General features: G+C 47.4%; 9 protein-coding genes, 2 long non-coding RNA genes and 2 other non-coding genes across 32 annotated transcripts in view; 8 read left to right on the top strand and 5 right to left on the bottom strand.

Moving 5' to 3' along the window:
* Cux2 (cut like homeobox 2) overlaps positions 1–181,840 on the top strand; it is a 228,041-nt gene extending 46,201 nt beyond the window's left edge. The window contains exons 2-22 of one of the 2 annotated variants that reach the window (XM_047562628.1): positions 95,734–95,844; positions 99,284–99,331; positions 132,153–132,231; positions 150,701–150,835; positions 153,232–153,355; positions 154,859–154,935; positions 155,689–155,755; positions 156,863–156,911; positions 160,570–160,674; positions 162,983–163,174; positions 163,265–163,323; positions 164,130–164,178; positions 164,273–164,372; positions 165,218–165,883; positions 166,516–166,617; positions 170,433–171,217; positions 171,759–171,918; positions 174,591–174,860; positions 175,971–176,159; positions 177,038–177,311; positions 179,001–181,840. In XM_047562628.1, coding sequence (XP_047418584.1) covers positions 95,734–95,844; positions 99,284–99,331; positions 132,153–132,231; positions 150,701–150,835; positions 153,232–153,355; positions 154,859–154,935; positions 155,689–155,755; positions 156,863–156,911; positions 160,570–160,674; positions 162,983–163,174; positions 163,265–163,323; positions 164,130–164,178; positions 164,273–164,372; positions 165,218–165,883; positions 166,516–166,617; positions 170,433–171,217; positions 171,759–171,918; positions 174,591–174,860; positions 175,971–176,159; positions 177,038–177,311; positions 179,001–179,790 — 4,431 coding nt within the window. In that variant the 3' untranslated portion in view covers positions 179,791–181,840. Of the gene's footprint in view, positions 1–95,733; positions 95,845–99,283; positions 99,332–132,152; positions 132,232–150,700; positions 150,836–153,231; positions 153,356–154,858; positions 154,936–155,688; positions 155,756–156,862; positions 156,912–160,569; positions 160,675–162,982; positions 163,175–163,264; positions 163,324–164,129; positions 164,179–164,251; positions 164,373–165,217; positions 165,884–166,515; positions 166,618–170,432; positions 171,218–171,758; positions 171,919–174,590; positions 174,861–175,970; positions 176,160–177,037; positions 177,312–179,000 lie in introns of both variants that reach the window. The other variant, XM_047562627.1, reaches the window with a different exon arrangement.
* Positions 181,841–188,731: 6,891 nt separating this feature from the next.
* Pheta1 (PH domain containing endocytic trafficking adaptor 1) lies at positions 188,732–195,392 on the bottom strand. The gene is made up of 4 exons (XM_047559875.1): positions 195,193–195,392; positions 193,885–193,967; positions 192,637–192,772; positions 188,732–190,725 (listed from the first exon to the last, which is right to left on the bottom strand). The coding sequence occupies exon 4, from the start codon at positions 190,708–190,710 to the stop codon at positions 190,054–190,056; it is 657 nt and encodes a 218-aa protein (XP_047415831.1). The 5' UTR covers positions 190,711–190,725; positions 192,637–192,772; positions 193,885–193,967; positions 195,193–195,392; the 3' UTR covers positions 188,732–190,053.
* A 16,644-nt stretch (positions 195,393–212,036) lies between these two features.
* Positions 212,037–242,417, top strand: Sh2b3 (SH2B adaptor protein 3). Its single transcript, XM_047561430.1, is given in 9 exon segments — positions 212,037–212,402; positions 223,277–223,657; positions 223,659–224,045; positions 240,171–240,272; positions 240,353–240,444; positions 240,521–240,615; positions 240,704–240,918; positions 241,002–241,173; positions 241,278–242,417. Coding segments are annotated over 8 exon segments (1,713 nt in total). The 5' UTR covers positions 212,037–212,402; positions 223,277–223,303; the 3' UTR covers positions 241,574–242,417.
* A 391-nt stretch (positions 242,418–242,808) lies between these two features.
* Atxn2 (ataxin 2) lies at positions 242,809–358,256 on the bottom strand. Its single transcript, XM_047561421.1, is given in 28 exon segments — positions 242,809–244,180; positions 245,015–245,926; positions 246,759–246,927; positions 248,075–248,149; positions 249,071–249,298; positions 249,898–250,043; positions 254,849–254,902; positions 259,047–259,179; positions 259,500–259,684; positions 279,084–279,144; positions 279,507–279,659; positions 280,317–280,380; positions 281,617–281,918; positions 284,643–284,713; positions 284,969–285,076; positions 285,431–285,628; positions 290,352–290,534; positions 293,049–293,258; positions 295,228–295,405; positions 295,636–295,639; positions 296,853–297,050; positions 297,520–297,611; positions 300,826–300,950; positions 318,066–318,216; positions 318,834–318,905; positions 319,359–319,418; positions 321,152–321,188; positions 357,731–358,256. Coding segments are annotated over 27 exon segments (3,489 nt in total). The 5' UTR covers positions 357,934–358,256; the 3' UTR covers positions 242,809–244,180; positions 245,015–245,897.
* Trnad-guc (transfer RNA aspartic acid (anticodon GUC)) lies at positions 286,081–286,154 on the top strand. The gene has a single exon. It is a non-coding gene; the product is annotated as a tRNA-Asp (tRNA).
* Positions 357,736–405,755, top strand: LOC124990901 (uncharacterized). The gene is made up of 3 exons (XR_007109839.1): positions 357,736–357,934; positions 396,753–396,899; positions 404,732–405,755. It is a non-coding gene; the product is annotated as an uncharacterized LOC124990901 (long non-coding RNA).
* On the bottom strand, positions 388,452–416,896 carry Brap (BRCA1 associated protein). Of its 3 annotated transcripts, none has more exons than XM_047561420.1 (12): positions 416,656–416,896; positions 414,453–414,614; positions 413,365–413,563; positions 411,761–411,950; positions 406,081–406,194; positions 404,220–404,368; positions 401,479–401,554; positions 400,955–401,093; positions 400,483–400,592; positions 397,397–397,486; positions 392,330–392,433; positions 388,452–390,219 (listed from the first exon to the last, which is right to left on the bottom strand). In XM_047561420.1, exons 1-12 carry the CDS (start codon positions 416,735–416,737, stop codon positions 389,856–389,858), a joined length of 1,779 nt encoding a protein of 592 aa, XP_047417376.1. In that variant the 5' UTR covers positions 416,738–416,896; the 3' UTR covers positions 388,452–389,855. The 3 variants fall into 3 exon arrangements, with proteins under 3 accessions (XP_047417376.1, XP_047417374.1, XP_047417375.1); XM_047561418.1 differs by lacking the exon at positions 416,656–416,896 and adding an exon at positions 413,967–414,337 and having other exon boundaries at positions 414,453–414,595; XM_047561419.1 differs by lacking the exon at positions 416,656–416,896 and adding an exon at positions 413,967–414,242 and having other exon boundaries at positions 414,453–414,580.
* Positions 416,897–416,969: 73 nt separating this feature from the next.
* Acad10 (acyl-CoA dehydrogenase family member 10) lies at positions 416,970–464,829 on the top strand. 7 transcript variants are annotated; one of them, XM_047561735.1, is made up of 22 exons: positions 417,007–417,067; positions 420,356–420,410; positions 421,984–422,170; positions 428,671–428,819; positions 430,710–430,904; positions 432,824–432,982; positions 433,917–434,076; positions 435,566–435,707; positions 441,199–441,267; positions 443,368–443,549; positions 445,103–445,253; positions 448,267–448,412; positions 449,516–449,689; positions 455,039–455,439; positions 457,995–458,135; positions 458,405–458,542; positions 458,626–458,716; positions 459,537–459,695; positions 460,543–460,715; positions 462,604–462,747; positions 463,400–463,477; positions 464,006–464,829. In XM_047561735.1, the coding sequence occupies exons 3-22, from the start codon at positions 421,996–421,998 to the stop codon at positions 464,144–464,146; spliced, it is 3,168 nt and encodes a 1,055-aa protein (XP_047417691.1). In that variant the 5' UTR covers positions 417,007–417,067; positions 420,356–420,410; positions 421,984–421,995; the 3' UTR covers positions 464,147–464,829. The 7 variants fall into 7 exon arrangements, with proteins under 7 accessions (XP_047417690.1, XP_047417695.1, XP_047417696.1 ...); XM_047561734.1 differs by lacking the exon at positions 420,356–420,410 and having other exon boundaries at positions 416,970–417,067; XM_047561737.1 differs by lacking the exon at positions 420,356–420,410 and having other exon boundaries at positions 416,986–417,028.
* Trnat-ugu (transfer RNA threonine (anticodon UGU)) lies at positions 429,019–429,092 on the bottom strand. Its single transcript has one exon. It is a non-coding gene; the product is annotated as a tRNA-Thr (tRNA).
* Positions 464,830–475,772: 10,943 nt separating the features above from the next.
* Positions 475,773–500,821, top strand: Aldh2 (aldehyde dehydrogenase 2 family member). Its single transcript, XM_047560971.1, has 13 exons — positions 475,773–475,988; positions 483,161–483,265; positions 484,251–484,391; positions 485,409–485,488; positions 487,527–487,638; positions 487,994–488,122; positions 488,444–488,557; positions 490,243–490,345; positions 490,685–490,869; positions 493,362–493,526; positions 495,019–495,176; positions 496,947–497,061; positions 500,418–500,821. Exons 1-13 carry the CDS (start codon positions 475,863–475,865, stop codon positions 500,448–500,450), a joined length of 1,566 nt encoding a protein of 521 aa, XP_047416927.1. The 5' UTR covers positions 475,773–475,862; the 3' UTR covers positions 500,451–500,821.
* An 11,584-nt stretch (positions 500,822–512,405) lies between these two features.
* Positions 512,406–524,790, bottom strand: LOC124990360 (uncharacterized). Of its 7 annotated transcripts, none has more exons than XR_007109756.1 (7): positions 524,527–524,790; positions 520,765–520,994; positions 520,534–520,671; positions 519,652–519,728; positions 516,742–516,945; positions 515,068–515,144; positions 512,406–512,769 (listed from the first exon to the last, which is right to left on the bottom strand). It is a non-coding gene; the product is annotated as an uncharacterized LOC124990360 (long non-coding RNA). The 7 variants fall into 7 exon arrangements; XR_007109753.1 differs by lacking the exon at positions 512,406–512,769 and adding an exon at positions 514,082–514,134; XR_007109757.1 differs by lacking the exons at positions 512,406–512,769; positions 515,068–515,144 and adding an exon at positions 515,182–516,548.
* Positions 524,791–524,874: 84 nt separating this feature from the next.
* Positions 524,875–555,869, top strand: Mapkapk5 (MAPK activated protein kinase 5). Of its 5 annotated transcripts, none has more exons than XM_047560324.1 (14): positions 524,878–525,608; positions 534,696–534,769; positions 535,444–535,519; positions 536,226–536,323; positions 537,442–537,550; positions 538,944–539,033; positions 540,170–540,265; positions 545,148–545,228; positions 547,322–547,509; positions 549,656–549,776; positions 552,670–552,800; positions 553,043–553,158; positions 554,117–554,221; positions 555,671–555,869. In XM_047560324.1, the coding sequence occupies exons 1-14, from the start codon at positions 525,573–525,575 to the stop codon at positions 555,763–555,765; spliced, it is 1,416 nt and encodes a 471-aa protein (XP_047416280.1). In that variant the 5' UTR covers positions 524,878–525,572; the 3' UTR covers positions 555,766–555,869. The 5 variants fall into 5 exon arrangements, with proteins under 5 accessions (XP_047416283.1, XP_047416281.1, XP_047416280.1 ...); XM_047560323.1 differs by having other exon boundaries at positions 553,043–553,164; XM_047560327.1 differs by lacking the exon at positions 536,226–536,323 and having other exon boundaries at positions 524,875–525,608; positions 538,948–539,033; positions 553,043–553,164.
* A 4,389-nt stretch (positions 555,870–560,258) lies between these two features.
* On the top strand, positions 560,259–562,965 carry LOC124991583 (disintegrin and metalloproteinase domain-containing protein 1a-like). The gene has a single exon (XM_047562255.1). It carries the CDS (start codon positions 560,316–560,318, stop codon positions 562,899–562,901), a length of 2,586 nt encoding a protein of 861 aa, XP_047418211.1. The 5' UTR covers positions 560,259–560,315; the 3' UTR covers positions 562,902–562,965.
* Positions 562,966–573,335: the final 10,370 nt, after the last annotated feature.

Here is a 573,335-nt window from a genome sequence, read left to right as displayed (position 1 = left end):
GTTGTCTGCTTCCAGCAGCATGATTCCTAGGTCCCTCCTGGTGAACTGGAGGCAGCGTGTGGCAAGTTGAGGCCTCCCTGGTAACAGCCCTAGTAACAGACGCCACCAGCTCTCAACCCTGTCGGTGAGAGGGAGCATGCCTTCCGTTCCTGCTAAAGATGTTGCCGTATCAGAGGTTAAACATCCCCATGCGTCGTTGTCACAGAGCAGTGCAGGTCGGTAGTTCAGGACCGAGGATGAGGAGTGCTTCCGGGATGGTACCTTGCCGGGAGCATGTGACCCGAGGTGCCTGCAGGAGGGGAGCATCTTGATCAAGGGGACGAAAACAGAAGGCATCCCCGCTGGCTGCCGTGATGTTCCTCCAGGATCCAGAGCACATGCCTTCAATAATCAGGGACTGTCTGATCATTTCCTTTTGTTTTCCTATGAAGAGAGCTTAGGACACACTGATGGAGGGATCTGCATGTAGGTCTTTCACACCTAGTGAGGAACCGTCTGATGTGTGTTAGAGGCGCTGCCCAGGGCCTAGTGGAGCATGCAGTGAGAGGGTCGCTCCACATCAGAGACCTGGGCTGGAGCAAGAGAGGAGGCGGGTCCACTTCCAGACCACAAACCCCCTCCATCATAGAAGTTTCGAGTCCTGACCCTCCCCTTCCCAGCCATGTACTCTTCGACCAGTAGCTTAGCCTCTTAGGACCTCAGTTTCTTCTGTGAAGTGGGGCTAGCAGTTTCGTTACCTCGGTGGTTTACAGTGGAGGATCACAAGTGACACCGTCTAAAGACCCTAGGACGGTACTGAACTTGGGAAGCAGGCAGACAGTTACGCATTGGTATCAGAGCTACCAGTGACCACTTCTGAAGCCTATGGAATGGAAACATCGTAGGATTTTTCTATCACACGAACTTCCTAAAGAAAACACCTGAATGACAAGTCTCCTTGGGGCTTCCTGGCCTGCTGACAGGTTGGGGTGACGCACCTTTCCTCACGAAGCGTACCTGAGTGCTTAGCCCTTGGCCTGGCTCCCGGGAGCTGCCACTAACTTGCTCACTGGCCAGAGTCCCTCCCCCTGCGTGTGTGCTGCAGGAGAGTCGTTTGCCAGGTCCTCAGTTTGGTATCAGCCAAGAGGGCATCCCTGGGCCTGGAACACCACTACATATGGTAGGTGCCCAGTCGGGCTTGTGGGGATTTTAAGAACGAGGGGAGGGCTGAGCTGTGGCTAGTGGGACAGCGCTCGCCTGGCATGTGTGGGGCCCTGGGTTCCATCCTCAGCACCATGTGTAAATAAATAAAATAAAGGCATTGTGTCCTCCACAACTAAAAATATCCAAAAAGTAAAAAGAACGAGGGGAGCTAAGTCATGCCTGGGCCTAAAAGCTTGGCTTCTCCAAAACCTGCACACAGACATTCCCAGCTCTGTTCATTCGAGCCTAAAAGTGGAAAGAACCAGCTGTTCCGCACTAAGCCGGCGGTTAGGCTGTGGCATGTCCATGCCACGGACCCTGCCCAGCCACAGAAGGGAGGCTGTCAGTGCCCATGGCACCCGGGCGGGGCTGGAAGGAGCCAGCTCCCTCCACATGGCATCCTGAGAAGGTGGAGTCAGGAGCAGAGAGGAGATGGAGGGATGGGCCCCAGGGACATGGGTGGGACCCTATGGGGATGGAAATGCTCTGCGTCTCGACCACCTGAATGTCAGTGTCCCGCTGTGATATTGTACAGTGGGGACGGTTGTCACAACTGTGCATGAATCCACAGTGAGAAAGTTCCGTTGCAGAAAAAGGGAAGGGCTGAGAGCACTTCATTCCGTATGGAAAGCACAGTGGAGGGACTGTCCTGGGGTCTGCGGATTCAGTCTTCAGAGCACCGTGAGGTGGATACATGTGACTTCCCCATTTGACAGACAAGGAAGCCAGCTCAGAGAGGCCAAGGGATGGCCTGAAGACACACAGTGGTGCAGATGGGACTCAAGTCTGGGCACATTGGGCCCTAACCCTGGGTTCCTTCCTCTAGTCTTGTGGTTTGGATGCTGAGCAGTCACCAAGCTTACCTGTCATTCATGTTCTTGGGACATCTGACCATGGGATCGGGCAGTCACTTCTCCAGTGGCTAACAGCTCTCCAGGGGGGCGTGGACCCCGAGGGGTCCTGGACTTCCTGACCTTGAGTCACAACCCCTTTCCATTCCTCCCCCTCTGCCTTCCCAGGGTGTCGGCATGTGACGTCAGGGGCTGCTCTGGCTGCTTGACAGGTGGGGGAGCTGGGGCGTTCCGGGTGGAGGTGTGGCCTCCCCGGCTCTGGCACCTGGGGTAGTGATCCCAGCTCCCTCGGGTCATCGTGCCCCAGGCTGCTCTCACCTCCTATCCTGAGGCACGGGCTCTGGAGTCGGAGTCATCTTTGCTCTATACGTCACCAGCCTAAGGCATCCAGCTTCTCTTCAGGTCTTAGTTTCCTCATCTGAGAAATGAGAATAATAATGAAGATTACACAAGGAACTGTGTTTGGAAACACCGTGAGGGAAAACCCCGGCAGAATCTGAGATCTAAAATCAGGAACTGGCCAGTCTGCTGAGGCTCAGTGCCTGAGCAGTGCATGCTGGGAGGAGCGAAGCCCCTGCCGAGTTGTCCTGCCCTGTGGGGCTCCTCCAGGCTTCTGCTTGGACCCGAGTTCTGCTTGGCTGTTCATTTCCTGAGCGGAATGGCATGTGTTATAATTGGGGCCACTGGAAGAACCTGGGAGGCCTCCTGCAAGAGATGACCCCTGGACTGAGAGCCAAAAGATGACTGAGGGAGGAGGGGAAGGGAAGGGCATTGCAGGGAGAGGGGAACAGCAGGTGACCAAGCTCGGCGTTCAGAGGAGGTGGGAACTTCCAGGGAACCGTCACCAGTCACCAGGGTGTTAATGCTTGAGCACTAAACAGGCACAAAGCAAAACCTGGACACTCTGGCCCTTAGTCTTTTCTTCTATTAAAATAGCCCAATGTAAGCTGGAAGAGTCTCAAGGGCCCTTGGCTGGGTGAGAAGTGTAGAATTCATTTTGAGAAATATGGGAAGCCATGGAGGACTTGAGCAAAGGAGTAATGCAGATGAGTGTACATGCAGGAAGGGCACCTTTGCCAGATAGAATGGAGAAGAGCAGAGGCTAGCTTTGAGTGGAGGCAGTGAGGCCAGGGAGGAGGCTGCTTGGTGACCTCCCCAGGGCCGAGTTGTAGAACTGGACTTCAATAGAAATGGATGGATTCAGGACATTTTTTAGTGTAGAAATGACGGAGCTCTTGGAGGGGCCAGGTGTGGGAGCAACTGGGGAGCAGGATTTCTCTCTTGGATTCTGGGCTGGCCATAAGAGGAAGATCCCTTTGCCTCTCTGATCCTCAGCCTCATCTGTAAAGTGGGTCATTTCCATCTCCCCCATCTCTAGACGACATTGACCTCAGTGAGGGTCCAGTGATATTCAGCACCTCCCAGCAAATAGCAGGACCCCAAACCCCTCCTAGAGGCCACGAGGAATCTCCATGGGATGAGGTTCTGGTGTTGGAGACTCCAACTCCCTCATTCAGTCCAGTGGGGTGGACGTCCTAACTCAACGAAGGCCCAGAGGAGACGGCTGGGGTCACACAGCAGCCTTCTGTCCTCCCTGTGTACCTCCCAAGCCCATGGAGAAATGCCCAGGACCGCTGAGGTTGGCAGGTTGGGCCCTCATCCCTTTGGCCCAACTGAGGCGCATTTTGACCTTTTATCCCATCCTGCCTGGAACCTTCCAAAGGCCAGATAATCGTCATCCCTGAGTTCTGGGCACCTTTCATAGAAGAGTGTTGTACTCATTCCTGAGGGCCGCTGTCATAAAGCACCACAGCCCGGGAGTTTAAAAGAGATTGATCCCGTCCTGGCTCTGGAGGCCAGAAGGCTGAAGCCAGATGTGCTGCTGGAGGACGGTTGGCCAGCATTGGCCTGGAGCTGCCTTGCTCCTTACTGGCCTCCCCCAGCGACCCCCTGCACACACCTCTGCATCTGTTTCCTCTTGTGAAGAGACAGTCGCTGCATTTGGGGCCACGCTAGCCCCATGTGACCTCATCTTAATTTAAGTGAATAAATCTGCAAAGATCCTTGTTCCAAATAAGACCAGGTTCTGAGGTCCTGGGTGTGAATTTCTGAGACCACAGTTCAGTTTAACCCAGGCACCGTTACAAGACAGTGCTGTGCGGACACGGAGTGGGACGTGGGCATGAGACCACCCGCTCAGCCGGGGGCAGGCTCCACCTTCCCTCCTACGTGTGGCACTGACGGAAAGACGGAGACTTGCAGTCTTGCCTGCAAGCCGAGGGGGGAGCAGAGGCTGAGCTGAGTCCAGAGCTGCTCCTCTTCCCGGGTCTTGACAGCTCACTGCTCCCGGAGCCTCTGTGTTCTTCTGTAAGTGGGGTGATGACAGGTCTCCCCTGTGAAGGTCACGGACACCACTGTGGATTTTAATGCCAAAGACCAGCACGTCCAAGTCCTCACTATTTGGACAAAGAACCCAGGACTCGGGGTGGAACTGAGATTTGCGGTCATGGGCCCGAGGACCTGCTGACTCCAAGAACAGTGCTCCTTCCTCAGCTCCAGCCTTGGTCCTGCCCCCATTGCCTACGTGGGCCTGAGCCCTTAAGAACAAAGCCCACAGGTAGGAATAGAGGGACCCTGTGAGGGGAGACCACTGCCATCCTGTCACTGGTAAAGATGTGTCTCTGAAGACCGGTCCAAGGAGTTTCCAGAGAGACAGGGGACTTGACTCAGGACCAGCCAGGTTCTTGGCATCCCTGTTATAACATAATTCAGCACATGCCAGTCAAAGGCATAGACAGGTTTATTTAGTTAGGTACATGTTCAAGGGAGAATGCGGGCTGTCTCCAGGGGGTAGCCGGCAGCCGGTTGGTGTGGGGTGCCAGTATCTACAGTAGGACGGCTGCTCGGGTCTGGGGGCCGAGGAGCTACACACTCACACAGGGCCCCTGCACCTGCGCTTCACCCTCGTGTTAAAGAACGCGTCGCCCAGGAGCTGCAGCGGTTCTGGTTTCCTGCATTTCCGTGGTTGATGGCACTTCTTTGAGACTCAGCGTCTCCCTCTGTATTCCCAGATTCCTATCTCAGTCCCACGTTACAGGTCGGGAAGCAGGCTCAGGCGGGCTGAAGTCACCTGCCCACGTGTGCACGGCCAGAGGCAGAACTGGCTTACATGCAGGTACATCTGAGTCCTCGTCTCCCATTCTTTGGCTCCCCGTGCCTCAGTCTCCCCACCTGCAAAACGACATCTTCCCTGAGTCCCAGCTGAGAGCTGCGCTGACGCCTGCTGCAGCAGGACCCCACTGGGTCTTGAGACTCGGCACCACCTCGGGCCCCGCTCTACCAGGGTGGGGTTCCGCCTTCCTGCTGCCCGTCCCTCACACCCTGGTGACTTGAGGTTTTTACACAGACGGGAACTATGTGTGGGGCGGTGAGCAACTTAGTGTGTGTGTGTGTGTTCACAACAAATATTTTATAATAGACAAGCCTCGTCTGCCACTTCTAAAAGTAGTGAAAAAAAAAAAAAAACCCACTTTGAGAAAATAAAAATAACCCAGCGCCTGAGATATGGAAGTCACTGAACTCAGCCGGAAGTGGCTGCTGCAGGCTGTGGCTGTGCCAGTTCCTGGGGGCAGCGGGTCCCAGGCTAGACATTTGGGGGACAGACACCGGGCTCCTAAGGGCAAGTCCCATGGTTGGCTTGTGGGTGAAGTGGTCGGCTGCCTGTCTTTTATTTTTTGAGCCACAGGGGGAACTGTCTCGCTGAAATGCTGTCTTCTCTCCCTTTTTAAAAGTGACTTGACAATTGATAATTTTGCCCTGGCGACAGCCACCTTAGAGCTTTTATTTCTTGGAGGCCAAACATTGATGTTGTGTGAAATGGGAGCTTGGCGGAGCCTTTGTGCGGATCTCAAGCTTCCTGAAAAATTTATTTACTGTGACTGTGATCCGCAGGAGCGAATTGATGTTTATCTATAGTCGTTCGCGCCAGCAAGAAGGGGAAAATGCATAACTGCACTTTCTTCAGAAGCCTTGAGAGGCTGTTTAAATAAGTGTCTCCTGGTGGACACCCAGCAGCAGCCGGGCAGCCCACGGCCAGGGCGTAGTGCGGTGTTACCTGTGGGTCGGCTTCATCTCCCTCATGCTCTGGAGGAAGCTTTGTGACCTGGCCAAGGGATTCCTGAGACCAGGTTTTTAAAACTGAGCAGAATTATCCTGGCCATTCCAGAGGCAGAATCGATAACTCTGAGAGCCGCAGAGGAGGAGAGGTGGGGGCTGCGGTTGGGCCCGGCCTGAGCAGCCTCTGCCACCTCGCCTTGGCCAAAGGTCAGACGTTTACAGGGACTGGGAGCTGTCTTCCCCTCGAGGTGGGTAAGTGCTGCCGTTGCTGGAGCTCGGCGGGGCGGTGGGGACAGGGATCAAGGCTGCGCGCCTTCCCCCTGTGCCCGGCTCCTGGTGGCACCTGCCTGTTTAAGCAGTTCCAAACGATGACGTGATTGTTCACGCGAGTCCATCTTGCCTGGTGGACCAGAGGTTTGTGCAGCCTGGCAGCTGTCTTGTATCGCCAGGAGGCCACTCTTTCTCTGGACTCCCTGGATGATGGGCCCCTCCCAGCCCCCTCTGGTGCCGGTCGCCTTGAAGTCCGTGAGGCTCGGCTCTGGCTCTCTTTTCAGGTCAGCCACAGTAGCCCCAGGACTCACCCCTCACCTCAGTGGTGCCAGCACTGAACAGACCCTGGAATTTCTTAGGGGCTTGGTCACTGTTTCTTGAATGACAGGCTGTGGGTCTTCCTGGGGAGGGAACAGGTGTGGTTAAGAGCATGAAGGTCAGATAAGCCTGGAGTCGAGTCATGGTCTGTTGCCCTCTGTGTGTCCTCCAGCAAGTGAACTGCCCTCTCTGAGTTTTGTTTCTTGGTCTATAAAATGGAGTGAAGAGGGATCATTTTAAACCTCGGTCTCCTTATTTGTAGAATAAGCATAGCAACACTACCTTCCTCGGGGCTGTAATGAGGTGAAATGGGAGGGTGCTGGGCAGGGACTCACGCAAGGTCAGGTGCCGGCTGGTGTCCGTGAGCTATGGCTGCTCTTGCTGTGAAGATGGATCCTGTGACACTGCCGTTACTATGTCCCCACTTTACTCTCCGCCACCCAAGGGAAACTCACAGCCTCTGACCATTTTTGCCTTCTCTAGATGTTATCACCCCCTTCAGTGTCTCAGAACCATAACAAAGGGACACACTGGCACTGCAGTAGGAGATGCTGCATCTGGAACTGGCCTAGCGTGAGACCTGGAAAACGGGAGCCGCTCTTGGGCGCACTCAGAGCCAGCACCATGAATGACCCCGGCCCCGGCCCCTGTGTCTGAGCCTCCTCCAGCAAGGGCATAAGGCCCAGCAGAGCTGGCAGTGAGGGCAGGAGAGAGTGCCAGGGGCTGGCTGGGCCTACATGGAGGGGCTCGTGGGTGAATGACAGCCCGGGATAAGGTGCCACCAAGCCCCCTCACGAAGCAGAGCTAAGAGTCACCCTGCACTCGGCATTGTTGTTACCAGAGTCTGGGTCTCATTCTCAGCCACACAGAGGGGCCAAGATGCAGCCCTTCTGGCATGAGGGAGAACTGGATCTTGGTCTCCCTTGCCCATCACGGCTCCTTTCCCAGAAGCCAGTTGGGTTTACTCAGATTATCATCAGCCCCTGTGCATGGGGCAGAGTGGAATGGGGGGCCGTTGACATGCTGGCATGCCCCTGTGGAATCTTAGGTGCTTTCCACCCATTTTCACTGGTCCAAGCCCTCCTGGTCCTCTTGTCACATGCCCCTTCTGTCCGATGCTGAAGTCTCTGTTCCCCAACCCAGTTTCCCTCCAGAGGGCTGCTCAGCTGCCAGGTGGGTGTCTGACTGGAGGTAGAATTGGCCGGAGCCCTGCCCAGGAGTTGGGGCAGCAGAGGAATTGGCCTCACAGTCTCTGTTCTCGGTGTAAAACTTCCTAAAAGTGGGGTCTTGCCCATCCATCAGGCAGAATCCAGTATTTTCTTTCCTCTTTTCTTCTCCTGCTAACCATGAGTCCTGACTTCTGATACCCCCAGAAAGTAGGTGTGGGATCCTTAGTTGTGTATGTCGCCTGAGCCTACCAGCTGTGGCCTTGAAGTGGCAGCCCAGCTCCCTCTGGGCTGGGCCTAAGGGTCTCAGATCTCAGATTCTGTCCTGGGCTGATGTGCCTTGTCATCTGCCCTTGCTTCTGGTTTCATCTTGGGAGCAGCTTCCCCGCCCTACTCACCTGCTAGTTCCCCAGCCCTCCCTTCTAGACTACAGCCTGGGGAGCCTGGGAGGAAGCAAAGGAGCCTGGATCTTTCTTTTTGGCTTTGTTTATTAAAAACAAACTAATCTGAAAGCTGAGAGCAAAGCACCAGCAGTAGAGGGAGCTTAAAAATTATATTAATCACAGCAGCAATAACTAATGCATATTCATGTGTCTACTCTGGGCCAGATCTGGGGAGCCCTTAGATAAATAAGAGAGCTCCTGCTCTCAAGGGGGTAACCGGGGAAGAATGCCACCCATTATAGCACAGAATGGCTTTTTCTGTAGCAGTGGGCACCATGCTCAGCAGGTGGTCAGAGCCAGGTGCTGGAAAGGAGCCACAGGGGGCCTGAAACTCCGGTCTTGAAGCACGAGTTAGCCAGGCAGGGAATGAGGGTGGCTGTTTTACACCTGGACTGCCTGGGCACAGAGGGCGGGCCCCGGACTTCCTGGGGTCCTGAGGTGCTGCATCGGGAGTGTGAGTGTTGGCTCAGTAGGACCCAGCCAGGCGCAGCCTTCATGCCTCAGCAGAGCCTTTATTCAGTATGGAGTCACACTTGATGGACCCACTTTCCTGGTGGAAGATGAGCCACTGGCCAAAGGGGGAGCCTGTGCTTATACAGGTTACACTGAGAGGTGACTTAATTAATGAGTGTGTCAGTTTGGACACTCAGGAATTTGGGACCTGTGTTTTACTGGGCCAGATGGAGGTTCTGGGGTCAGAGCAGTCAGTATCTGGGAACGGATTTGTTTGGGGAAGGATCAATGCTTTGGCCACTTCCCAGAGACTCATTCCAGGCTTGATGGATGTCTCCTCCCCAGGGCTTGTCTTGTCACTGGGAAAGAATGTTTTGGGAAAGGATCAGTGTTATCAGTGTGTTGCCTTCTCTTCACTCCCTCTTGCTAGGCCACACTATTTTGGGGTTTGTCATTTTCCATATCCAATATTGAGTATGGAGTGGCTCATGGGCATCTGGTAAGGCATGGCTTCCTGTGGACTGTTGTGTGTAGTCTGAACTTTTCCCCCAAGGCTCAGGGTGGGGATTTGAGTGTTTAATTTCAAGAACTGTCGGGACCCACTGAGGGTCTGAGCTGGGGAGAGGAGCGGTGGGCACACCTGGTGTTGCAGAGAGCTCTCAGGCCGCGTGCACAGGAGCACTCGGGTGAGAGTCCTGGGGGGAGACAGGCCACACTGTGTAGGGCTGGAGTAGGGACATTTGAGGGGAGATTCGACAGTTCCTGGAGGCAGGATGCGGAGGCTGCGTGAGCCATCTGTTGACATTTCTTTCTTCCACCCCACATTTTTACGCTCAGGACCCGCAGAGCCCTAATTAGCAATGTAGAGATGCATTAGTGGTTGAGAACGACCAGAGGGGGGCCTGTCGCCACTGCCTCAAAGCTGAACAGGTAGGATCAGGGAGTCCCTGTCACCTCCCCGTTTCTAGCCAGGGCTTATATGGGTCTCCCTCTCCTGGTCACTCTGTGCGAGTCCCAAGGAAGAAGACCCTGAGCTGGGTCTTCTGCTGGAGGGATTTGGCCTTGGCCGGCACATGCTGGCTGTTCATTTATCGAGTCATTCAACAACCAGCTAATGGGCTTCTGCTGTGGCAGCACAGGGAAGGCGAGGGACACCACAGGCTGCTCCCTGCCATCCAGGAGCCTCTAAATAGACAGGCCAGGGCAGTTTCCTGGAGGATGCCAAGTGTGACGTACAGCTCAGGGACAGCAGGAACTGAGGACCCCGTGTGGCACAGGATCTAGACTTCCAACTGTGTAGGGAAGTGACTTGGAAGCTCGGAGCTGAAGGGCACTGAGGCACAGGTGTCAGAGAGACAGGAGGGTGTATCCATGGTGAGGGACAGCTTGAGCAAAGGCTCAGAGGGGGCCTTTGGAGACCATGTTCATAGGGCCCAGGGTCTCCAGGATGCATGGGGCCAGGCGAGAGCTGAGGGCGGAGCAGGGCATGTTAGCGGGGACTGGGCCTCCCGGCTTGGTAAGTGGCATGCTTGGCTTTCAGAGACCATTGCGTGCTTTTCTTCTCCCTGGAGCCCCTGCCAAGCCTGGAAACCAGGCGGGCCCTGCTAGGAGGTGTGCGGTGAGCCATGTTTGCAGGCAGGGTGCTCCTGGGGTGGCAGAGGAGCCCAGTGCACACCCTGCCCCTGGAAGCTGCTCCTCATGCCTGGCACTCACGTTGAAAACAGGATTGGATCTGGTGGGATTGAGACAGAATCCCTGGGGGGTGCCTGGGGGTGTCTCTGCCAACTTTGGGGCTCCCGATCCTCTGACCACCCAACTGCTTTATCAGGTGCTAAACCTAGGGCCCACAGTGGTGGTGTACAATCAGACCTGGTGGCCAGTGGGTCCCCAGGCCAGTGCCAAGGTGCAGGGTGACCCTGTGTCCTCTCCCAGCACGACCAATGGACAGCGCGGGAGGCGAGGTGCCGTCTGGCTGGATCCGGAGCCAAGGAGGTAATGCTAATGTCTTTAAAATTAGAATGAAAATGTTTATTGCAGAGCAGAACCTGCGTCAGCGTGGAGTCCTGTGGGAAGGGGACGGCTGTATCGCAGCCTTTCGCTTTTATTTTTGCACATTCACTTTTTATGTGCCGCGGTGCTGCTGACGGCCCTCGCGCTGGCTCTGGCTGCCTGGCTGGGCTGCGCCGATCACTCCCAGGGCCTCTCAGTGGGGAGAGGGCAGGAGCTGCCCAGGGTGAGTGCCCAGGCTGTGACCTGGTGTGTGTCCTGTGTCTGTGGCTTTGTGTGTGGCTCTCTGTGTGCATCATGGCTTTGAGGGTCCTCCGCAGGAGCCTGGGTCTTGACTCTGTGTTCGTGAGTCGTGCCTTGCCTCTCTCTGCTTGTCTTCGGAAGGTGGCCTGGTGTGGCTGGTGGTGGTCTGGCCCGTGGGTCTCTGCCTGTGTGTGAGTGTGCATCTTGGGAGATGCATGAGCGTGTGACTGTGGGTCTGTGTGGTTGCAGGCATCCATGTGCTTGTCACGGGTGTGCATTTGTGAGTGTGCACATACACACACGCATGTGAATATGCGAGTGTGCATTTAACCATGAGCATGTGTGGGGGAGGGAGTTTGGGAGCGTGAGTGCCCGTGTGGCGTGAGAGCTTGCTGGGGCGGGCAGTGCTGTGAGTGCACACTAGAGTGTTGTGTGTGAGCGCACTTGGTGCCCTGGCTTTGGGAGCCCCAGCAGAGCCCCAGGGCAGCTGACTGTCACCAACCTCCTTGGCACTAGGACAGCACACAGAGAAGGAGGCTGCGCTCCTCCCGCAGCCCCAGCTCTGGCCTGGCGGCTCCCTCTGAGGGCTGTGGCCGTTTTTAACTCGCCGCACTCCAGCTGAGAAGGCCTGGAGGCTTGGCCTTCTGTGGCCTGACTGATAAGAGACAGTGGGCGACCTGCAGGGGAACTTGCTTTCCAAACATGAATCACTCTGATTCAGAGCGTGCTTTCCCAGATGCACCCACTTCTGGCGACTAGGACCCCTGGTTGACAGACGCTGCTCTGCCCTGAGGAGTTCTTGTGCTGATCCTTCCAGGGAGCTTCCCCTAGCTGGGGGTGGGGGTGCTGGCCACAGCCCTGCGGATTCTCAGGGATTCCCCCAGACAGCCACACTGCAGTGGCCCTGAGCCTTGCCACCTGCAGGGTGTGACCTACCACAGTTGGTTTTCCCCAACCAGAAAACCCTTGCCCTTCAGGGAATGTGGTGGCTGCTGGGCTTCTCCACGGAGCCAGGGGAGCCTCTCTTTCATCTCTGTCCCTGTCTAGTTCATCATAGCTCCAGGAGCGTTTTATTGAGGTATCACCTTCTGCAGAATTGGGCAGCTGGGGTGCGGGAGTCAGATACTACACAGTAGAAACCAGGTGTGGTTCAGAATGCAATATGGTCAAACCAGTACCAGAGGTAGGTCCAGAGCCTGGTGTTGAATATCATGTGGCCTTGAGCATATTGCTTAGTGTCTCCAGGCCTCAGTCTTCTCACCTGTAAAATGGGATCGCAACAGTGCCAGGCTCAGGGCTGTCTCTCACTTGTCACCTCAGGGTCTGTCTTGGACATTGCAGGTTTGCACGGGCCAGGTGGCTTGAACTCAGTGTCCCATCTGCATGTGATCTTGGGTAGTCAGATTATCTGTGCCTCAGTTGCCTTGCCTGTAAAGTAGGCTCATAGTAGTCCCTACTGCTTGGTGACACTGTGAGGCTGAACTTCACACCTAGCGTACAAGGTTCCGGAAAGTGTTGGCTGTTACCGTCATCTCTGGAACACAGGACCCAGATGAGCACATCCCACCAGCACATGGCACTGTCCTTCCAAACACGGCGTGGGGCTCACTCCTGCGACCGCTGGGCACCTGGCTGGGTGTGGCAGGTCGTGTGGCGCAGGTGGCTGGTGGGAGCCTTGCGTGGGCGGGCTGCCCCTGGCGCCATGTTCATCTCTCCTGCAGTGATTTGGCAAGGTGGGCACAGCATTGGGTTCAGTCACTCTGGGCAGCAGCCAGCCGGCAAGGGAGCCATCTGGCAGCTCTCCCCTCCGAGGTGCACCCGGCCAGCATGGCCCGTGGCGTCCACAGGCACCCACGCTGACATCTGAGCATCTGCAGCAGACAGTAGAGGGGAGGGTGGCGTGGTACTGCCCCAGATCCTGGCGCCACACCATGCCCTGCACTGCCCTCCTTGGACCCTGCCAGGGGTGCGTTAGTGATGAGTACTCAGGCTTACGGGCAAAGCACTCTACCCGTCAGGCTGTGTGCCTGAACACGCTGTGCATTGCCATGTCCAGTCCTCGTGGAAATTGCCTACTCAGTCCTCTGAGTAGGTCTTGCCTACTCCCATTTTACAGAGAGAAGGTATTTTCCAGATCTGTGTAGAAGTCCTGGTTCCTTCAGTTGCTGGGTGACTTGGAGCCAGCAACATAACCTCTCTAAGCCTGTCCTTACCACACCCCCCTATAAAATTATATGAAAGATTTAATGAGATGGTATAGCTAGAATATTTAGCCTGCAAGCTGGCAGAGCAAGTGATGTTTTTAAAAAGTGATTGTTGTTATTATTAGTTTATCTTTTTGCAAGGGAGCATTTCTTGCCAGTTTAACAGACAAACTGACAAGGTTTGAAATTGATGCCGTCTATGGGGAGGGACTTTTTCTATTAGCAACATGTAGGTTCTGAGTGCCTGCCTAGAGGGGGCGCTCCTCTCATCCTCTGGGCTTGTGGGGCGGAGCCTCTCCCAGCTCACTGAAAGGGGCGCAGTCCAGTGATCAGCCTCATTCTCCTGCTTTGGGCCACGGTCAGGTGGGCAGTAGTTCCCAGCAAGTGTGTGAGTGGGTGGGTGGGTGGAGAGGTGCTTCTGGGACCGGGCACCCTGGCAGCTCTCTGGGCGAGGCTCTCTCCCCCTTCCTTCCCCTGCAGAGTTTTGGGTGTGGGAACTTGTCCTGGAGTCACCTATTGGCCTGCGATGGCGATGGTGGAGATGGCGAAGCTGGCAGGAAACAGACACTGGCACACGCCTGGCAGACCAGGGAGGGGGTTAGTTGTGGTGGGCCGTGGAGGGGTCTTCCTTCCTTCAGCATGACTATTTCAGTTTAGTACCTGGATGCAAGGAGATGCCCCATGGGGCCCAGTGAAGCAATAGAGCTGGTGGACGAATGAATCTTGAGTGGACGTCTCTAGGACTGTCGCAGTGAGGGGGATTCTGGGGTTGTTCTCTACTGTGAAGAGTAGGAGTCTTATGCTTCCATGTCAGAGGAACTCATTTCAAACCCACTTAAACACAAAAGGGTTTTTATTGGCTCATGTGCCCTGAAGGTTCCAGGTAATGATTTCAGGCATGGCTGTATCCAGGCACTCGAATGCCGTTCACTCATCCTGCTCATCTCCTGGCCTAGCTCCCTGTGTGGGTGGGCTTTGTTCTCAGCCAGGTTCTCCCCTGGCAGCTGTTTCACCAGCTTGCCAACTCCTCGGGCAGGAAATCAGCTCTCCCAGTCGCTCTAGTAAATGTCCCAGAATTCACAGATTGGACCCACATGGGTCCGTGCACTCGCCCGAGCTGTTCCGAGCACCTGCAGTGTCCTTCCTTCTTCTCACTGTCCCAGACCTGCCTGTTCTCCAGTCCTGCTTGGGCTCTCAGCTGCCGCAGCTCCTCCTCTTGCCTCTGTTGTCTGTACTCGTGGTGCGTGCCTCCTCTGCCACTCCTGCCCCCACAGTGTCTGTTTCTTTTTTCTTTTTCTGCCTTTTACCTAATTCTGCTGTGTCCCAGCTGCCGTGCGTTCATGGCAGGCAGACTGGGGTCCTGACAGGCGGGAACACAGTTTTTGCTTTCTTCCTCCCCATTCGTAGTGCGGGAGGCATGACGGTGGCCGACGAGAGCATGCTGGTGGATTGGGGCATTATGAAGGTTTTAATTTAGAAGCCAAGTCCCAGGATGGTTCATGGGAGACTCGGTGACAAGCGGAGTTAAGGGAGGCCCAGAAATCATTTTGCTGAGCCCTGTCATTTATAAATGAGTCCCAAAGACTTGGACAGGCTACCTCACACAGCTTCCCTGGGTTTGAATCTCAGCTTTTTGCTTCTCTGGCTATGTGACATGGGGCAAGTTGCTTCACCTCTCTGAACTCATGGTGCTTCACATAAGACATTGAAGGAAAGAACCTGCAGCGAGTGAGGGCCCCTGGGCTCCTGACTTGTCATCGTTGCTGGGCTATTTGCAGAATCAGGTAGGAAGGGATGTGACGCTCCATTTCTAGCGAATGGAAGCAAAGAGCAGCCCAGTGAGCCCTGGGGATACTCCTTAGGTGGAGGTCGGGATCACTGAGGACCAGAGGATCCCTGCCCACTCACTTCGACTCCCAGGCAGCCCTCGCTCTTGACCTTGGCCGTCCTGCTTGGAACCACTTGGATGTGCAGCCACTGAGGTCCTCAGAGAATGTCAATTCTTTTGGAGAAAGGACTTGGGGGACGAACAGTATGGCCACGCAGGGATGACTAGGACGTCGGTCTCGGTTGCTTGGCCAGAGCTGTCCTCCCGTCTGGGTTCTTGCCACTGCAGCTTGAGACCTCTGTCCTCTAAGCAGCAGTCCTTAGCTGTGGTGACTCAGCCAGTCGGCAGGGCTCACTGCTGCCCAGAGTAGGCCTGGGGCCACCCCGAGGGCCCAGGCCTGTGCTACCCATCGCCAGGCTTTTTCCCCGGGCAGTTCTATTTATTCCCACCTCCTCAGAAATATTTGGATGTGATTAAAAGGAAATGTTCTTCTAACTGTAATGAAATGGGGGCTGGGGCTTTAGGAAGGACCAGCTGTGGCCTCGGTGGCCCAATGCCATTGATTTGATAATCGAGTTGATAGGCGGTGAGTATCAATTTCTTCCCTCTTCCCAGGGAGAGGCTGAGGACAAGGTGACGCTGCCATGGCGAGGTGGTTTGGAATCCAGGAGGGTGTGCACCCGACCTCCCCCTCGGGGAGGAGCCCTGCCCCAGAGGCGGGAGGTGTGGACCCCTGCCTCCTGACCTGCCTGTCCTGGCACGAGGCAGTGGCCTTCCCTGTCACTTCCACTGTGGGTGACCTTGTGCCAGTGGAGTCACCTCTCTGGCACTCGGGTTCCTTGTCTGCATGGTGGGTAAACACTACTCGTGCTGCCTGGGCTCTTCAGGACGCCGAGAGCCTGGCAGAGTGGGGTGACGGGAGCTCTGGTTGCAGCGGTGATTTGAACCACTGATGACGAGTCTCCATTGCCAGTGGACATGGGGGCCCAGTGCCAGCTGGAGCCAAAGAAGGGTGCTGGGCTTTGACTTGGGCAATCCTGGACGCCTTCCCTGACATCAGTTCCAGCACCGCGTGACAGTCAAGGGGTGGGGCAGAAACACATTTCTGTTCCAGGGTGTCATATGCAGAAGGACAAGGAGGTCCAGAAGTCTCTGTCGAGGTGGGGGCCAGCTGTTGTCCAGTAGGCCTGGAGAGGCAGAGGGACAGGAAGGGGTGAGGGTGTGGCAGAGGGAGTGGGGTGTGCCAGGTGGGCAGCTCGGGTGCCATGGCTGATGGGCAGCTGGGGTGGTGGTCTGCAAGGCCACTGCCCTTGGTTGGGTGCTAACTGCACGCCAGACGTCGTGCTAGGTGGCAACACTCACCATCTCGTTGAATCTGCACCTCTGCCCGTTTACAGGTGAGAAAATGGAGGCTCCTTGTGACTTGTACAGGTGCACACAAATGTATAGCAGCCCTGTCTCCTGAATCGCCCCCGGTGACTGTCCTGCTTGGGGCCTAGCCCGCAGGCCCCTCACACAGCCCACCTGCCTGCCATGGGTCTGACAGGCCAGGCCAGTTTCTCCTCTGCAGAAACCTTCTCAGCACTCCACTGGGACACAGCTATCCTTCCTCAAGAATCTCTACCTGATTTAATCAGGCAACGTTGTCATGTAGACGTCACTTACAATTCCTTTCTCTGTGTTCCCAGCTAAATCTTTTTGTTGCCTCTGGGAGTTCCTGGAGCTGTGGGCTTCACCTGGGCAGGGCCGGATGCCACCCCTCTACCACAGTTACTCGGTCCTTCTGTCCTCGGCTTGGGACAGTTGGAGGCGCTGGGGTGTCTGACCTGGCAGCTGAATGCCCATTCCCAGGTGCAGGCTGGAGGGCACAGGGACGGGGAAGGTCTGGGGTGGACCTTGTCAGTTCCAGTGAGAGAAATGCCTGAAGATACAGTTCATATGATGGAACGCAAATAAATAAAGATCCAGCAATTAGGGAAGGCTTCATGGGTAACTCATTTAAAAGTTTAACCTTTCATTTTTAGATCGTTACAAAAAGATTTACAGAAAGTTACAAAAACACAGTGAAGAATTCCCCAGATTCCCTGAAAGTTAGTATCCAGCCTAACCACAGAGCTGTGATCAGATCCGAAAACCAGCAAGGGTACAACACTGTCATCTTCTCCACTCGACTCTAGCTCAGATTTTTCCAGTTGTGCCAGTAGTGACCTTTTCTGGTGCAGCATGTGTTTCTGAATCATGCTGCTGCATCAAGTCATTAGGGTCCTTTAGTCTCCATTAATGTGGAGGCAGCTCTTAAGTCTTGGTCTTTCACAACTTGACCCTGTGCATGCAAACTGGCTGTTTATTTTGTGGAAGGTCTTTGCATTGGGGGATGTAGGATGCTCCCTCACAATGAGATGCAGACTGTATTCTGAGCAGAAGCACCGCGGGGGCGAGGCTGTGTGCTTCTCTGCACAGCTCTCAGGAGATACCTGATGTTGCCAGTCCTGCTGCTGTTGATGATAACTGTGGCCACTTGCTCAAGGTGATGTCTGCTGGCTTCCCCACTGAGGAGTTACTATTTTCCCCTTCTTAATTAATGAGTATCTTGTAGGGAAACATTTGGAGACAATGTAATACTGTTTCTCATCATTCTCTTGCTCACTAATTTTAACATCTTTCAAAGTGTCTTGTGTACAACAGTTTTTACTATGGGGTTTGCCAAACGGTGACTTTGTGTTTCCAAGCACTTCTACATTTATTAGTTGAAGAGCCTCCCTGTCTGCCCATTATTTATGCAATTATTTATTTATATCAGTATGGACACATGGCTCATGTTTTATTGTGTCCCCCTTCTCTGCCTTGTCCCTATCTACTCCATCCATCTCCCTCTCCTCTGCCTCCCTCCATCTCTTCCTCTTCCTCTCTTTGTTTGCACTTTTTTCTAGCCAGAGAAGCCAGACCCCTTGTCCCCTAGTGTTTCCTTCCTTTGTTGTTGCCCAAGCACGTTACATCCCCATGGTGTCGTTTAACGCTCTTTTCCATCTCCTGGGTCTCTTTGGAACTGGTGGTAGCCCCAGAAACTTGATGAGAGACCAGTTCGATACTTTTGGCCAGACCACATGGCAGGTGGCTGAATGCCCTTCTGTCAGAGCTGCACAAGGTCTGGCTGTCTACTTTTCTGTGATGTTGAGATTGATCAGTGGGTTCAGAGCTGTCAGCCTGATCCCTCCACTGTCAAGTCCCCCTGGGTTTTCCATCCACTGGGTTTCCTGCCCACTGATAGACATGGTTTGGGTCCATTCATTCAGGGTGACTAAACATGGATAAGTTGATTCTCTCTCCCTCCCCTCACTCTTGGCTGGGAGATCTCCACAGAGAAGCCACCCCATAGCAATTATTGGTTTATCCTGAAGAAAGTGTGTGCAGGAAAAGGTAGGTTCATGCTTCCTTCTTTCCCTTTAGATGGGATTTTCCAAGAGTAAGTTGCTTCCCTGGCATCCTCAAAGGTGGCAAAGGAAGGTTTGAAAAACATGTCATTAGAAGTCTACAGATGCAGGCATAATTGGATCATCCTAATCCATTTTAGGATTATTCCCATTCTCATTGTCCTGTCTCTGACATGTGGGGGCTTGCCAGGTCAGCTCCTGAACCCCCTCATCTCCCCCAGGGCCTTGGAGTGCTTCCTTGCTTCCTGGGAGGACAAGTTGCCCCAGGTTCACTGTGAACATTTCCTACCTTAGCCTTGGAAACCACAGCCAGTGTGCTCAATGGCCCGTGTACACAATATCCTGACCATTTCCAGTGGTCCTCAGTGGATGGGATGGTGGGGAAGAGGGCGAAGTGGTGGCTTTGAACTTGGATCTCATCTCCAGCGGGCCCTAGCTCAGTGACTCCACCAGGACCTTTCACTCACTCCTTTACTCCGACTTCTTCATTAGGAAATGGGGGGGCATCCCCTCTCCAGCTTCTGGCTTGGAGTTGGCATTTTCTTGGGGGAAAGTCTTTGAGGTCAAAGACACCCTTGTGGATCCTGCTGTGCTTCGTGTTGTGACAGAATTGAGCGCAGGGGCTTGTCATTGCTGTTTACCTCTCAGTCTGTTAGGGGGTGGGAAGTAATGAGAGAACTCACTAAGGGACCTCTTTTCCCTATCAGAGCCAGACCAGAAAAATGACATATACTACTTCTTTGCCAGAGCAACTTAAAAATTAATATGGGCCTCTGCCTGCCACCCCCGCCTCCGTCCGAGCAGCCGCATTTTACATTTGAGATTAAAACTCACATTTCATTTTTATATGCTGTGCTTAATCCAATAATGATTTCATGTTACAAACAGCAATAATATCTTTCAGCATAGTTAATCAGAATAGACTTAATGCTGTCACTATTTATTAACCTTTGTTGAAAAGCAAGAAGTTTCTCTCTAATCTGTGATTGTTGGTCTTGTCAGGCTCTATCAAGTGAAAAAACAGTCCTGGCATTCATTAAAACAGTGTGAATCCTGAAATGACAATTGCAGTCGCATGGTATTTGGTGCATGAAATCTTCGTTGCGTTTGTGGGGATAACTGAGGAGACTGGGGAGACACACAGGGGGAACCACATGGTCAGGAGACTGAGTGTTTCATCCCTGGCTTCCTCTTGGATAAAGAAACAATTCTTATGAATTGGGAAAGCGGGGCCAAGGATGTCGTGCCCAGGAGGTGTGGAGCCTGTTGGTGCCTCTCACCAAAGAAACACATCATTAGTTCAAGGCAGTGGGTTCCACTTGGATCCCAGATGCCTCGCCTCTTGCCCAACCCCGCCCCAGGTTAGTGACCCACTGGAGCCATTTGTTCCCTTTCATCCCTCCCCAACTTCCTGTTCATCTAGAAAATAAGGCAGGTCTCCCCACCGCAGCACTTACTTGGAATTGGAGGGCATCAAAACAAATGAGGCCCGTCAGAGGTCGACCCTCCACCCGGTGGAATCCTCTTGGTAAGTGATCTCAGTCAGGCATCCTCAAACCTTAGCATCTAAGAACCTCCTGGAGAGTTTCCTGGACCCCTGGGGTGTCTTGAGACTCTGCATTTCTAGTCAGTTCTAGGTGCTGCTGATCTGTTGGTCCAGGTATCACCACGGGCTTTGTGGTGGGGGTGTTCTGAACCATGCAAATGTCCTTGCTGGGCCAGCGACCCATTGACCTTGGTCGGTGGCTGGTCAGAGCATGCTTTATCTCAGGGCTGTGGTGGTTCTTGGGCAGCAGGGCTGCACTCACAGCATGGGACAGGCTAGTGGAGGCTTCCTCCTGTCCCAGTGAAGCCAGCGAGGACAGTCCTTCAGTCAGCTCCAGGTGCCTCAGTCATCTCTTCTGCACCTGCACTTGTCAACTCTAATGAGTTCGCTGACCACTGAGGATCTCATTAAAATGCAGATTCTGACTCACTGGGGCCTGGGCGGGGCCTGAGAGTCTGCATTTCTAACAGACTCCCAGGGACACTGATGCAGCCTAAAGAGAGCCACACTTTGGGTAGCAAGGCCCTCAATCCCATGAAAACCCAGCAGCACAAGCCTCTTCCCAGGCCTTCCTGGACTAGAATTAGAGTTTGAGCCTTGCTTACTGACCTTACTTCCCTAAAGAGAAATTTGCCTTCAGAAAAATGAAGGTTTAAACCTGCAGAAGGTTTCCCCTTCCATTTTTACTTTTGAGAACCCCCAGATATGTTTCTTGGGAAACCCCTGTTGGGTCTTTACCTTCCAAAGGTGATTGAGAGAAAAATCTAATACCAGGCCTGGGAGGGTGTCCCTTAAGCAGGTCAGGTGGTTGTTCTGGGTTCGAGTGGGGGCAAGGGAGGCGGCCACAGCCTCCTTTCCCAAGAAGGGTCCAGGAGTGCAGTGAGTTTTGCCCATGTAAACGGAGAGGTGAGCAGGTGCTGTTAATTATTTAGGAAGAATTAAGCCGTCTGGGTGGGTGGGTTTTATGCTCTGTTTGGTAATAAAGGTTGCTGCAGAAAGGAATTTTAAAATCCACTATTCTCATTTGCCTCATATTGCAAAGAAGACGAGGCTGGCTTTGACTGGTGGGAGCATCTGGAATTAATGAACCAGCTTCTTACGGTGCAGAAATCAATGTTTGCTGCATTAATTGCACGGCGCCGGAGCCCTGCCTTTTATTTGTGATGTGCAGAGCACGGCCTGAGGAACCTCACTGAAGCAGTGTACTGGGGCTTCGCTGATGCCCTGATCCACCTGGCCACAGGGAGCAATGGCCTCTGTCATGGAGGGGCCGTGGGGAAACCTGGACAAACTGAGCCTCCGGGGACCTAACAGGTCAGGTCCTAGGAAGGCTGCAGCAGGATCTGGAGCTCCACCCCTCCCTGGTAGCCCCACTTCTCCTGTCTCTTGAGTGTTTTCGGTTCATTGCTTTAGGTTAAGATTAGCCTCGTAGAGGAATTGCATGCTTTTCGGCTGGTTCCCTCACTTCTCCTGTTTCTTCCTCACTATGACATCTGTGGAACACAAGACACCTTGATTGAAGACGCAGCATGGCCACCATGCCCTTGGGGTGTTGGATAGCATCAGTCTGCTCACCTGGATGCCTTGAGCATCTGCACGGCCTCAGATGACCACCTGAGGAGGTGTCATTTGAGACACATTTGAAGGAACAAATAGAGGCTCACTAGGGAAGGAAGGAATTAAGGGCATCTGAGATAGGGGACAGTATGGACAAAGGCCCTGAGGCGTAAAAGTGCCGGGCTGTGGAGCCCTGTGGTTCCTGCCAGCTGGAGTGCTGGAGGGGAACCAAGAGTGTGACCGGCTAGAGTTCTAGTCAGGGAGGGGCTTTGAGGCCCTGAACATGTGGTTAGGAACTTGTGTCTGTAGAACAGGTGGTGGCAGTGCCCGAGCAGGGGATGAGACGCTGGGTGGAATTGGAGTTTTAACTTACATACTGTAACGTTTTTGCTTGTCTTAGTGTACTATGAGCTTTGACCACAGTCGGAACCCTGTGCCACTCCTGTGTGTTCGATCCTTCTCCCTATCCCAGAGGCCTGCCACCTCTGGTCTGTCCCATGTCCCTACAGCTTTGACTTTTCCCAACATTCGGTAAATGGAATAATCTTTTGAGTCTTGCTTCTTTCTCTGCACAGAGATTCATCCATGTTCTTGCATGTATCCATAGTTTATTCCTTTTTATTTCTGACTGGCATGCCATTGTGTGATCGTATCACAGTTTGTTTATTCGTCTTTTAAAGATATTTGAGTTGTTTGCAGTCTGATAGATAGGAATAAATCTGCTTATAAACATTTGCATACAGGGTTATGTATGACCATAGTTTTTAGCCTCCCTAGAGTAAATACTTAGGAGTAGGATTTCTGGGTGATTTGGTCAGCATCTTTCACTTTTTAAGAAACTGTCCAACTTCTGTTCCACACAGGTTATAGTATTTTGCACGTGTCCCAGTAATGTTTCAGAGTTCCAGTTGCTCCACATGCTCAGCAACACTTGCTGTTATCGGTTTTTTTTTTTTTTAATTAGCATCTTAATAGGTACATAGTAGCTCATTTTGGTTTTAATTTGCATTTTCCTAATGATTAGTGACATTGAGCATTTTTCTTGTGCTTACTTGCTGTCCATATATCTGTTATGCTAATTTGTCTGTTCAGACATTTTGCTCACTTTTTAATTGGGTAATTTACCTTATTATTTTTGATCTCTGAGAGTGCTTTATTCATTCTGAAGATCAGTCTTCTGTCCAATATGTGATTTGCAAATGTATTCGGTCTGTGCTTATCTTTTTATTCTCTGAAAGCACAGGATTACCATGAAGACTGCTGCAGCAATGGAAGTGTCTAACTCTGCCTTTCCCTCTCTCACTGGCCACATGCCAGCCATGCTTGCCTTCTTTCAGTTTCTTTTTAAAAAATCAAGCTCTGCACATGTTGCATCCTCCGGAATACTCTCCACCCTGTAAAGAAACCTTCGTCTGCCCCCTAAATTGTGAAGATATTCTCCTGCCTTTTCTGTTTCAGCATTTCTGTTTAGGTCTATGATCTGTCTCACTTTTTGTGTATAGTGTGACATAAGGGTTTGGGAATCATTTTTCTTTATTTTTTTAACTATGGATATCTGGTGCTGTTTATTAACGATTCTTCTTTCCCCATTATATTGTTGAGTTTGTTTATTCAAAAGTCAAATGAGAATCTAAATGTGGGTCTGTTTCAGACTCTGTAATCTTCTTATTGATCAATTTTGTCTTTCTCTGTAGCATTTCATCCCTTTATAGATTATTATATTATCATAGTAGGTTTTGAAATCAGAGTGAGTTCTCCAACTTTTCTCTTTCAAGATTTCTTTGGATATCCTGTTTCCTTTGCATTTCTATGTGAATTTAGAATTGACTTTTCAATTTCTCCAAAAGGCAGACAAAACAACCTCCTGGGATTTCATTGACTCTCCAGATGACTTTGGGAGAATAGGATTTCTTAATGATATTGAGTCTTTCAGTCCATGAACATGGTATATCTCCCATTTCCTTTCCTCTGCTTTTCCCCCAACTTACTCTTGTTCCTCTTTCAGGTTCCCGATTTTAGTGTCATTTCCTCAAGGAGGTGTTCCTTACCCCCTGACTAGGTGATGTAGTTCCTGTTATGTCCTCTGGTGCCCCTTCTTTTCCTTCTTGGCACTAATCACAATGTTAATAGTTATTTGTGTGATTATCTGTTTTGCGCTTATCTCCTGCACTGGACCACAAGTTCCATAAGGATAGGGACTAGGTCTACCCTGTTCACAGACTAGCATACACTAAGTTTTCAATAAAAATTTACAAATGAATGAATTCCTTTCTGTTCTTTTGGCATAGATCTGCAGGTCACTGACTGTTATCATTCACAGTTTGACATTCACCATGATCCCTGTTTACAGGTGGAGAGGCTGAGACCTCATTCTCCAACCCCTTTCTTGGCCTTCTGCATAACCTTTGGTTCCTGCTGACCTGTATTTTACGCTGAGAGCTCCTATTTATTTGATAGGTAGATGTGTGTCATAATAAAAAGAATTATATGCCTACAGAAAACTTTTAGGTAATGAGAACAATACAGAGATTTAATTTATTTGGAGGAAAAAAAAGGTGTTGATTTCACAGCATCAGTCAGAAGAGTAGAAAAACCAGTGGCAGAATCTTGATTAATTAGGTTGTGCTCATAATTAGGAAATGCTGAGGCCTGCAAAACATCAACAAGTGGCAAAAAAGTGATGGAATTAAAAGACTCTCCTCTCTCTCTCTCTCTCTCTCTCTCTCTCATCTCTCTCTCTCTCTCTAAGGTTTGAGGAGTTGGCAGTTTGGGGTATTGTGTTATTAACTATTTGGTTTGTGGACACTACTTGGATATATAGATTTCATTCCACATTTTGATCCTAGGTTAATAAATAGACCCCAGTGTTAATTGACTCCCAGGATAAGCATTTGTAAAGAAAACTTTGGGACTAACTTTCTGGGGAGTGAGGTTGTTGGGATGAGTTGTCATTGTGTGCTATAGAGCATTGGGGATTTAGAGCAAGATGAGAGAAGGTGTTCAAGAACATAGAGCCCTGTGCCAGCATCCTGAAGGAGGGGTCAGTAGATGTTATTTCCTCCGAATTGAATTTCTGGATTTATACAAACAAATCAAAGTCCCAGCTGGAATTCCTTGAACAATTGAAAAAAATCTAACTTTGTTACAAGCTAAGATCATAATTTCTTTCAACCATAGTAGCTTATGTTTCATACAGTGCTCTGTCTCTTTTTAGTTGCAGAATCACCTGCAAACTCAGGGGAAATGTTATTCCCATATCACAGATCAGCAGACTGAGGCTCAGGGAACTAACATGACTAGCCTGAGGTTACAGAACTAGCAAGGGTAGGATTCAAGTGTAGATCTCTGGACAGTACTCTGCACCTTGCCAACAGGTCAGTACACGTTGAAGTTTTCCTTTTAGAGGTATATGATCTGGATTGAGAAGACAGTTTTTGGATGACATTTGTGGTTTTGGAGAATGTGGTGATACTGCTAATAGTAATGAATGCCATTCATTTAGCAGTGATCAGTCAGCGTAGGCTACATTATGCTTCAGTAATGAACAACCTCCAACTTTCAGTAGCTTAACACAACAGAGGCATATTTTTTGTATGTCCACTGGCTGGCTACATGCCCATCATCCTTGGGCAGTGGACTCCACTCATTGCTGGCTAATGGAGCAACCATCAGCTCTAATGTGCCATTCACACACTACAAGATTGGAGACCTCTGAGGGTCTTGTACCAACAGTGAATGGCCTTACTCAACCAGGGGGAGCCAGGAAGTGCAGTTCCACCTTGTGCCTGGAAGGAAAACAGCCAGGAATATTTGGCAGAAGCATTGATTGCTCTAAGCACCAATAAACAAGTAGTTCATCTGATCTTACAACAAATCTACCTATAAGGTAATGAAAGTGAACATTTTCTGATAATGTACCACATGCTATTTGCCTGGAAGAGCACCTTTAACCTCACAGTAACTCCACCAGGTACATGTTACAATTATTACCATTTTACAGGTACAAAAACTTCAGAGAAATAAAATTATTTGACCGAGGTCACACTGCTGGGAAGTATTTGAAGCTGGGCTGTCTATCTGCAGAGAACGTGTTATATATAATAAGCCCAATAGTAGATGAGAAATCTGAGGCCCAGAGAAGCAACCAACATACCCAAGGTCTCACAGTCAGGAAGCAGCAAGCCACAAGCCCCAACCTTTGCCTTATCATCCTTCCCAAGGGTTGGGAGACTCCCTTCTGAGCTTCTGTTGGTGATTTCCAACCGTTCCTACCCAGCTCTTTCCCCGGGGGGGAACTCAGAACTTTGGCCTCCTGAGTCCCTGACGTGATTGTGAGTACGTGCACCAGTTTATGCGAGTCAGCTTACATGAGAGCCAAATGTTAGATTCCCAGGACTTTTCAAACCAGTTGTTAAACATAGACTCTATTAAAAATTAAATTACATAAACTTAGTATAAATACAGTAATCCTCCCATATCCTCAGGGGATACATTCCAAGACCCCCAGTGAATGCCTAAAACTCAGACAATATTAAAACCTTTATGTACCATTTATTTTTCCTATATGTATGTTTCTGTGGTAAAAATTTAATTTATAGGGCTGAAGTTGTGGCTCAGTGGTAGAGCACTTGCCTGGCGTGTGTGAGGCCTGGGTTCAATCCTCAGTACTGCATATAAATAAATGAATAAAATAAAAGATCCATTGGCAACTAAAAAAAATTTTTTTTAAATTTAATTTATAAACGGAGTATGGGAAGAGATTACCAACAGTAACTTATAATAAAATAGAATAGCCATAGCAATATGTTTTAGCAAAAGTTAAGTACATGTGGTCTTTCTTTCTCAAAATAGCTTTGCTTACCCACCTTATGTGATGGCATGAGATAATACAGAGCCATTACCTTGAGCTGAAGTGAGATGAATGGCAGGCCCTGTGACATATTGTTGGCCTACTATATAAATATTCCTTGAACACAACACTAATTCTGTGATGGTTAATCTAATAACTGAGATGGCCACCAAGTTACTAATGGGTGGGTAATGTATACAGCATGGATACACTGAAGAGGTGTGATTCAGGACTGCAGGAGATTTCCTTGTGCTACTTATAATCACAATTTAAAACAAATTATTTCTGGGACTTTCTATTTAATATTTCTGGACTGCAATTGATCACAGTTAACTGAAACCATGGACGGCTAAACCACAGACAAGAGGAGACTCCTGTAGATATTTTTTACATTATGCGCTATCAGAGCTGTACAATTCTGTTATGACTTTGCAGAAGCATTCATGGATAACAGGTAGAGGATTGAGCATGACTGGTTTCAATAAAACTCAGTTTATTAACAAAACAGCATGCACTGGATTTGGCCCATGGGCCAGTTTGCCAACCCTCATCTGTTGTATCCCTTTAAACAGTGGCCTGCAGCTGAAGGCAGGTGGGACTGCCCTGGACATGAAGGACGCTCTTTGTCTCGTTGTCTTTTGAAGTCTTCTCCCCAAAGTCCTGGGGAGGAAAGAGGAGAACAACTGCACACCAAGGATTTGGTCCAATTTAAACCCTCCAAAGTCACAGGCTGCTGGAGGTGAGCTTAGGGAAAATGTCAGGCCCGCTCTGATTTGCAATTTGAGATAAATGCAGGAAACGTGTGTTTGCTTCCTACCAGAGGATTATGTTGTCTCGCAAGTTGGCCGTTGTCACTTTTGATTTTAGAACTCTCACTTGTGCCTCCAGTAATGAACAAAAACCAAACCACACTGAGAATCCCCTCGGAGGTCCCCCAGTTTCAGAAACTCCAAGTACTCTGCCACTGAATTCCTGCCTGTGGCTCACAGATGCCTAAATGCCCTGCGCTCAGGCTGCACCAACCTGGGTGGTTTATTTCAGACAGAAACTAATCTTGTCAAATTACTACCAAAAACAAACTGCCAACTTTGCCTCTTGTATGCTGGGATATAATCATTGTTTACCTGTTGATTTAACGTGTAGTATTAGAGCCCACCACCCACACGTTCCCAACTAGGGAGCAGCGAGCCCAGTTGAATTTTAGATTCACTAAACATCATGGAGCTTAAACTGGGAGTCAGATGATGAAGTAAACCTATTTCCTACAAATACCTTGCTTTTTATTTTAATCTGGTAGGAGAGGCATGACTTTAATTCAAAAACAACTATCCATTCTAAGCCACAAATGTCTTCACAGGAGGTGTCCTTAAGGAACCTGATAGTTCTTGAATGGAGTGGTATCTGGGGTGAGGATTTGCCTTCCCAGGCTCTTAAGTTTTAAGTTTTAGTCTTAAGTTTTAAGTAAAGAGTCTGACTCTGGCCAAGAACCCTTTCCAGTGATACTAAAATATAGGTGCTGTATGGCACTCTGGTTGCTGAAGGTGCTACCCACTCCCCAAAAGTGCATCCCCTCCAGGAGAGCAAGTCCCACGTCCACAGCTAATACCAACCTCTGTCCTGTGCCCAGCTGCACTCCCTTGCTGGAGTTCTTGGTTCTACTGACCGAGTGCTCTGTGGCCTAAATATAGCCATTTAAAAAGAAGATTACAGTCCCGTCCACTTGGGACTGCTAAAAAGCCTTTCACGATAACTCTTGAAAGCCTGATGGCTTTAATCCTTAACTTTAATTTAAAATAAAGAAATCCTCTCAACTCATATTCCATTTTTCCCTCTCTCCCCCCCACCCTAGCCCATCGCTACCCATCTTTTAATTGGCCCCCACCCCACCTTTCATTATGGAGGAATAAGAGTCTTTACAAGTAGTGTCTGCAACAAGGAGGGGCTAAGCTGTTTTAATTTCTTGCAAGGATGTTTTTATAGAAGAAAATCAAGTCAACACTCGAGAGTATACACAGCCCTTAACAGAGATGGGGAGAATTAATCAGGCCAGAAAGTTCGGGATATATAAAGGGAGGGGGGTGGGAAGGATGTTTCATCAAACCCAACTGCTCTGGGAGACGCAGAGATAAAAGGATTTCCCTCTCCGAGTGCCTTAAATATTGGCAGGCAGTGGGGTCAAGACGTTTTCTTTTGTTGTTATGGAAAGCCATACAGATAATTAATGCTGTTGAAAGAAGATTGTTCTGTTGGCGTCTGCTAGGCTGGCCCCCCAGTCTGGGATCTTCTGGGAAGAAACAAGTCAGGGAAAAAAGTTATGCACCCGGGGAGATCCTGCCAATTTACACGAGCAATAAATAACGTCCGGAGAGCAAACAGCCGCTGGCCAGTGCTTCGTGGCTGCAGATATTTGCTATGGGGACACAAGTCTGTGCGTGCAGTGAACTTTAAGTGGATTGGGGACCCACCTCCCAGCCCCGCCCTGCCCCAGGCTGCTGCTTTAAACAGTAATTATTAAAGGAAGTTGAGGCAGAAGTCCAGGAAGGTTACACACTGGCTTTGATATTTGCAGTTTTTACTTCCTCCTAGATGGACAGCTTTTACTCTCATTTAATGGGCAGGAAATGTTTAATCCTGTACTTGGATGTCAGATGCAGCCATGGGGTCTGGGAGCCCTGGCCAGGCCTGGGGGGCCCCTTGTGTGCCTCTGATTGACCCCCATCCTGAAGGAACGAACGCACCCTGAGAAAACTCAGTTGGCCCCCAGGGGACGTGGGTGGCCAGCTTCCATGTGCCAGCCCTCGTGTGCTTTGCTCACTTGGCTCTCACGCCCCCAGAGGAATCCCTTTGGTCCCTTTGTACAGATGAGGAACAGCCGTGATGGGGGCGTTCTCTCAGCTAGCAAATGACAGAACGGGATTTGAACCTGTGCGGTCTGGTCCCCAAATTGACATTTTTCTTAACAATTGAGGTGAAATTCACATAACATAAAATCGACCATTTCAAAGCGGTATTTAGTACATTCACAGTGTTCTGCTGCCTCACCTCTACCTTGTTCCCAAACATGTTTGTTTCCTGCCCATTAAATTTCCCCAAAAGGAAACCTCATGCCCATTAGTGGCCACTCCCCATATGCCAACCCTGTCCCCTGGGAACCACCAACCTATTTTCTGTCTTTATGGATTTACCTATTTTAGACATTTCCCATAAACAGTCAAGCACCATCTGACCTTTCATGTCTGGCTTCTTTCCTTGACATCACATTTTCAAGGCTCATGAATGTTGTAGCCTGTCGGTACCTGGTTCCTTCTTATGTCTGATTAATATTCCATTGCGTAGATGTATCATGTTTGATTTATCCATTTGTTTGTTGCTGGCATTTGGATTGTTTCTTCCCTTTGGCTATTGAGAATAGTGCTGCTGTGGACATTCAGTTACAAGGGCCTGTTTGAACCCTGTTCTCAGTTCTGGGGGTGTATACCTAAGTGTGGAATTGCTGGGTCATGCAATAATTCTCTGCTTAATTTTTTAAGGAAGCACCAGGCTGCTAAGGGCTGACAGTCTTAACCACTGAACCATAAACAGTCCAGGACTCCTCACATTTTGCTGGATTGTTTTGGAAGGAAGTACTATGGCTGTGTCTTGGGGGCACTTCTGACTTTTTTCTCTCTTTTGTTTTTCCTTGTGTGCAGGAAATTCATTCGTTCATTTATTCATTAAATATATTTTGAGCACTAGCTTTGTGGAAGATGTCATACCAGATGCTGGGGTGAACACATTCCTAGTTCCTGCATTTAGGCCTTACAATCTAGAGGGGGAAGGGATGTGTGAACCAGAAACTACAAACTGAAATTCCCACAGATGCCCAGAGAGGAAGAATGAAGGCGGCAGAGCAGCTGCCAGGCTATAGGGAATGGTAGAGACTGTGACTAATTAGATGCCCAAGCTAGTGACTGACTGGCCAGGCAGGAATGCAAGCACTGTGGTCAGATCTTCCTGTTTTTTAAAAGAAATTGGAAATTTGGATCTCTGTGTAAAATCTCCGATATTTGAGATAGAACAGAAATGAAACAGAACAAATGTACAGAGGCCGAATGAACTGTCTTAAGGGTGCTCCAGAGAAACAGAGCCAACAGAATGTCTGCACAGGCACACGCAGGGGATGGTGTTCCAGGCAGCGACACTGGACAGGCAGGCGTGGTTCCACACAATTATAGTGCCTTTCACCTAGTATTTATACCGTATCATTTCTGTTTAAGGATGTTGAGATACAAAATACTTGCCCTTGTGTTATGATTGCCTACAGCATGCAGGGCACTAGTGTGCTGTGATGTTTATAGGCTAGGGGCTACAGGCGGTACCATCTGGGTTTGTATCAGTACACTCGGATATTGGCAAAGATGAAACCACCTATCAACTCACATCCCTGTTGTCAGTTAATACATGAGTGTGTGTATATGTGTGTGTGTGTGTGTGTGTGTGTGTGTGTGTGTGTGTGTGTATCTGGAGAGAGAATTATGAAAAGGGATTGGCTTGTGTGGTTATGGAAGCTGAGAAGCCCCAAGATCTGAGTGGGGAGGCTGCAGCCTCGGAGAAATGATTATGTGGTTCTGGTCTAAAAGCCTGCAGGCTCGAGACCCAGCAGAGCCGTGTTTCGGTTCAAGTCCAAAGATAAGAAAAGACCACTGTCCCAACTTAGGCAGGCAGGCAGGAGGAGTCCTCTCTTTCTGGGGGAGGGTTGTCTTTTTTGGTTGTGTTGGGCCTTCAGAAAGAGGCCTGCCCATGTTGGGGAGGACCAGGTGCTTACTCGGTCTGCCCGTCCAGAGACAGCCTTACGGGCACAGAATGATGTTTGACCAACTCTCTGGGGCCACAGGCCAACCTTCAGCACCTTGACACCTTGGCACCTGTATCCTCTCACTAAGCCATATTTAATCTCCAAATGAGGACAGCCACAGGTCCTAAGCGTGCATGTCACGATACAGCTGTCCTGCGTACAGCCACACACACCAGACCCCGCCCAGAGGAGAGGCCAAGCCCTGCAGTGATGTGAGCTCCTCCCACAGCTTCAGTACTGTGATGCAAAATTAGCAATACTTAAATATTCTATATAAAATCAATAATCTTATGTTACATAATGAGGGAATGAGAGGAAAAGAAAACAAAGGTATTTCCTTTATAATGTTTATGCATACCCAAATATACTTGTAACACAGCGAGATAGAAATACTCGTACCAATTACAGCCCTCATTTCTGTAACTGGCTGTGCTCACAGCTGGTATTGTCACTGTGTTCTTCCACACCTGTCTGCAGCTCCCTCAGCCTTGAGCCAGGGCCTTAGCAGGTCCTGGTTCTTCACCTGGTGAGTGACCCACCCCCTCGTTCCTGAAGGGTCTGAGCCATTTATGGTCCTGCCTGAATCAGGCCACGGCAGTTTCCCATTGAACTCCATCGTGGGGCTGGTGGTAATACAAGGAGACCCCTGAAGGGACCCCTGCGTTCCGCCTGCTCTTCCTCATTTCCACGGGGCGCGGCAGCCCCGTCTTCCCCGGCAGCCGTGCCCAGCGAGCACAGTAGCACCTCTCTTTTCCTCTGACTCCAGAGGTCTCAGGAGCCCAGTGGCTCCACGAGCATCTTACCTTGCAGTTCAGTGGCCTCAGTTCTGTGTCCTCTGCTGCGTGACCCCCTAGGGCTGAGTTCTTCAGACCAGCAGAGCTTAAGGTGGCAGGAAGAGGAAGCAGACATTCGCTGGAGGGCCCCTGGAGTTTGTTGCGAGTGGGTCACTTCCATTTCCACCCGTGATTCCTAGACCTAGGGATCCTGGCTTTGGGAGAAACGCCACTGGACACTGGACACTGGACACTGCGGCAGCACGTACAGCTTTTCAGGGAACCTGCCCAGTTCTGCAAGGTGGTGCCGCCTAGGTGGCACTCTAACTGCATCTTCATAAGGTCGTTTCAAGACAGTGGGAGCATGGTAAGCAGTGGCTCCCATGAGCACTGCCCGTTGCCACTCTTCTGTGGTCAGGGCAGTGCTGTGCAGAATGTCACGATGCTGGGTAGGAGCTCTGTAGATCCATGGACGGTGGCTTTGGTGGAAGCACCATGTCAGGGAAGGCACATCCCCGTCCAGAGGAAGTCTCTTCCAGTGAGGACAGTGCACGGCCCCTTGCATGATATAAGAGGTCCAGTGTCATCAGCCTGCCCTGGGTCCCTGGCTGGTCACCCTGGGGAATGGCACCATACTGGACACTCAGCAGTGGCCGGAGCCAGGTCAGCCATGGTAAGTGGAAGTTCCTGTTGCTAGGTGCAGGCCTCACCTCCATCCCTGCCTGTTCGGCCCCTCGTTGTGATGCCAGGTGGTTGGGGAGAGAGGCTGACTGCTGTGTGCTTGAACCGGTCATCCTTGTGCTTGAGGGCCACAGTCCCCCTCTGCTGAGCTTATCCTGTGGTCATTCATGGAGGACATAATACCTTTGCTTTTTTTTGCCCATTCCATGTACCTGTTCCCCAGATGTCCTTGTTACCAACTTTTCAGTCATATTCCTTAAGTTCTGACATCCAGCCAAACCATTGACCATAGCCCCTGAGTCCACATATAATCACACAATTGGCTGTTTCTCCCTCTAAACAAAGTAAGCAACCCTGGACCCAGCTGGAGGTTCTGTCCTCTGGGAAGAGGTTCCCTCATCCCTTGCCGGGGCTGCAGTGCCCCAGGGTCCTCTTTGGGTGGGGCTGCACACCTTGCAGAACCATCTGTAAACCATGTAACATGATATGGGACCCAGGCCGCGTCCCATGTCAGCTGATTGTAAGGAGCTTCCCAGAGGCCACAGGTGCGGGCTGGGAGGAAGGAGGCAGCCAGCAGGAGTGGGGACCACGGCATCTGGGCCATCTTCTCATGTGTGCCTTCAGGGCCTGCTCTGGTCTGGTCACAACCATTTACATTTGATGGTGGACACTGCTGGGCATGCCCAACTTATGACTCAGTGGGTCAAACAACACCAGTTGATGAGCAGGTCAGGTCACATGGTAACTTGATGACCCATGGTGTTCAGACGCTACTAAGGCCCAACAGCAGGCCAAGATCTGTCTCTCAAAAAGAGAGTAGCTGTCTGCAGAGGATAGCCGGGCCTCGCTCTGAGCACCTGCAGTGCAGTTCAGCTACGAGGGCCTGTCAGATGCTCCCAGCAACCCCCAGTCTGCCACTGCCACCTCAGGCACCATTGGGGCTGCTGGGTCACAGGCCCGAGTGGCAGAGCAGCCTTCATGGCCACCTGGACCTGTCAGTCTTCTACTCCAGCCACTGAAAACTACCAGCTTTTGGGTCACTGGGTGTGCTTGTAGGAGCAGCATGCCTGAGGTTGGGATTTGTGACTTCCCAAGTCCAGAGGAGTCGGCTAAGTGTCGACGCTCTGTCTTGGTTGCAGGAGGCGCCAGGTGCAGCCGCAGGTCCTTCACCTTAGGAGGTCTGTGCCACAGCCTCTAGAAATCTCGCTGAGGTAGAAGGCCCTGAATTTTAGTCAGTTGACATCCCACCTCTGACCCGCACCTCATCCCAGTAAGCCCAGAGTGGCTGCTGCAGCTTGCTCGCTGCATGCAGTCAGTATAATGTTGTCAGCGTCAGGACCTGCGTCATCTCTCGTGGAAGGGAACAGTGACCTAGAGCCCTACCAACTACCTGGTGGCAGAGGACTGGAGACTTGATGTGCCCCTGAGGAAGGACAGTGAAGGTGCATTGCTGACCTTACAGCTGCAACGGAGGAAAGGCCATTTTCCAGACCACTAACTGCGTTCCAGCTTCCGGGAATGTGTCCGTCTGCGTGAGCAGCGCGATCACATCGGGTCCAGCAGGCGCAGCTGGGGTTCCCCCAGCTTAAACTAAGACCACCCAGTGTCGCTCCCCGAGTCCTGTGTGTCTTCTGCATGGGCCCAATGGGCAAGTTGGGTGGGATGTTTTGGGATCGGCGCCCCAGTCTTCCCTGTCCTCAGTGGTGGCAGTAACCTCTGCCGTCCCTGCAGGGTGTGGCATTTCTTGTGGTTCAGGATTTTCCTAGGTAGAGGTGGCTCTGATCATTCCCGCTGGCCTTTCCCACTGCAGTGGCTCTTGTTGCACAGGCAGGGAGGCAAGGTGGGGGCTCGGCAGTTGCTCCGCGTAGCTGTCCACTTAATTCCAGCCCTGGGGAAGGGCTGCAGGGTGGGTCTGGGGTGCGCTGGGCCCACCGTGAGATGAGCCTGAGAAACTCCTCTGATCCCAACCTGCCTGAGGCCTTGCTCTTGACTGGAGGCTCCAGGGATGTTGGGCATCTCCTGGAATAGGTGTCACTGCAGAGATAGTGCTCATTTCTTTTCCTCCAGGGCAGTCACCTGGATAAAGGCCATCAGTCCCTCCAAGGAAGTGACAGCAGTACAAGCTCTGGGCATGTTCTCGGGCCCTTCCTTCAGGGTGGCCAGCGCCCTGTCAGGCTCGGTCTATACACTATTCAAGTCTGTGAGTTGCTTGAGGGGCTGTGACAGTTGATATGACGCAGGTTAGACTTTTCGTCACTTGATTCGGAGCCTTTCTTCCTACAGAGATCAGTAGGAATGTGGTAGGCTTCCTGTTTCACTTCTGAAGCGCCACAGTCACTCAGCCAACACCACCGGTCACATCCCGGGCCCCTTCGGCTCTGCTGACCACACGCACCTCACCTTTGGCGATGGCATGCTGGCAGTTGGCCCTGCTCCCCTTGTCCCCAGGTGCTTTCTTCGTGTTTGGGTTTCCCAGGTCTGTGCCTTATGTCCCCCCAGTGGGGCCTGGCCTCTACAGAAGCAGCCTCCCAGAGTTCTCGGGGGCTGTCAGGACTCCTTCTCAAATTTGCTTCCCATGATATTGGTGAGTGGTGTTTTCTGGACCCTCCCAGGGTGAGTGAGAGGTCAGAAGTCACACGTCCACTCTAACATTCCCATCTGCCAAAGCCTTTGAATCCCTTTCTCTAGAGTGAGCCAGGGTGGGTCCGGCATTTCCACTGTGGGTCAGCTTTGGCCCGTGTTTCAGCCAATAACCAAGCAAGCTGTGGAAGCTGCTTCGCTCCCCAGGTGCAGCATGGCATGCAGAAACTCTGCTCTGGCCATCCGCCGCAAACCCAGCCTGCTCCGCCCTCCTGCTCCCACACCCTGAGTAGCCCTTCCCACGCACGTTCCCTGGACGTGCGTTTAACTTAGAACGCACAAGTAGTCCTTTTGAAGCCTAGCACACCTTCTCGTGGTCACACCCATGCCTCGTCTTTAGGGGCCTGCTGGGACTTGAGTCTAGTTATAGGTCTAGAAGCAGCCGGCAGGGGTGGAGGTAGGTCCTGAGGAGCTGGCGCATGGCACAGCGGCTGTCTCAGGGGATGCCAGCTGGTTTCCTCCGGCAACACGGGCTCAGTCCTGGGAGTGGAAGGTGCAGAGGCTGGAGATACATCTTCACTGGCAAAGGAGACTGATGGGAGTCTGTGGGCTCAGTGTGCCCAGCTTCATCAGGGGCTTCTTCCCACACGACCCCATCCCAGTTTTCAGGGTCTATTTTGCAAACACCGTACAAGATGGATGGTTCAGACCTGTGTTCTAATTCAGCTGGCGGCAAGGTGAGATTCTGGATTTGATTGTCAGCGCTGTCCACTCTGGGATCCCAGGAGATAAGGGTCTCCAGGGCACACGTGGAAGCTGTCAGATCATTTCTGTGGCACTCGAGTGGGGAATTCACATGGCTGAGCTTATCCTCCCCGCATCCATTTTGTCCAAAAACATTAGGAGCAAATAGCCGATGTCATACTTGTCAGTTTGCCCAAAGTGTTCAAAACTATCATATACCCAGTTGTTCCTCATGAGTGACTGACGGGGGCATCCAGTGGCGATGGAGGTACTTCGTACATGTCTACTATGAGATCACAGCAGAGTGTCCATGCTCTCTGCATTCCTGGAAATAGTCACTAGCATCTCTAATCGGAGAGGCAACCCCAGAAATCCTAAAAGCAATTCAGAAAACCCATCCTTAAAATTTTGTTCCTCCAGAACCAGAATCCGTATTAAGGCTCTCCAGAGAGACATGATTAAAAGGATATATATGTGTCACGTTTATCCATTTCTCACCACACACACCACCATGGTGTAGTTGAACCGACTATGTATCCAGAGCAGTGCAGGCTGCTCCAGGGTGAAAGAGATACCCAGGCACAGCCACATTATGCCCGGACAGGTCAGGGAATGCCTCTGGAGGAGGTGACACTTGAACTCTGTGTGAAGGATAAAGGAGAGTGTGCCAGGAAGACGGAGTGGGAAAGCTCGTGCTGAAGGACCATGTGGGGGCAGTTCCCATATGTTTAGCGTCACATGAGCACAGGCTGTGAGGCGATGTGACACGGATGTGCCTGGAGAGCAGGGACAGGGTAGGTTCCCTGAGGGCCAGGGAGCCATCCCGGGCCCTGAGCAGGGAGTGGCTGGGTTTGATTATGCCCTATAAAGACTGCTCTGGGGACTGTTTGTTGAGCACCTACTGCATGCCAGGCCCTGGGGGCTCAGTGGTAAGACAGAAAAGCTCCACCAGGAACTATATTAAAGAGAGTAAGAGGGTAGAAAAACAGGACCGTGGATGTGAGGTTGGCCACAGTGAGAAGTGCTTGAAGGAAAAGCGGGGGTGGGAGCGAGCGTGGAGACGCCCTGTCGAGTGAGGCTGCGCCCAGGGGAGACACGCCCTGTGGAGCCAGGCTATGCCAGAGGGGACACGCCCTGTGGGGTGAGGCTGCGCCCAGAGGGTACTGGGCACCAGGAGGCTGTGCATAGATGTCTTGAGACTACCTGGGGAAAGAACGTCCGGCAGAGGGAGCCGCTGGGGCAGAGGTAACGAGGGACAGCCGCTGCAAGGTCCAGCTGGAAGGCCACTCAGTATGTCAAACGTGCTACCACATGACGCAGCAGCTCAGCTCCCAAGTGTACCCAGAAGAACCGAGAACAAGTGTGCACACAAAAACCCCTAGGCGCGTGTCACGGCAGCGCTCTCCAGGTAGCTGGAAGGAGGCGCGGCCGAGGTGTCTGCCTGTCGGTGGGCAGGAAGCACGCCAGGAAGCATGCCGTCTGCTCAAGCAAGAGAGCATTACTCGGCCATGAAAAGCGGGAGGTCCTGCCCCAGGCTGCACATGTACCAGGGTGGAAGCGTCATTTTGAGCCGGAGAAGCTGCTGTCTGCCCATGTACGTGTAATGTCCAGAAGAGGCAGATCCGCAGGGACCAGAGACACAGTGGCAATCACGGGCGGGGAAGGGGCTTTCTGGGTTTAGGGGTTTCCTTTCGGGGGTGATGAAGATGTTCTGCAGCCACATCGAGGCAGTGGTTGGACAGCACACTGACAGCACTAATGCCACTGACCCATGCGCCCCACAGCGGTCACCGTGTGCTCCTCCCCAGCTTAGGCCTGGCCACCTGCAGAAGGAGCCGGGAGCCTGTGTGCCCAGGGCGAGCGAGCGAAGAGCCGTGGTCGTTGCCCAGAGCAGGCTGGGAGCCTTGGAGCAGAGGAACAAGGTCGACTCCTCCACAGGGGGACATACGGGGTCGAGGAATCTGGAGATCCTGAGGAGGGACCCGATTCTGGCTGAGTTCAAGGTCGAGCCCACAGGACTAGAATGGGGAAGAGAGAGAGGCGCCCAGGATCTGGCTGGAAGTCTGGAGCTGCCCTCTTCTGAGATGTGGGGGTCTGGAGTAGCAGAGGGGCTCAGCCCTGGGACCGGGCAGCTGGGGTTGGTGGCCGCTGATGACTGCAAGGCCTCCTGGTGGGGTCAGGGTTGAGCAGCCTCTGGGGAGGCTCACGTATGACCAGGCCAGGAGGTCCTGTGTGCAGCAGCAAAGTGACCAAAAGGTTCATTAGGCCCTTGTCACGTGCCAGGCACAGTGCTGAGTCCCTCACCTGTGTCATCTTGTTTGATTCATGCTGTGACCCCTTGAAGTTGCTACAGTTACTTACCCATTTTGCAGGTGGGTGTGAAAGGCTCAGAGAAGTTGTGAGAATTGCCCAAGGTCTCCCAGCAAGTCACCGGCAATCTTGATTTTTGACGTATGGAGATTTGTATGTCCATCTTTCTTTTTTTCATCTGACTTAAAATCGTAGCACTTGTAAGATTCTAGCCCCCTGTGTTTCTGCATCTGTTAAATGGGGAGCCCACTGTGAGCTCATTTCTGTAAAACACTGGTGACGGCATATTTTTATTACTTTTCAGTGCTGTGTAATTTTTAAAGTGTAGATTCTGCCCTTCGGGCTCCTGGGGTCAGGCCTTCCGGAGAGGATGTCTGAGGGCTCCCGGACTCCAGGCTGAGCTTCCCAGAGCTTGTGTGCTGTCCTCAGACCCCAGACCCTTGTTCCCCTCCATGGCGACCTCTCACTGCATGTCCGGTACCTCCAGGGGACCGGGCGGAAACCTGCCTTGCAGAGCCTTGTCTGCACCTCTGTCGTCAGGGTTTCCTGGCACTCGCTGCAGAGGCTGTTCTGCTCAGGTGAATGAGCTGATGTGAACAGAGGGGAAGTACAGCACTTGGAAAACTGTAAGTGCTCAATAATTGTTTATTGCTGCCCTCTTAACAGAATTTACTTAGAGATGAGCATGAGGAAGGAATGAGGTATTCAACTACTACTCCCTGGTCCTTGATGGTGGCCACAGGGCAGTGGAATAAGCTCTGCCCATGACACAATCTGGTCACTTGCCTCCAGCCCTGCTGTGGGGCCTTAGGCAAGTGTCTTCACCTCTCTGGGCTTACAGAAAGGGATGGCATAGGTCATCTGTATAAAAGCCTGGGGCCTGGGCTACTGCAGAGGTGGGGGCTCCAGCTGTCAGGACCTCTGCACCCCTCCCCTCGTTCTCTCCCCCAGAGCAGTGGCCACTGCCAAGATGGCCTCTGGGAGGGGCTTGGCATGAGGACCAGCAGATGCCAGTCTCGCTCCATGCACAGATGTATCTGCCAGTTTCTGATGGGGAGGAGCGGTCTGGGATTCGCTCACTTCATTGATAATTAAATTCAAATTAAGAGAGATTTGCATTTATCAAATGCCTGTTTGACAAGGTGTCATGTTCCCATCCAGCACCCGGGCGCTGGGGAGCCAGCAAGGGGAGGTGCAGCTCTCGGGGGTGGGAGGGGGGTGGGAACCGAGAGAAGAGCAGAGAGCCTGCCTGCAGCCCCTGGTTGTCACAGAGGGCCACGGTTCAGCTGGGCTGTGAACTGCTGTGTGGCCTTGGGCAGCCCGCTTACCCTTTCTGAGCCTTGGTTTCCTCACAGCAGCCCCAGGGCTTCCTCAGAGGAGATGAACGCTGCCATTTGGTTTTGAGTGATGCCAGGAAACCCCGTGCCTGTCACCCTTCCCTGCTGAATTCTAGGAGGAGAACTGTGGCATCTCTGGGGCCCTCGTTGGTGACACAGCAGCAGCAGTGAACCCTTTTCCAGGGAGCCTCAGGGTGTCCTGTCCCACCCTCACTGGAGTGACCTCCTTCCCTGGAGGCAGGACACCAGGTGGGACAGCTCCCCCTGGGACCAACAGAGGAGACTCGTGAGGAGCTGCCCATGCCCAGCTCTTCCAGGCTCCCTGCAGCCTCCGCCCGAGGGCACATTCGCCTCCCCAAAGCCACTGGAGCTAAAAGCAGCCTCTCGGCCTCTACCTGAGCCGAGACAGGACCCCACCTGCTCCCCAGGACACTCTCATGGCTGCTGACTGGTTGTCAGCCTCCCTAGCCTCAGCGCCCTCCTCAGGGAGACCGGCGGGTGTGGCTGCCTCCCTGGCTGGGGCCGCACACAGGGTGAGGAGGAGGAGCAGGTGGCCTACCAGCCCAAGTCCTCGGGGGAGCTGGCGTTCGGGAGGTGGCTGTCCCTCCATAGCTGCTCTGGGCTTCCGGATCCCGCCTCCTTCCAGACCCACTGAGGGCTTCCCTTTGCTTCTGCGGAAGCCCTTGTGTCGTGCGAGGGACGGGGAGGTGGCTGCTTGACTCAAGGCCGTCTCACCCTGCCGCAGGCTAGCGTCCCGAGGTCGTTCGGGAAAGGGTAAGATTTCAGAAGAGTGGTTCCCCCCCAAGAAACTGCCCACTGTGTCAGCAAGGTGGATCCCACCTTCACCCTGCCAGAGGGTTATTCCTACTTAAAAGTTTCCAGATGTGAGAATTAAACAGACCTGGGTTGAAATAACTGCACTGAACAGGCTGCGTGGTCTTGGGAAAATCACTTAACCTCTCTGAGCCCCCAGTGCCTTGTTATAAAATAGGGATATTAATGGGCAGTTGGGAGCAGCAGTAAGGTGGTCATGGGGCCTGACTCACAGTGCACACGTCAGGGTTTGACATTTCTAGTAACTTCTCCCTTCTTTCTCCTCCCTATCTGGCTCAGCTCCTGACCCACACTCTGCTCCCTAGAGTGTCCCGACTCCTGTGTCAGCTGTGCTGCTGAGGCGGAGGAAGACCCAGGGCGAGCTGGAGGCTGAGCAACCTTGCAGGAGAAGTTGTCCAGGGGCCAGTTCCTGGCCAGGGAGCAGGGACAGCAGGTTGGGGCTGTTGGGGCATCTGACAGGAGACAGCCTCCCCTTTGGTCAGTACCACAGGTGGCCCTGGCAGCAGTACCAGTGTGGGGTTTTTGTCGCCTGCTTCTCTTTCCTTTGTATGTCAAGGCACTGACTGTGGGGTGGAGGAAGCCCCCCGCCCCACCAGCACCCGCTGTCTTTTTGTCCTGTGTTTTCGCAGTGCTGGTGACTGAACCCAGGACTTTGCACCTGGAGAGAACCCCCTTTTGATACAGGAGTGTAACATGGAGGGAATTCTTATTTCCCCAGCCCCAGCAAAGCGGGGCTTCAGAGGCAGCCAGCCCCACCTCCTGGCCAGTCATGTCCCCTCTCGCAGTAGCGAGCTCCCCCCAGGAGACGTTCTGCTTTTGTGTGAAGTAGGGGCACAGCTCTAGATACAGCCCTGCGCTGCAGGCCCAGGTGGTCTGAGTTGGGGGAGGAGGAAGGTGGGGTGGGGCTTTCTTGCATGATCAGCCTGGGAAGAAGCGTCCGTCCTCATCAGATCAGGGTTGAGGCTCCAGGGCAGCGGAGGGTCCTCATGTAACCTCGGAAGCTGTGTGACCTTTGACAGGTTGTATCACCTCTCTGAGCTTCAGTTTTCCCTTCTCTAAAGTGGCGTTGTGTCTCTTTGTAATGTTCCAGGTTTAATTTTTCTGCCTCTCCATTCTTCTGCCTAAGAATGAGTGGGGAGCCTCGGGTGACACCAGGGGATCCGGTCCTTCAATCCTTCCTCCCCCTCTCCTTCCTTCCTTCCTTCAAGATGGACACATACCTTTATCTCATTTATTTTTTTGTGCTGCTGAGTATTGAACCCAGTGCCTCACACGTGCTGGGCAAGTGCTTTACCTACCACTGAGCCACAACCCCAGCCCCAGGGGACCCATTTCTAATCTTTTATTTTAGTGTCATCTCAAAGGTTGAGAGAAGATGGTACATGAAGGGAGATGTTCTTCATTGACCACCAAACTTTGATTTCTTAGGTCCTGGAATTAAGAGTATAAGGTAATTCCATCTGTTAGATGCAAATTAGGGGCTCGGGCCTAGCACCGCACCCCCCACACACGTGCATGGTTCTCGGTAGGGGTGTTTCTCCTTTTGCTCTTCAACGGAGACAGTCTTCCCTGGTTGTCTAGGAGGGGAGGGTGCTCTGGACACAGATGCCTGTGTCTGCCACAGATACCGTTCAGTGACGTGGGTAAACCCTTCCCCAAGACTCTGTTTCCCCTTCTGTAGGATGGGCATGGTGCTCTCTCCTTGGGCTAAGTGAGCTGGTAATAGAAATGGCGTTACGGCACTCAAATTCTGCCTAGCCCCATGAGATGGGCACCCCTGTTAATCCGTGTTACAGGTGGGGGACAGTGAGTCTCAGAGACGTGACTGTCTCCAGGTCACACACAAACAAGTAACAAAACTAGGACAACCCCACTTCTGGGCTGGTTCAGATCCTGTGCCCTTGAGCCCCAGGTTATATGGCTCCAGCGAATGTCCAGGTCTTGGCTGCAGGTCTGCACTGCGAAAGCTCCCAGCAGACATTACCGCGGTGGCCGTAATGATGGTGAAGCTTGGGAAACAGTCGCTTGGGGGCAGGGAGACAGCACGTAGGGTGGATCTCCTGGCAAGTCCTATCATGAACTCGCAAATTTCCATGAGGTTTCCAAATGCGAAGGATTGTGCTGAGTTGAGCCACACGCAAAGCGCAGTCCAGCCAACGGGAGTAAAAGGGATGTATTTACATACATGCTCGAATCTTGGTATCTCAGGAACCAGGCAGAATATTGCAGAGCATCGTACAATGGGATAAAACATCGTCCTGGTTTAATCCATCTATCTAGTGTTCCATCTAATTACTATATTAGAAAAGTCTTCAGACCATGTATTGAACATTATGAATGGGAATAAAATGATTCTGGTAATGGCTTAATAAAACAGGTGAGGTAGCTCCGTCTGTCTGCCTGTATCCTTGGACCATAGCCAGATTGATTTGTCAGGGAAGAAAAAAAGAAGAAGCAATGGCTGTGTTGTTGCACTTTGGAGATTGTCTCCATTAGAGGCCTTTGATTTTATTCTTGTTTTTCCTTATGAGAAGTGGTTATCGGTTCCTTTTGTTAACAGCAAAATATGTAGAACTGATGGAAAAACTGACAGCAGCCGTTTCATATTTTATAAAGCCGCTCCCGGCTCGTAATTTGCTGGTTGGGATGAATCGAGGAGCCCTGGAACTCCTGGCAAATTTGCAGCTGCTGACTGCAGTCCTGTCTGAGGCGTGTGTGACCGCCAGGATTTTACTGCTCCAAGGAGCTGCAGTCGGGAGGGAGGTAGAAGGAGCCCTGGGTCAAGAAATTACGCATCCATCACTTGGGCCTGGAGTTCTCCCATCGGAAGACCTGTGGTCCTGGTGCATCTGATCACTGCTTCCCCGCGCCCCTGGAAAGCTGCTTGCTCTTTGGGAATCCTGAGGCTTTCCGTACAGAGTGAACAATGACGGTTCCCCTTCTCCCCTCCCCAGGGCTCCCCCTTCGTGCCTTGTGCTCCGATTCTCCTGTCCCCATTCTTTAAGAGCTGCCAGTGCTGCTGAGACTTGACATATCCCTGCCTGCATTCGTTCCTGGCTTTGGGGCCGGCATCCAGCAGCAAGGCCGCACAGCCCCTCGGCCTCTCCCTCCCTGCGCCCCAGGCTTGCGCCCGGGTGAAGGGGGGAAGGAGTACTGGCCCCTAAGTGCTTTGCTGGTTTCCAGCCCCAAACTATAATTTCTTGCTCCAACTAGACTAATAAGCTGGTGTCAGAGGTTAAATTCCAGTGCATCAAGGAGGTGCCCGGCTCTTCTGGAGCCCTGGCATTCACACCAGGCGTCATCTGCGTTGTCATGGCGACAAGGGCCCGGGACCCCAGAGACGGGCGCGCAGAATTAATGGCAGTCCCGAGTAAAGGATTCCTGTCTTGGCGAGGTTGATGGATTACATTGATGTACCATTTGTCATACTGTAATTGTTCTGGCAAATGTAATACCCACTAGTATAAACATTGTACTGCTTTGCTAATAAAACCCAAAATAGGAAGAGAAAGGATGATACAGTGTTCGGCTCACTTAAAGAGACAATGCCCCCTTCCAAGTTGAAGCTCACTTCTTTTTCTGGAGGTCTCGGCACCCAGTGCTTTCTCCACCCATGTGTGCATGTGCTAAGCAGCCGCCTGCTGCTGCCTTCCTGGTGTGCTTGGTGTGGATCCCCTGGGCCGTACTTGAAGGGGGCTCATTTCCCACCCTGTTAGCGCCTCTCTGACTCCTCCTCTGGGTAGTCGTTGCCCCACGGTCTCTCTGCATATCCTTGGCGCCCTGTGGCAGCCCGGGCGGTGTCTGTTTCCCCAAGTTGACTTGGCACTTACGGCTCTGCTCTGGCCTAGCCGCTGCCTCCAGGAAGCCTTCCCTGACTAGCCAGCCCCTCCCTGAGCTGTCACCTTGCCAGGCCTCCCCCTGCACTGCATCAGGATCCCCCCTGTGAGATCATGAGGTCGTCGAAGGCCAGGACTGGGCTCTAATAGCTCTATCTCCCCACCTCCCCAGTGATGCTCAGGACAGTTCACGGGACACGGAGGTGCCTAACGAGCACTCAGGGCTGCTTCACCAACTTCCCCTGGCCCCAGAGGTTTAGCTAGCAGCACCCTCCACCCCTCCCAGCTTTTCAGGCCCCTGATGCCCTCCCTGCCTCTTCTGGAGCCATAGGTAATACCTGCTTCTTTCCAGTGGTTCTGAGCAGCTGTTTTGTCCCTGCTCGGCCTCCATCCACACTACCTATCTTAGCTGGTTGACTCCCAATGCAAATGTCACCTTTCCCAGCAAGCTTCCCCAGCCCCCACACTGAGCAAGCGCCTCCTGGGCCCTTAGCTCCTTGGCAGAGAGCAGGGGAGGCTGAGCCTCTTCCTTCCCTGTGCTTGGCCGAGAGCACCCTAGGCCATGTGTTCCCTGGGCATCCCACCGCCCGGCTTTAAGCTCCTGTCCACTTACAGGTTGAGCGAAGGAGGGACTTACCTACCTTCCATGGGCAAACTCTGCCCGAATCCCCTTCCCAGGGTGGAGCTGGGGAGTCCTGACCAGGGAACTTGATCCAGGTGACCTGGGCATGGGCTGGGCTGTCACCCTTTCCCAGGGGGAAGAGCTCTTTGCCCAGCCCACCTTCTTGCCCCTGGGTAAGCAGGGCAGGGTCTTCTCTGGAACCTGGGGGAAGATGCCACGGGAGCGACCCTGGAGGTCACTTGGCCTCCCTGTTTTTAACCTTGCCAGTTTGCATTCCAGCTCTGCCAGGAACTCTCCTGACCCCTCAGCCTTATGTTTGGCACCTCGCCCCGGGTCCTACCCCAGCCATCAGCAGGAGGGTCTGCACAGGAGCCATGGGCTCTAAGATTCTTGGCTGGCATGGTCCCCTTTATGTAGAGTCCCCACACTGGGGGGCCCAGCCAGTGTTCCCGGTACCTGTTGTAGAGGCTCTGCTTCTGTCAGGAATGCTTTTGGCTGCAGATAAACGGGAGCTCAGCAAATGGCGCCTTAAACTCATGCAGGTTCATTTCTTTAAAAAAAAAAAGAAAGAAAGAAAGCCTCTAAAAAAACAAAATGAACTTTATATTTAGAACGGTGTAGGTTTCCGACAAGACTGAATGGAAAGTCGAGTTCCCACGTGCCCCGCCCTGCACACAGCCGTCTCCCCGCCACCAGCAGGACCTGTCGTTGCTGCCCAACGTCCCCCGGCTACCTCAGGGCCGGCTCTGGTGGTGTGCACTCTGGGTTTGGACCGATGGCATGTTGTCACAGGGAGTCACCTCTCGGCCGCTGAACTCTGCGCCCAGCCTGCTCATCCTTGTCCCCTTCTAAGCCCCTGCCAACCTCTGACTGCTTTACTGCCCCCATAGCTTCGCCTTTTCCAGGGTGTCATAAGATTGGCATCTTCGTCTGTTTTCTGTTGCTACCAAAAAGTTCCCGAGAGCGGGTCATTTACAGAGGTCGGCGGCCTGGGGTGGGGGCTCCTTGCTGCATCAGAACGTGGCCAAGGCACTTCGTGGCGGGAGGAGCAGGTGTGCCAGCTTGGTCTCTCCCCGGGAGCCCTCTAGCCTGTTACCTCCCAAAGGCCCCACCTCCAAAGGTCATTAGCTCAAAACTGGGGGTCGAGTTTCCAGCGCTTAGCTTCCAGGAGTCACGGTCAAGCTGTAGCCAGTGGAGCCTTTCCAGTTGGCTTCTTCAGCCCATGGTGGCACAGGCCCCTCCACGTCTTCCTGGATTGCCGGCCTGCTTCTTTCCACCCTGGGTGTGCCACACTGTCTTTATCCACTCAGCACCTGAAGGACATCGCGGGCACCTGTTTTTCTGATGTGACAGAGTCAGAGGGAAGCTGCCCCTGTCCTTCCACCTCCCGCCTTAGCTTTCATCTCCATAGCTCAAGACGGCGCCTCCCCGGGGCTCCCCTCTGCAGGCCAGGAAGGGACAGGGAAGCAGAGGGACAGCCAGACAGGCAGAGGGAAAGGGAGGCTCTGTGAGCCTGTCACCTCCTAACTCAGAAGTTCATTGTCCAGAACTCATCCCGTGAGGGAGCCACTAGAAGGTGGTGTCACAGGTGAGTCATGTTCCCCAAAATTCACGAGTTGAAGTCCTGACCCTCAGAATCTCGGGATGGGGCCACATGTGAGCTTTAAAGAGGTAAGTACGTTAAAATGAGGTCAGTGGGGTGGGTCCTCCTCCAACATGGTTGCGTCATGGTTTTAAAATTAGAGCAGGACACCGACACACACACCCCGTGAGGACACAGTGGATGAGAGCATTCTGGAGGCCGGGCTCAGTGGCGCACACCCGTGATCCCAGCCGTTCAGGAGGCTGAAGCAGGAGGATCAAGTTCAAGGCCAGCCTCAGCAACTTAGTGAGGGTGCTGCAAACTAAAAATGGAGAGGGCTGAGGGTGTGGCTCAGCGGCAGAGCACCTGCCAAACTGGGCCTTGGACACTGGGCATCTGAGTCCCAAACCTTCTCTACCACCTTCAAACTGCCCCAGACTGTGATTAAAGCAGGGGTTCCAACCTCGATGCCGGCGACACGTGGGCTGGGTAGTCCTTCGTCCTTGGTTGTGGGGGTCGTCTGTACCGTGAGGAGCATTTAGTAGCATCACCACCCTGCCCCACTTGATGCCACAGCAGCCTTTAGTTGTAACCTGTGGAGACGAAATGTCGCCAGACATTGCCGGTTGTCCCCGGGGGCAGAAATCACCTCAGCTTGAGCACCACTGGTTTAGCCGGGCCGGCTGGCCATGCAGAGACTGTGGCGCAGCGGCTGCTGCTGGTGGTACTTTTGGCCGCTGGAGACTGAGCCCAGGGCCCGGTGTGTGCTAGGTGCGTGCCCTACTACGGAGCTGCGGCTGCTCCTTAGCCCCAGTCTGCTCACAGTTTAAAGCCACATCAATCCACGGAGACCCACTTGTGTACAGAGGTGACCTGAAGGAGAGGGGGCCACGCAGGCTTCCTTTCACCTGTGGGAAGGTTTCTTCCCCAGGGTGCGCAGCTCCCCACGTCTGAACTGAGAATTGCCACGCGCATGAAGCGTCCCTTCTTGGCCAAAGGCCGCTGCAGTTCATGCAAGCTGACAGTGCTCGTTGGCAAGATGGTTTAGAGTTGCAAGCAGTGGCCCTGCCCGGGACTGGGGGAAACGCAGCCTTGCATGCGCCTGGTGGAGCTAGAGCCTTTCACTTAGAGATGTCCAGGACGCCTTGTTCCATGCATAAAGCGGTAGTAGAATGTGACCCCGTTGATGAAAGTCTGCCTACGCACATGCATGGTGGTGGGCACACAGAGAGCCTGGCAGGCCTCACCCCACAGCACTCCAGTGGCTCCGTCCACTGCTGCATTCCCAGGGCCCTGGTGCATAGTAGGTGTTTAGTTGTTTTTTCAGAGCTGAATGCACAGTGGCAGAGCAGGGCTGTCGACTCTTGTTCTTCTTCATCATTTGAACTTTTTATAATGAGCATGTTATAAACTTTGTGGCTCTAAAAAACCTTCCTCCAAAAAAAGGAAATTAAAAAAAAAAAAAAAATCACGCCTTGAACTTGCCTGGCTCTTCCTTCTGCAGAGCTCCACACGCACGTGCCTGTCTTGCCAAAGCCACGCAAAGAAACGAGGCTGGTGTTTATGGTCCCTGTTCAATCATGCATTGATAACATGGGCTCCCGAAGAAAGCTGCTGCTGTATTCATTTCTCTCTGGTTTTTTCCCTTGGGCTTTTGCAGGGGGAAAAACACCAAGGGACCGGGGGTGGGGGGGGGGGGATGGACAGGAAGGAGGGAGAAGGGGTCTGGTAGCTTCAGTCTCCCTTCTGCCCCAGGCAGGAGGCCAAGAGTGAACCGGGTGACCTCTTGGTGGAGACCAAGCACCGCATCTGTGACTGTCCTTCTGTGGCTTTGAGATCCTTCCAGAGCTTCCAAAGTGCTAGGGAAAAGGCTTAGGGGTGCATGGAGGCCGGGCAGGAAAACAGGAATTAGCATCATTTAGGGAGCAAGCTTCTGGGCCACAAGGGTGAGGGGTCTTGTTGCTTTTCTTTTTTTTTCTTCCTTTTTCTTTTTTTTTCCCCCAGCAACGTGGAGAAGAAGAAGAACCCCTGCCCAATTTCTGGTTTCTGTGAGTTTGTACAGTTACATCTCAAGTGTTTTTTAAAGTTTACAACTGACCTGATTCATAGAAAAAGATAAACACCCTTCCCATGTTTGGAGTCATATGTAATTTTTATCTCTTGACCTTTAAATGTAAGCAGCAGTAAAATGAAGAACTATTGCCGTCATTTAACACTCCGGCTGTACTAACTGGTTCCTGCCTGAGAACCGTGGTTTTAAATTGGCTAATGCAGAATACTTGCAGAGCTAATAATAATTCAGATTATTCCTGTCAGCTATTCCGGTTTCATGGGTAATTTAGTAGTTGAATAAATTTTTAAAAAAATTCATTCGTTACCATGCGCTGTTATGAATCAGTAGATGGTTTACCATTGGCAGCAGTAACTGTAAGAAGATTTAAATTGCTACTGAAAAGGATTTGAGTGAAGGTAATGTTTTATAATGTTCTAAGCCATATGCACTACTTTCAGGCCTCATCAGTTTTACATTGATTCCTAGTGAAGTGTTTAATTGCATCATGAATGCAATATAATTCAGTTCTTTCTGCTAATATGGTATATATCTCAAAGTGATATACAGCACTGACAGGGAGAATTCGCAGTTCCGTCTGGATTTGGGAGGGCGGGGAGAACGGGCACCTCCTGGATGCGTGGCGGGCAGGCGTCCTGGGAGGAACGTGGTGGCCGGGCGCCTTCCTCCTGAGACGGAGGCGGCAGGGGCATAGGTGGGGAGGATGGACTGTGTCTGTCACTGGCCCCGATGCTGACGCCAGCCAGGTGTGTTGGCCTCCCTAGGAGGGCAGGGAGAGCCAGCTGCTGGCCACAGGGCTGCTGAAAGCTGGTTGGTCCTGTTGCCTGCTGGTGAGTTAGGTCCTGGCATCTTACTGGCTGTTTCCAGGTGGTGACTGAGGCCTGGCCTTTCTGCTGCCATCTCCTCAGTCATTCATTGACCCTTTATTGGGGATGCACACTGGGAGGCAGTTGGTGGACCAGGCGTGCCTCTGGGGAGCTTGGCCTGAATCGCTCAGTCATCAGCTCCAACAAAGGTCTAGTGAGGCCTCCTGCCACACACCCCTGCAGGTGCCCCAGTGGTGGCCAGACACCAGATGTCAGCTCATGAGGCAAACGGGGAGGTGTCCCCAGAAGGGGACCGTGGCCCCACACAACTCCAGCCCCTTCTCAGTTTGGTCAGAGTTCTCATCTTCTCGTGAGAGGCTAGGCATCCAGATTTGTATGGAAAATCACTTGTTTTTAAAGAAAAATCAAACCACATACACCACACAGGCCGACCTGTGGGCATCGTCTGCCTGAGGGCCACCTGTGTGCCGGGTCTGGGACTGGGTGTGCCTGCTCACGGACTGGGATGGTCCTGTGGCTCGTCACACGTGGGAGGAAGGAGAGTGGCATCAGCTCCCGGCCTGGTGGTCAGGGACTGGGGACAAGCCACCCTGGGTGGCATGGCCAAGCCCACTTGCAGCATTCCCAGAAATAGAAGGGGCACCTTCTCGGAAGACAGAACTAGACCAAAGGAACAGTGCAGCCTGCGACTTGTAAGTGGGGAGACCAAAGAGGATGGTGTGGAGCCTCAGGAGGTGGGGCCGGTGGGTCTGCAGCAGGTGTCCCCTGGGGCTGTTTCTTCCCTGATCGCAGGGAGCAGCCCAGGCTCCTGCCTCTCCCGCACTCCTGCCCCTGGCTTCTGTTTCCAGAAGCATCACTACCTGTCCTTCCGGGTTCAAGGTGCAGCCTCTGATCCACAGCATGTGCAAGCAGTCGCGTCCTCGCTGGCTTTGCCTCATTGGCCCCATTTATTCATTCAGCTCTGTACGACGGACCAGGCACTGTTCTGGGCATACTGTGGTGACCAAGACAGATCTGCCTGCCCTGCAGCGTTTCTGTGCTAGCAGGGACAGACAGGCCGTAAGCAAACGTAACATCTGACAAAGCCCAGAGAGCTTAGATTCTACCACCTCACCCCAGCAGGACCCACTTGATGACAGCTCCCACCCAGCTTTGAAAAGGTGCCTCTCATGCCTCCGTGTCCCAGGGCTGCTGAGGCAGTGTCACCGACAGACTGGTTTGCAGCAGGAATTCGTCTTTTCAGTTCTGGAGGTCATGGGTCCAAGCTCAAGGTGTTCCTTCTGAGGCCTCTGTCCTTGGCATGCAGGTGGCCTCTCCGGGAGCTTAAGGCACCTCCCTGCACACACCTGTGTCCAAATGTTCCCTTTTATAAGGACACCAGTCACAATGGCTTAGCTCTCCCGCGGTGACCTCCTGTGAACTTGATCGCCCCTCCAGAGAAGATTGGTGACCTCCTGTGAACTTGATCGCCCCTCCAGAGAAGATAACATCTGGAGTCAGTGTCTCAGTAGATGGACTTGGGGGCTCGCAGTTCAGCCCATGACGTCCCACCTGGGATTGTGGCAGGGTAGATGCAGCTCTCAGAAAAGGGGACGAGAAAGCAGTGCCACACACACTCTGCTCTGGGGCTCTCCATGAGTGACGCTGGCTGCCTCTGGCCCTTCCGGAGTCGGACCCTCTAGTCCGCATGGGGGCACGTCAGCCATCTGATCCCCGGGCAGTCTCAAAGCAGAAGCCCAGGCCGGGGCTGCACCCTCAGCCTGGCGCCGCGATGTAATCAGAGCCTCCTTTTTATCCTCACTCTGAAGGCCAGCCAGGCCACCTTTTTGATCGTTGTAACCTTGACGCAGGAGAATAATTTATCCACGCCCCAGATGGGGAAATTGCAAAGTGTTATTTATGAAGGCGAGCTGTCGCGCCGTAACTCTGGCCCAGCGTTCTGGATGTGGCTGGCCGAGATGAGGAGACGCAGGTGATGTCTGATGATAAAACCGGGCATCACACCCATGAGGTGGTGTGGGGCAGCAGGAAGCCCCGGTCTCAGAGAGAGATCCCAGGGAGCAAATCGTTCCCGGCAGCCCCAACCACCCCTCCATGGACTCAGGTCAGAATAGGGGTCACCAAAGTCTCCATAAAGGTGAGGGGGATGCTGAACATAAGCTTAGGGTAGGAAAGTGTGGGGACCTTTCTGTGGTTTTGGGGGTTCGGGAGATTGTGTGGCATGGTAGTGATGAGCCCTGGCTTTGGAGCCAGCCAGCTTTGGGTTTGGATTTGCTTCCTGTGTGCTCTGTGCCATTTAGCTGGATGGATGACTTTTCTAAACCTCAGTTAGTTCATCTGTACAATGGGAATAAACAGATCTACCCCAAGCTTGTCTTGAGGTTAACCTGAGACAGTGCAGGTGTAATGAGCTTGTCTGACCTGTGGGCCCTACTTCTTACTGGTGGTAGTTAAGTTGAGTGGTTAAAGAAGGCAGCTGTGGAGCCACATAACCTGGCCTTGCTCTGTTTCTCCTTGACTGTGTGACCCTGGGCAAGTTACTTCACCTCTCTGAACCTTCATTTTCCTTATCTGTCAAATGGGTACAGAAAAGATTCCTGTTTCCTAAAGTGATCTTGAGGGTGGAATAAATGAACGTCAGGAAAGAGTGTAGAACAGTATCTATCCTAGAGTAAATGTTCAGTAAATATTGGCTGTTAATTTTACCTCCTGGACCGTGATTCTTAGCAGTCTCTCTTCTGAGAAGCTGTTCCCAACCTTGACTCAGATTTAGAAGCAGCCTGTCCCCCATCTGCCGATGCCATCAACGACATGCTTAGTTTAAAATCCAAATGGATTTACATTGTGTTTTGAAAATTTCTTCCAAGCATTGAGAAATTCCTCCTGAGGTGACAGGGATGTGTGTGCAGGGTGGGGCAGGGCGTCACCCCACATCTGTCGGCCACAGTTGGGGTGGCGCGCCCAGACCGCTCTGCCTGCAGCTCCGCTACACCGGATACACCAGTCCCTGCAAACAGCCTCACGTTCTCAGGCACCAGCCAGAAAGTTCAGCCCAGCAAATGTTTTTGTGGCCTCTCAGCAATTTGTGGTTCTACCGAATTAGCGTTTGGTATTGAATTAGTATTCATTTTCTCTAATATGATATAAAAGTATAATCACATTAGTGACTTTTATAGCACATTAGATTATACATTTGGAACACATCCCCGCCTGAAACAGCTTTGAAAAAAACAAAAAAGCGACAACAAAACAGGCAAACCCTCTCCACCCTGCTCCTGAGCACGGCTTTTTCAGCTGGTCTGTAGCAACCTGGATGGAAAATTCTCTGCTCTCTGCCTCTTGGTCCCCACAGAGGAAGAATTTTCATTCTACTGCCCTGATTTGTGAAGCAGTGAATTTAAGACCTTAATAGTTGTTCCAAATGAATGTTTCTTTAATCCCGGGGCAGAAGCAGAGCTGTGCTTGAGATGTAATTAATAGCACTAATTACTCTTCCTGTGCTCCCTCTCCTTCTCTCCTGCCCTCGCCCCCGTCCCCCAAGACACCTGGCTGAAGCACCAGGGATGTTCCCCTTCTGCTCCCAGACGTCCCTGGCCAGGGAAGAGAGTCAGTGGACACCCTCCCTGGACCCCCTGTTGCAAAACAGTTTCCCTCTACCTCCCAACAGTTCCTCCAGTTCTGGGATTTCTGTACTTTCCAGAAGGCCAAATTTTTCTGGAACCTGTTTCCAGCCATTGTGGTTGACTCAGCCAGTCGTGACAGGGATGTTTCAGAACATCAGCGCTCAGAGCTGACTTTCCTGAGCCTCTCTCTGCAGGGACAGCCTCACTGCCGCACTGGTCCAAACGCAGGAAGACTTCCTCACAGACAGACTCCCCAGGACCCCTGTCACAGATGCCCAGAGTTCAACCTTGACATTTTCCACCACAGAGTAAAGGATTCAAAAGTCGTGTGACTGTAGCAAAAGAAAGTAAGCTGGTCCAAAGGACTGCAGTGGTTTAATTGTACATTGTCCCATTCCCAAATCATGGGAGGTGGGAAGACCCTCCTAGGATTAGGACAGGCTTGGAAAGTAGGTTGCGTTTTGCAGCTGACTCTGAGAAAGCAGTGGTAGCTTCCTGGAGTACGGCATTGGGAAAGATTCAGGTTGCGTTCTGGCGTAGCAAAAGGGAGTCCCATTCAACTGCAGACCTCCTGCCGCCACTCAGGGCACACCCTGTAGCCAGGAGCTAAAACCCTCTGCTAGAGGAGCTCAGACTCTAGTCGGAGAGCGCCATGGTGGATACCAGCAAGGCCAGCGCCCGTGGGGATCAGCTAGAGGAAGCCATCGGAGGGCTTTCCATCAGGGAATGCTGGCATCTGGCTTCATGTAAAGAATTAAAGCCACTCTGGGTCGTGTGTGGGGAATGGACAGGAGGAGAACAAGTGAAAAGGCCAGATATGAGGTCATTGCAGGCATCTCAGCTCGGAATGGTGGAGAGGTGGAGAGGTGTGCGAAGGATCAGCAGACTCTACACATATGTGCTCAGGAGGCAAGGCATGTGGCCATCGGTGGAACTGGTCATAGAAAAGCAGTTTTCAATTGTGTCCAGTGAAAACAAGGTCAGTGTCCTTCCCCCGTCCCACAAATAGGACGGACCGAGTCAGAGGCAGACAGCCAGCTGGAAGGACCCTGGTTTTGTGGCTGTGGTTTTGCACAGCCCCCTCTCCTCTAAGATCCGTTGAGGTCAGATACCTGGAGTCAGCCGTCGCCCTGGCGGGCAGTGGAAAGAGCCTGGGACAGGTCGGAAACTGGACTTCTGGGGGAAGAGGTCTTAAAAGGCAGGGTTACCCACATGAGGATGTGAGGAGACCACAGTCCGGGGGACCCAGAACTGGAACACACTTTGTTTTCTTTTGCACCTTTCGGGTGTGAGAAAATTTGTGAGATTATATTGAACAGGGCCACGGATGCAGCACCTTTCTGTTGAAAACAGAAAGCCCAAGGACAGCCTTCGTGCCTTTGACCCAGTTACGCAGCTTCTAGTCCTCAGAGTCAGAGGAAACTGTCAAACTCTGAACCACGTCTCTGCCCCACACCCTCCGCAGTCCTAGCCAGCATCGCGCCTCTGGGTGCTTAGGAGTGACGTTCAGCCTGGACGATGCAATCTCCTCCTTGACAGACTGGCCAGGACAGAGGGGTGCAGGAAATGTGCCTTGCAGGAGACCCCACCTCCAGCCCTTCTGGCGTCAGGACCCCTTGCGCCACCCAGGGCGTTGGCAGTCCCAGCCGGGGAGCCTAAGCTGCCATCTCTTCCAGGATCTTAGAAACACTTCCCAAGGATTCTGATGCTGGGCCAGATTGGAGAACATCTGGGCTAGGCCATTTTAAAATGTGGATTTTTCCAAGATGCATTACTCCATAAGCAATATACATGTAATTTAAAAACCGAGACAGACGTCAACGGCGAGTGCCAGCTGAGCGTGCGTCTCCTGGCCCTCCAGGCTCCTCCTGGCTGGGAATCTAGAGATGCCCCCGCTGCCCGTTGTTCCACTCACAGGTTTACTCTACGGTAGCGCGGTGGGATGCCAGGGAAGCTGTACTTTGAATTTTGAATGTGGGTCTTTCCCTGGGCTAGCAGTCTGCAGTCTGATCCTGTCTCGTGAAGCTGGGCAGCAGCACCAGACGCAGCCCCCAGTGAGCCCCACGCACTGCAGGGCACTGCCATTAGGTAGGAGGTTCCACAGGTGATGTGTACAAAACGCATTTTCCACCAGGGATGTTTTCAGCCTGCCATGGTCTTATCGGGACACAGTCCTGTCATAGGTAGAGAAGAACATTCTAGCCCATAGGCAAGCATGCAGGCAAGCACAGCCCCCTTTTGAAGCAGAGAAGGGTTAAGGGAGGCGCCTTCTTTGCTTCAGTACTTACTGAGAAGAACAGCCAGGGTCTCCTGGCCTCAGAGGTGCTGGCTGGACAGATGTCAAGCATGTAAACAAGCAGACAGACAGAAGTGTGATTTTACAAAGAGGAAAGCGTGCTCTGGTGACCCCGCGGAGTCGGCCTCGGACGGAGGCACGTGTCTGCCTGTGCCCGTGTGCGTGCGTGCCGGGTCTGCCTGTGCTGTCTGCATGTGTGAGAGAAGCTTCCTCTGTGCCTCAGTTCACGTTACTGAAGCCCACAGGGTGGCACACGGGGTGCCTCTCGGTGCCCTGGACACTGATGGAGATAAACTCACGTGACAGTCTTTGAGGGATTCCTGTGGAATAGCATCACAGCAGGCACGCCGGGTCCAGAGGAGGCTGGGAGGTGGCCTCGGACGGCTTGAGCTCGGCCTTGGAAGTGGCACTTCTGGGGCTCGCTGGTGGGTGGTGTCACGCAGCGGCACAGAATGACGAAAATGTCCCCAGCTCCTGGCTTGAGCAGCCGCTGGACCCAGTGCTGCTTCCTGAGAGGAGAACCGGGAGGAAAGGCGGAGAGCAGGTCAGGGAAGCCGAGCTCCGTCCCAACCTGGGGAAGTCTGAGGCGCACTTGGCCTTCCGGAGAGGACATGGGGTCTGCAGAGCGTGGGCCCTGGAGCCTCAGACGGGCAGTCGGCTCTCCCTGGCTCTGAGGGCCTGGTCGGCCTGGGTCTGGGCCAGAGCTCAGGACCGCCTGGAGGGTGTTGAAGCATGGCCACTCCCCCTCAGGCCCCCAGCCATTTACAGACATAAGCGTGTAGAGACACCATTAGCAGGATGTCCCCTCTAGGGACCCACCCCCCAAAGCACCCAAGCCACAAGAGGAGCACATCTGTAAGGCTACCTCCCCAAAACACTGGGTCATCCCCTGGGGGCCCAGAATGGCCTCCCAGCCTTCCTCTCACCCTTATCTCAGGAACTAAGGACTCATCGCACCACTGAAATCTCCCGTGTGCCCCAGGAGCCTGCTGACCCCTTTCCCGTGTGTCAGCCCTGACCCGCGTCAGCAGCAGCCCTGGAGGTGAGTCTACAATCAGTCCCATTGTACAGATGAGGTCACGGTGGCCCTGCAGGGTGGTGGCTGTACCGCAGGGCGCTGCAGGCAGGGTTGGAAGCCAGGCCAGTCCGACTGCACCCGCTAGGCTGAGCTCTGGCACTGGCTCCCCTTTTGTGCTGGGGCCACCTGGAGTTGAACTGCTGCTACTTACACCCCAAGAGAATACAGCCCTCCTGCCGTCTCTGCCCCTCGCTCCCACCCTGCCCGGGCACCAGGGCTCAAGTCTACATGCACGTCACACAGGCCACACCCACTCTTCCTGAGGGACTTGTTTCCCTTTCCTTTCCAGCTTGCAGATGCTTGAGCCCAAACTTCACTTCCACAGCCTCTGTGGGCTTGATGGTTGGACTGTCGCAGGGGCGGGTTGAAAGGATTGCTACCTGGACACCGAGCTCCCAGGCTCGCTCCGGTTCCCAGGAGGAGGGGCCCACAGCTCCCTGAGGCAGGGACGGCGTCTGTCCATGCTCCCAGCACCAGCCTGGCCTGGCATCTAGGAGGCACATAGAGATGGTTGAGAACCAGGCAAAGGACGGTAACAGAGTGAGCAGCAGGACACCACGCAGATCAGAGCAACCTCAGAGGTGTTTGTGGTTTTGTGATTCGTGTTAAAGCTGGAGAGCCATTTGTGGTGAGAGAGAAGGAGGGCGACTCAGAGGAAAGTGGAGCCAGGAGAGAAAATCAAACCCTGATGCTGTTTGAACTTCTGGATCCAGCCTTGCCTGAAGCTACGCCTGCACTGTTCAGTCATATAAGCAACAGTTAACCCTTTTTGTGCTTACACTACTTTGTAAATGCTGCTGACAAGGCCTCTGTGTCACAGGTGGCTCCTTATTGGGTGAGGAAATGGGGGATATGGGCTTGTCCACTCTTTTCTTAGGGGACGTGGTAGCCAGCTGGTATATCTAGGAAAAGAGATGTGGGAAGGTCATGGAGATTGTTATAGGCGGCTGTCAGAAGGGTCTGCAGAACCAACCTCCAGTGGCCTTGGTGGGTCAGTGGTCTCCAGAGAGCAGTCAGACTGAAGTGAGTGAAACCTGAGGGTCTGGGGAGGAGTGGACACACGCCCCCTGCCACCTGTCTTCCAGGATTGGTGTTTCTGTGCTAGTGAGGGATTTGGGCCAAGTGCAGAGAGCATGCACTTTTAAATCAAGTCCAGAGAGCTGGACTTGAATCCTTATGCTGCTGCTGCTTGCTTGCTGTGTGACCCTGGGCAAGGAAATAGTGTCTCTGAACCTTACTGTTCTTGCCCATAACAGGAGGATTTAAATGGCATTGACCTCATAGGACACGGGGAGGGTTAATTCAGCAGTAGTCAGAGCTGGCTCTGTGGGTAGTGACATCACAGTTGGGGCTGGAAGTCTACTAGGGCGGGAGTTTTCACCACAGAAATCATGCAACCCCTGTTAGGTGACAAGATGCATTTGAAATGCTGTGCCCTGCGCTCGGGGTCACTGATCACCGTCGTGTCCTGCAGCGCGGTTTTCACACTTGGGCTTTCCGTGCACTGACTTACTGGAACCGCATGGAGGTCTTCTCTGCTGACTCTTGGGCTCTCCGCATCCTGGATGGGTAAGGTCCCGTGGATGGCAGTGCCTGCAGTGGACACCGATGGCCCCAGCCCAGGGCCAGGCACAGGAGAGGTGACACTGTGAGGTAAACGCTGTTCTGAGCCCCAGTATGTGGAGGCAGACTGAGGCCCAGGGAAGTTTGGTGACCTGCCCGGGGTCACGCAGCTGCTGGGTGTGGGGCCAGGCTGCAGGCCCTGGCATCTTGGCAGTGGAGGCTGAGCTGGGCCCCTGGGTTAAACACGGAGAGGCAGGTGCTCAGGGCTTTGTGGGGAGGCTTTGGGGAGAGCTGTGGACAGCGGGCAGGACCCAGGAGTCTGATGGTGGCGTCTGCCTGGTGGACATATGCTGGCCACATTCTGATGGCGAGGGGACGTCTCAGTTGGAAGGGAACCTTGGCCACTTGCCTCTTGGCGCCGCCTCCTGGCCACGGCTTGGAGCCGCGTGGCGGTGGTGGTGGCAGTGCAGCCTTACAGTTTGGCCGGAATGCAGCATGGTGGGCCAGGTGGGGACCCTGCCTGTGCCCCCGACAGGCTGGCAGAGAGCATGAGAACAAGCACGGGCCAGAGGAGCCAGACGGGGCTTGTCTGCTCTCCTCCCAGCCTCCGTCTCCATCTCAGCACCTCCTGTCCTCAAAAGCACCCTCCATCGTAGGAAGTACTTGGGGCCCTTTGCTTCTGCTCTTCCCCATTTTCTGCAAGACAAAGTTCAGACTCCTTGGTTTGGTGTGGAAGCCTCTTGTGATGTGACTCTGCCTCCAGGTTCTGACTCTGGTCTTCCTAAGTGAACTGTGTGCTTTCTGAGCAGAAAGACTGTCATAGTCAGATTTTCCTTTTCCGCAGTGCCTGGCCCAGAGCTCACTAGAACCTGTGGATGAACTTGAAGGGCAAGGAGGCAGGGCAGAGAGGCCTGACAGGCAGGTCGCGCAGCCGTCGCTAGTGTTGCGTCTTCGTGCATATTTACCGTGTGCCAGGTGCGTCGAGGTCCTAGGATTTTTCTCTTCCTGCCTCACCTCTTTATAGCCCTAGGAGGTGGGCTCTCTTTTACCCCCAGGTGGCAGCAGAGGAAACTGAGGCACAGGGAGATTGAATTCAATGCCAAGATACCTGGCTAGGTCATGACCTCCAGCCAGTCCAGAGCCCAGGCTGACTGCAGAGAGGTGCTCCTTGCACCGCTTTGCGACCCCCGTTCAGTTCAGTGTTGTCCCTGCCCCCACCCTTTCCAGTGGCCTCCTAGGCACAGCCACGCGGCCTGCTGGCCCCTCACCCTTCCTGGTCTGCTCCGTCCAGCGCACTTCACGAACCAGCCTTGGCACCCAGCCCTGCTCGTCACACCTGTCAAGGCTTGGAGGACATGACAGACCCCTCGCAATGCCTGCCACTGTTTCCCCACAGACTCCAGGGCTGCCGGGATGTTCAGGAGAGCCAGACCGTCCCCTGCAGGGACTGGGAGCCAGGTCTCTGGAATCAGGAGAGGCGCTCTCTGCGGGCCAGCTGCCTCCACGCCCAGCCTCACCCTGGTGGTCATGGGTGGCCCGCCTGGCGGTGCTTGCCGGGACACTGCCCTTGTGTGTCGCGACACCACTCACCAGCCCAGTGTTCTGCGCCCGGCAGGGCAGTTGCGATGCGATGCGTGCCCATCGGACTGGCACGTGGGACGCACTGGGACCTGTGGTATCAGCAGTTGCTTCTGCTAATGTGACACGGGAGTTGCTAATCCAGGAAGACCTCTGCGTTGCACTGGGGACACAGGTATTAATGCGAGGCGATGGAAGTGGCTGATGAGCCACTCAGCTGCTGACGCGACTTGATGGGCCAGGGGAGGGATCAGGTCAGTGCCTGCCCTTCTCCGGCAGGCTCAGCGGGCTGGGGTGCAGAGTGGCAGGGGCTTGTGGGCCGCCCTGCAGAGCCAGGTCACCGTCTCCCCTGCACCACTGGGTGAAACTGAGTCACGTTGCCCAGAACCTCAGGGTAGGACCTCATTTGAAAATAGGGTCTTTAGGAAATAGGGCCTGTCAGGTATTAGTTAAGAAGAGGTCACACTGGAGTAGCTTGGGCCCTCGGTGCGATGGCCAGTGTCCGCCCAAGGAAGGCATGCAGGGAGACAGCCGCGTGGCGACAGGCAGACATGGTATGAAGCAGCTGCCAGCCAGGCAGTAGCAAGGACTGCCAGGGCCACCAGGGGCTGGAGGAGGCAGCCGTCCCTCAGAGCCTCTGGAGCAAGCATGGCCCTCCCAGCCCACACCGGCCTCAGGACTGTGCGGAAGTTGCTTCCTGTTGTGGACCCGACTTATAGCGATTCATTACAGTAGCCCCAGGAAATGAATTCATTACAATAGCCTTCCTTTCCCATCCCACCCCAGAAAATTATGGGTGGGAGTGAAAACACCCATTTAGCTTAGAGATGGAGGAACAAGTCGAGGATGTTCCTCCCGCAGTGGGCTGGCCTGGCTGCTCAGTCCAGGGAGGACAGGCTTTTCTCCGCCCCATGTGCTTTGTCGAGAAGGGAAGATGTGCTCGTGGGGCGGGTGGTTGGCATATGGGCCCTGCAGCCGCCTTCCATCACGTTAATATGTGATTAAAGGGGTCTTAAAATGCCCATTAGTCCCCCTCTGGTATCTAATAGTGCTTTTGGATTTAGAAGAGAATATTATTTACTCATTAGCTGATAATAGGCCCTGAGTACGCACCGTATGTATCGGGACAATTATTAGAGTCAATTACACCCAGAGACGCGGTGCTGCTGGTGTGGCTGGTGGCAGGATGGGGTGGGCCCTCAAGCCTGGGGCAGCACAAGTGACTGCAGGTCCTCAGGGAAAGCAGGGCCTCGCTGGAGATCGCCCAGCGGTTTGCTGTGGACAGAAGCGAGTTCTTGGTGCAGATGGAGCTCCTTGGGAGCCCCAGTGTGGGAAGCAGTAGGATTTGAGGAACAATCCCTGCACTGGAAAGGGACTGTACCCAGGCATCAGCCTGACCTCCCGGAGTGAGCGTATGAATTAGTACCATGAGTGCCACCCCCACGACCCTGGGGTAGGTAATCAACCCAGGCTCACAGTTAAGATAGGGGGTCCTTGCCGGACTCTGCTCTACCCACTACAGAAACTTCTAGCTAATTCCAGTCTTCCTTTCCCCAGAAGAAAGAGGGATCTTGACGTCATTTCCCTTTACGTTTGTCTGTGGAGAGGTGAGAATGATGGGTTCTCCCTGCGGTGGGTCCTGGTACTAAGACAGAGGAGCAGGGGTAGGATCCAGTGGGGTAGGGAAGGAGCCGGAGGCCACAGGAGTCCTTTGGGAATCTTCTGGGAGGCGGGAGGGACCAGGAGTGCCTGGCACGGCAGTGTCAGGGACCAGCGACTCTGGTCCAGGGGTTTAGGACTCAGTCAAGGCGATGGAGAGGCAGGCAGAGTCTAGGGGGGTTCCTGGTACCCAGTTAGCAGGAGGGAGGGGTGTCCCCCTTGCAGGGAGGTGTGGGCAGCCATTTCCTCTTGGGGGTGTTGAAGATAGAGGTGTTGGGACAGCTCTCATTGGACAGAGAGGTGGCAGAGTGTGGTAGGGAAGTCTCATTTGACCTGTGCACATGCCTTGACCTTGTCAAACCCAACCTTTGGCCTGTGGATTTGCAGTGATTCGGGAAATGAACGCGTAATCCTCTACCAACACTCCTTGACTAGGGAACCATCCCAAGCTGGGCACCACCCATCCTCTGCAGAGCAGCATGGGCTCCAGGCGCAGGGAAAAGCACCAAAAACCTCCCCTTGGTCCTCAGGCCTGCTCAGCTCCTCTGAAACTGGGCTTTTTGTGGAGGATGTGCCTCTCTCCAACCAGGGCAGCACCTGTGAACAGCTTGCTTCCCGGCTTCCAAGGTATTCAGGGCCCCGGGTCCCTGTTGTTCACATGTGGCCTGGGGGCTTATGGGTTCTGGGAGGAAGGCCACACGCAGGGTCAGGCATGGGAAAGATGGTTGGGTTGTTCCTGCTGAGGGCTCAGCGGCACCCAAGTTGCCGAGGGTGTCAGGTATATTTAGAGGCCTGGTGTCCTTTGTTACCACCGAGCCAAGCACCAGGCTCCTGGTGGAAGACCAGCAGCGTCCCTTTCCACTACCTGGGAAGGAGCCAGGGAGAAAGCAGAGCTTGGCAGAGGTGGCCTGGTGTCATCCCAGCCCCAGACGTGTGAGTCCCACACCTCAGTCGGGCCAGATAAATAAACCACTTCCCAAGGGGGGGGTGTGTGCGGCAGATGTGAGTCTGTGTGTGTGCGCATGTGTGTGTTTTAATAAAGCTCACCAGGAGCCAGATATCAATTTCTGTCAGAGAGACGCAAAGCATCTGAACCAGAACTAAATAAAAATAAACATTAAACAATTATTGGAATTTAGGTTTATTTAAAAAATCAGCAGGGTTGAGGGAACAAGCCACCCATTAGTGAGGCACAACTATTGGGCCTTTTAACAACCCGCTGTTTCTTGGCTGCCAGGGAGATTTGGGCCGTTCGAGCCGTGGAAACTCTGGATCCTATTGATTAAAGATGATGCAGTAACAGGCCAATTATATCGTCGAGGCTGCTTGCGGCGCTGGCCGACACTGGCTACCCATTTGTCTTTATGGAAATGGCTTTGTTTGGGGGCAGGGGAGGGTGGCTTGGTGTCTCCATCCCGGGCAGCTTTCCACCCTCGGTGGCCCCTGTGCTGGAGTGGAGGCTCCAAATCCTGAGTGGCCCCGGATTCTTGCATCCTCCTCCTCCCACCCGCTCCATGGTCAGCGCAGTTCAAAAGGAGCCTGTGTCTCGTCAACCCAAATCAATGCAAATAACCGGTGAGCGCTTCTCGACTTTTCAGTAATAATTGATCTTCCCAGAACTGATACCGTTTGGAAAACACAAGTAAGGAGAACAGCAGCGAGCCAGATGCCGGCGTTAAGAGAATATAATTGCTCCAAGTTATAGGAAAAGAAATGATTTCCCTTCCAGCTTCAGCTCTAAGAGCTGAGCAGACTGCCCTGGAGCACCGAGAATCTTCCAATAAGCTCTGGGCCTCGTCTGGGCAGGAAGATTTGGGCAGCTGCGGGACGGAAGTCTTCCAGGCTGACGGCGGATTCCTTCCTGCAGTTTTTTGGGGTCTCCAGGTTTTTATTTGGAAGCTGTCTGCACAGTCCATCAGTGTTGGGGTGGGAGGAGCGAGTATCTGCTGTTCTTCTAGAGCCGTGTTCAGGCTCAGCCACTGAGTGGCCCACCCAGTGCAGGGATCTCCTCTCGGCCAGTTCCTTCCCTTCCCTTCCCTCCCTTCCTTCCTTCCTTCCTTCCTTCCTTCTCCCCACATGATGCTGTGATTAGTTCCTGACTTGATACTTTTTTAAAATTATCTTTTTAACAGATTGCATTTTGATTCATTGTACACAAATGGGAGATAACTTTTCATTTCTGTGGTTTTACACGATGTAGATTCACACCATTCATGTAATCATACACTGGGTGGTGATACTTTGAAAGTCAGATGGAGAAGCGCTGGGGACAGGGACAGTCTGTGGGTTGGTGAATGGAGAATAGGGTGCCTGGGGACACTTTCTTTATGAACGTCTGCCATTCTTCCAGGACATTTGTTCATTCAACGCATCATTCCTAGGTACCTCCTCTCTGCCAGGCACAGTTAGGTGCTCGGAGCTCAGGGTGACCTGCTTTCCCAGAAATTTCTCTAGAGCTTCTGGTCAAGTTCTGAAGAGACGCAGCCATGAAACAGTTAATTACATCAGAGTCACCATGGTGGGTCATAGAAATGAGTGGGGAGGGGCGTCCTCTAGAGTAGGAATCTGACCTCGCCAGGGATGCTGGTCTCCCGGAGCAGCGTCTACGCTGGAACTTGACTGGGAGGTAGGGTGAGCAAGGCCATTGAGTGTGCGTTAGAGTCACCAGGAGGTTTCCTTGGAAAGATTGCCAGGCCCCACCCCAAAGTTCCCCAATCATTAGGTCTGGAACTGATCTGAGAATTAGTATCTCTGAGAAGTTCCCAGGATGCTATACCCCTGATCCAGGGACAACACTTTGGGAACCCCTGAAGTGGGTGAAGAACTGGGAGGTGAGGGCACCCTTGGAGCAGAAACTGTGTATGCAAAGGCCCTGGGGCAAGTAGGAGCTTCATGGTTTCCAGGAATAAAATGAAGGGTCAGAATGGTGGCCACAAAGTAAGGGACAGTGGAGGGAGTGTATTGGAGAAGCAGGAAGCAGACAGGGCCGGAAGCTCACAGGCCTGGCAGGCTGAACTGGACAACTGGGGCATGGGGGGAGTTGCACCGGGGAAGTGCAGCATCTGGTTTGTGTCTTGACACGTCCTCGTGGGCTGCTGCCACAGGGGAATGGGATGGCAGGGAATCGCACCAAGCCAGGGAGCCCTGCAGGAAGGCCCTGCGGTCATCTGGGCAGGAGTCGGTGTGACTGGGGCACAGGGTGGGTCTGAGTGCTTGAGTGGGGACTGCCACTTCTCAGGGTCAGTGAGGTCCACCGTTCAGTCCCAGAACCCCAGTTTCTCCTGAGGGAGTCACGTCCCTGTTCCCAGCCCTGACGCCCCCTGCAGCCCCTGCCTGGCTGCACAGTACCTTCCACTGGTCGCCTAGAGGGAAGCACCAGGTTGACATGGTCAACCATTTAGGGTCCCATCTGTGCCCTCATTTGATTTTTTTTTTCAGGTATTCTAGGGGGAAATTTCGTGGAGGAGGAAAACTCGGTCAGAAAGGTCAGGGAATACTCGCAAGCTCACCCAGCCAGGCTGAAGGAAAGGCAAGACCCCGGTCTGGCCCGGCCGCCCTCAGCTGAGCCAGAGGAACTCGATGCCCCCACCTGTAACGGCAGACCGCCACCCAATTTAAGTGCCCTCAGCAGCCGCCCCAGGATCTCAGCCAGGCCAGGCCCCCAGAAACAGAAATCGCCATTCGGGGGCGGTCAGAGTGGTCACTGGGCAGCAGTGTCCTAGCTCAGCCCGAGTTAAAGCTTGGTGGAGGTTGCCTTTCTAAACATCCCGCCGCAGCAAGAGGAAGAGGAGCGCCAGGCAGTCTGAGCCCTCCCCGTGGCCCTCCTGGCCCTGGCACGGAGCTGACGGGGGCCGTACGGGATGCAGCATCCTAGAATCAGTCTATAATGCAATCAATTTTGTATATCCCTGGTGAAGCAGCAACATTTATTTAACGTCTTTTATAGAGCAGCTGAGTTTTATCACAAATCACATTCCATTTCTATTCATCTGGGACTCCTTGAAGGCTAAAATGCACTTACTTTTCTCCGAGGAAATTTACCAATTCCTCAATAAAGACCCATTTGCCTCCGTATGTAAAATTGACACATTTATTGAATATTAAACATTTAAGGTTTTTCCCCCCAGCCCCCCCCTCCCCCACACTTTTCCACGGAGCTTCACAGTCACCAGGCTTTTTCAGAGTGGCAAGAAATGCGGATTTATGTGCAGAAGCGGCTGGCACTTAAGTTGGGGTCTTTCTTCTTCTCCCTGGGAAATGGTCGTGTTACATCATCGGGTTAGAGAGCACCGCCCAAGGCTCCCAGCAGCCACTTGAGCCGTGTGCTTTTCCTGTCTCTTTGTGGCAGGCTTGGTCACGCGACAATATCATGTTGGGTTCGTGACAAAAGTTTTTTTGTCCACGTTTGTAACGTTTGCAGAAGGCAGGGCCAGCCTCCCCGACCGTGAACTGTGCTAATTAGCATGAGGGCCTATTAATAAAGTGATTTTTCTTTCATACATGTTCCTGAATGGTCGGGGACATCAATTAAAGTGTGTGCTTGGGACAATGTCTTTTCACTGCTGGTTGCAGTGTTTTTGTTTAAAAAAATAAGCAGGGGTCTGGGCAACTTGCTGAGCATGTTTTTGTGTCCTTGACATGGCGGAGGGCTGACTGGTGAACTTGGCTCTCCAGCCCCAGGTCCAGATTTCCTAACTCTGATTCTCAGTTGAAGCAGTGGCAGGTGGCAACGGCGGCACTTTCTCCCTGGGGTTTAATTTTAAATTAACACGAGGGCCGAGCTTTAAGAGGACAGGGAGAATCAATTACCTTGAACTTTGGAATCAGGCAGACTCAGGTTCGAATCCTGACCTCCACACTCCCCAACTTTATGACCTCAGGCGAGTGATTTTACCTTCATTTTTTTTTCAATTTTTTTTTTGTAGTTGTAGATGGACAGCATACCTTTATTTTATTTGTTTATTTTTACATGATGCCGAGGATCAAACCCAATGCCTCACACATACAAGGCAAGCGCTCTGCCACTGAGCTACAGCCCCCAACCTGATTTTACCTTCTTGAGCTTCATTTTCCTGTTTCTTTTCACAGGGCTATTGTCAGGATTAAACGAGAGGATCCATTTAAGGAAGGTTCTCGAAGGCACCACAAATGTTATTGTTCTTATCCTGGAGACTTGGTGTCAAATTGGGATAAGAGAAGAAAAGTCATTGTGTCTAGTCCCCTGTTCCAGGCTCAATTTTCCTGTCCCCAGAAACCAGTTGACCTTTTGCTGCTGGGATGGCTTTAGGGATGGGGATTTGCTTTTGGCCCCCAGGACTGTGTTTCTTAGGTCAGCCTGAAACCTATCTGTAGTGACTTCCTCTGCCCACGTGGCTCTGAGCACCTCTGTGCCCCAGGGTCCCTGCCACCAGCTCTTTGTAAACCTGGGGTTCTAACTTTTTGCACTGCTGACATCTTAGACCTGATGCGTCTGGGCTGTGGGGCTGTCTTGTATAAGGTGCTCAGCGATGGCTTTGACCTTGACCTGCCGAGTGCCAGAATCCAAAGTATCTCTAGAGGGCTGGGGTGTGACTCAGTGGAGAGACTTGCCCAGCCGTATCTGAGACCCTGGGTTCCATCCCCAGCACGGGGGTTTGGGGAGTGTCCGTAGACATTGCTAACCATCCCTGGAAAAGCAGCGCCCCCCAGTTGAGAACCACTGTCCTAGAGCTTGGGTCTCCCCACGCTGGGCTCCTCCAGCCAGACACTGCCCATCTCGCCTCCCTGTCACTCCGCATGGCCACAGCCCTGGGGCCTGGCTTCCAAGATGGCATTGGTGCCTTGTTGCTAGCATAGCTCACATGTGGCCAACAGCTAAACCTCTGAGGTCCTGAGAAGTCAGAAGCAAATGTCAGGAAAAACTAAATCAAATTGCCATTTTGTTCCTGCAGCTGTCTCTGCAAAAGGCAGACACCACCAGGACCAGGGCAGCTGGGGCTTTCTTGTAGGAATTTGCATTTGGGGCACAGAATTGGTTGCTTTTGAGTGTATCTGGACAGGCAGAGTTCACTTTTCCTAGAGAGGAACATCATGGTCATGGAAGATTTCTGACTGGACCAACCCCATGTCTGGGCTAGCTGGCATTGTCATTGGCCGTCAGAGTGACCATCTCTGAGTCTCAGTTTCCTCAGGCCTGTAATGGGATAAAAATAGCTATTATCTCACAGATTGTTGCCACCATCCAAAGAATCCTCCTGTGGTACCCCATAGATATGTGCTATTTTTTATGGTTTTACAAATCATTTAAAATTTTTAAAAAATAAAACATTTAAAACCATGAATAATGCCTAACATATAGTAAGCAAACAGTAAATTATAGCTATTTTTGTTGTTCTTATTGTTGCTTACAAACAAGAAACACACATCAAAGAACAAAAGTAATTCAGTCAAGGTCACCCCGCGGGTCAGTGTGAAAACCTTGAGCCCAGCATCTTTTCCCAGAAACCCCAGAATTTTCTGCAAAGGTCTGTCTGTGCATACAGAGGAAGGATTCGAAGACGATCCGTGATTCTCACCCCATTAACAGCCCTCGGTCTTGTCAGAATATCCTCTTTTCACTTTCATTTTAAAAACCAGCCAGTGTAATAAATCTTGCCCCGAAATCTCGGCAGCACATCTTGGCTGGAGTGTACGATAAATCTAATATACTGTGGCCTCTCTGTATGAGAGACCCTGGGACATATCTGTATTTTGGGCAGACAGCCCTTGGTCAGGCAGGATTATAACTTGCTCTTGGGCCTCAAGCCTATAACCAGGTGGGTCTGTGCTCCAGCTTCGCTGGCTCCACGTGAGGGGGACTCACGGCCTTCTTCTTTCACTCCTCCTCCTTTCCTTCCTTTCTTCCTGTCTAGCTGCCCTTCTCCACCGTTAGATCACAAAGCGTGTCTTAGAACTAGGACTGAATTTGGAAGGGACTCAGCTGGCATGAGGGAGGGAAGGCCGCAGGTTACCCAGTGTGGACCAACTAACTTTGGGGGACCCTGGGGGGGCCAGGATTCCCTGCTTTGATTGTTCCACAAATATTTCTTAAGCACCTCCTATGACCCACAAGGTCTGAGGGCTGGGTATACGGAGGCAGGCGAGACAGGCAGGGTCTAGGGAGACGGACCCTTGTGGGCTGTTCGTCTGAAACGAAGGCCAGCCTTAATGCCTGTACCGAGGAATCAGACATGGACACAGGGCCTTCCCAAGCCAGCCTCTTAGAGATGAGTCAGAGGACGGTGGGCATTTACTAGGCTCAGGGTGAGGACAGCAAGGACAAGGTCGGCACAGGTCACGGGCGGCCAGGGGGAACTGAGTGCAGGCTGTCGGGGCCCCTGGGCCTCCTCAGAGGTGGTGCGCCCAAGAAAGGGGGTTAGAAGGAGCAGTTTCCATGCTAATGGCTCCTCTGCTCACCTCCTCAAGAGCAGAGCAGACAGGGTAGGGAGCCCGTGAGGGGCCATGGATTCCCCTCATCAGGGCTCACAGGAGCCCAGCAAGGCCCCCTGAGGAGTCAGAGATTTCAGTGGACTCCAGTGCCAGCTGCACCCTCGCTGACCTCTTTCTCCCTGTGAGCCTCAGCTGCGGTCCAGTGTGAGCCATGTCAGATAAACCCAGACGACACAGGCAAGGAGCACAGAGCAGGGGACTCTGTCAGATTTGTTTACTCGCCCAGTGACCCCCCCCGAGGGTTGACTTTGGGCCTTTGGGCCTCCACTTCCTGATCTGCAGAGTGGGGATAATAATCTCCCCACTCTGGGGGGCAAGCAGGTAGAGTTGGCAGTGCCGGGCAGGCCGTGGGCCTCCTGCTGTTGTCCTCCCCTCCCCCGCTTCCATCGCACCTTCGACCAGCAGGGCCGTGATCTTCATCCCACCGTGCGAGACATGCCTCACTGGCCATTCCCTCCAGCACGCCCTCTCCTGTGCCCACGCTACCCACTCGCCCCGCACAGTCTACCCAGCTGTGCGTGTCCCTCTGGGGCAGTGTCCTCCCCCATCTTGGACAGTGAGCTCATCCAAATGAGGTTCCTTGAGGCCCTTGTCACCTGACTCCCCACAGGCCCTCCCTGCAGAAGTGTCTCTTCCCCTCCCTGCTGGCTTCAGGGAGGCAGGGCTGCCACCTTGTCACCCTTCCCACTGCTCCGGTCAGCAGTTCCTTCTCAGGGGTGAGACGAACCCTGCAAGTCGCTCGTCTCCTGCTGGGGAGGCCTGGACCGGGGGCCTGCAGATCCGGGCTACAGATGACTCGCAGCTGCCAGCGCTCCCTGAGAGAGAGAACTTGGGCCTTCTCGACACCCCGCGCTCATTTCTTTGGATCAGTGTTGGCATGAAAAAGCAAACAAAAGTCCCAGGAAATCCCACTTTGGAAAATGCTGGCGTTGGTCGGTGTATTCCCGCTGTCTTGTTCTGGAACTCTCTTTATCCCTGGTGCACAAGGACCCAAAACAAAGGGCCTGTGGGAATCTGGTGGGACTGAGACCTCCAGTCCTCTCCTGGACCTCTCAGCCCCTGCCGCTGAGGTGGTCCCATGCCTGGGTCCCAGGGACCCCTGGTCCTTGCTGGTCACCCAGCACCACTTTTTCCTCGAGTGAGAAGGCCAGAGGGCAAGGCTCCCCAGTGTTACTGAGGGAAAAGGCACAGCCTAGAACCCTTTCTGTAAAAATGTCTCCCGGCTCCTCCTGTCTGGGTGAGGGAAAGTGCTTAAAATGCTTAGAGGAATAAACAGCTTTTAATGAAGTTACATTGCCACATAATGGGTATCATAAAATTGCCTTCATAGTACAGGGTCCCAGGATGGCATTTATTATCGACTGCACCGGAATAGTCTTTGCAGAGCTCCGGCAGCTGCAGAGAGAAGAATGCAAAAGTCTCCTTAAATTACCTGATTGAAATAACCAGTGGAATATTCCATGGGGCCACCGCGTGCCAGGGAAGCCGCCTTTGGGGTGGTCTGTCAGAGGCGGTTTGCACATTCTGAAGAACACAGGAGTTTCATTGCAGCAAAACAGATGTTCATCTTGTTTCTCCATCGGCTGTTTGATGAGAAATTTATTGCTCTTCCGCTGGGCAGGAGGCCCCTCTCGGCTGTGGAGTCTATTAGACAAGCCAGCAGCTGGCGGGAAGCCAAGGTGAGGCTGTTTTGATGAAACCCATGAAAAGCTTTGGCTTCAAGGCGCCGGTAATAATGCACTGGCTAGACTCTCCTGATTGGGCGATTGATTGGCCTGATTTGATTTATTGATCAATACCCTCAAATTTGGCGTCTGAGAAGCTGCACTAATCTTTAACTGTTGTGAACATCTCTGCCTGCTGGAGAATTAGACCCTGATAAGGAATGTATGAAAGGAATCGGGGCTTATCTTAATCACACACCGGGCCTCGGCGCTGCCCGAGCTGGCGAGGGCCTCGGAGCGCCAGCCCCATCGCCGGGCAGGCCTGCGCAGATCTATAAATTGATGGAATTCAAAGCCTCCAGCATCGATTACCGTTATAACAAACAGTGGTGCACAGAATGTCTGATTATTTTTAGACAAAGATTCTGTTCTCTCAGCAGCAATTTTGCGAGGCTGTCACTGACTCAGATGTCTGCCGCTGATTGCAATTAGATGCAATACAAAAAAAAATTAAACTCTCCGCATCCTTACTCTTATTTCCAGTTATTAAATCTCTCTCTTTGTTTGCTGTTTCCTCATGATATCTACAGCTGGATGAAATATTTGGTTGGCAGGAGAAATCCTGGGGATCCAGTGGGGCGCCTGTGGCCCACCCGCTCACTGGATTAGCTCCGGCGGGACGCTCCTGATCTGGGGCGGGGGAGCCCCACAGAGGCGTGGGCGGCTGTCTGCTTAAAAGCAGGCCAGGGGAAGGCTTGATGCAGAAATGTGCAGGGCAGGCTCAGGGTGGAAGTCGCTCTCCGAAGCCCTCTGAACGCCTCTGATGTCTTTACCTCCCTGTTCCTTTCACATCGGGCAGCAGCTGACCAGGGATGTGCCCCCAGCCTCAAAGCCCAGGAGGGTCTCCGAAGCCGTCGGAGCTTAAAGGTTGGCGCCACTCGAAATAATTAATTCCTCCAAACAGAGGCCGCACTTGGGACCCCTTCCGCACTAAATCACACCTGAAGAGCAGACTCCAGGTAATTGTGGGTTTGAACAAATTAGGCATTCCCTCTCACATGTGCCCAGCGGCCAGCATCCTGGCGTTGGGCGAGTCCATTCATCATCCTGACGCTCTCCAGTTGATCTGTCTTCTCAGAGCCATTAGCCCCAGCGTCCTTGACGGCAGAACAGCTGTAAACTTGAGACCATCGGTGGGGTGGCCGAGACTGACAATTCATTACGCAGTTGGATGGAGAAGAAGGCTCAGGTGGCAATGCCAAGGCCTCCTGGTTCCCAGAAGCTGGCTCTGCTTGGAATTGGCAACCGCAGGCTGATTTTAGAATGCTCGTCGCTGGGAATCGAGGAGAGAGTAGCAGCTTTGACTTTGGGGTCAGACGAACGGGCCCTGCAGAAATTGACTGAGCTCAGAATAGCATCGATCACCGCGGAGAGCGTGGGCAAGGTCGTCTTTGGGTGGGCCGGGGACAGTGGTCCCAGAGCCAGCCCAGGGCCAGACGTTTAAATGACCCTAAAGGTCAATGCAGGGGGACTGGTGGAGAAGACTCCAAGCTCCTTGGGGCCAGGCAGAGGTCAGACTTGTTCAATAATAATCAGAATAACACACGCCACGTGCTCACTGCCAGCCACCGCACATGCCTCCCTTCTTGCGCCGTCCGGGATCCTTAGGAGGCTGGAATAATTAGACCCTTTCAGTAGATGTGGAAAGCAAGTCTCAGAAGCATGGAGTGGCCTGCCCAAGGTCACACAGCAAAGAAGTGGTGAGCTGGAGGTCAACTGCAGCTGGTCCTGGAGTCTAGGTGCTCAGCCCCGGGAGTCTCCAGCGGGGACCCAGCTGGGCCCCTCCATAGCCAGGGACGGCAGGGCCAGGCCTTCTCCAGGTGGGCCTGCATTCAGGCCTCTGGGGCTGCTAGGGAGGCTCTGGCTTTGCCCGGGCTGGTGTGGAGCTATGCCAGGCCCTGGGCCCCTCAGGGAAAGCAGCCAGTTTGATGCCACCAGGAGGCTTCCAGGCAGGGACATCTCAGGGCTTGTGTGAGGGGTCTGTCACAGGGAGGAAGAAGGCCAGGTCTCTGTCAGCTGGCTAGAAGCTAAATAGCCTTAGGCTGGCTGCACAACCTGGTCAGGCTGACCCTGGCTCCAATCCTGGGGTCATCACATTCTTAGTTTCTTGTGACTTTTGGCAAGTGATTGGATCTGTCTGGTCCTCTCTGGGTGACTGAGGACCTCACCATGTCACAGGGACTGGCACAGGTTTGAATGGGCGCTCCTTGGTCTGGGGCAGTTGGGACTAACAGTCTCATGTGGCTCAAGGAGAATTCCAGGCCAGGGCAAAGAGGTGTCATGTGACCTCTCTGAAGTCACAGAGAAGGGATTGACCAACTGAACATCTTTCTTGTTGTCCATTGCACCCACTCTGGACACCCTTGGGTTACCATATCTTTCCTCCCTTCTCACATCCTTGAGGTCCCAACCTGCTGTGGGGAGAGGCTGTCCCTTGTAGGGTTGGTGGAAGCAACCACAATATAGTCCCTTTGGGGTACAAGCTGGCAGCATCTGTCACATTGACAGATGTGCCTGCCCTGTGACCAGCACTGCCTGGTCTGAGAACTTACCTTTTAGATGCACCCACACGTGGGCACCAAAGCAAATGACTTGGCGCACGGATGCACCAATAGGAAGAGCCAAGCCTGGGAGAAACCAAGTGGTCATGAGTGGGGGTCATAACGCTTAAGTATCTGCATGAGGGGGATCTGGAATAACCTAAGTGTCCAGGATGGGGGAATTGGAAATAACCTCAGTGTCCATGAGTGGGGGATTGGAAACCACCTAAGCATCCAGGAAGGGGTCTAGACACAGAAAATAAGGCACATCCACATAGAAGGCTCTGAAACCACAAAAACAAGGAGATGTGCTTCAAGTACTGATAAAAGGAGCAGGAAAGATAAATCCCATGAGCGTGGCACATTGCATGACGTGGTAAACAGTGCTCTGCGTAGAAAGGAGAAAACGCGCATGAGCCCGCTTGAGCACAACTGGAACACCCTTGGGCGGACAGAAGTGGGGTCCCAGGAGAAAGGAACTTGCCGCCGACCCCGTGTGTGCTCTTGCAGTGTCCACCAGCTGCGTGTGTGCTTTGTCAGTAAAGATTTTACTCTTAAAAACTCGATACAACGGACAGAACTTGGATTCTTGGAGCTGAATTTAGAGGCAGATGTTGGCTGTTGCTCGCTGACTGAGCGACCTTAGATACGCAGTAGCAACTCTCCATGCCTCTTTCTGCCCCCTGTGAAATGGTGACCACCTGGGGGCAGTGGCCGCAGTCTGTGCACTGGCCTGGACTTGCCCTCCTGCCGTTGTTTTGGTGGTTGTTACCAAGGGCAGAGGCAGCTCTCGAGCCCCTGAAGGGACCCATGTTTGCCTGGAGGGTCTAGCAGTGGATCCTCCCCAAGTGGTCGCAGCCCCTGTGCTAAGGCTCAGTCCGTGGTGCCCGCCTGGCGCCTGCAGTCTCTCTCCCCTCATCTCCTCTCTCCTGCCCTCCCCTCCCCCTTCCTCACCCTCTTCCTGAACTTCTTTGCCTTCCCCTCTGCATCTCTTTCACTCCTGGCGGTTCTCCTCTTTCTCCTCCCCTCTCTTGCCTTCCTCTGGACCCTTGTCTCAGAGCCTGCGCAGGGATAGGGGCTTCCTGGAAACTGTGACACCAGAGCATGAATTAGGACCTGAGGTGGTAGCCAGGGAGGGAGCATTCCAGAGCCTAGAAGGCATGTGCAAAGGTCCAGTGGCTGGTGGGACAGTGGACTCCATATTCTAGCCCCTCCCTTCCTCCCCCCGGGAGAAGGGAGACTGTCTGGAGTGAGTGTCCAGTACGGGGTAAGGGTGGGGAGGATGGAGCTTGGAGACTGAGTTTCTGGGTTCACCTTCCAGGCCCCCCCACTTGCCAGCTGTGTGACTATGTAGGATCTGGCTACCACGAGCCTCAGCTTCCTCTGCAGATAGTAGAAACCCAAGAGGGTGACTGAGAGGTGTCCACGTGGTAATGGTCATAAATGTGCCGAGAGCTTGCTGGGCTTAGGGGCCTGGCTATCCTGGCATTCACCCAGGCTCTGCCCTTCGAAACCTAAGTTGTGCTGCCTGCTCCTTTGTGTCCATGCCTCAGGGTCTGCCACACAGCTGCTGGCTGTATTCTGTGAACCCTACTTCAGGACCCATTCTTTCTTTGCTCCTGGCTGCCTCCGGGCCTTTGCACTTACTGTGCCCTCTGTTGGAGCCACAGGGCTTTATTTCCTACCCGCCTCTTAGACCTTTCCCCAAAGTCCCTTTTCCATGAGGCCCCTCTGGGTGCTCCGTAGACTGAAGCTCCCCTGCGCCCATCACTCCTGACCCCTCCTGTTGGGTTTTTCTCTCCGTGTGTCTGCCCTTAAAAGCATCATGGTGGCCCCCATTGCTCTTGGAGTAGAGATCTGGGTGGGGGTTGGGCATCTTGGCGGCCACCCCAGGGGATGGCGCCTAGTTGGTCCTGTCTGCACAGACAGGCTGGCAGGTCATCCCAGGTCAGAGAGCCAGTGTCTTCTGATGGCCGCTGCTCTGCAGAGCTCTGGTGGGGCTGCTTCCTCCCTGCTGACCAGCCCACGGTGTCTGCTCGGCGGTGAAGGTGCAAGCGGGCCTGGCACCCAGCCTGCCACCTGGTGCCAGGTCACACCCCGTCTCTGAGCTTCCTGGCGGCACTTACAGAGGATGGAGCCACACCGCCTGCCTCCTGGTAGCGCCCTAGGCCCGGGCCAGCCACGCACCTGCCTGTCCCAGAACGCCCGCTGCAGCGCTGGCGTCTTGGCGTTGCGCAAGGGGTGGTGCGGGCTGTGCTGAACGCCAGACGCCAGAACCGGCTACCTGGGTCCCAGCCCCAGCATGGCTCCTCGCGGGCTGTGTCCCCTGGGCAAGGCATTCAGCGTCTCTGCCTTAGCTCGCTCCGTGTGGAATGGGAGTGATAGAACACTTTATAGGGCTGGCATGGGGGAGATTAAATGAGTGGGCAGAAGGCACGTGGAGGAGGGCCTGGCCTGGGATCGGCGCTCAGTACGTGTTGGTGGAGGGAGCCGTGTGGCCAGGGCGCTCGTCCGAGGTGTCCCCGTAGATGGTGGCTCCAGGCCTGAGGCAGTCCCTCCACTAGCCCGCTAGGGGCTGCCCCGTGGTGACGATCCAGCCCTCCGCCTTCCTGCCAGCCAGCTGGAGGGCAGCCCCCGCCGGAGTCAGCTGCTGGGGGCAGTTGCACGGGTAGGCAGAAGGCAAGCCTGCGTCCCCCTCCAGGGACCACACTGCAAAGTAGCCAGTTGGCCCCCAGGACCCTCCGGAGTGAAGATGTTCCTTGGGTCGTCACGAACTCTTGGACCTTCAACCCTGGGAGACCTCAGTCCACTGGGGTCACTGTCCTTCCTGACCCTCGTCTCCCCTCCCACCCCAGGAGCCACCTCACCTCCGCCCGGTGGTCCCGGCAGCTTCCTCCATGTGTGCGGTTGTAGTCACCCCAGAGAGCCCTGGGCCAGGGCAGGGCCCAGGCTGAGAAGGAAAGCTACTCTCTTCCTAAGCTGTCGGCCAGCTCGCCACTTCCTAGGGCCCAGAGTTCAGGGGCACCTGGGCTTCTGAGTGCCATTTCCAGCTGTTCAGGAGACCCGGGTGACCCCAGGCCACATCACCCTTGCTTCCCACGGCAGCACTGGCTTCAGTGTGCGAGGAGCTGGGGTGACGAAGCCCAGGGCCAATGGCTGCCGGGCACCCACAAGCAGCCGTGGGTGAGGCTTCGCCGAGTCACTGTGGCTCACAGCCGCCGGCTCACCTTCCTGCATCCCTTGATTTTCAAAATCCAAAGCGGGCCCACCAGGCCACAGCACAGGCCCCTGACCAGTGATAGCCAAGGGCCAGGACGTGTTCAGGAATGCTTTGCATGCGTGTCTTTCAGGTGTTGAGGCCACCTCTTGCCGTGTTCCTTTGGTAAGCACTTACTGGACACCAGCTGCATGCACTTCTCTGAATGGGTGTCCCACCCCCATCAACGTGTCACCAGCCCCCAGTGTCACAACTTAGAAATGAAGAGCAGGTGAGAGATGGCGGAGGAAAGGAGAGAGGGGAACAGGAGAGCCGGGGCGGGGATGGCCCACGGGGGCAGACCCCATGTATGCCAGGCACTCCCATAGGCTGGGGACACAGAAGACAGACGGGGACACTGATACTGGTGTTGATCAGGGAAGCGTCATCTAGATAGTCTGCAGAGTGCTGTGAGGAAGCCACTGGGGCTCTGAGGGGATGGGAACAGGGGCCCTGTGGCTTGAAGGCCAGGGACGGTCCAGAGGAGACCCAGGAAAATGGAGGGGAGTAGTGATGGAGGCAGGGAGAATAGCAGGTGCAAAGGCCCTGGGACAGAGAGGCCACCTTACAGACAGCAGGCGGATGTGAGACCAAGGAGGTGGGTGGGGCCAGATTACACTCAGCTTGCCAGCCCAGGGGCGGACTTGAACTCCAGCCTACAGAGAAGCAGGACGTCACTTCTGTCATGGCAGAGCTGTCGGCCCGGAGTAATGGGATCTGGTCCACGTTTGCAGAAGCATCTTTAGGTGCTGTGGCAGAAATGGCTGCTGGGAAGGAGGCGCCATAGGAAGATGAAAGCGATCACTGCACCAGACCAGGTGAGCAGTGATGCCTTCACGGCAGTGGGCGCGCAGGTCAGGGACTCGAGAGCATTTGTGGATAGAAGAGAGTGGTTGGCCTCCCTCCATGTCCCAGAAAGTGCCCAGGCTGGAGGCCACCATTCAGCCAGTGACCACAGAGAACACACCATAGAACCAGCACTGAGATCAAGAAACAGAGCATCTGTAGCCACCAGAAGTGTCCCTCGTACCCAGTCAGGGCCCCAACAGAACCACAAGCCCGACCTCTGGCCACACAGCTGCATTTTGCCACGTCCTGCCGCACGTGAACGGAGTCCAGCAGCGCCTGCCCTGCTGCATCTGGCTTCCGGCTGAGCACCACATCTGTAAGATCCATCAATATTGCTTCTGGTAGCTCCTTCGCCCCCGAGGCTGCACGGAGCGGGGCGAACACATCAGTTATTTATCCATTCTGTTAATGGCCATTTGGGTTGTTTCCAGTCTGGGGCTCTTACGCAGAGTGCTTCCGTGAGCCTCCAGACCAGCACTCTGCACGCTCTGATGTGCATACACACGTAGGGAACTTGTTTAAATACGGTCCCCATGCAGGAGATCTGGATGGCACCTGAGCGTTTACCTTTCGCAACAAATTCTCAGGTGAGCAATGCACTGCATGCGGCTCTGCCTGACGTAGTGGGGTGCGATTTTGGCTGACATATTCTCTAGGGTGTGTACCCAGGAGTGGGATTACTGTCTGGTAGAGAGGCGTGTGTTCGCCTTAATGGACACTGCATGCAGTTTTCCACAGATACCCGTAGACAGCCTTCCAGCCAGGTTCCACCTGCTCCTGGTCCTCGCCAACACTTGGTGCTCTCTGCCCTCCACTGTGGCCACTCTGCTGGGCACATCGCAGCATCTCATGGTGGCTTAACTTTGCAGTTAAGCCTATTTCCCTGGTGGCCATGAGGCCGAGCATCTTCACATGAGCTCCTTGTCTGCAGGAATCTCCTCTTTTGTGGGACTCTGGTCTAATCTCATGCCCATTTTTCTCTTAAGCTTTCTCTTTTTCCTATTGAATTTTAGGATTTCTTGATTGGACACAATTCTTTATCAGAGAAGGTGCACGTCCCTTCTCCCACCTCGTGGCCTTTGCACTCATACTTCCTGTTCTTTTTAATTCAGTTCCTGCTCAGGGCACAGGGAGGGGGTGCAGGCGATTCCCGTCTGCTGTCAGAACCAGCTTACAGCCCGTTACCAGATCATCTTCTGGGTTCCTCCTTAACTACACACCCCACGACCCGGCCTGGCCCTCCTAACAGCTTCTCCCTGAATTCGTGGCAGGCAGGTGATCCAAGCTGCTCCAGCTGGTGCGTCCACACACCTTGCTGTCCCGTGACATTTTCCCACCACTTGATGATTCTGACTACTCCATGAGTTCATCTTCCCTGGACATCCAGAGAGGTGACCCTCATGGATCCACAGAAGCACACTGGCAGGTGGTGGTCCCAGCCCTACAGCCCTGGAGGGTGAAGGCAAGAAAGCCAGGCAGAGCCAGGTACGGTGGCTCACGCCTGTAATCCCAGCGACTCGGGAGGCTGAGGCAGGAGGATCGTAAGTTCAAAGCCAGCCTCAGCAAGAGCGAGGCGTTAAGCAGCTCAGTGAGACCCTGTCTCTAAACAAAATACAAAATAGGGCCGGGGATGTGGCTCAGTGGTTGAGTGCCTGACAACAAAAAAGAGAGAGGGAAGCAGGCGGGAGTCGGCCCCATGTGCGTCCCCTGGAGCCAGGGTCCGTTCCCGTCAGACTGAGAGCTTGCGTGGCTGCACTTGCTGCCCCAGAACTGAACCCCCTGCTCCTGATCAGGTGTCGGCATGGAGTGTGGAGACCTGTCACTGACCTGACAGCTTGCGAGGTCCCTCCTTGCTCCACTCCCAGCCAGCAGGATTGTGGCACCCCCACACACCAGGAAGGATCACTCGGCTGTCCGCCATGATGGCTGTGGCTGTGTTTTCTGAGGGTGCCCAGGCCCCTCTCTCCCGACTCAACCGGGATCCCATCCTGCTCTCTGCACTGGGGCTGTGGACCTACTGTTCCTGCAGCCTGGACTGCTTCCTCCTCTTCCTACCTGGGGACCCCCCTCTTCACTCATGCCCCAAGGCCAGTGCCCCCATCCCCTTTGGGGCACTCCTCTGACCTCCCAGCCTGGGCACAGGGGCACTGGGCTTGCCCGAGGGGCACATGGCTGGACTCACCATGCTGACGATAGGTGTTTGTGCCAATAAACGTGGGGGCCTTCCACTCAGAACATTGTTGGGTCCCTCCAGTAACATGAACCCCTGGTGACAGATGCTCTTGCATGCAAAGCCCAAGGTCAGGGTTCCGCAGCAGGAAGGTGGCTGGGAGGACTTGAGCCAGCTGGCCTGTGTGCAGAGCCCAGTTCCTCCTGCAGCCTGGGGGCTGCTGACCACTCTCCCCACTGAGAACCCCATGGGGAATATGTCGCAGCCCACACGGGGCCTGACAGCAGGGCTCAAGAGGCTCGGTCAGGTCAGCAGCTCTCAGGCTGGGTTGGTCCCCCCAGGGGTCCCCAAGAACTTTGGGGGAGATTCTGCAAGATCAAACTATTTTCATAGCAGGACAAGCTGCAGTTTTCCCTTTTCACTCCTTCTCTCCTGAGTGCACAGTGGGATTTTCCAGAAGCCCCATTCTGGCTCATGGAATGCACGCTTGCCTCGCATTGTGAATATGGTAAATAGCAGTCGCAATAATCATTAACAATGCTTTTGGGCGTCCTCGGACATTCTTAAGTGTTCAAAGTGTCCCAAGATAGAAAAAAATGGGGGAAATGACTCTGTTCCCTGACAGGAGAGAACAAATGCAGTGTGTGTGAAGCGGGTTGACCAGCCTGTCTGTGGGGTGGTGGCTTGGGGCCTGCATCCCAGTGACTGTGAGGGACCCAGGAGGTGGGACCTGGGATTCTTCAGACACGGTGGAGCTGGACGTGCCTCTGAATAGCCCTTGACCCAGCACACGCATCCCTAGCACAGCCTGCGGCTGGCTGTTCCAAGGTGTTTTCGACAGCAGAACAATTTGAAATAATTAGAACTTTACAAAATGTCTTTAAACACGCTGGTCATGGGCATAAGAAAACACTGGTGAAGTGTAATCAGTTATTAGCAGCTGATCAATTATCCCCGTGGATAGCTGTTGAGGGGGAGAGAAGCGGCAATAATAAGCCCCTTGATTAACTAATTTGAATATCTTTGGAGAACAAATTCCAAAATTTCTTTCTATTTTCTCCTCGACTATTGTAACGGATGCACATCTGCTGGGTTCTCGGGATGGAAATGGTAATGAGGGCTCCGCTGTCAACGGCTCCTTGTTTGGGATGGGGAGGAAGGCTCCCGAGGCAGAGTGGGTAGAGGGGCTGGGGGCACTGGGGGACCCCAGAAGACATAATCAATGCCGCTTGGCTTGGCCTCTGCCTCCCAATGAGGAATCAAGGTGGAGGAAGGGCAGGGAAGCTGGTTCCTGCAGGCAGAGGGCAGAGGGCTGAGGGCACAGTGGACAGGTCCCCGTCCGAGATGCAGCGCAGATTCTCCTAAAGACCCTCTTGGGCCAGCTGGGTCAGGAGCAGTCCCAAGACGGAGCAGAAGCAAGAGAAACCTACATTCTGGACTCTATTCCCCACCATGGGCTTCTCCCTAACTTGTCTAGGTGACAGGTTTATAAAAGACAAGGAGGGATGAATCTGGACTGCATTACAGGACCCTCATCCCCAGGGGCTTCTAATCCCCCAGGACCAGTGGCTACCTGTCTGCAGTCGTCCTGTAGTTAAAGCAAGTCCCTGGAACCAGATGCCCTAGCTTGCAGCCAGCTCTCCCACCTCAGCTGTGTGACTTTAAGCCAGTGATACAATCTCTCTCTGCTCCAGCATGCTCACTGTGAAAAAGGAGGCAAGAACAGGCCCACCTCATGGGATTCTTGCAGCACAGGGCCATGCACACAGTAAGCACCACAGAAATGTAAGCTGTCACTGTTGTTGTTCTCTGCACCCCACATAATTAACAGGCTAGACCCAAGTTTGCAAACTGGTAGGCCAGGGTCCAAATCCCCCGATAAATCTGTTTTGTTTGGCACAAACTGCATTGTTAGATTTTTCTCTGAATCAGTTGCCAATGATTAAAATTTGGGAGATTTTCACATAAAAAGTCTGGATTGGGGGCTCTTTGGAAGAATGAGACAGCACGCACATGCACACGCTGGGTCCACGGTCCTGGGTGCTGCCAGTCAGTCAGAGCTGAGCGGCGCGGCCTCCGGAGGTGGAGCCCTGTCTCCCACTCACCACGGCCCACCCCAACCCTTCATCCCAGGACATCACCTGCCGGACCCGAGCCCTGTTCTCTAGCCACATGAGGTCAGCTGGACAGGGGGACTGATGGGCCCTGTGCCTGTCACATAGAGGGTGCTTAAAGCGTATTTGGACAAGTATCATTCCCATAAGTCTCAATGTAGCAGGCCCATGTCACGAGGACCCTCAGTGACAAGATGGTCTTGCCTGAGAAGGGGTGGCAAGTCCCAGCCCTGGTTATATAGTCTTGTGGTCCCCCAGCTCCCTGCCCCCCGACCCAGCAGCCATTAGAAGACAGACCTGCTCTCTTCCCACTTTCTTCTCCCATCTCCCCTCTGTCCGGTGCTCCTCTCTCCTCTGCAGGAGTTCTGGAGATCCACATGCAGGGACATCCAAACACCCACCCCTGAGCCCCAGAGGAAGCCACCAGTGCCCCACACCACACCAACAGGACCATTATCTCATGCAGACAATGCCCATTTTATATTTTGTTAAAAGCTGTTGCAAAAAAAATCATCTGAAATCACCTTTAAAATCCCTCTCTCCCTCCCCTGACTGTTCCATTGCTTAAAAATGGCTTAACCAATTTAGGTTATTTTTAGAAAAATGCCTGGCATGTTGGCTGACAACCTGTATTCTAAATTTCAACCTGATATGGAAAAGACAGAGTTTATAAACCTCTGGGGGGGAAAGAAGAAGGAGAGATATACAAAACATTGCTTTAGAATAGAAATCATCTGAAACCGACCCGGGGTCCTGGCCAGCGGGGCGTCACTGGGCACCAGCTGCCAGCTTGGGATTTCAAGGACGCAGAGTAGAATTCGTTCTCCAGGCTCAGGCCTGCGTTGCTGGAGGTGCAGCGGCCTGCGGCCTGAGGCAGGCAGACAGGCTTGAATGCTGGTCCACCCGCCGTGTGCCCTCGAGCTGGGGAATAACTTCCCGGAGCCCTCAGATGTGCCCTTTGTGACATGGAGATGCTAGTGGCCGGCAGACGCCCAGCAGTGCTGGTTATTGTCCTGATGGCGCGACACGGACGAGCGCTCTGGAAAGAACATGCACAAGCCTCCCAAAAAGGCCTGGCTGCCGAGTGCGCTCGCCCCGCCTCCGACTCGCGTGCGTGGTTTTGAACGGCATGTTGTGGTGGAACTCGGGAACCATGGAGTCCACCCGCTGTACCTAACAGTGCCAGCCGAGGCCAGTGCTTTGGTGGAGTTTTGAGACCGTCGCCACAACTCACTCTAGAATGTTTCTGTTACCCCAAAAAGACCTTGTCACCCTACAGTCCCTTTCTGACCCACTCCGGGTCCCTGCGCCATGGCTGTGCTTCCTGCCTCTGATCTGCCATCTGGTCATCGTGAAGGGATGGACCCTGTGGTCTGCGGCTTCTGTTCGAGCAAGCGCCGCCCTGAGCATCACCCCCGAGGCGCGCCACGTGCCGCACACGTGTGGCCGAGCGTTCTGCGCTTTCTATTGCCACGTAGCATTCCAGCGCCCGTGGAGGCCATGTTTTGTCCTTGTGGGTGGACATTCGGGCAGCTTCACTTTGGGGTTGCGTGAAGAGCCCAGCATTCCTGTGCAGGCCTTGGTGTGCACACGTCCTCCTCCCGTTTGGCAGAGGAGCAGGGTTGCGCGGCCCTGAGCAGATGCATGTGTGCCTTGTGGAGAAACCGCCAAGCTGCTTCCCGAGGGGCCGGGCCCTTGGCCTTCCCCCTGGCCCTCCACAAGCTCAGAAGTGGCTCCCTTGAGAGCTCAGTGTGCATCTCGGGTCCCTGGTTTCAGGCAGGGCGGGGGTGGGGACTGTGGGCACTGGGGGGACTTGAAGAGAAGCACAGATGCCGGCAGGCAGGGGACAAAGCCACCCTCCCCGATGTCCCAGCGCAGTGCTGCTCTGTGGAACTTGAACAGTGAGTGGTGCATATCAACTGTCCAGTAGGCTGCCACCAACACTGGACGATGGCTTGTGTGGCCAAGGGACTGAGTCTGAGATTGTGTTTCATTTAAGTTGGTTCATTCTTTTGTTGAGATAAGTTCTCGCTCTGTTGCCCAATCAGGCTTGAACTCCTGGGCTCACGCGGTCTCGTCTCGGCCTCCCCAGGAGCTGGGACTCCGGGAGCGCGCCACTCTGCCCAGCTCACGTGGGTTCACTTAGGTGTCCTAGAAGTAATTAACCGCAGGGGGCTCCCGGCAACCTTGTGGGACAGAGCCATTCTGGAAACTCAAGATAAGTGCTGAGTGTTCTGTGCTCCGGAGGAGTCGCTGCAGACTGGCCAGTTCTCCTCTTAAATCATAGATCCATGCGACAGGTGTGGAGCTCCAGGGTCACAGAGCCGCGTGTGCCCAGGGAGTGTAGTCTAGGCGGTACTCGGTGCTCCAGGGAGGGAGGCGGGGCTTGCCGTGGAGTCTCAGGAAGAGCACGTGTGGGCTCTGGAGCTGGGGAGCCAGGTTCGAGTCTTACCCAGTCTGTATCCAGGACAAGAGGCCATCCCCTATGAGCCTCCAGTTCCTCATCTTAAAAATGGAAGTAAAAACATCTCTCTTGAAAGACGGCTGCAAGACTCAGGGTACCGAGTCGTGTGCTTAGCCCCATGCCTGCTGTGAGGGGCACAAAGGGGACAGTCCCTTTGCTGACTGTCATGAAGGGTCTCAGCCCCCATGGCAGGAGAACAAGGGCAGAAGCATGACACGGGTACTTGGCCATAGTTTTACAGGACACCCGACATAGTGTTACTGTCCATTCCCGTGCTTCGGCTGGATGACGAGGAGAGCCGTGTAGACACAGCTGGACAAAGGTCTGAGCTGGTGCTGCTGGTGGCCTCGGGGAGCCCAGCAGGGCCGCTGCGCCCACACTCCCTGCTCACGCGGCATCCGGCCTTGTGGAATGGGGTGGGGGCGGGGGTCTTGGCCTACATCAGACAAGAGGCGGAGAATTCCTTCCTGTCAGCTTTACACAGAAAGGCAGGCGAGTTAGCGCAGCAGCTCCAGCTCATGGCTGGCCTTGGAGGAAGGGGGTCTGGTTTCTCAGACTGGCCTCGGGAGAGGACCCTCATCTGGGGCTTGCTGCAGGGAGGCCCAGGGCAGGAAGGCCCAGGGCAGGAGGTCGGGGAAGCCTTGCCTCCGGGGCCTCAGTGCGGGGGTCATCGTGGGGGCGCGAGCAGGCGTGGAGGAGCATCCGCTTCTGTGGTCACCTCTGTGCAGCTCTGCCCGGCCCCAGGCTGGATGAGCCCGGGACGCTGACAGCCACATCCTCTTGTGCAGAAGCCAAGCTAAGACAATAGTGCCACTGGGGCAGGGACCGTGTGTCCCGTGGCCACAGCTGGGTCCCCAGAGCCCGGCACAGGCCCAGCACAGGGGTGCTGAGTGAGTGGGTGAGCAGGTAGGTTCCACTGGCCAGGCAGCAAGCAGCGTAAGCAGTGTGGGAGAGGATGGCGCCGTCCTCAGGAAGTGAGGTCTGAGGACGGCCCCAAGTTCAGCGCCCTCAGCCCTCCGCCTCGCGTGAGAGCAGAGTCGGCTTCACAGCTTCCCCACAGCAGGAGAACGTGGTCAGACCAGCCCAAGTGCCCAAGGTGGGCTGGGGTGCATGCGGGTGGCACAGTTGCACGGTGTCCCCGGCCGCGGTTTGCCTGTGGAAGTCACACCCGAGGTGCCTGGCCCCGCGGTGCCACTCCCGGCCCTAAACCCCCAGATGTGCTGCCCCTCAGGCCACAGTGTCCCTGCCCCAGGCCTGCGTGGGGAGACGCCGTGGCTCCATCTCGTCCATCCCCGTCTCCCCATGCCTTTTCCATCCCACCCCTCTTACTGTGCTTGCTCTTTCTCTCCTTTCTCCGGACCCATTTCTGTTTTTACATAATTGTTATTTTTCCTTATTCATGTGAAACATCTTCTAGTTATCAGAATCTTTTCCTATTCATTATTCTCCTTCAGTATGCAAAGAAACACAGTGAGGCAGACATTTATTCAGAAATGCCTACTGAGCATGACCCAGGCCTGGGAGCTGGGGGCCCAGAGGTGAAAAAGCCACTGAAAGTCGTGCCTTCTTGGAGCTTCTGGGCGTTGGAAATGATGATGGGTGGTTTGTGGGGAAGGAGGAAGGAGTAGGGTGGTCTGCTTTGGTACTGGGGGTGAATCTACATCAGGGAGGGCCCCCACAGAGGAGGTGCCAGAGTCATGGGGACAGGGAGGGACTGCAGGCGGAGGGAGCTGCATGTGCAAATGTCCTGGGGTGGGAAAGAGGCTGGCCTCTTTGAAAGATCTGAAGTAGTCGTTGAAACACAGAGGTGTGGAGAGAAGGGTCTCCAGGGAGGCTAGAGCTGTGAGCAGTGGCCAGACCCCGTGAGTCTCAGCAAGGAGGCTGATTTAATCTAAGACCATGGCAAATACATCGCAGAAGAGTTTCAAGCCAGGAAGAGACGAGCTGATTCACATCCGAGCAGCTCACTCCCGTCTGCCACTCAAGCTGGGCGCCAAGAGAAGGAGGAGGCCCTGGAAATAGCCTGGGCGGGGGGTGGTGGCAGCTTGGACAAAGGCGGCAGTGGGGCGGTTGTTATTTCTGGATGGTTAGCGGTATTTAAGAGCGTGGCTGGGTTTGCTTGGTATCACTACTGTCCTCGCACCTCAGGTGGGAGACTGAGGCTCAGAGAGGTGCGACGGCCAGCTCCCAGCCTCAGACCTAGCAAGCGTGGCCTGCGAGGTTCAGGCCAGGTGTGCCTGCTGCTAATCCCAGCGTCCTGCACTGCTCTCCCCTGACTCCCAGGAGGCTCAGCCTCACGTCCGGCCTTCGTGTCCAGCCAAAATGACACCCACAAAGCATTATCCCCGTTTTGCAGATCAGGAAACTGAGGCTCAGGCATGAGGATCTCCCAGCTCAAGAGTACCAGAGGCAGGATTTGACCCCAGCCTGCGCTTCTGATCCTCCGTCTGGGTCCAGTGCCAGAAGGCGAAGCTGCCGTGTCCTCCTCTGGGCTGTGGAGAAAGGACGTAGGTGAGCAGGCAGGGAGGAGGAGGGGGCCCAGGCCCGCCAGGCAGGCCTGTGTCCTGCTCAGGTTTCCTGTCCATTAGTGGACACAGCAAGGACCCGGTCTGTTCGGACTCTGTGCACATCTGAGTCTGGGTCTGCCTGCGAGAACGCGTGTGCGTTTGCCCCTCGTATCTCCATGTGCGCGTGCATGTGTCTGTGTATTTGTCTTTGTGTGTTTGTGTGTGTGTGTGTGTGTGTGCGCGCGTGCTGGGCTGGAACCAGGGCCTTGCACATGGTGGGAAGCTCCATCACGGAGCCACATCCCCAGCCGTGCATTTTGTTCTCATGTGTTTGTGTGTATTTGTCTCGTGTGTATACATCTTTGTGTACGTGTTCCTGTGTCGTTTGTATGTTGTGTACATCTTTTCCTCGTATGTTTCTGTGTGTGTCTGTATGTCCTGTGCTGTATCCGCGTGGGTGTGGGCATGTCTCTGGGAGTCTGTCTCTGTGTGGCTTTGCATCTGTGTTTGCGTCTCTGTACGCATCTGTGTCCCCGCCCTTGAGAAGGCCAAGGAAGGGTCTCTCCCTGGGCTGCTTGGACACTGGGCGTAGCCTTTAGTTCCTGGTCTCCGCTGATGGGCGGAGTTTCTGGTGGCTGGGGCTGGGCGAGCCGTCTGGTCTGAACGCCCCTGGCGTCCGGAGGGAGGGCAGTCGGAGGGAGACTCCGCTGTTGGTCTTGGACGTGGCTCTCTGTGGGTCAGGGAGGCAGCAGTGCCCCCTCTTGTGGTGAGTCCAGGCCTTGTCTTTGAACTCTGATGACTCGGGACCTGGTGTGGGGACACCCCACCATGACTGTTTTCACTGTGCCAAAGAAGGGGGACACAGTGGCTCTCGGGCTCGTGTGGTTTCAGGTGATTAAAGTCGGCTGGATGAGAAATTCATGTTAATGTTGATGATAAATATTTTAATAAACTAGCAGTAGGTAAAAAAAAGGAAGAAGCCAGAGCTTAGGAGGGGTTCAGTGTGGAGGTTCGCTTGGTTCCACCCCCAGCAGTGCAAAGAGAAAAGGTGGGTTTTGTCCTGGCCCTCTCCCACCCCCTGCAGGAAGTGTGTCACGGGACCCTGCGCAGCTCCAAGGGGGCCCGGGCTGTGCTCTGCCCGGACACCACCAGCAGGATGCCGCTTACGGAGGTGTCAAGGGGAGCCAGGACGGGCTCTTGCCATGGGTCATCTGAGGAGGAGCAGAGTGAGGGATCCGGTGACCCCCACCCAGCCCCGGCAGTCGGGGCCTCCCTATCAGGTGCTGGGAAAGGTCTCCCAACAATCCGAGCCGTGTGATTGTCTACAGCCAACCTCGGCGGGCCCTAGGGCGTCCCTGGAGGTCAGGGACAACAGCAGAGTAGGCGGGCATTTCATCTGACCTCTGCTGCTCTCTTCTTCCTTATCAGCCCCACTGAATATTTCCCTTTAAAGATGTTTCCTAGTGCCAGGTGGGATGGCGCATGCCTGTGGTCCCAGCAACTGGGGACACTGAGGCGGGAGGATTGCAAATTGGAGGCCAGCCTCCCCAACCTAGTGGAGACCCTGTCTCAAAATAAAATGACAGGACTGGGGATATAGCTGAGTTTTAGAGCACCCCAGGTTCAAGCCCCAGTGAAGGAAGGAGGGTCGAAGGAAACTCCGCGGGCTGCAAACGATTTAAGACTGTTTCCATCTTCTGCCTTACCAGCGAGGCTCCGCAGGAACTCCTCCATGTGTGTAGGAGGAAACTGCCTCCACAGGTGTCTCCTGGTCCGCACTCAGCTTGGGCCCTTGGGAGGGCAGGCACTTGCCCGGCGACCGCAAGCTGGGAGACGGGGGCCTGAGGCGGAGTACCGCCCGGCTGAAGGGCGCCACTCCGTCCTCGCCCCCCTCTCGCTCACCTGACAGGTAGAAACCAGGTCTCCCAGCCTCCGGCTCCATCTCCTGCCCGTCCTCCCTGGCCCGCAGTGCCCTCCAGGTCCCACTTGCTTTTGGCTCTTGACCCACAACTCTCTCACCCCATCCACCCGAGTCCTCGTGCAGCCAGGGGCAGGTGTTCCCCGTGGACCAGGCTCACACCCCTGCTCTTCCTCCTGACCGCACACTCGGGGTGTGGTGTGATTCTGGGACTCCTCTCCTGGGCTGCAGAAGGCGTCATGAGGAGCTCAGGCCTCTGGAAAGGTGAGGTGCTTCGCACAGTAGACGCCGGGTCCTGTGCTGACCAGGGGTCACACCGGTCCTAGGGGTGCTCAGTGGGTCAGTACTTGACGGCTCCCTTTCCCCTGCTTCCCGCTCGACAGAGGAAGACAAGGAGCCGCCAGGCCAACTGCCAGCTGCCCCAGACGCTCTAGCCCCAAGAGGGGGCCAGGGGGTCCCCATCCCTACCTCACCCTCAGAGTGGGGGCATTAAATCCCGAGAACGCTGGATATAGGGCAGCAGTCAGCAGGAGCAAGCGGTCCCACACGACGCTCCGCGGGGCCTGCCTGAGGGGGTCAGGCCTCTGAGCGGCACCCTCCCTCAAGGGCACAGAGGCACGTCTGCATCCCAGCGGCTCAGGAGACTGAGCAGGAGGATCGCAAGTTAAGAGCCGGCCTCAGCAACGTCGAGAGACCCTCGGCAGTTTAGTGAGGCCCCGTCCTGAAATAAAAAGGTGGGGGTGGTTGCGCCTCCCTGGGTTCGGTCCCCAGCCCTGAGTAGTGGCTGAGGTAACAGCCACCACTCCATCCCACCTGCATGGCACCCAGGGGAGCAACTGCTGAGGGAGCCGGTGGGGACCCAGGGTCGACCACGCCATCCTTCATCTGCTCATTCGTTCCTTCAGCAAGGATTGAGCACCGAGTGTGCGCTGGGCATTAAAGATATACAGCGACCCTTGTTGGGTTGACACTGGGGGAAGGGGCAGTAGAAAGAGGCCTTAAACAAATGGAGAGGTGACTACATAACTGTGTCAATGACAGTTGCTAGAGAGAAAAGCAGAGAAGGGGCAGGTGAGGTGGAGAGGAGGTGTGAGCTACTTTAAATAGGCTTCTTGGGGACCATGATGTAAGAGCTGAGACTCAAAGGTGGGAAGACCCATGTGAAATATGGGGGCAGGGGAAAGGCGTTTCAGATAAGCGGGAACAGCCAGTGCAAAGGCCCTGGGGCAGTAATGTGCTTGATACCTTCAAGAACCAGCCAGGACTCCTTGCAAGGGAAGCAAGGTAGAGATAAATCGTGGGCTCTTGGCTCCAAGGCAGGTGGGAGCCAGAGGAGGGTTTTAAGTAGAGGAAGGGCAGGATGTGACTGTCCTAACAGGATCCCTGTGGCTGCCAGGTGGCAAAGAGACTGTGGGAGAGTGATGGCAGCAGCAGGGAACCCAGAAAGGAGGCTGCTGTGGTCCCCAAGGGAGCAATAACAGGACCTGGCCCAAGGTAGCTGCAGCAGAGAGGTTTAAAAATTGTTGGATGTCACCGACATGATTCGCTGATTTGCCTTAGCCCAACACCCAAGTGGAGCAGGTGGCTGCCCTCCCTGTGCCCTGGGTCCCAAGGCTGGTAGTGGCTCGAGAGCCCCTGGGACTTCGCAGGCCCCCCTGCAGCCTGGACTCCTGCAGACCACTGGCCCCCTATCCTGCTAGCACCCCCAGTGGAGGCGAGGTGACGCCACCTTACGGTGACGAAGCCTGAATCCGAGGCCTGTGCAGAGCTCGGGAGCCGTGGCCGGGCGTCCTGCTCTGCTGTCCAGGGTTGGCTCAGGCCTTCCTCGAGCCCAAAGCCAATTGCCGCCCGGGTCTTCTGGAAGCCAGAGCATGGGAACTGCCAGGAGGGCCTCGTCGGCTCCCTGTGTGACCAAGGGCTGCCTGCAGGAGGACCCGGATCTGTCCTGTCCTTGGCAGCATCGTGGGCACGGAGTTGTTGCGTGGGCGGATGGATAGGTGGATGGACAGGCGGACCAGGCCCAGCCATGCTCCTGGGTCTTTAGACCACATGACCTCACTGGAGCCAAGAATTCAGGGACCGGCTCCCCTGTCAATCTTCAAAGTGTAGCTCCAAGAAAACCCAGAAGGAAGGACCAGAGGGCATGAGCTTGAGTTCCAGTAGGGTCACTCCCCAGCCCAGTCCCGGGTGAGTGGCTTTGTCTCTGCGGGGCCAGGTGTCACATGCACCTGCATCACAGGGCAGCTCACTGCCTCCTCAACAGGACTCCTGGAGGACCCACCGTGCTCCAGCACTGCTGGGAGAGCCAAGTAGCCGTGCGTCAGTCAGCCTGGGCCTGGTTGCCGGGTCCTAAGGCAGGGTCCCTGGAAGCTGCCAGAAGGCGCCGCAGCCCCGCGGCGCACACCCAGACCTTGAGGTGGGCCCCAGTGTGAACTGTCTGCCACCCGCTGCTGGAAAGCGTGAGGCCGGCCTGGCGGGAGCCCTCTTGCAGGACCGCCCCTGCCCCAGCCTGGGTAATTGGCCCAATACATCTTGGCAGTGGGGATTTACATACGGCCCGAGTGACGGATGGCTGTGGTCACCCGGCTGTCTCTCGGCCGGGCTTCATTCTCCGTCTCGGCCGCTGCGGGGCCATCCGTCTCGTCTGTCTCCTTGCTTGCGGCAGGCCAGCCTGTGCCCCCAGAGCCACCCTTCGAGGCCCCTCTGCAGGCAACACTTGAGCCTGCCCACCACCCCCGGAGCCATGCCTTGCCCTGAACCATCCCAAAACCCCGCTATTGGCAGCCGCCAGGGATGCTGATGGCACAGCCCTGAGTGGCACTGACCTGAGGTGCAGGTGGATGCTTGGCTGCCCCAAAGACAGTCCCGCCTCACTCCTGCCACAAGTGCGCCTCACCCTTACTCCCACCAACAAGTATTTTTAGATTTGGGGGGAGGGGTACTGGGGATTGAACTCAGGGGCACTCGACCCCCGAGCCACATCCCTGGCCCTGTTTAGTATCTTATTTAGAGACAGGGTCTCACTGAGTTCCTTAGCGCTCCATCATTGCTGAGGCTGGCCTTGAACTGACCATCCTCCTGCCTCAGCCTCCCGAGCTGCCAGGATTACAGGCGTGTGCCACCACACCCAGCTCCACCGCACCTGGCTGCACAAGTAGTTTTGAATGTTGTCGTGCAGCAGACATGGAACCAGAAGCTGTGACCAGGTCCCCCTGCCTCAAAAGACTGGCATTCTGCTAGAGGTGGCTGCCACTCTGAAGACCCTGGACGCCACACGCCAGGCACTCAGCTGCTGCAGTCTGGACCTATGGGCCCCACCTGTGCAAACTGCCATCCCCATTTCACAGATGTGGAAACTGAGGCTGAGTTGTTGGTCAGGTCGCCCCTGTCACACCCGCCAACCCTCTACAAAGACAGCAGTGCTCTGCACTCTGCTGCTGGCTGAGTGGCCGCTGTCTGTTTATGCCACAGGGTTCCATAGTGAGTCTCCTTTTCAATACAGCTGTTTAGCTCGGGGGTGGGGCATCATTATACAAAGGTCAAGACAGGCAGGCCGTAACTATGACACTTGGATCAAACACTGGATACTGTTAGGGACACGAGGGGGGGGCCTTCTCAGATGCCAGGAACCCGAGCATTCTGTCTGAGCCGAGCAGCTGGCACATGGATGTAAAAATTCATCCAGCTTGGCTTTGAACTTAAAGTTATGCATATCTCGGTCAAAAAGGAAACACTAGGACTCAACTTGAAGTTAAGTGTTAAGTGGATAGCAATTCAGGTAGAAAGACAACCTGGCGAGATGTGTGCAAGGGGATGTGCGTCTGATCTGGGACCCACGGGGCCCTGTGGCTCCTGTGTGCTGAGGGTCCTGCGTGTGCCCCGCATGCCACTGGCAGCCAGACCCTGTCAGAGCTCAGGCCGCCCATCCAGCCGCAGAGTGCCTTCCTCCGTGTCGCTGCTTCTTCCTGCACACTCAGTCTGGGGTGTGGCCCGATTCCAGCTTCCTCTCCCTCTCTGCACATTGGCCCGAGCCTCAGCTGCATCTATCATCTGCTTCAAGCTCATTAAAATTATTTCTTTTTAGTTGCAAATGGGCTGTTTATGATGATCATTATTTGAATGGTCTGCGCTGGGCTCCGGGCTGTCTGTCTGCTGCTGATGGCCGGTTAATCAGATGAGTCTCCTCCCAGCCTGGGCCTGGCCCAAAGTCTGGGGCTGTGTTAATCACGGCTCCCCTCAGGCTGCGGGGCGGGGGGGCTGGCTGGATCATCGGAGGAGGGGCCCTGCTGGCTGGCCATGCTGGTTTGCACTTGTGTCTCTAAAACTCAACTTAAGACCAGGCCTGGTTTGTTTATAATAGAATATTTTTTTCTGTTCTATTGAAATAAATATAGTGCCATGAGCTTTTTGATGGTAAGTATGTTTATTTTGAAGACCTTTCTCAGTTCTGCCGCTGGCCCTCTTGCTTGGTTGATGTTCAGATGTTCATTTCTTGGGGTGGGCTGGGTGGGCTTTTCATGTCTTCATACAGAAAAACTTGGCAGCACTATCTGACTCCCATTTTTGCTTTTGTTTATTTGTTTCTGTTTTTTGTTTGCTTTTGGGGTCTGACCTGTAAAACCCAGAACTCTTGGAGTCACTGATCCAGTGAGGTGTTCAATGAGCTCTCAGTGCATCTAAGATTGCTGTATGCTGATGCTTACTGAACACTTGGAACTGAGTGTGACACTTACACATTTACATCACATCATGTAAGATAAGCCCCGAGCACCCCCAGCTAGTGGGAGGTGCAGCAGAAGAGCAGGGTGTCGAAGCCTGCCTTCTTGATCCTCCGAGGAGGTACTCCACACCTCAGTTACTAGAACTGATTTCCTAGCCCCTGCGTGAATCACCTTTCAGTCACGTGCACACGTGTCACGTGAGATGGTGTGTGTTCTCAGAGCATGGTGCCTGGTACCTCTAAGCACTCAATAAACGATAGCTGTGATTATTACTATTATTTACTATGATTATTGCTGTTGGTTTGTTTACCATAGAAATGTGGCAAAAACTCAGGATTGAACGGTGAACATAGATTTAGGCCAAGTTGAGGGAGAAGGTGGCCATCATGGTATCATCTACTCAAGGAGTGGCAGGGGAGCTGGGACCTGGGCAGGGGCTGCCGATGTCCCCCTGCCCATCAGAGCTGCAACCCCCAGCAGCCCTGGAGGCACAGGCAGAAGGAGACCGGCATGCTGGCTGGGTCGAGCAGTCCGGCAGCTGGGCTTACCTGCCCGGAGACCTCCTTTTAGAACCGAGTTTGGATGTGTGGAATAAGGAGTCTCAGTCCAGCTCTGCGGGCTACTGGGGTGTGGAGAGGCACGGTGGCCCCGAGATAAGAAGACAGTTCAGACCATGAGAGTCCAAAACCAAGAGAGGTAAATCCAGGTCCCAGTCTGGTTTTCCGGCAGCATTGTAAAAAATCACATCTTTGTCTTCAAAAGAAATGAGAGAAACCCGAGGAAAACCGCAATGAATGCTCTGCTGCCACTCAAATTGACCATGGTGCTCCGGTCCTTTCTCTCCTGCCAAGTGAGATTCCATCCACCTGGCTGCACCAACTGTTGGGTTTTGTCAACCTCGATCTCTTGTTACAAACGCAGATCTCTCCCCAGTCACTTGGTATTTTGGTTGTGGTCAGCTGGGCTTTCTTTATTGGAAAGCTACGATTAGTTTTCACTGATGATAAACAGAAGTCTCCTTTTTTTCTCATGACACCTTGTCTCCCCTGGCTGAGAATTCCACAGAGCTTCTGGCTGAAATTCGCCACTCAGATGTGCCCTGTGGTCCCGCAGGAGTTGGGTTCAGCACCTTGGAGAGCGCTGGCCCCAGCCTCTGTCCTAGCAGCTACTTCAGTCCCCCGGACTTTCAAAACCTTTAGCCTCACGATTCCCCACAGAGGCTAGACATTTCCCTATGAACAGAAATTCCTTCCTGAATTTCTCCAAAGGCTCTGAGGGCCAGAGACAGTTGGCCAGGTTTGGGACAACACATTTATGAAGCTGTGGTGAACTGCCATTGAGCAGATCCACCGACTCTCAGACATGATATAAGACAATTACTGTGCGTTTCGTCTCTTAGAGGGAAAAGGATTTGCAGTGGGTTAATAGTACTTTTATTTCATTATCTAATGGTAAAAGTGTTTCATTGTGTGTGCAAGATGAATGTGTATTAGCGATGACAAATGGGGTCTTTCAACACGGTGCCGGGCCTCATCATACATATGTTAGATTAAAGAGTTCACCCTGGAAATACACTCCCGCATCTGCGTGTGTGTTTTTAATAAATCTGATTGCAGAAATTTATTGCACCACCGGATTTAGGAAATTATGGAGCTTGATTGCTGCAAATATAATCGGGTGATATATACAGAAATGCTTCTCGAGTTATGGTCCAGAAAAAAGCCCATCTCGGGCTGGTGCCAGAAAGCAGCAGACCACATAAACAGAGCATTTCTTGAATTATGCAAATGAAACCCGTGACAACTCCTGGTGAATTGTGCTCCCCTGTGAAACTGCCACCATTAAAGTGAGGAAAGCTTGGAGAGGGCGATCAAATATACCTGTACAACCAGACATCATCTGTGACGGGCGGAGGGGCGGCCCCCCTCCCCGCCCTCGCCCTTGTCCTGTCTGGCACCTTCCTGGCACGCAGCAGACGAGGCGCCTCCCCGTCCGTCTCTGCTGGATCCAGGAGCCTTGGGTGAAATATGTCTTATACTCGTGGCGAACCTTAAATGATTTACTGGAGGGTACACAAAAGGTCAGCGTGCTTCTTATTGGCACCTTCATTTTTCCAAAATCTACTGAAATTAAAAAGCCATCTATATCTTAAGAGGCGTATTTATGAACCTTTAAGTGTAAGTAAGTCATAGTTGGAACAGTTCCCACCTCTGATATATGAAAGCTGTCGACAGCACTTTCTTACGCTATAATATGCCCATACAATATGCCGCACTTTACTATTTTGACACGGTTTGGAGATGTTTTCTACAGTTACTGACAAGCTTATGCCATCGCTCCTTTGGAAATATAAGAGGTGGGGCAGGAGGGTGGCAAGAGCTGGGGAACAGCTCCATCCAACTTTATGGGAGATTATTGATCTGGCCTGACTTCCAGTGAGCAGAAAAAGCTGTCCTGGGTGTATACGTGTAATATTATATATGTGTACATATGTATATATAATTTTTTGGTTGGATCCCCAGTTTTGTAAATTATTCATTTGTGCCAGGAATCAATATCTTGTCTTTACTCAGTTTTGTAAGTTAGAAAAACTTGTTCGGGAACGCCGTTTTTGTACAGTGATTAAAAAGAGAAAATGGGGGGGAGGATCCTTTTCTTTCTCTCTTTTTTTAATTTTTTTTTTTTTATTTTTTATTTTTTTATTGTTCCAGAAGGAGCTGAATTCCGTCGCTTCCGAGCTGTCTGCGCGGCAGGAGGAGAGTGAACATTCTCATAAACATTTAATTGAACTCCGTCGGGAATTTAAGAAAAATGTACCTGAGGTACAGTATATTTGCTGTTATAGAATTAACTCAGTAGGAATGCAGATTTTTCTCTGTTCAAACTATATTTTGAAAACTGTAGACATAAGTGACTAACAAGAAAAGAAGCTAATTAGCCACAAAGAAAAACCACAGCCCTCAGTCTTCCTGTGGTTCTGGATACTGGGGTGCTCAGCCGCTGCCCAAAGTCAGGCCAACCGCTTCCCGCTGAAGCAGTCGCTGGGAGGACTGCGGGAAACATCCTCCGCCCCCGCTCTCAAGTCAAGGGCTTGACCTTGGTGGCAGAGACAGTCTGGCCAGAGCTCTTGAGTTTATTTTGCCTTTCTCTTGGAGCCTGGGAGATGGCAGCTCCGGACCCCATGCCATCTCTGGAGCGGTGCCCCCACCACCTGTAAAAGGACCCGTCCTCCCCACCTCCTCCCCGCAGTGACAGCCTCCAGTGTTCTTTTGTTCGGCTGCTGTGGGGTGGCCCAGAGGAAGAGCGGCCCCCAGCAATGGAAGCCACGTCCCCCACAAGGAATGGACGGGCACAGACATGTGTCTGTTCTTTGCAGGGGTGAACGTGAGAATCCTCATCCTTCCTCTATCAGCCCCCCTGTTGCTTCTCAAATTAAAAAAAAAAAATGATGGGAACAAACACAAATAGGAAAAATAAGGCCCTCTGACTCTCACAGTGACAGGGATGTGCACGTCAGAGCTGTTATGGAAGCAGACAGGCCAGCCCCAACCCCAGAACCCATGGCTTCTCCCTCCGGTCAGCAGAAGCCTAACATTCGAGCGCTCTTACCTGCCCAGGTGTGCTGGGTCCAGGGTAGGTCAGGGCGTGGCGTCAGGTGGTAGCCCTGAACCCCCAGGGGCTCCTGTTGCTGTCCTGCTGATGAGGCTGGAGCTGATGAGGCCCCGCCAGGCAGGCCATGTGGGCAGAGGGCTCGAGCCTGCGCTCGGCCTGGCCTCTTAGCTAGAGAACCTCTCACTCAGGCCACCGGTGTCATCGACTCTTCAAGGCAAGAGAGGGGACTGGGATTCAGGTATCTCTTGTCCATGTGCAAGCCCAGCAGGAATCTTAGGATTGAGGGCTGAGAGAGGATGGAAGAGAAGACACAAATCTCGGGTCCAAGAGTGTCTCCCAATCAGGCCTCAGAAGGGCCAAGTCAGGTCTTTGGCTTGACTCTGGGACCTGAGAAGCCCAAGGGATGCCAAGGTCCCCTCTCCCTTTTGAACAGCACATCTTGGTCTTCAAAATGATTTTCTCCTCAGATTGAGAGTAATCCAACTCTCCTGCCTCTGCCTCTGGGAAAGAGCTGACTCAACCCCAGACCCTCACAGCCCTGTACACAGTCACTCTTGTGCGCATGCTGTCTCTCCCTCTCACTCTTTCTCTCTCTTGTCCACTCAGACCCTCTGCCTCATCCTCTTTCCCCCAGTACAGGGTACTTGCCCTCATCACCATTCCCTACACCCCCTGTCCATGTGGGAGCCCCCAGGTGATGAGGGAAATCCAGGCCAGGTTTTAGGCCTCCAAGTTTGACTTACATAATTTTAATACTGCATAATTATGCAATTATGTAATTAGGAATAAGTTTCCACTCCTATTATAGTCACGGCTCTGAAAATTCTCATTTTTGGAACTCATCTCTCCTGATGGAAGAGTCGTGCCAAGTCTTATTTAAGAGCATCATCTGGCTGGTGCCAGCTCACCCGCTGCTCGTGCCTCTGCCCGGCTTCCCTCGGTTAAGCAGACCAGGCAGGGGGCTTCCAGAAAGTGTCGGCTTGGCCCAAAGCCCCCTCAGAGGCTCCCTCTGACAGCTCTCAGGTGTGACTTGAGTGGGTCGTCAGAAGAGCCTGTGTGGGGTTGGGCCTGGATTTTGACTCCTGCCATGCCACCCCTTGTTACGTAACCCTGAGCAGGCTGACCCCTCCTGGGCCCTGGGTCCCCTTCTGTAGATCAGGGGCCCGCACGGTGGCTTTAGAAGACCCTTCCGCCGCTGACATTCCTGAACTGCACCAGGAGGCTCCTGCCACGCGTGTTTTATTTGGCCTGTAAAGTCTTTGAACTTTATAGTAAGTTACCCATGTTCAGCTTCTCAGGTTTCACCTACAGTTTGGCTTCCCAGTGTCTTTGAGACTGGTAGATCTTGCAGCCTGGAGGCTATACACCATGTCACGGTCACCAGCCAGCACTGAGGCACTGCCACCCCTGTGAGATGGTGCCATGTTCTGCCACTTCCTGCCTGGCCTCAGTGAGCACTGGGTTCTTGACCATGACCTCGAGTCTCGTCACTTTGCCCTGCCGCCATTTAGCTGTGTCTGGGGCTCCTTGTGACCAGATGCTCTGGGCTCATGGGCACTCTTCATGTCTGACTAACGTCAGTGGATCAGCGGTCTGGAGAAGCCTGGGGCTACAGTCGGAGGGGCACCAGGACCCACGAGAGGCATCTGGTCTGGGGCAGAAGCAACACAACCTTATTTTCTTGATTAAGGGTTTTCCCTTTACCTGACCACAGGTGTTCTGCCCCCTCCTCCTTTCTGCCTCTCTCTCTCACCCCCTCCAACTCCCTTAGCTCCTCCTCCCACTGGACCTTCTTGTGACTGTGTCCAGGGGCGCAGGGCCCCCTGTGGGCCTCAGAGGAAACTGGAGCTTTCAGGGCTGAAATTGAGGGATGCCAAAGGCTTCTCTCTCGCACTCTGGGGGGAAGAGCTGTAGCAGTCCTCCAGGGAAACCTCTGGCTCTGCAAGGCTCAGTGTCACTTCAAAGGTCAGGAAACTCAGATCAGGAGTGGCCAGAGTGACCCTGTCCCCTGAGGACAGCCCGCTTCCCGAGTGTCCGCCAACATCCACGCAGCCCTTCTGAGGTTGGGACTGCAGGGGCCCCGCTGAGACCCCAGGAACTCACATTCACGTGCGGAAGGAGAGACAGGCACAAGAGGAGCATTCCAGGACAGAGTGCCTTCACGGGAAGGTCGCAAGTGGGAGACGGAGCCTGAAGAGTGGGTCCTTCAGGACCTCTGAGTGCTTCCTTGAAGGACAGGGTTTCCTGAAGGGACTTAGATGACCAGGCCTGAGTGGAGAAGCGGGGCCACCTCTCCCGCCCCCACTGCAGAGTGTCCATGATAACTTGCCGATTCTACAAGACCATTTGCATAAAAAACGTGTCTTGATCAAATACTTAAGGGAAATGCCACTTCCTTTCTGCCTCGTATAGAAATTTCCAATGTGCGTTATATTAAAGGCTCTGAAAAGTCCTGCCGAATAAAAACTTCCTGGATTTGATGCTTCCCAGTCTGATTTGGCTTAGCCTGGGTGTGTGTGTCTGTGTGTGTCCCTGTCCCTTAAGAAATCCCACAGGTCCCATGGAGCACTCTGGGGGCGCTAACCCTGGCAAGAGGGCCGGCCTGCCCACCTGGCGCCTTGGTGAACTCTCCACTGCTCTCTCTTTCAGGAAATCAGAGAGATGGTGGCTCCTGTATTGAAAAGCTTCCAAGCCGAGGTAAGACCCAAGGCCAAGGCTGCCAGAAAAGTACCCCACTCCCCTCCTTCCTTGCTGGAGTTGCTCGAGGAGCCAGCAGCCTCTGCAAGTTCTGGGGAAACTGCCCCACTCCCACCGGTGCCCCGTCCCAAGGGCTCACAGTAAGCGTGGGCTGTGCTCTGGATCATGGGGTTCTAAGCCTCCCTCGCCCTAGACTGCCCAGCCTCCCACTGGTTCTGCCACTTGTGGAATCTGTGATCTTGAGTGAATCCTTCACCTTCCAGACTTGGTTTCCCATATTTAAATTGGAGGTCCGTCCTAGGAGGCCCTTGTGTCCCCTCGGCATTCCATTCTGCTTTGATTCCCCAGGGCAACCTTGCAGATCAGCCTGCTCGGAAGTTCTTTCCGCCCGCCCTCTTGGAGGAAGGACTCCGCCTGCTCACGTTCTTTCCTCCAACCCATCAGGCCGTGTGTTTGGACAGCAGCTGAGCTGTCCTCAGTAGGTCATTCTCTGGACTTCCTGAAACCCTGCTGAGGAGTGTGGGCCTCCTCATTTCTCCCCGTTCCTTGACTCGTGGCCAGGACCCTGGCCTGGCTGGCACGGGAGGCAGGCCAGGGAAAGAATGGAGTCCCGCTGCTCTGACAGCAGCAGGGGCCACGTCGACACCATCCCATCCCGGGTGCCCCTCTCAGACTTCCCCGGGTCCAGGCAGGACCAGGTGGGCTCTCCTCTGAGTCCACCAGCAGGTGCATTTTAATTCGGTCGTCCACCAGGTGCCACCTGCGGCGTGACATACGCACCCAAGGCCACGTGAAAGTAAACGGTGACTGGATTTAGTCGGTGTCGCTGATTCCCGTGTTTTCAGCTCTTGGTTTTATTACCTAGTGGACTGATCTGCTTATTTATTTATAGGGCCATCCAGTGTTGATTCATGTGGCTGCGAGGTGCCTGGGCTTAGAGGGAAAGAAAACAAAAACGAAGACATGATGTTAGGAGTATTTTCCTGGCTTTGTGTTTTTAAAAAGACAGAGGTTCCTAGCTACCGACTCCCAGTCCCAGAAGGAGCCTCAGCACAGGCTCCCCAGGCAGCTGACCCTCCGCCAGCCCAAAGACAGGTATTGAGCTCTCTCAAAGACACCCTCACCTTCTCGGCAGTTCCCTTGTTTGAGCCTCAGTTGCCCTATCTTTAAGATGGGAATAGCCTCTATGGGTCTTTCTGTGTCATTCTGGGGATGGACTGAAATATAATGAAGAGAAAGGGGTTAATGTGACAACTGTCACTTGGGAAGTTTTGAGGGAGTGAAGAGCAGCCTAGGTTTGAATCCTCCTTCTGCTTCTGACTAGCTATGTGACCTTAAGTGAGTTACTTGACCTCTCTGTGTGTAAAATGTGTAATAATTATAGCTGCCTCATAAGGTCATCATTGAGGAAGACAAAGTTAATACCAAAACAGTGCTTAGAATGCTGCCTTGCAGGTTAAAATCTTGGGTAGTTATCATTGGCCTCCAGGCCGGGTTGATTTGAGCCCTGCTATAGCTGGGTTGGCACCCACCTCTTCCCTAACAAGCTTTTCAAGGTTTTTTTACCCAAAAGAAGGTGACTTTCTGCAAGCATAACTTAGGTTACCTTTTAAAGAGTAGAAAGAGTTGAACAGTAGGTGCAACCATGTTCAGAAGACCCACAAGCTGACCATGAAATGTACATGCAAATCATGCTCAGACAGGCCTGCTTTGAACCTCAGCCTTGCTCCTTAAAGTAGCTGTGTGGTCTCAGGGATATTCCTTAACCTCTCTGAACTTCAGCTTTCCTCCTCTGGCAAATGTAGCTGATGATAAGGATTCAAAGAACTGAGCTGCTCCCAGGCAGCCAGCGCAGAGTACAGAACACAGTTGGTGCTCAATAAATACTGGTGTGGGGGAGTCTCAGTGGAGCTGAAGGGGAAGACAAAGCAGAACGCTTGTTTCCAAAACCCATGTGGCGTCGCACAGTCACTGTTTTAATAGCTGGGCAGCTTCAAAGAACTTCGTTAATTTCCTTAAGAGGGCTTTCCATCGTCCCTTTAATGTGCCAAAAAGACTACATTTGTCTGGAGTTTTATTCCCGAAACCCGGCTTTCTTCATGATCTATCGACTAAGCCATTGTGCCTGCCTCGTCTCTCCCCAGGCCCGGGAGGAACTGCCGCCAGGGAAGGAAAGGTGCTAATAACCCGCCTCTTCCCGGCCGGAGCAGGCTGCTTGCACTGGGCTGCTTATGATCCAAATATGATCTTCATTTTAATTTTTTTAACAAGGACCCATCCTTATGCCCTTCCCTGGGCTGGAGCTGCGGATTCCCCCATGGGCATCAGTCACCTCCGGGAAGTATTCCCCGGGGCAAGCACTGTCCCGAGTCACATAAACTAGCCCATAAATGCCACCAGGACCTGGTGTATGCAGAACCTGGGCACCGTCTCATCTCGCATCCTGTACGTGTGCGGCCCGCGCTCTCTCTTGCTCGCTCTCTGCGCCTCTCTCTCTCTGTGCCGGGGGAGGGGTGGAAAGGAAGTGAATTTGCCCTGCTGTGAATCAAGGAGGATCTTTCTGCCTTGATTGCTTAAAGGACAATTCTGATTTCCCCTGCTCAGGGAAACAAAGACAGCCAGAGAAGGTGGCTTAATGGAGACAGCTTGAAATGGCCAAAGTTTGAATATCCTTGCGCACAGAGAAAAGAGCAAGACGAAAGCCCCGCTAATTACAAAAGTTGCTTTATGAAAGATAATTCAAAGCAATAATTTAGCAAACATAATCAAGTCGCACAGATGGGGCTGTTGATGGATGGATTGCAACATGCAATTAGCAGTTCTCGCAGTTACATATCATTAACCCTCCGAGCACAAAAATTATTTTCTCATTATTAGTTGAAAAGGTAAAATTAAGCTGACTAGACAGTAAAGGAACAAACTACAATTAATTACCTTCATTTATTACAGTCATTATTTTAAACTTATTTTTACTTGGAGAGAGAGATGAAAACATCTAAATTAAAAGTTTTGTTATGCTAAATCCGAGGTGAGACTTTTCCACTGAGCATGTGAACCAGCCCTGTCTGGGAAGACCCCAGGGCTCTGCCAGGAGGTTTTTCTCTGCCACCTCCTTTCACTGCCAAGGGGAGGTGGCCTCCTTGAAGGAAAACACTTTGGTTGTACTGGAACAGAGACGTTCACCTGGGCCTGATGGAAACAGCATCTAGGCTGACCTGGCCTCACCCACGGGCAGGCAGGAGAGTGAGGATGAGCCTGCCGTCCGAGCCCCACCCGGCAGTTCTGTGACCTCGGCAGTCACTCTGCACTGTGAGACACTGTCCTCTCAGCTGTAAACAGAGCGGCTCCTGGAGTTGCCCCAGAGTCGGTGAGATGCTGTGTCTCATGACGGGAGCCGCGAGCACTCCCAGCCCTGGTATGGGTTGCCCAGGGCCAAGAGTGTCCTCCTGCGCCCTCCTAGGGCCTGCGAGAGCTGGACAAGGCCACCATCTCGGAGCAGAGGGAAGGGAACAAGACCACCCCCAGGAGAGGCTGAGGCCGTAGGCGCCCTGCCACCGTTGACTCGCTTGACGAGCCTTTGCTGGGAGGCAGCATTCTGGGTCACAGCCCAGCGGTCCCGGACCCCTGTGGGCGTTACGGACGCAGGAGTTTGGGTGATACCCACAGGACTTCCCAGAGAAGACGGGGCCCTTCTCCTTGGCCCGCTGCAGGGCCATGTGTGCAGCACCACCATGAGGCCTGTGGAGCATCCACAGGCAGTGAGACCCTGTCCCTGCCCTCAAAGGACATCCCTGGAGCTGAGTCCCTGTGATTGAAACTGTGGCCATCGGTCCTCTCCGCAGCCCCTGAGGCCTGGTGCTCCTCCAGAGCTCCGACCTGTTGGCTGGACTCACCTTCACCCTCCAGCCCCACGGTGGGCGCAGCGATGTTCCCGCCCTGCGCACAGCTGTGTGTGCCTGGACTCCCCCTCCAGACCCAGAGTCAGGCCGCCATCCTCGGGGCCTGGGCCACCCTGACCAGTAGTGCGTGGTGGAAGTGGCACAGTGCCAGACTGAGTGCCTTGCCTCTGGCAGCTCTGCCCTCTGCCTCTTCAAGCCTGGCCTTCACGTAAGGAGTGAGAGGCCAGTCCACGCACAGACGCCCTGACCCAGTCCCCACTGGGGGACAGGGACCAGGAGCCACGCTGACACCCTGTGCTGTGGAACTGTCACCACCTGGGCATCCGGAGGACAGCCGCACAGCTGAGCCGGGTCCTGCAGAACTGAGAAAACACAACGGGTTGTTCTGAGCTGCTCTGTTGGGGGTGCTTGGTCACCCGCAGGAGATCAGCAGCCCCCTGTCTGCAAAGGGCAGCTCTCCCCTCCCACACCACCACCTCCACCCCCGCGCCCCCTCAGCCTTTTGGCAGGTTTTGGCCCCATCAAGAATGTTCTCCAGTGCCAGGTCCCTAGTCCTCTGCGTTGAGAGACTACAGGCTTCTCTCCCCCGGCTCCGAGGGACAGTGACGTGCCATCAGGGAGCCATCACTGCTCAGGCCCGGCCTTGCCCCCAGATGCCTAGCTGCCTCCTGGGACCCAGGTGAGGAGCACCAAGGTCCCGCGGCTCTCGGGGACCCCGTCTTATGGGGTGGGTGCAGCTTTGAGCTCCCGCAGCCTGAAGGAGGCAAGGGCGGAGGACCAAGAGATGGCGTCTCCCACCTCCGGGGCGGGTTGGGCGAGTGTGACGCCCAGTGGCCAATCTGCCAGCTCCAGCCTGAGTGGATGTGACCAGCAAATGGCTCAGTCGTTGGCAGATGAGCTGGCCTTGGTCGAGTCCATGCTCTGCTGTGCCCGCTGCAGTGGTGGTGGCCCTTGGCTGGCCAGAGTCACGGGCTCCAGGGGCGCCAGGTTGAAGAGGTGAGGTCTCATGACCTGCCCTGGTCTGCGTGTTCCAGACCCTTCCCTGCAGCAGTCTGCCTGGCCCACGTCCACCTGCCAGATCCTGGCAGTCGATCAGACCTGGCCAGACGGACAGGTGGCCAAACAAGCGAACCCCAGGGTGCTGATGTGCCAACTCCTAATGGGCATCACAGACCCTGGAGTCACCCACTGGTGTCCCTTCCTCAGCAGCCATGCTCGGCACCTAGGGCAGACACTGCCCTAGAGAAGTGTCCAGAAGAGTTTGGGTTGCAGACCTACCGTGGGCCTCATGCCTGTTGTTGGTGTCTTTCTGGAGAAGTTCTGCGGCCATCCCTGATGAGGAAACCGGGGCCCAGGGAGGAGATGACCAGCGTCCATCAGTGCCAAGCCTGAGCCTGTGGCAGGGAGAGAACCGAGCAACGTGGGCATTGGGCCCAGAGGATGGAGAGAGCACTTAGCGGAAGTTCTCTGTCCTCGAGCCCGTCTGCTGCTCCCTCTGCCAGCAGCCTGAGCCTGGCTCCTTCCGTCCCACCTCAGGTGGTGGCACTTACTGCCCCCTTGCCCGGGACAGTCTTCCCTGTACCACCTGGTTAACAGAACTGGGAGGCCCTCCCTGACGGCCACCTCCCTCAAGCTCCGATTCCCTGCGTATCCAGCAAGCCAGGGTTAAGCCTCTGTCTAAGGTGATGAATACCAGTCGCTGGGGCTTGGGGCCACCTCAGGTCTTTGGGGCTGTGAGAGACTTCAGAGCAGAGGAGGGACGCGCTCTGACTCAGGTTGGACAGGATCACTCTGGTGGCTGATCAGGGGCATAGGCCCCCTCCCGAGCAGCGCCGGACCGTCCTGGGCCCCCTGCACCCCTGCTCCTCTGAGCGTCCTGGGGCCTCCTGCTCGTCCCTCCCAGACAGCAGTGGGTGGTGAAGTGGGGGCCTAACTAGGACAAGATCCCAGGGCATCTTCTTGTAGCCAGGCCACCTGAGCAGGGAGTGGAGAGCATCCTCAAAGCAGGATCACTCCAGCCTGAGGCCCGCAGCCCTGCAGGACACACCCTCGTTTGCCACCTGAACCCCTTCCCTCTGCCCCTGCCTATGGCTCTCCCACAGACAGTTGTTCCTCTCCAGCCGTCTTCGATGTCATCACCCTCATTCCCCAGCTGGTCTTTCTCTGGCGTTCACAGCACTGCTGTGACATTCCTTTGTGAGTGGGGTTCCCACATGAGGTCCTGACCAGCTGGTGGGGCTGGGGGAGAAACGGCTCTAGGAGCTGACCAGTGCTCCCCTGTCCCCTGGGAGGATGAGGAACAGGCAGGTGTCAACTCTGGAACCAGGTTGGCTGGGACTTCCATCCCACCTCGTCTACTTCCTAGCTGTGTGACCCTGGGCAAGTCACTTGACCTCTCTGATCCTCTGCTTCTTCTGCCTCTAAATGGATGTAGTGATAATGCCCACTTCATGGGGTCAGTGGAAGGGCTCAGCGAGGTGTTGCTTGAAAAGCCCACCACACGGAGAGCACTCTGGAGACAGCAGTTGTCCCTCCCAGCAGACAAGGGACTGGCCATACCTCCTTTGTTCCTCCTGTGAGCCTCCTGACGTGTCCTGCTCCCATCCATTTCCCAGCCCCCAGCCAAGTGGTAACTCAGGTGGGGACGCCAACCGGTGACATCTGTTGAGCACTCAGCAATGCTCTCATGCCGCCTCTTCTCAACAGGACGGGACATGCCAGTGTCATCCCTGCCATGGTCACGTAACGGGCTGCGAGGGAAGCCACTTGCCCACGCCCACCCGGCTCTTCCCTGGCAGAGCAGAGGGTGGGGGCTGCCAACCTCAGCCTGGAGGGGCGCACAGGCTGCTCAGGAACCCGGGGTGCAGGAGGAGCCGAGGACGTGCGCCTGGCTTAGGGTGCCGGGCTGGAGATGGACGGGCCGGCCGCTGCAGGGCTCGAGAGGACCTCACCCCTCGGCCAGGCTGGCGCCCCGCACTGTGTCTCTGCTGAGCAGGTCCCCAGGGAGGCCCACTGCATGCCGAGGTGGGACTCAGACCTGGCCTGGTCGCGTCGGAAGACAGACGGTGTTGCTCGCAAGTCTGCGCGCGCCCTCTTTTATGGAACCCAGGGCCTCATGTGCGCTTGGCAAGCGCCATCCCTCTGAACCACATCCCTGCCCCTGTGTCCCCCCTTTGGATGACACACTGGCTTGGATGGTGCGCATCTCCTGGGCTGCCCGTGACCACGTCTTGGCCTCCAGAGCCTGGCTGCCCGCTTGGGGTTAAGTCACAGGGAGCCTGAGCGACCTGAATTTGATACTGAGAACCACCAAAGCGTCACTGGACCTGCCACTCGATATCACAGCCAAATCAAGAGCCAGCAGCCGTCCTCTTTGCTTCAGTATCATATGCCTTATAAAGTAAATTATTAATGCTTTTTCCCCCCAGTTAAGCAGTTATTTGCAGTTGTTCCGGGTATTTCTCATTAGAAATAACATCATCTAAAGAACGATATTGATTGATTTTTTTAATCTTGGAATCATGGACGTGAACCACATATTTATATGACATTCCCTTTAACTAGAATTCTCATGCTTTATTTTTATATTATTGATCTTTTTGACACGAATTGCTTTTTGGCCTTGTGCGAGCGTTGTAAGCCTTCCGCCTGCAGAGGGATGGCCGGGCGGCGGGGAAGAGGGATCGCTGCAGCCGCGTGGCACTAACATCCCTGCGCATTTAACAGCAATTAGTCAGCGCTGACGCCAGGGCAGACTTTCGGTATGAAAATTTACAAGCCTTTTAATGGACTGCATTATGGAAGGCGAGTGGCAGGCGGTGGGGAGATAAGACCGCGGGCGCACATCCATCCTGCAGCCCGTGGCCCGCTTTTCCCGGCGTGCGCCCCTCTCCCGAGCGGGGCGCGGCTGCCACGGCAGCCTGGCGACTCCAGCAGGGTTGGAGCGGCTGCCCCGCGCCCACAGGCTCATCCATCAGTGGGTGGTGTTGAGCGCAGGCCGTGTGCCGTTCATGGCAAGACAGGGAGCAGAGTCCTGGTGCACCCGGCACCGTGGGGCAGCAGGGACACAGCCCAGAGTCACTCAGACCCGGGTGCACGTGGCAGCCCTGCCCCCAGGAGGTTCCTGGGTGAACCTCCGCTTCCCTGTCAGTGTGCCTCTGTGACTTCAGACACCCTCCCTCTTCTCTCTAGGACAGAATGTTCCAGACCCGCGTCCCCTGCTCCCTGTGGGCCAGGCTCGGGCTGCCTGGCTTCCTCTTCTGCCCACTCTGGTGCCCAGCAACGCAGTCTTATTGGGAAGTCAGCGGGGTGGCCGGGGGGCCAGGCAGGAACCCGGCTTCTCCCTCCAGCAGCTCCCCAGACACGCACAGCCCTGCTTCCTTCTCACTTCCATCAAGACCTTCAGTCAGCAACGTATATTTGGCACCTGCTGTATACCAGCACGGTGAGTGATCACCTGTGGGTGGCTTTCCTGTCCTCGGGGCGCTCACAACCCCACGGGAGAGACAGACAGACACCCAGACAGTGCCAAGGACAGTCGTGGCTGTGACTGTCACGTGGCCAGGGTGTGAGCCTGGGAAAGGCCAAACCGCCCACCCGTTCCCTCATTCCGACAGTATTTCTTGAGCTCCTGCTATGTGCAGAGCCTTTGCTGGGCACTGAGGGCAGAGAACAAGACAGACATGGCCCCGTCCTGGGGAGATTAGGAGACAGCAAGGGACGTGCACACAAGGTATCGGAGAGCAGTGTGGCACAGTGGTTAGGAGCAGGTGTCTGGAGCCAGACTTTCTGGCCACATAGCCAGAGAAGAGCCCAAACCAGGTCACTCCACTCCAGCCTCAGTCTCCCGTGCTGTAAAGTGGGTTCTCGCGTCATGCGTCTTACCATCGGGGCACGAGTGTGGACAGCAGTGTGACTGCCCAGCTGAAGAGGCTCACACTGCTGGGGCCCGGCTCTCAGGCCGCAGTGGCCAGCGCTCTTGGCCAGGTGTGAGGCTCCGGCGTCAGGAGCTTCAGACTTCTGCGGGTGATTCTAACGTTGGGGAACTTTCGCCCAAAACCCATCCAGCAGGGGAGACAGGTGGAGGGAACAGCCCTGGCCTGCAGCATGTGTCCGTTTCCATGGTGCAGACACCCCCACGGTGGCCAGTTCCAACGTGATGTCACTGCCCTGCATTCGGGAATGACGTGCAGTCCACCGGGTAGTGTGTTCCCCACAGACGCAGGCACAGGTGACCTCACAGGGGCGAGTCGAAGGTAGTCTGACGGCCAGGGAGTGACGGGTCTTCCGTGGGTGTCACCTCTTCCTTTCCTCTCCTCTTTCAACTTTTTTTATGTGGGAAACGCGCGTGACCGCTTACCACCTTCTCCGCGTGTGAGCGTACAGATCTGTAGCATTAAACGCGTTCACATTGCTGTGCCACTGTCACCCGCCTCGTCGCCAGGGCCCTCTGCACCTTGCAGACCTGGAACTCTGAGCGCATTCAGCATTAGTGCCCCGTCCCCTCCCTGGCCCCGGCGGCCCCCATCCCACTTCAGTCGCTACGACTCTGCCCCGCTGGGTGCCTCACGTTATTACTCTTCTTTGTTTACATATTTATTTTCTGCAGTGATGGGGATTAAGCCCAGGACTTAGCAGGTGCTGGGCCCGCGCTCCGCCACTGAGCTTCACCCAGTCCTGGGCATTTATTTTGATACAGGGTCTCGCTCAGTTGCCCAGGCTGGCCTCAAACCTGTGAGCCTCCTGCCTCGGCTCTCAAGTAGCTGGGATTACAGGTTTGGGCCACCGTACCCAGCTGTTGGACCTTTATGTGTAATATCGTTTGTTTTATTTTGAGTTTAATAGGATTTAATTTTTAGTAAATAGCTCTGTTTTATAACCAGCTTACAAAACCTGTGAGAATTTGAAAATCAGTTTTGGCAAACCACTACATGTCAGCCCCTAGCACACCTGTCATCAGGTGAGAACAGGTGCAGATGGCAGACCTTAGGTCAGAGGTCAGCAGGTGAGGCCCATGGGCCAAAGTCTGTTTTATTTGTAATAATTATTTTACTTATTTATTTTTATGTGGTGCTGAGGATTGAACCCAGTGATTCACAGTGCTAGGCAAGCGCGCTCCGCCACTGAGCTACAGCCCCAGCCCCCAAAGTCTGTGTTTATAAATAAAGTTTTATTGGAAAGCAGCCACACCCATCTGCGTACACATCTTCCAGGCTCTTTCCCCACCACGTTGGAGTCGATTATTACAGCAGGACCTGTGTGGCCCCAAAGCCGAGAGGATTTTATGATCCGGCCCCTTACCGGGAACATCTACTGGCCCTGCTTTTAGCTGTGCTCCAGGGGTGCAAGAGAGTCAGTCACCTTCTCCATCCCTCCATCCGTCCATCCATCCATCTGCTCAGCAGATGTGTGCAGACACCGTTGCAGGCTCAGGAACCCAGGAGACAGCCCCTCCCAGAGCTGGCCACCTCCTAGCTCACACGGCAAGGAAACAGCCACCCACTGCCGCAGAGCTGTTCCAGGCAACTCCATGGGGCAGTCAGGGAGGGCCTCCTGGAGGAAGCGACCTGTAGCAGGTGGGAACAGCGTAGCCACAGGCAAGGCAGAACCTCCTGCTGAGGCCAGGGGCTCACAGGCCCACAAGCCCAGGGCTCTTCCCTGCACCCCAGCTTCCGGTATCCCCAGATCCGCTCTGCCAAACACAGCAGCACTGTGGGCCAGGCTCCCCCGCCTGAGGGCCCCCAGGGCCTCCCCGCCCTCAGAGGCCATCCCACCCCTCTCCGTCCTGCTCCTGCCCTGGAACCCACACGGCAGCACACTTCCTCCCTGAGGTTAAAGACTCCTGCCCTGTAATAAAATCATTCTCGGCACAGGCACAGATTATTCTAGATAACCCTAGATTGAGGAGACTGTGTTTCCCTTACAAAGGGGAAACAGAGAGAGGTTGAGACCCCGTTTCCATAGCTGAGAGGCGGGAGCTGAGTTCTGAACCGGTGTGTCTGAACGCATCAGCCTGGGCCGTCCCTGCCAGCGGCCTCAGCAGTCGGGCTAATGATGGGTGCGCCGGTCTGCTCGGCTCCACACGGCCACTCAGGCCCAGCGGCGCCCACTTCTGGCTCTGCCCCTCCCTGCCTCCCGAGTCCCCTTCACTTAACTGACACGTGGGGTAAGAGGCAAACAGGGTGGATCTCAGGGCCACTTTCTCAAGGACCAGTCCTTGAAATGGCCACATCATATCCTTCCGTGTCCCCTGGGCCAGAACTCTATAACAAAGCCACACCTAGTTCCAAAGGTGTGGTCTAGCGCAGCGAGCCCACCAGGGGAAGGAAACCAGAGTTGGGTTAGCCCAGAACCTTCTCTGCCGCACTGTGCCCCCCCCACCCCCGGGACAAACACCTCACGAGCTGTTGGAGAAAACGTTGGGTGGACCGGAGTGGCACTCGAGGGGCTCGCCAGGTCCAGGGGCAGCAATGCAGAGCAGGGATGTGCTTCAACAACTCAGCAGATGTCGCAGTGCCTGCTGTGCGTCCAGTTGTGTGCCAAGCCAGCCAGGGAGAGAGACAAGCCCTGTTCAGCAAGGAGGCCGAGCCACCATTGGGAGCCCAGTCAAGATCCACTAGGAAAAACAGATGTGCAGTGGAAGCAAGCTGTCCTGGGTATGCCAGGAGAGAGTGGTCGATTTTAGGCAGGCAATCCAGGAGGACTTCCTAGAAAAGGCGAGGTCCTAGTTGAGATCAGGGAGATATGGGTGGGATGGAGCCTGAGGTCAGAGTGAGGCTGGAAGAGCTCAGGCAGACCTGGATTGGAGCCCCAGTTTGATCCCTGGATGGATGATCTTGGCCAAGTCCCATCCAAGCCTCGGTTTCCTCGTCAGTGAAGAGATACCCAGGTGTAGGTTAATCTCGAGAACAAAATGAGAACAGTGCAGGTGCCGCGCTAGGCACCTAGAAGCTTAAAATGAGTCACTCGCTGTTCCTGCGGCGGGGGGCTGAGGTCAGGTGAGGGAACAGCTTGGGTCCTGAGCAGGAAGGCGGGCAGCAGAGTGTGATGTGTTGGTGCCGGAGGAGCTGGCTTCGGGAGAGCTTGGGGTCCAGCTGGAGCCCTCTAGGAACCCAGGGGGCCTGGCTGCACCCCGGCTCTGCTCACTGGCAGCTGGACCTCAAACACATCCCCTCCACTCCCTGAGTCTCAAGGTCCCCATCTGGAAAAAGGGGTAATACTCGTCCCTCTGTGAGAGGGCTGTTGTCGGGGGCTCTGAGACAGTAAGTGCCCAGTCACCAGCTGGTCCTGCTTACCAGCAGCTGTGCTTGCTGCTGGGGGAACAAACGCTGGCTACCGGGAGGGCTGGTGCTGGGTGGCAGGCTTCTCTGGCACCTGCAGGTAGGATGGTGACCTTGATGGTCACTGTGACCAGAGGTGCACCACTGCACACAGGCTTGCTTGTGAGCTCCTCAAGAATTATCTGTCATCGTCATGCCCCCAGGATGACCTTGTGTGTGGCAGAGGTGAGCGAGCCAAGGCTCAAAGGGCAGCAGCTAGGAGGCAGGGTGAGTCGAGAGGCCTCAGCTTACACAGAGGCAGATCCACCTGCCAGGTGGGCAGTTTGGCTTGGGCCTCACAGAGGCCTTGGGACTAGAACCACAGCCACAACATGACTGGCACTGGTTTAAGAGAAAGACCCAAGAGTCTGTTTTGAGTTGTGAACATGGTGTGTCACCTGAGTCCCACCTCAGAAACCGCAGCTTCCAGTTGCTTGGTGGTCCTGTGCTTTGGTATCCTTTTCTATCACAACTGCAAAAAATAACCGTCTAAGTCCCAGGGCCTCCTTAATGCAGCAAAAGCTCCCCAGCATCCAGGCTGAGGAAGGGTTATTGTGTTGTCCCTCATTACCTGCCAGCGTGACCCTGCATCCTGGACAGAGCTGTGGTGCCAGGCTTCTGAGCCTTTGCACACTCTGTTCCCTTCCCTCAGAATGCTGTGCCTCCCCTGAAGCTCCTGGCACATCCCCATGTGTCCTCAAGGCTTCTCCCAGACGTGGCCTCAGCTATGAGACTGCAACCTGTTCCTCGCCTTCGCCTCCTGAATTACAGGCCTTTCTGCCCTCCCCAAGCCACGCTCAGGGCACAGGCGCGTGGGCTGGGGACATCCTGCCTCTCTTGAAAACAGCTCTGGCGCCACAGAATCCAGCCCCTCTGGAAAGCAATCCAGATTAATTTGCCCAGCGCCCTTGCCAGCAGCCCCCAGAGCTCTCCAAGGCTGACAGCACTCAGATGCTGCTCTGATTGACACCCTCCAGGAACTTGAAGCACTGCGTGGAATGCAGTCCAGACCCCTGAGTGCCCCTCCAAGGCCTTCTGCTGTCCAACCTGCCCTGCCCACGCCCTTCCCTACTTTCGCCCTTTCTTGGAAGCTTTCTCCCCGCCACCTGCACCTCAGGGCCTTTGCACCTGCTCTTTCTTCTGCTGATCTCCACTTCCCACTAAATGCAGGCCTCTCAGCCTCTTCCCCAGCCTCTCTACCAGCTGGCCTCTACCCACCAGACACCAGCGGCACCCTCCCTCAAGACAGCAAGTAGTATCTCCAGGCCTTGGTAGACATGACCCAGGGGGCGGAATTGTCTGGAACCAGTGACCTAACACCTACACACCCTGAGCTCTGGTCAAATGTTGTTTCTCATGGAAGGCCTTCATGACCTCCCAAAGCCAATCAGCCCTCCCGGTATGCCACTCCATGGACCCTTCTCCGTGCTCAGCACAGTTTGCGGTTATTTAGCTGTTTGCCTAATTATTCAAATAGTGCTCACCCCCCACCTTCACAAAGGAAGGATGGTGCACTTTGTAGACTGTTGTATTCCCTAGGTCCACGTGGTGCCTGACACAATAGGTGCTGAATAAATATTTATTAAATGAATATTGACACATCATAATGTTGGCAAATGCTGCTCTGGCTATTCCTGGGCTCCAGCAGCTTCCGCGTGCTTTGTGGATACCAAGTCATCATTCCCCATGACCAGCCTAAAAGGTTAGATAGTGTTAATGTTGACATTTTACAGACAAGAGGAAGAGGCCCAGAGAAGTTAGGTAACTTGCCCAAGGTCACACAGATGTTTCTAAGTGGCCAAGACAAGATTTGAACCCAGGTAGTCTGGCACCAGAATCTTGGCCCTTAGTTATTATTTATTAAGTACCTACTGTGTGCCAAGCCTGGGGATACAGCAGGAACAAGTACTGGACCCTGGGTTTTACATACGTATACATGGGTACGTATAGTACACGTACATGCACATGCAAACCCCGTTCAGGTCAGAGAAGTGGTCACAGGAGCACAGATAGTCACATCACGAGAAGGTCACATGGCCGGCTGAGCAGAGTGCCTCTCCTTATTCCAGGCCTGCCTGCTTCCTGCTACACCCCGTGTCCACAGGGTAGGGACACTCTGACAGTTTAACCAGTCAATTATAATAATATTTTTCTCTCCAAATGTTTAAAAGAAAAAAAAAAGTTGGCTTGCTAAGGTATAATCATGGCTCAGAGGCCAGCCTGACATTAGTTATTAATTAGGCCATTATGCATTCCACAGTGATAATTGCTTTGCTGCAGAGTCACCAAGCATGAAACGGACCCCGCGCAGGAGTGTAATCTATCAATCTGAGAAGCTGCAGGCCGGTTGCCTTCTCTCACCTTGAGCCGGGTGGACGCCTTAGTGGGAAACAAAACGAAATTAATGATACGTCGCTAGGCAGTCGCAAGCCCATCCCTCCCTAGTCCCGGCCCTGGGAGGACTTCCTGCTCGGCCACAGGGACAGTGTTTAAGTAGTGTATCAGCGGAAGTGGCCGTTGCTCTGGTCCACCCGGGGGGAGGCTTTTCATCTCCCTCCCTCTCCTCCACCTGGTCACGCAGGGAGAAGCTCTTCCTCTTCATCTCTGCGCTGCCTGTTGCTTGGGCAGTGGGCAGGCCGGGAGTGGCTGCTGCAAGGCAGCCCAGGTCCAGGGGCAACTGCAGCCTCCACCAGGGTTCCATCCCTGTCCTTGGTGGACCTGGGGAGACCCCGACGCACATCCTGGGGGCTTCTGAGTGGGAGGTGTGAGTAGCGAGGGCAGCTGGAGGTCGATCTTACCAGAAAACTCGGGCGCAAGAAATAAAGATGTACCCCGTGAGCTCCCAGAGAACCCCTGGGCGCATCAGCCGCGGCATGTGTTGCTGGGCTGGCTCCTCAGGGCAGCCCTGAGAGGGAAGCGCTGGTGTTGGGCCATTTCACGGGGGACACACAGGCAAGGTGAGGTGACGTGTTCCACAGTGAGAGCAGCTGGGATTTGGACCCAAGTTCACACTACAGCTCTTTCCTCTGACTCCAGCCTGACAGCTGCAGAAGCACAGCTGGGCTTCCAAGAGGCCTGATCAGCAACCAAGAGAAGAGTCCAGAACCCGGCAGGGAAGGTCCCTCGTGCAACCTCCCTAGGCCAGAGGAAGGTGCTGCCAAGAAGGCCACCTCAGTTTCCAGTCCACCCCACAGTCACTCGCTATACCAGGAGCACCTAAATCGACCAGTTCCAGTTCAAACGAGAAAATGAACATCCTGCTCAGTGGACAGCACGGTGGCCCCGTGCAGGCAGCGGCGTCAGGAAGGTGCCTGGCCCAAGCGTGCGGCCAGGCTGCTCCCAGGGCAAGAGGGAGGATCACAGCGGCAGCCCGCCCTCGGCCCCGTCAGCCTCACAATGATTTCGTCTGCCTGGCATAGAAGCTTCTCTAAAATTGGACACAGATGCAGATGCGCGCAGACGAGTCCCTTCTACCCGCGGCTGGTCCCGCCCCCAGCCCTCGGGCTTCACTGGCTGGGCTCCACTCGCTGGGCTCGCCTGCGCGCTTCCTGAAGGCATTTGGCATCTGGCTCCCTGGGAGCGTTTGAGTGATTCTCAGCAAATGGAGATGGTAGACAGGTGTCTGTTTCAGGGTCTAGAGAGCTCCAGAAGTGTGCAGGCATCAGCCAGGCCTACGTCAAGGTCAGGAGGAGCCAGTAGGACCGGGTGTGGCTGGGGCAGAGCACGCACTTGGCATGCACAAGCCCAGGGCCCCAAAAACAAAAACGGAAGGAGGTCAGGGGGAGGTTGCGTCTGGTTCTGCCAGTAGAGCGGTTTCTCATGCCTTCTCGTTTCATCCTGTTTTAGTCAGCTTCCCTCACTGGGTCCAAAGTAACTGGCAAGAACAATTTTGAGGGAGAAAAGTTTAATTTGGCACACAGTTTCAGAGATGCAGTCCATGGTCAGCCAACTGCATGGCTGTGGACCCAGGTGAAGCCAGACATCATGTTGCAAGGGTGTGGAGGAAGGAAGCAGCTCAGGACATGGAGAGAGCTCTCTGCTCACCAGGGACAAAATTTATGCCCAAAGTCACACCTCCAGTAATCTACTTCCTCCAGCCACACCCACCTGCCTGCAGTCACCACCCGGCTAGCCGCACCAGTGGATTAATCCATTGTTCAGTTATAGTGCTCAGTCTAGTCATTCCACCTCTGAACACGTTCGTATCGTCTCATTCAGGAACTTTTGGGGCACATCACATATCTAAAGCATGACAGACCTTCCACATGGTTTGCTTGCACCAAGACTACACACACACACACACACACACACACACACACACACACACTCTGTGAAAGAGGAGTGTAAACCACTCCAATGGCTCCAAACAAGATGTCAGCCAAGGCGGGATGAAGACTTCCCACATTGGCCCAGTCCCATGGGTCATCCAGTCCTGTTCTTGTCTCTGACTAGACCCTTGGGGGACTTTAGGAGCAGAGACACTGGTCACCAGAACTTGGACTGGTCAGCTTCCCTGGACCACCCCTTCCTGTTGAGCTCTACCCTGAAATGTTTCCGGCACTTCAGGGAACTCAACCTCGGGCTGCGCGACCCTCAGGAAGTGCATCTTGTGAGCCAGCGCCCTGCAGAGGGAGGGAGGGAGGGAGGGCTCGCACATCTCTGCCCTGAGTTCCCTCTTCCGCACTGCACTGCACTGCACTGCACGGTGGGGTGATGTTTTGAGCAGTTGTGAGGAGACCACGTTTTCCGTTTGTGCTTCTTTGCTTGCAGGACGCAGGTACAGTCATCCGTCATTTCGGTAGGTGCCGATTGGGCTTGTGCCACATGCCAGATGCCGTTCTAGGCAGTGAACAAAATGCTCTGGCAGGGCACCACAGGTGGGTCACAGTGTCTCCTGCTGTTGGCTGAGGACCCACTCACTTTGACACAGGGCCAGCCTCCCTTCACTCATCATCGCATTTAACTTGGTCTAATCAGCACTGTTCTTAATCCCATTTCACAGAAGAAGACACTGAGAAAGACTGAGTGACTTCCCTTAAGCTCACAGAAAATCGTGGTGGAGCTGAGCCCAGGGAATAACCTTGAGCAGAGATTGACAGATGATAGCCCCTGGGCCAATTCCACAGCCTGCTGCCTGTCTTTATAATAAAGTTTTATTGGAACAGCCATATCCACTCATTGTCTCCTGCTGTTTAATGCTGCCAAGACAGAGTCAAGCAGTTGTGCAGAGACCATTGGTCTGGAAGGCTGGAAATATTTACTCTCTGGCCCTTCACATAAATGTTGCCAGTCCTTGCTCCAGATCAGATGTGCATATTGTGAATGATCAAATGTGACTCAGCCGGGCGCCACAGTACACAGTTGTAATCCCAGCAGCTCGGGAGGCTGAGGCAGGAGGATCAAAGCCAGCCTCAGCAAAGCAAGGCCCTAAGCAACCCAGTGAGACCCTTCTCTAAATAAAATACAAAATAGGACTGGGGACGGGCTCAGTGGTCAAGTGCCCCTGAGTTCAATCCCGGGTACCCCCCCCCAAAAAAAAATTGACTCAGATCATGTGTCTCTTCCTACGCTCTTCCTTTCTTCCCTCCTTTTCTTCCTTCCTCTCTTTATTATGGAAAAATCCAAACTCTTTTCCAGCACTGACCACGCATGTCCACTTCCTCATACCTCTGCGTTGTCACGCGGCAAACCCAGGTCAGTGTGTGATCTCCCTTGCAAATACCTCACTTAGTGTCTGTCTCTTTAAAAAATGCAAAGTAGGGAATCTCTTTTGAAACATAACCACGGTGTAAGTCTCTTGCCCCGTTTTTAACAGAGATTTCTTAATATCAAACACCCAGGCGCTGTTTCAGTGCCCCTGACTGGCTCATTGTTTTGGAAGTTTTGTGTTCATACCAGGACCAGGCAAGGTCCTCCCATGGTGGTTGGTTGATGTGTCTCTTAAGTATGGTGACCAACTGTCTCAGTTCGACCCTGGACCAAGGGGACTCTTGGGACTCAACAATGCCCATGCTGAGACCAGGAAGGTCCCAGGTAAACGGGGACAAGTAGACCATTGCCTTCTAATCTGTAAGCCGTGAGTGTGTTCACGCACCGTCGGCGTGTCTGTGAAAGTAACTGGCGTCCTTCCCCTAGCACAGTTGATGGGACCAGAACTGACTCTGGTCTCAAGCTGAGCAAGGTCATGCGTCGTGCCAGGTGACCTTAAACTGGTTGGCTTTGGTCCCTCAGGGTTGTGAGCTTGAGGGCTTGTTGCTGTTCTCTTATTTATACGTGACAGTAGAGCGTGTTGACGTGTCATATGTACATGGAGTGTAGCTCCCATTCTCGTGACGGGTGTGACGTGGGGTTGCCCTGGTCGCATATTCACGGGTGATCATAAGCTCGAGGGATTGTCTGGTGGGAACCTTCCACTAGGGCCTGTGGGGAGGAAGAGAGCCAGCCTAGAGAGAGGGCGAGGGAGGGTCTCGCCCCGGCGGGAGAAGTGCCCACCGTGGTCCTGGGCAATTCTCCTGGGGGCTTGTCCCACCCTCCGGAAAGCCCTGTTGGGCTTCGTCCAGCTTCTTGCTGAGTTGCAAGCGAGTGCGGGGCTTGTGAGCAGGGGGTCAGCTCCTTATGCCACCCCAGCTGTGGGGCTCGGGCCGGTCGCCTCATCTTGCACTGAGTGTTGCTGGTGGTGTCCCCGGGTACTGTCGATCTTGTTCCTCAGTCCCCTGTGTTTGCTGTGCGTGGGCCGTTGGATCGAGGGGCATGGTCAGATTCAAATTCGATGCTTTTAGCAAATCTCCCTCCAGCTGGCACTGGGTGGTCCATCAGGGGGTGTCCAGTGTACCCCCCAGTCAATTCCAAGGCAGGGGAGGGGTCAGTTGGGGACCTGCCTGATGAAGGACAGGCTGGGCTTGGCCACCTGGGGAGAGCCAAGCCCCCTTCCCCAGCATGTCAGGAAGCCTCAGCCCCTGTCCTCTGATAGTTGACATTCCTCATTAATAATGGAAGCGGAAACCGGGAAACTTCAAAGCTGTGCGAGGTAATTAGCTCACTCGCCGACTCTGCTCACCCTTGATTGTTTCCATGTTTCCCTCCAACTGTTCGCCTCTCTGCCGCTGGCTGCCATCCGGGTCTCTCAGCTGGGAGCAGTGAGGGTCACTGTGGGTCTTTAAGAAGCAGCAAAAACTGGGGTCTGCCCCCCAGGCGCCCCTCCCTGCTACCTAGGCACCCAACCCGCAGTGGGCACAGCAGCATTTTGGGCTGCAACCCAAGGCAGACGGGCCCAGTGTTCTCCTCTCTAAGTCTTGTTTCCAGATCTTGCTGTACAGGACAGTAGGAGGCAAGAAGGGGGCGAAAGGTCCTTTTTAAAAATATTTGTTTAGCTGTAGATAGCCACAATACCTTTATTTACTTATTTTTATGTGGTGTTGAGGATCGAACCCAGTGCCTCACACGTGCGCAGTGAGTGCTCTGCCACTGAGCCCCAGCCCAGCCCAGCCCAAGGGCCTTCTTTTTTAAACTAATGGCGTTAGTACTCCTGGCAGGGTTAAGGAAGACGGGGAGCAATCGGACTTGGGTCCTGGCCAGGGACAGAGGGAAGAGTCCAGGTGGAGGAAGGGATCCAGGTCTGCTGCATCCGAGCCCCTTCTGTTTTTGTCTGGGTATCTGGGGGCATTCCCAAAAGAGGGGGGCTGGGGAGAGGCTTCATCCCTAAAGCAGGGGCACACCCCCAGATCGCACAGGAGCCTAGCACGGTGCACAGGGAGACCGCAGGAGGACCTTGTGTGCCACCCATGGGAGTGGCCGCTGCCCAGCACAGGCTGAATACAGCAGTCCACACGTGGTGGGGACCAGGAGCAGGAAGTTCAGAGCCAGGCTGCCTGCTTCCAGATCCTTCCTCTGCCCACTTCCCCTGCTGTGTGATCGTGAGCTAGTCTCTTGGCCTCTGTGCTGTGGTTTCCTCGTCTGGGAAGTCGAGTGGATAGCTGGTGTGTTGGAGCGACTCCTACAGTGAAATCCACTGTCAGTGACCTTGGTGGCTTGAAATCTGCCCTGACAGGAGAATTGGCTCCTGACAGGAGGTTGGCGTTTCACAGAACAGCCTCGGGAGGACTGCTCGCTTCCTGTGTGGAAAGCACTCAGATTGGCACCTGCTGGCTGCGTTGCTGCTTTGACAATGGAGCTCTGTGTCGTGAGCCCACGGGGCCACATCTTCCAATTTTCCCAGGAAATCTGGGGATCTTGGTTCCGTGTGTATACAGTCTCCTAAATCTCTAAATATTGCTTAGTAACAAACCTGTTTTAACCCTGAGCAAAACGCCCGCTTGTGGGGCTTTGGACCTGAACCCTGCACTCCCACCCTTGCCCGGGGGCCTCACTCCAAGGTCTTCTGGTCAGGAGGGCTTTTCTGCACTCCGCCTCTGCATGAGCCCGCTGTCCCTCTGCTGGTCAGCAGCGGTTGAAGCCACCCCACCAAGCCCTCGTCCGCAGGCCCTGCAAGGCTGTTGCTCCTAAGGTGCCTCGCCTCCTGCTGCCCCGGGCCTTCCTTCCTGGTTCCAGGACCGGGCTGGGCCTGAGGCGCGTCAGTGCTGGCTGCACGCACGGCGTCTGCCCAGCCTCACCTGCTGGCCCGCTGCAGGCCCTTCCTTAATAACCAGCATTCTCAGATGAGGACCTGGCACAGAGCAGGCACCAGCCCGCCCACGGCCACAAAGCCCAACTCTGGAGCCCCTGTCAGTGTACCAAGTCCACAGTGAGGTCGCGGCTGGGTCACACAGTGTGCCTGCGTGTCTGCAGCAGCTGAGGTTTCCACAGGGCTGTCTCCAGCCACACTCTGCAGGGACCTCTGGAAAGGACGCTGCTATATTTAAAAGCCTGGGTGGGGTGGCACTCATTTGGCATTTGGGTGGCCGCCTCTCTTTAAAGGGCACACACATTCTTTTAGCTTTGCTCTTCTGGGCTGGCATTTTGGAGAACTTGCCAAAAATCACTCGGAGAGGAGAGACTCCTGCCGCCTGGGACCCCTGCCGGCTTCCCAGGGACAAGGCCATCAAGGCTGAAGGTTGAGAGAGCTCAGGGAAGCCGGAGCTCCAGCTGGCTCGGGGTCACCAAGCCAACAGGGCAGCAGGTTAACAGCCTGGCCTGCAGACTTAGACAGCTGTGAGTCCCAGACCGGGTGGTTCTCGGCCTTGCTGACACTCTTGCCCACACTCTGGCCAGTTGGTGCCAGCCCTCGGGTTCCAGCAGTTTCCACCTCTCAGATGCCCATGGACAGTGCGGAGTTCCGCCATTCTCTAGTAACCCTCAGACTCAAAATTCTAGGAACCGTCTTGGGTCTGACTGACCTCACCCCTTATTTAGTAGTGGACAAGGTGAATCTTTTCACATGCATCTGGGCTTTGGTGTCCCTGCTGTCCAGGCAGGGAAACTGAGGCACGGGAGGTCAAGGAAAGATACTATTTCAAACATCTGTCACCCAACACATGGTCACTAGTGGTGCTGGCCAGACTCTGCCCACTGCTCGCCTCCCTGAGCTTGTCCCCTGGCTGCTCTGGAATGTCCCTGAGTCCATTCCCCAGTGAGCACCAAGGCTCTGAAGCTGCAGGAAGGTCACAACCAGAGACTGGATTTCAGATCTTGTCCCTCAGACCCAACTCTTTGCAGCCCACCTTGAGTCCCCAGGCCTTTATGAGGTGCCAGCTGCGCACGGCCCCGCCCTCTCCCTCACCCACCCCACTTCTGGGCCCCTTTCTCACCAGAACCCACTTGCCCGTCCGCCCCAATCAGGACACAGAATACAGGTCCTCCCAGGAAGGCACAGTACTCTGGGTGCTCGGTGGCCCTTTTCCTCCAAGCCAGGCAGGCCTGGCCTTCCCGTATGCAGGGTTCAGGGCCCCCATGGAGGTCTTCCAGTTTGGAGAGGCTGTTGGCCAGCCCCAGGGGCAGCCTGAAGCCAGGAAGCAGAAGCAGAGGGGACCCAGTCCCACCACTGCCTCTTCGTCATCCGACTTTGAATCACTTTCCACGAGGTGCTGATGGCCTCGAGGAAGGCGAGGGGACACAGCAGGGGAAGAGGCTGTGGGCCTAGGTGGGAGAGCGTGCTCGTGGGCGCAGGCGCGGGGGCCTCCAGGAGATCTGCAGGCCCCGGCCTGTCCTGACAGACGGCTGCCAGCCGGCTCCAGGTGGCCGTTGTCAGTGGAAGCAGGCCCAGGGTGGCCAGATCCTCTCATTTCCCAAAAGAAGCCAGCAATTTGGAACTCTTCTGGTTTTTAAATACTGGCTCAATATATATGCACATATTTTCATGTTCACAGTACTTTATGGAGGTATCATTTACATACAGTAAAATGCACAGATCTTAAGTGTATGACTTGATGAATTTTGACAGCTCCAATATTTTTAAAACACTACAGGATCCAAGAAAATATGGTTCTGGGGTGCATCTGGCCCTGGACCCATCTTTCATGACCCCCAGTCTGACATGCCACATGACCCCCATGAGCGAAGTAGGACACACCTGAGGCACACCCTGAGCACAGGGAGCGGGCCAACTGTGGAGAACCAGATGATGATGTGTCACCTCGTTATTCCCACAGGAAGTGCAGACTCTCAGCTCTTCCATTTGCTGTGACTGCACACAGGTCATTCGCCTCTCTGAAGTCTTGTTTTCTCTGTTCGTAGGATGGGGAGATGATGGCGGCGCAGACCTCATGGGGCTGTTGCTCAGATCAGTTGGGTTCATGCCTAAGCACTTAGAACAGTGCCTGGCACCGAGCGAATGCTGTACGTGTCCACTGTCCTCTTTCTAACTCAGACCCCTGCTGTAGAGCAGTTTTAGGTTTAGAAGTTGGACTGACAGTACAGAGCATTCCTACGGGCTCTGCACCCCTGCCACCAGCCACTTCCCACTGTGAACACCCTGCATTTGCAGCCGCAGGCAAACCTGCACTGATGTGTCATTGTCAGCCGACACTGCAGCTGACTTTGGGCTCAGCATGTCACGCAGCTGGGTGGGTGCTGAAAACTGCACGGCATCGCGTGCCCAGTCACAGTGTCCTGCAGAATGGCTCCGGCCATTCATGGCTGCCTCAGAGAGAAGATCTGTGCTGAGGAGCATCTTCTGGGGGCTGACAGAAGCCCCCCTCTTTGCTCCTCGCGGGAAAGCACAGCTCATTCCCATGAGGGAAGGGGACGTTAAGGGGTGAACTGGAGATTGTTCTAGTTTACCCAGGATGGAAGGCACCTGCCCACTTGCGGTGGGAGGAGTCACACAGATTCCATCCTGCCCCCGCCAGTTCCCAGCCACAAGACTGGTTCCACTCCAAAGACACCTCCCACCCCCATTTGCTTCTTGCCTGCATGTCTCCTGTGTGACTTGGAGCCACTGCCTCAGCCTCTCTGGGCCTCTAACACAAGAACCATCTTCCTGCCTGAGGCTGCCCCAGGGATGTTTGGAGGCTCAGATGTGCTAATAACTGTGAAAAGTCTTTGTACTGTATAAAAAGCTCTAGATTAAAATCGGAAGGTATTATGATTATAATGTTATGCAGAAAAACTGGGCTTCTGTGATGGGAACTGGCCTCAGGGGCTGAGCCGTGGGAGGATTACCTAGTGGGCTGCACACGGGGCCTCTGCAGCAACCAGAGAGGCAACCAGAGTCCACGCAGCTGCAGTCCCCTCAGGACCGGAGCACCCGCGCCTGGCTGTTGGGGTGGCGTAGCCGACCAGCCATCTACCAGTTGGCACAGAGCCACATTCACGGTATTGGCAGCTTCCAAAAGGAAAGCGGGTTGTGGCGGCTTCCCAGAGCTCGGGACGGCGGCCTCCATCCTCCGGCCTCCTCCTCGGCCACACCCGGCTTGGCAGGGAGCATGACTTCTCTCCCACCCTCATCTCCACATACAGCCTTGCCGAATAATTGATAGCTCTCCAGCTCATTATGTGAGCCTATAGTTGATTTTTTTCTTTATTACCCCAAAGCAAAATTTATTTGTAAGGCACTAAAGAAAGCCTCCTGTCCTTTTTATGCTGGGAGCCCTCAGAAGAGAAGTGAAATTGTGTATTCACTGCTAAAAAAAGCCCCAGCTTATACAATTTTAACAATAGAAAAATGATCTTTGTGCTTCGGTGCGTGGATGCTTAGAGGAAAACAGGCAGTCTGTTCAGGTGGCTGGTGAATTACACATGAGTGCTTCGCCTTTGTTTTGAGTGACAAGCAATTTCAATGCCGTCTTACGTGGAGGCCTGGAAAATGTTTTTTCCCAGGAAGAGAGAGAGAGAGACGGAGGCAGATGGGGAGAAAAAAAGGTTCCTTTTCGAACTGAGAGATTATATTCGTTGCCACTGAGCGGAGGTGAGAAGTTAGAACTTCATTTGATAATTATAAAATCAGTAGTTTGTGATTGGACGTAATTGATGATTATACCGTTGCTAATAGCAGGCCTGCCAGCCTTTGCTCGCGGGACATTCCATTTTGGCGCTGCTTCTGAGCCGTGAAAGCCAGCCCTGCATGGAGCTCTGCTCGGTGTCTCGGGGAGCCTGACACAGATGCATTCTGGGGTCCGCATTGTGTGGGATAAAAGTGTTCTTAATGCCGATGTCGGAAAACACCATGCTCCATGCCTTATTTTTAGCCTGGGAATAATTACAAATATTAGAATAAAAGTGCACATGGTCCTCGCCCCGGCAGAGCCTAGAGTGGGCTTCCTGGGTCCTGCACCAGCCTCATGAAAATCCCGGTGGGGAGGGGTCCGCGTGCTAGAGGAGAGTGTCTGTCTGTCCGTCTGGGTGATTAGAATCAATGCAAAAATAGCTAGCAGGGGCCTTGGGCCTGCAGCCCAGCCCTTTCACTGTACAATAGGGAAACTGAGGCTCAGCAGGGGCGTGGCTTACACAGGGCACAGGCTGCAGGCACTGGTGGGACAGGATCCAGGCCTCCTTGCTCCCGGGTTCAGCTTCTCAGGTACTCCTGTGTTGCTGCGGGCTTCCTGGGAAGAGGGCTGGGGACCTCCCGGCAGGTCCTGGCCTCTGCCCCTCCCCTCCCCGGCTTACCCCTCAGGGAGCTTGCAGAGCGGTCAAGGTGGCAGCCTCATTTGGGTTGCTCAGAGGCTGCCCTTTGCCATCCTCTGGGCTCGGGAGGTGAGCTTGCAGTGTGGAAGATGACCCAGGGTGCCTCTTGGGTTCCTTCCAGTCATTCCAGGTCTGTCCTTCGTTCAGAGTTGATTAGTGCCCATCCGTGCCCAGCCTGTCCTGAACTGTAAAGGAGAAGATCACAGCAGCAGCCATTGGAGGTGTTCGAGTTGTTCACACCCCAAACTGTGAAGTCATCCTGTCTTGCTCTCATGCCACCACATCGACTCTGTCTCCCGAGAACAAATTCTGTTGTAGAATCCAAGCATTCCTTCCCACTGCAGCTACAACCACCCTGCTCTGCACTGCCAGCATCACTCGCCTGGACATTACAGTGACCACCCTGCTGTTTTCTTGCTTTTCCACAGGCCCCATCATGCTGACATCTTTCCTGTTGCTCAGACAAGCCAAATATGCTTCTGTCCCAGGGCCTTTGCACCTGCTGTTCTCTCCGCCTGTAGTACTCTTCTCCCACATCTCCCCATGATTCATTCTCTCCCCTTCTGTGAGTCGCCTTTCCCAAGGCCTTTCCTGGCCCTATATGCAGCACAGGCACCACCTTGGACTCTTGTCCCTCTCCTGTTTCATCCCCTTCCCTCTCGCACTTGACCGTCTCCCGCTTTGTACATTGCGCACTGTGTTATTGCCCACGTGCGTTTTGAGACACGAGCTGCACCAGGCCAGGTGTTCGGGTCAGCCTTGCTTGGTGCTGGGTGCCCAGCGTCTACAACAGCCCCATCTCTGGGAGATACTGGGTGGACATCTGCACTATCTTTACGTTTGCCATGCGCTGTTCCATTTCAGTGTTTTAAAGGCCAGACTCTGCCCTCTAGACGCGCGCAGTCTGATTGTGGAAATGAAACAACGTCCACATGAAAAGCCAGAAGCATCAGAAGCAGGCGCCGTGGTCCACCCCTGTAATCCCAGCAACTCGGAGGCTGGGGCAAGAGGATCACGAGTTCAAGGCCAGCCTCAGCAACTTAGTGAGACCCTGTCTTAAAGAAAAAGTGGAGGGGGTGGGGACAGGAATGTAGCTCAGTGTCAAAGCAGTTCCCAGTACCAAAAAGATAAGGCAGCCTGGCTCTGCCCTTCATCATTGGAGGGTGGCGAGTGGGGAGCAGGATGCCCACAGCAGCCACAGAGCACAAGCACACTCTTTAACGTGACGCTGGCAGAGTTGGCGGCTTGTGCAGAGCGGTCGAGTGAGTCAGTGATTTACATCCAGACACTCCGAGCAGGGCTCAGAACTCGCTTCCTCCCCGTCGCTCTCTGGGACAGGGCCTCCTGGGACCCCAGGTCTCAGAAGGCCAGCCGAGGTCCCAGGCAGCTACCCCACTCTGGCAGGAGCCTCAAGAGCCCAGATAACAACAGCAACGAAATACAAAAGCCAAACTCTTATTTCTTATTGACACCTTGACATTAAATTGTAATTTTCATTTGCTCGGACACATCAAAGATTTATGGCGGAGAGCACATTAGCCCCCGCCCGGGACCTGCTGCTGGCAAACGCGGAGGCGGGCTGCAGTCCCGCTGCCCCGCGCCTCCCAGATGCCCACCTACCCTGCTGGTGCCCGCTCCTCGGGTCAGAACAGCCCCCACAAAGCCCCAGCAGGGAGTAGTCCTGGGTGGGGGAGAGAAGCTTGGGCTGGGTCGAGGTCCCAGCAGCCAACCCAGAGTGGCCCGCGCCCTTCCTGCTCTGACGCCTTCATGCCTGAGGTGGGCCGCACACCCCTTCTCCTGCAAGGTGCGCAGGGAGGAGCACAGCACCCAGGACGGGCCATGCTCGCCGTGGCTGTTATCATTGGTGATAAAGATGCCCAGGCCAGACAAGGAGCCGTGGTCCCATCCTCTGGGTGGGAAGAAGGCAGAGCGCTACTGCACGGAAGGGAGCTGTCACGTGTCCTCTGGTCAGTGTGGGCCTCCTGGCGTGCAGGGCTCTCCAGTTCCCTCGCAGCCTCAGACGGATGGGTGTGGGCCTGGTGCCTCCCTGGTGGGGAGCTCGGCACCTCATGGTGCAGCCCTTGGACAGCTTCCTTGAGATTTCTGCCCTGCCCACCCATCCATCCCGCCTCCGGAATCCTGAGGGCTCAGCGTCTGTTCCTCTCGACACAGTAGCTGAAAGGTTTTCCGAGGACCACAGCTGCAGTCCCTGGCCCCTCACTCCGGGCCGCCTGCGTCTGGACAAGCCTCTACCACCCAGCCACATCGGGCCTCCCTTGCCCTCCGCTCACCCCACCGCACACCCCCAGGGAAGAAGCCTTCAGAAGGCATTAACAGACATCCCCAGCTGACCCGCAGTTGCTCAGAAGTGCCAATCCCAGACCCTCCTTTCCATTGCTCATCAGTCTTCAATTTCTTCCAGAATTTCTGACATCCCAGGTCCCCTACCCCATCCCAGAACCTCCAGGCCCCTCCCTCCCCAGAACCCCAACCCAGTGATAAATGGCAAGCTGTTCTCAAAGCATGTTCCATGGAACCCTAGTTTCCAGATTCACTCCCTGCAGTCCTGGGGTCAAACATGTCTGGGGAAACCCTGGGTCAAACCAAGCTGAAGAGGAGTTTTTCCCGTGGGCCAGAGCATCCAGTGTGCTGCTGTGTTTTGTGCTGCCCACGGAGAAGGAGTGTGCGGACTCCAACACAGGGTCCCCACTTTGAGAAACTCTGCCTGTTGGTGTAAGTCTAAGGCCTGGAATGAGAGCTGGCATCTGCAGCTAACTAGTTCCCTCATCTCGATGACTGAGCCTCCTCAACCTCAGTTTTGTCCTCTGTGGAATGGGGCAGTAACATGTCCCCAGGTCGTAGAGTGGGGAGGAATTCTGAAGATAAATCGCTAAGTGCAGAGTAAGGCTTTGATCTCCAGAAGCCACGGCCACCTCAGCGTGTGCAGTGTCACCTCTGCTCACAGAAGTGCAGCCTCCTGGGCCCCCAGTTCTACCATTTTTTAAGCCCCTGAGCCACGAGAGCCAGGCAGCTACAGCAGACCTTGTCCCTCCGGCTCCACCGTCTCTGCGCCTGTTCTGTTCCTACTGGGGACCAGACACACCCCACCCCTTATAGCACAGGCCGGTGTCGATGCCAGCACTCACAGATGCTGAGCCGTTTCCAGTGTGACCGCCTGAGGTGAGCGTAGCTGCCCCTGCCACCGCCTCCTCCCCCTCCCCCAGACGGCCTTCAAAGGTCCGCCCATCACAAGCTGAATCTGTCATTCCAGACACTCCTCTGCCCTTCTGTTCCATGGGGTAGCCACACGTGGCCTGTTATTTCTGCAGAGCCTCCCTGGCCTGGGCACATGGGTGCAGTGTAGAGGGGCAGCCCGTGGAAAAGCCATCCTGCATGGTTAGAAGAGTGATTGGAAAGCTTTTCACCAACTTTCACGGCAAAACACAGTCTTTCTGCTCACTCTCTCAGCCAGGTGGGGATTACTCTACCCACTTGATGCATCAGCAGACTGAGGCCGTGTGATGCTTAATAACATGAACCCGAAACTGAGTCGCTCTCTGGAATCAGGAATTTATGGGTCTGGTCTTCTAGAAATGGACAGTCATTATTCTTGAACAAGACTAAGTAAAGCAGGACATCCAAATAGAGATTCTAGAGAGTCACATTTACTGTGGGACATTCTAAATGTGACCTGATTCCAACTGAGGGCCATTCCAGGCTGCCTTTTGATCTCTGCTTTTGAAAATACTATCCAGCTGATAGATGAAGTTCTAAAGCAGAGGTCAGCAAACGTGTTTCTGGAAGGGGCCAGATAGTTAATATTTTAAGCTTTGCAAATCACAGAGTCTCTGTCACAAGTACACAACTCTGCTTGGAAGAGTTAAAGCAGCCACAGAGAATACATAAATGAATGACTGTGACTGTTTTCCAATAAAACTTTATTTACACAAACAGATGCAGGGCCAGATTTGAATTTGCCAACCCTTGATCTGTGGATTCACTGTCAAAGTAGAAATAAAATGTAACCAACCTGGGAGGCTGGGCAGGAGGAGTGCAAGTTCAAGGCCAACCTGGGCAACTTAGTGAGACCCTGTCTCAAAATAAAAGATAAAAAGAACTGGGGGTGTAGGTTAGTGACAGCACCCCTGGGCCCAATTCCCAATTACATAGATAGCCAGTCAGCCACATAGGTAATTTAAATTTTCTAGTAGCTACATTTTTAAAAGTAAGAAGCAGGTAATTTTAGTTTTAATATCTTTTATTTAGCCTCATCTGTTCATAACATGTCACTCCAAATATAATCATTGGGCTCTTTCACGTGTGTGTGTGTGTGCGCGCGCGCATGTGTGTGTGTGTGTGTCTTAGGCTTACAACTCACCTCAGTTTGGAAGGTTTTCATTTCAGGCGATCAGTAGCACATGGCTGGTGGCTGTAGTGCTGGACACTTAGCTCATGGGAAGGTCGGCATTGTAAGGACACAGTCACAGAGATAAATCATATGCATTCCAAACTGATGAGTGCCATTCAGGGAAGGTAGTGGGGGCAGTGGGCAGGGCCGGGGAGCTGGGCTCTTCCAGCGCTTGCCCCAGCCTCGCTCAGAGTTCCTCTTTAGAAATCGAGGGAACCAACTCGTGCCTTTCCCAAACCTCACTGCCCACTGGTCTGCTGATCTTCACCTAGGAGTCAAGAGATGAGTCGCTTACACTTCTTGTGGTTTCCTTGGGCACCAGCTCTGCCACACAGTGGCCTCTGACCTCATGCAGCCCAGAGGACCTGTGAGGCAGTGGGGTCCAGGTCCCAGAGCCAAGAGGGCTGATGTCTGAATTCAGAACAGCAATTCAGACCCCCAGAGCTGGTGTAGATCCTGGCTTGGCCATTTGTTAACTGGGTGGCCTTGGGTTTCCTGAGCCTCGGTTTCCTCATCTGTACAAGGGGGGTAATGGGAGCCTCAGTTCAGCGATTGGTGTGTCCATGCAGTTAGAAGATCAAGAAGAGAAAGCACATCTGGTGCCTGCGTAGTACATGCCAAGTGCCATTATTTGTGTCAGCCCATCAATGGTGCCGCCAGCCTCTGCATTCATCACCCCCCCAATGCCCAGGAGACCCCAGGGAGTATTTCAGTTCCTCCCACCTTGTGGCTCCTTAAAGCTATGTCTCCCACCCAACTCTGAGACCCCAGGGAGGAACTGCATCTTGTCCATCTCAACAAGAATAAAAATCTGCCTGCATTTGGTGATTTTTTCCCCCCTTTGCCTAGATTCTAGAACATCCTTCTTGGCCTTTCCCCTCCCCCCACCACCTTTCCCTTCTGGGGAGATGATTCCTTAGGTTCCACCACCAAAGTGGGTCACCTCCCCCAGCTCACCCTCTGCAGGCACCCATGTACTTTTCTTGCCAAGCGTTTAGCACTTGTAATTAACGAATCGTCTGGGGAACCTGCCTTAATGTCGGCCTCTCCGTGAGCCGCAAGTGCCAAGGAGGGGCCGCGCCCGCACGTCATGGCTGGGTTCAGCCCCAGTGCTGGGCGCACAGCAGGCCCTGGAGAAGTGTCTGGAGGGAGTGAGGAGCTGTCTCTCACTCTGAAAGGCCAGGGAGGAGCAATGGGAAGAGAGCTTTGGTACTGGTCTCCTTTAATCGCTTGTTCAACTCAGCCATATTTCTCTCTCCCTGTCTTAATCAACTACTTCTACCTGGGCCTTGTAAAATCTTCAAACCAACAGAAATACAGTGTGATCCACAGATGCAATTTTGTATAGCCATATTTTTTAAAAGTAGAAAGTGATTACCTGTTATCACTTCAATATGTAATCAGTGTTTAAGACAATGTTGAGGTCCAGGCGCAGTGGCACACACCAATAATCCCAGCAATTCAGGAGGCTGAGGCTGGAGAATTGCAAGTTTGAGGCCAGTATCAGCCACTTAGCAAGACAGTGTCTCAAAAAATAAGAAAAGTGCCAGGGTTGTAAGTCAATAGCGGAGGACCCCCGGGTCCAATCCCCAGTATGGCAAATTAAAAAAAAAAAAATTTAAGCGTTGAGGTCTTGTATTTTTTTAACAAAAGCTTCAAAACCCTATGTGTATGTCTTACCACAGTCTTGATCTGGACACACCCGTTTCAAGTGTAGCAGCCACATGTGGTCTGTGGCCGCACTACTGTGGGGGAGGCGGGCCTTTATCAGGTGGCCCCTGTACGTCACCAAAGCTGAGCACAGCTCAGTTCCGCACGTGGCACTGTGCAGAGCCTGTCACTCTTCCTGGCAAGAAGGAAGGTATTGGTCCCAACTGAGAGTGACGCCGTGGGGCCTAGTAGGTGCCAGGAGTGTTCCACAGGACGTTACTGTGTTGGATCATGTGATGCTCTCAGCGCCCTTTTGTGGGAGATTGTTGTATTGTCACCCCCATTTTACAAATGGAGAAATAGAGGCATAGGGATTTAAGTGACCGTTCTGCCCGAGGACACACAACTTGTCAGCAGCGGAGCTAGGATTTGGACCTGGGCAGCCTGTCTCCAGGGCTGTCCTCAGTTGGCCACCTTTCTCAATGGACCATCCCCCACCAGTGGGAGACCCCAGGCTGGTGTCATGGTCAGGACCTACAGTGGGAGGCAACCCACTTGGATTTCCTCATTCAAGGAATTAGGTTGAGCACCTACTGTGCGCTCCAAGCTCACTCTAAGGAGAGGACCTGAGATGTGCCAAACCCTAGGTCAGCAGCCACCAGGCCCTTTGAGAAACACGTCCACACGTTCCAGGATGACGTCTGTCTTGCCCAAAGCATCTCACAAAGTCTCCTTGGCTGAAGGAGAAAGATCCAGAGCAAGAGAAAGATGGTGTAGACGTGGCTCTTCCACGGGTTACCCACCATGCGTTTATCAGTTTGGTCAGGAAGCATTGGTGTGAGCCTTTTCAGTCTGCCCAACACCATTTCACCTAACCCCTTTCCTCTCTGATATCTGTTGAAGCCGCTTGATGTCTTTCAAGAATTTTGACAATTTCTCTCTAATTTTCAGTAGTTAGAAATATTCCCCAGGGAAATAGTCCCACTTTTTCCCAAAAATATATATCCTATTTGAACTTCCAATATAATAAATATTTTTATAACAAAAAGATGAATAATAACTGTACTAATCTATGTTCAGCACGCTTAAGCAGCTTCATTTAATCCTCACAACAGGCCTAAGAAATAGGTCCTATTGTTTGCTCCCATTTTAAAGACCAGTAAACAGGATCAGAGAGGGGCAATGACTTGCCCCAGGGTCACACAGGCTGGACACAGTGGAGCTGAATCGGAACCCAGATTTCCTAACTTCAGAGTTCGTACTTTTTTTTTTTTTTTTTTTTTTTTTTTTTTTTTGCGGTGCTGGGGATTGAACCCAGGGCCTTGTGCTTACAAGGCAAGCACTCTACCAACTGAGCTATCTCCCCAGCCCCGGAGTTTGTACTTGTAACCTTCATCTCCCCACCCTCTCCCACAGTTGCCCAGAGAGAAAATGATCACATTTCTTCCAGATATCATGGTTACACGTGACTCTTTCTCTTGTTTCCAAAGGTGGTGGCCCTTAGTAAGAGAAGCCAGGAGGCAGAGGCGGCTTTTCTGAGTGTTTACAAGCAATTAATTGAAGCACCAGGTAAGAAACACTTGGTCTCCATAATTGAATAATTATCAAGGAACAGCCATGAGGACACCACACAAGGTCCTCCTGGCAGTGAAATCTGGGGACAGGCCCTCGCAGGCCTCGAGCTCCACACCCCATTCTGGGCCTTCCTGGGGAGCTGGGTGTCTTGCATAGTTGAACCCCCGTCCTGTGACTGCAGGTAACAGAAGGCGCCAACCCTCCCTGCCAGGAGGGGGTGCAGGAGGTACAGCCTTTCCCCAGAACGGCAAAACCTTGATGCTGAGGGACAGACACACCCCCAAGAGCACAGACGGAACGGTTCCACTTACAGAAAACATACACGCAGGCAGTGAAATCTGTTGACACTGCTCAGGTGTCCAGAAGGGAAGCAGCCACAGGTCCGTGGAGGGAAGAATGGATTTTGAAGAGGTGTCTATCCGTACGATAGAACGCTATCCAGCCCCGAACAGGAACGACGTCTGACGCTGTTCCGGCATGGAGGAAGCTTGAAAGCATGCCACACATAGAAGGCCACATGTCCCATGATGCCACTCGAGGAAATGTCCAGGACAGTCAAGGCCAGAGACAGAAGCAGATTGGCGGTTGCCAGGGGCAGATGGGAAGGGGAAAGCGGAGCCCCTGCTGCATGAGTATGGACTTCCCTTTGGGGGAGATAAAATGTTCTGGACCTAAATGGAGGACTGGTGACTATGCCAGCTGCCACCGCATGGTTCACGCTACAGTGATGAACTCTGTGCTGTCGCTCGTGCTGTTGGAATCGATGTAGTGGCTGTCCTTGGAGAGCGACGCCCCTGGTGGGGTCGTCGGGCTGGGTGCCGTTTCTTGGTCTGGGTAGGGCGGCAGAGGGATCAGTTCGAGAGCACTCAGCTGCACACTTGGGACATACAGGCATGTCCAGGGATGTGAAGTTCCCCTTTCCCTGCCACATGCCCGTCTGTTGACCCAGAAACAAGAACAGAAAGGCCGCCTGCTTTGCTCAGTAGTGCTGGACCTGAGAGGAAACCCCACTGTGCTGGCCCCAGACAGCCCCTGCCCTTTTGGGGCATCCACACCACTATAGGAATCAGTGCTGTTGGAATTTGGGGTTGGGGTCCATGAAGAGGAAAGTGAGATCCCACCTGAGCAATGTGACCTGTAAGAGGACAGAGCTATGTCTGTTTGATGTCAAGGACATCCGGGGGTCTTTGCCTTTGGGGTGGGCAAGGCCCTGTTTTTGGTCTTGGGCAGTGGTCGTGGGTTGAATGGCAGGGGGGTGCTGGGCTGTGGGAGGAGGCTGGGCCGTGTTGGCAGGGGCCCCAAGATGGTTGTCGACCAAGAACCTTAGAATGTAGCCTATTTTTTTTGAAATAGGGTCTTCGCAGATGTAAGTGGTTAAGGATCTCAAAATGAGATCATCCTGGATTTAGGGGAGCCCTAAACCCAACCGCTGAGGTCCTTCTCAGTAGAGGGAAGACACAGGAACCCTCACTCAGGAAGGCGCTGTGGGGAGAGAGGCAGAGGTGGGAGGAGGCAGCCATGAGACAAGGAGTGCCAAAGGCTGCAGCCGCCAGGGGAGCTAGAAGGGCAGGGAGGTCACAGCCCTGTCAACGTCCTGACTTTGAACTTCTAACCCCCAGAATTAGGAGACTCGATTTCTGTTGTTTGAAGCCCCCCACTTGGTGGCGCTTTGTTAACAACAGCACCAGGAGACTGACCTGGCAGTGCCGTGGAGCCTTGCCTTCCCAAGGCCCCCGGGCTGAGCAGAGGGACCTCCCCAGCTTGTGGCTACTCAAAGTGTGGTCCACAGACCAGCGGTATTGGCCTCTCCTGTGAGCTGCTTAGAAACGGGCCTTCCCTGGCCACTGAATAAGCCTCTGCTTTCTAGCCGGCTCCGCAGGAGTTCTGCGAGCATGTCGAGATTTGAGGAGCGCTGTCCTGACAGAGGGGTTACTTGTTCTGTGCTCTGCATATGAACAGGCTCGCCTGGATCCCTTCCTCAGCACAGAGAGGTCGCGTCTGATGCGCGTGGTCTCACAGCCAGAGAGAGATGGGACTCAGGGTTCTGCATTAAGCAGATGCACTTCAAGCGCCCGTCCCATGCTACAGCCTGGCGGCAGTGTGGAAGTCTGCGTTGGGCTCTTGTAGCTGCTGTGACACATCACCATGACCTTGGTGGAGGCGGGTGTCTCTCCAGGGAGGAGGCCAGGGCCACACTGTCAGGGCCCTACTTGTTCCGAGGCGGAAGGGGATCCTTCCTCCTCCCCAGCTTCTGGGCCCCCGGCATCCCCAGGCTTGTGGCTGCATCACTCCAGGCCCCGCCTCCTTTGCCACACAGCCACTCTGCCTTTCTGCCTCAGCTCTCTGCTCTCTCGTAAGGACACTTGCCATTGTGCTCCAGGCCCACCTGGGTGACCCCGCTGGTTTCATCTCGACATCCTTCGTTATATCTGCAGAGACTCCTTCAGATGAAGTCCCAGTCACAGGCCCCAGGGATCAGGACACAGATGCATCTTTCGGGGACTCTTCAGCCCCCTGCACAGTTATCTGCTGCCAGGTTCCCAGCTCCATCCCGATCTGCACTCCCAGTGCCACGGGCTGCGTGTCTGCAGCCTGGGGCGTTTCCCCAGTGAGGACACAGCACCCACGTGACCAGCGGGCCAGGTAGCACCAGTTGTAGCCTTTTCACTGATTTCCCCACTCTCATCAGTGGGATCTGCAAAAATGCACCTTATGTCCCATGGACCCTTTCAATCCTTTGGGTCCCACAGTCTCAGTGACAAGTGACATTGGAAGGTGACCCAGGACCCAGAGGGCCTCTACCTGGAGCTCATCCACAGACCTTGCAGTGCCTTACCGGCTCCAGGAGCAGCACTGAGACTGCTTCCCAACCCGCACCTGCCCGCAGGTGGATTCCGCCACCTTCTACAAACGGGGACTAATTATTCCAGCCTGCCTCCTGTGGTTGTCAGGAGACTTCCAGGAACATGGCACACAGCAGGTGCATACTCTCAGCTCCTCACATTATTTTCATGTATGTTTCTGGCTCCCCTAGGAGAAAGGGAATACTCCAAGCCCGGGATCAGGCCATACTAAACTATATACCCAGAATGCGGTAGACTGTAGGCACCTAATGATTGTTGAATGACTTAGAAGACTAGGCAATGGAAGGGGAGGAAGAGTTATTGGAGCAAAGAGGTGCTTTTCAATTAGTTTCTCCACTCTTCACTTGTTTATTCAAATAGCATTTATTGAGTGCCTGCTGTATGCCCAGCATTCACGGAACACAGGGAACATAGCTGTGAACCCACAGACTCAGGCGTGGACCTGGCCCTCGAAAGCTTGCATTTTGGTGGCAGAAGTAACCAGGTGACCACTCAGATAAGCTGCATTTGCAAACTCAGGAGCATTAGGGGGGCTCGAGCTTGGGATAGAGGGGCAGACAGACAGGGACCTGAGCAAGGGCCGCAGCCCCAGTAGGGAACAAAGCTTCTCCTCCAGGGCTCACCAGGGGACACTTGCCTTTCCGAGTACCAGCTGTTTACACAGACACAGGACCAGCCAAGGGCCCTGAGTCCCCGAGACAGGAGCATTGCAGAGGCCTCCCGTGCTCTCTTGCCCCCTCCCCAAAGCCTGGGGACACAGAGGTCACTCCGAGCCCAGTGCTGACTCCATGTGCCTCTGATTTCCCAGCTCTCCTCCCCAGAATGGAGGGGCAGTGGGGGACGTCCCCGCTGTCACGGAGCTGCAGAATGAGGAGCCTTAACTGATGGAGATGTACCATACAAACAGCCCCTTCAGGGGCTCTAATTCATTTTCGAGACATTTAAGAATAACAAAATGTTTTAATGGTTTCTTAGGGGAATTAGGAAGACATATTTTTGTTCTCATTAAATTTTATCCTCAGACACAAGAACCAAATGTCAGATGCATTTTTGGAGCTCTGAGCTTCCCCACCCGCCGCCCCCCACCCGCAGCGCCCAGGCCCCCCTAAAAATCCCACCCTGGAAAACGAGCCACAGCGCGCTCCTGTTTTTATATTTCTTGACAGGCGAGGTATTTGTCCAAACGCTCCCCTCCCCCCGCCGCACACAAGTCCTGATTCAACGTTTTTGTTTGAATGGCTGCTGCCAGCACAGATCTTTGGCAGAGCCTGTGATATAGCCTGATTGCTCAGCAAGTATTTTGATAAGTGTGCAGCCTGTATGTCTGTAATTACGAAAGAAAACCGTAAATCTTTTGGATATTGTTCACACAGATGTGGCGTGAAGTGAGAAAAAAAGCAGTAAAACGTGTTAAAAGCATAATTAATGTCATTGTTGTGGAGGAAGATTTGATTTAAACCTCTCTGACTTCTGTATTGGTGATGGTTGATTTCTTTATCGTGTGCATAGAGTCACTAGGTAGCGACCCGAGCTTCCGAGAGCTAACTTGTTAACTGAGTGATTAGTTAAAAGGGGAAAAAAGGAGCAAACAAAACAAGGAGAGAGCGAGAGGGCAGGCAGATGCGCACCGCTGAGGAGGAGAGGTGAGTGCCCACAATGCTTTCTTCTGCTTTTCTCTGGTTTTTAAAAATCTGATTTAAGATTTTGCCATTCCTGGCAGGTGCTCCTTGCCCTACTCCCTCCTTCGGGGGCAAGGCTGGTCAGCAGAGTGGTTACTGCTTGGGCTGCAGCATACGACATGACTGGGTGGGACTAGCAGCTTGGTGTTTTGGGCTGTGTGACTTTGGCCAGGGGCCTTAACCTCTCTGAGCTCTGGTTTCTGTATCTTTAGATAGAGGGGAGATAGTAGAACCTACTCGTCCATCCACATTGGATTCTTTGCAAAAGCATTTAGCATGAATAATCCACAGCCTGTGGACATCAGGGTCTAAGAGTTACGAGCATCTGCTGTCAACTACACATGGTTTCGTCAACTGTCAAGGACGCTGGGTGAGCAGTGTAGACAGAAGGGCTACTCAGTCTGTAGAATTGGAAAGTGCTTTACAGCATTTGGGGGTTTTAAATTTTCTCCCAGTTACAAAAGCCACCCATGCACACTGTCACCCTTAGAAGAAACAAAAAAATTGAAGGAAGGAATATAATCTTCTGGAAAAGCAGTTTGTTGGATTTCTTTCTTCCTGATCTTTTCCCCATGTACTTTTTCAAAATGGTCACTGATCCTCCTTGTATCATTTTATGTCCTGCATCCTTTACCTAGCATGAGCATCTGTATTTCCCTGTGAGATGACGGATCCTGGATAACTTTGGTTTATTGTGTCTTTCATTGGCTATATTAAAATTTACTGAGCACCTTTCCTGTGCTGGGCTTTTATGGTGCTCACAAGGGCAGAGCATATTGGTACTGTGCTGGTGTAGTTCTGAGGGTGAGGAAGAAAACTTGGAAAATCTGTTGTAGTCGTGAGCAAACCCAGGTAGTCAGAAAGAATAAGATTTTGTTTTCTCCTTGCTGATTTGCACTACACTTCTTTATTGACTAACCCACTAGGTACCTTTTCTTGTTATGAACCAATTGTTTATTCTTTTATAAATTGCTTGTATGTTGCTAGTCCACTTTTCTTTCAGAGTTTACTTTCTTATTGATTTGTAGACACTCTTTGTATATTAGGGATATTAACCTTTGTGCTGGTATACGCTTCATATCTTCTTCCCTAGTTCTGAAAGTCTTTTTTTTTAAACTCTGTTTATAATGTCTATCATATATGGTATATAACAGGCATTCAGAAAGGATTTGCAGAAGGTAGGAAATCTTACCAAACCTTTCCATTATGACTTCTGTGTCCTGTTTTTGAAAAAACCTTTTCACCTCAAAGTTAGAGGTATTTGGATACTTTTTATCTTATATTTTTAAAAAATGAATTTGAGACATCTGAAATATATTTTGATGAAAATAGGGAGGGAGGTTAAGTACTGAACTTCATTTGTCCCAAATTACTAATTCTAGCACCATCTAGTGGAGAGTCCGCCTTCATAGCCAGAGGAAATACAGACTAGTGTTAATTAGAAACGCCCTCCCTGCTGCCCGCCCTCTCCCACTCCCCCTCCACATTCAGCCTCTGCTCGTTCCTGCCAGGGTCACGGGAACACCTAAGGGTAATATAAAGGAAAATCCTAATGATGTCAGGTTTTCCTAAAGGCAGTGCCCATCCTTTCCGCTGCCAGGAGCACCCTCTCCCCACAGCCACTGGTGGCACAGTAAAGGTTAGAAAGCGGACTCAAAGCAAGCTCCTGCCTCGGTGCTGGCACCCAACAGGGGCCCAACAAAGGCTGTTCCCTGTCAGAGGGAAGATCAGGACCGGCACTCCCATGCGGCTCTGCGAGGGTGCTCTCTGGGCCCGGGAGACTCAGGTTGGAGTTCAACCTGCCTGCCGTGGGGACTGTGTGAATCAAAGACAGGACCAGAACTGACCGCAGGAAGCAAGCTCCAAGGAGGATGGCTTCAGGGCACCTTCAGGGTGCCCTTGCGTCAGGCAGCTGGCTCCACCCTGCAGACTCAGCTCTCTGACCCCACACACGCTGGAGGAGGCTCCCCTGTCCTGCCTGTGCACCCTGCTGTCAAGGGGGTCACATGGAGACGTGTGGGGCCTCAGCCTAGGCCTCCAGGACTGCCAGGATCAAAGGCAGCAAGCCTGGTGGCCATGACGCCTGTAATCCCAGCAACTCTGGAAGCTGAGGTGGGAGGATCGCAAGTTCAAGGCCAGACTGGGTAACTTGGTGAGACCTGTCTCATTTAAAAAAGGGCTGGTGGTGTAGCTCAGTGGTAAAGCACTTGTCTAGCACGTGTGAGGCACTGGGTTCCATCCTCAGCACCACATAAAGATAAAATAAAGGCATTCTGTCCATAATTATAAAAAAATTTTAAATAAAAATAATCAAAAGGGCTGGGGGTGTAGCTTAGTGCTAAAGCACCCCTGAGTTCCATCCCTGGCACCTAAATAAACAAAACAAAATCAAAGGAGCTTGGACAGGAAAGCTCAGGGGATCTGAGCTCAGCAAACAGTGGACAGCAGCCACAAGGTCCCTGCCGCCAGGGGCCTGAGAGGTCTCACTGGGAGGGGCCCTAGCTGGAATGAGGAGTGCCATGTGGCCCTGCAGCCGCAGGGGACCCTGTGCTCCTGGCCCAAGGCTCCAGAGCTGGACCAAACCGCTTCAGCTGAGGCAAAGCACAGAGCTCTAGACTTGGTGGGCAGAGGAAGGAGAGCCCAGCGCTAGACTGACAGGCGCTCTCTGCAGAGCCAGGCCAGCCCCACTAGCCACTTGACTCCTTCCCATGTCACACTTGACTTTCCCAAGCCCAATTCCTCACTTGTGAAATGCCTGTTACCGGGCCAGGGAACAGGCCAGGGAGCCCTGAGAACCCTGAGCACCTGCTGGCCGCCAGGCATTCAGCTCAGCAAGGGGCGGGCCGTCCCTGCAGCTCCCCGTGTGGCGCTTCATTTTTATTATAATGCAAGTGGGCTTGCTCCCAGCTCCATCCCTGGCTGCCTCCTGGGGAAGAGTAGACAGCCCAGTGTCCCGCGTGTGAGGAGGAGGTGGCTGCGGCTCGCTGTGTTCGCTGCCGTTGGTGGTGTTACTGTTACCTTCAGAACACCCAGTGCCCAGAAGAAGGCCCTCATCCCCAGCCCCTCTGTCCCTGCCCAGGCCATGAGACCCCCAGGCAGGAGGGAGGGAGCAGGCGGGCTCACAGCTCCACATAGGGCTCCGCACCCCATCTGCTGCGGAAAAGTTAAGACTAAAGGATCAAAGTTAGTCTCGCTGCCACCGTCAGGAGCCTGAGCCTGCCACCCACGCAGGCGCCAGAGCACAGGCCCAGATGGGAGCAGGCTTCTGTCTCAGAGATATTTTGGAGGGACACACGCATACTTCTGCATATATGTGTTTCTAAACAGCCTCTCGGACAGCCTTCCGGCTCCAGATTTCCTAAAAAAAGCTGCAAATGCCACTTTCCTTCAGACGGACAGAGGGGGAGGCTGAACTGCCTTCCCGGCATCCCCAGCTCTCCTCCCATGATGTTCTGAAGAACTCAACGGGCTCAGCTGGGGCGGCCGCAGCAGGAGGCGCGTGGTCTCTGACCGCCTCGGGAAAGCCTGGTGAGGCCTGAAGACCCCGAGAAGCCTCCTGCCGTGTTCGCGAGGGCTCAGACCCAACGTACCCGTGACGAATAAGTCACTTTCCTGGGTATTTGTGCATAAAGAACGGGCTGTGAGGCAGAGGTCCTGCGCTTGGCAGGATGTCCCCGGCCTGCGTGGCCCCACAGCCTCGCCCGCTGCCTGCTCGTTCTCGTTGTGCCTGCTGCTGTCTCCAACTCGTCAGAGGGTTGGAAGGTTGGTCGCATTCAGACACCGAGGTTTGGGGTGCCCTGCTTTTGGTTTCATAACCCAGCTAGGATGTGGCCACCGGGCTGCATAGATTGCAGGTGGCAGGAGCAGGGGAGGATCCTGCCCAGCCGTGTCCCGGGGTCACGGGCAGCTCTGCACAGCCACGCAGGCTGGCTGGAAAGCTTCCGGAGGACATGCTGAGCCTGACAGAAGCCTGGGCCACCAAGGAGCCGCAGGAATGCTGTCACTTCTGACACCTGGATGCAAGGCTGGCCAGACACTAGAGGGAGATGTGGGCCATTTTGGAGGTCAGAATCTGTGGCACCCATGTGGAGTCACCTAACATCAAGGGTACCTCAGGGTAGCCGGGCAAAGGCTGTGACTTTGAATGAGCTGCAGGACATAATGGGTGTCACCTCCCTTCCCTGCAGAGAAAGACTTTGCAGCCAGGTCTCCCTGTGGTGAGCTCCGGGGCCTGACTGGGATGTCAGAGCATCGGCGTCCCTTCATTTTTATATTTTGTGGTTTTTCCTGTTGTTTGGGTTATTTGGTCTCATGACAGTTTCTCTGTGCTGCTCAACTGGCCTTGAACTTCAGTTCAAGTGCTCCTCCTGCCTCAGCTCCCGAGTGGCTGGGCCGCAGACGCGCACCTTTGCCTGTGTTCCCCTGTTATGACTGAAACACCTGTCTATGACAGGATCCCAACCTTCTGTTTACCGTGGGGACACAAACCCCAGGTGCACTATCCCTCATCCAAAATGCCTGGGGCCACAGTGTTGGGATTTCAGATTTCTTCAAGTTTTGAAATGTTGGCCTATATAGCCTGAGAGAGTGTAGGGATGGGCCCCGAGTCAGAAGGCGAAGTTCATCACGTTTTGGGTGTTCCTTACACGTGTGGCCTGAAGGTGATCTCAGGTGCTGATCTCAGAGATTCTGAGCGGGAGACCATTTTCCTGGTATGGCATCTGTCGGTTGGGCTTCCAGCTTTCAGAGTGCATCAGACTTCAGATTGTGGATTTTCAGACTAGAACCTGCAGGACTTTAAAATAGGTCTAGAGTTTTAAAATCGAGTCACATGAGGACAGAGGCCTGGTGGGGCCCTCTGGGGGGCACGGGGACTCGCACAAGTGGTGAGCGCTCTGGTGTCCATTTGGCCTCTGGGCCACACCATTTGGGAGGGCCTGGCTTCAAATCCAGTGCTGTCTTTCTCTTCTGACCAAATGACCCTGAGGGAATGGCTTTCCTCTCCTGTGTCTCAGTTTTCTCATCTGGAAAATGGGGGTGCTGGCATCTCACAGCTGTTTGGATGAATAAACATATGCAAAGTGCCTGGCTCCTGTGGGGGATGGCAGGGTCGGGTTCCTTGGAGCCTCTGGCTCGAGACTGGGTGGGTATCCCGTGTGCCTCTGGCCCCATCTGCTGTAGTTTTGGGGGTGAAAACCAGAAACTCGTGTTTGGAAGATCAGAGCCCACTCTGACCCCACCGTCTGCACCAGACCAGGCACAGGGAGGGAGGAGATACCAGACCAGGACTCCCCTGGGTATCCCAGCCTCTCTCGGCCCCACGTCCTCATCCGTAAAAGTGATCACCAGTTGTGAGGACCCAGCGCGTTTGTGTTCTGGGGCAGGAGCCCTGGGGAGATGGGCAGGCAGCAGCCACCTTTCCTCAGCGTGACCTGGGCTGTTGCCCCTGATACTCCGGTGCCTGGCACATGCCCCGCTTCCTTCCCACCCAGTGGCTGCCCTGAGACAGGCCTTCCCCACGCAGGGCCCAGCCCACCCTCCACCTTGGCAGAGGGTCTCTGCCTTGGGCTCATGTGCCCATCTTCCCCTCAAGAAGGTCAGACCCGTAGGTAGGGATTCCGGGTCATTCACCACTCCATTTCCACAGCCCAGAACCTTCCCTGGCACACAGCAGGCCCCCGGGAAATGCTTGACAACTAGAGAAACTGTGCCTGGCACCTAGTTGGTGCTCAATAAAAATGACTCGGTGACTGCTTTGGACTGCCAGCTCCCTACAGCTGCCATAACAATGACCGCAGTCTCAGAGGCTCAAAGCAGCACACGTCTGCTATCTCGGTCTGGAGGTCAGAAGTTCAAAATGGGTCTCACTGGGCTAGAAGCCAAGCATGCACAGGCCTGTGTTGTTCTGCAGGTCCAGGGAGGATCCATTCCTTGCCTCTTCCGGTGTCTAGAGGTGGCCAACATTGTCATCTTGTGGCCACTTCCCTCATTGTGAAAGCCAGCAGAGTCATCTCTGAGCCTGACCTGCTTCTAACCCTCTCCTGCATGAAGCCAAACGTGCACATCGACGCTCAGCAACGGGAGGCGGTGTCTTTGAGAGGGACATGGCTGTGCAGACACCCCCCACAGAAGCCCCTGAGACCTTCTGGCACTGACTCCATCATCTATCCCCTTTTTGGACAGTCTGCACTAACTGAGCTCCTGCTACGTGAAGGGCCAGAGCTGTGCTCAGGGGAAGACTTAGAATGAAGACAAGCTGCCCCCAGACCCTTCAGTGTCGGCTTCTCTCAGAAATCTCTCCCTACAGCTTAAGGATTTTCTTTGCTTTCTCTCTTTCAGTTTGTGTTCATAAGAGCAGCCAATGACATTTAGCTGATGCATCGGATAATACCACTGATAAAGTATTCAGGGAAGCCGGGCGCAGTGACACACGCCTGTAATCCCAGAGGCTCGGGAGGCTGAGGCAGGAGGATCATGAGTTCAAAGCCAGCCTCAGCAATGATGAGGCGCTAAGCAACTCAGTGAGACCCTGTCTCTAAATATAAAAAAAAGGGAGGGGGGCGCTGGGGATGTGGCTCAGTGGTTAAGTGCCCCTGAGTTCAATCCCCAGTACCAAAAGAAAAGGATTCAGGGAGCCTGGCAGGAGACTTCTGTCACCAGATTTGGCAAAACAATCCAGCTGTCTGGATGCTAAGAACATTTCTCTCCAACCCAGCTCCCAGCTAGATGGCTCATGGCATGGCTTGGGGCTCCGTGGTACAGGGCATCAAAAGAAATGAGTCACCCCAAGAGGAAGTCAAGTCTGGGAACCCAGCTCTCATGTACTGGGCAAGTAAAAAGCAGAAAACATCTGGTTAAGAAAATGTTGTCATCACTGTGTACTTTTCAAAGCAGAGACCCAACTCAGTGCAGTTCCTCAGCACTGGAGAAAAGGAAAAGCCAGAGGATCAGAGTCTAGGATGTGCTACCTCCCTTAGGGATCCGGCTTGTCTCAAGGATGGCGGTGACAGTGGGTACAGTAGGGCTGAGGTTGTGGCTCAGTAATGGAGCGCTTGCCTCGCATGCGTGAGGCACTGGGTTCAAGTGTCAGCACCACATATAAATAAATGAATAAAATAAAATCCATCAAGAACTAAAAATACATATAAAAATTTTTTTTTAAAAAGAAAATGGGTACAGCAGGAAAGCAGCAGGTTTGACTTACGTGAGGACTTCCTTCCTGTCATGGCTTGGATTTTGTCCCCCAGAAAGATAAGCTGAAGTCCTTACTGCTAGTACCCGTGAACATGATCTTGCAGGGTGTAATCAAGTTAAGATGATCTTGATGAATGTAATCAAGTTAAGAGTATCCCCTAACCCTTTAATCACTGGTGTCCTTACAAGAGATGAGAAAGGAGAGAGAGAGAAGTCCATGCCGTGATGGCTAGGAATGCCAGGGTTGCCAGCCTCGCCAGGCGCCTGGACCTGAGTGAGCCCGGCCCTGCGCCATCTTGGCTCCAGGTGTCCAGCCTGGCACAGGCCTGCTGTGCCACGGTACACAGCCTGGTGGCAGCAGAAACTCCTCTCAGTTCTGGAGTCCAGAAGCCCAAAAGCAAGGTGTGGGTGGGCAGGCTCCTGGAGGCTCACCCAGCTGGCCAGCCCCTCTCCAGCGGCTCCAGCGGCCTCCAGGCGCCTTGGCCTCTGACTGCTCTGGGTCGGTCCCTGCCTCCATCTTCACGTGGGCCTCTGTGGGTCCTCCCTCTTCTTTGAATCAGGGCCCACTCTGCTCCTGAATGATCTGGTCTTGACCACATCTCCTCTACAAAGACCATTTCATACAAGGGCACATTCTGAGGTTCCAGATGAGCACAGACGAGGGGAACGGTGTTCAGCCCAGTGCCCCCACGCCGCCAGTGCTTCCCGTCTAGCTCCCTGCTGCCTGGCCGCCATGCTGGCCACAGCCACCCTCTGTGCTGCCTCCTGCACCCCTGCTGCCACCTGCTGCCCGGCGCCCTCTAGAGCCACTCCTCACACTGTGCATCACTCCCCACTGCCCTTGGGGTCAGTCCTGTCCCCAGGAGGGGCTCTACCGGTCAACCCATCCCCTGACCTCACCCAGCTGCGCTCAGGCCACCAGGACTCGGGGTCATGCCCTGAGGAAGCCACAGCCCTGGGCACAAGCCCCCTCCAGCCCCCAGCCGTCTGCTGAGCAGCACCCTCCACCCGGCTCTTCAGCTCCTGGGTCACACGCACAAGGAGGAAGCTGACTTGGGACACATGGGGTGGGAACACCCTCTGGGGTTGCATACTTGCAAAGGAGCCTGTGACCCCCGGAGGCTGCCGTGCAAGGCCAGCCTCCTCCCCCAGCCATGCCATGTGCCCAAGATGCTCAGCAAACTCCTGTAGGGGCTCTGGAGCCCCTTGAGCTCTGCCCACCTGTAGTTCCTCACCCCTGTTTCTGGTCCACAGAGGAGGGACCCTGCCTGTCCCCATGTACAGACAGGAAAACCAAGGCTCCGGGCAGGGAAGCAGTAGCATGTGTTGGCGTTACAACCAGAACTACCACCCCCACCCACCCCCACCCCCGTCTCCTGAGGGCTGAGGGTTCAGTGTTCACACCTCGCCGAGGATCCTGGTGTTTACTGATCACCCTCCCTGAACGGGGGAGGCCCATGCCAGAGCACTCGCCTCAGCAGGGCAAGCGCCCATCCAGTGGCCCCCATGCTGACTGCGAGCCATGGATGTACTTTGCACCGGAATTTGGACAGGGGAGCCCAGTGAGGCCAGCACATTGGTCCAAGGTCACACAACAAGCCAGCCACAGGGATGGCCCTCAGTCCTGCACTTCTGGCCTGCAGTAAGAGTCAGCGCCCCTCATGCCCTCCTAAAGGCAGCCTGACCTCCTGCAGAGTCCACAGCCCTGGGCTCAAATCCCACCTCTGCCATGTCCGAGCTCGGTGGCTTTGGGTACCTGGTAGCTCTTTTTTGAGCCTTTATTTCCTTGTCTTGGGGACACTAGCCGTGTCTACTTGACTGTGCCGTTGTGAGGGTGAAGGAGAAAGCGCGGTGTGCCCTGGCACAGCCTGGAGTAGCTGTGGTTGTGGCACAGGAGGGGCCGTCCCAGCCCCATGGCTGCATGCTACCTGGTGACACAGCACAGCGTCAAACCAGGTCATTGCATCTCCCCAAGGGTTTTGCACCAAACACATAGACCTGCAGTGGGAGCACCCCTGCGCAGCCTGCCCTGAGGGTTACCGTGTTAACGTTGCTGTGACTTCCATGTCTTCCGTGTCCTTTGCTGAGGCTGTGTCTGCCACCAGGACAGCCTTATTTCTTTCCTACTGAATTCTAGCCTCTGGAGACCTACAGTGAAGTCCTTTCCTGCCTCCCATGCCTTCTGTATGTTGCTTCAGCTGGCATGGACATGGGTAAAACCCAGGGCCTGGTGTCTTTGCCCTAGTCTTTGGGCCTCTCAGGACCCTTTGGCAGCTTCCGGGGGTCTCCCACGGCTCCTGTTGCTGGGATCTGGTCAGCCCCTCCCCTACATGAGAAGCTGCCATCCTGTGCTCTGTCCCTTCCAGATATCCAGCAACTTCTGATTCTCGTCCTGCGATTCTATTGTCAGCAGAACCCAGGAGACAAAGCCAGGCGGTGCCACAGCAGGGCTGGGATGCGTGAGCCCCCTCAGCCTCACTGAGAATGGTCCCTCTGCCATTGCTGGGCACTGATGAGAACAGGTGCTGGGATGATCACTGTGCAAGACTGACCCCTGAATCCTCATGGTGCCTTGGTGGATGCTACTCATGGCTCCGTGTTACAGACAAGAAAACTGAGTCTTAGAGTGGCGAAGCACTTTGCCTGAGATCCCATGTTGAGTAAGTGGCAGAGGCAGGCTTTGGACCCAGACCTCTGCCCCCAGAGCCCAAGCCCTGAGCTCATGCCCTTCTTCGCTAGCTTCTCACCAGGCACCCCCTACACTCAGGGCCTCAGCTCCTGGGCACCTGCCTCTCATTGCTCAGTTACAGAGCAGATGTTTCCGAGCACCCACTATGTGTCAGCAAACACAACAGTGTCCCCTCCCCTGCATCTTCCTCGAGGATCCCTCTAGGGCCATCCTTCCTGGTTGCCCTGAGTCGGCCTCTACCATGCCTGGCAGGTTTCCTTCATGCCTCAAACCTGAAGTGTTGCCTAGGGAAGCCCTGGGTGTGCCTGGCCCACATTCTTCTGAGCACTTGTTCCTCCTTCCCTTTGTCATTTGGCCCAGTCTTCACCCAGCCTTCACAGATACCCTTGTCAAAATCATTGAGCACCTGTACTGGTCAGGGTTCCTCATGTGGTGCAAGAGAAGCCAGCTCTGGAAACACTAGTGCACAGGAAAGGGACTTGTTAAGTGAGGCTCAGACAGGGCCAGAGCAGCTGGTAACTGAGTGGAGGGGTCCAGATTCCCAGAGCAGCATTCGATTGGCCAGCCTGAAGCAGGTGACCCTCTTTGGGGGTGGGGGGAAGGCAGGGCTTCTTGATTGATAGCCCCACGAGAAGCTAAGAAAGCTTCACAAGCACACCAGCCAACCAGGGAGAAGGCCTAACAACCAAGCCATGAGGATCCCGCCTGCTTCCCAGAGGACTGGGAGTGACAAGGACCATCCCCCTGAGACTCTTCAGGACTGAGGCCCAAAATGATGGGTGAATCCCCCAGGGACTCTGACATGTGCTGCTGGGGGCTAGCCAGCCTGGATCCCAGCCTTGACAAACCCTGTGCCTCAGTTTCCCCGTCTATGAAAAGGGAATGTGACAGCATCCTCAGTGCCGAGGTGAAGATGGAGTGAGTTCTCATCCAGGTAAAGCGCTTTGGTGTTAGGATTCCACTGAAACTGGACTTTGTCCACCCACACAGCCACACTCTCCCTCAGACCAGGGAACCAGGAGGAGGAGGAGGCCCAGGGCTCTTGTCTCTCCCTGCAACCCGCTCTTCCCACCCTGTGTCCTGGGGTAGAGGAGACGCTGGACAACCCAGCTGACCGCTCCCTCCGGTTGGTTTCTGAACTGAAATCTTTGACTCCCAGAGTGGAATGAGTTCAGATCAGGACAGTTGAATTCTGGGTTTCCTGGGCTCTGATGCCAACACGTGAGGCCACCCGCTGTGTCCAGACTCCACAGAGCATCACTGCACAGCTGGCTCCCAGCCTGCCCCCAGCCCACATGCCACCTCTTCTCGCCTCAGCAGCAGCCGCCAGTGCTCAGCCAGCTCCGCTCAGGTGTGGCCTGTCGGATCCTCCAGGCCTCGAAACATCCCACAGACAGCCTCATTGTACGGATGAGGAAAGAGATTCAGAGAGGGCACTGACCACCCAGAGTCCCGTTGGTATCCTTCTTTTCTCCCCAGTGGTACCTCCAGGCAAGTAGGAGCTGCTACATGGTTCCCTCTTTACAAGTGGAGAAGCGGAGGCTCAAGTCCTCATGGGACTCAGACCCAGAGCTGAACTTCAGACTCTGTGAGCATCACCAGCATGATCACCCCTGGGCCAGCGAGCAAAACCCCCTGAGCCTGTGTGGAGACCTGGCCTCTCCCATCAGCCTCTGGGGGCCACGGAGACCAGCCTCCAGGACCAGGCATGCAGGGCCCAGAGGGCCTTGGGGCTGAACAGAACGTCAGTCCTACACCCTCTGAAGGAGGTGGGCGGTGGGCGTCCTCACCCCCAGGGGAATCGTCTGGCCTGGCCAGCGGGCTCCCTGATCCGTGGGAGGACTTTCCCTGTCCTCGGGCCAGAGCAAGCCTGCAGAGGCTCACAGACCTGCTCCCGCCCCTGTTTATCTAACTTCCCTGACCCTGGCGAGTGCTGTCACCCCTTTCTTCCTTCCTCAAAAACCAGGACACAATAGGAAGCGATTCCTTGAACTTATTAAAAAATCCAGACTTGTAAATTAATTTGTTCATGTTGTACAAAGGCGGTGCAGATGGACTCATTAGCATGCACACAACAAATAATTATAGATGAATTTTTAGCTGGCCTGCCTAATGCGCTTGCTGGGTTAATTATGTCAATGTATAATTACATCAGCCCTGGGAGACATAATGGCATACCCTGCTGAGCGGGCGCTGCCTAATGACGGGGCGTGGGGGCTGCTGACAGAGGAAAGCCGCTGTGGCACAACCTCGCACCTGCTCGCCACGGCACAAACACCCATTGTCCAGCCTCCCACCACCAAGCAAACAGGCGGCAGGAGAAGAAAACGAGAGGCCACCTTGTTCCAGCCAGACCTGAAGGCCTCCAGGCAGGCACTGCCTCACGTCATCTCCTCTAAAAATGTATTGGGTAGGACTCTGCATCAGGCTGCATCCTAGGGACCAGGGGCCAGTGGGGGTTGGAGCCAGGACCAGTGCAGCCCTTGCCTCCCTTGTGAAGTTTGCAGTCTGGTGCATGTTAATTAGGTGGACTTGCAGATGAACAAACGGACAGCACTAGGTGCTACCAAGGAGAGCTGCAGGCAGCTGGGGGAGCACATGGGAGGACTGACTGGTCCAGGAGGGCTCCCTGGAAGAGGTGGCATTTGAGTTGTAACACAGAAGGCAGGTAGGCATGGACTTACTGAGAGGAGGGAGAGTGTTCCTGCAGAGGCTCCGAGATGGGAGGCTACGTCTGAGTGACTGCAGAAGGCAGGGATGGTGAGGGTCTGAGCTGACAGCATGTCCCACACCATGTTGAACACTTTGCCTGATCCTTGTCACAGCCCCAGGAGGTGACACCACTTCGATGGTGAAGCACAGAGAGGTAGAGTTGCTTGCCAAGATCACATAGCCATCCCAAGAAGTAAATATGGATTAGACCAGGGTCCAGGCACATCTGGCTCCAGAGTCTGTCCTCTTAGCAGAGAGCATTGGCCACGCAGATGCTGGCAGGAGATGCTGGGAGACGAACCAAGAAGAGAGGGCTCCAGAGAACTAGAAACAACTGGACTAGACACTAGGCCCCAGGACCTGGACGTGGAGGCCCCGGCTTTCCTGGGCCCCATGAGCACCGTCTGTGCCTGCTGCTGGGCATAATGTGTGCCACACCAGGATAGGAGGTGTCCATGGCCTCAGCAAGAGACAGAGTCCAGAGTCACCTCCACCCTTTAACCAGCCCTGTGGCTTCTCTGGGCCTCAGTTCCCTCCTCTGTGAAGACTGCTTGGATCCAAGCCAGCCTCCAGGGATGTTGAGGACCACAGCTCCCATCTGTGGCTGGGCTGTGTAACCTGCAGGGTGCCACCAACCTCAGGAATCTTCCCATGGCTGCCAGTCCTTGCCCTGGGTGGACAGTCGGGTAGTGTCCTGGAGGAGGCAGGGCTGGGCTCTGGGGAGAAAGGAAAGGGAACTTCTCCACAGGCGAAGGGGAGGCGGTGGGAAGCTAGCCAGGCAGAAGGACCCACACCTTCCTCACCTGTGAGCCGTCAGGAGGCTGGGAGGATCTCACACTGGTGTGTGCGTTGCTCCAAGACGGCCACTCGTCAACCCACGGTGCACACTGCAGAGTCCTCGGAGAAGCCGCTGCCCAGGGGCGGGGGAGGGTAGAGCCAGGGGAAGCTGGCAGCGCCTCAGGCCACATGGCAGGCTTGACCCCAGGGAACACAGGTGGAGAGGACAACTGGACACACCCACAACTATCCCAGGGCCACGCACAGTGACACTGTGACTGGACTTCTGTGAGGCCCTATCTCATGGCCACCGCAGATGGCATCACTGAGGCAAGAAAAGGCAGTGACAATGATCCCTGCCGGTATCCCCAGCTGGGCAGGACACACTCTCCACGGTCTCCAGGTGCCTGCAAAGGACATTCACATGACTCTCCCTGGCCAGCAAGAGCAGCACTCGCTGGCTCCTGTGGATGGTGCCCCCGGCTCCCTGCAGAAGCCTCGACCTGGGCCTCCCACCTTCCAGCCCGACCTCCTCCCTCTCTCTGCAGACCCTGTGCCTACATTTGAGGTGGCGCGTAGCCTGGACGACAGACTGCAGCCCCCCAGCTCAGACCCCAGCAGGCAGCCCCGGCGGGACCTCCACACCTCCTGGAAGAGGCACCCCGAGCTCCTTGGCCCCAAAGGTACTGACGAGCCTTCCGGGATGCCTGTAACAGCAGGGGCTGCGGGGGGCTGGTGGGCGTGGAACTGGGCTTCGTCGTTGTGGATGGCAGGTGGGCTGAAGCAGAGGCCCCGGGTCTCGGGACTGAGTACTGAAGGGTACGGGTTGCACCACGCTGCCACTTAAGGATCCCAGTGGTGGAGACCCCGCCATCTTACATGCGAGACATCCCGTCAGTGACGTTGACAACCTGCCAACGGGCAGGGGAGGCCACACAGGTGTCTGAGTGTGAGCCTGGACACAGGCGCTCCTTCCACCCTCCCATTGACCAGAGCTGCTGGGGTCACAGCCAGCTGCAAAGGGGGCTGGAAGCGTGGTCAGGCTGTGTGTTCAGGAGTCCAGGGTGCGGAGGAGGCTACATCTGGACGAGTTGCAGCCTCCCTTCTCCCTGAACAGCAGGGGGCCCGTGCACCTGGGAGGCTGAGGCAGGAGGAGTGCAGGTTCCAACCAACCTGGGCCACTGGCAAGACCAGGCCTCAAATGAAAAATGGAAAGGACTGGGGTGCAGTCGGGGTCGCACAGCCCTGGTTCAACCCAGTACCAGAAAGCAAAGCCAACTTCCGGTCCTGTGCCAGGTTCCGGGCAACAGCCAGGCTTCCTCTCTGCCTCTGAGTCCCTAGACCAGAGCTTCTGCTCACTGGTACTCTTAAGAACTAGGCAGCCAGTGGTGGAGGTCAGAGCTTAGTTCCTGCAGAGCGAGCCAGAGCAGAGGCCAGGAGCGGGACCTCCCAGCCTCCCTCAGAAAGGCAGAGGGATGGGCCGGGCACGGGCAGGCTGCTGGAGAGCAGACAGCCCCAGGGGCTGAGCCAGGCATGCCAGCTGTCCCCGCCCCCCATCAGGGAGCCCTGGCGCTCCAAAGCAACGTTCCTTGAAGACTTGAGTAGGCATTTCACTGAGGGGGAAGCACGGGAGCTGAGGACCTCATGTGTGACCAGGCCAGCTCATCAGCCGGTCACAGCCACCAGCGACCAAGGCATCAGACTCTGAGCAACTGGCCCTTGGTGTAAATTGGGACCACTGCTCTTTACCAAAAGCTGGGCCACGCCGGGACCCTGCACATTCGCTTGGAGAGATCACACTGTGCCCAAGGAACACACTCAGGAGGGACACTGGGCACAAGCTTTGTCATGGTGCAGAACTGGAGCAGGAAGAGCCTGGTAGTCAGAGACGGATCCGAGTGCAACCCTGGGCAGCACAGATGGGCCTTCAAGGCTGCAGGAATGCTTTGACTCCCTTTTTATAAAAGCCAAGAACTGCAGCAGAGCTAAAAATAGAACCTCTAAGTGCACACATATCATCTTAAGAATTTTTAAAGCAGGGACATCAGTTAAACATAGACTTACCATATGACCCAGCAGTTCCACTCTGAGGGATATACCCTAAAAAATCAAAAAGAGGTGCTCTAACAAAAATGGGAACACACAGATAGCAGCACAGTAGCCAGAAGTGGCAACAACACACAGATGGATAAACTGGCATATCCATAGATATTTGACCATTGAAAGGAACTGTATCAGTCTGCTTTATGTCATTCTAATGAAATACTTGAGGCTGGGAACTTTATAAAGGAAAAAGGCTTATTTTGGCTCATGATTCTGAACCAAAGTCAAGGGGCTGCATCTGGTGATGGCCTTCTTGCTGGTGGAGTCCCAAAGCAGTGCCAGGCATCATGTGGCAGAGGCAGGGAGCACACCTGTGCTCTCTCCATTTTCTCATAAAGCCACGGTGTTGTCATGGGGGCGGCACCCTGTGGCCCTTGTAATCCCCATCACGCTCTTAATACCTCACACCCGAGCCCTTGGGGACACCTCACACTATAGAGGGAGTGAAGTTTGGGTCCATGCAACCTGGGTGACCTCAGCGTCCCACTGAGTGTAAGAAAGCAAACCCAGAAGGTCAAAGGACACATGGTGCCATTGATGGAAAACATCCAGAATGGCGTGTCTCCACAGAGTGGCACGGCGGAGGCCAGGGGCTGGGCCGCGGGGACGGAGAGCCATTTAGCTGATAAAGGACCTCCTTCAGAGTGAGGGGTGCATGATAATGTGGATGTGCTAAGCTCTCTTGAAAATGCTGAGTTTGTGTCTCACGTATCTAATAACAATAAGGAAGGGGCGTGAGCCGGCGCGGGGCGCCCGAGGCTGAGGGGTGCCATCTGAGGCTGTGCAACGGCTCGTCACCCTCAGACGCACCGGCCGTGGGGACAGCAGGTCCACGCGCCTGCACTCTTCCCAAAGCCCAAGTTTGGGAGACTGATCACAGCCTGTCAGCTGATCAGTCGAACGGTCTGTGGGAACCCTGTGCCTGTCACGGTGCTCTCTTGGCAATGGCTGTTGCTCCCTCTCTTTCTCCCTGCAGAGCAGAAAGAGGGGACGTCTCCAGCCGGGCCCACGCTGACCGAAGGGAGCCGCCTCCCCGGCATCGCTGGGAAAGCCCTTCTGACAGAAGCCTTGCTGCAGAGAAATGAGGCCGAGAAACAGAAGTGAGGACAGAGGGCCAGCTCGGCTCCCACGGGCTGGGAGGTGGGGCAGGGGAAGTCCCTGGGTGCCCCTGCAGGGTGCCCACCACAGGGAGTCCAGGTGCAGGCTGAAGAGGACAGGCATGTATTTTGAGGATGTAGCTCATGCCGTCATGGGGCTGGCAAGTCCGAGGTTGGTAGAGCAGCTGGCGGCACACAGACCCTGGAATCTTAGGAAGAGTTCCTCCTTCCTCAGCTTGCTCTTAAGGCTCAACAGAGCCAGAGACCAGCCCGGGCAACCTAGCAAGACCCTGTCTCAAAAAAAAAGGAAGAACCTTCAGCTGATTAGCTGAGGCCCACCCGCTGTTCAAGGACAGTAACTCAGCTCTTGGTAGACATCAGTCACATCTACAGTGCCTGCATGGAGAGTCCTAAGTTAATGTACAACTGAGTACCAAGGGACCATGCCCGAGCCGGGTGGACCCACAATACCATCATGGTGCCCTTCTCTCCTGGTCTGCTACAGGAATGAAATGGGATATGCCCATTAGTGCTTGGCTTAAGCACAGTGCATGGAGAGGCGGTTACCTGCAATTGGCACTGTGGGAATTGCCCCAGGCCAGTGGCCCTTCACAAATGGTTCTGTGGTGTTCACTGTACCCTCACATTCACTCACTTTTTCCTCCCTAATTATTCATCATCCATATTTATGGAACCACACTGGGGAAACTAAAGGGACAGATCAGACAAAGCCCCCTGCCCTCCTGGAATTCACTTCATTGAACAAGGAGACAAATCAATGGTGTGCTCAATAATGATGAGTTAGGAAGAAAAATTAAGCCAGGGACGGGGAGAGGCGTCACCAGGCAGTGAGCAAAGCCCTAGGGAGGTGAGCAAGCCCTGCAGATATGAGAGGAGGACGTTATGGTGGAAACAGCCATGCAAAGGCCCTGAGGTAGGAGGTCTCCTGCCATGTCCGAACAGCGGGGTGTGTGAGGCTGGAGTAGATTCACCGAGGGAGAGACAGGTGAACTAAAGGACTCCTTCCCAGCAGTCACCGAGCCCGACAGCGTCAGGCCCCAGCTCTGGGTAGGCCCTCTTCCAATCCTAAGAGAGGCTCGGATCACTCCTGAACTAGGCCGACTGAGCGTCCTCCTGCCGCACACACGGGAAAGGCGCCTCCCCTGGACAGTGATAATGGAGGGAATGGCCACATACGGTGGGAAGGCCCCGCACTGCACACGCTCCACAGCACCCGGCCCCACGTCATGGACCAGGAAACTGAAACCCACAGAGACGAGCCACTTGGTGCTATAAATGTTTGCCCCCTAAAATGCTGACAGGAACTTAACAGAGCCAGCCACGATGGGGCCACACCACCAGCAAAACAGCAGGACAGCAAATCCTGAGTGCCACATCTCTGCACTCCTTGAAGACAGAGGTGTAGGTGACAGGGAGCGGGCGACGGACAGGGAGCCAGGGTAGGCCCCGCGCGGGGCCAGCGTGAGCAGCCCTGTCTCCCCACAGGGGCCTTCAAGAAGTGCAGGTCACGTTGGCAGCCAGACTGGGGGAGGCAGAGGAGAAGATCAAGGTCCTACATTCAGGTACGTGCCCGGCGCCCCTCTCCGCTTCAGGGCCTCCTGGGGTGGGGGGCAGTGAGCTCTGCTCACAGGCCATGGGTTGAGTGTGCGAGTCCAGGGCTTCTATAATCAAGGCAGGCAGGAGCCAGGCAAGGCAGGGGCAGGGTCTGCTGCTCCTGACCGTATCGCTGTGGAAGGAGAATTGGGGACAGAAGTGGGGCGACCAAGAGTGCCTGCCGAGGCCAGGCCCGGGCCAGGTGCAGGTGAGGGAAGCCAGTGGGAGGGCTGAGGTCTGGGCCTGGCAAGCCAGGCTGGTCTGAAGAGCAGCCGCACTGGCACCACCAGGCGCTGCCATAGGACTCTGGGGCGCCTGGCCTTCAATTTTCTTACCACAGTCGGAAATCCGGAACTTAGAGAAACCCGATTCCCACCATCCAGGAGCCTATTGGCTTGGTTGCACCTCCCTGTCCCCTGCCTGCCAGTCAGAGCCTCAGGGTGAGCCTGGAGGTTGCCGGGGCTTGTACCCCAGCCCACGGGACAGCCCGCCCCACGCTGAGTGTCCTACCCAGGCCTCTGACCTGCCCTGCCCATCCCCACTCCCCCGTCCCTCCCTGCTGTTCAGAGCTCTTCTTGGGACAGGAAACTCACTGCCTGACACCAGATCTAACCAAGAGCAGGGTCCCCATCTCCACCCTCCAGCACCCCAGAGTGGGTCCCGCCTCCTGGGAGGCCCCCGTTGGGGGCCAGGGCTTCACCTGCCTTTGTACTTTTTCCCAGCGTTAAAGGCCACGCAGACAGAGCTGCTAGAGCTGCGTCGGAAGTACGACGAGGAGGCAGCGTCCAAGTAAGTGGCGTCCTGCTGGGGTAGCCTGCGCCCCTCTGCAGACACGCCCCTCCCTCAGACCCTGCAGACGTGCCCCTCCCTCGGAGCATCCCTGATACGCCTCTTCTTTCTGAGTCTCTGCCTGAGGGCCCCTTTCATCACCACCCTGGTCCCCACCATCTGCTGTGCCACCTGTATACCACAAGCCTAAATAACATCCTGGCACCTGGCTGGGTGGGGCTGCTGGGCAGGGCTCTCCCCTCACCCAGTTCCCCTGGAGCTGTCCCCACTCCCCACCTCCACAGTCCAACCCTTTCAGGTCACGTGACATCACCTAAACTGCTCTGGACTCAGAGATTTCTGTCATTCGTTCCATGAACATTTTTTGAGTAGCTACTGTTTATCTAGAGTTGTGCTGGGTCCCTGGGGAGAACATGACTCTGTCCTCGGTCAGAGAGGAGATGGTGATGAATGATTTGCTCAGACACTGTTGAGCACTTACTGTATGCCCGGCACCATCCTCAGCATGTGGTAAATGCTGTGAAGGGAAGCACTGGCCACAGGCAGGGAGGGCTCGCTGGGGAGGAGGCTTCCAGGGTGAGGAGATGCCCTCCAAGAATAGCAGGAAGGTGCTCCAGTCAGTGGGAACAGAAGGTCCTGTGGTGTGTGTGACGCGTGTGGTCTTTAGTTCCCAGATGCTCCCCAGGGCCCCTGGGGCCCCTACCCCATGCCAGGCAGAGGGGTTCCTGTCCTGAGCCCGGCAGCCTGGAGAGGGTGGTGCCACCATAGTCAGACACCCTGGGACCGTGGAGGAAGCCTCCCCCACACTCGGGAGCTGGGTTTGAAGCCCAGCGTGCTCTCTGGAGAGGAGAAAGGCACAGCAAGGGTCAAGGCCTGGCCAGGTCACTCTCCAGAAAGTAGGGCCCTGGGGAGGGAGGCAGGGAGGGTGCAGTGCTGAGGCCGCAGCCTGAGTTCTTTTCTTGCCCAGCCTGAGCTCTGTGGGTCAGCAGAGGGGAAGGTAGCCTCCTCGACCCCATTGCAGACGGATGCAGGTAGAGGCTGGGCCATCAGGACAAGGGGCCTGGCGGCTGCCAGAACCCCCCCTCAGGGCCTCCCTTTGTGTCTCAGGGCAGATGAAGTCGGCCTGATCATGACGAACCTGGAGAAAGCTAACCAGGTGAGCGGCCTGCTGGTGGGGTGGGGGCGCTGGCCCCGGGCAGCCGAGCACCATGTGTCACATGCCTCCAAGGGCTGGGGCCAGTGCAGGCGTGAAGATGCCCACTCAGCCAGGGTCTGTGGGCAGCTCTGCCATAGGAAAGTGGCTGTTGTCCTGGGGTGGTTGAGGGGGGCCTCTTGGAGGGGGACAGGGGCTGGGCTTTGAGTCCTCGAAGAAGGACATCCAGGCAGAGGGCAGAGCAGAGGCCCAGAGACAGGGCACTTCAGGCACAGAGCAGGGGCCTCCTGAAGAGGACACTTAGGTAGGAAGGTTGATCCCACGTCCCTGTCCCTACAGGAAACTGCCTGTAGTTTCTAGGATCTTCTTCCTCTGCCAGTTTCTAGGATCTTGTTCCAGCGGTGCTCAGTCCATTCACAAGCCCATGGATATATCAATTTCTAACTTCTTTTTAAAGTAAAAGGCCAGCCTGACCCACCCTCCCTGCTCTCAGGGACATGTTTTCCAGCTGGGTCCCTCGTGATGCTGAGACTCCATGAATCCCTCCCCCTGCCCCTGACAGGGGCACTGTTCTCTAGGAGGGGCAGGAAGCCCAAAGACAGGGCCAGGTGACAATGGTGGTGGTGACCACAGGGGCTTCCCTGAAGTGACCATTAAATGAGCCCTATTTTTATAGCCCACCTACATTTTTAGTTTAATTTTTTAAATGTGTAATTCCTTCACAAGTTCAAGACCCTGTGAAGTTACACAAGGGGACATCAGGAAATTCCAGTTGACCTCCCCTCGGCAACCTCTGCCAGTTTCTGGGATCTTCTTCCAGTGATGCTCAGTCCATTTGCAAGCCCGTGGATATATCCATTTCTAACTTCTTTTCAAAGCAAAAGTGATACACTATAAACACCTTACTTTCCCTTGGGTCAGTTGGGGGCTCCTTCCATGTCTTTAGTTGACACCTGCATACCCTGGTGCATGCTGAGTGGACACACCACCATCGACCCAGGGACAGAGGGCTTACATTTTTGGCTTTGCAAGTCACATGGTCTCTATTGCAGATAGTCAATTTTGCCACTGCAGCCGAAAAGCATAGATGACACACAGGTGGTGGAGCATGGCTGTGTTCCAATAAAACTTTATTAAGAAGTGCAGGCAGCAGGCTCTGCTCGACTGACCCCTGGCCTAACCAGGTCCCTACTGATAAACATTTATGGTATTTCCGATCTTTTCCCATCACAATCAATACTACAGTGAATGAACTTGTACAGGTATAATTTCATATATGCACAAACCAATATGTACAGTGTCTTTCTCCAAGTGGAGTTGCCCGGCAAAGGGAGCGTGCATTTATTACAGATGTAGCCACCCTCCAGGGGATTGTACCAATTACTGTCCCTCCACCAGGGCACAGAAACTCACCAGCCCTGAGTGTCCTCAAACTTTTGGATCTTTGCCAATCAGTTTTTTATCATATTTATTTATTTTGTGGTCTTGGGGATGGAACCCAGGGCCTCACACACACTAGGCAAGTACTCTACCACTGAGCTACATCCCCAGCCCTTTTTATTGTTCTTTTTTTTTTTTTTTTTTTTCCTTCACATAAGGGAGTTTATTAAGCAAACAGAGTGTCTCCCTGCAGGGTAAGAGAAAATGAGAGGAAGAGAAAGGGTGCGCGCTAGAGAGAGTGGAAAGCAAGGAGGAGAAAGAAAGCAAGTCAGGGGGAGAGAAAAGCAAGAGAGAGCTTTTTATTTTATTTATTATTTATTTGAGACAGTGTCTCACTAAGTTGGCCAGGCTGGCCTTGAACTTTGTGATCCTCCTGCCTCCCAAGCAGCTGAGATTCCCAAATGTGTGCCACCCTGCCAAGCCAGAGGGGTTTTAAAAGAGCTCTTGCCGTAGTTTGAATAGGACACAGTTTAATAATGTCCCCTTTTTTCTGAGTATTTACCTAAAACCTGCGTATTATAGAAAAATATGGAGAAGAAAATAAACATCACCATATTAGGTTTTAAAATCTATCTTTAATATCATCCTGAGTGTGGCCACAGAGATTCTGAAAACAGGAGGCACCTGGGAGCACTCACTTAATAACCACTCCACTTAGCCCTGTGGAGGCCACACCGGAAGCAGATGTCATCCTTGTGTGCCAGAGTCTCTGTCATAGGCCAGGACCCCAACCACCAATCTGCAAAGTTATGTAGGAGAGGGACCTTCTCCCAGCAGGAGAAGAAGACTATATCTCCCAGGTGCCAAGGACACGGGGCAAGGACCCTTGAAATGTACCTGCACGTCGTCAGGGGGAAATAGAACTTCCCGCTTTAGAACCCGCTTCACAACCCAGGGGATACGCTGTCACCTCCGTCTCCCACTTGAAATGCAAGCACGGAGCTGCAGATAGGAGTTTCCCTCAGGCGTTCCCTAGCTCACCAGCCCAGAGTCTGTTCCCAGGCTTCTTTCTTCTTTCCTTCTTTCCTTTGCCCCACTAGGGCACAAACCCAGAGCCTTGAGCGTGCCAGGCACGGCTGTACCACAAACCTCCACCACAGCCCAGGGTCCATCTTGTAGCCGAACCCCGAGTGCATTCATTTTCTCAGAACACCCTAACTGTGCAGAAACATAAACACACTTTCTCTACAGCCCCATGTACCCAGAACTTCTTCCCAAAACAAAATTAGCTTGAATCCTTTCTGCCACAAGGCAGGGTGCCAATAAATAAATTACAAATAAATTAAACTGTGAACATGTTATATTTGGATCTCTGTATGCACACAGTGGGCACAGCATTCTAACCATCAGGGTCCACAGTAAACATCATCACTATGACCTGCTGCACCAGCTAAAGTTACAAGTGTACCCAGAGGGCTGGGGCGTAGCTCAGTGGTAGAACACTCGCCCGGCATGCATGAGACCTGGATTCCATCCCCAGCACCGCAAAATAAAAATAAGAAACAACAGCTCTTCTGATTTTCAAGTAATGGCTCAAGTGATGTACCCCACTGACTGACAATGAAATGAACCAATTGTGGACACACTTCATGGCACCCAGCTAAGTAGTTGCCTTTACAGCTGCCATCTGACAGATAGGGAGACAGACTGGAAAGAGGAAGCCTCTTGCCCAAGGTCACCTAATCACAAAGTCCTGAAGCTAAGCTCAGATTTCTCTCCAAGGCCATAAGACTCTGTTGTTAACCTTTGGATGCTTCTCTCCAGACTCAAATTTTTGAAGAGTTAGGATCTACCATAGACCAGTTTAGGACCCTTCCGATGTTCTCCCCATTTCATGGAAGGGGAACTGAGACCAGGAAGGGAAAGCGATTTGTCCAGGGGCCTGCAGCCATTTGTGAGCTGGGGGCACACCCCTCCAGACCCACGTCTGGGACTTTTCCCACATCACGCCTTGAGAGCAGGGGAGATTGCCTTCCGCCCAGCCCAGCCCGAAGCCTCCCACAGCAGAGCCCCCCTCCCTCCTGCCCTAGTGGAAGGGAACAGCACCCCAGCACGTGCTGAGCTTCCCTCCAGCTATTCTCTGTTCCCAGCCCTGAGTTCTGTGATAGGTCTTCCCAGCTCCAGGACTGGGTCCAGGGCCAAGAAAGCAGCCACTGCTGCCTGAGATGGGGCAGGCAGAGGGGTTTACCTCCTGACCACATGTGTCCCTCCTCCTCCCCAGCGCGCTGAAGCAGCCCAGCGGGAAGTGGAGAGTCTCCGGGAACAGCTCGCCTCTGTCAACAGCTCCATCCGCCTGGCCTGCTGCTCCCCACAGGGACCCAGTGGGGTAAGGGTGGGGTCAGGGAAGTGAGGGGGAAGCAGAGGGAAAGACTGGTAGTAGTTGGTGGGTGACATTTGGCGGTTGTGTGCATTGTTGTGAAGTTGTGAGCAGGGATGTGTGGGCCTCTGTGTGCACTGCGGGCATCATGTCAGTGTGAAGGTGAACTTGATTAAACAACCCCTTCACCAGCTGAGTCACAATGTAGCCAGGGTTCTTGTAACTGTTCAAGCCCAAGCTTCCTATGCCCTTGTTTAACAGGAAGCCTTGTATCTTCCTGTGGAGGCCTCCTTCACCCCCACCTCCCAAGAATGCCAGGCGCTTTCTCAGGCCTAAGAAGGTCATTCCCAGGGCCAGGTGACCAAGCAGGGGGCAGTTGGAGCAAAGCCCAGCAGTGCAGCTTTGGTGGCTACCACCAGGTGTCACTGTTGGGTGATGGCTTTGCACCACTTGGTGTTAGAGAGACGGGTGCTCTGGCTGGCTTCCAGGCACCACCGGAACTATAGTGAGGCCACAGACGTAGCCTGAGGTGCAGAGCTCGTAGGCAGCCATTATTCCCAAAGCAGCATCTGCAGGATGGCCCAGTGGGACTTCTGCCCCAGCCACCTGTGTGAAGAGCCAGTTTTCAACCCTAATGTCCCTGTGTTAAGCCTGGCTAATCGACTTATCTCTTTCTTTCCTGCTGGTTAGTGCAGGCATTCTGGAATCATCTCCTGCCAAAGGATTTTAGTCAGAGCCACCCCATTCTGCCTTTCCGTCCCTCCCCAGAAAGCCGTGGGCTCCTGATGTGGATTGATCTGCCTTCTTTCCACATCTCTGCGTAGCAGAGGGTTGGACTCACGTTCCTTACGTAATACCAGGTCTGCTCCAGGGTGATTTGCTGCCTCTACCCCTGAAGCTGAGGCGGCTGGGTGGTTTTCGCTTCACCTGAGTCACAGGCACAAGCGCCCATGCCCCTCTTTCTGTTTGAATACTGGATAGGTCTCTGTGAACACGTGTTACTATATGTGTGTTCTCGTGGCTTCTGGGCAAGGGACCCTGTCCTTAATCTGACTGCACCTCAGTTTCCTCATCTGTGCAAGTGACATTTACTTTATAGCGTTGTTGAAAGGGTTATTTGTGAATTGCCCCAAATGGTGCTTGGCCAGAGTCTGTGCTCAGTAGATATTTGACACTCTTACTGGTGTTATTAGTGTCTTTGGTCTGTGCCCACCAGAGCACGCACCCTCTGGAGCACACACACGTCTCTGTGTCCTGGTGATATGTCCCTGTGTTTGCCTCCTTGCTGCCTGTGTGTTTTTGTGAGTGTGTGTGTGCCAGTGTGAGAATTCAGAGAGGCACATGTGTCTGTGTGTGCTGGGACTCTGTGGTGTCAGCTATGTCTGTGCCCCAGAGACAGTGTGTGTGTCCCTGTGCCTGGGTGGCTTCACTACACACAGCGAATGAATGTGAGAGAGGAAGAAGGTGCGGAGAGGATCGAGAGCGAGAGCTCACAAGGATGCCTCAGAGAGGAATTTGCCAATGGTTCTTAATTAACCCCCGTGGAACCCAGCAAATGCCTGTGCTAATCAGCCACAGGGAGCTTGGCTGGTTTGGGAGGTGAGCTTTTCTGAGCACAACGGTGGCGCTCGATGCTAATTAATTTAATGTATTAATGGCATCCGCTTCCTGTTTTAATTGGCATTTATCTCCATGGAAGAAAGCTGGGGTTGGTAGCCGTGTTTTTGTTTTTGTTTTTTTGTGCCTGTGTGTGCTTTTTTGTTTTCCTTAAATGCTTCTTAGATATATTTGTCACTGAGCCAGAGACCAACTGACTTCATGTCCCTCAAACAGCAATCACTCCACCATCCTCTGAGACCAAGAGGCCAATTCCTAAAACCAGGAGAAGCCATGGGTTATGGGGCTATCAGCAAATCAGGAGGAAGGAACCACCCACAGGGTGGCTGCAAGGTCTCCAGTCTAACCCTGAGGTCCCTTATCACCTGGGACAGGGACATTGCTCTAGGGAAGAATCGGAGGACAGAAACCCAAATCTTTGTCCAAGCCTTCCCGCCATCGCCAGCACCCAGTCCCCGCTGCACCGCGACTGCCTTTTGTGGTCGTTCCTTCTTGATAAACTTGTTAATGGAAGCGTAGCGTACAGGAGGAGAAGCGAACTTAATCACGATTCACAGTGAATCGTTCAGCGTGAACCTCCCCACACCCCATCTGGATCGACAAATCGAACATTCCTCCCTGTTGGGGTTCAGGGCGAGGAGGCCAGCCCTGTGACCCCCATCCCACACCCCTCAGCCCTCAAAGCCCACTTTTCCCCCAGGAGAAGGTGAGCTTCGCCCTGTGCTCGGGGCCTCGGCTGGAGGCTGCCCTGGCCTCCAAGGACAGGGAGATCCTGCGGCTGCTGAAGGACGCACAGCACCTCCGCAACTCTCTGCAGGAGCTGGAAGAGGCCTCCGCCAACCAGATCGCGGACCTGGAACAGCAGCTCACAGCCAAGTCCGAGGCCATAGAGGCAGGTCTTGGGGGAGACGGGCAGGCACCCCCTGCAGAAGGGCAGCCTGCATGCCTGGGGCCAAGTTCACCCTCTTTGTTTTACTTCCAGAAGCTAGAAGAAAAGCTGCAGGCACAGTCGGACTATGAGGAGATTAAAACGGAGCTGAGGTACCGTGCAGGGTGGGACTGGGGGCCACCTTCCCCCCTGCCATGCTGGCTCCTGTCTCCCCCACGTGGACACCAGGCATGTCAAAGCTTGGCCATCCTGGCTCTTTTCCCTTGTGGCCACCTTGACTGGGCGTGGTAACCAGGGGTTGACAGCTAGATAAGCACAGGCCAGCAGTGTGGGGGTCAGCTGCCGCAGCCGTCTCCAGAAACACCCCAGCCTGCTGACAAGCCTGCTGCTTCAGACCTGTGGTCACAACAGGTCAACAACATACACTTGCCCCTTGGCAGCCCCAGGGGTGGGTTCCAGGGTCACGTAAGGTACCTTATATAAACCATATAAAACAGCATAGTGTTTGCTTAGAACCTGCACACATCCTCATGTAAACTTTAGATCACTTCTAGATTTCTCGGGATACCTAATACGATGCTGACTCAGCATCCACTGGCGTGGATTCAGTGCAGATTTTAAGTTTTGGTTTTCAGAACTTTCTGGAATTCTTTTTTAATTATTTTTTTTCTTTTTTTCTTTTTTTTTTTTTTTTTAAGCAGTGCTGGAGACTGAGCCTGGGCCTTGCACATGCTAGGCAAGCACTCTACCACTGAGTGGTTTTACCAACTCAAATATTTTCTGTCCTCGGTTGATTGGAACCTTGATGCAGAGCCCACAGACACAGAGGGCCTTGTGGGTCCCTGGGTGGGATGGGGGATGGGTGTGGCTCTCCATCAGAGACAATGAGCCTCTTGCAAGGCCTTGCCTGCAGCCCAGGTGCCTGGCTGACCTCAGGCCTCTGCACTTCCTCCTGCAGCATCCTGAAAGCCATGAAGCTGGCCTCCAGCACCTGCGGCCTCCCGCAGGTAAATGTCCCTGCTGTGCCTCGGTCTTCAAGGGAGGCTGCCCGTGGGGCCTCCAGCCAACATGCCCTCTCAGCCCTGCTTCCTGTCTCCTCAGGGCATGGCCAAGCCTGATGACTCGTTGCTCATAGCAAAGGAGGCCTTCTTCCCAGCACAGAAGTTCCTTCTGGAGAAGCCCAGTCTTCTGACCAGCCCTGGTAGGAGAGCAGCAATGATGTTGGGCTGAGACGGTGTGGGGGCTGCGGGGTCTGTGGCCTTCCCTGAGCCGAGGACCACTACTTTTCTCGAAGCACTAGAGCAAGGGTGCAAGGGTGGGTGTGTGGACTGAGCGTGTGCTGTATGCCTGCTCAGCAGTGTGTCCACCCACATCCGGGCCACATCTAGGGTTGCACAGCTCAGTCCCAAGCCCTAAGAGGTTCACCCACTCCTGAGCCTTGTTGAGCAGCAGGGACTTTAACAAAGAACTCAGACAGACCCTAGGCATGCCCTGTAGTCATTGCTTGTCCCCCAAAAGCGCCTTTCTCCCCTCATGTGGCTCTGCAACCTTTTAGTCTTGTGACCTGCTCAAGACTCTGCTGCCTGTTTCCTCGTCTGTAGAATGGGGGCAATGCCGGGGTCTCCCTCGTGTGTGCTTTGGGGTCGGATGAGGTAGACCCAGGAGAGCACCTAGGACAAGGCAGACCCCCGGCTGGTGCCAGGGAAGGGGCCACCCACAGGCCGTGGGAACAAGGTGGCAGGTCCACAGAGAGCGCTGGGTGATGCTCAATGGCAGGACCAGGCTCCCAGTCCTGGCCTTGGGGATTGGGGACCAGGGACCCCAGTGGTGACGCCACTGCTGCTGGATGCCCACAGCACTTCTGCCCGCCCTCCCACCTCGGCTCCCTGAGTGCTGCTGCCCTCTCCTCTCCCGGCTCTGCCACCTGCCCCCAGTCTCCCTGCGCGTCGCGTCCCTGCTTCCCTCCCCGCCTCTCTCTGCCCAGCTCCTTTGCTCCCTGTCACCCTCCCCGTCACCGTCTCTGGCCTGTCCCTCTTGGCATTCTAGAGGAGGACTCTCCCGAGGACGACTCCATCAAGGACCCTCTGGGCACAGAGCCATCCTACCACTCCCCTCAGCAGCTGCCACCTCCACCGGGGCCTGAAGACCCTCTGTCCCCCAGCCCTGGGCAGCCCCTGCTGGGCCCCAGCCTGGGACCTGAAGGCCCACGGACTTTCTCGCTGTCCCCGTTCCCCAGCCTGGCCCCAGGGGAGAGGCTGGCCGGGGACACGTTGCTGTCCAAGCACATGATGCCCCCAGCCGCCTTCAAGGGAGAGGCGGGTGGCCTGCTGGTGTTCCCTCCAGGCTTCTATAGCACCAAGCCCCCCACAACCCCAGCCACCCCGGCCCCTGGCCCTGAGCCCCCCGGGGCCCCCGAGCCTGTGGACGGCGGGGGCAGCGCAGCAGGGGCCGGGGCAGAGGAGGAGCAGCTGGACACGGCAGAGATAGCCTTCCAGGTGAAGGAGCAGCTGCTCAAGCACAACATCGGGCAGCGGGTGTTCGGCCACTACGTGCTGGGGCTGTCGCAGGGCTCCGTCAGCGAGATCCTGGCCCGGCCCAAGCCCTGGCGCAAGCTCACGGTGAAGGGCAAGGAGCCCTTCCTCAAGATGAGGCAGTTCCTGTCGGACGAGCAGAACGTGCTGGCCCTGAGGACCATCCAGGTGCGGCAGCGAGGTGAGCGCGGCCTGTGGCCCACGTGGCACGGCCAGGCCTGGGGTCGGGGCTGGAGGCCAACCTCTCTACCTCCCTGCTGCGTGACCCAAAGCCGGGGACTGCCTCTCTGGGCCTCGGTTTACTCCTCTGTTAAAACAGAAAACACGCCCTCGCTCTCTCCTTCCCGGGGCCTGTCCAGGTGGGTGCCCCTTGGGCCCCTCTGACCCTCAGCTTACCCATCTGTGAGATGGCCTGGGTGGACACTGGGGTTTAGGTTCATCCATGTGCAGGGTCCTGGCTCTGGTCTCACAGACACCGGGTTTGGATCCTGGCTCAGCCACATCCACTGGCTGACCACTCAGCTCACCTCTGCTGCCCTGTGCCTCGGTTTCCCCTCCTGTCAGCCTCCTGGGAAGTCCCAGGGATGACAGGGGCACACAGCACTGACCACTGACCTGGCACCTAGTGACTGCTGCGGAGCCATCAGCTGAGGCGGTTGTCACCGCTGTCGTCATCGCAGTCTTTATTCATCATTACCTCCAGCCAGAGCACGCAGACCCAGCAGCAGGCTGCCACCCTCAGGGACAGCCCACCCTACTCCCCCGGCTGGACTCTCCTGCGGATCCCACCACAGCTGCCTTTTTGCCCCCCAGGCAGCATCACCCCAAGAATCCGCACACCTGAGACAGGCTCAGACGACGCCATCAAGAGCATCCTGGAGCAGGCCAAGAAGGAGATCGAGTCCCAGAAGGGGGGTAGGTACACTCTCGGCCATGGCCAAGGCCTCCAGGGCTGCTCCAAGCAGTGGGGTAGGCCTCGTCTGCCTCCCCAGATGGCCTCCCGGTAGGTCAGAACCTCCAGAGGCCAGAGGGATCTCTCTAGAGCATATACAGGGTCACGTCCCTGCTCAGATCTCACGTAGCTCCCTGCTGCCCTGGAGGTAGATCCAGCAAGACTCCAAGACTCCAAGGCCTGCAGTCCTCAGACTCCTCCTGGGCCCACTCTGCTCTCATGGTGGTCACTGCCGTGCCCTTCTTCCTGCTGTTCCCTCTACCTCTCCTGCTGTCCTTGTCTGGACACTTTTCACCTGGCCAACTCCTGCTTATACCTCATGACTCAGCTTGGAAGTCACCTCCTCCAGGGAGCCCCCCACTCCATCCAGGTGGATTGGATGCTGCCCCTTTCTTGGCATTGCCCACCCCCATTATCTATAATGCTTGGTACAGAGGAACTAGCCTAGCCACAAATCCTGGCTCTGCTGTTGATTGACCATGTGACCTTGGGCAAGTTACTTAGCCTCTCTGAGCCTCCATCTTCCTCTCTGAAGGCTGTATGAGGATCAAGTGGGATCAGGCCTGGAGGCCTGTGACTAGCACGTGGTGCTCCATCAGATCCCCACCGTTAATATTATTATTATTATTATGCCTCTCACTGCAATTCTGTGCTGCTGGTGTGGCTATACCTCCCACTGGTCTGGGGGCTTCATGTAACTAGGAATGAGTCTGCACCCCCCACCCCACCCCCACTTTCTCATGGAGCTCAGTACAGTGTGGCACATGGCCACTTGAGCCAGTCTTGCTCTCCACCCCACTTTGCAGGGTCAGCTGCCCCCTAGTGGCTACTCAGAGCAGGTGTCCCAGGCGCCTGCGGCTGAGAGTGTTTTGCAAGACCTGCCTCCTCCCATGGAGAAAGAAGGAAGAGGGGCTTGACGTGGGGCACCTGCACTGCTCCACCCTGAGACCCCCTGAGCCCTGCACTGCTCTGTGCACTGTGGTTTCTTCCTGGTCTGCTCCAGGAGCAAGAGACGCGAGGCAGAAGCGAGCAGTAAACGCTTATCACACTCCTGTGCTCTAGAAGCGGGTTGCGGATCTGGGTGAGACTTGATAGTGGGGTGACAAGAACCATGGGAAGCAAGCTAGCGATGGACTGGGTGTAGCTCAGCAGTGGAGCACTTGCTGTGCGCACCAGGCACTGGGGAAGTGTAAAAGGCAGCGTCACAGCAGAGGAAAAGGTTTGACCTAGTGGGCCAGCCAGGGGTTTTACATTCAGTTCCCAAGGTCACCACCACGCCCCTGACCACGCAAGTGCTAGGCAGAGAGCACACCAGCCTTAGTCCCCTGAGGAAACGAATATGGCTGCCTACCAGCTCAGGAGCTCTGCCTCAGGGAACTGAAGGAAAGTCCAGAATGGAGGCAGAGATTTACATACAAGCTATTCCTCTATGCTTGTTTACAACAGTGGCAAACTGGAAACAACCTAAGTGTCCAGCAGCAGGGGATCCAGGAGTAAGGCAGATAATATCCCATCAGTGGCATATGCAGCCGTTAAAGATAGAAGATTTTTTTCTGTGGTACTGGGTGTTGAACCCAGGGGCTCTCTACCACTGAGCTACACTCCCTGCCCTTTTTATGTTTTATTTTGAGACAGGGTCTCGCTAAGTTGCCCAGGCTGGCCTTGAACTTGGGATTCTCAGCCTCCAGAATCACTGGGAAGAACTTTTTTTTTTAATAATTTTTTAGTTATCAATGGACATTTATTTTATTTTGGATACAATGCTGAGAATTGAACCCAGTGTGTTAGGCAAGCCACTGAGCCCCAGCCCTGGGAAGAACTTTCTTTTTTCTTTTTTTGTAGTTGTAGATGGACAGCATGTCTTTATTTTATTTGTTTATTTTTATGTGGTGCTAATGATTGAACCCAGTGCCTCACACATACAAGGCAAGCACTCTGCCATTGAGCTACAGCCCCAGCCCAAGAACTTTTAGGAATAGGAAATCATTCAAGTTGATACTCAGTGGAGATAAACCAGGCTCTGTCCCATCTGTCTGCTGTGATCCTACGGTGCGTGCAGCATGGAAAACAGGCTCAAAGAAATATAAGAGCATATCTGATGTCACAGCCTCTGGGAGAGAAAGCAGGGGGCTTTATTTTCTCCTTAGGCTCTGCTTTCTTTTTGTGCTTTCTTGTGCTCTCCACAGAGGTGCTTATGACCTTTCCTATTGACCTTTTTTAAAATTGAGGTAAAAATCACATAATAGAAAACAAATTTTAAAGTTTATAATTTAGTGACATATAGTATATTTGTGGTGCTATGCATGTGATCATCTCCACTGAATCTCACTTAAACCCCAAGGGACAGCCCGTGCCCATGAGGCAGTGGCTCACACCCCACCCACGGGCCCTCTGCAGCCCAGGTCTACATTCTGCACCGTGGATCTGCCCATCCCGGACACTTCATGTAAATTAAACCACCCAACGGGTGGCCCTTTGTGCCTGGCTTCTCTCACTTCACATCATTCCTTCAAGGTTTTTCCAGGTTGGATAATGGATCCGTGCTGTGCTGGAGAATATCCCAAGTTTAAGGCCAGCTTAGGCAACATAGCAAGACTCTATCTCAAAATAAAAAAATAAAAGTGGGGCTGGGGTTGTGGCTCAGTGGTGGAGCGCTTGCCTAGCGTGTGTGAGGCACTGGGTTCCATCCTCAGCACCACATACAAATAAATAAATAAATAAATAAAGGTATTGTGCTTATCTACAACTGAAAATGTTTAAAATAAATAAAAAATAAAAGGGGCTAGGGATGTAGCTCAGCGACTCAGTAGTGGAGCACCGCTGGGTTCAACTCCCAGTACTGCATAAATAAATAAATAAATAACGAACATACATAGAAGGTATGTTATACTGCGTCATCTTCATCTCCTGAGACTTGCTATTTTTACTCAGTACTGTGTTCTTAAGAGTCATGCATGGGCCAGGTGGTGACACAGGCTATAATCCTTTCTGCTCAGGAGGCTGAGGCAGGAGGATTGCAGTGTAGGCAAGTTAGCAAAACTGTCTCAAAATAAAGTAAGAGGGTTGGGCAGGCAGCTCAGGCACAGCACTTTCCTAGCCTGTTCCAGGCCCTGGGAACAATCCCCCGCACCACCAAAAAAATAAAAAATAAAAGATTTACACATGTTTTTGCAGGGTGGGTGCCTTTATTGCTGCTGCATGGTGTGACCATGCCATTATTTATTTTCCATTCTTCAGTCCAGGGGCATTTGGGTTTGTGCCCCTGATTTGCTATAGAATGCCAAAGCAACATGTGCCACGGAGTCTTCCTGCTCTTTGAACATGTGCATAGTTGGATCATAGCATATGTGAAAGACAGGTCTCTTTTGTGTTACGATCCTTGTGGGCACTTTCTCCACATATGCTAAAATCTGTCACCCTTGACTTTTGTTTGTTTTGTGGTGCTGGGAGAAACCTAGCACTCAGTCACATCCCAGCTGTCAACCTGGTTTTGTTTTTTTTGTAGTTGTCAATGGACCTTTATTTTACTTATTTATATGCGGTGCTTAGAATCAAACCCAGAACCTCACATGCTAGGCAAGCGCTGTACCACGGAGCCACAACCCTGGCCCTGTCAACCTGATTTTTAATGACTGCCTGATAGCCTGTCATACAGGTGGACCATACCTTGCTTACCTAATCCCCAGCTGCTGAGCAGAGGGTGGCCCCACGTGTTTATGGTATGAATGAACTGAGCCCTGATGATGGGCCCCGGGCTGCCCTGCCCTCCTCCCCGCAGGCGAACCCAAGACTTCGGCAGCCCCGTTGAGCATCACCAACGGCACAGCCTCCACCAGCACCTCAGAAGACGCCATCAAGAACATCCTGGAGCAAGCTCGCCGTGAGATGCAGGCCCAGCAGCAGGCCCTGCTGGAAATGGAGGCCGGACCCCGGGGCCGCACGGTGCCCCCATCTCCCCCAGAGCGGCCCTCGCTGGCGGCTGTGAGCCAGAACGGGGCCCCGGCCTATGTCAAGCAGGAAGACGGCACTGGAGGCGGAAGTGGGGGGACCAGCAGCAGTGCCACACAGACGTCCCTCACGGTCCTGTCCCCCGCGGCCTTCGTGCAGAGCATCATCCGGAAGGTTAAGTCGGAGATTGGCGATGCCGGCTACTTCGATCACCACTGGGCCTCCGACCGCGGCCTGCTCAGCCGCCCCTACGCCTCTGTCTCGCCCTCGCTGTCCTCCTCCTCCAGCTACTCTGGCCAACCCAACGGGCGGGCCTGGCCCCGCGGAGACGAGGCCCCCGCTGCCCCTGAGGACGAGGCAGCTGGGGGCGAGGACGAGTCCCCCAGGGTCAGCGAACTGAAGGCAGAAGGGGGCGCACCCGAGGTGGGCAGTGGCGGGCGGCTGGCCTACTACCCAGCCTATGTGCCCCGCACCCTGAAGCCCACCGTGCCACCGCTGACGCCAGAGCAGTACGAGCTGTACATGTACCGTGAGGTGGACACGCTGGAGCTGACGCGCCAGGTCAAGGAGAAGCTGGCCAAGAACGGGATCTGCCAGAGGATCTTTGGGGAGAAGGTGAAGGCCCTGGGCCCGGGAGGGAGAGCCTCTCAGGCCTCGGCCCCAGGCTCTGGTCCACAAGGCGGCCTGAGAGCAGGATTCCAGCCCCAGCAGAACTCACACGCCCACAAGCTTAGCCCTCTGTCCAGGACCCAGCTGTCCCTGGGCTCACTGAAGGAGGGCCGGGGCACTGCTGTGGGCAGTCCTGTGGTCGCTGAAACAGTGCGACTTTTCCCAGGCCACCAGAATCCACCCCCTCCCCTCCCCCAAGGCCCTCTGCACCTCCTGTGGCCCAGCCGGTGAAGGGTTAAGGCTCAGACAGCCAGGGTCTCCAGGGTCCTGGTTGATGTGTCCCTGCAGTGCCAGCAAGCTCAAAGGAGGGAGAGGTGACCTAAGAGGGAGGCACAGGAAGGCCTGGGTGGGGGCACTTCTCAGGAAAGTGGGGGCACCGTGCAGGCACCCAGCAGGCCCCTAGAGATGCACCCAAGGCCTTGGGGACAGCCCGGGAGGGCAGTGTCCAGGGCCTGCTGACCTGCCCTGCCCGCCTTGCCCACCACAGGTGCTGGGCCTGTCGCAGGGCAGCGTGAGTGATATGCTGTCCCGGCCGAAGCCATGGAGCAAGCTAACGCAGAAGGGGCGGGAGCCCTTCATCCGCATGCAGCTGTGGCTCTCAGACCAGCTGGGCCAGGCCGTGGGCCAGCAGCCCAGTGCCTCCCAAGGTGAGTGTAGGCCCTCTTGGGGCACTGGTGGCCCCAAGGCGGCAGGGCCACCACACTAACCTCTTGCCCCACCCCGACTGCACCCTGAGACTACATGTGCTTCTGGCGGCCTCCCTGTCCCTCCTCTTCCCCCCAGAACTGTGCTCCTCCACCCATGTGAGGCTCCGAGCCTGCCTTACCCCTCTAGGGGTGCGGGGTGCCCAGCGCTGGAACAGGCAGAGAATATTTCACCTGCCACGCCCACCCTCCCCTCTGAGTCCAGAATGGCTGTTGACCTCGGCTCTTCCTGGAAGACCCAGCGCGCGGCCTCAGGGTCCTCAGCACAGGGTCTCGGCCCCTCCCCAGCTCCCTCATGACGTAGGGGAGAGTCCGAACCTTGCGGGGCAGGAAAGCGAGGCTGAGAGTTGCCCCAAGTCGGCCCAGGAGTGCGGAGCGAGCTCCCTCCTGCCCTGATGGCCAGAGGGCTGGTCTGCTGGGCCCGGGTCAGTGGCCCACCCAGGACCTGCACTGGGATGAGGGCACGTGGCTACAGGATGGGACAGCCGCCTTGCCCACTGAGCTCAGCCTCAGCCTCCCCGCCTGTAAGTGGGGACCAGTCGACAGGACGAGACCATGGCTTAGGTTCCTCTCCACAGGAACGCAGACTAGAAACAATGTCACGTGCCAAGAGCCCAAGTTCCAGGTGACTGCTTATTACTTCAGCTGGGAAGACCCGCAGGACAGGAGCACACCTGAGCACACGGAGGCAGCCCCACACTGGGCAGGCCGGGGCAGGAGGAGGCAGGGAGCAAGGGTTTGGGCAGAACTGTTGCTTTTTTACGTTTTTCAAACAAGAAGGGAGGGCTGGGGCTGTCACTCAGCGGTAGAGAGCCTCCCTGGCACGCACGAGTCCCAGCCTCCATCCGGCACCAACACAAACTAACCTCCGCGTGTCCGCGGGTGCCAGGGACATCTTTTCATCACGGTATCGCCGTGTGCGCATGTGGTGCTGAATGGAACCCGAGGCTCGGCCTGCTGCGCAGGTGCTCCCGAGCCACGTCCCCAGCCCTGTGTTACCTGCGGTTGCTGCAGGGCTCCACCGGTTTTATTCCGCTGTTCTCTGGTGGTCCATCTTGCGGATCACTGCCCACTTCCTTCCGTTGTGGTTTAACCCTTCACTGGACCCTCCTAATGTACAGAAGAGCCAGGCAGAGCCGTGAGCTGCCTGCACACTCCACCAGGCAGCCCCACCACAGGCCGCGTGCGCACTTTCTGTTTACTTAGGAGTTCATTGGCTCACCCCTGACGCCTGAGCAAGTGCTGTTGTCCCCAGGACTCCCAGGGATGCCAAAGTGCAGAGGTGCCAAGTCCCACATGTGAAATGCTGACGTGTTCCCATACACCCTTGTACAGCCTCTCCTGTGCTTGAAATCACCCCTAGGTGACCTGCAGTACCTGATGCAATGCAGTGAATATGGAATTGTATCAGTTAGGGCCTCGTGACAAAGTCTGTGCTTGCTCAGTGTAGACACAACTTTTTTTTTTTAGGGTGGGGGTATCAGGGATTGAACTCAGGGACACTCAACCACTGAGCCACATCCCCAGCCCTATTTTGTATTTTATTTAGAAACGGTCTCACTGAGCTGCTTCGCACCTCGCCTGCTGCTGAGGCTGGCTTTGAACTCAAGATCCTCCTGCCTCAGCCTCCTGAGCCTGAGGCAGGCACCACCACATCAGGCAGTTAGACACAACATTTTTAAAAAATATTTTTGATCAGTATTGGTTGAATCCACAGATGCCAAACCCAAGGACATTAGAAGCTAACTGTATTTCCAAAAAAATAGAGAAATGAAACTTTACACTGGGCATCAGTGGCACATAATCAGTGGCCTGTAATCACAGTGTCTGGGGAGGCTGAGGCAGGAGGATCAGGCCAACCTTGGGAACTTAGCAAGATCTTGTCTCAAATGAAATTTTAAAAGGTCTGTGGATGTAGCTCAGTGGCAAAGCACCCCAGGTTCAGTCCCTGTACTGAGAGGGAAAAAATGAAACTTTACCATGATTCATGGTACATAACTGACCATTCATAATTGAGTTTCTCCACTTGTTCCTATCATATTATTTATATGTATATGTAAATGTGTCATATGTGTGTGTGTCATATAAGTATAAATTTTAAACCACACACACACACACACACACACACACACACTTCCCCTTTCCAGGATTAAGTTCAGGGTCACTTGTATTTAGTTGTCATGTTCTGTCATCTGGACAGTTCGGCCTCTTTCTTTGGCAGTGTGACATTGCTAAAGGCTGGAGGCCAGGCACCTTGGGACCATCTGAGTTTGGGTGTCTCCTGGCTGTTAGGTCGAGGCCCCGTGCATAGTGTGAGTCTCCCAGAAGTGACGCTGCGTCCCTCGCAGTGTGCCAGGTGGGGGCACAGTGGCTGCTGCCTCTGGAAACTTGGTTTCGGGGTGTCCCTAGAACCTCGCCTCTGTGAGGTGGTTCTTCTCCCTTTGTACTTAATACTGTGGGGAGATGCTGGGACACCTGGTGAGCATCCTACGGAGGCCCCCTTGGGACACAGTTGGTTGGTGGCAAAATGGCTTATTGCCCAGCTCGAGCCTGCCCAGGCGGTGTGTGTGCATGCCAGATGACAGTGACTGCCTCTGTCTCTTTGTGGCCCACAGCCAGCCCTCCCGAGCTGCGGTCCTCACCATCACCACCCCCAAGCCCCACAGAGCCTGAGAAGAGCTCCCAGGAGTCCTTGAGCCTGTCGCTGGAGAGCAGCAAGGAGAACCAGCAGCCGGACGGCCGCTCTGGCTCCTCACTAGGTGGGAAGATGCACGCAGGCAGCCAGGCCGCCGGAGGCATCCAGGAGATTGTGGCCATGTCCCCTGAGCTGGACACTTACTCCATCACCAAGAGGGTCAAGGAGGTCCTCACAGACAACAACCTAGGTACGGGTGGCTGGAATCAGGGTTGCTGCCCCCTGCCCTGGGTGGCCTCAAGAAGAAGTGTCCACGGTGAGAACCTAGGGTCTTAGGCCAGCTGGAGGTACTGCCAGCCCTGGGCATGCAGGACCCCACTCCAGGCCTCTCGACTGACCTGTGTCCCTGCAGCAGGTGAAGGCAGGTCTAAACCACCTGGAATTCTTAGCCCGCACTCCAGAAAACTTTCTTCGGGGGTTCAAAGAACCAAGTCGCCGTGAGACTCTAGCATGGTCCTCAGCCAGGGCCAAAACTTGCGATCTGGGGCACGAGACAGGGAAATCCATTCTAGGGATCTTTCCTTTCCGGAATCACACACTCTTCTGTGTCTTAGATGCACATTATACACCCCCCTCCCCGAGGAATATCTGTAAACCCCAAGTTTTCCACTACACTTCCTGTTATGAAAATAGGTCTTATTCATCGCTTTAAAATGCCAAATGGTACATTTATAAAAATAAGTTAAAAAGTAAACACTTGGGCACAGTGGCACACACATAGAATCCCAGCAGCTCAGGAGGCTGAGGCAGGAGGATTACAAGTTCAAAGCCAGCCTCAGCAACTTAGCAAGGTGCTAAGCAACTTAGACACTGTCTCTAAATAAAATATAAAAAGGACTGGGGAGGCAAATAAATAAATAAAATAAAGGTATTGTGTCCATCCACAACTAAAAAAATTTTTTTTCCAAAGGTGGGAGCTGGGGATATGGCTCAGTGGTTAAGCACCCCCAGGTTCCTCCCTAGTACTGGGAAAAAAACTAAATAAGTAAGGGCCACAGGTGGTGTGCAGAGGTGGATTGTGAGCCTGGCCTGCACAGGCCATGGGTTCAGAGCTCAGCACCTCACACAGGAAAGTCAGCCAGTGTGCACCTTTATGCTGTATCCCAGGGGTGGGGTTGCTGGACCAGAGGACGATCCCCCATCAGACGTCACTGGGTGAGAGGCCTCAGGTCTCAGGCCTCCCTCCTGAGTGAGTGGAGACAGCATGGCTTGGCCTGTGGCTCTGCCTATTCCTGCCTCTCCTGGAAGCAGGTCTCTGCCCAGCCTCCAGTAACAGGCTCCCTTCCTCCCCTGTCCCCAGGGCAGCGGCTGTTTGGAGAGAGCATCCTGGGCCTGACCCAGGGTTCCGTGTCTGACCTGCTGTCCCGGCCCAAACCCTGGCACAAGCTGAGCCTGAAGGGGAGGGAGCCCTTTGTCCGCATGCAGCTATGGCTCAGTGACCCCCACAACGTGGACAAGCTGAGGGACATGAAGAAGCTGGAGAAGAAAGGTAAGAGCTGGGCAGGGGCGGCCCCAGGGGGGCTGGCCTGTCTCCCTTTGGAGCCTGCCTGGCTACACCCAGATAAGCCCAGGCTTAGCCTGGGGGGAACCGACATGAAACGTACAGTCCCAAAGGACAGCACGGTGGGCGCACCTGAGCCTCGGCCTCTCCCGGGAAACCCTGCCCGGGCTCCTGGCGCCCTCGCCGCAGCTGCTCCAGGGCACTCGCCAGCCCCGGCAGCCTTCCCCAGCACTCCCGGCCCTGCCTCCGCTCCCTGCGCTGCCCCTTGCCCACACGGAACCCACCCAGCAAAAAAGAAGAGTAGACCAGAGTCTCCAGCCCCCTTAGAGGGCACACCCCAGTGACCTGGAGGCCTCCCACCAGGCCCCACCGTTAAAGAGCCCACCGCTTCCCGTAGCGCCCAGCTGAGCTGAGCTGAGCTGAGCCTTTAACACGCAGGCCTTGGGGACGTTCCAGACGCAAACTACAGCAGTGCCCTTTTCGTTGGGTTGGGTTGGGTTTGGTTTTTTTGCATTTTGACAACTGGGGGTCCAGGTGCAGCCGGCAGTAAGGGGGTTCACTTAGACTGCTCTGAAACTCAGTGAGGCCTCACAACCTCCTGTGTGCGAGGCGTCCTGCTAAGCCTTCTGCTCAGGTGACCTGACTTTAGCAACCAGTGCGACTGGGGTCCGACCTGCTCAGGCCAGCATCTCCGCGGAGAGGTGGGGAGGAGGTGGACAAATCAGGATAAGTCGCAGGACACCAGGTGGGCAGGTCGCAGAGTTCACAGCTCAAAGGGCTCTGAGCAGGGCTGGCTGATCGCTGCTGTCCCTGGGGGACTGACAGCCGTGGCAGTGGCCCCTCAGCCTGCCTCCCTCCCCGCCCAGCCTACCTGAAACGCCGTTACGGCCTCATCAGCACTGGCTCCGACAGTGAGTCTCCAGCCGCACGCTCCGAGTGCCCCAGCCCCTGCCTGCAGCCCCAGGACCCGAGCCTCCCGCAGATGAAGAAGCCCCGCGTGGTGCTGGCGCCCGAGGAGAAGGAGGCGCTGAGGAAGGCTTACCAGCTGGAGCCCTACCCCTCCCAGCAGACCATCGAGCTGCTGTCCTTCCAGCTCAACCTGAAGACCAACACCGTCATCAACTGGTTCCACAACTACAGGTGGGACCCTGGGCAGACAGGGCTGGGGCAGACCCCTCCCAACGCCAGGGCCTCTGTGGGCCGGGGAGATCATGACCCAGTGCGCCCGAGTAGAGTCCAACTCTGTCCCTCCAACTGCGGGACCCTGGGCATTCACTTGCCTCCCCTCAGCCTCAGTCTTCTGACCTGTACAATAGGGACAGTAGCAACATCCGTCACAGCATTGTCCTGAGACTGGCCCAGCATGCTTGCGGGACAAACCTGGAGCATAGTTAGTGGCAGACACGTATTGATGTCGTCACCATCACTGCCGTTACCATCCCACCCACCTTGCTCTGCGTCCGCCCCCAAGAAGGCACGGGGAACGGGACTTGGGGCCCAGGCCTGAGACGCTCTTGCAACCCACTGGACTCAGGTCCTTCCGCTCTGAGGCTGAAGGAAGTCCCCTGGTCCCTTCTTGGGGCCACCTGCTTGGAGTCCTTGGGGTGGAGCTTCCTCTTCTGCAGTCACCTCTCTCCACACCCTTCACACTCACCAGCCCCTGCTCTTGGGAGTCACTGACCTCTAGGAGACGGGACTTTTTGGGGGGTCATTCCCAAGCTGGCTCCACAGAGACTGCAGAGGGTCTTCCTGAGCCCAGGAAGAGACCCTGGGAGCAGGCTTGTGGCGGGATTGCAGGGGCCCCTAAGCAAAAAGCATCATCAGTGCCCGTGTGGTGCCAGAGTGAGTCCATTCATTCATTCCATAGGCAGAGAGGTCTCGTCTCCCCAGGGAAGAAGGAGAAAAAGGAGATGGGGAGGGGCATTCGGTCTCAGCCTGGACTTTGGCATCGCACAGACCTGGGCCCAAGGCCTAACGTGGCTGTGTGGCCTTGGCAAGTCACTTTACCTCTCTGAGTCTTGTCCTTATTTTACAGATGAGGAACCTACTACCTACCCCACAATACTTAATTATGGTCAAATGAAATAACTTTGGGTAGAAACATGTTAAATATTGCTTATTATCTGACTCAGACCAGAGCCTGCCAAGTAATGAATGACATAGGTCCTTACAGACTTCTCCCGCTCCTTCCTTCCCTAAGTGATGTGGGAACATCTTCTCCCCTCCGATTCCCATGGGACTGAGCACCCATCACTGCCCAGCATGACCAGGACTGGAAACAGGGTCAAAGCCATCCTGCCCTCAGGAGCTTATGACCATGAACCCAATCACTTTACTACAACCCAATAAATGCTGTAGGAAAAGGAGGAATCAAGGACACAGGGAAAGGGAACTCTTCCTGGGAAATACTTTATAAGAAGAAGTAATTGAACTGGGTTCTGAAGGAAGAATAGGAGTCCGCACCAAGGAACAAATTCTACTCCTAAAAGAAATAAGTCTCAGAGTTACTGTTGCAGGAGAACAGAGTATTTCATCTGGTAGATGTTTGTTGAGCACCTACTCTGTACCAGGCACTGCAGAGAACTAGACAGAGTTCTTGCCCTCAGCATCTTCCAGGCCAGCAGGTGCTCACATTAACATATCATAAAGTGCAGTGAACTCTGGGAAAGGTGTACAACAGGACGTTGAGAAAAATCACAGAGGAGGCCCTGCTTTAGATCTAGGAGTCCCCAGGGCCACTGGTAGGGCCGAAGTGCTGCTCATGCAGACTGAGTCCAGAGTTCAGGGGTCCCCTGTCCAGCCCCAGGCTCACCACCCTCTCTGCCCCAGGTCCCGGATGCGCCGGGAGATGTTGGTGGAGGGAACCCAGGACGAGCCAGACCTTGACCCAAGTGGGGGTCCTGGCGTCCTACCACCTGGCCACTCTCAGCCGGATCCTGCTCTGCAGAGCCCCGACTCAGAAGCTGAGGATCAGAAGCCCACCGTGAAGGAACTGGAGCTTCAGGGGGGCTCTGAGGAGAGCACCATGCCCCTGACTGCCCCCGACAGGGCCCACGTGAGGATCAAGCAGGAGCAGAGTGAGGAGGAGGTGGGCAGCCAGCCCCAGGACCCAGGGGAGCCAGAGGAAGGCCAGCGTCCCCCCAAGGAGGAGCACCCTGACTCTCTGAGTAATGACGGACTCCCCACAGTGGCCCCAGAGCCCCTTCTTTCAGACGGAAACACCTCAGACTGCACCTCGCTACATCCCCCCCAGGAGGGTGAGGCTGAGGGGCGGCTTCACTCGGACCCTCTAAGTTTTAAGTCAGCCTCGGAGTCCTCACGCTGCAGCCTGGAGGTGTCACTGAACTCGCCCTCAGCCGCCTCCTCTCCGGGCCTCATGATGTCCGTGTCACCTGTCCCCTCCTCCTCTGCCCCCATCTCCCCATCCCCACCCGGCGCCCTCCATGCCAAAGTGCCGAGTGCCAGCCCCACTGCTGACTCAGCTGGGGCCCTGCACCCCAGCACCAAGGTGAACCCCAATCTGCAGCGGCGGCACGAGAAGATGGCCAACTTGAACAGCATCATCTACCGGCTAGAGAGGGCCGCTAACCGGGAGGAGGCCCTGGAGTGGGAATTCTGAAGGCGGGTGAGGGGGTGCCCGGCCCCCTTCCTCCTGTCCCAGGTGGGGCAGGGCCGAGGGGGGCACGCGGCCACCCGAGCGTGGACAGCAGTGTTATGCCATTTACGTTTTTTGTTGTGATCCTATTCCCTGCAGTTGCGAGTGGGCAGGTGGGCGGATGCCAGGGCCTGGTCCTCGTCCTTTGGGCCTCCCTGCAGCGGGCCGCTTAGCAGCCTGCGGTTCTTCCCCACCCCGGCCCCCTGCAAGAGGCAGGAGCAAAACAGCGCCTCATTTTCACCTGAGAACTCCAAACTTTTAGAAAAATAAAGAAATATTTATAGACCTCTTTTAGATATTTTAATAAAGGATCCTTTGGAATTTATTCCCAGCCAATGCTGTTTTGATATTACAGAGAGTTATGAAATCAGGATACTGTCACAACTATTGCGAAGTATACACGGAGTTGTGTCGTTTTTTGCCACTAGATGAGATTAAAAGAAGACGATTGTTCAAAGCCATCACTAAACACTAAAGACTGACCAAATCTCTACAGCCTTTGACCACGGTTTCCCCGCCTGTCTGTGAGACAGGCACGTTGCCCTTGCCCGTCCAGAAGCCGTGCTGAAGGGAGAAAGTCCAGAAGACTCTAAAGGAAAACCTCGATCCGTTGAGGACGTGTTCCCTCCTGGTGGTCTTTCTGCAACCCTGATAACACAGATTGTCCCGTGCTGTCGTAAATGTCGTAGGAGATGCGGGCCCTGGCCCAGCGTCCTAGACGAGAGGTAGCCCGGCACAGCAAACTGTCACGCGCCCCAGTTAGAAACCATCTTGCCCGTCTGCAGACAAGATGTTTCCAGATCCTTCCGAAGGCTGGGTGTCAGGGCAGGTGCTCAAAGGGTGGTGCTTGCGCCAGAGCGACCCAGTTCCCAGCCTGAACCATGGCACACCCAGCAAGTCTCCCCAGGGGGCATTCCAGAGGCTGGCTGCCATCTTCCCTCCTGTGCTTTAGAGGGACAGTGCACTCATCCCACTCGCAGTGAAGCCCAGAAACCAGCGCCAAAAAGTGGGCTCATCAAACGAGACCCCTGTGCCCCGTCACCACCTCCTCAAGTTGACCCCAGTGCTTCCCCTGGAGGCTGAGTTCACAACAGCACGTCCACAAACCCCGGTTGCCACGTCCCCCCTTCTTTCCAGCACATGGCCACAGGGGAGCAAAGACAGCCCGCGACTCGGAGGAGCACTTTCTCCAGCGTTTCCTCTCGCGCCTGGGAGGGCGCCCCGCTGGGAGGTGGCAGCACGCTGCGTGCTTAAGCTCTACTTTTTATTTCTTTACGTTTTCAAACTGTGGCAAGGCCGAATTGGGCGACTCCGCGGAACGATAACGAGAAGGTGACTAACTGGAGCCAGTCCAGTGCAGGGGGAGAGATGGCGGACAGCTGTGGTGAGCATTTCGAGACCACAGGCAAAACCCAGCGACCAGAAAGGGACACACAAAGACCGTCTCAAACCCCAACTCTCGTGCACCCAGCCCGGCTGCAGCCTCCACGCCAGTCAGCGTCAGCACACCCGAAGGAGGCCTCGTCCTCCGCACCACAGGCTATGCACTGAAGAGTTTTCCACTGTATACATTTTTATCCAGATGAAGGTATTTTTATATTTTGACAATAGGAAACAGTGACCAATTTTCAGAGTACTCCAGTCTGGAACAAACGGAACATCTTTTAGCCGCCACCGCCCTGCTGCATTAAACACCGGGGAAACACCACTTTTTACTCTCGAAACCAACACGACGTTGAAATCCAGGACTCCAACCTTAAAGGACTCACGTTGGCTTTAGTGTGACAGGATTTGATGAAGCACTTAGTCTAGTCTTTTGAACACAGAAATCCTGTTGTACTTAAAGCTGGCAGACCCGTGAACAGCTTCGTCCGTTTCATGTCCTGCAATGGTAAAACAACAACAACAACAACAACAAATACACAGAACCCACAAAACTGTTTCTATGAGAGATCGATGAACTTTGTTTAAAATTTTAAAAAAAAGGAACACATTCTGTAAACGAGTCGCTAAATACAGAATTGTATAATAATTCCGGGTGTCCTGCTTCTGTTCTGGAGCCGGGGGAGAACACTGGGGGTCTGGACAGGCCCTCGGAAGTCCTTTGCAAAATTTATTTATTTTTAAAAACTAGTTTTTGAGTTGGGTGCCAATATTAAACTAGGAGGGCATGTCACTTAGAAATTGCGACTACCAGCTCATCCATCTTCCCATCTGTAGACAAGATGTGTGTCCAGATCCTTTGGAAAGCCGGGTGCCAGGGCAGGCTCCCAGAGGTGGTGCTTCAGCAGGGTGACCCCATTTCCCAGCCTGAACCACGGCCACACCCAGGAAGCTACCCCTCTGGTGTGAGCACAGGGATTCCTGGGAAGCCAGCAAATACCAGCTTCTCCTGAAACCCCTGGCGTCCGCCACACTGGGCCACCTTCTAAGGTGACAGCAGCCAGCTGAGGAGCGGCCCTCCCTGTAAGGGGCACATGCCTGTGACCCGTCTCCACTTGGGCCCTGTGGCACCCGGGTTGGCGACTGTGCTTTGGCCTCCACCTGCCCTGAAGGAAGAGGAACGAGCGTTCCCACACGTGCAGCGGAGAGGAAACTGGTTTGTTAGACTCTGGGCCCTGGTACCAAGGAGTCAAGGTCATGCCTTGCCCCCAGATCAGTGGCCCCAGGCTGTGGCTTCAGATCAGTCAGTTGATAAGTGTTTCCCTCTTCAGGGAAGTATGGGGGTGGTTGGTGCCCCCAGCCTCAAACTCTTCCCTGCTGTGTAACTGGGGCCTCAGGTTTCCTCATCTATGAAATGGGTATATCACAGCAACCAACCAGAGGTCATCCTGAGGAATGAGCCCAGAGCATGAGACACGCAGAGAATGGGTTTGCAGCTGTCACCGGGAGTGGGCAGGTTCCTTCTGTCCACTGACGGGCTACAGAATGGGTTTTGTATGTGTGAACAGTAGTGTCAAGAGAGCCCTGAAGTGGTACTAAACATGACTCACCCTTGAGCCAAAGCCACGTGGCACCCTTAGATGTGACTAGTGGCTGTCTCCCCACCCCAGCTCGGAGAACTCACTGCAAGCCCAGCGGGTCAGCTCCTCGAGATGCCTGGACACCCCACCACGGGACACGGGGCCAGGAGAACTGGGGGCCGAGACCCATCAGAGCCGTCATGAGGGGTGATGTTTCAGGTGAGCCCAGGCTCTCCTCAGCCGGGGAGCCAGCCTGCCTGGTTTCAGCCCCAGCTGTGCCTCAGAACTGCGCCATCTCAGGCGCATGCCCAAATCCCGCACTTCCCCAGCTGCGAGGGGGGTCGGTGACAGTGTGGACACCTTCCCCACAAAGCTGTTGCAAAGGCTCAAAGTGGTTGTAGAACCTGAACTGCCAAGGAACTGTTTGAATCCTGAGTTCTCAGCTCTTGAGAAACTCGAAGTCAGAAAGCAGGCAGGCGCATGGCGTCCTGAAACCCCAGAGACTCAGGAGGCTGAGGAGGAGGATCACAAGTTCCAGGACAGCCTGGGCGACTCAGCCAGCCTGGCTCAAAATAAAAAGGGCTGAGAGCATGGCCCGGGCAGAGGGGAGCAGAGAGCCGAGCTAGGGGCAATGTGGCAACTGCTCATTCATCTGCTGAGTATTTATTGAGTGCCTGCTGTGTGCTCAGGGCTTGATGGGGAAATACAAGACCTGAGAGCAGAGGTAGTGAGGCCCAGGAAGCCGTCCTGAGGAGGGAACACCAGCAGGAGATGGGACAGAGGCAAGAAGGGGTGAAGTCCAAAGGAGGCTGGAATGTGGGGGCAGGGACGTGGGAGCAAGAGAGAAGGGATCGATCAAGAAGCACCTTGGGGCTGGGTGGGAAATTCACTTTTCTCCCAAGGGCACTGGGGAGCCATGGAGAGTGAGGCAGGGGTTGCAGTGTGCAGACTTGCACTTCTAGGAAGTTAGGAGGTTCCGTCTGCCTGGGAGATGGCAGGCTAGAAGACAGGGGAAGGGTCCCCTCCACACAGGCCTCCCTGCCCCTTGCTTGCCACGCCCCCAGGTCTCCTGGTTTAGCTCCTCCCATTTGCCAGCAGCCACATATCCCAGGTGAGTGAACAGAGCCAACCTGGTCTCAGGGCCCCTGGTCACTAGGTGGGGGGGAGGGGCTGGGGGTTTACTCTAAAGACCTGGCTCCAAAGCCCAAGGCACAGGGTTTGTGTTACTATGGAAACGGGGCTGCCTACCCCATGCTAAAGCCTTCTGTGTATGAATGAGCATTGGGGCTGGGGCAGGGTCTGCCCAGAAAGGCAGTCAGGTGACCTTGACCAAGGTGACTCCTTACTTCAGGTCCCATGTTGTCTTTAGTGGCCCGTGTCCTTGGGCCAGGGTGTAGCAGTTAGTTAAAGCACTGGCTTTGAGCCGACCCGCCCTAGGTCGGAGCCTCCACCATGGGCATACTCGGGCCCTTCAGTGAGCCTGGGTCTCCTCTTCTGTAGAATGGCGCATCATGAAAGCATCTACTCGCCTGACTGCTGTTACTGTACAAGGGCCCCCACAGCCTGGTGGCTGAAGACAAGAAACGTGTGTTCCACAGCCTCTGCAAGTGGGGAACCTGAGACTGGCCTAACTGGCTGGTTCTGGCTGGCAGGACTCTCAGGTTACACTTAAGCCATAGCCAGGGCTGCAGGTACTGAAGGCAGCATGGGCTGCCATCTGCTTCCAAGATGGCGCTCGCCCGTGGCCGCCAGGCAGTGGTGGGCCCCCGTTCCTCTCCAGCTGGGCCTCCCCACAGGGCAGGTGACTTCCCAGAGCACCAACGCCGAGGCTACGGGGTATTCTGCGACCTAGATTTGGACATCCTGTTATCCTACTCCCAGCATCCTGTCGGCCCCACAGGCCAGCTAAGATTCCACATGGGAAGGGACAGTTCTCGGTGAGGACACCAGGAGACAGGCATCACTGGGGCCATCCTGGAGGCTGAGACTGGTCTTGGAGAACAGGAATGGGTCCTCGTTCCCCTGGTGTTGAATGTTAGACACCAAGAAACACTGAGGCAAGCATAGAAAGCAAGTTTTACTTAAGAGAGGAGAGCACGCCTGTCATCCCAGTGGCTTGGGAGGCTGAGGCAGGAGGATCATGAGTTCAGAGCCAGCCTCAGCAATTTAGAGAGGCCCTAAGCAACTCAGTGAGACCCTGTCTCTAAATAAAACACAAAAAAGGGCTGGGGATGTGACTCAGTGGTTGAGTGTCCCTGGGTTCAATCCCTGGTACCACAAAAAAAAAAAAAAAAAAAAAAAAAAAAAAGAGGGACAGAGGTGGAGGTAGACTTCTCTGGAGAGAAGGGGGCCCCAGAGCTGGGTGCATGCAGGAGGGGGTATGTCTTGCTCTCTTATAGACCCCAGACCCACCTTCTCCTCCTTCTCCATGTCACACCTAAGGGCTGGAGGGAGCTGCACAGGGGTGATCGCTGGCGTTGGGAAATGTGATCCCCAAGGTCAGCTGTCAGCAACCCAGTGACAACCAGCCCTCATCCTCTCTCAACCCCCATCAGTCACTAGCTACAGTGGCAGCCAGGCCTTCCACCCCCTGCCTGGGTTTGTGGAGGAACTCAGATTTCCTGACCCTCGTGCCAGGCGGGCTGCAGGCAGATCGCTTTTGGCCATCTCATTGCCAAGTGCATGGGCCACTTCATGGAGTTACCTCTTAACTCGGTGTCCCCACCGTCTTGCACCTTGCACTACCACACCACCTCACAGGTTCCTGAGAGGAGTGAGCGTTGCGTCAGCCACGGCCTGATGGTCCCTCGCTTCTTTCACCTGCAGTCTCCTGGGCCCTGCCCAAGCTTCTGGCCAGAATTCCTGGAGCCCGAGCCCAGGAGCCTGCGGGTTAAGTGCCCCAGCTGATTCAAATGCAGCCTGAAGGTGGGCGCACAGGTCTGACATCAGGACTCCTGAGAATGGCCTCCCGGCCCATCAGGTCTTCAGCTTAGTGCCCTCAGGTACCTTATTCTCTGTTCCCCAGGACCCTGATTGGCTCAGCCTCTGTCTTGGGACCAACTCTTGCCCAGGCACCTGCAGCCAGGACGGGGGGAAGAATCGTTGCTGGGGGTGCAAGACTGGCCTTTGGTGCCAGGTCTCTGTGGCCCCTGCCCTGAGGAGCTGCGTCTGGAGGGGACCCCTGCCCCAGGACTACTCTACCCCATGGCGAGCAGGCCGCTGTGCCCTGGGCCAGGAAGAGAGGGCATCACAATGGCCCCGGCAACTGGCCTGACAAGATGCACCCACATCCCAAGCACGGCACACCCAACGAGGCAGCCCAACCATCTGGCAGGAGCGGGCAACCCTTTGGAACCCTCAGAAAGAGAAACTTCCTGGCCACACTTTGACTTTATTTATTGTGGCACTGGAGATTGAGCCCAGGGCTTCACACATGCTTGGCAAGTGCTCCACCACTGAGCTACATCCTTGCCCTTTCCATTTTGAGACGGTGCCTCGGCCTTCTGAGTCACTGGAATCCAGCGTGAGTCACCCTGCCCGGCTCCCAGTTACTTTTTAGGATGAATGTTACTCCATTGTTCCTCTGGTCCACACTGCGTCCACCCACTCATGGCTGATGGACACCGGGGCTACTTCCTCTTTGTGGCTGTCTTCAACAGGACAGCGCCGGGAACGCTCTTCAGCCCCTGCTCTCGATTCTTACAGGCATCACCCAGAAATGGGATTGCTGGTGCCTGTTCTTAACTGTTGGAGGAACCGCCCGGCTGCTTCCACAGAGGCTGCGCCATTTCACGTCCCTACCGACACCCCTCGGCGCCCTTGCCCACGCGCACTTGCTGCCTGGCTGTCCTCCAGACAGATGCAGGTGGACTCTTGGGGTCCCGGTCTGCACTTCCCTGTTGCTTAGTGCAGGTGTTCATCGGCCACCTCCGGATCTTTGGAGAAATGGCTGATCAAGCCCTCGCCCACTGGTCAGTAGTTTCACTGTGAGCGTGAATGTTACTGGGTTTTGGAGCTCTCTACGTCTTCTGCACCTCGCTCCCTTAACCAGATCACAGATGACCTGCAAAGATCTTCTCACAGCCCATCTTCACCAGAAAATGCAACATCCATAGCCGACCTGGCAGTGTGTTGTCTGAGCACCACGGAAGAGCTTCGTTGCACCTGGGATGCTGAGACTGAGCGCTGGGCCAGGTGGCAGGCATACTCACACAGTTTGTCAGGTAAGGGCTGAGGGAGGGGCAGGTGACCTCTGGTCTAGCCACAGCGCAGGGACAAAGCCCCACGAGGATGAGATGTCCACTCTTGGAAGAGCAGGGACGGAGGCCCCCGGAAAGGCGGCCCCCGGGAAGGCGAGCGGAGCAGCCTCTACTGCTCCAGGGAGACCCACGCCAGCCCGTTACCCAGAGCCGCCTGCCCCAGAGGGGCAGCTGCAGTGACTCTGGCTCATCCACTAGGAAGCCTCAGGCGACAAACAGCAGAGTCCCACTCGTGGCTCTAAACGAGGACGTTTATGCCCTCAGATAACAGACGTCTAGAGGAAGGGCAGGTGCCTGGATTCACTGACGCGGCAGCTCAGGGCCGTGCCCCAGTGTGTGCCCCGCTCACGTGGGGCGGTTTCTCGAGAGTGGCCTACTTCGCGACTGCAAGGTGACTGCCACACTCCAGACTCACAAACACTGGCTCCCACCAGGAGCAGCGCCGCTGTCTCTCTCAAGAAGCAGGAAGACCCTTCCGCTCATGGCCTTTCCTTGGCAGCTGAAGTCCAGCCAGTGCCGCAGGTCAAGCAGCAGCAGCATAACCAACGGACTGGGACTTCATTCGGGGTTGGATGGCCTGCCAGCTCCCCTTGAGGGTCTCACCCTCACCCCAAGTGGCTTCTCACAGTATTCCTCCTGCCATGTACAGTGTCCCCCCTAGACTCGTGCCCTGAACATCCCCTCCCCACCCGTCAAGAGGAAATCCGGCCCCTCGCCAGATGACGCACTTTTGGGCACTGAGACTCTGACCTGCCCCCTGCCCCCACCTTCAGGCAGCCTGGTGGCCGTGAGGGCACCCCGTGACATCCCCCTTGCAGTCGGCTCTCTCTCCCATGCTGTGCCGCGCCCTGCGGTGGGCACTGTGGTCACAAATGCCACAGGCAGTGCCCTGACTCAGCCTGTGTAGGGGGCCACTTCCCCAGCCCCACTTGGCCGAGGTCCCTCCAGCAATGGGACAAATGACGGGGCATGTGCCAGGATGCTCAGTGGCATGATCTCCTGACCTTAGTATTTTTAATTTCTTGAACTCGAGGACTGTAAGTGGCTCATCCTGAGTCACATTCTCCTGAGCATGTTTTCCAGGCCACCAAGGCAGACCTGTGACCGGAGACCCGCGTTCACATAGGGAAGGCCGAGGCCCCTGCATCGGGCTGGCCCCCTTCTGTGAAGCCCCATCAGCACCCCACTCAATCAGCCCGAGGCAGCACCACCACGGGGTCAGTCACAGGACCTTCCCTCACTCCAGAGCCCTGGCAGCCACCAGGAACTGATCCGTGACAAGACCCAGGTTATGATTCTTCCATTTGTCATGCCCAGCAACTGTCCCTCCCCACCGTCAGGCCCTGTGCTCACAGATGACTTGCAAATCCTCTTCCCTCCCCCTGCCTTCTCTCCCTTCTGCAAAGCAACTTTGTGTTCCATTTTCCCTCCTCCTCTTCCTGAAGGCACTGCCTTCCACAGGATCTCAGCTATTGGCCTTGGCAAGTACCATAACCTCTCTGAGCCTCAGTTTCCTCATCTATAAAATGGGGTCAGCATCATCCCTGAGAGATTGTGAGAACGTGCCTGGCAGGACATCAGCCACAAAGAACCATACACTGGTCACTTCCCTTGTAGGGCCCGCTCTAGGCTCTGCCAGGCACACCTGTTGGGGGGAAAAAGGACACAACCAGCCAGTCCTTGACAGATGTCTTTATTGGAGCCCTTGAATCTCCCTCCCAGTCTCGCATCTCTCCCCGCACTCAACCCTGGAGCAGCTGAAGGGCAGTGTGCTTTGGGAGGAGGGGAGCATCCCTTGCCCCCAGGAGACCGGGACGACTGTACCTTTAGAGTTTGTAAACTTGCACCCACCAGCCGGGCCTGGACAGGACTTCCTGAGCCCCGGAGCCTGTGGATAGCAGCCACCACCACCCACACTGCTCAACACTCAGGAAAGAGGGACCGTGACAAGACGCAGAGGCAGGGGGCAGGGAGAAAGGCAAAGAACCAGATGAGGTCCCCTGTTCAGGCACCTGGGCACCTCAGAGCCACTGTGCCGTTGCAGCTGAGGCCACCCCTCCATGGGGACTGTGCCACTAAGCCAGAGCGCCATCCTCCCTGCCACCCAACAGGAACAAAAGCAGTGAAAACACCAAGCTTGGTTGCCAGAAAAACAAACAAAAAAGTACACCCTAAATATTTAAAAATAAAATTCACAGCCGGGCCAAGCCCCAGCCCGATGAGCCAGCAGGAGCTGGGGAGGCCTTGATTGCAGACAGCCCCCCATGGTATTTCCCCAGCCCCAGGCTCTCCAAGGACAGGAGAGGAAGGGGCCAGGGACTGCGTCTGTCTGTCACCAAGGAGCAGCCTTGGGAAGTAAAGGTGGAGGTGAGGTGTCCCCAGGGCTCCCTGGTGCAGGGAGCTGAGGGCTGTAAACATGACCCGGGTGGAGCCAGGGGTGTCCCAGCCCCAGGGTTCTTCCTGGACGAAGAACGGGCACTGTGGTGAGTGAGGAGGAGAGCCGGCCAGCACAGGAGTCCTGGAAATGGGGCGCGGGAGCTGGAGGAGGGGTCCCAAAGCCAGGTGGCTCCGCGGGGCACTCCCCGCCCAGGGTGAGCGCCAGGCCAGGGCTAGAGGTCAGGCAGCTCGGGAGGGCCCACCCAGGCCTGGGGAGGTGACTGAGGAATGCAGTCAAAGGCCAGCGGCGAGGGCCGGGCTGCCGCCGCCAGGAGCGTGGCCTCCGGGCCAGGCAGGAGCCCACCCGCTGCCCCAGCAGCCCTGCGGCCGCACAGGAACCTGCACCTGCTGCCTCTGGAGGCAGCGGCCGGGCCCGGGCGGGGCGGCGTCCCTGGCAGCTGCTAGAGCCAAAGGTCGCAGCCCTCCCTCCGCCCAGGACGGCGCCCTGGGGGCCGGGCCACAGGTCCCCGAGCCCGGGCGCTCTGGAAGCCAGCCCCTCGGGCTGCAGCGCTGCTGCTTAGGGCAGGGCGGCCTCGGGCACAGTCTGAAGGTCCGGGCGGCCCGGGAGCTCAGGGCCGGGCGCGGCTGCTGAGCCACTGGTTGCGCAGCGCCCTCACCTCCTGCCCGTACCACTCGTGCAGCCGGCTGAAGGGCGCCGAGTCCGGGGGCGCGAGCGGCGCCGAGGCCCTGCGACGCGGCGGCAGCGGGGGCCGCGCGGCCGGGGCGGTGGGGGAGGCGGCGGGGGTCTCGGCGCTCCAGACCGCGCAGGCGCAGCCGTTCTCCCGCGGCGGGAGCGCGCTGGGCCTGCGGGGCGGGGCCGCGCCGCCCGCCGCGCGCATGGCCGCCAGCTGCTGCTCCAGCTCGCGCACCACCAGCCGCAAGTAGTCGAAGCTGGCCCGCGACAGCGCCTTCACCCAGCCCTCCATGGCCGCCTGGCTCTCGGCGGCCAGCACGTAGGTGCGCGCCCGCGCGCCCGCGAAGCGCACGGCGAAGGCGAACTCCTCGGCGGCCTCCACCAGCTCCACCGTGCAGCCCTCCAGGATGATGACGCCCACGGGCTCGCGGCTGCCCGGCTCCTCGAAGTAGAAGAGCATGTTGCCGCGCAGCACGAACCAGCGGCGGTGGTAGGCCGCGTGCCGCCCGCCCTTCTTGTACAGAAAGCCCGCGTTGTCCACCGGGGCGTCGCACGTGGCGTAGAAGGCCAGGCTGCGTTCGTTCAGCTTCATGCCGGCCGCCGGGGCCTGCGGGCAGCACGGGGCGGCCAGTTACTCCGGGCACCACCGACTCGGGCCCCGCGCCCACGGCCTCCCTCTCCGCAGCTGCACCAGCCCAGCCTCGCCACAGCAGAGGAAGGAGGCTGGGTGGACGCTGCCTGCCTGAGCCTGCTCGCTCCAGCCTGGGGCCCTGCTGTCGCTCTGCATCCGAATGCTGAGAACCCTGCATGTGCCGGGTACTTCACATCCCATCAAAACTGGGCGGCAGGGTGGTGTCACTCCCATTTGACAAATGAGGAAAGAGCACAGGTCACAAGGCAGGCTGGGCAGAGCTCAAGTTCAAACCCAGGTCTCCTTTCAGGCAGGGCTGTTTTCACCACCGCCGGACAGAGTTGCAGGGACTTTCTTTGTTCATCAAATATTAAGCACCTTTTGTGCACGAGGCACCGCTCTAGGCACTAGGGCTACGGCAATAAACAAGACGGACAGGTCCCTGCCCTGTGGTACCAACGCGCTGGTGGCAGGTGGAAGGAGGTGAATGATTAACCAACAGCAGATTTTAAGGCTGCAGCTGGGGGCCTGTAATCCCAGTGGCTTGGGAGGCTGAAGTTGGAGGATGCCAAGTTCAAAGCCCAAGCAACTCAGCAAGACCCGGTCACAAAATAAAATTAAAAAGGGCTGAGGATGAGGCTCAGTGGTTAAGCAACCCTGGGTTCAATCCCTGGTACAAAAACCAAACAAGAAAAGAAAAAGTTAGGACTGCAAATATCACAGTCTTAACGTGATATGGAAAAAATAAGATGCAGGTGGGGCACAGTGCTGCAAACCTGTGATCCCAGAACAGGAGGCCGAAGCAAAGGATGGCAGGTCCAAGGCCAGCTTGCAGCTTACCAAGACCCCATCTCAAAAGTCAGTAAGTACAAAGGGATCAGTGGTAAAGCACCCCAAGGTTCAATCCCCAGGACAAAAAAAAAAGCAGGGGCGGGTCAGGAGTGTTGGAGACAAGAATAAGGTGCTCAAAGGAAGCCATCCTAAGACAATACCGTGGCTGGGGTTGTGGCTCAGTGGTACAGCACTTGCCTGGTTCTCAGTACCACATATAAATAAAATAAAGGTCCATCAACAACTAAAAAATATATATTAAAAAAAGAAGAAGAAGAAGATAACATGAGCAGAGGCTAGGAAGTGAGGGAAAGAGCCTTTGCCTTTGGAGGAAGCGCATGCCAGGTAGAGGGAATAGCAAGTGCAAAGGCCCTGTGGTGGGAGCCTGCTGGTGGTTTGCAGGACAGCAAACAAAAGGAGGAGAGGGGGAAGATGCAGTCAGAAGAGAAGTAGTTGCTGGGAAACAACAGAGATGAAGATGTGGGCCCAGGGCCAACCGGGCTTAAGGGCAGAAGGGGCAGAGAGGAATCTAACTCGTTGGTCAATGGTTCCATCCGCCTTCTCTCAAATACATGACTGGGTGACGCTGGCCAGGTAGGATTTGCTGGGAGGTGGCACATAGGTTCCCAGCATGGCCGTGTGCGCCCACACCCCCTCTTCACAGCCGCACCCTGTGTAGGACGGGAGCTACATTTTCAGATGAAGGTGCGTCAAGACCTGGGACGCAGTAGGGCCTCACCTAATGTTCCTGCTGAGGTGGTGCCTTTCTTGGCGAGGAGAGGAATGCGGGCTGGGTGGTGGCTCTCCTGGGAGCACCGCAGTAGGGCCCACTGGGCCACCCACCTGGGCAGGGAGGGCTACTGCAGCCTGAGGCCCACTCTTCAGGCCCACTCCTTCCTTGAGCTGTGTGACTTCACACCTGTGCTGTCCCTCTCAAGTCTGCTTCAATCCCTGCAGAACAGGACCCACGCGTCCCCGACCCCCAAGAAACAACTCCCAAGTAGAACCGGTCCCATTTCTCACAGGGACCTCCCGCCACTCCCATTTCCCTCCTACCTCTTAGGCCACTGCTTGCCGCCCCACCCTCTGGCCAGCTAGTTACAGGTCACTCGGTTCAAGCGTCTGCTCTGCAGTATCCAGGCTCAGTGACGCGGGGCAAGCTACCAGCCTCTTTGGGCCTTTGCCTCTGCATCTGTAAAAGGGAAGTCAGAGTAACTGGGGTGAGGAGACAGTGACCATGTGGAAGGCCTGGCACGGTGTCAGGCACTCTGCGGGGGTAGCACGGACGTTCTCCTGGGCCTCCCCAAATGCCCCCTCTCATGTGTCCAATCTGAGCAGATAGCTCTTAGTGTCCCTCTCACCCCCACATCTGGTCGCTAAGGCCAGCTAAACCCTTCAATGTCTTTCAAACCAGTGGCCTAATCTGTTTACCCAGTCCCACATTTTAGGCCCCCACTGGTACTCGCTGGGATGGCTACAGGAGCCTCTTCACTAGCCTCCCTGCATCAATTCCTGCCTCCTCCCTGTCCGTGGATCTGAGGGTAGGATCCAAATCTCCTCCCCAGGCAACCTCTTCTGGGCCCACTGAAATCAACTCCCCGAGAGGGATCCTATTAAAACAAGTCTTGGCTGGTGCCATGGTCACGTATGTAATCACCATGGCTCAGGAGGCTGAGGCAGGAGGATCACAAGTTCAAGGCCAGCCTCAGCAACTCAGCAAAGCCCTAGGTAACTTAGTGAGACCGTCTCAAAAAAAAATAAAAAGGACTGGGGATGTGGCTCAGTGGTGAAGTAGCCAGGGTTCAATCCCCAACCCAAAACAAATAAAGAAATAAATACAGTCATATCACTTCCCTCCTCTGCTCTCAGCTCTCCCCTGGCTCCCGCTTCTCCCATAGAATGCAACCCTCCCGCGGGGCGCAGTGGTGCACACCTATGATCCCAGCCACTTGGGAGGCGGAGGCAGGAAGGTCACAAGTTAAAAGCCAGCCTGGGCAACTTAGCAGAAAAAATAAAAAGGGCTGAGCGCATAGCACAGTGATAAAGTGCCTGTGTTCCATCCCCACCACCAAAAAAAGCTTCAGTCCTCCCATGGCTTCCAAGTTCCCTTTCCTCCCTCTGTCCCCCTTGCTCCCTCAGCTCCAGCCACCCTGGCCTCCTTTCTGTTCCTCAAATGTACCAGGCACATTCCCACCTCACGCCAACTCCACAGCCACAAGGCCAGTACCTCCTCCGAGAAGCAGTCCCTGGCCACCCATGCACACAGACCACTAGTCACCCTCCTGTACCCCAACCTGAAGTTACCTGGGTCATTTTTGCTTGCTCCAGAAGGACAGGGGTTTTCTGTCCGAATTCCAGTCCCTGGCAGGCAGTTGGTGCTCAGGTACCTACAGAACAAACCAAGCATTCCTAAACCTCTCCCTGCCACAGGAAGCAGTCTGTTCCCACCCCGCATGCACAGATGTGGAGACTGAAACACAGGATAAGTACCTGTCCCAAAGAACATGGCTCTGGGCAAACAGCACAAACAGGGGAGTGACTGCCATGGCCCCTGCCCCCTGCGGCCTGGCAAGAAGGGAAGGGCGGGAAGCTGGAAGGAGCACCTGGTCCCCAGCCTGGATTCTCTCCCACACTGCTATCCAGCAAGTTCAGAGTCCATTCTGGGCACCTTGGCAGATTCCATAGCCTGTGGCCAGGCAGGAAGTCAGAGGGGGCTGAGCTCCCACCTCTGCCAGCCCAGGCTGGAGGACCTTTGTGAGCCTCAGTTTCCTCATTTGTTAAATGGCCTGCAGAAAGTTTCCATGATATAAGGAAAAACCAGACGACAACCTCAGGAAGAGACATTCAAAAATATTATTTGCTGTGAAGTGAGGTATTCACAGCCTTTTCTACAAAATGAAACATAAACATTCATCCCTTTGGGAAGGGCTGGATCAAAGAGTTCTAAAGAGTCATTTTGCAAAATGTTTGATAGGTCGTGAGCATTCAGGGAAGGAGCTGTCAAAAAGTCTCCAGGGGGACAGCTGGCAGCAGGCCTCTAGGGAAACGGGGGCCTGGCATTTTGGCACTCACTTCAAGGAAAGAAGCCCAAACCACAAATCCCGGGGTTGAGTCCAGCTGCCCGAGTGCTCCCCAGCAGTGGGCGTGGGGAGAGGGTGTGGCAGGTGGAGGCTGGAAAACATGTGCAGAGAGACCCAAAGAGCCGCCTGTCCTGCGCTGCCCCAGCATGAGCCACAAGGATGCCAGAGTTGAGACAGTCCCTTGCCCCTGCAGGGACTGGCGATCCAGGTGTGGCCCTGCTCCTAGCTGCCCCCTGTCCCTTTGTGTGTTGTATGCGGGAGCTTTTGAGCTCCTTAAAGGGCAGCCAGAGCCCCAGACGGGGAGGTCCACCGCAGGATGGGACGCCGACCGGAGAGCTGGTCCGCAGAGCTCTCCCCAGCGGCCCATGTCCTTACGGGGACGGGGGTCATCGGCCCAGTTGGCCCGCGCAGCTGGGGAATGGCCACTGGAGCGGAATCTCCAGCGGGAAGATCCCCAGCGGGGTAGCCGAGGCCCACGGCGGCCGGCCCCAGTCCCGCGTCCCCTCGCTGGCCGCCCCCAGGCCGGCCTTACCTCGCTGCGCAGGCCTAGGATGGTGGCGGGGCCCGAGGCGCGGGGCCGGGGGGCGGCCGGCCATGGCCCGGGACCCGCTCCGGGGCAGCGACGGCCGCGGCGGCGCTTTGTCTCCTGGGCGGTGCGCCCGGCGCAGCCGCGGGAGAGTCCCTCGGACGGAAGCAGGCGGGGCGGCCGGAGCGCAGAGGACCCGCGGGCGCGCCCCTTTAACCTCCCCCGCCCTCCCGCGCCGGGCCCGCCCCCGCGTCCCTCCCGCCCCCCGATTGGCCAGCCCCGGCCCGCCACGCCCCCGGGATCGCCCCGCCCCCACGACCACGTTCCCGAACCCACTCTTAAAGGGAACGCGAAGAAGTCAGGAGTCCCCAGGGTCCTGTACCAGAAACCTGGGACTTGAACCTGGAAAACTCAGTGTAGGTCCCAAGGTAAGGACAGGTCGCAGATTAGCCTGGAGTCCGGGGGAGACTTGGAGTCTGAGCTCCCCGCGGGCGAGGGTTGCCAGATTGAGCAAATTTAACTCCCAGGTGAAATTGTAAAAGAACTCCAGAAAATTTGTGATGTTTTAGAAAACAACAGAATACAAAACATTTCAAGCATTTGACTATGCTAATGTACAGGATGCCTGGCAATGCACCCCCTGCCTTAAGTGAAGAAAGTTCTAGAAGTGGGCAGAGTTCAAGTCCCACTTAGCCACAGAGTCCTGGTGTGGCCTAAGAGAAATCACCTCACTTCTCTAGGTTTCCATTTCTGCATCTATTAAACAAAGACAAACACAGTAAGTAAAGTGTATGACACAACAGCCAGCAATAAATAGGAATTGCTGGGGAGAATGTCAAGTTCAAGGCCAGGCTTGGCAAGTTCGAGGCCAGCCTCGGCAATTTAGCACAACTCTGCCTCAAAAAATAATAATAAAATGGGCTGGGAATGTAGCTCAGTGATAGAGTGCCCCGGGGTTCAATCCCCAATACCAGGAGAAAACAAACAAAGTACGAATTACTGGGACTTTCTTTCCTGCCCCCCAAAACATAGTTCCTAGAATCCTTCTTTACTTTCTATTCTTGCCTCCTCCTCCTCTTCCTCCTCCTCCTCCTCCTCCACATGACCCTCCACCCCCAGACACTGCCCAGTCCCCAGCCTGAGGACAAGAGAGAAGCAGGACAGACCAGGATCACCTGTCCATTCTACACCTCTCACTTGGCACCTACCAGGTGCTCGGCACTATTCTTGAACCAGACGGAAATAGGAATCAAAATTAAAAAACAAACAATAGCCAGGAATCGACTCAACAAATAAGGTGAGTTCTAGAAGTGATTCGTGGTAGGAAGACCATAGGGGATGGGCTGGGAGGACCAGGAGTGTGATTCTAGACAAATGGTCAGGGAAGCCTCGAAGAGCTGCGGAGGGCATCTGGGAAGGGCGTCCCAGGCAGAGGGAAGGGGAGAGCGAAGGCTGAGCTGGGACCACCCAGGCCTGTTTGAAGTACAGTGAGGAGACCACAGGAATGGGGCACGTGAGCAGGGGGAGGAAGTGAGGCCAGAGGGATTGCAAAGCCAGATGCATCGGCCTTGTGGATCCTGGGAAAGATATTTTGCTCTTACTTTGGGAAGAATGGGGAGTCATGGGAAAGTTTGGAGCAAAGGAGGAATGTGATCTGTCTGAGATTTAGCACAGTCCCCAGCTGCTGGGAGGAGAAGGGGCTGGGATCCAGGGAAGAAGCTACTGCAGCGATCCTAACCCGTCATTTGGTGGCTTAGAGCAGAGTGGGGCAGTGAGATTCAGAGAAGTGGTAAAATTCTGGATATATTTTTAAATATATGCAAGATCTGCTGATGGCTTCGATATGGGGAATGAGGGAGACAAACCCAAACGGAATCAAAGATGGCCCCAGGGCTGGGGCTGGGGCTCAGTGGCAGAGCACCCGCCCAGCATGAGTGAGGCCCTGGGTTCCTTCCCCAGCACCTAACACTTAAGGATGACTCCATACTTGTGGGTCTCAGTAATAGGAAAAGTGGAGAAGTCTTGGAGGAGTTTTTATCATATTGGGCCAAAACAACTAGATGTCATGCAAAAAAACAAACCTTGATCTTTACCTCACAACATACACAAAAATCAACTCAACTTGGACTAGAGATACAAACATGAGAGCTAAACTGTAAACTTCCAGGGGTCGGGAGATGGAGCTCAGCGGTGGAGCGTGGGCTTAGCATGTGCGAGGCCCCAGGCTTCATCCCAGCCTCAAGAGTCCAGCCTCCCCCAGGAAGGCGGAAGCCGCCCAGCTCTCAGAATGGATTTGCTTGCACAGGGAGGTCCCCACTTGGCTTCCCACACCCTCTCCTCTGACCCAGGCCCTCACCTGCCCCATAGGCTGATGGCACACGTGTCCCAACCTCTGTGTGCCTAACACATCACAGGCCTGACGTGGATCCACACACGGTGGCCATCCTCAAAGAGCAGTGCTGCAGCCTTTGACCCCTGGCGTTGATCAGGGACTCTTGGCTCTGTGGTTCTGAGGTCACCTCGTGTTCTGGGCTTTGCTCTGCTCAGGGGAGACAGGTCTTTTGCTTTGTGCCCCTTAGGGAGACACACACACACACACACACACACACACAGAGTTCGCAGGGGGCATATGGACCATTCCCCCTGAGTGCTCAGAGTAGTCCCTGGCCCTAGTTTCGGGGGTGTACATGTGACCCAGGCCCGGCCAATGAGGCTCCGAACTGAGACTCTGTGAAGTGGGAGGAGCCAAACTCGCCTCAGAAGCAGAGCCAGCCTTGGGTGTGGAGAGACAGCCACTGATGACATCAGCCGAGCCCCTGGGTACAGCTATGCGTGACCTGGACATAATCCCCTGGGGGGAAAGAAGCGCAAGGGACTTCCTTGCCTTTGGGGTTTCCCCAAATCTTGACTCTCACCAACAGAGAAAGGACAACAGACACATGGGCGTTGGGGCCTTGACCCAGGGGAAGTCCCACAGCTCTGTGAGCACGGGTCCTCAGAGCCCGTCCCGTGCAGCCAGGGTCTTCGTGGTGAAGGAAGTAGCGATTGGCAAGAGCACAGCGCCCTTCTCGGAGGGCCTGGGGGGTCCTTGTTATCCATTTTGTAGAAATTGAGGTGAAATCCACCTGACAAAAAGTTACCATTTGCCAGGCACTGGGGGTCACGCCTGTCATCCCAGCTACTCAGAGGCTGAGGCAGGAGGATGCCAAGTTTGAGACGGCCTCAGAAATTCAGCGAGACCCTGTTTCAGAATGACACTGAGTAGCATTTAGACATTCTTAGTGTCATGAAACCGCCACCTCCGCCTACGTCCAAAACGCTTTTACCACCTCGAAAGGAGACCCTGCCCCTGTTCGCAGTCCCTCCTGGCTCCCCTTGTCCCCAGCCCCGGGCTGCCACCCCCCTGCTTTCTGTCCCTGTGGAGTTGTCCCTCCTGGCGCTCACGTCCATGGAGTGGCACGTGGCTCCTGGTGACCGGCCCCTGCCCCTCCCTGCTGCGGCCTGCGTCTGCGGCTCCCTTACGGCTGAGGAAGGCCCACTGTCTCATGCACTGCGTGGACCCACTGAGGACTCCGCCGTGTCCCCACCCCCAAGCTGCTGGGAGCAGCGAGGCGTCTCGCAGCTGGAAACTGGGGAGGTGCGGGGAAGGGACGGTGAGTCAGGACTGGAAAGGGGAATTCGGAGGCCAGAACTGGGCTGCGGCCGCTGTCACCAAGTCCCCACGGGCTCACCTCCAAACCACGTCTGGATCCGTCACTTCTCCTTGGCGGCCGCCACTTCCCGTCCCAGGCCACTGTCGCTTCTTGCCAGGCCAGCAGCAGTCACCTCCAGGTCTCCCTTCTGCCACCTGGACACCCCTCTTCCCACACCCCCGAGGGACCCTCAGGACAGAATGTCGAACCGCTGCATGACACTCTCTGGCCAAGGCCTTTCCGTGTCGCCATTGCCTCAGTAGCAAATCCAGACTTCTCGCCGTGGGCAGCGGCCTGCTGTCCTGGGCCCTGCCACGCAGGCCCCTCAAGGGTTTCCACTCAGCCTCAGGCACCGGGCTTCTCTCTGTTCCCAGAATGCACCGCGCTCCAGACCTACCTTTGCAGGTCCATGTCCTTGGGGAAGATTTCTTCCCACATCCTCCCTTACCTGGCTCCCCTCGTCCTTCAAGGCCTCACCCAGCCATTGCCTCCTCTGTGAAGGCCTGAGACCCCCAACCCCTCTTCTGCACTGACCTGCATGCCTGCCTTCCCTCCCGTCAATCATTCTCTCAACTGGTATTTAGTAAGTACGACTGTGTCCGAGGCACTAGGGACACAAGTTAAAAACACAATTACAAGCACGTGAAGCAGAAGCAGTCCAGATCCCTGGAGGGATGAACAGGTAGATACAATGGGGTACGTCCATGCCGTAGAATATTACTCAGCCACAAACAGGAACAAGGTTCTGCTCCATGCTACAACGAGGAGGAGTCTCTAAAACACGGTGCCGGATGGAAGAAACCAGCCACTGAAGACACATACTGTACCATGCCATCTGTCTGAACTGGCCCGAATAGGTAAAATCCAGGCAGGCAGAGAGGACTGGTGGGTGCCAGTAGCTGGAAGAGAGGAAGGCAGGAAGAGCTGCTGCCTGAGAGACGGAAACGTCTTGGAACCAGGCAGAGGTGGCTTCACTGGGAACGTCATCTCCAAAAGTTACTTTAAAAAAAAAAAAAAAAAAAAAGAGCTGATGAAGTAGCTCCTATTGTCCTATTGGAGAGCGCTTGCCTAGCATGCTCAAGGGCCGTGGTTCCCCAGCCCATCAGAGGAGGGTGGGGGGAGACTCTTTAAAAAAAAAAAAAAAAAATGCGAGTCTTCCACGCGCTCCAATCAGAGGGAAAATATAAGGTGACATTGTTCAAACAGTACCTGAGATGAAGTTAGGAGCCCAGAAGGAAAACCAAACAGAGCAAGAGGACGTGGGCCGTTCATGAAGAGTGTGGGGGAGCCATTTTACCAGGAGGAGCCAGGTAAAGACACAGAAGACCACGAGGGACACAAGAGGCACCGTGCAGACAGTGGAAGGGAAAAGCATTTCTGGCAGAAGGAATAGAGAATGCAAAGGCTCAGAGGCTGAACGCACATCCAGGAGGCCAGTGTAGCTGGAGCAGAGAGGAGGGGAGAGGAGAGAGGAGATGAGAGGCCCCTGGGCTGTTGTCGGGAGGTTGGGGGAGATTAAAGACCCCGAAGGAGATGAGAAGGGGCAGCTGTGCCAACGTGGCGACGGCCCCTCCCCTGGCAGGCAGGCCCACCACCCCATGGCCACCCCGCGGCAGGGGCTTTGGCCTGCCTGGCACTGTGTGTCACCCTGCCCAGCACAGATGGCCGCCCAGGGACTGTGAGGCCTGAGGGCTGATTTTGTGTCCGGATCCCAGCCTCCCCGCCCCTCCAGGGGTCCCTCTCCTGGAAAGAGTTCCCTTCTAAGTGGCCGCCCCACCGAAAAGCCGCCCGCACCAGCCACCCCCAAGGGGCACTGAGACTGTCCGCCACAGACCAGCTGCCCAGGCCGCTCCGGGGCTGGGTGCTGGGAGGGAGGGGACGGAAGGGCCGGAGCCCCCTCCAGGGCCCCCCGGTGAGTGGGGGGTTGCGGTGTGACTTGCCTCGGGCCGCGGGCCCCCGACTCCGGGCATGCGAGGCTGGGCGGCTGGGGCCTGGCCTCCCCCGGAGTCAGGCCCAGAGAGGGTGAGTAACCTGCAGCGGCCTCACGGGGCAGGGGGGCATTGGATGCCAAAGCCGCAGCTCCTCATGCAGACAGGCCACCAGGGAGACACTGGGGAGACCCCACAGCCAGCCACCCCGCCCTGCACTGCGCCAGGGGGATCCGTTTTCCTTCCTACGATTCAGGTCGGGGCCTGGAGGGCAGAGGGGCTAGCAGGCTGGTCCCCGAGCCCCAGCCATAGCAGCAGAAGGTCAGGGCCAGGAAGCCTCAGACCCCCCAGACCCCCAAAGTGACCCTCCCAACTCCAACGGGTGCTTTGGGCTGGAAACGAATGGGCTGAACACACGTCGGTGGGTTCCAGTCCCTGCTCTGCCTTCTGCGGGCTGTGTGACCTTCAGCACATCGCTCGGCTCCTCTGTGCCTTGCTTTTCTCATATATAAAACGGGCAACAACAGTCCCCATGTCGTGAGGGAACCCGACACCAGGGGTCTTATGAGTCTCCAGAAGTTATATTTCACGTTTACTGAGCATTTACTGTGTGTTGCGCACTGAGAATTAGGAACGATTTCCCCTCCCCACTGTACAAGTTAAGAAGGCCAGACGCGGGGGACGCGGGGGTGGGAGGCGGCTGGGGGCAGCACCCGCCTCCACGCACCAGGCCCCGGGTTCCACTCGGCATTGCAGAAAAAGAAAACAGAAAGAACCCGAGAGGCAGAGGTGACGGGGCTTACCTGAAGTCACAATCCCTTTGAACAGCACTGAGAGAGGGCTCATCGCCTTCCGCTCACCAGGTGTGATTGGCAGTTCAGCTCCCGGGAACAGAAACACTTAACCAAGTCATTATCTGGGAAATGTGGTGTCTGGGGTCAAGAAAATAACAACACAGGGCACCTTGGGGAATTATTTTTTCCATGCTGGGGAGGGGGCCCAGGGCCTTGAGCTCTACCACCCACAACCCAAGCCCCCAAATTGTTTTAATTTTAAAACTTACTAAAGGCTTGGGTAAGCTGGACCTGGGTTTGAGTGCTGGCTCAGAGTCTGGGTTGCTGTGTGATGTGGGTAGGCCACTGTACCTCTCTGAGCCTGAGTTTCTGCATCTGGGAGGTGGAGATGGTAAGGATGTTGGAAAGCTCCCGTGAGCTCTGTGGCTCTTCCTAATTTGTCACTGTGTGTTTTAGGGTCCCTGCTCTGTCCCCCAGTACATCTGCTTTGTTCACCAGCGTATCCCAGTGCCTAGAACTGGGCCCGGCATACAGCAAGGGCTCAACAAATCCCAGCCTGAGGGGCGCTGCGTTCTGCCTCTGTTGGGCCTGCCTGTCCCCTGGTGTCCTAAGTCTTCCCAGTTTAGTCCAGTAGACGCAAACCATTGCAGCCTCTGGTCTCAGGTACAAGAGGACCACAGGGGACAACTGGGTGACAGAATTGCTAGGAAGGCCCCTGGTATTCTTTGGCTATTGCCAAGTGGCTAAAAGCTGCACACAAGCCAACTGTAGCCAAAGAGAAAAATGGCTCATGTGGCCACGAAGTCCCAGAGTGGCTGGTTTCAGGTATGGCTGGATCTGGGTGCACAGAAACTGTCATCAGGACTGGTTCTCAGGACGACTTTCAGGAGCTCCACACGTGTGTCCTTCAGCCCCAAAACCAGTGGAACAAGATCATTTCTTATCAGACTCTTCCATCCAAGCCTGGAGTTGAGTCTCTGGCCCTGTGTGGTCACCGCCCAGCTCTGAACCAATCACTGGGGTGGGGGCAGAAGGATGAGCCAGGAGCAGGGTATTGGGGATTGAACCCAGGGTAGTTAGCCACTGAGCCACATCCCCAGCCCTTCTTATTTTTTATTTTGAGACAAGATCTTGCTAATTTGCTTAGGGCCTTGCTAAGTGGCTGAGGCTGGCCTTGAGCTTGCCATCCTCCTGCCTCAGCCTCCCGAGTCACTGGGATTACGGGCATGTGGCCTGACCTCAGGGAGCATCCTAGACTGAGATTGTATGGAAAATCATGTGATGCTTCCAGGAAAAGGGGAATCTGGCGCCGTAGCCCTGTGTCCACTGCCTGGGAGCCATCTCGCAGTGAATGAGGCCCAATTCGGGAACACGGGAGTGAGGCTCAGCTGCTCCCCCACCCCTTCAACCCTGCCCTGGGCTTCTGCTTCTGCTTTCAGGAGCCAAGGACTTCCCTCAGGCCCTGCGGACCCTGCTGCCTCAGAGAGGTGAAGTGACTTGCCCAGGGTCAAACAGCCAGTGTCTCCGAGGCTCTCCGAGCAGGAGAAGGCCAAGGCCGGCCTCTGCTCATGCGCCCCCAGCCCAGCCCAGGGGAGCTGGACTCCAGATTTCTGAAGGGAAGTGACTCAGGGCCCTGAGTGCTAAAGATAGTCCTTTTCCATCCGGGTGATTAATGTTCCCCAAAGCCCCACAGAGGCCACTGCAGCCTCCGTCCCCAGCTGCTTCTGCTCTGGAGGTCCCCCCCTGCGGCCCGGCAGCCCTGCTTCTCCGAGCTCCTTTCTGCTGCCCCAGGCCCGGCCACGCCCCCTGCTCCAGGCACGAGACGGGCAGGGGCGGTGAGTCCAGCCGGGTGGAGCCGCCTGGCGTGATTTGCAGAGGAGCGGACGAGGCCGGCCTCTCCCAGGCGGGGCAGCGGTGGGGACCCCGCGGTGGCGCCTCCTCCAGCTCACCTTGCTGGGACCAGACGCGGGACCGCGTGTGCCGAGCATGCGCTCCACGGCCGAGCGCCCCCCTTGATTTTTTTAGTTGCAGGTGGACAGCTTGATTTTTATTCGTTCACGTTTATGTGGTGCTGAGGGTCGAACCCAGACTCACACGTGCCAGGCGAGCGCCCTGCCGCTGAGCCACAACCCCAGCCCCTCCCTCTTGTTTTTTAACATTTAAAAAACTAAGGTGAGATTCTCTAGCTTGAAAGTAGTCCGTTTTAAACTACGATTCCGGGGATGCAGTGGCGCACGCCTGTTAGTCCACGTGCTTGGGAGGTGGAAGCAGGAGGATCTCAAGTTTGAGGTCAGTCTTGGTAACTTACCAAGACCCTGCCTCAAAATAAGAAATAGAAAGGGCTGGGATGTAGCTTGGTGGTAGAGCACCCCTGGGTCCAGTCCTCAGCAAAATACAGTGCCTCCTAGCCTGCTTTGTGAATTTACCTTTTCTGTGTATTTCACATAACTGGAGTCACATAGCACGTGGTCCTTCTGTCCGTCTGCATCAAGTAGCATATTTCCGGGGCCAGGAGTGTTGCAACCTGTGGGTGCTCCATTCCTTTTCATAGCTGAGTAATATTCCACAGGACCATGTGTACCTTGTACTATTCATTCGTCTGGTGAGGACGTTTGACTGCCGTCTGCTTATTGTGAATACTGCTGCTGTGACCCTCAGTGTACATGTGTCTGTTTGACTGCCTGTTTCCAGTGCTTTTGGATCTATATGTTAGTGTTTGTTTTTTATATGTTTATATGTTTGTTTTTATATGTTAGTGTTTGTTTTTGTTTTGTATTGGGAATTGAACCCAGGGTGCTCAACCACTGAGCCACATCTCCAGCCCTTTTTGTTTTTTGAGATCAAAGTCTCACTAAGTTGCTCAGGGGCTGGATAAGTTGCTAAGGCTGGCCTTGAACTTGGGGTCCTCCTGCCTCAGCCTCCTGGGCTGATGGGACAGTCAGGCGCAGACCTTTAGCTAGCATTTTGATGCTTATTTGAATGTGAATTGGGGGGAGCATTTAGCTCTTCCTGGTGACCCAGCCTCTGCATAAAGACTCTGCCTGAAAACTATTTCCATTTCATTTTTTTTTTTTTTTTCCAGACGATGGTTTTCCTCTGTCCACAAGAAACCCAACTCCTTCCTTGGACTTTGGTGGAGGTGCTGGGGAGCACCGGAAGCCCTAAGGTGGGTGGTGTTGGGTCCTCAGCTTCTCGCATCTTGCGGAGAAGGCCACAGCTCGGCATGAAGCCCCGCACACGGAGCCCTGAGGCACCTAAGCATCCAAGAGAGCCGCTTCGGAATGGCCCTGATGGTGGCCGGCTCCAGGATGTGTCAGAGGACTCCTTAACGACCTTGTCCTTGGGCCGCACTGGACACTGTTCTGGCAGCCAACAGGCTGCATGTGTCCAGGGCCCTTTTGGAAACGACCACTGCTTCTTTTGTTTTTAAAATTTTTGTTTAATTATTTAAATATTTATTTATTTACTTATTTATGGTACTGGGGGTTAAACCCAGGGGTGCTGAGCTATATCCTCCGTCCTTTTTATTTTTTTATTTTAAGACAGGGTCTTGCTAAGTCGCTGAGGCTGATCTCCAAGTTGAAATCCTCCTGCTTCAGCCTCCTGACTTGCTGAGGACCCACCTATTTTATTTTTTCCCTTTTGTCATCTTGGAAGCGAGGACCCTGTAACAGGGACTTCGTGAAATTATTTAACTTAATTTTCACTACCATCGTATGACTCTAAAAAAAAATAAATAAATCATAGTAAAAACCCCCACTTTACAGATGAGGATACCGAGGCTCAGAGAGTCCCTGTCACTTGGCCAAGGTGACCCAACATTGAAGAGAAGCCAAGCCTCAAGCCCGTGTGGCCTCGGTGGCCGTCCCGCGTGGACTGGCGGCACGCAGCCTGGAGCCTGGGCAGCTTCCAGGGCGGCGCGGGGGAGTTGGGTGGGGAGGGCAGGGTCGCTCCGGCGCACCGCGCTGCGGGGCCTTGGGGTGCCCGGGAGGGCGCGCCCTTGCCCGCAGCCGCCAGGGGGCGCCAGAGCCCCGCGCCAGCCGGAGCGCCGCGGTCCTCGCCCGGGACGCGGCCAAGCGGCTGCCCGGGAAGCTCGCGCGCCCCGCGTTGCTCCCGGGCAGGGCGGGGTCCGCCGGAGTCACGGGCTGGTGCGTCCTTTGCGGGGTTATTAGGGCCTTTAATTACCGGGATTGGAAGTGAATAATTATCTGCGGGGCCTCAGGCCACTGAGTCACTTCCCCCAGAAACCAGATTCCCCGGCTGCGGAAGAGGGGGCGGCTCGCAGCTTCCCAGCCCGGGCTGGGGCGGGCGGGCGCGGGCGGGCGCAGCGCTGCGCCTTCGGTCCAGAGCAGACCCCGGGAGCCTGGGGGAAATCTCTGCCCGGCCGGGGAGCCGCTGTGTGCCTTGGGCAGGTCGCGTCACCTCTCTGTGCCTCAGCTTCCTCCTCTGTCAAATGAAGGCAAACAGCCTTGTCTCCTTCCTGCAGTTGTTGGGCAAAGTAAGTGGTTAGTCGGTGAAAACCCATGGAGACAAAGCCTGGAGCCTGGAGCATGTGCCCCAGAAGAGGCCAGTTCTGTTATTCCTGGAGCAGAGGAGTTGACTGAGCTGTCTTGGCAATCAGGCAGACGTGGAGTCTGGACCAGAGTCCGTCTTCACCAGCTGTGTGACTCCTGGCCTCAGTTTCCTCATCTGAAAAATGGCGAAATTAATGACAAACCCTTCCTTTGGGGTGAAAGGAGACAGTACCTGTCAGGTCCCAGCTGAGTGCCGGCTTCCATGACAGAGTCTGGGTGGTAAAGACTGTCGTTCATCCTTGTCTTGGGCAACCGCTTGTGGCAATTTTAGAGTCTAAGGCACTGGGAGAACAGAAAAGGGAACCCCCGCGGCGGGAAGGAAGCAGAGGGAGATGTCAGGCACCTGAGCTCAGCAGATCAGACCCTGCACCCAGGAATCTGGCTTGGGAGTTCAGACAGCCGGTGGAAAGAGGAAGGACCCAGTTACATAATTCTCTTCCAGTCCCAAGGCAGACCTGTGCTCGCTAACTCTCCCAAATCACTTGAACCCTGACGGGTGGCCAACGCCCCAGAGTCTGCTGGAGCTCTGCGTGTGTTCTCGATTGCTGCATAACAGATTACTCCCAAACTTCGGGGATTAAAACAAGCAAACCTTTAGTATCTCAGATGGTTGTAGGAATTTGGGTGCAGTTTGATTTGGGTTGTGGCTTAGGGTCTTGCATGAAGTGGTATTAAAAGTTGGGGGGAGGACCTGGACTACCTGGGCATGGTGGGTGCACATCTGCAATCCCAGCTACCCAAGCTGCTGAGGCAGGAGGATGGTCAGTTCCAGGCCAGCCCGGAACTGACTCCGGTCTCAAAATAAAAAATGAAAAAGGGGTGGGGCGTAGCTCAGTGGCCGGGCACCTGTCTTGTATGTAGAAGGCCCTGGATTAAATCCCCAGCACTGCAGGAGAAATGGGGACTTGAATGGAGTTTGGCGGGGGTACCTGGTTGACCCACTTTCAAGATGGCCCCTCACTGGCCTTGGTTCCTTTGCATGTGGGTCTGTCCTCCTAGCTGATGGAGTGTTCACATGACATGGTTAGCTGACTTCTCCCAGAGTGGATGGTTCAAGAGAGAACAAGGAGAAGCTGCAGGATCTTTGATGACCTAACCTCAGAAGCTACTCCTCTCAGGCCTGGTTGGCAGCAAGTTAAGTCCTGCCCACACTCCCTGTGGAGAGTTAGGCTCCACCTTTTAAAAGGAGGTGTATCAAAAGAATTGGGGAGCACGTGCACACGCGCGTGTGTGTTGCAGTACTAGGATTGGACCCAGGAGCACTTTACCACTGAGTTTTTATTTGTCCCCAGCCCTTTTTATTTTATTTTTCATTTTGAGACAGAGTCTCACTAAGTTGCCCAGTGTGGCCTCAAACTTGCAATCCTCCTGCCTCAGCCTCCTGAGTGACTGAGATTACAGGTATGTGTCACCGCCTCTGGCATGAGGGGGACATATGTTTAACCATTGTGTGCACCTGTTGTGTGCCAGGAACTGTCCGTGGTGTTGGGGACACAAGAGTGAGCGACACATACAAGAATCCCTGGCCTTCCAGGACTGACCTATTGGAAAGGGGAAAGAGAAATTCAGTAAACAGATAAAGTGAGCAATTTCAATGCCAGGTCAGGACACAGTAAGGGTGGGGAAAGAAGAGGAAAGGTGGGAGGATGGACGAGCAGCAGTAGCAAGCAGCTGCCAGAGGTTCCCTGGTAGGGGACCTCCAGGAGTGAATGAAATGTTCCATCTGGTGGAACAGCATTCTGGGCAGAGGGAACAGCCAATGCTAGGCCTTGAAGTGGGAGCACAATGGTGAGTTTGGGGGACAGTGAGAGCCTAGCGTGTTCCCAAATTGTCCCTTGACAGTCAGCACTGCATTCACCAAATGCCTGCTGAGAACTGAAGTCCAACAAAATGTCTTTTCTCCTCTCCTGGTTACTATTGTGCTCCGTTTTACAGAAGAGTCAGGTCCTGGGGGCAGGAGTCTTGCTGGAGGTCATGTGGCAGAGCCAGGGTGGAATCCCAGGCCTGGAAAACGCAAGCGGTAGCCTCTGCCTGGCTTGCAGGCAGCCCAGGTCCCTGCTGCCTTGACACTGCAGTCCAGCCTGCAGAAGCGCGTGCAGTAGACTGGACCCGGCCTCCATCTGCTGGCTGGCCTTGCGTGACATTCTTTGAGGCTACATATGCCTTCATTTGTAAAATAGGCGCAAGGATCTGTTGCCCACCAGGCTGGCCTCCATGGCCACCCTTGAGGACATCTGACCCTCGCACACCCTTGCACCCAATTACAGATTAAAATCAACCTTCTTTATTGATCACGTGCCATGTGCAAATTCCCCTCCCCTCCCCCCAAGCCCTTAATACTCTCTTTTTTTCTGATAATAGGAATTGAACCCAGGGGTGCTCTACCACAGAGCCACACCCCTGGCCCTTTTTATTTTTTGAATGAGGGCCTGGCTAAATTGTTGAGGCCATCCTCCTGCCTCCGCCTCCCGAGTTGCTGGGATTATAGGCGTGCACCACTGTGACTGGTATTAACATAACTTTCTTGTTAGAATCTCCCCCACAACCCAATGGGGTCAGCCCTGTGATTTTCCCCATTTCACAAATGAGGAAACTGAGACCTAAAAGTCTAAGTGATTGCACAGGTAGGGAGATGCAGAACAGAGACTTCTAAACCTGTCTGCATGACCCCAGAGCCTTCTTTCTTAATTATGGGGCTCCCCAGACAAGGGTGTGCTGTCCCAGAGGTGAAGGGAGACTTTGCTCCTGAACGACTCAAACTTTCAGCACTCGGGTTTCTCAGCATGAAATGGGCTCATAACACCAATACCAACAGCAACAGTACCTCTACCCCAGGCGGCTGGGAAGATTGGTTAACATGAATAAAATGTCCATAGCTGCCCCATTGGCTAGGCCCTAGCTACGTGTGACTGTTTACATTTTAATTCATTAGTATTAAAGCTACAAGTTCAGTTCTTCAGTGACACCGGCTACACTTCAAGGGCTTGATTATATGACATCTATTGTCATCACTATTTCGAAAACTCTATTGTTACTTTATATTCTTATCCTATCATTTATTAAATATAAATTATATTTATTGCTGTTAAATATTAATGGATTAATATTATTACTATTAAATTTTGCAGCCCTGGGGATCAAACCCAGAGCCCTGAGCATCCTATGGAAGTGCTCTACTGCTGGGCTGCGTCCCAACACCTGGGCGATTATTCACGTTTATAACCCTAGACCTGTTGACCACGATTTTATTATTACTAATATCTGATTTTTACTTATCTTCACTATTAATCCCCTAATAGCTACCAGTAACTATTGCTATTAATTAGACAGGTTAACTCTTGTATGGATTGTTAATTAGCTCACTTCTCATTGATCCTGAGTGAGCTGACCTTGGTTGATGGGAAGGCCTGGCTCTCGGTGGCTGTGCTAATCTGGAATCTTGGTGAGCTCCGCAGGCGTGGGTGCCCACCTCCCGCGCTGCACAGTAGGAAGGAAGGGCGTTTGGACCCGCTGGTTTCCGGAGTCTCTGGGCCCCTCGTGGGAACGGGAACGCGTGGCCGGTCGCCCTGGGCCTGGGCCCTGCGGGGTGGGCAGAGGGAGCCGCCGCCACTGCCCGGCACTGGAAGCTCTTTGCCTTTCTAAGGAAAAATCAAAAGTGAGAAGTCTTGAGATCCCCGAGAACACCGAAGAAGAGCCTGGGTTCCCGTGGGGTCGCTGTGTGAGAAGAAACAGGCGAGGAAGGAAGCCAGGTCGGGCCTCAGAGAAATCTGGCAGGCAGGGAGGCTTGAACTGTGATTAAAAAGGGGAAGAACCGCAAGTCCCCATTTAAGTCAGCAGAGCTGCTGTCTGGGCAGTGAGAGGGAAAGTGCTTGTGGCTGGCAGGTTTCAGCAGCCAGTTGGCAGAAGCCGAGTACCTGGCTGCTCCATCTGGGCCACCTGGCCAGGTACCGCTGCCTCAGCCTCGGTTTCCCCAAGTGTAACAGATAGTAACGGGGGGGGGGTACCAGTTTAGACTTTGATACCTGTTCCTTTGTGCCACATTCTCAGATGTGTGAACATCATGGGGACATTTCTTAATGGGGTGTCAGCGCCACACTTGGCAGCTTGAATTCAAAGCTCAACAAGTCCTTCTGCTTAAAACCCTTCATGGCTTCCCCCTGCCCTCAGAATAATTGCCAGACTCCCCACCAGGACCTTCAGGATACTGTGTAATGGGCCTTCTACTTCTGTGTAATGAACTCTCTACTGCCTGTTTAATTTCTCGGACTCACCAGACATTCCCACCCCAGGACCTTTGTGCTTGCTGTTCCTTTAGTGGGAATGCCCTTCCCTCAACTCTGTTGTGTCTGGATACTTCTTGTCAGTATGTAGGTCTGCTCAAACATTAGCTTCTCAGAGATGTCCTTCCTGAGCCCCCAAAGGCAGTCTCCTCTCCTCCATCCTGTAAGGGTTATGCCATCTTCTTAAGTTATCCTATTAATGCATTGGTGCCCTGTGTCCCCTCACCCCAATGCGAGTTCCATGAGTGAAGGGACATTTATTCTCTGCTGTGTCCCTAGACACAGTGTCTTGCACATAGCAGGCATTCAATACCTATTTGTGGAAAGCACTTTTTTTGTGCTTTCTTCAAGGGTTTTGGACTCTAGGAATCCTCGGGCAGACCAGCTCCCTTCCGCCAGTCTGCTTGACGTTTGGAAATCCCCTCTTTCTGGGGAACCCCTTCCTGCAGCTGCAAGGGCCGGGCTCAAGGCCGGCTTGTGGAACACACACTCAAGCAGCACCTCTTTAATGAGCATGAGCCAAGCCTGTGCTCACGTTTTAATGCATTCACTCATTTAATTCTCCCAACAACCCAGCGGGCTCGGGACACTTATTATTTCCACTTCATTCGGATGAGGAAATTAAGGAATGGAGAAGTCAAGTCATTTGCTCGGGCAGTAAGGGGGAGGCAGTGACTCGGGAGGAGCCTGCTTTCTGGGAAGGGTTGAAGTGGCCCCTCCGAGCTGGGGGCGTGGGCGGCTTGTTTCCTGTTGGGGGAGGGGGAGGCAGAGACATTCCTCTCTGCCCTCCCTCCCCTGTGTGGGGGAAGGCTGGCCGAGAGTGCTCCACCAGAGCAAGGGACACCCCACTGTCCGTTACGACCGCATGGAGCCCTCGAGGAAAGGTAGGTGGCCCTGCGGCCTGCAGAGCGGGAGGCTCGAGAGCAGCGACGCCAGCGGTTCGGAAGGGCTTCCTGGAGAAAGGGACACCCCTTCTGGAGAGGGGGACAGGTGGCCGGGGGGAGGCTGGTCTGCGCGGCACGGGCCGCGGCAGAAGCAGAGCCGTGGGGACCGAACCCGGGCAGGGGAGGTGGGGGTCGTGGCGGGCGGGCTCGGCAGAGTCGCGGGTCGTCGGGGCCGGGCAGGGCTGGGCCCCCTGCCCGGGTGATGATGAAAGCCGCGGTAGCTGTTGCACTGTCGGCCCGGCGGACGCCGATAAGGCCGGGCGGGAGCGAGTCCCCGGGGGCGCGCCCCCTCGAGGCCGGGCGGCCCCGCCCCGCCCCTCCGGGTCCGCCCCGCCACGCCAGGGCACTCGGTGCCTCGCCGGCGGCAGGTGGGTGGGCCCGCCCGGGCCGGCCGTCCCTTCCCTTCTTTAGGTTGCGCGACGCGAATCCGAGGGCCGGTGTGGGCGTGTCTTGAGGAGGCCCCGCCCCGCGGGCCGCGTCGCGGGACCCCAGGACCCGGCTGGCCGCCGAGGAGCGGGGCCGGTGGGCGGGGCCGGGCCGGGCTCCGCCCCCCGCCGAGCCCGGCGGCCGCTCGCGGCGGGCTTGGGCGTGGCTCCCCGCGGCCCCGCCCTCCCCCGCGGGCTCGGCGCTCGCAGCGGGTTCCTCTTTACATAACGGCGCGGGGCGGCATGGGCTCGGTCCACCGCCTCCGCCTCCGCCCGGCCGCCCGCCCGGACTGTCGCGGCCCGCCGAGGCCACGGCGGCGGCAGCAAAGTTTCCCCGGCGGCGGCCCGGGGGCGCATCCTCCCGCAACTGTCAAGCGCTGGCGGCGGAAATGATGAGGCGCTGGCCATTTTCCGAGCCCGGGTTTCCTGCCTGAGCCCCGCTCCAGAGAGAGCCGCGAGCGCGGAGCCGGCGCGCGGGAGAGGACGCGCCCGGGCGGGGGACCGCCCACCCCTCGGGACTGCGGGGGGCCGGGGGCGCGACGCCATGGGCAGGCCGGGCCCGGACCCCGTCTCTCTCAGGTAGGCGCGCCGGGCGGGCCCCCCGAGGCCGGAGGGCTTAGCGGGGAGGAGGAGGCCGGCGCGCGCCCGCGGCGGCCCCGGACGCTGCCCTGCGGTTGCCCCGACGGAAGCGCCCCGGGGCGCCGGCCCCCCGCGCCGCGCGCCCGCGGCTCCCACCCACACACGTGCCGGGGATGTCGCGGGAGCCGGCGCCCCGGGGCGCTGGGGGCGCGCAGCGACGCCAGTGGGAGCAGCGCCCGCTCGCGCCTGGTGAGGGTTGGGGTCACCGCCTTGAGTGTGAAAGTGAAAGTAGTCCAACAGGCTGTGGGCATGGGGGTCGGTTGAGCCGTCCGCTCCTGCCCGTGCGGATCAGGCCATGTGACCAAGGAGGTAGCACCCCAATTCAGGAGGCCCCTCTTCACGCCCAACACTGCCCAGCTGGGTTTGGCCAGGCACCCACACACCCCTAAACTTGGGGATTCAGCAGGGTTTGTGGTCCCCGAGCCTGGGATGCTCTAGGCTGGGAATCCCCCCACCAAAAAAGGAGGGGGCATTGGTCTTCTAGGGTGGCACTGCCGGAGGGTATTTCAGGGGACTTCAATCCCTGATGCAAAAAACCCCTCCCTTCAGTCCCTCTGGCAGGAGAGCTTTTTCTTGGAGGGGGCTGCCTGCCTGGCCCACTTCTTTTTTTTCTAGTTTCCTCATTCTCCTGTTTCTCTTCCCCATTTCCCGGGCCACAATGATGTAGGTGAGGAGGTCATTGCTTGCAGCTGGGGGACTCCAGGGAGGGGCATGGCCAGGCTGGGTTGAGTGGGAGGAAGTGAAATCTTGGGTGGCTGGTGGGGGCAGGTGGGGGCTTTGGAGCAGAGGGTCTGACAAGGCGACATAAGCAGGGCCGAGGTTTAGCTTTGATGACAGGAGACTGAGATGTGAACAATAGTCCCTTGCCTGAGAAAGGAGCATCTTCTGATACCTGGCAGCTGCCAGGCTTTGCTGGGGCAGCTGGACCATCTAGCCTCCCCTTTACAGTTGACCTCAGGGGCCTTGCCAGGGCAGTGGGCACGTGTGTCTTTAGGGATGTGGGTGCAAGTTGGGTTTGGATTTCCCATCGCTGACCTGGTGGCCAGAATAGAAATAGCTTCAGCAGTTCCTGGGAAGCTGTAGGGGCTGGAGACCTAATGGGGGAAGAGCAGACAGAGGCCACCTAGGCAGACTGGACTCAGGGGATGAGAGACCAGGGCCCATCAGGGAAGTTGGAAGGATTTTTACTGCACTTTTTCTGAGCCTTTTCCCACAGCCCCCCTCTGGGAGGGAAAATTCTTCTGAGCCAAAGGGTGAACATTCCTACAACTTGTGTAAGTCCCTGTGGGGCACACAGGCAGCCAGCTGGGAACGGCCGGCCTCGAGTATCAGCAGCTCCTGTCTGAGGACCTTCAGGGCTCAGTGGTGGCAGAGGAAGGTCCTGGAAGCTGTACTTTGATTCTCCCTCTGCCTCTTTCCAAGTTGAGGGTGTGGGCAAGTGACCCCATCCACCTTGGTTTCCTCCTGTGTAAAATGGGGTAATAACAGGTTTGCAGGAGAGTTTTAATGAGTGAGTGTGTGAAAGGCACCTGCTGCCTGGCACAGAGAAGGGTTCAATTACATGCAGGGGGTTGTTGATTTTTATCATTACCATCAGCAGAGCTAATGTTACTGGCTGTGAAACGCCCTTTCAGCTGCTTTGCACACCTCCTGCACTGCTCTGGAATTCCTCGTCTTGGGAAAAGAATTTTACAGACCTGGGCAGGATGAGATGATAGCACTTCCTGACTAGGAGGCCTCGCTTACCTGCCCTGGCCTCAGTTTTCTCGTCTGCCAAGTGGGTGTGATGGAGGACCTACTTCTTAGGGTCACCAGAAGCATAAATGAGTGGCTTTGTCGGGGAGATTGGCCCTGCTTGCTTTTCTTATCCCTCTGCCCCCAAGTCTCTTAGCTCTGGGCTTGGACCTTCCTCTGTGAGAAACCCACTTTCCTAATCAGATCCTGTAGAGCTGTTCCAGGAGGCAGCCACTGCTGGGTGGCCCTGCAGCCCTCAGTCTGGTGGTCTTCAGGTGCCTAGGTCTAGTGTGCCTCCCCAGGCTGTCTCCACCTCCAGGGTGGAGCATCACTAGGGACAGGTGGAGGCACTTGGAGGGACCTCTTAGTTGTCAAGCCCAGGGCCACCTGCTCCTGGTGAGGGGAGACAGAGTGTCCTGCCCAGCAGTGAGGGGTTCAGTAAAGGGGATCCTGGGACCCTGGCAGGGAACTACCCCTAATCTTGGCCAAGACCACTGCCTTTGCTGGACAGGTCTTTAGGGAACAGTTTATGTATCTCCCACACCCTTATGGGGTTTTCTTGCTGTGAATCCTCATGTGGATCACTTCACCTCTCTGAGGCAATTAAGTCAGTTTCTATGAAAGATTTTTAACAGCTATGGAGCTTGATGAGACAAGGCATATAAAGTGCTCAGTTTGGACCTGGCACTCAATGACCAATAGTAAATATTAAAATGAAGACCTTGCCATTATGTCCCCCCACTTCTCCTGTAGCAGATGGACTTTGGAGAAAGGTGGGCTCAGCCAGCTTCTAACTCTGAGCCTTGAGCAAATTATCTGACTTCTGTTGGGACCTGCCCAGTGGAGGCTGAGGATCTTGGGCCCTCCAGGGTGGCTGTGGGAAGTGTCTGAGTCTGGCATGGAATAGGGCTGGGGACTGTTGGCTGTGGTTGTGCTGGCAGAGATCTTGGGTTGTCGTCGTCCCTCTGGCCACAGGCCTCCTCGTCTGTAAACAGGGTCCTAACGACTACCTGACCATCGTTCCAAGAGGTATGCACAGTGCCCGCATGCAGTCAGTGCTCTGTAAGCGCAAGCTGCTGCTGTTAATGCCCAAGGGTCCTGGGAAAAGGGTCACCAGGGCCTCCCCCAGTGTTGAGCATCTTTGGTTGGGTGGGGCAGGAAGCAGCTTCCATCTGACAGGAGGGTCCTCAGAGTCCAACAGGGCTATGCAGGTCACGTGTTCCCAGCCAGACCCTGTTCCCACTGTCCCCTCTGCCTGAGGAAACTGAGGCTGGCAGACTGCCCAGGGGAAGTGACTCAGCTGGGGTCACTTGTTGAGTCAGGCTTAATTGGACCCAGTAGCCCTGCACCCCAGCTTCCGGGCTTCCGAGGGCTTGAGGTCCCGTGGGGACTGACGAGGTCCCAAGGTCAGGCAGGAGATCCTTGATCACAACCAGGCACCCCTTACTTGGGTCCGTGGCCCAGGCAGCCAGCATTCCTCTGTCAGGGCTCTGGGTCTCACTGGCCACCATGAGGCTGGACGTCCTTCCCTGCAGCAGGGGCAAGGGACACTTCCCGAGGGTAGCAGGTCCTCCTGGAGGCCCTGGGCGGCTCTCTCCTGGCCGGAAACCCAGCAGCTGAGCAGATGGCTGGAAGATTTTTCCTCCCACGCTACCCTGTCAGGGGTCGTCAGGGGGGGCGGCCTGGCTGCAGGCTTCCTTGCAAGTGAGCCAGGCCTAGAGCCCCTGGGGGCCCTCCCGGATGTGCCCCCACCATGACTGTGGTGGGGGGAGCCAATGGAGTGTCCCCAGGGAGGCCTGGGAGGGAGGAAGTTTGCCCTGCTAATAGACCAGACTTGGGGCGCCTGACAGGGCCTGGATGCAGGAGGCCAGGGACCAAGAACAGGATCTGCCAGCTGGGGTGGTGGACATGCAGGCCTTTGACGTGGAATTTGTTCCTTCAGACCTCACCTTCTGGTGTCCTCTCAAGGAAGAGAGGCCCAGAAAGGGCAGTGTGTGTGGAGAGAGGGGCACAGGAACAGAGGCCTGAGCACCCTTCTGGCGTCCGGAGCAGCATGTTGAGTGGAGGGGGGATTGCTGTGGGTCCACCCTAGTCGGGGGCTCACCTGCCCTCAACCCCAGGGCAGTCACTGGAAGAACCCACTTTGTGCTGCGGTGTGTGTGTGGACTTCAGAGGGTGCTGCACATCCTTGGGGGACGGCCTTGGCTTTCCCCACCTCTTGAGGCCGAGGCAGGGCGGTGGCTGGCTGGGGTGTCAGGCTGGGGGTGGCAGAGGAAGCCAGAGGACATTTCCTGTTCTGGCAGACTGTGCCGGCCTGATAAATGTCTCCAGGGAACTAGGTGACCCCAGAGAGGGCCTAGCTGGCTGCCCCGTGGTCTAAGGCAGAACCCACCTCAGCTTCCACAGGGTGGGCTTTGCTCCTGCTTCTCGTGGGCTCTCTGGCTGACCCCTCAAATGCTCTGGAAGGTGGTGTGTTGGGCCCCTCAGCTTTCTAAGCCTCCTTGGATAGTTGGTACTTTGGTGGGAAAGACAGATGTTCCCGAGGCCTAGAGTCGACCCGAGGGCCTCATGGGAGGGGGTGCCCACCTCTGGGGTGAGACTTCCTGCCCAGTCATTTGAACCGGGGTGGCAGCATGGGATCTGAACTGGCTCTGTTTATTTATCTAGCAGTGCTGAGAATCAAACTAGGGGTGCTCTACCACTGAGCTACACCCCAGCCCTTTTTATTTTTTATTTCAAGGCAGGAGACAAGGTCTCCCTATATTGCCCAGGCTGGCTTTGAACTTGTGATACTCCTGCCTTAGCCTCCCGAGTAGATGGAATTACAGGCCTGCACCACTGCACCCAGTTCAGACCGACTGGTTTAACTTCACAATTTAGCCCCCTAAGCCCCTCACAGGGGGCATTCCCACAGGTGGTAAAGGCTCTCTCTGCATGTGGGCTGGTCATCAGAGGGGAGCTGCGTTTCCCTGAGTTACAGTGCTGTTCAGGCTGAGGACCAGGGAATGCTGCTGGGCTGTGGGTTAGAGGTGCTCACAGCACACAGCCAGGAGTCGCAGCTGACCAGGACCAGAGGAGTCTTCTGAACTTGGCAGAGGCTTGAAGACCTCTCAGGATGGATGTATTGCACTGGGGAGCACTAGGCCTGTCCGAGTCTTCAGGGCCCTTATCAGATCACTCTGGTAGACACAGACTCTGCACTTGGGATCCCAAGATACAGGACTGCCCCCACTCCTGCTAGAAGGCATGGCCTAGCTGTCTCCTTGTGTTTGCTGTGGAGACTCAGGGAGGTGGGTGCCAGGATGCACCGGGCTGAGATCTTACTGTTCTGTATTGTCTTAGCACCCTGTGGGATTTGGGGAAATCCTGGATGCCCCCATAGCTGGGAAGTTCCTGCCCCAGAAGCCTAGGCTGGGCTGGTTGACACAGACCCCCAGGCAAAGCTTCCCTTCTAGTGAAAGGTGGTTCCTTCCTGCAGCTTCCCAGGCTCACAGAAGCCTGTTGGCCAGGATAGCAGTGTCCCAAAAGTCCTACATGCTCAAACACTAGAGTGGTCTAAGCGAAGGTCTCCTGAGTCTCCTGTGATGATTAGTAATTGCTTCTTGCCCAGAGCTTTTCAGCCCCTGTTGTAGGATTGTCACAGTCTGATCAGTTGCTCTTCATCTGTGCCTGGCACATAGAAAGCACTCAACAAACACTCCCACCTGGGCCCAGGTGCAGACAGGGACCCCCTTCCTGCCGCCTGGCTGCCCTCCTGTAAGCAGACCTCTGGGGGCAGTCCCCTTGCTGTCTTGGGCTGCAGCTGATGACACTGGCTGATGATTTCCCGCCTGGAGCCACCTGAGCAGCCCTGGTCCCCTGAGAGGCCTTCTGTTCAGGCTTCCATGACGCCCCCTGCCCAACCTTCCCCACAAGGCAGGCTCTCCAGTGACTCCTGGGCAGGGGGCCTGATTCTCCAGGCCTGGCACTTTTCTCTTCTAACCATTATAGTAATAAAATAGTGGCAGCCACTGTTTCTGAGGCCTATAGGAGCCATGTGCGTTTGCCAGCTCTCAGAATGCTCCCAGCAAACACCAAGAAAGGTACATCAGCCTGTCACACAGGGGACTCTGAGGCTTGAGCGGGAAAGCCCCTCTTTTGCATCTTGTGGCAAGGAAGGAGCAGAGCAGATTTGGTTGGCAGCCTGGGGCTCATCTGGGCGGGTGGTTGTCTCTGAGTCCCCACCTTCTCTAGCATCCGTGTGAGTTGTGAGTGTGACTCCAGAGACTGGCATATGCCAGCCTGCCCTGTCTGACCCTGGGAGGGCATTAATTCATACAGCTGACCTTCCTGGGGCACCAGCTCTGAGAGTGGCCCGTCTCCCAGCGCGTGGGGACACACCCATGGTGGGGGGATGACAGTAAGCACAGAGCTTGCTGGCAAGCGAGCAGTGACCTAGTCCCAGCCCTGTCCCTTGCTGGCCGGCCACGTGATTGTGGGCAAGCTGCTGTTCCCACACCTCCATGTTCCCACCTATGAAGTGGGTGCAGTGCTTAGCCTGCCCCTTCCAACAGAAATTAAAGGAGCAGATATGTGCAGAGGTTCCGCACAGAGCAGGACACACGCAAGGTCTGGCTCAGTGTCATTTATTGTTGTAATTTTTGTTTTCTTGTTTTTGCCCTGTGACTTTTTCCAAAACCATTTGGTGACTTTGGGACCTGGACAGAGTTACTGATGAGCCCTGATTGCAGCAGGAGCTGAATGAGACCTTTGTGTCCCCTCCTCTGGGGCTTACTCATTCATTCAGTGAACACTCCCTGGGAAGAGAGGATTCTTGGTGTGCGTTTGGGCATTAATCAGGTGCTCTGGGGTGCCTTTGGGGTCTGTTTTCCATCAATCAGTAGCCCTGGGGGGCTCCCCTGTGCTTCACTCTCTCAGTCTATAATAGGGGAGCAATAATTGGACCTGCCTCCTCAGGCTGTCCTGAGCTTATGACAGCGGACACTTCATGGAAGGGTTCGAACAACACCTGCTGGTGGCCAATTGCCTGGAGTGACTCCTGAGCCTGAGGCAGGAGAGGACAAGTTCCAGGCCAGCTTGGGCAACTCAGAGAGACCTTGTCTCAAAATAAACAGTGTTGGACATGTAGCTCAGAGGTAGGGTAGAATGTTCTTTTAAAAACAAACACCAAAACAAAGCCCCGGAGTATGGCAAGGGTGCGGCAGGGGGAGCTGGAGGTGGGTGTCAAGAGGGTGCCCAGCCCTGGCCGTGACAGTGACAGGGCATGGGAGACTCCTGCAGAGGGGCTTCAAGACTCGAAGGTGTGGCAGTGGACAGGAACAAGTATTCCAGACACAGGAGCAGGTGTGGACGGAGGCCCAGGGGAGGTGGCCGTTAGTTGCTGCTGGCTGCATGTGTCTGCCAAAAGAGCCAGAGAGGTTACACATGCAGCCATCCCTTTCCTTTGTTCATGCCATAGGCATCCATTGGGCTCTTGCTGTATGCTAGAAACTGGCTCTTGAGCAGGCAGTGCAGCCTCAAGGAGCCCACGTCCTGATGGGGAGATGGTCACTGACGGAATCACTGTGGCTGCCTGGTGATAGCACGTGACTAGAGTGCTGGAGGACGGGTCTGGGTCTTGACACAGCGGGCAAGCTTGGGGCAGGCTTCTTTGTGTTCCACTGGAAGCAGATGGAGAGTGCACAGGACAGGGAACAGCTAGCACCACTTGCCCAGAGGCAGCTGGTGTGGCTGGGCAGGCCACCTGGGCCACGTGGGACTGGAGTCGGAGCTCTCTTGGCTCCTGAGAGCCATGATGGCAGTGCCTGCCTGGCATGTGTCACAGCCTGGGTGTGGGGGCAGTGGGGCTGCCCAGGGACTGATGCCCTTCAGCTACAGGCAGGAGCAGGTGGCCAAGGGCAGGCGTGGCCCCCTTCCTTTCCTCCTGCCAACTGTTCATTTATTTATTTATTTATTGGTGGTACAGGATTGAACCCAGGGCGCTCTACCTCTGAGCTATGTCCCCAACCCTTCTCATTTTATTTTGAGGCAGGTCCCACTGAGCTGCCCAGGCCAGCATCAGACCGCGGTCCTCTTGCTGCAGCAGCCGGGTCCACAGTCCTCGCGTGTACACTCGCATGCCTGCCTTTGCTGACCGCGTACCGTGTGCCAGGGCCGTGGCCTCTGGCGTGCAGTGCTTGCTGTGTGCAGAGCACCCGCCCAGCAAGTGCAGAGCTCCCCATGCCATCTGGGGTGTCCCGCTGCCACCAACTACAGGGTCCCCACCAAGGCTGGGAGACGATGGGGGTGGCCCTTCAACTGCTACCCTGGGAGTGTGCCCAGCATGGTGGGGCCACACAGGGAGAAGGTGTGCATGGAGCAGAGTATTCTGGAAGAACCCTGCTTCTGGATTCAGATCTCCAACTCGAGACCCTTTCGACAACTCCTAACAAATGTCACCTGAGGTGGATGTTTGCATTACCTGCTTGGCAGATGAGGAAACCAAGGTCCAGAGAGGTCCAGTCAGGTGTCACAGGCCACACAGCCAACACACGGCTCCCTTTGTAAGGTGAGCCTTAGGAGGACAGCACACTGCCTGGCACCCAGTGGGCACCAGTGGTATTTGGGGGAGTGAGTGAGGAAGTGGTTGGAGGCCCCACTTGTCCTTGGACCTCTATAGCCTGTACTCCACCGTCCCTGCTCTGGGAGTGAGTGGTACTGGGATGCCACCATCCTCTGTTCCTGCTTATCAGGGGTTCTGTGCCTGGCTTTGTGCCAGAGCAGAGAAGGCATTTCTTATTCTCTATCCTGAAGAACAAGCGTAGACGTGTGGTCCCCAGCAGGGGCCAGGCTTGGGAGGGAGGTCGGAGTCCTGAGGGGTAACTGCCTAGGCATGAGCTGTTCAGCACCGAGGACAGCGGGGGATGTAGTGCCATTTTGATTGTCTTGTTACATAAGGGGGCCCTTGGTTGTGAAGTTCAAGGCTCCCCACTGGGGAGCTGGCAAGGGTCTGCCTGTCCTGAGGCCCTGGCAGAGCTAGCGAGGCCTTCTCACCTTGTGAGTCTGGTTAATGCATTCCTTTTACTTGTTGTTTTGTGTGTATTTGTATAGACATCAGTACAACTCTTACTGTAACATTTAAATAAGGACAACAGCAGCTGGCCCTCACTAAGCTCTTCCTGTGTTCTAAGGTCTTGATATTTATTGACTCAGTCTTTAACAGGCTCCAGTAAGGTGGGCAAGATGGGAATTGAGGCGGAGGGAAGTGAAGTCGATCACTCAGGATCACTTAACCAGGAAGTGGCAGTGCTGGGATTTGAACCCAGGCTCCAGAATTCACGTTATTGACCATTTTCTAGAGATAGGCAGTACCTTTTCTTTGGTTATTCCCCGCTGCACCCCAAATTGGGCTCTTCCCAGAGGATACCACTGTTTCAGGGTTGGTTTGCTTCTACCCGGCCCTTCTTGCTCACTTGTTCCCAGTACTAGGAATTGAACCCGGGAGTGCTTTACCACTGAGCTACGTTCTTGGCTCGGCTCTTTCTCTCTCTCTCTTTTTTTTTTTGAAACAGGATCTCACCAAGTGGCTGAGGCTGACCTCAAACTTGTGATCTAGCCTCAACTTTCCAAGTAGCCAGGATTATAGGCACGCCCTGGCCCACCATTTAACTGTGTTCATGTACACCTAGCAGCTGTTTTTGTGTGTGTGTGGTGCTGGGTTTGAACCCAGGGCCTTGAACCCAAGGCAAACACTCTACTAACTGAGCTATCTCCCCAGCCCTGTGGTTTGGTTTTATGGAAGTGTTTATGCAAATAGAATGTACAGTTTGTATTGCTGAGTTGCTTAGGGCCTTGCTAAGTTGCTGAGGCTGGCTTTGAACTTGTGATCCTCCGGCCTCAGCCTCCCGAGCTTCTGGATTACAGGCGGGCGCCACCTGGTGGGCCTTTTGCTGAATGGCATGCGGTAGAGCTCTGCTCTCTGGGAGGTGGTAGAAGAGCGCCTCCTCGCCTTTCCTGGTGCTGTAGACTACTCCAGCCTGCACACATACCACAGTTTATTTTACTGGTTTCTGGCTGGTGGGCATTCGGTTGTTTCTGGTTTTTCCCTATTATAAATACGGTGGCAGGAGATGTCCAGCAGGGAACTGTCCTGTACATGCCTCTGTGTGCCTATGAGCAAGTACGTTTTTGAAGTAAAAGCGGGATGCTGGGTCTGAAGTAGCTTTTGACAAGTTGTCTTGTAAAAGGTTGGACCACCTGACGGAACAAAGAGCATTGTAGGAGAGTGTCTGCTGCCCAGCATCTTTACCAACCCTGGGTATTATTGGTTATTTAAATTTTTTATTTTATTTTACAGACAGGGTCTCACTAAGTTTCTCAGGCTGGCCTCTAACTTGTAATCCTCCTGCCTCAGCCTCCTGAGTAGCTGGGATTACAGGTATACATTACTGTACTCGGTCCCACTTAATTTTTTATTTTTGTTTGTTTCCTTTCTGCTCTGGGGAGTGAATCAATGTTTATCTAGCACTGAGCTACAACCCCAGCCCATTTTGTCTTTTGTTTCAAGACAGGATCTTGGTAAATTAAGGAGACTGGCCTCAAAACTGCAATCCTCTTGCCTTCGCTTCCTGAGTGGCAGGAATTACAGGCATGCATCACCTCACTTGGCTAATTTTTTTTATGTGTGCGGTGAAAAATTTGTCTCCTGTTGGTGGTTTGAAATGTAGCAGTCCTGCTTATCCAGAGTTTCATTTTTTGTGATTTTAGTTACCTGTGGTCAACCAGAACACAAAAATATTAAACGGAAATGCCAGAAATAAATAAATCATGAATTTTATATGTGCGTGGGCCTGTGTGATGAAATCTCCAGGATCTGGCCTGCTCCAGTCTGGACAGCAGTCATCCCTTTGTCTCTTGTATCCATGCTGTATATGCTGCCCTCCTGTTACTAACCAGAGCCATTTCAGGGTCTGGTTAGTGTCCCCAGGTTCAGGAGTGCACTGGAGGTCTTGGATGGTAACCTGGGAGACAAGGGGGCCCCCTGCAGTCTTTTGCTCGCCTGCAGGCTTAGTTCTCATTGCCCACCCCCATGTGTCTTTCAGCCTGGCTGCCCCACCTCGGTCTCCACCATGAACGGGCCCACCCTGCAGCCTTCCTCGGCCTCCTCCGCGCCCTTGGCCTCCTCCGCCTCCCTGCCTGCAGCGGCGACGACCCCGTCCCCCAGGGGCTGGAGCGAGTTCTGCGAGCTGCACGCGGTGGCCGCTGCCCGGGAGCTGGCCCGCCAGTACTGGCTCTTTGCCCGCGAGCACCCGCACCACGCGCCCCTGCGCGCCGAGCTTGTGTCGCTGCAGTTCACCGACCTCTTCCAGCGCTACTTCTGCCGCGAGGTGCGCGAGGCCCGGGCGCCCGGGCGCGACTACCGCGAGACGGGCCGCGGGTCCCCCGCCAAAGCCGAGGCGCCCGCGGTCGAGCCCGGCCCTGGCCCCCGCCGCCCCCGCGCTGCCCAAGGCCCGCAGCTCGGAAGAGCTGGCCCCGCCGCGGCCGCCCGGCTCCTGCTCCCTCCAGCACCTGCGCCGCAGCCTGCGCCACATCTTCCGCCGCCGGTCGGCTGGGGAGCTGCCTGCCTCCGCGGCCGGGGAGGCGGCCGAGGCCCCCGCGAGGCCCGGCCTGGCCAGGAAGCTGCTGCCCTGGAGCTTGGCCCGGGAGCCGCCGCCGGAGGTCCTCAAGGAGGCGGCGCTGCGGTACAGCCTGGCCGACGAGGCGTCCATGGACAGCGGCGCGCGCTGGCAGCGCGGGAGGCTGGCGCTGCGCCGCGCCACCGGCCCCAGTGGTGGCCCCGACCGGGTGCTGGAGCTCTTCGACCCGCCCAAGGTAAGCGCCGCCGCGGGCACGGCGGGGAGGGGGTGCGGTTCTCCAGCAGGTGGCTGCCAGCGCCCGGGAAGTTGAACCAGGAGCCTTCCGTCTTGAGTCGCCGAATTTGACTGACTTTTTGGCGACGCTGGGGACTGAACCAGGGCCTCGCACGTGCAGGGCTAGCACTCCACCTCCCAGCCGCGTCCCCAGCCGGGCCTCGCTGAATTGCCCGGGCTGCCCTGGAACTGGCCGGCCTCCTGCCCCGAGTGGCCGGCGTTTCAGGCGCGCATCTTTCCGGGTTCACAGGAGGGCAGCCCCTGCGTGTGCTGTGCCCAGCACCCCTACGCGGGCGCCGTGTTGGCCCCAAGTCGGTGGCCTGCGACGCTCCAGGACGGTGCTCGAGGCCGCCTTAGGTTCTGGCCGTTGGGTGTCCTCGGGCACCGCACGGCAGCTTGACAGCCGGAGCTCCGGTCAGCGATCGCGCGGGGTGTCGGGGATACCTTTCGTGCCTCAGGTGCGTGGGGGTGGCAGCTCGGTCCACAGCTGAAAATCCTGACGCAGCTGACGACGACAAATAGGGGCACCATTTCAAGAGGTTTCAGAACAGGCTCGCTCCTTCCCCTGCGCTGCGCCCAGGCCTTTTCTTACAAGTACAGAAACGCGTGCTCTTCCTCGGCAACCAGCTTCACTCCTGCGTGGAACGGAAGCTGGCGCGTCTGCTGTCCAGGGTGTAGGGCTGGGGCACAGGTGCTGGACGCAGCCTTCCTCCTCTTTGTGGCGCTGTTCCACGTAGACTGAGCCTAGCCCAGAGGCCCTGGTTGGCTGGCTACCTGAGATGCATTTGGATAGGTGGGCATGTGCGTGCCAGGTGCCAGGGAAGCTGCAGAAGGAAAAAGCCCAGATTTACAAACGGTGAATCGTGTTCTAAAGGAAAAGCGGGCGGTTTCTGGGAGGGCAGGGGGGCCCTGTGTGGAGGGGAGGCGGTCTCTCTCGAGTCCTCACACGTGTGGAGCCCCGTTTAAAACCTGATTGCGGCGGAGCACGCGTGTGCGAGGCTCCCCGAGCGTGGCTGAGTGTCATCCGGGCACCCAGCCCAGCTCCCTCCGCCCCCGACGTCAGCACCCGCACCCGCACCCGCACCCCCGGCCGTAGCGCTGCCGCCTTGAGCGTTGCACGCGGGTCTTTGGAGGGGCGTCTGCTTTGGCTTCTCCTGGGTGCAGAGACTCCTGGGAGTCCGTAGCTGCTAGTGACACACGGAGTGCTTGCTCAACTTTGGGAAGGTCTGGCAGTTTCTCTGAAGCTCCTGCACTGCTCTGTCCCTCTGCCCTAGAGGAGCTACCCTGAGTTGGGGGCCTCCCCAACTCCTCTCTCCAGGAGGACCCAGGTCTTAACGTGGGTTTAATTTGTGCTCCCTGGTGACTGTCGCAGGTGTATTGACCATTGGAATTTAGACTTTTTGAAGGGCTGTTGTTTTTATTGTCTTTTCTTGATTTGTAAGGATCCTGCATTTATTTCTGCATTTTGTATGTTCCAGAGCCTGCATGGTAAGCATCGCAGGGTGCCTTTCACCCACAGGAGCTCTTAATTTTAACAAACTCCAGTTTATCCACCATCTTCCTTTCTGGTTAGGGCTTTTGTGTCCTGCTTAACAAATGTCTGCCTTCTGGGTTATGAAGACATTTTCTTGCCTTCTAAAGAGCTTGTTGTTGGGCCGCCTGGTGTTGGGAGCCATCTGGACTGGGTTTTGTGTGAGGTGGGGCCACCCTGTCCTCTTCCCACCTGTGAGCACCGGGCTGCTCCTCTTTGTGCCTGCCTGCTCCTTGGTCTCCTTTTCCTGTTGGACTGCAGTGCCACCCCTGTCTTAATGCAGTGTTCCTCTCTGGAGATGTGCTTCCAGAGATGGGCTGTATCTTGTCCCATTGCCTATGTGTCTGTCCTATGCCAACATCACACTGTTTTGATTGCCAAAGTTCCATCAGGAGTCTTTTGTATTTTGGAGAGGCTCTCACTAATTTGCTGAGGTTGGCCTCAGACTTATGATCCTCCTGCCTGAGCCTCCCAAGTCGCTAGGATCACAGGCATGTGCCTCCATGCCCTGCTTGTCTGGTGTCTTGAGAGGTGACTGTAGACTGAGTTCAGACCCAGGCAGAAGTAAAAACCTGTGCAAAGACCAGAGGCAGGAAGGTGTTCAGTGTGTTTGGAAGAAAGAACAAGGAAGAGCCCATGCGGTAGAGGGGGCAGGGAAGCTCAGTGGGTGGAGAATTGTCTTCCAGACACCACTGAGGCTTCAGGAAAAGGCAGGGCAGGTAAAAACTATTTTCTCATTGAGAAAGCTTGAGGCTACAAAGGGCAAGACTGGCCTCCATACCTGATCTTACCTATCTGTCGTCCTGGGGTCCAGTTCCCCATACAACTTCCCTCTGAAAAGCAGCTTCTGCTTAAAATAAGCCATCTGGAATCCAGCTGGCGGCCCCGGCCTGCATGATGAGTCAGCTTCCCCCGAGCCCTGGGGCCTCAGGCGGCCACTCCTGGTCCCCACACAGGGCTGGCAGTGAGTCTGGACCACTGGACTGGGCAGTGCTCAGGGTTACGTCCTCACTGTGTTGTGCTAGGGTTTGTTATGGTGGTGACTTTGGGGCTAAGAACACAGATTAATTTCCAGGGCTCCTTTGGGCCATCAGAGCCCCTGTTCTTTGGGGGCCCTGAAGGTGGATCCCAGGGTTCTGCCCCTCTAGAGCAGCCAGTGCACGGGAGGTGCCACTGGTCATTGTGGGCCCAGCCCAGGCCATCTGGGGCTCCGTGAGGTCTGGGTGTCACCTGTGAGGCAAGAAGCCCTGGTGGGGCCTCCCAGCTCCTCCGAGCAGCGGGCAGACCAGGCTCTGGTCCTTGACAGTTTCTGGCACAGCAGGCCAGCTCCACAGCTTCCCACAGCTTCCGGCTGTGCACAGTCTAGGCTGTTCCTGAGTGTCCTCTGTGATTCAGGGCATCCGTCTCTGGTCCAAGGGTGCACAGACCGCAAGTCTTGCCTGCACCTGCCAGGTGGTCAGCTTGGACCTCCGGCCATGGCGTCAGCCATGACGGCAGCTCTGCACAGGAGGGGTCGACAGCCAGCTGGTGGGGGACGAGGGCTAGCTTTGTATTGGCACCTGAGCTCCATCACTTACAGGGTGTCCTGTGGGGGAGGGGGCCCCTGGGCTCAGAGTGGGAGGGGCCCTGAGCATAAGGACCATGAGAGGGTGGTGCCCACCTGTGCTTCAGGTGTCACTTAGCAGAGGCTCTGGGACAGCCTCCCCCAGAGGGTCCCAGCTCTGCCTTCAGCCAGCTGACCCTGAACCTGTCACTTCTCCACTCAGTCGGTGAAGTAGAGGTGACAAGAGCACCTCAAGGGTCACGTGAGGGGTGTGATGGGAGGGAGCCCCTTCACTGGCTGTGGGCCAGGGTGTGCTCAGCCTGCTTCGGGAGGGTGGAGGAGAGGTCTGTGGCTGCTTGCCAGGGTCAGAAGACAGGTATGAAAGTCTCAGGCTTCCTCCGGTTTCAGTGTGTCCCTGCAGGTGGGCAAGAGCTGGGCAGCTTCTCCCACTGAGTCCAGGTTCTGGGTAGAGGGTGGCTTCTGCTGAGGGATGGTCACGAAAGCCTCCTCTGCAGGAAGTGCTGCTCCTGAAAGATCTGGACGAAGGAATCCTAGGCAAGTTCAAAGGTCTTGGGGTGAGCATGAACCAGTCTGAGGAGTCACCAGGCACCCGGGGCTTGGAGTGCAGGGACAAGAAGGGATGACATTGGAAAAGGGTGGGCCTTCTTGGCCATGATGAGGACTTTAGGTTTAATGCAAAAGGTGTGGGTACATTTGGGCCTAAGACACTATTCAGGGCTACTCAGTGGTGTGGTGGCAGTGGGCCAGAGGAACTCTCCAGAATCATCTTTGGCCTCTTGGCACCAGGATGGCCAGGGGAAGGTATGGCCTGATTCTTCTCCTGAAAGTCTCCATGCCCACTGATCCTGTGGTTCCTCCCTCCCTGGCAGGTCTGGGCCTAGGCTGGGCCAGGATGGGCAGCAGTGTGTTTGTGACCTTGACTGTGCCCACTGTGTCCCAGCACTGCCCCAGATACCAAGACCCTCCCATGAGGCAGAACTCACGGACCCACCTGACAGATGAGGAAACTGAGACTGAGAGGCACAAAGAGGAGCCACGCTCGAGGTCATGCAGCTAAGGAGATCTGCACCCTAAGGAACCCTCATCCCCAGCTGCCTGTTGAACCAGCTCAAACCAGACAGTGCCGTGTGCCAGCTCCTGCCAGGGCAGCTAAAGGTGCCGCCTCACCTGGCATTGAAAGAAAAACAAGGAAATTGGGTCAGTTGCTGTTTCAGTCTGCTCAGTATCACCATGACCAAAGTGCATGACAAGAACAGCTTAGAGGAGGAACAGCTCATTTGGAGCTCACGGTTTCACAGGTCAGGTCCACAGCTGGCCGATGCCATTGCTCTGAGCACATCCTGGCACGGGGCCCAGCAGGAGACAGTCAGGAAGCAGAGAGGGAGGGGAAGGGTCTTCAGGGAAGACGCGCCCTTCCAGGGCACAAGCCATGCCCCACCTGCCTGCAGTTCCCACCAGCGTGTTCTGCCTCAGCAGGAGCTGTGGGGACACCTGGTTCAAACCTTGACAGCTGCACATGAACAGCAGACCTTGCACACGGGCTCCGGTGTCTGGTTCCTCTCAGATACTCGGAGGAGCTGGCAGGGTAGGGGCTGGACAAGAGCCACGGGACTGGGGCGCTGGCCTTGGTGCAGGCCCTCCCTCAGAGCCAGGGTCCATTTCAGATGGACAGAGTGGTCTCCTGGACCTCGGTTCCCTCATGCCCAGGCCTGGCTTGGGCAAGATTTGTGTTGAAGCCTTGCCAGCTGGGACAGTCCTGGGGCCGAGCCTCAGTCTCCCTCGGCAGTCGCAGAGTCTAGCTACTCTTAGAAATGCCTTTTGGGCTGGGGCGTGGCTCAGTGGCAGAGTGCTTGCCCAGCATGTGTGAGGCACTGGGTTCCATCCTGAGCACCACAAGAAAATAAACAAGATAAAGGCATGCTGTCCATCTGCAACTACAAAACAGTTTTTTTTTTTAATTAAAAAAAAAAAAAAAAAGCCTTCTTAGCCAACATTCAGGCCCTTATACACCAGGCCTGCTGACCTACTTCAGTCTTCACAGCAAGCCCTGTGTCACCTCAGCCATTTCACACATGGGGACCCTATGGCTGAGAGAGGGGCTAGGTGATTTGCTCAGGGGCACACAGCTTGTGAGTGGCCGAGGCAGGCTGGAACCTGGGCACCTGGGAGCCCTTACAGGCTTGTGTTACCATTGGTGTGGCTGAAACAAGGGCCCTTCCTGGGTGGGATGCCTGTTTTGGGCTCTCAAATGAGGAGAAGCTCCTGTGGCCATGTCCAGGGCCACCAGCTTACAAATGGGACGAGAGGCCCTCGTCGGGAGTACCCAGGACTTGGTGGGCCCAGCACGCCCTGCCTGTGGCCTTCAGTGCCCCGCCTGGCAGGAGGTGGGGCTCCGCGGACCTGGGGGACTCCTAGGAGGGAGCAGCCTTGGGGCCAGTATGGCTCAAAGCCGTCCCCTCTGCTCCTTCTGTGCCAGGTTCCTTGGGCGGGACACGGGGGCCTCACTGGCCTGAGGCACGGGGCAGGCTCGTGGTCCTTGGGGGAGAAAGCCCTCCCTGGTGGCACTGGACAGCTTGGGCCCACCATCCTGGGGCCGGGGCTTGCCTCTCTGACCTTGGGCCCCTTGGTGGCCTGTTGAGCCAGAAGGGCAGAGCCAGCCTGGGCGGCAAAGCACCCTAGAGGGCCCTGCGTCAGCCCCCAGGCGGGCTTGGCCACTCCTGGGACTCCCAATGCACCTGCCCCAGAGACGAGGAAACGGAGGCCCTGAGGCCAGAGGAGCCTGGACGCAGGCCAGGGCCTGGGTGGAGCCAGGGCGGTGCCCCTGCCACCCTGCCTCTGCTGTGGGAAAGAGGAAGCAGAAAGAAAGGGACGTCCGCCCGCCAGGGCTGGTGGTTTCCTCTCAGAGGCAGGAGTGCAAGGAGGCTGAGGCGGCCAGGCGGCAGGAAGTTGTGGCAGGGCGGGCGCCCGTGGCTCTCGGCCTGGGTTCCAGCCCCGTTTCTGCCCCTCCACAATGTGGTCCTTGGGAAAGGCACTGTGTCCTGTTTCTGGGAAGTGAAGGCAGGCGAATGCAGGCCCACCTTGGGATTGGCCGAGCTGCTGTCTCCAAGGTGTGTGGAGCGCCCACACCCTGGGGCTTGGCAAGAGCTGCTCGGGTCATTGTCACCACGAAGTCCCTTGTTTCCCGTGTGGCAGGCACTGTATTCAACACGTTCACGGAATCCTCACCACAAACTTTGGGAGGGGGACCACGACCGTGTCACAGATGAGGAAACAGAGGCCCAGAGGTAGAGGCTTGCTTAGGACCACACAGGAGCTCACCAAGGCACCAGGGGCTGGATTGTGTTGAGGCCCCAATATAGGCGGAGACTCCCCCAGTTTCAGCCCAGTGAGTTCACATGGTCCGGACAGCACCCAGATGTACCAGGGGGCAGGCAGGGGCTTCAGAGCCCAGTGGCTTCCCAGTCCCTTCCCAGGAGCAGGCCAGAGGCAGAAGATCCCTAGGGAAAAGTGGGGGCCCTGCCCTGAGCTGCTGTGTGGCCCAAGCAGGGGCCTGCCCCTCTCTGAGCTGTGCTTGATCCAGGCCTTCCAGGGCTGGGAAGAGGGAAGGAGGAGATGAGGGCTCCCGTGGCCCCAGATGCACACAGCAGCCCAGCTGCCCCGTTGGGGTTCCATGCAAAAATCATTTTTGAGGAAGAGTTTTGCCGCCTAGAAGAAACCCCTGCTGCGCCGAAACCACGGGCAGATGGTATCACGTGCTTCCTTTCAGCTCAAGTTCTCTGAATCCGCAGACTAGAAGGTGCCCGAGTCTGTCCACTGGGAGGGTGTCAGTGAGGCGGATCTGTCCTTCTGTCCTGCCCCTTGGCCGGCTCCCACTCCCTCCCTGCTCCACGGCTGTTGCTGTTGCAGCTTTCCAGAAGTTGCTTTGGTGTTTCTGTTCGTGTGTTTGGGGAGGTGGGGCTGTGGCTTGGTGGTGGGGCCAGAGTCTGGGAACAGGTGGGTAGGCACCGCAGAGGGCGATGGACAGGTCAGATCTTGGCTTTCGTGTCCTTGCCGTGTGGCCTTAGGTTGAGAATATAGCCTCTCTGAACCTCGGTTTCTCGGTATGGAAAATGGGATGCCAGTACTTACCTTGCTGAGTTGTTTTGAGCCAAAAACAGGCTATAGGACAGTGGGACATGACGTGCTCCCACCCGAGGCATGGAAGAAAGGGCTTCCTCCCCACCAGGCACCCACTGGCAGCCCCGCAGGTGCTGTGGAAATCCCCCGCCCACCTTGTGAGTGGAAAAGGAAACCAAAGGCACGAGAAGGTCTCTGCGCTGAGGGCCCTCACTGGGTGGGGAGCGGGGCTTCCTCCCCGTAGGCAGGAGGGGCCGTCTCAGCTTCCGCTCTTTCCTGTCTCCCCTCCAAGCTGGAGAGGCCACAGGACCCACTGGGTGCTCAGCCAGCCTGTGGGACCAGTGGATGGGAGCCACCTGGCCTGGGACCCCATTACATTATATGGCCCTTGCACAGGCACCCATCAGGCCCGGGGGTGTTTGCAGTCCATGTGGGGGCTAGGCAGAAATGTTCTAGGGAACCCCCTGGAAGGGGGCCTGTGTTGTCCCCTCCAAAAGCTGCATGTCATCTAGGAAAATGACCTGCCTGGGCCTCCACATCTGTCTGGTTTTTCAGTTAAAAACTCAGAATTATTAAAAAAGTAATGAAGTTACTACTCCTGGGGAAAAGCCAGCATTGCCATTTAGGCAGATGCCCTTGTGATCTGTCCTTGTCACCTCTGCCCAGCTGATCCCTTGGGCTGCACTGCCAAGGTGCAGGCAGAGCACAGGATGGGGTTGCCCAGGTGCATCCCTCTCCCCGGCCAGGACCGCTTCTGTAGTCCTGTCTTTTTTGAGAGCATCTTGAGGATGGCGTCTGACCCGTCGTGAACTGCCGGAGGAGGGCTGCGAGGGTTTCCCGTTTTGGATGCCTGACACTGCACAGGGGCCTTGGGTCCCTTTTTGGGTTGTTCCCAGAGGTGGCATTCCTAGCAGGGGAAGCCCTGGCAAGCACGGTGCCCTAGGACAGTTGACACAGCACAAGTCCCACCAGCACTGCGGCCCAGCCCTCCCAGATTCTAATCTTAGAACATTTTCACCATCTCAACCCTGCCCAGCTCCTCCCCTGCAGCCCCTGGAGCCCCCGCTTGCTTTTTCTGTGTGGATTTGTCTGTTTCAGGTGTCCCATGTACATGGAGTCACAGTGTCACATGGCCTTCTGCGTCTGGCTTTGTTCACTAAGTATAACGTTTTCCAGATTCATCACGTGGATCATGCGTCAGTGTTTTTTGGCCAAAAAAAATTTCGCAGCAGGCTTGGACCTGGCGACCCTCCTGCCTCAGCCCGTGAGGCGGGCCGGCGGGCCTGCGCAGTGCAGCTTCCTCCCAGTTCCATGTGCATCCCGGGAGGGGCTACTGAGGGCAAGTGTCTTTGCATGTGCTCGTGGAAGCTTCGCGGGCACCGGTGGGGCATCAAGCCCAGGTTCCTGTGGGTCATGGGCTGCTCTCGAGCCCGTCGTTGGTCATTTCTAACGCTTCTGACATGTCCTTTTCAAGTAGTTTCCAGAAAGGTTATTCCCCTCTACTCACAGTCTGTGCAGCACTGGGTTTTATTTTTAAAACTTGGCCAACTTCTGGGTGAAAAGTACTTACTTACCTTGTCCTTTCTGGTTTTAAGTGTGATTGACCGTTTCCCCCCTAAAGAAAAGTTGAGCTCTAATTCCTGTATCATAAAATTTACTTGCTTTATATGTGTAATCCTTTACTTTTTAATACGGTTACAGAATTATGCGACCACCACCACTAATCCCGGAACACTTGTGCACCTAGAAAGAACGCCCACACCTCTCAGTAGTGCCTTCCAATCCCCATCCACTGCCTCTGATCTACTCACTGCCCCTGGACTTTGACGTTTCTTGTGCTTCTTGGTCACATACACTTTTTACACCCTACCAGGGCATTTACTTTGCTTGCCTTTCTGCAGCCTGCCCTTTTCTTGTTGATTTGCAAGTAGATGTCATGGGTGTTAGCTAGTTCTGTCACAGGTTGCAAACCTTTTCCTAATTTCTCATTTCAATTTTGTCCCCAAGTTTTTTGACCTACTGAGGTGTTTTGAGTTTAAGGCAGTAAAGTGCAGGCACTGATCTTTATGGTTTCTTTCTTTGCTTTTTCTGTTTGGAAATGCCCTCCCCACCAAGGGATCAGATGATTACTTAGGTTTTATTCCAATCTTTTTCCTTTTTCTTTTTTTGGTACCAGAGTTGAACCCAGGGATACTTAACCACTGAGGCACATCCCCAGCCCATTTATTTTGAGATGGTGTCTCACTGAGTTGCTTAGGTCCTTGCTAAGTTGCTGAGGCTGGCTTTGAACTTGTGATCTTCCTGCCTCAGCCTCCCAAGCTCTGGGATCACAGGCATGTGCCACCTCTCCTGGCTTCTTTCTCCTTTTTTAATCCAACGGGTCTTTCTTCACAGAGGCTGGTGAGATTCCTGTTATATGATGTCAGGGATGCTGTGTATCAGGCCTGCACATAGGCAGTAAGTGTTCGGTGAACTCAGCAGGAGGTGGGGTGGAGGATGTGGGCTCCCTGCTGCTCTGCAGGGCTGGGGGAGCCACAGAGAGGGCCCTCCCACCCCCACCCCCACCACAGGGGCTCCTGCTTTTACCTCTTCTTCTGAATCATCATTCTTCGAAGGCAGCCATGGGGGGGCCGCGGGCTTCTGGGCATACTGGTGGTGACGGTCCCCTGTTGGCACTCTCCCCTCCTAGACAGAGGCCGTCTGTTGTTGCTTAACCATAACTTTTTCCATCCTTGCTTGGCACTGAGCATTCGGAGGCATGTCCTGGGGCCAGCGCTTCCCCCCGCTGGTCATGCTATGTTGCTCGATGGTGTGGCCCCCTTGGGCCCTGATGTCTTCCTGGGGCCTGATGTGGCTGTGGAGGCCAAGCTCAGTCTGGCAGCGGGTAGCCTGGGGTGCCCGTGGGCCTGCAGAGGCCTGCAGCTGCTCGTGGGCAAAGGCTCAGCCCAGTCACTCAGCCAGGCCATGGTGGGTACAGGATGTAGTCACCTAAGGTAGAGCCCATGGCAGCTGGTTTGTGGTGGGCAACAATGCCCAGCAGGGGGTTTTGGCTAGCTGTCCTCAGGACTGTCTTGGGGTGCTGGGGACACTGGTGAGACACTGACTAAGGCAGGGTGAGCAGGCTCAATGCCCTTTGCACGTTCCAGGGCCCCACGAACAGTGCCTGTCGTGGCCCAGCCTGAGGAGCAACGTGGAGGAAAAGCGGGGGTTCATAGCAGGGTCTGCCCACCACTCCTCCCTGTGTGGTGACAAACAGGCCAAGGAACCAGGCTCCCCTGTTCCTTCTGCCCAGGGAAGGAGCAAGCATGGGGTTTCCAGGAGTGGTCCCAGCATACTGGCCTCAGGAGGGGGGACCTAGCCTGGCTGTGTCTGGGGTTTTCTCTAGGACTCTGCTCCAGCATCATGGAGTCCCTGTCCATGTGACCGTGTGGGCGGTCTGGCTCCGAGAGGGGGCTTTGTGTTCCTGTCACTGTCAGTTCTTTCTGATGTGGGGACCTCATGGGACTGAGGGAGCTTGCTCAGTGGGGCTTCAGACACCCACAGCGCCCATCTGCCCCCTGCATGCCCTGGTCCTGGCGTCCTGAGCTGTAATCATCCCACCCAGGCCTGCACATCACTTGGGCACTTAGTGTCAGCTGAGTGCCACCTGCCTGGGGGAGGGAGGGGGTCCCACAAGCAGGAGGACTTAGGGGCATCTTGTGGCACCCGGCTCTGCCCTTTCTGGCTTTAGAGGCTTTTCTGTCTAGCACTGGGCTGTTCCCTGTCCCTCATGGGGAGGGGAGGCCAGAGGAGAGGTGGCCATGGGGACCCTTGTGGACGCAGCCTGTGCTCAGGGAGCAGCCAGCTCACAGCAGGCGCCTGGATGGGTCATGCTGCTGCCTGTTTCCAGAAAGGAGCGAGAACTTGCTCAGGTCACCAGAGGAAAACGTGGCTGTGGCAGGCACTGGAAGGGCTTGTGGGGGCAGGGGCAGACTTGGGGTCCTGTCTGGGACAGAGCAGGGCTTGTGCCCAACACTGTGTCACCTTCTAGAATGGCTCACGGCCTTCAGTTTCTCCCAAAGGGAGCAGGAAATGAGAGAGGCCCTACCACCTGCCACGGGCAAACTCCCGGCACCTCCCTGGGGCCTGGCTGGGAGCGGGGCCTGGTGCCCCCCGACCAGGGACTCCCAGTCAGCAGGAGACAGCTGTGTCATCTGGAGACTGCAGCCGTGCCTGGGTGTTGGGAGATTTTCTCTGCTGATGAGCAGTGTGGCTCAGGCAGGGCCTCACACAGCAGTCCCTGGTGGCAGGGGACAGCCAGATGCCAGGTGCCATGTGTGGGGCTGGGCACCTGAGGTCAGCGCCCTGGCTCCACCTACCTGCAAGGTGGGCTTAGCCCTGATTGTGGGCAGGGGCCGTGGGCCTGAGCCTTCCTCTCAGCCCAGCGGGCCCCTCTCCTCACCTGCCCATCACTCAGTTGTAGTCCTCACCTGGGCGAGCCTGTCACAGTAGTGCCACACCTGTGTCCCACTGATCTGCAGCACCCAAGATGCTTGACAAACCAAGGCTCGTGCTGAACCTGTGCTGCAGAAACGAAACTGAGCAGGAACCACCTACCGGGCTCAGGTCTCAGTGCTGAGGATGCCGGGAAAGCTCACAAGTGGAACGAGCGCCAGCGCAGGTGGCCAGTTGGGGTGAGGCAGCAAGCAGTGCACGGTGACACCGAGCTGAGCCCTGGGTAGTGAAGACGCAGGTAGGGGACGACAGGAGTAACAGCCCTGAGTGTCCTGGTCTGTTTCAGGAGTAGCAAGGGTGGTGTGGCTGCGGGGGCAGCTGGGTGAGCTGCCAAGGTCACAGCTAGTGGGCCTCGGGCAAGTGTCCACAGGAGACAGGGAGAGGAGGGCGCACCCTGGATGTCTGGGCCAGCCTCCCTTTCCTTTGTGATGGGGGATCAAACAGCTAAGGCCACCAGAGGGTCCCATGAGCTCCAGACACAAGATGGCCCAGGGCAGGGGGAGAGTTTTCTCCTACAGGAATCTAGCTAATTGATACCAAGGATTCCTTGACTCTGGAACATTCCCGCTCTTTGGTCCTGCTGCATCTTCTCATGTCGCTGGCCTGTGACTCTCATTCTGGCAGTCACTGGTGGGCAGTCCGACCTGCGTAGGTGCGCAAAGAGGGGCATGACAGCTCTGTCCTCCCACGGCCTGTGCTTCAGGCCTCTGGGCCTTGCTTTTGCTCCACCTCGTCCGTTTGGCAGAGTGTCCAGCAAACAGCCACTTACTTTGTGCCTGGCTGCAACCTGAAGGTGGGAAGGCAGCGGAGTGTTGGTGCAGCTGCCCACGCAGAGCTGTTTAGCTTGTGTCCTCTCTGCAGCCCTGTTTCTCCTGGCTGATGGCCAGATTCTCACCAGAGGGCAGAGGCATTGTTAGCCTGTTGCTGAAGTGGAGACAAGGCAAGGGGGAGTGTCCATCCCTCCAAAAGGCAGCTCAGGGACTCAGGCCTAGGACTGGCTGACTCAGACCATGGGGCAAGGAGGATGCTGTGTGGTGTTCGTGCAGACCTGGGGGTTTCTGAGGAGGAATCGGGGTGGGCTTCACCTCAGGCTGTTTCCATGCTGTCCACCCCAGAGACTAGCTAAGGAAACTTGTTCAGGAAGTAGGATAAAGACTTCTTCACCTTGACCCCGATACCGTGAGGTAACAATAAGGTCTACCAGAGAGGCCAAAGTCTTGGGAATGCCCAGGTTCTGCTGGACTTCTCAGAGCCTTTAATGGTCTACTGTGTCACCTGATTCCACATGTAAACCACCATCAACTCTCGGGAGTTGCCTTGGCTGATGGGAAGCTCAGAGACAAACTGGGACCCGAAAGGTTATTTTATTCCTTAGATCGCTTTTCGATCCCAAGCAGTAAGGCTGGATTGAGTACTTCCTGGGACAGCTTGCCATTTATTCATCTGGGAAGCATCCATTCCAGACTCTGTGTGGGGTGGCGACTCGGGCATCGTTAACACTGGGGTATGGAATTGTCTTTGAGACTACTTCTCAACCCCTCCTGACTCCTGGGTCAGCAGGACCTGCTTACTGTCCGTTACTGAAAGGAAGCTCAGGCTCCAGAGGGCACCATGCCCCGTTCTCAGAGGTGGGGAGTGGGAGAGCGAGGCTGGTGGCCTGACTCTGGGGCCGTTCTGTTTCCTATCCTAAGGGACGGCTCAGCAGCCCTAGGACCGCGAGTGGCAGTGGACTGGTGTGGCCTAGGGACCCCAGTGGGCAAGAGGTCCCTCCCCGAGGCAGTCACTGGATGTGGCCTGCTGTAGGGCCCAGCTTTCAGTGGCTGGGAAGCTTGGCAGTGGTGAAGGGCCACTTGGGCGTGGATTAGGTGCCACCTTCAACCACTCCCTTCCTGTGGAGGGGGGACTAGCAGGCCTGCTCCTTTGGACGTCCACATCTTAATGTGGGCAGTAGGCCCAGTCCTGGACATGCTGTGCCCCCAGCTGCTTGACAGACCTCATTCAAGGTAGCTGTGGGGACGTAGTAGAATGGAGGGCAACCTGTATGGTGGAAGCCTCTGGAAGGTGCCAAGGCAGCTCTGTGCTGCCCTGTCCCTTGGTGGACAGGAATCCTTTCCTGAAGATAGCTTCCAGGTGGCAGCAGAGTGACGAAGGGTCTGCCTCCAGCATTGCTGTGCTGCTCTGGGCAGGCCAGGGGCCCCGGCCACTGCGGGAGGAAGAGGGATCCTTTGGTCGCAGGGAATTGGGGCACGGGTGTGCCTCTGCCCTTCTTAAACATGACAAACCCAGAGCCAGGGCTGGGCCATCTCTAGAAGCACATGGAACTTGGTTCACAGTCTGTGTCGCAGCACCTTGTGATGTTTTCAAAACCCGAGTTCTAACCAGTGCGTCGTGTTGACTGCAGTCACAGTGAGAGCCGTTTTACTTTAATACCCACTACGTTTATCTTCCCTTCATCCCAGGAGCCGGTAGGCAGGCGTATGTTTCCATGCAGGAGCCCAAGCACCTGGGCCACTTGGGAAGCTGTTATGCTGGGGGTCCTGTTATGGGCTTGAGTGGGCTGGACCCTCCTGCCTGGAAACCTGACAACAGCTGGTGAGGAGTCAAGCCAGCTACCCATCCCCTGCCACTTTTTTTTCTTCATGCAGTGCTGGGGACTGAACCCAGGGCGGTGCAGAGCTGCACCCCTAACTCCCAGTTGAGCCTTTCACTGGCTCACCCTGTTACACAGTGGTTCCAAAGAGAGCCGCCTTAGAGTTGACACAACTCCAGCCCTTGTACAGGAAGCGTCAGGGGCAGGGCTGGACCCCCAAAACCAGACGGTAAGTCCAGGAGGAAGGTAGTGGCAGAAACACAAGCCTGACTATTGGACCAGTGTCGCAGCCGTCACTTCAAGCTTCCTAGCAGTCAGCAAAGAAAGCTGTGGGTCCTTCATCCTGGATGGGCTGTAACAGAGACCAGCTCTCTGGATGTGGCACGTGCTCCCCAGCAGCAGATCAGCAGGATGTGGTGGGTGCCACTGTACTGCTCACACCACAAACACCCGAAATGGTGCTGATGCTGCCCATCAGTGACGTGCTGCAGGTCAGGCATCTTGATGCTGACACACTGGCGCTGACCTTCAGCAGGCCTGCGTTCTCTCTCTCTCAGGGCTGTGCAGGGAGTCGGGGAAGAACCAGTCAGCAGGCAGGGCTGCGTGGGCGAAGAGGGGGAATCCTCTTCCCTGGCCTGCCTGCTCAGCAGTTCCTCAGTCCCTGGGGCGGAGCTGGGAGGGAGGCCCTGTCAGAATGAAACCAGCTCACAGGAGCCTGGGCCCAGAGCGGAACTGAAAGGAAGACCAAGGCTGTTCCCTGCTGGGCCTGGCCTACTTCCTCCAGCAACCCTGAAGTTGGGGAGCCAGTGGGGAGGGGAGGGTGTGTGTTGGGGAGACCGTGTGCATCAATGCCTTACAAATGTGGAAGACAGGAAAAGGAGGGTCTAAGGAAGAGGTAGCCTGCTGTGAAAACAGCTAGAACAGACGCCCCCTCTTTGCTTCTGGTGAGGCATCACCACCCTGTCCTGACCTGGTTTGGGAGCAGGGGGTACAAAAGTCCCAGTGATGCTGGTCACATGGGTGTGGGACTACTAGATGGGTGGCTTCTAGTCACTGTCCCTCCCTTGTAGCAGTAAGCCCTAGGGTCGCTACTCTCACCTGCTGAGACCAGGAGCAGGACTAGGAGTCAGAACTTGGCCAGCCCTGCTACCCACTTTCCATCAGCACCCCTTTAACCTCCCACTGGCCACAGTCCTGTTCTCAGAGTTGCCTGGTGTCTGCCTATAAAGGCATGTGGTTTGGGTGGACTCCTCCAGCACTTCTTGGTGGCTCCCCTGGTACCAGGAACTTAGCTTTGAGCCTGGCTTCTTGCCACCCCTACCCTCTGCTGCTGGTTTGGCAGGGGCTATGGTGTTTTCCAGGAGCACCTGGCTGTCTCCTGGCCCTTGCAGAAGCCAGGCAGCTCCAGCTCCTTTCCCCTCTTCTTCATGACCCTGGGGAAACAATTTAGGAGGAAGCAGAGGCGGGGAGGGGGCTCTCCCTTCTGAGGAAACCCCACAAGAGGCTGGCTAGAGGGCAGGCCCCTGGAGCCCACCTCTGTCAGGGCTGGAAGGTGGCCTCTCCCACCTTCATTTGGGGTGGCCGTACTAAGTCTTCCCCATTGGGGTGTTGCACAATGAGAGTGGGCAGAGCTCTGACTACCAGGGGCGAGGGAAAGGATGTCGGAGCAGTCATAGGTGTCTGGACAGCAGAGGAGTTAGCGTCTCAGTGGAGCTACCTGGTGGTGGGAGCAACAGGCTGGCCCAGGGGAGGGGGACGTCAGGGGCTTGATCGCCCCCTCTTGCTCTCCTAGAGCTCAAAGCCCAAGCTCCAGACAGCCTGCTCCAGCATCCAGGAGGTCCGGCAGTGCACGCGCCTCGAAATGCCAGACAACCTCTACACTTTTGTGCTAAAGGTGAGTGCCGGGGCTTCCACACTGGGGGGTCCATGAGTCACGTCTTGGGCCTACACAGCTATCCCCTTCTTCTCTGCCAGGTGAAGGACCGGACAGACATCATCTTTGAGGTGGGAGATGAGCAGCAGCTGAACTCGTGGATGGCCGAGCTCCAGGAGAGCGCAGGCCCAGGGTGAGGCCCGCCCCTGCGCAGCCCACCTGCCCACCCAGACCCACCAGGTCCTTAAGCATGGCCTCTTCTCTGGCAGGCTGGAGAGCACAGATGCGGAGCCGCACCTTTCCACTGTCCCAGAGCCTGGCCCGTCCAGCTCTCCGAGGGGAAGCACAGATTCCTTAAACCACGGTGAGCGGGGGTCAGGCTCACCTCCTCATGGCACACGTAATGTGTGGCACCCACACGGGGTCACCATCAAACCATCTTCTATTATCAGGTGCTTCTCCTGGGGGACTGCTGGACCCAGTCTGCCAGAAAACGGATCACTTCCTGTCTTGCTACCCCTGGTTCCACGGCCCCATCTCCAGAGTGCAGGCGGCCGAGCTGGTGCAGCTGCAGGGTCCTGCTGCCCACGGCGTGTTCCTGGTGCGGCAGAGCGAGTCCCGGCGTGGGGAGTATGTGCTCACGTTCAACTTCCAGGGCAGAGCCAAGGTAGGGGGCGGGGCAGCGGGGGCCGTGCTAACAACCCTCCCTGGAGCCCGGGGGCCTTGCAAGCCTGCCTTCCTTTCCTGCAGCACCTGCGCCTGTCGCTCACGGAGCGGGGCCAGTGCCGAGTGCAACACCTGCACTTCCCTTCGGTGGTGGACATGCTGCACCATTTCCAGCGCTCACCTATCCCACTGGAGTGCGGCGCTGCCTGTGACGTCCGGCTGTCCAGCTACGTGGTAGTCGTCTCCCAGCCACCAGGTATGACACCGAGGCCCTTTGCTGAAGGGGGTGGCTGGCATGGGGAGCCGTGCAGGTGTGGCTGTGTTCTGACAGCATGGTCTCTCTCTCTCGGTCCTTCCTAGGTTCCAGCAACACTGTCCTCTTCCCTTTCTCCCTCCCTTGCTGGGATTCAGAGCTGGGACTTCCCCACCTCAGCTCTTCTGGTTGTCCCAGGGGGTTCGGTCCAGAGGGCCTCCCAGGCCGATCATCACCCCCTGAGCAGATCTTCCACCTGGTGCCTTCGCCTGAAGAACTGGCCAACAGCCTGCGACATTTGGAGCCTGAGCCTGTGAATCGAGCCCGGGACTCAGACTATGAAATGGACTCGTCCTCCCGGAGCCACCTGCGGGCCATAGACAACCAGTATACGCCTCTCTGACGGACAGCAAGGGCTCCAGGACCCCACAGCTGACCCAGGAGCACAAGCAGAAATGTGGCCTTGTGAATGTAATGATCTTTCCTTCCTTCCAGAGAGAGATTTAAGGGACACTGTCCACTGCTCTTTCCAGTTTGGATGTGACCCTTCTATTAGGCCTGTTAAAGGGCCTCCGGTGAGTTCCGTCCATCACCTGGCTTACTCCTTATTGTTTATGGGGGTAGTTCTTGTCCACAGATGCTGCTAGCTCTTGCCTTGGGTCCCTGAGACCAGGACCGTCACTCAGAGGAGCCGGGGTGAGGGCTGGAGCTGGCAGTGGGGACTTGTTCTCTTTTTCACTGACACTGTCGCAGCTGACAGACTTTCTACTGGGGGTGGGGGTGTCATCAGGAAGCCCAAAACACTAACAAGCCCTGGATTTTCACATTGTAATGTAAAATCCTGTGGCAGGTCCCCATGTCCATGCCACAGGTGACCACTCCTACTCCTGCTTCTACTCTCAGCTTTAGGACAAAAGCTCTGTCAGAGGCAAGCTAAACGTCAAACGATTTTAAACATTTTTACCTCAGATGAATTTTTTTAAAGGATTCAGGTTTCAAAACTAAACCCTTGCTTATTACTGCATTGCACTGTTTCAAGTAGCACCCAGGGACAGCTCTGCAAAACCTGCTTGTCATGCTCATGGTTGGAGCCAGCCTGGTGTCCTCAGGACAGAAGGGAAGTGTGTCACCCTTTCAGGGAAGTTCAGGCCATTCCTGAAGTAGGGTGGCAAGGAACAGTTCAAACCTGGTGCCTTATAAATAAACTGGATTCCGGTTTACAGCAGCTTCATGGAGAGTTCAATTACCTGGGGGGGGGGGGGGGGGGGGGGGGGGGGGGGGGGAAGGTGGGCTTCTGGACCCTTTCTAGTAAATACTCCTCTGAAAGGCTGGCTCAGAGCCCCCAATGACTTATTACTGAATTATAAATTATCCCATAAATTGGCCTTAGGCTCCTTTCTGAGCCAAAATGGAAGCTAGGAATCTGGTGCCACAGCTGATGAGCAAATCCTTCTACAGCCCACAGTCAGCATTCTGTTCCAGCTGGTGGCTGCTTCATCTGATGAAGCATGTGTGTCCCAGCACCCACAGGCAGACAGTCTCTACCCTCAGGGAGGCCCTGAAGTCTAACCTCCGTCTGTACTTGCCTTTCACAAGTGAACATCCACAGGGGCTGGCTCTGCCCAGAACCTTCCATGTGAAGGCTCATAAACAAGGGGGGCGGCAGTGCTAGTGCCTGAAGGCTAGCAGAGCCATTCAGTGCTGCCACCAGTGGCATCTAGGAAACAGGAGTTTAGCACAGCTTAACATTCCCAGATGCATCAATCGGAAGTGACATGAAACCTCAGCCCCAAACAGTACTGCCTGCCTTATGGGGGGAAGGTGTGGTCTCTTCACTCTAGTCATTCTCTACTCCAGAGATCAAACTTTCACTTCTAGGCTATTCTGGGGATTTCAGGGGGTTGGGGAAGTAGCCACCTCCATACAATCTGAAAACTCTACTGGTGAGTTCATGGATCATAGAGCAGATCCAGATCTGGGGTCCATTTTGTATGTTGGTTTGAATACTGGGGATTGAACCCAGGGGTTCTTTACCACCGAGCTACGTTCCCAGTCCTTTTCAATTTTTATTTGGAAACAGGGCCCTACTAAGTTGCTGAGGCTGGTCTTGGACTTGTTAACTTACTTGGACTTGTAATCCTCCTCCTGCCTCACGTCCCAAGATATTGGGATCACAGGCAAGCACCACCACACCCACCCCTGGTCCATTTTTACGGATGTTGGTCTTTATTTTCTATAAGCAGGTTTCTCTGGGGGGGCATAGGGGGTCTGGATTTCTTTTTTAAAAGACAAAGGCAATTCTGATTGGTCAACGATCCACATTTTTCTCCTCTCTGTAGGGGAAAGGTGGACAGTCAACCAAGTAAATGCCCTCCTTCCAGGCACAAGTTCAAACATCCTCCAGCTAGGGACACTCGCTTCTCAGCAGTTTCTCAGCACACGTCTCTCAGGTAGCACTAAGAGGCATGCCAGGTCTATACCTGAAAACTGAAAGTCACCAATCCCCAGACTGCTTCCTAACTGTCCACGTTACAGGACAGCTCATATATATTCTGACAAAAAGTTCCTTCATGGCCCTGGAAAAAGTGACACTAACCCAATACCTTTCTGCTAGAGCAGGTCCAGCTGGCTGAAGGGGAACAGTTGTCCCCAAGGTAGGTGCTCTCACCAGTGTGGGGCAGGTACCCTGCTGGCTACAGATAGTCTACCACAGTTCACACTTCCCTCCTGCCAGTCCTCACTGGCAGCTGAGGCCACATCAGCAACTAAGAGCAAAGCTCTGAGCACCGAACTGGACACTTAAGTGGCAGAATTCGTCCAGTTAGCCATATGTGTGGACCCCGAGTATCACTCGACAGCTCCCAGCGCCAAGCTTTCTTCACCTGACTACTGAACTTTTCCATACTAACAGTCACCAGCACCAAAGAATTAAGTCAACTAACCTGCCTTGAATTTTAGACCAGCAATCCATATGGCTTTATCTGGTATAAATCTTCTGCCTTTGATCATTCTGGACCGTGTAGGAAAAAGGAATAGCAATCATTAAAATCTTGGGCCAGAAAACACTATTTTTACATAACAGTTTCTTAACTTAAATCAAGGCCTTGCACTCCTTTCCCTGAGGGTTGCCTGAGATTCCCTCATGCTTTTTATTCAGGGCTAAGTCTTTATTGCAAATATCATGTTAGCACTAACATCTTCAAAGTATATTATCCACTGCCTTTTAACAAGGACACACTTCAAGACGTCCAGAGTTTGGTTGGAATAAGCAGCACATAGTGATAAAGAGCGAATTCATCTTGTATCATTATAGGCAGAAGGCATTTGGAAAACCTTATGTATTGTTTATGTACTGTACAAGTAACTTATTCTTGAATAATGCAAATTTTGCTATAATGTACAAGTTGCTATATATGAATTAAAAAGTTTTCAGAATCTTGATTGCCATAATGTCTAAAGGCTCTATTAAGACTAAGTTCTCTATTATAATCTTTATCCTTGCTCAGATACTTGCTTTTTTACCCCTTTTCCTCCCACAAGCTAACAACTACAGGAATGCTCTACCTCTGAACTACAACTCCAACCTTATTAAATTTTAAGACAGGATCTAAGCTGCAGTTGTCCAGGTTAGCCTCAAACTTGTTATCTTCTAGCCTCAGCCCCAAGTCTCTGGGATTATAGATGGGCCCCACCATGCTCAGTTTCATTGCATTTAAAAGAAAAAGAAAAAGGAAAAAAAAAACTGTCTCCTGCCCCCTACCGGTAAAACAGATGCCTAAATTGGAATAGCTTCTGACTAACAAATGCGCATTTTGGTTCTGGAGATACGAAAAAGGAAGCTTACAGAATCAGCGCCAGCTTGAGGATGTGGACTTTCAGTGCTGCCCAAACTCTGGCCAGCCTTCCTCCTTCTGAAGCCGACTGCTAATCCACCAAAGAGAATATCTCAGTCTTGTCATTTTCTAGAGATACCTTGAACCAAAACTAAAGGTGAAGAAGAAAAGTGATTGACAGTCACTACCTTCCAGAATGTTAAAGCATCACTGAGCTGCCTCGACAGCCAGTTTCCTATAGCACACGAAGTAGCTTAGACAAACACACACTAACTTGATATCAGTTTTTAAAACTTTTTTTATTTTTTAATTTTTTTTTAAGTTTTTATTTTATATTATCTACAAAGTAAAAGTTTTTTCCCTTAACTTAAAAGTTGAACCACTGTAGACAGTGATCACCTCATCAAACTTGATTTATAAATAATAATCCGTCAGTTTGACGGTTAAGAATTTATCGAACCTTTGTCAAGTTTAGTAAAAGGGTGTTCCAAGTCTTGATTTTTTCCTTTTTTTTTTTTCTTTTTTTCTTTTTTTAGCAGTAATAGCAGCAAGAATCACTCTTGTTACTTCTTTTGCTAGCTGATGTGTTCATGACTTTTGAGGGCCATTAAAAAATAAATAACTTCCAGTTTTGGCAAGCAGAGCTGGGGTACTTGCGGGACTTGGAAACAGCATATGGAATTATGGAACAGCCCACAAGTTCCTAAATGCCTCTACTCGGTCCAAATATCTTCCACTGCAAGTGAACTGTTAGCATTCCTATTGGATGTTACAAGAAATCAACATATATTTTTAAAAACAAAATAAATGAAATTCTAGTTTTCTGTGCTTCCAGTTGGTAGAAGCAGAAGAAGGGAGGAAGGAATTTGGCCTTTCGGTTCCTCCAGGGCAGCCTTACAACTGCTGTTGGTGGTGGGCTTGTACTGTAAAAAAGAAAAGTGAATATTTAAACAGAACACTGGCAACACTGCACATCAGCCTAGTGCCTCTGCAGCACTATCCTGTGAACTATCCTTGTGCTAGCTGAATAGGACTCAAAATTTATTCACTTGCCCCCTCCCATCTGCACCAAGGTGGGGAGGGGTGGGTGGTGGGTGAGTAGAAACAAACCAGTCAGACATAAAACCACTTCAGATAGAACTCCCAGAAGACCTGCTACTCAGGGGCAGGAGAAAAGGCCTTAACATACCCCTCCCCAAATCTTAGCCAAGCACAGTATTGCTTTCAGAGTGACAGGTGAGACTGAAATGTCGCCATGGCAGCCACCCAGCACCAGAGCACAATCGCGGGTATCCTCCCCCGCCTGGGCATAGGCTGGCGCTGCTGCTACACTCAAACCAGTCCGCACACAGCACTTGCTCATCAGTGGTCTCCACACTACAATCAAACTCTGCCATGGTAATAACCCCCCACATGTCAGCCTGTTGGGACTCAGGAAGGAACACACTGCCCTGTCCAGCCTGTCATAACAAGGAAGGCCAACTGAGTCCTAGGCATGCATCAGCTACCCGGAATGCTGCTACTGCTGCTTCTCGTCAAGCCAAATCCTGTATACCATCAGAACACACACAGACTCGGCTCCTGGGAGCCTTAGGCCCTGACACTGACTGATCATCACAGTCCCTCCTGTGCACATCTGGACGGGTCTTGCTATTCTCAAGTGCGGGGCTAGAAGCGCTGGCCCTGCCTGCCATTCAACCTGTGCGAGCAGAATGCTTGGGGTGCCCCGGCGGCCCCTGCACACACACGCCTCACCTGAAGGGTGCGTCATATAGGGGAAATGCGCTGTTGTCGAGACTGGAATGGGCTGTAGTGCACTTTGAGCGAGGGCGGCCTGGGGACCGCCGGGTGGCTGTGTCGTCATTAGCATCATTGGCGCATGGGCAGTTGGATGAGAAGGAACCATTCCTGACTGTACATGAGCCTGAAACAGAGAGCTCTTTTACGCATACAGGCAACATCTCCGGCTTAAACAACATGTCAACTGTGTTCCTTTCACTGGGCTGGGACACTCAGGAAAGGGCAAGGGTGGGCCTCAGGGCCCCTTTTTTTCTTTTTCCTCTGGGGACACTCCCTGTTCACCTTTTGACAGATCCTGCAGGGCTGGGGGAGCAGGCACCATGTAAGCTGAGTCAGTGTCAGGGCTGCAATGACCTGGTTGCCAATGTTTCTCATCACTGAATCTGTGTGTGGGGCAAGGTCTTCACAAAGAGCAGGCCTGACCCAAGGGCAGCTTTCTCAACTTACTATTACATGAGACACAATGGTGCTTCAGAATCAGGTGTCCTTGTGGGGACTGAAGGTATTTTACAGAGAACATTCCTTTCAAATAGGAAAGCAGATTGCTACCTGATAAGCAGGACGTCAGATGCCATCATAAGGGCGTCCTGGCCCTCTCCTCACCCGCCCCTCCCCCTCTGCTGTGGCCTGCTCACCAGGCAGGGAGAAGGAATTCTTGGGCTCCCTTTACTCTCTAAAAGGTACGCTGATGGAGGAGGAGGAGGCGGTGGCTGCAGGTAATGGCTCCAGTGCGATGGGAAGGAGTCATCTGAAACTATCTGGGCCAGCCCAGTGTCTTCTGTACCAAATGATAGCAAGTTCAAGTTGGAAAGGAGATTTTAGCCCAAACAGCCGGACCCCAGCTCTGCAGGGGGTTAGCGGGGCCAGGAAGAGCCCTCATTTCCTGTCTCCCACAGACTGTGCACTGTTCTAAACCATAATTCTCTAATGAAATGCAGTTTAGCTCACATATTCAAATAGGCCCATGGCATATTTGGGCATCACTGCATTAACCTTTTTACTGTCTGCACAAGAGCAACAAGTGAGGGTTTCGGGAACCCCAACTAACATCTGAGTTCGCATACCTATTTAGCCACCATCCTCTGCTAGCCACCTGCAGGACCCCAGTTCTCATGAAGCTGATTCCACCAAAGCGCTCTGACCCACACTGAGCAAACCAGCTCCCTCCCCACTATCAGGAACAAATCAACTGCAGTATGCACTGTACTACAGAACCTGAACTCTACAGGGTGAGGGAGTCCAAAACTCTCCCGCTGTGGACTACTGGTTACAAGGTAGCATTCTGAGAGAGAGCTCCAACTGTGTCCGATCTCTAGCCCACACCTTGCCAGAGCCTCACTGGCACACTATTTAGCAGGAAATGGAATTCAGTGAGATGGGGTCTTGCGAGGCCCACCTAAGAGAGCTCTGTTATTAACATAGCAGAGACACCTAATACAGCCAGGTCACCCTCAACAGCTCCAGGGAAGGCCTCCAGGACAGCACTAGAGCCCAAATGCAGCACAGTTCCTTCTCCTCATGACAATCCAACTTGGCACAGGCCTGCACTGGACCTCTGTCATCAGCTGAGGCAGACGGCAACCACACCTTTCAACCTTTGGAAGCTTACGCTGGAGGTGCTCCAAAGTACTTCCAGGGCTGCTCTTTAAGAAAAACAGGACAACTGGGTATTTCCGGCTTCTACTTACATTGCACCAAAGTACAAGGCCAAGCTCTCTCAAGAAGTACAACACATGATCAAAGCAGATGGAGGGATAACCAGGAAAACCAACTGGAAAGATTTCTTTGGAACTCATACAACTAACATTCAAGCTGACTCAGCTGAGAATCTGTGAAGGCCTTCCAACCCTGCCAGGTTTCCGTGTGTATGTGTGGAGGGGTGTGTATATATATGCACACACACACACACACACACACACACACATATATATATATAGGAGTGAAGCTAAAAAGAGACGTTAGCAAAGCAGACACAGGGAGGAAAGGACTGGGTACATTTCAGAGTCAAAGAAATGTATTTTTAAGGTCTCAGTTGGGAAACGTTAAAGGACTGACCAGTAAGTAAGCAACTTCACTGATCCCATTACATAACCACACCAACATTTAACTGAAGGCCAGATCACGTGTACTGAGTAGGAAAAGAAGACAGGCAAATGGCACCACACACAGGGTTTCCTAGCTTCGAGAGCTTCTGGCTCTTTGCTGCTTATCTGAGAACCACCACATCCTACTCCATCTTCACAGGAAGTAGGCTAATGCTGGATTACCTGAGGTACATGGGCCATGTGGGGTGGATTGGTATATGCCGGCTGAACATGAGAAGGATGGATTGTAAAGACGGTCTGTTGTGCTGCTGGGAAACTATTCTGTGGCGACTGCGTATTGGAGGCAGGTGTCATGGAAGGTGGGGTTGGTGCGAGCCCCGCGTGGTAAAGGGCTGACTGTTGCTGTGGACTGGCCAGATGGAGAGCCTGGGCGGCCTGGTGCTGATGGTGCTGCAAAGCAACGGGAAAAATGTGAGAAAAACTTCTTTAACGAGAAGAGATTAAGGACCACACAAAGAGTTTTGCTTTACACCTGAAAACTTTCCTGGGCACATGTGAGGTGAGAGTATGGCAAAGACCAGGGACAGAACATGGAGGATGTGTGGTGCCTCCTGCCCAGAGACGTTCCTTTATGGAGTGCTGAAGTCCAACTCTCAGGCTGAGAGTTACAAGTCCCCAATCAAGCAGAGGGAGCTGACAGATGTCAAAGAGACCCCTAACTGCCTCCATTCACAGACATGACTAAAGAAGCTAACAGGAAAAACATTTCATCATGTAAACTTTAGGAATGAAATAAAGTCCCAAGCAAATATGAATTTATGTTAATTATGAACTTTATATTAAACTAAATATTTTAGCATTAATAGGTTTTCAAAGCTTATCTAATCACCTCAGTCACACCATATTCCCACCCCTACCCCACAGGTACACAGTATGCTAGTGGCTATGCTGTTCTGATCCTGTGGTCCTCGTATCTTGCCCAACCCTAAGAAAGTACTCAGTAGCTAGAACAAGGGGGCTGTTCTATGCAGGCTCAAATTTCTCCTTACCTGAACAGGACTGGGTGCAGGATGACTTCCACCATGTTGGCTTTGTTGCTGTCCGGTGGGGGTAGCTGAAGGCTGAGGATGTGGAGTATGTGGGTGCAGGGTAGTGTTAGGGTGAGCATACTGCTGAGCAAGGGAGCCCGTGGAAACTAAAGTGAAAGAAAAAGGACCGTGTCCAACCGACATGTGCGATGACCACTGCTTCTCATCAACTGAGCTTTTCTTGACATTATAATGCCTAATGTATGCTGCTAACAGTCTCTACAGCCATTTGAACCGTCTGACTAGCACTTGGTTGTATACAATTGTTGTATACATTATATTAAAATCTAGCTAGTTTGAATTTACTCTTAAAATAGTCACTAGTTTCCCACAAAGGCAACTTGAAAGCCTAGGCAGAAACAACCCAAACCATCAAACTCATGGGCGTGAAGTCACAGATTCACACTCCCTCTCTTGCTCAAGGCCATCATCTGGCTAACCTCACCATGCTACTGCCCTGGATTCGGTACACACTGTACTGTGGGCACACACTGCAGTGGGGCTTGGACAGGGGCTGTGTCAGGTAGGTGGCAAGGTCAGGGCTCTACTATCAAGGCCAAATCACAGAAGTCACTTCTGCAGTTTGTTCCCTAAGGCCCTACTAAGGATCTCCCAACCTCTGCTTTATAAAATCAAGAAGATGAAACTATGTAAAACCTGCATGTGTGTGTGGGTATGACTCCCTTCAAAATATCCAAGTCCTTTAGATGAAACTTCCCTAAACTTCAGAAAAACTATGATAGACCTGTTTTAAGTTAAAATGTGATCATCAAAGATGATCTACAGCCTACAGATGACTTACAGCCAAGTCTTCATGAATTTTAGCATGGGCCCTACCTTGGTATAAAACAAGGAAATCAGGGAAATTGTCCATGTCTTCCCAAACTAGCAATTAGAGAGTCAAAGCTCAGTAAGGTGCTCACTGCTTCTACTGACTCAAGAGTACCTGAGTACAAACTTAACCTTGTTGCAGTCATGCATGGAGAACACAGTACTCTGAAGCCACAGCTCCAGCAGCACCTAATTCCCAGCCCTCTCCCAAGAAATGAGTCCTTCAACCCCTTCAAATAAGTCTGCACACAGAAATGATGCCAAAGCTGTTCCACACATTCTTCATGTAATGCATTAGCAAACACAGACAGGTGGGGGACTGATGGAGAAAAGGCAAGCATGCTTTAGGGATCAGGTGCCCAAGCTTGCCAAGAGTCATGGCAGGGGCAACTCTGGATGTGTTCCACATCAATGCTATGCAGAGGGTTAGGTGTGAGAAGCTGTCCTATAATGTTTGATGTCTAAAGTTAAGCGTCACCAACATCCAGACCAAACAGTTCCACCCCCAACTGCAAATGCATCTCTTAGAAGAGGGATGGGCAAAGCAAACTGCACTGTAGGACCACCTGTGCATATCCTACAAATGCCACAGCTGGCATTCGTATTCTTTAACACCCAGATGAGACTGAACAAAACCGTTCTGTGCAGACCCTGGGAAAAATTTCCAGGCTCTAAGAATCTACATAAACTGGAGCAGTTTAACAAGAATACTGAGGCAACACACATTCTGTTTATTTTCTGTTGTTGTTTTATTTTGTTTTTGCTTTGGGCACTGGGGATTGAACCCAGGGGCTACATCCCTGGCACTTTTTGAGACAGAGTTTCACTGGGTTGCTGAGGCTGGTCTTGAATTTGTGATCCTCCTGCCTTGGCCTCCTGAGTGTGTAAGACAATAGGTTTGATCTGTAGCACTACAAAAATAAACTCTCAACCAGGCAGTGGTGTACACCATAATCCCAGTTTGGGAGGCTTCAGAAGCTAAGGCAGCGGATCACAAGTTCGAGGTAGCCTCTACAACTTAGCAAGACCCTGTCTCAAAAGCCAGGCTGGGGATGTAGCTCAGTGGTATAGGACCCTGGGCTCAATCCCCCATACTGCCAAAAAACAAAACAATACAAAACAAACAAAAAAATTCCAGTCAAGTGCTGTATTATTTTTGTATATAAAAACATGGCCATCACAAAGAGAATCATTATGCCCACAAATTCTCATAATCAAATTATTCATCAACTGGAAAAATGTAAAAATCTCAAAATTTTATTTGGAAAGAAAATGAAGAAATATTTTTACTATACATTTATTCATTTATTTTTGTAGTGCTGGGGATTGAGTTGAACGAGCACATGTTCTATCACTGAGCTATACCCCCAGGCTCATTTACTTTTTAGAAGTGGGGATTTCCCTATGCTGCCCAGGCTGTCTCTGAACTCCTGGGTGCACGCAATCTATCCTCTTGCTGGGCCTCTCTAGCAGCTGGGACTACAGGCTATTGAAACCATGCCCTTTTACTATTCCTGTTTAAAAAATTACCTGTGATATAAACTTACCAGTATTCTCAGGCTATAAAATGGAGAGTTCTAATCGGCAGCTAATTTGCATGCATAGCACAAATACTGCAAGGAACCAAAGCAAGTAAATCTACACAGGCTTTGTTTAAAAAAACAAAACCAGAAACAAAACCCATTCTCTCCCTACCTAAGTACTAGAAAGCTACAGACATTATTTAAGGAAATGAAATATATACATTATAAGTTTCAAGGAGGTTTTGTTAGAAATATTTCCCTTTGTTCATCTTTGAGCTCAAAAGACTTGAAAGCCAGGAACTCTTCTCTTAAGTAGAAAAATGAGTGAGTAATCGGGGAAAAATGTGAAACATACATTTAATTCAATATTAACAACAAAATCATGGTTTGGTTCTTTAAAAGTCTAGTTACAAGTGATATAAGGGAGAAGAAGAAAAATTTAAAAATTAGGAAAAACACAGTTAAAAGAGAGACAGACAAGGGAAAGAAACTAAGATACGATAAACAAGGGGAAAAAAAAAAAAAAAAAGCAGTAGGGAAAGGGAGAAATGGAGAACAGGATTCTCACTCAGTGTATTATTTAACTGCTTTTGTTACACCTGCTAATTAACTAAAGATTCCAGGGAAGTTAAAAATATTTTTTTTTTTTTCAAATTCAAGTTTAGCTTTTAATTAGTTAAACTTCTATTTATAAAACTTCAGTAGCCTTCATGAAATCTTCTGGATTGCATCCAGTTGAAGAACTATTGCTTCTTTGGGCCAGACTTGGTGCAGAAGTTTCCCACTCAATATGCTCCTTGGCATAAATATTTAAAATTCTAATTTTGTTATTGGTTGAATTCTTGTAACATTAACCACATTCCAAAAACAGTTTCCTAAGCCATGATCTTAAATGAAACAAATTCAGTTCATAAAGCTATGTGTTCAATTTGTAACTAGGTTTTATCATTTTGACCTTGGATGTACAAGTTGTGACAGATCACCAGCACTGCAAAACTTCATAAGTGAAACAAAACAAAGAATTCCAAATTTTAAATCTGATGTTAAATTCAGAAAAAGGGATGTGAACGAAAATTGAAATTTCTAGATGCGGAATAAAAGGCAATTTGACCAAACTATGACAAAATGGTTTAGAATAGGGGAAAATTAAGTAGCAAATTAAATTATAAGTAGCAGCCTGATGGTTAGTTTCTTTAAAAAAGAACTTTCATTCCCTTATAGGGGAAGTTGCACTACGGCAATTAATGCTTAGGTGTGATGATTAAGAACCTTTGCTACTTACCAGGAAAATGATTCCAGACTACTAACAGAGACAGTAAGATGGTGAGGATAACTACATTTGAGACCTCAAATTGAGTATACAATAAAATTAATCACTGATACTACCTTTTATACACTCTAATCACAGACATATTTTCCCTTTAATAGTATATACATACAGCAAGACTCCTTTTTAAAGAGCATCTATTAAAGGATTAAATTTGTTAACATTTCCTAGCACCAAATAAATATTTCTTTAATCAACATTTTTGGATACCAAGTCATGGCACAATTAATGAAAATTTAAGGTCAAAATGCTTTTGAAATGCTACATCTGGCATTTAGTAGGGTCAGACATTGAGTCATTCCAAAATAATTCAAAATTTATCCCCTAACAGAAGAATGTTAATCCCTAATATCCTCTAGAACATGGTATTTCACTCAGTGACATACTCTAATGGCATACATTTCTCATGAATTATTTTTATTTAGTATCCTCCCTATTCAAACACCCAAGTCTGTGACTTGCCTTATTAAAAAAAGTTGCACTACAAATAGTGAAAACCCACCTCCCAAGTTCGTTTCTCAAAGAAAGCCCAGCCAGACTTTCCATGCAGGAGCCACTGCTTCCCTTTGCACTGTGGGAGAGGAGACCTGTGCACAAGAGGTAATCTCTGGAAGGTCTTGGTTTCTTTCTGAATGAAGCTCAAGACACATATGAATGTGTCTGCTACCTGAGTATTTTAAACCTTCAGTCATACAAAGATTCAAAAGATAGAAATGTTTCTCCCCTTGTTTCTCATCAACCCTATACAACTCATAAGGGGCACAGGACGTGACTCAGGCAGAGCGGGAGGCTCTGGGTTCAGTCCCTAGGATCTCAATCCCACGAAAGATCCTGTTAAGAATAAATTTCTTCTTAGGGATATTAAGAAACAAAAAGCGAGTGTTTTAAGTTTTATGTACTAAGTTTGTACCTTGGTATTTTTTTTTTTTAAACAATTGCTATTCACAAGTTTCTTTGAACGAGGAAAATATTAGGCATTTTCCAAACAGTTACGTGTTTGCTTGGTATGCAAAAATTAATTTCTGAAACGACTCAATTTTTCATTAACTCCAGCTCTCTAAAGCTGGGTCATATTTCCTTTTTCAAAACACTGAATAATTTACAGATATCATACTTTTAATGATTTTGTGGCACAAGGAAAATAATGTCCAACAAGTCTGCTCCCTTAACATGTATTCTTTAAAAAGTGTTTTACTGTACAATTAAAATAGGTATTAAAAACCCAACTCACTGGCAAAGTAGAAAGAAGGGCTTGTCTCCTTGTTGTATGGTAATTTGGGGCATGCTGAATTTGGGAAATAGAAAGGTAAATTAGCCTTTTGAGGTGTGCATTTTACTAATTTTCTGGAAAGGTCAACACATTTAGTAATTTTTTTGTACTCATGCACAATTTACTTTTATTTTACAAGAAATGAGAGCACTTTCAACATTGCTACAGAATTTTAAAAGAGGACTGAACCGGAAGACATTTTTCTTCTGTACTGAGATGTCAAGTTCCACATGCTGACTTGCTTAAATGAAAGGAATAAAATGATTATCTGGTATGAAATCATTATCTGATGGAAAAAGCATGGCATCCCTCTGAACAACCTTGATATAAATAATATAACCCAATAAAACAATACTTGGCAAAGTCAAGAGACACACAATTTTGCAAAATAATAGAAATGTCATTATAGGCATCTGGTGGTGGGTTAAAAAATTTAGAAGTAACACAATGAGAATGTTTTATTTCTCATTTAAATATGTCCACATAAAGGGTGTGCTGTGTGTGTATATGTGTAAGTACACCTGTAAGGATACATACCCAAAATAACAGACAGTTGTCAGGTAGAAGGATAATAGTGCCATTTATTTTTGTTAACTCTGTGTGTGTGTGTGTGTGTGTGTGTGTGTGTGTATGTATGTATGTATGTTCTAATTTTTTTTATTTTTTAACTTATCTGCATCAAACTACCAAAACAAACCAAAATACTCTGGATCTAATTTTTCTGGGCTCTGGTTAGTAGAAAAAGTTTTACTGTTGCTGTTTCTGAAAGGTAAAGTCAGTGGTTTTACAAGCCAATTTAGAAGACTGGATGTGAGGGAAACTGCAGGTTAACTCCTGAGGAGGGTAGAGAGGCAATGATCAAAGACTAAAGGCAAAGAGATGCAGGGTGTAACAAAAAAAAGTCCTTTGAGACAGCTAGAAAGACTATAAGGTTGGGCTGGGGCTGTGCCTCAGTGGTTTACCTGGCACGTATGAGGCACTGGGTTTGATCCTTAGCACCACATAAAAATAAATAAAGGTATTGTGTCCATCTACAACTAAAAAAATATATTAATGAGGGCTGGGGTTGTGGCTCAGTGGTAGAGTGCTTGCCTCATGGAACTGGGTTCGATTCTCAGTACTGTAAGAAATCAAATAAAAATCCATTGATAACTAAAAAATATTTTTTTAAAAATTAAAAGTACAAGGTCAACATTTTAGAATGTATTCATATCCTAAGAAGTGTTTATTAATGTTTGCATATTTATAACAAATATATCAAAATTTAAAAACACTTTGCAGTCATTCATGATCTGCTACATTCTCAAACCCTTTTGCTTTGAATATAACCATCAGTGGAAAAAAAAAAAGATGATAAAAAATTGTCACCAACATGTAGGTGCACAGTGTTATGCTTGCACTGAAAAAAAATGGAAGATCCAGATAGGACTTAGATTAAAAATAAAAATAATTCAGGTATTTAGTTCCTTCAAAAATATAAAATACATATCGTTCAAGGAAGAGGAACACAAAATTAGCATATCAGGCAACAATATTGTCTTAAAGCCATGTACTTAAAATTTTGTTCATATTTGGCAAAATTAGGCTTTAAAAGATCTAAAATAATTCAAATAAATTACTGACAATGTAATGAAGAACTTGCTTTAGCAGATTAAATTATGGCTTATGATAGGAAAAACAAAATGAATAATTTTCTAGTGTTCTTTTTAAGACTTGAAGTACCCAAAAGAGAACTGATTAACTAGAAACAATCTTGCCAATACACAGCCTTGCCACTAGTCTGCCTCCCCACAACAGGCATCAATTCAATACAACCTGCATAAATTATCAACAAACAGTTCAGATCTGGTTGAGCTATTTTCTCCTGGCATGAAAGAGCTGGCTTTGATAACTACTTCATTATAGATTCCACTAGAAGTTACCTCTAGTGGGGTTTTCTTGCAAAATTTCCTACTTAATCATACTTGAATAAACTTTTGGGTACACGGTCTATTGTTTTTCCAAGGGAAATGTTCTTGGATGGTGATTATAAGGACCATTAATGCCTCAAATACAATATTTACCATACAGACTACTTCAAGCCAATGAACTTCATCCAAAGATGAAGTTTATCTTGGCAGGGAGTGACACTGGAGAGATTCTGTTCAACATCAGAGTACTAACAAAATGCCTCAAAAGCATGGGTACACAAATAGCTGTTCGCTAAAAGTAATGGGGGAATTTTGGTTCAAAATTTCGGATATTATTCCAAGGGGACTATGACAGAAAACAGGAGCAAAGAAATTTTTTCCCCTATTTGTTATATCATGATTGATAAGAAATGTACAATCATAACAAACTTTTCACCTAAGCCTTTAGCAAACTGGAAAATTGCTTAAATGTATACAATGTGAATTAAAACCGGTAAGATAAATCAACAATGACTTTTCATTCGTATATTTAGTCCTGGTTAAAACAAACACAAGCCAAGTGACAGGAGAGCGCAACCAAAATAATAAATAAAATCTGTCTGTCACTATATCTTTCAATTAAATTAGACAGGCTTCCTAAAACAAAAGTTTTTCAGAATATAATGATCATACAACTTTTTATTTAAAATTCCTAATCCACAATGAAAACCTTCCAGTGATAGTGTGGGAAATTTAAGACCAGATTTACGTGCTTCATGAAAGTACAAGCCTGACTTCCCTGTGAAAGAACAAGTCTCCAGGAAGAAGCAAGCACTTGGGTAACAGATGCAGGAAAGGGGACGCTCACTGCCTGAGTCCTCATCTCAGCCTACACAATGGCACTACTGTCATTTCTTTTTTTTCTTTCTTTCTTTCTTTCTTTTTTTTTTTTTTTTGCGGTGCTGGAGATTGAACCCAGGGCCTTGTGCTTGCAAGGTAAGCACTCTGCCAACTAAGCTATATCCCCAGCCACTACTGTCATTTCCTTTAAAAAGAAGGAAAGAGAAGGTATGAAGGGGGCTGGGGATATAGCTCAGTTGGTAGAGTGCTGCCTAGCATGCACAAGGCCCTGGGTTTAATTCCCAGCATCAGCCCCCCCAAAAGGGAGAGGGAGGGAGGGAGGGAGGGAGGGGGGGGGGGGAGAGAGAGAGAGAGACAGAAGGTATGAAAAGCTGTGTATCCCAAGAAGAGGGTGTCTGCCAGAAATCTCTAAACTCAATTTTGCTTAGACTTATTCATTCAAAATATCAGTTTAAAAAATTCTCATCTAGGCCAAAAAGCTTAAACATGTTTAAAAATAAAATGTCACATAGTTGTATGTAATTGTAATTTCTATCTCATAGCGGTACAATTTTCAATTGTAGGAATAAATCTAAATTAATTTTATACTTAAAATTTTTGAAATGCTAAGGGTAACACTTAAAATACAGGAATTCTCAGAAACACTCAGAACACAACTAACAAAGGTGTATTTTGAAAAACATAATACAAGGCAATCCATTAATTCTAAGATACATAAGTAGAAACTTTATTTTAAATTCTCAACACTGAATAATGTATTATTTTAGTGCTTTAAACAGTTGCTAAGTTTAAAAAGACAAAGTTCTCTGGTGATAAAACTAAGATAGTTTTTAAAAATTATTCTCATATAATAAATACTGTTTAATTTTATAAAAATACTTCTCATTTTCATTTTATCATTGTTTATAGTGATTATAAAGTATCTAAATAGACCTACTACACAATTGACTGCTTACAATAAAATATAATTCAGAAACAGTACCATTATAGCAATAGCAATAAAAATATATAATGTCAATGACACCAAAGTAAGAAGAGGAGGATGTTTTCAAGCTAGTACTTTTAAGCTTTTATGCACATTTTCTTGTATGCCTTGGGCAAGCTACACCAAATGATAACACTGACAAGGAAGAGGAAGAAACTTTCTTCTCAAAAAATGTTTTGCTGTTAGTAACATCATTACACTGTAGTTCAAGTAGGAGAGACATGGAAAGACAGAATCACTGTCACATACAGAAGTAGAAACTATTTGTCAAGACTTATAAAGGGGAAGAAAAGGGTTCATCTTTTTCTTCTTGACCCTCAATGTCATGAAGGCCAGTTTATTTTTAAACAGAGAATGACTTTACAGAGCTTTAAAACAAATCAAGAATAGTCGCACACGGTGAAAAAGACCAAGTGCTTCCTACCGTACATTGCGTGTGTCTGCTCGTGAGCCCCGTACTGGGTTGCGGAAGAGGACACTAAACCAGGCTGGGCATGTGCTGGTGGTGCCACCATTCGAGCATTACCCTGTATTACAGGACTATAAACATGAGGATGCTGTGTTCAAAGAAAGAAACAAAGAAAAAACACTGAGATATCAAAGAGAGCCAAGCAGATTTTAGTTGATTTTTAACTCCATGGTTTCTATGTTTCCAGAAGCAACTGAAAATTCTACAGCTGTTCTTGGCTGCTTCCTTTAGAACTTAAACTGATAAGTAATGATTGAATATACATTAAAAAGGCCTGAAGTCCTTAGCTAGCTTTTCTACCAAAACACAAAGCAAAATAATATAAAGGAAAATCACTTGACCATATTAAAAGTTAAAATGAAATGTTTTTAAAATAGAAATCAGGATGAAGACGTCATATAACCTTACCTGAGACTGATAATGTGGCACATGCTGAACTAGTGGCTGATTTGGAAACTGCTGAGGACTATAGGCAACATACTGAGTGGAGTAAGCTGGTGGGGTGGCTACGATGGGCGGGCCTGCTGCAGAGGCTGGGTGCATCATGGTGCTCTGATGATGCTGGTCTTGCCGCTGTTGGGGCATATTTGGTACTGTAGGGGGAAAAACCTCATTAACAGAAAACAGCAAACCTTAGTAAAACACCTACATTAGCATACTACATACAAGGCTCAGCAAGACTGGACTCTCCTGCCCACCTCTCCCAACACTGTTATACCACTCCTACCACCACTGCAGTCACTCGGGGTTGTTTTCCTATTGCATATGCTATTCCTCAGTCTCAAACACCAGTCACTAACTTGCAGCTGGAATGACTGTGACTCATCCTTTAGGGGGCAGCCTGAAAGCATCTTCCTCAGCGAGATCCTCGATGAACACCCTCAGATAGAACCTAGCTCCTATAACACACATGGCATTAGTAATGCCTTTGGCTTCACACCAAGTCTCAGATAACATGTTTACTTTTTCTATCTACCAGAAGACCTGGAGGCCCAGGTCTACCTGTGCTGTTTGGCATACCAAAATCATGCCACCGGGCTGGGATGTAGCTCAGTGGCAAAGCGTCTGCCTTGCATTCGCAAAGCCCTGGGTTCGACCCCCAGTTCCAAAAAAGACAAAAAAGAACCCCAAAATCATGCCACCGTGCTAGGTTCATTTACAGAAAATAAAAGTATGCCAAAAGACAGTCCACGCCCATCACTGAATCCTAAACTTCTCCTTTATCAAACCCAGTTATGCAGCACAATGTAGCAGATAGCAGGTTTCTAAATGATGACTCTTAAAAATCCCTTTGTGCCTTATACTATCCCACACAGATTTCCTCTCCCTTTAGCCTAAGTAAAGCTTTAGTTAAGAACTCCATTCAACTGGCATCTCCTTGTTGAGGTTGTTCCAGTTCGCACAAGTACTGGCTGCATCCTGTGTGTTTTTTCTTCCATGTCTACACAGCATCTATGCTTGCCTGAGATCTGGTTCTGGCGTGACATTAACCAAGCCACTTGACGGAAGGAACTGTATAGATCACCGCTTACAATGTATGCAGCATATTCATAAAAGTATCAGAATTATCAGCAATTTCTTGACAGAATTTTTTTTTATATTTATTTATTTTTTTAAATTGTATACAAATGGGATACATGTTGTTTCTCTATTTGTACATAGAGTCAAGGCATACCATTTGTGTATACGATTACATAGGGCAATGATGTTTATTTTTTTTTCCCTCCCCCCCTTATTTTTGTTTCAATTACTTAAAAATTTTGGCTAAACATTTAATGAATGTTGTGGAGATTTTATCTCCTTAGAAAAGTAAAGATGAAAGTAATACAGTAAAATATTTTACTGAATTTAATCTTGACAGTTCACATGCTGAAAACAGAACTGCTTTTGGTTCAGAAGATGCTTAATTTTGGAAGGAGGAATACAAATAATCACTTCGATCAAACAATTATTTTAATCAAATTAAAGTTTGTCCAACTGAGGTCAGTAAGTTAATCAATTCACAACTACTGCTTTTGTTATATTGATTACTACCTCCAGGTGTACTCTCCCATCAAAAAAACAAAACAAAATAAAATCAAAAAGCTAGCTAGCCAAATGTATCATTGTTTTCGAAGTTAAAAACTCTAATCTCTTTGTTATGGTGCCCCCCCCCCCCGCCTTTCCTAAACTGAATTCATGTTTTTCATAACTTAAATCCAGGTGGACCGTACTTTAACCATCTCCTATGTCAGTGGTTCTCAAATGGGAGCAATTTTGCCATTCAGGGGGCATTGGCAATGTCTGAAGACATTTTTAGTTGTTACTATCAAGGGAAAGGGGATATTGATATTAGGATCTAGGAGTAGAGGTGAGGGATGCTACCGAACATCCTATAGTTCACGGGATACCTCTTCCTCTCACATAAATATTAATATTGTCAAGGCTAAGAAGTTCCACTTATGTTAAGTCAGTCCTTGAGTTTGGTGTATTTATGAACACAACTCAACCTGACTCACAGGCATAAAAGGCAAAGACTTTGCAGTTTACAGCAAGCAGCTAAAGAGATGATTTATACAAAGACCATACTACCCCGAAGGAAAGTTACACTTATACAATCCATGGCTATATTTTAGAACGAAGTCCTTGCTTTTGCATATTTCAAAAATATTAAAAATACCATTATCCAATACCTCAACTGATTACAATTTAGTAAAGCAGCAGGATATAAAATTAACATACAGACAGCAATGGCTTTCACATATAGTTCTTCATAAATAAAGAACTTAGAAGATGCAGTGGAAGAGAATAGCTTGGTTTACCTTAACAAAGAAGTTTATATCTGAGGATAAACTGAAGAAATGCACAAAACCTTAAGAAGAAATGTTAAAATGCTCCTGAAGATAACAATTTGCTCTTGGATTCTCAACAGCATGAAGAAAAAGATATCAATATTCCTTAAAGTTAACTTATAACTTTACTATCATTCTAATAAAAATGCTAAATCCTAAGTTAAAATTCATCGGTTGATACTAATACCCCAAATGATAACAAAAAACCTCATTGGTCACCTTCTGAGGATAGTAAGAAATCAAACTTATTATAGACTGCCTTAAAAAGAGAAATGATGAGTATTGTAAGTTGTAAGTTGGCTTAAACTTAAGTTTAAGCTATGCCCGAAGGTGACCAAATAGTTCAGGCAAAGTGGGGTTCGTCTGTTTGTTTGGTTTTGTTACTAGAGATTGAACCAAAGAGTGCTCTACCACTGAGTAACATCCCAGCCCTTTTTATTTTCAGACAGGATCTTGCTCAGTTGCTGAGGCTGGTCTGAAACTTATGATCCTCCTGCCTCAGCCTCTTGAGTCACTGGGATTACAGGTGTGCATCACCATGCTAGCTAGAGATTTACTTTAGAGGAATATTCCACCTAATTGAAGAAGGGATTAAAAGAAGATAGTGTCATCATTTTGCAATCCCTAATGAAATACTGCATCTAGGGCGACAAAAATATTATCAATTACTGCTAAAACAAACAGGAAAGAATTATGGAAAATGTTATCCTGGACAGATGAGGGGCATAAAAACTCAATGGTTACTCCTACTATCACAAAAGAGAAAGATGGTATTCCATGACTCCTACTGAAAGTACACCCAACAGCCATCAAACGATCCAGAATCTGCTATTTGACTTAACAAGAAAAAGTCCAGTAACTCCTACAGATAAACACAGGAATACTGACAGATGACACAGTGCCTAGTATTGCTTTAGAATATTCCAGGGGAGACAGGGCACAAGAGACAGGGGTATGAATGAGACATGACTGCCCAGAAGCGATTAATATCTTCAAGTTTTTTCTATAATTTTCATATGAAACAAATAAAAAAAAGAGTTCAATATGATAAACGCAACTAAGAAACTTCATTTGAAACTATAACACATTGGTTCCAATACAGATGGGAAAAAGGTACTGTGGATTTTTAGGGCTTCCTTTGTTTTAAAAGATTCCTTATCTTTTAGAATTGCAAACTGAGATATTTACAGATGAAATGGTAAGCCTGAGATAGGACACGAAAAATCTGCGGAGCAAGAGGATTATGAAAATGTCATGGGGTTAAAACTGTTAAAGTTTAGGTGAAGACTACTTTTATACTATTATACTATTCTAACTGCTTATTTACATATGTTTGAAATTTTCAATAATGAAATTTTAAAAAGACAACTGACATTTTTTAGTGGTCAAACTAAACATAAAATACTTATGAAAAACCAGGAAGTCGAGCTGGGGAGATAGCTAAGTTGGTAGAGTGCTTGCCTTGCAAACACAAGACCCTGGGTTCGATCCCCGGTACCTCAAAAAAAAACAAAAAAAAACAAAAAAAAAAAAAAACAAAAAAAAAAAACAGGAAGTCAAGAAATCTGAAGGGCAGGGAATAAATATAGGGATAGGCAGTTACTTCCATTAAACAGAATAATGGAACATACAACCCAGAAATAGATCCAACTTCACATGGAGAATTAATATACAATGAAATGCTTTTTTATGTCTGTTCTCTGACCATAATGGAATTAAATTAAAATAAAAAAGAGAAATACATATGACAATATCAAATACTTGGAAATTTAAAACACACTTCTAAGTAAACTATTGGTCAAGGAAATCATAAAATCAAAAATATTCTCAACTGAATAAAAGTACAATATAAAATGTGTAGTATATAGCTCAAGCATTATTACAAATTAATAGCTTTATATGTTTCCATTAGAAAATCAAATTTTAAAATCTATGATCTAAGCAGCCACCTAAAGAAACTAGAAAAAGGTAAATAAGCCAGGTTCACTGGCACATACCTATAATTCCAGACTTGGGAAGTTGGGAGGCTGAGTCTGTAGGATTGCAAAATTGAGGTCAGCCTCAGCAACTGAGGGAGACTGTGTCTCAAAATGGGGATGTAGTACAGTGGTTCCACTCCTCCCCCCCACAAAAAAAACCCACAAAAAAAGGATTGGTAAATAAAAAAGCAAAAAATCACTGAAATTTTAAAATAAAAAACAAGAACAGTGGCACACACCTGTAATTCCAAGCAACTTGGGAGGTTGAGGCATGCAGATCACAAGTTGGAGGCCAGCCTCAGTAAGTCAGCGAGACCCTGTCTCAAAATTAAAAAGGGTTGGGTATGTAGATCAATGGTGAAGTACCCCTGGGTTCTATCGCCAGTACAAAAAACAACTACAACAAAAATGACAAGGCAGAAAAGCCATATAATCCTCTTCATAGATGCCCAAAAGTTTTGGACATTATTCAACAACCATTATAACTTTAAAAAACAAAAACCAGCCAGGCGTCTGTAATCCCAGCAGCTCAGGAGCCTGAAGCAGGAGGATCTCCAGTTCAAAGCCATCTCGGCAAGGTTCTAAGCAATTCACCAAGACCCTGTCTCAAAATAAAATATAAAAGAGATGGGGATGTGGCTGAGTGGTTAAATGCCTCTGGGTACAATCACTAGTACAAAACCACCACCACCACCACCTGGGTCCAAACCAGCAAACGAAATCAAAAACTGCAAATTAGTAATAGATCCACATCTAACCCCTGTTTCATCCCTGAGAATGGGAACATGGCGAGACCTCATTACTCCTATTTGGTAGTGTCCTAGAAGCCCTCTCCAGTACAGTGCAAGAAACAGACACAGTGACTGCATCATGACTGTGACAATCTAAAAAACATTAACATTACATGGGGTAGCAATGTGGCAAGACATAAAGTCAAGATTAAAACTCCAAATGCTTCTTTGTATCTAATAAACACCAAAGATATGTTAAAAAAGAAAAAAAAAAAAAACCATTCATAATAGCATAAAAATTATAAAATTAAAGGATAAATTTAAGAAAATATGTACAAAATTGATATTGAGATATATATCATACAATCAGTGAAGAATCTACATTAAGATAATCCAGTGCATGATCCCAAGCTGACCACAAAACTTATTGGAGAGATCCAAGATGGCAGACTAGAGGGAGACAAGGACTAGACGTTCCTTGTCGCTCCGTAACTCCGGTTTCAAGCAGAGGATATCGGTTTCTTGATTGCTCACTGTTAGGCACCTATGTGCCAACACATTTCGAAGCCAGAGCAACCATCTTGGATAATCCTAGAAGCCATAGCTCTGATCTTTAGGTAAGGCAAAACCCATCCTGAGACGCCTGCTGTTGTCAGGTACTTCTCAAGCATCAGGCTACTGAACTCTGGGAGGTTTCATTACTATATGACTGTTACACTGTACATTTTCTTTTTCTCCTTATTGAAAAAGTTTAAGTTTTTATTTCTTTACTTTCTTGCCCTCTATTCCTTTTGTTTACCTGTTCCCTCAGAGTCTCTTTCGCCCTTTTTTGCATGCTAACATTCGATTTCTTTTGATTACACTCTCACCCTTTCTATTATCTAGAACTTCTGTATATTCTTTTCTTATCCCATTAACAGCCACATTCTACATCCCTCTGCATCCTCTTTGTCCTCCATTTGAAACTGCAGACCTTATTGCAAATCTGTTTGTTTTACTTAAGATAATATTTGAACTCATTTTGTTTATTATGATAATTTTGTTATTGTTCTCATAGAGGCTATTTGGTCTAGGATTGCATAGTGTCTGATTTGGGCACTGCCAATATTGATCTCCCCTTAAAGAAAGGGTTTAGGAAACCTATAGGGCCACTATAAGCCTATAGGGGGAAATCTGCAATACCCCAGATTTGCACTGCTAGAGCATAGTATACATGAACAACATGAAAAAACAAGGCAAGAAAATGATTCAAACAAATCTAGATGCTATATTAATAGAATCCAATGACAGTATGTTAGAAGAAATGTCAGAAAAGGACTTACACGTGATTAAGATTATTCGTGAAGCAAAGGATGAGATAAGAGAGCAAATGCAAGCAATGAATGATCACTCCAATAAGCAGTTGAAAGAACAACTGGAGGAAGCAAAAGATCATTTCAACAAAGTGATAGAGATTCTCAAAAAAAAAAAACCAACGGAAATCCTTGAAATGAAGGAAACAATAAACCAAATAAAAAATTCAATGGAAAGCATCACCAAAAGACTAGACCACTTGGAAGACAGAACCTCAGACAATGAAGACAAAATATTGAATCTTGAAAATAAAGTTGCCCAAACAGAGAAGATGGTAAGAAATCATGAACAGAATCTCCAAGAACTATGGGACGTCATGAAAAGACCAAATTTAAGAATTATTCAGATTGAGGAAGGCACAGAGATACAAACCAAAGGAATGAACAACCTATTCAATGAAATAATATCAGAAAATTTCCCAAACCTGAAGAATGAAATGGAAAATCAAATACAAGAGGCTTACAGAACACCAAATGCACAAAATCACAACAGGTCCACACCAAGGCACATTATAATGAAAATGCCTAACAATCAAAATAAAGATAGGATTTTGAAGGCCGCGAGAGAAAGGCATCAGATTTCATATAGGGGGAGACCAATATGGATAGCAGCCGACTTCTCAACCCAGACTCTAAAAGCAAAAAGGGTCTGGACCAACATATTTCAAGCTCTGAAAGAACATGGTTTCCAACCAAGAATCCTATACCCAGCAAAACTAACCTTCAGATTTGAAGATGAAATAAAATCCTTCCATGATAAACAAAAGTTAGAAGAATTCACAAATAGAAAGCCTGCACTACAGGCTTTGTTCTCAACAAAATATTCCATGAGGAGGAAATGAAAAACAAAAATGGAGGACAGCAAAGGGAGGAACTACCTTAGAGAAAAACCACTCAAAGGAGAAACCAAGCCAACTTAAACACCAAAAATAAGCCAAATGACTGGGAATACACATCAAACTCAATAATAACCCTGAACGTTAATAGCCTAAACTCATCAATCAAAAGACATAGATTGGCAGAATGGATTAAAAAGAAAGACCCAACAATATGCTGCCTGCAAAAGACTCATCTCATAGAAAAAGACATCCATAGACTAAAGGTGAAAGGATGGGAAAAAACCTACCTCGCACATGGACTCAGTAAAAAAGCGGGCGTTTCCATCCTTATATCAGATAAAGTGGACTTCAAGACAAAGTTAGTCAGAAGGAATAAAGAAGGACATTTCATACTGCTTAAGGGAACCATAAATCAGGAAGACATAACGATAGTAAATATTTATGCCCCAAACAATGGTGCATCCCTGTACATCAAACAAATCCTTCTCAATTTCAGGAATCACTTAGACCACAACACAATAATTCTGGGTGACTTTAATGCACCGCTGTCACCACTAGATAGATCTTCCAAACAAAAACCAACCAAAGAAACCATAGAACTCAATAACACAATCAATAACTTAGACTTAATAGACATATATAGAATATTCCATCCATCAACAAGTGGATTCACTTTCTTCTCAGCAGCACATGGAACCTTCTCGAAAATAGACCATATGTGATGCCACAAAGCAGCCCTTAGGAAATGCAAAAAAATAGAGATACTGCCTTGTGTTCTATCAGATCATAATGGACTGAGAATAGAAATCAATGACAAAATAAAAAACAGAAATTACTCCAATACCTGGAGATTAATAATATGCTATTGAATGAAACATGGATAACAAAAAACATCAGGGAGGAGATTAAAAAATTCTTAGAGGTCAATGAGAACAACGATGCAACATATCAAAATCTCTGGTTCACTATGAAAGCGGTACTGAGAGGAAAATTCATTGCATGGAGTGCATTCCAGAAAAGAATGAAAAGTCAACAACTAAATGACCTAACATTACAGCTCAAAGCCCTAGAAAAAGAACAGAATAACAGCAAAAGTAGTAGAATACAGGAAATAATTAAAATCAGAGCTGAAATCAATGAAATTGAAACAAAAGAAACAATTCAAAAAATTGACAAAACAAAAAGTTGGTTCTTTGAAAAAGTAAACAAAACAGACAAACCCTTAGCCACACTAACAAAGAGAAGGAGAGAGAAAACTCAAATTACTAAAATTCGTGATGAGAAAGGAAATATCACGACAGACACCACTGAGATATGGAACATAATGAGAAGCTACTTTGAAAATCTGTATTCCAACAAAATAGAAACTACCGAAGACACTGACAAATTTCTAGAGACATACATTCCTCCCAAACTGAACCAGGAGGACATACACAATTTAAACAGATCAATATCAAGCAATGAAATACGAGAAGCCATTAAAAATCTACAATCCTAGAAAAGCCCAGGACCAGACAGATTCTCAGCCGAGTTCTATAAGACCTTCAAATAAGAACTCGCTCCAATACTTCTCAAAGTATTCCAGGAAACAGAAAAGGAGAGTACCCTACCGAACTCATTCTATGAAGCTAATATCACCCTCATACCCAAACCAGGAAAAGACACATCAAGGAAAGAAAATTTTAGACCAATATCCTTGATGAATATAGATGCAAAGATCCTTAACAAAATATTGGCAAACCGTATCCAAAAACATATTAAGAAAATCGTGCACCACGATCAAGTGGGGTTCATCTCTGGAATGCAAGGATGGTTTAACATCTGTATATCAATAAATGTAATCCATCATGTCAATAGACTTAAGATTAAGAATCATATGGTTATTTCAATTGACGCAGAAAAAGCGTTCGACAAAATACAACACCCCTTCATGCTCAAAACACTAGAAAAAATAGGGATAGTAGGAACATACCTGAACATTGTAAAGGCTATTTATGCTAAGCCCATGGCCAACATCATTCTTAATGGAGAAAAACTGAAACCATTCCTTTTAAAAACGGGAACAAGACAGGAATGTCCTCTTTCACCACTTCTATTCAACATTGTCCTCGAAACTCTAGCCAGAGCAATTAGGCAGACTAAAGAAATTAAAGGGATACAAATAGGAAAAGAGGAACTTAAGCTGTCACTATTTGCGGATGACATGATTCTATATTTAGAGGATCCAAAAACCTCCTCCAGAAAACTTCTAGACTCATCAATGAATTCAGCAAAATAGCAGGCTATAAAATCAACATGCATAAATCTAAAGCATTTTTATATGCAAGTGACAAAACAGCTGAAAGGGAAATGAGGAAAAAACTCCATTTGCAATAGCCTCAAAAAAAATAAAATCCTTGGGAATCAACCTAACTAAAGAGGTGAAAGATCTCTACAATGAAAACTACAAAACATTGAAGGAAGAAATTGAGGAAGACCTTAGAAGATGGAAAGATCTCCCATGTTCTTGGATTGGCAGAATTAATATTGTCAAAATGGCCATACTACCAAAAGTACTATACAGATTCAATGCAATTCCAATTAAAATCTCAATGATGTACATTATGGAAATAGAGCAAGCAATCATGAAATTCACCTGGAAGAATAAGAAACCCAGAATAGCTAAAGCAATCCTTAGCAGGAAGAATGAAACGGGGTATCGCAATACCAGAACTTCAACTATACTACAAAGCAACAGTAACAAAAACGGCATGGTATTGGCACCAAAATAGACAGGTAGATCAATGGTACAGAATAGAGGATGCCGACACAAACCCAAATAAATACAATTTTCTCATACTAGACAAAGGTGCCGAAAATATGCAATGGAGAAAAGATAGCCTCTTCAACAAATGGTGCTGGGAGAATTGGAAATCCATATGCAACAGATGAAACTAAACCCCTATCTCTCACCCTGCACAAAAATCAAATCACAATGGATCAAGGACCTTGAAATCAGACCAGAGACCCTGCAGCATCTTATAGAAGAAAAAGTAGGTCCAAATCTTCAACTTGTTGGCTTAGGATCAGACTTCCTTAACAGGACTCCGATAGCACAAGAAATAAAACCAAGAATCAATAACTGGGATAGATTCAAACTAAATAGCTTTCTCTCAGCAAAGGAAACGACCAGCAATGCGAAGAGCGAGCCTACAGAGTGGGAGAATATCTTTGCCACTCATACTTCAGATACAGCACTAATTTCCAAAATATATAAAGAACTCAAAAAACTCTACACCAAGAATACAAATAACCCAATCAATAAATGGGCTAATGATATGAAGAGACGCTTCACAGAAGAAGATCTACAAGCAATCAACAAACATATGAAAAAATGTTCACCATCTTTAGTAATAAGAGAAATGAAAATCAAAACTACACTAAGATTCCATCTCACCCCAATTAGAATGGCGATTATCAAGAATACAAGCAACAATAAGTGTTGGAGAGGATGTGGGGAAAAAGGTACACTGACACATTGCTGCGGGGGCTGCAAATTAGTGCAGCCACTCTGGAAAGCAGTGTGGAGATTCCTTAGAAAACTTGGAATGGAACCACCATTTGACCCAGCTATCCCACTCCCTGGCCTATACCCAAAGGACTTAAAATCAGCATACTTCAGAGATACAGTCACATCAATGTTCATAGCTGCTCAATTCACAATAGCCAGACTGTGGAACCAACCTAGATGTCCTTCAATTGATGAATGGATAAAGAAACTGTGGTATATATATACAATGGAATATTACTCAGCTATAAAGAATAATAAAATTATGGCATTTGCAGGCAAATGGATGAAATTGGAGAATATCATGCTAAGTGAGATAAGCCAATCTCAAAAATCCAAAGGATGAATGATCTCACAGATAAGCGGATGATGACACATAATGGGTGGTGGGAGGGGGGCAAGAATGGAGGAAGGAGGGACTGTATAGTGGAAGAGGGGTGGGAGGGTTGGGGGGGAAGGAAAAAATAACAGAATGAATCAAACATCATTACCCTATGTAAATGTATGATTACGCAAATGGTATGCTGTGACTCCATGTACAAACAGAAACAACATGTATCCCATTTGTTTAAAATAGAATAAAAAAAAAAACTTATTGGAAATGCAAAGAACCTAAAATAGTCAAAACAATTTTGATGAAGAATCAAGATGAGGAACTTACATGAACTGATTTTTAGAGTTATTATAAAATAATAGTAATCAATAAAAAGCGTATTAGCATGAGGGTAGATATACAGATCAAAGTGACAAAACAGTTCACAAATGAGAACCACAGATTGTCAACTGAAAGACGCTAAGGAGATGAGACAAGGGAAACAGACTGGTGCTAGTAAAACTGAACATAAATACAGACAAAAATAAAAAACTCAACCTTATTTCATCTACACAAAAATTAACTTCAAAATCAACCATATACTTGATTATCAAACTGGAAATTATTAAACTTCTAAAATGATACATAAAAATATTCATAGCCTAGGACATGTAAAAGCTTCTTAGTTATGATGCAAAAAAAGAAACTTTTAATCATGGAGAAAACCTGATAAAGGGGACTTAATCAAAATTAACAACAATGGCTCTTCAAAAAAACCTAGTCCAATGCAAGCCACAGACTGGGAGAAAATATTCAAAATATTCAGTAGAGGACTTATAACTAGAATATAAAAGTAATGTTAATGGGGTAGGAGGCGAGAGGGAGGGGAGAAGTTCTGGGGAGTGATATTGACCAAATGACACTGTTACAAATATGAAACTTGATTATGTACACGTTACAACAAATCCTATCATATGTACAACTATAATATACCAATAAAAAATTAAATAAAAAAGCAACTTAAAATTCATAAGAAAACTAACCAAAATTTTAAAAGGGTAAAAGATTTCAACCATTTTTTAAAAGCTGACAAACACATGAAAAGATGCTCATCATCAGTCCTAATCAGGGAAATGCACGTTACAAATCACAATGAGATACAGTAATACACCCAACAGGCTGGGTATAATTAGAGATGGACAATATTGAGCACTGGCAAAGATGTAGAGCAAAACAAAACAGATCACTGAAGTGTAAAATGATACAATTACTTTGGCAAACAATCTGCCAGATTCTCATTAAGTGAAATATGTATTTAACCATACCTCAGCAATTTCAATTCTAGGTATATGATCAAGAGAACACACAAACACACACAAATGTGCATAGCAGTTTTCTTCAATAGCCAAAGGCTGACAATAACACAAATGCCCATTAACTACTAATAGGTAAATTGTGGCATAATCATAAAATGGAATGGTATTGAAAAATAAAAAGGAACAGATATATTAAGTGAGAACATGAAATAATCTCAAACTGCTATGCTATTTAAGCCAGACCCACCCCCCACAAAAAAATAACCACACACTACATGTTCCATTTAAAAAAAAATATTCTAAAAGGGACAAACCTAATTTAAGTAAAAGCAATTAGATCAGAAGTTACCCAGAGCTCAAGGTGAGTAAATATGGTTTGACAGAAAGGGGCATGAGGAATAATGTTTGAACATTTTAATTGATGACACAATTACCTAAGTAAATACATTTGTCAAAACTGTGTAAACACAAGCCAGGTGCAATGGTGCAGAGCTACTTAGGAAGCTGAAGTAGGAGGATGGGAAGTTCCAGGACAGCCTGGCCAACTTCGTGAGACTCAGTCTCAAAAATTAAAAAGGGCTGGAGATGTAGCTCAGTGGTAGATCTCCTCTAGGGTCAGGTCAATCCCTAGTACCACAATCAATCAATCAATCAATCAATAACAGAATCAAACTAATTAATTTTTTTAGAAAGCCACTTAGAATAAGATTAATATAAAATATACTGCAATGACTTTTTTATAAACCCATAAGAAATTTTTGCAAGCTCAGCATATGTGAATATAATAAATAAAACCATACAAGAAAAAATCTGATAAAACAGAAGACAAAATTTAAAACTACTGCTCTTTCAAAGATACTTTTAAAAACAAACATTAAATCACAGATTGTGAGAGTACACAATGAAAAATATATCTGACAAAGGACTTGGATCCATCCAAACTTATAATTCAATAAGAAACAGACTTAGCTAGGTGTGTGGGTACACACTGTATTCTCAGTTACTCCAGAAACTGAGGCGGAAAAATTACAAGTTGGAGGCCAACCACCCAAGTTTTAGCCAGACTCTATCCAAAATAAAAAATAGAAGGGGCTGAGGATATAGATCGTGGTATCTATGTCCCCAGTATTCACACACACACACACACACACACACACACACACACAAGATAGTAAAAACCAAATTAAACCAGACTGAACTATCAACTTACTGATCAAGTATTGACATGATCACTACGTGACTTCAGAAGACAATATTTTGAAAGAAATAAGGGTATCAACCCTTTATATATATATATATATATTTTTTTTTTTTTTTTTTTTTTTCCAGGCAGGGGGAGGTTACCAGAGATTGAATTCAGGGGCATTCAACCACTGAGCCACATCCCCATCCCTATTTTATATTTTATTTAGAGACAGTGTCTCACTGAGTTGCTTAGCGCCTCACCGTTGCTGAGGCTGGCTTTGAACTCCGATCCTCCTGTGTCAGCCTCCCGAGCTGCTGGGATTACAGGCATGCGCCACCGCGCCCAGCTCTGAAAATATTTTTTGGTAAAACAGATATGAAGGAAAATTAATACTCCAGAAAAATTTTAGATTTTATTCTGTAGTCTAACTAGATGACAAAGAGATTGGCAAGTATTTTACACACATTGTAAGAAAATATAAATAAGATGGACTTTATAAGACAGCCCCCAGTGATCTGAGACCTGGTATTCAGGCCCCCTCTTTCCTCCTGCTATATACGCTGTACCAGGGTTGCTCTGGGTGACCATTGCAGAACTGATGCTATGTCTCTGTCAAGAAACTGAGTTGCCATTCAGGACTATTTCTCCCTGAACTCTCACTGTGGGAGCAGCCAGTTGACGTGTCATATCCAATGCTACAGAAAAGCACATATAACAAGGAAACTAATGCTAACGACTTTGAATATGGATGCAGATCCTTTAGCTCCGGTTGACCCTTTAGACAACTGGCAGTCCTACCTAACCTAACCATTGTGTCTGAAACTTCCAACAGACCCTAAGGCAAAACCAACTGTCCAGCTAACCTGCTACTGTAGTCTTAATCTTCAGAAACTGAGTGAAATAATGTTTATAGTAATTTGTTCTGCAACAGATAATACAGTTACTATTTTTAGTAATCAGTTTCAGTGAAGTAAGATAAATATAGGGACACAGTAAAAAATCATCCAACACTAACCTGAATTAGAAATAGCAATATGAATTGCTGAATTTTGTTTTTAGTGACAGATATTTCCTAGTTTTGTTCTTGAAAAAGCCTAGAAAAAATCTCAACAGCAATGAACAAATCCAAATGACCAGATCATGACTTCTAAATATTATTTGCCAAGCAAAAGAAAACAGTTTCTTAGAGAAATAATTAATCCAGGACTGAGGTTACCAAAAGATTTGCCTGAGACATCTTATTTGTAGCAGAAAGGAAGGAAGCTATCAAAGATAAGAGTATTATCAAGCATATAGAGAGGTCACCTGGGAAGGATTCCCATTGGTTGAAGATGGGACAATGTAAACAGCAGGAAGGATAATCAACACAATATGTATTTTACTCTTAATATTTTAATAATGAATAAAAATAGTGGGAATAATAATGAGTTACATCCTTTAAAAAAATTCACTGAACACTATTGGAAGTAAAATTGGAAGTAAGCATTAATTCTTGTACAAACTACTTCAGGATAAACACATAGCTCCAACTGAACAGTCTCTTACAGAATGATTCCACTTAATAAATGTAAAAGAAATGGCAGGAATTCAGAAGCCACCATTTTCAAACAACTAATTGCAAAGGTTTCCAAAGTATGGTCCTGGACCAGAAACACTAGCTGGGAGCTGGTTTTCTAAACTGCATTAGAAATGTAAATTCTCAAGCAATACCCCCAAGTCTGCTGAATAAGAAACTTCAGCGATGGGTCAAGCCATCTTTTTAATAAAAGCTCTCCCCATGTGATTATAATGCACATTAAAAATTGAGAAATAGGAGGCTAGGGCTATAATTCAATGGCAGAGCACTTGCCTAGCATGTGCAAGGCACTGGGTTCGATCCTTAGCACCACATAAAATGAACAAAATAAAGGTATTCTGTCCATCTACAGAATTTTTTTTTTTTTTTTTTTTTTTGAGAAATAGGGGATAGGGCTGTAGCTCAGTGGTAGAGCACTCGCCTAGCACACATGAGACCCTGGTTCAATCCTCAGCACCACATAAAAATAAATAAAGATACCGTGTCCGTCTATTACTAAAAAAAATTTTTTAAATTGTGAAATAGCTCTAGTGAAAAAAATGTTAAACAATGATCAATAATTGATCAGATTTTACAATGGTGGGGGGACCTGGCAATCACCTTACTGTAACTACATGTTGGACCAGATATTATACGCCTCTTTTTGAGTGGGTAGATACTAGGGATTGAACCCAGGGGCACTTTACCACTGAGTTACACCCGAAGTTCGTTTTACTGTTTGATACAAAGACTTGCTGAACTACACAAGCTCATATTGAATTTGCCATCCTCTTGCATCAGACTCCAAGAAACTGAGATTGCACCTGGGTCACCCAGGTGTAAACCTCCTGATATTACAAAATACAGACCATACAGAATCATTTGGTATTTGTTTTGCCCCCCAAAACATTGAATCTGAATGTAATCAATAACATGACAAGGGAAAAAAAAAAAAAAAAAAAAAAAAAAGCCAATCTTGAATGGGAAACATACTACATAAAAACTAGTTTTTGGCCAGGCATGGTGGCACATGCCTGTCATCCCAGCAACTCAGGAGGCTAAGGCAGAGGATCACAAGTTTGAAGAAAGACTCAGTAACTTATTAAGGGCCTTTCTCAAACTAAAAAAATAAAAGGTGTTGGGGCATAGCTCAGTGGTAGAGTGCTTTTCTATCATATATGAGGCCCTGGGTTTGATCCCCAGTACCAGAGAAACAAAAAAAAGTTTGGGGATGAGGGGACAGGGAGGAGTTCCTGCCACAAAACAGCAAGGGTGAAAAAACGCAGAGAACTGCAAAGACATAAAAATCTATAGATTTTCTTTTGATCCATATTCAAAATAAGCCAACTGTAAACCTAAATTCTTGACTCAACCAGAGTAATTTGATTATATATTGCTACCAAAGAAATACTATGTGTCTTACAAAATGCTGATAATAGCACTGGCTACCCAAGAAAAACTTTTTTTTTGGGGGGGGGGGCATTTACTGGGGATTGAACCCAGGGGTCACTTCACATCAGAACAACATCCCCAATCCTTTTTATTTTAAGACAGGTTCTCACCAAGTTGCTGAGAATGGCCTTGATTCTCATGCCTTGACCTCACAAGCCACTGGGATTACTAATATGCACCCTCACTCCCTGCTGAAACATTGTTTTTAAAAAATATATACTACATATGTGATAATGAAATTGCATGATGTCTGGGACTTGTCTTAAATATTCAGCAAAGAGAAAGAAGTACATATCAAGTGAATATGGCAAAAATCTTGTTTATCTTAGAATCTGAAAGAGTAACAGCAAATATCTAATCATAACCCATCTTTGTTTTGGGGGTGTGTTTTTGTAAAATTTTGTTGTCGTTTATTTATTTTGTTTTACTTCTCATCTTAGCATAGCTTCTGTTCACAGCTGTGTTTTTTTTTTTTCTTTTGGTGCTGGGGATCGTGGAATCCAGGGCCTTCTGTATGCTACGCAGGCACTCCATCACTGAGACCTTCACAGCTGATATTCTTTATTTTGGAGCAGTTACCAGGGATTGAACTCAGGGGCACTCAAGCACTGAGCCACATGCCTAGCCCTTCTTTTTATTTTATTTAGAGACAGGGTCTCGTTGCATTGCTTAGTGCCTCACTGTTGCTGAGGCTGGCTTTGAACTTAAGATCCTCCTGCCTCAGCCTCCCGAGCCACTGCAATTATATACATGTGGTGCTGTTCCCAGCTTACAGCTGATATTTATTTTTAAACTCTTTTTTAGTTGTTGATGTACCTTTAACGTATTCATTTATTTATATGCAGTGCTGAGAATCAAACCCAGTGCCTCAACACATGCTAGGCAAGCACTCTACTACTGAGCAACAACCCCAGCACACAGCTGATATTCTTGATGGTGTGCCTATTCTATTAGAAATGCATCTTTAAATAAAGGACTGAACTATCTTCAGGATTTATAATTTCTAATCAGAGAACTATAATGTCATGCTCACTTTTACTAAAATTATCTTTTATATTTTAATGCAAAAAGCTCCCTTTGCATTGTTTTAAGTAACACTGAAATAGCAGTACCAGGTAGTAACTTAAGAACAACTTAGTAGTGTGCAAGAATGGCACTAAAAAGCCTTTTTTTCCCTGAATTTCTTCAGGCCCTCACAATAAGATTAAACCATATATTGAATGCAGTGGTGCATGCCTGCCTGTAATTCTAGTGTCTTGGGACTGATGCAGGAAAACCCCAAGGCCAGCCTCGGTAACTTTGAGATACCCTGTTTCAAAATAAAATAAAAGTAAAAAGGGTTATGGGTGCAGTTCTGTGGTAGGGTGTTCTGGTTCAAGTCCCAATACAAAAAATAAAAAGTAAAAAAGATTAACCCCTGTAACCAAGGATAACTTCAAATGACCTAAAGCAGAGTTCTAGTAACAGACTCAAGTATTAAGATATTCCCATTCTCAACAACAACAACAACAAAAAGTTACCACATTTACAAAGAGAATTGCTTTGGTTAATAGCCATAAAAATCACAATTTCTTCAAACACTGAGGAAATCTTATTAAGAAACAGCAAAATTTTTATGTCAGAGAGTAATTACTGGGTATTGTGAAATGTTTTTTTCTGTATAAACTGCTCGTTATGGTTTGGATATGGAGTAGCCCCCAAACACTCGTGTATTATGGCTTGTTCCCAAATGCAGCAATGTCCAGAGAGAAGGATTTTGGGAAGAGATTGAATTATGAGGGTCTGACCTCGTCAAATGACTAATTCATTGTGAATTCAAACCTAAATGGACTACTGGGAGGTGTTGAAAACTGTAGGAAATAGACCCTAGTTGTAGGGAGCAGGTTCTTAGGGGTGTGGTTTCAGGAACTATATCACGTCCTGGTCCCTTTTTCTCCTTCTGGTTCTTAGAAGTCATGAGGTGAGCAGCTTTGCTCTGCTACTTCCTTCTACTATGACGTTAAGCCTCACCTAAGGCTGCAAACAAAGGAGCCAGCCAACCATGGGCTCAAACCTCTAACACTGAGACAAATAAATCTTTCCTTCTTAAGTTGTTTTTCTAAGGTACTTGTCATAGCAGCAAAAGGCTAACACCACTCTTTCTACTGTTTCTCAACAAAATGATAGCAATTAATTGCTCTAAATTAACTTGATGACAAAGAAGAAATCCTTTAACTTTTCTTAAGATTAAAAATTTTCTTTATAAGCTGGGCACAGCAGCACATGCCTATAATCCCAGCAGCTCAGGAGGCTGAGGCAGGAAGATTGAGACAGCCTCAGCAAAAGCAAGGTGCTAAGCAACTCAGGGAGACTTTCTCTAAATAATATACAAAATAGGACTGGGGATGTGGCTCAGTGATTGAGTGCCCAAGTTCAATCCCTAGTACACATATCTCCCATTTTAATTTTTTTCCTTTTAAATAAGTATGTATTTTCCCTATTAAGGTATTTTAACCACACAAGTCTAGAATATTAGTTTATACAACTAGATTATACCACTCATTTTAAAGATAACGGAACATATCAGGATTCTGATATTGATTTTTGATGTGATTTTTGACACCCTCTGCTTCAAAAGAAATTCTGGACTTTGGGGAATTAAAAATGTAAAATATGATGAGCAGTCCAACTAAATCCAGCAAACCGTTTTCAAATTTACATTGAAATTTCAGGTTGCACTTACCTTTCCAAAATAATTCATCTAAATACTTTAACACTGGTCACCAAAAGTCAATGCACAGCCTAATCAGAAGTCTAAGTTGAACTTTGAATATTCATTATAAACTGAATCACTTAATTCATGCATCATGCAGACTATGAGCAAACACAGACACAATTATTCTCACCTTTACCTGCTCTATATGTCTTGGCTTGATTCACTGGCATGGGCGTCATAGGTATTGGGTATAAAGGCTTGAAGAATTAAAAAAAAAAAAAATCATTAGGCTCTTATGCTAAAAATGTCTTCTACCACTCTCTCATAGTTTTATCTTGCTAGAGATAAAACTTAATGATTCTCCATGAGTCATTTAAAAATGAAATCATATCCACAAGTTAACTAGATAAATTCCAAACAACAGCAAATCTAAACCATTTTTCTCACCAGACAACAGTATCTGATTCAGGTCCTTATATTAACACCACACCAAACCACTCATGCCTCCCTCCCTCTTTCAAGTACTTTTGTATGCCACCATATCTCAGATCACTGCAAATCTCAAGAGTGACTTGTCAAATACAAACAAGTAGCGAGAACATCAAATTCTATGACTTACTTGCACGCCTGGGCTCACTGGGACCGGATACATCATATTTGGTGCAAAACAAACAGGCTGAGTATAAACTGGAGTTGGTTGTTGGTGACCCACCATAGATGGACTAGGTTGTGCTTGAGGCCGAGGAGAAGTTGGGGTTGTAGAAGGCTTTGGCTACAAAAACAAAAATAAAATTTAACTATCTCAAGTTGAAAACTTAACTATTATCACAATTTTAGACTGCCTGTCCCAAATATTCTACCCAAATATTCTACTATTTTTTATCATGAGGATAAAAAAACAAACAAACAAAAACAAAAACCACCCTAGCATATACGAGGCCCTGGGTTTGATCCTCAGCACTGTAAAACAAAATAAAATTTGGGGATGGGAATGTAGCTCAGCAGCAAAGAACTTGCCTAGCATGTGGAAGGCCCTGGGTTCTATCCCCAGCACTACAAAAGCAAGGAAGAAGGAACAAATGTTACAGAAAACAAATACTTGAAACAAAAGAAAAAAAGTGCTTTGGTAGAAAGCTAAAGTAAATCTTTGTGAAAAAAATATTATAGTAAACAGCACAGTGATTTTTTTTTTTAGGAACCCAGAGAAACTTTTTAAATTTATATATTTTTAAACTTCCTTTTGTTAATGCTACAAAATATTCGTTTAGTGACCATTTGAAGAAAAGAAGTTGTTTTAGCATGCTATAAGGAATTATAGATGGCTGCTATGGTAGAAAAGACTATCACTAATCATACTAATTGTAATAAGTTGTAATAAGTTAATTATTTTCAGAGACTAGATTAACCTAAAAGAAATCAATAAACTTACCTGAGAAAAGGAGCGAGGGTTGAACTCCTTTGCATTGGGATTCAGTGTTGATTTCCTAACTTGCCTAAACCAGAAAAAATATACAGGCCAATGAAATCTGCAAGGAATTTATGTTTCTCTAAATCTTCCACATGACACTGTTTTTAAACTTTTTTTTTAACTGAACATAAATCCAATTTAAACAATTCTCACTAGGAGACTATTCATCTTCTTTGTTAAAAGACACATACATGTTACTCATCCCTTCACTTGATAAAGAAACTGACCATGTATGAGTTGCTATTATTATTATTTTGTATTGGGGATTGAACCCCAGGGTGCTTTGCCACTGAGCTACATGCTCAGCCCTTTTGATTTTTTATTTTGAAACCAGGTCTTGAAGAGTTGCTGAGGCTAGCTTCAAACTTACGATCCTTCTGCCTCAGGCTCCTGACTCACTGGGATTACAGGCATTATGTCATCATGCTTGATTACATGGGCAGATTTTGTTTTTAAATAATTTACAACTGCTTTTCTCAAAGGCAATTAACAAATACTTGAGCTGAAAAGACAGTACCCCTTATAAAATACCTTTGAAAATAATGTTTAACACACCAATTCTATACTATGCAGTATTTTTTAATGTAACAACATATATTTTACATGACATATGTTGAGAAAAATCATCGTTTTGATATTTTTGCCTTAAGAATAATAAGTCTCTCGAGTTATCAAATTACATGTCAAAAGATCGTCTTATCGGGGTTGTGTGGAACCCAAAACACAAAAATCAATAGCAGTTAGGGTCTGAAGCTAGACCATAAAAGTCCACTTAACTGAGCATACAACAGATATGCAGAATTAAGTTTACCTTAACAAATCTGAACACTAAATAAAACATTGTTTCTAATGGAAAACACTTTGAATTTCAAGCAGGGGTCCATATACTTCATTCTCTTCTTAACTATAGCATTCTTAGTCCTTGCAGCACACTGAGTACTGACTATAGTCTGGAAGAACCAGGTCCTCAAAATCCCATCTTTCCAACCTTGAACGCTTACAGAAAAAGGCTTTCTTAATTTATGCCTAGATTTTTTTTTTTTTTTGCCCTGGGGTAGAAAAATGGGGGAAAAGGAAAGAACAGTGAGTGTGGATAATGTGATTTACTTAAGATGTCAGTCGTGAGGCCAATTGTTTGTAAATAAGAGCTACTTACAAAGCAGTCTAAAAGTCCAGATAGATTCCTGAGTTAGGAGGACAAAATATCTTAAAGAATAAGTTATTTGACTAACAGGAAGTACCAAATTCCTGGTTTACTCACTCAGCTGCATCTTTCTTCTCCTCTTTATCATCCTTCTCTTGTTTACATGCTGGGCTAGAAGTTTGAACCCCTTGGGACGTAACCTCAGGCCCCCTCTTGTGCTCCGTGTTATTAAGTACTGAAGGGGAGATGCTGGGACTGTTCGGCTTGCTGCTGCCACTGGTGCAGTTGCTGCTGCTATTTTCAATGAAAGAATCCTTAGCACTTGGTTCAATTTTGTCTTTGATCAAATCTCTTGATTTTTCTCCCTCTCTATTTTTGTTTAGTAGTTGATCCACAGATTCAGAAGAACTTGGCTGTAACTAAATAAAGGAAATAATTATACTTAAATATTTTAAATAATTCTAGTAATCCATTTTCTCCCCCAAAGTACAAATGAAGTAGTATTATTATCTGTGGGCATGAATTATTTTGAGTAAGACTTTCCCCCTATTTTCGGAATCATGTTGTTATTATAAGGCAAAAATAACAGAATGTCTATACAACACAACCATCAGAACATCCTATCCTCGGGTATGTTACTCAGAGACAAAGAAAATGTTGCTAGCATGTCATCGATATTTTGGTAATAATCATTAACATATATTAAGTGAATACTATGTGCCAGGCACTATGATAAACACTTCACAGGCAGTTATCTCATTTAGATATCACAAGAACAGGTTTTACAATTACCCCATTTTAGCTCAAAAGAGGAAATAAAATGCCCCAATTTTATACATATAGTGTGTGGGGGTCAAGATTCAAACCCAGGGGGTTGGGGCTATGACTCAGCACCACATAAAAATAAATAAAAACAAAGGTGTCTATCTACAACTAAAAAAATATTAAAAAAAAAAAGATTCAAACCCATGTCTATTTAACTCAAACACCGACACTACTAATCCTTAACAGACCAATATACTAGCAATTCTTACACAAATAAAACTATCAGCATCCTATACACAACTATTCTAGATCCTAAAGACAGCTCTCCAGGATAAAGGGAGCAAGGCAGGGAGATTAAAGACAAGCGATCACATGGTACTCCAGTTTCTGTTTCAATAAAAGATTAGAACAAATTCCATTTAGACCCATGTGCTTGTGACAAGCACAGCTCTGATAATTCATTCATTGAACAGTGCAGCATGTACTATGCATTTAGTAACTGTTCAAGCAGTACTAGAAGCTTAAACATCAGGTGGCCAAGTGGTGTCATTTATTAGCCTTGTGACTCTGGGCAAATTAATTTCTCTTTGCCTCAGTTTCCTAATATGCATACTAAAGATAATAAAAGAACTTGCTTCAAGTTCAAAGCCAGCCTCAGCAACTGAGTGACAGCCTATCTCAAAATAAAAAATAAAAAGGGTTGGGGAGCTGGGTGCGGTGGTACATGCTTGTAATCCCAGAGACCAGGAGGTGGAGGCAGGAGGATCACGAGTTCAAAGCCAGCCTCAGCAAAAGCGAGGTGCTAATAAGCAACTCAGTGAGAGACCCTATCTCTAAATAAAATACAAAATAAAACACAAAAAGGGTTGGGAATGTGGCTCAGTGGTTATGTGCCCCTGGGTTCAATCCCCAGTACAAAAACTAAAAACTTGCTTCAAAGGGATGCTAGGACAGTAAGTGTCTTATATATATATGTACTTAGAACAGTGTGTGGGGTACAAAGGAAATAATAAGTGTAACCCAGTAACATTTTACTCTAACAGAACAATTATAAAGCTCACACTCAAATATCTCTTAAAAACTATTTCTCTGCTTTCCAGCATTCACTTATGGGGTCGGGGAGTTATTCTTAAAGAGACTTAAAAACACGTATGATTATTCAGACTCCAAAATGTATTAAGACAAAGTCCTAAAGAGAAAGACTTTTAATGCCACTCCTGCCCATAATTTAAAAGTCAAGCATTAATGTAGGTTTACAGAAAGTTATGAACTTTCATATACATGCTGAAATATCATATATATGCTGAAATATCACATATATCATCATCTGATGGCCAAAATGTGTACTGTTGAATGAAGAAGTATAGTCTTTCGAAATACATTAACTATATAATCAAGACAGTATAGTATTGGCACACAGTCACCCATATTTTTATTATTTGTATTACCAATGTTAACTATAGCTTAGCAAAATGAAAATTAACTATTAATAGCATTGATGTTGAAAAGATATATATGCTAAGGTATGAAATTATATGTAATACTTCAGATGTTGCCAGTAAGAATAAAACTTGGGTAAAATGTTAGAAAAAATTTAGAAAGCTAGAATGCAAATGGGGAAAAGGCTGCCATTATGCCTTTGATTCATTTGTGTTTTAATTCTGTAATTTTTCTAAGACTGACAATTACACTTTTCTCCTCTCGGAAGCCAAATTTCAAGCTTTCTTGAGTTGGTCTCAAAATCTACCTTGGTATCTACGCTATATTTTATAGCAAATTTTGTGCACAAGAATGAAATAAGTCATCAAAAAGAGTTCAGGAAAGCCTAGCTCAAGATAGAGAAATAATATTATATAAAGATATAGGGGCTGGGAATGTAGCTCAGTGGTACACCATTTGCCTATCATGTATAAGAAAGTAGGTTTGACCTCCAGCACTGTAAACAAACAGAAAAAGATTTATGCCATGAATAATATATTTGTTCCCAAAGTAGAAATCTACAACTGCCACAGAACATCACGACCCAAAGTCCAAACAGATCATTAAGGACTTGGCCTTGGCTCTGCTAAAATCTAACTCCACGAAGCAAGGTAATCAAAGGAACATCAAATACTAAACTATGTTTTGATTGATTCAAATGTCAGGATTACATTCTTTTTCATTTGATGCCTATACTGTTCTTATTCAATCTCATGATTTTAGGTTAGTCCACTTAAAGGACAGGAAAAGATAACCTTAAGACTGCTTCCACCTTTCTACATACATGATATAATGTTTCTGATTGGATACAAGATGCATTTTTGTAAACTGAAGATATAAAAGTGGCAATGTTTATTATTTTTTTCAAATTACAATTCATTAGTCAATATGACACTTACCCTAAAATCATTCTTAAACTTCTTTAAATCATCAATTTGTTTTCTATGTTCAGAAACAACTGGTGATATTCCTGTAAAATGAAGAATTATTAAAATACAGGTTTATTTTTCAACTTTAACTTATTTTCATATGTGATGTCAGAAATGAGAATAAAATCTCTCATCAAAAGAATAATAATTTCAAATGTTAAACATTCTAGTATTTACCTAAGCATTCATATGTACACAATACCAAGAAGTGTTAGGACAAAAATACTCTATTGAGCATGAAGTAGACATGCTCTTCCCTATTTCCACAGTTATGTTTAAAAACTTAAAACTCTAACCTTTATTTTCAGCTTTTGAAAAGCTAGGTGATGTTTCATTGGGCTTAACATTTTCTTTATTTCCTGCAGGAGAGTTCTGCCTCTGATCTTGAAGCCTGGAATCTTTAGCTAGAAAACAATTTTTAAAAAATAATTCAGAAGGTAGAAATGTAAAGTGGGAAAACATTTAACAATTCTGACTTCCTATGTTTTTGGAAAAACTACTTTCATTTGAACAGAGTAAAAAATTTTAGTCCTTTGCAGACATCATTTGAAACACCACTAACTGTATTTATATAGGTATTCAACACCCAGGGAATGTTAGACTTCATAATACTAGATTTTAAAGAGTTATAGGAAACTAGTGGTACTACATATAATAACAAACTTAATTTACATGAGAATTTAAATGTATATTCAAAATACATAGCTATGACAACACATAATTTTTCTGTTAGCCTCTGGAAGTCCCTTCTCACATACCCTCCATTGATGGGGTCACAGCTCTGTTGGATGCAGGACTAGCAGGTGTAGGAGATGCTGATGGAATGGGCATGGCGACAGCCTCAGCTGGGATGATACCAGCTTGGGGAGAAGCAAGCACTGGCCCACTGGGAGTATTTCCAATACTGTTCTGTCTGGGAGACCTGGGTCTGTGAGTTTTGGGAGATAATCTTGGAACTAGAAATAAGGGAAAAGTTATTCATTACATTCTCAGCTCAAGTCATTTCCTCCAAGAGGCTTGTCTGAGATCTAGGTAGAAGAGTCATCCTCAGTCCCCATTCTTTATCCCTTCACCTTTTCTCTTTTCCAAAGTCTTAGGAATAGTGCTGATAATTAAAAACATAAATCTGAAGAAAGCAAGCCATCATTAATACCTAAATACAACTTTGGTTTCCCTCATAATTAAACACGCTAACTTTGGATAAAAATATTTTGAGTCAAGCTGGACATTAGATTCCTATGGCAAGATAAATGCTACATGCCATTTCTTTTTCTTTGTTCCCCCTAAGATAAAGATGCACTGGAATTATAGCTCAGTGGTAGAGCACTTGCCCAGCACATGTGAGGCACTAGATTCAAACCTTAGTACCACATAAAAATAAATATATAAAATATTGTATGTCCAGGGCTGGGGAGTTAGCTCAGTTGGTAGAGTGCTTGCCTGTCAAGCACATGGCCCTGGGTTCAATCCCCAGCACCACAAAAAAAAAAAAAAAAAAAAAAAAGTATATATATGTACACACACACACACACTTGTATGTCCATCTACAACTAAAAAGTATATATTCAAAAAAAGATAAAGATAGTAATATTTTGAACTACAAAGTTGGATTATTCCTTTTTAAAAAGGTGGGATGTCCCCAAGAGACCTATTCCTTCTTCCTTCAGTTGATGCACTAGAACACCTTCTAGCACTTACAGCTCATCCTATGTGCTCTTTCTTGCAACATCAAGATCCACTGAATAGGAAATCAGGACCCAATTTAGCCAGAAGGGTTAGATAATACAAGAAAATAATACAAATGTGGTTGATATTATAAATAACTTCAAAATAAATAGCTAATAGGTTTTGGAGGGAAAAAAAAAAAACCATTCAACTTACTTCAGTGTTTTGTTTTGTTTTGTTTTTTTCCTTCATTTATTGAAGACCCAAGGATCATGGAAGGAAACTTTTATTCAACAACTGTCATTTTTTCTAATTAGTGTAAATAAACAAACTTATAATGTTAGTCTGGGTATATAACTAACAACTGTTTTTATTCTCTTGCCTCTAAATGATACTGTTACTCTCAAAATTAATTTGCAAACTATCTGAGTAATGCCAAAGGATACTATAGTATTAAGCTGAAGATGATTTTTTAGATTTCAGTTTTCTTATTAACTTTAAGTTAATTGAAGATAAAAGAAAAAATAAAAAGTACAAAGCATTTACAGTACAACTGAATGAGTATACATTGTATGAAACTGAACAGATAGCATGTATCAACTGAAAATAGACATTTAAAATATTTTTATTTAAAAATTTTTTCATACAAGTATACAGGGTTATTATCATGTCTGTCTCATTCTACAGTCCTTCCCATCCCCACAGTCCCCACCCCTCCCCCACTCCCTTCTGCATAATCTAAAGTTCCTTCATTCTTCCCTACCCACCACTATGGATCACCATCCAATTATCAGAGAAAACATTCCCAAAACTTTAAAATTTTGGGACTGGCTTATTTCACTTAGCATGATATTCTCTAGTTTCATCCATTTACCTGCAAATGACATAATTTCATTCTTCTTTAAGGCTGAGAAATATTCCACAGTAAAAATGTACCACATTTTATTTATCCATTCATCTGTTGAAGGACACCTAGGTTGATTCCATAATTTAGTTATTGTGAATTGAGCTGCTATAACCATTGATGTGGCTGCATCACTGTAGTATGCTGATTTAAGTCCTTTGGGTATAAACCAAGGAGTGGGATAGCTGAGTCAAATGGTGGTTACATTCCATGTTTTCTTAGGTATCTCCATACTGCTTTCCAAAGTGGTTGTACCAATCTGCAGTTCTACCAACAATGTATGTGTTTTCCCCCACATCCTCCCCAATACTTTTTATTGCTTATATTCTTGGTATTTGCCATTCTGGCTGGAGTGAGATGAAATCTTAGTGTAGTTTTGATTTGCATTTCTCTAATTACTAGAGATGCTGAACATATTTTCATGCATCTGTCGATCACTTGTATATCTTCTGTGAAGTGCTTGTTCAGTTCCTTAAGATAATTTATTGATTAGGTTATTTCTTTCTTTTTTTTTTTTTTTTTTTTGGTGTCAGGCTTTTGAGTTCTTTATATATACTGGAGATTAGGGTTCTGACATGCGTGTGTAAAGATTTTTTTCTCATTCTGTAGGCTCTCTCTTCACATTATTGATTTTTCCTTTGCCAAGAAGCAGCTTTTTAGTTTAAATTCATCCCATTTATTGATTCTTAATTTTACATATTGTGTTTTAGCAGTCTTGTTAAGGAAGTCAATTCTTAGACCAAGATGAATAAGATTTGGGCCTATTCTTTCTTCTACCAGGTGTAGGGTCTCTGTTCTAGTGTCTAAGTCTTTGATCCACTTTGAGTTCATTATTGTACAGGGTGAGACAGAGGTTCAATTTCATTGTTACATACGGATTTCCAGTTTTCTCAGTACATTTGTTGAATAGGTTATCTTTCCTCCAATGTATAATTTTGACGCCTTTGTCTAGTATGAGATAACTGTATTTAAGTGGGTTTGTCTCTGTGTCTTCTATTTTGACCCATTGGTCTACATGTCTATTTTGGTGCTAATACCAAGCCATTTCTGTTACTATTGCTCTGTATTATAGTTTAAGGTCTGGTAGTATGATGCTTCCTGCTTCACTCTTCTTACTAAGGATTGCCTTGGCTATTCTGGATCTCTTATTTTTCCAAATGAATATCATGATTGTTTTTTCTATTTCTATGAAGAATGTCATTGGGAATTTAATAGGATTTACATTGAATTTGTGTAACACTTGGCCATTTCGACAATATTAATTCTACCTATTCAAGAGTGTGAGAGATCTTTCCATCTTCTAAGGTCTTCGACTTCTTTCTTTAGTGTTCTGTAGTTTTCACTGTAAATGACTTTCACCTCTTTTGTTAGATTGATTCCCAAGTATTTTACTTTTTGTTGAGGCTATTGTGAATGGGGTAGATTTCCTCATTTCTCTTGCAGTGAATTCATTGCTTATGTATAGAAGTGAATTTGCTTTATGGGTATTGACTTTATATCCTGCTATCTTACCAAATTCATTTATTAATTCTAGGAGTTTTCTGGTGGAATTTTTTGGATCTTCTAAATATAGAATATCATGTCAGCAAATAGTGACTATGTGAGTTCTTCTTCTCCTATTTGTATCCCTTTAATTTCTTAAAACTGTCTGATTGCTCTGACTAGTACTTCAAGGACAATGTTGAATAGAAGTGGTGAAAGAGGGCATCTCTGACTTGTTCCAGTTTTTAGAAGGAATGCTTTCAGTTTTTCTCCATTTAGAATGATGTTGGCCACGGGCTTAGCATAGATAGCTTTTATAATGTTGAGGTATGTTCCTACTATTCCTAGTTTTTCTAGTGTTTTGAACACGAAGAGGTGCTGTATTTTCTCAAATGTTTTTTCTGCATCTATTGAGATAATCAAGATTCCTGTCTTTAAGTCTACTGATGTGACGTATTATGTACCTTGCATTTGAGGGATGAATCCCACTTGATCGTGGTATACTATATTTTTAATATGTTTTTGTATGCAATTTGCCAGAATTTTGAGAATTTTTGCACCTATGTAAATCAGGGATATTATCTGAAGTTTTCTTTCCTCAATGTGTCTTTGTCTGGTTTTGCTATAAGGGTGATACCAGTCCTATAGAATGAGTTTGAAAGGGCTCCCTCCTTTTCTATTTCAAAGAATAATTTGAGGACTATTGATGTTAATTCTTCTTTAAAGGTCTTGTAGAACTCGGCTGAGAATCAGTCTGGTTCTGGGTTTTTCTTGGGTGGTAGGCTTTTGATAGCATCTTCCATTTCATTGCTTGAAATTGATCTGTTTAAACTGTGTATTTAATAGTGCTGGGTGTTTTAAGTTTCAAGATTATTTATTGTTAAGACAGATCAAGAACAAACAAGAAAAACCATCATTCCATGCTCTAACTCTTCAGTGGTTATGGGAGCAAAACATTAAGGATTGACTGACAAGGTAGTCAAAGCAGTTTCAGCCTAATAAGCAAAGTTTAATTTTTTTACACTTTTATGGCTGTTATCAGCTTATTCCTCAGGATTATCACTGATAAAAGCTGGGTCCCTCATTTGCATTTGACATTCCTAATAAGGGAAATAATGTTGGGCATTACTGCCACGTACAAATGCTACAGAAACACACTGTACTGTAAGCCCAAAATAAGTGTGTGGAATAAATCAACAAATATGCTAAAAATATGGGAAATACAATTCCCTTCAAAATAGTGTTATGAACTGTATTTCCCTTATAGTAGGGTAACACTTGCTAGCTACCAACTGTGTTAATATTTATGAACCTCATAAGAATTATATCACAAACCCACAAAACATACTAGATAACAATGATTTTACTCTTTAAGAAAACTGCAATTTGGATGCTTGCACAACTTATTCAACTATATTATGTTAATGATTCCAGAATAACAAAATGTAGTTTTCCCAAATCCTGGCTAGTTCATTATTTGTAAAATATCCATTTACGTATATATCAAAGCAAGCATGAGCGCACGAGCACACACACTTCCCTCAAACACAGCTTTACTTCCAGCCTTTTGACATCTTACATAATTACAAAACGAACACTGTCAATGTCCTAAGCCAAGTGATACCTACCACCACTGACCACTGATGACCACGTTCCCCCTGCAGGACTGGTCCTTGCCACTGGAGGAGTAGTTGCTTCACTTGGTGGATTGTGGGATACAAATTCTAGGCCACTAGATATAGAGCCCCTCCCAGCAGAAACTCGGTGATTTCGAGGGTGTCGCTGGGCCTTTGGGGACATCCTTGGAGGCCCTAAGAAAGGAACAGTGAACATGACATAAATGTTATATACAATGTCCATCAGTACTATTTCTGCTTTAAAAAAAAAAAAAAAAAAAAACAAAAAAAACCCTCACACATTCTCTCACTCACTCAATAGTTCTTCCTTGATTAAAAATAACGAAAGGTTGGGAGTAGGGGAGGACCCTTACCATACTTATTTTTGGTCATACTACTACAGAATTATTTTGTGAAATGCCAGAGTTTATAAAAATGTCACTTCCCTTTATTTTTTAAGAGAGGGAGAGATGAATTTGGTGGTAAGAAATCAAACAATAAGATGTCATAACTTGTAAGAGAATTTTAGCAATCTGTTTACTCTAAATCATTATCTGTAGGCATATAAAAAGAAAGAACTATTAATAAAATGTTAATTGAAGGTACAGCTAAATGATGAAATAATTTTTACATATTACTTCCAAAACTAAAAAATATATATATATTAAAATTTATTTATTTTTTGGTGGTGCTGGATATCAAACTCAAGGCCGCACACGTCAAACACACACTCTACTGTGTGTCCAGTTCCTAGAAAAAAATTTTTGAAGACTAGCCATCACCATATCCCCCTGTATTACTGAAATATGTGTACATACCCTTCTTATATTTCTCCAAAACGTTAGTTTATCTAGCTCTTCTGCCATGATTATCAACTTTACAACTAACGGCTTTAACAATCCTTACCCATAAGTAGTTAGCAGGCTGTGAGCTGAAAATTCTACTTTTAAAGCTTGACTTGAATGTCCAGAATAGGTGACACTTGGGGAAGAAATTTGTACTATATGAATTATCAAAATTCTACATCACTGGCTCTACCACCCCATTAGTAATTTGTCTTCTAAAGCTGTCTACTATACATTAGACCAAAACCATCAAGTGAAAACTAATGGGCAGAGCTGCTCTCAACACAAGTCTGACAATGAGAACATTCACAAAACAAATTCTCAGGGTCAAAGTCAAAGCCTCTTAACTAAACCCAGCTGTCAAACTCTAAAATATCAAATTAATGTGTGTCCCCAAGAGGAATCTAATCATGAACATGATCTTTAAAAGAATGCTAATGTTATATAACTTTCAACTGGAGACATATAGCATCCCTGAAAAATGTAGAAAGTATATTTTCATATGAAAACTTAGCCCATAAACAGTCCTTACATTTTTTTTTAATTTTTTTTGAATTTATTGAATTTATTTATTTATATATGGTACTGAGAATCAAACCCAGTGCCTCACACATGCCAGGCAAGCACTCTACCACTAAGTCACAATCCCAGTCCCAGTCCTTACATCTTAATGTAATAACCAACTCATTAATGAGAATACTTTACCTAATACTTCAAGTGTTCAAACTATAGACTGCAATAAATACTTCAATAGAACTTAACTTTGCACTTAGTGGCCACTAAAGATGCTTTCTGAGAAAGCAAGTCACCTTGAAAATTTGTGAAACTTACTGTTGAATGTTAGCTGCTTTGGTCAAGGTCAAATGACCTCCCTGTTCGGGTGACAATGTATTTAAAAACAGCCACCACAATTTCTCCAGAGAAGCAGATTATATAGAAAAGTTTATTATTCCCAACATAGCAATATCAACTGTGATTTTAATGAACAAATCTGATTAAAATCTTAACACTAATCTGAACTAATATCAAAAGGATATTAACAATGAAAAGCAGAACTTGTAATTTATGCACTACATTTAAATCAGAATGCTAACCCTTCTACAACACACACAAGTATTTGATATGTAACAATAGTGGATTTAGCATCAAATACTGAATGAGAATTATAGGATTTTCTTCTTGTTTTTGACAAGGACAAAAAAATAATACCTAAAGATTCAAATTCATACCTGTGTTTATCAATAATTTCATTACTATCAAGGCCTTTTCTCACTTAAATAGCCTTTCACAGAGCTAATATTTGCAAAGCTAACTTTAAAAATTACTCAGATAAATTTAGAATTCTTCAGGGGCTCTAAAATGTATTCTGTATTATAATCAGAGGGTCCACAGACAAAGGCAGCTACATGGAATGTTGTGCTAAAAAAGAATCACTAAAACACCATTCCTGCCTATGGCCAATAAGGTTTGTTAGCATTTTGGCCAAGGAGCTAGTATAAAGTGACAGGATCTATACTTAAGTCCAAGGCTGGATAGAGAAAATTCACTGTTCACTATTAATCACCACATCCAGTATCAATTAGGAGGAAGAGGCTCTGGGCAGATCTTTCTGGGGCTATGCAGAAGCATCATTACCAAGCAGATTACACCCCCTTCTTACAATGCAGAACAGTTCATAGCTTCACACAGCATTTATCAAATTTCTAATGAACAATAGGTTAATAGAAATAGTTTTAATAAACTAAAGTTAAAACACGGAAATTATAGGTTATTAAATAATGAAGAGGAGACTATTTGTAATTATAAACTCACATAGGAGTTAAACAAAGACAAACAAAAACATGAACAAATTGTGGTATTGTACCTTCTGAAGACATGCGTTTAGGCATAGTAGAGACAGGAGCTGGAGAACCATGAGCAGAGGGGTGAGACGGGGGTCTGGATGGCCGCGAGGGGGGCCTGGAGGGCGGCCGTGTAGGGGTGGCTGCCCGAGGTGGAAGAGAGTTGGGACCTGACTGGTAGCGAGAAGGTGGGCGAGAGGAAGGAGATGGGCAAGGCGATGGCCAGGGAACACCTGACAGAACAAATGATATGAAGGAAAGTATAAAAACTAAAGAAAAAAATGAGGGAAAAAAGTAAACAGAAAAAAAAGTAAAATGACAAAAATGATTTCTTGTACATTTTAACCCTTTGAGGACAGTCATTTGATTGTGATAAATTTTAGCATAACTTAACTGACATAAATTCACATTTTACTTTAACCTCCTTAAAATTAAGTCTGTTTAAATGAATACACGTTCCCAAAGGGTTAATCAGGATCTACACATACTATTGAAGAAGACAGTTAAGACTTTGTCTAGAAATCCTGCTTCTATAACTGTTTCTCACTAAACAATTTTTAAAATGAATATAACATAGAGTAGATAACTTCAAACAACAAAACACAATAATTCCTAATCAGGAATAAGATTATTTACTACATTAGTTTTAGCTCAGAAACAATAAAAATAAACAGCAGCTATTATACTCAATTTAAAGAGCTGGTTTCTTACAATCATCTATGATTTTCATTGTTTATATTTCAATCTAAATTTCAGTTTGAAGTCTCATTAGAAACAATTTAAGTAGAAAAATATTAATTCTATTTTGCAGATTCATTGGAACAACAAAGGTTAACCATCATTGCTCCTTCAAAATAAATCTCTAAATCTCATTAAACTAGAAAAGGGGGAACCTTCTAAATAAGTAAGTTATGCAATTAAAATATTAATCTAAGAGACTGCTTAATAAACAATGCAACTACAAAGCAGTCATCATCAAATAAATTGATCCTGATAGATATGTACAGGTCAAAATACAAATGACATTTACCATTACAGATCACTTACCTTAAATCTTAGAACAGTTCCAGGTCTCCTCTCCAGAGGGCTCCACACACTTGAGTATCATACATTTCCCAGACCCCTCCAAGCTTTTTACTTTAAAAATTCTGTTTATGAACAACTAAAAATCTTTACTCAGTGAGCAAAGAAATTTTCATCCCCATCACTAAGTAAAGAAAATACTCAAGAGTGTTCATTGGAGAGGATTCTGGAAAAAAGACTTAATAAAAAAATGAAATTGGAAACTTATGTTATCAATTTTGATCTAATTTTATAAATTTAAATGCCTAAAATTGAATGTTCACTCTATTCCCTTAGTAACATACTATTGCTGTTACTAATTATCATATTTCCATACCATTTGTAGTTCTGTTTAGTATCTCAGAATTTTTTTAAATTTTTTCTTTAGTTGTTGATGAACCTTTATTTCTTATTTATATATGGTGCTGAGAATTGAACCCAGTGCCTCATGCATGCTAGGCAAGCCCTCTGCCACTGAGTCACAACTTCAGCCCCAGTATCTCAGAATTCTATAAACCACCTATAACCTATGAGCTATTTCAACCTAGATTTAGAGGACCAGTAAAAAATATCTTCCTACTAAAGAATCAAGTTTCTTTATTTAAGACTTTAACATGTCCTTTTATTTTTACTATATTTTTCTCATTAATTTCTTCACATGACTCTTAGCCATGTCTTATATTACAAATTACAACACCTTTCTTGAAGCAAGCGGATAAATATATAAACAGCTGATGAAAATGAATCTGTATTAACCACTAAATGCACTGCATATATAATAGGATTTTCCATATAAACTGTGTCTACATAATTTTCTTATCCAGTGTTTTTAAAATTTCAGAACCTACCCAAAGTTTCCAATTTCTTTATATGTGGAATTTTTTTAGCCAAGTGAATGTCGGAAACAAACTTAGCACCTTATCTTAGTAATGAGTGTTTTGTGATACTGAATACCGTATATGCCAATGTTTCACAAATCTGATATTCACAAAAGCAAGTTTTAAGTAATTCCCAAGTGAAAAATACTCCACAAAAATCATTAATGGTATGCACATTCCTATCAATTATATAAACTCTTAAGTTTTCATAAAAACTATATATTTGGTCAATGACATTGATAAATCTGGCCAAAATACTTGCCTCCATTAACTACTCTTTGGTCTGAACCAGAATTCGGGTTGAAATCTGAAGTGTGAGAAGTGGATCTTGATGGCATGGAGCCTGATCCAGGCTGGCCCATACGCGGTGAATTCTGTCTCCCACTTCCCCAGGATATGACTTCTCTATTTCTTTGTCCAGGAGGAATATATTATTTTCCCTGAAAATGAGAGATCCTCTAAATCATTTTATCCTGAAAGGTACCAAGCCAATGAAACATGTCTAAAAGTAAAGGGAATACTTGTTACAAAAATGTTCAACACTAAACCAAACTGCTTCAATTCCTAGTTCTTCCATCTTACCCCAAGTTCTAGCTTCTAGCCTCACCCTTCACTCATTCTCCTCCAGGCACAAAGTTTAACAGACATGGTCATTTTCACCCTACCTGACCTCTCTGTGGCTGACTCATGGTCCATTAGTCTTTTTAAAGCTTTCAGGGAGGCAGGGGGACAGGGGTCCCCTGGCTTTTCGACTTTACTTTCTCTGAGATCTACTCCACCTCTGCTTGTTCTTTTTTTCTTTTTTTTCTTTTTTTTTTTTTTGGTGGCTTCACTATCAGCAACGCTGATCAATCTCAAATCCACAGTCCCAGTCCCAGACTCCATACATCCCGATGAACTTGTCAATTCATGCCACCTAAGCTATGAGTGCCTTGGTGATAGGATATACACCCTGCTCTATCAGGTATGTAGTGGGTGGTCCTCAACACACATTTATGAATAAATAAAAGACCAACAAGTCCGTCAAATGCAACAAACTGCAAGAATGGAATTGTTGCTCCCCTCAAACTTGCTTCATCTTTCCTATCTCTGTTGTCAGTACAACCATCAATCCAATTAGTTAATCAAATAAATCTCAAACAAATCCCCCTTGATTTTTCTAAGCTTTGTACCACAAACCTTGGTCTAGTTGTTTACAAAGTTCTCACAGCAGCACTCCCTGGGGTTTATTCACCCTAGTACCTGCTTTTAAGGTACTCTTTCGCAGGTATACAAAGTCCTTCTACTATCTCAGTTCCTATCGCCACCCGCCACCACTATAATCAAAACATGGACCATGGGTTCCAGACACAGGAAACAACTAGCCCTTTCCTGAGCATGGCGGGTTGTCTCACAGGGCTGTGCTTTGGTGTAAGTCTTTTCACCAGGTGAGAAAATTATTTTTCCCTTACTCCTCTGAGTGGCAAACAGACTATTATCCTATCACAAAAAGTCTCCTCAGTGAGGCTTTCTTAGAACAGTGTCAATTCTAGCTCCTCCTCACCCTGGATGTTCCTAGTACTCTGAATACACCTTTAATCTAGTGAATCATATTGTTACTATATACATATTCCTCCTCTGATAATTACTCTTTAGCAAGCTCTCTAAGACCATGGTTTGCTCCTCATCCTATACTTAACACTTTGGCTCCACAGAGCTGACTCTCAAATACATTTTCCAAGAATACCATAACTTTTCTCTAACAAAATCTTACACCAATTCCACTTGCATTCTCTACCTAAGCTTTGTTTAAAAAAAAAAAAAGAGGAAATATAATAATAATACACCTTCTCACACAGACCTTGAGTTGTGTATCCAAAATACTGCATCATGATTTCCTTTAAATACCTAGTGTTTATGCTGTGCCCCTCACGTTCACTGGAATTTCTCTGAACTGCTGTATATTTTTCTTCCTCACTTCTATCATCATTTTCCAGGGCCACCCGAGCTTTGTACTGAGCACTTGATTCAATTTCTTCTGCTAACTGGTTTGCCCTTGCTTCCCGTTTTAAAAATTCTTCTGAGTTGTCCCTTTCCAAGGGCACCCTAAAACATAAGAAAAAGAAAAGCTAAGTGATTAAAGTAATAGTTCATATATCTGTCATAATCAACGATTAAGAAAGTTTAATTTGGAATACTAGAAAACTGTAAAAGTATGGTGCTTATTAATTTTTAAATCAGAATCTGAATTTTTTTCCTGTTACCTTTTACATGGAAGAACATTCAGTAGTTCAAGAACTGGTTAAACTATTCATCACAATCTTGACCCTTGCAATGTCTTTTTTTTACAACTTAAAAGCAAAATAAAAACAAACATTTTGAACATAAAAATAATTAGGTATTGGGAGAGAAACTACATATTTATTGCCTGTTTTAAAAGAAATTTATAGTTCTAAATAGTAACAGAATAATTCTTTCACATAATTTTTTAACTTATAATTCAACATTTATTCCACAGGTTTTATGAACATCAAAGACAAATGTACTGAAATAAAAGCAAATTCTTTAAACTTACGTATATGAAGATAAACTGCTATCATATGTAGACACTACTCCATAATTTTCTTCATTATATCGAAACATATCATTGGGATCCCATCCATTAGACTAGAAGAAAATGAAGCTCATTTTCAAAGTGACAAAGTATTTATCATCTTTAATTCAGTTATAACCAATATTTAAAGTAAGACTATACTAGTTAAATTTAATAAATTAAAAAATAAGCAAAACTTTCCTCTCAAAATATTTTAAGGAAAAGCTTTTTTCTTCCACATCAGTCCCTCAAATAGGTAAATAACTACAGAATCATCTGAGAAGGTATTAGAAAAGTTTAGAATATATTAGTTATATAATAAAATCAGAGCCTACTGATAAGGGTTCTGTCCTTCCCTTACACTCTCAATAGCCACCTTTCTTTTGGACAGAGACACCTTGATTTACCCAAAACTTTCTTGAGATCACTGATCATCAGTATATGAAGGGGAAGAAGTGTTTTGACAGACAAAAATATTTCCCTTGTTTGGGAAAAGAAGGAAGATGACAAAGTTTTCCCCACTTCATCAATACTTCAAGGTGGGACCATAGTACTAGACTCCAGCCATGCTCCCCTTCTATCTGCAGATGCTCAAAGGAAGGACCACATGAGTCTATAAGCAAATAAAAATCACAAGATCTAGGTTTAAGAACCAGATTTTGCCATTAGCAGATGTTCAACCTCAACAACAGCAATTCTGGGTCTAGACGCCATAATTCACAACCTCTGTGTAGATTACTCTTTAATTCTATAAGGGAACTGTAGGAACTGCCATTCTCAGAAGTTAGGTTGCATTCTTAAAACTGTAAGAATCAACCAACTGGGGCAAATGTTATAAGAATATTCACTGGTAAACACTAATGTCTAGTTGATCACTTATCTCTAATGCTTCAAACTCTTCTTTTAAAGCTAGATTGGTCAAAAGGAGAGACCCAGCTTTAATCAAGAAATGCTGACAGCAATTCCAACACTGAAGCCTTAAAGTTCCCCCATCAACCATGGGACCCTCCTGTGTTAATTCGGATAAAACTACAAAGTAACTATACTACCAAAGTAATTCCTTTGGCCTAATGTATGTACCAGAAATCACAATTTCCTATGGAGACTTTATAATTATTTAAGTAATAAATGCTCTATATAAAAAATCCATGCCACGCAGAAGACATTCAGTACAAAGTTAAGTGTCATCCAATCCCAGGGTGCATAGATAACTACCATCAACTATTTTAAAGGTATAATTCCAGACTTCTATATACATAAATAAGACTATGATCAACTCTTCTTTAAAATTCAAATAGGATCTAATTGTTCTGCAACTTGCTTCATCTTTTAATCCCAAGATCAGAACACCATTTTTTAGTATATATGTAACATTTATATTGAGTGGCAGTGCCATAAATCTATTTAATTTGTTCTACTGATGGATGGATACTGTTTTTGGTTTTGGTGCTGGGGATTGAACCCAGGGTCTCACAGGATAGTCAGTCTATCACTGAGTCACATACCCTGCCATTCTGATGGACACTTATTTAAAAAAAAAAAAAACAAAAAAAAAAAAACCACATATATAATCATTTGCATGTATTATCCACATCACATACTCCCACATGTCAAGTGGTGCCCACTTGAGAGCTATTGATTATACTGAGTTATAGATGAACCTTCAAAGTTTGAAAACTAAGCTGGGCATGGTGGCATACACCTATAATCCCAGAGACTTGAGAGGCTGAGGCAAAAGGGTTGCCAAGTTTAGCTTCAGCAACTTATGAGACTCTATTTCAAAATAAATAAATAAAAAGGGCTGAGGATGCAGCTCCTTGGCATGTCCCCCACCTTAAGTTATTATGTCTTAAAACATTAAATACGGATTTTCTGTTCTCAGTGGAAGACTCTTCAAACCAAATTTTGCAACCCACACATTCATTTATGGCAACACTTTTTTGGGGGGAGGGGGTAATTGGGATTAAACTCAGGGGCACTTGACCACTGAGCCACAATCCCAGCCCTTATAGCAACACTATCTCTATGTTCTTTTTATCCTAAAAATAAGTCTATTAAGCATTTGATTTGTAGATGGCATATTGGAGAAAAGCAAAAATAACTTGTGAAGAGAGGCATCTTAGAAATAGGTTTTTTGTGGAGGATGATCTGGATGGGTGTGTGTGTGTGTGTGTGTGTGTGTGTGTGTGTGCGCGCGCGCACACATACATACGCGTATGTGCTGTGTATGTCTGCAGTGGTGGCACTGGGGATTGGATCCAGGGGTGCTCTACCACTGAGCTATAGTTCAGTCCCTTTATATTTTTTTTTATATTGAGACAGGGTCTCACTAAGTTGTCCAGGTTGGGCTTGATTCAGCAATCTTCCTGCCTCAGCTTCTCAAGTAGCCAGGATTGTAGTAGTATACCACAGTGCAAGGTCAGAGAATGATCCTAATTTAAGAGCAAACATTTTTCTTAATACTTTAATTATAATGTAACCTAATTATTTATCTTAAAAAATGAGTACCCTTTCTCTTTCTCAGACAAGAAGCTTCTTAAAATGCTCAGCTTCCACCTCATCTCTAGGTAATGACAACAGACATTGAAGATGCCATTCTCCTTAGGTTGCCTTATTCTGCAGGGTGTTCAAATCAAAACACACTGGCATTTCTCAGGTTTCCTCTTTAAATCTGTAAGTTGTTTATTATCTTTTAATTATAAGGAAATAGTAAATGAGCAAAGAACAGATTACACCCTGCTGAGTCCTCACAAGTAAAATAAACAAGGTGGGGATATTGCTCAGTGGTAAAGCACTTGCCTAGTATGGATGAGTCCCTGGGTTCAATGCCCAGCAACCAAAAGTAGTAGTAGTAGTAGTAGTAGTAGTAGTAGTAGCAGTAGCAACAACAATAAGTATTTTTTCATATTCTTTATTTATTCCTTGGAACAAAGTCTCTATTTACAAAATAACTCCTGCTCCATTTGTGTTTTTTTTTTTTTTTTCTTTCTTTCTTTTTTTTTGACACTGGGGATTGAACTCAGGGGCCCTCAACCACTAAGCCACATCCCAGCCCTATTTTGTATTTTATTTAGAGACAGGGTGCCTCACCAAGTTGCTTAGTGTCTTGCCATTGCTAAGGCTAGCTTTGAACTCTCGATCCTCCTGTCTCAGTCCACGGAGCCACTGGGATTACAAACCAAATATATTTTTTACAACAAAAACATATGTAAATTAAAACCAAGTGACAGGATGAATGAATGTATACCACACTGACCAGTCTGATAACCAATCAAAGAAATGACTTACCACGTCATTTTCCAAAGCCTCCAGTTCCTCACTGGTTGAGAGTTCACCTGCATCCCAGGGCTCCAGGTCCTTCTCCTTGTGTTCACCATTCACTTTAGCACTGATAGCAGAGTCGGTAAAAGCGTCTGAAAAGGATGGTTTTGGTTGAAAGATCATGCGACCGGACAACAGGCTACACTAATGTACATCAATTATCAACAAAGATGTATGCTTTTAAAAAACCTATGAAAGTGAATTTCTGATAAATAACATTCATTAAAACAGTATGCTTTCAAACAATTCAGTAAATATCATAGATGACTATTAATAAAGGTATTTGTCTCAATTTTAAAACAAGAAACATTTTAATATACCCACATAATTCATTAAATTATATTAAAGATAATTCAAGTGACAAAGAAAATTCCTACCATCTATTTAAAATAAGATCTCTTTTGCTTAATGGATCTGCTAATTAATACACCTTCATATACTTGCAGTCAAATACATGTACATTCTTTGTTAACGTTCTAAATCCGTATATATATGCAGGGGTCAGTATCTACACATAATCTTGCCAACAGTAAATTGAACTATTCTAGTAGCTCATCCTTTCCTAGAACTCACTTTCCCTGATACCACTTTGTTATAAAGCTCAGATTCTATATGTTACCTGTTTTCAGAAGATTCAGGTAGCATGCCTACCTGGACTTCCTACTAAAGTATTCTCACTTGTGTCCTCTCCTACTGTAGCAGTGTTTCTGAGGAATACTGCCTTGTGAGAATAGTATTCCTCAAAATCATCCATACATTCAGCTGAACATACTGCATTCTGGCAAAGTTAGTTTTCTTCAGTTGGGAATGGGCCCCAGTTAAAAAGCTAAATAGCAGTAGGAAATGCTTTGCAGACATATGCTTACATTTAAATACTTAGATATATAGTATTGGTGGTGGGACCTACCACCAACTAGGAGTAATAATTCTGATGTGGCTCTGCTGGAGAGAATAGGCTCACAGTCACTGTGCCCTCAACCTTACTACAAGTTGCCCCAAAGAGGAGGGGATACTTCAACATCCTAAGGCACACAATTCTTCTACAGAGACAATTTCAGAAGGATTTTTGATTTGGTAATTCTTCTGTAATAGTCTTTCTCTCACTCATGATCAAGATGATGCCCAAATAAAAAATTTAAGCAAGCAAACTCAAGCAGCTAGATTAGCTAACTCAAACGTCCTTTCATCCCAAAGGTGAGATGAGCAAGCCGGGATGGAACATTCACTGGAAAACAAATGCACTTTGGAAATGCTATTTTCCCAACACCCCATCTTCAGCTGGAAGCCAGCGATGGCATGGCTTGAAAAACCTTATCTTATTTGACACTAGGCCTGATTCATCAAGTCCTATCTACATCATCTTAAAGTTATACGAATTCCTTGTAAAAATTAATTTACTCATGTGTATTTTCAAAAATATTAAGTATTCCAAGAAAACATCAACTAATAACCTTACATTAGTATCCTGAAATTCCTTTAATTTTCACAAGACTACAAACAATACTAGACTACAGGAAAATTTAAAACCAGTCATGTAACTTCTGTAAGAAGCTACAGGACTATTAATGTATATGTTTTAATCACAGTAGTTTTTTGGAAAGTTTACATTTAAGTGGATAAACATTTATTTAGATATAAACAGCATAAAAAGATAATACTTTTTATTCCAGAAATTAAAGTTCAAAGCAGCTAGAGACTTTTATGGAACTAAAATACTTTTTCTCATTGCTGTGTATGGGGTGGGAGAGGAAAAGAGGGAGGAGAGTATTTAGAAAAGACTGGACTGAGCAGAGCAAAGCTGTTTTCAAATGAAAAGATCCAAACGCACAAAACAAAAATAGTTTATACTTCTACGGTAGGATTCTAAACAACATCAAAACAGGATCCCTAGCCAGGCACAGTGGCAGGCAACACTTATAAATCCAACAGGAACAGGAGAATGGCAACTTCAAGGCCCAACTTCTGTGCAACTTGGTGGGGCCTTATCTCAAAATAAAAAGTGCTAGTGGTAGAGCACTTCACCTGGGTTCAGTCCTCAGACAGGAGCCAATATGAAAAAGAACAAACGTCTAAACCTCACTGAACCAGGCTTCACTCTGCTACCACAATTTAGGTTGTATCAAGAGGCCATCATTGGGCGAGGTAGTGGCACACACCTGTGATACTAGCCTGTGATCAGCTCGGGAGGCTGAGGCAGGAGTATCAGGACTTTGAAACCAGCCTCGGCAATGTAGTGAGGCCCTAAGCAACTTAGTGAGACCCTGTTTCAAAATTAAAAATACTAAAAAGCGCTGGGGATGAGGTTAAGCTATCATGGACCCTGGGTTCAATCCGTAGTACCAAAAAAAAGGTCATTATTAAGTGACCTATTTTTTTTCAAGTCTACATTTTTATCTTAAAATTTTCTGTTTACATTACCAATCTTACCAAAGAAATTGACTATTGCCATGCTGTAACTTAGAAATGGAGGAAGGGAAAAGAAGAATATTCCTTGATTTTTAAAATTTCCCCCAAATTAGGTCCCTTTTTAAGATGAATGGAAAGTTTAGGGAAAGATGGGCCAGAGTGGAGCATCAGCACAAAATGAGATGACAGTGGCAGATGCTAGAGAAACTCTGGTTGTTAAGTATTTTATTTAAGGCCAACACAACATCATGAGCTAGAAGGAAGCAAGGCCTGAGTATTCCATCATACACTGTTGCCAATATCCACTAGGGCAAACTCTGATTTATTTTACAATTATAAAATACAATGCTAAACATTTTATTTATTAACAGCCTTTTTTCCTTTGGAGTTTTAACAACAACCATGATATCAAATAGCACAATGTTATAACCAGGATTATTGCAAAGTTCAGAAAAATCAATTGGCTATATTCAAATCACAATTGTGGGTATTTGCATGCAGACTATATCCATGCCATAAGCCACAGTATATTAAAATTTCCATTATTCTCTATGGCAAGAAACAAAAGCATTATAAGAGCAAGATGCAAAAATACAAAGTGAATGTTAGAAAAAATGTTACCTGTTTCTGAAGGAACTATAGGTATAGAAAAAAAAAAGGAAAAACAATAAAATTATCAAATGAGACAGAAGACAAAGATTAGTTCTTCCTGTGCTTTACTCCCTGCCTTATAAACATCCAATTTCCAAAGCCTCTAGACTAGCATGGAGAAAAGGTACAGATCACAACCCTCCTCCCCAGTGGTACCCCCACAGCAGTGAGCAGGATCTCAACACCCTCCCCTCCATTCTGATTATAGACAGAATCTAACCATTCTGGGCCAGTGACGCCATCTGGTGGTAGTAAAAAAGACATGCCTAAACCTCTATGCCAACTTTCCTGGGTATCTCCCACCCCATGCACAGAAAAAAGTGCACGCTGGTCTTAAACCTTTCCTTTTGTACTGCTGAGATAATTAATCTGCTGCAAGTTCATTCAAGCTTATCACAGAAAATTTTAAAGGGCTCAAACAGTGGTCAAATAAGTAAAATGTCAGTAAGTGTTTAATAAATATAAATTTACATATATACAGCTTTAAAATGACATGAACTAGATTAAACAATAAATCATTAACTTTAGAAATCCCAAATGTTATTCCAGAAAGAGCTTCACCAAAAGTCCTTCTCTACCCATTTCACCTCAATTAAATATGCTTTTTCTCAAACACTGAATTTCTAGATAAATAAACATTTAAATTTTATATTAATTATTACTACTGTGGCATTTTTTCAACAACTTTTTAGAAACATTTTTCTCACCACATATCATCAGACGGAGCTCTTGCCTAGCACGCTTAAGAGTCTGTGTTTGATCCCAGCACCACAGGGACAAAGAAGTACGTAAGCCAAGTGCAGTGGCACACACCTATAATTCCAGCTACCTGAGAGTGAGGCAGGAGGACCACAGAGCTCAGGTAGTCAGGGACAAATGTATGCAAAAATTGTTTACACAGTACATAAGTCCACAGGCTTACCCAGGGAAGAGGGACTTAAAGGTTAAAGGAGGAATTTTTTTTTATTATAATCTGTTCTAATTATGTTATCACAGTAAGAAACATAAATTGTACTTTGTATTATACAGATAATATTAAAGAACAGCATAACAAACAAGTTGGGGATAGGGAACCTGATGGATTGGAATAATGAAACCAAGGGCACAAGTGAAAGTATTACCACAAGTAGAGGTGAAAGTAGAGGTACCATGACAAAAGAGAACTGACTGCAGGGAGCTGGGGTCCAGGGAGTCTCTGCATTAGGGATTCTTAACCTTTTTGTAATCCATGGATTCCTTTGGCATTTTGGCAAGGTCTATGGAACCATATTCAGAATGTATTTAAATGCTCAAGATACATAGGAAGTCAAATGAGACCAATTATAATGAATAAAATTAGTAAAATCTAAAATTTCATGGCACAGTAATATGTATACTTCTTTATCAAGGCACTAAATAATAAAAACTAACAAGAGATGATCTAATGACCACTATAATTTTAAAAGGTGATGAACATAAATAAAAATTTGAGATGTTTATACCATCAAGTGACAGGAAACAGTTCTACCAGGCTTTCAGTTGCAGGCACCAATACTACTACTGGCTTGTTGCCTACATTTATAAAGGAAAGAAATGCTAAATTTCACTCAAAGGTTAGCAAAAATAAAAGTGTTTTTTTGTTGTTTTAACTCCATATTCATCAATTCCCCAAATGGTCTTCACAAATTCTTTGAGAACCCATGCATCCAGGTTAAGGATGTCTATGTGCTTCTAACAAGCAGTCTGCTATGAAAAGTAAACAAAGAAGACAGAATAAGGGACTAGAGAGGTGGTCATAAAGTTGCAGAAAACAGGTAAAAAACAGTGTCTGCCGATCTCTCTGGACGCTCCAAGAAGAGCTAGACACCCACATTCAAATATCCAGCATCCTACTGGGACTTCCTCCAGTCACATTCAGCAGGCTGGCTACAGTAGTTGTCAGAGAGGAGTTTTAAAAATGAAACAGTCAGGCATGATGGAATATGCCTTTAATTCCAGAGACTCAGAAGGCTGAGACTTGAGGATCACAAGTTTGAGGCCAGCCTCAGGGACTCAGTGAGAATATTTCAAAATGAAAAATAAATGGCTGTGGACATGGCTCAGTGGTAATGTTTCCCTTGGTTCAACCCCAATCCCTTATACCACTCTGCCCCCAAGAAAAAAGAAAAGGTCAAGGGAAGGTCTAACAAGTGATCCCATTTTTCCATTTTAAACATGAAGGGCCAGACACGGTGGCATATGCCTATAATCCCAGCAGCTCAGGAGGCTGACAAGTTCAAAGTCAGCCTCAGCAAAAGTGAGGTGCCAAGCAACTCAGTGAGACCCTGTCTCTAAATAAAATACAAAATAGGGCTGAGGATGTGGCTCAGTGGTCAAGTGCCCCTGAGTCCTGGTACCCAAAAAAAAAAGTTATGGGAGGCAGAGAAGGGGCACAGTATGTGAGAGACAAGAAAAGAAATGTCTCTGAAGAGAAGCAGTCACAAGTGATGACAAAGTCATGCAAACAGGTTGCTACTGTGGACTGGAGATGAGAGAGACTACAGTAACAGAACTTGGGGCTATGTTGCCATAGGAATAGGGTTTTGTTCCAAATGAGCAGTCTGAAAAATTTGGTAGCACTATTTGCAAACTAGTATCTGAAGGCATCAAGATTCTACACACAACACTACAGGAAACTTGAACACATTCGAAGATATATATTCTTATTTTAAGTATCAATGTTAGAAAGCTACACTACGAAATATACTAGGCAACAGCACTTGCCTATTAAAAAATGCAGGAGCAAGGGAAAAAATTAACAGAATGAATCAAACAACATCATCTTATGTAAATTTATGATTACACAAATGGTATGCCTTTATGCCATGTACAAACAGAGAAGAACAACATGTATCCCATTTGTTTACAATAAAAAAAAAAGCAGGCAGGAGCAAATACGGTCCATTTTGAAATGACCATGACTTTTCTTCTCACCGATTATAATTCTGGGCCTATCAAGCAAAACTATTTACTACTTAAATGTCAGGAAGTGGTTGATACCACTATAAAGATGACAATTATAAGACCATAAAATTCAAGTCTTGAGGTTAGATTCATAAAAATCAGTCTCATAGTTTTTGGTTCAAGAAAACTTGAATCAATCAGGAAGAGCTAAAGTATCAATACAAATCATAATTCATCCTGACTTTAAACATGATAGGGCAGGGTCAGGAAGCCAGGCTCCACAGTATACACCTCAACAAACAGGCAAAAGAGCCTTCCCTGCTTGTAATCTGTTCTTTTCACAGAGGGTAAATTCTGATTGAACACCTAGAAGTCATTTGTAAAGGGAGAGAGGGAAAAATGGGGATTGAAATCAAATTCCTGGTATGTCTGACTTTGTCAAAAATCAACCTACTATGTATAACTATAATGCTCTTAAAAAAAAAAAAGTCAGTTGTGTAAATAGAATAAAACCCTTAGTAGCAAAATTCTCACTTCCCAATAGACAGAGACATTACCATAAAGAACAAAATGGTAAATAAGTCAAGTGGCACCACACAACATCACAGAGAATAAGACGGGCTATATGAGATAATTAAGAACAAAAAGTCAACCAGTCAAACCATTAAGTTTTAAACAAAATTTTAAGTAATTTATAAAATAATTTCCTCTTTATTTTGCAGTACTGGAGAACAGGGGGGAGGTTATCAAACCCTGGTCTTTGGGCATGCTAGGCAAGCTTTCTACCACTGAATTACATCACCAGTCCTAAGAAAATAATTTATCTTAATACATCAGGATGTTGTTTTCTAAACAGAGAACAAACTAATCATCACTTTGACTCTCAAGACACTTAGCATAGCAAAGGATTTTCTGACTCAAAAGTAGGAAAAGGGTTATTTTCAGCTTAATTCACAGGGAAAAAATAAATCTCTAAGGTACTTTTTTAAAAAAATCATAAAGGTTTTCTATTATATATCCTTTTATTTATTTGTTTGTATGTTTGTTTTTATGTATGTGGGGCTGAGGATAGAACCCATTGCCTCAAACTTGCTAGGCAAGTGCTCTACCAATAAGCCACAACCCAGGCCCTGGTATGTTATTTTTTAATCCAATGGTTTTAAACTGAACCACAGCAAAGTTAGTTTCACACTGTTGTTCACAATAGACACATCAAGTCCCCAGTTATATTTTAAATGTGTGTGAGTCACTCACACACGTAACACACTAGAACAAATTCTTAAAAGGCCTTCAAAGCTCATGTGCAAGCTTTCATACAGCACATTTAACCCGTATTTGTCATTTTTCCCATTTATGTAAGAATCATGTGAGCTTACTTTCAAAGTTAACAGGATTTTTTTCCTCCAAAGGAGTATTAAAATCCCTAGAAACAATCATCTGTCAAAAAAAATATGCCTGGATATGTTATGTTATAGGACAGTCATTTTTAGATTTGGCTGGGAAGAACTGCTTTCCTGAGTTCCCTACAATTGAATGGTGATTACAAATGTTAATGTTATCTATAGAAAAATATGTCTATGTAAGACAAAAATAATAGCCAGTTTACCTTCACTTGGTTAAAGTAATTTTAAAAAATTCAATAGAAGAAATAAATATATATGTAGAATCTACTACCTATAAGGCACTAGACACCATGGGCAGGGGGTGGGGAGGAGATAACACAACTTTACTTCTATAAACATGATTTCCAAGCTCCAGAAAAGTTATAATACATTTGGAGACAAACTACACTATTTTGTAAAGCTGAGTATTCATTCAGTATATGATGCTGCCTTGAACTAACTTTGATTCAGCATAGGTTTTTATTGGAGGAGAACTATTCTATGACAAAAAATATAAAATTTAATAGCCAGTGGTATAACAGTAAAAACAGACGATGATCAACAGGAAGGACAGAAAAGACTAATAAGGAAAGAGGATTTGAGCTGGATCTTAAAATGTTTCTAATATTCTGGCTCAAAGTTGGCATTAGCAATGTCCAACATGCAGAAGATGTCAACTTGGGTAAAAAGTGGATTAATATTGGGGAATAATGAGAGCTAAGGTTTAAAAAATAAAAAGTTCCACTGGTGAGGACCCTGAATGCCAAAGTACTGTATGCCTATATAAGGAATAACGGTCACTGAAGATTCTGAGCCAAAAATGGGGTGATATACTAAAGTGATGTTTAAAGAAGTCTTTATGCCGATGACAAAGGTTGATTAGAAATAAGGAATTTGGAAGGTAAGTTAATTAGGAGATCACAGCCCTGTCTAGATACAAGCTAGCAGATGGGATGGAAAGGAAGAAAAATAAGATGTAAGAGAAAGTTTACAGAGTAAGGAAAAAGAAAGAAAACAACTTTTTCCACTAACTTAAGCTAAAAGAATTCTTACATTTATTATTTTTCAATACCCGAAGAGAAAGCATGAATGAGAAATATGTAAATCACTATTGCAACTGCACTATCACAGGTCAAAAGAATAACCCTACTAGCTAAGCCCAGGCCTCTCTCAAGACTCAACCAATAATAGGTATTTTATGTATCTAAGTATCATAATACAATGACCACCAATCATACTTTATCATTTCCTTCAAATGAAGTTTTGGTTGTTTTTTTTTTTTCTTTTAAATCTCCAAGTGGTTCATAAAATGTTACTTTGAAACTACAAAAAAATACAATGAGAACTAACCCCAACGTATAACAATAATGAAGTTCTTTTGGGTATTAGAGAGAAGGAATCTGATAAAGCAGATGTGCATGGATGACTTTGGATCTCAGTAGAAAATAGTTCAGTGAGCAATGGATGGCAGAAAGACACTCAACAATTTTCTCTCTTTTTTTAAAACAGTTGGGGATTGAACCAAGGCCTCCTACATGTTGGCAAGTGCTCTACCACTGACCCACCCTTTTTTATTTTTCTAAGACAGGGTCTCAATTAGGTTGTCTAAGTTGACCTCAAACTTCTGTGATCCTCCTGCCTCAACCTCCCAAGTAGTTGGGATTACAGACCTGTGTCACCACACATAGCTGGGATCTCACTTTGAAAGGTTTGAAGTTCAACGTACATGCTTCTAAGAGTCAAAAGGAAGATTATTGTAGCTACAAGAATGTGCCTACTCAGTAGCAGCACTGTGGCCTGCCCATTCTAGAAGAGGCACCAGCCATCAGTGAATGTGGAACATGTTTGGATTCTTCAGAATCCAAGACTTCCTAGGCTATAACCTGCTCTGCGATTTGCCTCTTCCTTAGATTACTGACATGGCATTTCTAATGCTATACACTTCAGAAGAGATCCCTCTGTTACTTGCCCTATCAAGTTGAAAGTCAACCACAACAAACAGCTGGGCACAGTGGTGCAGGCCTGATTCCAGCATTCAGCCGAGGCAGGAGGGTCACAAATTCAAAGCCAGCCTCAGCAACTTAGCAAGGTCCTAAGCAACTTAGTGAGACTCTATCTCAAAATAAAAAATTTAAAAAGGCTAGGGATGTGGCTCAGTGGCTAAGCACCCTTGGGTTCAATCCCCAGTACCAAAAAAAAAAAAAAATTAAGACATAAGAATAAAACAATTGGTAGAATTTTATTTATCACTTTTAATTATATCTTCATACTTCAAATTTCTCCAACTACTACAATCACTCAAACACTTCACATCTCTGTATGCATTTGGAATTCAATGCCACCAAGTACAACATTCCATTTTTCTTGAATTCTTTCACATAATTTGGTGTCTGCAACTATGAAAATGCCAGAACACAGCTTTTTAACAAGGAGTGCACAAACTCCTCTCAGGGAACTGTGAACGCTATGAAATTAAAAGTGTGTGTGTGTGTGTGTGTTTATCAAAGGTAAAGTTATATAGCCTCATAAGGTTCTCTTAAGGGGACCTAAAATAGATTCTTCTTTTTTCAGGGCAGGTGGCGGGGGGGGGAGTGTTACTGGGGACTGAACCCAGGGGCACTTGACTACTACGCTACACCCTTTTATTTTTAATTTTGAGACAGGGTTTTGATAAAATGTTTAAGTTCTTTCTAAGTGCTGAGGTGGATCTTGAACTTGGCATGCTCCTGTCTCCGCTGGAGCATGTCACTGGATTACAGGCAGGCATCACTGTACCCAACACCAAAATAATATTCTTTTGTACTGTCCATGGCAAAAGCACAGCAATGAACATCCTTTAAAGTTCATAAGTAGTTGTTAGATGGCTATATTTACAAGGAGTGCTTAAAGCCTCTCAGTCCTTACATCAAATAGGGCTTCTTTAAAAACATGTTAAGAGGGCTGGGGAGAGGTTCAGTGGTACGAGCACTTTCCTGGCATGACTGAGGCGGAGTTGTACCCGCAGCACCACTAAAGAGGGGAGATTTAAGGAGAAGGAAAAAAAAAAAAAAAGTTAGGACCCTAAATTTAATTTATTCAAAGGACATTTATACTGAGCCCATATTACATGCCAAAATACTATTCTAGACCATAAGAATTAAAAAATAACATGGTTGCCGAGCACCATGGCTCACACCTGTAATACCAGCAGCTCAGAAGGCTGAGGCAGGAGGATGGCGGGTTCAAAGCCAGCCTCAGCAACAGTGAAGTGCTAAGCAACTCAGTGAGACTCACTCTCTAAATAAAATACAAAATAGGGCTGGGGATGGGCTCAGTGGTTGAGTGCCCCAGTGACAAAATAAATAAATAAGGTATTCAACACAAGAAAAGTATAATGGGGGATACAGAAACAAAATTATAACACACCTGGCATATGGGCAATCATAGATGCTAGGAAGGGAGCTTCCACATGGCATAAAATCATGAAAGCACACATAAGTATCATATGGGCAAAGACTGAAAACACTAGGAACACAAAATATTCAAGGGCAATATGAAGGAAATGCAGGAATGAGGCAGGAAAGGAATGATCAATGACCACTAGAAATACAAAAAAGCAGTTTCAGAGGAAGCTGCAATCAACAGTATCAAGCACAGCAGTGAAGAATGAAAAGGAGTCCAAAGGACCTGGCACTTGGAGGTTCCTGGGAGCCTTAGCATGTAGAATGAGAGAGACTTGAATAGGTGTCTAGTCTGAAGGGAAGTAGTAAGCAAACAGAAGAGTTCAAGAGTCTAGTAACAGGACGTTCTAAAAGATGGAGGCAAAAAAAGGACAAAATCAAGGAATAATGAAGAAGTGGTGATTATAGTACTTGGCTCAGTAGTAAAGAGTTGTCCTACCATGGGTGAGGCTCTGGGTTCAATCCCTAGAACCTTAAAAAAAAAAAAAAAAAATGTGGTTTTGGACTAAATCCAATTAGGATAGTCATAAATAGGGAATCCAATGATCCAATGAGATTATAGTATTAGAGTCAAAACATGATTTTAGAACCATGAGTTCAGGCAAAAAGCATGTTCACCAAATCGTCTAGCATGTATTTTACATCAGCCTAATAGCCCCAATGCAGTAGGAAAAAGGATCTAGGCCAAGGATTGGCAAAGTTTTCTGTAAAAGGACAGAAGGTAAAATAGTTTGGTTTTACAAGTCCTACAGTGTTTTTCAACTACTCAACTCTATCCCCATGGTATGAAAGTAGTCATCAGATGGACATAGCTGTGTTACAACAAAACTTTATTATTGATAAGCTGATGTGCTAATTATCTAGGCTGAGAACAATAACAAGGAAATGAAGCAGTAGGAAGAAGAAGAAAAGCAACAGAACTAAAGCGGAGTTGGCATAATTAAATCAAAAACAGCATAAACAAAAAGCACAAGAGGGCTGGGAGTGTAGTTCAGTGGTAGAGGTCATGCTTATTCCTATGTGTGAAGCCCTTGGTTTAATCCTCAGCAAAAAGTAATGGGGTTGGGGAAGAATGACAGGAAGAGCAGGAAAAAAGGATGGAAACGCTAGAAAATATAAACAGCAAGCAAGACACAGGCCAATTTCAAGATAAGAAGATAGAGAGACAAAGGCAGTCAATTATCCTACAAAACAGATGACAAAATGCAGAGAAGAAAATCAGAGTATCCAAAATCTGCCTGCACCAGAATTTAAAAGGGTAAAACACAAACTAATTTTCCAATGATAATCTTATGGGACCTTCTTATTATATGTGTGTCAGAGTAACCTACAGTTTGATAAGCTACTTTCTTTTTTGTACCAGGATTTTGAACCCAGAGGGGTATTTAACCATTGACCCACATCCCCAGTCCTTTATGCATTTCACTTAGAGACAGGGTCTCCCTAAATTGCTGAGGGCCTCACTACTGTTGCTGAAGCTGGCTTTGAACTTGTGATACTCTTGCCTCAGCCTCCCAAGCCACTGGGATTACAGACATGCACCACCATGCCCGGCTGATACTTTCATTTTGTCCACATATCAATCTGATACATAAATAACATGCAAGAGATCAAAGGAAACTTCATAGTATTATAGGAAGATAAAAATTATTTCTAATCCTTTCCATCTGTATAGATTCACGAGTATAACTTTCTTAATTTCTTGAATTAATGAAGTTAGCGTAAAAAATTTAAAAGTTGGGGCTGGAACTGTAGCTCAGTGGTAGAGCACTTGCCTACCAGGAATGAGGCACTGGTTCAATCCTAAGCACCTCAAAAAAATAAATAAAAGGACTCTGTCCATCTACAACTACAAAAAATTTTTTTTTAAATTTAAAAGCCACATAGACCTTACTTACTTGAAAAGGCTTCCCCAACAATAAAACCAAAGACTCTAAAGAAAGAGAAAAAGAAAAGAACCCCTGCAGGATTTTTTTTTTCGGGGGGGGGGGGTGTTACTGAGGATTGAACCCAGGATGCTTTACCACTGAGCTACATTCCCAGCCCTTCCCCCCATCCCTTGGAGACAGGGTCTCACCAGTTCCTGAGGCTGGCAACTTGACACTCCTCACACATCAAAGTCACTAGGATTACAAGGCATGTGTCATCACACCTGGCCAAGGAAAATAATCTTGAATAATACAAAAACCTGTCTCTTAAGACTGTTGCTTGAGTTTTATTTATTTATCTTTTAAACTCTGGCTTTATTTGTAGGGCAATTCTTTAATGTTAGCACAGATTAATTAGAAAACAGCTCAGTAAAACAAATCAGACCATGTCATTCTTGTCACTGTAGTATAATGTTAAGGACATCAGTTGGAGTTAAAGAGAAGGATTTGGCACCCACCACTGTGGCGCACACCTGTAATGCCAGCAGCTCAGAGACTGAGGCAGGAGGATCAAGGCCGGCCTGGTTCAAAGCCAGCCTCAGCAAAGCAAGGTGCTAAGCAACTCAGTGACTGAGTGCCCCTGAGTTCAATCCCCAGTACCCCACCCTTGCCAAAGAAGAGAGAGAGAGAGAGAGAAGGATTTGTATCCTCACTTGGCCAAATTATTAAATATTGTAAGCTTGAGGGTAGGTGGCCAAACAGGAATGGGAGAAAAGCGATTGAACCAAGCTTTACTGGATTTTGGCTCTAATGTGAAATTCCCAGCTCTCCAGAATAAAGGTCAGGGTGGAGAGCCTGAGAATGCACGTGGCCCTGGCTGTCCAGGGTCTTTATAGGCCAGAATAGGCCTATAGATCCTGCCGAATGATAGGTGGACATAAGGGTCAGTGGGGTTTATCTGTCCGCATTGATTGGTCACTTTGGCCCACTGCCTTGCTTTCCGTGCTTGCAGTGGGTCGCTAGTTGTCCTGCTCCCTCCCATGCAGCCACTTAAATCTGACCTAATATGTCTGTTTCCTCATCTACAATATAGCAAGATAATCACAGCCACTTCAGAAATAAGCTGTGAAGATTAAATTAAGAAATACATATAAAATGCTTGACAGAGTCTAACACACAGAATACGCATACAAGTATTACTGACCTTGAGATTTTGACAGTATTGTCCCAGAATTTTAAGACACAGATAGGAAATACATTTCCCTCTTCTTTTAGGAAGCTACAATGTCATATTACTATTTTCATTTTTATTTTTCCACACTCTTTATTGGTGCATTATAGTTGTACATAATAGCTTACTACTTTGTTCTTTAGCACTCATTAATTTCTATTATTTTTATTTATTATTATTTGTTTTTGTGTGGGGGAGGGGGTTGTGAGCACTGAACCCAGTGGTACTCTATCACTGAGCTACATCCCAAGCCCTTCCTTATTTATTTATTTATTTATCTATCTATCTTTTGAGACAGTCTCGCTAATTTATCCAGGCTGACCCTGAACTTGCGATCTTCCTCCTCAACCTACCCCCAACTAACTGGAATTACAGGCAAGCACCACCATACCCAGCTAACTCTATTAATCCTTAAAAACCTCAATCAATCTGTCCATTTAAGATGTAGAAAAGTCCTAATAATTATATTCCATGTATGTATAATATGTCCCTCTACTGTCATGTATACCTAAAAAGAATAAAAACAAAAACAAAAACATATAGAAAAGTAGGATCAAATGATAGCAGCAAAGACTACTCAAGATAATCCTCAATTCTGAGACAGAAATGGCACTGAGTCAAGAAAAGAGCAAAAATCCTCAAGATCCACAGAATAGACATACTATAATCTCATAAAACCTATGGCTCACATCCCTGACTGCAGTTCATAATCATATGCCCAGCTTCTCACCCAGGTTAATTATAATTAAACTAGAATCTCTAGAGGTGAAAACTGGACATTTAAAAACTCTCCCCTGGACTGGGGTTGTGGCTCAGTGGTGGAACACTTGCCTGGCAGGCGTGAGGCACTGGGTTCGATCCTCAGCACCATATAAAAATAATGAAACCAGGTATTGTGTCCACCTACAACTAAAAAATTAAAAAACAAAAAACAAAAAGAAAAAAAACTCTCTCTTAGGTGGCTGTGATACAGCATTAACGAGCACTGGTTAAATCCTACCTTGCTTTATTCCAGAAGACCAAAAATCTGAGTAAGTCTCTAATACAAAATAAGGTAAATCTTAATGCAGAATTAAATATCTTCATGTTTTCCATTCCTGAACTATGTCAATTAGTAACTCTAAAATGGGTGTCTGCATATTGGTAGTATCTCCAAATTAGTAGTTTTCTTCTACAGAGGGCAACCTGTCTGCCAGGGTAGTCCTAAGAACCTGGCTTAAGAAACATAACTATTTCAGGATACTATGTACTAGATGGACTCAACTGTACAATTCACTAAACTACCAACAGTTTTGAAATAAAATACCTGAAACTACTCCAATATTGGATGCCTTTATAAAGAAAATAAATCCTTTAGCACATAGAAAAATATATCTACCTCCTTAAGAGCTTTCAAAAGTGTCCTTCTACAGTCACCCATAGTAGCTCAAGCTGATCACCCTGTCTCAAAATTAAATTGAAAAGAACCGGGAGCTGGCACAGGGGTGCATACCTGTAATACCAGCAGCTTGGAAGGCTGAGGCAGGAATTAAGTTCAAAGCCAGCCTCAGCAATTTAGCAAGGCCCTAAGTAACTTAGAGAGACCCTGTCTGAAAACAGAAAATATAAAGAGCTAGGGATATAGCTCAAAGGTCAAACAACCCTAGGTTCAATCCCCAAAATAAATAAAATAAAAGGACGGGGCACATGTAGTCCAGAGATTTATCTAGTATGCACAAAGTTCTGGGTTCAATCCAAAGTTCTTCCCCACACACACAAAAAAGTATCACTTTGGTCTGTATTTCCTTGGTTTTTCTATAATGAACCCAAATTACATGAGAAATGAGTAAATAATAATAAATAGGTCAAGACATTAAATTTGAAAAGGATCAAAGAATGAGCTACCACAAATATTTCAAAGTAGTTCTTACCCAAATTTGGGAAATACCAATTTAGTATTTAAAAAAACAAATTCGGGCTGGGATGTAACTCAGTGAAAGAGGCCTTGCCCAGCACAGTTTGATCCCAGGAACTCCAAAAACAAAAACAACAACAAAGTACCCAATGTATCCTGCAAATAGCTGGTAAATGGCTGGTAATTCAATAGAAGAGGGAATGAATATTGTTTCTGTTATGGCCAATGTTATATTCAGAGTTCTATATACTACTCTCAACTAAAATTTCATTTTTCCTTTTGGTTTATGACAAAGTCAATTTTTAAATTTAAAACCATGGGATATTTCAAAAGTCTAAGTATAAACATAAATAATTTGGAGTTCCTGGGTATAAACAAGGTAATGCCCAAGGCAACTAAAAAAAAAAAAAAAAAAAAAGACGACTTATTTCCTTGTATGTGTTGCTGAAGGACTCGTAAACTAAAGCGTTGTGAATCAAAGACACCGACTATTTGACAAGATTCAAAATTGGAACATTGTGCTTCCTGTCAGCATTGCAAAGCAGTTACGCAGTGCCTAATATTGCTAGTCTCTGGCAAGTTAACAGGTGAGAATCTTAAGAGAATTTAACTTCATGTGCTTCATAGTTTCAGTGTAGAACAAGAAGCTCAACAACAAAAAAGTGTTTGATATAGAATTAATCATGAAAATCAAACTATGAATTACAATCTGCTGAAGAATTTGACTATTTTAATTAAAGAATTTCAGAACCAAGTTCAAAATTGCTCACAAGTGCTATTCACCATATTAACAAACACTCAACACTGCAGGGTGTGCTCTATAAACTAAGAGCAGCAACTTCCTCCTGTTCCTCCTCAAGAGACACTTGAAACAGACTAAATTTTAATTAGTACATACTCTCTTAAATTCTTAAAACAGTACTGTTCTCTGAATTTCGATTAAATATGTATGTTCTACTTCTTTACCTTTTTCATCTTCATTAGACAATTACTTTCTATCCACAGCTCTCTGCCTTTCTTCTGTATCCCTATGCTTTGATTTCCTTCCAGATTTATAGGTCCACTTATAAACTAAAGCATCTTAGGCCAAATGGGACAAAAAATTTTCAACTGAATGGCAGCAGCAACATTTGTGACCATAAAATTACAGAAAATACATATTAATTTTTTACAGAACACAAACTAATATTTATGCTATTGAAATAACCACATGATTGCTCCAAAATCAAAGTTTTAAGTATTTTTCCCAACAAAAAGTCCCATTTTTCTTAAAACAAAAAACCCATCTTACTCAGAGTATACTAGAAAGCATATATTTCTTTAAGAAAAAAATGTCTTCATGATCACTATGAAAAATCACTGCCAGAATAAATCTAATAAAGCAGGAGGCATACTTAGGAAATCAAAGCCCACCTCTTCTTGCATAACTGGAGTCCATATCTTTAAACTGTACCACAACAAAATCTGAACACTTGAACAAAATACTCTCCATTATTTCTTCACGTTTTGGTCCCGAACTGGATTCTGTACTTTTCTCATGTGCAGCATCAAGTACCAAATCACACTAAAATGAAAAAACATGAGTAAATATTTAAAAGACTTATGAAACAAAATTTGATAGGAGTCCTTTAGTTCATCAAATGCTATTTTTTTTATGTCTTTCAAAAAAATAATTACTTCAAGAAAATAATCATGCCCTTTTAAAATCATGTGATCTATTTTCAATCAAATCGAGTCAGATGTGGTGGTGCACACCTGTAATCACAGCTACTTAAAAGGCTGAGGGAGGAGGATGGCAAGTTGGAGATCAGCCTAGACAATTTAGTAAGACTCTAAAGTGAAAAGGGCTGGGTACATAGCTCAATGGCAGAGCGCTTGTCTAGCATACACAAAGCCATTGGTTCAATCCTCAGACCTGCAGAACAAAACAAAACACCCTCAAATCTAAAAGTTGGTGTTAAAATAATCAGTATTTGAAGCTGAAGAGCAAAATCAAAGTGGTTTCATACACTGAGCATGAATATGTTCTTTTACTTTTTAAGAAGAACTACCATATGAATTTAACAATGATAAATATGCTCACTTCATAACTACAATTACTAATACAGAATTCAATGGACAATGTTCAGAAAGTTAATACAAGCATATAATAATTGATTTACAATAAAAAATAATAATTACCTTAGGACTGTATGTTTTAAAAACTCCTTCATATATACCTCCATTTTTCACTTGTACTTCACATTTGGATCCCTAAAAACAGACAATTAATTTTTCAAAGTAATAGTACACTACCCCATCATCAGGGATATGATGAATTACTGAGTGTTCACTGACAGAATGATAAAGTACTTCAAAACATTAACAATACATCGAACTCCCAAAATTCTTCAGGAGGCCCTACTCAGAATTTATAGTATAAATTTATAAACACTGAAGATGAACAGTTCTGATCCCACCTATATTAGATAAATACCCAAGAGATAATTAACTACAAATATTATTTTATATAGAAAGGGTTCACAAGAATGTGTTCACAGTTACAATAGATTAGATAAAGAATTCTAATGTATTTTCTCTAAATCATCTTGATTAAATATGGCCCAAAAAATGTTACTTTGAGAATCATTTAACTACATTTTAACTTCATGAAATTATTTTATTCTACCCCCAAAGCAGTTTATTCCTAATAATCTGGTAACTTACAACAACTGATGTAAGTATATGAACCATCCTCATATTTGCATAGATTCCATCAAAAGAAATCTGGAATGTTAAAAAACACTATTAGAAATTTGTACTTGCATATATATTAAACATTTATTACAAAATGTTTAGAAAGGTTTATAATTCCTCACATGTATTAAAGGAATATTTGGTTTACTATCATCTTTTGCTTTCTTAAAGAACAGAAGTTAAGGCTTTTAACAGTGAAATCAGACATAGCAATTAACAACATGGTTTATACATGATACAAAAAAAAAAAAAAAAAGAAAAATCAATACTAAACCTCTGTAAGAGGAAAAACAAAACCATGAGGACAGAAGGCAAATCTGTGATTGGGGAGTGAAGGTAGGCTCACTATACATAAGGGCATGAAGGATTTTGATGGGTGATGGAACTGCTCTATTGTCTAAGACTGTGCTGGAGTTACAGAATTATATGCATTTTGAAGGCTGGGGGTATAGCTCAGTGGCAAAACACTTGCCTAGCACATGCAGGCCCAAAAAAACCAAACAGACCAACCAAAAAAACATAACAAAAGCCACACCTATCTATATCCTAAAAAGAGTAAAGTAACTCTTAATAAAAAACAAATTAACGGAGTGGGGAGAACCCTGACTACCTTCTCTCTGCATAACTGAATCAGTGCAAGTGTTTAAACATCTGATCAACCATACCACCTTATAAATACATATTAACAAAACTTGTGTCTTCCTGATTCTTATGAAGTCAATCTGTCCAATAAAGGCAGGGTCTCAAAAATTAGCCACAGTTTCCTATTTATCAAATGGAACTTATGCTTTTCAGGTCCACTGAAATTTCCAAAAAGACCAGAAGGCCCTTGCCAAGGGAGAACAATAACAAGAGTTAAAAAAATATATATATAGCACATTAACTCAAAATAAAAAGCCCAAATTTTATGGTTTGGAATATGAGGTGTCTCCCAAACCTCCTGTGTTAATGTAGGAAATGGAAATGTTCAGAGGTGAAATGACTGTATTATGAGAAAAAAACCTAAACAGCCCATCCCAGTTTGAATGGATTAACTGGATAGTAGATTTGGGGTAGGTGGGTTGTGGTTGAAGGGGGGTGGGGCGGTGTGCACTCTGGAAGGGTGGTTATTCCCTGAATTTTCTCAGCTGCCAGAAGTTGAATAGCTTTCCTCCGTCTCACTTCTACTATGATATTCTGCTTCACCCCAGGCCCATGTCAATGTGATCACACAACCAAGGACAGAACCTCTAAAATTATGAGCCAAAATAAACTTTTCTTCCTCTAAGTTGTTCTTGTTGGGTATTTTGGTCACAGTGATAAAAGTGGACTAACACACCAAAGAACTTTCCAAACTTCAGTCCTGGTGTTCTACTTATCTCTTGAAGATTAATTGCTCCAATTTGCCTTTAGTCACTTACAGAACAAATGAGGGCTGGGGTCATAGCTCAGGGGTAGAACACTTGCCTAGCATGTGCAAGGCACTGGGTTCAATCCTCAGCACCACATAAAAATAAACAAATAAAGTTTAAATTCTTAAAAAAAAAAAAAAAAAAAATTCTTGTTATGAGTGATGACAAAAATACCATTTATAGACAATTTTTATACTTTATACAGTTATCACCAAAAAAATCACATAGCCAATAATTTTGTACTACACTGTATTAATCTATGAAGGCTTTCAACGATAAAAAAAGAAATAAAGCTTTTTGCCTTGGCCTTTAGTGTATAGTTAGATATCATGTTTTAGCCAACAATTTTTTCCAAACATTAAAGTTACTCACCGTAGACTGAGGCAGTCCTTTGCTATTGTTTCGACCTCTGAAAAGATTAAATATATATTTTTATTAATTTCAACACGTTAAAAAAGCTGAACTATATCCTCAAATTTAAAACACCTTGTAATTCCTTTCAAAGAAAAGCTATTTGTGGAGACAGCTCCCCTACTGTTGGGTCTAAAAGTCTGCCTAAGGATGGCTATGTTCTGCTTGCCCAGTGGCCCAAAACAGGGAGAGGGGTAATGGAAGAGCAGAAAGAGGAAAGAATGTGAACTTTATCAAAATCTAATAAATGAAATAAAGACAGCCTACTGGAAGAAGAAACTAACATTAAAGGTAAATTGATAATAATCTTTACTCTAAAAGTAAGCAATCACTGCTATAAAGAGGTACTCAGAAGCAAATACATATTCCACTCCTGACTTAAACCAACATATTTACATTATGTCACTTCCCATAATTTCCCCACCTCTGAAAATGGGCAATGTGGGCCAGGTACAATGGAGCACGTTTGTAATCAGGCTACTTGGAAGGCTGATGCAGGAGAATTCCAAATTCTTAGTGAAACCCTCTCTCAAATAAAATTTAAAAAAGGGTTAGGGCTTAACTAAAGGTAGAGCACTTGCGCCTAGCATGTGCAAGACCCTGGATTCAATCCCTCATATGAAAGGAAGAAAGGACAATTGCAAAAAAAATGACTGAAAATAAGTTAAATCACCCAGAGCACTTCTACTTCTATGCAACCAGTCTTTCCTTTGCCAACTTCTTCCCTTGCAAAATTGGTTGTCAAGTGGTTTCCAGTAAGGTGAACTCCATTTTCAAGTAAATTTAATTATAAAACAGTACTGTTGTCCCTTGGTACCCTGAGAGATTGGTTCTAAAATCCTGCAGATATCAAAATCTGAGAATGCTAGAGTGCCTGAGGTGAAAAGGTGGTGTATTTGCACATAACATACACACCTTTAGATTACTTAAAATACCTAATACAATGTAAATGTCATGTAAATAGTAGTCATACTACATTGTTTAGGAAATGACAAGAAAAAACTTCTGCACGTATTAAATACAGATGGCAGTTTGTTTCCCAAAATATTTTTTGATACACTATTATCAACAAATGTGAAACCCAAAGACACAGATATAACTGACTGTTACAACCTAAAGCTTATTATATTGAAAAAGATTAGGGTTCTTAGAAATAATAAAAACATTAGTAAAGTGAAATGTTACATATTTTAAAAACCCTAGTCACTCTGGATGAAACAGGACTTAAATCCCATTTTAGTAAAATATTCGCAACACTCAAAATTTAAAACATTCAGTTGGGAGGTTGAGGCAGGAAGATCTCAAGTTCAAGGCCAGCCTCAGCAATGGCAAGGCACTAACCAACTCAGTGAGACCCTGTCTCTAAATAAAATACAAAACAGGGCTGGGGGTGAGGCAGTGGTTGAGTGACCCTGAAAGACTAGCAATATGACTGGTGCCATTCCCAGTAGAGTAACTCAGATCTTAACTCTGACAAGGTCCTGGCTTGGTCTCCAACTCTTAATACCTTGCTCACTTTCTTCACTAGAAAATAATGGCCAAGACCAAAAGACCTAAGATTCCTTTCATTTCTAACATTCTGATTCTGTAACTCTTTGCCTCTCACACAGTACAAAGAGAGAAATTGTTAAAACCTAAGGAATACAACAAATAATTTATCAGTTGTAGAACTTCCTATGAACCAGATACTATGGTAAACATTCCACATGCATTGTCTTATTTACCACCTCTGCTTTATAGTAAACTACAAAGCAGTTAAAGAGTTCAACAAAAACCATTCAGTTCATCAGCAGTAGAGCTGGTATTTAAACCACATTTACTACATTTGGGCTTTCCATTTCCAGGTTAAGCTTTCTCTCTGAAATTGAATCATAAGGAATAAATTATAAGTGCCGGCACGCTTTCAACCTCACAATTAAGCCTAACTAAAGTCTGATATTTTTTTCAAATATCATTTAAATTAACTAAGTGTTCTCCCCTAATTACTTGTAGTTCATACCCAAAAAGCTTAAAGTGGCTAAATTTTTATTAGAGGATTATCTTATCCTGGTGGCTACTGAGAGCCAGTTAGAAAACCTTGAACAAAAGCCACGAAGTGCCAAAGTGTCCTTAAACTCATGTGGCCTCCCTCCCCAAAGCTACATAGAGACTAAAACATAATATTTATGTATAGAATAACACTATGTTTTTAATTGATTACATAGTGACAGCTTTGTCTAATAAAGAGCAATTGTTTGACAATCCAGTTTACTTAATAGAAGGAACAGTTCACTGAGGAAAACAATAAGAGACTCACAGAGGCATACAGTGGCAGAGTATAGAAACCACTGATTGTCACTGGCCTTCACTGATATACCAGGTCTGATGGATACCCAGGAGGTATGATACCATATCAAAGCAACATTCTCTGAAATCTATAAAAGTCCCTAATTCTTTCTTCTGTTTTTTCCCCCCTTTTTGGATCCATTCAGATGTTTTACTTTTGATTTTCTTCAACAGTATTTTGGCTAAATCAAATACTATTTCACATACCAGTTGAATATCCACTATCTGAAATACTTATGACCAGTAGTGTTCCAATTCCAGATTTTTTCAGATACTGGAATATTTGCACATACCTAATGAAATGCCCTGTGAAAGATCCCCAAGTTTAGATATTCATTTATACTTTCATGCAACTTTTTTTTTTCTACAGTGGGATCGAGTCCAGGGCCTCGCACATGCTAGATCAGCACTCTACACTGAATTAAACCTCCCCAGTCCTTTTTAAGATTTCATTCTGAGACAGGGTCTCACCAAGTTGGCTAGGCTGGCCTGGAACTTCTGATCCTTCTGCCTCACTCTGGCTCCCAAGCAGTGGGAATTATAGGTATGATCCATCAAGCCCAGTCCCATACAACTTACACACATGGGTTAAAGGTAAATTCATACGGTATTTTTAGAGCACCTGCATTTTGACTACAACCCATCACATGAAGTCAGGTATGGCATGGAAGCACTTAAAAAGTTTCAGATCTTAGAGCATGTTGGATTTCACATTTTCTGATTAGGGATTCTCAACCTATAACAAATACTGAATCTCAAAAAGTCAAGATCACATTCCAGTCCTAAAAATGACTAGACGAATCAGGTATAACAAAAAGAATACTAACCAGGAGTCTATTCTTTTGTTGAATATAAAGTTTAAGTATGATTCAAAATGCCTATCATATAAAGAAATTTAGGGGCTGGGATGTAGCTCAGTGGTAGAACATTTGCCTAGCATGTATGAGGCCCTAAATTTTATCCCTAGCATGGAAAAAAAAAAAGGGGGGCATGGTGGCACAAACCTATAATCCCAGTGACTTGGAAGGCTAAAGCAGGAGCATCACAAGTTTGAAGCCAGTCTCAGTAACTTAGCAAGACCCCGTCTCTAAATAAAAAGAAAAGGACTGGGGGTAAAACTCCACTTTAAAAAGTGCCCCAGGGTTTAACCCTGATACCAAAAAATAAATTTAAAAAAGGGGGGATTTTCACAAATAATAACAGTTTATTCTGCTTGAAAATAATACAGCAGGAGGGAAATAGATCTGTAATAAATTAAGCAAAACCAGCACAACTTGGTAAGTGCTGCAGCTGGATAACAAGTGTGCAAGGGTTCTTCATTCATTCTACATTTGTACAACCACCCTTAAGAAAAAGAAAAAAGGGGGCTAGGGATATAGCTCAGTTGGTAGAGTGCTTGCCTCGCAAGCACAAGGCCCTGGATTCAAATTCCCAGCACCAAAAAAAAAAAAAAAAAGAAGAAAGAAAAAAGAAAAAAATGCCTTCTGATGGGATGCAAATATGCCTATGAAGCTGGACCTCACCAAGTTTACTGATAAAACAAAGAATAGATCAATTAATACCATAAGGTTATATAATTGTTCAATCCGAATGTGGTAAGTCCAGCATTAAAAATGATATAGTTGCCATAACAAATGTTATAAGAAGAAAAACCACGAAGAGGAAAGTATTAGCATAACCATAAAGACATATTACTAGGGCTGTTGCTCAGTGGTTAGCACTGACCTAACACATACAAGGTCCTGGGTTCAATCCCCAGCATGGCAGAGTATGTGTGTGTGGGGGGGGGGGGGGGGGTGGAGAGAAGGAGTCTTTTCAACAAAGAGTGCTAAAAGAATGAAGCTGAACTCTCACCTTACAACATACACAATAATTAACTCCAAATGGATAAAAGATCTGAATGTAAGAACTAGAACTACAAATTTTTAGGAAGAAAACGGGAAAATCTTCATGACCATGGATTTGATAGTATTTCTGAAATATAACACCAAAAAGCCCTGGCGGCATAAGGAAAAAAATCGACGTATGATACTTCAACAAAATTACAATCTTTTAAGCTGGGAACAGAGGTGATGGCCTGTAGTTCCAGTTACTTGGGAGGTTGAGGCAGGAAGATAAACGTTTGAGTACAGGAATTTGGTGCCAGCCTGGGCAACATAGTGAGACCATATCTCTTAAAAAAAATAAATAAATAAAGATAAATAAATAAAAACACCAAAATAATTTCTAAAGCTCAACAAAAAAAGTTCAAAAATGATAAAAAAAAAAATCATAATATATCTTCAAAGAATGTATACATAGTCAATAAACATACAAAAAGATGCTTAATATCACTGGTTTTCAGGAAAATGCAAATCAAAACCACAATAAGATACCACTTCACACCCACTAGGATATCTATTATCAAAAATAAACAGGACTTGGGGGTGTAATTCAGCAGTAGAGCACTTGCCTAGCAAGCTTAGGCCCTGGGTTCAATTCCGAGCACCACCGTTTTTTAAAAAGAAAGGAAAAAAGAAATAAGTGTTGGCAAAGATGTAGAGAAATAGAATCCTTGTGTACTGTTGGAATATAAGATAGTACATCTGTGAGAACAAAGTACAGTGGCTCCTCAAAAAATTAAACAGAATGATCATTTGATCTAGCAATTCCACTTCTGGGTATATGCCCAAAAGAATTGAAAGCAGGGACTCAAACATAAAATTATACACCCACGATCAGAGCAGCATTATTCCCAATAGCCAAAAGATTGGGACAATTCAAATGTCTACTAATGAGTGAATAAACAATATGGTATGTAAATACAACAAAATATTATATAACCATAAAAATTAAGTTCTGATACATGATACAATATGCAGGAATCTTGAAGACAGACTAAATAAGCCAGACACAAAAGACAACTGCTATATGATTCTACTTATCATGAGAACAGTCAGATTCACAGACAGAAAGGTGGCTGCTAGAGATCAGGAGTGGGGAAAATGAGGAACAACTGCTTACTAGGTTTCCTTTTGGGTAATAGGAATGTTTGGGAAATTAAAACAGATGGTGGTGGCCAACAATGTGAATGTATTTAATGCTACTCAAGACACTTAAAAATGGTTATAATGGTATGTGTTATGTTTATCACAATTTGGGAGAAAAGGAACTTCATTTACCACAGGGTATAGAGTACTTTATAAGAAAGGGTGCTCTCAAAAGAACTGGGAAGACTGTGGTCAAAGGCATTTGGTAGGAGACCGGAAGACTCACGGTGGAGATGGATTCAACTAGGTTGGCTAGTTTTGTGGCCAGAACAGAGACAGCTAACAGTTCTCCAGAGGTCAAAACAAATCTCAAGACTGGGGTTGTGGCTCAGTGGTAGAGTACTTACCCACTATGTGTGAGGCACTGGGTTCGTTTCTCAGCGCCACATATAAATAAATGAATAAAATAAAGGTCTATCAACATCTAAAAAAAATTAAAAAAAGAAAAAGGCTGACTTCAGGAACTCTACCTTCAAAGGTGCTCAAATTTGATCAAACCAATATGAAGAAGTTTATGGCCCAAGTCTTCATTAAGAACAAGACAACAAACAGCTAACAAATACTGTAGCTTAACAGCTAGGTGAGATCAAGAAGAGACAAATACATGCCAAAACCATGGTAATTCTAGAGTGGCACATCGGAGGCTAAACCCAGGTGGGGCAGCATCAGAGGCTGATACTACAGAGGACAGGGGAGGGATAGGTCTAACTAAAGTCAGCCAGAGTCATTAAACATTAAAAAATACATTCACGCACCAGAGACAGCAGAGATAACAGTGGTCCCACAAACTTATACTGCCTGGTTTATCAAGAGAGACAAAAGTAGCTAGGTGCACCATGCCTGTAATCCCAGCAATTTGGGAGAACCACAAGTTCAAGGTCAGCCTCAGCAACTTAGCAAGACCCTGTCTCAAAATTTAAAATTTTTAAAAAGGACTGGACATTTATCTCTGGTAGGATGCCCCCGAGTTCAATCCCCAGAACTGGGTGGGGGCCACAACACATACAGACATAGACACATATGATTTTAACAATCCACCACAAGGTATTATCTAAAATATTAATTTCCACAAAGATTACAAGACATAAGAAAGCATGACCCCCAACCACTGTGGGGGGAAAACAGTCAAGAGCAATACAAAACAAATACTAAACTGCTTTTATTTGACTGGAGGTCAGACAATACACAAAAAACAAAAGTAGTCACTATAAATAGGTTAGGGAACTAAAGGAGCCAGGCAGGAGGCTGAAGTAGGCAGACTGCAAATTTGAGGCTTATCTCTGCCATTTAGCAAAACCCGTCTCAAAATTAAAATAAAAAAGGTCTGGGGAAGTAGTTCAGTGGTAGAGCATTGCACTTGCCTAGCTGGGTTTGATCCTCAGCACCACATAAAAATAAAAAGAAAATAAAAGGCAATTAACAACTACAACTAAAAAATATTTTTTTAAAAAAATGTTACTTCAGATAAATAAGAATAAATTATAATGAAGAAAGCTTCGATCCATCGGGATAAAGAAAGAGGCAGTCTACCTGGACTCTGTACTCATTCATATATCTTGGGGGGTTACTGAAGATGAATTCTTCACAGAAATGACCTGGGCCATTCTAACCCAAGAGCCCTGACCTACAAAGCTTGCCTCAAGTTCCATCTTCTTTTTTCTTAATATTTCTTTTAGTTGTTAATGGACTTTTTATTTTTTTTTTACTTATTTATATGCCATGGTCAGGATCAAACCAGGGCCTCACACATACCAGGCAAGCACAACTCCAGTCCCCATATCAATCTGACAACTAAATTCCAACTAAAAAAGAGGAATGATGTAACTGGGGTGAATGGGAAATCACCATTTGGTAACCAGAATACTTACAACTGTTTCAGGCAAAAATTCCTCAGTGGATGTTAAATATAGTAAGGGACAGAAGGAACAGGATATTTATATAGATACAAAGTAAACCCCAACAAGATACTAATAACAAAGTGAAAAATAATTTTACAGTGAACCTAGCAGACACACCCTAGCCAAATAAAGTTAACAGCACCAGCAATAGGATTAATATGTCATGTTCCTCCTGATATTATTAGAAAAACACAACAATCACTTCTGTATTATTCCTCCCAAAAATGCATACATGAAACTAATTATGAGCTAACAGCAGATAAACTCTAGGGGATGTTCTAAAAAATAACCTGACATTTTCAAAACATTTAAACTCATAAAACACAAACTTAAGGAACCATTTCAGATTAAATGGAACCAAAAAAGAAATGTAACTGGATGCAATACACCACTGTTGAACTGGTTCCTAAACCAGTAGAAAAAAACAAAAACAAAAGGTATGTTTATTTACTACTATAAAGAACATTAGAATAACAATTGGTAAAATTTGAAAAAGTTGGTGAAGCCCTGACCTACTCCTCCCATCTCTTGGCAAGAACCAGAGAGGTGCTCCCAGCAACAGGACAAGTACTCAGTGCTCATATTCACCTACAGTGAGCATAAGAACGTGCCACTCATTGTGTGGCTGCTGGTGAAAAGTTTCTTTGAGATTAGATTCAACTAAGAAATAACAATGACAGATGATGGAAGCCCAGATGGAATAAAGGATGCTGCAGAATAGTTGAAAAAGATCTCCAGTTTAGACAAAATTCTTCTAAGATCACGAGGGGAAAAAAACTTATAGGAACTGCATATATTTATGGACTGGAACATGCCACAGAAAACTACAGAATTACATACTATGTACTACAGAATTATTATGGATGCTGCATTCTCACAACATGAAGCAAAAAGAAGGCAATTTTAAAACAAAAATACTGGTGTCCCCAGTGGGACTGAAACAATTACCTTAAGTTGTGACTTGCTTTCATGACTTCTCTTTCCTCTTTCCCACTGAGCTTCCTGAGATCACCTCCCAAGGAAAGGACCTAGGTCCTTGTCTCTGGAGAACTCAAACTGAGCAATGTGTCAAGGTATCGCTAAATTGCTGAGACTGGCTTCCAACCTGTGATCCTCCTGCCTCAGCCTCCCGAGTCACTGGGATTATAATCTGCCAGCATATCGACTACCTTTTGAGTGCAGATTGCTCACTGACTGCCACGTATCACGAGACATTTGCCTGCCTCTTGCCTGTCCATTGCCTGCCTTTCACCTCCCCATCATCTACCACCCAAAGTTCACCTGCTGATTGTCCAACAGCAACCAGCAGACTAACTGCAGACCGCCAGTGTAGCGTCAACTGCCTACTGCTGTCTGGAAGTTCACAGTCACAGCACCTGAACCCCCCAGACCAACTGACTGCACCCTGACTCCAGGATCCTACCTCCAGGACCTCCAGCAGACCACGCCCCGAGCTGCAGCTCCCCATTTGCCAACACATTTGGAAGCCAGAGCAGCCATCTTGGATTATCCTGAAAGCGGTAGCGCCCATCTTTAGGTGGGGCAAATCTCACCCTGAGACACCTGCTGGACACTGGGAGCTCACTGTCAGGTACCTTTCATGCATCAGGCTACTGAAGACTGGGAGATTTCAGTAGTATATGACTGTTACAGTGTAGATTTTTTTTTTTTTTTTTTTTACTTTTTTTCTTTTCTCCTTTTTGAAAATTTTTTTATTTCTTCACTTTTCTCGCTCTACTTTCCTTCAGTTTACCTGTTTCCTCAGAGTCTCTTTCTCCCTTTTCTCATGCTAACAACCAACTTCTTTTGATTACACTTTCACTCTTTCTATGATCTAGAACTTCTGTATACTCTTTTCTTATCCCATTAGCAGCTATATCCTACACCCCCCCATTCTCTTTGTCCTCCATTAGAAACTGCAGACCTTATTGCAAATCTATTTGTTATACTGTAGATAATAACTGAACTTATTCTATTTATTATGACAATATTGTTAATGTCTTCACAGAGGCTATTTGGTTTAGGGTTGCATATTGTTTGTACTGGGCACTGCTAATATTGATCTCCCCCTTAAAGAAAAGGTTTTGGAAACCTACAGGGTCACTATAAGCCTACAGGGGGGAAACTGAAATACCCCAGATCTGCACTGCTAGAGCAGAAGATACTTAACAACATGAAAAAACAAGGGAAGAAAATGATCCAAACAAATCTAGATTCTATATTAATAGAATCCAGTGACAGCATGGTAGAAGAAATGTCAGAAAAGGACTTCAGAATATACATAATTAAAATGATTTGTGAAACAAAGGATGAGATAAGAGAACAAATGCAGGCAATGAATGATCACTCCAATAAGCAGTTGAAAGAGCAACAGCAGGAAGCAAAAGATCATTTCAACGAAGAGATAGAGATCCTCAAAAAATTCAAATGGAAATCCTTAAAATGATGGAAACAATAAACCAAATAAAAAACTCAATGAAAAGAAAAATACTTAGTCATGGGACCAGTTTTACAACCGAGGTTTTGCTGAGACCAGGAACATCTCATTTAACAGGAAGTTTCAGATTATATCGAAAGGAAGTCTGACAGAAATTAACAGAAAAATGTTTCTAAAGGTTACATCTACCAGATGAAGACGACTGTTCACGCAAGACAGCTGAATTATACTGCTAGTGAGCCAGTAGCCACCATACTTTGAAATGAATGATGAATCCCATGTGCCCATTTCCTGTTCCAGTATAATTTGTGGGTTATGTTTATGATGAATCCAAGTTAAGAGGAAACTAAATAGTCTTTTTCTAGAAAGGATTATCAACTTGTTTTTGTTACTACATAAAAGAAAGTTAGTCATTTATATTTATCATATTCATTTCAATTTAAACATAAAAGAAGCCTGGTTACTGATTAAAAAAAAAAAACTCAGGACATAAACCATGAGGTAAGGCAAATTTCATGAATATCTTTTTTTCTGGAGAAACTCTATTTTCATACTGAATATTTTTAAAATTAGTGGTTTAACAAGCAATTTTTCAACTTCCATTTACATTTTGCTATATTAAGATCTATAAATAAATGTATATGGGTTTTCTGCACAAAAAAATTTGAAAAAGGTCTGAAATATTATAGTAGTTTGGCACAATGCTAATTACCTTATTTTGACAACTATATTCTGGTCTTGAAAGACAATGTCCTTCATATTAAGAAATACAACTGGCACATGCCTGTAATCTCAGAAGCTCAGGAGGCTGAGGCAGGAGGTCTTGAGTACAGAGCCAGCGTCACCAATTCAGCAAGGCTCTCAGCAACTCAGTGAGACGTCTCAAAATAAAATATGTAAAGGGTTGGGGAGGGGTTGAGGATGTAGCTCAGTGGCAGAGCACTTGCCTAGCATGTGCGAAGCACTGGGTCCGATCCTTAGCACCACATACAAATAAATAAATAAATGTACTGTGTCCATCTACAACTAAAAAAAGGGGGGCTGTGGATGTGGTTCCGTGGTTAAGCGACCTGGGTTCAATCCCTGCTACCAAAAAAAAAAAAAATCATGTCTTTAAGGTGTTTAACAAAACATTTTTTACACTAAATTACATATGTATGGATAATAATTTTAGCATTGCACAAAGAAAATAAAGCAGATATATAAAAATGCTACTTGAAGAATAAAGGCAAAGAATACAGAATTCTTTGTACTAACTTTGCAACTGTTCTAATTTTTAAACAAAAAATTTTTAAAGGCTATAAATGATGCATTAACAAAAGATCATTTCAACAGATTCTAAAAAAAAAAAAAAAAAACAGAAATTCTTGAAAACTAAATTGTCCAAATTGTCTTAACTATTATACTTCAGACTTTTTTTGGTGCAAAAAACCCATACACATTTATTTATAGATCTTAATATAGCAAAATGTAAATGAAAATTGAAAAATTGCTCGTTAGACATAACAACGTAAGACATTGTCCAAAATGTCTTTTTTGTTTTGTTTTGTTTTTGCGATGCTGGAGATTGAACCCATGTCCTTGTGCTCTTGTGCAAGCATTCTACCAACTAAGTTATCTCCCCAGCCCCCAAAATGTCTTTATTATAACAAAGATTTAATCCTACCTAGTCTTGAAACTGAAATGACAATTTTTCAAGAAGCCCTCTTTGGATTTCACATCCCAAATACATGGTGTTCTTTTCTTACAATAACTAGTGTATCTGCCAAATGCCCATAATTCAAGGCCATCACATGATCATACTGTACTTTTGTGCAACTCAGAAAATGATGCCTCATCCAAGGAACCACATTCACACACTGGAGAAAAACTATGTGTGCTTTTTTTTTTTTTTAATTTTTTTTTTTTTTTTTTTTTTTGGCGGTGCTGGGGATCGAACCCAGGGCCTCATGCTTGCAAGGCAAGCACTACCAACTGAGCTATCTCCCCAGCCCCCAATCTATGTGGTTTGTGAAAACTTTGAGAGGTGCCAGAAGCAGACGTAGCCCCCTAAAGACACACTGACCATTCTGGCTGGGGAGGAGCAGCTCAGTAATGAAGTACTTGCCTAGTATATACATGGCACGGGTTTTAATCCCCAGTACCTCAGGGAAAAAAAATTTAAAAACCACAACTTCTTACATTGAAGCTCCTTGACCAGGAGCTTGGGAGCACATTAAAACCTAAACCTGCAAGCTAAGCATGCAGTATTTTATCTCTCTGTACTAGCACAGTAACCGTGCCTTACATGACACACACAATAAAATATTTAATGAATTAATAAGTTCAATTGAATAACAAGAAAGAAAAATTTGAAGAGAATCCTTTCAAAGTAATCATTCTCTAAATTAAAAAGTCAGCAAACTATAACTTGTTTTGGTCTGACATCTGGACTAAAAATGGTTATTTTTTATTTTTATTTATTTAGTTATATATTTATCTATTCATCTATTCATGGTACTGAGGATTGATAAGTTCTTAAAGAGCTATTTAAAATATATATGGGCTGGGGTTGTGGCTTAGTGATGGAGCACTCGCCCAGTATGTGTGAGGCTGTGGGTTCAATCCTCAGCACCACATAAAAATAAAGATATTGTGTCTGCCTACAACTAAAAAATATATTTAAAATATATACAACACGATAACACACAATAAAGGGGGAGGAAAGAATACAAATTCATTGGATTAGACAAAGGGGAATGAAGAGAAGGGAGGGAGGATGGGAACAGGAAAGAGAATGACTGGATGTAACTTTCCTATGTTCATATATGAATACAAAACCAGTATAACTCCATATCATACACAACCACGAGAATGTGAAGTCATACTCCATGTACGTATAATGTCAAAATACATTCTCCTGTTATGTATAACTAAAAGGAACAAATTTTTTAAAAAACTGAGCAAATATTCCACTTAGGTGACTTTGAAAAAATTAAAAAATAAAAATAAATAAATATATGCAATAGAGAAATTATATGTATGGCCTATAAAACCTAAAATATTTATTGTTTAACAGAAAAGTCTGTCAACTCCTGCACTGGAAAAAAGTGGCTATAATTAACAACTGCAATAAAAAAAAATAAAGCAGTTGCCATTGTACATGTACCAATACTTCTAAAAAAGGCTTCTGGATAGCATTAAAACATTTCCATGTAAGTTTAACATACATATAATTGAAAAATTTCATGAATGTGTTCTTATTCTTTTTTTAAGGGTGGATGCTGGGGATTGAATCCAGGACTCCCTACATGCAAAGCTTACACAAAGCTATGCCCCCAACCCTTTTATATTGGAATTTGAGGTTGATCTGCATATCAAGGTATTTCAGTTTACATATGATGATAAATACTATGAGCAAGCTCCAAAAAGGCAGAACTCTGCACTGATTAATGAATCAAAAAGTACCTAGCAAATAAATGAAAATAGAAACTATATTGAAAGAGATACTTCGACTTGTAAACTTCATTTGAATCCCAATTAGAACAGTAAAAAATAAGATATTTGCCCAATAGACTGAGAAAAATAAAAAGGCAAACTAATTGGACAGGAAGAAGAAAAACACCTTTAAAAAACATATGATCAATTATGCAGAAATCCTAAGAGAAAAAAGGTACTAGAAATAATGATGCAACTTTAACAAGACCAAGAAATATAAGGTTCTAGATGTTAATACAAAATTCCAAAACTAAGCCAGGCATGGTGGCACCCACCTGTAAATTCCAGCTACTCAGGAGGCTGAGAGGGGAAAATGGCAAGTTGAAGGCCAGCCTGGGCAACTTGGTTAGACCCTGTTAAATGTGGAAAAAATTTCTATATCTATGTCATAACAATAAGAAACTGAAAATGAGAACTATAAAACCATTTATGACAGTTTTTTTGTTTTTTGTTTTTTTTTTTGGTTGTAGATGGATACAATACTTACTTTATTTATTTTTATGTGGTGCTGAGGCTGGAACTCAGTGACTCGCACATGCTAGGTAACTGCTCTATTACTGAGCTACAACCCCAGTCCCAATAGTATTTTTAAAATGCTAACTTTGAGGTTGATGTAAATGTTCTAAAACTAGATAGCTGTGATGGTTGTGCAATATCATTAATGTATTAAATACAGCTAATGGCAAATAAATGAATCTCAATTACTACCTCAAATATTACTCAAAAACTAACTCAAAATGAACCAATGACCTAACTGTAAAAAGTCTTAGATGATAAAAATGTTAAATAAAAAATATGAGAGTTTGAGCTATAGATGTAGAGGGCTTACCTAGCATTCACAAGGCCCTAAGTTCAATGCTCAGTACCAATTCCCAACACACATACCAAAAAAAATGAAAAAAGAAGTTGGGTGAAGTTGGGGCACACCTGTAATAACAGTGATTCAGGATGCTAAGGCAGGAGGATCACAAGTTCAAGTCCAGTCTCAGCAACTTGGCATAACGCATCTCAAAAAGTACAAAGGATTGGGGATGTAGTTCAGTGGTAGAGTACCCCTGGTTCAAGATGCCGGGGGGTTGGGAGGAAATTAAGAGATAATTAAGAAAATCTGAACTGACTGGATGTTAAATTTGTCTAAGTAAGTAGTGTTAATTTTTTACATGTACCAATTTTTTTTAGCTTTCATTCTTATAGTTACATGTAGGGAGTCCTGGGATATAGCTCAATGGTAAAGAGCTTGCCTTGCATGTGGGAAGCCCTGGGTCTCAACCCCAGCTTCAAAATAGAAAAGATTTAAAAAAAAAAATTTAATGACCTCATGACAGAACTGTTTCAAAAAATCTGAGGAGGAAATCATATCAGTGTGATACTGGTATAGGGTATACAGTTCAATGAAACAAAACTGATAAATCCAGAAATACTCTTTAGTTTACTGTCAAATGATTGACAAGAGTGCCAGAAAAAACGATTGGGGAAAGAAAAGCCTTAAACGGTGCTGGGACAACTGGATCACCATGTGCAAAGGAATGAAGGTGGATCCAGACCTCATGTCATATATATACAAAATCAACTAAAATTACATCAAACATTTAAATATAACAGCTGAAACTACAAAACACTAAGAAACTAACAGGTAAATCTTCAGGATCTTGGATTTAGCAATGAATTCTTACATATGGATACCAAATCACAAAGAGAAGGAAAAAATAGATATTTTGGGTTTGATCAAAATTAAACTTTTTTTGCTGCTAAGAATATCAATTCTAATTGCAAAATAAATAAATGAGGGCCCTGTGGATAAACTGTAGATGAGATCTCAGATGTTCCCTAGCCAGGAAAACCCACAGGTTTATTAGTTCTCCAGAGTGAAATGCTTAAAAACAAAGGATATACTAAACACAAACAGCTACTCTACTACTTTTCAAACAACTCTGCTTCAAATTCTGACTCAGTCACTTACTGTGAACTCAAGATGATTACTAGTTAACCACACTGATCTCCAGTATGCTTATCTGTTAAACAGAAAGAAGACGAAATGACACAAGGCTGTTGTGTGGATCAAATAAAAAGAAAAAAATCAAGGTATGTATATATGTATATATGTATATACAATCATTAGGTCAAAGCTTATGAAACTGTACACCTTAAAATGTGAAGATTACTATTCATCAGTTATACTTTATGTAAAATGTAAAATAAAGATGGGCACAGAGCAGCACTCAAAAATTGTAGCTTCTTTAAACATCACATTTAAAAAGTATTTATTAAACAAGCAAGATGAATGCAGCTTTGTCCTCAAACAGCTTACACCTCAGAAGATGAGACAAGGAAAGTATTTCCCAAGAATATTTTGTCTATCTTGTTCACTACTGTTACTTAATTAACAAGTATACACAAGTACTCCAACGCATTCTGATAAATGGCATCCTGATAACTGAAATACATTCAATAATCTAAGAATAAAATAATCTTCCATTTCTATTTCAATATTCTGGGAATGAGCCAGACATGATCGTGCATGCCAATAATCCCAGCTACTCGGAGACTGTAGCACGAGGATCACAAGTTCAAGGCCAACTTTGACAATTAACTGAGACTGTCAAAAATAGAAGGGGAGGCCTAGGGATTTAGCTCAATGGTAGAGCTCTTGTTTAACATGTGAAAAGTCATGGGTTCAATCCCCAGTACTTACTTGGGGGGTTGGGAGAACATACAAGTTTCTATTGGTACTGCCACCATACAATATAATTGCAGAATACAGTATTATTACAGAACTTTTTTTTCCCCACCATTCTGAACACTGTACCTCTACATGTCATTCAACAGTTTCTAACACTGGGTAATACATGTATACAATCAAAATATTTTATTGATCCAGAGCTACAAAACCAGACTAGTTGTACAGATGTAACTAATCATCTTTGGCATAGTAAGTGAATTACATACCTCCAACTTCTTTCCATAAAAGATGTTAAAATGCTCTTCCTGGGGCTGGGTTTGTGGCTCAGTGGTAGAGCACTTGCCTAGCATGTGTGAGGCACTGGGTTCGAGTCTCAACACCACATACAAATAGTAAAAAATAAAGGTCCACTAACAACTAAATATTTAAAAAAAAAAAAAAAAAAAAAAAAAAAAGCTCTTTCTTCCATATAGTCATGGCTGAATTATCTTGTTACTAAGGTTTCAACTTAAAAGTTACCAGCTCAGGGTATATACTGGGGATACAGTTCAGTTGGTAGAGTTCTTGCCTCGCAAGAACTAAGGCCCTGAGTTCAATCCCCAGCACCACGAAACACAACAAAAAAAAAAGTTATCAGCTCAAAGACACCTTCCCTGACTACCCATCTAAAGTAGCTCCCTAACAACTATTTTATTGCCATTTTAATACTTAAGTAACTAATATTTAGTAAAACATAGCACTTACTATCTGAAATTATCTTGTTATAAGCTCACCTTTTTCCTGTCCCTGCCTATCCCAACACCACCACCACCACCAGAATATAAACTGCATGAGGGCAGACAATTTCAGTCTGTCTTAATCATCATCTATGTCCAGGACTTAATAAGGAATACAATGTAGATGCTATGTACCTAGTTATACATTCTATTTTTTAGGAAATAATGACAAAGAAAAAAAGAAACTTTGTACTTGTTCGATACAGATACAAATTTTTTTTGATAGGGAGGAGGGGTACCGGGGATTGAACCCAGGGATACTTAACCACTAAGTCACATCCCCAGCCTTTTTTAGTATTTTATTTAGAGACAGGATCTCACTAAGTTGCCGAGGCTGGCTTTGAACTCTCCTGCCTTAGCCTCCTGAGCCACTGGGATTACAGGTGTGCACCACCATGCTGGCCCCACAATACAAATACAACTAAAATAAGTAAATAAATAATTTCATTTCCATTGCTCAGGGTGGTCTCATGCCATACCTCTGCCTCAGCCTCCCAAGCAGCTGGGACTACGAGCATACAAGACCACACTCTGATTCAAATATTTTTGATGCGTGGTCAGCTGAATATGAGGATGCAGACCTGCAGATACAGAGAGTTGACCATACTATGCCTAATCACTTAGATGAGTCATGTTTTTCTTCCATTTCAGGGATGATGATAATGATTATTACTGAAAAGGATAATTCTATAACTAATATTTACTAAATAGTTGCTATACTCTAAATTGCTGAACAATTTAAGTATATCATATGAATTATGACAAGTATTGACTAATTCAATTTCTCTGTATATTAAAGAAAAACTACAGCCAGCAAGAAAAGGATAATAAGCCAGGCATGGTAATACAACTTATCCAGATCCTGTCTCAAAATGAAAAATAAAAAGGGCCTGGGATGTAAAGTTCAATTCAAGAAGGTGGGGGTGGGGGAAGAAAAGGAGACTGGAGGAAGCGAGGGAGAAAGAGAAAAGGGAAGAAAAGAAAAATGAGCTAAGTAGAAACTGAATCCCAGCTCTTACATTTAAACACTTAGGTGAGTCACGTTGCTCTTCCATTTCAGGGATGATGATGATGATGATGATGATGACGACGACTATCAGTAGTAGTATAAAGAAAGGCAAATTCTGTAATTAATACTGAATATTTCCTCATTGATGAGTCAAAGAGGGTTGGCACTAGAGAGTAGGCCCTGACAACCCAAACATAGTAAAGCTACAATTTTATATTTTTAGCAAAATGAGGTGGGCAGGCTACTCTAAATTCACACAAAACAAATGCCAGATTAATATAGTGATATAATCATGTACAGTATCACTGTTTAAAAACAACTATCATAAAAGCACTAATTTCACTTCTCTGGCAAACTGCTTTGTTTTAAATTCTGGCCCTATCACTTCCCACTTCCCAGCTCTGTGACTTTAACCCATGACTGCAGTTCTTTCTGAACTTCAACATTTACAAAATGGGGACAAAAACAGTACCTTCTCAAAAAAGGGAAAAAAAAAAAAGATTGTATTTGCTCATAAATTTATGAAAATTAAATGATATTCCATACAAGACAACTTAACAAAAAGATAATAGATATATTATGCTATATAATGTTATATGTATATGCTATATAATATAATATAATGTGCTAGATATAGCACATTATTAAGAGCTTAACAATTATCAACTAATATAATCATTTTATCATATTCCAGCACACACTAGTGGGGGCAGCGGGCTCTATGTTAAGTTTTCCTCAAAGGAAAGGATAAGGGTCTTGGTCATGAAGCTGTGCACAATTATATATAACCCTGATGCATCGAAACTCCATGATTGGGGCTGGGGCTCAGCGGTGGAGCGCTCACCTTGCACATGTGAGGCACTGGGTTTAATCCTTAGCACCACATACAAATAAATAAAATAAAAAATACCCTATTAAAAAAAAAAAAAAAAAACTCTATGACTCAGGTAAAAAGAATTTTAAGGTTCTACTCCAATGTTATACAAAAGAACTTTCTAAAATGATAAAGATATCCTATATCACACTGACCAATATGGTAGCCGCTAGACACAAAAGGCAGTAAACTCTTTAATATGGTTGATGTGAGGAATTGAAATTTTTACAGTTGACTCAATTTTAAATTTGAATAGCTAAATTTGGACAGCAACCACAATAATGTACAGTGTCACTCCTTTGTTTGAACTTCTCCATAGGAAGCTTTCAACACCAAAAATAAATAGGAAATATGATCAAAATGGTAAAATGAGGATTCTTTCAGGGGCCAGCAAATGTCAATGAGCCTGTGGCTTGCTTTGGTCCATAGCTCAGAATGTTTGTTTTGGTTTGGGTGTTTTGGGCCAAACTGGGGATTGAACCCAAGGGCTAGCACATGATAGGCAAGCACTCTACCACTGTGCTACATCCCCTGCCCTTTCTAAATTTTGAGATAGGGTGTAGCAAAACTAACCAAGCTGGTCTCTAACTTGTAATTCTCCCGTCTCTGCTCTGAGTAGCTGGGATACAAGTATGTGCCACCAAACCAGCTCTTTTTTACACTTTAAAAGGAGTTTTTTAATACAAACAATAGGGGGAAAAAGATCTTCATGGGACCTGCAAAGTCAAAAATATCTACAGAAAAAGCTGTCAACCCTGGGTTAGATCACAGAAGCTTTGAAGGTGAAGAGACTTGGAAACAAGGTCATTTTTGAGAAGGCGGGTAACCCAACAAAAGGGAGAGCTGAAGTCTAATAGCAAAAGTCAAAGATTAGGGGTGTAGCTTAGCAGTAGGGCACTCCCCTAACATGTGCAAGGCCCTGAGTTCTAACCCCAATATCACAAAGGAAAGATAAAAAGATAGGGTTGGCTAAACTGGTGGGCAAAATTAATGTGTTGCAGTAATTAACAAAAAAAATGTATGCTCCCCTGACATTGTCTGGCCAACAGCAAAACCAGAAATTTCCTTGAAATTCTTATTTCGAGGAAACTATTATACCCCTTCCTTCTGGAGATCAGTGTGTGCTGCTAAAGTCTTGCTCAATATGTCTTACCAGCCAGGTTGCACAGTCTCTAAGTGAGTAAGACAGGCAAAGAGTGGAGAAATGGGTTTTATACTCTGATTTTCCCATAGATACATTCTAAGTAATGTTTAGGATCTAAATCATAATATGCTATAATATATTTAGTTTAAATTATGAATTACAATGAACTATCTGCTAAATAGGCAGGTGCAGAAAAATCATCATTTTATAAGTTTCCAGTTTTTAAAATAAAAAATAAGAATTATAAAAAACTTTTGATCCAAACTCATAAGTTGAGAACTGCCAGGTCTAAGTAAGGCATGGGTCATGAAGTCATTTTTACACCTAACAATAACAACTGACTTGTTTTCTTCACAGATTTATCTTGGCTTTGTTTTGCACAGACCTGTATTAGAGGTCATGGAGTAGTTATCACAAATAAAAGCTTCAAAGGGGGCTGGGGAGAGAGCTCAGTCGGTAGAGTGCTTGCCCTGTAAGCACAAGGCCCTGGTTCGATCCCCAGCACCCAAAAAAAAAAAAAAAAGCTTCAAAGGCTTAGAGTTAGAATCTCAGCTCCATTATGCCTAGCTCTTTGACCCTGGGGGCAGGTTTCTTAATTTCTCTGAACCACCACTTCCACATCTGAAAAATGGATATAGCATGACCAACTTGAAAAGCTGGGCTATTATAAGGATTAAAGAGATATACAATTAATTCACCTGGTATGGTTCCTGAAACCTAACAGACACAATAAATGGTAACCATCATTACCTAAATAGAAAGTTTTCCATAAACTGTTTCCACATCTCAAATATCTACAGTTTTTTCTCTAGAAAAATGCTACAAACATCACCTGGTTCAGAAAAACTACATATGTATGTTTTATACAGGAAAATAAAGCTATATATGCCAGTCACTGTTGTACATGCCTATAATTCCAGCTACTTGGAAGGCTAAGGTTAGAGGATCACCAGTGTGGGCAATTTAGAGATCCTGTCTCAAAATACAGAATTTTTTTTTTAAAAAAGGGGGCTGAGGAAGTAGCTCAGTGGTAGAGCACTTGCCTAGCACTTGCCTAGCCCTGGGTTGAATTCTCAATACCAAAAAAAAAAAAAAAAGAATTCCTATTTCCTAGACCATTAAGATTGAGTTTAAAAAACATGCAGATGAGCCAAATGTGATGGCCTCCCTGCAGCTTGGGAGGCTGAGGCCCTAAGCAACTTATCAAGACCCTGTCTCAAAATTTAAAAAAAAAAAAAAGGGGGGGGGGGGGCTGGGGATGTGGCTCAGTGGTTAAGCGCCTCTGAGTTCAATCCCTAATACAAAAAAACACACACACAGATGCAGACTTCTTATAGCATTATAGACTTCAAATTCATTACATGTCACAAATGCAAATTCCCTATTTTTCCTCCACTTGTAATTCTTACAAGTGTGATTTATACATTCTTTAACCCAGCTAACTCAAAGTTTCTGTTCAATTAATGAAAATGATCCTGGTGGGAGGGGGCAAGAATGGACGAAGGAGGGACTGTACAGAGGGAAAAGAGGGGTGGAAGAAAAAAATTAACAGAATGAATCAAACACCATTACCCTATATAAATGTATGATTACACAAATAGTATGCCTTTACTCCATGTACAAAACAGAGAAATATGTATCCCCCATTTGTTTGCAATAAAAATTAAAAAAAAAAAAGAAAGAAAGAAAAGAAAATGATCCCAGGCTGGGGCTGTGGCTCAGTGGTAGAGCACTTGCCTTGAATGTGCAAGGCGCTGGGTTCGATCCTCAGCACCACATAAAAATGGTGTCCATCTACAACTAAAAAATAAAAAAATAAAAAAATAAAAAAAACCATGATCCTGCTCTGCATGATCACCCAAACCTGTAATCCTAGCTACTAAGGAGGCTGAGGCAGAAGGATCCCAAATTGAAGCCCAGTCTGGGAAATTTAGCAAGACCCTGTCTCAAAAGAAGGAAAGGTGGCACTGGGAATGTAGTTCAGTGGTAGAGCACTTGCCTACCACTGAACTACACTAGGGCACTAGCCCTAGGTTCAATCCTCAAAAGGATGGGGGGATGATGGGGGAACAATCCCAACACTCCTTAACTCCTTCACGCCTTTTCTTCTCACATATACCTTTCCAGAGATCCTAATACAATAATAGTATGTCATTCTATCTCTTAGACCCTTTCTAGCTGCAATGAATTTTAACAGGTCATTTAACTTCTCTGGGCAGATTATCCCAGAGTTGTGTAATAATTACATTATACACACACACACACACACACACACACCCCCTAGAAACAGATTCACAGAGGAATCAACTCCATGTTTCCTTTTCAATTATGACCCTAATCAAACACTGATTTCTGTGACTAACCAGTGGCCGTTCCTAAAACATTAAAAGGGTTAAGACTGTGGTGGCAGATTCTTAAAGTTCCAGTTAACTAGGGAGGCTGAGGCAGGAGGATCACAAGTTCAAAGTCAGTCAAGGCAACTTAAGACTAGCACAAAAAAAAATTTAAAAAGGAATAAGGTCTTAAGCAACATGCTAAACTGTTCATAAGGGGAGGCCTTTTTTTTTTTTTTTTTTTTTTGGTACCAGGGATTGAACCCATAAGTGCTTTGTCACTGAGCTACATCCCCAGTCATTTTTTTAATTTTGAGGCAGGGTCTCAGTAAGTTGTTTAGGGCCTTGCTAAATTGCTGAGGCTGGTCTTGAACTTGCCATCCTGCCTCAGACTCCTAAATCACTGAGATTACAGATTTGCACCACCAGTACGACCCAGGACCTGTCTTTAAATGAAAACTGTTTTTCCACCTCATCTAAGAAAACTCCTTCCAAGATTTTATAATACAGAAATTAATTATTAGCTCCTGAAACACTTCAGTATCAATGAGGTAGAAGGGGGCAGTATGAAGTTTCTGCTGTCTACACCAGCACATGCACTCCAGGAAAGGAAAGATCTTTGTTTTTAATATATTTTAGTTGTTAGTGGATTTTTTTTAAAAGTTGTAGATGGACACAATACCTTTATTTCATTTATTTATTTATTTTATGTGGTGCTAAGGATTGAAACCAGTGCCTCACATATGCCAGGCAAGCACTCTACCACTGAGCCACAACTCCAGTCCCAGGAAAAATCTTATCTAGCTTGTTTACTACTGTATCGTTGAGCCTGACAAACAGAAGGTACTTCAGAAAAAGTCTTAAACAAGTTTAGCTTATGGTATGTGAGTAATGAAACCAATACTCACATAGTAAATAACTGACCGGTTACTAAATACACAAAGTTATAGTCTACTTGTCCCTGCCCTCAAGATGTTCTAAACCCAAAAAGATGAAGACAAGTACTTACAAGTGAGTTAGAACTCAAATAGTTTCTCATCACCAAAGATAAAATACTAATGGCAAATAAGCACATAAAAAGATTGATCAATATTAGGAATCAGAAAAACACACATTTAATCATAATACCACTACACACCCACTAGCATATCGCAAAATAAAGACTAATATACTAAGTGCTGACAAGGAATTGGAACAGAAATCTCATATACTGCTGAGGAGAAAGCAAATATAGTAGTCTTTTTTTTTTTTTTTGCAGTATTAGAGATCAAACCCAGGACCTCTGTATGCTAAGTAAGCACTCTACCATCAAGCAACATCCTCAGCCCAGCAATTACTTTTAAAATTAAAGACTTGCCACATACCCCAGCATTCCCATTTCTATATATTTAGCCAAGAGAAATGAAACTGTAAGTTCACGAAACCTGTACATAAATATAGCAGCTTTATTCATAACCAAAATCTGCTAATAAGGCAAAACTACTAACAACTCAAGTGTCTATCACTTGATGAACAAACTGGTACATACACATAATGAAATACTACTCAAAAAGAAAAAAACAGGGAGGCAGAAACGACTGTTACATGCAATAACACAAATCAATCTCTAAGCATTATGCTATGCGTGTACAAGTTAGGCATAAAAGGCTGTAAGCTGTATGGATTCCATGACATTCCAAAAAAGACAAAACTACAGAGTAAGGATGGGAAATAAATCAATAAATGCCAGGATTGGGGAAAGCAGATTCACTGAAGAAAAATACAAAAAACATGTTGGGAGGCAGGGATGTAGCTCAGTGGCAGAGTGCTTGCCTAGCATGTGTGAGGCACTGGGTTCAATCCTCAGCACCATCTCAGCACCACATAAAAACAAACAAAATTAAGGTACTGTATCTACTAAAAATATATATATGTTTAAAAAAAATAACATGCTTGGTGCAGTGGCGCACACCTGTAATACCTACAGCTCAGGAGGCTGAGGCAGGAGAAACTCAAGTTCAAAGCCAGCCTCAGCAACTCAGTGAGGTCCCTGTCTCAAAAAAAAAAGAATAAATAGAAAGGGTTAGGGATGTAGTTCAGTGGTTAAGCACTCATGGTACCAAAAATCCCAAGTACCAAAAAAGAAAAAAAAAAAAAGAAAAAAAATACACTCCAAAGGGTAAATTTTACTTTATGTAATTAGATCTCAGTACACCTAAAATATAACATTCCAGAGAAAGAGTATCTTAACTTGAGCTAAATCACAGTGCAGTAAACAATAAGAAAAAAAGTCTCCTCTGCATATTCATTTTTTCCTAGCCCCAAGGTGAACAGTTTTGAATATGCTGTTGGACATCGTTCCACAAAACTCAATCTAACATTTTTTAAAAATATTTTTAGGTGTTGACAGAAACAATACCTTCATCTTATTTATTTTTATGTGGTGCTGAGGATGGAGCTTCACCACTGAGCTACAACCCCAGTCCCATTTTTTTTTTTTTTTTTATCTAGGGATCAAACCTTGGGGGGCGAGGGATGTTACTGGGGCAATTAACCACTGAGACACATCCCCAGCCAGTTTTATATTTTTTTATTGTGAGATAAGGTCTACAGCTTAGGGCTTTGCTAAGTTGCCAAGGTGGCCTCAAACTTGTGATCCTTCTGCCTCAGCCTCCCAAGTCATTAGGATTACAGGCATGTGCTGCCACACCCCAGTTTAAAAAATCTTTGTCACTGAAGACTCCCGTTAGCCCCTACATCTAATGAACTTATGAACCTGCAGCACTGTGTATAGGCCTTGACAAGCTTCAGCAATAGCATTTTAACTACATTTAGTCTTCTTCCAAATCAAATCTGTCATTTCTACCATGATTAAATGTTTTCTTCTGATGCACTATCAATACTCACTACTGCTACTCTTGAATATGATAGCTTTAACAATAATCTAAGTTCAAGCATAGTAAACACACAGATTTTAAAGATGACAACAATGATTGTGAAATTTGACCATAAACAAAAACAAAAAAAGTCACCTGTTAGTGGCTGTTTGGAGTGTAACTGCTCCTAGTTCAAAGTTAATCCTAAACTGAAAGTTTCCAAGGAGAAGAGCTGCTGCACTTAAACACAAGACACTGTGTATTGAATGCCACGTGAACAATACCTTCCATAAGTTTCAAGAACAGAGGAAAAAAAATCACATTTTTCAATGGTAAGACAGTAAGCAAGAGAAGACTGGGGTCAAACCTTTAAAAACTACATTTAAGAGATAAGATAAGCCAGGGGTGACAGTACACACCTGCAATCCCAGCTACTAGAGAGTTAAGGCAGAAGGATTGTGACCAACCTGAGCAACTTAACAAGACCATGTCTCAAAATAAAACAGCCAGGGCAGGGGTTATGGCTCAGCAGTAGAGCACTCACCTAGCATGTGTGAAGCACTGGGTTCAGTCCACAGCACCGCATAAAAAAAAAAAAGAAAGGTATCATGTCCACCTGCAACTTAAAAAAGAGGCCAGGTACGGTGGCACAAGTCTATAATCCCAGTGATTCAGGAGACTAAAACAGGAGGATTAAAAATTTTGAGACCAGCCAGGAGAGGTGGCACATGCTTGTAATTCCAGCAGATTGGGAGGCTGAGGCAGAAGGATCACAAGTTCAAAGCCAGTCTCAGCAACTTAGCAAGGAACTTAAGCAACTCAGCGAGATCCTGTCTCTAATAAATAATTTTTAAAAAAGGCTAGGGATATGGCTCAGTGTTTAAGCCCCTTGGTTCAACTCCCAGTACCAAAAAAGAAAAACAAGTTTTGAGACGAGCTTCAGCAATTTAGTGAGGCCCTATGCAATTTAGCAAGACCTTGTCTCCAAACAAAAATAGAGGGGCTGGGGAGATAGCTCGGTTGGCAGAGTGCTTGCTTTGTAAGCACAAGGCCCTGGGTTCAATCCCCAGCACTCAAAAAAAAAAAAAAAAAAGATAAATACAGCTGGGCACAGTGGCACACATCTATAATCCCAACAGCTCGGGAGGCTGAGGCAGGAGGATCACGAGTTCAAAAGCCAACCTCAGCAACTTAGCAAAGCCCTAAACAACTGAGCAAGAACTAAAATAAATAAAAAAGACTGGGGATGTGGCTCAGTGGTTAAGTACCTCTGGGTTCATTTCCCAGTTACAAAATAATAAAAAACAAAACAGGTTGGAGATGATGTAGCTCAGTGATACGGACTGCTAGCCTAGCAAGTGCAAAGCTGTGTTCATTCCCTAGTACTGAAAAAATAAATAAATAAAATTAGTCATTGTTTATCAGAAAATAAATTTATTTTTTTGGTGGTACCAGGGATTGAACCCAGGGGCACTTTGCAGTACCACTAAACTATATTCCTAGCTCTTTTTAAAAATTTTGAGACACAACCTTGCTAAACAGCCAAGGTTGTCTTCAAAATTACAATCCTCCTGCCTCAACCTCCCAAACTGAGTATCACGGGTATGTGAAATCACACCCAACTCTTTTTTTTTTTTTTTTTTTTTGGGTGTTAAGGATTCCTCACTCACATGCACTCTACAGCTCCAGCTCTTAGAAATTCATATTTAACTGAGCATCCTGTACTTCTGACAACCATAGCCTAGGCATAAATCAAAACATTTCTCCAACCCTTTTACTGCATTTTGGTGTCTCAAATATAATTAAATACTTTTTAAATATTTTTTTAGTTGTTGACAGACCTTCATTTATTTATATGTGGTACAGAGAATCAAACCCAGTGCCTAACATATGCTAGGCAGGCCCTGAGCCACAACCCCAGCCCATGTAATAACTACTTTTGACTACATATATGAAAAATTACATTTTAGCCCCACATGGTGGTACACACCTGTAATCCCAGCAACTCAAGAGGCTGAGGCAGGAGGATCACAAGTTCAAGGACAGCCTCAGTAAGTTAACAAGGACCTAAGCAACTTAGGAAGACCATGTGTCAAAAAATAAAAAAAGGGCTGGTGATGTGGCTCAGTGGTTAAACACCCCTGGGTTCAATCCCCAGTACCATAAAACACATACACGCACACGCCAAAAAAATCACGTTTTACACTGCAAAGCAGTACATACACATTTCTCAAACAGAAGTTTCTTTAAAAACTTACCCTTAATAAAGTAATACATTCTATTTTTTTGTTTTTCTAAAAATGCTTTGTCATGACCCACTGAAGTGATTTCACAACCTACTAAAGGGTCATGACCTGCAGTTTGAAAATACTTGATATGAAAAACAATTTAACCTTGTCTTTATGAGTCACCATTATGAACACATTATTTAACTACACTGTGCTATACAATAGTAATGCCTCTGAGGTCTAAGGCACAGAAGTATAAACCTAGATATAGTCAAATCTCCCAGGATGATAAAACTTTTTAAGCTCTGGTGTCTGGTTGTTTTTGTTGTATGCTGAGGCTTGAACTGAGGGGTGCTTTACCAGTAAGCTACATCCCCAGGCCTTTTCATTTTCTGAGACAGGGTCCCACTAACTTGCTGAGTCCGGCCCTGAACTTGTGATCCTTCTGCCTCAGCCTCATTACAGGCGTGCACCACTGCACCTGGCTGAATCTGTTTTTTGTAACTCTACAGTCTCATAACTTTCTATCACACTATCATTATTTTTCATTGCTGTCAACGTCTGACTCGAAAAAATTATACTTTTTACTTACTAGCAATCTACAAATCATAAAAAAAGAATGTGTAAAGTTAAAGCAAATAAGCTCTGAAAGAGACCCTGAAGAATTCCCCATTCTGTAACCTGCAAACTTCAGCACAGAAAACCTTAAGTATTCAATTCCTGATTTCCGAATGTTTTAGGGATGAAAATAGTTAACTGGGCAAAGTCCACAATAAACACTTATGAGACCCCAAACTTTAAAGTCCTTTAAAAAAAATTATATTATAATCAAGTAAAAACTACTAAAAAATTTAAAAATTTTTTAAGAAGATAAAAACTATTGCTAAGAATTTTTTTTAACAAAAGATGTATAAAAGCAATATGAGAAGTAGCAATAAAATATATTTGACTAGGGACTGGGGATATAGCTCAGTTGGTAGAGTGCTTGCCTTGCCACAAGGCCCTGGGTTCAATCCCCAGCACCAAAAATATATATTTATATTCGACTACTGGCAACACTGTTAAAACTCTCAAGGAGTATCTTCAAGAGGACAAAGTTCTAAACCCTTGATAAACTTAACACAAATAAGTCATATTCATTAAAAATTACATCAGACAAAGCTCATACCACACACTCAAAGAATCCATTATAGAATGACATTTTATTTAATTCCCAAGTTGCAGTATGCTACTAATCATGGCATAAAATTGTTATTTTATAACCACTTGACTCAACTTCAAGGCTTAAATTATAGGCAATCTACATAAGAATCTTTAAAGAGAATTTAAAAATTTCATGAGTACAATCGCAAATAATTATCAGCCAATAAAAGCCTAAGGGTAAACACTTGTAATTACCCCGATTTGTAACAATTCTAAGCCATTAAAAATAATAAAACCAAGGACTTTAACATTTGATTTCATACTACATGTATACAGAATTACATATAAGAACAAAGATAAGGCCCATGTGGTGGTACACACCTGTAATCCCTGCAGCTCAGGAGGCTGAGGCAAGAGGATCCTGAGTTCAAAGTCAGTCTCACCACTTAGTGAGGTCCTAAGCAATTCTGCAAGACCATGTCTCTAAATAAAAATTAAACAAAACAAAGCAACTAGACCTCCTTTAGCAAATCAAACTCAGTTACAAAAGCAATCCTGAAGGGAATGGGATGCCTGTAACTGTGTACTCTTCAAAATATATAGTATGATCTTAATTATGTGTTTATTTTTTCTTTCTGTGTACAAGGGATTGAACCCAGGGACACTTAATCACTGAACCAGATCCCCAGTACGTTTTTTATATTTTGAGACAGGGTCTTGCTAAATTGCTGAGGCTGGCTTTGAGCTCATGATCTTCCTGCCTCAGCCTCCCAAACCACTGGGATTGCAGGCATGTGCCATAATGCCCAGCATGGCTTGTTTATTTAAGCAAAGGGTTTAGTAAAGTTCTATAAAAGTTGCTTTAGTCAAGTTTCCCTAATCTCCTGGACCTCTGAACTGCTCTGATGCTGAATACCCTTAACTGTTCACATCCCACGTGATAAAAGAACAAGGACTTTGGGTTACTTCCCCCGACCTCACCCTCTTTCAGCAGGAAGCAGCTTGGAGATGTCGTCACCCATTTTTCCACAGAAATGGAATGCAGAAATTGACAGTAGGAAAATGGAACAGTGGTCCACTTTATGCTTTGAATATAGCCCTTACTGCTCTGCCACTGCAAAAGTAAAACAAAAGTTTTCCCGGGCTGGTGTTGTGGCTCAGTGGTACAGAGCGTGTGAGGCACTAAGTTTGATCCTCAGTACCACATAAAAATAAACAAAGGTGCTGGGGATATAGCTCAGTTGGTAGAGTGTTTGCCTTGCAAGCACAGGGCCCTGGGTTCAATCCCCAGCACCGGAAAAAAAAAAAAAAAAAAAAAAAAGTGTTAAAAAAATAAAAATAAAAATAAACAAAGGTTTTTTGTTTTTTTTTTTAAGTTTTCCTAATCTCTCAATGTTTAGAGATATTTGTTTTTATTTTATGAATTTGTTACCTCTTCATGCTCTAATATTCTATCATTTTAAAAATATTTTAAACAATTGCACATACTTTTGAATTCAAAACCACATGCACCAAACTGAGGACAGGACTCAATGGGAGAGTGCTTGCCTGGAATTCTTGAGGCCCTGCGTCTGACTCCCATCGCTGCAAAAAATAAAAGTACATCTCATTTTGTTCAATATATGTGTAAGTTCACAAAGATTCTGAAATCATGTATGCCAAATTTCTAAAACTGGCTATCTCAAAAAATAAATAAATAAAAAATAAAAGGCCAGACACGTTGGGAATGCCTATAATCTCAGTTTGGGAGGCTGAGGCAGAAAGATTTCAAGTTCAAAGTCAGCCTCAGCAACTTTAGCAAGACCCTATCCCTAAACAAATTTTTAAAAATAACTTTTAGAAAAAGGTCTGGGAATGTGGATGACCATGCTTGGGTTCAATCCTCACTACCAAAAAAAAAAAGGGGGAAGATGATGATGATTATGTGTCATTTTAATTTCCAAGGACTTTTTGTTTCTCTGCAGAAACTTACTTTCCTACAAAGAGTATTTAAAGCACTTGCCTAGCATATTGCAAAGCCCTGAACTAAATTCCTAAGTGGGGGCTAGGGGGTGCCTTAAAACTTCTAATCCTTTTCAAATTATAAAAGTGTAAGAGAAAGAACTTCCAACTATAAATGAGGCAGTACTCAAAGACTGTTTTTCAATATTTAACCTCAAGAATAAATCTGTTCTGCACACCTGCTCATAGTCTCATCTTGCCTGGCACGGTGGCATATGACTATATTCCCAGCTCCATGAGGACAGGAATTCAAGTCTACTTTCTTCACCATGTATTCCCAAGTGCCCAGCAGAGTACTGGGAATATAAATAGTACTCAATCAGTGTTTGCTGAATGAATGAATAAATGAGTAAAAATCTTACCACTTTAAATTATTTGCATAGAGCAATAATGATGAGAACATCCTATCAGGAGTCAGAAAGCAACAGGAAAACTATTGTTAAAAGAGAACAGTAGCCAAGCATGGTGATGCAGGTCTGTAATCCCAGCTACTCGAGAGGCTGAGGAAGGAAGATCACAAGTTCAAAGCCAGGCAGGGCAAATTAGCAAGACTATCTCAAAATTTAAAAACAAAGAATAAAAGGTCTGGGGATAAGATTCAGTGGTAAAGAGGCCCCAGCTCCAATTCCCACAAAAAAACAAATGTTACAAGACTATGCACACAATAACCGAATTATACACACACATATATATTTGTGTGCGTGCATGTGTGTATGTATATATATGTAAATGTATATGTAAATATACACACGTAAAAATGTTCAATATGGAATGTTACCTTAAAAAGTTGAAAAAATTATTTTTTCAGTAGAAAACTTTTCAAAAATAACCAAACACATTATGAGCCAGGCGCATACACACCTGATGCACACCTGTAATTCCAACAGCTCAGGAAGCTGAGGCAGGAGGATTTCAAGTTCAAAGTCAGCCTCAGCAACTCATCGAGGCCCAAAGCAACTCAGCAAGACCCTGTCTCAAGATAAAATATAATAAAGGACTGAGGATGTGGAATAAGCAACCCTGGGTTCAATGCCTGGTACAGAAAACAAAAACAACAACAAAAACACATTATGAAGGGTTGGGGATGTACGTCAGTGGTCAGAGGGCTTGCCTAGTATGTGCCAGGACCTGAGATCAAAAGACAAATTCAAAAGAGAAAAAAGAGCAAATTAAGATATAGCTCAACCATAGCCGAGGACGTGGCTCAGTGGTAAAGCACTTGCCTAACCTGGTGAAGCCCTGGGTTCAATACCCAGGATCACCAAAATAACAGCAAAAAAAAAAAAAAAAAAAAAAAAAAAAGTCAAGCCAGGTATAGTAAATGGCCCACATCTGTAATCCCAGCAACTCTAAGAGGAGGCTAAGGCGGGAGAACTCAAAGTTCCAGGTCAAACTTGGTAACTTCGTGAGACCCTGTCTCAAAATAAAATGCTGGAGCTATAACTCAGTGGTAAAATACCCCTGGGTTCAATCCCCAGAACCAAACCAAAAAAAGAAGAAGGGGAAAAAAAAAGTAGCATTCTACCTTTAGTGACTCTTGCTAAACAGACAACTGTAGAGAGACTTCTTAAAAACCTCAGGATGATAACAGGCACAAATGACCCAGATATGCTTCAAAAAAAAAGAAAAACAAAAACAAAAAACAAACAAAAAAAAAAATAAAACCATGTATTCTCAATTTAAAAGGTACAGCAGCAAGTAGGCCTGCTAGTAAACTCCGTTTACATCTCCACTGAAACTGTCACAATCATTTGAAATGGCTACAAAAATAATTTCATTCAAGTTCAACTATTTATATAATATTAAAACTTTTACTAACTAGCCAAAATAGAAAATCATAATTCAAGGAAAAAAATCTAAAACTTTAAAATTCTTTTCAAAGTAAAACACCCTCTGTGCTATAGTAAAAGCAAGTTCTAACACAGCTGCAACGATTTAGGACCAAAAAAAAAAAATCAGATCCTCCTTTAAGTTGAAACATATGGCTATTAAATAGCTATGATATGAGTTAACATCCCCTGTGCAAAATTAAAACTGTCTCTCCAATTAAAGAAACACAGAAAATACAAGTTTACATTTAACCAGAATAGGAGTACCATGACGGATCTCATAAATGTTTTCACTGTTACAGAATGCAACCACAGGATTTTTTTTCTTTGAGATAATCAATTTGATGTAAGCTTCTGTCTAATATTAAAAAGTGTATTATTCTCCAGGTATTTGGAATGAAAACAAAACTGATTAGATACAGCACAAAAGAAAAGCAAAAAAAAAAAAAAAAAAAAATATGACTCATTAATAGTCATCTACAGTTTACTCCTAATGACCTTCAAGTCAATTAACTTTTTTGGTCTAACTTCAGATTGGGTACTAACCAATCTGAAGGGTACTCCTTTGGGTATCAAAGGAGTTGAGGATGATGCAGTTTAAGCCTTATAAATAACAAATGAAGCCAAGGCTAATTAATCAAAACAAAAAAACAAATGGTTAAATATGGGACTTCTTCAAATCTTCATTCAATTGTTACCCTCTTCAATGAAGTTTCTGCTAATCCATTTAAAATTGCAACCAACTACCCTTGCCAAACTCCCTTTGCCCTTAATCCGCTTTCCTCTAATCTCAGTTTTCTCTATTACTATACATAGATTGCTAATTTAATGTCATGTCTGCCTTGTATTAGAATATAAACTTTAGGAAAGCAACTATCTTTGCTTTATTCATGGATATATCAAAAGAACCTACATCTGTCTTGTGCACAGATGTAAAAAAGTTTGTGTTTAATGTAGAAGTTTTAGGTTCTTCTAAAAGATATTTAAAGAAATATCTCACTGACATTTAAATAGAAGCATGATGAACACTTGCAACACAAATTCTAAGTTGGAAAGCTTGAAGAAAAAGCAAGCAAAAGCACAAAGCTGAAAATCACTTTTTTTAAAAAGGAGGCTGGGGAGGTAGCCCTGGATTCTCTCCACAGCATCAGAAAAAAAGAGTATTCACACTGAATCCTATACCCAAAGAAATTCCAATGTATTATTTAGAATTGAGAATAAGGTAATTGTATTATAAACCCATTAATTTAAAAAACAGGGAAGGAGGGAAGGAAATGTAGAAGAGGAAGAGATAATGGATTAACCAGTGATAATTCTTAATAGTGCCATGAAATTACACAAAATTTACCAAAAATAACTGAGTCATAGGCTAGCAGTTGATAAACTTTTGGATCAAAGAGGAGGTTAACAACAACAAAAAAGCTTTAGAACAGTTCCCCCTCAGTGACTTCATTACTCAGTAAAGTAACAGCACAATAGATAAACCTCAGTTCTTCATAAGTATCTTCACATATCTCATTAAATCCTTGGAGGAACAAAATTCAAAATTAAATAACCAGGTAACTAACAAAAGCTCTTAATTTATGTAATGTATGCACTTGACAGCACACACAACTTTTCACTTGAAAACCCTCTCAGTATTTGACAAACTACACAAACTATTCTATAGAAGAGCCACCTTCTGAAGAATAATAAGGCACAGTTAGCAAGTGCCATAAAAATCTTGAAGCCCTTTGACCCAGTAAAACCACTCCTGGGAACTTTCTCTAGGGAAATAATTACACTGAAGCAAAAAGCTATTAGTATAAAAATGTTCACTGCACCACTATCTATAAAAATAAAAAAAGTGGAAACCCAAAACCCAAGAATAGTAAAGTAGAAATTTCATTTAACAGATTGTTATGGTTGAGTAAAAACCTTTAAATATATTATAATACAATGTTAAAGGGAAAAAGCTGACCATAGGTATACACAATCACTACAACTACATAAAAATGATAGGGTAAAAAAGCAAAATAATTGGACTAAGGTCAAATCATGCTCAAATTTAAGAATCTGGCTGCATTGTTCTTTTCTAAGAGAAAATAGCTACTTTCAAATGTATGTGATAAAATCAGAATAAATCACCTTTGAAAATCATAAAAATCTATTCACACAAAGTCAGATATAAAATGTTAATCAAGGCAGACTTGAATTTCTGGACTTTAGAGAATATTTTGTCATCTCAAACAAAGCAAACCCAATGCTGCTGTTACTTTCATTCCTGCTCCCAGAACCTTATAATTACTGATATACACAAACATAAGTGAAGATATTTTAGAAGTTGTAACTGATTTACAAATAACCCAATAAAGTGATTAAAAATCTAAAGCAATCACACAACTATATTAAAGATCTATAAAGAAAAAAATTTCTGCAGATTACATGAATCCAATACATTAGACAAAACATCAAAATAATGACTACAATTTATGCCTCACGTAAAAGAATTAAAAACAAGAATCTAAATTAACCTCCAACTTTTGTGAAGTTTCAAGTAACAGAAAAAGAAAGATCAATGGTACTAAAAACCCAAATATCTTTGATCATTCAATTTCCTCTGGGTCTGATCTTTATTATAACCTAATTTTAACTCGAAAAAGTCAATCCAACTTAAAAGCCATTCTTTTAATTTTTAATTATGGGACTAAGTTGAACAGATCCCCACAGATTCCTTCCTGACACCTAAGGGAAAGAAAAAAATATATCCTTTTCTATCAAAATCATATGAAAATTTTTTACCAAGTGTCACTGAGAAAGGAAAACTGATATTACAGAATCCTGGACGGACTGATTGGTCAGTTCACTTAATTACTTGGGTTAAGCAGTGTTTGGAGTGCTTGAGATAAGGGGAAACTGGGAGAGTGGGGGTTACAAGTCAAAAACTGTTCTCAGCAGCAAAGTTCCTTAAAAACCAGCTCGATTCACCTTGATAGGTAACTTCTGTTGTAGATGAAAATTCTTTGGAAAGGTCCTGCCGAAAATGTGTTTCAAAACAAAAAACGCTGAATGAAAAATCCCCTTATCCCACCCTGCAAAACCCTGGATGTCTATTTAAGGAGGACGCTGGTCAATGGCCCTGCTAACCCGGCCTAGGCCTGAGGGAGGCACATTAGTGCCTGCAACACGGATGGACTCTCAGAGCACAGAGGAAATGGACTTGCGTGCCCTTGGTGAGCTCTGGCGGCACTCCCCAAGTTAAGGACACCAGCCACAAAGGAATGGAGTCTATTGGCATTTGCTTCGTTTGAACACTAAGCATTTTCTTAGTTCGTGAAATACGAACTGACAACCACCCCCCACCCCCAACAGGCCTACCGCACAAACACACCCTTAAGAGTCAAATCCAGTTAGCCGGGACGACACTGAGCCTCCAGCTTCTACCACAAACCTGGGGCATGGGGAGGGAAGAGCGGGCAAGAACGCAAGTAAACTCCCCATTTCTGCCTTCGGGAACCCCCAACACGTCCCAGGCTGCAAATCCTCTCCCCAGAAATTAGATAAACACTGGGTCCGGAGCTGGGGGGAAATGCGCGGCTTGTCGCCTCCAGGCTGCCTCCACCACTACCAGCACCAGTCCCAGCCCCAGCCCTCGAGGTCGGCCCTCGCCCACCACTCCCCAAAGGCACCTTCCCCTCCGCGGCCACGAACGGCAATGCGGATCGGCCACCGCCCGCGCGCGCCAGAGGCCTTGCGGGGGAAGGCGGGAGCCGGGAGGGGGCCGGGACTCCCCACCTCCCTCAGGTGCGGGAGGGCGGAACGCTGCGGGAGGCTGCACCGGGCCCCTGCCGCTGCCTCAGGTTTAAAGGGAGGAGGGTGCGGGAGGCCGCTGCCCACCCACCTCGCCCCGTCCTTCCATTTTCTCCAGGACTGGGAAGGGGAAGGTTGAGGACGAGACAGACCCTAACGATTCCGGAGGAGCCCGGTGGCTGCCCCCCGAGCGGGGAAGGGGACGCTGCCCGAACTCCCCCCCACTCGATGTTCCCCAACCGGGAAGGAGGCATGTTTCTGCAGACGGAGCGAAGACCTAAAGACCCCGCGATGTTCATTTTTAAGATGGGGGTGGAGTCGCTGCACATGCATCCCCCAACTCGGGGCAGGAAAAGCTTAAAGGAGGTGGAACAGAGGCTGACAATCGCCGAGACCCGCGAACCCCTTCCTAACACTTAAATGGGGAGGGGGGGCTCCCCGGTCCCTCCATCTTGACCGCTCGGGAGGGGGAGGGGCTGTTGCACAGGCTGGATGGGGCCCGACAATCCCGGCAGGATCCGGCGGCGCCCCCCGACCCCAGCCCCGGGGCTGCAGACCCGGGCGGGGACCCCACCCCGGCTGCGGGCCCCCAGCCCATCCCCCCAGTCGGTCGGTCACGGGGCGGGGACGGCGGTGTGGGCCGCGGGGGAGGGGACGCGAGGCCCCGGTTCGTCCAGGCCGGGAACGGAGGGGGCTGGGGCGCCGACACCCACCTGCCCAGGCCCGGCCGCCCGCCGCCTGCGCCGGCTGCGGCAGCGGAGGAGGAGGAGGAAGCCGCGGCCGAGGACGCCGAGACTGAGGACGAGGACGGCGGCGCGGCAGCGGGCGACGTGAGAAGGCCGCCGCCTCCGGGCTTGCGGGCACTGGCGGCCGCGGGAGGCTGCTGCTGCTGCTGTGGCTGGGGCTTCAGCGACATGGTGAGGGGCCCATACACCGGCTCGCACGCCGGGCGGGGACAGCCGGGAGCCGGGCGCGCCGAGGAGACGCCGGAGCGCGGCGGGGACGCGCGGGCGCCGAGCGGGGAGGCGCGGGGTGGCGCGGCCGGGGGGGCGGCCGGACTGGCGAAGGGGAGAAGGAGGACGACGAAGGGGCGGGGAAGCCCGCAGAGACCGAAGAGCCGCTGGGAGCCGGGCCGGGACGCGCCGCCGCCGTTGCCGTTGCTACCAAAACAGTCTGAGGCGGAGGGAGGCAAGCGCGGCGCGTAGGTAGGGGGGCCGGGGCCGCGCGGGGGAGGGGCGGCGGAGGGATACGCGCCCGGGGCCGCGGCGTCGCCCCGCCCGCCGCGCCGCGCCGCCCGCGGGAGCGCGCGCCACCCGGGCCATCTGGCTGCAGCGAGGCGGCGAGGCTCGGTGGCCGCCGCGGGCCCCCGAGGAGCTGCGGCCGCCGAGCGCATTGGGGGCCGGGCTCGCTGCGACGCCAGGCGTGGGGGCTGGGTGGGCGCGAAGGTGTAGGTTAGGGACTCTTTACCGGAAGTCGGAAGGGTCGGGCGGAAGCAGAACTTGAGGAGGACCCAGGCCGGGCGGGACACGTGAGGAGCGGGCGCTGCGCTGGGCTGTGTTCGTGGGGGTCGGGTGAGGGCCCGGCGTCGGGCCCTGCCCTAGTCGAGGCGGGTCTGCCCTTCGGAGAGGGCGTGCCAGTGTTTGCCGGCGGGGCAGACCTAGCATAGAGGACGCCCGGGGAGTCTCGCTTCCTGCACGAGGTGCCTTCTACGTCCGCAGACTTCTAGGAGAGGACCTCGTCTGCCCCCACCTGATGCAACCTAGAAAATGAACTGCGAGTGTCTTCGGGGCAGGGATGATGTCTTGCTACACGTAAAGCGCCTAGAATGTTACCAGACTCAAGGAATTTGGCATCCTGTAGTTTTCTTTGTGCCCCCCAACTCCGGGCACACAGTAGGCCCACCAGTGTCACCGAGCGTCTCGAAGAAGGCGTACTTTCTTTCGCTGCCAAAATTTGGAATCGAGCCGCCTCCCGGGGCCACCCCCTTCTGATTACCTTTTCCCCACTTTTTCCACCCAAGCAACACAATAACCCGAAAACTCTTGGATATCTGACCTTGATTTGAACCTGTTTTCCCTCACTCGAACTTTTTTCCTCATTCATGAGACTCAAAAGGAAATGTACATGATTGGTAGAACTATGGATAATGGGGTCTCGCTATGGATAATGGGGGTTTCCCTTTATAGAAACAAAACAGACATCACAAGAATGTGAACTTCAGACCTTGATCCCTTTAGAAGTTTTATTTTAACTTACACAGCCAGCACAGTAGTCGGTTTTCTAAATGTGTTACAATTAGACTGGAAGCAAGTCCATACCTTTTTTGTTTTTTTGTTAGCAATGCATCTAGTTGGGGTTTTTGTTTGTTTGTTTTGTTTTGGGTACCAAGGATTGGACTCAGGCGCTTAACCCCTGAGCCACATCCGCAGCCCTTTTTATTTTGAAACAGTCTCTCCTAAGTTGCTTAGGGCCTCGCTTAGGTACTGAAGCAAGCCTTCAATTTATGATCCTCCTGCCTCAGACTCCCAAGCTGCTGGGATTACAGAGGTGCGCCACCGAACCGGCAATACATCTAGTTTTTTAAGGAAATGATAAGGGGGGAAAAACGCCCCAGATTACCCATAATCTGCTCAGATTGTCCACATGAAGGGTAAAGACCTGGGAAAATTTGGTGAATGATTAAACCAGAAGTCTCCAGTAGCCTAATTGAAATTAAATTACATTAATTTACTACTCTAGGCAAAAATAGTCCTTGCACTTAGCAAACACTTGGAAAGTAAGATATCTGAAATCAGACTTCCTGGTTAAGTTAAAAAGATTGAGGAGGGGACTGGGGTTGTGGTTCAGTGGTAGAGTGTTTGCCTAGCATGTGTGAGGCACCATCCTCAGCACCAAATATAAATAAATGAATAAAATAAAGGTCTATCAACATCTTTTTAAAAAGTTGATAAATGAAAAGGAGGACTTCAAGACAAAAAAAGATTGAGGAGGAAATGTAATATTCCTTTAAACTCACAGTTTCAAGCCCCTTTAAAATTTAACTCAAAGGGGCTAGGGTTGTAGCTCCAGGGGTAGAGTGCTCACCTTGCATGTGAGAGGCGCTGAGTTTGATCTTCAGCACCACATAAAAATAAGTAAAATAAAAAATAACTCAAAGGTGCTGGCTGCACCATAGCAAATGCCTGTAATCTCAACAACTTGCAGGGATGAGACAGGAGGATTGCAAGTTCAAGGCCAGCCTGGGCAACTTAGTAAGACCCTGTGTGAAAATAAAACTGAAAAAACTGCTGGGGATTGTAGCTTAGTAGTAGAAGGCCCTGGGTTCAATTCCCAGTACTGAAGAAAAAAGATATTACCCCAAAGGAATAGCTAGATGCAGTGGCATATGCTTATAATCCCAGCAAGAGAGAGGCTGAGGCAGGAGGATTGCAAGTTCTAGGCCAGCCTCAGCAATTTAGAAAGGCCTTGTCTCAAAATAATTTTTTAAAAAGGGTTGGGGATATAACTAAGTGGTAGAGCGCCCCTGGGTTCAACAGCCCCACCACCACCACCAACAACAACAACACACACACACACACACTAACTCAAAGAAAATTGAAACTGAAAAACCAGATGGAACAAAAAAAGAGAAAGGCCATAGTAGAAATACAATCACCTTTCTTTGACTTTTAATGATTTAACAGTATATCTTTAACTAAGCTCCCAGAATTCAATCATAGGACTAAGTTCCAGGTAGATGGGAAGAAAGAGCTAAATATGAAGGCCTGAAGCTAACATGGCCGACCTTGATTTCATTTAAGCTGAAAAAGCTCAAATTTTAATCCATTATTTTAAAAATTTGTTTTATTGAGGCATGATTTACAGATCAGGAAATTCACCCATTTTGTGTATGACTCGATGCTCAATAAATTTACAGTCATACAACGATTGCCACCAATTTCAAAATATTTTATCAGTCCCAAAAGATCCTTCATGTTCATTTGCAGTTTCTCGTGGATTCCATCCTCCGCCCAAGGCAACCACTAATCTTCTTTCTCTATTTGCCTATTCTGGACATTTCATGAAAATGGAATCCTACAAAAATGGCCTTTCGTGTCTGCTGCCTTTCAGCATCATGTTTTTGAGGCTTATGCAATATGTCTGATGTTTTATTCCTTATCATTGCTGAATAATATTCCATTACTAGATATATTCATTTTGTGTCTCTGCTTACCAGTTGACAGACATTTTCATAGTTTCAGGGTTGGGGCCAGTATGAATGATGTTGCTGTGAATATCTGTCTTCATATGAATGTTTTCATTTCTCTTGGATAGGTTCCTACAAATGGAATTATTGAGTGCTGGAGCAAACTACTTATTTTTAACATTTTTCTCCCCAGTACTGGGGAGTGAACCAAGAGCACTTAATCCCAAGCCCTTTTTTTATTTTTTATTTTGAGACAGGGCCTCACTAAGTTGCTGAGTCTGACTTTGAACTTCCAATCTTCCTACCTCAGCCTCCCGAGTCACTGGGATTATAGGTGTGCACCACAGTGCCCAGCTTCCAGTTAACTCTATTTTAAACACTCCCTTTCTTCTTCATGGAGAGAGGATCATCAACTAAAACCAATGAATGTCTCTTATTGCAAACCCTTCACCTCAATTCTATATCTCTGAAAGTTATTTAATGGCAACTTGGATATTAAGGGGCTTTAACTTTCTATTGTAATATCAAAGTGGGCTGGGGTGTAGCTCAGTGATAGAGCCCCTGCTTAGCATGCACAGGCCCTGGGTTCAATCCCAACACCAGGGGAAAAAGAGAGAAAATGTCAGTCTGGGTTTGTACCTCAGTGGTAAAGCGCTTGCCTAGCACGGGTGAGGCATTGGGTTCGATCCTCAGCACCACATTAAAAAAATAAAGGTTAAAGTCTTGGAAAAAAAAAAAAAAAGAGAGAGGGAGAGAGGGAGAGAAAATGTCAGAGTAATGCAGCTTAAAATAAATAATGTGGGGGCAGTTATCTAAGATGGTCCCGATTGCTCCTTGCCTGCTGGTGTTTAGACCCTGTGAAATCATCTCCACTTAAAGATGACCTACACATTATGACTCAATTCTAACTAAAACTTGGGAAAATTATGACTTTCACTTCTAAAATTCAGACACAAAGAGACTATGGCAACTACCCTTTCACCCACTTTGAGGAAAGCAAGCTGCCAAGTTGTGAACTGTCCTATGGAAAGGCCCACAAGGATCTGAGGTCTCCAACCAACGGACTGTGAGGACCTGCTGACTACCAACCGCCATGTGAGTGAGCCTGGAAACCAAGCATCCCCTTTCAAGCCTCCAACTGATGACAGCCCTGGCCTACATTTTATTCAGCTTTCTTAGAGACCTTGAGCTAGAGACAGTTAAACTACCAACCCTCTTATTGTTTTATGCTGCTAAATTTCGCACTAATTTATTTTGCAGCAATAGATAACTAATACAAATAACAAAAAAGTGTTTTTCCTGTGATTTCTGTGAACAAGAGGGGCTTTTTTTTGGGGGGGTGCACTAGGAATGGAACCCATACGGGGGTGCTTTATCATTGAGCTATATCTCCAGCCCTTTTTATTTCTTTTGAGACAGGGTCTTGCTCATTTGCCAAGACTGGCCTCAAACTTGGAATCTTTCTGCCTCAGCCTCCTGAGTTACTGGGATTACAGGCAAGAGCCACTGCAGCTGGCTGCATTTATAGTTCTTTAAAGACAAACACTGGAGTCAGGAACTAATATCATAGAGTTAAAATTGATTTTCAGGCAACCATTTAAACTAACAAGTGTCTTTGAGGAGTTATCATCAAGGCAATGAGGAATAGTGTCCTGAAAGAGTTCTGATATTAAGAAGTATTGCTGGGAGTATTCCTGGGGCTGGGGAGATAGCTCAGTCAGTAGAGTGCTTGCCTTGTAAACACTAAGGCCCTGGGTTCGATCCCTAGCACCCCAAAAAAAAAAAAAGTATCACTAACATTTAAACCTTAAAAATAGCTGTGACCAATCAGTATTTCAGAAATGGAAAAGAAAAAAAAAGTCTTAAGTGAGAAAACATACCAAGACTTTCAGAGCTGGGCATATAGTACTGTGGATTCTTGTTATGTGATTTTCAGTGACCCTTCACTAAGCTACATGACCCTTTTATTAGCCTGTTAATTTTTTTTTCTTTCTTTCTTCTGTCCTTTCTTCCTGTTAGCCTGCTAATTTTCTTTACTTCAATGATTAATCAAGTCTCCAGATTTGGAGATGACAAATGGACGGAGCCATGAAGGCAAAATGCGAAGAGTGATTTGCTATCACTGACTACAACAGCACATGTCACATGACCTGATCTTCCCAGCAATTCATTTTTCTGCAATCATTTCTTTTCAGCTTGCTTCATTTGATCGTGTTTAATGTATGATGATACATTATTCAGTCAATGCTCTTGATTTCACTTTCAAAAGCATGAAAATTAATTCAAATCAAAACTAACTTGCACCCCTAAAACTCCATCCTCTTCAAGTTTTTATAAAGACCAATCTTCATTTTTTTGGGGGGGAAGAGCAGATGTAATTTCAAAAATAGGACCATGGCTAATTAAACCAATGGATTTTTCTAACCATGGTTATGCAGAATTCTTAGAGGCTAATGTATTGGTAGACACTTCAGGAATCCCAAAAGACTAAAAGCAATAAAAAGAAAGTATTTGGGGTGGGGACTTTCAGGGAGGCATTGTTTATACACCTTGTGTGCAAAGTAACAAGTTTCCCATAGCTTTGAAAAAACTGAGGGGGTCTGGCAAAATAGGAACACAGCAACATTATTTGAAAAGCCTTTAAGTGAGCCAGTCCCCCCAAATAAGCACACTTCTGGTTGGTAACTTGCTCATTTTGTTTTACCTTGTGGGATGGAATAATGATGCAGTGACATTATTCATAAGACATAAGTTGGATGCCAGCTGAAATAGACACAGAAGAAAGAATTCTTTATTTGTCATTGGAAATGCTTGTGCTGGTGCAGAGCCAGAAATTTAAGGAAACTCAGCCTTTTGTTTTTTCTCCTTCTCCCCTTTTTGTTTTGATTCGCCCCGTTTTCTGGGTGAATTTTGTGGACAGCCTGTTGTTTCAGGGGCACAGATTTATGGAAAGCTGAAGAGTTGAAGTGTAACATTTGAAGAATGCAAAAGGCGATTTAAAATGGATGTGCGCAGCGCCAGTGACAGTCGAACTGGCCATTAGCAAGGGATCTTGCTAATAGAATACCATATACCATATAGTAGTTTGCTATAGAATACCATGAGCTTTACAATGGAACCGCAGCAGGGTCAGGCATAATTAATAGTGAATGACTGACCTATGATCTTAGACTAGGGACTTGGATTCTTGTCCTAGAGTAGAATCAGATACAGACATAACAATACTCACTGTCTTACCCCTATTACCAAAAAAAAAAAATGTATTTTCCATAAGGTAGACCAGGAATAGAGAACGATAATAAGAACTGCAGCCTCTTATAAAGCGCCCACTATATGCCAGCTATAATCTGAGTGCTTTCTACACAATAACTTGGGTATTTAATCCTCAAAACAACCTGCTGATTCTCAATGGAATTAAAAAAAATGTCTAGGGACATATTTTGTTGCTGCAGCAGGAAGGGGATGCAAATGGCGTCTTGTGGGTAGTGGCCAGGTATGCTGTTTGCAATAATTGTGAAATACATAGTTTTTGTCATGGTTTCCTGGCATGCAAATCTTGAAATCCTTGGAATCTCCAGTGTAATAACTCATTCTGTGAATGAGTGAACTGATCAAATCCCCTGTTCTGGTCTCTTGGATAGTTCAGATATTTTATGACCTCACTGACTTGCCTCGCAGTGACTCTGCATCTGGGGTCATAGGACTTGGCGTATTTCTCTAGTCATCCAGTGAACTAGCCTGAGTTTATTTACATGATGGTGGGCCACAGGTTCCCAGGAGAAGCAAGAAAAAGCAAGCACAGGCACTTTACAGGTCTTTTCTTGTGTCAATTTTTCTAATATCACATTAGCCAAAGCAAAACACATGGCCAAGCCCAGAATTGTGAAGTAGGGGAAATAAGATTCCATCTCTTAATGGTACACAGATGTAATTTAGCGAGGTCCTAAGCAAATCAGCAAGACCCTATCTCTAAATAAAATATATAAAGGGGCTGGGGATGTGGCTCAGAGGTTAAGCACCCCTGGATTTAATCCCTGGTACCAAAAAAGAAAAAAAAAAGGGGGGGAGTAAAGAATTAGTGATCCTTTTCTATAATCATCTTAATTAGAGATGGAGTAATTGAATATCAATACCAAAAATTTTTTTTGACAATTTTCTTGCAAAATTCTGAAGAAAGCTAAGAAACCTTTTAGCAATATGATGATTTCTAAAACTCTAGATTTTTGGTCATTTCATTCAAGGCTATTATAACCATCATGGTGGAAAGGGCATGAGGAAATAGTTTCTGCAGAGCTAGTTGTTGAGAGATGCAAATGCATGACCTTGGGAAAGTTGTCCCTCATTGTCCTTCATCAGAGGTGACGACCTACACTAGATGTTCTCCCAGCAAGGAACCTTTCAGAGTTTGCAGGAACAGGAAAGAACAGGGCACTTGCTGGATAGCCTATGCCCTGCTTGTACAGATAAGATAAAGAGATAAGATGGCTGAGGTATAGCTCAGTGGCAGAGCGTGCAGGGCCCTGCGTTCAATCCCCAGCCCTACAAAACAAAAAGATTAGGAGATAGAGATGAAAAGGTATAGAGAGCTTTCATCCAGATTTTGACCTGGTCTGTGAGTCTATGGTTTTCGTTTTTTGTTGCTCAGAGTCCGGATCATACCCTTTGATCTCATTTTATTGGGCAATATTATTACACCACTTTGCAAGTACATCATTGATTTCAGGCTGACCTTAAAAATCTTTCCTCTCCCCAACTCCTTCAAGAGCATTCATGATTAGCAGAATCCTCAACAACACTAGATTTGAACATACTCATGTTAAGTGCTCTACCACTGAGCTACATTCCCAGCCCTTTTTATTTTTTGTTTTGAAACCCAGCCTCAAAAGTTACACAGACTGGGTTGGAGATATAGCTCAGTTGGTAGAGTGCTTGCTTTGCAAGCACAAGGCCCTGGGTTCAATTCCTAGCACCGCAGGGAAAAAAAAAAAAAAAAAGTTACACAGACTGGCCTTGAACTTGTGATCCTCCTGCCTCAGCCCGTGGAGTTGCTGGGATTACAGGCACACATCACACCCAGCTATCTAATTTTATTTATTTATTTATTTTTTTTTTAATTTTTTTTTTTTTTGCGGTACTGGGGATCGAACTCAGGGCCTTAAGCTTGCAAGGCAAGCACTCTACCAGCTGAGCTATCTCCCCAGCCCTATTTATTTATTTTTTAAGTAAAAAAAGCTAGCAAAAAGGCTAGGGTGTGGCTCAGTGGTAGAGTACTTGGGTAGCCTGAATGGGGTCCTGGGTTTGACAGAAGCACAATTTTTTTTTTCTTTTTGCGGTGCTGGGGATTGAACTCAGGGCCTTGTGCTTGCAAGGCAAGCACTCTACCAACTGAGCTATATCCCCAGCCCGACAGAAGCACAATTTTTTAAAAATAACAATTAAAATCACATTGTGTGGGCTGGGACTGTGGCTCAGTGGTAGAGCGCTTGCCTAGCATGTGTGAGGCACTGGGTTTGATCCTCAGCACCGTATATAAATAAATGAATGAATAAATAATCACACTGCACTTAATCTATTGTGTGTATTATTGAATATATACAACAGACTGTTATACAGCCTAAAATGGAAGAAAATTCTGACACTCCAACGTGGATTTGCCTTTCAGACATCATGCTAAGTGAAATAAGCCAGACACAAAAGGATAAATATTCTGATTCTGCTCATATGAAGTCCCTAAAGTAGTTGAATTCGTAGGCATAAAGTAGAATGATGGTTACTGGGGCCAGAGGAAGGGGAGAGTGTGGAGGTAGTGTTTAATGGGTACAGTTTCTGTTTAGGGATGACAGAGTTCTGGAAATAGTCATAATAGTAGCACAACACTGCTTGTTACTGAACTGTTCATTTAAATGTTTGGGGGCTGGGGTCATGGCTCAGTGGTAGAGTATTTACTTCACATATGTGAGGCACTGGGTTCAATTCTCAGCACCACATAAAAATAAATGAATAAAATAAGGTCCATAAACAACCAAAAATTAGAATAAATAAAATTAAATAAATCAGTATGTTTGGGCTGGCTGGGGCTGTAAATCAGTGGTAGAGCACTTGCCTAGCCTGTGTGAGGCACTGGGTTCGATTCTCAGCACCACAAAAAAATAGACAAATAAAACAAAGACATTCTGTCCATACACAACTACAAAAAAAATTTTTTAAATAAATAAATGTTGGGCTAAGGAGGTAACTCAGATGGCAAGAGCCCTTGCCCAGCATGCACAAAGTCTTGGGTTCAATCCCCAGCACCACAAATAAACAAATAAATAAGTTTAAAATGATCAAATTTCTGTGTATTTTACCACAATAGGAAGGTAGCAATAAATAATAAAATCCTAACAGATGCCCTTGGATCTAAGAGATGCTCTTAGATTCTTCATCAAACACTGAGGGGTTCAGATTCACAGAAACAGACTCCATAAGAAAGTTGTTGATGTTTGTACCCATGTTCACTGTGCTCACAGGACGTGTGTACTATCTATATCCTGTCGTGTCTCTTCTACCGAAAGACACTCCTAGTGCCCCTCTTCTCTAGTGGGTCACTCTCTCCAGTCAAGCAACATGCTAAATAGCTCTCATAATTAACATGTGTCATCCTGTACTGCTGCCTGTCCCACCTTTTGTACCACCACTTCTTTTCCTACAATGCCCTCCACGGAGCAGAGACTTCTCTGCCCCATGTCCCTTTCCTCCAAGCCCATTCTCTGAAACCCTACCACTTCAAGGAAATGCCTTCGTGCAGTGGTTTCCCCACTGCAAAGTCCAAGTGACCAATTCTTAGTCATCATCTTACTGGACTTATCAGCAGTCTCTGTCTGGGTTGATCATTGCCTCCTCTGGAGATATTTTCAAGCACCTGGCTCCCCTCACTACTTTCTCCTCTCCCTGACCCCTCGGCATGGGCACATGCCTTAGTTGTAGGTGTGCCCAGTCTATATTCCCTGGGTGATCTTCCTCCCAATTCCATGGCCTCCAGAACCACACATCCCCTGAAGACTCCCCCTCATTTCCTCCAGCTCTGCCTCCTGGTGGACTCTCAGCTGCCTAGTTGGCATCTCCCAGATCTCTCAAACTTACTGTGTGGCCAGGGCTCAACTCTACTCTTACCAACTCCCCGCCTTCAGAACATTCTACCTTCAGTCTTCCATTTGCTCAGTCAGACAACACCCTAGACTTGCACTGGTCTCTTTCTCACCCCCTACCTCCACCATCAGCAAGTACAATTAGCTTGACCTTCAGCTATATCCAGAATCAGTTAGTGCTCACCTCAGTGACACCACCCCAGTCCAAGCCACCACTTTCCTGTCCTGATGATAACCTGAGGCTTCTAACACCTTTCCCTGCTTCCAGTCTTACCCCCAGTAAGTCTGTTTTCTAAATAGGGTGTAGAGCAATCCTTTTTGAGCACAAGTCATAGCATGTGGTTCCTCTCCTGAAAATTTCGGAATGGCTCTCAAGTCAGAATAAATGTCACACATCTTACCATGAATAACTGAATATCAGGCCCTTTGCTACTCCATCTTCTACTTGCTCCCTCCACCTCAGACACCCTGCCTTCTCAATTCCCTCTTCCAGCACACCTAAAACACACCCAACTCAGGGCCTTTGCACTTGCTTCTCCCTCTACCTAGAAGGCCCTTCCCCCAGGTATCCACATAGCTCAGGACTTCACTTCCGCCAGGTCTTTGGTCACATTTCCGATGCCTCTTACTGGGGCAGTCATCCTTGAGTAGTAGTCATACCCTAATATATACAATAGGGCCCTCCTTGCCATTCCATATCCCATAACCTTTTTCTTCTTCTTCCTCTTTAACCTCCTCTTCCTCCTCCTCTTTTTTCATGCTGGGGTTTGATCTCAGAACCTCATGCATGCTAAGCACACATTCTACCACTAAGCCACCTCCCAGCTGCATTAATCTTGATACCACCTATCACTAACCACCTATCACTATGAGGCATGTATTTGGTAGTTCCTTTGTTTATTGTCTGTAAGTTCCACCAGGGCAGGAACCTTTGTGTTTGTAGTTGCAAAGCCTCGAACAGTGCCTGACACTTAGCTACTCAGAAATGTTTTAAATTAATTAATGAATATTTAAATTAGCAAATGTTACATGATGTGTGTATGAGCTCTGTGTGTGTTTTTTTATTTTTTATTTTTTTGTTCTAATTGGTTATACATGACTATAGAATGCATTTATATATTTTGATAGGTGAAACATAAATGAAGTATAATCTCTCATTTTTCTGATTATACATTGTTGGATCACATTGGTCATGCAGTCATATATGTACATGAGGTGATAATGACTGTTTCACTCTACTATCATTCCTACCCCCATACCACTTTCCTTCCCTTCACCCCTGTGTGTTTTTAAAATATTTTTTTTAGTTGTCGATGGGCCTTTAATTAATTAATTAATTAATTAATTAATATATGGTACTAAGAATCAAACTCAGTGCCTTACACATGCTAGGCAAGCGTTCTACCACTGAGCTAAAACCCCAACTCTGTGTGTGTTCATTTTAAATGCATTCCTGGCAAACGGGGAGTGACTGACAAGGTCAAAGGGCTCTATCTCTCTATCTATGTCTACCTGCCTTTATAAATATAGATACCACAGAGAGTTTCATGGCAATGGCCCCAGAAATATCTATCAATGTATTGATATATATCTAGATCTATCTTTATACCTATAGATAGATGTCTATTTATACCTCTATTTTATAGAGATAGGCAGATAAATACAGATGCATATATGTCTGGGTCCATTGCCATGAAAATCTGAATGTGTTAAACTTAATATAAATACATGTAATAGGTTGACTTTTGCCTATTTCCTTTTTTTTCTGTGTTGTTCACTTGATACAAGGAGATCATTAGTCTTTTTTTCTTTTTTCTTTTTTGTACCAGGATTGAACCCAGGGGCATTTTACCACTGATCCACATCCCCAGACCTTTTTATTTTTTATTTTGATATGGGTCTCACTAAGTTACTTAGGGCCTCGCTAAGTCTGAGATTGGCCTTGAGTTTGCAACCCTCCTGCCTCAGCCACCTGAGTGGTTGGGATTACAGGCATACACCACCATGCCTGGTGAGATCACAGTTTTTTTTTACTTTCTGATAGTGATTTAGGTGCCTGGCTCAACATTGTCAGCAAAGGTTTCCACTATCCACCAGACATGGAGAAATTGGAACTTTCCTTCTTTGCTGGTAGAAATGTAAAGTGAGAGTGTAAAGCCCTTGTGGACAGTAGTTTGGCTTGTCCTCAAAAATTAAATGTAAGGCTGGGAGTGTAGCTCAGTGGTAGAGTGCTTGTCTAGCAAGTGGGAGGCCCCAGCTTGATCTCCTGCACTATACACACAGAGAATTAGCCAAATACGGTGGCACATACCTGTAATCCCAGCAACTCAGGAGGCTGAGGCAGTAGGATCTGAAGTTTGAAGCCAGCCTGAGCAGCTCAGCAAGGCCTCAAGGAATTTAGCAAGACCCCGTCTCAAAATAAAAAATAAAAAAGGGCTGGGGATATGACTCAGTGATTAAGCACCCCTGGCTTCAGTTCCTAGTACACACATAAAAACGGTTAAATCTAGAATTGCCATATGATTCAACAATTTAACTCCTAGTTATATAACCCCCCCAAATTTAAAACAGGCACTCAGAATAATACCTTTAAGTACATGTTCATAGCAACCCTATTCACAATAGCCAAAAGGTTGAAATAACCCAAATAATAGACATTAATGGCTGAATGGATAAACAAACTATGATCTGTCCATGCAACAGAACATTATTTAGCCCTGGAAGGAATTACTGCTAACATATTACTATGGATGAACCTCAGATACATGATGTCAAGTGAGAGCAACCTAATACAAAAAGTTACATCTTGTGTGATTCCGTTTACATACAATATCCAGAACCAGCAAATTCATAGAGCCTGAAAGCAGATTGGTGTTTGTCAGGTGCTTGGGAGGAAGGGAAGATGGGGAGTAGAGGGTTTCCTTTAGGATGATGAGATGTTTGGGGAGTAGATAGAGGCAGCTGCACTACATGGTGAATGTACTAAGTGCCATGGAATTTTTCACTTAAAAGTGGTTCATTTTATGTTACATGCTTTTGACTTCAGTTAAAACAACAACAACTGTATCTTGACTTCATGTTAGAGCTTTCTTTAGTTAGTATAACCTTGACTTTCATTATGAAATAGCATTTTTTGCAAAGTCTCAGTAATAAAAAGGATTATTGTAGGCAGGCACAGTGGCGCACACCTGCAATCCCAGGGACTCAGGAGGCTGAGGCAGGAGGATCCTGAGTTCCAAACTAGCCTCAGCAACAGCGCGTAGCTAAGCAATTCAGTGAAACCTGTATCTAAATAAAATACAAAATAGGACTGGGGGAGTTCCTGCTGCGACTGGTCTCCCTGACTGATTGTCCTCCGCCCGGAGGGCTGGTTGCGGGCAGTCATTTGGCCCTGGTTTTCCCCGTCTGGTCTTGTTGGGGAGTGCTCCCTTCCCTTGTCACTGGTTGAGAAGAGCAAGGGGGCTAAGACCCCAACATTTCGCGCCCAACATGGGGCACCTTGAGGCTGATTCAAAGAAGCTGTGGCCAAAGCAAAGGAGCGGCTACAAAACCGAAAGTACCAGTGGATTGGGCTAAGCAGTTCCGAGCTTTCTCAACAGATAATTGATGATATGCAGTATGTTGCCAGTACCATCTTAGATCTACAGGCTCAACTTGATTCCTTGGCCGCTGTTGTCCTGCAAAATCATCGTGGTTTGGATCTGCTAATGGTGAAGGAAGGAGGGCTTTGCCTGTTCCTTGGTGAAAAGTGCTGTTTCTGCGCCAACGGCTCTGGCATTGTACAAGATAAAATCAAAAACCTACAAGAAGATCTGGAACGTCGTAGGAGCGAGCTCCACTCTAATTTCCTCTGGACTGGGTTACACGGGTGGCTCCCCTACCTCCTCCCACTTATGGGACCACTAATCACCATTATCCTTGTGTTCACCTTTGGGCCTTGCATAATCAATAAGCTTATCCATTTCCTGAAAAGCCAGGCTAAGCCTGTGCAGTTCATGGTGGTCTGACAGCATTATACCGCCCTTCATAATGATGATTGGGAGCCCTATAGGATCATGGATCACTCGTATCCGGACACTGGGGTCTAAGTGTCCCTCCCTTGAGCCCTGCTCCTCCTGAGGGGCCCACCTGAAGTGCTAAGGTGGTAGTCAATGACGGGTAAGATCCTCAGAGGAGGACAACCTAAGACAGGCACACCTTTGAGTAAGGCGGACCCCCAAACTGCTAGGATGATGTTCCATGATGGGTAAGACCCTCCCAGGGGCAACCTAAGACAGACACACCATTAATATAAAATAAAAAAGAGGGAAATGTTGGGACTAATGACACGTTAACTAACTTACTTACTTCCTGGCGGGTGAGCAAGATCAAGGTCTCAAAGGCGATTTCAAAAGTTAATGACGATAAATCGGACCACCCTCAGGGATTGGTTAACAACAGTTCTGCGAACATGATCAGCTCGTGCTTGCCATATAGTCCTATGGGACTCTCGCCTGCGTGAACCCCCTGTGCCTTGCTGACTTTAAGCTGATTGGTTCCCACCTAGCCTTCACCCTGCATAAAAGCTGTGTGACTTCCTCAATGAATGAGTTCCTACTGTGAAAAAAAAAAAAAAGAACTGGGGATGTGGCTCAGTGGTCAAGTGCCCCTGAGTTCAATCCCCAGTACCCTCCCTCCAAAGAAAGCATTATTGTGTCTGTCTGGAGGACATAAGTTACAAAATTTCTAGGACAGAAGAGACAAAACAGTGTTCCAAGTCAGAAACACAACTCCATTCATCTTCTTCTTCTTCTGGTAAATATATACTACTAAAGAATCTGGGATTTAATTAAGTGTTAAATTTAGCTCCTCTTCCTTTGAAGCCTCTTGCCTGCCTGTCCCAGCTCCGCACTCACCACGGGTTCCTCGCCAGCATCCGGTTTTCCTTTCTCCAGGAACTCCCACTTTATTCAGACATCCCTTTCTCCCACGCAGCCCTGAGCCTCAGCGGAAGCCGAGCTCAGTCTCAGCCCCTGCAGAGGCTGATCCTAGGATAATCCACTCTTTTTACTAGTTCTTGGTTCTGGAATAGCTACATGCCCCAGATCCAATGAATCAAAATGCGAGGGGAAGGCCGCCGGGTAGTATGGTGATTTCCAAAACATTTAAGAAAGATGGCCCTCAGTAACTCCAGGCTTCCATCCTGATTAGTTCAACAGTCCAGGTGACAAATGTCATGTGAGTCAGGGCTCTTTTTTTCAAGTGGCACAAAAGCCAAGCACACACAAGCTGAGGGATGTTGTGGGGCTCAAACAATGTCACTGGGACTTGTCACTCTCCATTTCTGGGCTCTGTTATCATCTGCATTGACATCACTACTAGGTAGGTCCTGGTGGCACTTGGTGGCAAAATGCCCCGGGCTTCCATTCTGACCCCTTTGGCAATCCCAGGAGGCCAGACTTCCACCAGAGTTCCAGGGCTAAAACTATGGAACCAGCCCCAGTGTCCATCAGTGGAGGAATGGATGAAGAAAACGTGATGTCTATACACCACGGAGTTTTATTCAGCAATTAAAAAAATAAAACTATACCATTTGCAGGAAAATGGATGAAACTTGAGAACATCATGCTAACAAAAATAAGCCAAGCAGAGAAGGTCAAGAGTCTCATGTTTTCTCTCGTATATGGAAGCTAGAGAGAAAAGCAAGGTGTGTGTTGTGGGGAAGCTCATGAAAATCTAAGGGATATCAATGGAGTAAAGGAAAGGGTTGGGAGGAGGGAGAGGAGACATACTGGGGAATGATACTGGCCAGATTATGCTGTTATATTGTGTGCATGTACAAATAAGTAATGCCGCCATTATGTGTAACCACAATGGACCAGTGAAAAATAGGGGGGGAAAGTTCCAGGCTAATGTTCACTGGGCAGGACTGTGTCACATGACTATTTCCAGAGCAGGAGGCCCTGTGAACCAAGGAGCAGGGAGGGGCAATTCCCCAAAGGAAAACCGCACTTAGGAGAAGGAGGAGAGAGCAACCCCCACTGATCTCCGCTGGATTCCAACGTGCTCCTGTGAACATGGCCAAGCGTCCCCCAACCAATTACCAAACCCATACATGCTATGCCTCCCTTGAGTCCCTCGGACCATCTCCTTCCTCCTGCTGCTGAACTTCTAGTCTACAACTGCTGCCCCTCTTCCCAGCATTTTTGCCTTCTTTAGTCCTGGGTAACAAGGTGTCCAGCCCCGCCACTCCACTCAAAGTGCTCTGGCAGCGGTCACCAATGACCCAATGCAGGGGCCTTTCTTCTATCTCTGTCCTGGTTGGTCTCTCTGCCCCATGCGGAACCGCTGTCCACCCAGACGAGGCTGATCTCTGGACCTACTGGCCACCTCTCAGGTTGGCCCTTTGTCTCCTTTACTGCCAGCCCAGCTGCCCCTGTTCTCAGCTCCCACCTTAGCCTCCATGTGCTCTCACATCTACCCTCTGTTCCTGGACACCCATTGCCTTGACCACACTTTTACAATGACGGATCCCCACATCTTTTCTGGTCTTAGCTCTGGACCCTTCCTGCCCACTGTCTGCTGTTCACTCCCACCTGGGCATCCTGCAGAACTTTTAGACCTGGTGTGTCCAGAATTTCATCCCTTATCCTCTTCTTGGCCAGGACGACATCCCAAGCTAAGATTCCCTTGGGTTGATGCCAGTCCTATTCCTTGCTAGCCAGCTAACCATGGGTAAGTTACTTCAACAAAGCCTCACTGGTCATCTGGCCTCTGGTCCTCACTCACCCCATCTCTACCTCCCCTTCCTCTGACTGACCAGGGTTCTCCCCTTTTTTTTTTTTTTTTCTGTACTAGGGATTGAACTCAGGAGCATTTAACCACTGAGCCACATTCCCAGCCCTTTTTAAATTTTTTTATAATTTTTATTTGTTCTAATTAGTTATATATAACAGCAGGATGCATTTCAATTCATCATACAGTAAAGGAGCACAACTTTTCATTTCTCTGATTGTACACGATATAGTCATACCATTTATGCAATCATATATGTACCTAGGGTAATGATGTCCCTCTCATTCCACCATCTTTCCAACACCCAGTCCCCCACCCCTCACTGCCCTCTGCCCAATCCAAAGTTCCTCCATTCTTCCCTTGCCTTCCCCCCATTATGGATCAGCATCTACATATCAGAGAAAACATTTGTCCAACCCTTTAAAAAAATATTTTTAGTTGTAGATGGACACAATACCTTAATTTTGTTTATTTATTTATTTTATTTTTTAATTTTTTTTTATGTGGTGCTAGGGAATGAACCTCATCCTAGGCAAGCACTCTACCACTGAGCCACAACCCCAGCCCCCATGCCCAGCCCTTTTTTATGTTCTATTTAGAGACAGGCTCTCACTGAGTTGCTTAGGGCTCTGCTAAGTTGCTGAAGCTGCCTTTGAACTTGTGATCCTCCTGCCGGGATTACAGGCATGCACCACTGCACCCGACTGGACCAGGGTTCTCTAAGACATCCATTGAATCATTCCACCGGTACCAGTGTCTCACTTCCCTGCCCTGCATGGCATGGGATGTATGGGTGAAGGACACAATCTTTATAACCCAACCCTATTTCCTTCCCACACTCCACCCTACCTGTATGAGTTTCCTGTGGCCATTGAAACAAATTTTCACAAAGTTGGTGGATTAAAATCACATGACTGCGACATCACTCCACCTGAACACTCAGGAATCCCTAGTCATTCTTGGGCGCTCCAGGTGCCTCCTCCTCTCTGCCTTTGCTCTTACTGTTTCCTCTGCCAGATGACCCATCCCACTCCTATCAACCAGCCTGTCTTTTTACTCTAACTTCAGAAGAACATAAATCATCCTTTTCTTTTTACTTTTCCTTAAGCCCCATAACCAGGTAGGGTCCCTGGAGCAAGGAGCTTCATGATATTGAATCCTAGCGACGGGTTTGCATATCTGAGCTCTGTTGGATGGTGACATTCTGGGAGTAGGGACTTTGGTGGGGTACATGAAGTATTTACTGACTCCAGAAACAGTTAATGAAATCTGCTTTTGTTGTTGGCTTTCCCCCCATGCTGGGATCAGAACCCAGGACCTTGTTGCATACTGGGCCAGTGCCCACCTCTGAGGTACACCACTACCCCTTACTAAGACTCTTTTGTTGTTGTTGTTGTTGTTGTTGTTGTAGGTGGACACAGTACCTTTATTTTATTATTATGTGGTGCTGAGGATTGGACCCAGGGCCTCATGCTCCCTAGGCGAGCGCTCTACCATGGAGCCCCAGTCCAGCCCCTAAGACTGCTAAGATCCAGTTGGTAGTGGTATGGTTTTATAGGGGCTGTCAGTTGTTTCCTCTGCCTGGCCCAGCCGCCCTTATACCTTTGCCTTCCTTGCTGGAGAGTCCCTCTGCCCCATCGCAGTTGCCCTAAAGGCCATAGCACTGGCTCTGATCCATGATGTAGGGCTGGTCAGTCAGAGCCAGAGTGATTGTCCCAGATGAAGACATGAGATTCAGACTGGGCTAAGCACAACTGTCCTGTTCTGGAATTGAACGTGGAAGCTAGAGAGAGAAGGTGGCAGTGAGCTGGGGTGAGGAGGGCCTTGAGTAACATGAAGCTCTGTCCCCTCCCCAGCACCGACCACCTGGAAAAGGCTTGCCTGTCATGGGGAGAGTGAGGCCATACAGGAAAAACATGGAGCTTTGGGTGGTCAGTGAGGCAGGGAGATGTGAGACAACCATCCCCGAGGTCAGCTCCACCCTGGACATCCCTTTATGAGAGCCGAGTGACCCCCTTCCTGCCTCTGCCTGTTGAGGTTGGATTTCTGATGCTCATACCTGAATGAGCCTTGACTAAAGCGAGCCTCAGCAACTTAGCAAGACCCTGTCTCAAAAGGAGCTGGGGATGTGGCTCAGTGGTTAAGCATCCTGGATTCAATCCCTGGTAACAACAACAACAAAAAGGAACATATGGTGGAAGCTAGGCACAGTGGTGCACGCCTGTAGTCCCAGCTACTTGAAGGCTGAGGCAGGAGGATTACTTAAACCCAGGAGTTCTGGGCTAGCCTGAGCAACTCAGCAAGATCCCATATCTTAGGGATTAAAATAAAGGAATTTATAGTCTAATGCTCTGTACACTGTAGAAACCCAGCAACAAGGACTTACTGACTTCAAATGACATGTAAGCTAAGACCTAAAGGAAGATAAGGCCCTGGTCATCCATAAGGGTCAGGAGGGTTATCCAGGGAGAACAGGACATGCAGCAAGGTCCTGAGACAGGAGAGAGTTTGGAAAGTCAAAAACAGATGTTATGGTTTGAACTGTTGCCCCGACAGAATTCATATGCTACATCCTAACCCACAGGACCTCAACATGTGATGTGACTTGGAGATAGGGTTTTCTCAATGGCTATTGGGTTAAAACAAGGTTCTTAGGATGAGTCCTTACCCAGTATGACTAAGGTCCTTATAAAAAGGGGAAACAGACCCACCCACCCACGGGGAACATCATGTGAATTTTTGAGACAGAGACCAGAGCAAAGTGTCCACAAGCCAAACAACACCAGAGATTGGCAGCAAACATTATAAGGGAAGAAATGCCTAGAACAGATTCTCATTCATAGTGCTCAGAAGGAACCAACCCTGCTAACCTCGATCCCACACTTCTAGTTTCCAGAACTGAGTGCCAATGCATTTCTGTTGTCTGAGCCACCAGGTTATGGTACTTTGTTACAGCAGCCTGAGCAAACTAATATACCATGTGCATCGTAAGGTAGCCGGGAGGTCACCAGGGAGCGAGGGGTAATGGAGGATGGGATTAAAGAGAGGGTCAGGGCCAGTTCACATATGACCTTTTAGTCTTCAAGCAAGACTGTGGATTTTACTTTAAGATCTTAGAAAACTGTTGATTGGTTTTATAGCTGTGGTTAGCAGGGACGAGATGCCATGTACAGAATGATCTGGAGGTGGGAAGAAGTGACAGAAGGACTAGCAAGGACACCACTGCAGTGGTCCAGTGAGATGAGATGGTGGCTTGGGTTAGGTGGCACCAGTGGAGGGGGAGAAGATAGATGAGCAACTGGACAGATAAGGATGGTTCTTATTCTGAGACAGAATATCAGAGCTGGGGAGGGGGTTAAATTTGTGGGGAAGAATGAAAGAATCCCTTTCCATCATATGAAGTTTGGGATGTGTGTGCCACGTCCCAGCAGACAGGTCTCAAGTGAGCAGACAGGTGGGCCTGCCCATCCAGAGCTCAGAGGAGGGCCTAGGATAAGGTCTGGGGACCTGGCAGTATCAAGCTGATCTTTCATGCCACAGAAAGTGGTGAGGACAGGAGGCCGGGACTGAGCCGGAGAATTTCCTGTCCTGGGCCGGTGGAGATGAGTGAGAATGATGCATGATCGCTGGTAGATGAGGAAAAACAAGGCCGGTGAGCTGGATGAGTCCAGGAGCCTTGGAGGGTGTCCCTGAGGAGGGGGCAGGTTCAGTAGGTGAATAGGAGTTGACCAGGGGAAGAGAGTGTCAGAAGGAACAGAAGCATAAAGATCAGAAGATCAGTTCCCAAGGGCTCCATAACAATGACCCGCCAACTCGATGGCCCCAAAGGACAGAAGTTTATTTGCTCATAGTTCCAACATCCCAAGCAAGGGATCCTCGGGGCCATACTCTCTCTAAAGGCTGTAGGGGAGAATCCATCCCATGTCTTACTCTTTGCTCCTCGTGGTGCTAGTGATCCTTGTCGTACGTGGCTTATAGATGCATGACTCCAAGTTCTGCCTCTGTCACCACACATTTTCCCTATGTCCGGCTTCTCCTTCTCTTCTCTTAAGGACACCATAATGGACGAAGGGTTCACCTGACTCCAGTATGGCCTCAACCAATCATAACCACAACAACCCTATTTCCAAATAAGGTCCCATTCAGAAGTTCCAGGAAAGACGTCCAGGGGGGTGGATTCAACCCCCAGCATATCCCAAGTGAAGGAAGATGATGCCTGTACGTCACAAAAGCGCAGGAAACTGGGGAGGTTGAAGCCTAGTCAATCGGACCACAGACTGGAGAGGGCTTGGGGAGGTGACCTTAAAAGTTACTTCCAGTTCTACACTGAGAGCATATATGTTCATGGAGCCTTGAAATATTGGTTTCTTAGAAATGACATCTTAAACCAGGTGCTGTGGTAAACGGCTATAATCCCAGAAACTCAGGAGGTTGAGGCAGAGGGATCTCAAGTTCAAGACCAGCCTCAAGCACTTAGATCTTGTCTCTAAATGAACATTTAAAAAGGGCTGGGGATATAGCTCAGTGTTAGAGTGCCCCTGGGTTCAGTCCCCAGTACAACAATAACAAACAAACAAAAAGAAGGGAGAAAAGAAATGCTACCTTAATTTGTATAACTAGCCATATCTATGTGAATTCTAGAATAAGAACATGGACTTTATTCAGTGAGGTACAGGGCAAAGCTGAACTAGAACAAAGAAGTGTGCTTGGAAATGGAATCCGATGCAGAAAAAATGATTTATAAGGAAACTTTGATATGTGTTGCTTTAAAATGGGGTGGAAAACTGCAGCCTGCTTCCTGGCAGCTTATGTAAATAAAGTTTTATTGGCACACAGCCATGCCTATTTGTATATTGTCTGTGATTGCTTTTGTACTACAACGACTGGGACCACATGGCCTGCAAAACCTAAAATAATTACTCTGGACCTTTGTCTTAGTTTTGTTCAGGCTGCTGTAATAAAATACCCCAAACCGGAAGCTTATAAACAACAGACATATTCGCTCACAGTTCTGGAGGCTGGGAAGTCCAAGATTTGGTACTTCCTAGTTGATAGATGGCACCTTCTAACTGTGTCCTCATGTAGTGGAACAGGCAAGGCTGTTCTCTGGGGTCTCAAATCAGTTCATGAGGGCTCCACTCATGAGCGCTCTCCTCCCTAAGGTCCCATCTCCTGATAGGATCACTCTGAGGGCTAGGTTTCAACTTGTGAGTTCTGTGAGGACACAAACAGTCAGACCATAGCAACCTTTAACAAAATATTTGCTGCTGCATGGAGGAAAGGATGGAGGCTTATCGTTCAATGGGTACTGAATTTTTCAGTATGGAATGTTGGGAAACGTGCTGCCGACAGGGGTGGTGATGGCTGCATAGCAGGGAGAATGTTCTTAATGTCTCTGAACTATACACTTCAAAAAGGTTAAGATAGTAAATTTTATGTGTTTTGCCTCAATAAATAGAAAAAAAATAACAGATAAGCCATCAAACTATAAACAAACAAAAAACAAGGCAAGAAATGCACCGGATGTTTCCACCAACCCTAGACTGTGGTGTCACAGTTCTTACCCAATCCTATTTAACCCTTTGAAAGATTTGCCTTGTCGAACTTCCAGTTCACATGAAATTCTGACCTTACCTTAACAAATACAAAACCAGACAAAAAAACAACAAAAGTTTGCCAATTCCAACTTCAAAAGGCTAAATAGAACGGGTACATTGGCACACACAGGCCTGTAATCCTAGCAGCTTGGGAAGCTGAAGCAGGAGGATTGCAAGTTCAAAGCCAGCCTCAGCAACTTAGTGAGGTCTTAAGCAACTCGTGGAGCTCCTGTCTCTAAATAAAATATAAAAAAGGGCTAGGGAGGGCCAGGGCTGTAGCTCAGGGCAGAGCAATTGCCTATCACGTGTGAGGCAATGGGTTTGATCCCTAGCACCACATAAAAATAAATAAAGGTTTTGTGACCATTTACAACTAAAAATATTTTTTTAAAAAAGGACTGGGGATCAGTGGTTAAGGCTCCTGGGTTGAATCCCTGGCACCAAAAATAAAATAAAATAACGTAAAATAAAATAAAATTAAAAGGCTAAATAAATCATAAATCATATCCAAATGGAGAAAGCATTAAGAAAGCATGCTTACAAGTAATTTTTAGTGCAATGAGAAAAAATGTGATGTAATGCAAGGTGAAAAAAATCTGGAGACAGTATGATCCACACTTCTGGTGTCTGGCAAGTCCAAGATCAAGGCTCTGGCAGACTTGGGGTCTGGGTAGTGATTATACAGATATATTCAATGGTCAGAACTCATCAAACGGGGGGCTGGAGTTGCAGCTCAGTGGTAGAGTGCTTGTCTAGCACATGTGAGGCACTGAGTTTGATTCTCAGCACCACATAAAAACAAAATAAATAAAGGTATCGTGTCCATCTACAGTTAAATTTTTTTTTTTTCAAAAAACAAGCTGTTTTTATAAAAACAACTCATCAAACTGGCTACGTGCTGTGGCACACACCTATAATCCCAGCAACCATGAGGCTGAGGCAGGATTGCAAGTTCAAGGCCAGCCTCAGCAACCTAGTGAGACCCTGTCTCAAAATTAACAACAAAAAAAGGGGGGCCGCTGGGGATGTGGCTCAGTGGTTAGGCGCCCTTGGATTTAATCCCCATTAGTAAAAAAAACAAAAGCAAAAAAACCCTGCATGCTATTGTATGTTCATTATATCTAAAAAATAAAACATCATAAATAACTTCAACCAAAAAAACCTCAAAAATCAAAACATAAAAGCAATGCATATTTTGTTTATGTTTTGGGGTGCTGGGGATTGAACTCAGGGGCACTGGACCACTGAGCCACATCCCCAGCCCTACTTTGTATTTTATTTACAGACAGTCTCACTGAGATGCTTAGCACCTCACTTTTGCCGAGGCTAGCTTTGAACTCTTGATCCTCCTGCCTCAGCCTCCTGAGGCATGCGCCATTATATAGGATTATAGGTATGCGCCATTGTGCCTGGCAAAACAATATATTTTTGTGCTTACTATTTCTTATAACATTTAGATTGTGTCATTATAAATAGGATTAATGGAACTCAGTGGAGAAGTAAGTGATGTAACACGAAATAGGTGTTAAGTCAATCATAGTAAATTTGACTTGTTATGTTGAAAAAGTTCCTGAAACATGTTTGCAAGTAGACCCAGTACTGCTTTGCACCTGCCAAGTGAATACTACCTTGTAATATCCCCCAGTAGTTTGAAAGAATTATGTTGTAGCCTGTCTCTGTCCTCTATTTATTCTGTAATAAACAAGTTTCAAATGAATCGAATCTGGTTCCAGTTAGCCTGTTTATGTCCTTTTCACCATACCTCTGGGGCAGTAACAGAGTCCACGCTCTCAAAGAGAGAACCCCTTAGAGTCTGGATAGCTTTGTTCTGAAGGAACTTTTCCAGCTGAGGAAGCACCTTGGCTTCCATGAGGTTCTGTGGAAGAGAACCTAGTATCTGCTGTGGACTGGACTCTATCCCCCCCAGGGTGAAGGGACGCAGGTCATCAGAATGGTGTGATTTCGCAAAGCCAGCCCAGGGTTACAGTAGGGGAAGTGCTGGGCTGTTTTCTTATACCTTGTTCATTGTCCGTACCAGCCCAGATCTTGTTGAAGTGGGAGAGAGGACGGAGAAGAAGGGAAGGCTTTCGAAAGTGGGTGTATGGGACACTCTAACTCCCACAAAAGTGGCCTTAATTCAAAACTCTCTTCCTTTTCCAGAGGATTAAAAGGAATAGGCTTCACTATCCTTTCTCCAGGTGATCATAACCGTCTCCCCTGAGCCTTGGTTTCCTGATGTGTAAAATGGGACGCCTGTACTAAGTTGGCAGGGCCACACTGAAGACTGTGCCAAGCACAGTGTCTGCAGCTGGCTGAAGAGGAATTCTGCAGACGTGAGCTGGCCTTAGCATCCAACAGCACCACAGCAGGATGGGACTTGCTTCTATTTCTACTTCCTCAGCAAGTGCGAGGTGCCTCTGTCAGCACTGGGGTCCTACTAAACACAGCAGGGATTTGGGGCCTTCCTCTCTGAGTTGCCTAGTTAGGGTAACCAGTGCTGGAAAAGAGGTCTCTCATAAGAACATTCTAGACTTTTCCACATCACACAAGCTAACAGTAACCCAACAGGGCTCTTTAGTGTTAATTATGTTCCTTTCCTCAAGAATGTTATCTCAGAAGGTGAAAAGAAAACTGTTTTTAAGGAGTTAGCCTGTGGACCATTAAAAAAAAAAAAAAAAAAATATATATATATATATGTATATGTATATATATACGTGTATATATATATGGGAGAAAAGAGTGGGGGCTTGGTGTGGGTTCTCTCTTTCAGGATTGTTATTTTTTCTGAAAGTGGTAGGACATTCTTATTGGCAACTATAAAAGGCAGAGGAGCTATAGGGAGAAGAGAACACAGGTAACAAAGGAGGAGAGGACAAGCTTTGGTACGACTCCTGCCAAACAGAGCCAGGAATCTCTCCAACGCCAAAGTGCAGAATTGGAAGCGGCAAGAAATCTCTCAGAGTTTTAGGAACGATTCTGGGCCACAGCACGGGGCCTCCTCTGTCCGGGCCAGGAGAATTCTGGCAGCGGCCCCCGGCCCAGACTTGTTCCTACATAATTGAAGTCGAATGTGCAGGGGGGAGGGTGGACTGAGGAAGGCTCCATGCTCCTCCAGACTGCAGAATCTTCAGCATCCTGCCGTTGACCCTGTTTGGGATCAAAGCCAGTTAGTGTTGATTTTTTGCAGCATGGAAACAAATGCAATGAAGCTGTTTTCCTGAGGCCTGCATTTTGTAAGGAAGGATTTTAATGTTTTTCCCCCCAAGGACAGGTGGAGGGGGGAGCAGTGGAGGAGTGTGACGTGGCTCTTGTATTGCTGACATTTTTGCAAACTGTTTTGGGATTGCAGCTTCCGCATGAGCGTAAAGGAATCAGATGAGTGGGTACAGCTTTAGCTAAGCAGTGTCTGTCACCATAGAAAATTCCTAAAAAATGCTGCTGGAAGTGACCGTGCATGATAAGTTAGAATTTGGTTGCTCTCGGTTGGAGTGTATCCAAGAGAACACTCTCCTTTTCCTCCTAAAATTTTCCGCTGACTCTTCTTCACTTCTAGGCCTTCCTCTGTGATCTGTTCTGCTCCAGAAATTAATCTGTGCTCTCCTTCTCTTCAGTCAGTACTAAGTCCTTTGGTGCTAAACGTTATGTTAATGATGTAAAGTGACACCAGTTAGTTTCTCAAGTTGTGGGAACACCTCATTCTTTTTACAGGGAACTTGACTAATCCAGAGCTCAGGGAAAAGCCTGAACTTTGCCTCTTGGGCCATCACCAAAACATTGAGAATTTAGAATTGAGAATCCATGCAGCGGGGAGAGGGTGGTAGTGGTGGTGGTATGTGTGTGTGTGTGGTAGGATGTGTCTGTGGGCTTTCCTTATTTATTTATTTATTTTTTTTTTTGTGTGTGTGTGTGTGTGTGTGTGCTGGGAATCACATACACTCTACTACTGAGCTACATCCTCATTCTTCTTCTTTTTTTCCCGGTGGTACTGGGGATTGAATCCAAGGGGTGCTTTACAACTGAACTACATCTTCAGCCCTATTTTTTTAATTTTCATTTTTTAGTTGTAGATGCACACGATACCTTTATTTTATTTATGTGGTGCTGAGGATCTAACCCAGTGCCTCACACATGCTAGGCAAGCGCTCTACCACTGAGCTATAACCCTCAGTCCTTTAGCCCAATCTTGAGACAGGGACTCACTAAGCTACTGAGGCTGATCCTCCTTCCTCAGCCTCCCAAGTAGCTGGGATGACAGGTGTAGGCTGCTGCACCCAGCAGTGTTCTTCATTTTCACATGAAGAAATAAATGTACAAGGATATTTAGTCTGGAAACTGTTCTGGGCAAAAGATGGCAAAAGGTATCTCCAGGTCAAAACTGGTTCTTCTATTCCACATTTATGCTCAGTGCTTCAGGCTTACTTTTATCAACTGGATTATCAACTGGAAAGAAGTGCACCACTGGCTGCTTTATGTTAGGGTAGATTTATCCTAGGTCTTGTAAGACTTCGTGCTGCAGATTTCACTCTTAGACTTCCCCACCTGGACCAACTTCCCTGCATTAATTTCTAGGCAATCTCAGGCTGGATCTGAAAGGAGTCTTGGGTCAGGGGATTTAGAACAAGGTCTGAAAAGAGACAAAGCAGCTTTATTTCATTTAGTGAGCTTGGTAATTAGCCTTGGAGTAACAAATGTTATCTGTACCAGCGCAGCTCTGTGCCAAGTACCAAATCTGCATTTCCCAATGATCCCAGTGAGAAGTTTTTGACCTAAAGCAATTTAACATTCGGCCCCAAAGACTATGATCATCTTGTGTGAAACAGATTGTTAATCTCTTCCTTTCATGCGGCAAGAGGGCAAAATCCAGATTAAGAACTACTGCAGAACTGCTTTCATGTTCTCCTGAGCTTCCAGAATTAGAGACTACTCAATGTTCATGAAAATAAACTGGCTACAATGCTTCTGTAATAGTACTGGCTTCTGGAAGTACTTTCAAAATTAATGCCTGACGGAATGGATAGCCCAAGTGTGAGCCCACTGGGGACAGTAATGAAACTTGAGATTTTAGGTGGAGGTTTATCACTGAAAAATGAAGTGAGTGGGAAGGAGTTGAATGTGTCATTAGTCAGGCCACAATCTCTCTCCCCCAGTGAAACACAGAAGATGGCTTATGTAACTTCCCCTAATACACAAATGCAAATTTTTTTTGTTTGTTCCAGGCAGACTCCATGTGGAACAGCATTTCACAGAAAAACCATGTTCACATTAGAGGGGGAGGAGTCACTTGGCCTTGGCACTAGAGTAAACTCTGAGTTCCTGAAGGGAAAGGTCGTTCTGTTACTGCTTCACTGTCACTTCACATTTTTAACTTTAAAAAATTTACATCCATTTGGTAGAGCCACTAGGCAGATATTCCCATTTTAAGAATTTTTATAGGCAAGATTGAAAGTGGAGCTGGGGATGTAGAACATGTGTTTTAGCAAGAAGAGGTGCTGGGTTCCATCTCCAGCACCACCACCCCATCACCCCCACCCCCACAAAAAAAAAAAAAAAAAAAAGAGGGGCCTGGCCAGCAGCAGAAGCCTGCCACAGAATACTCAGTGGCATCCTAAGATTGATGAAGGCGATGGCTAGATCTGACTTCGATGTTACCCTGCACTAGTTTTTATTTATTTATTTTGAATACAAGGGATTGAACCCAGGGACACTTAACCACTGAGCCATCCCCAGCCCTTTTTTATATTTTGAGACAGTGGCATGCAGCATTGCTTAGGGCCTTGCTAAGTAGCTGGGGCTGGCTTTAAACTTGGAATCTTCCTGTTTCAGCCTCCTGAGTCACTGGGATTATAGCCATGCACCACCGCACCCAGCTTCCCTGCACTGTTAGCCAGAAAACTGGCTGAGCTTGGTGGTGCAGGCCTGTAATCCCAGTGACTCGGGAGGCTGAGGCAGGAGGGTTTAAGTTCAAAATCAGCCAGGGAAACTTAACCAAGACCCCGTTTCAAAAAAAAAAAAAAAAAAAAAAAAAAGTTGGGGGGGCGTGTCTGGGTATATAGCTCAGTGGTAAAGCACCACTGGGTTCAATCTCCAGCACCAAAAAAAAAATAAAAGTATATATGTATAAATAAGCAGCACAAATTGGTTCTCCAGACTCTGAATTTCCCTTCTACTGCTAAGAGAGCAGGAAGGCAGCACAACCATTATGCAGCAGTGAATTCAGCTTTATCCCAGAGAAAACAAGTTTCCTCCAAATGTGAAATGACTCTTCCCTTTTATACATAAGCCTATAGACTTCATCACACTAGCCAAAATGTGCCACCAACCCAAGCAACATGGCATCTCCCACCATGGCCGAATCACATACAGTACTTGGAGAGTGAGAATCCTAACTGCACCAGGAGAGGGTTTCCAAACCATGACAGAAGGTTGCTCCTTCATGATTTGCCAAGTTCTGACACTACTGGCTGGCTGTCTACCTAAGTTTCTCAGCACTTTGGATGTGACAGCTTTGCTTTGCAGTTGTAGTTGCTTCAAGTGCTTTGTATTACCAATGTCCTAAGGAGCCACATTTGTGACAGTTTTCAAAAAAAAAAAAAAAAAACCAAACAAACAAACTCAGCTTTAAGGTCTGGAAGCGTCTCAGGTTAAAAAATCAACTCCTTCTCATTTACAAAAAAGAGTTATGGGTCTGGGTCTTCCTCTACTCTAGACATTCAAATTCAGATAATTTCCCCTGATCTGTATCTGGTTCGTCCACTCCCCCGCTTTTTTTCTTTTTCTTTTTTCAGGTACTGGGTATTGAACACACAGGTGCTTTACCAGTGAGCAACTTCTCAAGTCCTTACTAGAGTCTCACTAAATTGCCCAGGTTGGCCTCAAACATGTGATCCTCCTGCTTTAGCACCCTGAGTGGCTGGGATGACAGGTGCGTGCCACCATGCCAGCTCAGGTTCCACCTACTTTTTGTTGGTTTGGAAAGCTGCAGAAAAGGGGCTGAAAGATGGACAATCTCACTGCTCACTATCCTGTCAGAGTTGATTTTTATGCTTATCTCTAAATCCAGGTCATTAACTTTCTTGATTAGATATGTGCTCCTAAGCAAATGTCAGAGACACAAACTTCACACAGCAGAATAATTTCAAAGTTTGGTTATTTTAATGCAATTTCACTGTTCAAGGAAGTATGGTTCATTTCCATCCTGAAGAGAACACTAACACCTCCTATCTTATCTAATTTTGTCATAACTCTTTCACCTTCTTTTAAAATAACATTTTCTTTACATATCTTGATAAGATCCCCCCCACCACCAACCCTCGAACAGTTCTTTCAAACCTTCAAGTAGTTTGGGGACCTTTGCCTATTTGCTCATTCCTCTGGGCACAGCCTTCCAGAGCGTTTGCCCCACCTGTGCTGAAAACTGCTGCTCTCCCAGATGGAGGCAGGGCTGAGTGATGGAGGCGATCATAAGGAAATGAGGAGCGAGCAAGCTTTGTAAACTACTTCTTAATTAGTATGCTACAATCCACCCCAGCTTGTGCAAGGTCAGACATGCAAGACAAGTACTTGGCCAAAACAGCAGGATTCTAACTAGTGTAAAAATAGATTTTAAATAAAATAGAATCTCTATAGGAAAGACAACTAGGTTATGCTTTACATTCCCACTCTTGCTTTAAGATATCTGTATATTAAAGTCCAAGGAGGACTCATAGCATTAGCGTTGGTCTGCCCTAAGTAAAAATTAAGAATGTCTGACTGAGTACATTCATTTTGCAAAGTTACAGGTAAGGTTTTTTTGGGAAATGCTGTAGCACATCCCCCAAACTGGATGGTGATTAGCAACACAGCTGATGAATTAACAACACGTAAGACTGTTTAAGTCAAAGGGGATGAGGCCCAATCACAGCCTAAAAACAATTCTGCAATGTGACATTTTAAAACCTTTGGCTAATTATAAAGCAGGGGAAAAAAAAAAACATAAAACCATCATTTAAACAGTATGCCTTGTTAACCTGTCCAGCTCCCTCTTCTAGAAGCTAAATTCCAACATGGTTCTCACTTCAGTTTCACTCAATTATGGCATGTCATGAATTATTTGATGTTTCTGGTTCTAGAGAAAGTATACACCCCTCTGTTGGCCCACAAAAAGCATTACATGACTGTTTTAAAGGGGGCTCTGTTGAAATTCAAATTTTAGGATTTAGTAACAGCCTTTGGTTATATCTTGAAAGCATAATTGAAAATCTGCCCAAGCTCCCTCTAGCTGCAACCTGAACATGCAGTTGGATCTTTTGTAAACATTCAGAAAATACTGATCCCAGCAAAATACACAATTAGCTAGTCAGAGGCCTCACACTATGTTTTCACGTGGATGATAAATCTCCTCTTATTCTTGCTAGATACTAGGAAATCCACTCTGAGATTTAAATCTTGAATAGTCATTAAGCCTCTTTCTTATTTGAGGTGCACAATGATGTGTGGAGTCACCAGAAATAAACAAAGTGGAACTGCCACCATTTTTCCTACACTATGTTCACTCAATCTGTCCTGGGTTGTTTTTCCTGGCTAGCCCTAGGGCAAGAAGAGATGGCTGCTGGTGACAAGCCAGTGCCTGGCTTACAACCCAGCCTGTCTTCATATAACATTCAAACAATTCTTCAACTCCCCAGAGGAAGGGTGGGATGGCAATAAGATGAGGCTGGTGCTAGGGAATTTTCCTAGCTCCTAAGTAGCCAATGGGAATCTGTCTTTAAAGCAGCTGGGAGGTTTAGTGCTAGGTAACATTACCTTTGAGATTATGAAAAAACTTCATGTCTTTTAAAACTACCCTAGAACTAAACATCAAATACTCCAACTTAATAAATACAACGGAAAAATGCACAGCAGAGTTGGGGCATCTACCAAGCAAGAAGGCAAAATGGTCATTAGAATGTCTGAGGTTAATGAACTCTTACCACCTTTGAATACACTGTCCATGTGCATCTGCTCTCTCAGCATCCTCTACATTCATTATGCCACACTAGCAAATGAAAGAGCCAAACGACCGTGGCTTGATCCTTACTTGTACTTATTAGGGCCCACCCTCCCATTTAGCCAAAGGTCCCAGCACACCCTTGCAGTGCCAGGGAGAACAGTCTCAGGGATGTTGTTTCTCTGAAGATCACTTGCCCCTCTTGCTTCGGCCCTTCCTGGAAGGCAGCTTCCCACTGCCCCCTGAAGAGGAGGGGCTGGAGGTGGAGGCCATGGCAATGTTGATCTGTCCCTCCTGTATTTCCTGCCGGGTTTCAGCAGGCAGGTGACTGATCTGCTGCTGAGTCTCCAGGTAGAACATGACATCACGCAGCTGCTCCTGGATCTCGGTGATCTGAAGGTCTTTTTGGTCGCAGGTTTCTTTCAACAACCTTTCCTCCTCCTTCAGCTTGTTCTGCAGGAGGACCTGGTTGGCTCGCAAACACTTGTTCATTTCCTGCTCCTCCTGGAGCTCAGTTGTGAGTTTGGCCACTTTTGTGTTTAGCTGAGTGCACCTTTTGCAAAACAAAGACAAAAGCACATCTTTTCATTTGCTGACACAGTCGGCTTTCTACTCTGGGACTGAACAGTAGCAGGCCAGGACCTCAGAATCCATTTTAGAGCAGACTCCCCCCATCTCCTGTGCTGAGGTAGACTGCTTTGCTGCCATTGTAATCGGCCAGGCAAAGAAAGAATTTTGCTCTGGTTAACCCAGGTATATCCTTAAGCCACTTCTAAAGCATCTGAAAATTTTCAATAGCAGAAACTTGTGGGACTCATGGTGAAACTGCTTCTCTGTCAGTCCATAGTTAAATGGGTGCCTCAAAGGTAATAGCTATAATAAAGAAGTTATGAGGAAAAGTGACATTCTTGGAAAGTCAATTGCTCTGACCTCACTGCATTTGCTGGAGGAAAAAAAAAAAAGTGCTTATTCAAAGGGCTTTCCAAAATTGGGAATTCCCTATTCTTAATGTCCAATCTTACTCCTAAGTAAAGAATTACAAATGAAAACATCATTTGAGATACCATTTTTACATTTCAGAATACCAAAGAACTCAGACACGGGAAAAGAGGCACACCTACATGCTGGCACTAGAGTGTGAACTGGTACAGATTCTTTGGAAGTCAACTTAGCAATATTTATTTAAAAAAAAAAAAAAAAGTTCACAGTTGAGCATAGCAGTGTATGCCTCTAATCTCAGCAATTTGGGAGGCCCAGGCAGGAAGATCATTAAGTTCAAGGCCAGTCTGGATCTTATCTTGAAATAAAAAATAAAAAGGTCTGTGGATGTAGCTCAGTGGTAAAGTGCCCTTGTTTTCAATCCCCACTATCAAAAAACAAATACAAAATAACAACAAACAAAAACCAAAAAAACCAAAAAAGTTACCTCTTACTAAAGATCCAGGAGGTTAAAAAAAAAAAGAGCATCCACAATTCTTTATTTTTTTTTAGTTGTTGATGGACCTATATTTTACTTATTTATATGTGGTTCTGAGAATCAAACCCAGTGCCTCCCATGCTAGGCAAGCACTCTACCACTGAGCTACAACCCCAGCTCATTAACTCTGAAATTCTTTTAACTCAGCTCAATTTGTATGTAGGAAAATTTAAAATTTCTATTAATATTACAGTGTTGTTTTTACAGCAGTTTAAAAAAATTTGGTGAGAGTTTCTGTTTGGGGTAATGAAAAATTCTAGAAGCATAGTGTGATAATGGTCTTGCAACACTGAGTGCACTTCATGCTAGTGAATTTACACTTGAAAATGGTTAAAATGGGACATCCTATGTTCCATATATATTTTTCCACAACAAGAAACTATTAGAAAATGCTTTTTAACAGTAGGAGAAAATGGGTGAAGAATACTAGGAAATCTTGTTGCTACTATCTTTGCAGCCTTTCTGTTAATCTAAAATTCCAAAATAATGTTAAAGAAAAAAAATACTTTTTCCCCCTGCAGTACTGGGGATTGAACCCAGGATACTGTGCATGCTAAGCAAGTACTCTATCACTGAGCTATATCCCCAGCCCCTAAAACAATACTTTTTAAGGACCAATTATCCCCCTTAAATGTATGTTTCATTTGTTTGTATGGACATAAAAAAAATCCATTCACTTCTGTGACTATAACTTAAACCAGAAAGGTAATTTCAATTAGTAACAACTATCTTCCCAAATAACAGTGGCCACACTAGTCATTGGTTTCTTGTTCTACATTCAACCTCTCTGGCCTTTACTTTTGCCAAAGGCCAAAGCCAAAGACATCTCCAGCTTAGATACAGTCTCTTTTCTAACTTCCAGTTCTCAGCAACCATGGTTCAGAACAGCTGCAGGTCCTGAACACAAGGAGACTGCTTCCTACCAGCAAAAATGGAAGCCATCTGTCAGGCTGCAAGATGCAGGCAGCAGGAGAGCACTGCATTCCACATAGGGGCATCCACCTTGGGTAAAACAACACATTTTTTAATAAATGAGAAGTTACAGTAAATTTGCTCCACTTATAGGGAAACCCTTGAAAACCTGGTGATGTACACACTTGAAAATGAGGGAATTCCTAAGAGAATGAAGGAAATCGTCTGTTTACCATAAGGTGGCTAATTTGAATAACAGATCATCTATACCTACTTCCTTTCCACAGATTGCTTTTCTTTCAGGAGATCATTGAGCCTGTGCTCCAGACTATCACACTTCTCAATCGTTTCTTTAAATTTGGTCTTCATGTTGTTAATCTGAAAGAGCAAAGAGAGATCATGCTAAATCGTGTGGTCCTTGGGACTAATGCCATGATTTCTTCCAATCATCAGGGTATAATTTTGACAAACCAAATTTAGAAAAGGTGAGGTGATCATCTGAAAGCATACCTGGGGACTGGGGTTGTGGCTCAGTGGTAGAGCACTAGCCTAGCATGTGTGAGGCACTGAGTTCTATTCTCAGTCACATATAAATAAATAAAAGTCCATCAACAACGTAAAAATATATATATACACAGATAGAAAAAGAGAGAGAGAAAGAGGGGAAGCATTTCTGTAACAGGAATAAAAATTCTAAGAACTTCTTTTTTGGCTTACTGTTTCTCAACACTAGAATGAAGAAGGGATCAGAAGTTGCTGAATGTCCATTGAAACTGCTGGAAGGTGACCAATAAGCTTTAGGCCCCAGAGCAGGAGTTGGCTCGCCAGAGGGCAGATCAGGCCTCCCATTATTAATTACTTCCCAATGTTTTTCCCTCCTGTGCTTACATTTCAAAAGTTATCATCCACTGATTCTAGTTGTCTGGTTTTGTCTTTTTTACCCCCCAAACTATTACTTTTCTCACATACCACGAAGCTCATAAAACATAAAGTCCATTTTTTTTGGGGGGGGGGGTTGTAAAGGCAATATATATCTATAAACTAAGTCACATGACAGTCTTAAAAACTTAAAAGAAAATTTAGAAAATTTTTGGTGTATTAGATGGCAGTAATCCTAGCCAAGAGTAGATTGGAGCCCAGTTAGAGGGAAACTGGATTGGTTCAGGTGTAAAGGCCTACAGACTTGGAAACTGCCTCACTTCCACTATTGAAGGATAATGGGAGAAGAATGGGTGGGAAGGGGAAAGGAGAGACTGAGTGGACCATGAAGCAATAAAAAGATCTGAAAGTGACCAAGATTTTAAATCCCGTGGTCCAGGCACTATGTATTTCATAGGCAGTCTCTCATTTATTGTTCACAACAAGCCAATGCCATAGATAAGGTATCTTTGACAGAAACGAAGGCTCAGAGAAAGGCAATATGCCCAAGGTCACTGGGCTTGATTGTGGTGAATCCAGTCCAAAATCAAGCTTTATCCAAAGCTAAGTTCTAACCTCTTTCTGTACACTAAAGTTGTCCTGTAAAGGAGACATAACTTCTGGGCTACATCTGAATCCTTAGCAGATCCTGCCTATGGTGCATGTGAAATTGATCGTGCAGGAGAAATCAACCTTTCTTTCTCTTTTCCTTTTTTTTTTTTTTTTGTACGAGGGATTGAACCCCAAGGAACTTAACCAATGAGCCACATCCCAACCCTTTTTATTTTTTATTTTGAGAGAGGGTCTCACTAAGTTGCTTAGAGCCTCGTTAAGTTGCTAAGGCTGGTCTTGAACATGTGATCCTCCTGACTCAGCCTCTTGAGTCCCTGGGATTACAGGTGTGTGCTTCTGCATGTGCTTTCCTTCTAAACATTTTTCAAAAAGCCTGACAAGCTGGTCTCTTATAGCATTGTTGTTTAAAAAAAATGATAATTGCTTTGTAGAAATTAACTTTATAGCCAATTTCATTAAGTTAAAAGAACAAGAAAGGGAGATTTCTAAAAGTTCTATGTCATAAAAATCAAAATAGGTTCAAAATTGTTCTAATTCTAGTTTAGGATTAATTTTCTCTTCAATATTGTTTTGTAATAAGTGACTACTAAGGAGCTGGGATTGTAGCTCAGTGTCAGAGCACTTGCCTAGCATGTGAGGCACTGGGTTCAATCCTCAGCAGCACCACATTAAATAATTAAAATGTTGTCCATCTACAACAAAAAATTAAAAAAAAAAAAAAAAAGATATTACTAAATTCTTTTCCCATTTTTCTCCTAAACTGACTCTTCAGTGAAGTTGGAAAGGACAAAAATTACTATCAAAAGGAACCAAACTGTATGTTTTGGTCACAGAAAATACATAAGCCAAACACATTTAAATAAAGATGAAAAATATGAGGTAACTCTAGCTGGCTGTGGGGCGCATGCCTATAACCCCAGTGACTTGGGAGGCTGAAGCAGGAGTATCACAAGTTCAAGGTTAGTCTCAGCAACTCAGTGAGGCCCTAATCCACTCAGTGAGACCCTGTCTCAAAAAATAGTAATAAAAAAACAAAAAGGAAAAAAAAAAAAAAAAAAAAAAGGGGCTGGGGATGTAGGTCAGTGTTAAAGCAACCCTGGGTTCACTACCCAGTACCAAGGAAAAAAAAAAAGGGGGGGGGGTACTTCTAAAGAGGCTTTTAATGTTGCCATAGATGGATGTTACAAAGATTTGTTAATGCTTTTCAAACCATTTCCAAACAATAGCTCACAATAAGAAACAGCCAATAGATATAGACATGAAACTGCAGAGAATTTCACAAAATATTTAAAGTGATACACTCACATTTTATATCTACCATATTCTATGCAATAAAAATGCCAGCTGTGGTCCACCAGATTCATTTCATAATCCACAACTGGAAAAATACTGATTTAAATGGAGCTAGAGGTTCGAAGAGAAAAGAGTTATCTTTAGGAGAATTCCCCTGTACTGCTCACTGAGTGCTCTTCATATGTGGCCCCATGAAAACTAAGAACCTTCGAGTGGGTATAAGCTTCATTTTGTAGACTCTGCTCACGTGCTATAGTAATGGCACTGCCTCAGGCACTGGGGGAAGAAACAGCATTGATGACTAAAGTCCATGATGAGTTTCAACCTTGATTCACTCCCTTCTTGACATAGAATTTTTTTTTCTTTGCAGCCCCAGGGTGCTCTGCCACTGAGATACATCCCCTGCCTTTTTCTTTTTCTTTTTTTTTTTTTTTTTGGAGACAGGGTCTCACTAAGTTGCCCAGTCTGTCCTGGAACTTATAATCCTCTGACCTCAGCCTCCCAAGTAGCTGGGATGACAAGCATGCACCACCACACTTGGCAACATCAACTTTTTATGAGTCTCCCAAACAAGAATCTGTCAGTGGGGCTAGGGAGATAGCTCAGTTGGTAGAGTGCTCGCCTTGCGAGCACAAGGCCCTGGGTTCAATCCCCAGCACTGCAAAAAAAAAATCTGTCAGTGTAGCCCAGAGTCCAGGTCACTGTTTCTCCCTGCATTCTCTGTTGCTGAGGGTGCTAATGGATAGAAGAATGGCCAATGGAGGACAGTGGCAGGACAATAGGCTTGTATCAGCCATGAACTTATGGATAAATGACATTTGTTATCAGAAAACAAAAGCATCCTTTCAAGCACTGTGAACTTCCAACTGGAGCTGCCTGGCCTCTGTTTACCTAAAAGTAAATGTAAGCGAGTTTCACAGGGCTTCCTTTCCCTGCCCCCACCAATATGTCTTAGGAAATGAAGTTAATCCTGAAGAATCTCAAAGGGCAGAGAGACTCCTGAGCTGAGCTCAGGATCTGAGGTGGTCACACAGCTACATTCCACAGAAACCCTATTAGTGAAGCTGCACAGCACTGCCAACACGCCTCCCTATGAGTCCACAATGTGACACCAAGTGCTCTGCCTCCACTCCCGAATGTGCCCCAATCAAGCCCTATTCAGAACCAGAAAGTCAAGTGACCTTGAGTGCCTCTGGAAAGGCACTTGCACTGACTGGAAGGTTCTTGTAAGAATTTCACCAATAACTTTTAACTACAGATCATTTTAAAGCTGGTGTTAAGCATTATTATTATTTTTTAAAGAAACCCCATTTCTCGCATTTATAGGCAGACCCATGAAGTGGGGCCTGTAGGCCTGGCATAAACAAGAGCCTAGACCCTGACTGCAGGGCTGCAGGATAATCCTAGCTACCACAGACACGGGCCCTGAGCCTGGTTCTGGAGGGCCAGGAACAGGTGGGGACTCACAAAGTCACTGAAGTATTCATTTAGAAATGTGAAAGGTCTTTATTTAACACTAAGGAAATCACTGAATTACAGGCCCTGTCCCTAGGTCCAGAGAATGGTTCCCAGAACCCTAATCGTATAGAAACTCTTGTGGCTTTTCAAATTACATTATTTGGAACTCTCAGGATTCTTTGTACATGCTGGAAATAAAGGGAAAATCAAGCCGGCAGTGGTCTGAATCCTCACCCAGCTTCCCACCCAAACCATACCACTTTTTTCCTTACATGTTGGAAGACATGAATGGCATCTTTTTAAAAATTAATTACCTTTTGACATGGGGTCTTTCTATGTTGCCTAGTCTGGCCTCAAATTCCTGGGATCAGGAGACCCTCCTTACTCAGTCTCCCAAAGAGCTGAGGCTACAGGGTTTGAGCTGAATGGCATCTTTTTTGTTTTTCTTTTTGCAGGAGTGGGACTTCACACATACAAAGCAAGTTTTGAGCTCCATCCCCGGTCTTTTTTGTTTATTTTAAGATAGGTCTTGCTAAGCTGCCAATGCAGGCCTCAAATGTACAATCCTTCTGCTTCAGTCTCCTGAGTATCTGGGATTACAGGTATGTGCCACCATGCCTGGTTTGAATGGCATCTTTATTTTATTAAAATCTGAAAACCCCTGACCCAGCCCAATATCCTGCCATGATGACCCCTGAAACTCTAGTATCTCTGCCCAATTTTATTTCCTTTAATTTAGAAGAGCTTAATACCATCTTGTAGCCTCAGAAGTTCAAAGCTGCTCTCAAAGGCAGCTGTTCCCAAGTTGACAAACCAACTGGTTGACTCAAATTACAAACCCTCATGTACATACTTTGTTTCTAATGGAATTACATGAGCTGCTTGAAAATCTGATTGAGGTTAAAAACAAACAAAACCCCTTAGCACCCCCAAATTGCAAAACATTCACTCCTTTAAGCCCAAGGATTCTTTTTAGAGGCAAAACTTCTTTACCATTTATCAGACTGAGAAGGAAGATTCTAACAATTCCTTTTTCCACCCACCATAAGACAGCCCTGCCAGATGGCATTTCGGCAGTCACCAAACCAGACAGACTTACTTCCTCTGCTGTGTCCTTCTCTATCCGTACTATTTTGTTTTCCCAGTAGATTCGTTGAGATTCCAGCTGGCTCGTGAGTAAATATGAATACTAGAAATAGAGAGTAAACACCAAACTGTAAGCCACTGTCATCAGTCTCTGATAGCCAATTAAAATCTGAACGTGGGGGGAAGGGAAAAAAATAACAGAATGAATCAAACAACATTACTCTATGTAAATTTATGATTACACAAATGGTATGCCTTTACGCCATGTACAGAGAAACAACATGTATCCCATTTGTTTACAATAAAAAAAAAAAATCTGAACATGAATGATCACTATAATAAAAGTAACCATCAGAATGTAGTAGTTGTTTGTCTGCCAGGGCCTTGAACATGCTAGGTCAGGGCTCTACCACTGAATCTCAGCCCCAGCAACTGTGGTTTTTTTTGTTTGTTTGTTTGTTTTTTTGGTACTAGGGATTGAACCCAGAGGTACTTTACCATGGAGTCACATGCCTTATCCCCCTTTAATTAAAATTTAAAATTTTTAATTTTTAAAATTTTGAGCAGGGTCTCTAAATTGCTGAGGCTGGACTTGAACTTGTGCCCTCCTGACTCAGCCTCCCAAGTAGCTGGGAAAACAGGCACATGCCACCATGCCCAGCTTTGTAGTTTGAGAAAAGCAGCTCAAGGTATCCTCCCACCTTAATCTCCCAAGTAGCTGGAGTTACAGGCATGGGCCACCATGCCAGGCTCATCAAAATGTGCATTACATTTGGGTTCCACTCTTTTCAACAGGTACTGTGCCAGGAGACACAGAGATGACAATTACACCTTCTGTTTTCCTGGGGCTTATAACCCATTTGGGAGAAATGCACATTATAGAAACTTATTGTGGTCCAGGTGACTTTAAGAACCACAATGGATTTAAACCTATGTATAATCCAGGGCTAGAGGATAGGGGCATAACTCAGTGGCAGAGCATGAGCTCAGCATGCATGAGGCTCTGGATTCCATCTCCTGCACCACACACACACATAAAAATCTATGTATAATTCAAACCAAATCATCCACTTATCAGCCCTTTGGTTAACTGCCTCTGCTTGGCTTTCTCAGGGCATGCCTACCATTAGTAGCTCCTACGACACTAGTGTTTAGTCGCCAGTTTACCAGCCTGCTGCTGTACTGGACTGTGAACTCTCTCAAAGTAAGGACTATATATTTATCTCTAACTCAGAGCCTGGCACATGGTGGATGTCAAGAAATCTTTGCTGCATGATGGCATGAATGAATGAAGAGTGCTGTGTAACTACAGGGAAGGGACAGATAGTGTATGACAGTAAAGTCTGGTAGGTCTTCTGAGAGAAAGCAAGTTTGAGAGGGCTCTTGACAGGAGACAGGTAAACAGAGATCTGATTGCAGAGACCTGCTGGGTCCAGACAGTGCTGTGGATGTTCATGATCTCTTCAACAATAAAGAAGTAACGCCAAGGAGCTGGGGTGTAGAGTACAGAGAGACAGGGCCTGTGGAAGTCTGTGGGTATTATGTTAAGAAATATGGGCAAAGGGACTCCAAGGCCAAGCACTGGCAAAATCAAATCTCCATTTTGGAAACACAACTCTAGAATTAGAAGGGGTCTAGAAAGAAAGGACAGTTAAGGAACGCCTGTGCCATTAGAATACATGCAGGGAGTTGGTTCAGTGCTGCAGTCACAGCACGAGACACAGTGGCTCCAAGAAAGTCGTCTTTGATAAGCCAGCCTTCCTTTCCTTTCTTTTTCTTATTTTAATTTTTTTATGGTGCTAGGGATGAAACCCAGGGCCTCGGGCATGCTAGGCAAATTTTATACCGTTCAGCTACACCTCCCACCCAATAAATATTTCCTGACGTGTGGAATGCAGTTAACGTGGAAGTCATTCTAAAAACTTTAAGGTGGTTTGATCTTTTCTTTATCAGTGTAGTAATTCATTTATTTAGGGCCATTTTGCTGAATTCATCAGATCTTTAAGGATCTACAGATAAGTGAGTTTTCAAATGTCCATTTCCTCTGAAGATTCTTTTTTTTATTAAAAAAATTTTTTTAGTTGTTGATGGACCTTTATTTTGTTATTTATACGTGGTGCTGAGAATTGAACCCAGTGCTTCACTCATGCTAGACAAGCACTCTACCACCAAGCTGTAACCCCAGTCCAAAGTATTTGTTTTTATAAGAATCTTTTTTTTTTTGGAATTTACTCAAAACAGAACTCACATTGAAACATCTCTTAAATTAAAGTAGACTTTATACTATAATAACTTTATAGTGGACAGAATTTACTACTATGGAGAAAAAACAGATTGTATTGATTCTGTTATTTCTTCATATACATGAATACTCAAAAAATGGCTTTAAGTATATCAGTCTCTACTTAATAAACTATATACTGTGAGCAGACATTTAAACATACAAGTCTCTAAAGCATAAAATGCCAGCTGAAAGTATATGAAAATACTTCTGGGGATAGAAAGATATTAATGGGTGTTCCTCATTCTGATCAAGTCTGTTCAGTTTCCAGGTACTACTGTGATGCTGACAGGAACACTCTAACCTCCAATTTAGTGCAGCTACAGAAGATAACTTGATTGTCTAAAATATTAACCTGAACTTGAGACAACTAGGAATGTCACATTGAAAAAAATAAGGCACAGTGAAGTTTAGACTTTCAATAACAAAAAACAGATGTGCAGAGTGCAGTGTACATGCCTGTAATTGTGGCGGCTGAGGCAGGAGGATCACATGTTCAAAGTCACCCTCAGCAACTTGGTGAGGCCCTAGATAACTTAGTGAAACTCTGTCTTGAAATAAAAAATTTTTAAAAAGGGCTGGGGATGTAGCTCAGTGGTTAAGCACCCCTGGGTTCAATCCCTGGTACTGAAAACAAAAACAAAACCAGACAGTATAAAAATATTTTAATCCCTCATAGTAATAACAGAACTTTTAAAAAATGAAGTTTACATGCAGGGTAAATGGCAAAAACAAAACAGTCAAACAATCCTTCCAATTAGAATAGAAAGAAGCAGTAGCAATAGGTACTGAGTGGTAGCTGACAGGCATCATCTTACCTCTAACTGTAAGGCATCTATTTTCTCTTCCTGGCAAGTGTCACCCTCACATTCATACTGTACTATTTTTCCATCTGTTTTACTTGCAACCAGTCGATGGACATAATTATCTAAAGAAAATAATGAGTCAACGAATGTGTGTTTCTTCAGAATGAAAAAGGTCTCCATACACTTTTAATTGACATTTTTATTTTTACAGGTCTATGTGAAATGCCTTGCAATATTTCTTTAAAAGTGGGTCAAATCATTTGAATATTAAAGAGAGGACAAGAGTGGACATATAAACTCTCCTTATAATGTGCGACTGAGGCCACTCCTAGGAAGTGGAGCCCTCGGGGCACCATGAGGATGTTTTGCAACAGCTGTCAGGAAGATGACACTTCAGGCTGAGAGGAAAAGTGGAGAGATTCTGAAAGAAAAAGTCTCCACAGAGAATGAGTCCAAATTAGAAAATAGTAAGAGTGGTGCTCACCTCCGGCATAGTCCCAGACTCGATGGTTGGTGAGCTGCATGGCGTATGTGTGCTGCGTCTCTTCAAAGTGCTTATAAGCATGTCGACTGACATACCGCCCACATCCTATGTGCCCGCAAATCAAACAAATCCACAGATTCTGCCAATGAGGAGAAAAGATCTTAGTTACACAGAAGTATGTGAACTGGCCCACTAGGACTGGGAAGGGGCTGACATGGGAGTTTTGTATAAATAGGTTTAAAAATGCAACAATCAAGATGTTTTTATGGGTTGATCGTTTTTCTCTGACTTCCATGGAATTCTATGTAAACAACAAGAAAAAGATTCACAATTTGTCAGTCAAGGTCTAAGTCTTTTAAAAGAACACGATAATAGCATATAGTATTTTTGCCTAGAATTAACATATTTGAGACTCATTTTCATTTTCTTTTTGTGTCAAAAAGAATTTAAGTCACACTGGGTAGAAGAAAATCCCAGGCAAATAAAGCTGTGTTCATTATTCTTTTCCACCGCTCACTACTTACTTCCTGAACACCACACTCAAAACACTTATTTTCTTCTACTGGCTCTGGTGTTTGACAGTACCGGCAAACAGGACACCTATCCAGGACGCAGAAAGATAATGGTACAGATTAGACACAGAAGACGACAGTTACAGAACTCAGAAGTCAAGAGCTGGATTTTATGTCCTCCTCACTTAGATGCTAAGTTATCATTTTCCTGTTATTTTTTTCATTTGTACATTTATATATGATTTTATTATTAACAAGTTCTTTCATCTTATGACACTTAACTTACCAAATTTTTTTTTTGGGGGGGGCAGATACTGGGATTGAACTCAGGGGCACTCAACTACTGAGTCACAGCACTATTTTTTTTTTTTTTTTTCGTGGTGCTGGGGATTGAACTCAGGGCCTTGTGCTTGCGAGGCAAGCACTCTACCAACTGAGCTATATCCCCAGTCCATGCCCAGCCCTATTTTGAATTTTATTTGGAGGCAGGGTCTCACTGAGTTGCTCATAACTACAAGGTCAATATTATTACTATCATCACCATTTTACAAATAAGTAAGTTGAGATTTAGAGAGGTTGAGTAACTTGCCCCAAAACCATAAATAACAAAGGAACAGAGAAACAAGCCCTACAAGTTATTATTTTTAAGTTTATCACAACAAAGGTATCACTTTAAAAATAATCATTTTGAGATATTCTCAATCAAAATGAAATTATACAAAATCTTGATAAAGCAGAGGAAGAGGGAGAAATTTTGATCTGCCTGATAACCTTTTCTTTTTCCTTTTTTTTTTTTTTTTTTTTTTGGGTGGGGGTACAGAGTACTGATCCAGGGGCATGTAACCATTGAACCGCATCCCCAGCCCTTTTTAAGTTTAATTTTTATTTATTTATTTATTTTTGGTACAGGGGATTGAACCCAGGGGCACTCAACCACTGAGCCATGTACCCAGCCCTTTTTTATATTTTATTTAGAGACAGAGTCTCACTGAGTTGCTAAGTGCCTCGCTAATCTGCTGAGGCTGGCTCTGAACTTGAGATCCTCCTGCCTCAGCCTCCCAAGTTGCTGGGATTATAGCTTTACTTCTGGGATTATAGCTTTACTTCTTTTTTGTTTTGTTTTGTTTTTTTGGTGCTGGGGATTGAACCCAGGGCCTTGTGCTTACAAGGCAAGCACTCTACCAACTGAGCTATATCCCCAGCCCCCAGCTTTACATTTTGTGATAGGGTTTTGCTAAATTACTTAGGGCCTCTCTAAGTTGCTATGGCTGGCTTTGAACTTGTTTCTCTTGCCTCAGCCTCCCAAGTCTCTGGGGTCACAGGCGAAACCTTGCTATACCACCTTGCTGACCTGTTTTTAATCTTTTTTTAAAACCTTATTTTTTTGACGAGATCTTTGGGGAGTGCTCCCAGACACAACAACCTTTCCTCCCTGACAACCACCCCCAATCCTTGTCAGAGATCTGGTTCCAGCACTGCCTCTTACACCAGTCCCTGAGCACTACCAGTTGGGGCACCATCTCTCTCCTTCAATCTTTACAGGGAAGCCCCCTAGACTGTTCTTACTGAGGAGGACCTGCATTTGGCTCCTCCCCCTCAGCACCCAGCACTATACTAAGTATATGCCAAGGCTCAAACAAAACCCATTCACTAAATGAGCAGCACGCTTCTGAAAGCAAGCACCTGCCTCACACCCATAAGGCAGGCACAGCAGTGAACAAGCCAAGTGAGGTCCTTACTCTATGAAGCAGGCACTCTCCTTCTAGCCTTGAGGCCACTTGTGGGTGAACAGGGATTCCTGAGGACTTTCACTCCTCCTAACTTCTAGACTTTGGGAGTGTGATCTTCCCATGCACACGCCCCCTACCCCCCACTGTGTTTTCTTGCTCCTGCGTGTTACCTGGTTAACTCCTACCTATCCTGAAAGTGGCTCCAATCACAATGCTGAATATTGTGCCTTTTGTAACAGTTGTTAAGGCTGTGATTTCACACTTAATTGTGTGATTACTTTGTTTTCTATTTTTCCCTCTGAACTGGGAAACCCACGAGGCCAGCAGCTGATATAAGCTTCTAGCTAAGTCCTCCAGTGCAGTTTGCAAAGGGAACAACCACCCTCCAGGTGTCAACTCAGTTCTTTGTATGAAGCATGTTACCTACAACTAAGGCCTCCTATACCTTGGGAATTAGGACACATAGGCGTGTTGACTGCTATTATAGCTAGCTGCCAACATATTAACATCACAATAAAGCTAAACTTTAGGTTGTTATAGTCCAGTTGATTAGAGTGAAATGGCAGATACCAAGCACAGACCATAGAAGAGATTGCAGACCTAGATTCAATATTACTATTTTCCAGTGCCAGGGATAGAACCCAGGGTCTTGGGCATGCTAGGCAAGTGCTCTGTCACTGAGCCACACCCCTAGCCCACAACAGGTTTCACATAAGAGCCTCAAAGCCAAGTTTTGTATTCCTTCCCACCCCCATTCTGCCTCTTATAAGGAAAGAAGAGCTCATGCTGCTCTGGGAAATTGCAAGATTCAGAATCAGCACCCAAACTAAAAAGGGCTTCCTCCAGAGTGTAGATTTCCAGTGAACAGAGGAAAGGCAGCAAAAACCAGAAGTCTCTTTCTTATCATGGTGCCAGGTTTGTAGAGTCAAACACTAGGGAGTGGTTCATTTTGGTGGTGTATTTTTAATTCTGGGGAAGGGTCAAAATGGATTCTGATACAATGGGGGCAGTCCTTGCACTCACGTGGTGTCATCCCAGCGCTGCAGACACTGGCTGTGGAAGCTGTGGTTGCATAAGGTGGTGAGGATGCCATTAACAGACTCGTCCATACGCTCCAGACACACTGTGCACTTGGGAAGCTCGGTCAGGTCCATCACAGGGAGGCTGGCACCCTGCAGGGAAAACACCTCACTCTGTCCCTCAGCCATCGCTTCCATGACTTTTTTTTTTGGTACTGGGGATTGAACCCAGGGGTGCTTAACCACTGAGCCACGTCCACAGCCCTTTTTGATTTTTGAGACAAGGTTGCATGAAGTTACTTAGGGTCTTGCTAAGTTGCTGAGGCTGGCTTTGAATTTGTGATCCTCCTGCCTCAGTTTCCCAAGTTGCTGGGGTTAAAGGCATGTGCCACCATGGCCAGCTGTTTTCTTTTAAAAATAGTTCTCAACACTATTGCTCTGAGCAAATAAAGTGGTAAAAGTTTCATTCATTTATTCATTCATTCAGCACTAATTGAATACTGTTTACTTTCTCAGTACTGTGCTGGGCACTTAGAACAGCGAAGAAAGAAGACGGGAATCTCTGCCCTCATGCAGCTGGCATTCTAGCAAGGGGAGACTGCTGCCGAAACCTAGACACATGCAACCAGACTCCTAGCTCAAGCTCCAAAGGTCTATAACCAAAATGCCCAAAGGGATAAAAGAGCAATGGATCAGAATGATTTTTCCAGAGTAAATTATAATTTAACACTTTCTACTTAGTGATAATAGAATTAATAGCAATGACTTAGTTTATTTGTGCATTTAACACATATTTCTTGAGTCCTTGCTATGTGTGCCAGACATTGTTCAAGATGTGGAACAATGGTAACCAAAACCGAATCAGTGTGCCCCCAAAACAGCCATTTCTTGTCCTCGTAGGTCTTAGAACATAATGGAGCGAGAGAGAAAAAATCAGAAGAAAAGGGACAAGAAGCTTACAACAGGGTGTGCAATAGGGGGCATGATGGCAAGGCTGGACTCGGAGCAGGAATTATCGAGGCGAGGGCAGGAGGCATACACATGAGGACAAATGGAGAAGAAGCACATCCATCTACAGTCCCTGAAGAACAAACACTTACAGGAAATCTCTCAAGAAGCTGTGTTCAGTTACGGAAAAGAATCTTAAAAAGCAGGCCTAGTGCAGCACTTGGCCCAGGGGAAGTCCAATTTTATCACTCATTAAATTTTATTTCTCCTAATCTAATGATAGAACAATCTACCTAGAAGTTATTTCCATTAATCTGATTTCCAGGTAAAAACACTTCAAGGTTTACTTTAAAAGAAAGGAAATCTTAAAAACATCAGAGCTAAATATGCTATTTTATAAAATGATTTGAGTGAACACACACTGCAGCGCAGGTTCCCACAGAAGGTGACAGATCAGAGCAATTACAAATTGCTATAGAAAGAGAATTAAGAATTAGAAAAGGGATTAGGGCTAACACTTCAAACAAAACATTTCTTTTTTGCTCTAGGCAATGTTTCATTGATCTGGGATAGATGAACATTCAATTTCAAAAATGCAGATATCTTTATTAATGTTTTATATTATTAGAAATTTTTAAAATAAAATTCATGTTATATAAAATTCTCCACCTTAAAGTGTTTTTACTATATTCATAAGGTTGAGGAACCATCACCACTATCTAATTTGGAACATTTCCATCACCCTAAAAAGAAATCCCATACTCATTAGCAGTTACTCCCCATTTTTTCCCTCCCCAGGCCCTGGTGACCACTAAGCTATCTTTTGCCTCTATGGTTTGGCCTGCTCTGGACATTTCCCTAGATTGCTTAACTTCTGATTTCATACCAATCTGCTGTATCAAAGATTCAAAACTTACATCTTCAGATTTCAGCACTTCAGCCCTTTCCACGTAGACCAGTTGACAAACATCATCTTCAATTGAGTTGAACTGGCGGCCATTGCATGCCATATAAAAACTATCTGCATCAGCCTATGTGCACACACCAATGGGAAAAAGGAAAAAAAATTAAGATAAATATGCTGAAAATCTGACTTATTCTCAAAATCCACAACTTCAATTTTCTCATCAACTTTCCCGCCCCCACCTGTTTTCTTTTGGTACTGGGGATTGAACCCAGGGGTGTTTACCAGTGAGTTACATCCTCAGTCCTTTTTATATTTTGAGACAGGTTATTGCTACTTTGCTAAGGCTGGCATTTAACTTGCCATCTTCCTGCCTCAGCCTCCTGAGCAACTGGAATTATAGGCGTGCACCACTGCATATGGTTCCTAAATAGGTTCTTAAAGCTGATGGTACTTATGAACTACTTAGGAGAGAAAAGCAACCACTAGAAGTAGCATCTACTGGAGCAGGCTGGTAAGCCAAACAAACTCTGCAGATCAATATTCTACAATCTGACAGTGTTTCCTGGACTACATGAGAGTTTTTACTTGAACTGAAAGAAGGTACTAAAGCATAATAAACTGACAGAACAATTTTAATATTTAACCAGCAACAGACAATATTTCCTTCCTATTCTGACACATGCAGCAGCTGAGAGAAAACACTTCTGCAAAGATTGGAATGAAATTGTAAGTGATAATTGTTATGGAAGAACTATATTTTATTTCTTAAAGTCAGTATTCATGTTAAATAATGAAGGATGATTACAGGATGAAAAAAACCCTCTTTTTCAATAAACCAAATAATCTACATCTTAGTTGGGATAAGGATCCATCAGGAGTGTCCAATACCAGAGCCCAAACTCTTGGTGAAGGTCAAGAGGGTCAAGAAGATCCTACAGTAGTGTTCTGAATCATACAGCCACTGTAGACTTCCTGAACAGCTTTTAATTCCACTCCAGTGATGTAATTCAATTGTGGGTTTTTGATTATTTATGCTTTCTTAATATGATCAACTGAGCTAAGCAGCTGAAGAAAGATAATCAATTCTGAATGCAGTTTTACTGGAGGTGGAAGGAAGCTTTCCTGAAGAAAACAATCTGTGGACTGGGCACAGTACAGTGCACGTTAACTTCAAAATGTGTAAAGCCAGTTGTTGGACAATAAATCTCCTTAAGCCTAAGCAGCAGCAACCAAAAGTGGCTTCCCTTTCTCTTTGGGAACAACAGTTTTTTTTGTGAAACATTACTGGATGAGTAAGCAGCACAGGGAACTCGGGATTCATGTAGTGAGAGAACTGACTACTTGGAAGTCAGGCTCAGCTCACGTCTTCACGGCCTCCAGCGCCATCAGGAGCTGGTTGCAGCTGCCGAGGAAAAGACCCCGTCAGATCTGGAGCTCTGTAAATGCTCACCAAGTGGCGAGGGTTCCTCAGTGGAAGGGCAGAGGCATGAGACAAAAGCTATTCAACACCAAGTGCTCCTTTCTTAGAGGAGTTGCTGATATATGCCAAAGCAACATCCTTTTTTTGGAAATGGTAACATCTATAAATAGCTGAGGTTTCTAATCTGAACACACTAGTGTCTTCTTTAAAATCTCAGTATTAGGGTCAGGTGTGGGGGTGCACACCTGTAATTCCTGCAACTCGGGAGGTTGAGGGGGGAGGATCACAACTTTGAAGACATCCTCAACAACTTAGAGAGACCCTGTCTCAAAATAAAAAATAAAAAGGGCTGGAGGTACAGTTTGGTGGTAGAGTAGCCCTGGGTTCAAGCTCTAGTACTATCAACAAAACCAAACCTCAGTATTAGGATGGGGATGTAGCTCAGTGGCTCAGTAGTGAGGCAATGAATTCAACCCCCAGTGTTGCAAAAGAAAGAAATGCTCAGTATTAGGAATACAGTTTTATTTGTTCAAATATACTGAATACTGAATACCTACTATGTGCCAGGCTCCGTGCTGTGCACTGGGAAAAGAGTATGGAACAAAGTATATGTGGTTTCTACTTCAACCCATTATCAAAATGCACAAAAGCTCACAGGGAAGAACACAGAAGACAGTAACTCTTTAATTAAAATGTTTGCACTGTAGGGAGGCAAACATTTAAAGGCACCCAGCTTTTGTTTCTTCCTACTCTCTTAGTATTCTCTTCTGAGAATGAACTCAGCAAAGGACAAATCCATTATAATCAGGTTCCTTCACTGTCACAGTGATCAATCATAGTGTTGAGAATACATGCTTACTTCTCAAAAGAGTAGCTACGTAGGCTGTGTTAACTAAGCACGCCAGTGAAAATGAGCCAACACACCCTACAGAGAGGTTATCTGTCCTTTCCTTATCACCAAGAACAACAAAATTAAACTCCTGCCTGAGTTCTAATGAATTACAAACTCTTTATCAGTCAGTCATGGTAGCACATGCCTGTAATCCCAGCTACGCAGGGGGCTGAAGCAGGATTGCAAATTTGAGGCCAGCCTAGCAACTTAGCAAGACTCAGTCTCAAAAAAGAATGTAGTTCACTGGTAGAGCACCCCTGGGTTCAATTATTTTCCTTGTATCACAAAAAACCAAAACAAAACAAAAAACAAACAAACAAAGAGGTAAGAAAGAAAGAGGTTGCAAAAGATACAGGGAAGGCTTATGAGTTCTTATTAATTACCTGGTGAGAAAAAGAATGGAATAAGAATGTAGAGGGTGCCCCACGCCATGAAGTCAGGCTGCTAGGGTTTGAATTCTAACTCTGACACTATCTGTCCAACTTTGGGAAGTGAACTTATGTGTGCCTGTTTCCTCAATTACACAATTTGAAAGAACCATCACCTCATGGCATTGCTGAGAGGATATGAGATAATGCATGAAAAGTACTTAGAAGAGTCTGGTAACCAGTACATGCTCATCAGTTGGCAGCTACTGAATCTAGAATTCTCATTAGAGGCCCTGTATTAATTTAACAACTTAAAGTCTTATGGCAAGACGGTGTTATTAGGTCTTAGAAAGTTCTTGATAGGACGGGTCTTGACAGATGACTGGGTTCAGACCCAAGATCCAGGGTGAGCAGTAAACAGTACAACTATGGTACCAAGGTAAAGGGCTCTATCCCCATGAAGAAGAAGGAGCAGTAAGCTGTTTTACAGACTTAGAAAATATTGGTCAACAGAGCACCCTCATTTGGTCAAAAGACAGAAGTAAGGCTGGGGGTGTAGCTCAGTGGTAGAGCACTTGCCTCACATGTGTATGGTTCTGTGCATTTGCTCCCCAGTACTGCAAAACAAACAAACAAGCAAACAAACAAAACCCCCAAAGGACAGAAGTGGAAAGGATAGTGCAGATGTATAAAGAAAATCTACTAACAGCAACAGAAAATATCCAAAGTATTATCTGCACATTAAAAGGTAGCAGGAAATTTGTAGGTTTAATAAATAGGTTAGTGTTACAGATTTATTAGACTTTAGACCACATAAAATCCTACACATTTTTTTCCTAACTACATTTGTAATTCTTTGTATAACTTGGAGAAACCATCCTGAAATATTGCTGTTACACAAAGGCTCATAAGCTGGATACGGTGGCACATGCCTGTAATCCTAGCAACTCGGGAGGCTGAGAAAGGAGGATCACAAGTTTGAGGTTAACCTCAGCAATTTAGCGAGGTCCCAAGCAACTTAGTGAGACCCTATCTCAAACTAAAAAAATAAAAAGAGCTGGGGGGATATGGGGATGTGGCTCAGTGGTAAAGTGCCCCTGGATTCAATCCCTAGTACCAAAAAACAAAAAAAAAAAAAAAAAAAAAAAAAAAAACAAAAAAAAAATCGGAAAGACCTGTAAATAGTGACTGTCTCTGTTTTCCACACCTTCATTATTCTACTAGAAGAGGAATGTGTCCTAGTGATTCAAAGTGGATCCATCCCTCCTCATTTATTTCTAGCTGTGTAATCCTGGGCAATGACTAATCTCTCTCTGTAGCTGGCTTCTTCATCTGTGAAAGACAATGGAATCCATCTACCTTGAAGGGTTGTACTGAGGATTAAATGAGACAATACATGCTGAGCACTGAGCACAGTGAATGATACAAGAGCCACTGTTTTCTATGATGATCATTATTCTTATTATTACATGTACTACCAGGTTTAATAAATTTAAGGTGTGCCACTTTTCCAGTTTCCAAAACTCCTGAGCCTTAGAAGGTCTGCTGACAGTCCACAATATCAGGTAAATACTTTTCCATTCTTAAGGGGAACTTGTAAAACCTACAGTACAACTGAAACACACGATTCAAATGTCTCCCTCAATGCTGGGATACTCTGTAACAGTTAAACAACTGTGTATCTTCTTGTACCAGGGACTCCACAATAGAAGGGCCCACGGAACATGTACAAACATAATTCAATGGTCATTTCTCTTAATTTCCTCCACATGCTCAATGAATGGCTGCTACTACCGAACACAACTCTGAAGTTCTATAATGAGGAAGGAAAGAGCAAATGGCCCTCATATCATGGGCTCCCTTTTACCTACAAACTCTGGCGACCAGAGAGGTGACAGCAACTGACCCTATAAACCCACCCATTTCTTTGTTAATCAGCAAGCTGGAACTATTTGGGACAAATTCAGGAAGGCTGTTTATCAATGAGGTGAGAGGTTTTTTGCGTTTGTGGTTTTGCAGTACTGGCGACTGAACCCAAAGGTTTTCTATTACTGAGCCCCTTTCATCTTTTATTTTGAGACAAGGTCTCACTACATTGCCTAGACTGGCCTTGAACCTGTGATCCTTCTGACTCAGCCTCCTGAGTCAATGGAATTTATATGTCACTATGCCTGGCTGAGAAGTTAACTTTTGAAAAAAGTGCATTTCAAAATCTAATGTAAACAAAACAACCAAAAGCCTAGTAAAATTTCAATGGAAAAATACGAAAGGTTATTAAAGGATCAGCTCTTTAATAACCTGAATAATATCTAAAGCTTACCTCATTTTTATATTCACATACAAACATGTTCAAAAGGATGAGTAAGCAAAACCAAGACAGTATCTTCTAACATCTTTAGAACTGAGGTACACAGAAAGTGCTACTTAAGTGAAATGGAGCAGACGGCAAAATCTTCCTATACCAAAAGGCATCTGTTACGATGCATAAGCACTTTCAAAAACTGAAAATATCCTCATTTGTTCTGTGTTTGTCTTTTTATCATAGTAATATTCAGTCAGGACTTAAAAATACAACACTTCAAGTAATGACACAAAATCGCTCGTCACCAAATTTTAAGTTGAAAAAAATACAATGAATTTTATCTTCTAAAATGTGTCAAAGAACACCTTGTAAAAATAAAATGAAAGAGATAGGGTAATAGCAAATAATATGATAGTGTCAACTTCAAAGCATTTGGGAATTATTGCTTTATTGGAATAGTTACCACTGAATAAACAACCAAAAACCTAGATTTCATATCCAATCAGATTCGTAAGAAACCCTCAGTATCAATTACAACTGTATTTCTGCTAATGAATTTAGAAGTACATCTGCAGTTAAAATACCCTCAAAGATATGTAAGTCAAGAACCTTAAGTGCAAAAACGTTGTAAATCACACATGGCTAGTATCATACAGTTTTAAAAACACAGTTTCTGTGGCAAAGAGATTTTAATATCTTAACTTTTACCTGTGCACTAAACTTTATCAGCACCATATATTGATTTGGAGTAGAGTCTCTGATGATTTTCATTTGTTCAATTACTTCATTAAATGGGGCGACAAACTTCATAAGGTCATGACTGGTCATTGTAGCAGGGACTGTGAGAATACACAGCATGGCACTGCGCCTCACATCTTCTTTTAAGGAGGTCATCTTACTAATAAGACAATAATTAGACTGTCTTGAATAGACGAGGTATAGTTAGTTTGGATAACACTAATTCGACAACTTATGTCCAAGAAAATAGGAAAAAATAAAACTTGTAATATTTCAAAAATAAATTTAAATAGTTCATCATTTTATTTAAAAATACACACTAGATGAGTAATACAAAATCCCCTAAATGTATCCATAGTGGACTTTAAGGCAAAGTTTAAATTATTCTATATTATATCCCCCCATCAAAATTTTCAATCTTCAGTTAAAGGCCTGTAATGGTCAAAATGTGCATTACGGAAAGTCAGTTTGTCTTTTATTCTGTTTAGTTTTTGAAAAATAATCTGTTATTGGGTAACTTAAAAGTACAACTCAAACATAAACTTCTCTCAAAAGGCCTAGAAGAAAAAAAAGAGCCTAAATCTAAAAGAGAATTCTAAACCACAAGGATGTGACAAAAGATTACAGAAAGTGTTGCTGGGAAGAACAAGTTGGAAGGCAGGGGAATGAAAAACTTCCCACAATGCAATTGCTTTTGAAATGCTGCAAACTCACTTGACATCTGTGGTCCAAAATGGCTACTTGAGTATTTACTGTTTTCCCAGGAGGGACCTGGCAAACAAGTTAAGACAAGGATAGCCTTGTCAACTACCAATTATCAGCTGGGTGAGATGGTGCACACCTGTAATCCCAGCTACTTAGGAGGCTAAGGCAGGAGGATAGTAAGGTGGAGGCCAGCCTTGGGAATTCAGTGAGACCCTGTCTCAAAATAAAAATAAAAAGGGCTGAGTATGTAGATAGAAGTGGTAGTATGTGTCTCTGGGTTCAATACCCAGTACCACAAAACAAACAAACTAACTAACAACAACAAAAAAAAAAACCCCACAAAACCAAACCACCAACCCCTACCAATTATCCAAGAAGCTGACGGTCCAGTTTGTGGATTACCTAGACAAATGCTTCCTTTCCTTGGGCCTCCAGCAAGCTTTGTTTACATCATAGTACCACAGTAAAGGGTTAAAAAAAAGTAATAAAATTATGATTAGTTAACTGACTTATTAGCTGCTTTAGTATAGGTTTGGTGGAGATATGAGACTACAATGATGCTGTGGATCATTTTCTTGTTTTTATCATTCTTCCTTTCAATTCTCCAATCATCACCCATGTCTAACTGCTAAGAGAACATTTCCCAGGTATTTTATCAAGTGTTCCTACACGTTTCTTTTTTGAGAAAAGCTTTGACCCAATCCACAAAATCAACCAAATGTAAAACATCTAAGAATTCCCTAACACACAATACATGAAAGTACTATCTTTTTGAAGCTTAAAATATCTACCACCTCCTTTCTAGCTAAAAGAGTTTTCTCTATCCCAAGGCAAAAAACAAAAGAAAAAGATTTTTCTTTTTTTCTTACTTTGTCTTATATAGGTGCATAATCCCATGAACTATTTCAACTGAAGGATTTCCACTGAAGAATGAAATCTGGTCTGGAAGTTGTTTAGATGGAGAATCAGGAGCTGCATTTATGCATTCTTTACTTTGTTCTCTACTTCTCTGCACAGTGAGGGATGCTTCTGAAGACTTCTTTTCTTCCATTGTATCTTTTAGCTCATCTTTCACAAATCAAAAATTAGCAGATTACAAACAGCTGGAAATATGCTGAAGAATTCTAATCAGGTTAAAATTTCAAGTTAGACAATAAACTATGATACAGAAAATCTAATGTATTGCATTAAGAACTATATTCACAGAACAGTCAAATGTGGGCACATCCCAATTTTATTTTTTTATTTTTTATATTTATTTATTTATTTTTTTGCAGTGCTAGGGATCGAACCCAGGGCCTTGTGCTTGCCTGACTGAGCTATCTCCCCAGCCCCACATCCCAACTTTAAAATTAACACCCTCAGAAACTGAAGGATAGATAGCTTTAAAGTCCAGCAGTACGGTAACACAAGCACACACACCTAAGTGGGACAAACATTCAGGACTATTATGTTTGAAAACCAAACCTACCAGTTCTGACCATCCCCATGCTTGAGATGCAGAACATACCCACTCGCTCAGATGGAATGAGTTGGCAGAGCACAGGAGAAACAATATGCTTATCTGGATGCACTTATTGCTGACTTAGGTGGTAAGAAGCTCTCCTCGACCAATGAGTGTTTCAAATACAGCTTGTTAGGATTTATTTATTTATTTGTTTTTTTGAGATAGAGTGTTGCTATGTTGCCCAGGTTGTCTTTGAACTCTTGAAGTCAAGTGATCCTCCTGCTTCAGTCCTTCAAGTAGCTGGGACAACAGGCATGTGCCATGCATGATCAAAATAATTTAGAAGAAACATTTAGAGATGTGCCTTAATGACCTCCTGTAAAGCATACAGGCAGCTTTTAAAAAGACAAAAGTATGCTACAGGTCAACATTATAGGCTCATGAAACATGTACAAAACAAATAACTAAGAGCTCACATTACAAAAGAGTCCAGGGTTTCTGAAAGTATACCTGGGTTGGACTTCATGGTCTCAATGATCACATCTGTCATTTCCCGGCGGCCAAGGTGCTGATGAATGATTGTTGCTTTCTCCCCTGGTGACTTCCCTTCTAAACAGGCAACAGCTGAAGCAAGTGTTTTCTTTTTGATATCCTCATCAGACATTTCCCCAGCTAAAGAACATATGACAATTAATATCTAAAAATAAAACAAGTTCCTCTCCATTCTCAATGTTCTAATCAATAGTTTTCCCTTTTCTCTCTCTGCTCTCCCCTAAAAAGATGCTTTTTGCAGTGTCCATCTCACTCACTCTGGGACACCTGCAGTACAGCAAACAGTCAAAAAGCTACCAGTACAATAAACTCAGAAATGCAGGGTTGTTCTGGTAAAATCAGGCACTTTAGTGTAAATCAACAAGAATCAGTTTTAGAGAAGGTTCAATAGTGATTATGTCTAGAAGAACTAATATTTTAGTAACACTGGTTAAACTGAGACTCTGAGTTGGGCCTAAAATCAAAGTACAAAGTCCACTAATAAACAGTATTTCAAAATCTTTGGAGGTCTTTGTGTGTGTGTGTGTGCGTGTGGTACTAGGGACTGAACCTAGGTCCTTGTGCATGGTAGGTAGGCACTCTGCCACTGAGCTACATCCCTATCTTTCCCCCACTTTGAAGTTTTATTTCGAGACAAGATCTTGCTAAGTTGCCCAGGCTGCCCTGAAATGGCTCGAAGGCACGTGCCACTGCACTGGGCTAGAGATCTCTTCTTAAACATCCTGGGTTACTGTCATGCTATGGATGGCACCATATAAATCTATTATTTCTATCTTAAATCAAAGAAACACACAAAAGGGAAAAAGAATTGGGAGACTTGACTGAAATAAGCTCTGTGAGGGTAGGGACCAGGCTTATCTTGCCCATCACTGTATTTCCAGCACTTATACTTTGTGTCCAGCACACAAGGAGAGTTCTCTAAACATATGTTGACTAAACGACTACACAACTGACTTGTTGTAGGTGTTTACGTGTGGCTAATGCCAATTTGGTTGTCTTTCAGAACTAAGGGGTCACTTTAAGTCTTTAAAATGTCCTCAAACGGATGAGGATATAGCTCAGTGGGAGGGTGCTGGCCTAGCATAATGAGGCCAGTGAAATAAAATAAATCAGAATAAAATAAATCAATTAATTAAACAAAAAATAAAAGATCCTCATAACCTTGAATTAAAACATATTCAACCCTGTCTTAAAAAAAAAAAAAAAAAGATTACAGTCAATCTTTAATTTGCAGCTTCAATGTTGATACATTCAGGGAAGCTTCCAATGACCACAGCCTTACTTGCCCTAGTCTCAAATTCTTGTGAATTTTCTTGTTTCTCCTTTCCTTTACAGCATTTATCACAGTTTTAATCCTACATTTATTCTTTACTTATTTAATTCATCTGTCTCCTCCATGGACCTGCTGGTGTATTTCAGCAGAGACCATATCTGATTCTGCCCAAAACTTAAACTCCAGTCATTATCGAGCATTTAATAAATATCTCTTGAATGTATGTTATCAGGTAATCTTTTGAGGACCCAGGAACAGAATCATAGCTGCATTCCTCACTAAGATGGTATACGCTGGTGTTGAAGGGCTCATTCTCAAGTCCAGCTCGCAGAGTTGGAATCCCAGTTTCACCACTTGCAAGTAATCTTAGGCAAATCATTTAATCACTAGGCCTGTTTCCCTGTAAAAGGCGCCAACTATCCATCTACCTTAAGGTGGCTGTCGAGGTCATTAAAGAGAATGCACACAGGTTTTCAGTGCAGTTTTTGGACATAGGAAGTGCTCAAATTTTATTTCCTAAGATTATCGTCATGAGGCACCTCAGTGAAAAGGAAGAGTTTAATTAAACCAGGGACCGTCAGAGTCGTTGGGAACCCAATCCCGGCTTTCACTAAGTTTAGAGGAAAGCAAGTGAGACAAACATAACCCGACTCAGGCAGGGCGGAGAGGGAGACGCGCCAGGTGAACACCCGTAGGAAGGCACGGGGAGGAAGGGCGGAGGAAGGATTTCACGTCTGGAGAAGACTGTAGGAAGGCCTGCTAAAGATGGATGGAATGAGGGGGTCCCAACCACCTCTCCCCGGTCTGTCTCCGGACCCGTGCTTCGGGAAGGCGAACCCCGGGGCCCAGTCCCCGCTACAGGGAAAGCGGCGCAGCACTGGAACTCACCCGCGGCGCAGAAGCCGAAGCCGGCGGGAACGGGCGAGTGTTCCGCGAGCTCCAGTCGGATGACAACCAGTGACACACTCATAGGGCAGGCGCTGGCCGGCGAGAGCTCCGGCGGGCTCAGAACAGGCAGGGAGGCGAACGCAGAGGCCGAGCGGCCCCGGGCCGGCAGCGCCGCCGCTGCCTCAGCAGCACCAGTCCCTCGCGCAGCCTTCGGAGCCACAACAACCTGCACTTCCGCCTCTCGGCCGCCGTCGCTGACCCACGGGGTCACGCATGCGCACACGAGCGCGCGCTCCGATTGGGCGAGGCGTCGCGGGGGCGGGCCTGAGCGGTTCCGGACTGGAGCTCCGGGAGGTCGGAGAGGAAGGACAAGGTTGCGTTGCGGGCGTCGCAGCCCCCGGGGGGCCGAGCGGTGGGTTTGCTCCGAGGCCCGGATTAACCTCTGCGGGCCCAAGAGGTTTCGTCCTGAGCCCACCTCGGCTGGCGGCGCAGTGTGCCCGGCTCGAATCGCCCGAGAAACCCGCGCTATACTGAGGGCTTTTGCCTCTTGTTGGGTTTGACCCCTCGCTTCAACCCTAGGAAGGGTTGTTTTGTGTCAGGCCCGCTTTACAGATCGGTACACTGAGGCTCAGAGGTGAAGTTGCTTCTCTGAGGGCTCATGGAGACTCGATTGTAGGGTTTCTGACTCTATTATGGTGGGGCGATGGACTGATTAAGAGAGCACAGTGCTGGAGATAGATCAGGTTCCTACTCTCCACCCCATTACTTCACGGGTGTTTACAGAAAGCCAGACTCTGTTGGAGGTACTCGGGATACATTGGTGAATGGAGTAAACACAGGGTCTACTTATGCAATTGACCTTCAGCACCAGTTATGTGATCATTGAACTTAGTCGTTGTAGAAAATTGGGATAATATCCTTCGGTGGTTGTGAGGATAAAATAAAATGATGTGTATAGAGATGACAGTAGCATTCTTTCTAGTATATCAGATTGCTCTTAGCATGTAGATACTGACAGCTACAATTGATGCGTATATGCCATATGCACTAGGTATATGCTATGATCATATATAAGATGTGTCGTAGTAATTCTGGGCATATCTAGGTATATGGTCTCTCTGTATAACACATCCACATGATAAATCCATATATATAACTCATGACTACACCCTACGAAATATGTTTCATACCCTCTTTATATCAGGGTTTCTCAGCCTCTGCACTTTTGACATTTTGGGTTCTTTGAGGGTTGTGGTTGTGTACATGTGTGTCCTGCACATTGTATGGTATTTAGAAGCATCCCTGGCCTGGTCCACTAGATGCCAGTAGCACTCTTCCCCAGTGGGGATCACCAGATGTGTCCAGATATTGCCATATGTCCCCTTAGGGTCAAAATCATCCCCTATTGAAAATCACTGGTTTATGTGAAAGTGCTTAAGCCATATACACATAGTATGTACATATAATATGAGACTTTATGTGAACTTTTTTGTGGGAGTTATAGTACTAGATAACTTTTTTTTCTTTCTGGTGTTGGTGGTTGTGGGGGTTAAACCCAGAACCTTGCACATGCAAAACGCATGCACTCTACCACTGAGGCACCTCCCTCCAGCCTAAGTAATAGATAACATTTAATGGTGTGCCAGCTACTAGTGAGTGCTTTACACATTTTATCTAATGCAAAGATAACTTTATTGCCCTCATTTTACAGAGGAGGCTCTGAGTAAGTAAAGTGTCTGGGATTTCACACATAGTGGCAGAGTTAAAATTTGAATGGAAGATATCTTATTCAAGAGCTGAAACTTAATCTCTTTACTAAACCATTGCCTTAATATGTAACAACACAAACTGTGTGCATGTTTGCAAAAACAATTTAAGTAGCAAATCTCTTCTATACTAATCTCAGAGAAACACAGTGAGTGGCACTTGTGATTTATAAGATGCCAGTTCCAAAGAACTAGAATTATCAGCCAGAAATGGCCACGTTGGATACATTATAGTTCTTTGTGACTACCAACCGCTAAGACTGTCCCTAGCTTTTCCCTATTTTCTGATGTATTCAGTTTATGAATGTTCATTTTGTGCAGTTGTGCCCGGCAGTGGGGTAGGTTGTTGACAGGCAAAAGAAAGTACCCAGAAATAGCATGTGATGAATTATTGGGGAAAGTGTAGAGATCAGTGACTACTCCAAGAAGAGTTCAGTGGCAGTAGGACGAACAGATAGCACATGTCCCTCAACATGTTTCACCTAGCAGCGGTTTCTCTCCCTCATGGTGTTCTGTCCAGTGGCAACCAGCTGGGCAAGTGACGTGTCCTTTCCACAGTGCCCTCAGTTCCATCCCAGTTGCTACTGAGAGGGGTTTTATATGTTAGGCTGCAGAAGCAGTGACATCATTGGCATTAGCTTGCTTAGTTTGCTTGTATCACCAGCATCCCAAGGAGGAGATGTCCTGGTATATAGGAAAGAAAGTAGCTTTCTACAGATAATACTAACCTGCCCTAGTCCCAGTGGGTATGAGGGAAAGCCAGTGTCCTTCAAGATTATCCATATTTGGACTTTCCAACCTAGGCTTGCTCTCATGGTTCTCTTAACTTGGCTAAGTTTTGGGAAATAGAAAGGGTGCATTCAGGGACATGGTGTTTTTACTGTTCCCTTTTCTTTAAAGATGATAAAATGCATCCTTCTAACTCATTTATATGAGCATCTTATCTATGTCTAGACACTGTACCAGGCCCCAGGGGATGGATGTATACAAAGATGAATAGGATAGTCCTTGCCTGGAGGGAACTTACAGTAGACATGAAAACAGTGCCTGAATAATTGAGTAAGCATTCTACTAATGTATGGAGAAGGAGCAATGGGTCAGGAAAAAATTGCCATCATCTTCTTGGAAAAAGAAAGAAGCTTCTGTGAGGAGATAAATTCAAAGCTGTGATGAATAAACAAATGGGAATTCATGAGGTACAGCCCAGGAAGGTGTTCTAGTCAGTGAGCACAGGACAGGGCGAGGCCTGGAGGGACAAGAACTTAACAGCACTTTTTACTCTGAAGAGAGCATTGTTGGCAAGTGGCTAGAACAGAACTGTCATCTGAAGGTGGAGGAATAAGCCAGAAGCCTGTGGGAGCTTCGCCCACATGTCCATTAGTGGGAGAGTGTGGAGGACAGTGACCTTGGTTAGGATTACTGAAGTTGGCCCCTTAGGCCCCAAAGACATTTTTCATTTCTCCAAAGTCCTCGCACCAGGCATGTTTACATTTTTATGAGCCTATAAATAAATTTTTCTTTCTATCATAAACTTTGGTATTGGCATAGAAACATAAGTAAAACCAAAAATACAAATCAACCTTGAAGGTTCTTTACTTTGAAAATTACCCCAAATTCAGCAGATTTCCAATTGCCTAAGAAGCACATTTTATCATTTTTCAGAATTACTGCTTACGATTCCTTTCTTTAGATGCTTACATAGATTTTTGAGTCTTTAAGGCAGCCCTGAGATGAATCCCATAAAATTATGAGTTGTCTTGCCAACCTGATTTACTCTAACCTGATTAAAAAAAACAAACTTTTTTTTTAATGTGTGTGCAAGGGGTCAAACCCAGGGCATTCTGGGTGTTATGCATTCTCTGTGCCACTAAACTACATCCCCAGACAACTCCCCCCACCTCCTTTGTGAGATGGTGTCTCACTGTGCTACCCAGGCTGGACTCAAAATCCTGTACTCAAGTGATTCTTCTGCCTCAGCCTCTTAAGTAGGTAAGACTATAGGTGAATGTACCCCACCCTTCTAGAAACTCTTGTTATTGTGGTAGTATTTGGGATTGAGCCCAGGTTTCAAGCATACTCTTATCACTGAATTAAAACCCCAGCCTTTTATATTTTTTATTTTGAGATAGGCTCTTGCTAAGTTGCCCAGGCTGGCCTTGAACTTGCAATCTTCCTGCTTCAGCCCCCTGAGTTGCTGGTATTGCAGGTGTGTGTCACCATGGGCCAGGAAAGCTTTTAAACTATAGAAAACACAAAAAAGCTTAATGATTTTTAAGAGAAAAGTAGCAGTCCTCTTAGTTCTTTTTTTTCCCCCTAGCGTTTATTTCAAACTTATAGAAAATTTGAAAGAAAGGACAATGATTTCCCATATACTTTTTAAAAAAAAAATCTAGATTCACCATTAATCTCAGTTCATGTGTATGTAGGAATATACACATGTATGTTGTGTCGGGGGGGTTCTTGCACCTTTGTGTGCAGGGCGGTGTGTATGTGCATGTGTGTGTGTGCGCTAGGGATGGAACCCAGGGCCTCACCTATGCTGTCAACTCCCCATCACTGAGCTCTTCCCTGAACCTCTTGAAGGTGATTTTAAAAAAGAGGCAGTGGGAATCACTCAGAGGCTAAGGCAGTGATCAGTATGAGAGATGATGATGTCTTTTTTTTTTTTTTTTTTTTTTTTTTTTTTTGTGGTACTGGGGATTGAACTCAGGGCCTTGTGTTTTCGAGGCAAGCACTCTACCAGCTGAGCTATCTCCCCAGCCCGATGATGATGTCTTGATGATGTGATGGAGACGTCCTAAGCAGTAGGAGAGGGAGTACAGGACATCTTGGGAGTATACAGGAAAGATAGGTAAACTACAACTCAGGGGACCATTTGGAATTAACCAGGCAACTGACACCAAGTGTTCCAGGTCAAGGGACCAGCATATGCAAAGACCAGAATACAGGAGGTGAATACAGTATGTTTAAGGAAACTGCACATAGATTTTTGTGTTGGTATCTCCTGGTTGAGGTGAAACAACAGGGTGAGTTGAATTGCTGCAGACTGGGGGAAGCAGATCTTAGGAGACCTTTAAAACCAAGTTAAGGAACAGAGTTGTATCTTGAGGGCAGTAGGGAGCCATGGAAGGTTTTAAATGGGGTTAAGATGTGATCAGATATGTAGTCCTAAAAGATTATTCTAGCTGACAAATGAAGAAAGAATTGGAAAGAGGTTTGAGGCGAGTCAGGGGACCAGTTAAGATCCATGAGCAAGAATGATGAACAGTGAGAAGGGGAAGGGGTAGAATCGACGACATCAGAGCAATCGAGTTGCTGTGGCCTAGTTGAGATGGCAGGAATTTAGGGTTGAATCCCACTTTTTAGCTCATGCAGCTGGGTGGACTATGGAGCCCTTGGTGGGCAGTCAGGGTGGGAGGAAACACTGAAGTCAATTGTGGATGTGGTTTGAGGCACTTGTTGATCAGTTGGTGATCTCTAGTTGGCATTCCGAAGCTCCAGGGCAGGGGCCTGCATGGAGGTAGTGAAGTCAAGCTGTGCCCTGTGCCTTCTTCCCACACAGCCTGAGCTCAACATGTGCATAAGGAGGCTTTTCCAGTCCTCATATTTCCACTGGGCATGGAGAGCAGCTTTCATGAAGCCCATGCAGCAGGGAACCCACCGACGGACACATTCTGGCAGCACTTACAGAGCAGTGATTTTCGACATGGGTGGAGTTCTCATTCCTTCACCAGCGAGTGTGGCTGCAGGTGAGCTTTTCATTCTTTTTCACGTGAGACTGAAGAATGTACAGTGACAGGGAAGAACATCTGGGCCACAGCATATGCCAGAGGGTGGTGCTCTGGCCCTTGAGTCAAATTCCGAGCGCTACTTGATGGCCGAGTGCTTGGGCAAATTGTTCAACTTCTCTTAGTTTTCTCATCATGAAATTCAGACTAATAATAGTACCTACCTCCTTGAGGTTTGGGGAAGAGTTAAATGAAATAATCTACTGGCTTAGCAGAGTGCTCAGCTCATCGCTTATTCTCAGTAAACAACCAGTTGCCATGGTTACTGCGGTTGTGATTAGAATTTAATTACCTTTCCCTGGGAATAGCACTACTTCTGAATGCTGGATGAAATTCCCCCTTGGATCACAACCTTTTCTTCTACCTCCCTCTAAACCTGTATCTGAATTTACAGTGTTAAACTTCTGTTTATCAAGGCCTCCCTGGTTTTCCTTCTTTCTTCTCTCTGTTTGATTTACATTAATTACTTAAGTTTTGGTTTCAAGTGTTAGAAATCCCAACAAAACAGGAACTGAAACAAGATAGAAGTTTATCTTTTTTGCTTACAAAAGCCCAGGTATATATTCTGGGTCTAGGTTGCAGTTCTGTGGCATCAGGAACTCTGTCACGGGATCTCTCTTACTCTCTAGCTCTGTGTGTATGTGTATGGTACTGGGGATGAACCCATGTCCTTGAGCATGCTAGGCTGAGTGCTCCGCCAGTGAGCCACCCCCCAGTCCAACTTGGGCTATTTGTATCATGCTGTTCTGTTGAATATTCTCTTCATTTCCTAAATTGCCCAGATTGGCCTTGTACTTGTGATCCTCCAGCCTCAGCCTCCTTAGTAGCTGGAATTATATGTGTGTGCCACCATGCCTGACATTTATTTTTGAGTTTGTGTGAGTGGTGCTAGGGCTCGACCCCAGGGCCTTGCATGTGCTAGGCAAGTGCTCTGTAATTGATCTACTGCCCCAGCTCAAATATCACACTCAAGCCAGGTATGGTGGTATATACCTGTAATCCCACTGGCTTGGGAGGCTGAGGTAAGAAGATGACAAGTTTGAGGTCAGCCTTAGCAACTTAGCAAGTCTCTAGGCAACTTAATGAGACCCTGTCTCAAAATAAAAAGTCAGTTTTCCTAACTGACTAGAAGAACTGAAGCTGGGTGGTAATGTGGATCTGGGGAATTAAACAATTTTCATATACGAGAAATCAGATCCCTTTGAGCCTTACCAAATTAGTTGCAAAGTTTTCCCTACGTCTAGACCCAGCTCTTCTTTCCTATAGAATGTGAGTACATGTATACACCAGCAAAGTACTTTTGTTCGGTGGTTAATGCCCTCAGTTCAACCCTTGGTATCCCCCTCCAAAAAAAAAAAAAAAAAAAAAAAAAAAAAGAAAGAAATTCATACTCCTTTTTTTTTTTTTTTTTTTTTTTTTTTTTGGCGGTGCTGAGCTATATCCCCAGCCCAAAAAATTCATACTCTTAACATTTTTTTTTTTTTAATATTTAACATGGTGGTTAGTCAACTATGACCAGTGGGCCAGACTGCCTGCCTGCCATCTGTTGGTATGTGTCCTGTCATCCAAGAATGACTTTTACCTTTTGAAATAATAGAAAAATATCAAAACAAATACCTAATATTTTGACCAAGTGTGGTGGTGTACATTTGTAATTAAAGCTACTCATGAGGCTGAGGCAGGAGGATCACACATTCAAGGCCAACCTAGGTAAGTAACTTAGTGAGACCATGTCTTAAATTAAAAATTTAAAAAGGGGCTGGGGCTGTAACTCAGTGATAAGAGTGCTTTGCTTAGTGTGCACAAGACCCTGCGTTTAATCCCCAATACTGCAAAATATTTGTTGACCTTAGTCTAGTTTTTACATTTCAACAACTCACATATACTGTGTGGTATTCCCTTAGGTGAATTTACCCTAATTGATTGAATAAGCCCTTTAATAATATACATTTAACCTTCCAGCTCTTTCTGTTACCAAAAAATAGTGTTTTGTGATGTGAAAATTACATGAAATTCAAATTTCAATGTCTACAAAAACAAAATTATTTTGGAACCTCATTCATTTCCATTTTATCCCTGGCTGCTTTTGCCAAATAATGTCTGGGTTGAGTAACTTCAACAGGAACACTTCTGACCCAGTATTTGCTGTCTGACTGTTGGGGAAAGCTTGCCACTTCAATTTGAACGATTTGGTTGCTATGAAATTAATATGTATGTGAAAAAAATTCACTTAAACATTGTATTCAGGGAGTATAATGATAAGATCAGATCTTTTCATTTTTGGTCCATTTCTTTTTTTTTTTTTTTTTCTGTTATTTTAGTGTTCATTTCCCTGCTTGTCAGTGGGGTTGAGCCTTTTTTTGGTATGCTTATTGCTCACTTAGTTCTATCATTTTATGAATTGTTCATTTTTCTTATTGATTTTTAATAATAACTTTTCATCAGTTACATTGCTTGTAAATATTTTTCTCTTCTGTGGCATGTGTCGATTTTATTTATAGTATTTTTGCCATACCAAACTTTTGTCTTGTCTTTTTTTTTTTTTTTTTTTGGTACCCAGGATTGGACTCAGGGGCACTGGACCATTGAGCCACATCCCCTGCCCTATTTTGTATTTTCTTTAGAGACAGAGTCTCATTGAGTTGCTTAGCACCTCACTGTTGCCTTGGCCTCCTGAACTGCTAGAATTACAGGCATGAGCCACCACGCCCAGCACTTTCTTTTTCTTTCTTTCCTTTTTTCTTCTTTTCAGTGCTGGGATTTGAACCCAGGATACACTGGGCAAGTGTTTTACCACTATATATTCCCAGCCCTTTTTTTTGTTTTGTTTTATTTTGAGATAGAGTCTTCCTAAATTGCCCAGGTTGACCTTGAACTTGAGCTCCTCCTGCCTCAGCTTCTCAAGTTACTGAGATTACAGGTGTATGCCACCTTGCCCAGCTTGTGTTTTTTCTTTATGGCTTGAACTTTTCGAGTCTCAAACTCTTTCCTTCTTTTTTTAAAATTTATTTTTAGTTGTTGATTTTATTTTACTTGTGGTGCTGAGAATTGTACCCAGTGCTTCACACATGCTAGGCAAGTACTTTACCACTGAGCCACAACCCCAGCCCAAACACTTTCCTTCTTAAAGTTCATGAACATATTTTATGTTATTTTCTAAATTTAAAGCTTTGTATATTTTATCTATTGGGAATTTATTTTAAATTTTATTTATTTTTATTTTTGTGGTACCCAGGGACACTATACCACTGAGTTACATTCCCAGCCCTTTTTATTTTTTATAATTTTGAGACAGGGTTTCATTAAGTTCCTTAGGGCCTTGCTAAGTTGCTAAGGATAGCCTCAAACTTGTGAGCCTCTTTTTTTTTTTTTAAGCATTCTTTTTTTTTTTTTTTTTTTTTAACCTTTATTTGTTTCATTTGTTTGTTATTTCCACAATCCCAGAGTGCTGGGGACTCGAACCCGCGTCTCCAGCATGAAAGGCAGGCACTCTAGGAGATGGGCTATATGGCCTGCCCTTTATTTGTTTATTTATTTTTATGTGGTGCTGAGAATCAAACCCAGTGCCTCACACATGCTAGGCAAGCACTCTACCACTGAGCCACAACCCTAGCCCCTACTTGTGAGCCTCTTGAGTTACTGGGATTACAGATATGTACCACCACACCCAGCTTGGGAATTTATTTTTTGTGATGTGCAAAATAGAAATTTAATTTAATGTTTTTCCATATTGAAACTTACGGCACTCTCAATTACCGATTTCTTAGTGCTAAAAGACAATAAAATGCAAAGGAAACTTCCTGCTGCCACCTCTGTCCTTCCCCAGCAGGTTCCTGCCTTCTGTGATTATCATTGTGAACATTTCTTGTTTAGCATTTAAAACATTGCATGTGTCTATCTAGGTACACACTGATATATAAGTATGTGTGTATGAATTGTGTACATGTGTACACATGCATTAGATCATGTTCTGTAGACTGTTCTGTACTTTTCTTTTTTGCAGTAGTTATTTTGCCAACTTTTATTTTTCTTTCTTTCTTCCTTCCTTCCTTTTTTTTTTTTTTTAAAATGGTGCAAAGTATCAAACCAAGGCCTCACTCATGCCAAGTACATGCATTACCACTGAACTATAGCCCTAGCCCTTTCCAACTTTTCGTATCAGTAGACATAAGTCTAGTTCAAGGGTTAGCAAACTTTCTCCATAAAGGGCTGCACTTTGTGAGCCCTACTGTCTGGTCATAACTATTCACTTCTACAATAGCGAGAAAGCCTCAGTAGACAACAGTAAAGGAATAAGTATGCTTGTGTTCCAATAAAACTTTATTTACAGAAGCAGAAGGGCTGGTGTTGTAACCCAGAGATAGAACACTTACTAGCATGCATAAGGTTCTGGGTTCAATCCCCAGTAAACAAAAAATAAACAAAAAATGAGTAGGATATAGATTTGGGCCCCAAGACCTTTTTGTTGACCCTTAGTCTAGTTTATACTTTTTAACATCACATACATACCATGTGGCATTCGCTTAGGTGGATTTACCTTAATTTAATAAGCCTTTTATAAGTATACATTTAACCTTCCAGTTCTTTTTTATTGCATGCAGTTCTGCACAAATAGCCTTGTTATCATTGAGTATTTTTGTAAATATATCTGGAAGAAATTCCTGGAAGTGAAATTACTGTATCAAATGTAGGCACATTTGAAATATTGGCAGAAAGTGCTAAATTGCTCTCCATAGAGGTTATACTCGTTTATACTCCATCAGCAGTATATGAGGGTGTTGACTTCCCCGCACATTTGCCAAATCTGGAACTGTGAAAAGGGCCATACAACTTTAGATTAGCTCTAAAAATTCATAAATATTATTTTTGGATTGAGGGGTTTTGCTTTGTTTTGTTGTTTTATTTTGTTTCATACTGGTGATTGAACCCAGGGGTGCTTTACCACTGAGCTTTATCTCTAGACCTTTTTTATTTTGAAACAGGGTCTGGCTAAGTTGCCCAGGCTGACCTTGAACTTGTGATCCTCCTGCCTCAGCCTCCCGAGCCGCTGGGATTACAGGCATGTAGCACCATATCTGGATCTAGATTGGGTTTTTAAAACCTTAATGTTCTTAGAGAACATACACAACATTGTTATCATTGGTTATTGCTGAAGAATGAGATTGCCTGTCATTTTACTTTTTTTTTTTTTTTTTGCAATATTGGGGACTGGACCTAGGGGTACTTAACCACTGAGCTATGTCCCCAGCTCTTTTTTTTTATTTTTTATTTTAGGACAGGGTTTTGCCAAGTTGCTCAGGTTGGCCCTGAATGTTCAATCCTCCTGCCTTTGCCTCCCAAGTTGCGGGGAGGTTTGTACCACTATGCCTGGCTCTTTTTTCATTTTATGCTTTTTTATATCTTCTGAGATATTTTCAATGCACAAGTACTACTTTATCAGAAAAAAGTGTCTTCATTTCAAAATACACATATTGCCCAGCAACTGTATTACTTAGAAACTAAAAACCTCATAGAATAAAAAAAAACCCGGGCTGGGGTGGTGGCTCAGTGGTGGAGCGCTTGCCCAGCATGTGTGAGACCCTGGGTTCGATCCCCAGCACCACATATAAATAAGTAAATTAAATAAAGGTCCATCAACAACTAATAAAAAATGTTTAAAAAAAAAAAAAAAAGAAAAAACAACCCTATTCATATGTTCCCAGTAATACACAAATGCTGATCCATCTACTGCCTTTCCTCTTTGTGAACAGACATTTTCTTATTTATTCCTCAAAGAGAGCTTCCCCCAAGTGACGGATTCAGTGTACCAGCCACATTGCCATAAAGAATTACTGTAGCTTACAAAATGAAGAGTTGGGATGCTGTCCAAATCTGGTTTGTTCCCTTGTGAACTTCTTTACTATGTGCTAGGACCATGTAAATATCCTAATGTGGGGTTGGGGTTGTGGCTCAGTGGTAGTGCACTCGCCTAGCATGTGTGAGGCCCTGGGTTCAAGCCTCAGCACCACATAAAAATAAAGGTATTGTTTCCACCTACAACTGAAATAATAATAATAATAATAATTAACCTAATGTGTATGGTCCAGCCAATGAGAGACCAAAGAAGAAAATCCATGCTGTGTTCAGAGTCATCTCAAGCAAGTGCAAAGAACCTGAACCTTAGCAGCAGTGTGCTTGCTGTCTGTCATACAAATTAGTTTCTCTTCCTTCAAAGGTCCAACGTTGAGATTTTGTTTGTTTGGTGTTGGTTCCAACCCAGGGCCTCATGCATGCTGGGCAAGTGCTCTACCACTGAGCTACATTCCCAACCGTCTAAGGTTGAGGTGCATTTCTCTAAATTACAGTTAACATCTACATAGACGTCACAGTGATGCCATAGGAGCTCGTGTGGTAATTCCCCTGAGCTCCCCGAGCTCCAGCCATTATTTGATGTATTTCACTGTTGCATATTCTGTTTACAGAATGGGAGGTACAGAATCATATTCCTTCTGGAACTATATTGAAAGCTTTGGTCAAAGGTGGAGAAAATGGACCTTGGATGAGATTTATGAGAGGAGAGATAACAACAGAGGATTTCTTACAAGAATTTGGGAAACTTTGCTCTGAAATAGTAAGTGGAAAATATACCTGCATTTCTATTTTATTATTTTTGCCTTGAAGAGCATTTGGCAACATTCATCCATAACTTGATTAAACTGAAAATAAAGTAAAACCTAATAACCCATCATGTTTTTAAACTACTTTCCTTAGGTATTCGATTTTAGCTTCATATATGAATTTCTTTTCTTTTCTTTTTTTTTTTTTTTTTTTGGGGGGTGCTGGGGATCGAACCCAGGGCCTTGTGCTTACAAGGCAAGCACTCTACCGACTGAGCTATCTCCCCAGCCCCTAATTTTAGCTTCATATATGAATAAGTAAAAATATTCTTTACTGTAAACCCCTCCAGCAATTATTGAAACCGGAGCCATCCACATAATGACTTTGATCCAAAAGCTTATTAGAACGGTAACCATATTGACCATTTTCTGTGTGCTGTGCTTTGTCCTAAGCTTTTTATTTACATGAAGTCATGTAACTTTCACAGTAGCTCTACTAAATCATAATAGTATGAGCAGTTCTCTGGCTGGATGGTGGTGAGCACAGCAGTGCCCCTGAGCTATAGACTTAAGGATGGAGAAAATGGCCAATTCTATGTTATACATATTTCCCACAAATTAAAAATTATGCAAAGACTGAACCTTGTAAACATTAGGCCAAGTTAAAGAGGCTAGTCAAAAAAGACAGCCTATTATTTGATTCCATTTATATGAAATGTCCCAAATACTCAAAGCTGTAGATAGGGAAAGCAGATTGGTGGTTTTCTAGGACTAGGGGTATTGGGGGAAAAAGAGGAGTGACTGTTAACAGGTATGAGTTTCTCTTTAGGGTAATGAGATATCCTATGACTGACTGTGATGATTGTACAACTTTGTGTATGTGCTAAAAATCTTCGACTTGTGGGCTGCAGTTGTGGCTCAGTGGTAGAGTGCTTGTCTAGCATGTGTGAGCATTGATCCTCAGCACCACATAAAAATAAATGAATAAAATAAAATAAAGGTACATATATGTATATTTTATATGTAAATATACACATATATAAATATATATAATATATATAAAAATATATATATAATAGCAAACTGGCCTTTATAGATTTTGAAACATTGTAAGAGTTTTCAAAGTCCCCACAGATTATATTTTAAAATAACAAAATTGATCAGAAACTAAAGTTAATAATGGTGAAGTCATGAATAATACAAAATCATTAAGTGCCTTCTCAATCATGAAAAATAAATCACAGAACTTGGGGTATAGCTCGGTGGTAGAGCGCTTGCCTAGCAGTGTGAGGCACTGAGTTCAATCCTCAGCACCACATAAAAATAATTAAATAAATAAAATAAAGGCATTGGGTTCCTCTATAACTAAAAAAAAAAAAAATTTTAAATAAATAAATTGCATCTAACTGGCATGATGGTACACTTCTATAATGCATGCAAGTAAAGAGACTGAGGCAGGAGGATTGCAAGTTCAAGGCCAGTCTTGGCAATTTAGCAAGACTGTCAGAATAAAAGTTAAAAAAGGGCTGGGGATGTGGCTCAGTGGTAGAGGGCACCTGGGTACCATAAATACATACATAAATACTTGTAATATGTATTCTCTTGTAGACAGGCATGGTGGCATGCAGAGGCTTAGGCAAAAGGATTGCTCTGAGCCCAGGAGTTTGAAATCATCTGAGGCAACATAGCAAGATGCTGTCTCAAAAAACAAAACAAAACACCACCACCCAAAACTCACATATAGAATTCCACAGACGGGTCCAGGAATTCAGTACCTTCAGATAGTAAGCAAATGGCCTGGGCTCTGACAACCAAGGAGCAGAAATCAGTATTTTTTCCTGTGGTCGCTCATGGTTCTCACTCTTCCTGACCTCTGGTTCTCCCCTCCCCACTTCTGTTCACAGTCAGAGATCTCGGTGCCGGTGGACTCATTTTTCTCTCGGCTGACCAGTAAGCAAGTGGCGAAGCAGTTCCCAGTGATGACTGAGGCCATCTCTCAAATTCGCAAAAAAGGCCTTCAGACTGCAGTCTTGAGCAATAATTTTCGTCTTTCCGATGGGAAAAGCTTTTTGCCTGTGGACCGGAAACAGTTTGATGTGGTAAGCTTGAGGATTCAAACCAAGGGAAGCATGGTCCCTGCTCTTGCTTCAGGGTGCAACATTGTTGCATCCCCATCTCAAGTTAGGTTTAGATATTATAGGTTGAAACTGGGTTTTTAAAATTTCACTGTGCTCTTAGCAAGGCCAAACATTTGTGGAGTTTGAAGCTGTAGTGCTAGGTGGTGATATATGCCTGTAATCCCAGTGATTTGGGAGGCTGAGGCAGGAGGATTGTGAGTTCCAGGCCCACCTGGGAAACTTATCGATGCCCGAAGCAACTTAGTGAGACCCTGTCTCAAAATCTAAAGTTAAAAGGCTGGGAATGTGACTCAGTGATGGAATGCCCTCGGGTTCAAGACCAAAAAGAAAAAACTTCTGCTTTAAAGACCCCCTTTACATTCTGCATTGGAACTTTAGACTGACCTTAACACAGGCGCTTGTGTCCCCTCTCACATCTTAATGGGTCCTTTGACCTCTTTTCTTCTAAGACCAACTTATTGTCCCCTGTTTTTGTGATTTTAATTCCTAGACCAGTACTGTCCAATAAAATTTGATTACCTTCCCTGACCTGATTAACTGTCCTTCTAAATTGTACATGATTTGTTCCATATGCATATCCCAGCCTTTAATGCTTATGATATGATTTTAACATGTTTGGCTATATTGTTTTGTTTTGTTTTGTTTTACAGTGCTGAGGATTGAAGCCAGGGCCTCTGTCTGCTAGGCAAGTGCTGTACCACTGAGCTACATCCCCAGCTGTTTTTAAATTTTTATTTTCTGACAGGGTTTCACTAAGTTGCCCAGGCTGGCCTCAACCTTGTGATCCTCCTGAGTAGCTGGGATTAGAGGCGTGTATCACTTTGTGCCTAGTTTTATTTGTGTGTGTACCCTTAAAACACTTATTTACATCTTAAAACCAACAGCAGTAATACCTTCCTTCAGAAATTCCAAAGCCCAGAGTGGCAGCAGGTCTTTCAGGTCCTTCCAGAGTTGTGATGGATCAGGAGAATCCTTCCTTGTGGCCCATTCTCCATGTATAACCCAATCAGTGCCAAGGGGAAGCATCTCACCAAATACCGTGAGAATCATGGTAAGCTCTAGAACACACTGGAGGAAATTTCTCTGATAATTGGAGTATTGTACATTTTACCAGTAGAGCCCCTTTCTGTTTCTTTCCATTCTTGGAAGAGATATTTTGGTTTGACTCTAGAAGGTGGCATGTTCCCTGCCTCTTGTCTATTTCTCTGTGTATTCCTACCCTTCATTGGACCAGTGAGATTAAAGATTTTCAACTCTGCCTACCCATCAGCATGGCCTGTGAGTTTGTAAAGACACAGGTCCTTTTCCCTGAATATTGCTGTTGGGTGTGTCTTGGTAGGACCTTGGTATGTTTTTTTTAATGAAAAGTTCCACAAAAGATTCTGCTGTGCATTTGGGGTGAGAAACCCTGAGATGTGATGAGGGACTTTGGATTCTGGTCATGATTTTCTTCTGTCACAAGGTCTCCAGTACTTTGGGTAAAATATACTTGGGGTGAGATTGTGAAATGCTCTGTGTAACCATAATATATGACATTAGCAAGTGCCCTGTCATTTTGGAACTCACTTAAGTTTCATAATAACCACTAAGATAGGTAAGATGGCTGTTCACATTTTACTGATGATTAAACGAAGCCCATTTGGTTGTAAAGGCCACAGTGTCTGAAGAACTTCGGTTTCCTGAGTTTGGCTCCCAGGTTGTAACCCAGTATTTCACAATTACTTGACTTACCAAGGCAATGTCATTTTAATATCCTAACACTCTTAAGTTGTTCTAATGCATCTCAGCTGTCCTGCTTCTGCTCTTTCTCAAAAAATATGCCAGCGTGCTTGTGGGAGTTGTACCTTAAGGGCCATTCCTCCCTCCGGTCTCCCCGTCAGGTGGTGGAATCCTGCCTGGAAGGTGTCTGCAAACCAGACCCCAGGATATACCACCTGTGCTTGGCACGCCTCGGCCTGCAGCCCTCTGAGTCCATCTTTCTTGATGATCTGGGGCAAAATCTAGAAGCAGCTTCCAGCCTTGGTATTCGCACCATTAAGGTAAGCATCATTATTTTTTGACCCCCTGCCATGCACCAAGAATTAGTAGAAGCATTTTATGCCATCTTTTAACACTTGCAGTTGTAGCTCTCTATGGCAGTTCCTCCTTGTTTCCATAGTCATCATTTTTAAAATCAGTTATGTAATCGATGTGACTAGCTGCTTGTATTGTCAGCAGGGAGCAAGGCAGATGTGTAAAAGGAAGATGGATTGAGCACAGAGCTGTGAAGGAAGTGCAGGGCAAGCTAGGACGTCTGGGGTGGTGTTCCTACTGTCTGAGTGATTTTTCTAGGTGGGGAAGTTGCAGCTACCAGTTGCATGAGTCATTAAAGTGAAGCACAGAAGCCATATGGCAGGAGGGGAGGCTAGACCAACTTTCTGCATTTAATTTTCATTATGAAACTGACACAGGGGACACAGCAGATGCTGCAGCCATAGTCTTCTGTCCGCAGTGACAAAGTATGCTGTGAACTCAGCAGCACGCTTCATGAAGGTAGAGCTGGACATGGTGGTGCACTCCTGTAGGCCCAGAGACTCAGGAGCTGAGACCAGAGGATCTCAAGTTTGAAGCCAGACTTGGCAACTTGGTTGGACCTTATCTCAAAATAAGAAATTTTAAAAAGGGCTTGTAGTTGTAGCTCAGTAGTTGAGTACCCCAATTTCAATTTCCAACCCACACACAAAAACAAACAAAAAAAAGAAAGAAGAAAGAAAGAAAATGAAATAAAAAAGAAAAATATTAAATATAGGTGGTTAGAAATTAAATGGAAGAGGAAACTCATTCTGGTTCCTGTTAACTGAATGTCCTGGCTCTAATATCCTTCCTTGGAGAACTCCTTGGATATTTATTTCCCTCTGAAGAACTACCCTCAGAGGGGACAGAGAAGAGGCAGGGTTGATGGTGACACATGGTGGCTATTCTCTCTGAAACCAGGTTGATGACCCAGAGGCTGCCGTGAAGGAGTTGGAAGCTCTCCTGGGGTTTCCTCTGCACGTGGGTATTCCCAATACTCGTCCTGTGAGGAAGACCATGGAAATTCCAAAAGATGCTTTGGAGAAGTACCTCAAGGGCTTGCTGGGGACCCAGACCACAGGTATGGAAAGTTTTGTGTTTGGGCGACTCTGTTCAAGACTGGGCTTAGTCTGGCTCTCACTTTCAAACCTCGAAGAACAGGCCAGCAACCCAGAAGCCATGTGGAGAGGAAACAGCCAGCTGGCCTGGCGTATCCAAGTGATGCTTTCAGTTTTGCTTGGGTCGAAGCCTTGACCTCCTTTTGTATGGCTCTGCAGAAGTGCATTTGTGCCCTTGTCATCCACCTGAGAGTCACCTGGCAGCATTTGCCTGCCAGCAGCCAGCAAGGAGCCTGAGCTTGGCTAGTACATATATGCGCAGGGGGGTTACTGTTGCTAATTTTTTTAAACAACAGCCTGTTTCCTGAAGGTGACTTAAAAGTTGCACAATTTGAAAACGTGGCAAGTTATCTCCCCCTCTTCAAAGGCCTGTCTCTTGATCTTCACATTTCACCTTCAGGAAAACAGAAGCCTCATGGGCTTTTGAAGAAATTTCCACTTGGTGATAAAATTTTGCCTCACCCACTTGATCCTCAGAAAAGGTTTTATTTCTGGAGTTCCACATTATGTCAGTGATTGGATTCTGAGTAGTGTTTCCACAATGCTGAAGGGCCTGTCATGACCAGGCCAACTAACTCAGGGCAACGCCCGTGCTTGCCCACTGTCCTGACCAAGTGAAAGGAATCCACATCCAGAGGTCCATCTTGCTGTCAAGCTGAGGGCTAATTCGGTTCACTTCTACCTAGAGGCTGTGAGGGAGCCACAGAATTCACCTGGTGGGGTGGGGAAAGCAGCTTTAGCTCAAGGTGAAGACCTCTGCCTGGATCCTTTCAGCTGTCACATCAGAGTCAGACATGGTTCGGCCAAGTACAGGCAAGGGACGCACAAGGGCACTTTCCTTCTCAGGCCTAAAGCATTCCTTTTGCCAGATGGGTTGCCATGACTGTGCTTGTGGTTGATAAACAGAACTAAAGTGCTTTTGTTCACGGGGCAGGAGATTGGCAAGGAGGAGAGAACTGGACACCCGTACAAAGTGAGAAAAGATTGTGGTGTCAAGTGAGTGGCCTTTGCCACACTAGTGGCCTGCGATTCTGGAACCCTACTGATAGGGTGAGCCAGGGACTGAGTTGCTGTGGCACCCAGGGGGAGGTGCTTTTCTTGTCCTGCATCTCAGAGAGGATATTCGGGATCCCAAATTCAGAACTTTTTAGAAGGAATATTTGAGCCAGACATGTGCACCTGTCATCCCAGGAGCTTGGGAGACGGAGGCAGAAGGATGGCAAGTTCAAGGCCAGCCTCAGCAATTTAGCAAGGTCCTCAGCAACTTAGTGAGCTCCTATCTCAAAAATAAAAAAATTAAAAAGGGCTGGGAATGTAACCCAGTGGTAAAGTACTCCTACCCCAGCACCAAAAAAACAAAAAACAAACAACAACAACAACAACAAAAAACAATATCTGTCCAGAACTGGGCTCCAGATCCAGTTAGAATGTTCTTTGTTTTCTAACTTACAGGCCCATTGGAACTCCTTCAGTTTGATCATGGGCAGTCAAACCCAACTTACTACATCAGGCTGTCCAGTCATGAGTTGGTTCTGAGGAAGAAGCCCCCAGGGTCTCTCCTTCCATCTGCCCATGCAGTAGAGAGGGAGTTCAGGTAAACTCTCAGGGGCTAGGGTGGGGGTAGTGCCTGTCCACCTGGTTGTACTATGGACAAGTTCAGCCCTAAGATACAGGTTAGCTTCCATAAGAACCCTGAGACATTTACAACTGCTGTTATGAATCTCCATATTATTTCAAATAGGGACATGTTATCCAATTTTATTTGTTTTGTTTTTGTTTTGAGGCACTGTGTTGCCCTGGTGGTTCTTAATTCCTGAGCACAAGTGATCCTCTTGCCTCAGCCTCCTGAGTACCTAATTTTATTTATAAGTTTGTCTTTTCTTTTCTATACCCAAATCTGTAGGTGGCGACATTCTTTTAGAACCTCTAGAAGAAAAAAGGGCAGGGTTGAGATACATTATTAGTCTTGCCCTTTACAATTTTTGTGATGCTGAGAATTGAACCCAGGGCTTTGTGCATGCTAGACAAACTCTCTACATCCCAGTCCTGTCCTAAGACCTTTTTTTTTTGTACTGGAGATTTGATCCTTGGGTGTTTTACTACTGAGCTCCATCCCCAGCTCTTCAAAAAACTTTTTTTTTTTTAATTTTTAATTTTGAGACAAGGTCTTACTAAGTTGCTTAGGGCCCCACTAAGTTGCTGAGGCTCGCCTTGAACTTGTGATCCTCCTGTCTCAGCCTCCTGGGTTGCTGGAATTATGAATGTGTACTGCCCTGCCTGGTTTAAGGACATTTAAGTAAAGATTAAAAATTTTCAGACCTTTAGTCTGTCTCTTTTTTCTTTTTCTTTCGTTCTTTCTTTTTTTTTTTTTTTTTTTTTTTTTCCTGATGCTGGAGATTGAATCCAAGGGTACTTCACCACTGACCACTGAGTCACATCCCTGGCCCTTTTTTTAAAATTTTATTTAGTGACAGTGTATTGCTAAATTGCTGAGGCTGACCTTGAGCTTTTGATCCTCCTGCCTCAGCCTCCTGAGCCACTGGGATTACAGGCATGCACCATTACACCCCACTCAAGACCTTTAGTCTTAAAATCAGTACTTTAAGCTGAGTGTGGTGGTATATACCTGTAAGTAATTTCAGTTACTTGGGAGACTGAAGCAGGAGGACCACAAGTTTGAGACCAGCCTCTGCAACTTAATGAGACCCTGTCTCACAAAAAAAAAAAAAAGACTCAGTGGCTCAGTGGTAGAACACCCCTGGGTTTAATCCTTAGTACCAGGGGAAAAAAATCAAAACAGAACATTAGTGGGGCTATAGCAAAACAAGCATGACCATGAGTTGATAACCATTGGAGCTGAATGATGGGTACATGGTAGTTCATTATACAAATACCTCTCTTTTTTTTTTTTTTTTTTTGTACTGGGGATTGAATCCAGGGGTGTTTTACCACTTAGCTTCATCCTCAGTCCTCTTGTTTTTAATTTTTATTTTGAGATAGGGTCTTGCTAAGTTGCTAACGTTGGCCTCAAACTTGTGGTCCTCCTGCCTTGGCCTCCTGAGTTGCTGGGATTACAGCCACTGTGCCCAGCCACAGTGCTCTAGTTTTGTATATGTTTGAAGTTTTCTAGTATAAAATGTTTATAACATAGTGACTGGGGTTGTGACTCAGTGGTAGAGCTCTTGTCTATCATGTGTGAGGCACTGGGTTCAATTCTCAGCACCACATATAAATAAATGAATAAAATAAAGGTCCATCAACATCTAAAAAATTTTTTTAAATGTTTATAAGAATAAAGATATTATAACCCATTCCCAGTAAAATAGATTGTTTGCAAAGAGGACCATTTAAACATACAAGTTTGAAAAAAATCTAGCTCCAGATCTTTTAGAGAATGAATACAAAGCCATGAATGAGCTCCAGACTCACCTGGAAGGTTCCCTTCCTCCTCCTCTTCCTTCTCACTAGCAGCCTGTTATGTTCCATAAAAGGAGAGTCCCAGAGTCATCAAGAAGAATGCGATGTCAGCTCTTGGCCCTCCTTCCTCCTCCTGGTTATTTTCCATCTCTCCTCTTGACTTTTGAGTTCTTCGAATCTGACTTGTCCAAGTGTTGTGAGGACCGCTGACCAATGATTATGAAACCTTAGTGGTTCCTCAGAGGAGAAAAGCGGGGGCACTTTCTGAGCATTTATGTAGATGTGCCCATGTAATAGCAGGTGTGTAAGCAACTCAGTGAGACCTTGTCTCAAAATAAAAAATGAAAAGGGCTGAGATTGTGGCTCAGTGGTTTAGTACCCCTGAGTTCAATACCCAGTACTTTAAAAAACAAAAATCCAGACATGCATGGAATTTGCATTGTGTTAAAAATAAACTGTATTTCAAGATGAAACAACACAGTACCTGCTTATAAAATGCCAAATGTAGATTTGAACTCTTCCAGAAAATAATATGACACAATTCATTAAAAGCCTCAGAGTATTCATACTTCAAGATTTAATAATTTCAATTCTTGGTACCTACATGACTAATTCTAAATAGAAAAAATCTTTGTGCATGAATATCCTCGCTAAGTATTATTTATAATAATAAAAATTTGGAACTACTCTCAGGGTACAATAATCAGGAAATGATTATGCAAACTTCAGTATATCTACTTTTTTCTACGACAGTAATCGGAGTAGCTGACATTTGCTGAAAGTTCATTACTTGCCAGGTACTATAAGCAATGCTTGGAATGTGTTAACTGAAAACATTCTCACAACTCTGGTTTGATGCTGTCATGATCCCCATTTGATAGCTGAGAAGAATGAGACCTAGAGAGGTAAACAGCACACCTAGGGCACAAACTGGTAGAAGAGTGGTGGAGTCTGCCTGCACAGCTAGGCACTGGGATTCCATAGCCCAATCTTTAAAAAAATTTTATGTACCCCAGCACAGCAAAAAAAAAAAAAAAAAAATTATGTATTATTATGCTGGGGATTGAACCCAGTGCATTTTACCACTGACCTACATCCCCAGTCCTTTTTACTTTTTGATTTGAGACAGAGTCTCACTGAGTGACTGAGAGTCTTGCTAAGTTGCTGAGGCTGGCCTTGAATTTCGATCCTCCTGCCTCATCCTCCTGAGTAGCTGGGATTATAGGTGTGTGCCATCATACCTGGCTCCATAATATTAGTGATTATGCTATTATTATACCCAGTTAAATATGCTTATAATAATAGAAAAATGTATGTGACAAAAGTTAGGAGAATAAAGATAGATACATGTGTCGTATTTTTTAAAGACATGCATACGAAAAAATACTGGAAATGAACACTTAAAAATGTTAACCCTGGTCATATTTGGGTAGCTTGTTAGTATTCTTCACTTGTACAGAACCACCAAGCCTAACTTAAGCATTAAAAAAACAAAGACAGGGAGGATGATATAGAAAAATGTTTTACTTCATGATTTAAATCTCTCAGGCATACTGGATCCAGGGGTTCAAATAATGGCACCAGGACCCATGCATTCCCCCTCTCTCTCCATTTCTGTTTCTTCTTTCCTTGATAACCCTAGTGTATGTTCCTGATGTCTCCTGAGGTTGATTCATTGGTCCATTTGGGGTCATAGGTCTATCCCTGGACTATTCTGTGACCAGGAGATGCATTGACTAGACGGTCATATCTTGCTCTTCTGCCCATCTCTAGAACCAGGGTTTGGGTCAGTCTCACTTAGACCATGTGAACTGAGACTAGGGAGGGCATTTCCCAAAGGAAAGAGTACCAGAACATAAAAGGGTATAGGGTACCAGTTAGGCAGTAACAGCAGCCACTTGGAGGTGAGACTATGGGTAATTATTATTCTTTTAAAATTAAAAATTCTTCATCCTTATGTTTTACAGAATTCACCAGTAGAACCTTTTGGGCTAGGAGTTTTGGAGAAGGTTTTTGAATATTAAGTCAATAAATATAGAGCTATTCGTATATCTTATTTCATCTTTTTTTAGTTTTGAAAAGTTATAATTTCTAAGGAATTTCTTCATTTTATCTAAAGCTATCATATTTATTACTCATAATGTTCCTTTATTATCCTTTTAATGTGTATAGAATCTGTGGTGCTATCCCCTCTTTATCATTCCTGATATTGATTAGTAATTTGTATTATCTCTCATTCAGATCAATCTAGCTAGATATTTATCAATTGTGTTGATATTTTCAAATAACTTGCATTTAGTTTTGTTAATTTTTTGTTGTCTCTTTTTTATTCCATTTTATTTCTTCTCTTTATTCCTTTATAGCTACTTACTCTTGGTTTATTTTTATCTTCTTTTTTGTTGGGGGTGGGGGTTGATGGACCTTATTTTATTTAGTTTACTTATTTATATGTGGTACTGAGGATCAAAGCCAGAGCCTCACACATGCCAGGCAAGTGCTCTACCACTGAGCCACAACCCCACCCCTATTTTTACCTTCTTAAAGTATACTCTTAGATCATTTATTTAAAATCTTCCTTCTTTTCTATTAAAAACATTTAAAGTTATTTCTAAGTACTTCATTAGCTACATCTTACATACTTGATCTATTATTATTATTATTCCAGTTGAAATGTTTTCTGATATCCCTTGTTATTTCTTCTATGACCTATGGGTTATATACAAATTATTCATTTCACAATATGTATTTTTATCTAGATATAGTATATTAAGTTCTAGTTTTATTCCACTGAAGCGTGAGAAATACCCTGTAAGATTTCAATTTTTATTGAAACTTATTGAGATTTATTTTACAGACCAGCACATGAAAATAATACATGTTCTGCAATTGCTGAACAAATATTCTAGAAATGCCAATCAGGGCAAGTTTGTGGATAGTTTCTAGATCTGTCTTTAGATACACCTGTCTTTGTTGTGTTCTCGGATTATTGACAGACGGGTGTTAAATCTCAACTGTGTGGGTTTGTCCACTTTCACTTTATGTGTTTGAAGCTCTGTTAGGCACGCATGCACTTAGGGCCATAATGTCTTCCTGATGTATCTTTCTGAAGTGTTCCGCCTTGGTAATTCTCTTGTCTTAAAATCGACTTTGTCTGATATTAAAGTATGCCAGTCTTCTTGTGTTTACCAGTTACACAGTACTTCCCTTTCCATAATTTTGTTTCTGACCTATCTATGTTGTACATTTAAAGCATGTCCTGTGGACCTCATATAGTTAGGTCATGCTTTTCTGTTCACCTGGATAACTTCTGTCTTTTTATTGTGGTGTTTATCCTATTAATTTAAGGTAATTGTTGATATGGTTGATTTAGGTCTACAATTCACTATTCGGTTTCTGTTCATTCCACCTGTTTTCTTTGTTTTGGTCTTCTTATTTACTTTTGGTTCATTTGAATATTTTTTAGAATTCCATTTTAGTTTATGCTTGTATCTTTGTGTGTTTGTGTGTAGTTCTGGGATTGAACCCAGGATGTCACACATGCTACGCAAGTGCTGTACCACTGAGCCACACCCCATCCCCAACATACTGATTCTTAAATCAGAAAAGTAATTTCAGGAAAATCTCATTAGTTCAGCCAGCAGGTATGTTCATTTTTATTTGTTCTGCAGGGTAATGAAAGCCCTTGCAAATGCCGGAGTGCCAGTCCCCAGAGTTCTTGACCTCTGTGAAGATTCAAGGTAAAGTTCAAATGTATTTTTTGCCATTGCAAATTCAAACTTCAGGAGAAAAAGCCCATTTACTGACTCAGATGCCAGTCTCTGAAATACAAATAAAGTTTGGGTCAGAGAGGAAAGAGACTATACAGCAGACTCCCTCGGAAGTCTAGATCTTTAAGTTATCCTGAAAGAAAAAGACATGCCTGCTCTTATGGGGATTGGTAGCAAATAGCTTTTTTTAGCTTTTAAAAGATATATATCCACCTTGTTTTATGTTGTTCTTTCTTATTAAATTTTCATTGTGGTCTTTCCGGTCTGTTTAAATCTGCTTTATAACATGCTTTTTGAATCTCTTTCTTTTGTCTCAACTTTTATATTATAAAAAATTTGAAAAATACAGAAAATTTAAGAGGAGAAAAAATAATGAGCACCTGTTCGTACTTCATCTAGATTAAAACGTTGTTAAAATTTTCCACCCTTGCTCTCTGTGTGGTGGTATATCTGTGTATATGCACGTGTATATGTTTTTTTATTTGTATGTGTATATATGGAATGGTTTTTTGGTCTGAACCTTTTGAAGTAAGTTTCAGATAGTATGCATCTCTTAAGAATAAAGATGCTTCCTTTTTAAACATAGCACTATTATCAGAGTTAAGATAATGAACAGAGGAATCTTCCAGGAAGGGCTGGTTCCACAGTGCCCTGAGGATGCTCAAGCCCCTTGTTGGAATGGCGTAGTATTTACATATGACCTGCACACACCTTCTGTATACTTGAACTCAGCTGAGGTTATTCATAATATGTCATTTTACATAGCAGCCAACTGTTTACATGGCACACTACATCAGGGCTATGTAAACAGTTGTTACACTGTATTGTCTAGGGAGTGGTGACCAGGAAAAAGTCTCTACATACTCAGTATAGATGCACAGTTTTTTTCCCAAATAATTTTGATCAGAGTTGGTTGCTTCCATTTATGCAAAACCCATAGGTCTAGAGAGCTGACTGTACTTTAATATTATATATCTAGCCTATGTTTAAATTTCCTTAGTTATCCCATGGAGATCTTTTGTGAGTTTCTCAAATTAGAACAAACACTTAAAATGATGGAATTTTCAAAATTACTTTTTAGAGTAGTAAACTAATTTTTAATAATGATTAACAAATGGCTTAATGACATATCAGTGGGTTATTTCAATACTGTGAGGCAGTATATGTGCCATTCAGACCACCAAATAATGGTAAAAATAGCATCAATAATAAGAAGGGATACACAGTGATCCTTCACAGGACCCAGATACCACACAGGACACTGTGTATTTGTTCCTTTAGTTATTAGAACTACCTTTGTATGTGTGTGCTCCTGGGTATTTAACCCAGGGGCACCTTACTACTGAGCTACATTTTTATTTTAACTTTGAGACAGAGTCTCACTAGGTTGCTGAGGCTGGCTTTGGACTTGCAATCCTCCTGAGTTGCTGGGATTACAGGCTTTCCAACCACCCTTGGAAGTGAATATGTTTATTTATTAGCAACGATAAAACTCAGAGAGGTTTAAAAAGACTCTCAGGGTCACATTATTAGTAAAGTACGGAAGTAGGACTGAAGTCTGTTTCTATTTTATTTTATTTTATTGTTTTAGTTGTAGATGGACACAATACCTTTATTTAATTTATTTATTTACTGTTAAAGGATGGAACCCAGTGCCTCACACATGCTCTACCACTGAGCTGCAACTCCAACCCTAAGCCTGGTTCTTTATGACCCCAAAGCTCCCTCTCTCAACCATGCTGCTTGATGTCTTATCACATTTAAGCCCATTCCAATGACGTCTACAGATGGGCCTAAAAGAAACAGCATTGCTGGCTAAGCTGTAATAACAGGTGTGTGTGCACATGTGTGTGTGCACGTGGGTATGTCTGGGAAGAGTTACTTCTAACACCTGTACTTAGGTGCAAAAGGAAAAGAAAATGTCCTGTATGTCCAGTGTTTGGGGTCTGAGCTCTCCCCCAGCATCCCACATCCCATGTGTGCACAGGAACAGTAGGAGCAGCGCTGTGACTGACAGCGCACCTCATCATGCACTGGTTCCCTGAAGCTCCTCATCTGTGTCCCTCTCAGTGTCATCGGCACTCCCTTCTATCTGATGGAGTACTGCCCAGGCCTCATCTACAAAGACCCCTCTCTGCCAGGCTTGGAGCCCACCCAGAGGCGAGCCATATACACTGCCATGAACAGAGTCCTGTGCAAAATTCACAGCGTGGACCTCCATGCTGCAGGCCTGGACGACTACGGGAAGCAAGGTGAGCAGAGCCACTTGGGTCTGGATGGTTCATTAACAACCAAGTGTTTGCTAAACATAGGGAGGACTTTAAAGTTTAGGTTCATCTTTTTTTGTTTGCAGTGCTGGGGATGCAGACCAGCCTTGTGCATGTGAGGCAAGTGCTGTACCACTGAGCCACATCCCCAGTGCCACCAAACCAGCTCCTTTTTTTTTTTTTTTTGTATTTTTTATTTTTAGTTGTAGATGGACACAATACTTTTATTTATTTCTTTATTTTTATGTGGTGCTGAGGATTCAGCATGTGCTAGGCAAGTGCTATACCACTGAGTCACAACCCCAGCCTCCCAGCTACTTTTTATTTTTTCTTTTTCGTATCAGGGAGTGCACCCAGGGACACTTAACCCCTGAGCCACATCCTCAGTCTTTTTAAAAAATATTTTGTTTGGAGACAGGGTCTTGCTGAGTTACTTAGAACCTCACTAAGTTGCTGAGCCTGGCTTTGAACTTGCAATCCTCCTGCCTCAGCCTCTGAGCTTGTGGGATTATAGGTGTGCACCACCACGCCCAGCTTATTTCTTATTTTGAGACAGAATCTCACTAAATTACCCAGGCTGGTTTCTCACTTGTGATCTTCCTGCCCTCTGAGTATCTGGGATTGCAGGTGTGTGCCCCCATAGCCAACATATTCTCTTTTTCACCCATTTCCTTACTTAATCTTTTTAACAGGGATAGATTTTTTTTTTTTCTTGCGGTGCTGGGGATGGAACCCAGGGCCTTGTGCTCCCAAGGCAGGCACTCTACTGACTGAGCTATCTCCCCAGCCCCAGGGATAGATTTTTTAAATGTCATTATGCCAAGATGTTACATTTGTATATTTTGTTTCTGCTCTTTTTTTAAATGGGTGAAAATTCCAGTTTCTTCTTATCCTTGCCAGTATTTGATATTATCAAGTTTTTTTTTTTCTTTTTCTCCAGTTTTTTTTTCCCTTTTGAGGTGGGGTCTTGCTGTATTGCCTAGGCTGGCCTTGAACTCATAGGTTGAAGTGATCTCCTTGCCTCAGTATTTCAGATCTCAGGCACTATATCCACGGGACTTATATATTTTATCTTCCCAAAAACTCTCAGAGGACCATCTCAAGATAAGGAAAGTAAGGTCTAGAGAGGTTAAGAACGGTCCTGAGATCACACAACTTGTGGATGGCAGACCTGAGATTTAGATCCTGACAGTCTGACTCTGGAGTTTCTGCTCTTTAGTCACCCACCCACTGTCATTTAACACAAAGGGATCTATTAAAGGCTATTAGGAAGCTCACAGGACCTCAAAAAGGGCTGGGGATCAGGTTTGGAGGCCATGAGGCTGGGAATAGTGCCCAGACTACCTTGAACCAGCCAAAATGACTGGTGGTTTCCATGTAGAGCCAGCAGGAGCGTCACATGGGAAATTCTCCAGTCCAGTGTTCAGAGACATGTCATGGCCACAGAGCATTTCTCAGGAATTCACTGCACTGGCAATTTTCAAAACCTTTGGAGGTTGTTGAAATGGCACACCACGCTCTAATTTTCTTCCCCTCAGGGGACTATCTTCCTCGCCAGGTGCAAACCTGGACTAAGCAGTACCGAGCTGCAGAAACCAGCACCATCCCAGCGATGGAGAGGCTCATCCAGTGGCTGCCTCTCCATCTTCCCAGGCAACAGAAGACCACAGTGGTGCATGGGGACTTCAGGTAGGTACCACTGCCACGGGTGTGAATATTAGATGTGAAAAATGATGGACAGGGCACTGGAAGCGGGAGCCGAAGCTGGTCTTGCCCCAGTCTGTAGATGGTAACCATTCCCATTACAGAGTTCCTCCCTTTTGAGGCAAGGTTTCTCAGCCTCGCACTGTGACATTTTGGGTTGAACAATCCTTTACCATGGGGGCTGTGCTGCACTGTTGGATAGCAAACATCATCCCTGGCTTCTCCTCACTAGACGCCAGTAGCACCTCCCCACCAAGTTGTAGCCACACAAAAATGCCTGCATACGTTGTCCCATGAGCCCTGAGAGGGCAGCTCACTTTGGGAGGAGAACCACTGTTGGAAGGTCAAGCCGAGCAAGTGTTCCTCTTGCCTCCCATGAGGTGGGATGAACATTCTCTTGGGCAGGGAGGATGAGGAAGGGAAGGGAATGAACGTGGTGCCCTGGGGTGCACACCACGCCTGTCGCCTGCCTAGCACTGGAAGTCAAGTGTGCCTTGTATCTGGCTGCGTGTCTAGCTTTGTCTTACCACCTCAGCTGCCAACACAGCCCTTGAGGCACTTGGGTAGTTTTCCAGTGTTTTGTTTCCCAGTAGCACCTGAAAGCCTGCTTTTGATATACATCTTTTTGGGCCCCTGATCTGTTTGGTAGTTTTCTTTCCCTTCCTGAGAAGTTGCACCTCTTATTTTTTTTATTTTTTTGGGATCAGACTCAGGGCTTTATTCATACTACGCATGACCTTTACCCCTGAGCCACACCCCCAGCCTATTTGTGCCTGTTATTGAACAAGGCTAGATTGTCAGGCTAAAAGACAATTGCTTCACTTTCCATGTCAGATTGGCCTTCCTTGGCCTGCTGAACCATGTCATTTACTTTTGACTCCTTCCTTTAGCCACCCTTGGTGATCCCCCTGGAACTGACTGGAAGTTGAGGTTTGTCTACATGACAGGGTCATCCATAGGAGTAAGCTCTTGCATGGGTCTCTGATGGACTGATCCAAGTAATTTCCTTATACTGTCTTGAACTTGAACTGAGTTGTTTTTGACCCCCTTTTCTATCTTCTTCCTCCAGTTGGGATAGCAAGTGGCACCTCGCCCTTCAGTATACCTCTTGCCAATGATGCAACCCATTTCTTTTGGTGGGGAAGAGTAGCAGATAACTGCGCTATGGTACTTGCCTTTACCTTTCTTTGCACCTCAAATGTTCACAAATGTGGTTGATTTATTTTTTTTAATGACTTTGTTTTATTTGTTCATTTTTTAATGTGGTGCTGAGGGTTAAGCCCAGCACCTTACACATGCTAGGCAAGTGCTGTACCCCTGAGCCACAACCGCAGCCCACACAAATATGATTTAAGTACAACAGCAGGCAGGAGACATCCAATGGTGGTCTGAGAATCACCTCCCTTAGCTGTAGTGAAGTACAAGGGTCATTTATGATGACATTTTCAGAAAGGCATCCTCTGATTTCAGAGCGCATGCTTACACTTACCAATGAACATTACACTCAAAGCTATTTCCATGTGTTGGTAGATGGAAGAACATTTCTTGCTCAGAACAAGTGGAGGTGGGAGCATAAGCTGGTGCAAATACTTTGAAAATAGCCAGTAGCGTAGAAGACGAGATAGACCACAAGCTGTAATTCTTCTAGAGGAGCATTTGCACCTGTGCACAGGAGACTCAGCAAAATCATGATTTTTGCTCATGCTTGTGATTGTAACACATGATAAACCATGGTTAGGTGGTATGTTATAGTTCAGGAAATAAACTAATTTAAGTAATCATACGTAAATCATCAAAAGTAAATCTCAAGAAGATAATGCTGGGTAGAAAAAATATATACAGTGTGATACCCCATGCAAACTAAAAGGCTGGAAAGAATGCTATGTGTGGCTTACAGGTGCAGGCAAAGCTAAGAGAAGTATTAAAATATCTGAAATTAATGCATGCCAGCTTCAAGATGACAGTTATCTTTGAGGACAGTGGGGAGCTAAGGGAGGGAGGACTCATGTATCATGGTTTAAAAATTTGAAGGAAATACAACAAAGAAGTAGAGATGACATCTGTTAACTCTGGAAGTGGGGCACATGTTTGGTAATTACTTTATCTTCTAAATAAAGCATACATAGAGCCCTGGCAGGAAGCCAGAGGATTCAGGCCACTTGAAGAATCTTAATAGGTGCCGCATGGAGAAGAACCGCCAAACAGCCTGGAACCCAGGCCAGCAGCAGTGCAGAGCCCTTGCCACCCGGGTCTGCCGCTGTTGCTATGGCATACACACTGCCCCAAAGCCGGGCACTGGAAATGGTACTGGGAGTTGGTGTGCTCACTCGTCTTTGGTCTGGGTATGGGACAACTTATTTTGACTGGCATGGCTCTCAGCAGGGCCTGGAACCATCTGCAGGTTGACCTTCGTGCTGGGCTCCTCGGGCTGCTCTCTGTCCCTGCGGTTTCACCCCAGGCCGGTGGTTCCTGGTAGCTGGACTTCACATCTGGCAGTTTGGGCATCCAAAGCTGTGTGTCCTAAGAGTTGGGGCTGAGAGGAAGCCATAACACATTTTCAGCCCTGGCCTAGCCCCAGGAGTCCCTCAGGCTTACTTCTCCCCACTTTATATTTGTTAAAAGCCAGATGCTTCAAGGGATCAAAAATTAGACCACCTTTTGTGACAGAAATGTCAAAGAATTTGCAGGCCTGTTTTAGAACCATCACAGAGAGGACGTAATTACCAGAAGCCAGAGAGGGTGGCTGCATGGAGAGGGCTGCCTGGCCGGAGCACTGGCCTTCAGTGGCAGGATTCAGGCCCTGCTCTGCTCTCTGCAGGGGGAACTGGGGAAGGAATTGGCAGACCCGCTTCCATTCTGGAAGCCACAGGACTGGGGCGACCCCAGCTTGACACAAAAAGAACAGGGAGGGTGGGAACGAGCCTGGGCTTCCCCTGGCCCAGAATGCACCCGGTCAGGGATCTCAGGCTGTCTCTCCATCCCGTCTGTGGCTTTTCAGGCTCGACAACCTGTTGTTTCATCCAGATAAGGCGGAGGTGCTTGCTGTCCTTGACTGGGAGCTTTCTACCTTAGGCGACCCCCTTGCTGACGTGGCCTACAGCTGCCTGACTCACTATTTGCCGCCCAGTTTCCCCATGCTGAGAGGTAGGACGTGCAGCTGTGGGCAGATGGGGTGGGCCAGCTGCATACCCCAGGTGTTTTGGGAGCCACATTGGTTGAGGCATCCCATCAGGCTGCAGCATCTAAGTGTGGACCTGGTGGCTTGGGTAGAAAACACCACAGGAATGCATTCCTATCACATTTGGGGCAGAATGAGTGCAGGGTGCATGTTAAGTGACAGGTACACCCACAGAGCACCTCTCATGTTTCATACAGCTGAATTCCACTGACTTTTTTTTTTCAATACTAGGGATTGAACCCAGGGGTACTCTACCCCTGAGCTACATCCCCAGCCCTTACTTTTTAATTCACTTATTAATTTTTTTGAGACACAGTCTTGTTAAGTTGCTGAGGTTGGCCCCAAATTTGCCATCCTCCTACCTCAGCCTCCTGTCACTGGGATTATAGGCGTTGCACCACATCTGATGGACCTGTTTTTTCACTTAAGTGGAAACTTTGGACATGTTTTCATGTCATTAAGTATTTCTCTGACAGCTTTGGATTTTATCAAATAGAATTAACAAGACATTTGATTTAATTTCCTATTGGGCTACTTAATGTTTCCGATTTTTAAAAATATTTCCTCCCTGCAACCTCATCCCCACAAAAAGGCAGGGAACATCTCTGTAGTAACATATTTGCTTATATATGTTATACTCCTAGGACCAAGCCCTACCAAGCCCAAGCATAGAATATATTGCATGCTTCTAAATCACCAATATATCACAAATCACACAAATCAGTGAAGTTCTTAACTTGTTGCAATTGTCTGTTCCATCATTGGTGTGAGTGCTCTTCCAATGCCACTTTCAGTCAAGTGATGGTTGAGAATAATACGCGTCCACCGTGAACTGTGGTCCCAGTGGAATTAGAGGTCACATTTCTTCCCTTTCTGCTAATTTAATCTGAAACCTTCAAGAGCCCATTAACTCCCTGCCTGGATTTCCAGGGAAGGAAGAGCCATTGAAGTCTTGGGCGACCCCTTGAGCTAGTTGTGGTACTACTTTTGGAGAGACTGATTTTCAGGGTAAAGCCTGGCTTCCGCAGGGGAGCGCAGGCTCTGACTGCCCAGGAACCTTTCACCGCAGGTGTCAGAGGCTGCGATTTGACTAGACTAGGAATCCCCACTGCAGAGGAGTACTTCAGCATGTACTGTCGTCACACGGGGACCCCTCCTGTGGACTGCTGGAACTTCTACATGGCCTTCTCCTTCTTCCGTGTGGCAGCAATCCTGCAGGGGGTCTACAAGCGGTCGCTCACAGGTAATGGAAAGAGTCTCAGCCAACACCGCTCTTCCCTGACTACAGAGGCTTTGCGGGGACCAGTTTGATCAGAATTCAGTAGGATTCAGTTAATTCAATCATTCATCATTAAAAATATATATATAATAATTATATATAATTATATACATATATTAATTTATATATATAAATAAATAAATAAATAAATATATATATAATTTAAAATATTCTGATTTGTTTGGTACCAGGGACTAAACCCAAGAGCACTTAACCACTAAGCTACATCCCCACCCTTCCTTTGTTTTTTGTTTTTGTTTTTTTTTTTCCAATTTTGAAACAGGGCTAAGTTAGGGTCTTACTAAGTTGCTGAGGCTGGCTTTGAACTTGCAGTCCTCTTGCCTCAGCCTCTCAAGCTGCTGGGATTACAGGTGTGCAGTACCTTGCCTGGCTAACATTTTCTTTAATCTTGACTCTAATATAAATTTATTATATATTTTTTATTTTCTTCCTCTTTCTCACCCTTTTTTTTCTTTCTTTTTTTTCATTGCTGTTGATCAAATCAGGGCCTTGCATGTGCTAGGTGAAGCCTACACCTCTAAGCTACCCTCCCAGCTCTTAGGTTTTATTTTATTACTATTGTTATTAATTTATTTTATTTTTGGTACCAGGATTGCCTAGGCCTTTTTTATTTTTTACTTTGAGACAGGTTCTCACCCGGTTGCTAAGGGCCTTACTACGTTGCTGAGACTGGCTTGGAATTTGTGATCCTCCTGCCTCAGCCTCAGCCTCTTAAGTCACTGAGATTACAGGAGTGTGCCACTGTGCCTGGTTTAGATTTTACTTTTCCAGTGGCCCCAAACTCTTGGGCTCAAGAGATGCTTCTGGGGCTAGGGAGATAGCTCAGCTGGTAGAGTGCTTGCCTTGCAACCACAAGGCCCTGAGTTCGATCCCCAGTACCGCAAAAAAAAAAAAAAAAAGAGAGAGATGCTTCTGCCTCAGGCTCCCAAGTACTTGGGACTACAGGTGCACACCACGGCACCTGGCCTAGTTAAAGCATATTCGAAGTATATGATGGTATTGTGTATGTTTTTTTCCTTTTTTGGGGGGTACCAGGGATTGAACTTGGGGACACCTGACCAATGAGCCCCATCCCAGTCCTATTTTGTATTTTATTTAGAGACAGGGTCTCACTGAGTTGCTTAGTGCCTCACTTTTGCTGAGGCTGGCTTTGAACTCGTCATCCTCCTGCCTCAGCCTCTTGAGCTGCTGGGATTACAGAGGTGCACCACTGTGCCCAGCATATTGTGTGTGTTTTTTAAAGTCTTTGTCTTCTTATGTAAGTGAAATAGTCATAGATGAAATAATTCAATGTTTGGGATTTACTTCAGAAAAATCCAGGGCAGTGGGGTTGGGGCTGGGAGGGAATGAACCAGATTGTCTAGATGTTGACATGGTTGAAGGTGAGAGAGGTCCTTCCTGGTCCCTTATACTCGTCTCTGTACTCTTGTCTATCTTTTAAATTTCTCAAAAATCAAAAACAAAAGTCAGGAAAAAAGTAACCTATCAGCAGGTTTGCTAGTAGTAGGTGAGTTCTCTGCTTCCTGGGCAGTGCCAAGCTGCTGGCAGCACGTTGCTCTCAGCCAGGCTGCCAGAGTCTTCTGAGAGGGGCAGTTGTGGAAGAGCAAGTGACAAGTTATTCATCCATTCACAACTCTCTGAGCCTCTACTGTGTGCCAGCTCTGTGCCAGGCTGTCCAAAGTCATGGGCAAATCTGTTCAGGGAAAGGTCAGTACCCAGAGTTTCTAGTTTATCGTCCCTGATCTGAGAAGTAGGGTCTTATAGGCAGGGATCCTTAGAAATAATACTTTTTTCTTGTTTGGAAATGAGTCTAAGCACTGCTCCCCATTTTTATTTTGTTTTTTTCATTAAGAGCTAACCAGAAACATTTCCTGAAACAGAACTGCTGAATTCTCAGGATCCCCTGTTGACATTTCCTTGCCAACTGCCAGGTTTTCTCTGACTCTGCTCCAGGGCCTTGGGAGTAACTGCATAGATTTTGCCCGTAAAGAATTCCCTGTGTTAGCTGGGCATGGCAGTACATGCCTATCATTCCAGCTACTCAGGAGGATGAAGCAGGATCACAGATTGGAGAACAGCCTTTCAAAAAAAAAAGGACTAGGGATGTAGCTCAGTGGTAGAGCACTTGTCTAGCATGCAAGAAACCCTGGGTTTGATCCTCAGTATTGCTAAAAAAAAAAAAAAAAAAAAAAAAAAAAAAAAAAGAGGACTGGGGATATAGCCCAGATGGTAGAGTGCTTGCCTCACATGCGATCCCCAGCACCGCAAAAATAAGTGCAACAAGGACCTTTTCAGATAAAAAATCTTGCCCTCCATATTAGAGAAAAGTCATGAGCCTCAGATTAAACTGAAGACTTTAAAGAGGTTTAATTATGCCACCACCAATCCAAAATAAATGACTTCATGAAGTGAAAAAAAAAATAAGAAAAGAAAATTTTAGAGTCTCCCACTGTCTTGGCCTCAAGCTGCCCATCAGAAGCCCTTTGCCATGTTGCTAAGTTCCTGTGAGCCATGGGCATGGCTTCAGTCCCAGCGACTGGAACCAGGGATCGCGACTGGAACCGGGGATTGAGGAGATTCGCACGGTTGACTTTCTTGGGCGCAAAGCCAAGCACAGCCTGGACATTGTCCAAGGCCGCTGGACCTCCTGGGCAGTGGGTCACAATCCTCTTGTCACCTGGGATGGTCCATGTGTGTGGCCCTCTCCTTGGCGTCATGATGAACCACTAACCTGCTTGTCTGCCACCCCACAGTAGATGACTGTCCTTCTAGGCCTCTAGCCCTCTGAGCCTAATCATGCTCTCCCTTCCCTCCCACTGGGAAGCAACCCACACGCTGAGGAAGTAGCTTAGTTTCCCACACAAAGCCAGTGAAATCCATTTTTTGAAAGAATGGTGTAAAATCATTCAGTTGAGGGGAATCCCAACTAAGTGAACACAGGTATCATTTCTGTACATTTGTCTTCTGTAATTATTTGTTAAAGTCATATTTGTTTGTTTGAACAGTTGAGATATGGGATGGAAAATTAAGAGTTTGGGGAAGAAGTATTTATTTCAAAGGCATACTCTCTCAGTTCCTCCCTCCTTCCCACTTTCCCTTCTCCCTCCCTCTCTCCCTCCCCCTCTCATTTCCTGGAGATATCAGATCATAATTAGGTTAAAGGACAGGAGAACCTTGTGGCCAGTCTACATAAGGCTCAGTCTACATAGCCCACCCACATGTCACCCTCCTTCCTTAATAAGTAGGTACAGAGGTTTGGGTTTCTTCTAGATATCTGCTAAAAATCTAGAAAGGAAAAAGTGTTCACGATGGCATCTTAGGTGGCTGCCAGTGATGTGGTTTCTTCTACTGGGACTACATTTGGGATGTCCCAGAAGCCATGGCCTCAGTCACCCCCGGCTCAAATGCCTCCCCCTGACAATGCAGCAGATCTTGAGGCATGCACTTGACCTTGAGAATGCACTTTGTGCTCTAATATAAAATGAAAATCATCTTCAGTAACAGTGGACCGAGGGGAGCATCTTTCCCTACAGTGTGACCTGTCAGGCTGAGTGGAGAGGAGAGACTCGTTGTGTGCCTGTGGGTCCTTCCTGTGGGCCTGCAGCTCAGAGAAGGGGCTGCTGCTTACTGACTGACCCCCAGGGCTTATGTCCACCCCAGCAGGGGCTCAGCAAGCACCTGTGGGGCCCAGTGGGCCATGCGCTCCACTGGGGAGGACAGTGAACACCAAACCTTCCAGGAAGTGGTTCTTTTTAGAGCAACCTGTTGACTGTCAGAAGCCAAAAGAAAATAGGCCTCTGTGAAGATCCATTTGTTGAGACAAAGGGAATGAGGAAACAGTCTTTTGAGGACATGGAATGCTCATAATAAGCTAGGACAGCTAGTTATTTTAAAAAAGGAAGAAAAAAAAGCTCACAGCGTACATACAGCAGCAGGGTGGGCCTCACGTGGCGCTGAGTGGAGGAGCCAAGTGTGTCCTCCTGTGATGTCCTAGAAGAGACTAGAGGGCAGGGGGCAGGAGGAGTGGTGCAGGGACACTGGGGAAGCTTAGGGGGATGGAAGTTTCCTGTTTCTGGGTGGTAGTGGCGGTCACCCCACTGGGGATTCATCACAAGGCAGAGTTGTGTGCTAAGGAGGCACGTGTACATTGTGCCTTCATTTTTACAAATTTCCACTTCCTTAAGAAAAGTGTTGATGTGCGTGTTAAAAAAGGAGTGAGCTCTGAGGTGCTGGCACTCATTGTTGATCCAGGCAAAGGGCTGCCTGGAACCAGCCATTCCTGCAGTCAGCCGTGACACGCTGGCAGGCCCTAGCAGGGACACGGAACGCAGGATCTCTTATGACCTGCTGCTGCAGCAAAAGTGGCTAGGGAGATTGCTATTGATTGAATTTAGTTTCTTTAGGGAAAAAAGAGGTAAGGAGCAGGGGATGGCAGACCCGAGTTCCCCTTTTGGTTCCCAGTCCACTAACTTAAAACTTGAGCAAGCCACTGCCTCCTCTAAAACTTGGTGTCCTGTTCCCAAAGCACAGATTCAAACTGTTGAGTTGCTTTGGGAATTGGGTGAGCTTAAGTTATTACCAGCGAAAAACAGCCTCTCTGAAATTAAAAGTTCTGAGTTGTTCTAGCTCCTGAATTTCCTCATATTGAGGAAACTAAAAGATTTACCCCTGACTTGGTGGGCACAAGGAAGCTGAAATTGACATGTTCTCCTGCTAGCACAACTTTGCTAAATCTGCATACTTACATCTCCTGACTTTTGTTTCTATAAACTGTAAACTCTTCTGAACCGGGCACTGGCATGCATACCTGCAGTCCGTGACTCAGGAGGCTGAGGCGGGAGGATCACAGGTTCTATGCCAGCCACAGCAATTTAGCAAGGTTGTAAGCAACCCAGTGAGACCCTGTCTCAAAATAAAAAATAAAGTGCTGGGGATGTGGCCGAGTGGTTAAGCACCCTTGGATTCAATCTCTGGTACCAAAAAAAAAAAAAAAAAAAAAAAAAAATTTAAAATTTAAATTAAAATTAAATTTGTAAACACTACTGTAAACCAGAGAGAAACAGTCCCCACTGCTTCTACCCAGTTTGGTCAAACTGCATTCAATTCATTTTCCCTTTATGTATTGTTTGCTTATCTCTTATGTGGGCAGCCAAATTGGATCCAGGCAGGGCTGCTGGTAACATTAGCAGGTGCCCCAGTGGTGTCATGTGCTCCACCAGGGGTGGCTGCTACTGATGGAAGGACTGCAGGGCCGCCTGGGAGTGATCACTGCTTTTCTTCTGTTCTGCCCAGGTCAGGCAAGCTCAGCAACTCCGGAACAGAGTGGAAAGTTGGCTGAATCTATAGCTAACCTGGCATGGGATTTTGCAGTCAAGGAAGGGTTCCGGATCTTCAAAGAGATGCCAGCCACCAAACCATTAAGGAGGTCCTACCACACGTGGGCTGGTCCACAGTCCCTGCCGAGCTCCACAGGCACAAGGAGTTATAGCTCTGTTCCAGGAGCTTCCTCAGCTCATGCCTCGAAGAGAGCTCTCGTCATCTCTCCAGAGGACCTCTCCCCACCGGTCAGAGAGCTGTATGACCGGCTGCAGCGGTTTATGGAGCAGCATGTATACCCGCTGGAGCCAGAACTGCAGAGACACCAGGCCTCTGCGGGCAGATGGAGCCCTTCCCCACTGATAGAAGACCTCAAGGTGAGGCAGCCTGTCGAAAGAGAGTTGCCTAGGCTTTGTTCACAAGGCAGACCCTCATCTGTGCCCTTCCCAGGGAGACACAGAGGGCTGAGTCCTTGGCTCTCCATCATATCAGAAAGATCCAGCTCCAGATTATTCAGTTTTGGTCCCATGCTCATGCTGAGTGACCACTTCACAACTCAAGACCTCAGGTGTGAAAGGAATGCTGGCTGCAGCTTAGAAAGGCAGGCCAGCCTGGGCATGGTGGCACATGCCTGTAATCCCAGCAGCTCAGGAGGCTAAGCAGGAGGATCGTGAGTTCAAAACCAGTCTCAGCAAAAGCAAGGTGCTGAGCAACTCAGTGAGAACCCTGTGTCTAAATAAAATACAAAATAGGGCTGGGGATGTGGCTCAGTGGTCAAATGCCTGAGTTCAATCTCTGGTACCCTGAGTTCAATCCCCAGTACCACACCCACCAAAAAAAGGAAGCCAGGCCAGGGGGACTTTTATTATGCAGGTTTGAATTATACAGATCTGAAACAGTGAGCACAGTGCCATACACCTGTAATCCCAATGACTGAGGAGGCTGAGGCAGCAGGATTGCAAGTTCAAGGTCAACCTGGGAAACTTAGCCTGGGCAATCATGTTTCAGAAATAAAAAGGCTGGGTGTGTAACTCAGTGGTAGAGCACCCCTAGGTTCAGTCTCTAGTACAAAATGAAAAAAAGATGTAATAAAGTTTCTCTGGAACACCCATAACATCAAAGTCAGCAGACCAGTCAATCAATTGTAAGCTATGTTTGGTGTTGTCCTGTGTGATGATGAGGCCACTTTAGCTGACAAACACAAATATCGACTTTCCTTTGTCAAGGCTAACCTTGGATTATGTTGGTTTTGAAGTTATTTGGGATCTTCAGGAACACAGTGCAAAAATTTTCTAAAAAATAGCATTGCATTATGAGTTTTTTGGTAGTTACAAACATGACAAAAAAGCACATAATGTAATAAGTAAGAGTTCTTCAAAAGTCCCTGCCCTCTGAGATAATTACTGTCAGTGACTTGGTGGACCATGCTCCCAGTTTTTTCTTTCTATTTTATACTGACATATATCCTTATTCCTATGTCGTAATGAAATCATTCTGTATATTGAAATCTTCCTGTTTGCTGACATGGAAACACATGAGATCAGCCTCCAAGGGTTCTGCAGTGTGGGTGCACCATACGTTGTCTGACCCACCCCTGGTTAAGGTCACAGTGCATGTTACTAGAGGGCATCTAGGCTAGCCACCAAAGCCAACCCAGGGTCACTGAAACCGCAGAGTTGGCAACTGGCAGCATGGCCGGGAGCACAGAGGAGCAGCCAAGGGATGGCGGGCCACAGCAGCTTGGGCAGGCTGCCTCTCTTCAGGACCCTTGCTTCCCACTTCTCCTGCCATCTTCTTTCCTTGTTCTAGTTCATCTGCCCTTTTTACTTTGGCCATTACACTCTGAGCTCATTGACTCATGCAGGTAGTGAGCAAAGCCCTGTGATTCTGGAAGCATGTGGCCTGGGTAGCAGGCCCTCTGGGGCCTCCTCATGAGAAGCAGCAAGGAGGTGATTATGTCCATAACCTCCAGTGCTCATGGCAATCTGCGGGTTCCCTTGGCGACTCCTTGTGGTCTGGGCCATCTCACTTCATCCTCATGGCCTCATGAGGCGGGTGAGCGGGCATGGAGGCTGGGTATGGGCAGCCTGGTCCTGTCCACCTTCTGTTGGCAGTGCCCACTTTTACCTAGGGGAAGTCTTCCTCCCCATGGGCAGTCTGGTAGAACTGTCAGTCAAGATAGCAGCCCAGCCCCCTGACCAAAGGGTGGGCACATGAGCCAGGCCAGGCCAGCCGAGTCCCCTTCCTGGAACTGCCAGAGGGAGTGTTTTCAAGATGGAAAACAGTTGGTGAAGTCCCAGCAGGGCTGAAAGCATCCTATCCTAGTGCAGTCCCTTAGGAGGCCAGTTCCTGTCCATTTGTGAGCCTCATTCTCTCATCTTCCTGCCTAGTTTGAGAGCCTGGGAGAACCTTCCCACTCAACTCCTCTTTTCCTTTAGTTGGCTGCAGTGCATTGCTGGAGCTGCTGCTCAATAGTCCTCACTGTCGTGCAGGTGGTCACATGCCCATTGCACAGACAGGACCCAGAGATCAAGTCTCTTGCCCAGTCTCTCAACCAGACATGCTGGGGCTGAGGCTGAACCAGAGCCGACTGAAGGCCTAACCTCCTAACATCCATCATAGAATTCCTGGCTCGCCCTATTTAAGAATCCAAGTTCCTTTGTCTCAGGAACAAATGTTGCCCATGACTTTGGTACATGTGGAATCTTTGGCCACCACCTTTTTCCCTCCCCAATCCCTTTCATTGTTCCATGAGTCAAAATAGAATACCGTGGGCTGGGGATATAGCTCAGTTGGTAGAGTGCATGCCTTGCAAGCACAAGGGCCTGGGTTCAATCCCCAGAACCGCAAAAAAAAAAAAAAAAAAAAAAAAAAAAAAAAAACGGAATACAATCATTCTCTACGGTTCCTTGACTTAGTTTTCCCATGATAGGAGAAAGCCAAGGCTGAAGGACTTTGGAACCTGTTCCTACCCTTGGAGACTGATCCTGAGAAAAACTATGGAGCAGGACTGACCAACATGGAGTACACACATCTGTGTGAAGTCATGGGCATGTCTCTGTACGCTCCCGAGGTATGGAGCCTGAGTAAAAAGTGAAGGGGAGAATCGCCCAGGCACTATGGGAGCCACGAGAACTTCAGGGTCTGGCCCAGGTCCTTTCTGTCCAACAGGGAAGGGGGCCCTGGCTGGGCTGCAAGGAGTCTGAGATTCTCTCAAAATGTTACAGGTTTGGGCGTTTCTGTCAGAGGGTCTGGTGAAGGGCTACCACTCCACCACTAGGGGGAGCTTGAAGTTTTAGACAAGAACATGGCAGTCACTGACGTGCTCTTTGTCCTTTTCAGATATTTAACTGCTCTGCTCCCGACACGGGGAACATGGAGCTCCTGGTGCGATACGGCACTGAGGAGCAGAAGGCCCGCTGGCTGACCCCTCTGCTGGAGGGCAAGGCGCGCTCCTGCTTCGCCATGACTGAACCCCAGGTACTTTGCTGGGCCCTGTCCGGCCTGTGCCCACAGAGAATGCAGGCTGAGGGCAGCTCTAATCAGCATGTGTTCCCACACAGGTTGCCTCATCAGATGCCACCAACATCGAGGCCTCCATCAGAGAGGAGGATGGTTTCTATGTCATCAATGGTCATAAGTGGTGGATCTCAGGTGTCAGGCCTCATAGCCAGTCCTATACACATGCATGTCTCTTGATGCCTGGTCGGGGCCAGCTGCTTTCTCAGTTGACACAAAGGCGGTGTGCTGTCTCCAGTGCTTTCCACGGGGATGCAGCTTCACCAGGCGACCACACTTGTGGCCCTGCACACGTGGCTCTGGGATTCTCTTCACTCCGCCCTGCTTGCTTCTGCCTGCCTTGAGCAGCTGCTCTCCTTGGAGGGCTAGGGGCCACTTCCTCTGTGGCTTCCCTTTAGCCCTGGGTCAGCTGTGTCCTATCCCAGGGGTCCTTCTGGAGCAGTGCTTGCACCCAGCACTGTGTGGGCCTTGCCTCACTGAGTGCTGGCACTTCGCAGAAGGCAGGGGTTATCATCTCCACTCCACAAGGGGTCTCTGGGCATGGCCAAAGCCACTGCCTGAAGTTCCACCCGCAGTGGTGAGTGGGACACGCACACTGTAAGATTTCTTGACTCTGGGGCCTGTGCCCCAAGCTGTGCACTCTCCATGGGGACAAAGCAAAACAGGCTGGCAGGGACAAAGCAGGTTTTCAGCATCTTATCTCTATATTTTCAACTGTAACATAATGCTTTTAAACATTTGCTTTTACGATGCTGGATTCATGCCTCGCTGGGACAAAACCCAGTTTGCTCTTCCTTTTGCTCTGGAGCCTGCAGATGCTCCTCTGATTACATGAAGTCTTATGGAATGCTTTCTGCATGCTGGCTTTGCCTTTCCTGGGCCACGACTGCTTGGAGACAAAGACTCGATGCCTGGCATCAGCTGAGGGGGCTTGTTCTCTCTCTATTCCTGGCAGGCATCCTGGACCCTCGCTGCCAACTCTGTGTGTTTATGGGGAAAACAAACCCACAGGCCCCAAGCCACCAGCAGCAGTCTGTGCTCTTGGTTCCCATGGATACCCCAGGGATAAGAGTCATCCGGCCTCTGACAGTGTACGGGCTGGAGGATGCTCCAGGTTAGACCTCCCGTGGTGGGGCGCCCTCGGTTGCGACTCAGGTCCCTGGGGAACAACGTTGGGCGGCCCCTACTCGAGTTCAGAACGTGCCACATGTAAGGGTCTGCTGACACTTGGGTGCCCACCTGGACCTGCATTTCATTTCCATAATGAGTATCAACGACATAGCAGATTGCAAAGGGGCATATAAGCGATTTTGTTCCTCTTTAAGGCATAGACATCGAGCGGGAGTCTGTGAGACAGGAATGATCTCAGGCAGGGCCGAGACAGGAGGTATTCTCTGACCTTCTTTTCTAGGGGTTACTATGTTGTTAGTCGCATGCTAGGGAAGTTTCCAGGGGTTACTATGTTGTTAGTCGCATGCTAGGGAAGTTTCCAGGGGTTACTATGTTGTTAGTCGCATGCTAGGGAAGTTTCCAGGGGTTACTATGTTGTTAGTCGCATGCTAGGGAAGTTTCAGCTTAAGTTTGTACCTTATATATTGTATGAAAGAAATAGTGAGCTGTGGTTGAGGCTCAGTGGTAGAGTGCTCGCCTTGCACGTGTGAGGCACTGGGTTTGATCCTCAGCACCACGTAAAAAATAAAATAAAGGTATTGTGTCAATCTGCAACTAAAGAAATATTAAAAAAAAGAAATGTCAAAATATCAGTTTGCCAACATAAATCAGTGGTACTTTCCCCATTTTGCCTTCCCGCTTTCCCCTCCCCGTTTAGCCATGACCTAGTTAGAAGGCTCCAGAAGAGGCAGGACTATTGCCAGCAGATAACCCAAACTGCGGTGGGGGGTAAACACACTCAAGGAAAACCTGAATGACAGTTGCTCAAGGTGTGCATCTGGGTCTTTCAGGTGGCCATGGAGAGGTACAATTCGAGAACGTGCGTGTGCCCAAGGAGAACATGGTCCTGGGCCCTGGCCGCGGTTTTGAGATTGCCCAGGGCAGACTGGGACCTGGCCGGATCCACCACTGCATGAGGCTGATTGGGTTCTCAGAGAGGGCCCTGGCACTCATGAAGACCCGCGTGAGTGCCCCTCAGGTGCCCCTGTCCCCCCACTGACCCAGAATCTCACCTTCTGCTGTGCTGGTGAGCTTCAAGTCCTGTTTTCTGAGAGCAGACCTAGCAGGAGAAGCAAGGTGATGCTCTTCCCAAGAAGTCACATCCCTGTCTTTTCTTTGTTTCTGCTGCTTTGCTTCAGCTTGACATGCAGAGCAGAATGGGTCTCGCTCTGCCCAGGTGACCAGACGTGAAAGGCCAGGCTCTGTGACAGCCGAGGGCAAGGTTCCCACATGTGCTGCTGAGACACATTAGTCCCCAGCATGTGGTTAAAATTAGGCGCCAGGGAGAACGCTGTTTGCAACGTCAGGCTCCGACCACCCTCCTCCCAGCATATCCAGAAAATGTCATCTGCTGTGACCCCTCAAAGGTTGGAAGTCTGTGTGAAAGAGAGTGACGGCCAGGGAAGAGAATCCACATCAGTGGTATTGAGCTCGTGAAGATGAGGCAGACCTTTGATACAAAACAAATTCCTCACACAAAGAGCAGAAGGCATCTCTTATTTATTTTTTGGAGGGTGGTACTAGGGATTGATCCCAGAGGGACCTTACCGCTGAGCTGCCTCTCCAGTGCCACTTAAAAATTTTTTTTCTTTGTTTTGAGAGAGTCTCACTAAGTTGCCCAGACTGGCCTTACTGGGATCCTCCTGCCTCAGCCCCCTTGGTTGCTGGGAGTACAGTTGTGCACCAGCATCCCTGACTAAAATGTATTTTGGTTACTGGGCAAACTTTCTGTGATTTATACCTGTTTTATTGAGACAGTTCAGTTCCTCTTTTTTTGTTCGAAAATAAAACACTCCTCGTGGGCTCAGGAATGATATTTCAGCCCCACATGACATTAAAACTCAGACCAGCCTTCCAGCAGAGCAGTGTGGCTCTACATGTCAGAAGGCTTCAGAGTGCGAAGCATTCATGTGGTAACTCAATTTAGGACCCGGAGCAAGAGAGTAATTAGGAGTCTACAAAAAATTTGCTACTAGAAGGTTCACTGTGGTACTGATTGTAGTGATCGAATGTTGGGAACACAGTGGCTGATTGGTCATATAAACCATGTGGGGCATGCAATAAAATCCCCAATAATGCTTTGGAAACCTGCTTTTCAACATAGGAGATGTTCACCATATACTCTTAAATTTTAAAAGGCAGGCTACAAAGCACTACAGAGCATGACATCATGTTTTATAAGAAATGTGTGTATGTGTGCGTACAAAAAGTCTAGAAGGTTATGCAAAAGATATTAACTGTATGTCACTAGATAGTGAGATTCTAGGTTTTTTTATTTTCTTTTGTCTGGAAATTCATATTTTTTTTTCTGCCATGAGATATATTATTTGTGCAAAATTACTACTAGTAAAGATAAATAAGCTAATAAAATGAGAAAAATAAAGAGTATTTATAACATTTCCTGAAGCCTCACAGCCTTCAGATAATCCTTCAGATAAATCCCCTTTGAGATAAGGTGGCCCCCAAGTGGAGCGTTGGGGCGAGGCTGGCCATGACCAGCAGGGGGCGCCGTGCCCTGCAAGGTGTGAGGCTCCAGGGTTGCTTCCTACCTCCCATGAGTAGCAATGGGCCAGCAGCTGGCACAGATCTGAAGGAGCTCCTGCCTGCCCAGAGGTAAAGCGTTCTTGGAAGTTGTTTGTTCAGCTGCCGAGAGGACCAGGGTGTGCTGTGGTCCCCGGGAATGTCGTCTGCCTCTAGGTCTTCCTTAAAGTGCCTGTGGCTGGAGAGCTGGCAGGTCGGCAGAGAAGCTGCATGTTCTGCTTTTGCCCTCCTCTCCTGCCTGCTCCTCTGCCTCTGCAGGTCCCCAGCCCGAGCCTAGCATGTCTTCAGCTCTTTGTCTCCTGTGTCTGCAGGTGAAGTCCCGTGTGGCCTTTGGGAAGCCCCTGGTGGAGCAGGGCACAATCCTGGCGGATATCGCACAGTCACGTGCAGAGATTGAGCAGGCCCGGCTGCTGGTGCTGAAAGCCGCCCACCTCATGGATGTGGCAGGGAATAAGGTGGGAGCCCGAGGCCCTAGGTGTGGGGCCTAGGAGAAAGAGCTCAGCCTTTCGACTCAGTAACTTCACTGCAGCTCTCCCTGGATCTCTTTGGGGAGCTATTCAAATGCAGAAACGTCTCAGTGAAAAAGAACTAGATTTTCTGGACTCCCAGGCCATGTTGAAGGGTGGAGCAAAGGAAAAGGGACCCAGCAAGAGGGGACTCGCTGGCCCTACCTATGGTGACACTCTCCATTAATTAAGACTCTTGCTAAATGCCTGTAGTGGCCAAGCAGGACACTCACTTGTCCAGCTTTCTGTGGGGACTTCACCCCCTAGTCAAGTGCCTTAGTAATGGGGGGCCAACCATGCTCACAGTTCTTGGTTCTCTGACATTGTAGTGCTGGATACGCGGGAAGCTCCTGGCACCTCCAGAGCTTGGTTCCCTGGACCGACATCTGGCCTTGGTCCGCTGTTGCTTAGAGATAGAGCTAACTGTGGTGTGGAACAAGGCACAGTGGCTTCGTTCCCCCATGTCACTGAGTCACTGCATGTGCTGACAGTCCAGCACAACTCAGGGCCTCCAGTTTTGAGTCCATGTATTTTTGAGAAAGGAATTTTCTTTCCAGCAGCCAGCCCTCACTCCTTCATGACCCGTCTCCTCCTCCGACAGGCTGCAGCTTTAGATATTGCCATGATTAAAATGGTCACTCCGGCCATGGCCTACCGAGTGGTCGATCGCGCCATTCAGGTGAGCACAGCTATTGGTGTGAACTGTTGGCAGCAGGTGCAGAGCTTCCTCACCTCTGCCGACCTCCGTGCACCCCACGACTTCCCTGCGCTGCCCACACTGCCATGGGTTCCTCTTCCTCTCCAAAGCAACCCTGTGAGGAGGGGGCTCCTTCCTGCCCTCGTTTTCAATAAGAGCAAACAGTGGCCCAGGAAAGTGAAGCGACTTGTCCAGCTCACTCAGCTGGTGAGCCACTGGCCTCAGGTTGACCCAAGCCTGGGTCTTCATAGCACTGGAACCAGCTGCTTCTGCGTGTGGGTCCCCCCTCACCCCACCACCTGACCCAACAGGGTGTTCCTAGTAGCAGAAGCCACCTTGCAGCGAGGGTGGTGTTGGCAGGGAGGGCTGCCTGAAGTCTCCGGAATGTTCCTTACCTCACATATCATGGGGGACAGCCCTGGGAGGCAGCTGTCATTGGCCATTGTGAGCAGGCCATCGTGCCCAGGCCCTCAGAAACCAGTGCTCACCAGGGCCTGCTCTCCTCCCCAGGCCTTCGGAGCGGCAGGCCTGAGCAGCGACTACCCGCTGGCTCAGTTCTTTGCCTGGGCCCGAGCGCTGCGCCTTGCTGATGGCCCCGACGAGGTGCACCGGGCAACAGTGGCCAAGATGGAGCTGAAGCGGCGCATGTAGGCCTGCAGGGCTGCAGGAGCCAGTGGCATCCTTCTGGCGTCTGACTTTCCTCCCTGGAGTGGACACAGACACTCATTAAAACGTTTTGGAAGCGACATCTCAGAGGCTCTGTGAACTTTGTATGTCAGGGGACGGGTTGAGAACAACCCCCGACCCCTGCTCTGTGCCTTAGCTCGTCAGTTGCATCCTCAACTTCTGTTTCCACAGCACCCGCCCAGTGCCCTGTTCCGTGCATGTGGGCTGCAGACTGTCACCCCATAAGTCCCGAGTCGCTGCTGCCTCAGATCACTGCTGGCTTCCAACTGTGCTCATAAAAACTGCACTGAAGGAGCTGTGTCCCCCGCCTGTGTGCCAGGCCCCTCCAACTCCTTCCCTCCAGCTGTGCTGTTCCCACAGAGCATCTGCGGAAGGGGAGGAGGCAGGGAATGTGCTGTGGCAATTTGGAGAGCAGTGATTCCTCCAAATACTTAGGAGCAGTACGCGCTGAGAGCCAGTGGCAGTACGCCACTGAGGGCAAGGCCCTGCTCTGCTGATCTCAGGCGCTTGTGCGTGGCCAAGGCCCCTCCCAGGCAGACAAGGTGGGCAGGGTGCAGACCTGACCTGGGGAGCTGCTTTCCCCCGAAAGCGCCTGTGACCAGGGCCCACTTCATGCTTTGAACAGAGCATAACTCTTATTTTAAAACTGACATTTGTTTCCCTTTCTCTTCTCCCTAATCTTCCTAAACTTGGGAGCAGTAAAATCACCCTTCTTTTCATCCTAGGCTGAATTTTCTTTATTTAAACACACACACCACAGGAATGAAGTCATTCAGGCTTGGGGGTGGTGCCAGAAGACCTAAGAAATGGCTACATTCCTTAATCTTTCAAGGCCACAGATGAATTACGACACCTCACAGGGCTCGCCCTGAATGCAGCCTTTCTTTTTTTCTCTTTTTTCCTGGTACTGGGAATTGAACCCAGGGGTGGTTAACCACTGAGCCACATCCCCAGCCCTTTTTAAAAAATATTTTATTAGAGACAGGGTCTGGCTGAATTGCTAAGGGCCTTGATAAGTTGCTGAGACTGACTTTGAACTTGAGATTCTCCCGCCTCAGCTTCCCAAGCTGCTAGAATCACCACACCTGGCTCAAATGTAATCTTTGAATCGCCTCTTTAAAAACACACTGTCTCCCATCCCATGGGAATCACAGTCTCTGGGGCAGGAGTCCCCTTTGCTTTGCTTTTCCTGGCAAAGCAGTAAAACTTCATTTTCCTTTTTCTTAAAACCTTGTCCTCAATATTGGATTGGCACTGGGGACAAGGACCAAACTTTCAGTCACATGCCCACCAGCTCACCTAGGCCCTTGCCTCCCAGGGAGCACGGCTGAGGGGGCTCAAGAGCAGGCTCCTCGTCTACACTGACCCAGGCAGGCTGGGCAGGCAGAGCCTTCGCCACCACACTTGAGAAGCCACGTGTTGCTGAAGAAAGGCAAAGTGAAGTTCCGGTGTTCCACGTGTCCCCTCAACACCATCCATCCGCAGGGAACCTTTTGCAAGCGTGCAGGATGCCATCGCCCTGAGTTCTGCCTCGGGCCTCAGGAGGAGGAGGGCTTTTTTAGAAGGAAATGGTCACACCTGGCATGTCATGTGCCTCTCGGGGTAACCTTGCTCATTCAGTCATGCTGCCATAGAGTGACCCCAGGTCTCCCCCAGGAGCTTTGAGACGAGTGAGAAGGCGGCTAGGCAGCGCCGGGAACACTTCCTGCAGAACAGCGAGTCCCAGGGCTCAGGCCTCCAGCAGCCTCTCGGGCAGGTGTCCAGGTCTGTTGCGTGATCACACTCACTGCTGCTGAGTGAGCCTTGACTCTTGTGCAAGCCCTGGTTTAGGCCTTGGGAAATGGGCAGCTGAACAAAATAGGTAAGACTGCTGTCCTTGTAGACTTACCAAGTGGGGATGGCAGTAAGCTCCCCAAGGATGGCGGTGATGTGGCAGACATTGTTCAGGGGCTGGGGACTCGGGAGGACCCTTTCTGGAAGAAGCATTAGAATCAAGTTCTGAAGGACAAGAAGCAAGGGCAAAGTGCTTCCAGAGGCAGAAGTGCTGAATGCAAAGGCCCTGGGGTCAGCCCAGTGTGTGGGGCAAGGGGGCAGAAGAGAGGGTAGCAGGTGCAGTTGGGAAGGTTAGGCAAGGGCCTGCCCACGTGGGTCCTGTGTAGTGTTGATTCCCTGTGTGACAAAGCTGTGAGTGACGGGTAGTAATGCAACATGATATGATCTGCGTTTTTAAAAGATCCTTCCACTCCACAAAGTTCACGAGGACTAAGAGAGAACAAAGTCGATGAGAGTGAGTTTGGAGTTCTCTAGCATGGCAGAGGGCTCCAAAAGAATCACCTGCAAAATAAAGGTAAACTGGGTGTGATGGCACACACCTATAATCCCAGCAGCTTGGGAGGCTGAGACAGGAGGATCACAAGTTTGAGGCCAGTCTCAGGTCCTGTCTCAAAACAAAAAATAAAAGGCTGGATTTGTAGCTCAGTGGTAGAGCGCCCCTGGGTTCAAGCCCAGTACCAAAAATAAATAAATAAATAACAGATAAAATGAAAAGGGAGGCCAACGCGGGTTAAGAAGGTGTGTGCACAAGATCCAAGAGTGAGAGTAACTCTACCCTGGTCCTGATCTCACCCTCCCCACCTTCACCAACAGCTGGCCTCCCTGGTTCCTCCAACATGGCGACGGTCTAGGCGATGACCTCCCCTTGACTTCCCCAGCAATGGAAGCAAACACGGGGCCACAAGAGCACGCTTGGGCGTGACTGGGCTTGGTTTGGCAACAACTGTGCCTGGCCAGATTTCTTGGTGGAACCCATCTCAGCGTGGTTGGACCTGTCTCAGGAAAGGGAACAACACGATCAGAACATGCTCCTTTTTTTCCTCTCACCGCAGCGTTCTATCCCAAAGCAACGAGACCAGTGCTCCCTGCTGCCCTCTGGCTCACACCGATTGGCCTGGATTTCCAGAAGTCCTGCCTCCTTGGCGACTCTGCAGTCCCACCAAGTCCCTGTCCCTCCAACCCTCCCTCCTCATTCTCTTGGCAGCCGCCTGCACAGGCTGCCTGAGCTCCCTCGAGCACTGATTTCGGATGCTGATAGATGACTCCAGAGCAATCCTGAGAGGCTGAAGGGAGATCAAACTCCAGGGAACCTGATTGGGTGGCGCCCCTTTGAGACTGCGCTGTGGGGAGTGGCGCTCAAAGAATAGCCTCCAGGGTTCTCGCCACAAGTCCCCAGTCTTAGAGTGGTTGTCACCACCCAGGGCTTTAGAGCCCTCAGGGACTCCTGTGGGGTGCCAGGGCTTCCTTAGGGCTGGCCACTCTGCAGCCAGGGCCGAGGCACTGATTGAGCCTTTCAGAGACCCATCTGGGTCCCTGCTTTGCCTTCTGGTTGCCACACAGGCACAGACTCCTCCCCTCTGTCAACATGCATGAACTTCAGAGCGGACCGAGTGTGGATGGACTCCGGCCACATGGGGTCCCCACCTGAGTGACAATCTGCCAGACAAATAGTCTTGGACGAGTTTCTTTTAATCAAATGGAGTGGAGAATGGCTTCAGGGAATCTTCTCTCATTAGATGGATAGCACAGTGGTTAGGAGTTAGCCGAAGGGGGTAAGGACAGTGACATGCTGCCGCACTCGGGAAGGGCTGCTGCACTCGCTCTGACGTGCGAAGAGGTAGCGCGAACCGCAGGGTTGTGGACTTGAACGGTGTCAGGGCCACGGACATTCACACAACGTAGGGAAGGGGCTTGATCCCTGTGAACCCCACCTGGGTTTGGCCCTGGGTGCTGACGGAAGTTAGGAGTCTGGAAGACAGGGCTCTACTTATCTTCAGGTTTGTCCATAGCAAACAGAACTTGGCAACGTTGAGTTTTCTCAGGCAGGTGCTTCCTGGGGACCTGAGGTCATCCTAGCGATAAAGCCTTGAGCTTTTGGAAACAGTGTTTGTTCAAGCTTCCTGATGTGGTGGGAGTGCAGGCGAGATTTGTGCTGACAGCCTACAGTTTGTATAGGCCAAGGTTGTGGCCTAGCTGGGAAGAAGGCTTTGCAGAGCCTGACTAGCAATGGCCGGGGAGGGACCTTGGGTCTGGGTTTCAGTGGCCCGAATGGTTTGAATCCCAGTTCCACTACAGACTAGCTGGATGCCTTGGGAAGCAGTTTTCCATCTCTTAGCCTTGGCGTTTTCATTTGAAAAAATGAGGAGAACAGCACTTCCTCCCAGGGTTGTTTAAGCTTGAGGAGGTGACACAGGGTTTATCAGTGGTCTGCAGGGCGTGCCAGCTACTCCTGTGTGGCTGGAATCAGGGGTGCGCTTACAGCTGGGGGTACAGCTCTGTATGGCTTCTTCAGGGCGGAGGGCAGTTTAGCCCAGCTGACCACGATGGCTCCCCAAACCTCACATGCAAAGGACTTCCCCGGGTGTGACTGAAACAGCGTGATTCAGCAGTTCTGGTTTTTTTGTTTTTTTGTTTTTTCCTGCACTGGGGATTGAACCCAGGGTTTCAGACACGGTAGGCAAGTGCTCTTCCACTGGGCCACGTTCCCAGTCTTTTTAAAAAATGTAACTAAGTATAAGTTTTATATTTTAATTGAATGCATTAAAAGCACATGTTTATCACATCAGTTTTCACAATATATAAATTCTTACTGTGTATCTTAAAATATGTAAAACATTCTAATAGGTGCTGTGAGGACATCAAAGGTTAACCAGACACTGAACTTACTGTAAAGAAACTCAGATACAGATAACATAAAAAGGGAAAATGAAAAATGATTTAAGCTATCTGTGAAGCATCTTCTGCAGAAATTGAACATCTCTTCTGATCTTCCAAAGTTTTGGAATTCCTGTATCCATCGAAGGAAAAGATGGTTTAGTATGCCTTCCTCTCTAATCATGAAATTCCCTGGTTACATGGGATGTCATTTTTCTCAAAACAACTGCTTTCTTTTTTTTTTTTTTTGTACCTGAGATTGAACTCAGGGGTACTTAGCCACTGAGTCACATACCCAGCCCATTTTTATTTTTAATTTTGAGACAGGGTCTCACTAAATTGCTTAGGGCTACGTTAAGTTGCTGAGGCTGGCTTTGCACTTGCAATCCTCCCACCTCAGCCTCCTTAGCCACTGGGATTACAGACCTGCACCACTGTACCAGGCTACAGCCACTCCTGCTATGTGTATGAGAGAAGTTTGGATTCTCATACACTGCCTCACCACCTTCTTAAAAAGTTACTTATTACCTTGTTAAATAAATAATATCCTTCTCTTCTTTTTTTTTTTTTTTTTTTTTTTTTTTGCGGTGGTGGGGATTGAACCCAAGTCCTTACGCTTGCAAGGCTAGCACTCTACCAACTGAGCTATCTCCCCCGCCCTTAATATCCTTCTTTTCTGAATAAAGTTCCTTGTTTCCTCAAGTAATATATTCCAGCTTCTATTGTCTCTGGATCTAGGATAATGAATTTATTTTGCACTTGAAGTTTCAATTTAAATGTAGGCAAATCATATGTCCTGCTGGACAGTGTAATACAGAGCAGAGCTTTTCTGATTTTTCTCTTCTACTATCACATGCTTTGTTGTCTACCTGCCAATGTGATTATGATACCACACCAGATTAGCGAGCGGGTGCTTTTTTGATATTTTGCCAATTGATTGATCGTTAAGTATTGCTAAACTGCTCTAAAAAACATTAGCTCATATAAGGAGCAAAGTTACAACCACTGCCATATATAATACATGAATTCTACAAAAGTGTTGACTTTGTTCTTCCTGATGAATCCTGACCAATTTTACCTTGATATTGCATTTTAAATAAAAGCTGTATGTCAGATCGGTTATCATCAGCTCACCACCTTCATCATATGGACACATTCAGAACACTTATTTATACCAATAGGTCATATATTTTCACATTACCTGTATACTCTGGGTCAGATATCTAAAAACTGGTATTATCAAGACTCAAACGCCGTGACTCACAGGCCTGCTTGATCAGGGCAGTGTAAATATGTACATGGTTAACTATCCCTAGTGCAATTACTTTTATGTACTTTTATGTATTTTTTGGTGGTACTGGGGGTTGAACCTAGAGCCTCATGCTAGGCAAGTGCTCTCCCACTGAATCAGTGGTATTGTGCCAGCCCTGCAGCACAATTATTGATGGGGAATATAATTTTATTCCTTTGGAAGATGGCACATCTGTTTATCCCTGCAGTCATTTGTTAGAAAAAAAGGATTGAATAACAAGAGCATAAGCACACAGCTGTTTGCGAGAACAGCCTTCTCCATTATGTAGAACTTGATTCCAGAGTTCTTGCTCAATGTGGATGTTATTGCCCCCGCTTAGGAACCTTCTCTTTCCTAAATGGATTTGCTATACCAGAAATGTCCAGAAACCTAGGATGTCAGAATTTATTTACATTTTTAGACAGTTATGACCTCTGAACCATATTATGAAAAAAATGTGTTGTCCCCTTTAATGCCAAATATACCAAGAGTCTTCTCTATTTGAAGGGATCTTTTAATATTCTACAAATTTTTTAACTTATGTATTTTGTCTTCTCATATTAAAAATTCAAAGGACAAGTGGCTTGGGAGGCTGAGGCAGGACACTTTTTCGTTTTAGTTATTGATGGGCCTTTATTTTATTTATTTATATGCAGTGCTGAGAATCGAACCCAGTGCCTTACACAATGCTAGGCAAGCACTCTGCCATGGAGCCACAACCCCAGCCCAGGACCCTTATTTTGAACCCTTAAAACAGCTGGCAGTACTTCTATGCCCCATTTTAGAAGTGAGGGGACCAAGGTTCAAAAAGGTTTTGTAACTTGCCTAAGGTGTCAGAGTCAGCCAGTGAATTCTAAGCTAAACTCGGAAGGCTCCAGAGCGCCTTCGGCTCTGAGGAGCAGAGTTTAGGATCCCTAAGGAGTTTCCTGAGGGCTGCTGGTTGTCTCACCTGGAAAAGGCAGGGGTAGCAAATGAAGCTCCACCTAGCCCAGGAGAGTCTGCGCTGCCCAGAAGAAGGTCCTCCAGTTTCTCCCAATGATTCTATTTCAAAAGATGGATGATATCAGGACACCCTCGAACCCCGCCTCTTAAGGGGCCCCAGGCAAGGGGTCTGCAGAGTGGGCCTGGCCTGCAGGGTGTGGTGGCCAGCTGTGTCATGAGTGTGTGTACCAACAAGCGGGCTGCTGGGGCACAGGGCTGGGCCACACCTCCCCTCCTACCTGAGAGGGAGAACACCTTCCCGGTTAAATTCCCTGCCTAACTTCACTGTTTTGAGGGTTTGGGGGAAGCTCTCCTTAGATAGAGTCAGTGTCCAGAATGGGAACTAAACGAATACTCAAGTCTCTCCATCCAGAGATGCTGAAGGAAACCTCAGAGACCACTTTTTTCTGGTTTCTTCCTTTGTTTGTGGTGCTAGGGATCCAATCCAGGGCCTGGTGCTCGCTGAGCACATGTCCTACCACAGTCACTCTGCCACTGAGCTACACCCCCAGTCTTTTAAAATTTTTTATTTTGAGAAAAGGTCCCACCAAGTTGCCCAGGCTGGCCTCAAGCTTGTGATCCTCCTGCCTCAGCCTCCCAAGTTGCTGGGATGACAGCCCTGCACCACTTGCCCCCGGTTCCTCCTATGTTTTTAGAGAGCAAGTGGAACTAGAATTCTTTCAACATGAAAACACACTAGGAGGCCCCAGAAACCCAATGTTTTGCAGAACATCACAGTTGAGAGGCTGTACATTTTCTGAGAGGAAGTGACTTTGGGTGCCTCCCCCCAAGATCTCAGCACTGGAACGGGGCTTTTGTTTTTGCCAGTTCCATTCTTGGCAAGCAGTGAGTCCACAGACAAAGGACAGTGGAGAAAAGAGAAAATGAAACTTAGAGAAAAGGAAGGTTCTTATCAAAACGAAGAGTGAGGGGACACATGGAAAGAAACGTGGAGGAGAGAAAAGAGCTTATGGAGACTGTCAGGGAGAAATCAGGTCAAGAATTACATTTTAGTTAATGCTCTGGACAGACTGAGCCACCAAGAGCCATGATCCTAACAGGGTTTCAGCACAACCAGCTGAGCTGGGTCGGAAGCATCTGGTTGATGTGCACTTGAGGACTAGGAGAAAGCAGCTGAGGAAGGCTGGTGTGGTTGCGGAGGAATTGTCTCTGGAGACGGGATTTAGGCTGAATCTTGATAGGTAGGATTTCCTTATGGGGAGAGGGTAGACCGGGCCTTGGGGATGAGCCAAAACTTGGGCCAAACAAACTAGAATAAACTGAGACACTCCTCCCACACCCTGCTGGGCCAAGCCCGCAGCGTTTGCACCGACATACCTGAGTAAGCGTCCTCACTTTCTCTGTCCTCACTTTCTCTGTCCCCTTCCAACAGCCAAATTTATCACTTTTCTGGCTTCCCCATCCTGGCAAACAGCATTTGGTAGAAAACTCGGCACCATCTTCCACCCCTCATTCCCTCTCATCTCCACACAGCTACCTGTCAATCTCACCGCCACACCGTCTCCCAGCCAGTCCCGGCAAGCATCCCCTCTCCCCTCTACCACCTTGATTTTCCACTCAGTCCCCAGAGGGATCCCTCTAAAGCGCATATGCAACCTCACACTTGGAGGTTTACAAATCTTGGTTAACAGAAAAGACATATGCATGCTGGGTGTGGTGCTGCACACCTGTAATCCCGGCAGCCTGGGGGCTAAGGCAGGAGGATCACAAGTTCAAAGCCAGCCTCAGCAATTTAGGGAGGTCCTAAACAACTTAGTGAGACCCTGTCTCAAAATAAAAAATAAAAAGACCTGGGGATGTGGCTCAGTGGTTAAGTGCCCCTAGGTTCAACCCCCAGTACCAAAAAATAAAAAAATAAAAAATAGAAAGATAGTATGAGAGATTAAGAGAAAGCTACAGTGATCAGACTGGCATGTGAATAGAACGGTGAAACAATGTGGTTCAGAAACACTTGGCTATTTAAGGGATTTACTAGTAAAAGATAAATTATGATTGACAAGAAATATTTACACCATATATGATAGACAGAAAATTAATTGCCTTGAGATACACATGTGCATTTCTACAATCCAGTTTTAAAGAGGTCAGCAATCCGCCCAAGGGGAAAAATGAACCAGGGACAGGAACGGTTAGTGTCTAGCAGAGGAAAAACACATGAATTCATGTGGGTAACCACACTCATCCGGGAAACGCAACTTCATGTTGAAGTGAGAGGCTATTTTCTACCTATCGGATTAACAATGCTAAGAAGAAAGTCCAATGTGGCTGGGGTGTAGCTCAGAGGTGGAGCTCTAGCCTAGGTGTGCAAGGACCTGGTTTGCATCCCCTGCACAGTCTGATAGTAAATTGTACTGGTAAGGGTATAGGAAACTCAGGCAAGATAGAGGGTGGGGCGTAAAATACTCATACCTCTGCGGTGGCTAACACAGAAGGTCCCTGACTTACAATGATTTGATTCACCATTTTTTAAGTTTACCATGGTGCAAAGGTAAATACACCTTTAGTAGAAAACATATTTTGAACTTTGGATTGGTACCTTTGCCCGGTCTAGCAATACGTGCTAGACCACACATTGGCAAGCACAGTTAACAAGGTCCTCTCATCACGCGGGACAGAAGCAGCAAGCACGGCTCCCCAGCAGCCCTCGATCCCCAGGGGGAGTAACTGGCCCTCTACAGTACTTAGTGTAGCTAAGCCACGAAGGGCGGCAGGTATGTTATGAGCCACCATAATCCTGGGAGAACTGTATAGCAACATCTTCATTTTAGTGGTCCCATTGCCGTGACTGTTCAGGTAAGTCAAAGATGTATACATTGTGGCATTGTTTGTAATAAAGACTGAAAGTGGCCCAAATTCATACAGGAAATTCTTTAAATAAAAATGGTACATGTAGCCAATGGAATACCATGTAGCTGTTAGAACAGGTAGGCTTTCCTTGTGTGCTGTGACAAAATGATCCCCCAACATTACTGAATAAAAAGACAAGGTGCTTTCAGGAAGGGGAAGTGGGGCCTGGGTAGCTGCATTCAGAGGATGGGAGACTCCGGTTCCAGAAGATCTCTACAGCTGATCACCCCCATTTCCCCTTCCACTTGGGCACACATGGTACTCATTGGCCAGACTCCTTTGCATGGAGGCTGTGGCCGTGTGCTGGACATGTAACCAGTGCAGCTGGCTAAACCACAGGAACCCACATGTTGCCCTCAACACTTTACCCCCTCTGTTTTTTTTTTTTTTTAATTGTAAACAAATGGGATACATGTTGTTTCTCTGTTTGTACATGGCGTAAAGGCATACCATTTGTGTAATCATAAATTTACATAGGGTAATGTTGTTTGATTCGTTCTGTTATTTTTTTCCCTACCCCCTCTGGTTTGAGTAGGATGGTACTGAGTCCCAGGGTGACTTTGACAATCCCATGTTAAAATGAAATCACACAAAGAAAGGGACTCAGGTCCCTGAGTTCCTACCTGGAGAACCTCCACCTGCGAGAAGCAGTTTAATCAGGGATTTGATTCCCTTTAGTTACTGGAAGTCAGGGCTTATCTCTTATAGAAGCTCTGTGACAATACCCTTTTGCTATCAGGTTACCTCTTGAAAGTAAAGCAAAACAAGACTGGTACCCACAGGTACTGTCAGCCCCTGCATCAACATCTGTGCCTGGTACTTGGTAAGTGCGCCCCTGCTGGGGTGTCAGCTGCTGAGGTGACGCTCCAGGGCTCAAGCATCACTTAGCTCCCTGGACCCCTGTGCTGGGCTTCTCTAAGTCAGAACAGTTCTCTTTACACAGTTGCCCTCCTCCCTCGTTCCCTCCTGCATCGCCAGTGTCCAGTTCTTGGATATCCGTGGAATAAAAGCATTTGCAAAATCCTTACTAGCCTGTAGCCGGTTCTCCACGGACGAGAGCACCGGAGGCAGAGGCAGTCATCCAGTTGGGAGCACCGGCCTCCCTCCCATCCTGCTCCGGCCCCGCCCACTGCTCTCACCTCTCTCCCCCTCACTTCCCCGGGTTCTCTGGGCTCCATTCTTTGCACTTCTCCAACGTGAGCCAGGGTGGTCCCGTGTCAAGGCCTCCACATTTGTGTTACTCCCCCTGAGTTGCTCTGCCTGAGACCTTTACCAGACTCCCTGCGGCCGCCCACTCAGGTCCCACCTGTCACTTTCAGGCTATGTATTTAAAAGTCGTGTTCTCTGGCCCCACCGCCTCTACACCCGGTTCCTCGTCCCCATCGCCCTTATCACAGTCTGAAGTGACCCCGTGTTTGGGTTTGCGGCTGGTGTCGCCACTGAGTGTCAGCTCCAGGAAGTCAGGGTCGCTCCCGTTCCGGCTGCCACAGAATCAGGGGTCTGGGCACAGGTTAGGGGTCGAACCACTGCGTGCTGAATTCGCGAGGTCCTTCCCACTTGCCGCGCGTCACGCGGGAGGCAGGGATGCGCCGAGCCGGGTTGGTGCGCGGCGGGCAGAGGGCGGTGCGGCCGCCCAGCTCTGCCCGCGCGCCCTCCACTGGCTCGCCGCTCCGCGGGGGGGTGGGCGTGGCCGGCGCCCCTGCGCCCCCGGGCGCCTGCCCATTGGTGGCCGTGCGGGGCGGAGCCGGGCGGCGGCCGGGTGGCCCGGCCGCAGGCGCTGGCCCGGGAGTCCCGCGCCGCGAGCCGCCGCGAGCCGCAGTCCCAGGCCGCAGCATGTTGCGCGCCGCCGCGCTCGCCGCCACCCGCCTCGGGCCCCGTCCGGGCTGTCGCCTGCTCTCCGCAGCCGCTACCCACGCGGTGCCGGCCCCCAACCAGCAGCCCGAGGTCCTCTGCAACCAGGTGAGCCGCGCGCTTTGTTCTCGGGCCGGGTCGCCGCAGCCCCTGGGCGGACGGAGCTGGGCGGGTGGTTAGCTGGGGGCCTCAGTTTACCAGCTGCGGTCGATCTTTACGCGCACCTTCCCCTTTCCGTCCTGAGAGCCTTTGTGCCCCTTGGCCGCCTCCGACAGTCAGTCCCATTATCTCGCTGCGACTTGGCACCCCCCTCGGTCCAGCCGCGGTGGCTCTCCGGCCTTCGCTTCTTCCACGGATGGTCCTCGGCTCTCGGGCCTCTTCGTCGCCACTGTGTCTGCGCAGGGTCTCCGTCGTCATCCACTCGGAAGACGCGCGCTCTTGAGTCCATCTTTGCAGGAGTTTTTGCCCTTTTCTTGTTCATCTCCTTTACCTCTTGACTCAGGCCTCATCCAAGGACGTTCAAAAGGAAAATCGAGGAGAGGAGAGGTAGTCGTGGCGTCCATGCCTCCAAGGGACTAAGGAATATTTTTTGATCCTTGAGTCTGTACAGTGCTGAATGCACACGGACGTGTACTGGTTTTGAAAGTTCCTTTTGTTTGTGCAACAAGTGCAGGTTGGCGAGCCCCCTCTGAGCTTAAGTTTCTTTTGTAAAATGGGAAGCGTTAGAGGCTAAGATGCCTTTCAACACTAGGCTGCAGCTCCTGTGGGCACTTGGTAGGTAATAACAGCCTTCCTTCCAGTTGTCTTTAATCCTTAGAACAGCCTTGTGAGGTTGGTACTGTAATTATCTCCATTTTACAGTTGGAGAGACTGAGTCACAAAAAGGTTTAGTGACTTTCCTAAAGACCCAAGTCGTTGGGAAGTTTGAGTTCACATCTATATCCCCAAGAGTAAGCCCCTCACTGGAACATTCTATGGTGTGTCACAACACTGAGTGGGAATGGAGGGACCACTGACCCTCTGACTGCTCATTGAGGATTCTGCAGGGCAGGCTCCTAGCCTGACCCAGAGCGATGCTAAAGGGACATCAGTGTGATTTTAAATAGTATTTCAAAGGGTCATTTGTAAAGGATTAAAAACATAAAATGTTCTTTGCATAACACAAGCCAAAAAATGCAGTGGCTGTTGCTCCCTTGACAGGCTGTTTAGGGGAGACCTTGAGGCTTGGAAGACTTGAACCTCAAAACTAATCAAGCAGAAATGTCCTCCAGGAGAGGTGGCAGCACCCGGAGGTAAGGTGTGCAGGTCCTTCTGTGCCCCTTCAGTTGGTGGAAATCACAAGCCCTGTTCTCCAGATTTAGTCTAATAGAGTGCAGTGAATTCTCCCTGAAGGATATGGAAATGACAACCCCCAAAACAGTGGCCTGAGAAGAGGGAGGGAGAAAGCAGGCGAAACACTGATAACATTTATCCTTCCCCAATACATCCTTTCCCAGTGACAGTATAATGGACCCTCCGTTCTTGTTCTGTAAAAACACTGCCCAGTAAAAACAAATGTTAAATTCTCACAACCTGTTTCCTGAATGCCCAAACTGATATGTCCTATTAAAGTCTTCAGTGGTTAAGACATCTCCCAGTGTGTTACGTATATAAACCTGCACCTCTCCTGCACTGTGCTTGGCTTAGAATTGCTGTTCAGTAAATATTTGCTGAATGTATAATGGTTGCTACCTGTGAAACTGTGTTTTCTGCATTGTAGGAGCCAGGGAAAGGGTTGCTTAATGGCAACCCAACATTTCCACTCAGAGGACCTTATTGTGGTGCAGTAACTTGGGAGGCACACAAATTTGAGGCCGGCTTGGGCAATTTAGTGAGACCCTGTCTCAAAGTAAAAATAATAAAAAAGAACTGGGGATGTAGCTCAGTGGTAAAGCATCCATGGGTTCATTCCAAAAAAGAAAAAAAAAAGAAGTTGGTACTGCAAAATATTTGGGAATTTACCTGTGCAGGAACAGGAATGGGAAATTAGCCAGGGGCAATGATCACACCAACTTGGAGGTTACCGTCTCCTAAGCACATGGACACGTTGAAACTGTCTACCTGGCAAACAGTCCACAGTAGAATTAACCCTCCCACCCTGGGGTTGGTGAAATCCCATCAGTCCTGGAGGGTGGGTTGGGGGTTGGGGCCAGGTGCCAGAATATCTGCAGCACTTCTGGGTAGATGGCAGCCCTTGAACTTAACTGCAAATTAACCCAAAGTTCTGGATGGTCTGTGAAGGGTAGACCTGTGAGGCATGCCAGGTTTGTCTTGAACTCTACCCCTTGGGATCTCAAAGTGCAAAGGACAGTTTCTGCTTTTCACTGGGTTAGTTACCTGACTGCCACTTAAAAAGCACATGCTGTCAGGGTCATCCGTGCTGAAAACCACACAGCATTTGCTCACTTACTCTTGGAAAATAATGTCTTCCCAGGAAGTGGATTTCCTATATAACGTCCTGAATTCTTTCATGAATAAAACCTTGAACTGAATTCTCTCTGGAAAGTGCCTTGTCTCCTGAAATCCCAGCTACTGAACATAGTTTAACTTTTTATTGGTGACCCAGAGCAGATTATGACCGCCCATGGTCCTGGGATGTGGGGGCAGCAGCTGGGATGTCACTCTCTTCTGCATTGGTCAGGCTTCTGTCTTCAGAGTCCAGCCATCCTGCTTCTGGCCCTGCTGACTTGTGGCAGCTCCTAGGTCCCCACTGCCACCACTACTGCCACTTGATTTGTCTTCATTTGCAGTTTGTAATCTAATTCGCTGGGCTTAGAAAACAAGAAATCCAATCCAGTGAAGGGGATCTGGGTTGTCCTCAAAGTCAGCAATTCTAATTTTTTGGTAAACCTGCCTCAGGTTTCATAGGGAATGGTTAAGTCAACTGTGATTCCAGCTGTATTGAGGAGTCTGTTACTTAAAATAACTACAGATCTGCCTGTGCTATAAGTTCCAAGAGCAACTGTTTCTGAGAAAAGCAAGTTACAAAACAGAAAGTCTGTTGTCCCTTAGCAGGGATGCTGCAGTGCCTGCTTCGGTCCCTCTGGCCCCTCAGCAGTATCTGCAGCTCCTGGGACACAGTAGGTGGAACTGGGAGTCCCCTCTGCCTACACTGCAGCCACGTGTCCCTTTCAGCTCCTTCTAGCCCTGAGCTCTTCCTGCTGTTGCCCTTCAGTGCCAGAGCTGCTTCCTCCGGTTGCCTCAGCCTGTTCTTTCCTCTTCTCACTTGGTTGGCCTGTTTACTGCTCATTCTCTCTCCTCCCCAGGACTCTGCAGTTTCACCCTGTGCCTCTCAGCTAAAGCTTATCAAACTCACGGGGAATGAATCCAGCCTTTGCAAAACAGAGTGAGATGTTCTTATGAAAATATGTAGAAGTTAGAGTATTTGGATGGAAATGCTTCATGCGTGTTGCCAGCGATGCAAAATGTCAACTCCTAACCTGGCTCTGCTTCCAACCTCAAAGAGGAAGTCTGAACCTGGAGGACCAGCCCCCACCCCGCGCCTCTCTGAGAGTGGTGGAATTTAGCTTGTTTTGTAAATTGGGTTGGAGCCAGGGGGTTTTAAAGCTTTTGGCCTGAACTCTGCCCTTGGGGTTTTTTCAAGACAAGTTGCTGTGAAATTCTCCTCTTTTGGGGCAGAGTTTTTTTTGTTGTTGTTGTTGTTGTGCTGGGGTTCTAACCCAGGGCCTTGTGCTTACAAGGCAAGCAGTCTACCGACTGAGCTACCTCCCCAGCCCCTGGGGCAGAGCTTTGACCAAGGTGCTCACTGAGAAGGCTCCTGCCTCCCTGGCCTCTCCAGGGGGAGGGAAGCCATTGGGTCTGCTGCTAGGAGAAGGTAAGTGGGAACTGAGCCCGAGAGGACCCTTCTCCAAGGTCCCTTCTTCACCAGGTGCCCCTGGACTGAGAAGGGAGGATAGGCTGTGGAAAATCCAACCTGATTCACTTACGAAGAGTGACACAGCAAATTCAGGACTTGGAAAGGCTCACAAGCCAGGGTGTGACCCTTCCAGGGCCCTAATCTACATCAAAGGGAAGGAGTGGGACCTGATATCCAGCCAGACTGGCGAACCTCTCCCTTTCTTTCTTCCTGATCTTTGCAAAATAACGATGAAAACATTTTTTTAGGACAGACTAATTTAGTATGCTGTCCTGCAGAGAGCAACACAAAGAGGTGGCAGGCCTGGCCCTTGCTCCTGAGAACCTCCAGACCAAGGTGGTAATGGGAACCCCGTGGGCAGGTCCTGGCTGGGAGCTGCAGCTGTTCTCACACTGAATCCTCCCACCAGCCCCCAGAGGCACGGGATGAGGCCTCTTGGAGGTGAGGGTTTGCCTGGGGTCCCAATCTGGGGTGTGGACTCAGGATTTGTACCTATTAGGGTGGCTGGCGCAGATATCCATGAGAGGCACATCTCAGTTCAAGCAAAGGTTTATTGACAGAATCTGCCAGGCTGCCCCTCTGCAAGGCGCAGTAGCCTGCTGGAAAAAACTTCTTAACTATATAGTTGCGTACATTGGACTAGTTAAAAAATAACTCATCTGGATGTCTTTGTTGTGGTTTTGGTAGTTCGGGACTCTTTGGGGGCGGGCCTAACAGGAAAGTCATGCCTGGGTGGGCAGGTGCTGATTTTCAAAATGGAATTACTTTGGCTTCAGGACCTAACGGTACCAGGTCTTTCTGTCTTTGAGGTTGTTCCTTTTTCCTTTTTTTTTTGGTTACTGGGGATTGAAACTAGGCACTTTACCACAGAGCCACATTCTCGGCCCTTTTTTATTTTTTAATTTGAAACAGGGTCTTGCTAAGTTTCTGAGGCTGACCTCAAACTCGCAATCTTCCTGCCTCAGCCTCCCCAGCCACCGGGATCACAGGTGAACACCACTGTGCCCAGCTGAGTGCTTTTTACAACTTCCAGAATAGAAGAGCGTCGGGGCAGTGAGCAAACTAAGGGTGGAGACTGGGGAGTTGAGTTCCCACCTTCAAGACAAACCTGGCTGTGACGAGGCTGGAGTGGGAACAGGGAGGGGTCTGTGGAGTCCCAAAGTCTGGGTTCAAATCTTGTCACTGTCCTCACTCCTGTGTGACCTTGAGCCAGTAGCTGATCCCTTCTGTGCCCCAGTGTTCTCCTCTTGAAGTGGAGAGGGTGAAATTTACTTCAAGGTTGAAATGTTACCAAAAGCTTGGTCCTTATCCCCAGTGCCAGTACAATAACAAAGATATGGTTTTGAGAAAAGGGAAAATGAAGGTTTATTGTTTTGCTGGCAAAGGAAAAGCACAGGAGACTCCTGTCCCAGAGACTGTGGTTCTGCCATCAGGGAAAATAGGACTTTCAGAGAAGCTCTTCAAAGGTTTCATTCCAGGGGTGCCCTGACTGGGGTCCCAGGTCGCCCTCATGCTGTGTTGAAAATCACTAGGGTGACATCTCCTTCCTGTGGTGGGTATGTGCTCAAGGACAGAACTCCAGGTAATCTCCTTCCCCACCCTCAGGTTAGGGAGAGGGAAAGGGAGAAGAGGAAAAGAAAAACACATCCCTTTTAAAATAGGTGTCGAAAGAGCAGCCTGAAAATGCTAGTTGTTTCCATGATGTGCAGGTGACTGGGCCACCGTCCTCCTTGGGGCGAGGGAGGGAGGACCAACCCGACACCCTGCCCACTCCTCCAGCCTCTCCAGCCTCTCCAGCCTCTCCTGACCTTCCACTCCCTGACCTCACACCCCCCAGTGCTTCGCTGCACAGCGGGGGCTGCAGGCCACCTGTCCTGCTTGGACAAGCCCTCCTCTTTCAGCTTGAACCCTCCAGCGGCTCCCAGAGCTTCTCTGTCCTCCCCATTTACCAGGAGAAGGACGCCGATTCTCTGAGAGGGGGAGCGATTCTCTGAGAGGGGGAGCCAGGTGCCCGGGGCCCCAGCTGGGTGCAGTGGAGCCAACTTGAGCTGTGCCGTGTTGGAGCAGGATCTGCCTGGCTTTGAGCCAGAGCCCTTTTTGCCATGTCCACACCTCCCGCTGGATACTGCCACCTCTGCAGGAAGAAATGTGTCGTTTCCCTAAAGCTTATATTCACCAACTATGAAGCCACATAAACATGGTTCCCAGATCTGCTTCACGTTCACCCACATTCTCTTGCCGGTGGCCGAGAGCTTGCCTTGTGGGTGCACAGCTCTGCATGATGCTGCAGTGGCGTCCAGGGGTTGTGCAGAAATGCCCAGTTCAGCTGGGGAAAGTGACCCCTGCACGTCCCTTACCTGACTGCTCCTTCCAGGGGCTCCTGCCCTGTCATTGTGGTAGTACGGGGCTCTTACCCCTTGCTGGACTTGGTGCAAACCCCTTGAGCCCAGGCATGCCTCTTTCCGAAGAGGGTTCTACAGTGATCCTACTCCATGGATGAGGAAAGAAGGCTAAGAGGGGAAGGCCTTGCCCCAGCTGGCAAAAGTAGGAGGAAAGGAGTCCCGTTCACCCGGACTCTTGCCAAACAACTGAGATGGGCCACCCTCGCCGACCCTGGTGCCAGCCAGCTTCCAGGCTTTGCTCGGTGGCTTGGTCTTAGGTGTGATCACAGATAGACCCAGAGTAGCTGCAGGTGACTCCCTGGGGTCCCAGTCCAGGCTGGCCAGCTGGGTAACTGGGACCAAAGAGACCCATAGAAGAAAGCCTGGGCCTGTGATTCATTTGGACCAACAGAATTGGGGGCAGAAATGAGACAAGGCGATTTCTGAAGCTTGGCCTCAGGAAGCCTTACTGCTTTCACCAGAGCCTTTCAGAACACTCCCTGGGGCGACTAGCTGCCATGTAGAAGTCAGGAAGCCCAAGCAGCCGGGAGGTGCTCGACAAGCGAGCGAAGAGCCATCTGCACATCCAGCCCAGGGGACTGTGGTCCCAGCTGCCCTGGGACTGCGACCATACACCCAAGCCCTGCCCAGCTGAGTCCAATCAACGGGCACAGCTCTGAGAGATGAGAAATCATCTTCAGCCACCAAGTTTTGGAGCGATTTGTTACACAGCGTAGATAACTGGAACATGAGGAACATTCTGTTCATTTTGCAAAGATGCCAAGGCACTGGAAGGTCAAGTGACTTACCCAAGGTCACCTGGCAGAGTGGGCATCCCAGCTTAGATTCTCTCCAAGGCTTGCGCTTTCAACCTTGAGGTTACTGCCCACTGAAGCTGGTTCATAGTTCTTCATATTCGTGAGATATGTGTTTGGTGCTGGGTTGAGAGCTGGTCCTGAGAACTTCTTTCTTTCTCATCGTAGATCTTCATAAACAATGAGTGGCATGATGCTGTCAGCAAGAAAACATTCCCCACTGTCAATCCCTCCACTGGAGAGGCCATCTGTCAGGTAGCAGAAGGGAATAAGGTAAGAACTGGTGTTTTTATGTGGTTGAAATTTTACCATGCGTGTCTTACTTTTATAACCTAAAAAAGTCAATTACAAAATTTGGGTAAATGAACCGACAGGATTTCTTATAGATGAAGGTGCTAGATTGTATCTGGGTTTGAGGAGCCATGAAGTGTGGAATTGTAGATTTGGAAGGGACTTCAAGGAACCCTTCATCCAGTGTCTCTTTTTCAGACCCTGGAAGGTGACCGTCAGGAGGAAGATGCTTGATAGATAATAGTGGCATCTTGCTGGATAGAATTTGGGTTTCCTGAGATACACCTCTGGTGTCAGTTTGAACTGTATATACTGGTAGAAACTAAAAAGGTAATAGCATTTCAAATTAAAAGATTAGAATTTTAGTAAAGACATTTTTTAATAGAAAAGTCATTAAAATAATTCAAGAATGCCTTAGTCCTCTGCCTTAGGACAATATTTATATATAAGGTCTTGCCTCCTTTGCTGAAAGAAATGAATATTTTTCTGGTTTATAGGATCAACTGATGGTATATGTGTTTAATATAAGTGAACACTCTACTCCCTGCCTCCTGATTCACACCTCTCGTATGAGCTGTGAATTTCCCTGCTTCTCTAAGGAGAGGGAAGCTGGCGAGCCTCATTTGTTGGAGAATGCCTGTGGTTTTCGAAGGAATGCTACTGGAAGTGGGGAAAGTGGTCAGATGCTAAGCTCAGACCCCTGGGTGCCTTTCCCTCCCAAACTCTTTGGGGGATTTTGAAATGAAAAGTAGGAACAGCCAGGATTCTTGTTTGCACCCTGACCCTTGGCACGAGAGAGGAGTGTGTGATCCAGCCCTGTTGCTGAGGTCAGGAGCGCATCAGGGGGAGCCCTGGTGCTGGCCTGGCCGGTCCTGCCAGCCCTGGGGCTGTGCTCGGCCATGGCTGGGCGGCTTTTGGAGGCAATCATGCTGAGAAGGCCTGAGCCGTCTTTGTGGGTGTTCTGCAGGAAGATGTAGACAAGGCCGTGAAGGCTGCCCGGGCCGCCTTCCAGCTGGGCTCGCCCTGGCGACGCATGGACGCCTCTGACAGGGGCCGGCTGCTCTACCGCCTGGCTGATCTGATCGAACGGGACCGGACCTACCTGGCGGTGAGTCCTCTGCCCGCTTGCCCTTGTTTCCACATGGCGAAGGGATGATGGCATCTAGTGAACAGCCAGGGTCCACGCTGCTGACATCAGGATGGCGCAGGATGGACACCTTTGGAGAATTCCCCACACCAGCCAGTGGAGCCTGTGTCCACCTCCATGCAGCAGGTTTGGCCAAGAAAGGACAGTGGGGGAGAGGGAGGAACCTCATCAGAGAGCTTTCCCGGGAGAGATCGCAGGAGGGGCACCTCTCCCTCTGTCTTGCTCATGGTGGGTCCTCTCCCTGGCTGCAGAGGCCCTCCCCTCTGCAGCCCCCTCCCCAATCCATTCCACACACAGCAGCCAGACTGAACCTTCCAGAGGGCACATTGTACCACCGTGATCTTCAGCCTTGTGTGGCATCATACATCCCTAGCAGAGTCCTCAGTGTGGTCCATGAGACCCTGCGGGCCTGGCTCCCCCTCCCCAGTCAGCCCTGCTTCTCTGAGCACCAGAGCCGTTGGGCACTCTGCCCTGCGGTTGGGGTGAGCAGCTTTTCCTCACATTCCCACCAGCCTGTTGCCCATGGGCCTCCTGCAAACTCTTCAGCTTTTAGTCTGAGGTGGGTGTTTCTCAGACCAAGTCAGACAGTCTGGTCTTTTCCTTTTTAGTGATCTTAACTTGTGTGATGGATGCTTTGTGTCACGACTCACTACCTCTGCTCTATAAGATCCATGCTCACTTCTGTGTCCCCAGTACCTGGATCTGACAGAAGGCAGAAGCTTAAAAAAAAAAAAATCCGTGGAATGAATGAGTGAGAGGTTAATACCTTGCTCCTTCTGTCCCCCTTTCTCCTTCTCCCTCCTAGGGAAGGCTAGGGCCATGATCCAGAAGTGCCCTCGACTTTCAGTGGCCAAAGGGAACTCTCACTCTTGGTGTCCGTAGCCCTTGTCAGTCTGGGCCTCCGTGCTATGTGGCCACCTATTTGCCTCTTGTTGTTTCTGCATCATCTTGTCCCTGCTGACCTTGATGTCTTTTCAGGCCTTGGAGACCCTGGACAATGGCAAACCCTATGTCATCTCCTACCTGGTAGATTTGGACATGGTCTTGAAATGTTTCCGGTATGGCCTCAGGTTCCCTGTTCTTTGTTTTGATTGTGCCAAAAGGGAGGGAGCAATGTTGGGAGGCAGAAACAGAATCATTGTAGTTCCAGGGGACCACAGGGATTGGGGAATGCCACTCCATTTAGACTCCATCTCCTGGGAAAGTTCCTCACAATCAAAAGTTGTAACTTAGTCACAAATTCTGCTTCTTTCTACTTGAGTCACTTTGGCTATTTATGTGCTGCCTGGAACTTCCCCATTTTATTTAGGTTATCTGATGTGTTGCTTGCAGTTGAGTTGTTCATGGTTGTGTCTTACAAGCCTTTCTATCTTTTTAAGGTCAGTGGTAATGTCTTCTCTTTCTTTTCTTTCTTTCTTTCTTTTTTTTTTTTTTTTTCACTGAGCCACATCCCCAGCCCTATTTTGTATTTAATTTAGAGGCAGAGTCTCACTGAGTTGTTTAGGGCCTCACTAAGTTGATGAGGCTGGCTTTGAACTCAAGATCCTCCTGCCTCAGCCTCCTGAGCTGCTGGGATTGTAGGCGTGACCACCGTGCCCAGCTCTTCTTTCATGTCTGATTTTAGTTATTTGTGGCTTCTCTCTTTCATTCCTGCCAAAGTCTTGTCTTGTTTTGTTGATTCTGCTGTTTTTCCATTCTCTACTTCATCTCTCTGCTCTAATTTTTGTTATTTCCTGCCTTTTGCTAGCTTTGGGTTTAGTTTAAGCATAGACATCTTAGTGAGCAAGGAATAGAAGCTTTATTAGAACCCTTGGAGTTGCAAAGAACACAAAGTCCAGTTGCCCAACCTAGATGATAGAGACCCCAGTGGGCCTCAGATCCAAAATGCCCTTGAGCCCGGCTCGCCCCACCCCTTCCTTCATTATTTTCTTGCTGCACATGGCCTCCTTCAGGGCCTGACCATGTTGGAACCTGGCTGCTTAACTAACCTGCAGCACTTAATCTTGCCAAGACTAACTGCCAAGTTCCTGGGAGCTGGCTTTGAGTCTGGCCGCTGAGCAGGTCTGTAGGTGGTGGGGAGGGAGCAGGGCCAAAGAGTGGGGGAGTTACCCTTCAGCATGGGGTTGCTCAATCAGGGCCATCAAGCCTCCCAGGGTGCAACTGCAAAGGACAGATGCTGCTGGCATCTAGTGGGGAGAGGTCAGAGTGCTGCTGGCATTCTGCAGTGGAAAGACAAGCCCCATAGCAAGGAACTTCCAGCCTGTCAGTGCCTCTGCTGAGAAACCCATGCTGCAGGAACACTGGGAGGGCAACCTCGCAGAGCCGCTCCTTCCCGAGTTTCAGCATTATTCTCTGCGCTGATTATCTGAGGTGCGCCTGGACCATGTTGACAGGTGCAGGAGGGAGCAGTCAGGGAGGGATGGGCTTGTGTGGATCGGCAGCCCCCTGGCCATTTTCCTCCCTCGAGTCACAAACCCGTGTTCTGGCCTAGACCAGCTTTGGTTTTATGTCCTCTTTGACAGACCCCACGCCCTTCAGAAACCTTCCTCCCACAAACTTTATCTTTCCTGTATCTTTCATCTTTCCCTCCTACCACGTGACCATTAGGTACTGTGAATACACAGCTGGTTTTCCACCAGCTCAAACTTGCTGTGCTTTTCTGTCATGTGTGTCCCTGTGGTCTGGATAACGAACTTTACAAGTTGGGGGCCCAGCTGGTGATTTGTTTTCCTATGACCGTCCAGTCTCAGGAAGTGCCGACCATTGGAAACATCTGCCCTTTTCCACCAGATCTGATCCATGGTTCTCTGACACTCTCTATGGTGCTGGGACTGGTGACAACAGTCACCGTTTAATAAATCTGGACATTTTAGTGATTCCCTGGAGAGCTGGATCAAGTGGGTTGGAAGCAGGCCCCTGGAATTTGGCTTTTTGCTGTGAGCACCCTAACTGATTCTGAGGCTTCCAGGTTTAGTTATGTAGCTGGGTCTCAGTGTTCCTGGCCGTCCTGCAGGTCTTTCTGGGAATCGGCTACATGCAAGGGTGGGTGTCACAAAATCAGACATTGCTTAAAACTTGAACTTTTCTTTGTTAAAGGTATTATGCCGGCTGGGCTGATAAGTACCATGGGAAAACCATTCCCATGGATGGCGACTTCTTCAGCTACACCCGCCATGAGCCCGTGGGGGTGTGCGGGCAGATCATTCCCGTGAGTGTCAACCCCTCCGAAGGTCATCAAGAGGGTGGGGTGTGGAGATCTGGCAGCCTGGACCAGGCTTATTTCAGAGGGGCGGTTCCACAAGCGGCCTTGGACGATGGCCGAGGATGTTGGCTTTCACAAGCCACCCAGGACCTTGAGCAAGTCCCTTACTCTGGGGCCTGAGTTTCTTCATCTGAACTTGGGAATTAACCTCGCTCCCGCTCAGGGAGGCACCGTGCCAGCTACCTAGAGCGCCAGTCACCTGTCTGGCTCGGCCGTCTCAGTGGGGTGGGGCGGCATTTTTAGCCACCTGGAGTAGCGCTCTGAGGGGAGGTGGGTTTCGGGCGGCTCTTGTTTCCTGCAGTGGAACTTCCCGCTCCTGATGCAAGCGTGGAAGCTGGGCCCCGCCTTGGCGACCGGAAATGTGGTCGTGATGAAGGTTGCTGAGCAGACGCCACTCACCGCCCTCTACGTGGCCAACTTGATCAAGGAGGTTCGCCTTGTGTTCCGTCGTGACCTCTAACCGCACTTGCATGCGACTAACCCAGAGGGACTCCCTGCTTACTGTTTTGCACATTGGGCTTCATGGCCAGATCCCCTGTGAAGAGTGACAGTCTTCCTTTAATGGATTATGCATTGCCCACCAGGGAGCCCCACGAACAAGTTTCTTGTCTGAATCACTTAGCATTCCCACGCGGTGCCCATGCAGCTGGCTTCTGCACCCATGTGTCCCCAGCAAACTGCCTTGGCCTCTCTGGGAGGGGCTCTTAGAGCAGAAGGATGACTCCTACTGTCCTCTGGATTTTGCTTACAGGCCGGCTTCCCGCCTGGTGTGGTCAATATTGTTCCTGGATTTGGCCCCACGGCTGGGGCTGCCATTGCCTCCCACGAGGATGTGGACAAAGTGGCATTCACAGGGTCCACTGAGGTAAGGCGTCCTGGGACCTCACACTTGTAGTACAGTTGGCTCAAGCTCCCACTGTCCTCCGGGGCTACTGCTTTCAAGAGGAGGGCCTGGGTACCTCGTCAGGCTCAGCTCCCAGGACTTGCCTCTGAGCAACGCAGGCAAAGCCTGCGTGTGGCAGGAGTAAGGGAGCCGGTTGAGCCGCTGTGTCCTGATTGCCCCTCTACATGCTGCTCACAGGACCAGCATCCCCCATGGAGCAGGGAGGCCTGGCTGGTGCATGAAGCCCAGAGCTGAAGCCAAAGCCCCCTGGCCACGTCAGGCTCCTTGGGCAGCACTGCCACTGTGGGCTTTGGGAAGACATGAGTTCCAGTCCTGGCCTCGCTGTCATGACGGGCGGGTCTCTGAATGTCTGCGAGCTCAGTTCAGTTCCTTTGAGGGGCTGGGGGTGGTGTCCCTGTGGTAGTGACAGCATGGGCAGTGTAGTGGGAACATGGTGGGCTTTGTCCTCACACTCCTGTGTCTTCTTTCTGTTTTGTGGCACTTTGGGGATTGAACTTGGGCACTCTAGCACTGAACCACAACCCCGGACCCTTTTACTCTTTATTTTGAGACAGGGCCTGGCCAGGTTGCTCAGGCTGGCCAGGACTTGCGGTCCTTTGCCTCCCAAGTGCCTGGGGTCCCCGGCCTGCATCCCTGCGCCTGGCCTGAGCTCTTTCTTGCTGTGCAACCTCGGGCAGGTCACGTGGTGACTGAAGCTTCCATTTCCCCTTTTCTAAAGTGGTTTAAAGACCCTCACCCTCACCGGGTGGCGTGCACGCGGGTGAGGTAAATCTTTTGACTGCATGGCCCAGAGCGCATGCTCCACAGTGAGCGAGCGAGGAGTGGACGGGGCGTGGCTGGCTGCTGTGTGCCACATACGAGACCCACAAAGACAGGGCACCTGGTGATTCCTCAACACAGTCTCCTTGAAAGCAGCCCAGTTTTCCGAGGTCAGCTGTTTCCTACCCTGAAATCTCAGCTGTCTTCCTCACCTGACCTCCGAGAGTGTCAATAAATAGTGGAACGGTGGTGACCTTCAGACAGTTCCACTACAACAGACACCTCCATACACTCAGCCTGTGGATAGTGAGGTGGTGCGGAGGGCGGAGGTATCCCCGGTAGCGAGTTGGGGATACTCCGTTGCTTAGTCAGCAACCTGCCCAGTACTGAGAGGCTCTGTGGGGAAGTAAGCAAGTACCAAGAAGTAAGCACAGGGTGGCCTTGTGACAGGCTCGGGGAATACAGAGTTGAGAGGCACCCTGTCCTTGTCCTCATGGAATGTGTAGCCTGCTGGGGGCCACACTCCAGTCACCACGGCAAGGAGGCTGGGTAGAGTCTAACCCCAGTGTGGGTCCTGATCCCACATTTTCCAGCTGTGTGACTTGGCCACTCTGAGGCCCAGCAGTGATGTTTCTAAACCAAGGGGAAGAGTCGCACCTGCCCCAGGCCATTATCGGGGTTGGATTTAACATGCAGGCAGAGATTGGCAGCCCTTGGTACGTGGTTGTCATCGTTGTGGCCTAGGGGCTCGGGCTGGGCAGAAAGGGAGGGTGGGCTCTTTTGTAACCCATTGGCTTCCTCGAGTTGAGGGCCCTCTGTTCTGTCAGTAGAGAGCGTTTGGCTCTGTTCCCCACTGAGAGCTTGTCTCTGTCTGCGTTCCCCCACAGGTTGGCCACCTCATCCAGGTTGCTGCGGGGAACAGCAACCTCAAGAGAGTGACCCTGGAGCTGGGGGGAAAGAGCCCCAACATCATCATGTCGGACGCTGATAGTAAGTGGTGGAGTCAGCCCGAGTCCTGCTCTTCCTGTGGTCCTCTGCCCCCACCAGCTGGCCCTTCGGCCTCTCTCCTCCTTGCTGTGGACTGGCCCCTGTGTGCACACATGGACGTCCTGGACGTCCTCCCCAGAGAGCTTTCTCTTTCTGTCTGTCCCCCAACCTGGTCCCCAAGCTTCGGGAAAGGAGAGACGGCTGTGTCTTGCTCTGACCCAGGCTCTGGCACCCCACAGGTGTCCGCCCTGGGAGTGGCGTGGATGGGTTGCGGGGTGGATGGTGCTGGGGCTGGGGTCAGCCTCTCCTCACAGTTGCCTTTCCCCTGTCCCCTCCCCACAGTGGACTGGGCAGTGGAACAGGCCCACTTTGCCCTGTTCTTCAACCAGGGCCAGTGCTGTTGCGCCGGCTCCCGAACCTTCGTGCAGGAGGACATTTACTCGGAGTTCGTGGAGCGCAGCGTTGCCCGGGCCAAGTCTCGGGTGGTGGGGAACCCTTTTGACAGCCGGACGGAGCAGGGGCCGCAGGTAAGCCAGGCAGGCACTTCAGGGTGAGCCTGGGCGGTTGACGCTTGGAGACGGGAAGGTCCCAGACTCAGAGTCAGGTCCAAGTCTCACTCTTGCCCCTCTGGGGTGAGCACAGGACCACACCTGCCATCTCTTCCCTCGTTTCTCAGTTCTGTGGACCTGAGTAGGGGAGCCACATCCACATCTGAGGATGGACTGTTCTCACCGTGGAGCAGGGTTATGAACCTACCTTTGTCCCCCAGCCTACCTGGGGACTGGACCTGGGGACACTACCACTGAGTCACAAACCCAGCCCTTTTTATTTTACGGTCTCCCTAAGTTGCTTAGGGCCTTGCTCAGTTGCTAAGTCTGGCCTCAGACCTGCGATCCTCCTGCCTCAGCCTCCTGTGTCACTGGGATTACAGGCGTGCACCACCGCACCTGTCTTCTCTTTTTATTGGCTTTTTGAAGATATAATTCCCATGCTGTGGACCATAAAATGCACCATTTTAATTGTACAGTTCATTGGTTTACATATATCCTCAAGGTTGTGCAGCCGTCACTATTAATTCCAGAATATATTCATCACCTCCAAATAAGGCCTGTGCCCGTTAGCAGCCACTCCTGATTCCTCCCTCCCCCGGGCCCTGGTGGCCACCAGGATTTGTCCACAAAGGTGTTTTGCATAAATGAAGTTATGCAGTAGGTGGTCCTCGTGACTGGCCTCTCCCCTCCGTGTGCTTTCAGGCTTGTGGTGTCGGGGCCTGTGTCACAGTTCGTTCTGGCACGTGACCAGGCGGGTTCCCTGACGGGAAGAGACTGCACTTTGTCTCTCCATTCTTAGTTGATGGACTCTTGGGTTATTTCCAGTTTTTAGTTATTGAACGGTGCTGCTGGAAACCCCAGCATCCCTTCTTCTCTCGTTTTTCTTTTTTTTTTTTTGTTTTGTTTTGTTTTGTTTTGTTTTAAGTTGTAAAGTGTGTCTTTATTCTTGGGTTTTATGCAAATTGAATCCCACGCGCCATTCGGAAATAGCTATGTTGGTGTTATATTATAAGCATGGTATATAGTATTTTCATATTTGGCTTTATATTATTTTAGCTGAATCACTTTTACCATGCTTCTCCTTGGATGAAAGGTTAACCTTTTTAAAAATATATATATATTCCTTGTGGTTTCTGCTCTATACTTAGCCATTTGGTAACTTTTAAAATTTTTATTTTTCTCGTTTTTCTTTGTAGTTAATTATTAAGGTGATGCAAACTTGTGTAAACATTTAATTTTTTTTTTTTTTTTTTTTTGTGGTGCTGGGGATGGAACCCAGGGCCTTGTGCACGTGAGGCACTCTACCAACTGAGCTACATCCCAGCCCTAAACATTTAATTTTTACCACATTAAAAAAATTAAGATAAAATAAAAGGTATTGTGTCCATATAAAACTAAAAAAAAAAAGTATTTTCGGTAAAAAAAAAAAAAAAGACACCTTCTATGTCTGTTCTCCATAGGTGAGCGCACACGTGCACGCATGGAGTTATTCACTGTACATTTCACAAGGGTTATGTAGTCTGTATGGTCCACAAACTCTTTCCTCTCTGTACAGCGTATCTTGGGCTATCTCAAGTGTCAGACAGAACACGGGCATACCATGGTTATTGAACCATTGCCTCTACTGATTTATACCTACAATTATTTCTACATTTTACTTTTACAAAATGCTAAACAAGGTGAATAGCCTTGTTTAGTTTTCTGTGCATAAATAGAATAAATTCCTGAAAGTTAAATAACTATGTCAAAGGGGATGAGCATCTGGTTTTTGATCAATATTAATAAACCACTGGTCCGAAGAGCTGTGCCAGTTGATAGTCCTAATCATGTATGGAATACACCTTCATTGTTAATATATCTTTTTTTAAATTTGTTTTAATTAGTTATTTTTTTTATTTTTTATTTTTTTTAGTTGTGAATAGACCTTTATTTATTTACATGCGGTGCTGAGAATTAAACCCAGTGCTTCACACGTGTTAGGCAAGCGCTCTACCACTGAGCCACAGCCCCAGTCCCTGTTGTAATTAGGTATACATGACGGTAGAGTGCACTTTGATAACTCATATATAATGGAGTATACTTTCTCATTCTTCTGATTTGTTAATATATTTTATTCGTTTTATTATTTTTCTTGGTGCTAGAGATTCAACCTAGGGACTTCTGTGTGCCAAGCATATGCTCTGCCTCTGAGCTGAACCCCACGCCGTTGTATTTTCTTATTATTTAAAATATTTGCTGATCTCATAGTTGAAAAATAAAAACAAAGGGTTGGATACGCATTTCTCTGATAGCCAACGAAGTCGAACCTCTCTTGTGTTTTATGTTTCTCGGCCCTGGATGTTTCCTCTTCTAACCTGGGGTATTCAAGACCTCGGTCCATTTTCTAGTTGTCTGCGTGCTTCTCAGCCTGACGCCTCGGAGCGGTCTGAATTTAACCTTTCCATCACGCTGGGCTCCTTCTCCCACAGGTGGATGAAACTCAGTTCAAGAAGATCCTCGGCTATATCCAGTCAGGGAAGCAAGAGGGGGCGAAGCTGCTGTGTGGTGGGGGTGCTGCTGCTGAGCGCGGCTACTTCATTCAGCCCACCGTGTTTGGAGATGTGCAAGACGGCATGACCATTGCCAAGGAAGAGGTGAGGAGCTGGGGCCGGTGCGCTGGGGGATGCCCTGCAGAGGGAGGAGAGGTGGGCGGTTTGGGCTGGCATCTTGACAGTCACCCGTCCCCTGGCTTTGGGCCAGCTCTGAACCTAGAATGAATTATTTATAACTCACTTGTGTTACTGTCACTCTTCAGTGCAGCCTGTTGTAACTACCTGCTGGAGAATATTGGCACTCGGCAGGACAGTGACGTCACCTGGCCCTGCCCATGGCCTTGATACAAGCAGGAGGTCAGGTTACGCCCAGGGGCTGTCTCCCCCGCTGAGGAGGCTCTTGATGTCTCTCCTGCACACTCATCTGATCTCTGGGCAGCTCCTCTAAGTCGCACATTTCACTCTCTCAGTGAGTGCCCACTGTGCACTGGGCTCCCCGTAGCCGTGGCGACCCTGCCTCTGCCTTGTGGTGTTCAGGCTTGCGCCATTTCCCCAGCCCTTGGATCAAGGCCACGGATGCAGCCCCAGGTGGGGAACGGTGGTGCTGCGCCCATTGGGGTCTAAGTCAAAAGAAAACAAGATCGAAATGCAAAGCCAGGGTAAGGAGTCCAGCAGAGTTCTGCTTTCCCCCATCATGACTACTTTGATGTTTTATTTTAAACTCTCAATTTTCTGGAAGGTCAGGGGCGCCTGTGCTTTGATAGTACCTGGAGCATGGGAAGCCCCAACTCAGAATCCTGCCTCAACTGGGAGAGATGCTGGCCATCTTCTCCCACCTGTCTTCACACTCTTGCTTCCTGAAACCAGCCATGTCTTCAAGGAGCCCTGGTCCCTTTTAGTGGAGAACCGGATTCAGGGAGGAAGGACTCTGGCTGAGCTGCACCTCTACCAGGACTCCATCTCCTCCTCTCTGCCTTTCGTCCCTCTTCCAGTTTGCCTATTTCTGCTCCCTGTTGTCACAGATCGATTGTCACTTCAGCAGGACTTCTGTGACACCCTTCTCCCTACCACCAGTTAGGCCCCTTGGGGCTCCCGCACTCCTGCTGTGCCCAGCAATTACATTATAATCAGTCGGTTCCTTTGGCACTTGATGACATTTTGATCAGTTACCATCTGTTCCCCTTAATGGTCTCCCCTGCAAAGGCCTGAGAGCAGCGATACCCCACGTGCACTATGCACACCTAACTCTTAGGTGGTGGTTTCTAAACATCACGCTCCAGGCAAAGAAAGCAGAGATATTTGAAGAAACTGCGCATTCTGGGAAGAGGGCAGAGAAAGTGTGAGATAAACCTGGGGCATCTTGAGAGCAGAGTAAGATGCTGTGTGAAAAGCACTGGGTGCAGGGAAGGCAATTAGCCCCTGAGAGCGCCTCCACTTTGTGTGTCTTGACCAGGAAGGTCGCCATCTTGCTCTGGAACTGTTGGGTTATGACTGGGGCCTTGGTGGCTTCTGGCATCATATGTTCAGCGCTGTGACACTGAAGGGCTGGTTCTTTCCTCTTGCCCCACCCTCCACTCTGCTCTCTCTTCCCCAGATCTTTGGGCCAGTGATGCAGATCCTGAAGTTCAAGACCATAGAGGAAGTCGTCGGGAGAGCCAACAATTCCAAGTATGGACTGGCTGCAGCTGTCTTCACAAAAGACCTGGACAAGGCCAATTACCTGTCCCAAGCCCTTCAAGCTGGCACTGTGTGGTAAGAGCCTCCCATCAGCTCCTGCAACCCAGCGAGATTCTCCAAGGCCAACATCTGCTGGATCCCAGAATTTGGGGTTCTGGGCTGTTTCTCCAGACCAGGGCATGTTAGAGCCAGCTGGTAGATGGGATATTTTCAGCTATGTCCTCTTGAGGAGAGTACCCTTCTCTGCAGTGTAGATGCCTCTGCAGCTCTCCCTGGGCACGCAGATGGACAACTGAGGCTCCTTCCCTAGCTATGACAGGGGCAGGAGACCAGGGTCAAGAGTATGTGCAGTTGCAATTCTGATCTTAAAAACTTAGCACCTACTCAACACCCACTATACTTCAAAAAAACGAAATAACAAGTATCGGTGAGGATGTGGAGAAATTGAAACCTTCTTCCACAGCTGGTAGGAGTGGAAAAGGAACAGTTATTATGGAAAACAGTCTAGCAGTTCCTCAAAAAGTTTAGCATAAGAGTCAGCATGTGAACTGGGTGCGGTGGTGCATGCCTATAATGCCAGCAGCTTGGGAGGCTGAGGCAGGAGGATCTCGAGTTCAAAGCCAGCCTCAGCAACTTAGTGAGGCCCTAAGCAACTCAGTGAGACCCTGTCTCTAAATACAATACAGAAAAAGGGCTAGGAATGTGACTTAGTTGTTAAGTGCCCCTGAGTTCAATCCCCGGTACCAAAAAAAAAAAAGTCAGCATGTAGTCCAGTAATTCCACTCCTAGGTATATACCAAGAGAAATAAAACATATTTACACAAAAATGTGCACACAAATATGCATAGTAGCATCGTTCATAACAGCTAGAAGGTGGAAACAACCTAACGGTTTCTCAGTGGATGTGTGACTGAACACAGTGTGCTCCATTCTTAAGTGGAATATAACTCAGCTGTAAAAAGGAATGAAGTTCTGATGCCCGAGCTTGATGGGCCTGGAGAACACGGTGCTAAGTGGAGGGAGCTGGATGCCAGTGGTGTGGGTGGTCTGGTTCTGTTTATATAAACATCCAGATGAGGCACATCCACGAGGCCAGAAAGGAGGTAGTGGTCAGCAGTGGCTGGAGAGGAATGGGGAGTGGCTGTTGGTTGGGCCAACAGGTCTTTTTGGGGTAACAGACATATTCCAAAATCAGGCAGTGGTGATGGCAGCATGACATTGAGAATGTACTAATACCTTTAAAAGGTGCATTTTAAGTTCAATTAGAATTTAATGAGGTTTTTGAAAATTTTTTTTAGTTGTAGATGGACACAATACCTTTATTTATTTATTTATGTATTCATTTATTTGTTTGTGGTGCTGAGGATCAAACCCAGTGCCTCACACGTGCTGGGTGAGCCTCTACCACTGAGTCCCAGCCCCAGCCCTGATGAGTTGGTTTTTTTTTTTTTTTTTTTGTAGATAGACACGATACCTTTATTTATTTATTTATTTATTTATGTGGTGCTGAGAGTTGAACCCAGTGCCCTAGGCAAGCGCTCTACCACTGAGCCACAACCCTAGCCCAAATTTAATAAGTTTTGAAGTTGGAAATGAGAAAAACATAAGCCTACCAAATAATGAGCCAAAATGCTTGATCCAAATTGAAAGCTGTCACATGCACTGTTACTGATCTACCTGTGGTGGCATTAGCAAGGACCAGTGAGGCCCTGGCTCGGGTGGCCTCTTCCATGACTGGTTAGTTCCACGGTCCGGTCCATTTTCTCTCAGTAAGCCGTCAGAGCCGGGTTGGGGAGCCCCTGGGCAGAACACACAGCACCTCTGCATGCTCTTTTCAAATTACAGGGTCAACTGCTATGATGTGTTTGGGGCCCAGTCCCCGTTTGGCGGCTACAAGATGTCAGGCAGTGGCCGGGAACTGGGCGAGTACGGCCTGCAGGCGTACACCGAAGTGAAGACGGTGAGTGTCCAGCCCACTGTGCTTGGCCTCTCCAGCGGGCAGGGGTTGGGAGGGTCAGCTCTTACTGCTCTTATTACTTGTTTCTCACTTCAAGCCAGAGAAGCCACAGAAGAGGTGACGACCCAGCCCCTGGGGTCTTGACGCCCGCAGACTTAAACACGGTTGTTCTCTGGACTTCATTATCCTCCAGGGGATAGATAGTTGGAGCAGGAAGGGCCCCAGTAGGCTAAGCAGCAAGGAGAGGCTCCTAGGAGGAATGGGCTGGAAGGCATTGGACGTCAAGGGCCACACCATGCCCGCTGACCATCCCACGACAGGAACATGGCCTGAGGAGCTAGTCAGAAATGCAGAGGAAGTTTTAGCGTCAGTAACTTCTATCACAGCATTACCTCTAAGAGAAAAAGTCAGATGTAACCCAAATGTCCCCAAACCGTGGGTCACTCCAGGCATGCTTAAAAAAAAATGTCTCTGTAGAACATTAGGTATGGAAAACACTCACCTGTTAAAGTAAGGAAAGCAGAACACAAAGTAACAGGTACCCTGTATCAGCCCAAGTTTAGAACAACATGTACACATTGGCAAATAATCAAATACATTTATTTATCAATATAAAAAAGACAAAAACAAATACACGAAAGTATCCCCCTCTACAATGAACACTAGTTACACAGTTTAACCAGGAAACACATAAGCAAATGATACTTAAAGAAAAAGGAAATGGGCAGAACTGAGCTTTGCCCGGAACGGAAAGGAGAAGCCTCTGTGCAGCTACCAGGGGCAGGTGAGAAACCCTTCAGGGGCTTCCTAACGTACGAACAGCGCCAAGCCTGAGACACAGGCCAAGAGATGACCTATGTTCTCACAAAGGCTACTGGAATAAAATATGTATGGTTTATTGTGAAATGTTCCAACATGGGCAAGTTTGGGTACAATAGCATAAGGAGGTGTGGCAGATTGGCACACAGCTGCCTTGCTGTCCGCATATTGTACTTCACCTCGTCCCCAGCGCACACACTTCATACAGGGGGCCTGTGGGCAGCACCACAGCCACATGGGCAAGGAGTTTGCTGTAGGTTTTGGAGGTGACATTGCACAGGGAGATCCAGCTTCCGTTGATGGGAAGTGGTAAGTCTTGGGATGTGGGTGGTGCTAAGGAGGACTTGAACAATGAGGTGGCGTTGAAGCTGGTGGAAGGATGAGCGGGGCTGGAGCCTGGGCAGGGAGGGGGCAAGGACGTTCTGGACACGGCGGGGCTCGTGGGAAAGCTTCGGAAGCAGGGAACGTGGCTCCTCGGACCTTGCTGGTGGTAGAAGGCAGTGCTTCAGGGGGAAGGCGTGGGGCCGGACTGTGTGGGGCTGTGCTGCCCTGATGTGGGGTTTGGGCTCTCGCAAGAACCACGAGTGCCTCAGGGTGCAGTTTGGTGGTAGGGCCCTTGCCTGGCACCTGCCAAGCTCTGGGTTTAATCCCCAGTACCCCCAAACAAAACAAAACAAAAAACTCATGGGAAGCCATGGAAGTATTTGAAGCAGGGAGGAAAGTAAAATGACTCAGTTGACCTTTTTTGTTTTTTGTGGTCCTGGGGATTGAACCCAGGGGTCACAGGTAAGCCCTCTACCACGAAGCTACTTCCCTTTGTGGGGTTTTTGGTTTTGTTTCTTGAGACAGAAGATGATGAAAATGTTCCAGGGTCGCATGTGGTGTTGGTTACCCAAGTCTAAATATGCTAGAAGCTACCTACACACTACGGTGTATGAACTGTGGAGAGAATGGATCATCCGGGCAGGCGGGAGACGGGTGGAGAGCTGGTGGGAGCTGGACCAGCATGGGCAGTGAGGTGGACAGAAGTGACTCTGAGAGTAGACGCCTCTGGACACAGTGGAGAAACCAGAGTAGGAGGTAAAGGTGGTGCCCAGGTTTGGGAGCTATGAGGGAGATGCTGGCCGCCTGTGTGTGACAGGGAGCCTTGAAGTTCCTTGATTCCCTTCCGGGCTGACTTTGAGCCACCTGTGGGAATCCAGGAAGAGACATAGGCGTTTGGATAGATGGGTTTGCAGCTCGAGGGGCAAGACCCAGATTTGACGTCTAGACTCAGATGTCACTGGCCTTGTCACTGTTGATTGAAATGACAGTTATGGGTAGGGTCGGTAGGTGTGGGTCAGAGGAGTGGGAGGGCTAGGACTGAGCCTGAGGAGCCGCTGCATCTCAGATGAGCAGCAGGGCCCAGGAGACCCGAGATGAGGGATGCATGGCAGGCTCCAGGTGTCCATGATCAGACTGGAGGCCTCAGGAGCTGGGATGCTGGGGAGAACAGGAGGAGGTTTGGAAGACAGGCCTGGCAGGACTTGGTGCTGGAAGGATTTCCAGGTGCAGGCAGGAGAGGCAAAGCGATTGGTCCAGCTGACTGATCTGGAGCTCCCACCCTCTGCGGGCCCTGGCACCACCTGTGGTAGAGATGCCTGTGTTCTGAGGTTTGGAGATGCAAATGATAAGAGTAACAAACAGAAGACTCTGGGGCTGGGGGAGCAGCTCAGGGGTAGAGCGTCTCCTTAGCATGCCTGAGACCCTGGGTTTCATCCCCATCACTGGAAAAAAAACAATCAGGGTAGGGAGGTGTTCTGTTGTTCAGAAGAGACATGAGATCTGCAAGCAGGGGCTGATGAGAACATTTCTGTCTGGCGTACTAAGTGCTCACTTTGTGCCTGAGTCTGCGCCCAACTCTCCTGTCTGGTCTCATTTCACTCTCAGAGCACCTTAGGAAGAAAGTAGCAACCTCATGCCTATTTTACGGAAGAGGAGATGAGGCACTCTGAGGAGAAGCACTTGTCCACTTAGGGGCAGAGCTGGGATCCCCATCTCTGGAAATCCCATCTGGATCTGGAACCTTCCCACTTAACACATTGAGACCCCTGCAAGCTTACAGGCATTATTTCTTTCCTCATTTTGATTATTTTGGAGGAAAATATGGGTGTGGATTTGGGTTTCCCTACCTTGGTGTTGTTGGGGCTGGCTGGCTCTTGGTTGGGGGCGGGGACTGCCCTGAATGGAGGATATTGAGCAGTGTTCCTGACCTAGACGCCAGCAGTGCCACCCTCACCCCCCGTGACAATCAAAAATGCCTCCAGACATTGCCAGCTGTCCCCTGGAGGACCCGAACACCTTGGTGGAGAGCCCCTGGGTTAAGAGGGCAGATGATCTCGCACAGAGACAGTCCTGGAAGTCCCTGTGGTTGGCCAGGTGACCAGATGCTGGGAGTAAGAGAAGCCCCTCCTGCTCACACTTGGGCAGCACCCAGGCCATGCGCCTGCCAAGCACCAGGAAGTGGGAGGATCCAGCACCTTCTTGTACCCCTCTTACAGGTCACAGTCAAAGTTCCTCAGAAGAATTCATGAAGAACCATCCAGCTTCCTTCCTCATCCAGTGCCGGAGAGTCCCTGAGATCAGCAAGATTTCCAAGAACGACCCAGGCACATGAAAGGCTCAGAGGAAAAACACCTCCCAGGAAATCTCTCCAGTCAAAAAAGTCCCAGAATTCAAACTGATAAACAGGGTGGGCTGGTGGGGTGCGGCATCTGCAGAAAGCCTGTTTTAAACTTTAACAGTACTGCTGGCTTTGAGGGTGATTGCTTACAAAACCAGGTTCATGTGTTTTACCTTCTGTCTCTAATACACTTCTGTAACTTGCATTTGGGAAGAAAAAGTGAACTACTAGCACCCTGCTTTGTATCGCAGACTAAAACTCATTAAAAACTGAACTACTTTCTGCTCTGAGCCTCTTCCTCCATCTCTCTAACCCAGGGAGGTGCTGTCAGGCAGAACTGTTGTCCTCACTGTTGGTGTGTGACGTTTATCTCATGACTACCCCTCCACTCCTGTGGGTGAATGGCTTTGGCTTCACACATTCAATTCACAAATGTATCTGGCCTGTCTACCTGGGGCAGGTCTTGGGCAGTACTCAGCCCCTGCCTCCAGACAGGAGGGTGAGACTCCAGAAGAGAGGCTTCGAATGTCTGAGGTAGGTTCTGTTTTCAAAGTTCAAAAACTTGGTCAGACAATATGACACAGAGTTGTGCTGGCCAGTTTCACAGAAGACCAGCAAGCTACACACCATTTACTTCATTTAAGTGAGATTCAGGAGCCAGACTCTCCAGTCTCCTGTCCCAAACCCACTCTTCCTTCAGTCCTGGTTCCTGGCAGACCGTACTCTTGGTGACTGGTGATCAGAAGACTCCTTGGTGATGCATGGAAATCAGTGAAAGGGAACCGCAGATATTGTCACGTTCATGATCATTTTTGGGTCATGGATTCCTTTGAGAAATTGGGGAAACGTTTGACCCTGTCCTAAGAAAAGGATAACCACTGTCTAATTTTTTTAAATTATGTGATTCCATTTTTTCCATATTTTGTATTAATTATATAAATGGTGGGATTCCTTGTTACATATTTGCGTGGCCACAGTAACATCATCTGTCCTAATACCATTACCCAGTATTTCCCTTTCCCTTCCCCTCCCTCCTCGTGCCTTGTGTGATTTTTGCACATGCGTGTGTGTTGGGGGTGGCATTTATTAGTTGACCTCTAGCTTGTCTCACCCAGGCTAAGCCACATCCAGATAAACAATCCCATTCCACTGAAGACTAATTTTAGTTATTCAAATTTTATTTCATTCACAATTTTTGTCATATATATATACATATACTGTTACTTTTTTCATTAAATTGACTCCTTTTTTTATTTAAATATTTTAAAAAAATAAGACATCCTATTGCCATACATTTTTTAAAAAAACAACAATTTGCATTTAGGGGCTGGGAGTGTGGCTCAGTGGTAGTGTGCTAACCTAGCATCAGCAAGGCCTTGGGTTCACTCCCCAACTCCACCAAAAAATAATAAAAATAAAGTAAAAAAATAAAAATAAAACAGCATTTAAATGCCATACACAGAAAGCAATGGAAAATGATCAAAGCAGAACATGATTAACTTTAGAATAATTAAATCTAAGTAGCAAACGTAATTATCCTAGCTCTGTTCAGACCTGGAAGAGGGACCAGTCAGAATCACAGGACCCTCCCCTGTATGTGACTTCAAGATGAAGCAGGGCCAGGTCACTCCCTGAAAGATTCTGTTGTGCCCCGAAGAGGATCAGCAACCACGATGCTAAGGTGCAAGCCTATGGTGAGGGCACAGCTCTGAGCCTGCGCCCCAGCTGGCCGCGTCCTCCGTTCTACCCTGTGGCCGCCTGGGCACAGGGTGGAGTGGGACGTGGACAAATGGGCTGGCCCTATGTTCACACCAGGTGCAACCCTTGAGGGGAGAAGCATTAAAAGTAGGGACAGATCAGAGACCCGGGGGTTGTCAGAGGAGGAGGGTGTTGGAACATGAGAAGAGGGACGCCTGGTCTAAGCTGGGCCTTGCAAAGGACAAGGACAAGCCCCTTCCCGCTACCATTCATCCACCCAAGCATGGAGCGCACAGGATGCAGGGGCTGGCAGGGTAAAGGCTGTTGACCTCTAGAAGCCCCGGGTCTGGTGAAGGGTGGCAGAGTCTCAAAAGAGGAAACCATAACAGTGCAGAAGCCAGGGGCAGTGAGAGAAGGAGGGACAAGAGGACCCAGCTGACTGGAGGGGCAGAGACTTCCTTTCTAGACTGGACTTCCTTTCCCACCCTTCTGCCACAGTTCCAGTTTTGAGGGTTTGAGACATCCCCAGTTAGCTGCCTATGATTCATAACGTGTGTGTCATGGGAGTGCCACTAGAGTAGTCCCCTCTCCCTACAGGGTACGTCCAAGACCTCCAATGGATGCCTGAAGTGGCACACAGTGCCGAATCCTGTATACATAAACTTCTTTCCTATACATAAAATCCTCAAGATAATGTGTAATTTTCATATTAGTCACACTAAGAGATTAACAACCATAATTACACCAGTAATTATAACAATATATTTCAAGGAAATTGCCAACAGCACTACTCTTGTGCTCTGGGGCCATTATTGGGTTACTTGAACACAAACTCTTCGATACCCCAGCAGTCAGTCTGATAACTGAGAGGGTGGCTAAGTGACTCATGGGCAGGGAGTGTGTAGAGGGTGGATATGCTGAGCCAAGGAACGACCCCCCTTCGCAGAATGGGATGGGGTGAGATGCTCTCATGTTCAGAACTGTGTGCCACTTCAAACGTATGGATGGTTTTTTTCTAGAATTTTCCATTTAGTCTTTTCAGACCATAGTTGAGCACAAGTGAGTGCAACTGTGGAGAGTGAAACCACATATAAGAGCAGACTGCTGTGCTATCTGCTTGGTGGTGGCCCTACACAATGGCGAGTGCATGTCGATATCTAATTCCCAAAGTGAAAAGCATGACTTCTGCATGACTCCAGCGTGATCACAGGTCAAAAATTTCATTCAAAGTATAAATCCACAAGGAATCAGTAAGGTAGAAAGCAGGTTAACCACAGCCCGCAAAGCCCTGGGCACTGTCGTGAAGGAATGTTAGAACAGGACTTCTAGGCCAGGTATTGAACTGGTTAACATCCTATAAGGCAAGGCACCATAAATGTAGGGATTTTGGTCCCACCAGACAAAAATATTTTGCATCTGTAATGGACACACATCTACAAGGTGGTGGGTCACGTCAGAGTCTGGTCTCTTAAATAGTACAAGACAAATTTAAGCAATGGTACAATCTGTGCTGGCAGATTTTTTTCTATAAAAGGTCAGGATAGAAAAAACGTTGGGCTTTGCCAGCTACACCACATCAGTGTCATGTTTTATTTTATTTTACTTTTTTATGACCATTTAAAACTGAAAAACCATTCTTGGCTTGAGGGCTGTTGGAAGATAGACCACAGGCTGGATTTTACTCCCTGGCCAGAGTGTAGCGGCCCCTGTGCTAGAGAACGAGAAAAGCTCTGGGCGGCCAGTTACGTGGGTTTGGAGTGCCATGGGAGGGACGTGCATTGTCCTCCTGCTCTACTTGTTTAAGTGTTCAATAAGTTATAGATGGATAATCATGAGAGCAAAGAGAGTTTGCCTGGGTACCATCTACAATCACCTCAGTGACACCCTGGTACCGCAGAGCATACTTCCAGGTACAGGGTTACCTGTAGCAGCCAGTTCCAAAGAGGCTCCCTCCCCCAGTTCAGGTTTCCTGTTCACTGCTTCTTTAAGATCTAGGATAAAGCTGAGTGCAGCAGCACACACCTATAATCCCAGAGACTCGGGTGATTGAGGTGGGAGGATTGCAAGTCCAAGGCCAGCTTCAGCAATCTAGTGAGGCCCTAAGGAACTCAGTGAGACCCTGTCTCAAAATAAAAAGGGCTGGGGATGTAGCTCAGTGGTAGTACACCACTGGGTGCAACCCCCGGTACCAAAAAAAAAAAAAAAAAAAAAAAAAAGATTTTAGAACTGCTCAAACCAACCAGGTAGAACAAAAGAGGAGATTTGAGATCATTATCCACTTGTGGCAACGTTTCTCCAAATTCTTCTGGAATTTTTTTTTTATTCCTTTGCTGGTGGTAATTGTAAGCAGATGGGGTGTGACTGGAGGAGGCAGGTCACTGGGGGCATGCCTGAAGGGTGACTCTTTCCTCCCCCCCACCCCCTCTCTGCTTCCTGACCTGCCATAAGCTGAGCTGCTTCCTCAGCTGGGCCCTTCCCCAATGATGTTGCTTCATCTTGAACCCAGAGCAATGGAGCGAGCTGTCTATGGACCAAGACCTCTGAAACCATGAGTCCCAGATAAACTTCCCCTCCTCTAAGTTTCTTGCTGGGTATTTTGGTCACAATGATCCGAAAACTGACCAAAACAAATTGATACTGAGAAATATTATCTTTGCTGTGACTAATCTGATCTGTGCTTCAGAAGCCTTTGGAGTTGGTTTGTGGGAAGAATTTTGAAAAGTTTAGAGGCAAGCTGGAAAAGCTGGCTGAAACACCTTACTATCAAACTTCATTACATAGGATACTAATTCCAAGAAGTTCTCTGTGGACAGGGTATCACTTAAGACTATTTATAAATGCTGCTAGGTGCAAAGGCACACCCCTATAATCCCAGTGACTAGGGAGGTTGAGGCAGGAGGATTGCAAGTTTGAAGCCAGTCTCAGCAATTTAACAAGGCCCTTATAACTTAGTGAGAGCTTGTTTCCATGGTGAACTGCCCTGGATTCAGTCTCTGGTACCAAAGGGGGGAGAAAAAAAAAAAGAAAGAAAAATATTTTAAGATGTTTGTCAAAGTGTTAAAACTTGCAGTTGTAAGAGGAATAAATTTTGGAATACTGCATAGCATGGTGACTATAGTTAATAATGTATTGTGAACTTAACATTTGCTAAGGGAGCAAACTTTTTATTTTTTGAGGTCATGGGACCAGAATACAAGGTCTCGTGTGTGCTAGGCAAACATCTACCACTGAGCTACATTCCCAGCCTGAGAACAGACCTTACATGTCCTTACCACACACACAAAAGGTCACTATGTGAGGAGATGGATACATTGATAAGCTTACAGTAGTCATTTTGTAGTGTGTGCGTATGTGATGTTGAACACTATGGACATATTAATATTTTTTCGTCTATTATGTCTCAACAAAGCTGGGGGAAAAGAGACTCTTTTAGTTGCAGGTGTCACAAAGCCAAATTCAAACTGGCCTAAGAAAAGAAGGACATTGACTCCCACATTCCAAAAGTCCTGGGGTGATTGGCTTCAGTTGAGTCCTGATGCCGAGGTTCAAAAGAGGTTCAAAAAGTTTCCATCTTGGGGCTGAGGCTGCAGCTCCGTGGTAGTGTGCTTGCCTAGCATGTTTGAGGCACTGGGTTCAATTCTCAGCACTGCATAAAAATAAAGGCATTGTGTCCATCTACAACTATATTTATATATAAAAGTTTCTATCTCTGGGTTCTGCCTCTGCCATATTGTGTCCATTTTGATTTCTGGTGGGTCTGGATCTCCAGAAGAGCTATCTGCCCTCAAGAATCAAGAACTCCAGCCTCACGCCTCACACCCCACCAGGCTAAGGTCCACTGGCAAGGAGAAAGTCCCGTTTTGCTAGGCCCTGCGAGGACCCTCAGGTTCATGCTGACTGGTCCAGCCAATGTGACATCCCCCCTCACCTGACCAACACTGTGGCCAGAAAGAGAGGCCTGATTAGCTCAGGCCCCAGTCATATGATCTGCTCTGTGGCCAGGAATGGAGTCCCCAGTCCACCTGGGCTAAGAATGAGGAAGGGCTAGATCCCCAAAAGACAACAGAGGCTGTTGCCTGAAGAAGGGGATGTGGAAACTGGAGAGTCCCCTACTGATGGATATTGATGCCACTGCATTCTTTCAGCACTGTGAACAATGCAGCCAAGAACCCCATTGGGGGCAAATCAGAAAGAAGAGAGATATGTGATTCTTGTCCACTAGACATGTGAATTGAACTCACTGCAAGGAAATAATCTCTTGAAGCGGATTAATGACAAAGGAAGTGCTACCTATGAAGGGTTGTCCGTGACATTGATTTTGACAGCCTAAACACTTATTAATCTCCTTGAGCTTGTAGTGACAGAAAGCAATTAGAACTTGGCTGACTGAAGTTAAAACAAGCTTCTCAGGTCATGAACAACCTAATCTCTCTGGGTATTTGGATGTGGGTCAGTCACAGGAGTATCAGGTAGAGCTGCTCTACTGGAGTCAGCCTTCTCAGGTTTCCAAGAGGAAACGCTGGGCTTTCCGTTCTAGAGGACACTGAGCTTTTTACGCAGTCGGAAATCCCTGGGGCTGAGGTGCTGCCTCCGTGCCCGCGCCCCCTTGTGGACCATACATGGAACTACAGTGCCATCCTCTCCGAGGGCTGCTAAGGTCGACTCTGTCCTTAGAAGTGGGTGGCTTTCAATCAACAGATATATGAAAAAATGTTCAACATTCCTAGTAATAAGGGAAATGGAAATCAAAACTACCCTAAGATTTCATCTCACCCCAATTAGAATGGCGATTATCAAGAACACAAGCAACAATAGGTGTTGGCGAGGATGTGGTGAAAAAGGAACACTCACACATTGCTGGTGGGGTTGCAAATTAGTGCAGCCACTCTGGAAAGCAGTGTGGAGATTCCTCAGAAAGCTTGGAATGGAAACACCATTTGACCCAGCTATCCCACTCCTTGGCCTATACCCAAAGGACTTAAAATCAGCATACTACAGAGATACAGCCACATCAATGTTCATTGCTGCTCAATTCACCATAGCCAGATTGTGGAACCAACCTAGATGCCCTTCAGTTGATGAATGGATAAAGAAACTGTGGCATATATATACAATGGAATATTACTCCGCAATGAAGAATGATAAAATTATGGCATTTGCAGGCAAATGGATGAAATTGGAGAATATCATGCTAAGTGAGATAAGCCAATCTCAAAAACTAAAGGACGAATGATCTCGCTGATAAGCGGATGAGGACATATAATGGGGGGTGGGAGGGGTTAGCATTAGGTTTAGGGTTAGGTTTAGGGTTAGGGATAAGGAGTGTGGTAAGAATGAAGGAAAGAAAGACTGTATAGAGGGAAAAGAGGGGTGAGAGGGGTGGGAGGGGTGGGGGGGAAGGGAAAAAAATAATGAATCAAACATCATTGCCCTATGTAAACATATGATTACACAAATGGTATGCCTTGACTCCATGTACAAATAGAGAAACAACATGTATCCCATTTGTATACAATAATAATAATAAAAAAAGAAATTTTGCAAGATAGCTGCATTTAATAATTATTATTTCATCGAATATTTCTGTTTTAAGGGTTTTGGGTTTTTACAAATAATAAATAATAAGTAATAATAACAGCAAAAAAAAAAAGAAGTGGGTGGCTTTCAAGGGACTTCACCCCTGGAAGGCAGTGCAGTGAGCAATCAGAGGCCAGCCTCGCACACCCGCAAGAACCCAAAAGAGCGACTCCAACAAAAACGTGTGCACTATTCACAACGGCTGAGAGGTGCAAACGACCCCAATGTCCGTGGTCGGATGAGTGAACGAAATGTGGCTTTCCAGAGCAGGGACTGTGAACAGTCACATAAGGGATGAAGCTCTGACAGGCTACAGCATGGACCAACCTTGAAATCACCACGCCAGGGGAAAGAAAGGTACACAGAGGCCACGTACTGTATCACTCCGTGTGTGTGAAGGGTCCAGGGTCGGCAAACCCAGACAGAGAAAGCAGTCAGGTGGCTGCCAGGGCCTGGAGAAGGGACAAATGTGGGGCACCTGCTCGATGGGTGGGGGTGTCCTTTTGGGATAACGAATGTTCTGGAACCAGACATGGTAGAGGTGGTAGTGCCACAACATTGTGAATGTACAGAATGCTAGCAAATGTTCACTTTAAAATGGCAAATTTATGCTAGGTGAACTCCACTCCAGTCAGAAAAACACCGCGATCATTTCACATCACATACACGTATTGAAATATCACACTGTACCTCATAAATAGGTATGGATGTTACAGATATTTGTTTTTGTTTGTTTGTGATGCTGGGGATCAACCCAGGGCCTCATGTCTGCAAGGTAAGCACTCTACCCCTGAGCCACACCCCAACAGCTGGTACAATTATTATGTGCCAATTGAAAATAAAAATATATATCAGAAACAAGACAAGGGGGCTGCGGCTGGGGCTCAGAGGCAGAGCACTTGCCTGGCATGTCTGAGGCATGAAGTCAATCCTCAGCACCACATAAAAATAAACAAATACAATAAAAGCATTATGTCCATCTGCAACTAAAACAAGCAAACAAACAAAAACATGACAAAACAAATAACCCAGGGTCCCAGAGCTGCCCAGAGGAGCCTGAATAAGCTGTGAATCCAGAGCCTCATGGTCCTGGGAGGCCTTCACAGCTGTCATTTGACCGTTTTGTGAAGGATAAAAACAAACTGATATTTGTCTATTTACACTGATTTTATTAACCTTCCCCAAAAGGAAAAGATACACATGGTTTAAAAAAAAAAAAAAAAAAAAAAAAGAATTCAGTAAAGAGAAACTTCATGCTGAGGCCTTAGGCCCCAAGAAGAAATAGTTACTGTGCACCAAGGGCCAGGAACTTAGTTCTTTTCAAGAACTTCATTTTAAGGACAAGAAAATGGAGGTCAGGGAGGTTTAGTGATAGCACATGGATCACACAGCTTTAATTGGCCAAGACAGGACCAGAATCCAGCCTTTTAGAAGGCAAAGCTCACTTACAATGTGGGTCCAGGAGCTCTCCCTGTGGGACCTTTCCTGGTGCCCAAAAAAATATTCTTCTTCTCCTGCAGACAGTACCCAGTCTTGAGCAGGCATCAGAGCCCCTGGAGGGCTTGTGAACCTGACTGCTGGATCCACCCGCCCCTGGTTCAGTGAATCTGGAGGAAGGGCAGCCGCTGCGACTTTGCATCTCTGTCAAGTTCTCTTGAAGTGCATGCTGATGGCTGGGAGGACCCACCTTGAGAACAGTCCCCCAGGAGTGCTGCCTAAGCCGTGCTAGATCCTCCCACACGGACACCCTCCTTTCCTTAAATGGGGGGATCAAAACTTCAGAAAGCTTCGTGTTCATGTCTTTTCTACTCATTTGAACTTACTTCCAACTTATTACAAAGGTGTAAGAACAGCACAAGAGTCTCACATACTTTGCCCCTTGTTTACATTGTGCCCCATCTGGATCGTACTCCCCACTCTCCCCCCTTTTCTCACCTCCTACCTGCCCGCCTATCGCTTTCCTGGGTTGTCTGCCAGTGGCCTATGGGCATCATGCCCATCTGCCTGCTATTATTGTGTTTGAACTTAAACCTAGAATATTCTCTTGTATAACCACAGTTCCCTGACAAACTTGGGAAATTTAATTTGGTCCACCCTTACACAACACTCGTGGGAGTGACAACCTTGGAAACATCTGAGGGGCTGGATTATACCAGGGCATGGCAGGTGCATTCCCTGGTCCCCTCCCTTCTCAGAGCCTGCCACTGAGCTGTAGGAGGTCCCTCTTGCTCATGACTCCCCTTGAACTGTCTTCCCTACCCCTCCAAGAGGGGTCCCATACACATGGGGATTTTGCTCCTGCCCTGGCTCAGGGCAGGGTGGACCCATTAGGACCCCTGACACCGTGGAGTTGGGCACTGGGTCAGGTGGGTGTGGGGTCCATTCTACAACTGAAAGATCACATGGAAAATCAAAATCAGAACAGAGGAAGTGGCTGTGCAGACAGAACAGAAATGAAGGCCATCTGTGCTAGAAGAAACTGACGGATGGGGCTGGGGAGATAGCTCAGCTGGTAGAGTGCTTGCCTTGTAAGTACAAAGCCCTGAGTTTAATCCCCAGTACTGCAAAAAAAAAAAAAAAAAAAAAAAAAAAGAAACTGACAGATGGAGTTGTGGCCACCTGACAACTTGGCAGTCCCTGGGACTGCACTTCCTGGTGTTGATACAACCCACTGATCCCACTCAGATGGCCTGTTTTACCCGTGTGCATGCGTGTGCATGTATGTGTCCACTTTGTTTCATCACCCTGCATTTCTCAAGTCCATCACCACAGACTGAACGATGAGTTGATGAGTTTCATTTTGTTGTTTACTATGGTAAAATACATAATATAAGGTTTACCACTGTAACCATTTTGAACTGAGCTCTGGTCTGATTTGTGCAGAGGTGATATGGGCAATTGGAAGGGAGAATGGGGGAGGGTAGAGCCACAGAAGTGAAGAGCACACAGTGGGCAGTGGGCCAGACAGGCCAGCTGTGTCCCCTGGCTGGGGGGTTGGAGGCCTCCAGCAGAGGTGGGCAGGCAGAGGCCTCATGCTTCCCGATGGCTACACTTCAAAGGAACAGCTCTTGGGTCCTTGAGAGAGGTGCTTTTGAGATGCAAGAGAGACAGGCTCACAGTTGGCAGGTTTTTGACTAGTGTGTCACAAAAAGGCCAATCGCTCCACCCTGACTAGTACATTTTCTGGGTGGTTTGCGCTCTCAGCGCACATTTGAGTGAGCTGGGGTCACCTGGGGCTGCAGCCTGATGCAGCTGCGAGCAGGGCAGAGTTCAGCACCTTCAGGTTTGATAGGTGCTGCACTAGAAGAGGTGCTGCCAGACCTTCAGGACAAGCGCACTTTTCTTGTCCTGAGTTGGTGACAGGACCCTCAAGGAAGGCAGAGTCACATGCAGAAGCAGCCTGAGCCTCAGTGATGCTATTTGGTGCCATGGAGGGAGATGGGACAGTGGCAAGAGAAAGGGTGTGTCCTGAGTTCTAGGATCAGTGGCTAGATCTGCTACTTAACCAGCTGAACAATCTAGTCCATTGAGGGACATGGGAAGTCAATTATTTTTGGATGATTTACTGAAAATTATTCAGAAAGTCTAGTTTAAAATTAAGTCTAGATAATCTCTTTTTATTTTTTGGTACTAGGGACTGATTGAACCCAGGGGTATTTCAACAACTGAGCCACATTCCTGGTCCCTTTTTTTTTTTTTTTTTTTTTTTTGAGACAAGTCAGGCAAAAGTTACCAAGGTGTTAAATGCTGTTATGGAGGGAAGCCTGGATTTCTACAGTGAACAGTAGTTACATAGAATCACAGCTGCAGGTAAATGTGAGCTTGGTTTCAGAGAAGTGTCAAAAAGTTAACAAAATCTGTCGAATGGTGAACTTGAAGATTTCCACTTTCTGCATTATTAGCTTCTATGATGCTTAACTTTTAAAAAACAATGACATAGCCAGGCACAGGGACATGTCTGTCATCCCAGTGACTGGGGAGGCTGAGGCAGGAGGAGCTCAAGTTAAAGAGCTAAGGAAAACACTAAAGATCTTCCCTGTCCCTGTGCCCGCTGTGCCCTTCACTCACCCTTGATGGAACATCTAAAGAATGCTGCCTTCTGGGTGGGTGTGGATCACTCCAGGGGACTCAGTCATCATCTCAAGGCTGTTCCTCTCCCTTCAGGGATACACCAGTCCTTGGGGGATGTGCTTGAGGGGATCACTAGGTCAAGCAGGTTGTTAGAACGGAGATTTCTGTGTTCTAACTTGTATTTAAGGGGCCCTACTGGGAATAAGACTTTGGAGTCTCACCCTTGGAGGGGATGCTCTGCCCAGGACCTCCCAGTGGGGACCCAGGAAGGCTGCCCCAGGTGTTTCCCCCCATCTGGTGATGTAGTTCCTTCTCTTTCTCTCTCATCTGTCACTTTAGCTCTTGCTTCCGTATTATTACTGAAATGAATGCTATCTGTATAAAGTGAGTGTCTTTATTGTCTTTCAGACCCGCAAATTCAGCAGCTGCACACATACGAAATGCTCTAACGTTACGCAGGTTCGAGGTCAGCCTCAGCAACTTAGCAAGACTCTGTCCCAGAAACAAACAAACAAATAAAACCTGGAAATGTGGTTTATTGAAAGAGTTTCCCTGTGCTCAATTCCCAGTATTACAAATAAACAAAAAATAATGACATAATACTCCTGAAATTAGAAAATAAACCCAACTAGAGGGAAAAAAATCATGGGTGAGAAAATAAGACTGTTTGGGTCTTTGGCTGCTGTTTTGTCTTGTCTTCAAAGGCTCCACTCTGGATGAGAGCTATCTAGAGCCACCCGGGGAAGTGGGCAATCAGGCTCCCCTGGCAGGACTCAAACAGGTTCTTCAGTATGTCAGATGATGAAGCATTTAAATCTCAGAAGTTCATTGCTCTTTCTCTAAGCTCTTAGCAAACTCATCTTAGCTTCCTGGGTCTATTAGTTCTGTAAGTAGATTTTAAGTGTGTTATTAAAGAATTTAAAAAGAAAGGATCCTGTAGGGATCCTCCTGTCCTGCTTAAGGCATGCTTCTGTCCCTCCGTCCCTAATAAACCGCACTTGGTGCAATCCTGGAAAAAAGCAAACACTCCTTTTGAGAGTACTTAAATATCATATTGTTTCTTTTCCTTGAAGTGAAACTCACATAACACAAAAGTGGTGAACAATTTAAGTGTATAGCCCAGTGGCGTTTGGTGCAGTTACAATACTGAGCAACCATCACTTTTTTTGGTGGTGGTGGGGTAACCGGGGATTGAACTCAGGGGCCTTCAACCACTGAGCCACATCCCCGGGCCTATTTTATTTTTTAATAATTATTTCTTAAATTTTTACAGACTGCATTTTTGAGTCATTGTACACAAATGGGGGTACAACTTTTCCTATGGTTGTACACAACGTAGATTCACACCAGTTATGTACTTATACATGTACATAGGGTAATAATGTCTCAGTTCACTATCCTTCCTTCTTCTACCCCCTCCTGTCCCATTTCCCTCTACATAATCCAAAGTTCCTCCATTCTTCTCTTACCGCTCCACCCCTCACCCCACATCCCCCATTATGTATCATTATCCACCTATCAGAAAACATTCGACCTCTGGTTCTTTGGGATTGGCTTATTTCACTTAGCATGATATTCTCCAACTCCATCCATTTACCAGCAAGTGCTGTAATTTTATTCTTCTTTATGGCTGAGTAGTATTCCATTGTGCATATATACCACAGTTTCTTTATCCATTCATCAACTGAAGGGCATCTAAGTTGGTTCCACAATCTAGTTATTGTGAACTGAGCAGCTTTAAACATTGATGTGGCTGCTTTACTGTAGTATGCTGATTTTAAGTCCCTTGGGTATAAACTCAGGAGTGGGATAACTGGGGCAAATGGTAGGTCCATTTCAAGTTTTCTGAGGAATCTTCATACTGCTTTCCAGAGTGGCTGCACCAATTTGTGACTCATACCAGAATATATGAGTGTTCCTTTTCCCCCACATCCACACCAACACTTATTATTGCTTGTGTTAATAGTCATTCTAATTGGAGTTAGATGAAATCTTAGGGTGGTTTTGATTTGCATTTCTCTAATTACTAGAGATGATGAGAACTTTTTCATATATTTGTTGATCACCTGTATGTCTTCTTCTGTGAAATGTCTGCCCAGTTCCTTAGCCCATTTATTAATTGGGTTCTTTGTATTTTTGGTGTAAAGTTAAGTTCTTTATAAATTTTGGAGATTAGTGCTCTATCTGAAGTGTGTGTAGAAAAGATTTTCTCCCACTCTGTAGGCTCTCTTTTCACATCGATGGTTTTCCTTTGTTGAGAAAAAGCTTTTTAGTTTGAATCCATCCCATTTATTGATTCTTGCTTTCATTTCTTGTGCTATGGGGGGGTCTTATTAAGGAAGTCTGGTCCTAAGCTAACATGATGAAGATTTGGGCCTACTTTTTTTTTCTATTTGATGAAGGGTCTCAGGTCTAATCCTTTTTTTTTTTTTTTTTGGGCAGTGCTGGGGATTGAACCCAGAGCCTCGTGCTTGCAAGGCAAGCACTCTACCAACTGAGCTATCTCCCCAGCCCTCAAGTCTAATTCTTAGATCCTTGACCCATTTTGAGTTGAGTTTTGTGCAGGGTGAGAGATAGGGATTTAATTTCATTTTACCGCATATAGATTTCCTGTTTTCCCAGCACCATTTGTTGAAGAGTGTATCTTTTCTCCATTGTATGTATGTTTTTGGCACCTTTGTCCAATATGAGATAACTGTACTTATGTGGGTTTGTCTCTGTGTCTTCTATTCTGTACCATTGGTCTACCTGTCTATTTTGGTGCCAAAAATGCTGCCCAGTCCTAATTTATATTTAATTTAGAGACAGGGTCTGATTGAGCTGCTTAGTACCTTGCTTTTGCTGAGGCTAGCTTTGAACATGAGATTCTCCTGTCTCAGCCTCTCAAGCTGCTGGGATTACAGGCATGCACCACCATGCCCAGTGTGAGCAACCATCACTTCTATTTTCATTCCAAGACTTTTCCATAAGCTCAAAGGAAAGCCTATACCTGTGAGGTAGTGCCTCCCAACACCTTTCCTCTCAGTCCCTGGTAACCACTCTATTCTCTACTTACTGTTCCTTTGGATTTGCCTCATCTGGATGTGTCACATCAGTGGAATCATTAAATATGGAATCTTTTGTTTTGGCTTGTTTTATAGCACATTACTTTCAAGGTTTATTCATTATTTATTGGTACTTACCTCCTTTTGCTCTGAATAACATCCCATTGTATGCTGGGCACCTTGAGCTTCACGTGGGCAATTGAGCAAGACCCCGTCTCAAAACCAAAAAAGAAAAAAAAAAAGAGAGAGAGAGAAAGAGAGAAAGAGAGGGCTGGGAATGTAGCTCAGGGATAGGGGGTGGTAGGGAGCCTCTAGTTTCAATCCCACTATTGCCAAAAAAAGATGGAGGTACCACCTGTATGAGTCAACTGTTACTAGCTGATGCAGGTATTACAGTCACCTGTAAGAATTACTACCCGATGTAGGCTACTTAGCAAGGGAAGAGGTTATTTTGGATCACTGTTCTGAGTGGGTTCTGGAGGCTCAACATCAGGAGACCCTGCTGGTCTGGGCCTCTGGTGAGGGCTACCTCCCAGTGGGAGTGCATGTCAGAGCCAGCAGTACTACCCAAGCCAGGAAGCAGAGGGAGAGAACCAGATTGGCCTTCTAAGAGCACACCCACCTCCCCCGTGACCTAAGGACCACCCGTAAGGCCTGCCTCTTAAAGGTTCACAGCACTCCCATCACTATCCTTGGGGAACAGCACCTGCCTTTTGTTTATCCATCTATCAGCTCACAGACATAGGGATTGTCTCCATCTTTCAGCCACTGTGAATAAAGCTGCTGTGAGCATCTGTGTAGAAGTATTTCTTCATCTTTTTTTTCCTCTCCTCCTTCCTTCCTGAGCTGGGGAGCACACGGGGTGCCTCACATACTAGGGGAACACTCTACCACTGAGCTCGACCCCCCAGTTCTGAATATCTATTTTGAAACATTTGGGTTATATACGTAGGAGTGGAACTGCTGGACTGAGGGGTAGTCTTAGCGTCACTATCTACATTCCCACCAGCAATGCACGAGGGTTCCAATTTCTCCACCACTGCTTGCTTTCTTTTCAATCATGGCAGCATCAGGGGGCTTTTGTTAATGGGGTGACTGGTGAAACCCGTGCTGCTTGAGCACGGTTGCAGAGAGAATGATGGTCAGCGACAGGCTGACTGCTTGCTTTTGTCCGTCCACCGCTGCCGTGCAGTCCCTGAGCCCCTACTGACCGTGCTTGAACCTTTTTTTCCCAGTGTGCTCAATCTTAATAAGTGCACCACTGTCTGCTGGGCTGCCTGTGCCCTGGGATAACGCAGGATAGCTTCCCTGCTTCTCTCCCCAACATGTAAGCCCTCACCAGCCCCTGCTGATTCCACCCACAAAACAGATCTCAGATCCGTTTATTCCTCATCCACAGCAGTCATTTATTTCAGGCCACCATGACCTCTCTCCTGCATGCTCAAGGCTTCTGAGGAAATTGCAGTCCTCGTGTTGGTCAGGACTTCCCACTCCTCCTCCCGGGCAAGATCCTCTTCCAAGCTCATTAACATAGCTATTTGGCAGATGTCGGTCAGACATCGGTTCTTTACCACAAGGGCTCTTCTGTGAGGTAGCTTACAACATGGCAGCTGTCTTCCCTGAGAGAAGTTAAGCCAGAGAATGAGAGAAGGGGCCCAAAAGGGAAGCCACAATCTCATGAGCTCTGGAAGAGAGATTCCACCACACTGTGGTCTTAGCAGCGACTCACTGGCTCCTGTTCATGCTCAAGGGCTGGAGAGTATGAAGAGGAGGTGGGAAGAATCACCAGGAGCCACTGTAGAGGCTACCTACCTACGACACTCTGTTCCCTGGCAGCCAGTGATCCAGGTCCTCTCCACAAAGCACTTTTTTCTCCCAAGGTCCTCAAAAGCTTCATCCTATTTTGGCACCAGTTCCAAGTCCAGAATCTCAACACCAACTCAAGTCTAGATGGAACCTCATTGAGTACAGTTCCTGAAATAATTTTCACCAGGACAGATCCTCTCTTTTGTAGACCTGTGCAAATAGGGTGACAAATTATTTGTCCCCTACACATCCAACATACAACAGACCTAGGGTAATACGATGGTTAATTTCATGTCAGCTTGACTGGGTAAGGAGAGATCAGCTAGTAAAACATTACTTCTGGGTGTGTTTGCGAAAGTGTTTCTAGAAGAGCACATGAATCAGGATTCTGAGTAAAGATCACCCTCACCAATGCAGGTGGGTAACATCCAATCCATCCAAGTCCCAATTAGAACAAAAAGTGGAAGAAAGGTGAATTTGCTCCTTTTCTGACCTGGGACATCCATCTTCTCTTACCCTTGGACACTGGCACTCCTGGTTCTCAGGTCTTCAGACTCTGGGGCTTATACCAACATCTTTTCTGGTTCTCCAGTGTGCAAATGGCATATCTTAGCAATTCCTCCCTTCATAATTGCACAAGTCAACCCCCATAATAATCTCATCTATTGATCTATAGGCTCTGCCAATAGCCTATTGGTTCTGCTTCTCTGACTGATAAAGGCAATAGCTATAGACATTCTTGTTCAAATAGAGGCAAAGTGGGAGGTACAAAGGAGTGGCTGGTCCAGTGATTCTGAAATCCAGTTGGGCAAATGCTGCAAGTCCTACGATTAGTTCTCAAGGTCTATGAAAAATAGTTCCTGGCTCCATTCTGAGTGATACTTTTTTCATAAAAAACAGCACATTTAGTATGGTGCAGTAGTACATGCCTGTGATCCTAGCTGCTTTGGGAGGCTGTGTCAGGATAGCAAATAGGAGGCCAGACCGAGCAACTTAACAAGAATCTGTCTCAAGATAAAAAATAAAAAGAACTGGGATGTAGCTCAGTGGTTGCATGGCCCTGGTTCAACCCCCAGTACGGGAGGCAGGGGTGGGGGTGGGATCACATTTGCAGTTGAGTAGTTCTTAGCTTGCTTCCTGCCAGTAGAATTATAATTCCTATTTATCTGTACTGTCTCTCCCTCAGTCAAGAGTCCAAACATAACTTTCAAATACCTTCTGGATTCCCAGCAATCTTCTTGAGATCTACTGATTTAGACAAGAGCCACACCCCAAAATCTCCCTGGAACAAGTTCTTCTCTAATGTCGGATCGTGCTGAGAAATTTGAGGGATAATGACCTTAAGCTTCCTAGAGGCCTTACTCTTTGAAATCTATGAGATGTATCACGAGCCATTCAAGGGTACTTTTCATGACCACATAAGTTTTCTGAGGCACCACTTTTGATCTTTCTGATGTCTTAACAATGGCATCTTCTACTTTAGCTTCAGACCATATCTTAAATTGAATACATCTCTCCCCCCAACTTCCACCAAATTCATGTTGAAGCTCTGATCTCCAATGAGATGATATTTAGGAAATTGGAAGTCACAAGAGTGGGTCCCCATGACGGGATTAGTACCCTTGTAAGAAAAGAGAAAGCAGAGGCTTCTATGTGAGGATGCAGTGAGAAGGTAGCTATCTGCAAGCCAGGAAGCTGGCCCTCACCAGGAATCAAATCTACTGGAACCTTGTTCTTGGACTTCCCAGTCTCCAGACTCATAAAAAATAAATGTGTGTTGAGTTAGCCACCATCTAAGGTATTTTGTTTCAGTAACCTGAGCTAAGACAGACAGACACACCCATTTTATGTACAATGCTGATTATGATCTCTGCTCAAGAGAGTGTAAAATTTCAAAACTATCAAGTCCCAGTTCCTGGTAGTTAAATAATCCTCACAAATTGTCTTTCTTTTCATATTTTATTATAAGCAGAAGAAAACAGGCAGCAATGTCTTTCCTCCAGTTTGCAATAACATGTTCCTTACTAGCAGTAAGTAACCTTATTTTTACTAAATTTGTCCAAGATAATTCAGGTGTTCTCTAATACTGTCCTCAAGAATCGTCCAGTCTCTGTCTATAACTTGGTTCCAAACTACTACATCTCAGGTACCATTTTCAAGTACCAAAATCTGTATTGTATTGCATGACAAGTTACTCCAAAATTTAGAGCCATAAAACAACTTTTTTTTGGTGCTGGGGATTGAACCTTGGGCCTTGAATGTGACAGGCAAGCACTCTGCCACTAAGCAATATCCCCAATCCTGAAATGACAATTTTAAATCTGTTTCTGTGGGTTAGGAACCTGGGCATGACTTAGCTGGATCTTCTGGCTCAGGGTCTCCCACAGGCTATAATCCCCAAAGTCTCAGCTGGGTAGGGTCCTTTCTAAACTCATGTACATGGCTATTTGGCAGGTCATTGGTTCTCACTGGCAGCAGGTGGGCCTTTTCACAGCACACCATTGGAAGAGTGAATATATTGTCTCTAAATTCATGTTTATTCAGAAGCTCAGAATATGATTCTATTTGTAAATTGGGTCTTTTCACCTGTAGTTAATTTGAGATCATACTTAATTAGGGTGGGCTTTAAACCCAATGACTGGCATCCTTATAAAAAGAGACACAGAGACAAAATCATGAAAGACTGTGTGACGATGGAGGCAGAGACTGCAGCTACAAGCCAGAGAATGTCAAAAATTGCCTGGAGTCACCGGAGGGAAGAACTCTTCTTTAGAGGGAACATGGCTCTGCCAACACCTTGATTTCAGATTTCTAGCCTTTCTAGTGTTGTTTTAAGGTCCCACTTTGTGATAATTTGTCATAGCAGCCTTAGGAAACTGCTCTTGCAGCTCACAGACTGCATGAGTTGATACATACCTGTAATCTAAGAGACCCAAGAGGTTGAGGCAGGAGGATCACAAGTTTGAGGCCAGGCTCAGCAACTTAGCAAGACCCTGTCACAAAAGAAATAAAAAAGGGCTACTGGTGTAGTTCAGTGATAGAATGTCCTGGGTCCAATCCCCAGTACAAAACAAAACTGCAGTGCATAGGTGAGCAGGCTTCCCTCAGAGCAAATAAGTAAAAAAGGACAACAGGACAGAAGTCATAGTCATTCTATAACCTAATCTTGGACGTGACACCTGAGCACTGAAAGCAAGCCACCAGAGCCAGCCATCATGCAGGGTGAGGGGATTACACCAGGCAATGAGCATCACTGGAGGGTATCTTAGTGGCTGCCTACCACAGCCAACTAATCAGCAAAAAGTGAATGAACTTCAGTGGAAGAAAACCTCTCCTTAGGGCTCTGCCTTCTCCATTCACTGAGTCCTTTAACAAATATTAAGTACTTGCAATGGGCTGGGTGTTGGAGATATGACCAGTAAGACAGATAAGATTCTTTCCCTGTTGAGATTATTCACAATTTAGTGGGGAAGAAGATCAGTAAAGATCAAAAAACAAATATATCAATAAAAACTGTGATAAGTACAAGGAGACAAGTTATGAGATTAAAAGAGAAACATCTAATTTATGTTAGGCAAAGGCTAGGCGTGTCCGGAAAAAAAATCCGTATTCAGAATGAGGTTGAAGAAAGTAGAAATTGGGCTGTGTGTTTTGGCAGAGAAAAGTGGAGTTTCTAGCAGAGGGAAAGCAGGTGCAAATAAGTCAGTAAGTTAAGTCACAAGACTGAGAGCTGCTGGAGGGTTATTCTTCATCTCTATGTCCTGATCATGCAGCACAGTGCCTGGTACGGGGAGGAACCTGAAAAATCCCTCCTTCCTCGGTGAATGAATCAAAGCCACTTTCTATTTCCTATTATGGATAACGTCAATTGAAGTCATTTAGAAAATTTCTCCTAAAGTTCACTGTTCTTATTCACATTAGGCAGGATAGGCAAAGCTGCTATAACAAAAAAGACTCAAATTAGATAAAACCTCAACACCACATAAGTTCATTGTTATTAGGGTCCCCCCGCCCCCCAAATAACAGTACTGAGTGGACATGCAGGTTGGTGGGGTAGGTTCTCCTTCACTCATGAATCTTCAGTCTTGAGGCCTTGTCTTCTCCAGAATCTGGTCATCATTTGCTTCCAGATGGCAGAGTAAGAGCACAGAAGAGCACTGTTGAAGGCTGTCATGGGCCAGGCCTGGAAAACGTGCACGGCTCTTCTGTTCACTTTTCACTGGAAGTGCACGGGCACATGCCCACACTTATCAGGAGGGCTGAGGAATACAGTGTAGGTGGATGGCCAACAAAGAGAACAATAATTTTGGTGGACAACTATTCTCCACCACGATATTCACTTACTTATTACTTGACTTATCCACTGGTATATCTCCCAAGAACCTCAAAGTAAGCTAGACAGTAAAGAAATCTGGACTGCTCACCCTCACCCCCATCAGTTCTTTCATTCACAGAACGGCCGTATCATCATCCATCCATCATCATTAAGCCGAGCTCAGGGAAATCACTCGTCTCATTTCTCATCCTCACCTTCCACACCTAATCCTTTCGGAAGTCCCGTCAATGCTATCTCTAGAACATATCTTAAATCTACCTTCTCTCTCCAACTGAACTGCCACTGCCTTCTTCAAACATAATGACCTCTCATTTGGATTATTCCAACAGCCTAATAGCTCTCGATGCTTCCGACTTGACTGCCAGCATTCCATTCTCTACATGGCTCAGAAATATGTTAAAACATAAGTTTGATCAGATTAATCTCTAATTTAAAACTTTCCCATGGTTCAGAATGAAGTCCAAAATAAATCCTAATTCAATGCAGCACCTGCCCATCTCTCTACCCTCATACTTCATCACTTTCCTTTTACTAGCTCTACTCCAGGTCAATGTTGTTTTTATGAAAGCAGTTAAGGCCTGAACACAGCTGGACATAAATTCCTTAAATAACCAGTGCTTAAGACGTTGTTCAGGACATTTTTTTTTTTTTTTTTTGCAGTTCTGGAGATTGAACCCAGGGCTTTGTACTAATAAGGCAAGCACTCTACCAACTAAGTTATACCCCAGTCCCTCAAGACTCTTTGAAACTGGCTTTTCTTTTTTATTAAAATATTTTTTTATTTTTACAGACACATTTTGGTTCATTGTATACAAATGGGGTACAGCTTTTCATTTCTATGGTTGTACACAATGTATATTCACACCATTCATGTATTCATACATATATATATAGGGCAATACTGTCTGTTTCGATCTACTGTTTTTCCATTCCCACCCCCTCCCACCCCTTTTTCCTCTACACCATCCAAAGATCCTTCATTCTTCTCTTCCCCCGGCCATCCCCCATCATTATATATTGTCATACACTTATCAGAGAAAACATTCGGCCTTTGGTTTTTTGGGCTTGGCCTAATTTTCTTAGCATGATATTTTCCAACTTCATCCACTTACCAGCAAATGCCATAATTTTACTATTCTTTACGGCTGAGTAATATTCCATTGTATATATACCACAGCTTCTTTATCCATTTGTTAATTGAAGGGCATCTAGGTTGGTTCCACAATCTAGCTATTGTGAATTCAGCTGCTATGAACATTGATGTGGCTGCATCACTGTAGTATGCTGATTTTAAGTCCTTTGGGTATAAACCGAGGAGTGGGATAGCTAGGTCAAATGGTAGGTCCATTCCAAGCTTTCTAAGGAATCTCCATACTGCCTTCCAGAGTGGCTGTACCAGTTTGCAACTCCACCAGCAATGTATGAGTGTGCCTTTTCCCCCACATCCACACCAACACTTATTATTGTTTGTGTGTGTTTTTTTTTTTTTTTTTTTTGGTGGTGCTGGGGATTGAACCCAGGGCCTTGGGCTTGCAAAGCAAGCACTCTACTGACTGAGCTATCTCCCCAGCCCCACTTGTGTTCTTGATAACAGTCATTCTAATTGGAGTTAGATGAAATCTTAGGGTGGTTTTAATTTGCATTTCTCTAATTACTAGGGATGCTGAGCACTTTTTCATATATTTGTTGATCGCCTGTATATCTTCTTCTGCCAAGTGTCTGCCCACTTCCTTAGCCCATCTATTGATTGGGTTCTTTGTATTTTTGGTGTAAAGTTTTTTAAGTTCTTTATAAACTTTGGAGATGAGTGTTTGGTCTGAAGTGTGTGTGGAAAAGATTTTCTCCCACTCTGTAGGCTCTCTTTTCACATTATTGATTGTTTCCTGTGCTGAGAAAAAACTTTTTAGTTTGAATCTATCCCATTTATTGATTCTTGCTTTTATTTCTTGTGCTATGGGGGTCTTGTTAAGGAAGTCTGGTCCTAAGCCAATGTGATGGAGATTCGGGCCTACTTTTTCTTCTATTTGGTGAAGGGTCTCGGGTCTAATTCCTAGTTCCTTGATCCATTTGGAGTTGAGTTTTGTATAGGGTGAGAGATAGGGGTTTAATTTCATTTTACTGCATATGGATTTCCAGTTTTCCCAGCACCATTTGTTGAAGAGGCTATCTTTTCTTCATTATAAATTTTTGGCATCCTTATCTAGTATGAGGTTACTGTACTTATGTGGGCATGTCTCCGTGTCTTCTATCCTGTACCATTGATCTACCTGTCTATTTTGGTGCCAGTAGCATAAAACTGGCTTTTCAAGAATGGACACAAGCTGGATGAGCTGGTGCATGCCTGTAATCCCAGCAGCTTGTGAGGCTAAGGCAGGAGGATCGCAAATTCAAAGTTAGACTCAGCAACTTAGCGAGACCCTGTTTCCAAAAAAAAAAAAAAAAAAAAAATTTTGAAAAGGGCTGGAGATCTGGCTCAGGGGTTAAAGCACCCCTGGGTTCAATCCCTGGTACCCCTCTCCCCTGCCAAAAAAAAAAAAAAAATGGACACAAGGAGAAGGCAGTCAGCTTATCTAGTCAATAACTTTTTGACTACACAAGCTCAAAACCCCACCTGGAACATGGCAACTACCCCTGAAAACAAACATGCCACCTATGAAGAGGCATGTTGACTATCTAGCTTGAGCAAAAGAACCCTAAAACCCCCCTTTTCCTCATCCAATCAGTAATCAGTAAACAGCTTCCCCCCCTCTCCCTTCCTATAAATTCCAGGTACCAAAATACTGGGAAGACATCTATCTGAGTTTACAGCTCTGGTGTCAAGGTCAGATGATCACGCAAAAAAAAAAAAAAAAAAAAAAAAGCCCTTTCGCGAAAAGTTGGTGCCATTGTTTTTCGTTCTATGCTGGTCAGGCAGTGAGTGGCATCGTGTGCTGCTCCTTAGACACCTTTCACTTACTTCCACTTAAAGACTTCAGCACTTGCCGTATCCCTTCTACCCCAAATCTTTTCCACGGATGTGCAAAGGCCAAGCCCTTCTCCTTTCCTCGGGGCGATCAGTTCCAAGGTTACCTGGAGAGACCTTCCCGATCACACGGTAAGTAAAGCAGTCCCCGCAGCGGTCGCTCTTACTTCCGCGTTCTTTTCATTTTCTTTTTAACATCACACTGTATTATTCCGTTTACCGTCTGCTTACTTGAAAGATCCACACGCGGGTGCCATGCCACGTTGTTGTTTCTCCAGGGCCCGGAAGGCCCGGCACAGTGGTGTTCAGTAAATAAAGTAATAAAGTGAGTAAATGAAGAACCGTCAACAGGTGACGAGCTAAAGCTCCTGGAAGGTCCTTGGATAGGTTCCTGGTGTCAAGACACAAACCTAGGTCCCACTTCTCGGCCGTGCGAGTTCGGCCCTGAGTCTCAGACACCTTATCTGTAAATGGGGCATAAGGACATACTTACCTCACAACGCAAAAAGACGAAAGGAGGCAACGAAGGAAGAGCGCTTCACGGGAAGGTAACGCTCCGTAAATGGAGCGATTCCTTCCCTTTGCAGCAGGGCCCATCCAGGCCGCAGCTCTCTCTGTCATCCGCTGCCAGGCTTTCCCCAGGGTGTTTCTGGAAGCGTAATCTCTGCGTAGAGAGGAGATGGAAGGATAAGACTCCAAGAGCACGCACAGACTCCCGCATCGGCCCGCGGCCTCCTCGGCCCCGCCGGGTCGGGCCGCCTCTTGCGTCATTAGCGAGGCGCCAGCGCAGTGGAAGGCCCGGGGGCCTGTCTTGAGTGCGGCGCGTCTTGGGGAGGCCAGACGGGTGCCTGCAACTCACCCAAGTAGCTCGGGGTCGACTCGGAAACCCCAGCGGACGGCTGCGAGGGGCGCGTGGAGTCGTGGGGTCACGAAGCCCGGCGGCCGGAGGGGCGACCCGGAGCACCTGCCGGGCACAGCGCGGGCGGCCGGCCGGCCGGCGGGGCTGCCCGGCGCGGGTGTCCCGGCGATGTGTGGCGCTGAAGCGGCGGCGGGAGCAGCGGCGGCGGCGGCGGCGGCGGCGGCGGCGGCGGCGGCGGCGGCCTCGGCTTCGGCTTCGGCTTCGCGTCGGTGCCGGCGGCGGAGGCGGAGGCGCAGGCTCCTGCTCAGCACCTGGCGAGCCCGGGCCTAAGCCGCGGCCCCGCGAAGCCCTTGCACAGCGCCTCGGGCCGAGGCCTTCCCCGCCTCACCCTGCCCCGGGAGCCTGCTTCCCCGGCCGGGGATGAGGCCGGGAGGCGACCGCGCGGGGCCCAGCACAAAGGCTTGTCCCCAGGGGCCGCCGCCTCCGCCGCTGCTGCCGCCAGCCTAGAGCCGCCCGCCGAAGCCGAGCCGGCGCCGGGCCGCTCATCCCCGCCGGTCCCCACTGGCGGCTGCTGCCCGGCTCCCCGAGGCCCAGGGGCCCGAGCTCCCAGCCCTCGGCTGCGAGGGGACCTGGCAGCAGCGCAGCCTCCGCCGCTCTTGGCTGCGGGCGCCCTGCGAAGCATGTCGGAAGAGAACGACATGGAGAAAGCCATCAAGGTAAACGGGAGCTGCCGACTCCTCCCTCGCCTTTTGCCGCGGCAGTCTCGGCTCCAGCCCGAGTGGAGAGAGGTGGGGGTGAGAGGTTTCCCGAACCTCGCTGACGGCCGCGGGCAGTGTGGTGTGCAGGGTGGGATGCCCGACTCCGCCCGCTTGCCCCTGGGCGCGGTTGGCACAGGCTAAGACGCGGGTGGCTGGCGTGGAGGGCCTGCGCTTCCCTCGCTGCCCGGCTGCCTCCAGCATTGCTTCCCATGGTCTGCAGCTGCGTCTGGCGAGTTGTCTTTTACCCACCCCTCGCGATGCTGCTGACAAAAAGCAGCCTCTTGGAAATCTGCAGTTCCTGAAGAAGCGCCTAACCTTCCTACAAAACCTGCCCTTTGGGGGAATAGGTTGTTCTTACTTTTCCGTGCTTTCTCCTCCCCTTACTTTTCTTCCCTAAGGAACATTGAGTTTATTTAGGAAGTACTATCCGTGTCCTGTGACTTAGTGCTGTTACCCAAGAGAAAAGCACATACCCGTAGGTGTGTTCTAAAATGACCCAAATAAAATGACAAGTTTTCTGAACCTACTTTTTAACTTTCCCCCCCTTAACAGGCAAGCTTCCCACACCAAAAGGTCTGTCATCTGTGTTGTCAACTGTAGCAGGAAATTAGTTATGTAAACTGAACACTGAAGCTAAACGTTTGATATTATCTTACAGTGTTAAGTCAACCCAGTGTATTGAGGAATTTCATTTCCCCTTGAGGGACAAGCATCTGTTGGCAGATTTGGGATCCCCCCTCATCCCCTCAAGATACTGTACTATATACAGTCACCGTTACTAGCAACTCTTTTTTCTTTTCTTTTGCTACCAGGGATTGAACCCAAGGGCACTTAACCAATGAGCCATATACCCAGTCCTTTTTAATATTTTATTTAGAAACAGGGTCTCTCTAAGTTGCTTAGGGCTTCATTATGTTGCTGAGGCTGACTTTGCACTCACCATCCTTATACCTGAGCTGCTGGATTTATAAGCCTTTGCCACCATGCCCAGCACCATCAACTATTTTTAAAAATGTAATCAAAAACTTTGAGATGTTTTTATAGAAATCGTATCATTCCAAAGCTATGTAATCTTTTTTTTTAAATATATTTTTTAGTTGTCAGTGGACCTTTATTTAGGTTTTATTTTTTTATATGGTGTGCTGAGGATCAAACCCAGGTCAATAAAAAAATGTATACATTAAGGAAGATAAAATTTTAAATAATAAATATGTACAAAAAGACTGCTTTGATAAATCCATTTTTTCTTTTGAAAGTTATGATTTGCTGCCGGAAATTATATGATTGGGTTGTGCACCAGATCATATGTGGTGGATTTTTATATTCAACTAGTATTTGCTTTTGTGTCAGGTGAGGCACAAGTGGTATAAGCTGTCCCTGCTCTCCTGGAACTTATGTTTTAAAGGGTATATTTAGGTAATAAACATTACTAGGTGTTTATAATTAAGAAATATAGAAAGGATGAGTAGTACTATTTTGAGTGGTCAGGAGTGACACTTGTTCTTACTCAGAAGGAAACGAGAGAGCAAGCCACCACTGTCTCAAGGAAGAATGTTACAAGCCCCAGGAATAGCAAGTACAAAGGTCCTGAAGTAGAAGTAGCCAATGTGATGTAGGAAGAACAAGGTGACTGGATTTAGTGGGGCAGTTTAGGTGGTATTTAGAGAGCAGTAATGGGAAGTGGAGCATGTAGGGCCTTGTAGGCCATTAGGAGGGGCCCTTTGGGAGAGTCTTGAGCAGAAGAGAGTCATAGTTACAGAGGACAGGTATACAAATGGGAGGCCATGTTAATGGTCGTTAACAGTTTCTCAAGTAGATCTAGGAGTTAAAATCCCAGCCTTGCCACTTATTAGCTGAGTGTCCTTGTGTAAGTTACTTTACTTCTCTGTCCCTTAGTTTCTTATCTGTAGAAAGGAAATAGAAGCACTCCCCAGCACATAGAAATATTTTGAGGATTAAATGGGCAGATGTCCCTAAAAATGTGCTTATAGTAATAACTATGAGTAAGAGCTCAGTGAGTATTAGCTCATACAAATTTAAGGGTAGTGTAGTTTTTTTTTTTTTTTTTCTTCACTTGTTGACTATTGCCCCACCTCTCTTAAACTTAAGAGTTTTACTAAAAGTACTTGACAGGCCATTGGTGAATCTTCCTATTAACCTGGGCCTATCAAACCAACACAATTTGGTGGAATTGTAAATATCCAGTTTGACAACCAGTACTAACTAGGATGCACTCTTTGGGAAGCAAGCCAACAGAACATCAAATCAGAGTCTTTAGGTCTGTTCTGTTGTGTTACCTTGTATTTATTTTGCTTTTTTGAGGCATTCATCAAATGGTGAGTACCGAGACCTGTGTAGTTCAGCTGAAAAAGCTATTTTCCTGAATTCTAAAGTTGCACTTGAACTTCTGTTGCCTGACTTGAGTGGACTGATTGGACTTTAAGATTTCATCCTATTACTCTTAAAATATTAGAACAGTACCAAATGTAGTACATGAGATGTAGTACATCTGAGGACTCTGTCTCTGTTCCCGTAGCCCCAAGACTTCACTCCTTCCAAGACTTCACTCCTTAACTGTACCTCAAGAATGAGCATCTTGGGATTATAGATTCTTATGTATTACCTACTGCTATATATAGTGAATTGTTAATATGTGATGAACTTAGTGAAAATTCATTACCTTAGTTTTAAAAATTATAAGATTTGCATATCATAAAATTCCAATGACTGTATTCATTCATCCCTTTTTAGAAAATTTAGAGTTCTTGAACCATATCAGAGTTCAGTTTAGAACATTTGCACCCTATGTAGGAAATTCCTTCTGCCTGTTTGTAGTTAGTCCTTGCTCCCATTTCTCATCCCAGATGACCACTTCTGTGCTCTGTGTTACTAGTTTGCTGCCTTTAGAAATTCCAAATTAATGAAATTTACAATTCTTGTGTGTTTGGCTTCATTTACTTAGCAGAACGCTTTGGAGGTTCACCTTTGTTAGCACATACTTTAGTATTTCATTCCTTCCTCTTGTCCTTTTTGTTGGTTGTTTTAAATCCATCCTCAGTTCTTAGACATTTAGATTGCTTCATTTTTAGCTGTTAGGAATAAAATGATAAAACTGTACACGTTTTTGTGTGACTATATGTTTTAATTTCTTCTGGATAGTCACCTTGGTGTGGAATTACTGGTTAGCATATTAAGTTTATGTTTAATTTTTAAAGAAACTGCTAAACTCTTTTCCAGAATGGTTGTGTCATTATTATACGTTTCCACCAGGAGTGTTTGAGGGTTCGGGTTCTTTGACCATTATAACAAATATTCAGCCTTGTAATTTTCTGGTTTTTTTTTTTTGTTTGTTTGTTTTGTTTGTTTGGTTTTTTTTTTGGGTGCTGGGGATTGAACCCAGGGCCTTGTGCTTGCAAGGCAAGCACTCTACCAACTGAGCTATCTCACCAGCCCCAATTTTCTGTTTTAACCATTCTGGTGGGTATGTGGTAGTATCTCATTGTGGTTTTAATTTACTTTTCTGAAATGACTGATAATGTTGGGCATCTTTTCCTGTGCTTATTTACCATTTGTGTATCTTTCCTGGTGGAAGATCTATTCAAATCTCTTGTGCATTTTAAAACCAGGTTGTCTTATTGAGTTGTAAGAGTTCTTTATATACTTTGAGTATAATACAGTTGAATATCTTTTTATATACCACTTTGTCATTTCTGAGTTTTTTTTTCTTGTAACTGTATTCAGATCTTTTTGCCCATTTTTTACTTGGGATGTTTGTCTTATTGAGTTTTTGGATTCTTTGTAAACTGAATAAAAGCCATTTTTCAGATATATGATTGACAGATATTTTCTACCAGTCTGTGCATATCTTACCACTTTTTTGTTGTACTTGTTTGAGTTGAACTTGTTGATTGAACCCAGGGCTTGTGCATGCTAGGTAAGCATTCTGCTACTGAACTGAATTCCTACCCTATCTTGTCACTTTTTAATGGTGTATTTAAAGAGCAAATTAATTTTGATGAAGCCTTATTTAGCAGGATTTTTCTTTTTATGGATTGTGTTTATCCATACACATAAGACTTCTTACCTAAGAAATCTTTGCTTAATCCAAGGTCACTATATTTTTCTCCTATATTTCCTCCTTCCCTTCTTTCCCTTTCTCTTCGCCCCTGCCCCTTTCCTCCTTTCTTTTTTCCTTTCCTTATCATGCTCAGGATCAAACCCAGGACCTCACGCACACCGGACAAGCACTCTGCCATTGAGCTATATGCCTGACTCCCTCACTTTTAATATGGATAGCCAGTTGTTCCAGGAGCAGTTATTCTAAAGATTCTCTTTTGCCCATTGAATTACCTTGCCACCTTTGCTGACAATCAGTTGATCATAAGTGTATACTTTTATTGGGTTGGGGTTGTAGCTTAGTGGTAGAGTGCTTACCTGGTGTGTGTGAGGCACTGGGTTGAAAAAAAAAAGGTATTGTGCCCATTTATAACTAAAAAATATTTTAAAAAATAAGTGCATACATTTATTTATGCATTCTCAGTTCTATTATGTTGATCAATATAATTTACTTCTGCCAGTATCACACTGATTTGATCACTGAAATATAGTAGGCTTTCAAATTGAGTAATATGAAAACCAGCTTTTTTATTTTCAAAATTGTGTTGGCTATTTGAGTTCTTTCTAACTCCAAATCAGTTTTTAATCAGCTTGTCAATTTCTACAAAAAAAGATTCCTTGGGATTTTGATGTTTATTTGGGGACAGCTGCCATCTGTCTATCTGTGAACATAGTATAGCTCTCTGTTTCTTTAGGACGTCTTCAGTTTCTTTTAGCAGTGGTTTTTATTTTTCAGAATGTAGATTTTGCACTTCTTTGGCAGTTTTATTCCTATTTTATTCTATGTGATACTAATAGAAGAATTTTTTAAAAATCTAATTTTTGGATTATTTGTTGCTAGTATATAGAAATATAGTTGATTTCTGTATGTCAGATTTTTTCCTCATAGATTCCTTAGGATTTTTTACCTCTAAAAATCACATCTTCATCAAATAAAGATAGTTTTACTTGTTCCTTTACAAGTAGATGGCCTTTGTCAAATTGAAGAAGTTTCCTTCTGTTCCTTTGTTGCTGAATTTTTGTCAGGAATGAGTGTTGTTTTTGTTAAATGCTTTTTCATCTATTTTGTTGATCTTATGATTTGGTTCTTAATTTGATATGAAGTGTCATTAATTGATTTTTGAGTTAGTAAGCTAATCTTGCATTCCTGGTATGATCTGTACTTAGACCCATTTATTCGTTTTCTTTTGAGGTGGTGTCTTTTACATTACCCAGGTTGGTCTTGAACTCATGGGCTCAAGCTATCCTTCCACCTCAGCCTCTTGAACAGATGGTACTACAGGCACATGTCACTGTACCCAGCTTTCACTTAGCATTGGTATATGTTTCTGGATTCATTTTGCAAATATTTTATTGAGAATTTTTGCATATTTATATTCATGAAAGATATAGGTCTATAATTTTCTTTGAGATGTCTGTGTCTAGTTTTGGTATGAGTATAATACTAACCTTATACAATTAGCTGGGAAATGAACCCTTTGCTGTTTCCTGGAAGAGTTTATGGAGGATTGATATCATTTCTTTAAATCAGTGGTTCTTGGTGGAGAGTGATTTTGCCTCTTGTGAGACATTTGGCCGTGTCTGGAGAAATTTGTGCTTGTCACCACTGGTAGGAGATGCTTTTGGCATTTACTGAGTAGAAGCGAGGAATGCTGCTGAACATCCTACCTCACAACACAGAACTGACTGGCTCAGGATTAAACCCTACTTTAAATGTTTGATAGACTTCACAACTGAAGCCATGTGTACTGGACCACTTTGTGGGAAGGTATTTAGTTATTCAATTAAAAAAATGTTATAGGTCTTTTCAAATTTGTTGTTTCTTCTTGAGTTAGTTTTGATAATTTATGTCTTTCTGGGAATGTGTCCATTTCATCAAGTGGTCTAATCCATTGGCATAAATTGTGTATAGTTTTCCCTTATAATCCTTTGCTTCCTGTAAGGTCAAATATGATGTTCCTTTTTTGGGTGTCATAAGTCTTGGTTGAAAATTGGACCTTTAGATAACACTTTGTACCAACCCTGAATTTTTGTTTCCCCACTATAGCTTGTTATATTTAGTAAATGCCTAGAATTAAACTGAAATGAATCTTCCCTGTGGTATGCTGATACGTCTGCTCAGTTTTATTTTTATTTTATTTTTTAATGATTTTGCATGCTTTTATTTTATCTGTTTATTTTTATGCAGTGCTAAAGATTGAATCCAGTGCCTCATACCTACTATGCAGGTGCTCTGCCACTAAGCCACAGCCCCAGCCCTCTGCTCAGTTTTTAAATTCTTAATTTCATTTATTAGCTAGACTTTTGGTGGGTTGCTTCTGTGGGTGTTTACCTTGGTTGTCAGCCTGTGATTTTGGCAGAGGTCTTCAAACACTTTGAGTTTCTGAGGTAGTTACTTTTTTTTTTTTTAATTTTTTTCCGATGTTGATAGACCTTTATTTATTTATTTTTTTTCATTTATATGTGGTACTGAAGAATTGAATCCAGTGCCTCGCACATGCTAGGCAAGTGCTCTACCACTGAGCCACAACCCCAGGCCAGGTTTTTACTGTTGATCCACTTGTGTGTCGTCTTGGAGAAACGCTCCAAGATTATATCTGATGCCAGGAGTGGAGGCACATGCCTGTAACCCCAGATACTTAGGAGGATGAAGCAGGAGGACAGCAAGTTTGAACCAGCCTGGGCAACTTTGTGAGATTCTGTCTCAAAATAAAGAGGTAGAGTGCCTTCCTAGCATGGGTGAGACCCTGGGTTCAGTCTCTAGTATCAGGGAGAAACAAAACAAAACAGATTACAACCAGCTCTGAGTTCTCCATGGGCTTTCAGTTTTCTCTGGCTTGCTCAAGTCTCATGAGCCCATGTGTAGTTTCCCAGTCAGTCCAGGTTGTGTGGAGAGCTTGTCCTGGCCTTCTCATTTAATCTCTGTATGTTCTGTGTGCCTAACAAGGACCACTGTCTTGGGGTTAGCAAAGCTCTCCATTCCCACCAACACAGACCATTTAGTTGGCGGAATCATGAATTTTTTTCCTACTTCAAACTGAGTCCACACCCTAGAGCAGCAAAATCACTAATTTTCCTAGCCAGCTCCATGCTGGGAAAACTAGCATTATCACCAACCGATTGTGCTTTGGGCAGTGGGAATCAAAGGGAAGGGGATTGCGGGAACCCAGGCTGGAAGGTGGTTTTTATGTGAACCCCTAGAGAAGTTTTAAGAATATGTGCTGCTCAGTTTGTTTAGTTTACATTGTCATGAAGTCATTGTTTTTGACAGTTTTGCCTGATTTTAAATATGTTCTTTGTGGCAAGAAATTGCCTACTTTTTCATACTGTGAGCACAAGAATTTCCCTTTTTCTTCACTGCTGAACTTCAGAGGATGCGTAAGGTTCACATCAGATAGAGACAAAAGTGGGAATAGGATACCAATGTCCAGCCTCCATCCCAAACCCTGTTGTGTTAGAATCTCGTGTGAAGGACCTTGGCATTGGGTAGTTTAAAAAAAAAAAAAAAATTCTCAGGTGATTGTGATGGGCAATTACTGTTGAGAACCAAGGTCTAGAACATGGTCTGGAAATGGGAGCTTTTTCTGTAAAGGGTCACATAGGAAGTGTTTTCGGTCTCGTGTGTTCATAGGGTCTCTTTTTCACAGTTCTTTAGCTCTACAGTTGCAGGGTGAAAGCAACCATAGATGACTGAAGTAGTCCGTGTGTCAGTGACTTTTTTATAAAAACAGGCAGTGACTGAATTTTCCTGAGGGTCGTAATTTGCTGACCCCTGGCCTAGGAGCATTCTCCAAAGTTACTTCACTTCAGATGTCTATATTCATGTTAATTTAAGGTAGTGAAAATGTTTCTTAGTAAAACCTAGCTAATATGTTTGTCATTGATGTTTTTAAAGGATTAGTCCTTGATTTCCTTTAGTAAGGTGATTTCCTTTAGTAATTGTTATTTTGTTTTTGGTACTAGGGATTGAGCTGGGGAACTCTACCAACTGATATATATCCCCAGTACCCCCTCTTTTTAAAAAAATTTTGAGGTGGGTCTTGCTAAGTTTCTGAGACTGGCCTCAAACTTAACATCCTCCTACTTCCTACCTCAGCCTCCTGAGCACTGAGCCTGGCCAGTAAAGTGTTTTAATTGATCCATACTTTTCTGTCTTTTCCTTTGTTACTCAAATATGTGAGAAAATGTACCATCTACACACAGTCTGGTTGAGAGGTGTGATTGTGTCGGCTTAATGAAATCTTTGCATTGACTTGTGTTTATGGCACCATCAACAAAGATGCATGAATTAGATCTGGGGCAGACAGGATGTGTACGAAAAGTGGAGTTCAGTAATCAGGAATATAAAGAGGCCTGGCAGTGCTTGTTTTACTGCTACCAGATGAGTGTCAAAACTCCAGTCTCCAAGTTGAGCTTTCCTGGCTTCAGGGAGAGCACCAATTGTGTGAAATTGGTCTAACAACTTATTTTCACTCCCCCAACTTGAACAACTGTTTAAGAATAGGTCTCTATGGCACAGCAATACCTGACAGTCTTTCTGCAATCATAGAAAATACACTTGAGTAATTGCTTTTATTTTGTGGTGCTGTGGACTGAACCCAGGTTCTTGCACATGCTAGACAGGCACCCTACCACGTATCTATAGCCCTGTTTGGAAAGAACCTCTCCCCCCATTTTGAAAAAACATTGTCTACTCAAATAGACCTTGTAGATGAGCTGAATAATTTCTTTTGATTCCAAAATCTGTGCCTTTCTGGAAATCAATGACTATGAATCATTTAAACTAAAATGTGTAATTATAAAACCCTATAAGTTCCTCTTAGAGAATGAGATGTTGAGTCATAATTCTCTTGTCCCACCTCTGCTTAATTATTCAGCTTTTTTAGTTGGGGAATCATTCTCTGCCATCTCCCTTTTCAATTTTAATAGGAAACCTCCATTTTGGAAGAATACAATATCAATTGGACTCAGAAGCTGGGAGCTGGAATCAGTGGTCCAGTTAGGTAAGAAACCCGTGTGAGAATTGTGACAAATGTTGTTCTGAGCAGGACCATTTGAAATGTGCCTTGAATTAGAAGTATCAGGTGTGCCAGATTTGAGCGATGACCTTAATTTTACAAGTAGAGAATTTTTTGGTGCTGAGATGGGTTCTCAGGCATGCTAAGCACATGCTCTACCACTGACCTCACTCCCAGCTTCTACTTGAGGTTTTTTCTTTTTTTCAGGGTCAAGGATTGAACCCAGGGCCTTGGGCATGCTAGGCAAGCACCCTGCCACTGAGCTAAACCAACTCCTTGACGTTAGGTTTTTCCCTCATGCATCTAGAAATAAAGTTAAGTGACATCCTGTGTAATTCAGAATCATTTAAGATGTGGAGATTGTGGGCCACTGTGAGAGTTGTTTGTAGCCAGCAGAGGCCATTATTTCTTCATTGACTCATTGTGGCAAGTAGATGTCACATATTCAGGAGTTGTGACCTGAGCATGGACAGCCGGGAAGAGGAGTGAGATGCTTCTCTGCCTTCCCCATACTGCCCTGGGGGCAAGGTTGTTCTGATGCATCTGACATAGCCTTGATTAGAAGTACAATTTCCAAAGAACAGACTTGTAAATTAATATGCTCTGTAATGTAGATGATCGCTGGTTGTTTTTTTTTTTTTTCCCCTCTGCAAATCTAGAGTCTGTGTGAAGAAATCTACCCAAGAACGGTTTGCACTGAAAATTCTTCTTGATCGTCCAAAAGCTAGAAATGAGGTATGGTTTTATATTGCCTTGACTTGCCTTGAAGTGCCTAAGAATTGTTCTTTTACAATCAAGGCAGCTTCCTGGAGAGAATACAGATACAAGAAGCATTTTATGTCCATACTTAACCTTCTGCCCTATTCCTGTTATCATAAAGTTACACTAGATCTGTCCACTTGGAGGCTGTTAATAGAGTCTTTTTTCTTCTAATCACCCTGACATATTCAATTTACTTCAGTTTTTGCTTATTGAAAATGGTGCTTGAAGGATGATAAAATAAGATGAGGAAGGACCAGGTGAATGTTATATAGAAAAGTGATGCTGCAAGAAGACCCTGAGGCTGTTCCCAGTTTTTGTAAAGACACATTGGTTTTAAATTATCTGAATGCAGTGATAATGTGCTATTAACATGTGCAGTGAAGGATTTACTCTTTGCTTAGAGAGATAGGAGTGTTTTCTGGAATGAGTTATTTGCCAAATTTTTCATTTGCTAATAGGATGGTAGAAAGTAAGTCTGATAGTGAGATTTTACTTATGGAAAGAACATTAAGGAGATAATCTGTGAAAACACTAGTTTTTTACATCATTCTAGGTGATAAGCCTTTTTATTAAAATAGGCTTATCCCTTATACCCAGTGTGGTCAGTTTTTGGTGGGAAGTTTGGAGAGAAAATGTTGGCATCCCTTTGCACAGAAACATTTCCTCTGTTCTCTTTAAGGTACGCCTGCACATGATGTGTGCCATACACCCAAATATAGTTCAGATTATTGAAGTGTTTGCTAACAGTGTACAGTTTCCTCATGAGTCCTGTCCCAGGTAAGACAACACAGGATCATCATCACGTGTCCATATGTAGGCCAAGGTGTAGCAGAGTCTTCCATTCTTTTATGCATTCTTTCCCCTCCCTTGGTCCTTTTCTTCCCCACCCCCTTTGAATTTTGGGAAAATATCAAACATTTTCAATAGCAGACAGAATTATAATGGATGCCCAAGTAGTCATCCCTTAGCCTCAACAATGATCGTCTCAGAGGCAATCTTCTTGCATCTACTGCCTACTCTTAACAGCCCCCCTGATTATTTCAGTTTCTTTCTTTTTTTTAAAGAAAGCATTTAATGTGGAATTTCTACAGATTGTATTTTTAATCAGTGAAAGAGCCCTAAATGTTGTTCTAGGCAAAGTCATAGACACTGATATAGCAAAAAGCCCTGTTGCTTAGTAGGACTTACCCTTGAGGGAGAAATAAACAGAATTCCTTTAGCTGCCAAATGTTTGGCAAAACATATTGGGTGACATTCTGAGTCTCTTGGGAATTCATTGGGGAAACCTATACGTAAATCCATCCTCATAACAATATGGTAGGCACCCAGGAGAGGCATCCGTGGAACATTCTGAACTTTATAAAAGGAGGGGTGCTGTCTCGGAGGCTGTGTGAGGTGAAGGCCAGGGCTTGAAAGGAGGGTAGGCATTTTACAGGTGGAGAATGAAGACGAAGTTTTAAAAACAAATGGAAAATCAAGTGGTTATTTTTCACAACTGTGCTCTGTTGGTGAAAGCATTTGGATGGAAGCTGGAAGCATTTATATCAAAGGATGGTAACAAAAATTCATGGTTTTGGTTTTTTTTTGTGTGTGGTTTTTTTTTTTTTTTTTTTTTTTTCTTTTTTTTTTTGGCTTTTGGTTTTTATTATTTTTTATACCTAAGATTTTTTGCTCTTATTTAGTAGTTGTGTTACCCTGGACTTAGGAAGTGGTTATACACTTTGTAGATGAGATCCTTTTAGGTCAGTTTTTTATGTTTCAAGGGTATTTTTCTTTGTTTTTTGTGTTTTTGTTTTTTTGTTTTTTTTTTTTTTTTTTTTTTTGTTTTGTTTTGTTTTGTTTTTTTTGTTTTTGTTTTTTTTTTTAACTTAACAAAATCAAATGCTTTCAAACAGGGCTCGACTCTTAATTGTAATGGAGATGATGGAAGGGGGAGAGCTATTTCACAGAATCAGCCAGCACCGGCACTTTACAGAGAAGCAAGCCAGCCAAGTAACAAAGCAGGCAAGTTAACCCCGGGTACCAATCAAACTGCCAACAAAGTTGGTTAACAAGCACAATTCATTAGGGCAAATAAAAGAAAGCTTAAAGAAAAGCTCTATTTGACTTCACATTGCCTGCTTTGTTATGTAATCAGAAAGAATATCTTAACAGGAGAAATGTGACCCCTTTTATTCTTTGGGGGGAGGACTGGATTCTTAATTGTTGTCAGTGTTTCCCTGAGGCCTTTTGTAAGATTTAAGTAAACTCTGAAAGGAAGATAATTTACCTCCTTTATCTGCTTTCAGTATCATTGGCTATGTAGCTTCCAAACACTATTATTGGACTTTGAGTTCAAATGCTGTTGATACCACCTGAAGATCGGATGGTAAAAATCAGTTCTAAGTGGTACAGAAAATGCTTCCTGCACTTGAGTCAGCTTCCTCCCATTTCTGCAAATTTTAATAGTGTTCTAAGATCTTTGTAATTCTGGGTCATTCTTAGTTATTTTCTTTATCTTGACATCACATTTTATTACTATAGAAATGTATTATGTCACAAACAATACTAGGAATCTAACTGGTACTAACCTCTTCTGGAGGTGAAAAGCTTAAAGCTCAAGGTCTATCTTCAGACAGGCAAGCAGGGCAAAGCAAAGCAGGAAGCACAGTCTAATTAGGCTTTAATGAAAAGTGCTTCCAAATTTTCTATGAGCATTTTGCAAGCATTTTTGGAACTGATATTTGGATTGCTGAAAATTCCACATAGAATTGAAGAACAATAGAATCTATTCTTTGTTCTTAAAATTACAACTTTTATTTTTCAATATTAGGACTAAAGGATGATCTCTGAAAGTCTTCTGTAAAACAAAAACCCCTCAAGTTCACACAAACAGACAACATTTTCAACAAGTAAGATAAGCAATTTGGAACATCAGTTGGAAAAAACGGCCAGCTGGTTTGAAGGCAGAGCTTGCCATTCAGCTCCTTAGTGTGCAGCTCTCCCAAGCTGGGTCCTGCTGCTGCCCTGCTAGGGAAACCCGTGCCTGCTGAAGATTGCCCAGCTCAGTGTTTCCTCTGTAGTGCCTGTTACACCTAAGATGAATAAAAATGGGAACATTTCATTTTTTTCATTTCTTACAGGATGTAACCATCAGTTTATTCTGACAAAGAATTGTTTTACTGGCATGTTTTTCTTTTGGTCTAGCAAAATACAGGTTGCAGTTAAACTAAGCTTAATTCATTTCTGTTTCTTGGTACCCCAAGCCTTTCTTAATTTCTACTTTGAAATGGAAACTGACCACAGTTTTAATTGACTTTAATGAAGGATTGTTTTTAAGCACTCTCTTTCTCTACACCAGGGACATTAAAGATTGTTCTTTTCTAAGAGGCGGCTGCTCCACTGTGTCCTTTTTCAGATAGCTCTGGCTCTACAGCACTGTCACTTGTTAAATATTGCGCACAGAGACCTCAAACCTGAAAATCTGCTTTTCAAGGATAACTCTTTGGTGAGAAAACTTGCTTTTCTGCATTTTAGTGCTTCTACTCTTTTTTTTTTTTTTTTTTTTTTTGCAGTACTGGGGATTGAACCCAGGGCCTTGTGCTTGCCAGGCAAGCACTCTACCAAGTGCTTCTACTCTTAACATAACTCAGGAGTGGGTATGTCTGTGTTTGGGGTGCTCCTAATCCATGGCAAAGAGGCTTTAGGACAAAGTGCTTCTGACAGTTATCTCTTCCTCTTGTTCTGTTGGAGGAGGAAGGCAGAGAGGAATTGTGCCATACTGCTGGCATGAGTAATTTTGGATGATACCAATATGTGTTTGTAGGACTTATGGTTTTGGATATTATTTAGAGGGTCTTTGGGAAGGGGCAGGGGTTTGTATGCTATTATCTATAACCTTGAAAATTTCAACAGTTTCATTTGTTGTTAACTCTGATAAGGTGTGTGTTTCCCTTCAGTCCTGCCCCTTTGTCCCCTACACCATATCCCATACATGAGTTGCTCTGGCTATCATAGAGCATAGGGCCGATGTTCGGAGTGAAGCAGCATCCTGGACTGATGACAGGTGGTGGGCTCACAGAGCGAGGGGGGCAGTAGGCTAAGCCCTGGGTTTTATTTATTTATTTATTTTTATTTTTTTTTCCCTTCCCCCCCTCCCCTCCCACCCTTCCCCTCCATCTATACAGTCCTTCCTTCCTCCATTCCTGCCCCCCTCCCTAAACCCAACTAAGCCCTGGGTTTTAGAGCTGCCTTCCTAAGTTATAAAGCAGGCTAACTAGGTGAGTAGGAAGAAATTCCTTTTTTCTGTATTACTAAGAATAATCCCTGAATATGAATCATTGTCTCCAGAACTGGATACATGTTATATACTGGCTCAGGTCTCATCCAGAAACCTGTAAGGGCTCAGGGTAACATGTCTGGACCTGAATTTTCCTCTTTTCTTTCTTTTTTTAGTTGTAGATGGACACAATGCCTTTATTTATTTATTTTTATGTGGTGTTGGGGATCAAACCCCCTCATACGTGCCAGGCGAGCTCTATCACTGAGCTACAGCCCCAGCCCTGAATTTTCCTTTAATGTTTACAGAGAACTCTGGTGCAGTGATACCCATTTTTTTTTTTTTTTTTTTTTTTTAAATTTCAGGATGCTCCAGTGAAACTGTGTGATTTTGGATTTGCTAAAATTGACCAAGGTGACTTGATGACACCCCAGTTCACCCCTTATTACGTAGCACCTCAGGTAAGCGTGTGCTCTTCCTTCCCTATTATGTGTTACTAAGCTGCCTATAGACTTATGTCCCTTCTGTTCTACAGCACAAGTAGGCATGTGCTGCAGACCTCAGCTTCAGGCACCTACAGATGGCTTTGCTTGGTTTAGATACTTCATTCTTTTAAAATTAACTTTTACTGAGATTGATTTAGAGGTATGATCTGTATACAATAAAATACTGTGGTCCCCATTATCTCTGGGGAATATATTCCAGAACCTCCAGTGGATGCCTAAAATCACTATATATACTGTGTTTTTTCCTGTACACACACACACACACACACACCCCTTTGATAAACATTCACCTTTTCACTTAAAGGAAGCACTTTATGGCTTCTCTTTGACATATCTGAATTGCCAGCATCACTACTCTTACCCTTAGTGGCTGTTATGTAAAATAAGGGTTATTTGAACACAAGCACTGCAGTACTGAAATAGTTGATCTGGTAACCAAGCTTGCTACTAAGTTTCTCTAACAGGCGAATGGACAGTAGGTAGGTGTGGATGTGCTGGACAAAGGAATGATTCATGTAGCAGGCAGGTTCAAGCAAATGGCCCAAGACAGAGCAAGATTTCATCACGTTTCAGAACTGTGCACAATTTAAAATTCATGAATTATTTCTGGAATTTCCCATTTAATATTTTTGGACTGCGGTTAACCTCAGGTAACTGACATTGCAGAAAATGAAAACACAGATAAGGGAGACTACTGTACTCTTACTTTAGGTATAGTTTGATGAATTTTGACAAATACATATTCCATTTGACCACCACCACAATGAAGATTTCCATGTAACACTTTTCTATTACTTCACAAATGACTTTGTGCCCTTGTGCACTGAATGCCCTGCATTAACCTTGGCCCCATGTAACCACTGTTCTGCTTTCTGTCATCTGTTATGCCTGTTGTCGTATTTCATAAAAATAGAATCATGGACTTTTCATGGTTGACTTTTTTTTGCTTGGCATGTTTTGGAGATTGATTTGTGTTGCTGTCCATATCAGTGGTTAGTTCCTTTTTTATTGTAAGTTCATGGTAGGGCCAGACTACATTTGTTTTTGTATGCAAGGATTGATGGCCATTTTGGATTGTTTCCTGTTTTGGGCTATTATGACTAAAGCTGCTAGGAACATTCATTTGTAGGTTTGGGGAGCCACAGTTTTCTAACCCTGAGTATTTTTAACAGTTTTTCAGTACTGAGGATTGGACCTAGGGCCTTATACATGCTAGGCAGGAGCTCTACCACTGAGCGACATCCTCAGCCCTTAATTCTTTTTAATTTTGAAACAGAATCTTTCTAGTAGCCCAGGCTGGACTCAAGCTTGCTCCTACTTCAGCCTCCTGAGTAGCTGTGATTACAGGCATCTGCCACCACACCTGGATTTTGGGGAGCTACTTTGATTATAACTAATTCACTTCTTTTTATTGTTGAGAAGATTGATTGTTACATGGTATTACCATGATTGGTTTTTCCATTCATCTATTGATGGACATTTTTTTCCCATTTTCTTGCTGTTACAAAAAAAGCTGTTATAATGTGTATAGTTTTCTTTCTTTTTCTCTCGAGCAAATCCATAGAAGTGGAATGGCAAGATCATGTAGTAGGTGTATGGTTAACTTGTTTAGAAACTACCAAATTGACCAGGCACCATGGCCACACATCTGTAATCCTAGCTGCTCAAGAGGTTGAAGTAGGAGGATGGCAAGTTGGAGGCCAGCCTGGGCAACTGCCTCAAAATAAAAATGTCAAAAGGTCTGGGGATGTAGTTCAGGGGTAGCATACTTACTTAGCATGCTCAAGTCCCTGGATTCAAGCTCCAGGAGTGCAAAAAAAAAAAAAAGGAAAGAAACGAAATTGTTTTTCAAAGTGACTGTATCATTTTACATTTCTACCAGCAATATGAAAGTTTTAAGTCTTCTGTATTCTCACCAGCATTAGTAATGGTGATTCTTTTTAATTTTAGCTACTTCGGTGGATATGAAGTATTATTTTGTGTGGTTTTAATTTACATTTCTCTAATAACTGAGGATGTTGAGCATCCTTTCTTATGCATTTTTTCCCTTCTCTATATTTGTTTCCTGAAGTATGTGTTCAATTCTTTTCTTTCTTTTTTTTTTTTTTTCTGTGGTGCTGGGGATTAGAATCCAGGGTCTTACGCATGCAAGGCATGCATTTTACCAACTGAGCTATATCCCCAGCCTTTTTTTCCCATTTTTTAAAAAAATTGTAAACAAATGGGATACATGTTGTTTCTCTGTTTGTACATGGCATAAAGGCATACCATTTGTGTAATCATAAATTTACAAGCACTCCCATTTTTTAAGTTGAGATTTTTGTTTTCTTCTTGTTTAATTTCAGTTATTTATATATCTTGGACATAAGTCCTTCATTAGATATATGCTTTGCAAAGGCTGCCTTCCAGTCTGTGGCTTATCTTTTCATTTTTTAGCTGTCTTTTGCAGAGCAGATTTAATTTGATGAAGACCAATTTATTTGAATTTTTTAATATCATATATTTTTGGTTTCCTATATAAAAACATTGTTTAACTCAAGATCACAAAAATTTTTTCCTATGTTTTCCTCTAGAAGTTTTATATAGTTTTAGGTTTTACATTTAGGTATATGATCCGTTTGAGTTAATTTTTGCATAATATATAAGGCTCAAATTCAAGTTCACGTTTTAACCTTCATTTGTTGCAAAGGTTGTCTTTGCTGTATTGTTTTTTAGTCTGTCAAAAATCAATTGAACAAGCCGGGTGTGCCACCACACACATGCCTATACAGTGACTCAGGATGATGAGGCAGGAGGATTGAAAGTTTGAGACCAGCCTCAGCAGCTTAGTTAGACAATGTCTCAAAATTTTAAAAAGGGCTGGGGCTGTAGCTTAGCACACCTCACACCATCACCGCCGCCCCCAGTTTAATCTCCAGTACTGCCCCCATCCCCAAATAGGTTGAACAGTTGAACACGTATGTGTGGGTTTATCGGGTTTGTTCCTGGATTCCCCGTTGATCTCATTATCTGTCTTTACTCCATTATTGCAATGTCTTGATTACTATAGATATATAATAATCCTTGAAATCAGGTAGTCTTAGTGCACTTCTTTTTCAGAGTTGTTTTGGCTGTTCCGATTTGTTTATATTTCCATATGAACTTTAGAATTCACTGTTAATTTCTATTTAAAAAGTCTGCTGGGACTTTCGGGTTGTTTTAAAGTGACAGTTAGTTTGGGAGCACTGACCTCTTCATATTAAACCTTTCATCCTTGAGTAGACTGTATCACTTCATTTGTAGGTTTTTTTTTGCTGGGGGAGGTACGGGGTAGTGAACTCAGGGACACACGACTGCTGAGCCACATCATTATCCCTATGCCTCCTGAAATGCTGGGATTACAGTGTTGTACCCTGCGACATCACTTGTTTTTGTCTTTTCATTTCTTTCAGAAATATTTGTGTAGTTTTCAGTACAGTTTTTTTTTTTTTTTTTTTTCCTTCTCCCTGTACTGGGAATTGAACCCAGGGCCTTATACGTGTTAGGCAAGAGCTCCTAGGATGGCACTACATTCCTAGCCCTTTTGATTTCATTTTGTGGCAGGATCTTGCTAAGTTGCCCAGGTTGACCTTGAACTTGTGATTCTCCTGCCTCAGCCTCCCAGGTTGCTGGGATTACATGTGTATGACACCATGCTTGGCTTTTCCCATCTTTTGATTGGTTTTTTCTTTCTTTCTTTAGTTATAGATGGACACAATACCTTTATTTTATTTATTTGTTTATTTGGTGCTGAGGATTGAACCCAGTACCTCACATGTGCTAGGCAAGTGCTCTGCCACTGAGCTACAACCCCAGCCCCTGATTGGTTTATTCTTAATGTTTAATTTTTTTTTTTCTTTTAATATTTTTAACTTATAGGTGGATACACTGCCTTTATTTTTATGTGGTACTGAGGATCAAACCCAGGGTGTGTGAGGTGTGCTAAGCAAGTGCTCTACAGCCCCAGCCCACATGTAATGTTTTTATACAGATATAAATAATTTTTTTTCAGGTTTAATTCATTCATTTTATTTTCTGTGCACTGGCCACAGGTAGAGACTGGATCCTCTGCATAGAGATTCTAGTGTAAGTCTTTACAAAATGGTCAGTGAATTCCTATTAGGTGAGAGAACTGTAGGTCTTAGAGAGGGCATTGAAAGTGGCCTTGTCAGAGTTGCCTGAGATGGTAATACAGCCCTTGGCCAAGATGTAGTACTTGCCAGCATCTGCCACTAGCAGCCGTTAAGCGGACACAGGCTGAGATAGTGCCGGGGCGTCTGGTGTGGGGATAAAGCACACTAACACAGAGCCTTTGCCTCCGGTCACTTTTCAAAGAACAGTGTAGGGTTTGCCAGTCTGGTCCCTCTTACCCTGTAGCCTGTTACATGAAACAGTGGGAGCCCATCCAGGATGATAGCCCCACAGATGGCAGGGCTCTCTCTTTGGAGCACTTAACACAAAAACTGGTGTGACTGGTACAGTCCCTGATGGTGACAAGTGCCTTGACTTTCTGCTTTCTGTGGGTCAGCTTTCTATTGGCATGGGGACATCCCAGAAAAAAGTCAACCTGAGACTCCTTGATAGACACAAAGAAGAGAAAATTTCTTCTAAGATTAGGGACTTGATCTTACGTCCTTGATCTGCATGATGAATTACTGATTGTAAAAAGAAAACTGGTTTGTGAAAATGCTGCATTGATGCTGAGTAATTCTGCAGTTGTCGACTGGCAGTCCCTCTTCAGCCTTTCAGGAGTCTGTCTCAAGTGGCAGGACATTGGTCGTGTGGTTTCAGTATATTTCCCTTTGGTCTGACTTGACAGGTACTGGAGGCACAGAGAAGGCATCAGAAGGAGAAGTCGGGCATCATACCTACCTCGCCAGTACCCTACACGTACAATAAGGTAGGAGGAGATGCTCATCTTCACCCTGTGGCAGAGCCCCCTCTCTTTGGGGAATGTGGCCATCCCAGTCACACTCCTCCTCATTCCAGCCCGAAGATGGGAAACGACCGGAAATGCAGAAAATGAGTTGGAATTTAAGTTTTTGGCTAAAGAATATGAAATCAAATTTTTACTCATTTAACTTTTTGTTGTTGTTGTAACAGGAATCTAAAATGTGTATTTATTCAGCAGTCCTTTTATTTGGTCAGTGCCTTTTTTTTGCTGAGGCTGGCTTTGAACTCACAATCCTCCTGTCTCAGCCTCCCAAGTGGTCAGTGCCTTTTTAAAAAATTTTTTTAATTTGTTCTAATTAGTTAAATATGACAGTAGAATGCATTTTGACACATCACACATAACTTTTCATTCTTCTGGTTGTACATGATGTAGAGATACACAGGTCATGTAATCATGTGTGCACATAGGGTAATAATGTCTGGTTCATTCTGTTCTCCTTCCTATCTCCTCGTTTAGCTTTTGCAGCAGGACACAAGGGCCATGGTCACCTGTCAGGTTATTTATTTGGCTGGCTGTATAGCCCACTAATAACTTTGAAAGGATGTGGTTCCTTGCTTTTTTTGAGATTGGAAGTCATTCTGAGGTACCAATGCTAGAGACTTTGTGGTCATTCGTGGTAAACAGTCTTTCTTACCTCATAAGACATACCCAGTCGGCACAGGGTCCTGTGTACACAGGTGTTCCTGATGCTACTTGGTGCTATCACAGTTCCTCCTCGGTAGCCCACATATCGAGCATCTCTAGTTTAAAGAGCTTTGGCACCTCTGGAAACGGGTCCTGAAATTGCTGAGTAGGTCAGAAAAAATGATACTACTTGGGAACTTGAGGCCAGACATGGAGACAGAGAAGGAGCTGAGGTTGGCAAGAAGGCTGGGAGGCCTGCTGTGGCTCCACCACTCTTGAGTGGCATGACACTAGTTAGGTCATTTAGTTTCTTTTTTTTTTTTTTCATTTTTAAATTTTGTTTTTAGTTGTAGATGGACACAATACCTGTATTTTATTTATTTGTATGTGGTGCTAAGGATCAAACCCAGTGCCTCACACGTGCTAGGCAAGCGCTCCACCCCTGAGCCACAGCCCTAGATTCATTCTTGACTCTGCAGTATCAGTTACCTCATCTATAAAGTGGGGGGTTTAAACTTGGTCATTTGAAAGATCTCTTTTCACTTCTGTTGTTAAGTAGTAATCCACAGCATACGTCGTGACGTCCACAAACACTCGCTAGTGTGGTGCCACAGGGGCAAAGGTGTCTGAGCTAAACTCATCTTCCAGCTTCTCTCTGAGCAGCACCCAGCTGTGGTATGACGGGGAGTACCGTCTCCAGGGGTAGGTTCCCAGGGTCACCCTACTCAGGCAGACACCTCTTCCGTCCCACAATTCAAGAAACCTCTGCAGACAGAGCTTCATTTAACTAAAGTCAGAATCCTTTCTCTGTTAGTAATGTAGTGATTCTATGCCATGTGGCACCTTAATTCCTGCAGACATAGTACTTGGTGATGTTCTTTTGTTTCGTCATACCTTTCCCCAGAATTGGGAAAGGTCTTGCAAATGGGCTGAGTCTTTTGTGGCCAAAGGAATTCTTTTAGACCTGTTCTTTCTTCGAGTGCCCTTCCCTAAGCTGTGTGGAACTATATTAGCTTTTTTGTGCAGTGTTGTGGGGGCAGCCCATATATCTTAGCTGGTTTTTTTTTTTTTTTTTTTTTTTTTTTTTTGGGGCACCCTCAACCCTGCGTATGGTGACAAAGAACTTGATTCATAGCCAGTGGTTTATATCTATTACTTTTCTGACTAGGGGTATAGTATCCTACATATATTTAAGGATCAGCAGTGAGAATAAAAGTGACTATCAGACTCTAGACTAGCCTTGTGTGAAGAGAAAGGTTAATTCTCCTAATATGTTCTGAAACTGTTTCAGTCTCTGTTAAATGATTCTTGAAAGTATCAGTCTGTGTATGTCAGCGTTATTCCCGATCTTGTCCTGGAGGCCTTATTTTGGGTCTGTCTGTGCTGTGAGTGATCGTTTTCTTTCTTGCTTTCAGAGCTGTGACTTATGGTCCCTGGGGGTGATTATCTACGTGATGCTCTGCGGATACCCTCCTTTTTACTCCAAACACCACAGCCGGACTATACCAAAGGACATGCGGAGAAAGATCATGACCGGCAGTTTTGAGTTCCCAGAAGAAGAGTGGAGCCAGATCTCAGAGATGGCCAAAGACGTTGTGAGGAAGTAAGCCCCTAGGCTGCTGGGAGGGTGGTACCCGAGGACATGCTAGGTAGAGAAAAGTCATTTGTTTCCCTGGTAGGCTCCTTCCTGTTTTAACATCACAGACGTCTTATCCCTGGCACCTGAAGTGAGAGTTCTTAGCATCTGCACCTCAGTGAAAATGGAGCTTTGTCCCCTCCTATTGCATCCAGGACTGTGAACCCAGGCTCCTCTGTCATCAGTCTCTGACTGACTTGGACCTAAATGGCAGACTTTCTGGTGTGCCCTTCTTGCATGTAGGCCAGGCACTGGGACTGACCCAGTGCTAAGAGTTGAGCTGGGGTGCTCAGAAGACCATAACGTGTGGATTTTCATTCGTGGGGTGTTGGAGTTCACTTTCTGGCCTTCCCACTACCAGTTGACTGCTCTGACATATATTAAACTGGGAGGATTTGGTAAGAATTAGGGCCAGTGAGTGGATGGCAGAGAGTTGACACTCAGCGACCTGTGGTAGCAGGAGAATTGAAGGAAGCAGATCTAAATTTGAGGTATGTTTGCTGGAAGCTTGGCTGCCTGTGGCGTCGGGTACTGGGTGCTGTTCTGGCGTTCACACTGCTCAGTTTCCATTGAGCAGTCTCTCCGCCGCAGATCTCAGTTTCTTTCTCTGTGATGGGATGAAGGGACGTGTTAAAGGGGCAGGACTCGGAAAACTGTCTCCCGACAGTGCAGCCTTTTCTCTGTGGTGATTACTCCTTTTCAGAAATTAACTTGTGCCAGGTACGGTGGCACATACCTGTGATCCCATCACTTGGGAGGCTGGGGCAGGAGGATTGCAAGTTCAGGGCCAGCCTTGGCAATCTAGCAAGACCTGTCTCAAGAAATAATGAAAAACAAAAGGGCTAGGAGTATAGCTCAGTGGTAAAGCACCCCTGGGTTAAATCCCCAATATGGGGGTAAGAAGTAAGCTTGCCCTGTTGGTTAGGGAGTCAGTCTGTGTGTTATGAAGCGGTGCTATTTTCTACACTATGCAAGCAGACATTTTTAGGAGGGAAGGGGCAATGTGTGAGTCTCCATCTCTTCCTCAGTGTCCTATCAGTGGTTCTTTGCCACCTTTCTAGATAAACACTTTCTTCTGGCCTTGGGATTCTTTTCTAAATAATCCTTTTTTAAGACGTTTGAAGTTGTTTGTTGAGAATGATCCAGAAGAAGGTTGCAAAGAATCTGAAAAGGCAATTAGGTGTGTTTGTCCTGACTGACTTTTAGAGTAGGAGGATGTGCAGTTGGAAGGAGGCCGTGCTACAGAGTGCCCAGGAGCAGCTGATGTGAGCTAGGAACTGTGTCGCATGAGTGAGAAGGAGGTAGAAGTGAGGTCAAAGAGCACATGGTACAGAAGTGATACCTTAGGCCTAGAGGGAAATGTCACCATGTCACCACTTCTCAGAGACTCAATTTTTACCTTTTTTCTTTTTCTTCTGGTACTGAGGATCGAACCCAGAGGCACTTAACCATTAAGCCATATGCCCAGCCCTTTTTTATATTAGAGACAGGGTCTCACCAAGTTGCTGAGGCTGGTTTTGAACTCCCGATCTTTATACCTCAACCTCCTGACCCACTGGGATTACAGGCACGCCACTGGGCCTGGCAGTTTTTAGCTTTTGAGTGTCTCTGGAGTAAAGGTAGGCTCATGTCTGTCACGTGATGGCATCTAAGAGTTTTATCATGGGTAGCGACCTGCTTTTTCAGAACTGCATGACCCCTCAACTAATTTTGTAGCCACTAGCAGCTGAAAGATTACTTCAGTTTCCTTCTACGTTGGAATCCGTTGTCCTGGAAACTTCAGTATGGGGATTCAAGGTCTCAGGAAGCCACGCAGGATTACTTTATTGAACCCTAGGACACAGTCCAAAGTATCACTGGATTAAGCTTTTTTACCACTTTTTTCTCACTCTTCCCAGTACAGAAAGGACCACCTCAAGGAACAGTTCCCCCACAAGTGGTTGGGGACTAGAATCTCACTCCTTTCCTTCAGGTAGAAGACCCAGGCCTGCAGGACTGGGTAGAAAATCAGAAGAAGCCAGATCTTTTTGAGCCAGACTTCAGACCTGCAAGCTTCCTGTACTTCCTTTTGGGGCATGTGTACATGGCAGCCCTGTTGGTGTTTTCTCCACAGGCTCTTGAAGGTCAAACCAGAAGAAAGACTCACCATTGAGGGAGTATTGGACCACCCCTGGCTCAACTCGACTGAGGCCCTGGATAACGTGCTACCTTCTGCTCAACTGATGATGGACAAGGTTCTGAATGATGTTTATTTTGTTGGCTGAGATGGCTGTGTTGAGACGGAAAGCTGGGACTTGACCCAGCGAGGGGTTAAAGGCAAAACAATGGCAAGCATGTCTTTTCAGAGGAATGTCTCTAGTTTCCTGAAAATCAGGATGTGAAATAAAGAATTTTTTTTCTATAAAACACCAGTCCAAGGCCTGGTAAATGTGCACTAAGGGAATGTTCAAAGGAACGCCCTCCATGTGCTGTGGGTTTTGGGGGCACACAGCAGTATGAGGTACCTGTTCCCAAGGTGTAGAAGAGCCTGGTTGGGAGGCATGGCCTGGGCTCATGGAACGTGGCACATTCAGGCCATCGGAACTCTGCCCGTTCAGCCTTCTGTGAGTGCTGTGGGAATTCAGAACAAGAGACCAAATCCATGAGCCGTGAGAAGGCAGGACGCTCGCACTGATTGCCGCCTCCCGTGGCACCTCTGAGCTCTTTCACAGCTTCAGGCACGAGATGCCCCTGGAGTTTTTAGTAGACAGAGTAAGTGTCACGTGTAGTGAACAACGTGAACAAAAAGTTAGAGACCAGAATGTGTCTGTCCGTGGGAAAAGTGACCTGGCTTCAGTAGTGGGAGGTCAGTGAGGTGGGTGTCATAGGGCCGCACTGCGCATGAAGACAGAGGGGTTCAGTTCTTGTCAGGTTGAAGCTGAGAGGCCGCGGTGTATTTTTTTTTGCAGGGGCCATACTGGAGAGTGAACCAAGGGGTGCTTTACCTCTGAGCCACATCCCCAGTCCTTTATTAAAAATATTTTTATTTAGAGACAGGTTCTTGCCAAGTTAATTAGGGCCTCACTAAGTTGCTGAGGCTGGCTTTGAACTCACAATTCTCCTGCCTTAATCTCCCGAACCACTGGGATTCTGTAATCCCAGGCGTGTGTGCCCAGCCATGGTGGATTTTTGAAGAGCTTCGCCACTGGGAATGTACAGGTGGTCAGTCCAACTTGCAGACATGCTAAACTTTGATTTCTGCAGTGATGTAGAAGCTGATGGGGTGGCTCAATATTGGTAAAGAAAAATTTCTAGTTTTTGCTGACTCAGTAAATACAAGGACACATGGCAGGCCATGCTGTTGACAGAAAGAAATGAGGATGGAGGCTGATTTTGGCGAGGTGGAATTTCTTAGACTTTAGATATTAATTGAGGTGACAGGAACTTTCAAACGAATGAGATGTATAGTGTGGGACAAGAACGTGACTGAGCAGCTGGCCAAAGCAGTGACACAGACTTCAGAATTATCAGCCTCAAAGGGATAGAGTTGAAGTTTGAGAAAGAATAAGTAAATGGGAAAAAGAATGCTAAGTTTTGTTGGAGCATGGGAGAAAAAGGAGAGCTGGAAAGAATAGAGTTTTTTTGTGGCATCTCTGATTTATGGGTGGCTGTCTTCCAGGCTTACATATAGCCACTTGTCCAGGAATGACTTGGTCAGTCCAAAGTCCAAAAGAATTACTTACATCCTGTTGTCAGCCACGTGGAGGTTATAGTTACAGTACAACGCTCCTCAAGATCTTGGAAATGAGGAGAGAAAATTGCCTTCTGGAGTTACTTAAAAATCACTATACAAAAGCAGCCAAGTCTGGATATACAGAATTTTCTTAATGAGAAAGAGAAGTTCCCAGACCTAGAAGATGACATTGCAGTGTAACTGAGTTTTCCCATTTCTAAAGCAACTGTGTGGTCGGATGGGAGTTGGTCAGCTCTGGATGTGTGAGTGTTGAAGAGCATCGCCTCCTCCCTACGTAGGAGCCTGAGCCACGACCTGGAGGTAGTTCCATCACTTTGGTTGGCTCATTACTGATGAGGAGGTAGCTGAAAGGGTGTAGGAGGCTGGCGCCAGGGCTGGCCATGAGTGTGTGATGCCTGTAAATAAGCTTGGAGTGTTCCCAGTCGTACTGCCTGCTCACCAAGGAGCTACTTTCTAAAGTTGTTCGATTTTTTTTTTCTTAGAATCAGACAATACAGCTGGGAGTAGTGTCGCATACCTGTAATTGTAGCTACTTGGGAGGCTAAGGCAAGAGGACGGCAAGTTCAAAGCCAGCCTGGGCAACTTAGCAAAACTCTGTCTCAGAATAAAATTTAAAAGGGCTGGTCACATACTTCAGTAGTGGGGTGTTCCCCTAGCATGTATGAGCCCCAGGACTGGGGCTGGGCTGTGACTCAGTGGCAGAGCACTTGCCTAGGATGTGTGAGGCCCTGGGTTTGATCCTCAGCACCCCATAAAAATGAACAAATAAAATAGAGGCATTCTGTCTGTCTACAATTACAAAATAAAATAAAATAAAATAAATAAAATAAAAATCTTCAGAACTGGGGAAGGGGAAAAAAAAAACACACGCCATACTCTGTGACTGTTTCTTCTCATTATAAACCAACTGATGGGCTTATCCATTGGGATGTGGCCTTAGATGGTGAGGGTCTGCCCCTTATGGTTGGCCATGCCCAGGGTGCTGAGCCAGCAGGACTGAGGTGACTGTTTGCATGAGGCAGTGAATACAGGGCAGTGTGGGAGCCTCTGGGGCAGCAGCTGGCCAGCTTTTCTCCTGAGGTTATCAGTGCCTCCTTTGCATTTGCTCATGTCTGTAGCTGTGAACATGAGCCTCATATTTCTTACTAGTATTTCTGATCCCACTGCCAGGAAAGAAGGGCTAGCTGTCATATGGCCTTTGTTTGGCCTGCTGTTCCCTGGGCCCTACCGATCTAGGGGAAGAGTCCTGCCTTGTCCAGATTCATACAGCACCAATAGAAGAGTGCAGTTGCCTTCGACATACTTTGGGCTTCTCCTTCCTACTTTCTTAGATTGGCTTTTCAGGTTCCCAGCAATGAATGTGAAAAACTGATAACTGTTTTGTTTGCATTCAGGCGGTAGTTGCCGGAATCCAGCAGGCTCATGCCGAGCAACTGGCCAACATGAGAATCCAGGATCTGAAAGTCAGCCTCAAACCCCTGCACTCGGTGAACAACCCCATTCTAAGGAAGAGGAAGTTACTTGGGTAACTGAGCTTCTTTCTTTTGATTGTTCTTCCTGACTGGTGTGGCTGAGTGCTGACAGCTTAGCCAGGGGTCTGCCCTTTCTCTGCCTTTTAAGAGGATAAGTTCTTTAAATTGTACCAGAGGCTGGACACACTCTCTGTGTATCTGAAAAATCTGTTAGCTTGTGTTTAGAGTTAATGTCTATCCAGAGCTGGGTTCTGAGGTTTCACCTTGTTTTCACCTCTCCCCCAAACCTTTAAAGCACCAAGCCCAAGGACGGCGTCTATATCCATGGCCATGAGAATGGAGCTGAGGATTCAAATGTTGCCCTGGAAAAGCTTCGAGATGTGATTGCTCAGTGTATTCTCCCCCAGGCTGGTAAAGGTCACGCCATTTACTAATGCTCTCTGTACGTGTGTGTGCATGTACATGCACATGGTGTATATGTTTGACAAAAGTGTGTTTAATTTGGGATTATCTGTTTCATCTTTGTATTATAAGAAAATAAGTACATTGTATAGTCTGTGCCCACTAAAACAGTGAACAGTGGGAATTCAGAAATGTGGTAAGTTCAACCCTTCTTTTCATTTTCTGTGAGATTTTCTTGTTTAGGCTGAATTGTCAGCATTAGGTACAGCATGAAATTTTGCATTATCTTAGTTTGACAATAAGGGCCCAGAGTAAAGATAATGGACAATGAAAATACGGACAGGGGCAAGATTAGGTGTAGGTCTTGAGTACAGAGACTACCGCCCTCGTTTTGAAGTAGTCCCTGCTGCTACTCCGGTCGTAGACAGAGTGACTTGCACATGGCCCCTGCATGGAAGAGCTTTCTTTCTGAATGTCTTTACTTCCCTCAGAGGGGTGTGATATGAAGCGTGTTCTCAGTTGATGAATGAGGTGCTTCACCCATTAGGCCAGAAGTTGTTAAGGTGAACTATTTTCCTTGATTCCATGGCTTTTAAGAGAACCCACCTTCCAAAGCAAGGAATGGGCTTAAGAGAAAGAGGGCAGCCCACCCAGTCTTGTATTCCCTCCCGCTGCCTCTTGGTTTAGGTTGACCAGGTATATTTGCTTAGTGACAGGGTTTGTCATAGCCTATTTCTCGTCCCCCAGTAGGACTCTGAATCTGTGAGAGCATCTGTGTGAGAATGTCAGAAGAGTTCAGTGACCAGAAGTGGTTGACATGTAAACTAGGAGTAAAGCCCTTCTCTGGTGATTTTGCACACATACTCCTCATTTCTTAACCAGTTGGACATCATGTCCTCCCAGCTCGGACACTAAAATCCCGTAATGGTCAGGAGAAATGCAACTTCTTCTTCATCCTTACCAACAGGAGAGAATGAAGATGAGAAGCTGAATGAAGTGATGCAGGAAGCCTGGAAGTATAATCGGGAATGCAAGCTCCTGAGGGACACTCTGCAGAGCTTCAGCTGGAATGGTAGGAACCACAGCCACTCCTTTGCTCTGGACCGTACAGGAGTGATTGTTAGAACATGGTGGGTGTCTTTGGGGCCCGAGCTGGACCTGCTTCCTGTGAAGTGAAGCTGGAGAGTGAGTGGAATTTTGAGGGAGCAGTGTTAGCTAGTTAAGTGCTCAGGCGTATCTGGTCCTTTGGCTTCTTTTTAAGAGTTCAAGTAAAGCAAATTCAGCACTAGGGAGTCTCTCTCACACACCACTTGGGGAAAAGAAGGAAAAAAACCAAAAACTAGATCTCAGAATTCCTCCCACGTCACCAGATCACGAAGGAGCAGCACTCATTGAAAGGGAAAAAGAGGACAGAGTGCCAGGAAGTTCACCCTGCGTAGCTTAGAGAAGAGCATTTCACTGAAGAGTAGGACTTTGCCAAATCTGCTGGTTGAATTTTTTCCCCAGGCAAACAAGGTAGAGAGGGTCAATCCTTTTTTTTTTTTTTTCGGGTTCTGGGGATCGAACCCAGGGCCTTGTGCTTACAAGGCAAGCACTCTACCGACTGACCTATCTCCCCAGCCCCCGGTAGTCACAATCCTGACTTCTAGCACCACAGGTTAATTTTGCCTAGTTTTATTGTAATCAAAATCAGACAAGTCTGTATTCTTCTGCAAGTGACTTCTTTAGTCAACATTATGGGTTCCAGCGCTGCCGTGCATGGCAGCAGGTGATCCACTCCCATTCTGTCAGTATCCCATGTTTGTCCATTCTGCTGTTCAACGGACATGTGGGTTGTTACTAGGTTTTGGTAATTAAGGAAAGGGCTGTTGTGCACACCCTTGTGTCTTTGATGAACATTTTGCGAAGTCATTTCTCTTAAATATTTAGGATTGGAATTGCTAGTTCATGAAGGTATTCATCTGTTCAGCGTTTAGTAGGCATGCCACATTTTGTGAATTGGTTGTTTGAATTTATGAACTCCCACTCTAGCGTTTGGTTCTTTATCTCTGTATTCATGCACAGTCTTGCCGTTGTCTCTCTTACGTCAGGCACTCTGGTTAGCATGTGATAGTATTGCAGTGTGGTTTTACGTGGCATCACCCTGATGACAAATGAGGTCATGCACGTTTCAAAAGTGCCTATTCACGTCCTTTGCTCATTCTTCTACCAAGTTGTAGCTTTTTAAATGTGTGTTGGAGTTCTTTATATATTCTGGATGTGAGTCTCTTGTCAGATATACATATGTTACAAAGATCTCTCATTTTGGTTTGATTTTGTGTTGTAGTGAACTTTGGATTTTTATTGCCATATAATAGAACTGCTTAATGACCACCTGAAAAACAGGCGATCTGAACTGCTTTTTGATTAGTGTTGGGGTAGTTCCTCCATTGGCAGGGTGAATTAGACACTGGTAAGGTCTGCCTTATTGGGTTCCTCTCAGAGAGTGTGGGAACTGACCTTATTCTTTCTTGGATTTCAGGTCGTGGATTCACAGATAAAGTAGATCGACTAAAACTGGCAGAAATTGTGAAGCAAGTGATAGAAGAGCAAACCACTTCCCATGAATCCCAATAACGACAGCTTCAACTTTTTTTTTTTAAGCAATTTGAAAAATTATTCTTTAATGTATAAAGAAATTTTTATGTAAATTAATAAATCATAATTTCATTTCCACGTTGCTTAAAGTTGCTATATAGATTTATGTACAGGATTTACTAATAGTATAGTTATTATTTGTTTTAGAGAAGTTCAATTTCTAGAGACATACTATTATTTTAGGACATTTGGTCATCTGTTGATAAGATGATAGATGGTATTCCCAAGTAGGACTGTCTGATTTCTAATAAAGGAATCGGAAGCCACCTGCCAGGGGAGCCAGAGGACCGACTGTGCTGACCTCTCCACGCCGTCAGCAGCTCTGCTCACAATGGTTGCCGGCTGCCTGGTGGGAATCACAGGACACATGCGTGGGTGCCTCATGGTGGAAGAGGAAGGGAACTGTGCTGTCACTTCTCTTGCTCCTAAGGCCCCAAAGAAAAGCAGCACTGGTCCCTTTTTGTCGTATTTGTTTAAAGGGTATGGGTGCGGAGTTCACTCTGGGGTTCATTCTTTACAGGTGTAACCACATCTTCTCTTAACCCTTCCCTGAGGTCCCACCTTGTCCTCTCCTTCCCACCACGACCCTCACCACCTCCATCACTTCTTAATTCCTTTCCCTATTCTTCTGGCCCCCATTTTGGGATGATTTTTCTGAGAAAGTTATATGTAATATCAACTGGACCATTAACATTGGCTTTTAAAATGATCCACTTTTTTCCTCTGAAAGCTGCCTAGTTTTCTCTTATGTTTCTGCCTGGATTTCTTGATGGCATCCTGTGGGCTGTATTTATTTTCTTTAGTACCCTTCATTTTCAGAAAACAGAGTTCTGGCCCAGAGAGCAGCTGTTTCAATGAAAAATAAGGCTAGATGCATATCTAGTTCTCTTTTGTGCATATGGGCACAAACTGTTCTTTTTGTGTTTTTTTTTTAAAGCGGTTTTGGTGGGTAGCTGTGTCATTAATAGAAGAGCTTGTAGACAAACTCCAGCCCACTCTCACGGGGGACCAGGATGAGTAGTCTCAGCTATTTGGTTTTATCGTGTCACGTTCTTTGTAATCAAAATTGATCCCACAGAGCTCACTTATTTTCTGACTCTTCGGTTTTCTGAGTATGTCTTCAGGATGACATCTGGTCAGTGTGCCTCTTAAGAGTGCAACTCATTTTGCAAATGTGTGATAAAAACACCAAAGTATCTTTTAAGAATTACTTTACGACACCGATTCCTTTTTATCTTAAAGAATATGTAATTCGAGGTATTTTTTGAAGTTAAGTTTACTAATGTTAGGTGACTGATAATTTATAAATAAAAATCTTGCAAAAAGAACTGAGTACTTTTCAAGGTAGCAACATCTAACAGAGAAAAGAACAAAATTTTTATTTACTACCAGAACATTTAGCCAAGAGTTGAATTCGGGGCCTATTTAGTTTTTCAGTGAAGTGCAATCATTTCTTGCAGTGACTCTGCGCTGGTTTCTTTTTTTTTTTTTTTTTTTTGTGTGGGGTGTTGGGGATCGAACTCAGGGCCTTGTGCTTGCAAGGCAAGCAATCTACCAGCTGAGCTATCTCCCCAGCCCATTTGCGCTGGTTTCTGTAACATCTGAACCCCTCTAGTGTTCCTACCTTAGGGCAGAAGTTCAATTTTCCACAGGGAAAGGAAGGCAGTAATTACCTTTGTTACTCTTTTCTTTAAAGGAGCCTTCTAGCATACCCAGTCTACCACTAACTTCTCAAATTTTTTATCAGGGTGTCTTCTAAAGGCTCAGGCTGATTTTTTTTTTTTTTTTTTTTTTTTTTTTAAGTGTGTGCTCAATTTTAGGCCTTGATGTAAAATGGCATCCAAAATGATACGTCTTTTTAGTCTGAACTTCAGTTTCTTGTGTTTTAGTCACTTCAGGTTGAAGAGCTGCCTCCAGTCATGTCCAGATGAACACCATGCTGGACGTCTGAAGCCCTTCAGGATGCTCCAGTCGTTGTAACTCAGAAGCAGGTCCTGCCCTAACCAGAGCTCCTGAAAATGGAGTAGGCTCCCCAGAGACTCAACACTGTTTGTCTTCAGAGTGTTTCACTTGTATATTCCTAGGCCAGTAGTAAACTGTATTTTAACATATGAGTCAGGTTTCATAGTGATACAAAATCCACACATAACTGAAATTGAAACCATATCTTCCTTGTATTTCATAGACTAACGTCTACAACTGTGGAAACTTAACATTGTAAGAACAGTCCTTGTAAAGCAGCAGTTTACAATCTGTAGTTTTCCCACATGACTTGCTAACCCTCTGCTGATTAAGACCATTACTCAAATACCTTGAAACTTGAGGAAGAATGACAACATCATGTTTTTCTGGCTAATATACTGTATGATCACAGGAGATGCCTGTGAGAAAATTACTTTTTGAAACATGGAATTGCTTTTTTAAAGGAGCTTGTGTTGTATCCCTGTTAGAAAAGCAAATTGAAAGAATAGTAGGTATTGTTGGTCAAAGAAGTTAAAAGATTTCAATCAGATCTTGTGTGTCAGTATGTGTGTGCACATGTGTATTTATTGAGAACTGGAAAAACTGGACATTTCATTTTAATTATATATTTTTTAAATTTAAAAGTTACAGTGTTCTTCCATGATTGACTCTTGGTTCTTTCATTCCACCAAATGACAAAACAGGTAATGAAAAAATAGGTAGGTTATTTTCCCCTATATCTATTTTGGTTATAACACAGGGAAACACCCTAAAATTTTAAATTTCCAAACTCTATAATTTGAAGTGGCCTTGCTGTTACATAAACTGCAAGAAAAAAAGAAATCCAGCTGGAAATCATTTCTCTTTTATTGCTGTAAATTTTCTAATGAGTTTATGATGTGACAGTTTGAATTTTCTTATTATATGCTAATGAAAGATTTTATCAACTACATTAGGAATTAAGTATTATTGAGGATAAATAATAAATTGATATACTCTCATGGTGATATCTGAGACCTTTTGGTACCATTAGCATTCTATTCTGAATTAGAGCATTTCCCCATTTGCCAAGTGTTACCTGTAGTCATACCTTGTAATTTACAGGTTTTATGCTGTAAATATTTGACTTAATATAAAATTATTTTTATGCAAGATAAAAAAAAGTAGTCTTATTTTGGTTACCTTTAGAATGCACAGAGAATGAATGAATAAATGGGCAAAAAATCAGTAGACAGAGCTTCTCTTTCCTTTATACTGCTAAAATCACCAGTGAAAAAATTAATATCAAAACCAAATCCAAGGACTTGCACAAACATTACACAGCTCAATTTTAGTTATAAAAGTGAAAAAAAGTTTTAGAAGTCTTAGCCTATTTTTTAAAATTTTGGTACCAGGGATTGAACCCAGAGGCATTCAAACACTGAGCCATATCCTCAGCCCTTTTTTATATTTTATTTAGCGACAGGGTCTTGCCGAGTTGCTTAGGGCCTAGGTTGCTGATGCTGGCTGTGAACTTTCAATCTCTTGCCTCAGCCTACTGAGCCACTGGTATTACAAGGCATGTGCCACCATGTCCAGCTATTTTTATTTTCTTGATGAAATGGTAACTAGATATCTGATTAATCATTTTATTTTTACTACACATTTTTATATTGAATCGGGGAGGAATTAAACTTTAAATTATACATATATATTTTAGTTGTCAATGGACTTTTATTGTATTTATTTACATATGGTGTTGAGACTCGAACCCAGGGCCTCACACATGCTAGGCAAGCGCTCTGCCACTGAGCCACAACCCCAGCCCTACACTTTTTTTTTTTTTTTTTTTTTTTGCAGTTCTAGGGATTCAGTGCAAAGCCTGGCCCATGCCAGGTAAGCACTCCCCAGTCCAGTAATTGGACTTTGATCCTAGTCCCTTAGATACTTCAATAGTGAAAATAAGATCCCTTATGTCTTGCCTTAGGAAAACTTCTAGGTACAGAAGAATTACTTATAAACAGATATAAAATGTCTAAACTCATCTATTATGAACAAAGGATAATGAGTGAAAACTTGGACATCCATGAATATTTTTTTCTTGAATTAAAGGAAAAAGTGAGTCACAGGCAAAGAGCTGAAGTGAGAAAGAGTACCCTAAATAATATAGAAATGAGGTAAAGTGGGTAGAAGAAGACTCTGTCCTGCTCATAGATCCCCAGGGAATCCCTGTCCCCTCCCCCGGTCTCCTGCCAGAATGTTGGGTTTCAGAGAATGAACAGATCAACGGATATCAGTACTAATGCGGTCTTGGGAGGATGAAGGGTCGCTGGCCTGATTTATAGTACTGGCTGAATCTTGTAGGCCTTCTCCGTGGTTCATCTCTCCATGAATGTCAAAGAAAAACTTAAGAAACATAGCAGCTGTGACTGTTCAAAGGAATTTCTGCGCTATGGTTACCATCGAAGACCAGGAGAGAAACAAGAATAGAGACGGCGCCTGAATGCCAAAAGATTCAGAGCTGGATGGAAACTACCCAAAAGGGAACTGGCACAAACGTGAGGGTAATATGTAAGTCTCTGAGAGTCATGTCAGGGAGCACTGCCGCTGAGAGACACAGACCCTGTGTCATCATTTGGGCTTTGTCAGTGGCAGCATCATTGAGAAACTCCGCCTCCATCTTATCATCTCTACAGAAAAATCAAGTGACCTTCAAAGACGCTAAGATAAAGTTTCTGACTTCGGCTCCCCAGAAGTGGAATTTGAGGCTGGGGCTGGCGCCAGGACAGTCATGTATCAGGTTAGGGACCTTGATACTGCTGGTGATTTTTCTGCCAAGCATGTACTGTTATCTGGGATCAGTATCCCACTCTTTCTTTGAAATAACTGTTCCTCAGAGACTGACAGTGCAGGAAAGCAATAACCCAGTGGAAGAGACATCCTATATTCTATTTCTACAGGGCCAAAAGCAAGTGATTCATCTCAGAGTGAGGAGAGACTATTTTGTAAGTGACTTCCCCATCTACACTTACCACAATGGCATCCTGGGGCAAGAAATGCCTTCCATCTCACACGACTGCCACTATGAGGGCTACATAGAAGGAGCGCCAGGCTCTTTTGTTTCCGTCAACACCTGCTCGGGCCTCAGGGGCATCCTGATCAAGGAGGAGACATCCTACAGCATCAAGCCCAAGCTCTCTTCCAAGCAGTTTGAGCACGTGCTATTCACCACGGCCCCACAAGCTCCAGTCTCCTGTGGCGTCCCGTCCCAAGACAGACCGGCGTCCACCAGCCAGCAAGAAGGGAGGAGGAATCCTCTTCAATTGCAGGCGCTATCCTACTTGTGGTCACTCACCAAGTACGTGGAGATGTTTGTCGTGGTCAACAACGAGCGGTTCCAGATGTGGGGCAGTAACGTCAGTGAGACCGTCCAGAGAGTTGTGGACATCATTGCTCTGGCCAACAGTTTCACCAGGGGCATAAACACAGAGGTGGTGCTGGCCGGAATGGAGATCTGGACCGAGGGGGACCTCATAGAGGTCCCGGTGGACCTGCAAGGTACACTCAGGAATTTCAACAGCTGGAGACAAGAGAATCTCTCGAGTCGCGTGAGGCACGATGTTGCCCATCTGATCGTTGGGCATCATCCTGGTGAGAACAAGGGCCAGGCATTCCTCAGCGGTGCCTGTTCAAGTGGCTTTGCGGCGGCTGTCGAATCCTTCCCTCACGAGGATGTCCTCCTGTTTGCGGCGCTCATGGTCCACCAGCTCGGGCACAACCTGGGCATTCGGCATGACCATGCGGCCTGCGTTTGTAAAGATAAGCCGTTTTGCCTCATGCGTGAAAATATCACCAAAGCAAGCGGCTTCAGCAACTGCAGCTCTGAGGATTTCCACCGTTTCCTTCAAGAACACAAAGGGACCTGCCTCTTTAACAAGCCGTGGTACAGAAGCCACAAGCGCAGGGCGTCTCGCTGTGGAAATGGCGTGGTGGAGGAACAGGAGGAGTGTGACTGTGGCTCTGATTGTGACAATCACCCATGCTGTGACACAGTCTGTAAACTGAAGAAGCAGGCCCAGTGTAGTGATGAAGCCTGCTGCCATAACTGTCTTCTCAGAAGGTCAGGCAGTTTATGTCGTCCGTCTCAGGATGAGTGTGACCTCCCTGAATACTGTGATGGTCGATCTAAAAACTGCCCTGCAGACAGCTACAAGCAAGATGGCACACAGTGTGACAGAATTTTCTATTGTGTTGGGGGGCGGTGTAAAAACCCCGATATTCAGTGCAGGAATGTATTCGGGCATTCCGCCAGATCTGCCCCAGAAGACTGTTACGTGTCAACGAACAAGCGCCCAAGTCGATTTGCAAACTGTGGCCGTCCCACTTCAACTTCTGCAGCATACGTTAACTGTAAGGGTGAAAATATATTTTGTGGAAAACTTGTATGTACAGGTATTATGCTGATGCCAAGAATCCGACCCCATCATATGCTGCTCCAGGTTCCTCACGGCAGTGACTGGTGCTGGCTCATGGACGCCTTTGACATCTCTGACATCCCCGATGATGGTGATGTGCAGACTGGCACTTCCTGTGCTCCAGACAAAGTTTGCAAGGCTTACTCCTGCAGTAGTAAAGAGGTGCTCAAGTATGACTGTGAACCAGAGGAGCAGTGCAATGGGAAAGGGGTGTGCAACAATCTCAAGCACTGCCATTGTGAGGATAACTTTGCCCCTCCTGACTGTAGGAGACCAGGAGCTGGGGGTAGCGTGGACAGTGGCCCTCCTAGTAAGCCACGCCATATAAAAGAAACCATAAAAACAAATATAAGCCGTAAAGACAAGAATGACGAAATAAGCACTAAAAAGTTGCTTCTCTTTATCCCTCTAGCTCTCTTCGGGTTATTGTGCACTCTAATGCTAATTGCTTACCTCTGGTCTGAAATACGGGCAGCAATGGCATCATCAGAGTCATCAGAGTCTCTCCCACAAAAGGAGCCCAAAAAGGCCCCGCCTCCACCTCCACCTGCACCTGCACCCGGGGAGGCCGCTCCTCCACCCGCACCCGGGGAGGCTGCTCCTCCACCCGCACCTGGGGAGGCTGCTCCTCCACCCGCACCCGGGGAGGCCCCTCCTCCACCTGCACCTGAGGGAGACCCCCCACCACCACCAGTGTAGGCCCACCACCAGAGGTCAAAGAAAAGCCTACACCAAAAGAGGACGCAGGTGGACATGAAAAAGCAGAGGCAGAAATTTAGTGGAAGATGAAGCCACATTATTGAACTCCCCAGGCATGAGTGGGAATGAGTTCAGAAGCAGATGTGAAGGGAGAATGTTCTGCACTGACTGGACTATATTATACTAATGTGGGAGAAGAGATTACTCCACCCTCAATATTCATTTTAGTAAATTGATTATGCTTTCACATATGAAATCACATATGAAATATTCTATTTTTTTCCTTTAACTCATTCCCTGAAGTAATTTTATTTAAGCTCTTTTCATGGATCATTGCTATCAATGTCTTTTACCAATAGGGCCAATTTTGAGACGCCTGAAATGGTTTTTCAGGGTTTGTCATCTTCCAACTGCGTTGTGTGACAATGTATTACCTGTACCTATACTGCTATCTCTGGCTTATCACAACATAACCATCATAACCACTGTGAAGTTAGGAATGTTATATTTGTGATTACAGTATTTTAATTTGCCCTGTCAGTTTCTGTTCATGAGATAATAGAAGTGATTTTAAATAAAAGGCCTTTTTTTTTTTTTTTTTTTTTTTTTTTTTTTTTAAGATGAAGCATCACTCTAGACTCCAGGTAGCTTAGAACTTGGGGCTCCTTTGTTTTGGGGCCCTGTGGAACAGCAAGGTCTGATCCAGGGAGGTCTAACTCAGCCAAGCCAAGTGCTTGGGGAAGGGAAAGCAACCTACCCAGAAATCCCCTTCAGGGTTGAGTTCACATTTCAAGTACTTTATTTTTCATTTGATTTCTTAGTTTTTCTATTAAATTTGATATTTTGTGTACTCATAAATACTGATAAGAACATCTTTATATATAAGAGAGCTTTAATGTGATTATTTCTCTGGAAAATAAGCACAGAGCAAGTATAATATTACTGTTTCTTTGCCAAGCACTATGTTAAACACTGCATTCCTTTTTGTTGTTGTTTGTTTGTTTGCGGTGCTGGGGATTGACCCCAGGGCCTTGTGCTTGACAAGAAAGCCCTCTACGAACTGAGCTATAGCCTCAGCCCTGTGTTCATTTCTTAATCTTCCCAATTGCCCTGTGCAAATCCCATCTTGTACATAAGGAAACACACAAGAGCTTGCTGTGGAGCTAGCTAGTAAGTAGTGGAATCTGCATCCCTTCCCAGATAAGACCAAAACTACAATCTCTGCAGCATTGTGAGCCTTTTTATTCAGCAAAAAATAAGGGGAAGACATTTAGTACATACTTAATTGCCCAATACATGGACTATTGAAAACAACCTTACAAGTGGATATTGACTTCTACCAAGAACTCACTACATTGTATAGGCATTATGGACTAGAATGTCTTTAAAATGGGCAATTAACTGTAGAAGCAGAGAACCCTAAACAACTCTCATGCTTTGCTAAGCAGGTGGTGGTGGGACCTTTTAGGGGGAGTTGAAGTGAAAGGGATGAGAAGAGCCTGCAATCCCGGCAGCCTGTGAGGTGGAACTATAAGGATCTGCTGACAGAGCAGATGTAGAGAATGAGAGAAAGGCAGCTGAAAAGGTTGCCTCTGGTGGCTTTTCCCTGAGCAACTGCAAGAATGGAAGTGGCATTACTGAGTTGGAGATGAGCATGGACAGCACAGGTACTGGACATATTTAGTATGAGATGTCTGCCTAACACCCAGTGGGCAGTGAGATGGTTGGGGCTCCCTAGGATTCAGGAGAACTGTCAGCCAGGATGTGTATCTGAGAGCTGTCTGGGTATAGCTGATATTTCAAGACAGGGGGACAGTTGACCCTGCCCAAGAGAGCTGGAGAAGGGATCTGAGAACTGAGTGAAGATTTAGGCCCTGGGAGTTTTTCAAGATGGCAGAATAGAGGAGATTGCTTTCCTGGCTGCTCCATGGAGTGAAACCAAGAAAGCAGACAAGTAGATTCTCAGGAGGTGGGTAAACCAAAAGAAAAAGGGGGGGGGGGAGGGGCTTTCCTGGAAGCTAAAACTGAACCTGTAAAGCCAATCAGGGACTCAGGAGGTTGGATATAGTACAGTAAGGAAGAAATCCCCAGAGACAGCCACTGCTCTGGCCAGGTTGGAAGCACCAGCCAGAGCGGTCCCTCTGCAAGCAAAGTGGAGAGACAAGGGAATTAAAGAAACCCACATTTTTAGGAGACCTGAGGCCTGTCTGGGTACAGCGTGTTTAGAGATCAAGGACATTGCCTGACTAAATTGAAGGGCACATTGCACAATATCCTTTTGTGGGAAAAAAGCTGCCCTCTCTCCAGGCGGTGTGTGGAAGACAAAAGTGGAACCATTTTGCAGCTGCAGCCCGGGGAGTCAGCAGCTGAGGGAGCTGATTTCTGGCAAACCAAAGTTTGGTGGGAAATACAGGCCCAGTAAACAACACTGCACACCATAGAGTTTGCTTAAGTGACTAGGAGAAAATCAAACATGGTGAGAGGTTTACACAGTCCTGGAAACCCACCTGGCTCTATACTTCCCCCTTTAAGCTGGCTGCTTGCAGGACGAGATGGGACAGACTCTTCTGGATGGGAATTTGGAAGGGTAGGGGGTGGGAAGATTATTTGGAGACCAGGAAACGTGGGGTCTGCAGGTGATGTAGGAGACTAAGAATTGGCTCCTCCATCACAAGAGTGGAATCAAGGGGACATACTTGGCTTTCCAGTCTTGCAGTGTGGACCAGCAGTTACTGGGCCTAGAGGTGCACTGATTTAAAATCTCCAGGTCAACTGGCATTCAGTGAAGACCTTATGAAGCAGACCAGAGACCCCCAACAGGAAGATCCTTACTATAATTAAGCAGAACCCCCACCATATTTGTAACATGTAAGTTCCTCTTCTTGTTAGAAAGCTTTATAACAGAATATCAGCAAAATTTTCTGCAAAAAAACCAATGTGGGGGCTGGGTTGTAGCTCAGCACTAGAGTGCTTTCCTGGCATGTGTGAGGCACTGGGTTCGATCCTCAGCACCACATATAAATAAATAAGCAAAATAAAGGTCTAGCAACAACTAAAAGTATATATATATATGTAAAAACTCGATATAGGATAGGATTTTGTAGTTTTTGTGAGGACTAAATTGCTCTGTCTTGCAAAAACTGTTTGGCTTGCAGAATTGATATGTTATTTCTGCTTTTGATAAAACCTGTAAAACCTCTGACTAATCTAAAAAAAAAAAATTGGGACAAAACCCACTTGTCATATAAACCTTCAAATCCCTCCTCACACTGGGAATAAAGTTCAAAGAATGTCCAGACTTGAGGCCCAGAGAAATTTTAGGTGATAGCCCCTCTGGACCCTGCAGCCAATAAAATTGCTTCCTGAAAATTCCTCAAGTGTCCAGCCTCTCTCCACCTAAGCCTACACCCTACCTCCAGGAACTCTGCCTACAGGATCTCCTCTCTCACTCCAGCAATCTGGAGGGTGGAGCTTCACTCTCCAGACAACCCCATCTGAAACTGCTGAGAAGAGAAGCTGAGACTCTTGAACTCCAACAAAGAATTCTTTAAATTTTCATTGAGATCCCCCCGCTTTTTTTCTTTACTCTTTACTTGTGCTCTTAATGGTACATGGACATTTATACATGCTCATATTTGTTTTTTCCTCATTTCAAGCATTTTTGAAGTCAGTTATTTTTTATGAATCAGTTTTTTCAGAACTAGGATGTTTGTTTAGTGTATTTTAGTTTTGTATTCCTTTTATTTTTAATTTTTTTAATTTTTATTTTTTAAATATATATTTTTCCTCTTACCTGATTCCCTTGATTCTCTTACTCTCTGTTCTTCCACTAATAGTCAATCTCTATTGTTCTCTCTTTCCACCTCCTTTAGTTTTTTACTTCTGTCTTCTCTCCTCCCCCCTTACAATCATCGCATCCTATAACACTTTTGTTCTCTCCTTGTCCACCATTTGAAATTGTCAACCCTCTTGCAAACTTGCTGTTTTTATTGTAGGTAATAACTGATCACAGCATTTCTGTTTATTGTGATAATTAACATTGTAGATGTCATAGTAGGAACTGTTTGGTTTAATGCTGTATATTGTTTACATTCTTTGTTATTATTTGTCTCCCCCTAAAGAGTGAGGTACTAGAAACCTTCAGGGACACTACAAGTCCACAGGGTATAAACTCTACTACCTCATATTCATACTGCTAGATAGGCAGACACACAAATAACATGAGAAAACAAGGAAAAATCACCCCAAACCAAGATATTTCAATAACAGAATCTAATAACACAATGGTGAAAGAAATGTAAGAGAAGGAATTTAGAATGTACATAGTAAAACTGATCTACAAAGTAAAGAATGATGTAAAGAGTGAAATCATAAAGAAAATACAGGAAGTAGGTTGGGGGTTGTAGCTCGTGGGGGAAAACTTGCCTAGCAGGTGTGAAGTACTGATTCTCAGAACCACATCTAAATAAATAAAATAAAGGTCCATCAACAACTAAAAAAAAATGTTTAAAAAGAACAGGTAGTGAAAGATCACTTCAAGAGCAGAGGTGGTAGCTCAATGGTAGAATGCTTGTCTAGAATGTATGAGGCACTGTGTTTGATTCTCAGCACCACATATAAATAAAAGAAAGGTCCATTGACAACTTAAAAAAAGTGAATTGTTAATGGCATTTAAATAAAGAGACAGAAATTTAATACAGAGATAGAAATTTTGAAAAAAAATCAAGCAGAAATCCTTGAAATGAAGGAATCAATAAAGTAAATTAAGAACTCAATGGAAAACATCACTAAGATCACTTATAAAACAGTTTCAGGCAATGAAGACAAAATATATAATCTTGAAAACAAAGTTGACCATAGAGAAAAGATATTAAGAGGCCACGCACAAAACTTCCAAGAAATATGGGAAAACACAAAAAGACAAAATTTAAGATTCATTGGGATAGATGAAGGCTCAGAGATACAAACCAAAGGAATGCACAATCTTTTCAATGAAATATTATCAGAAAATTTCCCAAACCTAAAGAATGAAATGGAGACTCAAATACAGGAGACTTACAGGACCCCAAATAAACAAAATTACAACAGACTCATACCAAGGCACATTAATACAAAAACGCCTAACATATAGAATAAGGATAGAATCTTAAAGGCTGCCAGAGAAAAAGGTAGGTAACATTTAGAGGGAAACCAATCCAGACCTCAGTTGATTTCTCAACCCAGACCCTCAGAGCTAAAATTATTATTCCAAGAATAATATATACCAAGCTATGAAAGGAAATGAATGCCAGCTGAGAATACTATATCCAGCAAAATTAAGCTTCAGAATTGATGATGAAATAAAAACCTCCCATGATAAACAAAAGTTAAAAGAATTCACAACTAGAAAGCCTGCACTACAAAACATTCATAATAAAATATTTTGCAAAGAAGAAATGAAAAATAAGAGTGAAAAAAAACAAAGGGAGGAACTACACTAGAAGATCAGTCAATCAAAGGGGGAACTAATTCAAAGTAAAAACCAGAAATAAATCAAAATGGAAGGGAATGAAAATCATGTCTCAATAACAACACTGAATGTAAATGACCTAAATGCATCAATTGAAAGACATAGACTGGCAGACTGGATTAAAAAACAATACCCAACAATATATTGTCTTCAAGAGACTCACCTCACAGATGAAGACATCCACGGACTGAAGGTAAAAGGATGGGAAAAAAGTGTATCATTCATGTGGATCTTGTAAACAAGCAGGGGTTTCGAGTTTCATATCAGATAAAGTGGACTTCAAGCCAATGCTAATCAGAAGGGACAGGAGGAAATTTCATATTACTTAAGGGAACTATACATCAATAAGACATGACAATCATAAGTATTTATACCCCAAGCAATGGAGCATCTACGTGCATGAAACAAACCCTTCTCCATTTCAAGAATCAGACCACAACACAATAATATTGAGTAACTTTAACATGACTCTGTCACCACTGGATAGATCCTCCAAACAAAAATTAAATACAGAAGCTATAGAACTAAAAAATGCAATTGATAATTTAGACTTTACAGACATACATAGAATATTTCATCTATCAATGACTGAATACACTTTTTTCTCAACAGCAGATAGATTCTTTTCTAATATAGACTGTGATATGTAAGCTATCACATATGTGGGCATGCAATTGTAATACTTCCTTAATATATTTTTAGTATCTGTATGTTTATTTTGATTGCCCACTTTCCATTGATAATAATTTTTGTGTTCTTCCTTGATCAGACTTGTTTGATTTTTATGAACTTTTAGTTGTATTATTTCTTCTCTATTTCATAAATTTCTGTGGCTACTCTTATTTTTTTCCTTCCTACTACCTATTTTGAAAATAATTTGTTAATTTTGCTTCTTTCTGATACAAGTACTTTAAGTTATAAATGTTCATCTGAGGGGCTGAGATTGTGGCTCGTGATGTGCCCACCTGGCACATGTAAGGCACTGGGTTTGATCCTCACCACTGCATAATAATAAATGAATAAAATAAAGGCATTGTGTCCATCCACAACTAAAAAATTTTTTTTCATGTTCATCTGAGTACTGTTTCATCCCAAAGATTCTGATATCTTAAGCTTTTATTATCACATAGTTCAAAGCCCTTTTTACTTACTTTTCTTGTGCTTTCTTCCTTGAGCTGTGAGATATTTATAAGTGTGCCATTTAATTTTGAAGTAGTTGACATGTGGGAATTGGTTTCTATATATCTTAAGGTGATTAATTTCTAATGTAATAATGTAGAAAAAAAACAGTTTGCATGATTTCAAATTTTGAAAAAGTAAAGGAAATGCTTTTTATATTGATTGTATTGGTTATGCATGTGTCAAAACATGTCAAAACTGATCAGATTGCATATTTTATATATGTGCATTTTATTGTACTTCATTTTTTTTAATAAGTAAATACTTTATTTGACTATGAATAAGTCTTCAACTGAAGTTCTGATACCAATTGTTAGATCATTTGGAAATATTTACTCTCCACAACATAGTCAAAGGTTATCTAAAATTTATGGTGGAAAAATAAACATTTACAATGTATTAGGTGCCACAGTGGGTCTTAGACTACTCACACACCATTTCTAGTCTACAAGAATTGCAGTGTTTTCTCCACTTTGTCTTTCCTACTCACTGATTCCTTCTTTAGCCATATCCTTCTTACTCTTTATCTCATGTACTGTAGGTTTTATTGCAAACATTATATTTGGGGTAACTAATATTTCCACTTTGTTCCTATCTTTTTTTTCATAATGCTTATACATTCTTTTATTTTTTCCATACAATAATTTTGGTTATGTTAAAGTTTTAGTTGGTTCATTGTAATACTTGTGCTATAAATGGTATAAACTATTGAGCTATTGCATTTCTTGTAGGTATTTTATTTTCAGGTGTTATTATTTTGTTCCTGAGATATAAGTGCATGTACCTGTAATGCAGGTAAGATGTATTGGGAAGAGCTAATTGGTAGGTGCAAGGATTAGTTCCAGGGTGAAAGTTTTAGTCACTTTTAGTAATCTCTACTTAGCAATGATAATTTAAAAAAAATAATGGAGAAGTACTGCTGGCCTTTCAATTTCTTTTCTTTTCTCTCTTTCTTTCTTGAACCCAAGGCCTTGTACATGCAAGGCAAGCACTCTACCACAGAGCTACACCTCCAGCCCTTATTGATACTATTTTAAGAAAAATATTTTTCAAAGCAAAATCTATCACCACAAATCTATTAGAATGCCTGAAACTAAAACAAAACAAAACAAAACATGACAATACCAAGTGCTGGTGATGATACAGAAAATCTAGAATTTTCATACATTTCTGGAGGGAACATACATGTTACATGTATGGTACAATATAATTTGGCAGGTTTTTTTTTTCTATCAAGTTAAACATACATTTAACATTTGACCCTGTAATCTCACTTTTAATAATTTACCCAAGAGAACTGAAAACATTTCATACAAAAAACATGTATGTAAATATTTATAGTAGCTTTATTCATAATTTGCATCAAATCTGAAGGCAATCCAAATGTTCTGTGGAATGGATAAATAATCTTTGGTACATTAATATAATTAAATGCTACCAACAATACAGATATACTACTCACGTGACTTGGACGCATCATGGATTATCCTGTGTGAGATAAACTAGACCCCAAAGGCTACATTCTATATCATTGCATGTGTATTTCATGCTATGAAGTGGTATTGCACTTCATTTTTACCCCAATAGTTATGAAAAAAAAAAAAAGACTTAGGTCCTGGGGACATTCTGAGTGTACATGTTGCCAAGATGAGGAAAATTCAGAGAAGAGGTCAGAGAAGGAGGGTCTGGTATGGTAGGAATACCACCAAGGAAGAGCTCTGTCCTGAAAATCAAGAGAAAAAGTGTTTCTAGAAGAGTCTTACACTACTAATCTAATCTACCAGCAAGTCCTCTTGTCTGGATCTTCAACAGATACCTAGAATGTGACCTCTCAGCAGTACCCCAACGCTTCAGTGCAGTGAGAGTCACCCTCAATTCCTGTTCGGACAACAGCAGAAGTCATTCACTGTTCTGTCCTTCCACCCTGGTCCTCCTAGTAACCCATTTGGCAGAGGGGTTCTAAAATGTGAGATCACAGATGAACTTTTAAATGTTGCTGATAGACAGGATTAAAGGATGCTCACATAATTTGATAAAGGAGAGTCAGACACTGGCAACCTGCAGTTTGACAGTTTGGTTGGATGGCCAGGGATGAGAGCATTCTCAATAGTAATCACCCATTAGTAGCATTAATATAGAGATCAACATTTGGAAAGGTATTGAGAGAGATGCAAAGTATATCACTACATATCATGAACATTGCAAAATATGAGACTCAAACACCAAACATTACTGAGAATGTATATGTTAGAAATCCCCACAGTGCTTTGGGACTAAACTGGTGTATAACTGCGAAATACAAATTATATTCTAGTTAAATTTACACTTTACCTATCCTATGACCTGGGACATACCTGAGAAGTCATGGTATGAACATTACTGGCAATAATGTTCATAGTAACATTGTTCATAGTCTTTCCTAAAGTAGAAGGATACAGATAATAGAATCATTAGTGAATTGTGAGAGATTTGTACAGACACCAGCACAGAACAATGGAAAGAAAGCAACTATGATCTCATGCAATAACATGGTGGAAACCTAAATGAAGTGTGAATGAAAGAAGCCATGAATAAAGTTGTAATTATATATATACATATGAAATCTAAAGACGTATACAACGAAATCACGTTACAAGCTGTGTATTTAGAAGGTAAAACTACAAAGAAGTGTGAAAAAGCAGTTACCATAAAAGACCACAATTACTGCTGTACAAGGAGGGATCTGTATATAAATGGGCATGGAGGTCACTTCTGTGGAGGTTACAGGGTTAACTACCTGACGAAAATTAAGGTCACACAGCTCTTCCATTTTAATAGTTCCCCAAAATCTACATCTAATTTTAAATTGCACATAGCAGTGAATGTGCTACATTTCACAATTTTAAAAATGTTAGAGCAGAAGACACCACTACCACCTGCCCACACTGTGTCCAGCAGCTTTAGGGTCAGTGGTTGCCATAGTCACAAATGTGAGTCCTGCCTGTGCTGGCCCAACAGGAACTAGGGATGGTATACCTCTGTACATCAAGACCTGGGAAAGGTCTCAGACATGTCTGCAGCTCCAGGATGGCAGCCACCAGGGGTCTTAATCCCTGGCACCACCTGGTACTCACCCAGTGGGAAACAAGGAAAGACTCCTCCCAAACCCTTGGGACTGTGGCTGCTGGTGCAAAAAGCCTAGCATCAACTTTGCCAGTCCCTTGGTATCTGGAGAAGGTCCCAAACATGTCTTATAGTGCCAGACAGGTATTAGCGCCCCAAACTGCAGCATCACCTGCATTCACCTGGTTGGAAGTAGGAAAGAGCTCCTTCCCAGTTCATTGCCTTTGGATTGTACCTACTCACAGAAAAAGTCCCAGCATCACTCAAGCTTATTCCGGGAGTCCAGAGGAAGGTTCTGTCTGTGCCCTGTAACTCAAGGACTGTGGCTACCAATGTCACAAGACTGGGCTCCACTGGAACTCACCTTGTGTGATGTAGAGACATCCCTGTCCATGTCCTACAGCTCCAGGGCTACTCATACTAAAGCCACAAGGCCCAGTGCCAGCTGCGCTCAACCCTCAGGACTTAGTGGAGTAGTCCATGTGCTACAGCGCCACATGACCAAATGTTTTTTTCACTGCACATGCCCTGGGGGACCTGGGGGTGGGGGGGTCTCCTCCAAGGTCCCAGTCTATGGACTTAAGGTCATACATGTGGATGCCGAAAACCCTTGTGTCATTTAAACTTCTACCTTAGGACCTGGA

The sequence above is a fragment of the Sciurus carolinensis genome, chromosome 8 (genome assembly GCF_902686445.1).
Source record: "Sciurus carolinensis chromosome 8, mSciCar1.2, whole genome shotgun sequence".
Taxonomy (NCBI): domain Eukaryota; kingdom Metazoa; phylum Chordata; class Mammalia; order Rodentia; family Sciuridae; genus Sciurus; species Sciurus carolinensis.
Note: the sequence above shows the minus strand (reverse complement) of the source record. Positions and strands in the feature narration are given on the sequence as shown.

Coding starts and splice junctions, on each gene's coding strand:
- Pheta1 (XM_047559875.1), bottom strand. CDS start 190,710: ATGAAGCTGAACGAACGCAGCCTGGCCTTCTACGCCACGTGCGACGCC.
- Brap (XM_047561420.1), bottom strand. CDS start 416,737: ATGAGTGTGTCACTGGTTGTCATCCGACTGGAGCTCGCGGAACACTCG. Junction 413,564..414,452: donor GACCATGAAGTCCAACCCAG/GTATACTTTCAG, acceptor GATTTGTGAAAG/ATGAGCTAAAAGATACAATG. Junction 401,094..401,478: donor TTGAGTGTGGTGTTCAGGAA/GTAAGTAGTGAG, acceptor CCTCATTGGCAG/AATCTGTGGATTTGTTTGAT.
- Acad10 (XM_047561734.1), top strand. CDS start 421,996: ATGTGCATAAGGAGGCTTTTCCAGTCCTCATATTTCCACTGGGCATGG. Junction 422,171..428,670: donor ACCAGCGAGTGTGGCTGCAG/GTGAGCTTTTCA, acceptor TTCTGTTTACAG/AATGGGAGGTACAGAATCAT. Junction 441,268..443,367: donor GACCTCTGTGAAGATTCAAG/GTAAAGTTCAAA, acceptor TGTCCCTCTCAG/TGTCATCGGCACTCCCTTCT.
- Aldh2 (XM_047560971.1), top strand. CDS start 475,863: ATGTTGCGCGCCGCCGCGCTCGCCGCCACCCGCCTCGGGCCCCGTCCG. Junction 475,989..483,160: donor CCGAGGTCCTCTGCAACCAG/GTGAGCCGCGCG, acceptor TTCTCATCGTAG/ATCTTCATAAACAATGAGTG. Junction 483,266..484,250: donor AGGTAGCAGAAGGGAATAAG/GTAAGAACTGGT, acceptor GGTGTTCTGCAG/GAAGATGTAGACAAGGCCGT.
- Mapkapk5 (XM_047560323.1), top strand. CDS start 525,573: ATGTCGGAAGAGAACGACATGGAGAAAGCCATCAAG. Junction 525,609..534,695: donor ACATGGAGAAAGCCATCAAG/GTAAACGGGAGC, acceptor CAATTTTAATAG/GAAACCTCCATTTTGGAAGA. Junction 553,165..554,116: donor TCTCCCCCAGGCTGGTAAAG/GTCACGCCATTT, acceptor CCTTACCAACAG/GAGAGAATGAAGATGAGAAG.
- LOC124991583 (XM_047562255.1), top strand. CDS start 560,316: ATGTCAGGGAGCACTGCCGCTGAGAGACACAGACCCTGTGTCATCATT.